At 37.3% G+C, this 476,904-nt stretch overlaps 4 protein-coding genes across 5 annotated transcripts; 2 read left to right on the top strand and 2 right to left on the bottom strand.

The window, feature by feature from the left end:
- Nucleotides 1-9,604: 9,604 nt before the first annotated feature.
- CUNH14orf28 (chromosome unknown C14orf28 homolog) lies at nucleotides 9,605-19,555 on the bottom strand. 2 transcript variants are annotated; one of them, XM_019451937.2, is made up of 5 exons: nucleotides 19,437-19,555; nucleotides 16,138-16,662; nucleotides 13,961-14,050; nucleotides 12,646-12,780; nucleotides 9,605-11,557 (listed from the first exon to the last, which is right to left on the bottom strand). In XM_019451937.2, the coding sequence occupies exons 2-5, from the start codon at nucleotides 16,659-16,661 to the stop codon at nucleotides 11,374-11,376; spliced, it is 933 nt and encodes a 310-aa protein (XP_019307482.1). In that variant the 5' UTR covers nucleotide 16,662; nucleotides 19,437-19,555; the 3' UTR covers nucleotides 9,605-11,373. The 2 variants fall into 2 exon arrangements, with proteins under 2 accessions (XP_019307482.1, XP_019307484.1); XM_019451939.2 differs by lacking the exon at nucleotides 12,646-12,780.
- Nucleotides 17,287-420,902, top strand: LOC128772833 (translation initiation factor IF-2-like). The gene is made up of 5 exons (XM_053888731.1): nucleotides 17,287-17,321; nucleotides 19,129-19,813; nucleotides 125,737-125,811; nucleotides 128,837-128,922; nucleotides 420,798-420,902. Exons 1-4 carry the CDS (start codon nucleotides 17,287-17,289, stop codon nucleotides 128,888-128,890), a joined length of 849 nt encoding a protein of 282 aa, XP_053744706.1. The 3' UTR covers nucleotides 128,891-128,922; nucleotides 420,798-420,902.
- On the bottom strand, nucleotides 336,090-338,872 carry ERV3-1 (endogenous retrovirus group 3 member 1, envelope). The gene is given in 3 exon segments (XM_053888730.1): nucleotides 336,090-336,796; nucleotides 336,799-336,885; nucleotides 338,800-338,872. Coding segments are annotated over 3 exon segments (867 nt in total).
- Nucleotides 381,741-385,632, top strand: FSCB (fibrous sheath CABYR binding protein). The gene is made up of 2 exons (XM_053889377.1): nucleotides 381,741-384,803; nucleotides 384,921-385,632. The coding sequence occupies exons 1-2, from the start codon at nucleotides 381,960-381,962 to the stop codon at nucleotides 385,452-385,454; spliced, it is 3,378 nt and encodes a 1,125-aa protein (XP_053745352.1). The 5' UTR covers nucleotides 381,741-381,959; the 3' UTR covers nucleotides 385,455-385,632.
- Nucleotides 420,903-476,904: the final 56,002 nt, after the last annotated feature.

Below are 476,904 nucleotides of genomic sequence, written 5' to 3'. Positions count from 1 at the left end.
TTGGTCAAATTATGGATAACCGAAGTATTTGTAGCTGCCTTGAATATAGGTTTCCTGGTTAAAATACCAGCTAACCATCCGTGAACTGCATTCTTAACAGGGCAACTCCTAGAGTTTAAGTAGAAACTTAACATATATACTCAGGTATTTATTATAGATGACAAAATATGCAAATAAGCACTTTAGGAGTACCTATTAAAATACTGAAATTAAGATTTCTTGACTGAATTGATGCATTTGAATTTTGGTTTGTGATGTCTAAGACATGCACAGATAGCTTTCGTATTACCCAGAAGTCATTGCAAAATCTGTCAGCAGTTATTAAAAGCTTAGTATGTGTAAGACATGATAGCACAAAGGAGTAAAGCCATATTCTTCAATCTACTTGAGGAATTAAAAATACACCTAATTTTTCCCCCCAGAGAGAGAAAATAGAAGACAGTGATATCCTGGCAAAGCTCAAGCTGTACCTCTTGTGTTCTTTCATAAAATTACTGGATGGTTCTCTTAGTTGGGGCTAGAGCAGTAATGGGAGTAGAAGTTTCAACTTTAATTTGGAAGACTGTGATGAGTGGATTGTACGATAGGCTCATAACGGGATGCAAAAAGCTATTACAATGAAGAGTCCAAACTCTTAAGACTAGGCATAAAAGGAAGTTCTGTGATAAGATAGAATACTTTGTGAGTTTTAATGTGTTTTCCAGGCTTCCTTTTTTTCATTTTTAATACTAATGGAACCTCCATATACCCATCACCCAGCTTCAAAAATTAACCTTTTAGTAATTAATTTTGCTAATCTTCATCTATTCACCCTGCCCTTTTTTTTTTTTCTGGAATATTTTTAAAGAGAATCCCAGACATGCAATATGACTGATAAAGAACTTAGACTGCATCTCTAAATGATAGTGGACACTTAAAATTTTCATTCTCTAAGCAATTACATTGATAATAATCTCACTTAAAAATTTAATACTGCTGTAATACTTAGTACACAATCTATATTCAGATTTCCCTGATCTGATTTTTTTGTTGTTGTCGGTTGAGGCAGGATCTAAAGAAGGTTTGTACTTTGCGTTTGACTGTTAGCTCTGAGTCCCTTTCAACCTCTACCAGTCACTGTGCCACTCTCCCTTTTCATGCCATATACTTGTGAACAAATGAGATCATTCGTCTAGTAGCTTGTCCCACATTCTAGATTTGGCTAATTGCTTTTTGTGGTATTGTTTAGCTATTGTCTTAGTCTTCAAATTTCTCATAGTTGACCATAGAGTCTTGATTAAATTTTTTTTCTTCTTCCCCCTTCCATACCTTCCTTCCTCCCTTCTCCCTTCCTCCCACCCTTCCTCCCTTCTTTCCCTTCTTTTTTTTTTTTTTTTTTTTTTTTTTTTTTTTTTTTGCTAAGTGTAGTTGATGCTGCGTATTCTTCCTATTACATTGCATCTGAGGTACATTATTTCTGGTTATCCCACTATTAGTGATGCTAACGTTAATCATGGCTTTCATTTAGTCCTTGTCAACCTGACCCCTCCATTATCAAGTTCCCCATCAAATTCTTCACTTGATTGTTTTTTGCAGCTATTAACAACTAACAACTACTGCCAGATCCATTATTTTTTCTTTTTTTTTTTTTTACATTTATTTTTGATAGAGACAGAGCACAAGTGGGGGAGGGGTAGAGAGAGAAGGAGACACAGAATCTGAAGCAGGCTCCAGGCTATGAGCTGTCAGCACAGAGCCTGATGCAGGGCTCGAACTCACAAACCGTGAGATCATGACCTGAGGTGAAGTTGGATGCCAAACCAACTGAGCCACCCAGGTGCCCCTGCCAGATCCATTATTATGTTAAGTTGCAAAACAGTGATTCTCTGTCATTTTTTTTCCTGCATTTATTAGTTGGAATCCTATAAAGGAAAACACTTCCTTATCACATACTTGGTTACCCTGAGATAAGGCCTATAAGGAAAGGTTGGGGGAAATATTTGATTCATTCTCTTTTCAATCTTTAATGAATTGACGCCCTAGAAACCTCTAAAGGTGATCAAGTATCATGAACTTACCATGCTTTATATATTCCTTTCAATATGTGTGTTTCAATTAATAGGCCTTAGTCCAGTGGATACCTCCATTAAGTTCCACTGAAAATCTTGCTTTTAAAAAATTTTATTAAAATTATTTTGACATGATTTAAAGTGATGTCAAACTTATAGAGAAGTTGTAAGAATAATAGAACTCTGAAATACCTTTTCCAAAGTTCACCAGTTTTTTTACCATTTTGCCACACTTGTTTTATCACCTTTCTCTTATTGTTTTGAACGATTCAAAAGTAGACACCACACATTATGTTCTTTTATCCCTTAATACTTCAGCATGTATGTCCTAGGAATAAGGATATTCCTTCTCTTATGTAACCACAGTTCAGGTATCAAATTGAAACATCATTGTGGTTTGGCTCTTCCACATTTTCTTCCTCAGATCTAGAACCAGCCATTTCTTCAAGGGTCCCTGGCACTTTTTTGCTGGGAAGTGGTATTTTAGATTCCAGTGTTGTGCTGGTGGTACTTTCTGCTACTCAGTTGTTATTGTTTATAGGCTATTCAATAGGTAGAGTCAGGAAATGCTTCCTTTTTTATTTCAAAAGAGAGAAAAGGGATTTTATTTAAATTCTTGGATTTTAATGTTTTTCTTAGCCTGAAAATCTTGGTTTCTGTCAACATTAGCATAATTACCTATTTGATTTATCTTAAACACACTTAACAATAGTTTTAAAATAACAGTGATGACATAAATAGGGCCAGCGAATGCAGTTAAGAGTCCCTGTGATTCTCTTTTGACCTTAGGATATATTTCACAAGGGTAAACGTTAAAAGCACTGCTTTTAGGAGTGCCTGGCCAGCTCAGTTGGTAGACCATGTGACTCTTGATTTCGGGGTTGGGAGTTTAAGCCCCATGTGGGCCTGGGGCTTACTTAAAAAACATTTTTACCGTTTTTTAACTTTATTTATTTCAAGAGAGGGAAGGAGAGCGTGAGCAGGGGGGCAGAGAGAAAGGAAAGAATCCCAAGTGGGCTTTGTGCTCTTAGGGCAGGGCCTGAAGTGGGGCTTGAACTCATGAACTTAGAGATCATGACCAGAGCTGAAATCAAGAGTCAGATGCTTAACCAACTCAGCCACCCAGGCGCTTCTAAAAGCAATGTTTTTAGAGTTAAATAAAATATTTTTATTTGAGTAAAGCATGATTGATTTATACAGTTAAGTTACTCAAATTCAGGTTTTAATATTTAGGTATATATATTTGGATGTAATTTTATTTTCTAATTACATAAAATATTTATTTGATCCTGAAGTTGAAACTATATGAGATGATGCATTCCCAGAAGTTTTGTCTGCATTTCCATATTTTCCACCCTGTTCATTTTTATTCCTCTATAGGTAATCATTTTTATTAGATGTTGGTTTCATTGAAAAATAAATATACCCCTTTCCCTATTTCCTTACAAAAAAGACAGTATATTTTCAACTTTTTTTTTTTTTTTTTTTTACTTAATATGTTCTGGAGATTCCATATCCATGTATGGAGATAATTCCTAATCTTTTTTTTACAATTGCTTAGTACCTTACTGTGTGGATATACTACAGAACTTTGAAGTAGTCTCCTGCTGATGGTCATTGGGTTGTTGCCAGACTTTTGCACTTATAAATAATGTCACAATGAAAAATGTCCTTGTGCATTTGTCATTGTGTGTTTTTGGGCATAGATTTTTAGAAGTGGAATTGCTGAGCCAAAGCATAGATGATATATAATTTTGCCTGCTTTAGTTATTTCAGGCTGTTACAACAAAATGCTGTAGACTGGGTGGCTTATAAATAACAGAACTTTATTTCTGACAGTTCTGGAGGTTAGAAGTCCAAGATCAGGGTGCCAGCATGGTGGGTTCTGGTCACACCCTCTTCAGGGTTGCAATCTGCCCACTTCTCATTGTATCTTCACATGGCGGAGAGTAGAGAGGAATCAAGCTCTCTCATGACTTTTGTTAAGGACACTAATCCTGTTCATGAGGGCTCCATCTTCAGGACTTCATCTAATACTAATCACCTCCCAAAGGCCCCAATTTATAATACCATTACAAGGAAGAGATAGGGGTTCAGTATATGAGCGCTAGGGAGACAGAAACATTCAGTCCATAAACTTCTCAATTCTTCTAAGAGGTTGCATTTTGCATTCCCATCAACAATAGACAAGAGTATCTCATACGCTGTTTTATTAATTTACCTACCAATGGTCTTATTGGCCTCAGGTTCTTTTCGGCTCTAATTATGTATAACATTAAAATATAATGAAATAAAGGAAGCTTCTTATTTTTCAAGTATATGAAAATCTTTAAATCCCTTACTAAGTATGGCAAGATCTACATAGGGATAGACCAATCACTTCTGTCATCCCAATCAGGAAGAAAGTCTTTTAAAGGATATTCTTGTGTGTGCCCTAAGGAGGGTTAATAGTTTGAGAGTAACATGCTGCCTACTGTGCTAATGAGGCCAGTTAGAGTCAGAAGTTTATATAGGCAGGGGTGTTAGAATCTAAGAGAGTAGGTGGTTCCCAATGAATAGAGGACTATGTCTCAAAAACTTTTAGAGCCAATGGCAGATAAACTATTTTGGACAGTACCTGGTGGATAAATGGTTCTGAGCAGAAATAAGATGTGATATTTCATAGGTATTATTTAGTATCGAGGGAAATTTAAACTATTTACTTTCCTCCAACATTTGTACTTTTCCTTTGTTTTTCCATTTCAAACTAATTCATGAATTTAACATTCTTTTACTCTTTTAATATTATAATTTTTTTCCATGAGCTTAATTGCCACAGAAATACCAGCAATTATTTTCAGCAACAAACTTGAGATATTCATACAGATGTTAGTTCATTTTCTGCAGTAGCACTACGTATCTTCTAATTTTATTTCTTAATAAAATATAGAAAGAGGAATCAACAATAATGGTAGATAATACTTTCATGGTGCTTACTCTCTGCCAGGCACTAAGTTCTAATCATAATCATTAAAATCCTCCCACAAACTTGTGAGATATATTCTATTATTATCTCCATCTTACAGTAGGGAAACTCGGGAACAGAGGGGTTAAGTAACAGGCCCGATGCCACACAACCAGAATCCAAGTTTGAACCCAGGCAATCTGCTTCAGAGTCTAGGTGTTTAACAGGTATACTCTTACCTCTCTCTCCTTGATAGCATGAAAAATTAGTAACTGAGAACTGATAATAATAGGGATGATCCAAGGCGCCTGGGTGGTTCAGTTGGTTAAATGTCCGACTTTGGCTCAGGTTATGATCTCATGGTTTGTGTGTTTAAGCCCTACATTGGGCTCTGTGCTGACAGTGTGGAGCCTGCTTGGGATTCTCTCTCTTTCCCTCTCTCTACCCCTTCTCCACTCACACATTCTCTCTTTCAAAAATAAATAAACTTAAAAAAAAAATAGAGATGATCCAGTGGTAATGTGATCATATGAGATTCACCCGAAAGCCTACAATTCCATGAACTTTCTCATGGGTGAAAAATGCCAATTCTGAATCAGGTCTTCTGGAATTTCTGTAAGCTCTTTAGGGACAGGTGTTCCTAATCCTTTCCAAAAGAAGAGGTGAAGAAAGTGGAGGGGAGTGTGGAAACTACAGGAGTTGAGGAAGTAGATGACGAAACCTGGGAGTCAATTTGCAAATATTATTTGAGCTGGGGTATTGTTGGCAGAGTATAGCCAACCTCATCAAAGATGTTATTCCCAAGCTGTGAATGTGTACAGTGCCAGGGGGCCTGGGTGGCTCAGTCGGTTAAGTGACCGACTTCGGCTCGGGTCACGATCTCATGGTTTGTGGGTTAGAGCTCCACATCAAGCTCTGTGCTGATAGCTCAGAGCCTGGAGCCTGCTTCAGATTCTGTGTCTCCGCTTCTGTCTCCCTCCCCTGCCCCTGCACCCCCTCCCGCCCCAGTCTCTCTCTGGCTCTCTCTCTCTCTTAAAAATAAACATTAAAAAAGTTATTTTAAATGAATGTGTACAGTGTCACAGAAAAAAAGGAAAACTGGATTTCCTTCACCCAAATTATAAAGTAGGTTAATACTTTAAGGCCAAAAAGTTCAGGTATGGCTCTTTCCTCGGTTTCTCACGTTCCATACTGAGGAGCTTCTGCCCCCTCGTGTTGATGTAGAAAAACTGCAGGAGTTGGGAATGACCACCCCCCCCTTCCTGTCCCTCCATAAATCCAGTTGACAGCTGATTCCCCAAGTATTGAAAGAAGACCAGTCCCAATGGTTCTCTCAGTTTCCTCAAGTCTCTTCCCTTCTACCAGAAGTAGAAAATATTTGACATTATTAATCCCATGGAATACTTTAGCTACAATAAATTCCTTTTTAAACTTGATGATGTTTGAAATTTGTTTTCTCTTTAATTTTAGGATTTATAGCTTTCTAATGGAGATTAAAGGTGGTTAGGCTTTGAAGGTAGAGGCAGAGATAATGAGACCTCACCATTACCCTTGGAAGCACAAGTTAGGCAATCCTTAGTCTTTTTCCTCTACAAACCTCCTCCAGGGATGCTAGGCAGGCAACTGTGGAAGGCCCGTTTCAAAGACCTCACAGCAGATTATCATGTAGAGCTACCCTTCCTCTGTACTCTCTCTGTAAGCCTGAGGTACTGCCCCTGCCATAGCACTTCCTTCTATACAGTCATCATTGATTCACTCATCCTTCCCTTTTTCTAGACATGTACTTGCCTCCAGGGCATAAATAGTACCCAATTCAACTAGCAAATAGTAGATAGTATGTATGTATTATATAAATGCTGCAGAGAATGTCTGTTATTAACTTGTTCTAGCTTGTAGCCCCTAAATCAAGCTTAGCCTGCTTGGGTAAAAACTTCTCTAGCCAGCCAGTTATGCTCTCCAAACCTTAACCTGGTCTCTCCTTGAGCTGAGCACAAGTCAGCTTTTCTGTGCTTCCTGCTGCCTCCTTTCCTCTTCTTTTTTTCTGACCTAAAATTCCCAAATGTTGGAGATGCAGAACTATTTATTGTGCCTGCTTTTCACAAACTCCCTTGCTATGCTTTCTTCCTACTCTACCCTTAAAGCAAGCTAATTATGCTCAGTCTATTTTAATCTTTCTATTTTAATCTTTCTTTGTTATACCATTAGATTAACAGAGAAACAAAATCTGTTTAGCTGTATCTGTTTCGGGACAATTTATACCACCAGGGCCTTGCTTCCTGACTCTCGCACCTGGGATACTAGTTGTGAGATGTTGGTAGAGGAGTGTAGAGAAATGACATCCTCCATAAAATAAAATAATTAGTTCTTGAAGGTTTGGGAAGATGAAAGCTTCTAAAAGCACGTGTTCAGGCAGGAAGAAACATCTGAACAGGTGGCCACAGCACTTTTCTTCAGAGTCTTTACTTTCCTCTCATGTTGATAACTTGTCTTACCACTATGCTGGCCCCCAGGAGCATACACTTCTTCGAAGCCCTAACCCCCTGGCTCTTGATTCTCTTTAGTACTATGAAGCTACGCTGGACTTTTCAAAAAGGCTTTACTAGTGTGAACTAATGATGATCACTGGGTGGAGAAATCATGGATGATCATTTTCTTCTTTATTCTTTTTTGGATTTACTGAGTTTTAAATTGGCTTATGTATTATTTTTATAATCATATTAAAAATGAGACTTTGCAAAATTCAAAGGGAAAACAAGCAAGTCATGAAACTGTAAATAAGCATACAAACTATTATGGCTAACTTGTCTTCACATTTGCTCTCCAAGCTGCTCTTCCATTCCACATCATTTTTGAGGGTCCTGCTGGGGAAGCTCACTTTTTCAAGTGATAGTCCTCTTGATACCTTGCAGAAGACGTCACTGAGAAAACAATGGATGGACTATGGAACTGATTTCTCACTGAGGGTAAATAATATAATACACATTCTTGGTAGAAATCAGCATGTAAAGAAATCATCTACCTCCAGAGGCCTCCCCATTATCTTCCTCCTCAACTTAAGGTAAGAGTCAAATGTTGTGTTCTTTGGGATCAAATTAAATTTTAGGCTGTCTACATGACCAGATAGTGAACCCTGGGGCCAGTTGGGTGGGTAGGAACCCCTGTTAGTAAGGCATTAAGTCATTGCAATGAATTTCAAAAGCTGTGTGATTGTAGCTTTTAAGGCAGAAAATTTTGGTGCTGATTTTAAATGTTAGAGCATTGACAAAGGAAAATGAGAATATAAATGTTTTCTTTGGCTGTAATTCAGCAGCAATAATTGCAGTCATTTTTGCATGAACTGCTTACCCTTTATGCCTATAGCACACTACAATTATTTTCAAATAATTAAATATCATTTAATCATTTAATTATAAAACTAAACTGTTGATATGCTCATGTATAGCTTTTTGTGTCATAGGAGTTATCTGCTTATATAGCTTAGTTGTTTGTTCATACTCTAAGAAGGGAATGGAACATGGGAGTCACCCTAGTAAGCGTGCCTGTGGTAGTTATCTTTAGTTTGTCCTCATTGGTTGGATCAGATCCAGTGACAATGCCTCAGATATTAAATCAACCCTAATAATATTTGAAGGATAAATATAAGATTATTTGCTAAATTGGGGGTAAAAGGTTTCTTTTGCTGCAAAGAACTTGGACATTATTCCTTAAATTTGCTTTGTTTGTACCTTATCCCCCTTTGACATAGGCTGGGGTTTTAAAATCATTTTTGCTCTTCCCATAAGTATAGTTATGGATTTTGGCATTTAAAAATGTATTATTTCCTATCTTTCACTGCCCCCTGCTTCAGTATTCCTATTTTTTTTTCCTTAATGTTTATTTTTGAGAGAGAGCAAGCAGGGAGTGGCAAAGAGAGGAGGACAGAGGATCCAAGGTAGGCTCTGTGATGACAGCAGAGAGCCCAATGCAGGGCTTGAACTCAAACTGTGAGATCATGTCCTGAGCTGAAGTCGGACATTTAACCAACTGTGCCAACCCAGTTGCCCCTGTATTCTGATTTTTTTTTTTTTATTTTTGAGAGAGGGAGGGAGAGAGAGAGAGAGAGAGAGACAGAGAGAGACAGAGAGAATGCAGGGGAGGGGCAGAGAGAATCCTAAGCAGGCTCTACATTGCCAGCACAGAGCCCCACCTGGGGCTCATTCCCACTTCATGGGATCATGACCTGAACTGAGATCAAGAGTCGGACAGATGACTGAATGAATGAGCCACCCAGGTGCCCCCCTGTATTATGATTTTTCTAAGGATGTTTCAGGTTATAAAGAATTTTCCATACCTTCACCTTCACATTCTACAGAAAATGCCATTTAATTATTTTTCACCCATTTTCTACTTACTATTTGGTCAGCAGGGGATAATTGCTTCTTTCTACCAACCAACCACTACTGTAACAATAAACTACTTATTATCCTTAAAATCCAACTATCTTGAGGTCCAGAAGGCATACTTAAATTCTTTTACACATCAAGTCTATTACTGATAGGAGCAACTACCCAAATAAATAACTTAAAAAAGATATCTAAAAACTGCATTAGTAAAGAGAATCTGGGAGACTTGCTGTATATGAAAGAGGTAGAAAAAATATATCTTTATTAGCATGTTCAAGGTAGTCAAGATTTTAACAAACATCTTAATCCTCACAACAACCCTGTGAGGTAGGTAAGTCATTGTTTTGTGATAAATTAGTATTGTTCCAAATAAAGTGCAATTCTTAGAAGAATAATCTGCATTAGGAATAATTATGTTAATGAACCACTTATGTATATGCTAATATTTGTGTTGTTGTATATTTTGATTCATGCAATAAGGTGTCCCCACAAAAGTCTGCTGTAAATAAAATCCTATTTAAATACCTGGTGGGGACTATTTAAATAAACTCTAGCGTAGATTTTTTTTGTAAAATAAATTGCTATTTTTTTTTATCTTGCGCAAGATGCAATTTTCACAGTTTGCTCAAAGTGAGGCATTCTCAGCAACATTGCACTCACATTTAGTAATTCTTCTGTAAGCTACTTCAACATGGCACCAAGCCAATGTAAGACTGACTTAATTTGTTGAATTAAATTTGGTATATGGCAGTGAACTGTGTTATCATGTAGAAATCTCCAAATATACTACACTCAATCCCAACCCAAAATCTAAGATAGACTGTTTACTGAAATTAAACACTAAAGTGAATAATAATAAATTTCAAAAAGTATTTTCCCTTGAGAATAATACTTAATTTTTTCCCTTAAAACTGTAATAGGAAGAGAGATCTTAGGGTCTTTGAAAACAAACATAATTTCTGATAATTACAAAATTCTTGTGATTTATATTGCAAATCAAACCCTCATGCTATCAGTTTACTACTTACAAGGAAGCCAGCATTTTGTTACTCCAAAAATGTTAAGCATTTTTTTCTCTGTGCCAATATGACTTACTAGGACAAAAAATATTCCAGACACCGTTTTCTCTTAAATATATATTTAAAGTACATTTCTATTGTTAATCCAACATTAGTAAACATCCAGTTGCCTAATATTTTTTTATAGTTGTCTTATCTTCAGAATAGGTTTTTATTAGAGGATTTCCATTACATTTAGTTATGTTATATAATTTACTTGTAACAGTAACTTTAATTAAATTTGGGAGCTTAGTTGACACTTAAAATTTGCTGGCAGGTATATAATACTTTAGCAAGTGGTTAAAGTAATTTGCCATTATAGAGAAATAATTCAAGCCCAGAAAAATATTCTCACCAAAGTATTTTTAAAAACTATTGCAGGAAAATTAGTCAAATCAACAAGTAAAAAAGACTAAGCCATCTATAAGTTGTACATTCAAATCCATACTAGATCCAACAGTGCACTTTGGATTTTAGTGAGGTAGGGCAAAAAATATAGTCAGATACACTTTGAACTGTTAGATTTATATAAACTGAAATACTGACTTGTAACCAGGTTTTATTTGAATATCCAAAAAGAAAAATTGAGAATTCAAATGATGAAGTATTTTCTTAGATTCAAGGACAGAACTGCAAAAATCCTTTGAGTACATATAAATGAAAAATACAAAGGCTACAAGATACATTTTATTTCAACATAATGTATGCTTGTTATGCTTGTATAAAAATAACCCAGGACATAGAAAAAACAAATATAAACATTTTTGCATAGATTCTGTATATATAATATTTACCTGGGGCTAAACACTGGAAAAATACACCTCTGAAACTAGTATAGTTCAACTATTTCCTTGGATACCAAGTATTTACAAAATAAAAGCCCTTCATCTGGGGGAGCATGGGCAGGAGGGAAAACAATTTAATTTAGCATCAGTCTATATTTATTTCTCTGTTGCTCGAATATAAACCAATGATGACAAGAGGAGAAACTCTGGGGGTTTATTTAACAAAATTAAATTCACATTTCTGAGGCCATCATAGTGCATCCAATGTCCATCAATCTGGAAAGCTGCAGAATAATGATGTTCCTCTTTGTTAAATAATGTGGCACCTTCCAACAAATACCTGCAAATTAAAAGACAAAGTATAGCAAAAAAGATAATACTTTGTTCTTTGATAAATATTCCTTCAATTCTTAAGGAATAAAAATATCGATATTGTTTGCATTCTAGTCCCTAAAAATGATATCCATCTGTAAAAATCATGTGCTATAATTGGTAATTTGAAGTAAAATATTTAAGAATTTAAAAAATTGTACAATTGAGGAATTTTGAAAAACACTTTAACAGATTAACGATAATCTGTATCGTTTGGTTACATAAGAGAACACACACACAAAAAGCCTTTCAAAGGCAAAAAGTTGAGACTGTATGTCCTAATTTGAATGCAGATATTTTCATCTCTGATATTGAAAGTAATATTTTTTGTTTAAATGATGACCTCCTACTATATACTACTTTGACTTGAAATACAAGTAATAGTATTTACTGTTTACTATGTGTCAGGTACTATCCTAAACACTTTACATGTGTTATCTCATTAAATCTTCACAATTATGAACCAGATAGGTACTGTCAGCAGTGTTTTATAGAATAAGAAACTGATGTGTAAGCTGGTTAAGTTCTGGCCCACGGTTACATAGCTTGTAAAAGGTGGGGCTGGGATTTGAACTCAATTCTGTCTATTCCATAGTCCAACCACTGTGCACACTGCCAGTGACTGACTCCTACTAATCTACAGATTAGTAGATTCTAATCTTACTCAGGATACACACAATTAGAGAGAGCTACGGGACACCTGGGTGGTTCAGGTTAAGCGTCTGACTCTTGATTTCAGCTCAGGTCATGACCTCACAGTTTATGAATTCAAGCCCGGCATTGGGCTCTGGCAGCTCATAGCCTGCTTGGGATTCTCTCTGCCCTTCCTCTGCTTTCTCTCTCTCTCTCTAATAATAAATAATAAAGAATAAATATTTATTTATGTAATAAATAAACTTAAAAAAAATACACTAAAAAAAAAAAAAAAAGAGATAGCTATGATTTTTTTCAACAATATTACCTTAAGGGCTCGTCACAATAATGATGGGATAGCAGAAAAATAGAAAATAAATGTATTTTTTATTAGTTTCATAAACCAAATAGGAAAACACCTACTTGTGATCAGATAAATCCAAGTAATATGGTACATATGCTAGATCTTCAGATTTCCAATGCTGCATATTTAAGACAACAAAAGGGGGTGCCCCATGGCAGAAAACTCGCTGGGAAAATTCTCTTAAGCCACCACATCTAAAATTGAAAATAGGCATGAACTTTATTACACTTAAAGCAAAACTGCCTTTTATCACTTCTAGATTGTCTTAATTACTTAATTTCCTAATAAGCATAATTATCTATTTTAGGCATGAGTAATGGTGTGGCTACAATAGTATCTTATATACCTATACCCAGAAGCTTATCAGCTGTGAGATTCTATATACAAGAAGTCATATACTTGCAAAACTCCAGGAAAAGCTAGCTATCTTTTTCCTAAGCTTATAAAAACATGTAGTCTTTTGAACTGATATAAAAGCTTTTATTTTTATGTAGAGATACATTTGCTTTTTCTCTCTCAGCTGGTTTCAAGGAATAATGGCAGAGGTAAATAATATGACTCTTACAGTCATTTTTATATTACATAAAATTCTCTAATTGCATCCTTTTGCCATTAGGATGAAACAAATTCTGTTTTCTTAGCACTATTACATATTAAGCATGTGGATCAGAATATAACATACACAATTATACAGTAAAATCTCGATTAACCGGAATACTCAGAGCACAGTATTTTGGTTCCCAAATGTTACTGACTAAAGTTAATCAGAAAACCATTGTGTTTCAGTGTTTGGTGTTAAAATACATTAGTCTAGTTTCTGGACTTAAGTACAATTAACTGAATGTATTTTATTCTTCCCTTGTGATTAATTAGCTGTAAGATCATCCTTCTAAATATTAACTCTCATTGTACATTTCTGAAGATATAGAAATTGTTAAGCGACTGGGATGAATATGTTCTGCCCCTTTTGAATTTTTTAACTATGTTGAATTTTTTGGTTGCCATTTACCTCTTTGTCCTAAATGAGGAATGCAGAAAAAAGTCCAGTTAATTGAGGGTCCGATTAGCTGGGTTCCGGTTAACCAAGGTTTTATTGTACCTACTCAGCAGTGGGGAAAGAAAAGAAAAGGCATTTGCTTTGTATTCATCAATTAAATGTAGAATAATATTCTATATAGTGATATTTGATAATGACAACACAGCATAAAATAGCAGCGTAAACTACGGTAGGTGTTAAGATTCAAAAAACGTTAGGCTTCCTAAATACTTGTGAGTTGCTATTTCATAAAGTATTAACACCAAAGACCATATCTGTTCAGGTTTCTTTATAAAAAACATAAATACTTTCATCATAAATGTCTCTCATATACTCACCCACTCTCTTCACACAGTTCAATCCTGGAACAGAATAACTCATCCACAGCCAGTCGTATCAAGTTTCCATGAGGAATTTCTTGGGGAGGACTACAACAATTAAAAACGCATGTAAGAACTGCTTTGACATTTTTCATGTAAATACATTATTAGGATAGCAAATTTTACAGGTCAATTCATTATTAGCAAACCAAATATAAAAGTATAACCTCTGTTTTTCACCTTTGTTATAATTATAGGAAATCAGCTGAACTTAATAAACATTAATGCATGAAGCTTTCCAAAAAACATCAAATCCTTCTGTAAACTGATCCTGAAATATGCAGTTGTTACTTTAAAATTTTTTCAAGAGATTTCAGTAGAGCAGATTCTGGTCTTAGGGGAAGAAAGGTAGGACCCAGAATCAGGAAAGCAGCCAGTTACATGACTAAATGCAAGTTATAGCATTGTTGGCTTCAGTTAACCTGATTTGTTAAAAAATTTCTTGCTACATACTTCAGAGATTGTTTTAAATAAAGGCAAAAGCCTTAAAAAGTTACATGGAATATAAACAGTATGACAAAAAATATTTTATTGAGAAGCTTAAAATAATAGTATTAATATAGGATTATAAATCATTATGTTTCAAAACATATATAAACTGATATTAGTTTTTGAAGAAACAAATTTCTAAAATGCTTTTTAGTTTATTATAGAATAACAAAACTTGGGGCGCCTGGGTGGCTCAGTCAGTTAAGCATCTGACTTCAGCTCAGGTTGTGATCACACGGCTCATGAGTTCAAGCCCCATGTTGGGCACGTGCTGACAGCTCAGAGGCTGGAGCCTGCTTCAGATTCTGTGTCTCCCTCTCTCTCTGCCCCTCCCCCTGCTCATTCTCTCTCTCTCTCTCTCTCTCTCAAATAAACATTAAAAAAATTAGAATAACAAAACTTTTTTCCGGGATAGAGATTTCAAAATCAGTGTCATCGTATCAGTAACACAGGAAAACGGACCAAGTGTATTTCAGAACAAGAGAGATATTCGCTGGCAGACTCTAAAAAGAGTATCTTCAGCTTTCCCTAAGTAGCATGATGTGATAATATTAAACTAAATATGTTATAAAGAAATGTGAATCTAGTAAGTTAGGGTATGTACTGTATATTCTCAAAAGGGAACATCTATTAGGCTGCTTTTGTGAACCACAGGGCCAAATACACTTTCTGACAACAATGTGTTTGGGCTTGTTTTTCTGTCCTGTTTTTCTACTGACAGTTATCCCTTTTCCAGCTAATGTGCCCTGGGGGCTTTAATGTTTCCCAACACTCCACTAGGGCTTGCCAGTTTGGCCTTCTTCCCTATCATTTACCAGCCTGGAGGTATGCCTTCTCTCTTGAAGCCAAAAATACTCAGTAGGCTATCAGCACCTCTCCTCGTCAGGGAAAAAGCTCCTCACATTCATGTCCTCTCCAGGTACGAAGATTCTGAGTTTAGGGTTTCAGTCTCTAATTATGTCCTGGCCATGACATGAAGAAATGCTTTTTTTTTTTTAGACAAAGTGTGAGTTGGAGAGAGAAGGGGAGGGAGGGAGGGAGGGAGGGAGGGAGAGAGAGAGAGAGAGAGTGAGAGAGGGAGAAAATCTTAAGCAGGCTACATACTCAGTGAGAAGCCCAACTCAGGACTTCATCACACAAACCTTGGGATCATGACCTGAGCCAAAATCAACAGTCAGAAGCTCTACGGACTGAGCCACCCAGGCGCCTCTGAAATACTTTCAATCTTCTTGTTCACGTAGAAATAGCCTACCCAACAGAAATCCATTCAAGGGGTGACACATTTCAATATAGTGTTAAATATTCTTCAAGAGGTTACATTTATGACCCAAAAAATTAATTATCTACATACTCATATTAGCAATTCAAAGCAAGAGTAAAACATTTTTCATACTAATTCATTACTTTCCCAGTGAAATAATTACTAGCTGGTTTTATAAAGTCAATTCCAAGATATTTGGATTTAATAAATAGTAACACTTGTCATGGGACTTACTATAGTCTTGCATTTGTGTGGTTACCATGTGTAAGTAACTACACAAGGTCTGTACTTTAGAAAGTGCTCTGACTATACTTATTTACTTATAGCAACATTCATTTAAAAACTGTATTATTTTCGCTAAGAGTGACACTTTAAAGCAACTTACTTTATATTAATCGTGCGTTGCTGATCTTCCTGTACTCGAGTTGGGCATCGCCAGTTGGAACAGTAACTCTCTTGTATGGTAGACATGAGATTTTCAAGATTTTTTGTAAAATTATCATGCTCATTACCAAATAAATCAATTATTAATGAAGCTTTATGAACTTCAGATTTGTATTGCTGTTTTTCCATCTTGTCCCAAATCCAAAGTAGCTTCACAGTTGTGAAACTGTAGGTGTCCATTAAGTAAAGGAAACAGTCTACAAACTCTCTACCTAAATGAAGAGAGAGCTCCCTGGGGAAATTTTCATTTTCATTAAGAATGACATATAGTAACATCAAGAATCCATCTATGGTGCAGGTATTTTTCAGTCTTATTTCAACATAAAGTGGCGTACAGGATACTGCTTTGCGGCCAGCTTTGATAGTAAAAACACCTCCCCAAGGAAGAACAGGCCTCCAAAATGAGCGATCTTGGTTATAGTTATTTTTAATTGATGCTTTGATCTCTTCAAACAGTGTCTTCATCCTGCATTTCAAAAGTTTAAAAATAGAACATGTAAATTTGTGACTTTATATGTTAAATTTTTGAGATGTGTTCAAATCAAAACAAACTTCTCTAAACATTCAAATTAGGTGTGCCTGACTGGCTCAGTCAGTACAGCATACCACTCCTGATCTTCCAACTGTAAATTCAACCCTCACGTCGGGTACAGAGATTATTTAAAAATAAAATCTTAAAAAAAATTCAAATGAAATTTGGTTAGAAGGCCTACCAATATAATGAAAAAATTTAAAACAATTCTAGCTGAGCCAGAATTGGCTCAGAATTGCCATATTGGCAATAAGCATGGTCTCTGGAAAGACCATTTGGAAGCACGATCTTTTTTGAGGTATAGGATGAGCACATGATAGACTTTTACACTAATTATACTGCAGATTTTATCTTTGCTATAGGAAGACCCTGAAATAAATAAGTCCTAAATGAAAACAGAGCTTTTGAAGATGCAATCTAAATTTGGGTGGGTGTATTCCTAATGTAAACCTCTTTCTCCTCCCTTCAAAATACAAGCTGTGCTTCATTTCCTTTTTAATATGTATGGTTCCACTTATGAAATTGCTATAATGGAATTCTTAGTTCAGCTACAGAATAATGGCCAATTATCTTTTAGAGACCTCATATGAAAAGTAATCCACAGTACTTAACTGAATCATTGCCACAGCTGATACAAAAATCATTTCTATGCACTTTGGGATTTTCACTTGCAACTTAGGACCATGCTGGATACCCTATAATCCTAACTGCAGAGACCATGCTATGAAGATCTAACTTAGAACTTGGTAAGTAATCTGATTCTCCTCTCCGTACGTTTTGGGAATGAACAGGGACGTCCACCCTATTTAAACTGTTATTTATCCTTCCCCTAACCTTGAGGTTAAACATTTTGTTTTTAAAGTCTTTGCCAGTATTCTATAAACATGTTTGTGTCATAATGTATGTTATATAAAGCAAAGTTTTAAAAAGTTAAAGAATGAGGTCCTAATGAAACTGAATTGAAAATACTGCTTTACTTGGGACAGTAAATATCTAAACTAAAAATATCATAGGGTTTCTCAATGTTACTTTTATGGAAAAGCATATTTCCATGAAAAAGGAAAGCATCTGAAGAATAGGAAGAGACCAATTCATGACTGAGGTCAATGTCTTATTTTGACTTTTCAAGTGCCACACACATACTCCCAAGCACAACATAAATCCAATACTCAATACTGCAGACCTATGTGTTTTATTTGTGTAAGAAATTAAGTTCACATAGCATAGAGTTGTTGAATCACTGTTGTACACCTAAAACCAATGTAACACTATGTCAACTATACTTCAATTAAAAAATGTTTTACACTTAAATTAAATTCAAACCAAATTTACAATACTAGCAGACTAAAAATTCAGTTCTACAATACATTAAATGCAGACACACATGCACGGGCACACAGTATTTTTGGCTTGAGGCAAGATGCTATGGACTACAAAATATTCAACACTATATTTAGTCTTAAGTGTAGAAGTTTACACAGTTGGTAACATGTTGTTGGCTCTAGACAACCGTTTAGGAATAAGAGGGCGTGGTAAATCTGGAGATTTAGGCAAACACAAACTGTTTCTTCTTGATAGGACTAACATGTTTCCCCAGCAGATTAAAAAAATACATATATGGCATTCAAAACTTTAAAAATAAAAGTGACTTCCTTCATGGTTTCATTTATTTCTGTTTAAGTTTTAAGAACTTTGTAGCAAGGTCTAAGCCTGAGTTCTGATTCCCAAATGTTAAATTGTGAAGGAGTCATAAATCTGTTTTTCTTTAAATTATCTTTTAGACATGACCAAATAAGTAATATTTACAGCAATTGTTATACTTAAGAGAATTAAACTACACTTTTACATATATATATATATATGTATGTACGTGTAACGAAATTAACTTCTCTAGCCTTTTTCTGCGGGGAGGGAAAGTGCAGGGTAGAGAGACTTGGAAGAACTAGAGGACGCTTAATCCTTTCAGCATTAACGTGGTGATGTGTTACAAAGTAAATTACAACAAAAATGCGCAGAAAAGGCGGAGAAATGGCTGCAAAGAGCTTTACTTAAAATTGTCTTGATATTTCTCCACATCGTCAAAGACTGTTTCCTTAGGCACCGTATTAGAAGCCCTGGAGGACATATCCTGCTGGCAATATCGTCCTGATTCAACAGGCCCTCCAGTTTAAATAAACCTGGAAAACTCCCCCGACCTCTTTTTCCTTGGCAAAACGACACCTTTCTTTTGGGGTCATTTTCAAGGGTGACAATCTGTACTCCACGCTGATCGTGACGATCAGACCACTCGCCCTAGGCACTGAATGCCGGATTCCCTAAGAGCTCGGCGGTCCTAAGGGTCCCCTGTCGAATCAGCACCCCGAAATAATCTGAAAAACGGCCACGCGCTCCCCCTTGAAGCAGCGCGGGGCTCTGGGCAGGGACCCGCTGGGCGCGCGGTGGGCGCCCGCCTCCGTCCCCCGCGCTCCGGACACGCCTACCCCGCCCCCGGCCCTCCGCGCAGGCGAAGGCCTGGCACCGAGGGCTGGTCCCGCAGGGCTGGCAGGTCCCTGAGCCAGGAGCAGGTGATACGGCTCGGCGCCCCTGCCCACGGCCAGGCAGTGTTCCCCTAAGCGCCTGGGACTGCGGGCACTGGCGGGAGGTCCGGGCCGCGGAAGGCGTTCCCACACCGGCCAGTCTCCGTCCACCAGGAAGCCGACTTCTCGTACCTCCCCGGGGACCGAAAACCGCCGGTGCCGCCGCACCCGTCGTCGCCGCCGCTTGCTCATGGAGAGCCCGTGCTGCCGCCGCCGCCGCCGCCGCCTCATCTACTAGCACCGCCCGCTGTCTGGGCCTCCCCGGCGTGAGTGCTGGGCTCTGGCACGGCCTCCATCGCACCCGCCGCGGAGGGAGCCACAGCAGCTCCAGCGCCCAGGCCGGATCCGACCGGACCCACGGAGCCAGGACCGCAGGACGCGGAGCTTCTTATTACGGAGGAAGATTCGGCCTGACCTCGGCCCCCCTCCCCCCAGTCCCTAGTTCCCAGCCGCCTGACGGCGCTGCTGCGCAGGCGCGAAGACGCCCTCTCCAAACGTGCGTGTGTCGGGTGTGTACACAGCATCCAGATTTGCCCAATGGGAACCAAGATCAGGTGCGGGGGGCGGGACCTTGCAGTGAGGGGAGGTGCTACAGTGTTAGAGAGTGGGTGGGGCAGCCGGAAGTGGGCAGGGTTTGCATGGAGGCGGAGCTTTGTTGGCAAACCTGCCTGGCTTTTCGAGGTTTGTATCATTTTTAGGACATTGATTTTAGTTTGCTTCTGGGTCTTGTCATCTTAAATTCCTAATTCAGAAGGGGAAAGCTTTTATTTTCTCAGAAAATTATAATTATACAAGCTTTTGATGTAAGTATATAGTTAGGAAAAGTTGAATTGGTGTTAATGTTTACTGCCCTTTTTAGTGTCGAGGTAATAATTGGCGGGGTGCTGTAATTTACAATGGAAGCTAATAAAAATTGATAGAAATTAGATAGTTTTAGTCCCACTGTAGAGATGAAAAAAATGAAGTTTGGAAATGATAAATTATCACACATTAAGTGACAGCTGGGAATTGATGCCAGAGCTGCTTAATGCTAGAGTCTGTGGGCTCAACCACTATTCCTGTTCTGTAAGCCCTGGTTCTTGTGTCCTCCCTTAAAAAAATCAAAGCTCATGTGACTTAGCTCCTGGAGAACACAGGCCACCCTGAAAAATTACCTTTACCTGCTATTATAAATGCAAATGCTGTGGAGATATTCCCCAACCAACTGTTTAACAAATAATGATTGGAAAGTGAAACCCAACCTCCAAAACATACAATACAGACAGCTCAAATCCAGTCCAACACATCATTGTCGTCCTCAGTCACAGTTGAGTCTGGTGGAGGTTGAATCCCTTCTAGACTAGTCAAGGGTATGACAGGGACCTTCCTAGTGGGCCTCTCTCAAGGATTCTAGTGATAGAAGAATGGTAAGTAGGAGAGAAACTTGACTTACTCAACATAAAATTACTGCACAGGGTGATGGGAGGAAATGGACATCTCTCAGAACACAGGGGAGGAAAGAGGCTCTTCCCTCAAAGGAAGAATTAATAATTCTGGCACAGTCTGCTCTTTTTAGTTTCCCTGTTTTTATTTCTTGTGGCATTTCATAGATGAAATGAGAGGCTCTGAGAGATTAAATAATTCGTATGCCTGTATTGGTATTTATAGCAAAACATTTACTCTCGATATTATAACTATCCTGTAAGTAGAACATTCTTTAAAAATGTTTGTAAATGTAGATTATATGTTCAATTGGCAATCTCTCACAAGACACGGAATTCATTTTATACTGATTGGGTTATTCTCTTCCTGAAAGCAGAACCCAATAGTGGTGGTTGTCAACGGTTTCTGGAGAATAGCAGAGAGATGGCTCATTAAACTCTGCTGAGCCTTAGCTTCACAAACCTACCTGAGGCCTTTTACTGAGATTTCCATTCTGCTTCCTTCCTGCTCCTTTAAAATCTGACAGCTGAGTTGCAGGGTTTTTTTTTTAAGACAGCTTTATTGAGGTATAATTGACATATAATATGTGGTACATATTTAAAGTATGTAATTTTATGAACTTTGACGTATATACATACCCCATCATCTAGTCGAGTGAGTATATCCATCATCCTCAAGTTTCCTCATGCCTCTTTGGAATTTTTTCTTCGCATTCCTCCCTGCCTCCCACACGTAAGCAACCACTGATCTACTTCATGTCATTGTAGAACTCATTTGCATTTTCTAAAAATTTATGTAAGTAGAATCAGGAAGTTTTTTGTTTTTTTTGGTCTGATCTCTTTTACTCAGTATCATTGTCTAGACATTTGTCCATGTTGTTCTGTGTACCAACAGTTCATTCCTTTTTTATTGCTGAGTGTATTCTATTATATGGATGTAGTGTACCTTATCTGCTCATCTGTTGGTGGGCATTTGGGTTATGTCTAGTTTTGAGCTATTACTAATAAAGCTGCTATGAACATTTGTGTACAAGTCTTTAAGTGGACAGATATTTCCTTTTTTCTTGGGTAAAAATCTACAAGCAGATTTTAATTTTAGCTATACTAATAGGTGTGTAGTGGCATCTTGTGGTTTTAATATGTGTTTTCCTAATGATATTGAACATCTTTTAAAAAATATTTTTAATGTTTATTTTTGAGAGACAGAGAGAGAAAGCAGGGGAGGGGCAGAGAGAGGGGGACAGAGGATCCAAAGTGGGCTCTGTGCTGACAGCAGAGAGCCAGACACAGGGCTCAAAAAAAAAAAAAAAAATTGGGTGGTTACAGTCTTGAGAGTTCTTTATATACTCTGGATACAAGTTCTTTATCAGAAAAATGCTTTGGAAAGATTTTATTGTGGTATGTGCCTTGCCTTTTCATTCTCAACAGAAGAATTTTAAAGAGCAGAAGTTTTAAATTTTAATAAAGTCCAATCTGTTCTTTTATGGATTGTGCTTTTAGTGTCATTTCTAAGAAATATTTACCTACCCTAAGCTCACAAGGACCTTTTACTATGTTTTATTCTAGCAGTTTTACAGTTTAGGCTGTATATTTAAGTCTGTGATGTATTTTGAGTTAAAATTTTTTATGGTTTAAGGCATGGATTCAGGTTCATATTTGTTACATATGGATACCCAGTTGTTCCAGCAATGTATCTTAAAAGGCTATTCTTTTTCCACTATGCTGTCTTTGTGCTTTTGTCAAAAATCAGTTGTTCAATATCATTTTATAAACATTTTATTTCATATATTTTCATTGTCAACTATATGTCAGACAGTGTGCTAGCACTGGAGATATGTATCAGTAAGTGGTCTTTGGTTGCAGAAACTAGAGACCAAATATTGCCAACTTGAATAAAATAGAAATTTATTGGAAGGATGTGAGGAATAATAGAATTAAAGGAAAAGTTGAACAATTAGGTCTCAGCTAACTTGATTGATCAGAAGTCAGGGAGTTCCCCAAAGGACAGTAAGATCCTATTAACAAAAGAAGAGGGAATGGTGCTGGGCAGATATTTGCTATAGTAGTGCTTCCCAACTTTTTTTACGTTCATTCATGATAAATGATCAGAATTGGGCAGTGTACAAGGGTAAACTGGTGGAGATTAGGAGGTGTCTATATTGGACGTGGTGAGAAAAATGCATCACATTTTCTTTATATTATGTAATTGCAGGGAAAGGCAAAAATATTAGGAAGATATAAAACTTTGAATTTATATAAAACTTCTCAATGAAACCTATTTAAAAATCTGATGAGGAACTTGAGCTTGTATCCATGATAAGATTTTTATTTCAAACCTTTATTCAAACTTTATAATAATAATAAGGAAAAGTGTATATTTCATAACTGTGTAGCTTGATGAATTTTTACAAGGTGAGCACACCTGTTGTGTATTCCAGTTACATATATTTGCATAACAAATTACTGCTAAACTTAGTGGCTTAAAATAGCAATATTTATTTTGCCTATGAATTTGTAATTTGGGCAAGGCTTGGTAGGTTAACTTGAAGACTGGGGACTGGAATCATCTGAAGACTCCTTTACTTACATGTTTAGCTGTTGTTGCTACCTGTTAGCTGTGACCTTAGGTATGTCTGTGACCAGAGCACCTTCAAAGAGCCTTTCCATGCAATTCTTTGATGTTTTCATAGCATGGTGGCTGGGTAGCAAGGGTGAGCATCCCAAGAAAAGGGCCAGGTGGAAGCTCTAGTGCCTTTTCTAACACAGCATTAGAAATCATGCAATGTCAGTTCCCGTGTATTCTGTTTGCTGGAGGTGAGTCACTAAGACCAGCCCATATAAAAGAGGAGGAAATTGTACTTCACCTTCTAATGGTAGGAGTGTCAAAGTGTCAGTGGATATGTTTTTAAACTACCACACTTACCTGACCAGGTCCCTGATCAAGAAGCAGAACAATACAGTGCTCTAACCTTGCCTTCCTATCATTACCTGCTGCCTGCCTAAAAGGTAACCACTATCCTGATTTCTAACACCATAGCTTCGTGTTGCCTGTTTTTGTAATTTATGTAAATGGAACCATACAATATGTATTCTTTTGCATCTAGCTTATTTCAACATTGTGAGATTCATTCATGTTGTTCCATGTTAGATTGTTATTGTTGTTTAGTATTCTATTTTGTCAATAGCACATAATTTATTTATCCAATTTATTGTCAATACATGTTTGGGTAGTTTCCAGTTTTGGCTAATCTAAGAAGTTCTGATTTGAAATTCTAGTACATGTCTTTTGGTGCTTATATATGTAACATACACATACATTTCTGTTGGAAATACATGTAGGAGTGAAATTATAGGGAATGCATATGTTCAACTTTAATAGACACTGTTAAACAGTTTTCTAAACTCTGCCACCTGCAGTGAGTAATCATGATCATGATTTATTAATATAGGGCTTATGCTTGAAATGACTATACACAATCCCCTTTCAAGACCTATTAATAATGATATTCTCAGATTCTTGATAGTTACTGTTGACAGAAGAAGGCTGGGTTCAGCTGGCTCTGCTGAGCAGTATTGTGGCTTCTCCAGCATGTTGTCTTCTCACTTGATGGCTTAGGGATGTAAGAGCAAGTGTTTCGGTGAACAAGGCAGACCCTATGTGGCCTTTTATGACCTAACATCAGAAGTCTACCCAGTCTTTGTACACATAAGTAGGTGATGACAAATGGCAGAAGATAATTTATTGTTTTTAATTTATTGAACATCTTTTATTTGTCATCAGTCAGAATTCAGATAATTTGGTATTTTAAAATTATACTCTACTTGTTCTTTCACTGACAAGTATAAGGTTGAAATTCGTTATGATAATGACAGTGGATTTACAATCTATTCACATTTTTCATATCAATTACCTCAAAATAATAATAATGTTTCCCCTTAAACATACACATCTCATCTTAATAAGTATTACCTAGGATTCTAATTATTAGTAGTAAACTATATTTATTTTTATTTTTGTTTATTTTTTAAATTTACATCCAAGTTAGTTAGCATATAGTGCAACAATGATATCAAGAGTAGATTCCTTAATGCCCCTTACCCATTTAGCCCTTCCCCCCCCACAACCCCTCCAGTAACCCTCTGTTTGTTCTCCATATTTAAGAGTCTCTTATGTATTGTCCTCCTCCCTGTTTTTATATTATTTTTGTTTCCCTTCCCTTGTGTTCTTCTGTTCTGTGTCTTAAAGTCCTCATGTGAGTGAAGTCATAAGATTTTTGTCTTTCTCTGACTTACTAATTTTGCTTAGCATAGTACCCTCTAGTTCCATCCATGTAGTTGCAAATGTCAAGATTTCATTCTTTTTGATTGCTGAGTAATACTCCATTGTATATATACACCACATCTTCTTTATCCATTCATCCATCGATGGACATTTGGGCTCTTTCCATACTTTGGCTATTGTTGATAGTGCTGCTATAAATATTGGGCTGCATGTGCCCCTTCGAAACAGCATACCTATATCCCTTGGATACATACCTAATAGTACAACTGCTGGGTCATAGGGTAGTTCTATTTTTAGTTTTTTGAGGAACCTCCATACTGTGTTCCAGAGGGACTGCACCAGTTTGCATTCCCACTAGCAATACAAAAGAGATCCTCTTTCTCCACATCCTTGCCAAAATCTCTTGTTGCCTGAGTTGTTAATTTTAGCCATTTTGACAGGTGTGAGGTGGTATCTCATTGTGGTTTTGATTTGTATTTCCCTGATGATGAGTGATGTTGACATTTTTTCATGTGTTGGTTGGCCATCTGGATGTCTTCTTTGGAGAAGTGTCTATTCATGTTTTTTGCCCATTTCTTCACTGGATTGTTTGTTTTTTGGGGGTGTTGAGTTTGATAAGTTCTTTGTAGATTTTGGATACTAACCCTTTTTCTGATATGTTGTTTGCAAATATCTGTTCCCATTTCATCAGTTGCCTTTTAGTTTTGATGATTGTTTGCTTTGCTGTGCAGAAGCTTTTTATTTTGATGAGGTCCCAATAGTTCATTTTTGCTTTTGTTTCCCCTGTCTCTGGAGATGTGTTGAGTAAGAAGTTGCTGTGGGCAAGGTCACAGAGGTTTTTGCCTGCTTTCTCCTCGAGGATTTTGATGGCTTCCTGTCTTACATTTAGGTCTTTCATCCATTTTGAGTTTATTTTTGTGTATGGTATAAGAAAGTGGCCCAGATTCATTTTTCTGCATGTTGCTCTCCAGTTTTCCCAGCACCACTTGCTGAAGAGACTGTCTTTATTCCATTGGATATTCTTTCCTGCTTTGTCAAAGATTAGTTGGCCATACGTTTGTGGGTCCATTTCTGGGTTTTCTTTTCTGTTCCATTGATCTGAGTGTCTGTTTTTGTGCCAGTACCATACTATCATGATGATTACAGCTTTGTAACACAGCCTGAAGTCTGGGATTGTGATGCCTCCTGCTTCGGTTTTCTTTTTCAAGATTTCTTTGGCTATTCAGAGTCTTTTCTGGTTCCATACAGATTTTAGGATTGTTTGTTTTAGCTCTGTGAAGAATGCTGGTGTTATTTTGATAGGTATTGCATTGAATTTGTAGATTGCTTTGGGTAGTATTGACATTTTAACAATACTTGTTCTTCCTATCCAGGAGCATGGAATATTTTTACATTTTTCTTGTGTCTTCTTCAATTTCTTTTATAAGTTTTCTATAGTTTCCAGTGTATAGATTTTTCACCTCTTTGGTTAGATTTATTCCTAGGTATTTTATGGTTTTTGGTGCAATTGTAAATGGGATCAATTCCTTGATTTCTCTTTCTGTTGCTTCATTGTTGGTATATAGGAATGCAGCCAATTTCTGTGCATTGATTTTATATCTTGCAACTTTGCTGAATTCATGAATCAGTTCTATCAGTTTTTTGGTGGAATCTTTTGGGTTTTCTATATAGAGTATCATGTCATCTGCGAAGAGTGAAAGTTTGACCTCCTCCTGGTCAATTTGGATGCCTTTTATTTCTTTGTATTGTCTGATTTCTGAGACTAAGACTTCCAATACTATGTTGAATAACAGTGGCTAGAATGGACATCCTGTCTTGTTCCTCACCTTAGGGAGAAAGCTTTCAGTTTTTCTTCATTGAGGATGATATTAGCGTTGGGTCTTTCATATATGGCTTTTATGATCTTGCAGTATGATCCTTCAATCCCTACTTTCTTGAGGGTTTTTATCAAGAAAGGATGCAGTATTTTTGTCAAATGCTTTCTTTGCATCTATTGAGAGGATCATGTGGTTCTTGTCCTTTCTTTTATTGATGTGATGAATCACATTAATTGTTTTGCAGATAGTAAACCAGCCCTGCATCCCAGGTATAAATCCCACTTGGTCGTGGTGAATAATTTTTTTAATGTATTGTTGGATGTGTTTGGCTAATAGATTGTTGAGGATTTTTACATCCATCTTCATCAGGGAAATTGGTCCATAGTTCTCCTTTTTAGTGGGGTCTTTGTCTGGTTTTGGAATCAAGGTAATGCTGGCTTCATAGAAAGAGTTTGGAAGTTTTTCTTCCATTTCTATTTTTTGGAATAACTTCAAGAGAATAGGTGTTAACTCTTCTTTAAATGTTTGGTAGAATTCCCCTGGAAATCTATCTGGCCCTGGTCACTTGTTTTTTGGGAGTAGTAAACTACTATTTATTTACTTTTAATTAAAAAAAAACCTTATTTTTGAGAGAGAGACAGAGCACGAGTGGGGGAGGGAGACACAGAATCCGAAACAGGCTCCAGGCTCTGAGCTGTCAGCACAGAGCCTGATGTGGGACTCGAACTCATGGTCTATGAGATCATGACCTGAGCCAAAGTCAGACTCTCTTAACCGACTGAGCCTCCCAGGCGCACTGGTAGTAAATTATTTTTAATATCGCTTTTCCAAAAGTTGAATTTTTGCTTTGAATCTATGAACTTAGTTGGTGGGTATTAAAATAGGTCCAGAAGGATAATGAAATTAGTACCCTGGGAGAGTAAGAGTGCCTGAAAAGGCAAGAGAGAGGATGACTTTGATATTTGAACTTGAAGACAGAGAGCCTATCTGGAGAGGTCATCTTACAGACAGAGCTGGCCCATGGTGACCCCTCAAGGAGAGACCTGGGGAAGTAAACACCTACATATTGTTTCTTTCCTCCCTGTGATATTGTGACATGCTGCAATACTTTTACTATTATATTCTTTATGAGTGGCACCTTTCTATCTCCCTTGTTTCATTGGTTAACAGTATTGATAATTTCTGTTAATAAAATGAACTTCTGTTAATAAAATGAATAAAATGAATTTCTGTTAATAAAATTTCTGTTAATAAAATTTCTGGTTAATAAAATGAGGTAATTCTGTAATTGCATAGGTCAGATCCATTTACTTCTGTCTTTTGTTTTGTGCTTGTTGTATATTTTTACTGCATGTATATGTTTACATGGGAACTTAGGAAATAATAAAAAAATTCCTTTTTATTTACCTACATGTTTGCCATTTCTGATGCTCTTCATTCTTTTCTATAGATCTAAGTTTCTATCTGGTATCATTTCACTGCAGCCAGCAGAACTTCCTTGAATATTTTCTGTAGTGCATATCTGCTATGTTTGTTTTTAAAAATGAATGCACGTTCTTTGACATTTTTTTCAACGAAGATAATGAATCTTTATTCCCTCCTATTGAATCTGGTTAGGCTAGTGATTTCTTTGACCTACACAGAACAGCAGTAATGAAACACTATGACCTCTGAGGCTAGGTCATAAAAGACTGTGAAGTTTCTGCTTTGTTCACTTGAACACTTGCTCTTAGAGCCTTGAGCCACCATGACAGAAGATCATCATGCTGAAGAGGCCACATTCTGGTCAACAGAGCCAGCTGAGCCCAGCGGTCTAGTCATCCCTGCCATGGTGCCAGATATGTGAATGAAACAAACTGCCTTGAACCCTGTAAACTTCTCATTAACCAGGTGAATACCCCCAAGTGACTTCCCTTGATGCCACAAGGAATATAAAGACCACCTAGCTGAAACTTGCCCAAATTCCTGATTCTCTTAATCACCATATATAATAAAATCATTTTTTTAAGCAACTATTTTTTGGAGTAGTTGTATAGTATTAGATAAGTGGAATAGAATTTGGAGTGCTGTTGTAGCAAAAACCTAAAGCGTGGCACTGGCTTTGGCACAAGACATGAAGCAGAAGTTGACAGGGGTTTGAGAAGACTGTTAGTGGGATACTGACAGGCATGGAGGAGGATGTCAGTGAGAGTTTAAAGCAGAGTAAGGAAAATATTGTTGAAAGCTAGAGAAAAGGAGGATCTTGTTCTGTCATGGTAGATGGTTTAGCAACTGTCATAACATGGATAATCATAAAACATATTTAATGAACCAATGTATTTGGCTTAGGAGATTTCCAGGCAGAATTCTGAAAGTATATACTGTATTTTATTTATTTGTTTTTAAATTATGTATCATAAGGTATGGATAGACAAAGCTGTACTAAATAAGGAATTATTTGGCTCTCAACAATTTAGAGAAACTATGTAGGAATGAGGTCTGAAAATGAAACTATTTCTTATCCTTAGTTTCTCTCAGCAGAAGATACTCAAAGGAAGATAGAGCCATAGAACAAAGATTAAATTCAAGGCCCTGTTAGAAAATCATGGACTCCAGGTAAAGATGAAGGACTGTATAGCCTTTTGTTATGAGTTCAGAAAGAGATAAAGCCTTGTAAAAAGAATTTTGAGCTATTTCTTAAGGGGTTGTAGTCAGACTCTCTCTCCTAAACAATAAGGCTTCTAAGAATCTTAAAGGTATTATACCACAGTAGCCTCATAAGGAGCTCAAGGTAAAAAATGGCTTATCTAGAAGATGTCTGTAGATGTGGGTTTTTAATCTTATGGAGTAGATTGTAAATTGATACTCAAAAAATCCACAAAGTTTTTGTAGTAATAATATCAGCTTATACAGGAAGAAAAACCACAGAGAACCTGTACAAAATGGAGACTTTTGGACCCTTAAACTTCTGTGGACAGGAAGCAGGCTGCATAGACTACTCAGCTACAGAAATGGGTTAGTTCTATGGAAAAGAAAGAATGACTTAGAGGGAAAAACTAAGATCTCAGGGGTAAGAAGCAAAAATCATGGAAAAATCATTCCCCGGAAGCAGGATAAAGCCCTAATCATGAGCTGGTAACATATGCCCAGTTGGATTTTATAATTTCAATGGATTGGTGACTTTCTATTTTCTTCCTTTATTAAATGGGTATTTATTTATTACAGTTGTTCTGTGTCTGTCACACCACTGTATTTTGGGTATGTGTGGGGCAGATAACACGTCTCTTTAGTTTGCAGGTTTCCAGATCAAGAACTGATCTCAGGAAACCGCATGGAGCCTCATCCATGCCTGGACTTGATTTAGATGATAAGATCCTGGACTTCCAACTTGAGCTTGATGCATAATGGAATGAGACTTTAAAGCAGTCTGGAGAAGGGGAAAATATATATTTCATGAGGGAGAAATATAAACATTGTTGGCCAGAGGGTAGAGTGTGGCAATTTAAAATCATTTCCACAAATTCTTTGGCATTCTTCCTGTCTAATGGTCTGTGTTCTTTCCCTTTGAAACGCATAAGCTTATGATTGCTTCAACTAATAGAGTATCACAGAAGTAATGCTTTGTGACTTCTGGGTTTAGGTCGTAAAAGGCCATGTAGATTCTGTCTCATTTGCTAGAACTCTTGCTCTTACAGCCAGTAGGTAAGAAGTCTGTACTCTGAGGCCCCATGTTGGTGAGGCTGCATGTAGGCTCTTTGGTCTACAGTCCCTGCCAAGACTGGCCTCTAGCCATCTCTGCCAATGTGCTAGATATGTACCATGCATATAGAGCCAGATATGTAAATGAATATATTGAATGAACCTGACTGATACCACAAGGAAAAGGTTCACCCAACCATGTCCTGCACAAATCTCCAACTCACAATATTGTACAATATAGTAAAATGCTTGCTGTTGCAAGCCACCAAGTTTCAGGATAGCTTGCTACCAAGTAATATACAACTGGAAAGTGTGTTGATGACAAATTTTCTCTGCTTTTGCATTTCTGAAAATATCTTTATTTTTGATCATTATTTTTCTAGATATAGAATTTTAGATAGTCTTTTTCTCTCAGTACTAAAATATTATTCATTTAATTGTTTTCTGACTTGTAGTTTTTCTCTTGAGAAGCAAGTGGTAATTCCTACTAACCTTGAATATAATGTGTCTTTTTTTTTTTGGATACTGAAAATCCCTGAAGATTTTCTCATTATCTGGTTTTCAGAAATCTGATTACATGCTTTCCCCCCCTTGTCCTACTTTGCTACATTGATGTTGGATCTACCAGTTAATGTTTTTCATAAAATTTGGAAAAACAAAACTCCCATTATCTTGAAAAAATTTATTTTTCTGTGCCAATGTCTCTTTCCTCCCCAATTACACATGTTAGCCATTTATGTTATCTCATAGACTATTGAGTCTCTGTTCAGTTTTTTCAACTGTATTTCCTCTCTGTATTTTCTTAAGATCATTTCTATTCCATGTCTTCATGTTTACTTGTCTTCTCTTCAGCAGAGTCTAATCTGCTATCAGGTCCATTCCATAAAATTTTCATTTTACTTACTGTACTCTTCTAGTTGTAGAATATCTTTTGGTTTCCTTTTAACACTTTTCTATTTTGAGATGTCCTATTTTCCCTTAATTATGCAAATGTTTTCCTTAAATCTTTGACCATGTTTATAATAACTGTTATAAAATCCTTGTCTGCTTATTTTATCATCTCAGTCATTTCTTTGTCAGTTTCTGTTGATTGATTTTTTATTTGGGTTGGTTTATACTTTCCTGATTTTCTTCATGCCTAGTAATTTTTAATGCATACTCTACATAATGGATGCTATGTTGTTGTGAGTCTAGATTTTGTTGTTTCTATTAGAGTGTTTTCTTCTGGCAGGCAGTTAATTTACTTACATATCAGTCTGATTCTTTTGAAGCTTTGTTTTTAAGCTCAATTTTGAGATAATTCTACACTCACATGTGTTTATAGAAAATATTACAGAGAGATCCTGTGTACCCTTTACCTGGTTTCCCCCAAGAGAAACATCTTATATGACTATAGTACAATATTATAACCAGGAAATTTACACTGGTACAAATCAGTGACTTTATTTAGATTTAACTAGTTATAAATACTCTCATTTGTGTGTTTGTGTGTGTGTGTGTGTGTGTGTGTGTGCATTTAGTTCCATATGATTTTATCACGTGTGCAGATTTGTGTGACCACCAACACAATCAAGATACACAGCTGTTCCATCCCAAGAATCTCTTCTGATACTTTTTTATAGTGAAAAACAGTGGGGTTTTCACTTAGACTATTCCTCAATATTTATCTAAGTTGTTGTATGTCTCAATATTTCATTCTTTTTTATTGCCAAGTAGTGTTCCATGATGTAAATATACCACAGTTTTGGATGGAACTAAAGTGTATTATGCTAAGTGAAATAAGTCAGAGAAAGATAAACATCATGTGATTTCACTCATGTGGAATTTAAGAAACAAAACAGATGAACATATGGAAAGGGAAGGAAAAATAAGATAAAAACAGAGAGGGAGGCAAACCATAAGAGACTCTTAAATACAGAGAACAAACTGAGGATTGATGGAAGGGTGTTGGGTGGAGGGATGGGCTAAATGGTTGATGGGCATTAAGAAGGGCACTTGCTGGGATGAGTGCTGGGTGCTATATGTAAGTGATGAATCATTAAATTCTACTCCTGAAACCATTACTACACTATATGATAACTAGCTTGGATTTGAATTAAAAATATATATATATATATATATATATAAAATTTGTTTAACTATTCATCCTTTGTAGGACATATGAGTTATTTCCAGATTTTGGTAATTATGGATAAAGCTGCTATGACCTTTTTTGTACAGGTTTTTATGTGTATGCCTAAGTGTGCAACTGCTGGGTCACATGATGACTGCATGTATAATTTTGTAAAACACTGGTATATTTTCCAGAGTTATTGCCATTTTACAATCTCACAGACAATGTATGTGTGATCCAGTTTCTCCACATTCTCACCAGCATTTGATGTTATCATTATTTTTTATTTTAGCCATTCTGATAGATGTATAGTACCATATCATTGTGTTGTTTTTTTTTTTTTGCATTTCTCTAATGGCAAATGATATTGAACATCTTTTCATGTGCTTATTTGCCATCTGTATACTCTTTTTGTAAAATCTATTCATGTCTGTTCCAATTTTCTTTTCTTTTTAAATAAACTTTTAAAATATTTATTTATTTTGAGAGAGAGGGAGCAGGGGAGGGGAAGAGAGAGAGGAGACAGAGAATCTGAAGCAGACTCCATGCTGTCAGCACAAAGCCTGACTCAGGGCTTGAACCCACCACAAGATCATGACCTGAGCTGAAGTTGGATGCTCAACTGACTGAACCACCCAGGCACCCCATCTGTTCCAATTTTCTTAAAAAAATTTTTTTAAATCTTTATTTATTTTAGAGAGAGAGAGTGTGAGCGGGGGAGGAGCAGATAGAGAGGGAGACGCAGAATCTGAAGCAGGCTCCAGGCCCTGAGCTGTCAGCACAGAGCCCGATGCGGGGCTCAAACTCACAAACCATGAGATCATGACCTGAGCAGAAGTCAGATGCTCAATGGACTGAGCCACCTGGGTGCCCCAATCTTCCAATTTTTAATCAGATTATTTGGTTACTGTTTTTGAGAGTTCTTGGTGTATATAGGTATAAATTATTGGTGGATTTGTGGTTTGAAAGTATTTTCTCTCAGTCTTTAGCTTGTCTTTTCATCCTCTTAACAGGGTCTTTCACAAGGTAAAGATTTTTAATTTTGAAGTGCCCTAATTTATCTTTTTTTTTTGTTATGGGTCTTGTTTTTGATATTGAGTCTAAGTACCTTTTGCATAGTATTACATCCCAAAGATTCTTTTCCTTTTTTAAAAACAAATTTGCATAAATTTATGTTTTACACTTAAGATTCACTTTAAATGAGTTTTTGTATTGGATGTGAGGTTTAAGTCAAAGTTCATCTTTTTGTGTATTTGTATGCAGTTGCTCTGGCAATGTTTGTTGAAAAAAAGTCTATCATGCCTCTACTAAATTGCTTTTGTATCTTTGTGTCAAAAATCAGTTGCACATTTTTTGTGTGTCCATTTCTGGGTTCTTTATTCTGTTTCATTGATTTGTGTGTCTGTCCTTCTGCCACTATCACACAGTCTTAATTAGTGTAGCTATATAGTGATGCAGCTGTATGGCATGCAAAAAGGAGTTTATATAGAAATCCTGTCACTGCTATCCTTAGAAAGGTCTGCTTCCAAGATTGACCCTTGGTTAGCAACTTCTCATAATTCTCATTATGATTTCAGGCCATAATGGATAAGAGTGGCTCACTGTGCCTGAACTGCAAACAGTGATGACCTATGCTGAATGCTTGCTTTTCTTCTGGGAATCTGGAATTTTAGTGTGTGTTAGGCAGAGTATGCCTATGTGACCAGTCCTCAGTAAAAACTGTGGGCACTGAGTCTCTAAGGAGATTCTCTGGTAGACAACATTTCATATGGGTTATTACAACTCATTACTGGAGGAATTAAGCAAGTCCCATAATTGTAGTAGATGAGAACTCTTGGAAACTTGTGCCTGATTTCCTCCAAATTTTGCCCCATGTACCTTTTTTCCTTTGCTGACTTCAATTTGTATATGGTTGTAATAAATAGCCATGAGTATGAATATATGCTGTCTTATGAGTCCCCCTGGCAAATCACTGAACTTGGGAGTGGTCTTGGGGACTCAACATTGGATAGAATTATTCCTCCTACTTTCTTTTTCAAGAATATTTTTAAAGCTATTTTGGGTCCTGTGACTTTCGGTATACATTTTAGAATAAGCTTATCTATGTTTACAAACACCTTGTTCAGATTTTGGTAGGGATTGCATTAAACCTATCAATCAATATGGGGAGAATTGACATGTTTACAATACTTAGTCTTCCAACCCATGAACACAGTATGGCTCCTATTTAGTTAGGTCTTTCTTTGATTTCTTTTATCAGCATTTTGTAATTTTCAGCATACTGATTCAGTACACATTTTGTTAGATATATACTTACGTAGTTGACTTTCTTTGAAGCAATTGTAAATGGTAGTATTTTAAATTTCAGTTTCCACATGTCCATGGTTAGCATGAAGCTTGTTTTTCAGTATTATTAAGGTGGTATAAAGTAGTCTTTTAGGACTAGATTAGCTCTACTCCTAAAGTATAGTCTTTCTGAGGTCTCCCTTGAAGGCTGCAGGATTTTCAGTAAGGTCTGTCTCCTCTGGAGATTGGTACTAGAATGGCTTCCAGACTTGAGTGAACTCCAGTACTTGTTCAGCTCACAGCTGCCTGGTAATTATTCTTTTTCCAGTGGTAGTTCTTTGTGCAGCTTTGTAAATTCTGTGTGTACACACAACTTATCATTTGGCAAAAGACTCGTGCACACTTCTGGATCTTTTTCTCTGAGCACCTCTCTTCTCTCTGGTACTCTCCCTCACAACTTCCAGTAACTTTGTCTCATAAAGCTGGAAAAAGGGTAACATTAATAGTCAGATATTATTTCCACTGATTTATTATCCCCTCCTCCCTCCCCTACTGATTAGATCCCTCTGCTTAATTTTTCAGGAGTGTAAGCAGAACTTGAAATAACTCATCAGTCTTCACCTGGAAGAAGTGGACTGAAAGAGATATAATCATGGTCAAACTCTGGAAATTATCTGATTACTGCTTGGTCCCTCCATGGTGATCTGTCTTTTGATTTTATACCCAAGATGATCATCAGCGATGACATTTGATCACTAGTATTTCTTTTCATTAGGAGCCCTGAGAGTGGTCTTCCTCTAGAAGGTGATATTACAAAACAGCAAACACGCAAACCAACTGTTGGGGATATAAAGATTGTAGAACATCCCTTGCTTTTGTTTTCTTCCTTGAGTAAACATGTAAATTATTCTGTAAAAACAGATTGGCCTGAACTTTGCTTACTGTGCTATCATAGTGCCAGTTTTCAAATGAGTATATTCAGATTTACAGGAACCATTGTGACATTGCAAATGGTGGAAAAGTACACTGCTACTCTCACTAGGCTGACTCACAGGTTGTCCAAGTTTCATCTGGCCAGAGGTTTCCTAGATCATGAACTTGAAACTAAGCCTTGATATCATTGTTTTAAAAAGATGTTTACTCTTTACTCTTGCTAAAATGTGAGAACCTAAGATTAGTTTACCAATTTTTCCAGGTAAAGATGTGAAAGGATGGATACGTAAAAAGATATAGCAACATGGCTTAGCTCAGGTTTGTGCCATTTAATACAGAAATTTGCATTAGAAGGCTATTACCACCCACTCTGGTTCTTATGCTAGTTTTATTATAAGTCATTGGAGGAGCATTAAATCAATATATGTATTTTACCACATTTGTTATTATAATACTCTTACCACTAATGGTTTCTATCGGTAGAATTAAGAAAAATCAATGAATACTATTTAAAAATGTTACACTAATTTTTCTATTGGGAATAACAGAGTTCAATGGTGGTCAGTGTAGGGAAACATGGTTTCTTTGCAGGATTCTAGACAAAGTCCATGCTGCAATTCAAATAGGAGAAAGCCAGTTTAGAATTTAGAATTTGTCATTTTGTTGATAAAATAGAAGAGTGGTTGCCTGTACTGGCCAAACTTCAGAATAATTTGTGGAATTAAAAAACATATGGATATGTTACTTAGCTATAAAAAAGAATGAAATTTTGTCATTTGCAACAACATGGATGGACTTAGAGAGTATTATGCTAAGTGAAATAAGTGAGACAGAGAAAAACAAATACCATATGATTTCACTTATATGTGCAACCTAAAAAACAAAACTAACAAATAAACAAAAAGCAGAAATGTTCATAAATACAAAGAACAAACTGATGGTTGCCAGATGGGAGGGAAGTGGGGGTGGGGAATGGGTAAAATGGGTGAAGGGGAATTGGAGATACAGACTTCCAGTTATGGAATGAATAGGTCAGAAGGATAAAAAGTACAGCATGGGAAATATAGTCAGTGGTATCATAATAGCATTGTATGGTGACCGATGGTAGCTACAAATGTGGTGAGCATAACTGTAGATTTGTCAATTACCATGTTGTACACCAGAAACTAATGTAACATTTTTGTATCAACTAAAATTTTATTTTATTTTATTTTATTATTTTATTTTATTTTATTTTATTTTATTTTACTTAAAGTTTATTTATTTATTTTGAGAGAGTCAGAGACAGTGCAAGTTGGGGAGGGGCAGAGAGAGAGGGAGAGAGAGAGAATCCCAAGTAGGCTCCTTGCTGCCAGCGCAGAGCCCAAGGCAAGGCTTGAACCCATGAAACCACAAGATCATGACCTGAGCAGAAACCAAGAGTCAGACACTTAACTGACTGAGCCACCTAGATGCCGCTCAAGTATACTTAGACATTTTTTTAATTAATTAATTCATTTTGAGAGAGACAGCATGAGTAGGGGAAGGGCAGAGAGAGAGAGAGAGAGAGAGAGAGAGAGAGAGAATTCAAAGCAGGCTCTGCATCATGACCACACAGCCTAATGCGGGACTTGAACCAACAAAACGTGAGATCATGACCTGAGCTGAAGCCAAGAGTTGGACGCTTAACTGACTGAGCCATCCAGGTGCCTTTCAACTAAACTTAACTTTTTTTTAAAAAGTTACAAATACTGAACTTGTTCCCAACTACTTTAAAAAAAAACTGGGGAGGTGAAATTTCTACTCCTAAAGATTTTGAAACAGTAGGTTTGGGTGAGGCCTAGAAATATGTATTTTTAAAAAAGCTTTCCAGGTAATTCTGAACCACACACAGATAGAATATACATATTAACTAGTAAGAAGGGTTCACTTGAAACAAGACTGTATTAGTCTCAGGACTCTTGGTTACAAGCAAATGTCAGAAATCCAAACAAGCTTGAGCAAAATGGGATTTATTGGCTTACATAACTGGGAAATTCAGGCTGGAACTGGCAGGAGTGCTCCATGGCACTCTGCAGGGGCACAGATGATATCATTAGTTCTCTCTCTCTCTCCTTTCTTCTTCTCTCAGCTCTACCAACAGGTCCTTCCATGGTGGGAAAGGTTACTTCTGACAGCAGTAAGCTCTCATTTTTATTGTTCATGACTCAAAAGAAGGAGACCTTCCATTTCCTAGTATTCTTATATGGAATGGACTTGGCCTTGCTTAGCTTAGGTAAGAGGAGGATGGTCATATGATTAGCCAGAGGTCAGTCAGAGCCCTGGAATTGTTTTATTAGAACCATATAGGATGAAGAAAGGGAAGTTTTCCAGTGGAAAAAGGTATATTGGGGAGAGAAAAACACAGATATCCTCTACTGAGGTCTACCTATATGAATAAATGTGAAGACCTCTGGCGGTACAACATTAAGCATTTAATCAGGTATGCAAAGCTATTGGGGTCACAGAATTTCAAACGGAAACATCTGTTCTAATTATTGTACAGTGTAAGTATAGGATATACTTGTTATAATTTGAAAAACATATCTTCTCTTAACCATGATTTTCATGGATTTTGTAGGACAGCTTCCTAAAATGACTTCCAATGATTTCCACCTCTTGGTGTTCACATCCTTGTGTAATCCTATCTCCTTGTGTGGGCTATAACTAATGACTTGCTTCTAATGAATAGAATATGCAAAAGTGGTGGGATGTCACTTCTAAGATTAGATAATAAAAGACTATAAGTTCCATATTATGGGCATTTTCTTCCCTTTTTGACTTGCTTACCTTGATGAGGCAAGCTACATGTTAGAAAGGTCCAAGTAGCAAGGAATTGAGGACAGCCTCTGGTCAATAACCACATGAATTGGGTTAGATGCACATTCTTCCCCAATGAAGCCTTGAGATGACTATGGCCCCACTCAACACCTTGACTGCTGTCTGTGAGAGATGTTGAGCCTCAGGACCAAGCTAAGCTGTGCCCAGAATCCTGACCCAATGAAATTGTGAGATAATAAATGTTGTTTTAAGCCACTAATTTTTGGATAATTTGTTATGTAGCAATAGGTAACAAATACAATGTGAGACTTAAAAACTTTAGTATTCAATAGCCATTATTCATGGATTATTGGGACATGGTAGAGCACACTTGCTCTCTTAGACCTGGGTTCTGGGTATCTAATTCTAGCTGCTGAGTTGTTGCATTTTTCCTTGAGCCTCCTGTAGTTAGATCTGGATTTCTGTATTTCCTTTGCATTAACTGCCTTCTAAATCATATTGCTTCCCACCACACATATTAATTCAGTCCAGGGCTAGGACTAGAAGCAAGTGAGAGGCTTGGGCACAAAATTGAGGAGGCCCTAGGTACCACACTTGGCTCACCCTGGTGCCAGTCCCGATTGAGCCAATAGTGCTGGTTTTATGTCTTGGTTCCAACTCTTATGAAGTTATTTGTTTACCAGTGATGGTGTTCTAATGCTTCTCTAGAAATTGGGCTTTGTCCTATGCCCAAGCCTAGGTGGATACCCAGTGTGTGTGTATGTCTTTAAGTGTGGCAGTTACGTGGCTTATGTTTGTATAAATCTGTTTTTCCACACTTTCTGCCCTCTGCTTATCCCTTTCTTAGCGTCCCCTCCCCAGGGAAGAAAAGTTGACAATCTGGTTAACTAGGGCCTACGAAATTTATTGGAGTCTGCATTACTAGCAGGCAGGTTACTGTGCTTTAAATGTCAGTACCTAAAGTCGTGTCCTATTTTGTTTTTCTTATCTTCATGTGGTAAGCACACCCAAGCAGGTCCTATCTTTTTTTTTTAATGTTTATTTATTTATTTTGAGAGAGAGAGAGAGAGAGAGAGAGAGAGAGAGAGAGAGAGAGAGAGAGAAAGCACTCACACGTGAGTGAGGGAGAGAGAGAGAGAGTGAGACAGAGAGAGAGAGGGAATCCCAAGCAGGTACTGCACTGTCAGTGCAAAGCCCAATGCAGGGCTCAATCCCACAAACCTGGGATCATGACCTGAGCCAAAAATCAAGAGTCAAATGCTTAACCAACAGAGCCACCCAGGTGCTCCAGGTTTTATCTTCTTAGAATAGGTCAGGCAGTTTCCTCCTCTTTTGCATTTTGAGTTGTCTTGTTGAGCTGTCTAGACAGGATTGTCTGTCTCTTGGTCTTTTCCTCCACTTTCCATGCCTGTAAGTGGGTAGTTATAGCTGGGCCAGTTCTGTTTTCCCTTCAGAACTTGCCATTTTTTATTTGGGGGAGGAGATAGGAAGCCCTATTTAGGCCTTCAGGGCTAAACCATATTCTTCCATCCAGCTTCTGTCAGACCTCAGCTTTGGGAGTTATTGGGTGCTGGTTTGGATGTTAATAAAGTGACAAATTCCCCACTGGTTACTGTTCTTGACTATAGTTCTCTTGCTTGAAAAATATGCAGGCAGGAGAGGTGAGCGGTAGGGCAGGATCTGAGCTTAATAAGAGCTTAATGTCATCCAAGCCTCACCTTGCATTCGTAAATATTGTAATATAATGTTATAATAATGTTCACTGTGAAGCTGAGTGACTAAACAGAGAGCCTGGAATTTGGAGTCAAAGTGCTAGGTGGGAAGACTTCGGCTTTTGTGTGATATACAGCAGCTGACTTAAATTGTTGCAGCCCAGCTGCAGATGGTATTATTGGCATGGGGCCGTTGCCAGGATTTGGCAAGGAAAAGGATTCATATTGCGGTCAGAACAGGTTTGAGTGAGACAGAAGCTTCGCGAATAGGGGTCTGGTCTTGTTAGGGGAGAATATGTCCTTGGGGAGCGAAGAACCTCTTTAGATATTTGTAGACTTGCAGAGACAGCTTCAAAATGTTATGAGCAGAGTACATACGGAAAGGGTAAACTCTTCCTGGGGCCAAAGAAAACTAACCTCAAAATGGCAGAGCTTTGGTGCTCAGGTCCTTTAGGACTGTATTTTGCAATTAGGCAGCACTCATTTCATGTTGCTGGTCTTTCGGCAAGGGCAACTTTTGTTCCCCAGGGAAGAACAGGTTCTTTTGCAGTGGGAAACTCAATGATAGCAAGGGATTATAATTTATTTGGATTTTTATTTTTTATTTTTATTTTTTTTTAACATTAATTTACTTTGAGAGGGACAGAGACAACACGAGTGAGGGAGGGTAAGAGAGAGGGAGAGAGAATTGCAAGCAGGCTCCATACTGTCAGTGCAGAGCCTGATGCGGGACTTGAACCCATGAAACCTTGAGATCATGACCTGAGCTGAAACTGAGAGTCGGACACTCAACCCACTGAGCCACCCAGGTGCCCTGGATTTTTTTTTTAATTTTTAAATTTATTTTTATTATTTTTTTAAATGTTTATTTATTTTTGAGAAAGAGAGAACGTGAGCTGGGGAGAGGCAGAGAGAGAGAGGGAGACACAGAATCCGAAGCAGGCTCCAGGCTCTGAGCTGTAAGCACAGAGTCCAATGCAGGACTCGAGCTCACGAACCCGTGAGATCGTGACCTGAGCCGAAGTTGGATGCTTAACTGACTGAGCCACCCAGGCCCCCCTGGATTTTTATTTTTTGATGGTGCCCTTGGAGAAGTGAAGATTGACCAAGACCTCAGGAATTTAAAAAACTGAGGCAAACAAGTTTTAGTTTTAGTGAGAATCACTTGGCAGAGATTACTGCTTCTCTTTGGACCCTCTAAGAATAAAAGACAACAGCAACCTTACAGATTACCTGCACCTGGAGTTTCGGTAAGCCACAGATTTAATTATATTTAATTTCATAAGCTGTAGTTTCCAGATATTTGGCATGGACTGACCAGCATCCTGGTAAGATAGAAACCATGGAAAAATTTTCACTTTTCCTTTTGCTTTTTCTGTCTATCCTCTTTTTCTCAGATACCATTCAGTCTCTATTATGATTCATGGCAGGAGACAACAATGTGGGAAACTTTGTTTTGTCTGGGAAATGCCACTGGGACAGTTATCACATTTGGTCCTAAATTTTCACATGAATGGGGGAGTAACATTGATATTCATGTGTTTTACTGATATGTTGAAGTTGAGGATTGAGACACCTGAGCGTTGAAGTTAGGATTAATTTAACTGTGGTGGTGCCAAGGAGCAACAGTCATTCTGGGTAAAGACCACTAGGCTGCAGCTGAGACCACTAGGCTGGGTAAAGACCACTAGGCTGCAGTGGTAAAGACCACTAGGAAGGCAGCCAGGCCTCTGAGATTATCCTCTGGCTGACACTAAGCAGAATACGAGATTGAGGGGGGGCAAACGGGAGCTCTGATTTCCTTGGGACTTTAATTTCTTCATATTTGGAGTTAAATTCTCCCTGGGAACTTAATGAGGGGTGAGAATTAAGGGTGTATAAATTTAGGTTGCTTAAACTTCCTAGTTAATTGGAACTTTTAAGATGATAAAGTGACCTTTATCTCTAGCAATATTTTTGGCTTTAAAGGCTATTTTTAACATTGATATAGTAATATACCAGCTTTCTGCTAGTGCTTGCATGATTTATCTTTTTGCGTTCTGTTGTGGTTTTGACCTGTTTGCATCTTGTTTTTTAGATGTGTATCTTATAAACGCATAAAGTTGGCTTTTGTTTCTTTAATCCAATCAAACTAATTTTGTCTTTTAATAAGAATATCTACTTTACATTTAATATAGTTACTGATAATGTCTTTAAATTGACTGTTGTATGTTTTCTATTTGTCCTACCTATTTATGTCTCTTTTCTCTACTTTCATGTTTTAGACTTACTATGTTGTTATGCCAGTTTTTCTTTGGTTGGAAGGTAGGCATCCTTTTCTATTCTTTTAGCAATTACCCTAGAAATTACAACACGTGTTTTTGACTCATCAAAGTCTAATGTTAATTTATGCTTTTACTTTCCTCCCAAATGATGTTAGGACCTTGGAGCACTTAACTCTCTCTTATTATTGATATTTTAATTCTCTCTATATTTGAAACCTCATAAAATATTGTTTTATTATCATTGCTCTTTACGGTCAATATTCATTTAGATTCACCCACATATTTACCATTTTTATTGCTTTTTATTCCTTTACACTCTCTGCCCTTTCATTTGCTATTTTTTAAATTTTTTTATGCCCAAGGAACACTATAAAGTATGTGGCTGTTCACTCCATTGATTCCAAGAAGTTCTCTGGTAGCCAAGTGGTCTGGGAGAGGTTTGACCTTCTCTAGCACCCAGGTTTGGCTCCATTCCGTTGCAAGTAGGCCTCCGTAGCTCTGCCAAGCTTGTGAAGTGCTGCTTCCATGACCCAAGGCATAATGGGCAATTGGATCTGGGAGAGTTGTGGACTCAGGACCTGTGAGAGCTTCTATTTCTAGGAGAACCCACTATATGGCCAGCAATTGCTGCTCTGGTGGTGAATAACACAGGGCTGAGAAGAGCACTTTCTTGTGTGAGAAGCTGGTAGACAATTTATTGCCATCATGAGTGGGTCTAGAGACTGCAAGAGGCTTGAGAGGAGGTTGCTGAAGCTTCATTGGTGAAGGAGTCTCTGGGGGCACTAATGAGAATGCCTATAATATTGCAATTTGGATGGATTCTAGAGCCTTTTGTTGGGGGGGACATTAACTGTGGGCTAATTTGCAAACATTAGTATAAATGGGCTTAAGTGAAATGTGTAAATGAGGAATATGTTGTCCCTAGGACCCAAAAGCTGAAAGACATTGTGCATACTGAGGTGGTCAATAGCTGTTTATTGACCATGTCTGGGATGCAGGAGTCCTTGATTTACTGAATACTTACTAGGAATTTAACTGAAGTAGTGGGGCTTTAGATTATGTGTGGGACAATGGCTCAGTCCCCTTTTCTGAGCTCCTTTGTGAGTAATGTCTCAAATTAGTGCTTCCAATGAATCTCTTCAGAGGAGATCATTGTAATCAATATGATGTCAATACTTGTGAATCAATGTAATGTCATACCTGTGATCCTTGAGAAAATTGAATATAGTTAAGATCTTGCTTGCAAAGATTGTGTGTGCTATTAAAGCTGTTGAAGTATCCCATGGGCAGCTGAGTAAAGATGTATTGTTTCTTTTTGAGGTAAAGGCAAACTTCAGCTGAGAGGCTGTGGAAATAGTCACTGAATAGAACATATTAGTCAAATCTATAATAGCAAAATATTTATTTGCTGATTGGATAGTCAATAATTTCAATAATATTGGGAATAGGAGCCTTGATGGGTGGGACCACAGAATTTAAGATTGTGCTAATAATCCACTATGAGGCATCATTCATTCTTTCTAAGCTTAGGTGCAGGCAAAATTGGGCTATCAAATGAAAAAGCAGTGAGGATAATCATCCCTTCTCTAAATGGGTCATCTTCTATAAAGGATTTCACTCATTGAATATTTTAATTTACATTGGGCCATATTAACTTTTTTAATGGGGGTGGGATGGGGAGAAGGTCTGTGGTATCCCATTTGTCAAATGTGAACAACTTAATTTTAATTTGTTACTCATTGAGTCAGAGCATCCGTACCCACTATGGTGTATTTTAGGGCAATGATATGGCTGTGTGGAATTTAGGCCATTGTTCCAATGGTTAAGATGAGGCATACCTATTTGTCCCCTATTTTATATTTAACTCCCTAGGAGTATAGGGGGTACCATGTTTAAATATAGTGGGATCCCTAATATTGGGTCCATGAAGTTTGACAGTTGGTACACTTTATCAGATACTGAAGTTAATTCAGAACCTGTTATAAGTGCAAAAGCTAACCAGTGCCCTTTTATCTTTCACTGTATAAATTCTTTAAGTAAATTTTGAATTTCCATTTGGATCAAATTGTGGACCTCTGTTTCACCCTTTTGTTTGTTTCTTCCCCCTGCATTCAGGCTTCTTGATTTTTTTTCTTCTTCTCTTTCTCTGTATGTGTTGGGGGTGGGGGAGGAGGGAGAGAGGGAGGAAGAGGAGAGAGAAAGAGACATTACTGAATAGAGTTCAATAGTGCATAGGGTCCTCTATCCTCTTATTTATAAATTTATTTTTCTAGAGAGCCTCACATCAGTTTCATCACAGTCAGAAGATTGCTCTGTGACAATGATTGTTTTTTGGGGCTTAAGGACCCCAGACTTACATCAGGTTTGAATGTGCCACAAGGGTGCCATGGGTGTTTTTCATACATATAACCTTGAGGATTCAGATCTTAGGTACGATGGAGGCATATGCAGCATAGCAACAGAAGGAGTTAGAAGTCTTGGTAAGCTGTTTGCTCTTAGGAGTGAGGGCCTCAGCATACTACTCAATGGCTGCTTTTTTTTCCCCTCTTCCCTCTCTCCCTGTCTCCCATTCACCCACTCTCCCTCCATTTCTTACTACCTAATGACTATTCTTTCATGAGTGACCACTGATGGACTTGTATCTTGTGCAGGCTATAGTCTTTCCTTTGAATACTTAATACATTGGGGGCAGTGCCTGGTGAGATACAACCAATTGGTTATAGGGTAAGAGTCTTTACCCAGAGCCTAGCATCAATCACAGCTTCATTCTAAGACAATAGATAGGTCTGGACTAAGATCTAGTATTTAAATAAATATTTGATATTTGGCACGGAAAGGACTACAGTATGTTTTTCCTATCTTTCTTCACCCTCACCCTGGGAGTGGACACTATTACCCAGGGAGCAGAGGGTATGGAGATGAGGAGGGAAAAGCTGGGACTATAAACTCCTTGCCTGTTCACTTTTTTGCTGCCTCCTGGGCCACTGACAGAAGGATACCAGAGTGATCAGGTTGCTAATTGTAGTTTCAGGTTCAGCGTAGTCCTTGCCTAAACCCTGGTGGGAATGCCCCCTCCCCACCATGCCAACCCAATAACCAAGATCTCTATCAGTGCAAGAAACATACATTCTGCACATGGGGTCACTGGGAGTGATGGAGAGTGGGCCAATACCACGTCCACTTCTTAGTTCTGTACCCATGTGTTCAGCTATTGGGTCACAGATCTCTATATCAGACATTGGTTGAACTGCATGTACTGCATGCTGGAGGACAGTACTGCTACCTTGCAGAGTATCATGCCTGAATTAGTGCCTCAGCTGACCTTTAATAGGGTGTTCTAATATTCTCATTAGTCCAGTTATTTCAGGGGGAGTCTAAGCTCACACAGAATGGTCCCCTAAAGTTGTTGCTGAAATCAGGGGTGGGTTGAGAGAATGTGACTCAGGCTTCAGAAGCATTTGCCAAAGGGAGAAATTTTAGTATTCTGTAAAATGACCATGGAAGTTGTGAAGGCTGCCTTAATGTTTGCCTAGGGGAGGGGAATTGATCTAGCCTCACAGGTAGTTTATTTTCAGGCTTCATTGATATGGTTGACAAATAAACATTATATATATTTAAGGGATACAATGTGATGCTTTGATACATGTATACATTGTTAAATGATTACCACAATCAACTTAATTAACAAATCTGTCACCTCACATATTTATCTTCTGTGTATGTGTGTGTGCGTGTGTGTGTGTGTGTGGTAAGAACACTTAAGGTTCACTCTCTTAGTGAAAAGTAAAATAAGATAAAAACAGGCAGGCAAGCCACAAACTCTTTAATATAGAGAACAAACAAGGTTGCTAGAGGGGGAGGTGGGTGGGGGTAATGGGCTAAATGGGTGATGGGCATTAAGGAGAGCACATGTTGGGATGAGCATTGGGTGTCATATGTAAATGATGAATCACTGAATTCTACTTCTGAAACCAATACTGCACTGTATGTTAGCTAACTTGAATTTAAATAAAACAAACAAAAAGACTGACTCTCTTAGCAAATTTCAAGAATATAATAAAATATACAATATATTATTATATTTTTAGTTTGTTTTATTTATGTATTTATGTATGTATGTATGTATGTATGTATTTATGAGAGACAGAGACAGACAGATAAGAGTGCGAGCAGGGGAGGGGCAGAGAGAGAGACACACACACAGAATCCAAAGAAGGCTCCAGGTTCTGAACTGTCAGCACAGAGCCCGACGCTGTGCTTGAAGTCATGAACCGTGAGATCATGACCTGAGCCAAAGTCAGAAGCTCAACCAACTGAGCCACACAGGTGCCCCTACAATACATTATTATTAACTATAATCACCATGCTGTCTCACATTATGTCTCAGAACTTATTCATCTTATAACTGAAAGTTTCTAACCTTTAACTAACATCTTCCCCATCCCTCAATTGCTGGTAAGCACCATTTTACTCTGTTTCTATGAACTTGACCTTTTTAGATTCTAATGTAGATGAGATCATGCAGTATTTGCCTTTCCGTGCTTGGTATATTTCACTTAGCTTAATGTCCTCCAGATTTATCCATGTTGTCACAAATGGCAGGATTTCCTTCTTTTCTTTAGGGCACAATGATATTCTATTATTTGTGTGTATGATGGAGTGGATAAAGTATATATATGTATATGTGTGTGTGTGTGTGTGTGTGTGTGTGTGTGTGTGTATACACCCCATTCAATACCACACTTTATCCATAGGTTGTTTCCATATCTTGGCTATTATGAATAATGCTGCAATGAGCAATAAACATGGGGGTGCAAATATCTCTTGGGATACTGAATTCATTCCCTTTGGATATATGCCCAGAAGTAGGATTTCTGGAGTTTATGGTAGTTCTATTTTTAGTGTTTTGAGGAATCTCTATACTGTTTTCAGAAAAGCTATACCAATTTACATTCACACCAACAGCATATAAGGAGTTCCTCTTCACATCCTTGCCAACACTTGTTATCTTCTGACTTCTGGTAACAGCCATCCTAACAGGTGTCAGGTGATGTCTCCTTGTGGTTTTGATTCACATTTCCCTGATAGTGATGCTGAGTACCTTTTCATATGCCCGTTGGAACTTTGTGTATCTTTTTTAAAAAATGTTTATTCAGGTCTTTTGTCTATTTAAAAATCAGATTTTTTTCTGATACTGAGTTTTATGAATTCCTTATATGTTTTGGCTATTAGCTCCTTATTGGATGTATGGTTTGCAAATATTTTCTCTCACTCCACACATTGCATTTTCATTTTATTCACATGTGAATAAATGGGAGCTTTCTGGGGTCTCTATTTATTTTATTTTATTTTTTAAAGTTTATTTATTTTGAGAGCGAGAGTGCACAAGCAGGGGAGGGGCAGAGAGAGAGAGAGAAAGAGAGAGAAAGAGAGAAAAAGAAAGAGAGAGAGGATCCCAAGCAGGTTCTACCCTGTCAGCATGGAAGCTGATGTGGGAGTCAAACTCACAAACAATGAGATCACGACCTGAGCTGAAATCAAAGAGTTGGACACTTAACCTACTGAGCCACCCAGGAGCCCCTGGGGTCTCTTTTATAAGGGCACTAATCCCATTCAAGAAGGTACCACCCTCATGACCTAATTGCTTTCCAAAGCACCACCTCTTTATATAATTGCATTGGTGGTTAGGATTTCAACATGTGAATTTTAGGGACAAAAACAGTCTATTGCAAAATCTTAAGCTGAAACTAGGTAATATACATGTCAAGCAAGTTGTATTTACTGCCCCCCCCCACCGCCAAAAAAAAAGAGGAGGAAAAGGAGGAAGAACAAAGAGTGTGACTCATTTTGAAGTTGAACCTGTAAGAAACAGAAATTTCAACCCTTTCCCCCATTCCCACCTTAAAAAAAAATAAAACAAACAAACAAAACTCTTTGTGCTTGGGACTTATCACAGATACACAGGCCCTGAACAGAAAATCTGAACATATGTGTAATATCTGTAGGAGCTTACAGAATAATTTTTTATTCACTACATATCAGTTACATTAAAAAATGTCTACTTTCTCAATCTTCGAATAACTAATTCATGCCAAACCTTAAGGTATTCATTACTGTGGAAAATTTTTTCTTATACTCCTTATGCTTCCTGCTTAGCAGTCTAGTGTTGGCTGAGAGGATAAATAAGCAGAAAGACAGCAACATCAAGGTCGGGTGGAGTGTAAAAAGGCATAAAATGCCCAGAAGAAATTGAATCCATGATACATTTAATGTTGCATGATTGGCAACTATTCCACATTCCCATAAATCTTAACAGTTTCTGAGTAACTGTTTTTTGATCACTTTGTTGGGTAACAATAGTACTTAAAAAATCTGTGTCATTCTACAAGTGTAAGGTAATATTTCCTAGTGTACCATATGAAAGAATTGGAAGATAAGGGAAAAGGTAGTTGTTAATATGCTCTTGGGCCAAAGGAAGTTGAGTTAATTGACTCTTATTAATTAGAAGAAAAAATTGTTGTTAAAGACTACAACTAACCAATGGTACCTGCTTTTGTCCCAAGGCAGTGGAATAATTTTCTCCCATATTAGACTTTTAAAGAACAGTGTTGTCTACCATCAATGTTAGTTTTTTGGCTCTGAGGTCCTTCATCCTCCAAATCTTCAATTAAGGATGACTCTCGCTGGTGGTAATGGTGTTTTGAAGAAGTTAAAGGGTTGGTTCCAAATCAGGGAATGATTGAGGAGATGAAATTGGAGTGAGACAGTTCAGAAAATCTGTTAAAAGGCAATTGTGAGATTATGAGCCCCCGGGAATCTTGGGGAGGCAGTAGCCTGACCTTTAGATGTGGGGTAAGGGTTTGAAACCATTCTTCTACATTCTCACAAACTGTGAGGTCACGACCAGAGCCAAAATCAAGAGTTGGACATTTAACCAACTGAGCCACCCAGGAGCCCCACAAGCATTTAAATACATTCTTTGTTTAGACTGATCAGAAGTCCTGGTTATAGTTTATAACATTATTTTATGTTAAATGAAATGCTACTAAATATCATTTTCATAGTTTCTAAAAATGCAAATGATTCATAATTTGATCTAGCTACCTGTTATTGAAAATTGAGTAAACTTCATTATCTCTGCAAAATTCTGGATCTTCTATTCAAGTCATTAATGGAGCTTGCCTTCCCAGCAAACTTTTCCTTTTATTGTCCCCCTCCCCGCCCCACTTTCTTTTTAGCCATTTATATCTTGATTTGTTTTTAGTTTACTAATTTTTTTCTTTTTTTTCTTTTTTTAATTTTCTTTTTTATTTTTTAAAATTTACATCCAAATTAGTTAGCATATAGTGCAACAATGATTTCAGGAGTAGATTCCTTAATGCCCCTTACCCATTTAACCCATCCCCCCTCCCACAACCCCTCCAGCAACCCTCAGTTTGTTCTCCATTTTTAAGAGTCTCTTATGTTTTGTCCCCCTCCCTGTTTTTATATTATTTTTGTTTCCCTTCCCTTATGTTCATCTGTTTTGTCTCTTAAAGTCCTCGTATGAGTGAAGTCATATGATTTTTGTCTTTCCCTAATTTCACTTAGCATAATACCCTCCAGTTCCATCCACGTAGTTACAAATGGAATCTTTTTCCATTCTTTTGTGTCTTCAATTTCTTTCATAAGCTTTCTATAGTTTTCAGTGTATAGATTTTTCACCTCTTTGGTTAGATTTATTCCTAGGTATTTTATGCTTTTTGTGGAACTGTAAATGGGATCGATTCCTTGATTTCTCTTTCTGTTGCTTCATTGTTGGTGTATAGGAATGCAACCGATTTCTGTGCATTGATTTTATATCCTGCAACTTTGCTGAATTCATGAATCAGTTCTATCAGTTTTTTGGTGGAATCTTTTGGGTTCCATATAGAGTATCATGTCATCTGCGAAGAGTGAAAATTTGACCTCCTCCTGGCCAATTTGGATGTCTTTTATTTCTTTGTGTTGTCTGATTGCAGAGGCTAAGACTTCCAATACCGTGTTGAATAACAGTGGCAAGAGTGGACATCCCTGTCTTGTTCCTGACCTTACGGGGAAAGCTCTCAGTTTTTCCCCATTGAGGATGATATTAGCATTGGGTCATTCATATATGGCTTTTATGATCTCGAGGTATGATCCTTCCATCTCTACTTTGAGGGTTTTTATCAAGAAAGGATGCTGTATTTTGTCAAATGCTTTCTCTGCATCTATGGAGAGGATCATATGGTTCTTGTCCTTTCTTTTATTGATGTGATGAATCACGTTAATTGTTTTGCAGATATTGAACCAGCCCTGCATCCCAGGTATAAATCCCACCTGGTCGTGGTGAATAATTTTTTTAGTGTATTGTTGGATCTGTTGGCTAATATTTTTTTGAGGATTTTTGCATCCATGTTCATCAGGGAAATTGGTCTATAGTTCTCGTTTTTAGTGGGGTCTTTGTCTGGTTTTGGAATCAAAGTAATGCTGGCTTCATAGAAAGAGTTTGGAAGTTTTCCTTCCATTTCTATTGGAACACTTCCATTTTTTGGAACAGTTTTAAGAGAATAGGTGTTAACTCTTCCTTAAATGTTTGGTAGAATTCCCCTGGAAAGCCATCCAGCCCTGGACTCTTGTTTTTCAGCAGATTTTTGATTACTAATTTGATTTCCTTACTGGTTATGGGTCTGTTCAAATTTTCTATTTCTTCCTGTTTCAGTTTTAGTAGTGTATATGTTCTAGGAATTTGTCCATTTCTTCCAGATTGCCCATTTTATTGGCATATAATTGCTCATAATATTCTGTTATTATTGTTTTTATTTCTGTTGTGTTGGTTGTGATCTCTCCTCTTTCATGCTTGATTTTATTTATTTGGGTCCTTTCCTTTTTCTTCTTGATCAAACTGGCTAGTGGTTTATCAATTTTGTTAATCCTTTCAAAGAACCAGCTTCTGGTTTCATCGATCTGTTCTACTGTGTTTTTTTTTTTTGTTTTTTGTTTTTTGTTTTTTTGTTTTTTTGTTTTGGTTTCGATAGCATTAATTTCAGCTCTAGTCTTTATTATTTCCTGTCTTCTGCTGGTTTTGGGTTTTATTCACTGTTCTTTTTCCAGGTCCTTAAGGTATAAGGTTAGGTTGTGTATCTGAGATCTTTCTTCCTTCTTTAGGAAGGCATGGATTGCTATATACTTTCCTCTTATGACTGCCTTTGCTGCATCCCAGAGGTTTTAGGCTGTGGTGTTATCATTTTCATTAACTTTCATATACTTTTTAATTTTCTCTTTAATTGCTTGGTTAGCCCATTCATTCTTTAGAAAGATGTTCTTCAGTCTCCAAGTATTTGTTACCTTTCCAAATATTTTCTTATGGTTGATTTCGAGTTTCATAGCGTTGTGGTCTGACAATATGCATGGTATGATCTTGATCTTTTTGTACTTACTTAGGGCTGATTTGTGTCCCAGTATATGGTGTATTCTGGAGAATGTTCCGTGTGCGCTGGAGAAGATTGTATATTCTGCTGCTTGAGGATGAAATGTTCTGAATATATCTGTTACGTACATCTGGTCCAGTGTGTCATTCAAAGCCATTGTTTCCTTGTTGATTTTTTGATTAGATGATCTGTCCATTGCTGTGAGTGGGGTGTTGAAGTCTCCTACTATTATGGTCTTACTATCAATGACTTTCTTTATGTTTGTGATTAATTGATGTATATATTTGGGTGCTCTCACATTGGGCGCACAAATGTTTATAGTTGTTAGGTCTTCTTGGTCTATAGACCCCTTGATTATGATATAATGCCCTTCTGCATCTCTTGATACAGTCTTTATTTTAAATTCTAGGTTGTCTGATATAAGTATGGCCATTCTGGCTTTCTTTTTGTTGACCATTAGCATGATAGATGGTTCTCCATCCCCTTACTTTCAATCTGAAGGTGTCTTTAGGTCTAAAGTGGGTCTCCTATAAACAGCATATAGATGGTTCTTGTTTTCTTATCCATTCTGTTACCCCATGTCTTGGAGCATTGAGTACTCAATGGAGAATTGAGTCCATTGACGTTTAGAGTGAGTACTGAAAGATATGAATTTATTGCCATTATGATGCTTGTAGAGTGGAGTTTCTGGTGGTGTTGTCTGGTCCTTTCTAACCTTTTGTAGCTTTTGGTATATATATATAATTTTCATCTTTTCTCCCCTCAGAAAGTCCCCCTTGAAATTTCTTGCAGGGCTGGTTTAGTGGTCACAAACTTCCTTAATTTTTGTTTGGGAAAATTTTTATCTCTCCTTCTATTTTGAATGACAGCCTTGCTGGATAAAGAATTCTTGGCTGCATATTTTTCCAAATCAGCACTTTGAATATATCCTACCACTCCTTTCTGTCCTGCCAAGTTTCTGTGGATAGGTCTTCTGCAAACCTGATCTGTCTTCCCTTGTAGGTTAGGGACTTTTTTTTTTTCCCTTGCTGCTTTCATGATTCTGAGTATTTTGTGAATTTGACTATGATATGCCTTATTGTTGGTCGGTTTTGTTGAATCTAATGGGGGTCCTCTGTGCTTCCTGGATTTTGATGTCTGTGTTTTTCCCCAGGTTAGGAAAGTTTTCTGCTATAATTTGCTCACATAACCCTTCTACCCCTATTTCTCTCTCTTCCTCCTCTGGGACCCCTATGATTCTGATGTTGTTCCTTTTTAATGACTCACTGATATCTCTAATTCTCAAATCATGCTCTTTTGCTTAATCTCCCTCATTTTTTTCTCCTTCATTATTCCAAGTTTGTCCTGTATATCGCTGATTCTCTGTTCTGCCTCATCCATCCTTGCTGCCGCTGCAACCATCCGTGATTGAAGCTCAGTTATAGCATTTTTTATTTCATCCTGACTAGTTTTTACTTCATTTATCTCTGCAGAAAGAGATTCTAATCTATTTTTGATTCCAGTTAGTATTCTTATATCGTGATTCTAAATTCTGGTTCAGACATCTTGCTTGTATCTGTGTTAGTTGAATCCCTGGCTGCCGTTACTTCGTGCTCTTTCTTTTGGGGTGAATTACTTTGTTTTGTCATTTTGAAGGCAGAAAAGGAATTAATGAGGTAGAAAAATTGAAATTAAAAAAATAGAATTAAAAAAATATTAAAATTAAAAATTAAACACACACACACACAAATCCAATAGATGATGCTAGATCCTAGGTGTGTTTTGGTCTGGGTGTTGAAAGTGGTTTGACACATTAGAGAAAAAAAAATGGTGGTGGGGGAGAAAAGAGAAAGAAGAAATAGTTTGAGAATTTGAAAAAATGAATACACTGAAGTAGACTAAAATGAGATAATGGGGGTAAAATACAATATGAAAAATATACACAAAAGTAAAGAATATAGTAAAAAAAATGAAAGAAAAATATTTTTAGTAAAAATTAAAAATAAATATGAATTTTTCATTTTCTGTACTTAAGAAAAAAAAGAAACAAAAAAGAGAAAAAAGATTAAAAAAGAAAAAAGAAAAGAAAAAGAAATTGTTTGAAAATTTGAAAAAATGAATACACTGTAGTAGACTAAAATAAAATGATGAGAGTAAGATAGAATTTGAAAAAATTTACATAAAAGCAAAAAATATAGTAATAAAAATAAAATAAAAATATTAAAAAAATATTGGAAGTAAAAATGAAGTTTTCTTTCTGCATTCAAGAAAAAGAAAAGAAATGAAAAAGAGAAGAAAAAGAAAGAAAAAAGGCAATTGTTTGAAAATTTGAAAAGGTGAGTACACTGAAGTAGACTAAAATAAAATGATGGAAGTAAAGTAGAATTTGAAAAAATTTACACAAAAGTAAACAATAAAGTAATAAAAATTACATATATATTTATTTATTTATTTTATTTTTTATTTTTTTAGAATTTAAATATTTTTTAAATTTTATTTTTAACGTTTATTTATTTTTGAGACAGAGAGAGACAGAGCATGAACGAGGGAGGGTCAGAGAGAGGGAGACACAGAATCTGAAACAGGCTCCAGGCTCTGAGCTGTCAGCACAGAGCCCGACGTGGGGCTCAAACTCACGGACCGCGAAATCATGACCTAAGCCGAAGTCGGCCACTTAACCGACTGAGCCACCCAGGCGCCCCCAGATATTTTTAATAAAAATTAAAAATAAAATGAATTTTTCTTATTGTATTCAAGAAAAAGAAAAGAATTTTTAAGAGAAAAAGGAAAAAGAAAAAAAAAGAAAAAAAATTGAATAGATGAACCTGCTAACAGATTGAAGTAGGACTGAAATTGCTTCGTTTTCCCCTAGAGGTCAGTCTATGTAGCTCTTTATAGTCCATAAATTAAGCTGACGGTGAGGCTTGTGTTCTTGAAGAGCGAAGTTGGACCAGTTGGGCGGGGCTCAGTGTTACAGCTCCACTCTCCACTAGATGGCACGGGTAGCCTACTGGGGTGGATTGTTGTGGTGCTTGTAGGTGCGTATGCGCATGCCCGGGAGTGGTGAAAATGGCGCCACCCAGCTACCCAGTCTGTTCTCTCAGATCAGCAATTGTGCACCCGTCCTCTGTCTTCAGCTCTCGTGCACTCCCCACTCTTTCACTCTCCGTGACCAGGCCCCAGGCAGTACCTCTCTGCCAAGTTTTGTCTCAGATGTGGCTGTTTTCCTCGTCCCTTACTTCTGAAGGTCTGTGGCTTTGACCCGTTCTGCCCCTCTATGGGAGGGTCTCACCGAGCAATGGCTGAATGAGCAATGGCCGAATGCCAACTGCACCCAGGAATACCCATTGAATTCTGCTGCTGCCCGTGCCCCGAGACTGTGGCCAGGTGCCAGCCTGTCCCAGAAAAAGTTCGTGAGACAGTGTAGGAGCAGCATTTCAGGGATTATGGAAAATCACAACACACATCTGGCACCAGGCTTCACCCTCAACGACCATGCCACAGCACCAGTGAACATGGTAGCCTTCTGGGGTCTGCTGGGACCAGATGGCTTCAACGGTCTCTACCAAATGTCCTTCCAGCAGTGGAACCGCTTCTCCCCGTGTGGCCTGAGAACCTCCTGGACCCCATTCTGTTCCTGGGGATTCGCCCTTCCCACCAGAGCACCTCCAGGTATCGAGCTGCGGAGTTGCAGCCTTTGGGCTCCCCTTGTTTACAGTCTTAATGGAATTTAAACCCTATCCTTTCTCCTTTCTCCCTTTTTTGTTTAGTCCCTGTGGCTGTTTCCAATTTTCCACTTTCTCTCCAGCTGCTTTTGGGGAGGGGTGCTTTTCCCATATGCTCCCCACCTCCCCATTCTCTGTCCTCTCTCTGCCCTCAAAAGGGGTTCCTTACCTTTCGTGGATTCTCACTCCCTAAGTTCAGCTCTCCGTGCCGTGTACCTGCTGAATTCTGTGGTTCAGGTTGTGCAGATTGTTGTGTTAATCCTCCAATCAGTTTTCTAGGTGTGTAGGATGGTTTAGTGTTGGTCTGGCTGTATTTCATGGACGCAAGACACACAAAAAGCTTCCATGCTGTTCCGCCATCTTGGTTCCTCTATATCTTGATTTTTATACAGTGCAAGTTCCATAGTTAATTATCACCTTTGTATTTCAGATTTATGGGAAAATACATATCTTTTACTTCAAAACACCCTTACCTTTATTTTTATTCAGAAGCCATTTCTATTTCGTGTTGAGGCAAGAGTTCTTTGAAAAGATTATTCTAGAATTTCACATGTTTTCTGTTTTAGCCTAATTGTACTTGCATTTATTTTAGATTTTCAGTTTTAACATTTTTAACCATGCTGCATGTTATAGACATGTTGCTAGGTCTGTAGATGGCAGTACAGTACCATCAAAGAAGCTCAGATTTTTCTGCTAGACAAGCACAATTGGTGTTCCTGCTTCTATAAAGATGACCTTCATTTACCAATGATAGCTTCCTTAAGTTTCATTATTTCTCCTTTTGACCCAATCTTGAAACATTTGATCACTAATTATATCTGGCATCAAATTAAAATTTGTAAAATATCAAGGTAGCTATGGGTTGCTAGATCATGTTTAGGGTGCTACAAAGTCTTAATATCCATTAAACTTGGCATTCTAATGATAACAATAAAGACATCCTGGAATTTTAAGAATTCCTGTTCATGGATTGACACATTACTAGAGCACCTAGCCTAAAAATTGAGCACTATACAACACTTCAAATTAGTACCACATGTCTAAATATTCACAATCCAGGAGCTCCTGGGTGGCTCAGTCAGTTGCACATCTGACTCTTGATTTCAACTCAAGTCATGGTCGCACAGTTCTGTGAGACTGAGCCCTGGGCAAGGCTCTGAACTGACAGTACAGTAAATAAATTTTAAAAAAGTATTCACAATCCATAGCATTTATTGTTATTTACAAGCTAGCACAGGTCATTATTTATCCTGAACATTTCATTGTTTTGCTATTATGGGAAATTTTATTATGAAGGCAGGTTTAAGAAGATGCTAGTTAATTTGCCACCCCTTTCCTCTGCCCTGCCTTTAAACCTCCTGACATGTGTCTCTGACCCTTTGTTGGTGAGTTAGATTCCCTTATGAGCTAGTTAACTTTGCTTCTTTCCATGACTTCAGCCTGGATCCTTAACACTAGACAGCCTCTTTGAAAATGCATTACCCTGGCCTTGAGGGGGATAAGAAGTGGGAATTCGTATTCTCAGTGCAAAACCTTCATTACTAGCAGACAGTCGACCCAAAGCCTCTGCAGCAAGGCTTTACTACTGTTATCAGGGTGATTGATGGGCTGAATGCTTGAAAGGTTGTGGATTGCCACCTGAATCTGTGTGAGTTCTTTTGCATTCCCCCTGCCACCATTCTAGTTCAGGCAGGGATTGTTGCGTATGCTTCCTCCCTGTTTTCCTTCTTGCCTTAAGCCCTTGCACAGCTTGGTGTCTCTTTGTAATTCACAATTCTTCAGTGTCTCCTCACTGCCAAATTAACAGTCCAAATTCCCTAGCTACCCTGTTATGATGTAGCCCCAAGATGTTTTACAGTTCTTCTTCATAATGTATTCCCTAGAAAATTAGACTACTGAGAATTCCTTGAAGAAATGCTATGTTTTTCAATCTCTGGACTCATATTCATGGGGTTTCCGATTTCTGGAATACGCATTCCTCTCCTCCATTGCACACTATGAGAGGTTACCAATTCTTCAGAATATGGTGAAATTTAACCTCTCCTAAGAAATGTTCCTTTAGACTCTATACCAGAAGCAAGCTTGTTTCTGTATCACCTATGCTTTTTTTTTTTTTTTGTCACTTTTGCAGCACGTGTAATGCATTTTATTGGTTATTTGTTCATATGTCTCATCTTCCCTGCTGGATTGCAGGCTGTTTAAAGGACTGGAATTTTAGGGGCGCCTGGGTGGCTTAGTCAGTTGAGCATCCGACTTCGGCTCAGGTCATGATCTCACAGTTTGTGAGTTCGAGCCCCGCGTCAGGCTCTGTGCTGACAGCTCAGAGCCTGGAGCCTGCTTCAGATTCTGTGTCTCCCTCTCTCTCTGACCTTACCCACTCACATTCTGTCTCTGTCTCTCTCAAAAATAAATAAACATTAAAAAAAAGATAAAGGACTGGGATTTGATCATATTCATCTTTTTGTTTATCTTAACATCAAGGACATAATAGGCTAACCAAACATTTTGAGCTAGAATGCTTATTAATGTATACATATCATCCCACTTTTGTAAAAGTATATTTACATAATTGATGTTAAATGAGACTTTTTCTGTTGTTCTAGAATTCTGGCTAAATCTTAAAGTCGAGGACAATGAACAAAAAGTACCCCACATTTTCAAAAGAAATGATGTGGCAGACTTTCTGTGAGATACTGGACCACCCCAGCCCAGTATCCATCATTATCATCAGCCTATTTAAGTAAAGGCTGGACCTATGTTAGGAGGATTCTTTGAAGGGAGTTTGTAGTAGCTGAGTTTTTGAGTCTTCCCCAAAAGCCAAACGGAAAAAGCCATAAGAAGTCCCCTCAATGAGACTGGAAGGGCACTTGTAAGAAGGGGAGCCTGGCATTTTGTTCCTCTTCTGGGTGTCTGCTAAACATCACAAATGCACAGATGTGAAGCATGAAAGATTTTATGAAAGAACTAGATACCTAGATACCTATTTGGACTTTAGGACCAAATTTAAGGAAGGTCAAAACCGGCCACTGTCTTTCACTTGGAGAATCCTGACTTTGAGAGGCTGCTTGAAAGAGGCAGCAGTGAAGATGGGCAGGGACAAAGATTTGTGAGTTCTTTGAGCCAGGTAGATACTGAGGAAAGTGTTAATGGTTTTAAAAGTGTCTCCCCAAAGAGAGTGCTTGCTTTGGGGAAGAAATCCAGTAGAAAGAAGGTGGGTGAGCCACTAGAGGATAGATATGAGGGGAGGGTTGGTAACCTAGAAAGCATTGTTGGTGTCAGGGAATGGTGGAGATATGCATGGAGGTGGGCAGATGTCTCTAAAGAAGGATGAAAATAATGCTCTTAACCCCATGAGCAAGAACTGGAATTTTATTGGTTGTCATGACAGCTGGTAATTGAGACAGGGCAACAGTAAGTGAAAAAAAGGCCTTTCTTCTCATCCCTCCTGGTAGTCAGACCCAACCTCTTAGAGCCAGAAGGAGGAGAGAGGAGGCAAAACATAGAAGGTGAAAGAACAAAACAGTTTCCTTCTTCGACCTCTGTGCCCTTGTAGGTCTCTAATCCTTGGATCAGTTTTAAAATGGGAGAGGATAAACTGTTCTAATAGGTGATAGTGACTGGCAAAGTAGTGGGATCCACTCAAGATGTCAAGGGGAGGGGAAGGGAAAACTGACAGAACCAATTTGAAGGAGGCATTAAAGGCATTTGAAGGCATTAAAAAAATGTTTTCTGATCATATCCTACCAGGTTTAGCATGTTAAATAAAACATTATATACATATATCTCTGTATTTATCAGGGGATTAAGTGTGATTTAAATTTCTTATTTTTATCTAGATTTCCTAATTTTTCCAAAATAAATGTGTATTATATAAAATATTGATAAAAATAATTTGATTTTTAATAGGGAATTTGAAAAACAAAATAAATTTTAGGAGAAAATAAATTTACCCATACACATACTCTTGATTTTTAGTATGTTTACTTGTATTTTCTATTCATATGGTTATCTTTCAAACACAATTGCAATGATATTATTTATAAAATTTTGTGTTCTGCTTGTATAATGTAGCCCCTTCCATGACTTTAAATATCTTAGAAAACATGAAAGAGAAATTATGGTGGAAATAGAATGCATTTAGCTTAATCCTTATCGTTAGATAATTAACATTAGTTCCAACTTGTGCTGTGGATATCTCCATGTAATAAATTGTGTGTTTTGTATGCTTCTCTGATGATTTCCTTTAGTATTTTAGTATATTCTTCCTTTCTTGAACTCTTATTATGTATCAGTTACTATGTTATTATGTACCAGTTATATGGATTATAATTGTTAAGAAGAGGTGTCCCTGGCTCTCAAGAACTCACAGTGTAAAGGGGAGAGAGATACATTAAAGATGTTAGCATTTCGTATGTAGATGATAATGATATGAACAGAGTTTTATGGGAAAGCATTCCTAACCCAGCATGGGAAGGCTTGCAGAGAAGTGAGTGAGTGGTAAGGCAGAGGATAGTGTGGGATAGGATATATAAGAGTAGGTGGGAGAGGGAGAGAGTGTGAATAAGCCCGGGAGGTAAGAAACAATGTCTGGGGTATGTTATTACCCCATTATTATCCAAACTTCCTTGTCCCTACTCTGTGTTTATAGTGTATGTTAATTGAATCAGGTCTAGCTCTTTCTTGGACCATGTCTTACATAGCTATGTGGAAATGCCCATTATCACAGGAAAGCCAAGGCTTTTGTAGCTTGTCCTGTGTACTGGGCACTGTTCTAAATGCTTTCTATGCAACAAGAGTTTTAAGTGGCCAGGCAGCCTGTTTCTAGAGGCCATACCCCTACCAAGACATCATAGCTCCTTGCCGCACATTCTAGCTGTATCTTTTCAGTTCTAGAGATAAAACTGTCCAATTATCTCCTTTCAAAGGAGGCTTATTAGAACTGAAAGAGGTCTATGATCTGACTTTGGTAATAACCAACATGAATAAATTAAGACATTAATTCAAAACATCCTGTGGATGTTGAAGTCTGAAATCTCATCTGCTTTCTATCTCTTGTAAGTTTTCTTGGACCTTTTACTGTTCCTCATTTAATAATTTTATTGTCCCTATTAATTCTTCCATGTGATTAGCAATAATATCTTTTAAACTGAATCCATTTTTTTTAAATTGGGAACAATATAATGGAGGTCTAGATAGATGGGCTCATACTTTGCAGATGAACTTGAGAAGATAGCCTCAAAAAAAAAGAGCAGATAGAGCAAGTGTGTTGGGAAGAATAATGGCCCCCAAGAAAGAGATTTGAAGATGCTATCCTGCTGGCTTTGAAGATGAAGGAAGGGAGCATGAGCTAAACAATGCTGGTGGCCCCTAGAAGCTGGAAAGGGTAAGGAAACAAGATTCTCCCCTAGAGCTTCCAGAAGTAACACCTCTGCTTGGCCATTCACCACACTCAATCCATTTAGGAATTCTAACCTCCAGAATTGTAAGAAAATAAATTTGTGTTTTAAACCACTTAGTGTGTGGTAATTTGTTACACCAGCAACAGGAAGCCAGTACAGCAAGTGAGAAGAGAGTGTCACAGCCGCACTCGGGCACAAGGTGGGTGACAGACTTGGGATGGAGTGTGTTAAAGGGGCTTGTTCAGTGGGAGGGTCCTGTGCATTCCACTCCTTCCCACCCTTGTCCAGAAAGTTTGCATTAGCAGCAGGTATGTCAAAGGCCAGATGGACCCAAAGATCTCTGAACTTTGTGGACACATTGGTGAAAAAGCCCTGATTGGTGCCATAGAATATAAGGGAGAAAGTACGTGGGTAAAAATAATTTGTCAAGAAAAAAGTTTTGTGATAAGGGAAATCATTTATACTAATGAACAGTCAGGGTTACAAAAGAATGCATGTTTACATAGCAGTTTGTAATTCATGTAGCATTTTCAAAAATAATTTATCACTCATTTTCAAAATCTTTCAGGACAACTTTTCACGGTAGAAATGGGCAAGAACTATTATCTTTCTTTTATGGTTGAGGCAACTGAGATGCAGAAATATTACATCATTTGTCCAGGGTCACAGAGCTGATAAATGACAGCTACAATCTGAACTCGGGGCTTCTATCTTCCACATCTCAGTCCTTTTTTCATTACCCCTTGCTGTCTCAGGTGAATACTGGAAGACTCACAAGTTCCTTGATAAAACATTAGTTTGTCTTCCCAAGCATGACACTGGCAAAGAAAGGAATTCTATCTAGTTTTGTGTACAACGTGGAGATCACATAGCATTCTCTGCCTCCAACTTCTAGCTGTATTTCTCAATATTTTAGACATTTTGTGATAGATGGACTGCAATCTATGAACTTACAACTTTTTGCAATTTTATTATTGTTAAACAGTTTATAAGAGGAGGTATACCAGTTGTCAGATCTTATTAATTCAACATTTGGACCCCTCCTCTCATTCTCACTGTTTATTTTAGGAAATAAATGATTTGTACACCTAGAAAATAAATTCCAAAGACACTAGATTTAGAAGAGATTTGGTAGAATGATGACAGAGACCTGGGCCACCAATATTAACTTAGAATATTTAAAAATAAACTCCACTAGTAATTATATATCTAGAATAGCATTTCAAACATGAATAGTTTTATCAGCTGTATGTATTATTTATATAACAAAATATTTAATATTTAAATATATGTATAATATATGTAATATTATAGTATATCTGCCAAAGATTTTTCCCATTTAAATGTTTTATTTGTGTGGCTAAATTCGGAATGTGATTTAAAGAGCTGAAGCAACTCATCTTTTAAAAGGGAACTGAAAAATCTCACTCGTGTAACATGACTTTTTAAGAACTTAGTATTATTTAAAAATCCCTTCATTACCGCTGAACATGTTTGCATGTGAGAGATGAAATGTAACTGCAAGACTCCTTGTTAAGCTATTTGTTACTTCTGAGGATTACTTCTCTAATACTGGCTAGCTTCATGCTCCTAGCTTTAATGTTCAACCTAATATAAAACCAAACTCAGGTATCTTGACGTTATCTTAAATTGCTACGTTAGACAAGGGTTTCCCAAATTGCCCAATTATTAGAATTAACCAAAATACTTGTTAAAAATAAATTCCACTTTGTCCCCACTCAGAATCATCAGATGGTGAGGTCTAGGAAACTATTCTTTCAGTGTCCTGATGCTTGTTACCATTAGGCTATTTTGAGAAATTGCTTAATACTACGATACCTATACTGAGTATATTTGGGAAACGTATTAAATGCATGTTTATGGATTCCATCCCCAAATACCCAGATTTTAAAATATGTTAGTGGTCCATTAACCACTCCTGAAGAGACAGGCTGGGAGAATTAGTGTGAAGGCTCTGGGTCAGCAGAATGGGGTCGGTCTGTGGTCATCAGAAATCGATAGCTTGTCAAACTTGGAAATCCTGGAGAGCAGGCAAGTGCTGACAGGACAGAATAGGAAAGAGCCTCAAGCCAGGAATCATGGCAAATGGGTCAATTATGTCACTAGAATTACCCCGAGAGCAGAAGGAAAGAGCTTGACTTTAACATGAAGTCCATCTGAACAAAGGAGTGATTTGTATACCTGTTAGGGAAGTGGACTCTATGAATTTGGATTTGCAGGGTGAGCAGCAGGATAATTGCAACTGGTTAGGAACCAAATATAACTCAAATTACAAAGAGATGGTGATACTGGTTGAAGAAAGGGAGAATGCTATAGTTGCCAGTGGTTTCTGATAACCTGACTTCCTTAGTCCCCGAGTATCTTCCTTTACAACACTTACTCAAAGCATGGTCTTCAGATTGCTTCCATGAGCATCACAGAGGGTAGGGAGAGGTTGATTTTTATAAATGCAGGTTTCTGAGCCCTACCTCAGGTTTATGGATTAAAAGTCTATGGAAGTGAGGCTAGGGAATAATATTTTAAATAAGCTGTTAGTGATTCTTATACATAGTAACGCTTAAAAATTGTGACCTTATCAGAGGTCCTGAAGCCTGAAATATGTCCAGACAGGCATTTTACCTGGTAAAAATGCAAAGCCACTGGGAAGGATGATACATTATATAGATTGTCAGACGTTAAATGAATTAGCTCTCTGGAAGAAAAAGGAGCTGAAATGAGAATTTAATTGTGGGAGTAGGAAGAGGAAGTAAAGGCAAAGAAACCTTCCTGGTTGGGTCTACCTGTTTTACGTTTATGTGGGCGAGAAGTATTTAGGAACATAGAAAAATTGGAGGTTTTGTTTGAAGATGGGTTCCAACTGTACCTTCAACACAGAAGCATGCTGGTGTGGCTGGGTTAGAGCAGTTGAGTATTTCTATTGTAAAATAAGGAGATGTTTTATGGGAGAGTTTAAATGCTTTCTCTGAAAACTTGAGGATATACTCTAGTGTTTCTTAGAGTGCCTTAATTGTTATAGTTTTATGATTGATTACTTCAAAGCTTCCTGGAATCTATTCTGTTTGCAGACTTAAAGGGCACTCTATTTCTATAATTAGTTCTTTTGAAATAAATATTGTAGAAAAGTGAAAGAATTTTAAAATTCAACTCCCATAGTCTGTGGACATATTCTATAAGATAATCCAATGATCCTTTTTCTATTCCTACCCTTATAAAACAACCATTGGATTTTAATTTGGCCTTTTGAATATACCTAGCATTCTCAGCAATCACTGGTCCACTTTTCAGTGTAAATTATTAAATTAGCATTTTGTGTTACGAGTACTTGTGAGTTTGATATCTAGTGGTCATGAGTCTAGGAACTCACCAATTTTGGGTGACCTGATAAAATTGAATTTATTAACTTATAAAGCAAAGAATAAGTTTCTTCCTATCTCACCAATGTAGATATCCTGTCAGGTTAAGGCCAGTGTATTATTTATTGCTGCATAACAAATTACTGCAAAATTTTGATTCTTTAAACAATAAATGTTTAGTATCTTAGAGTTTGTGTGGACTAGACATTCAGAAACAGCTTAGCTGGCTGATTTTAGCTTGAGGTTGCAATCAGGATGTAAGCCAGGGCTGTTGTCCTATAAAGACTTGATGTGGGCTGGAGGATTTGCATCCAAAGTGGTTTGCTCATGTGGTTGGCAAGTTGGTCTTGGCTAATGGTGGTAGGCCTTATTTTCTCCTTGCTTGGGCCTCTGGACAGGCTGCTTGAGTGTCCTCATGACATGGCATCCTGAATGGCTAGTAATCCAAGAGGGAGCAAGGCAGAAGTGGAAATGCCTTTTATTTGTGCAGTCTTTATTACACAGGCTAGCCATGAGTCAAGGTGAGAGAAGACTCCCTAAGGCTATTGCGAGGAATGAGGCTATGAGGAATACCAGGAGGCTATGAATATTGGGCAATCTTGGAAGGCTGGCTGTCATAATTCTGATATCACAATATCACAAATAATATTTATTTATCCTTATGTAGTGTATGCTTTTTAAAATGAAAACCCTATAATTTCTCAGGCTCCATATTATAAAGAATACCTTTGCTTTCAGTTTCTTCTTATATAGTATGTTCATTGTTTCTTTTCTTTCCTTTTTTTTTTAACCCCTTTAGGAATTTTTTTCTGGATTTTAAGCTGTGGATACCATATGGGCAGTTTTGGCATAAGGAAATTCAGACTTTCTCTCTTATTTAAAACAATTTTATGATGACATACTATGTTTAAGTTTGGTCTGAAAGTCCCTGGTTGTGTGTCTTTGAATCCTCCACCTTTCATTTTGTTTTTGGTGAGCAGTGATACTCCATGGATTTAAAAAATCAAAAGCAATATTTTTCAGGCTTTGTGTAGTGCAATTTTTAAACCTATAAATACAGTTTATGTTTATGCATGTCTTCTCAAGTTGTTCAAGTAAGAATATTTATGTAGTGTTATTTCTACACTCTCAGGAATGTATTATAGAAATTATCATTGAAGAATTCATTGTTTTTCTGACAGTAACATCTTTGCTGCCTCATTCTTAGAGGAAATTTTCTTGACAGCAGTATTTGTGTTCTGTCTGGAAATATCTATAAAATATATTCAATTCTCTGAATATCTCAAAGGAAGAGTTGCTGTGATAAAAATTTTTGACACAAACATTTCCCATTTCTGGCTGTGGCAGCATCTCTACCGTCCTAGGGGTAAGAAGTGAATATGTATCTATGTAAGAACAAAATACCTCCAATTTTGGATGGTGACTTCCACAAGGAAAGATTTTTATCCTAATCTGTATTTTTTAGCTTTAGAAACACATTTCCCCCTGCAGGTGTGGTAAAAAGAGACCTCTCTCAGGTAGCAAAGAATTATGATCCCTTAACTATTAGTCTATATGCTTGCTGACTCAGACTTTGTAGATGCTGCTGGGAAAGGTAAGACAGAGGCCTTGGAAACTGTTGCTCTGAATCTAGAAAAATACCCACTGAAGCCAGAAGGTAAATTGTTAGAAGCCCAAGGTCTTATAAACAACAGGATGCTTATTAAATACTGGGCAGAGTTTAACTAGGCAAAAGTCATTAAAAATTTTGGGTTATAGTCACATTAACATGATTCCTTTTTTTTTTTTTAAATTTTTTTTTAACGTTTATTTATTTTTGAGACAGAGAGAGACAGAGCATGAACGGGGGAGGAGCAGAGAGAGAGGGAGACACAGAATCGGAGGCAGGCTCCAGGCTCTGAGCCATCAGCCCAGAGCCCGACGCGGGGCTCGAACTCACGGACTGCGAGATCGTGACCTGAGCCGAAGTCGGACGCCCAACCGACTGAGCCACCAAGGCGCCCCAACATGATTCCTTTGACAATTCTGGTGGTAATTATGATATAGCATAAAAAATTAAATGAATGGGTGCCAGGGTGTCTCAGTTGGGTAAGTGTCCAACTTTGGCTCAGGTCATGATCTCATAGTTTGTGAGTTTGAGCCCTGCATTGGGCTCTGTGCTGACAGTGCGGAGCCTGCTTGGGATTCTCTCTCTCCCCATGCATGCTCTCTATCTCAAGATAAATAAACAAACTTAAAAATAGTTAAATGAAATATTTTCATATGACTCAGTATATGAGATGTAGAAATACGTGGAATTTAGAAAAAAGTTTGAGAGAAAATTTAATGTTTTTATTTGACAGCTGAGCATGATGTACTTATATTTGAATTGATGATCTCAAGTCTGTGGACCTACTAAGCTGAAAAACTGAGCACAGAATAGTGAAAAGAATGCTAGAACAGGTTTCCTAGAATAGCCTTCTTAACTTCATAGTTACTTTGTGGTGTAGGCGTGAGTCTTAACCAAAATCTTTGCTCTAAACAAATCTACATGGACAGAAGTTGAAGCAACAGATATACCCTAAGCCCAAGTTTCTCTTGGGACCTTCCCCAGCTGTAGTTTGGATGCAGTCTGAATTGGGAGAGGAGCAGTATCTTTGGAGTCAGACATGCTTGAATCTGGTGTCTACCACTTGCAAGTTCTGTGATCTTGAGAAAGTTACTTAATCTCACCGAGTATCTGTTTTCTCATCTATAAATGGAAGATAATAGTACCTACTGAAGGCCAGCTACATAATTTGTGGGGCACAGTGCTAAAAGAAAATACCAGGCTCTTTGTTCAAAAATCAGGAAAAAAATGCTATTAAAAGTATGGATATGTAAAGCTTTTTTCCAGTATAAATATTTTAAAACTTATAAAACAATGGTGTAATCATTGTAAGTACAGAAAAATTAAAATTTTAAATTATTAGCATGAATTTTACTGTTCATATTTATACTATATAATGCCAGTATATATTTACAATGTATAGTTGTGAATGCAGATATAAGGGCATTTAATTTGTGTGTGGAATCATTGGCATTTCATAGCTCATACATGCATATGTATTTCATTCCTAGCAGGAGTGGGGGAAAATATACACAAAGATAACTTCTGAAAAAGTTCTTTGTACGTGCATATTCTTGTGCATATTCTTCTCCTTTTGTGCCACTCTCTCCATCTCCACGTGCTCACCAACCTGGAAGCTCCAATTCCATTCTTTTTGTGTTCTAAGCAAGCTTGCATTCAGAAGGGTAAAGCATGGACTGTCTGATCTGTTAGTGACCCTGCTTACTCAGCTATAGATGTGTTGTATGGAACATGAGTACAGAATCCTGGTGGACCCACTATGCATTGGATTTTAGTAGATTCACGGTGAAATAAGCATGTTATGGAAGCCATGAAGGCTATATGTGAATGGAGTGGCACATGCTGACACATGCACGTATTTTCTCTGCACATATATGTCCTCCATTGTCCCACTGAATTTTGCTCATAAAATACATGCTCAGAAATAAAATTATTAAGAATTTCAAGATGGCAACAGCAGAGGTTCCAAACAAGTGCAGGGCCCATCTGAGAACAGGAGTCTACGATTGCACTTGTCACATGCCCATGAAGCTGGTCCTGTACCTACTTAATAACAGTGGGAGTTCCCTAGCAGAGTACATGGTAGTGCCCAGTAAATGTCCTTCCATTTTCTTACAGGAAACATTAGATTCCTTCAGAATAGATATATATATAGGCAAGACTCAGAAACTTGATGTCCAAAGGGTGGTGAAAACTACCCAGTTTTGACCTATTACTTTTTTCTTTTTTTTTAAATTTTTAATGTTTTATTTATTTTTGAGAGAGAGAGACAGCAAGTGCGAGTGGGAGAGGGGCATACAGAGAGGGGGACACAGGATCTGAAGCAGGCTCCAGGCTCTGAGCTGTCAGCACAGAGACCGACGCAGGCCTTGAACCCACTAACCGTGAGATTATGACCTGAGCCGGTCAAATACTTAATTGACTGAGCCACCCAGGTGTCCCTTGACCTAGTACTTTTCCTAAGAGAAAGAATTACAGGGGTGCCTGGGTGGCTCAGTCAGTTAACCAACTCTTGATTTAATTTCAGGTCGTTATCTCATGGTTACTGAGTTCAAACCCCACGTTGGGCTCTGTGCTGACTGTGGAGACTGCTTTGGATTCTCTCTCTTTCCCTCTCTCTCCACCTCTCAGTCTCTCATTCTCTCTCAAAATAAATAAATAAACATTAAATTTAAAAAAGCATACCTTTGCAGGTTCTTGAGAAATCAACTGAAGTGCTTCTGCACTTTTGTCTTGATTCAGTCACCATGATTGGCTTGGTCAGCACATGAAATAAGGGGATGGCCATTTACTGTGATTTTCAGGGCCTTATAAATCCTCTTCCCCACACCCCCTCCAATCTCTCTCCACTGTTCATTTGCCCCAGTACTTCCAAGTTCATCATTAGAAATCCATTCCTCTGGGTTTAAAGTGCTGTCCTATTTGAAAACTCTGTAGGTAAAACTACTGTGTAACTGAGCATAAAGTGATTTTGTTAAAATCACTTATTTAGAAAGAGAAAAGGGCAAACTTCCTATGGGAAGCATTTTAGCTTTGACATTCACTTAGTGGACAGAAACCTATGAGGCCTCAGCTAGAAGCTGTAGTTATAAATTCAACCATCCTTTTTTTTTGGCAAACATCTGAAAATACAAATAAAACTGAGAAAGTAACAGATTAATCAAATAACCTCAAAATTACTCTATTGTGTTTTTCTGCAGGCCAGCCCCTACCTAGGGGCTTTACAATTGTTCTATCATTTATTTCTTGCTATAACCATTTGAATTAGGTTCTTTTTCTTATTTCCATTTCATAGATAAAAACCTGGCATACAGAAGGTAATATTGATCATAACTGGCTTGATTAAAATTAGTTTATTACCCAGGGTATTATTTAGTTCTCGCCACGATAATTCTGAGTAACGAACCATCCCCCAAAGTCAGTGTTTTACAAAGACAAACATTTATATATTTATATAGTTTTGCTCATGGGCTGAGGGTTGGCTATGATTCTGCTGGATTTGGCTGGGATCAGTTCCATTTACATCTGCTATATAAATTTTCTAATTCTCCTTGGACCAGCAGCTAACTGGAGTCATTATTCTTCTCATAGCAAATCACAGGAGCACAAAAGCACAACCCAAACTCCACAAGCACATTTAAGGTCTCTGCTCATGTCACATCCACTAACTTCTTTGGCCAAAGCAAAGCTACTATCAAAGAGGCAGGAAAGTCTATTTTACCCACGGTGGGAGGACAGTACAAATTGACATGGCAAAGGGAGTGGCTGTATAATCCTGTTTCAGGGGAACACTTAGGGCTAATAACCCAAGCAACTTCTAGTTGGGAGTAGGGCATTGAGAGAATATGAATCACATTGTGGTGGAGGAGAGAGAGAGAAAGAGAGAAGGTGAAATATGATGTACAGTGCACAGTATGGCAGGTCTGGCACAGAGCAGCAAGAATGGTTCAGACCAGGTGGTGGGCATGCTAGAAAAGAAAGTAGCATCCTCTCATCTTCTTTTTCTGAGCACAAGCCAGATTGTCCACTTTGCAAATTTATTTATGGTTGTCTCAGTAGATAACAGGACTATTCACAGAGAACAATGGCAACACAAGACATCAGGGTCCATATTGAACTATTGCATTTTCGCAACCTGGAGGAGTAGTAGGTGAGGGTTTGTGGTGATTGCTTATTCCAGCAGATTTTGTGATGTTCATTAAAATTCTGAATCTTCTTCCTTGTGGCACAAATAATATTTTAAATAGCTTCCTTATAAAATCCCACTGCTCATAGCAATGAGGATGCTTCTTAATTAAGGGCTACATATTTTTTATTTTTTTTGTTTCAAGTTTTTATTTAAATTCTAGTTAGTTACCACATAGTATAATATTGGTTTTAGGAGTAGAATTTAGTGATCCAGTACTTATCCCAACAAGTGCCCTACTTAATACCCATCACCCACTTAGCCCATCTCCTGCCCACTTCCCTACCATCAACCTTCGATTCGTTCTCTATTGTTAAGAGTCTCTTATGGTTTGCCTCCCTCTTTTTTTCTATCTTCCCCTATGCTCATCTGTTTCATTTCTTAAATTCCACATATGAGTGAAATCATGGTATTTGTCATTCTCTGACTGACTTGTTTTGCCTAGCATAATACACTCTAGCTCCATCCGTGTCATTGCAAATGGCAAGATTTCATTCTTTTTGATGGCTGAGTAATATTCCATCGTATATACATCTCAGATCTTCTTTCTCCATTGATCAGTCAATGGACATTTGGGCTCTTTCCATAGTTTGGCTCTTGCTGATAGCACTGCTCTACACATTGGGGTGCATTGTGTTCTTTCGAATCAGCATTTTTGTATTCTTTGAATAAATACCTAGTACTGCAATTGCTGGATTGTAGGATAGTTCTATTTTTAATTTTTTGATACTGTTAATTTTTTAAACTGTTTTCCACTGCGGCTGCACCAGTTTTCATCCCCATCAACGGTGCAAAAGTGTTCGCTTTTCTCTGCATCCTTGCCAACATCTGTTATTTCATGGGTTGTTCATTTTAGCCATTCTGGCAGCTGTGAGGTGGTATCTCATTGTAGGTTTGACTTGTATTTCCTTGATGAAGAGTGATATTGAGCATGTTGTCATGTGTCTGTTACCCATCTGGGTATCTTCTTTGGATAAGTGTCTATATATGTCTTTTGCCCATTTCTTAAGTGGGTTATATGTTTTTTGGGTGTTGAGTTTGTTAAGTTCTTTGATTTTAGATACTAACCCTTTATCAGATATATTGTTTGCACATATCTTCTTCCATTGCATAGGCTATCTTTTAGTTTTGTTGATTGCTTCCTTCTTTGTGCAGAAACCTTTTGTCTTGAAGTCCCAACAGTTCCCATTTGCTTTTTGTTTCTCTTGCCTTCGTCAAGGTGTCTAGTAAGACGTTGCTCTAGCTGAGGTCAAAGAGATTTCTGCCTGTTTATCCTCTGGATTTTTTGTGGTATCTTCTCTCACATTTATGTCTTTCATCCATTTTGAATTTATTTTTGTGTATGGTGTAAGAAAGTGGTCCAGTTTCATTCTTCTGCATGTGCTGTCCAGTTTTCCCAGATGATTTTTTGAAGAGACTATCTTTTTTCCACTGGGTATTCTTTCCTGCTTTGTCAAAGATTAGTTGACCATATAGTTGTAGGTCCATTTCTGGGTTTTCTGTTCTGTTCCATTATCTATGTATCTGTTTTCAGCTGGTACCATACTGTTTTGATGACTACAGCTTTGTAATACAGCTTAAAGTCCAAAATTGTGATGCCTCCAGCTCTGCTTTTCTTTTTCAAGATTGCTTTGGCTATGTAGGGTCTTTTGTGATCCCATAAAAATTTTAAAATTGTTTGTTCTAGCTCTGAAAAAATGCTGGTGGTATTTTGATAGAAATTGGATTAAATGTGTAGATTGCTTTGGGTAGTATAGACATTTTAACAATATTTGTTCTTCCAATCCATGAGCATGGAATGCTTTTCCATTTCTTTGTGTCATCTTCAAATTATTTCATAAGTGTTCTGTAGAGGGCTATATTTTGGATGATAGTGTAACTATTGGGGCTTTAGGGGCTTTGACAAGTTTATTTTTGGAAACGAGCTCCCATGTTGTTGTTATAGTTGCCACATACAATATGAAGTTATAACAAAATTAATAGCATTTTCAAACATCTTCTAGTTGTAGCTTGGGGAGAAGGAGTTTCAGAGGAGGGGATGAGATTTGTAAGAGGGGTCAGAGCCAGATGACGAAAGGCTTTGGAAGCTATGGTAAGAAGTTTGGACTTTATGTAGGATTACTGAGGGAAGAAAAAAAGAAGGAAGTGCAATGCTAGACTAATTTTTTTTAGGAGGATGGCTCTGATAGTGGGGAAAAATGAACTTGAGAGGAGACAATGGATGGGAGGAAGGGACACTGATTTGGAATTTACTGTGATGTTGTAGGCAAGAGACGGTAAGAGCAATCACATTCTCATTCTTGGGAGCATCCGTTTCGGATATCCTTTTGAGACCATCTGTTCTGAACATTCTTCTAGTACTTTCAATTCTAAAACAACAAAATTCTACAGGGCTTTAGTTGGTAGCACCATCTGATTTTCAGATTGATGCTATTTTTAAAAATGCTTCCTAAAATGCTTGACAAAAAGTAGGTGTTCACTGCTGAATTAAAGAACAATAATTGAGTTCTATAAGCAAACTGCTTGCTTTCTCTCTCTCTTTGGTGGTTGTTTACAGAAAAAAAATTATACCTTGTTGTATACCCAAGAATAAAGAAGCCTTGTTAATACTCAAGTCTATAAGGGGATATTAGCTTTTTGTAGGAGTAGTGTGCTGTGCCAAAGGCAGACTTACTGTTAGCTGGTCCAGCACACAAAGAACCCGACATGAAGTCCTTCAGTTCAGGCCAAAGCAATATATTCCATATCATACACAGAGCAGAGTGTGGCAGAGACTGATACTGTGGCTTCTTTATTTAGTACAGCTTGTTCAAGAATCTGAGGCCAACCCTGGAATGTAGCAGAAAGGTCTCTTCCTGGATCCTTTCCCTCATTTTTACAAGGCAGTCCTCCTCATACCTGGCAGTGCTATCTCAGGCTCACTGATCCGGCTTTGCTCTGAGACTCATAGCTGGGTCCAGTGTACAAATGCTGTGGCTACATTTAAGAGTGCTCGCTGCCTCTTTACATATAAAGGTTCTGGAGTTCCCCCACAGACGTGGTCTCCCATTTCAAAGGGTTGCCTGTTGTATTAATACTTTTCCTCCTTACTTTTTGTCCTTTAATGTGAGTGTGTACATCTGTTTCAACAATCCCTGGATTTAACTGATGAATCTCATATTGGATATTGTGGGGAAGTGGACTCTGTGCCCCAGTTTGAGACTTTGGTGGGATTTGGGGAAGTCATGGTTGTGTTCATCACCTTGCAACAGCTTAGTTTTTTAGTATCCTTTTCTAAGCACATTAAGAACCCAATCTTATGGACTAGAGCCCTTTACATCAGCTCCACAAAGGTTAGAAGAGTATTGCAAGGCCTCGCCTTGACAACTCTGCCACATCTTTGGCTGTGCTGTAGAAACTGAAAGAGATTCTAACTGATGAACCTCCAAATGTCAGGTCATCATTCAGTAACTTTACTGTTTTATCTAATCCCATGGCAAGACCCAATCTCTATCTGTAGCTTTTAGCCCTGCTCCTAGGTGCCATTTTTCCCCCTCACAATTATGTTGACCTATCCCAAGAGCTGTCTCATAAACTGCCTGAGTGAGACTGCACTCTTCTGGCCCTTTGTCACTTTCCCTAAAGCGGAGGTCATGGACTATGGCACATCAGGAAATGGAAAGTGAAGCCAGTGACTTCACTCTTTGTGGCAGCTTAGTGCGTGATGGGAAAGTATTTCAGAATATTAACCTATGCACCCCAGGGGTCATCTCATCAAATTCTTTCCCTTATGAACTGAAGATCTTTCCCCTCCCCTGGTGCAATCAGATAGACAGGGGTCACCGAGAAACACAGGCTGTAAATACTCCACTATTAGACTAAAAAATTTTGATGGCTTAAGGAGAAATGATTTGAAAGCATACTTGTGGAGTGTTTCTCTTCCTAGTTAAATGTTGTTATAGGTAGGGAAGAACAGAACAGAGACAGGAACCATGCAGATGAGTCTATAAGAGGTGGTGTTTCCGAGGCAAGACCAAATGCTTCCATAGTCCATTCCTTACGATGTATGCAAAAGACTTAATGACAGTTCTAGTCATTTATGATGAATTTTGCTATTTCTGGAGCCAACCCCAAATGCCTCTGAAGAAAGCTGTAGTTTTGAAACTGGTAGGGCCAAATCTTTTCAATGTGCCTTCTTCCATTCACCTCTGAAGTAAGGGTGACCATTTTGGGTTTATACACTTCCTGGCTGCTGGAGATACAACTCGGGGGTAATAGTCTCAGGCTGTCAGTCACACTATCTTAATGCTTGTGTCTGATCAACATGATAATCCTAAATTTTCCCCCCTTTCTTGCTGGATAGGGCATAAATTGCCAGAGATTGGGGTTGGTACAAAAGATCACTTGTATCTAGGTTGCTGTATCCATCTGATAACAAATTGTGTCGTGTGTGTGTGTGCGTTTTTTTTTTTTTTTTTTTTACTGGTTTAAGGTTGTATACTGCTGACTTAATTTATCATTGTTCTTTTACCACAATAATAACATGCATGAGTCCAAGTATGACTATTACCATGACTCTATAACTCAGTTCTTCCAAGTATTACTAGTGCAGTCAGTTTAAAAAATGTGTTACATTAATGTTACCCATGATGATCCTCTTTTTTAGATAATATATAAATAAAAGAAACTGTCCTTGAGAAAAGGGACTAAAAAGTATTGTGTTTGACTGTGGTTACCAGAATAGAATAGATTAAATGATAGATTTTCAGCAGCCTGGGTGTTCAGAAAGAGTAAAAGTATGTACAATTGTAAAATAAGGAAAATCTCATCATTGGTGTTACCATCTTGTTGATCATTCTTCATACCTGCCACAACAAGTGATGTGGGTGATGTGAGCCCTACATCACCTGGCAGAGCTTTTCTCAGTTTGTACTTGCTCCTCTGTTGGAGCAAGTCCCACCAGTCTTGATTGAAGGGACATGGAGTGGCAGAGGACAGACTTAGAATGTCAATAGGATTGAGCTTGATGATGATAAGGACTGGCTGAGATATAAAAGATGAAAAGAAGCTAGCCACTTTCATGTCAAGTATGGAAGGAAGACCAAATAAGAGTTGTCCTTGAATCTTCTCTTTTTCTCATGTTCCCTAACTCATCTCAGAAGATATATTTGTAATCTGTATCTGCCTCTAGCATATGCAAAGGTCCTAATATGGAAAAAAAGCTTGATGAGCTGTAGGAGCTATAGGAGTCACTGGAGGTTTCAGAGCAAAGTGGAGAGTGGTGAAGACATAGGTGGGGGTTAGATCTTAACAGACATTGTAGAAAGTTTAAGGAGTTTAGATTTTATTCCAAATGAATCAGGAAGCCATGAAAAATTTTTTAAAAAAGGAAATGGCTGGTTCAAAATATGTGTTTGGATTACTTTTGCTAATGTATGTCTGGTGGATTAGAGTAGGGCAATGGTGGGAGGGAGAGCAGGGAGGAGCAGTGGCAGTAGTCTAGCTAAGAGATAATGGTTACCTGGTGTACCACTGGTACAGAGGAACAAAAGAGGTGTGGGTAGATCCAAGATACATTTTTGGACATGGATTGAAGGGCTTGATAGAAAGGGGGACATTCAAGGATGACTCTTCTGGCTTTAGTAACTCAATAGGGTACTATCCTATCCAACTAACAGTTGAGATTGACAGAGTCCCATTTTGGACATATTAAGTTTGAGATGTTTGTAAGACGTTCATGTGAAGACTTCAAATAGGCTGTTTTTGTCTGAGTCTGGGATCACAAAAAAAAGGTCTGAGGCAGAGCTGTAAATTTGTGAATCACTAGCACATAAATAGTCTATAAATCTGTGAAGAAGGATGAGGTCACTTAGAGAATGAAGATGGAGAAGAGTGCCTGGGAATAACCACTGGGACACTTCAAAATTTAGAGGTAGAGGAGGAAGAGTCCAGAAGTACATGGAGGAGAAATGACCAGTGAGAAGATCTGAAGAGTGAAGTCATAGAAGCCAAGAGAAGAGCGGGATTATTGTCGGGAAATAATACTGGAAGTTCAAATGAGATGAGAACAGAGAAGAGTCCACTGAATTTTGCAGCTCTGGTTTTGGTACTTCAATATAAGTGGTTGGTTAATTTTTTACTCTTTTGGTATGTATGTATGTATTTATAGTGTGCAAGGTGGGGAGAGGGGCAGAAGCAGAGGGGGAGATGGGGAAGGAGAGGGACAGAGGAGCAGGGGGGAGAGGGGGAGAGAGGGGGAGAGACAGAGAGAATCTCAAGCAGGCTCCATGCTCAGCATGGAGCTGCATGCGGGGCTCAATCTCACCAAACATGAGATCAGACCTGAGCCCAAACCAAGAGTCAAGTAACCAACTGAGCCACCCCGGTGCCCCTGCTCTTTTAGTTATTTTTTAAAAAAATTTTTAATGTTTATTTATTTTGAGACAGAGAGAACGAGCACACACAAGTAGGAGAAAGGCAGAGAGAAAGGGAGAGAATCCCAAGCAAGCTCTGCCCTGTCAGTGCAGAGCCCAACATGGGTCTTGATTTCATTAACTATGAGATCATGACCTGAGCTGATATTAAGAGTAGGACGTTCAACCGACTGAGTCATCCAGGTGCCCCAGTTTTTAAACTATTTGTTGATAAGGTGACCAAATGAGATATAGTGTATTATGGTATCATCTAATCAAATAGAAAATTTTAGATGCTTTTATTGTACAAGAGAAATTTTTATTAATGACTGGCTTTATATTGTTTAATGACTAATTCTTGGGAGTTAGTTACTAAGTAATTATAATGATCTCCAAGGGTATTCCAAAGAAGCTCCTGAATTCAGCAATTTTTAAATGGTGGAAATTTCTAGCCCTCATGGCAAGAGTAATTTTAAAATATTGGGTGATTTAGCACGGAGGTTCCTCAAAAAACTAAAAATAGAACTACCCTGCGACCCAGAAATTGCACTACTAGGCATTTATCCAAGGGATACAGGTGTGCTGTTTCAAAGGGACACATGCACCTCCATGTTTATAGCAGCATTATCAACAATAGCCAAAGTATGGAAAGAGCCCAAATGTCTCTCGATGCATGAATGGGTAAAGAAGATGTGGTACACACACACACACACACACACACACACACACACACACACAATGGAGTATTACTTGGCAATCAAAAAGAATGAAATCTTGCCATTTGCAACTACGTGAATGGAACTGGAGGGTATTATGCTAAGTAAAATTAGTCAGAGAAAGACAAAAATCATATGAATTCACTCATATGAGGACTTTAAGGGACAAAACAGATGAACATAAGGGAAGGGAAACAAAAATAATATAAAAACAGGGACGGGGACAAAACAGAAGAGACTCATAAATATGGAGAACCAACTGAGGGTTGCTGGAGGGGTTGTGGGAGGGGGTATGGGCTAAATGGGTAAGGGGCATTAAGGAATCTACTCTTGAAATAATTGTTTCACTATATGCTAACTAATTTGGATGTAAATTTTAAAAAATAAAATTAAAAAAAAATTGGGTGATTTAGCATACACCTCACATTATACCACGTGGCAATCCTGGATTTTCCCTGAGTATAAAGTCAACCCTCTTTATGGACTCAGTCTGATAATAATGATAGATATGAAGGCTGAACTAACATTAATATATTAGTATACATATTAATAAAATAAATTAATAAAATAGCACATATGTTGTACTAATGCATTTTTGTGAGCAGTTTTGTTGAATTAAAATGAAAAGAAAGGCCTAAGTTACATTTTGAAATTCATTTGGTGATGAAAGAGAATTGGATTAGAGATAATTACCCGTCACTTCCTTTTGGAGGGATGGCTTGAAAATCTCTTAAAGCCACACAGTTATTTGAGAGTTCGGCCTCATAAGTAGGGGGCAACGAAGGTGACAGCTGGGGACCCTCTCTGGATAACCTGGGGCCTGAAGCGGGTCTAATTAATTTCATATTAAATAGGACATGTAACACACACCCACCTGAAATGAAAGGGAGGTCAGTGCCCAAAGACCCAATACTTTACTTATTTGACTCTTGAGTTTCTGAACTCTTTGATTCTGAATTCTTTAGTTACTCTACTATGAAAGAGTAATAGTAGAAACATACTCTTTTGTGTGTGGTTTTTTAAAAAAAGATTATAAATAAACTTTCCTTTCTCTTTTTCTTTATTGTCAAGTAAGTGTAAATATTAGCATTGAAAGCTCTTTCCTGCACTTTAGGTGTTAGCTTCCCTTATGAATTTATAATTGCTGACACTTAAACACTGTGCACAATACAAACCTATCTCAAACTGGGGCAATTGATCACTTCAGACAGCTGGATTCAGTCTTGGTTTTCCTTCTGAGCATTGACCAAGACTCTGCTTCCTGGGACACACAAGGAAGTATCTCTGTTGGTAGCATCTTTCTTAATCCAAAGTGAAGTCTTAAAGTGTCTAAAATGTATACAACACACATATATACTTACAAATTTTAATTATCTTTGTTTATGTGTTTCTATAGCTAGATTGGGGTAAATTATTCTAACTGCACTCAATTTAGTCTTTCATTTAGCTTGGTTTGTGAATAGGGGAATGCTTTATTTTTTAAATTTTTATTTGAGTATAGTTGACACAGTGTTACATTAGTTTCAGGTATACAACTTAGTGATTCGACAAGTTTATACATTATGCTATGTTCACCACACCCTTAGCTGCCATCTGTCCTGTTATATCACTATTACAAAATCATTGACTGTATTCCTCATGCTCCTCCTTTTTGTTCTCAAGACTTACTCATTCCATAACTGGAGACCTGTATCTCCCACTCTCCTTCACCCATTTTGCCCAACCTCCTACTCTTTTTCTTTTCTGTCAACCACAAGTTCTATGTATTTATAATTCTAATTCTGTTTTTGGTTTATTAATTTTTTTAGACCCCATTTATAAGTGGAATCAGATGGTATTTGTCTTTCTCAGGCTAACAGACACATGAAAAATGACCAGCATCATCAATCACTAGGGAAATGTAAATCAAAACCACAATGAGAGATCACCTTACACATGTTAGAATGCTAAAATAAAAAAATAAAAGAAACCCTTAACATTAAACCCTCTAGATCCATCCATGTTGTTGCAAATGGCAAGATTCCATTCTTTTTCATGGCTAATATTCCATTATATATAGATACCATATCTTCATTCATCTGTTCATGGATACTTGGGGTGCTTCCATATCTTGGCTATTGTAACTAATGCTGCAATAAACATAGGGGTGCACATATATTTTTGAATTCAGAGAAAGACAAATACTATATGATTTCCCTCATATGTGTAATTTAAGAAAACAGACAAAACAAAAAACCAGACTCTTAAATATAGAGAACAAACTGATGGTTACTAGAAGGGAGGTGGTATAGGAAATGAGTGAAATAGGTGAAGGGAATTAAGAGTACACTTACTGTGATAAGCACTGAATGTATAGAATTGTTGAATCACCATATTGTACATCTGAACTTAGCACTGTATAATTATGCTGGAATTAAAAAATAATTTTAAAAGACAAGAAACAACAAGTGTTGGTTAAGATGTGGAGAAAAAGGAATCCTTGTGCACTATTGGTGGGAATGTAAATTGGCACAGCCCCTGTGGAACGCTTTCTATAATAGAAAGACTAGTGATATATGAATTGGTATTTGATCTCATAGATGGGGCTTTGTGTGCTTCAGAAAGGAAGAAAAATAATTTACAAATTGTGTTTTTATTGTTAATCTGGAAACCTTCTTGAGTTTTTGAGATGAGAAACTTATACAATTAGAGAACGTACCAGTAATTCAGTTTTCTAATTTGAAGTATTTTATTGCAGAACTGAGCAGGGGAGCAGAGATGACCACTGTTTAGGTGCGTGACTGGGGTAGGCAATGGATAGAGTAAGGACATGCCTAGGGTACCAGCAAAGAACCATCTGCCTCCAATGCTGAAAAGAGAATTTTGAACCTGAACTTTGCAAGTAGAACATTTAAAAAGATGCTATTTTAATTGTAGTGTGTATGTAAGTTTTGTGTCATTTTGGAAAATTATATATGAAGTATTTAATGTCTTCTGTGTTTAGGTTTCTAAAAAATCCACTCTGGGGGCACGTGGGTGACTCAGTTGGTTAAGCATCTGACTGTTAGTTTCAGCTCAGGTCATGATCTCATGGTTTATGAGTTCAAGCCCTGCATTGAATTCCAAACCCCCCAGTGCAGAGCCCGCTTGGGGTTCTCTCTCTCCCTCCCTCTCTCTCACTCAAAATAAATACACTTTAACAACAACAAAAGAAGGCCGCTAAAATCAAAAACAAAAACAAAAAACCCACCACCAACAAAGAACCTAATCTGGCCCTTGATTGATAGACGGTAGTCTTCCATAGTGAGATTTGGAGGGATGGCAAGGGTATCTAAAAAAGACTTTTAGATTCAGACACGGCCTTCCAAAGTTTTCTGTGGCATGTAAGTATAAAGAAGTGGAGAATTTGTTTGCCAGGATTTTGATGTGTGCTTGTGTGTGTGTGTGTGTGTATGTGTGTGTGTGTAGTAGGAGGGGGCAGGAAGGGGTGGGGGAAACTTCTGATTCTCATGAGAATAATAAACACGACAAGGGATGAATTACATTTCCCAGGTGGCTGTGACAAGATTACATTCTTAATACCCTAGATTTAGTATTTAATACACACGGAGCATCTCCTTGGTACTTGGAGTATAAGAATGCTGTATTAGGTAGATATCATTTGTAGAGTTAAGACGACTTAAATATACCTTTATATATGTAATTACCAAGGTAATGTGCAGTTATTGCAGAAAACTTTGTAAATATTTAAAGGTATAAAGAAGAAAATAAAAATTACTCATTATTCCATCACCCGGATAGCTGCTATTAATTTCTGTGTGTGTGTGTGTGTGTGTGTGTGTGTGTGTGTGTGTGTTTGTATAATTGGAATCGTATTTGTAGCTATATGTGTATCTAGAAGATGCTGTGATGTGCTGCTTGGATTCCCCTCTTTATGAAATCCATTTTTATAATAAAAGACTAAAAAACCTTTTTGCTTTTTTACTTTGGTGCTATAACTGTATTTTAAGCCAAGCTTCAAACGTTTTGTATTACCATAGTGCCTAATATGGTGCTAAGCATGGCTAGGATGTCAGTAAGTTCTGATGTAATTATGGATGACTTTTTACCCCAGTATAATCCTATTTTAGTTTTTAATGCCCAAAACAGTATTCATCATTATATAAACTTACTTATGGCAAATTTTGTTGAGTAGTTCATTTGCTATTCAAATATCTATCTCTGGTTATCTCTGGGTTGCCTCTGTCAAAACACTTACAGCTGAGAGTTTGGTGTGACTAAATTGTGCCTTCTGTCATTCTATGGTTTGATTTTTTGATAACTTGTCCAGATCCAGGTACATAACTTAAGAACCATTCATCTGCAGAGTGAAATTTGTTTTGCCCCTTCATGATTTTGACCACTTGCAAATATAAATAACTTTGCAAATATAAACGACTCACTTGTTGCCTTCCTTAATAAGCTCCATCTTATCTTATCCATGCAATTAGAGATGGAAAGATGTCAAATGGCTCCATAGTTGCCGTTTGCTTGAACTTTGGGTTAGAAAGGAAAACAGGGTCGTTTTAGGCCGCTATAGCTAAAAATTAAAATAAACAAAGTTCTGAGGAAAAAGACAAAAGAACAATAATATGAGCATTTATGGTCTTTATAAAATTAAAAAGGAAAGACTGTCTCAGAAAACAATCCAGTTAAACTGTGAGACATGAGATAAGCTCTTTAGAGGCTGACAATTACAATTCTCAGACAATTAAATTTTAGTTAGGAATAAATGGTGAACCTGTTGGTTTTGTCACATAAAATATGAATATTCGACTATCCTCTTCCAGAATGGATTTCAAACCATAGTGAAACTTCTCAAGAAATGAAATATAAAATTGGATTTTAAAATTCATGCTCTCTTCGAGTGTGCATCTGTGTTCCAACAATTTAGCTAATCTATATTAGAATGTAATAATGTGAGTCAACAAGCCTGATGAATGCCTTATAAATATAATCGCACAGTGATAAAGAGATGTGACATCAGACTGTTTTATGAAGTAGATTTCTACTTTTTTCCTTTATAGTGCAGATAAAAGTGAACTAATGAGAATATGTTTTTAACAGACCTCTTAACAATTTCTTTCTCATTTACCAATTACAATTTTTATTTAATTCCTATGTATTTTCTTCCTTCAGTTTACTACTTTTCACTGTTCTGAATAAAAAGGTTTTCATACAAATTCCCAAAACCCCATGATGTATTTAATAATTGAAATATAACAGAAGTAGAGCACAAACAGCAAGATCAGGAGTCCCTCCCGCCCTCCTTATTTCCTTCCTCTCAGGTTTCCCAAGTTTCTCCCACTGCCTTGGGTAAGGACAAAACCGTAGGTCCTAAGGCCTAGAACAAATTAACTTCAGGACCATGTGGGTGTTTCATAGCATAGTAATCATGTAATTTAAAAAGCAGCATAGTAATCAAGTAACTTAAAAACATATATGGCAAGGGGTGCCTGTGTCTGACTTTGGTTCAGGTCATGATCTCGTGGTTCATGAGTTTGAGTCCCACATCGGGCTCTGTGCTGATAGCTCGGAGCCTGGAGTCTGCTTTGGATTCTGTGTCTCCCTCTGTCTCTGCCCCTTCCCCGCTCGGGTTTTGTCTCTCTCTCTCTCAACAATAAATAAACATAAAAAAACCACATATGGCAAAATAAGAACATCCAGACTATTTTAAACTTGGAAACATAACTGTTTTCCTTTTATTTCAGTGTACTAGATAGATATGAAACAAATACTTTCCCTTGCCTCCTGGGAGGGTTTAATGATTAAACCCTCTCTGCTCACGAGGATAGGAAAACTAGTTGTTTGATGGCCAAATTGTGTGTTTATCATTTATTCAACAACACGTTGAGTATCTATCACGTCAGGCATTATTCTAGGTACTAGTTTACATTTTATGGAAATGAGTAGAAAGGTGTATTGGGTGAAATGTGTAGGGAGAGCTATACAATTAGAAATACAAATACCTGATTTCAAAATGTGCTGTGAAGAAAATAAGGGAGTTAAGTTTGAGGGATTGGAGGCTCCTGGGGAGGAGACTGTCTTAGTCTGTTCAGATGCTATAGACTGAGTGGCTTATCAACAACAAACATTATTTCCTACAGTTCTGGGTTCTGGGAAGTCTGAGGTCATGGTGTTGGCAGATTGGGTGTCTGGTGAGAGCCTCCTTCCTAGATTGTTGTCTTTTTGCTGTAATGACACAAGGTGGAAGTGGCTAGGGGGCTCTGTGGAGTCTCTTTATGAGAGCACAGTCCCATTCATGAGGGTTCCACCCTCACGACTTAATCATGTCCCAAAAGCTCCACTTCCTGATACCATCACACTGGGTGTTAGGTTTCAACATAGGATTTTTTGGGGGTTATAAACAGACCATAGTAGCCACCAAAGTGTTTTATTAAAAAGGAAGGAAGATAGAGTTTGAGGCAGGGTATCCTGAAGAAGCTGGAAGGAGCATGGGGACACCATCTGACACTAAAAAGGAGATCAATGGGTACTGCTAGTAGGGTGTACTGCTCTTGGCTGTATTTCAAAGATGTAGCCAGACTACAGAGGGGAGGATATGTGAGCAGGGAGGCGAAACCAAGTGCTGGGTTTCTAACCTCAGCAGACTTTCATGTCCCATTTGTGGCAAACAAAGCTGTAGGGGGCTGTTGGATTTGGAGTAAACCATGAAGGCCAACTCATAGGCATGACCTGTTTGAGGAGATGACCAATGGCCAGTGCAGTCTTCCACTGCACTGGTGTTAAATGGACTATAGAACTTTGGCTCAACCCTGGGAGTATGTGTGGGAGCACCAAGAATGCCTCAAGTTTTCTGCTGGCCAAAAATTATATTGATCTATAGTAAGTAGAGTGATTTTTTTTCCACATGTGGGTTGTTGACTGAGATTTATATTGGCTATATTTAAATAACTTTCCCAGGCTGCATTCCACCTCCTTCCAACCACTCCAGTCTCCTCCTGCTTAAATGGTAAGCACATTTATTTGCCTATTTCAATCTGAACCGTATTTGAATAATCTTGTTCTCAAAAGTTTACCAAAGATTTGACCTTTTATGGCAATATTTCAGCAGCTCAAGAAAAATTCACTGGGGTAAAAGTTAATTTTATTGCTTAACTTTATGACCTATTTTACATATTAAAGTATGACCTATCCTTAAGGAAACTTAAATTTAAATCTCAATTTTTATAATTAAAAAAATTCTTTTAATGTTTCTATTTTTGGGGGGGGGGAAGAGAGAGAGAGAGAGAGGGAGAGAGAGAGAGAGAGAGAGAGAGAGCACGAGTGGGGGAGGGGCAGAGAAAGAAAGGAGACACAGAATCCAAAGCAGGCTCCAGGCTTTGAGCTATCAGCACAAAGCCCAAGGCGGGGCTCAAACTCATGAACCTCGAGATCATGACCTGAGCTGAAGTTAGATGCTTAACTGATGGAGCCACCCAGGTGCCTCTTTATTTTTAAATGTTTATTTATTTTTGAGAGAGAGAGAGAGAGACAGAGAGACAGAGAGCAAGTAGGGGAGGGACAGAGAGAGAAGGAGACACAGAATCCAAAGCAGGCTCCAGGCTCCGAGCTGTCAGTGCAGAGCCCGATAATGTGGGGCTTGAAAACTCAGAAATGTGAGATCATGACCTGAGCCGAAGTCAACTGCTTAAGTGACTGAGCCACCCAGGCACCCCTAGTCTCAGTTTTTAATTACTGTTTCCTTTGAAAAGACTGTGGAAAAATAGATTGCTTTTGATGTCATTTTTTAATTCTAGGAGGTCAAGATACATCTATTTTTTGGCAGCTTTGAAATTTGAGAAAAAAAGGTCTAAATGACAACAGTTCTTGTCTCTCCCTCAGAAAAATGGTAGTGAGGTTTCTATGCCAACATTTATGATTTTACCAAAATTATGGGTTATGACTCATTGGATTATATAGGATTTAAAAATATGACTGGAGGGATGCCTGAATGGCTCAGTGGGTAAAGTGGACAACTTCCACTCAGTTCATGATCTCATGGCTTGTGAGTTCTAGCCCTGTATGGGGCTCTGTGCTGACAGCTCAGAGCCTGGAGCCTGCTTCGGATTCTATGTCTCTTTCTCTCCCTGTTCATGCTCTCTCTCTCAAAAATGAATAAAAATTTAAAAAGTGTAAAAAACCTGACTAGAAATATTGTGTTGATTTTTACTGAACTGTTGTGAAAGCTTTCTCCTGCTTCTTTCCTTGCAACAAGATGCTAAAGTGTTTCCGTTTGTCTGAAACAGGAATTGAAGTAGACTCAGATAATGGTGGAGCCCCTTCATATTCCAACTGTAAATATGTAGACTCAGGAATGGATAGAGTCAGATAGTGAGGGGTACTAGGAAAAAGTTTCCACCTTCTCTAACAGTAGAAGTTCTATTTGCCTTAGGCTCCACCTAACGTGTAACTTTCTATATGAAACCTCCAAGTCTCCTAGCTACATTGATTACTTTATTTTGGTGTTTTCTCAGTTCTCATTTCATACTCTATGGTGGGAGGATTGCCAAATCTTCAACCTTCCCCAAACATACAGAGAGACTATAACTCAAAAAGTTACAACCTGAGCTGGGACCATTACCCAGGGGGCAGGATGCAGCTGTTGGACTCTCTCTGCTTGGTCTCAGCCCAGATGAACACAACTGTAGTGTTCTGAGCAAAAAACGAGTTGCCTATTGTTTCTTCATGGCAAGCCAGGGCCCTACTATTAGAGAAAGCGTTTTTTATTCTACACGGAGACTTATTTGTCTCCAGGGAAAGCTAACGTTTGTTACTGAGAAAAGTGCTTATTGGTCCCTTAGTAATGGAATCAGCAGGCTTGCCACTATTGTAGGAGGGATGCTGGAACTAGGACTGGAGGGACATGGTTTACTGTAGCTAAAGAACTGCAATAGAATGGGGATAATGTGACTGCTTGCCACCTGATAGGAGGAAGAAATTGAAAATAGGCTCTATATGTGTAAAGCAGGTGGACAGGTATATTAGGGGAGCAGAGGCACTATAAGGGTTATGGGATAAAGGAGTTATTATAGGAATTAAACTGTACAAAGTTGAGGAGTTGTGCAAATGAAGACCTGGAAGGGGGAGTTGCAGGATTAGAAAAGAAATGCACTTCTAGTTCATCTGAGAAGTTAAGCATGTCTAGCCACCAAAGAGGAGCTGTGAAGGGGAAGGTCCATGGCAAGCTCTTGCCTCTTTGTGGCTATTGCCTCCCTTGGGTTGGTAGCCAAGTATCTGGTGGGGTGACTGGGTTCAACAAGGTCAACATTTGAGAAAAAGAGTTGGACCCAAAACAAGGGAAATTGGGGGATGAAATGGAATGGGCTGGTTACTTTTGCATGTCTCCATCTCCATATCTGTCAACAATGACCTACAGAGAGTAATGGCCACTGCTTTACTTCTGCCTTTCAAATCTCATGCCAGTTCTTCTTTTGTCCAACTTACTTCAGAACCATACAGGGAAGGGGATCCTGAGAAATGTAGGTCTTTAGTTTAACAGTGCAAACCCTTACAGGAGGGCTGTGGACTTGAGAGCAGCAGGCCTGAGCAGAAGCAGAGGGAGCTAGGAGGTGATTATCTTCCCTGTGAAGAATAAAGGCCGACATCTTAAGATGCCTGACTTAAGTGGCGCATGGAAAAGCCTCAAAATGTTAATTTTGTCTATCCTGCACTGTATTTCTCTTCTGAACTTCCCTTCATCGAAGAACTTCATAATTACATTACATCTAATGTTTGTCTTTTGGAGGCCAAAAAGACAAAGGGGCAAGGAAGCAAGGACTGTTTATTAATTATGATTTTGATAGTGGTAGAAAACCCAATTAAGAGTAGCTTAAATAAACAGGGATTTATTTTTTGCCTAGGGTAAGTAGTCTGGGTGAAGTCTGTGCTGGGCTGGAGCAGAGGCTCAGCGAGGTCATATAGGACTTGGGTTCTTTTGCTCCATCTACCTACCATTCTCAGCACATCAGATTTTTATGCTTGTGCTTGTTGCCTCATGGTCTCAAGACGTCTGTCATAGTTCCACACATTACATTTGCTCTTAAGACAAGAAAAGGAAGAAAAGGTCCTGAACCTTCTCTTATCATGGAGAAATCTTCCCAGCAGCCCACTCTTAGACTTCCACTTCCAACCTATTGGCCAGTTCTGGGAAAGAACTTATCTGGCAAGTGGAAAGGCATTGCTGTGACTGTTTCAATTTGATCATGATTTAACTCTTGGACCAGCAAGAGGAAGCATGACTTCTATGATATTTACCTGAGCACAAAATTGATGTTCTGCTTACGCAGAGGGGAGAAATGGTAGTGGTAGGTGGGGAAGATGCTTGGAGTAGCCAAAGAACAGTGTCTGCCCCAGTGTTCCCCATTTCCCCCTGGGTCTGAGGAAGAAAGCGAACATCTACTTTTAAGAGTGGGCTATGATGTGGAGTCTCTGTTGGCTCTTGGTGTCAGCAGAGTATAGAGAACTACAACTCTGAAGGTCCTAGAGAAAAATTCACCAGTTGTGAGGAAGATAGGACCATATATTCTGAATACCCTGACAATTAACAAATGGCATCCATTAAATGAGAAGTGTTAGTAGTGTGGTTGGGGTCTGGGTTACAGCTCTATTGCAAGAATTTTAAATATATTGTAATTGTCTGTTTTACATGTGACCCTTTCTATGAGTGAGTGCACTCCTTGAGGATAGCAATCTTCTTTATCTGTGTCACAGCATCTAACACAACACCTTCCCCAGAGTGAATACTGACTGTTTCTTACAAGAATAAACCCTCTCAGAGAGCCCTTGTATATCTCTTAGGGGCCTGTAGCTACACATTTGAATAACTTGGAGAAAATTTTAAATTCCAATACATAGATCATATCCAAGACCTATTGAATCAGAATCTCTGGGGGTAAGACCCAGGCATCAGTGTTTTTAAAAGCAGTATTTTTAAAGCTTTTGAGGTGATTCCAGTATGTAGCCAAGGTTGAAAGTCATTGCAATAGAACCTTTTCAGCTCTTTTTCTTTTAAAAATACTCCCTGGGGAAGTACAAAAACCACAGAGCAAATATCCAGTGGTGTTAGGTTTTAAGCAAGATCTGTGCTTGGGATTCTTGAGGGGCTATTTCTTACTGGAATTTAATCAGTAGTTAAGGTTTGCAATCCCAAGAGATAGTATGTTTCATTGAAAACATCTTTTAACTGTGTCTTTTAACAAAATTCATAAGGGAGAGACCTAGGTTAGGAATGAGATGAGAGGATAACCATCAGAACTATAGCAGTTTTAATGAAATTACATAAATTAGTGATCCCATATTTTTTCTCTATAGATCTCTAAGAATGACATATCTGCAGCTGACTTTGTTCCCTCTTTCTTACTCATACAGCATTTCTTCATCCTGTCTCAAAACTCCTGATTGCTCTAGGCAGCTCTAAATTTTTGTGTTGTTATTATATAGAACGGGCAATTCTAAGGGCAAGGTGTTTCTGGATATAGTAGATGAGAATATATTCTGTTCCTTTGGGGTAAGATCAACATATTATGTACTGAATCTTTCCCCAACTCTAATCTGATTTGAATTATGTCATCTAGTCTTGCATGTAGTTGGTGCACAATAGATGTTAATTGAAAGGCAGCATGGCAAAGTGAGATAGATAGGTCTGGCTGAATTATGTCATCTAGTCTTGCGTGTAGTTGGTGCACAATAGATGTTAATTGAAAGGCAGCATGGCAAAGTGAGATAGATAGGCCTGGCTTTGGGAGTTGGTTTGACCACTTATTAGCTGTATTATTTAAGACTAATTACTTAGTCTTTATAATCCTTGGGTTCCTGATTGATAATATGTGAACTGAAGTGTCTTTCTTTCAGAGATGGTGTGATTCTCATCATCTTTAAAATATATTCTTATATCTCCCACTAAACCATACCAAACCAAGCCAAATAATACACCCTCCTCCCCCATTGTCTTAGCTCAGGATGCTATAACAGAATACCTTAGTCTGGGTGGCTTAAACAATATTTATTTCTCACAGTTTTGGAGGCTGGGAAGTCCAAGATCATGGTGCAGGCAGATTTGGTTTTGGTGAGGACCCACCTCCTGGCTTGCAGATGGCAGACTTCCCACTGTATCTTCATATGGTGGAGAGAGGAAGCTCTGATATTGCTTTTTATAAGAACACTAATCCTATCATGGAGGCCATATCCTGATGACCTCCACACCTAATCACCTCCTGTTTGCATCAATTTTGGCTGTTACAACAAAAGTACCATAGACTTGGTGGTTTATAGACAACAGAAATTTCTCAGTTCTGACGGTTCCAGAGGCTGCAAGTCTGAGATCAGAGGCTAGCTTTGTTGAGTGGTTGAGTTCTGGTGAGTCCCTCTTCAGGGTTAGAGACTGCTGACTTCTCTCTGTGTTTTGGTGCAACCTCAAAAGAACTCCCTGAAGTCGCTTAAAAAAATTTTTTTAAGTTTATGTATTTTGAGAGCAAGAGAGAGGGTCGGGGAGGGGCAGAGAGAGAGGAAGAGAGAGAGAATCCCAAACAGGCATTGCACTGTCAGCACAGAGCCCAATGCTGGGCTTGAAGTCATGAACTGTGAGATCATGACCTGAGCCAAAATCATGAGTTGGATGTTCAACTGACTGAGCCACCCAGGCGCCCCTGGAGTCTCATTTATAAGGGCTCTGCTCTTTACAACCTAATCACCCCCTGAACACCATCATGTTGGGGATTAAGATTTCAACATATGATTTTTAGGAGACACAAACATCAGTCCATAGCACCTCTTAAAACCCCACTCCTAATACCATCACCCTGGGGATTAGAACCTCAATATATGAATTTTGAGGAAGCACATTCAGTCCATAATACTCATGAAACCCAAGAAACTACATCTCTAATATTTTTATCAACCTCACAATTATTCCCACTTCAAGGAAGATATCTTAAAATACTTGCCTAATTTTAGCGACCCCATTTTCTCATCTTCCATTCAGTCTTCAACTAAGTCCTGAAGCAACTTGAATGTATCTCTACATCAGTCCTTGAACCTCAGTAGCATTCTACATTGTCAATCGTTTCCTTCTTAGTTCTATGACATTGCACTTCCCTGGGTTTCCTCCCATTTCTTTCACTCCTTTGTCTGAGTTCCTTAAACTCCATTGTAAGCCCAACTCCCCTTACTCTATATTCTTTTCCTAGCTATTCCCACTTACACTTTTTTTTAACTACTTGCATATGAATCACCAATTCGTATCTGTTACCTAGATCTTTTCTCTGGGCTCTGAACTTGGCATTCTAACGTCTGGTCATCTCTGCTTGAATGTCTCAAAGTAGATGAAGTCAGACTCAGTCTGAGACTTAATACATTCAAGATAGAGCTAAAATTTTTTTTCTTCCCCAAATCTTGTTCTCATCTTAGAGGATGGTACTATTTTTATCTTTTCATTTTACAAGCCAGAAGTCTGGAAAGACCTTTCTCTATCATTCCCACTCCCCCCATAACTAAACATTGCCATGTTGCCATGGCCTTATCTCTTAAATATCTCTTGAATCGATTTACATATTTTCATCCTCACCACTATATATCACCTTCAACATATCACTTCTCTACCCTACACACTAAAATGACTTCCTTATTAGTCTCCTTATTTTCCTGCTGCCCTCTGATCTGTTCTCCCTATTCCAGCTAGAGTGATTTTGAAATTTGAAATTATACCCAGCTTAAAACACATCAATGACTTCCAATTTCCTTAGACCAAAAATCTTTAACTCTTGTCCTGCAAGTATCTGCATGATCTGATCTCTCCTTCCCTCTCTAGCTTCATTCCATCCATGCTCTTCCTTACTGTGTTCTAGCCTATTGATTTGTCGTTAGTTCCTGGAAGTACACACTGTTTCTTCCCACCATTGGACCCTGTGCAAGCTCTCCCTTCAGTCTGGAACATGCTGCTCTTTTTTCCAAACTTACTAACTTCTACAAATTTTCCAGAGTTCATTTTTCTCTGATTCTTTGATGAAGTCAAATGCTCTATTGTATGTGCTCATAGTTTTGTGAACCTTCCTTAAATGGCATTTTATTACAGTGTATTATTAGGTTGCTAGGACTGCCATAACAAAAATACCACAGACTGGCTGGCTTAAGCAATAGAAATTTAGAAGTGCAAGATTAAGGTGTCAGCAGGTTTATTTTCTCTTTAAGTCTCTCTCCTCAGTTTGCAGACCGTCACTTTCCACTAAATCCTCACATGGTCTTTTCTCTGTGTGTGTACATCCCCAATGTTATTGTGTCCACATTTCTTCCTCTTATATAAGGATACCAGTCAGATTTGGATTAGGGGTCCATCTTATTGGTCTCATTTTAACTTAATCACCTCTTTAAAGCCTTGTCTCCAAATACAGTTATTTTCTGAGATGCTGGGAGTAGGGTTTTAACATAAGAATTGTGTGTGTGTGTGTGTGTGTGTGTGTGTGTGTGTGTGTATCTGGGGCGGGGGGCACACAATGCAGCCCATAACACAGCCCAGAAGTGTATGATTATTACTATTTTTCCAGTTGCTTATGGTTTCAGTGAGGACAGGGATTGTGTCTGTTGTGACCCACCATTGTTGTTACATGGTCTGGCAGCACTGTAGATGGTCCATTTGTTGAATAAATGAACAGTTATGAATAGAAGAACCTAGCAGAGTATGAGACATAGTAAATGTTCTACAAGTGGTAGATGCTATCAGCAATGATGATGATAAACTGATGGTTCAGCTGACTAAGTAACATCACTCTTCGTTTTGTTCTCAAGATCCACTTGCTCCTATTAGCATTTCTAATTAGCATTTCTGAGGTCCTGCTGCTGAATTAAATGTTCAGGCTTTCTTGCAAGGGTTTGACCAAAGGATAGAAGGCAAAAGGGTATATCACAGTGACAGTAAATATAGACCAATAATGATAGATTTTCTGTGGCTAATCTACATTTTTTGTGGGAAATTCTCTTAGCCTTGTTTTATGATTGCTATGCAAACTCTTTCCTGAAATACTAATTTCCAACTCATCTTTGTTATAGAAAAATACAGAAAACAGAAAAATTTTGATTGGTTATGTCTTATTTGATGCAATAGTTTCAATTCTTTGATTTTCACTATAAAATTGTGTAAAATGGATCATAAGTTAATATATAATTCAAGGCCCATTAATGTGTTTTATTCCTATTGTATTATGTTAGATAAATTTGCATTACTTTGATCTACTTTATATATGCTTTGAAAGTAAAATGAACATATGCTAATATTTCTCTTAAATAATTTATCTGTTTTTCAGATTATAAGGTAAACAACTTGAAAAAAACAAAAGTGTAAAAGTTGGTGTGATGGATAATGTGGATTTCAGTTTTTCAAAAATACTTTCTATTCAACCAAAGGATGAGATATGACCAACATAAAGAGCCTATGCAAAAGTCTACCTAGGATTTAACTCATTTCCCCTAAAATAATAGGAAAACTTGTTGGACCAAAACCACAGGCATTTTATATTTGCTGCTGGCCGAAACATGTCATTTATCTTTTTGATCACTAGATGTCAGTGTTGTTTCATTGCAAACACAGAAATTGGGGTGACCTAGGAACCCAAGAGGATTTTATCGAACTGCTAATCAATACTCTGCACCCTTGTGGCTTCTAAGGGTCATGAAAGTTCTTTCAGCATCACAGAGATTAAAAAGACCTTATGTCCTCACAGGCTGCACAGAATGTACGTTCTTTTATTAGGCAGATGAATGATGATGGGCAACAAGTTTCAAAGCCAAAGGCAATTTTTGCCTAATAATAACAACTACCAAAAGATATTGGATGCTTATTATATGCTAAGCATGGTGTTAAACATTTTATACAGAGTCTCTTATTTAATGCTTGTTTAGCACAACTATAGGAAAAAGTTTACTATTATTGTACTCAAATTTCACATGTGAAGAAACTGAGGCACAGTAAGGTTAAATAATTTGCTCCAGACCACAGAATCAGTGAGTAGCAGAAAAAGACTTCAAACACAGTGAGGCCAATTGCTGAGCTTAATTTTGTCTGTAACTGCTGATACCATGTGGACTCACCTTTAAATTAATCACAAGGGCACCTGGGTGGCTCAATTGGTCAGGCATCTGACTATTGATTTGGGCTCAGGTCGTGATGTCACAGTTCCTGAGACTGAGCCCTGAAACAAGCTCAGTGCTGACAGCCTGGAGCCTGCTTGGGATTTACTCTTGCCTACTCTCTCTGCCCCTTCCCAGCTCCTGGGCTCTCTCTCTCTCTCTCTCTCTCAAAATAAATAAACATTTAAATTAATCACAACCAGAAAGAATCTTTGTTATAAGCAATATACAAATAGGTATTCTGAAAGAAACTCATTTAGGAATTACTGCTAAGTATAAATTGTATATTGTGACTTATTATAGATGTCCCCAAAATATGAAATCCTTATTTCTAAGTATTTTTAGAAAATATAAGCAATTTTTCCCCCTCTTTGAATGCCACCCGATTACAAAGGGACTATGTTTATTGAATGACTCTTTGAGGAAGGGCTGTGCTGATGTTAGACACTTACACAGACATTTGTTCTGGTGGCATCTCTGGGGCATAGGCAGTGATGGTAGACCAATGACAAATGAGCTCTAATTGATATCTTCTTGGTAACTGGAGGCTAGCATTCAAAGCCTTTTGAATGAACCATAGGAAAGTTCTAGGTGACTTTGATTTTTACTAATCTAGCTGGTAGCACAGTCAATTAAATAAAACATGGAACATTTTAAAAAGAGCCTTCTAGAAGGCAATTAAGGCAATATATTTCAAAACATTAAAACATGCATATAATTTAATGTAACAATTCCCTTCTGGAAATGTGTTCTGAGAAAACAAATTAATCAGAAAACAGGTTTTTGATTAATCTACTGGGATATTTATCAAAGCATTGTTTATAATAATAATAATAATAAAATAAACCTGTAATCTCAAATAGAGATTGGTTAAATACAATTTACTAAAATAATTAGTAGAATATTTAATGATGTCAAAATGTAAACTTAATATACTATAAACAAAACTATATTCTGTGGGATCCCAATTTTATAAAAACTAAAAACACATTGTTAACAAAAGAAATAATAGGCGCCAAATGGAGTAACTCCTGCTAAGCCTCATGTTTTAGACCTAATACCTAATCTGACTGTAGTTTCAGCATCTCCCAGAAATGTGACCTTTAACCAGTCAGTCTGGAATTTCCTAGCTGGCCCTAGTGAGGTAGTCTACCTGATAAATCCCTGCTTCTCCCAAAGAAAGGTGACATTGCCTGAAGGAATCCTTCCTTTTGTTTTTGACTTCCTTTGTTTCTTCCCACTTTTTGCCTTTTAAAACCATTCATTTTGTACAGTTTCTTGGGCTGCTTCCTGTTTGCTAGACGGGATGCTGCTGGATTCATGAATCATTGAATAAAGACAATTAGATCTCCAAATTTATTCAGCTAAAATTTTTTTAAAGCTATATATGGGCATGGAAAGAAGATTGAGGTATTCACAAATATGTTAGTAGTTACTTTTTAAGGTAATAATAAATGATTTTTGTTTTTGCCTTTTTTTTTTAATGTTTATTTTTGTTTCTGAGAGAGACAGAGGGCAAGCAGGGGAGGGGCAGAGAGAGGGAGACACAGAATCCAAAGCAGGCTTCAGGCTCTGAGCTGTCAGCACAGAGCCCAAGGTGGGGTTCAAACTTACCCAACGGAAATCGTGACCTGAGCCGAAGTCAGATGCTTAACTGACTGAGCCACCCAGGAGCCTCTCTTTTCTTTGTCTTTTTGTCTTCCTTTTCCTTTTCCTTTTTTTTTCTATACATAATAACGTGTTACTTATGAATTAGAAAAAAATTTCACAAGCTATTTCTATTTTTAAAAATTTTACACAATCTTTTTAAAAACTAGTTTCAAAGCTTAGCTGTATTATTTAGAAAAGCTGATTATTGCTGTTTGTTTTCTGATATCATAAGTGTTGTTAATTCATGGGGTGTGTGTGTATGCGTGTGTGGGCAGGAGGGCAAGGGGTAACTCAAAAGAGTTACTCAGTTTTATCCATCTTCAAAGGAAAGATTGGATGATTAAAAAAAGTCTTGGGTACTTTAATACAACTTGAGGATGATCAGTGAAGCTTTGGTCAAGTGTTTCTCAGACAAGTTCCAATTCAGTGTTTCTAAAAAGGGCCATTCAGCTTTGTGTAGGCCAACATATTTTAAGTCATTGTCATTTGTGGTTGATATGAATTTGTCCCATGTAGTTCATATTTTGTCTGTTTTTTTTTTTTAAGTTTTTTAAATGTTTATTTATTTTTCAGAGAGAGAGAGACAGAGTGTGAGTGGGGAAAGGGCAGAGAGAGAAGGAGACACAGAATCCAAAGCAGGCTCCAGGCTCCGAGCTGTCAGCACAGAGCCTGACATGGTGCTTGAACCCACAAACTGTGAGATCATGACCTGAGCTGAAGTCAGATGCTTAAACAGTCTCTAAATCTGTTTTCTTTTTTTTTTTTTTAAGTTTTTTTAAGAATACATTTTATTTATTTATTTATTTATTTATTTATTTATTTATTTATTTTAACTTGTTTTATTTTCATTTAAAAAAAAATTTACATCCAAATTAGTTAGCATATAGTGCAACAAGGATTTCAGGAGTATTATTAGAAAATACTTAGTGCCCCTTACCCATTTAGCCCATTCCTCCTCCCACAACCCCTCCTGTAACCCTCAGTTTGTTCTTCATATTTATGAGTCTCTTCTGTTTTGTCCCCCTCCCTGTTTTTATATTATTTTTGTTTCCCTTCCCTTATGTTCATCTGTTTTGTCTCTTAAAGTCCTCATATGAGTGAAGTCATTTGATTTTTGTCTTTCTCTGATTGATTTTGTCTTTCTCTACTTAGCATAATACCCTCCAGTTCCATCCATGTAGTTGCAAATGGCAAGATTTCATTCTTTTTGGTTGCCGAGTAATACTCCATTATATATATATACCACATCTTATTTATTTATTTATTTATTTATTTATTTATTTATGAAATTTATTGTCAAATTGGTTTCCATACAACACCCAGTGCTCATCCCAACAGGTGCCCTCCTCAGTGCCCATCACCCACCCTCCCCTCCCTCCCACTCCCCATCAACCCTCAGTTTATTCTCAGTTTTTAAGAGTCTCTTATGGTTTGGATCCCTCCCTCTTTAACTTTTTTTTTTTTTCTGTTCCCCTCCTCCATGATCTTCTTTTAAGTTTCTCAGGATGCATATAAGAGTGAAAACATATGGTATCTGTCTTTCTCTTATACCACATCTTCTTTATCCATTCATCCATTGATGGACATCTGGCTCTTTCCATACTTTGGCTATCGTTGATAGTGCTGCTATAAACATGGGGGTGCATGTGTCCCTTTGAAACAGCACACCTGTATCCTGTGGATAAATGCCTAGTAGTGAAATTTCTGGGTTGTAGGGTAGTTCTATTTTTAGTTTTTTGAGGAACCTCCATGCTGTTTTCCAGAGTGGCTGCACCACTTTGCATTCCCACCAACAATGCAAAAGAGATCCTCTTTCTCTGCATCCTCACCAACACCTGTTGTTGCCTGAGTTGTTAATGTTAGCCATTCTGTCAGGTGTAAGGTGGTATCTCATTCTGTCTGTTTTCTTAACATGAAAGCAGATTGTTATATGGGATACTCTAAAATCTGTTGCGGCTTTTAATTCTACTTCTTTACCATCTTAATTGATCCTTTTAGATTTGTTGTTTCTTTTTTTAATGTGAGATTGCACAGTACAAGGATTCTGGTTTACTTTATGAATGTTGAACATTACTGAAATCACATAATTCTAATTAGACAGTGAATGCTCAATTAAACAATTCTGACGTGGTCTCAAACTTTTCTTTTGGGGATTTTCCTGAGCAATTTCTTCACAAGCGTATTAATCTGCCTTTAAAATAGCTTTCAAGTTTTGTGAAGTGAAGGCTTTTGCCATTAAATTATTCTTTTAAATTGGAACATGAATCACTATGTATCTTTAACATGCTGAATTTTATGAAACATCCATACTGAATACTGAATGTCAGGGCTTTAGATGGACACTGTTTCATTGATCACAGCTTGAACCTGAGCAGAGGATGGACAGAACAATGACTTAATAAATCTTGTTGTGGCAGACCTTTGACCTTCTGGTCTCCACCTTACAAAGGCGATTGGACAATTGTGGCTAAATTGATTGGTTATTGTCCTGAGGTTTGGTACTCTAGCTCTAAACTCATATTGAGTTGAAAACTTTAAATACCTTGCTTCCAGAAAACTTTTTTTTTATATCTATAAATAATACACATTCTTTTTCCCTTGAGTGCTTGATCTGTACTTCCTTACTGAGCAAGGTCACTGGACTGACTTTCTTCTGAATATGTATGAGATTTTGGCCATTGGCATGTTTTGGTTCACACTAATTAGGAATTACAACAGGTGATGCAAATGCTGGCTGGAAATCAAGTTTCAAAGAGTTTTACTGCAGAGAAAAATCTGAAGTTCATGATGGAATGCATTGTGTAGCTAGTATTGAACCTGGTTAAGTCAAATCACACTGAGTCATGATTATAGCATATAATACAGCACTGTTCAAACTGGCCTTGGCTTCCATTTCCTTCCATTAGAATACCACCCCAAATTGAAAGTATTACAATGAAATGCATTCAAGATAGCTATTTTGATGGAAAATGGCACCTTTAGTTGCATCTTTTAGAACTGGCTTATAAGGTTCAGTAACTGAAACAGGTTTTTCTTTCTTTCTTTCTTTTTTTTTTCTACTCAGTTGTGTTCATGCTTGGAAATACAGTCTGCAAATGAAAAAACTAGAGGGAAAGAACCTAGACTATATAGGTTTCCCTATGTCATTTAAAACAGAATTGTATGTTATTAAGAAAGTTGATTTTTGCAGTAGTCCATTCAAGTTTAAGCTCTTTTGCTAGGTAATGTAATGTTTAGGAAAAAAAAAAGAGACAAGATGCTTATCTAAAAAATACAATTTGAGTTTAATTTTATGTTGTATAAAGTAGAAAAATGGGGCCAAAAGGGCTCTGATGCCAAGCATGTAAAAACTGCAAGAGTAAAGTAATAGGGGTGTGTGGGTGGCTCAGTTAGTTAAGTGTCTGACTCTTGATTTCAGCTCTAGTCTTGATCTCAAGGTTATGAGTTCAAGTTCTGCTGGGCTCCAGGCTAGGTGTGGAGCCTACTTAAAAAAAAAAAAAAGAAAAAGTAAAGTAGCAAAAGTGACTGATTCTATTTTAATCACAAATGCAGGTGATACATAAATTACAGTATAAAATTTAAAACTAATTTATTTTAACAAGCCTAAATTTTATTTTGACAAGCTATTTAACATAACCTGTAAGCCAGGCACTATCCTAAATATTTTGGCACTTCATGAGTGTTCACTTACTTAAACCTCATAATAACACTATGAATATTGGTACTAAATTATTATCAGCAACCACAATATCCAGATGGGTACTTGTTCATGTTGAAACAGCAAACAGCAGAGCTGGGGTTCAGGCCCAACAGGCTGGCTCAAGCATGCAGGCTACTCCCTCACTCTCCAGGTGCTGGTGACTGTTGTTAGATCCCCTGGTTGGAGGAGGAGGAGGAGCCTGGATTTGTGCCCCTTCACTGGACTTGGCTGAGGGTTGCAACATAGGGTGACTGCGTTCCCAAGCCTAATGGCCACTATGATCACAAACCCTCCCCAAAAGTTCCTTTTGGGTTAATTCAACGAAATAACCATTTTGCATTTGGAGAGCAGGAAGGGGGAATTTTCTTTAAAATGTATGTAGGGGTAGAAGTTAAAGTTAGGTGAACTAAAGAGGTGAAATCTTTTATATATGGTATGTTTTCTATCTTTTCCTGACCTCAATTTCCTTTGAAAAGGAGTTAGCAGAGGGAAGAAAGTATCTGAACAGGGGAAGAGAGAGAATGGGTTAGATAGATTGGTGCGAGGTGACCAACTGACAGAACCATCTCTATCATCTGCAAATGCAACTTCAATTCCCTTTTCAAAGAAGCTCCCCCATTTATGCATTCTCTTCCACCCGAATGCCATACATTGGCACATTTCTTATTTAGCCCTTTCTTTCTTTTTTTTTTTTTAATTTTTTTTTAATTTTTTTTAAAATTTATTTTTGAGACAGAGAGAGACAGAGCATGAACGGGGGAGGGTCAGAGAGAGAGGGAGACACAGAATCCGAAGCAGGCTCCAGGCTCTGAGCTGTCAGCACACAGCCCCACGCGGGGCTCAAACTCACAGACCGTAAGATCATGACCTGAGCCGAAGTCGGACGCTCAACCGACTGAGCCACCCAGGCGCCCCTAGCCGTTTATTTCTGAGTATGACTCAGACTTCATGGAAATTTTTATAGTTGGGTGCCTCTTGGGTTGGGAGTTTGCCAAAAGTAGTCGGTACTCAGATTCCTTTAAGGTGAGTATTAATTGAAGATGCGAGAATTTCTGTTGTTTCAGTCTCCTGGCTGAGAAGAACAAAATTGTGTAGGCAAACTACAGTCTTAGAATCTAAGTAACTGACAACCAATATTATTTTCTCATTTTAATGTCTTTTGAGAAAAAGGAAAGTTTTTGGAAGTAAATTCTTATAATCATCACCACCATCACCAAGATGTTTAGGAACCAAGTTTTCAGGATAAAGATGTTTATACTATTTTAGAAAAGGGAAATTCTGGCTCTGGAGATTTTTCTAAATTAAAGCCAGAACACAGAAGCATTGTCAAATAACAATTTTTGAAGCATTGTAATTTAAAAATTTTTCTCTTTGTACATTCAAAAATCTTTTTTTTCCCCTGCATTGAAGTGTAATAGCGCATTTAGACTCTGCTATTTTTGTTTTGCTTTGAATTATCGGTATGTGGTAAATAAAACTCAGGACACTATTTCTCTTTTTCCCTTGGCTCAAAAATTTGGCTTTAGGTGAAATAGACACTGCTGTGTTGACCCTGGGCTTTTTAAAGCTCTGTTATATAAACTATAAATGGTTTCTTAACATGCCCCTCACATCTCAAATATCTTTGTCCAACAAGGACTCCAGAATAACAAAATGTGCATCCGAGGCTTTGACACACACAATGAAAATAAAAAGAGGAGAGGGAAATTCACTTCTTTATTAAGGTAGCTTAAGAAAAGGAGACGAAGACATAAAGGGCTGAATGACCTTGTTCATCTTCTATAAAAGAATTGGGGGTGCTTCTTTTTCTGGTCTCTAAAGGATTCAGTTGCACAAGTTGGTAAATGAAAACATATTCAAATGTGAAATAGCTTTTAAGGAATTCTTTTCTTGAAAGTGCTCTTTGTCCTCTTCGTTCTTATTTCAGACAATACCTTACTTATGGGTATATCCTCTTGATTCTGTAAGGGAAAAAGGAAACAAATTTCCCTCTCCTGAGAGATCACCAAGAGGCAGAGGTAAGGGGAGAAGAGGAAAACCAAAAAAGGATGGGAAACAAATGGATAGAGGAGAGCAATTAGTGCATTGTATTCATCCTGCAAAATGTTTTGCTTCAGGTCCCAGTGGGATCAATTTTAGAGCTATAGTTTCTAGTCTGTGTGTAGGAGAGATGCATAAAATAACTTGCCTGAACACTTGCTTATGACTGAATTTCAGGTCTTCTCTGGTTCCAATTCTGCATATAAAATGACAGCTTAGTCTTTATTGAAATCCTGCTTCAGTATATCCCAGTGGCTTAGTGAGCTACAGAGGAAAACAGAATTCCAAAAGACTGTAGGTTTTAAAATATATCTTAGTACAAGAGACCCTTGACACACCAGTCTTGATCTCGCAGATTCTGTTAGTGAGAACCTTGGCAAAATTGATCAGTTACTTGCATAAGGTCTGGGGCTATAACCTTGAGCTCATGTGGAGCTGAAAACTTTTAATCCCTAGTTTCCAGATGTCCCTTTTAGCATCAACAGCAGCAATAAAAACAAATCAGCAACTGTAATATGTAGTATACCCAGAAAAAATAAATCTCAAGAAAACATGCTCCTGTAGAGTGCTGCTTATTTGACTTTATATGGTTGGCATCCCTCCTCCCCTATCTCTAAATCCAGATTATGGTCAGGTAAAACCAACCTAGATGGTTTCTTTATTCTGGGTTGTAATTAAAACACAAAGATATATGTTGCAAATTATTAAAAACAATGACATGAGAAAAGTAAATGTTTTATTAGGTACGTACACAGCTATACAGAAATCTTAAACTCCATGGGTAGAGTTTTCACGGTATAGCGTTCATTATTAAATCATTAATTCCTAGCATGGCACCTGACACTAGAGTCCCAATACATGTTTGTTAAAATAAATGAAAGAAATAGTGAATTCTGACAATTTTTGGAAAGGTACTCATGATAATCTTAACACTAAGAAAATAGTTCTGAGTATTCTGTTGTTTTTGGATTTCCTTTTCCTTTTTTTCCCTTCTTCTCAGTTCTCTTCAAGTCTCCTTCCTTTTCTGTCTCCTGAACACCCTTCCTTCTTCCTTCCTTCCTCTTACCATTCTTCCTTCCTCTTACCATTCTTCCTTCTGTTCATTTCAGGGATATACTCCTACATTTCTCATACTATCCCTTGTGGATTGTCAATTTTTTGTTTTGGGACCCTAATCAGAATCACAGAAATCTCATAGTTTTTGCCTAGTATTTACTCAAAGTATAGTCTTTAAATAGCACATCTCTATCATTTGATATGTAGGGAAGGTCTGCTTTCTTCTAACATGTTCCTCAAAATGCTGATGTGCCCCACTTGATTTGTTTACTTCTATTGGGTCTTCATTATGCAATTCTTTGATAGTTTCCCTTGTAGCACCATTAAGAATCTTCACACCTGGCATAGCAACTCACAGGAATTATTATACCTTAATTATGATACATTCAAAATCATGTGTATTACACACTTCTTTACTGAGCATTTCCTGTATGTTGAGGACTTTAAGAGTTATAATGGTGGATAAATTATAATCCCTAGTCTCACATATCAGTTTTGGAGCCTAGGAAATACATGGAAGATAAATAAAAGGTTCAAATAATTTGAGAAAACAGTAAGCCCTCAATATTTTCTGGTTCAGATACCAAGATCTTTTTCATATTTGAAGAGACATTTTGCATCCTCTAGAATTCTTTGCACTGTTGACTTTAAGAAGGGTTAAAACAAGAAAAGAGATAATTTTAGTGAAGGAAATATAGTATTAGAAGTTGGTACATATTATTTCTCCAACCCTGTCAAAAGACTGCTTTTTTATATTTTGTATTTTTCTCTTTTTAAATTAGAATTTCTGAATTGTACATTGTAAATATCTTTCTGTTGCTGCCATCGTAATGATGTACTATGTTTTGGAGTCCCATGTCTTCCTTTGTTGTTTTATAAAAATAAATTCTTCAGTAGCTGCTTAAGAAAGAATATGTGAAAAATAATTTTTATGCTTTTCTGCATGTCTGAAAATGTATTTATCTCATCCTTATATTTGATTAATAGTTTTGTTTGATATAGCATTGTGGATTAAAACTCTATCTTCTTCAGGATATTGAAAACATTGACTCCTTATATTCTCTATCCCAGCATTGCTGTTGAGACTTGCTATTCTGTTTCCTGTGCCGTGTACATATACACACACATATACACGTACATACACATATGTATTTCTGTACTTCTCTCTGGATTGTTTTGTGATCTTTCTCATTTGTGTTCTGAATTTCACAGTGATAAGTCTTTTAGTGTGTGTGTGTGTGTGTGTGTGTGTGTGTGTGTGTGTGTGTGTGTTTAATAACATTGGGCACTTAGTTTGCCTTTTAAATCTGGGATATATACTTTTGTTCTGGGAAGTTGTCTTAAGTTATTTATTTGATTATTTCCTTTCTTCTCTTTTTGTGGAGTTATTATTAGACAATAAATACCCTGAAAGAGTACTCTAAATCTTTAATCTTTTTCTCCTTATTTTCTGACTCCTTACCATTTTGTTCTACTCTCCAGAAGAGTTCTTCAACATTATCTTCCAAACTATTAAAAAATTCAAATTTATACCATCATGTTTTAATTTATTAGGGCTCTTACTTTACTCTAATTTCACCTTTGTAAAAAACATTATCATTTTAAAAGTGCTATCTTTTTTTTTTTTTTTACCTCATTTAAGACATTATTTATAGACTTTTATCTGTTTTGTATTCTTCCAGATTACTGTCTTCAGCCTGTTGGTTTTCTTCTCTGTCTTTTGTGTTAGAGACTTTTCTTAACCTTCTGGTGACTCTCACATGTCCATTTATATTTATGAGCAGGCACTAAAAGGCTGATTGGAAGCTTTCTGTTTGTGAGGCCAGGCTTTATCTACCAGTGGGTGTCATTTTAAGGCTATTGGGGAAGTGAGCTGTATATTTAGCTGAGTTGAGTAGGGGGTATAGTTCTCAAATGTCAGCATATGTAGGTACTTTCTCTGGGGCTGTTCAGTTTTTGGTAGAGAAAACTTCAATTTCCTTTAAAAAAACCTTTTAAAATGTTTATTTGTTTTTGAGAGAGACAGAGCATAAGCAGAAGAGGGACAGAAAGAGAGGGAAACACAGAATCCGAAGCAGGCTCCAGGCTCTGAGCTGTCAGCACAAAGCCTAATGCGGGGCTTGAACTCACGGGCCACAGGATCATGACCTGAGCTGAAGTCGATGCTTAACTGACTGAGTCACCCCAGGTGCCCCAGTTTTTTTTTTTTTTAAGAGAAAGCGTGAGTGGGGGAGGGACAGAAAGGAGGACAGAGGATCCCAATTGGGCTCTGTGCTAACAGCAGCAAGTCCGACGTGGGGCTCAAACCCACAAACTGCAAGATCACAACCTGAGTGTAAGTCTGACTGAGCCACCCTGGCACCCCTGAGAAAACTTCAGTTTGTAATCAGAGGCCATACACCTCACTGTGAGCATTCTGCGAATAGCTTGAAATTAAAGGTTAGTTGGTCCCAGCATTCAGGATGTGGACTTTTTGTTTCCAGCACTTTGCCTCACTCATGTTCTCTGCCTCTGAATCTAAATCCTCTCAGGCTTATTCTACAGAGAATTAGCTACTGGTCTCCACTGGTGAGCAGGATGCGGTTGAGTGTGGTGGAATTAGAAACCTGGCTGCTTGCAGTGAGAGAGTATGCCTGGGGAGGGCCAAACTCCTTTGTATACAGACTTTCAGTCATGTTTCCTGTTTTCAGTACTCACCTCACCCCTCTCTCTCCTTACCCTTATTTACCTTTTAAAAAAAATCCCTGTAATGTTGGTGGCGTCATGATTTAGGTAGAAGACAGAGGCATGTGATTCACTTTCTAAGTTCAGTAGTAAGTAGAATGGTAGGTTTTGAAGAGTTGTGTTGATAAAAAGATCTTCTAATGGACTTGGAAGACAGGGGGTGAGTGGATCTTCTATGCTCTGCCTGAGTTGGGCCAGTGATGTGAGATGGATGGAAGGATAAGATGGTTTAGGCACACTTGTCTGAATTGGAATGTATAGAAGGGGTCATTAGAATGAGACCGTGGGAATGAGGTGTCTGGATTTCATATGTGCAAAAGCAAAATGGGAAGGTTTTATTTTGGGTTCTTTGATCAGATGTCTTGTATGATATTGTGCCAGAGTAAAACTGGATGAGTATAAAAGAGCTATTGTATTGTCTTTAGCTTAACACAGCAGGCTTAGTTGGTCATAGAAAGACTGTGTCAAAGCCAAAGTCATTGATCAGGTTAGGTTTGTACCAAGGAATCTTTCCCTCATAGATGCAGACTCTTCTCTCAATGTGGCTTCTGATCCAACTGCCATACCAATGTTCACAAGAGGATGGGGAAAGGTGCTACTGTTACTAGGAGTATGACTGAAGCCAGTGTCCCATTGACAATGAGCTGTGACACAACACTTGTGTCACAAGAATTAGAATTTTTTTCCAGATAGGTGAAATTTACAGCATGTTGGTTGACACACTTATCCTCTTTACCCCGGGTAGCTGTTGATCTTCCAAGTATTAAATTTCATTCTTCAACCAACCTCATTTTTAAAAGGCATATAAGGAGGAGTAGGCATGTTTTTCTTATGGATGAATACTGAGCAAAACTCAAGTCTATTTTGCTCTTATGTTTCTTTTGACTCTTTGGGTATTGAGGCTTTTCTTTGGGGTTTAATTCTGTAATCTCCAAATTCTACATGAAAAATTTCTGTGTAACAAAGGATATCTGCATTATTATTTCGGTTCCTTTTATGTATTTGAACATTAAAATGCAAGCTTATAGTTTTAATCCCCAGTTTTGTCTTACAAGAAGTTATTATACAAGTGTCATTTTCAGATGTGTACTAAGCTTAGTCTGCCAGAAGTGGCTTAGGGATTATCAAAATGTAATTAGCCCTAACTTTTTAATTTAAAGCAACAACTAATAAAACTAAATGAACTTAGATGTCTAACAAGTTTTTACCTCTGTACAAATTGTGTATTCAAACGCTACAGACTGGCAATCTAGTGATATTTTGTAGCAAATTCCCTCTTCTCATCTATGTATGGATATTATAACTCCTGAGCAGGAAATAGGCATCATTGTAAGTATAGATGTGAGTTTTAGATATGCTAATACCCATGCTGAGTGAGAATACTGTCTGATAGATGGGCATGTGTCAGGCATGTGGGACACTGATGTGTAAGCTGAGTACTTAACGGGCTGTAAAGGGAACAGGAAGCTTTGAGAAAAGCTAGAATTTGAGAAAAATAAGGGTTAGGGTCTGCAGAACTTATTTTGTAGAAAATGTAAAAGTGGAGAAAATACTTTGGAGGCACAGGGTTCCTTCAGCATGTGCTCTGAGTCACTTTTGTCTATGCCTACCTGGGGACTTGGAAGTCAGATAGTCCTGGCTGTGCCACTTCTTAGCTGTGAGGCCTGATAGGTTATTTAATAACCTTACTTCTCGGGGGGCCTGGGTGGCTCAGTCGGTTAAGTGTCTGACTTTGGCTCAGGTCACGATCTCACGGTCTGTGAGTTCGAGCCCCGCGTTGGGCTCTGTGCTGACCGCTCAGAGCCTGGAGACTGCTTCAGATTCTGTGTCTCCTTCTCTCTCTGACCCTCCCCCGTTCATGCTCTGTCTCTCTCTGTCTCAAAAATAAATAAAACATTAAAAAAAACCCCTTACTTCTCAATTTCCTAATCTGTAAAGTTGACATAATAATACTCATACCATAGAGTTGTTATAAGACTTAAATGCAATGATGCAAAAAATGTAGAGAAATGCTACACATAACAGGATCCATCAATGATAGCTAGCCATTTTTTAAACAATTGTGGTTATTGTTATTAAAGGGGATGTAGAGCTATAGGAAATGTTCACTTGTCTTTGAGGAAGTAGACTAGGAAACAATGACTTCACTAAGGAAGCATTATAGTTTGGCAGGCAGAGAGTTGATCACATTGCAGGCAAATCTGAATACAATAGTTATTGCTACCAAATCTGGGTAGGTAGGATTTGTTACCCTAGTGACAAGGTGAGCCAAGAAAGAACTCGGACTTGCATGGATGGGAAAGAAGCAAGGCTAGATTTGGGCACAAAACCGAGAATGAGCATGGAGGAGAAGAACATGGTAAGGAGGAAAGACTTGGCCAGGACTCAAGGAATCAACAAGAAAGGAAACTTGAATTGAATATACTTGGTTAATGAGTTCAGTTGGTTCTATTTTTTGCTTAATCAACAACATAAATGTAATGAAATGCCTTCAGAAATCTTTTTACTTTAGCATTAGGTAAAATGGTTTTTTATTAGACATGTTGTCAGGTTTCTAGAAAGAAAATAACATAGGAAAGCATATATTAAGGATGTGATCTGCAGGCCCAGGGAGTTGGGAAGTCAGTGGTCAGCTCCTGCTGAGATGGAGTAGCCAGAGTGCTTCCAGGAGCACTCACCCCTAGAGCAGGGGTGTCTTTTCCAATGGTAGTTTCAAATGTGCTCATAGTCAATGGAAAGACAATGCAAATCTCAGCTCCAGCAAGCTCAAAGTTAAAATCAAACAAAGAGAATTAGTCTTGTATCTTTAGATTGTTTTGGGATATATAATTTCACATTACTAGTTTTTTCTCATTACTGAATCAAGAAGGATATACTGGATAATCCTAAGAATCTCCTTAGAAGTGTAAGTGTGTGTGTGTGTGTGTGTGTGTGTGTGTGTGTGTGTGTGTAAAGGAGATGGCAAGATGGGAGAAACATTTATTGAGAGCCTACTATGGCCAAACTCTAATACCAATACTCAGGGAATGATGAATATTATTTCATCTTAATTCTTCCTCAATACACAAATGAGAAGTACTATTCTCTCATACTATACAGAAGGAAACGGGTTTAGAGAGTTTAAGTAACTCTCAGGAAAGTAAGTGTTAGGTCTGGATTAGAGTACAGGTTTGACTCTAATTTTCTGATTCTGTAATTGAATGATCTAGAAGCCAAGGGTTCCAGTTTTCTAAAGCCAGCAGTTTCTCTGACTTTTGAGTATTAGGATTCGGTGAAAGAAAAATCCATAAGCAAAAGTAATAGTGATAGGCTTAATTTAAATACTTATTTTTTCCAAGATGTTCAGAGAACATTACATACATCAATGAACAAATCCTTAGAGTGTCAGTGGGTGCTGGTGAATCCAATTTTCCAGCAGTTGGTATATCTGCTGTTCCATGAACAATTGTATGCTTTGCTCCTTCATGCTCTTTGCTCAAGCTGTCCTTCCCTTCTATGCCTCCTCTTTCTCAAATCCTATTCCTGTCTTTTCAATAACACCTCAAATCCCATTCTCATTTGAACCATTTACAAATAACCTTGGTTTAGGAATTTTTCTTCTAAACTCATAGGAATTTCTTTGTACACAGTTGGCTTGTTTAACAGTAGTTGACATGTTGGTAGTGTTAAATACGTTTGCATGGATATGTGTTTACATTTCCTATTATCAGGTGACTACCTTGGCTACCTCTCACTAGCAGTGCCTTTATGCATAATTACATATCTGAAGAATAATGGATTCACAATTTTGTAGCCATATTTCACTTGAAGAAAACATAGCACTGAGAAATTAGGCTAAACAGCATGACATCATGGCTAAAACTGCAGTGTCTAGAACCGACAGTTCTGGGTCCATATCCTGGCACTACTACTTACCATTTGTGTGATGCTGGGCAGTTACTTAGCTCCATGTTACTTAGTTTCCTTGTCTGTAGGGTGATAATGGCCCTTACCTCTGAGGATTGGCTGGAGGATCAAGTGAATTAATAGTTTTAGAGTTTTCAGAATAGTACCTGCTATTACAAATACATACAAGAGTAGGCTCTGTATTATTTTTTAAGACAAAGATGTACAAAACACACAGTCATCATTACTTACTTATTTTAGAATCCTGCAACCTGAGGACTAATGGATTGAATTAAATGGTTTTAATAATAATTAAAGTTCTGAAACCTAATTGGGTATGTCTTAATTGATATGAATATTGAGGGAGAGATGAATCAAAGTAACACAAACATTTTTGAAAATAAGCATGAACGTACTAAAATTGATTCTCTCATCTTCTAGAGTGGTACATTCACAAAGGCTGAAAATACCTAAACAAGATGGCAGGATGCCTCTTCTGGCTTTTTTAGCTGTGAAGAGGTGATGATGGCTACCTCAGGCCACATTCAAGCTCCTGCACAGGGTAGGAGAACTCTTCACAGATCCTTGATATCAACTTTTTCAAAGGTAGCTGAATTCTCCAGCTGGGTAGTTTGAATGCAATCAAATTCTCTGTGGGAGAATAAGTGGATAAATGACTCACCCCACACAGATAGGCAGTCCAGATACATTCATTTTAGAGCAATGAGTTTAAAATTTTAATGCAGCAGATTTTAGTATTCTTATGTCTACATTTCAGCGGGGCAATTGGAATGATATAAAGTCTATCAAAATAAAATTTCCATTTTGATACACACTACAAACCTCAATCTACTATTTCTGACCCCTAAGAATATAACCCTGTTAAGGGAGACTCTTTCAGACATACTCCTAAATTGAGACAGGCGCTTAATTTTCTCCACACAAGCAATACTCTTTCAGAAAATTACTTGTATTACAGGATAAAAATCTTCTAAAAGCTGAATCTAGTACTTAATATGTGCAGCACATTTCTGAAAACCTGAGATTTAAAAAGTATAAGAAATATTTGAGTGCCATCACTTTTTAAACATTGGTAACAATATGAAAATGTAGTTCTTTTTGACCAGGTATTTAAACACAAATTTTCTCATGATATATCAAGAATTCTGCTGTTGTTTTTATTTTATAAAATGTTCCACATAAAAAACCCTCCAAAAATCATTGGAAACTAGAAGGGTCAAATGTAAGTTTTTATGTTATGGATGAATGTTAAGCAAATGGATGTGGTGCATGAGATGTGACACCATCACATTATTCTAAAATTTTACTCTAAAATCTAAGCCCTGCTGGCCTCCAACTGTACCCTGAAGTAAGCACTTCAGCCTCCCAACTTCTGCTTTTGCTTATCCTGGCATCCCCCACTGGCCTAGCATGGAATGTTCTTTCCCTAGATATCAACATAAGTTGTTTCCCCATACCCTTTGTATCTTTACTAAATGTCATCTTCTCATTGAGGCTTCCTCACTGTCCCATTTAAAATCATACCTATTCCTGACTTCTTAAACCCCTTCCTTCCTTTTTTCCTCTTCAGCCCTTGCCACTGTCTAACTTGTTTATATCTGTTTTCCTTCCCTTCAGACTATAAGCTCCTCAGTGACAGAAGCTTTAACTGTCTCCTTTATAGCCATATCTCCAGAGTGTAGAAAAGTGTCTGGCACATAGCAGGTATTTAAAACATATTCAATGAATGTGAAAATGTATCTGAAATCTTTCATATATGACTGGTATGTATGACTATGTCTGACATACTGGGGACTTTAAACAAAATAATGGAGCTACAATGTAAAGAAGAGATACGTAGAACAAATAATTATTTTCATAACATTGTACACATTTCAAAGGCTCTGCTGTTCATGGTCTTTTCCTTCCTTAGTTTTTTTGTTTGTTTGTTTGTTTTAAACATAGCCGTTATTTTCAGAACCAGCTCTGTTGGACTCTGCCTAATTCTTTTTCAGTGCTCTACTGTGGAGGAATCTATCTTCGAGGATGCTGACCTTCCTTCCATTGTCTTGTCTCTTTATTATGATTGTGCTCTTTTTTTGGGACCCACTCTCAAAAGTTTTTTCATACATAAACAGAATTGGATTTGTCTAATGACTTTTATTAAGGTACTGAAAATTAAAACTTAGTAAAATCCATATGTGAAAAGTAATGTTCTTTTGTGCAGTTAGGTTTGTAGGGTGGGTCTAGTAACTGACACTACTGGGTTAGTACAGATTTCTCAGGGATTCAGCTCAGTTGCATGAAACAGAAAACTCAAATAACAGTGACATAAACAAGATAAAGTCTGGGTTTTTTTTTTTATGTAATGAGAAGTCTGGTCGCTCGAGTTGGCTTGGTGACTCTTGGTGTCAGGGTTTGAGATGTCTGTAATTCTTTTGGCCCTCTGTCAAGGCCTAAGGAAGGAGGAGGAAGAACAAAGGACAAAAATAACTATGTCAGCTGAATTAGATTCCCTTTTACTGGAACTTCCCCAGAAGCCCCAATAATAATTTCCACTTCCATAGCATTGGCCTCGTCTATGTCCTATGGCCACCCTCTTAGCAAGGGAGGTTGGGAAATATAGATACTTTTTCTCTTGAGCACCTGGATGCTGCCAACAAAATTGTAATTACACTTAATAGGGAAGAAGAAGAGAATAGATATTGAGTAGGCAACTAGCAAACTCTGACAATGTAAAATATACCTGAAAGTTAGATAAAATTTCTGTTATCTTTTTCACAGAAATGAAATTGACCAGGCCATATCATCTAGAGGAACAGTGTTGGGAAAACTAACTGTAGAAAGTTGCATTTCAATTTTTGGGAAAGTGTGTAAATAAAACACTCTTTACAATATAGTGTAGTTGTTAAATATAAGTCAGGAATATATGTTAAGTTCTACAGCAAAGAACAAGAAGTAGAACATCCACATGGTTCTGTCTGTTGAAATACACTGCTTAGACTGAGTAATGTATAGAAATGTTGAATCACTATATTGTATACCTGAAACTAATACAACACTGTATGTTAACTATACTGGATTTAAAAGAAAAGATAAAAAAAAAAGATGCTGCTTAGAAAGTTCTAAATATCACTACAAATTTAAGTTGTAGTTCAGAGTAACTTGGGATGGGTCAGTGTAAATCAAAAAGATTATAGTGATTATATACTATTTAGATTATATAATAATTTAAGGTACATTATTGAATAGTTAAAATTTAATGTTACAAGGTAGATTATGTAATAATTAATATATATAAATTATATATCATATATAAATTAATATATATATAAAATATATATATAAAAAAAGTACATAAAATATATATAAAATATAATACATTTATATGTTGCAAACATAAATAGTTTAGAACATTTGTAGCTTATGTTTGATAACTAAATCAGGGTAGAATATTTCAAATAACATACTTATATATCTAGAAGTTTGTTACTCATTTAGAATTATTTTTATGCAGAATATTTAAAACTTTTTTCTATCATAGAAATTTAATTTTTTAATTTTGTTTCAGACTTTTATTTTTATTTATTTTTTTAATATAATTTATTGTCAAATTGGCTTACATATAACAGCCAGTGCTCATCCCAATGGGTGACCTCCTCAATGCCCATCATCCACTTTCCCTTCCCTCCCCAACCCCCATCAACCCTCAGTTTGTTCTCTGTATTTAAGAGTCTCTTATGGTTTGCCTCCCTCCCTCTCTGTTTGTAACTTTTTTTTCCCCTCTTCCCTTCCCGCATGGTCTTCTGTTAAGTTTCTCAAGATCCACATATGAGTGAAAACATATGATATCTGTCTTTCCATGACTTATTTCACTTAGCATAATACTCTCCAGTTCCATCCACATTGCTGCAAATGGCATTGTTTTATTCTTTCTCTAGAATTTAATTTTAACTAAAACTCATAGTAACCCAGAAGATACATTGTGAAGTTATTGGCAGTGGTGACTTGATATTTCTTTAATGCTTATTTATTGTTGAGACAGAGACAGAGCATGAGCAGGGGAGGGGCAGAGAGAGAGGGAGACACAGAATCTGAAGCAGGCTCCAGGCTCCAAGCTGTCAGCACAGAGCCCAATGTGGGGCTCGAACCCACAAACCATGAGATCCTGACCTGAGCTGAAGTCAGACGCTTAACTACTGAGCCACCCAGATGCCCTGATATTTCTAAGGAAAAACTATAAGATATTAAATTTTTTTTTTCTAGTAACTACTCAGGAAATGACTGTAGGAGGCTTATCATACATGCTATAAACATAGTAAATGGAACGAAAGAAATCAAATCCCAAAAGAAGCAACACACTTTAATTTTTAAAATATGATCTGTAATTATACAATAATGTGTTTTAATCCTAGGGGAAAAGGTTTTTTTGGACCCTATTTTTCCTTAATTTTAAATGAATGGGAACATTACTGAATTTGAATTAACAGTGCACAATTGAAATGTAGTCGTCTTTATTTCTCTTTACTTCAAATGATGGACAAAAAGAGCTCTTTTATTTTCTATAAATTTGTGGCTTAAAAAATATATTGTAGGTATCCTCATATTTTAGATTAAGTAAGGCTCAGGATATAAGTGTGACACACTTACCTCACACACAGTCTTTGCATTCAAGAAGGCTTTAGTTTGATGGGAGAAACAGATGTATGAGACATTAACTTCCTTTGTGCTGAAGGACTATGCTAGAGGTACATGAGCAAAGTGCTGTGGTCTGGAGGAGGTGCAGGTGATGCCAAAGGAATTCAGGGACAATGATGACAGTTGACTTGGATCTTGAAGGCATTTTACCAGGTACAAAATTAGAGGATGGGCATTTCAGAGAAGGAACAGGTGATACAGAGGGAGAGTTCCCTGAATAGATGCTAGGTGGGGAGTGGGGCTAGAGATGCTGTGTGGCAAGAAGATGAGCCTGACTGACTGGTAAGGTCCTAATATGCCTAACTAGGGACTTTGGATTTCACTGGTAGGGAATGTTAACAGAATTTTTAAATAGCACAGTGACATGATCAAATTTAGTTTTAATAGATATGACAATAATGACAAGAGGACAGATCGGGACAGACAATGATTATTGGTAAGGAGGCCACTAGGAGACTGTCATTGCAACCCAGGTGACGTGACGAGGGCATGACTGAAGTGGCCATAAGGACATAATTGAGAAGGTGGCTTTGGCAGATGTTTCTCTTAGGGTTAGGTATCTACTTATGGAAGTATTTGTGTCTGGTTATGGGAGTCATGAGTACCTAGAGTTGACTATAACTCTGATGTTTGTAGCTTGGAAAATTATATAGCCATCATTTAATGAGATTAAGAGTTTAGGAAGCAGAACAGGTATTTTGAAGCAAGATAATAAGTTCAGTTTGGATATTAATTTCCAGGAGCATCTATCTAGTAGACAGATAGAGATATGAATCTAGAAATAGAACATGAGAGAGATTCTGGAGTCATCCTCACATAAACAATAGTTGATAAAATACCTGGGAGGAAGGTATATTATCTCGATTTTGCACATCAGTTGAAACAGAGAGGTTAAGTAACTTGCTTAAAGTCAGTAGAGATGGTGAAAGGTTATAGGAAAAACCCAACATCGAATCTAGGTCTTCTGATGCCAGGGCCTATTATTTAATTTCTTTGAGCCTCAATTTCTTCATATGTTAGGTGAGAATAGTGACAACTTCCTATTTATGATTAAGACAATACATATAAAGTACTATGTAATGACACAGTGCCACAATCAGAAAAGTCCTTAAAAGTGTGGTAACTTCCTTCTTCCTTTCTTTTGTTTATAAATTCTGATGTGGGCTGACAAAGACTCCCCCTCTTTGATCAAACTATAGACTGGCTCCTTTGAGCCCTCTTTCTGACTAGTCCTTGTCCTTGGAAGCTTCTTCTGCCTGCCAAGTCCAGTTTTAGCAAGTATCCTGCTAAGTCAGTTTAGAGAAATCCCCTACCCTTGATAGCTGATCACCTTTGATATCGAATCAAATTCCTCATCCTTCACCTTCAATATTTCATCACCCTGATCTGCCTTCAACAAGAATTCTGTTAAATTGGTTTATCAATAATCCCTCTACGCTTGAAGTCTTCTCTTAGTAATTTTGTATCCACTGACAACCCTCCCCATTCCAACTCTGCTCCTTAGCTACAAATTCTCAGCTGTCTTTGCTGTATTTACTGTTGAGTCTGATCTCTTTTCCCTATAGTGATAGTCTTGACACCTATCACAATAGTTCTGAATAAAGTGTTCCTTACCAGTGAACAAATGTCAGAATATTCTTTTCTTTAATAGGATCTTAATATGACTATACCTAGTAATACTCCTAGTGGTTCATTAATTAGCTTCCTGTGTGCCCTGTGTGATGCTCTTACTCTCCAGGGCTGGTTGTTCAAACATGGTCAGAACCAGAACACACAAAGCGGCCATGATGTTAAGCCTGAAAGGCAAGAGCTAGGATCACACAGGAAGTCAAGTTTGAAAATAGGAGTTCTCTGAAAATGTGGAAAGCTGAATTATTGAGCTAGAGTTACAGTTGCAGGATGACCCTGGAAACTGGAGAAATAGCTAAGACCATGGGAAATAAGAATATGAGAAAAAGGTGCTAAAATGATCTAATTCCACTGGAAAGGAATTCCCCCCATCCCCACCCCCCCCACCAGGGATGCTTTTTAAGAGGTTAAATATCTTTTGGCTCTTGTGTAAAGCCTCTTTGGCTACTTTGGCATTTGACACACAATAGATTCTGTGGGAAATGGAGGTCAGCTCTGTTGTTCCATATTCATGCTTTCAAATCAACACAATGCAATGAAGACCATTATCCTAGATGGTCGGCTTAGGGAAATAGGATTTTTGCAATTATGAAGAGCTGAGAGTTATCATTTATGCCCATATTCTTGATTTTTTAAATACCAGAATATAATAATACTGTTCACAATAAAAAATATCTTTACCGTAATTGATTTTTTTGGGGGAGGGGACAATTCAGAAGGCATTAGATTATGACAGGATTTACAGGCTTTCGTTAAGGATGTTAATGATTGTCATGCTCTAGTTGTGAGACATACGTGCTATATACAGTTTTAACGTTTCTAGTGTCCCTTAACTTTCCTGAATGCTCAAGACTGACCTAAAGAGAAAGCAGGCTGGGCATCAAGGAGAATTGCAAGAGCCAACCATAAAGGGAAAGGATGTGTGGGGTAGAATCAAAAGAAGAGAAAATGGTTCAGCAGCTACAGCAAAGTAGTGTGTACCCATTGGAGTTTCCCAAGCTTCAGAGGGTTCCACATGTTAGAAAATTGGCAATTCAGAACAGATGGAAAATGAAAAGACTAGAAGGGATAAAGAAAGTGAGATTTTGTGAGGTCGTTAGGGTGTTACCTTTACAATGTTATAGATGACCTCGATTGAGATCTGTTTAATATTAGAAGTAAAAATATTCAAACTGAACTTAAAAATGTAATGATTAGACTAATGGCATAATTTGTGTGGTTAGAAAGAAATGCTAACTGTATTTAGGGCCCAGTGAGAAGGTAGAAGGACAGAGAACGATTGGAAGACAGACAACTATCTGTGTGTGTTGTGCTCCAGGGGCCCTGCTATAGAGCCTGGAAGGGGAGGCAGCACAGCAATGCACATTGTCAGGAGGAGATTGCAACCTGGGCTCCCATTTACTATGTGCCTTCTAGCAAGTGAGTTTTCTCCAATTCTGGGGCAAGGATAATCAAAAATTAATCTCCTGTCTCTGGTCAACTGTTTATGTATGGTCATAGTCAGAATCATAAAACAAAATGAGGTATTGGGTAGGGACTAATTTAACATAAAAAAGGGGACTGATAGTTTCGAAAGTCACACAGGTAGTCCAAATGTGAGCAAATAAATTGCTGATAAAATAGTGTGATCCATACTATGTGATTTTCTCTGAAATAACAAATTTTAAAGACCAAGGTAGGATGGAATCCCTGCTTCCATTCTTACTAGCTTCATAACCTCATTAAGTACTTACATTCTCAGAGTCTGTTTCCTCACGTGTAAAGTGAAGACAGTAATACATATGTCAAGAAATATTGTGAAGATGACATATTTAAAGTGACTATCACAGTACAAGGTGGTTTTTTTTAAAGATCTAAATGAGTTTTTCTCTCTCTCTCTTTCAATTTAAGATGTTGTCTTGATAACTTTGTCAGATTTTTGGCTTCTCCAATGAATCATGGGAATCTACTCCCAAAGCCAAGAATACACTATATACACTGTATGTTAGCTAACTTGACAGTAAGTTATATTAAAAAAAAAAGATTTCTGGCTTCTCAGTAGTCTTCACCAAACAACAACGACGACGACGATGATGACGACGAAAAAACAATTCAGAATAATCAATCCCCCACTCTTAGTCCACTTTTCTCTTCATCCTGCAAAGGACAGTTTAACTTCTGCTGGTGTGGGGTTAGTGAAAAGGTCTCTTCCAGAGACACTCAGAATGGACTATTGAGACTTCTTTAAGCCACAGGTGATTATAGACTTATTCCACCTTCATCTCTTAGCCCTTCAAAGTGCCCTTTCTAGTTGTCTAAATGGTCAGACTATGGGCTATCAATTGTTTCTTAGTTTTAAAAACTTACCATTTCCTTTATAAACACATAAAATGCAGGGGAAAATTAGAAAATGCATACAAACAGCTACAAAAATCTCTCTTCTTATGTACATGTATATGTATATTTTAACAAGAATTGAATCATGCTATATATAAACTATTTGCTAACTTGCTCTTTTCTGTGCATTTTTGCATATATAGGCATTTCTGGCAACATGCAATGTATGTGTTTCTGAAAAATCCTGTATTTGGCAAAACTGCACACTAAAAATGACAGTGCTTTACTGGAAAATAAGGTTAGAGAAGGGTATTAAAAATCCCTTCTACAAATTTCTACAAATTTGTAACCAGAGCGCTAGCAAAAACAATCATTGGTACTTGGGCGGTTAACTTGGGCTGCCAGGCAGACAATTCAGCATGACTACAGACTGTCATGTCAGATATAAAAAAAAGTGAAAGAACAATATTGTGGCAGTGCCATCAACCCTTTAGTTAGACCTGAAAATAGTATGCTGAGCAGGAGTATGCACAATACAGACAGAAGCAGTGGGGCTACCCTCAAGGTAGACATTGGGTGCCAGTGAAACAGGCCATGAGCTGAGAGCTATGACTGGGCATATGCCCCTCTGAGTAGGAAGTGCTAGGTACGGAATTGTGTCCTCCCCCAATTCATATGTTGAGGCTCTTATCCCCATTGTGGTGGTATGTGGAGATGGGGCCTTTGGAAGATAATTAAATGAAGTCAGTAGGATGTGGCCCTCATAATGGAAGTAGTGTCTTTTTTTTCCTTAAAAATTTTTAATTTTTATTCATTTTTGAGAGACAGAGACAGAATGTGAGCAGGGGAGGGGCAGAGAGAGAGGGAGAGAGAGAGAGAGAGAGAGAGAGAGGGAGAGGAAGACACAGAATCTGTAGCAAGCTCCAGGCTCTGAGCTGTCAGCACAGAGTCTGAAACGGGGCTCAAACTCACCAACTGTGAGATCCTGACCTGAGCTGAAGTCAGATGCTTAACCAACTGAGCCACACAGGTGTCCCTGGAATTAGTGTCTTTATAAGAAGAGGCACCACAGAGCTTGCTCTTTCTCTCTGTGCCATGTGAGAAGACAGTGAGAAGTCAGCCATTTACAAGATAGGATGAGAGTCATCACCAGAAACTGACCATGCTGACACCTTGATCTTGGACTTTTAGCCTCCAGAACTGTGAGAAAATACATTCCTGTGGTTTAAGTCACCTAGTCTATAGTATTTTGTTATGGCAACCTGGATTGACTAAGATCTGTGAGCAAATCCTCTTTTAAAATTTATTTATCTACAGGAGTGCCTGTGTGGCTCAGTTGGTTAAGTGTCCAACTTCAGTTTAGGTCATGATCTAGTGGTTCATGAGTTTGAGCCCTACATCAACTCTCTGCTGTCAGTGGGGAGCCTGCTTGGGATTCTCTGTTCTTCCCCTCCGCCCCTCCCCCACTGGTGCTCTCTTGGTCTCTCAAAAATAAATAAACATTAAAAAAATAAAATTTGGGGCGCCTGGGTGGCTCAGTTGGTTAAACATCCAACTTCAGCTCATGCCATGATCTCACGGTTTACAAGTTTGAGCCCTGCATTGGGCTCTGAGCTGACAGTTCAGAGCTTGGAGCCTGTTTTGGATTCTGTGTCTCCCTCTCTCTCTGCCCCTCCCCCACTTGCACTCTCTCTCAAAAACAAATAAACATTTAAAAAAACAGGCAAGGAAAGTGAACAAGTAAAAGACGGAAATGATAAATTAAGATGTTAAAATATTAAATAAAGAAACTATAAATTATAACTAGATACTATTTCCAATTAATCCAATTGACAAAGATTTTTAAATAGCATAATACCTAATGGTGGCAAGAATGTACATAATCAGACACTCTCAAACATTCCTGGAAGGAGTTTGCATTTGTACTCTATGACCTTTCTTTCAATTCACCTAGGTTTTCTGTGTTTTTTTCCACATCTTTTTTCCCCCAACATCTTGTAGTTAAAATTGGACTGTAGGATTTTTTCAGTGTTAGCTGTCACTGTGGGATCACTGTCACTATATTCAAGGCATTAGAAAATATCTGTCAGAGAAGTGAGAACAGTTTATCAACAAAGGCCACACCATGGCCTCTTTATGGGTGCAGATCCTGACAAAAGGATTCTCAAGTTGCCAAGCAGGTTAAAGGCAGTCAAAACAACGGTGACAGTCATAACAGAAAAGACTTCATTGCTTGCAATGAGGATGTGGGTGCTATGAAGCAGAACCATCGATATGCACCTGGGAACATATGAAGTGTACTGCATAATACAACAAACTATCTCCATTACGTGGGAAAAAATGTTTTTGTAAAACTTCACTTATAGAATCTTAAGTTTCTCCAAGTCATTTTTTTTTGGAGGAAGAATACATTGTCACAAGCTAAAGAAGTCTCATTGGGTCTTTTGTCTTTATCTTAGTAGTCAGTACAATGAAATGGGTTGAAACTAATTGATTTCCAGAATCACTTAAAGGAAATGACACATCGTGAAATGACCATTTCATTTAAAGGGTGTGCTGTTTGTTACTCTTCCTTGCAAACAGGTTTATGATTATTCCTCAAGTATGTAATAGAACTGGGTCCAGAAGTGCTTTTCCTTATGTCTTTGGGTTCAGGATACAATCCTTGACAATGGGAGAGATCTTGATGTGGAGAACAAAGGCAAAAGGAAATGAAGATAGAGTTCCTTATAACCTGCAGCACACTAACAAATACTTGAGGCAGGCAGAGTACAACATTCCTCCGGAAACTCCCAACTGTCATAATGTTAATGCTTTGCTAGAGGAAAAAAACAACCTTAGCTTGACAATAGCTAGGCCTCCAGGATCCTGTGAGTCTTCTTTAGCATATGAAAATCTTTCTGGAAATTTCTTCCTTTGTCTTTACCACCCCCAACTCCAAAGGATATAATCAATTGTTCCTCACAATTCCAGTGCAGCCCTTTCTGCCCACAGGTCTTGTCCCTGTGCTTCGATAAAATTACCTTTTTTTGGTTTGTTTGTTTTTTTTTTTCACTGAAAACATCTCAAGAATTCTTTCCTGACTATTCGCTTCCATATCCCACATTGAAGCACATCATTTTTGGTGTCCAACATGGGGCCTGAGTCTTCTCATCTGGACTCTGAACTTTGATGCAAGCTTGGTGAGTACTTCCTCTTCTCTTCCTTTCATTTCAGGCGCTTTTCAAGGAGTAAAGTCCTATTGGAACATTTTCATGTCAATTGCTCAGGCTGCAATCCTCTAGCCCATGGCTACTCTCTGGGGAGGAGAGAGCCTGCCTTTTGACTGGGAGTTAGTACCATGGCTAAAATGGTAATAAAACCCCAAAACTTGATGCCTTCTTTTATTCCTTTTCTTATACAAAGTTGTCTTTTTTAGGCACAGGACAGCTACCTAAGTCACTAGGATGGCTGCCAATCTTAAGACACCCATGTGAGGTTTCCTTCTCATTGGTCTAATGTGATCCCCTTCACACCTCTGGTCTAACCACTTCTGGCTGTGAGACCTCCACTGTGAACTGGCTGAAACCCGTACCTGACTGAATTAAAATCCAGCCCTGGGCCGTTTCCTAGGGAAGTCGGCTGTAAGGACTACATATGTTGGAATGTTGGTTAGATCATGATGGATTTGTCTTTACTGTTTTCCATCAGTGTCCTCTGCTAACTACTTAAATTACAAAATTGGGTGATTTCCCCTTGTAAAACTTTTCTAGTATTTTCCTTGGGTTAAAAATGGTGGGTTCTTCACAGCAAGGCAAGGCACAGCACAGTATCTTGTTCCACATGCTGGCACCCATTTGTAGTCCAGAATACAATGGGGAAGTGGAGGGATGCTGGCCCCTACAGGGCAGGGTGGTGATCATAATGATTTCATTGAGGGATGCCTTGGGTTAGTTTGACAGCAGGAACCTCTGATATATCCTGCATGGGACACCACCTGGGATTCAGAGAGGATTTTCCTGGTAATGGACTTCTTCAATTCCCAAGAACTCTGCCTTGGGATGCTTTTTAACCCATTGGAAACAATTTAGATTGAAAGATTTAAGGGGAGAAAAGCTAATCTTCTTTTGTAACACTGCATGGCCTCAGTACTCCTTTGGATATGAGGGAAAAATGGCTCATTAATGGGACATTAAACTTCAATATGACCTATCAGTTAGATCTTTTCTTCAGGAAATAGAGCAAATAGGCAGAGGTACCCTTAGTCTAGGCCTGTGTGGCCCTAAATCAGGACCCTGACATAAGGGCCTCTTGCAGAATGTGCTTGGCCACTAACCAGGCTCATTAACTCCCTCCTGACATATTGGATGATTGTCTAAACGACTCTCCTCTGAATGAACCCAGGTTGCTGGAGGAAACACAGGCCATCCCTGATGAAGGGAACACTGACTTTCTGACTCAATGTTGCTCCTAACACATCTGAGTTACTCTAGCTGTATCTGGGGGCTTCTACCTCATGAATTTCCTGCATTAATGGCTATGATAATTGGAGCCAATAGTCTCCAGTTAGTCTACTTTGGGACTGGGGCTTTAAGGAATATCCTAAGCAGCTACCAAAACTCCTTTTGTTTTGGGGAATTTCCCTGTCTTCTCTGGCCTGACATGGACTGCCTAATTCCACTTGTTGGTGGAAAGAAAATCTGTCTTTTCATCTCAAGCTTATGAGCTTTAGGACCAGGAGACCTCCTTCTCTGCCCTCTAGACTTTTATCCACCTCCAGCCTTCCTGGAGACACCTCACCTCTTCTGCTTTTCTCTCCCCCTCCTCCTGTTTCTGTCCCATTTTGGGAGCAGCCTACATAACTAACTCCTATACCATCCTTGATTTCTCAGGCACCATTGGCTTCTCCTACCCTCACTGTCACGAAGCAAAGAGCACCCCCCCCCCCCCACCTTGGGCTTAACACTGCCCACTTCAGATTTCCCCACTAGTGTCCCAGGTAAAAATTGACAATGGGGAACAAATTGACTTTTAAGTGGACCCAGGTGGAACATATTTAGTATTTCAACTAATTTAAGTTTGTTGGTTTAATTAAGATAGACATGTCTTAGAGTTATTAGCATTAAATATGAAACTTTTATTCTACTTAGGTTTACTAAAAGTCAAAGAAACTCATGTTATCTGTTATAATTTTTAGCAAAAAGATGACTTAAAATGATCATGAATTTTGTCTCAAAGTCTTCATGGGTAATTGTTAAGATAGCTTTCAAAGTCTTTGGTAACCTGAAACTTTCAAGTTTTGCTTAGATGATAAATTCGATTGAATTCATTGGATTCCAAATGAGATAAGACTTAGGCATTGATTACTGAACATAGGTTTGTGCTTTTGGATTCTTATTGCAGAGAAGCTGAGGATACTTGGGTCTGTTGATAAATATGCTTTGTGCTTTATTGAGGATTGTGCTATGGAAAAATCTGTTTTTAAAATTGTGAAATGTGCTTACAAATTTTAGATCTAAAGAATTCTGGTATAACAGTTCATGATTGGTTACTACTTAGTTTTCAATGGAGACTAAGATTTCTAAAGTTAAAATTCTGCTAAATGTAATTAATACTGATGGAAATAAGGGAAGTAACTGAATAAAAAAGTTGTTGTAGAAAGTTTATGAAAGGAAATCGTTGAAAAGAGATTTTATATGTGGTCAGGACTAAGATCAAGATGAATGGATTTTAAAAGTATACTGGTATAAGATTGAAATTCTGCTTTTCTGTTTAAAAAATGTTTTCTCTGATTGTTGGTCTACTCTTGATAAGAAAATGCAAACGAAGTTTTTTCTCTTTTGTCCACCCAGAAAACCAAGGTTTCTATGTTTTTAAAGTTGTTTGTTTGTTTATTTTGAAAGAGAGAGAGAATGAATGAATGAATGAATAGGGGAGGGGTAGAGAGAGAGGGAGAGAGAATCCCAAGCAGGATCCATGCTGTCAACAGAGAGCCTGACATGGAGCTTGAAATCACAAACAATGAGATCACGATTTGAGCCAAAATCAAGAGTCAGATGCTTAACCAACTGAGCCACCCAGGCAACCCCTGTGTTTTGTTTTTATCAGGGTTTTGATTACTTAGTTAAAACTTCTCAATATTAAAGAGGCTAAGTTTTGCTAACAACTATATAACCTTTACATATTTGCCTTTGGAATCTCTTATTGACACTTTGGTTAAATAAAAAATTAAGTTTTAAGTTATGTAATGATCTGTAAACCTATTTAGGCATGCACTTTATAACCTTCTGAGATTTTAAAATAAACTACCTGGATTTTACGTTGTGAATGAAGTCTTTTTGACTAATTAGGCCTTTTTATTTGGTATGTTGTTACTCTGGAAGCACTGTTAAATAATAAGCCTTAGGTTATGTTGTTTGGGTAAATGCTATAACTATTATAGAGATTATATACAATTTCTAAGGTTTTAATATGCTTTGGTATGATGCCATCACTTGATATTGTATCATGGATATTATTTTCAATATTAATAGAATCATAGAAGTGTTATATGTCACAGAAATAACCAGATTTCCTTGCCACTTATATTGTTACCTCTCATTAGATCTTGAACCATATCCATTTTTGAGTCTTTTGTCATTTATAGTTATTATTCTTATTATCTTGTGAAATGTGTTTCATCTTCAATGAGATTTATAAAAAAGTCCTTTGACAAATACTTTTTTTTTGATATCTTTAAAATTGGTAAGAATTTCCAGAACTAACTAAAAAACTGCATTCAAACTGAGCAAGGAATCCACAACATGGGACAAAATCAACTGAGGAAGATGATTATAGTTTTCATGACTCTTGTTTGAACACATTGCTAGTTCTCAAATGTTTTGCTCTTCCAGATTAAGGAAACTTTCTCTTAAGATATCCATTATATACAGAAATATGATAAAAATTCCTTTGTTAACAAATTGAAGTGTTTTTAACTTTTCTTTTTACCTAAGCCCTGTGAAATTCAAAAACTCTCAGTGGGTATTCTTTTTTTTCGTGACAATTATAATTATTTGCATTAGTTTAATAAGAATCTGTTCTCCTTGTAACAGGACACTATTGGAAACATTGATTAATTTACCAAGTCTTTTGACTGAAATATTATAGTTGAGAGACATGCATGTGTTGCCTAAATGGGGTGACTTTCAAGCAGATGGGGCCCCCAAATGTGGAGTGTGATGGCTGGCTGGAAGCTGGTGGGGCTGGAGGTGAAAGAATTTACCTGAGGCAGAACAGAGGAGATAGAAGTTTATTGAATACACTACAAGTGAGCAGCAGGGAGGACAGAAGAGGATAGGTGGTTGGCAAGGAGGTAGTGAGTGGGGACTGTTTTTAAAGGGGGAAGATGAGGAGATATGGTAATATATGGAATTTTCCCTTTTTTTGGTAAGTGGGCCTGGTTGCTTACAACCATTGGTCAGTTAGGGCCTATGGATATTTTGAAGTGGGCCTTTTCTACATTCCATTGCTCAAACCTGTTTGCCTGATAGCAGCTTCTACAATGCACAGATTCAGATTTGACCAGACAGCTTTAAGGAACTAAGTCTGACTTTATGAAGCTTGAAGCCAATAAAGCCCCTTGGAAATGTTGGCCTGATACCTTGCTTACAGGGTTCCTAGCAGTCTTAACAGTTGAGTAAAGAACGTCCTTTCCTGGAAGGTGCAGGAACCTCAGGATATTTTGGGAATCTCAAGAAGAAGAATTCACCCAAATCTACAGGTATTACAGGCAGGTCTGATGGCAAATATTTGGCTTGGCTTCTGGCCTAGAGAGGCTACTAAAAGTCAGTCTAGAGATGCCTTATTAAAAGTTCCAGCAAAACAGATTTTAAAAGATATATATATGATCAATCACTATTCTTGCTGAGCTTTTGTAAATAATTAGGCCACATTTATTACAATTGGACTTCTTTTACAAATGAATTAGTCTTGACTTAGCTATCTCTGATTAAAAATGAGGGTAAATATAGAGAGAAAATGTTTCAATAACACATCTTTGTAGATACTAGATTGTAAGCACTCAAGACTCAAGACACTGAGTTTGAAATTTGCTCCAACCATTAACATATTTTTCTTTTTTTTCCATTAAGGTGCCTCTTATTAATTACCTGATTGCTTGCTAAACAAAACAAAGTCTATGATGGCTAACACCACTGGATATATACCATTAAGGCCTTAAATGACTCTCAAATTGGCATTAGATATTTTAACTGCTGCACAAGGTGGAACATGTGCTATCATAAAAACAGAATGTTGTGTACATATTCCAGATATCATAAAAATGTAACTGGATTGCTAAAAGATATAAATACTCAAATTGGTGCTTTAAACAATCTCTCCCTTTCCTTTAGTGATTGGTTAAACTCCTGGACTGAAGGAAGACTTTGGTTATCTATCAAAGGCCGTTTTTATTGGGCTTCTTGTTCTCATAATAATATTAACCTTATTTTATTGTTTTTCCAGTGTCTCCCTGCTTGTTGCCAAGACTCCTTCACTGCCATAGATTCAAGCCAACAGATGATCCTTCTACTCAAGAAGGTGCATATATTTGTCTACCTTGGATTGGCTGCCTCTGCTTCTGGTAACTTTTACATATAAGTTCCTCAACTGACCAGTGTTGACCCATAGGTAGCAACATCTCCACACCTCTATTCAGCAGGAAGAAGTTCGGGAGATAAGACCTTCCACTCTCAGCAAAATTAAAGATTTGGGGTCAAAATTGGTCAGGGGGGAATGGTGTGGAGAACAAAGGCAAAAGGAAATGTATATGAAATTAAATTTCCTTATAACCTGCAGCCCATTGACAAATACTTGAGACAGGCAGAGTATGACTTTCCTCCAGGAACTCCCAACTGTCTTAATGTCAATGCTTTACTAGAGGAAAAAACAACCTTAGCTTGACAATAGCCAGGCTGGAGGATCCTTTGAGTCTTCTTTTGCATATGAAAGTCTTTCTGTAAATTTCTTCCTTTGTCTTTACCACCCCCAACTCCAAAGGATATAATCAATTGCTCCTCACAATCCCAGGGCAGCTCTTTTTGCCCACAGGTCCTGTCCCTGTGCTTTAATAAAAGCAGTTTTGTTTTGTTGTTTTTTTTTTTTTTGCGCTGAAAATTCTCAAGAATTCTTTCTTGAATGTTCCCTCCTGAACCCCACATCAAATCACATCAATGTGAACACTATTTTATAAGCTAAAAGGAAGGAGCCAGTGGAAGTAAATAGGGTAAAAAGAAATCAAGTAATTAGTAAATAAATATCCCGAAGGAGGCAAAAGGAGTGTTTGTGATGCATAGCACCTCGAACATAGTGAGGACCCAATTAATGTTTATTCTTAGATCAAAATTATTTTCCTCCCAACTATTCAGATTTCCAAATTAGTGATGTTTTACTTTATTTTATTCTGCATTTTACATTACATTTAATAAAATGATTTTCTGTCCCATGTTAGTGACCTGATTTTGATATGCATAATCGTAATAAAAATATTAACTACAAGGGTACCTGGGTGGCTCAGTCATTTGAGGGTCTGACTCTTGGGTCAGGTCATGATCCCAGAGTCATGGGATCAAGCCCTGGGTAGGACTCTACACTGAGCTTGGAGCCTGCTTAAGATTCTCTCTCTCTCTCTCTCTCTCTCTCTCTCTCCCTCTCTCCCCCTCTCTCCCTCCCTCCCCCTCCCTCCCTCTCCCTCTCCCTCTCCCCTTCTCCCCATCTTGTGCTCTCTCTCTCTCTCTCTGAAATAAATAATAATAATAATAACTACCACTTAATGAGCGCTTAGTATGCACTTTATAGAACATCTGATCCCTTACAAAACTGTACTGAAGTCAATGTTATTTACAAATAAGAAAATTGAGACTCAAACATATGAAAAATTCACTTGTGTCATACAGTTAGTAAATTGTGGAGCCAGATTTTGAAGCCAGGTCTGAGGTCAGTTAAAAATTTGTGTGTGTGTTTTTTTTTAAGTTTATTTATTTATTTTTGAGAGAGAGGGAGAGAGAGAGGAAGAGAGAGAGAGAGAGAGCAAGTGGGGGAGGGGCAGAGAGAGAGCCTCCCAAGCAGGCTCCATGTTGTCAGTACAGAGCCTGATGCAGAGCTCAAACCCACGAACTGTGAGATCATACCTGAGCTGAAATCAAGAATTGGACGCTTAAATGACTGGGCCACCCAGGCACCCCTAAAAATTTATGTTCTAACTTCAACTACCTCCATTTTTACCTCGGTCTGTACTAGAAAATACTAGAAAGTTAATTTTTTTTCAGGCTTACCTTTTAACTCAGTTGAGAGTCCCAGTTGGGCAAAGCATCCTGTGATGGGAGCTGAAACTACCTCCTCAAGTAATTAAACTGCCCGGACTTCAGCAAGACCCTGCATGATTGACCCCAAGACAAAGATCAACCTGACATTTACTGCCTGCCTGAATGTACCCACTGACCTTTGTCCCACATTTTATTTATATGAACCTAGACATATTTTCAGCACTTTGAAAATAGTCATTGGGATACTAGTCTGCTGTCTTCTTGGTGCTGGCCTCACTGAATAAATTTCTTTCTTGTTTCACCACTAAAAAAAAATCTGTTTTCCAAATCACTATGGTCTATTGCCTCTCATATAATTTGTAAATATAGGCCTTTCTTGAAACTTTTCTGTGTAAGTTTTAAAGGGAAATAATTTAGATATTGGTACAAGGGGAAAAAACAATTCACAATTACAATTAAAACCAAATTGATTTGTTTATTCCTCAGAATTGAGACAGGTTTCAACCTTGTTAACCATAGAATATAGTTTACTTTTCTCATATAGTGAAGACATTTTCATTTGTCACAGGTCTAAAATACAAACAATACAGGGCAATTATTGCTACCAATCTTAAAATTTTGTTTAAAATGCCTCTTACAAATGATTTCTATCACAATTGCAACTTAATTTTTGAATTTAATTATATAAAAAGAATATTTCATGAGTTTTGATGTTAGAAATCATTTATGTATTGAAATTGGTTGGTGGCATGCTTAAATTTCAGAAATGAAGAACAATTGCAACCATAATGCATAAAATGGGAATTTTCAATGGAGAGGGAAAATATTATTTTAAGTTGAATTTCTCTGAAATGCAGTGTGAATTTTTCTTAACTGTAGGGCCATATGAAGGACTCATAATAACCTTGTAAAACATTACAGAAGGACAATGGTTTTCTTCAATTATCACTAGGTGTCAAAATCCTGAAATCCCAATCCCAAGGCAAAACAGCATGTAGGTGGAAGTTACCAGATTAACTATATGCACATCCAGCCCCTGTGAGAATAGGATTCTCAAACATCTTCTCTGGAAATCACTCTTCATAAGCAGGAGAGAAAAAGAAACAAAACAAAACAAAACAAAAAAACCTGATTCAAAACATGTCAATTAAGATCCTCCACAGGAAAAAAAGAAAAGCTTAATTTTGGTTTGGGAGACTCCTCCTTAAGACAGGTAATTCAAAATGATCTGCCTGTATTGGTTTCTCCCTTGATTTCTTGTTCTTGCCTTCCCCCCAATTGATTGGCCCCTCTCTCTGCAGGGCAGAGCTAGCAGCAGAAGCACTGTCAATAACGTCACTAACAGCCTGATCTAGAGGTACACTGTGACCCTGACTTCAAAGACCAGGTCAGTCCATTTCCTTGATGCTCATCTCTTCTAGAGCTTTTGTGTGGTGGCTTTTAGTCTGCCTCCTGGCAGAGGTCAACTCTAAGAGAACAGGGCAGCCAAGGAGAGTTGAAAATAGGAGTGAAAAGGCCTTCAAAGTAAGTGAGGGTTTACATTTTACAGAATCTCTTTTTGTTGGTTTATCAGGACAACTTTGCCTCAGTGAAGTACAGCCTATATATTATTGAAGACCACAATATTCCACCTTTCTTCTCCCATGCTCCATGTCCCTCCTGGGCAATAAAGCTCTTGGGGAAACAAAGAAAATATATGTTGGCATATATATTTTACAGTTGGGGCACAAAGAAACATTTGCTTTATGAAGGGGGTGGGGAGGCAGGGAGGGCAATTGGGAAAGAAGAAAGAATAAAGACCACTCAGAACAAGTGAGGCATTTTAAAAATGAAATTTACTAAAATCATAGCCAAGGGGCTCACATCAGTATCTGTCTGAGAAAGGAACTGTTTATCTAGGCCCTGATTTTTTAAAAAAAGTGTGACACTCATCAGAAAAGAAGTTAGACTTCCCACTTCATCAGAGAACCCAGAGATTCTCTGCATGCTAAGGACAGGAGACACTTGGAGACACCACCCTGGACATGGATGTTGGCCTTATGATAATGGGCACTGTCAATGGGAAGCTCTCACCAAATGACAAACTGGACTGTAGGTTTCTGAGGGTCTCATAGTGGGCAGTAGGAACAGGCTAATATGGGGCAGCTGTCCAGTAAGGGCTCTACCTACTGTAATTTGGTTATTAAAAGCCACTATTGTAACCATATTTTGTGGTCACAGGTCATGTTCTACCTACTATATGTGCATTATTTCCCAATTAACACAACAAAGCATCATTTGGCATACTATCATTTAGTAATGCTGGAAGCTATTTTTTTCTGGCTTCATTCTGGGCCTCACCTTTTAAATCTTCATAATTTAGTTAGAGTTCCTCTCTTCCAAGATGGCTGAATTCTAGAGTTTTCTAAGGGAAGTGATGGTGAAGTAAAAATAATAAGCACATTAGGTCACTTTCTGCAAAAGTTTCAGCACACGTCCTACTCAATTTAGGAGGTAGGGGTGAAATTGCGAAGTAAAACCACAGTCATTATGTAGGGATCAAAACAGAAACCTTCAAATGCTCAGTGAAGACTCAGGAACAGCACCCAAGGCCTGCTACTGGAAGAGAAAATGAGCAGACAAAATAGGACTTAAGAATCACGCCAGTCCAGTCGAATTCCAGGGTACAGTACCTTCTAATTAACATGGTTGTTAAGGATACACTATCAGGGGCGCCTGGGTGGCTCAGTTGGTTGAGTGTCCGACTTCGGCTCAGGTCATGATCTCATGGTCTGTGAGTTCAAGCCCTGCATCCGGCTCTGTGCTGACAGCTCGGAGCCTGGAGCCTGCTTTGGATTCTGTGTCTCCCTCTCTCTCTGACCCTCCCCCTCTCATGCTCTGTCTCTCTCTGTCTCAAAAATAAATAAACATTAAAAAAAATTTTGACAATACACTTTATCAGACACCTCTTGGAATGACTGGAAGCCATTGCCTTTTACCTAAAACTCTGTGTCTCCTGACCTTTATGATGGAGGGCTGTATATACCCATGCCCAGTTTAATGAGAATGTGACTTACTACATAATGTAATTTAAAGGCTCACTGACCCAAATATAAACCCCACCAAGGAAATGTAACTAGTTAGTGATTATCAGCCAAGACCCTGGGTCCCCAAGAAGAGCAGCTGCTGCTGCTCTCTGGAACAATGAAATGTAACACTAGAAGGTAGACCAGTTCACCACCGTAGGCAGTGTTTGTGAACCAGGAGCCAGTGGCTCCTGATTCCACTGATTAGCGGCAAATGCTGTGTGTAAAAAGTACAATGTTATTCTCAGGACAAAACCAAATCATTAATGAGACATACAACCAAATATTAAATCAGATCAGGCCAAGGATAGAAAGAATGCACCTGGCACAACTGGTTTTGCTGAGCCAGCTCAGCAAGGAGGGTCTGTCACCCTCAGGAGTGTTCATTGACCTCTAGCAACCACAGGGACACATGCTGAAAGAAGACTATAGCACACAATTTTGCCAGTTGACCCTGGCATTATATATTTTTAAGTGATCTAATAAATTATGACCATCAAAAGTAGGTGAATCAAATGCACAAATTTTCCATTTTTAAAATACACCGAGACAAATTTGTAGAGATTGAAAATAAATTCAAGGTAATTATCTGGGATCTACTGTAAAAGAAATATTGTACCGACCAGTTAAAACAGTCAAGGAAGGTTTTATTCAAGACTATTGCAATGGGGAAGAGAGACTGACCTCAACTGTGCTGAAATAAAAGACAGGGATGAGCTAAAGGAAAAATCCTGGAGGATATTAGTCCTAGAGGATGTTAGGTGGTCAGTGAGGCCATCTGTGTTTGCTAATTGGTGCTTGGGGAGGTTAGGCTTCTATCCTCCCACAGAGACTGGAAGACTGGGGCCCTATCTTTCTCACCTGTCAAAAGAATGGGAAAAACAGAGTTACAGATTTACATTTCAATGGGGCAGAGACAGAATTTACAATGGCAAGTTTTGTCAAGTAAATGTTCTAAGAAAAGGGAGGTCAGGGGTCTATTGACCAAAAGAAGCCTGTCTAAAATTTAGTCAAGCTGAGGGGAACATTACCATTTTGGTCACTATGTTCAACCTTGGAAAGTACATGCTGAAAACTGTTTGCATCTGGTTCAGTAAAGATTCACCCCCTCCCCTTTCCCATAATTCTATTTTGCAGGTTAATTGCTTCAGTGAATGATTATTCTTAAGGCAAACAGCAATCACACTAAAATCCTCTTTGCAAATGCTGTTTTCCACTTACAATTTAAATCCTCCTTAGGGACTTGCTACTACCCAAGCACACATTTGGTATTTAAACTGAGAATACTCTCCCACCTGAGTTAATCTTTCAAGAGGAGAAGATCCCAAGTTTAATTGTCCACAATGGCTATAGGAAAATCCTTTATGCAAAGGATTCTACTGTATGTAGGAAGCTTTTGACTCAGCTGGCATCTCAACTTAAAACTCTTAATAAATGCTTCATTTTCTTCATGTGTGTATCAGTTACCTGTCACTCAGTGGTACTAGAGAACAGGAATGAAAGATTTCTGACAACTGTTCTAACAAAAACATAATGAAATTCTTCTGATGGATCCCATTTTAACAGGTCATGGCATCCGATTGACAGGTCCAGCAATTCATTTGATTACTGGAGCTTTGCGGGGAAAAATGAGGTCTGAGAACACCAACTGATAAAAAAGCACAGCAAAGGTCAAACAAATCAGAAAAATGGCCAGCCTAATGAGCCGCAAAATTATTTATTTGCTTGTAAAAAAGAAATTAGCCATAGGTCATCATACATAACCAATAGCTGTCTTAGTTGATGGAACACATGATTTTCTAGACAAAATGAAGCAGGGTGGGGAGATTCAGGTGTATAGCCTCTGAAGGGAATTATTGGATTTTTAACAATCTGAAAACCCTGGAAACATAGAGCCAAAATAATTAGGAAACCATTGTTGATTAAATTCAATATCATATCTGATGGGGCTTCTAGCTTGTTAAGTTGGTTACTGCACAAATAGGGGAGGGAAACACTGAATCCTAGTTCATCTTGTTATTTGGGTTCTATTTGTTCATGCCCATTGGAATGTGCCTAAGCTTACCTTGCTATCTCATGCCTCTGCTTTCAGGATAATCCACTTTTTTTCTTTACCTAAAATAAACTACTTTGACAATGGTCATTAAAGATCTGCTTATTTCTGGGGCGCCTGGGTGGCTCAGTCGGTTAAGCGACCGACTTTGGTTCAGGTCATGATCTCATGGTTTGTGAGTTCGAGCCCCGCCCCCACCCCCCCCAACGACGGGCTCTGTGCTGACAGCTCAGAGCCTGGAGCCTGCTTCTGATTCTCTGTCTCCCTCTCTCTCTGCCCCTCCCCCACTCGTGCTCTGTCTCTGTCTCAGAAATAAACATTAAAAAAAATATCTGCTTATTTCTCTTGACTAGCTTTAAAGTATGTATTACATATTTCTTGATTTTTCTGTGTGGGTTGGCGATGAAGCTCTTGTTTCATTTTCATGCACATACCATCTTCCATATATAGGATATTAGTATTCCATGTCCTCTGTCTACCTTCAGAACAAGAGAGTACAGATTCCTATTCCTTTGTCCATTGATCAAATATGGTACAGAGGTAAGATCCAGCAGTATAATAAGCTCAGTGAAGGGTATTGTTTGCCTTCTCTTCAGTGTGGTGCTTAGCCTATATTTCAGTCCAACACCCTTCAAAATTTTTATGATTGAAGTATAGTGGACATGCAATGGTACATTTCAGATTCACAACATGGTGACTCCATAATTCTACACATTAAGCAATGCTTACCACAATAACTGTAGTTACTATCTATCACCATACATTATTACAATATTATTAACTATACTCTCTATGTTATACTCTTCATCTCCATGACATGTATTTCATAACTGCAAGTTTGTACCTCTTAATCACCTCACCTATTTTGCTCATCCTCCTATTCCTTTCCCCTCTGCCAACTACCAGTTTGACATCTCATTTAGGCATTGTAAGCCAGCGTCTTTTTCTCATGTAATTACAAGTGAATGTAATTCTCCAAAATAGGACGAGATGCATTGTAAATGACCAAGGACATAGTAAGTACACAACAGAGGCAAAAAGACCTTTGATGCACATCATTAAAACAAAAACAGACAAGTTCTGAATGTTTTCACTTTTTATTTTGAAATAATTATAAACTCTCAGGAAGTTGTAAAAGTAGTACATAGAGTCCCTGTACCCTTAACCTAGTTTCCCCCAGTAGTGACATCTTAACTGCAGTATAGTATCAAAACCAGGAAATAATTGAGACTAGTAAAATATTGTTAACTAGACTATTAACTGGACTGCATAATTCATTTTCACCACTTTTTATAGGCACATGCAGGTGTTTGTGTAGAGTGCTATGCAGTTTTATCCCACATACAGATTTGTGAAACCACCACCACAATTAAACTCCTTCAGGCTGCTCATTTATGTTTGTTCTACTCCCCCACCCCATCCCAACCCTGTCCTTATCCCCTGGTAACCACTAATCTGTTCTCCACCTCTATAGTTTTATTGTTTCACAAAGGTTATATAAATGCAATCATATAGTATTGTAACCTTTTGACATCTTTTCACTAGGAAGAATGCTCATGAGATCTGTTCAGGTTGTTGCATGTATCAATAATTTATTCCTTTTATTGTTGAGTAGTATTACATTGTATGAATGTTCCAGAGTTTATTCAACCACTGAAGGACATTTGGGTTGTTTCTAGTTTTTGCTATTAAAAATAAAGCTGCTACGAACACTTGTTCATATGTTTTGTATGAACATAGGTTTTCATTTTCCCTGGGATAATTGCCTAAGAGTGCAATTGCTATTTCATAATATAAGTGCATGTTTAGCTCTATAACAAACTGTCATATATTTCTGGAATGTCTGTGCCATTTTACATTCCCACCAGGAATATAAGAGATCTAGTTTCTCTGTATTATTGCCAACATTTGGTATAGTCACGATTTTTTTTTAATGATTTTTTTATTTTAGCTGTTCTAATAGGCATATAGTGACATCTCATTGCAGACTGGATGTTTATACACTATGTTCCCATTAATAAATTACTGCCATCTACATTTTATCCAACATTCACCATTATAGATACATGCTACATCCATAAGCCTTTAGTTTTCCCCTACCCAACCTTTTCTCCCCTATAGACCCATAATCTTACTGAATAACTATCTGTAAAACTGTCTTTAAATTTTTTTTTAAGTTTATTTATTTATTTTGAGAGTGACAGAGGCAGCACAAGTGGGGGAAAGGGCAGAGAGGGAAAGAGAGAGAATCCCAAGCAGGCTCCCCTTTGCCAGCACAGAGCCCGATGTGGGATTCCAACCCACAAACTGTGAATTCATGACCTGAGCCAAAACCAAGAGTCAGATGGTCAGCCGACTGAGCCACCCAGATGCCCCTGTAAAACTGCCTTTAATTTTATTATCTTTAATCACATCTCCAAAATATTGTCAGACTAGCTAGCTAGAGAAATGGAATTGTCTTGTGTTTAGAATTGCCAAAGTTAAGTGCCCAAAGAATCCATAAAGCATTCACCTTACAGATCTGATTTTTTTTAATTTATTTTTTATTATTATTATTTTTTTTTTAGTTTACATCGAAATTAGCATCTAGTGCAACAATGATCTCAGGAGTAGATTCCTTAATGCCCCTTACCCATTTAGCCCATGCCCTCTCCCAACAGATCTGATTTTTTAATGAAATATTTACAGGCTTTCAGGTAGGAAGGAGAATGCTTTAGGGGGAGTTTCCCTTAGACTAGTAGCCAGGGATTCTATGTCCTGTCAGAAAAGTGAGGGCCATTATGTTATGGGAGAGAGTTTGGCACTAAGGAATGGAACTGATTTTATTTGTCCAGATAGAAGACAAATGAGGATATGCTATCCAGGTGTGGTAAAATCAAAGCAGAAACTAAGATTTTATTCTCATAGCTACTGAGAAACCTAGGAAATCAAACAGGTGTGGTGATGCCTTCCTGGCTATGGCAGCTCCATAATGGGTACTTGAATGGGTTCTAAATGAAAAGGCTGTTCAGTACAATCCACTCATTTGTTATACTGTCTTGACAATCTATCACCATGGGATCAGTGAGGTTGGGGAACAAGTTCTAATTGTGCAAATAATTTAAATACTGAAGAGCTGTCATCCATTTTCCACATCACATATACTTTCATAATGTTCAACACACTGCACCAAACCCAAGTAAAATCCATACAGTAAAAATATTCTTAAACAATTTTTTTTAAACGTTTATTCACTTTTTGGGAGACAGAGACAGAATGTGAGCAGGACAGGGGCAGAGAGAGAGGGAGACACAGAATATGAAGCAGGCTCCAGGCTCTTAGCTGTAAGCACAGAGCCCGACACAGGGCTTGAACTCACAAACCGTGAGATCATGACCTGAGCCGAAGTTGGACGCTTAACCAACTGAACCACCCAGGTGCCCCATAAAGTAAAAATATTCTTTACAAATCTGTGCTGAAATTCCTGAAAGGTATATTGTTTGGGGTGGACAGGGAAGGAGGATGAATTCATCAATAGTGGCTTTAAATCAGAAAAATAATGAATCTCCTGCTGAGCTCCAGTCTAGCAGAATTAAAAAGAAAAAAAAAGACTGTAGGGGCACCTGGGTGGCTCAGTGGGTTAAGTATCTGACTTCCTCTCAGGTCATGATCTCGCAGTTCATGAGTTCAAGCCCCGCATCAGGTGAGCATGAGCCCTGCCTCTCTCTCTTTCCCTCTTTCTCTCTGCCCCATGTGGGATTCTCTCTCTCTCTCTCCCTCTCTCTGCCCCTTGCTCACTTGTCCCCACTCTCAAAGAAAAGACTGTATCATGAAGATGAGAATGGTAGATACCATGTCAGAACAGAAACACTAAAAAGAAAGATTCATAAGGGTGTTTGGATGGATCATTTGGTTAGGCATCCGACTTCGGCTCAGGTCATGATCTCACGTTTTCGTGAGTTGGATCCCCACGTTAGGCTCTGTGCTGACAACTCAGAGCCTGAGCCTGCTTCAGATTCTGTGTCTCCCTCTCTCTCTGCTCCTTCTCTGCTCATGCTCTATCTCTCTCAAAAATAAACATTAAAAAAATAGGAAGAAAAAGGAAAGATTCATAGATTTAAAAAAATATAACTGAATTAAAATGTCTACGCCTAAGAAAAATCTTCACTTTTTGAGTTAATATCTGCTTTTCTAAGAATGGAGCTTAAAACTTGCCAATATGGATTGCCAGTACACAGTTTGCTATATAACACACATTATCTCATTTGAAACTTGAAACTCAAAATCAATTTAAACAGATTGAAAACAATTTTGTTGTTTTTAAAATTGTGTGTTTGCATATGTGTGTGTATGTGTATGTACTCATTAATGATCTCCTAACCAATCTCAAGTCTCACTTGACATTGGCATTTAGGAATTTGATGAAATTGTACCATCCTGTATCCCTACATTATAAGCAAACAAGAGATTTCAAAAGAACCTCAGGAACATAATGGTTACAGAAAGAGATATGTGAAGTAGGGGTGGCAGGGTGGATGACAGAGATGACAGGGGCAGAGAGAGGGAGGTAGGATCTGAAGCTGGCTCTGCACTGACAGCAGAGAGCCCAATGGGCTGGAACCCACCAGCCATGAGATCATGACTTGAGCTGAAGCTGGATACTTAACCAACTGAGACATCCAGGTGACCCACATGTAATGGTTTTAAACGGACAGAATTAAAAATTAGAGGGTAGTCTGACTAATTTATGTTTTAATACAAATTCTAAAGAGACACTTTTAGAAATACATATTCTAAGACATTCGATTGTTAGCATAAAAGGTGATTTGAGAAATGACAGCTTTCCCTGAAGTATAAACTTAGGAAAACTAACATCTAAAATTTTGTTCTGAATTTTGTAGAGAAAAGAACATTTCCTTCAATGGCTTAGTTGAAGTCTACTATTTGTGTGTCTATGGCAGCATAACACTGTTCCCATTATTATTCTTTGAATAGTTGACTAGAAGTTTGAGGGTAAGGAATAGATCTATCTAGATATTCAAGACCCAAATGACTCACACTGTTCATTGACGGTGAACTTGAGAGATATGCGGTATCACTAGGAACCTGCCTTCTTCACACTGCATCATATTTCCTGATAACTCTGAGAACACAGTACTCAGAATATCTATTTCTGGTTTGTTTGGGATTTTTGTGGAGTGTGCAGTGTGGAGTGTGGAATCAGTGCGATCATATGCTCAGACATATTCAAGAGAGAATTCATGCTATTTCTATATTTTTTGCTAATCTGAAGTGATGAGTTTCAATATTGACTTAAAAGTTTTTTTTCACATAATTATCCTAAACCATAAGTAGCACCTTAGCCTTTAAAGTCAAAATGTTGAGAGACGAATAATGGAAACTTATATTAAAAGATAGTGGCCGCTGAGGCAAATAGAACAGCTTGCAATTAATGGAATTTTTCACTCCACTCAGATAAGATGTTAAGAATAGAATTAAGAGAATCATAAAACTGTTATGATGATGACTTTATTAGAAAATAAAAATGACATTATGGTGATATTTAAAGCATTACCATAGAAGACTATTTTATTACAAATATACATGCCCCTTTAGGCACTGTTCTTTTAGCTGTCCTAGGCTATTGCTCAGTCAAACTAATAAGTCTGAACTGTTTTCTAATTCCTGTATAAAGATGAAGGTATTGGAAACTTATCGTGAATACTAAAAAAGAAATATAGGCACTAGGGAAAATGCACCTGTGCATTGCTATTCTCTGTCTGACTCTCTAACTGCCACCATTAATATTTTTTGTGTTTCTCACAGCTGTCAGAATGTGCTGGCTTCTGCTTTATTCTCAGCGCCTAAACACATCTTTTCATACTACATGGTTTGCATGCTAATATGTTCAAGCAAGGCATATTCTTCACTCTAATTTTGATCTTATCAAAGGAAAGATAAGGATTTTAAATGTTACAACCATTCATACTAATTAGAAGAACTATTTAACAGCCAGCCTTAGCTTTCTCAAAGACTAAGACATAAATAAGAAATAGGCCTCATAATTAAACTGATAGCAATAGCACAGAAAAATTTTAAATGTCCACATTGTTTTTTTTTATGTTTTAAATCCAACTGGGTAGTATTTTCAAGTAATCAGAAGTCATGTGATATTTATACAAGATATGATCATAGGAGTTCCAAGCTAAATGCTACTCCAGAGATCATTTAGTACAACTCCCTAATTTCATGAATGAGGAAGTTTGGAAGAAGTCAGAAGTCTCACCCAAAGCCACAATGTGAGTTAATGGCAGAGTCAAGACTTGAACTCATGGTCTTCTGTCTCCCAGCCACACAATATAAGTTAAAATCAAACAGAAGAAAAATATAAATCATTTAAAAAATTAGAGCACATAAAAGATATTTTTAAATTGTCTTGTTCTATACAAAATATCTGTCACAATGATTAAGTTTTTCTTCCTTATAAATGTTTTATTTGTGCTTTTTGATCAGAAGTCATCACATCACCTCTGCCAGATACCATAAAATTTTAACCTATACCTTGTCAGAAGACCTATAATTGATCAATGTTCCACTTGTCAAAATATCACCCTATCCTAGTGTGGCCTTTTATCACTTGATTTGGAATATTGATAATCTCAATAGTTACAGAGGCTTTCCATACCTAACACGCCTCAGGGGATATAACCTTAAACAAATATATGGAATATTAATTAACTCACTACATTTAAATCATTTGGCTCACTGGAAGCGTAGGGCCTACCCATAGACCGTTTAGGTTAAGTACAAACTGGGATTTCCAAATGCATTAACCTCTACAGTCTTGAAATGTGAATTGGGTAAGGATCAGACCTAAAGACATACTGAGCATGCTTGCTGCTTTAATCATCTAGAAGGGTCTACATGTAAACGAGAAGGAAACATTTGATATAACGCTGTTTGGAAAAGGATTACTAGAGAATGTTCAAATCAGTGATTTTATAAGTAAAATAAGCTAAATTGATAGTAAGATTGTATATGTAAAAATTTTGTGGAAGCGAATAGACTGTGTACTATATACTTACATTGAAAACATTTGGGATACTGTGTAAGAAAAAGCTGTGGAGGAAGCTAAAGAAATTAACTGGATTAAAAAAAAGAATGATGAGAATCTATGACTTTTCTACAAGATAGGAGAAAAATTTGTAAGTATTGTTACCTGGAAATTTTGTTTAGCTATAAAGTCAAATAGGGTGGGCCTCTCTCATTAAAGGATTTATTAATTTCTCATATCTTATGTTAAGTAGATATTTGGAAGGGTCAGTAGAACATTGACAAACTGGTAGAAGCTAAAAATATCTCCTACGTTAGTAAATTAGTGACATATCCTCAGAAACAACATGTCACCAATTCATTGCATTGAACTACTTGGAGTTATATACAAAATATACAAATGTAGTACAGAAAAATAAAGCCCGAGAAAAAAGTAATGAGGAAGGACCCACAATAAATAAAATACACATTAGGTAACTGGCCATGATATACTTAAACAATGTGAGAATCAATAAATCTCGTGTTTGCCTTTTGGTCTGATCCCTTTGAGGTATGAAAGGAAGTAGAATTTTCACTTCCATTTGAAAGGAAATGTGGAGAAACAGACAAGGTATAATTTTCCTCTGTTGAGACTAAATTGTGTTCTCAGATACTAAGTTTCTGAGACCAGAATAAAAATATCTATTAAGCTTCTTGCATCACACATTCACTCATATAATTCCTGCTTTTTATAGTCAATACACAATAAAAACCAACATAGTTTCCATTCTGTTTTGACTGGGAAAAGAAGACAATGAGTAGATAACTTCAATTTGGAAGAGATCCATGGCCTAAAAATTCAAAGTAATTTTGTACATTAACCCCTCCCTTTTTGATCATCAAACTAATCTGGTAAAGAATCTCAGAGATATAGAAATGTCAAATGACTTAATTATTATGTGTTAAAGAAAAAAGAGGAAAACAAAACACTCCTCTCTTGATCTTGTACCCTTCAATTCAACACCAAGTTTTCCATGCAAGTTTTCCATGCGAGTTTTCCATGCAAGTTATCCTAGATTCCAAATTTTTTGTCATATTCCATATCAAACTGATCTGGCCTGGAATTATCTGTTCAGTGTATAATCTCTTCTCACTAGGAAGGCACTGCTTTATGGCATGGCTCTGTTGTTTATGGTCTAGCTCTGGCAATAGTCTCCATCACAGTGTGCTAGAATGACCATTATATATACAAACCTGATTCTCATTTCTTTTCTTAAAATCTTTCAATTATCTCTTGTAGATTAAGGTCCAAATTACTAAATATAGCATATAGGACTCTACAACTGGGGCTCAACCAACCAAGAGCTTCTTAATCTCTTTTTGTTCCTTTCTCCTCACTATCTTTGAATTCTAACCTCTACTATGTTGAATCTCTTACAATATCCAGAAAAAGCCTGTTAAGGAAATCTGGTAAATCAAAAACAATCTCTTTTTTGCTTGTTTTCTCTATTTTGCGTAAGAAAATAGTTCTACTTCAATTTTACACACATACTACTAATTTAATCAGGACACATATTCTTCTTTACTAACATTTTTTTTTTAATTAAAGCATGAAATTTGCAAGTCATATCCATCAATGAATGTAACATAGCCAATGTTACATTCTTCCCCAAAGAAATTCTGGTGATTGAAATTTTCTTCATTTACTCACGTAAGTATTTTCTTTATCTATTTCTCCAAGAGTCTTAGCACAGTTGGGGGAAAACTATATCTTATTCATTTTTTTATCTCCTGGACCCAGCACATTGCTCTACAAAGCTTTATTGAATGAAACAATAAATGGATACTTGAATAAATGAGCAAAAAAAAAGCCTGAGAGTTTTTTGGCAAGACTTCTTGCAAAGTTTCTTATTCATCTCATTCCCATTGACCAATACAAGAGAAAAATAAATAATAGAAAGCAGTCAATAATTACAAAGTGAATCTTACCAGGCTAGAGTTATAAGCTTTGTTCAGACCTCACTGACAACCGTATAGTGAACATTTTTTGAAAGATTAATTCTAAAGCAATGATGGCATATACTGTAAGTTCTTGATGTGATTGAAGTAAAATTCCCAGAAGATAGACCTATTATTTCACTTGTGTTTGTAATTGCCAAATATCTTATGCATTTGGTCTTCCTTTGTGTTAGTAACAAAATTTCACTTTTTATTATGTGATATTAAAAATAAAGGGATAAAAGCCAAGTTGGGAGACTTCAGAATTTAATTTCAGGTGGTTGCCTAGAAAATCACATTTCGTTTTTAAGTAACTACATTTGAGCTCCAACATTTCAATTTAGTAAAGTCTCTCTCAGAACTCATTAAAAAAAGTAGGTAAACTGTTGAACAGTGAAATTTAATTAGCACGTGAGTTTTAAAAGTTTTTTGTAATGGATCCCTGGACCAGATTTTGTGCTTTAACAGAGACGTTTATCAGCCACATGCCAAGTTTTTAAATGATAAGGAGGACAGTCCTAAAATATATTAGTTTGTAATATTTTATTGATTAGGATACTAGATATCTATTTTAAGCAAGATCAAAATAAAAATGGCCTAAGCAAACTAGGAAAATTTTCTCTGGCAGATAAAAAATTTTCTCTGATCTTTTCTCTAAAAGTCTTCTAATTCACTGCTCTGTGATCTAGAGTGTTAACCTTGGCTGAATGTTCTAAGCTGGTTCATCACTCACACATCTGAGTTCCAGCCTGCAGTAAGGGAAAAAGAAGTGGCTGCAGTAGCTCTCACATTGCTTTAGGTCATCCTGTTAGCTGCAAAAGATGCTGGAGAATATAGAATCCACACTTAGTTGCAAGGGGGCTAGAGAACCTGGTATCTCTAGCTTGGAAGCAATGTGCCCACCTAATATTTGTGGAGTGGTAATACTAAAAAAAAAGAAAGAGTAATGGAGAGTGAAGGGCAATGAACAGTCTTTATCACAAATGTGCAACCTCAAAGACATAAAGGTTTTCTGTAGAGAAATAAATTTCCAGGCTGCACCTTCTTGGGATGAATCAGTATTTTAGAATTAAAGAAGTCAAGCAAGAATGCTAAAAACCTGGAATTCTTTCCTGGCAGCAATTAACCAAATGAAGAAGATATAAGCATTTTGTCCACTGTTGCATGTTTCAATCTATGGCTCATATGTAATTCAGTGATGTGCAACTTGGGAAAAGAAAACAGAAAACAGAAGCAACAATAGCAACATTTGAATTGTTAAATCTTATTGTACAAGTATCCCCCACTTTTCTAAACTCACTCACTTTTATAAAAGAACATTAGACCTACTTTTGCTAACCAAAAGAAATCTGAAGACGATTTTCACCTTTTGGGAAAAAGGTGGAGGGTGACAATAGTGTTAAGAATTTGTTTTATATCACGCCTTGATAGAGGCAATGTGCATCCTGAGCAGTGAGAGTGGCTCTCCCCAGCTCCTTTCTCAGGAACTACACCCAGGATCTCAGCATCAAGTTGCCATGGCTTTGAACTGTGTCTATGAACATCTGTGCTTTATCTCGATATATTTTTTGCATTTGTTAGCAAGATATGTGCTAAGGTATCAGAGAAGCCTAAGGTTATTTTTGGGCCTGGAAATGCTCAGAAATTTTTCCATATAAATTAATGGTAATTACTTCTTTGCTTTATGTCATTTTGGTCTATGGAAGGTTTTTTAAAAACTCTCTACTTTTGGATAACAGGGAAAATCTCCACACAGTACAAATTCTTTTCTTCAGAATGCTCAGATGGTGACGCCAACACCAACATGAATTACTAGGCTTAAAAACAGGAAATCAAACCTCTCTGGAAGTTTGCGTAGAAGAGAAATGGGCTAGAGTTGTTTTGCACTACTCATTGTCCATTATAGTCACTTCTTAATGAAATTTCCTGTCCTGATTTCATTGCAGTTGCTTTTTAGGAAGAGAAAACAACTCCTGGGAAAATGAAACTCTTTCAAATTCTCCAACAGTCTTCTGTTGATCTAGCTACCACTGACTTCAGATGAACCAGATTTCCCTGCTTGTTTGTCTAAATTCTCTATCACATGGTGACTAAAACATATCTTCTGACATTTCACATTGATCATTAGAAACACCTTTAGGCAATGGATGACATCAGAATAATTTGCATTAGAAACCCTATTATTCACTGAGATTAATTAACAGTATGGTATTTAGGGAATTAGCATTACAACTCCTCTTGTTGCTAGCTGTGGTTTCTGTCCCCTGCAGGGATGACACTGAATGAAATCTTGCAAGTCATTTCAAAATAAAATAACTCACTATGAGAAGTAAAATGTGCACTGAGCCAGTCCCAGAAAATACTTTAAAAAATTTCTTGCAAAGCTCCCTTGTTTGCATGTGTCAGATTTTGGTTAGCTTTGCTCTAATTATAAGTTTATTACCAACCTGAAAGTGTGAGAATCTTAGCAACTAGCTTTGAATACAAAAGCGTTTTCTCCCAAACTCTCAATGGCTTTGTTAAAGGATTTGTTCTTTGAACTTCTTGGAACAGTAGCTGGTATTTCAGCCTGGTAATGTGTCCATTTGCCTCAGTCAGTCCTGGTTTCTGACTCTTGTCTCAATATAATTATTAATACTACCCCTTTTTTCTCCCCCAAATTGTCTCTGGTTGAGTGATAAATTATATAGTCCCTCTGACTATTGTGAACTTGAAGTTAAAGCATTTCTCTCTTTTTTAAATACATGTTCTTAGATGAGCTTAGTAAGACTTGAATGTAATAATAACAGGTTTAATACTTGAAGTATATGAAATTTGAGAGTGGATAATGCCACTTCTTCCCTCTAATCTGGCAAATCAGAGTTCAGGTATATTGCCAATTTAGACTTGAGGCATACACAGACTTGACGTTTGTAATGTTGGGCCATAAACGGATGGTCCAGAAAGAATTCTTGAAACATTTTTGGGTGCGAACAGTTGCTTTTATTACAGTACGGGGACACGGCCCATGGAAGAAAGAGCTGCATGTTTGCTGTATCATCTGGTGGTTGTATGCTTAGTGTTCAGAGAGGAGGGGACTTGTAGGAGTTGTATCGGATCATAAATATCTTCTTCAAATTTCTACTCATAAAACTACTTTTGCAAGATTTTTCTGGTGCTTATCATTTAGCTTGATATTAAATATTGGTGAGTTGTACAGGCAGTCCTGAGACCCTTTAAGAATGTAGCAGGCAGCATGTATTTGATCCTTATTGGATCTTTGCAGGCTATAGGTCAGCTTTCAGGGCTAAAGGTGGACATGTTTTTGCTTCTATCTTTCTTCATTTTGAAGATTCATGGCATATTGGAATTTATAAGTTTGGGGAGACACACATTAGAATCGTGCACTTAGCCCATTGCAGGAAAACCAGGTTTTGGTGGAACTTTATTACATAACTCCTAAAGTCTTCAAAACTTTAGTGTCTGCTGAAAGAAGCTCATGTCTAGATGCTCATTCAACCCCCACATTGATTTGAATAAACTTGGGAATTTGAGAATTGAGTCACATGCTAGATTCTCAATAAATATTTATTCAGTTGAAAGCACCATTCTTTTGAAGTGTGCTTAGAGTTCACAAAGTATTTAACTTTTAAGGTATGCCTTGTCAAGAACAGTGAGGTCTGAGAGTTTGTCTTACCTGTAAGTTAATAAGTGAGCCTCATGAGGGAGCCAAAGGCAAGCTGAGAGCACAGCAAAAGCTAACATTCCACAACCCCCCTCCCCAACAGGTGGGATGTGTGACATTCTTCAGGCGCTCCTGGCCACCCAAGAACAAAGGAAAGGGAAAAACAAATGGTTAGCTGATAGAGATCACAGACATGCAGGACACGAATCTCTATCAGTTTACAAATTACTTAATGATTTACAAGAAGAAAAGGCAGTCTCCAGAAACCTGTAGGCTCAATTTCCTGGAGCCCTAATATCACTCTCTCCTCCATAGATGTAGGGAACAAAGGCAAGAAGAAAATGTATAAAATTAAATTTCCTTATAACCTGCAGCCCACTGACAAATATTTGAGGCAGGCAGAGTATAACATTTCTCCAGGAACTTCCTACAGTTTTAATGTTAATGCTTTGCTAGAGGGAAAAACAACCTTAGCTTGACAATAGCTAGGCCTCCAGTATCTAATGAGTCCTCTTTAGCATGTGAAAGTCCCCCTGGAAAACTCCCTCTTGCCTTTATCCCCTCCTAACTCCGAGGTATATAATCTGTCACTCTTTACAATGCCAGTGCAGCTCTTTTTTGCCCAAAGGTCCTGTCCCCGTGCTTTAATAAAACAATCTTTTTGCACCAAATGCATCTCAAGAATTCTTTCTTGGCCGTTGGCTCTGGACCTCCACCATCACTCCAAAACTGGATCAAGCCTGCCCCAGTTTAATGGATGCTGACCAAAGAATGAGCCTGTTGGGTCAGAAAAGATCTATTGCTCATGGCCCAACAAGCAGCATAAGCTTCATGTTCATGTCAGTTCCTCTTGCTCCCTAACTCCCATGGATAAAATGTGGAGTGGTCCAGGTGAACAATGATCACATAGTGGATGTGCATCATAACTGAAGAACTCTGAGCCCATAGAACTCCAACCTTTCATAATGGGCTGCAAACAAAACTGTTCAATATTTACCCCGGAGAGAGACATTATGACACTAGACAGCAAATAAATCTGCCCTCTGTTCCCAAGGGAGACACTATGTCCATTTTCTAAGGCTTTTTAAACAACCTCGAAAACAGTCTGGAGTGAAGGCTATCAGTGTTTCTGCTTGCAAGTTGTGCAGAATCATGAAAGACCCATGGAGAATTTTCTCCTAACATATCTTTGCAATACAGATTTGAGTTTCTAAGTACATATGTTATTTTATGTATAACATTAGCTGTCTAATTGCTAAATCTTACTTCCTAATCAGCTGCAGTGATAGACTAAGGAGAAATTATTCTTATCCCTTGCCTGTATTCTAGTCTTATTTTACAAAAAAAAATGCATATAAAAACTTGTTAGAGGAGTTTGTATCTGCTCTCATTTCTTATTATAGTATGTACCTACTGTTTAAAGTATTGCATATTTAGAAAACATGGTATTGTTGAGTAATTTATATAACCGAGAGGTAAAATAACCACCCCAGGCATTTATTTAGCTATGGAGTAATTTGCCTAGCTTGTATAGTGGAGAAGGAATGTTAAAGATGATTGTGATATTTTATGCCTGCAAGAAGCCTCCAGCAGTAACCATAGCTCCATGAATATTTTGATTCAATGACCAGGGTTGCCAGATGTCTTTGAATCCTTCATTTCCTTATACATTTTCCCACTTTATCATGGTTCTCCTTCTCTTCCTTTCATTTTCTTATAACCTATAAACTCCTGTTCATTCTAAATTCAAATGATCAAAAAGCTTGGATACTGCATTTTTTTGTTGTTATTGGGGGGTAAAGTTTATAGTTTAGTTTTATAAGAAAATAGAAAGACAATATATAACAAAGTCCTAACAGGGCTTAATTCAAAAGCATAACTTCTACAGCATGCTTTAAGGTCAGTGCAGGTTCAGTTTAGCTTTTTAATTCTAATGATAAAAACTGACACTACAACCATAACAGCTACTATTGATTGAAGGCAAATTATTTACAAGGTATGTATAAGTGCTTTGTTATTTCTAATCTTCAGAACAGTCCATCAAAGTAGGTGTTATCTCTAATTTACACATGAAATTGAGGTTCAGGGGTTAAAGGTAACTTGCCTTAGGTAACAACTCAAGGTCTTTTTTGAGCCTGCAGTTCTCTTAAAATTATCAAAGATAGAGGTCACTGTGTTTAAGGTGGCTTTTGAAAATTGATAAACCTAAATTTGTTAGGCCTTACTATTTCTATTCCAAAATATTCAATTGCTGGGGAGGAAAAATGTTTCTCTACTCTTCAAGATTGTTCTAGCTGGTCTAACAATGAAGTTGGCAAGATTAACAGAAGAAAATCGAATTTAATGACATACCTATAGGGAATCCGCACAGACATGAGATTCCAAAGTCAGACAGGCAAAATGAGGTATATAAAGTCATCCTGAACAAAGGAGAAAGGCATAGGGGCATGTGACTTCAAAGAGAAGAAAGACAATTCATAGGAAGATGAAAAGGAGTACATGTTTGGTAAATGTTTGCTGAGCTCTAACAGAAACAATAAGACATAGAGAGGAATTTTAATAGACTTTGCTAGGGTCCTTCCTGTCTACCATGCCTAGTTCATATTGTGTAGTTATCTATGGTGCTAATTCTCTTCTAGGGGTGGGTCCTCTATCTAAATCCTTTTAGGCAGGTAGGGGGAAGATCCAAGTTTCTTCCTGAGTCTTTGGGACCTTGATTATTTTCAGCTCAAAATAATCTGCATGCCAAAGTGGCACATCTTGAGCAGCCTGCCCTTGGCCTCTACATAATTTACTTTCACATTCATTTTACATAAAGGCATGAATTATGCATTTAAATTATCTAAAATCTGAGTATATATGTATATATACACATATGTATTATATATCTTTTTCTTTCTCACTATGCATATGTATAAATATGTACATATGTATATAAATTTTTAGTAACAATTCATGGTGTAGATTTTTTTCTCCTTGGAAGTTTTCTCTGACATACATTGTTCCTTATTTTCCTACCTGTCTGTGATCACTTGCAGCTTTATTTATCCCTCAACTAAAGCACATAACACATTGTCCTGTAATTAGATTTTTTAGGTGACTACTCTGCCTCTGCAAGCCCCCTGAGGACAGAGACCATTTCTTATGTATCTTTGTATCTTTGGAGTCTAGGCTAGTACTTAGAACTTCATTAGTGATTAATACATATGTCTTTTTTTTTTTTGAGATAATAATACCCTTTATCTTAAATAGATTTTTTTCCTGTTTATTAAACATTGCTAAACATATATCTTCTGATCGTGTTTCATAATTTTGGCATATAACACACTATTTTATATACAATCAAGTTTTGAAATTCTGCTTTTGTCAAACAAATGTAGATTTATATAATTTGTTATTCATATTTTGTTTTGAATCCATATGCTTATGGAGTCAATGATTTGTCTAGATTACATCAATTTGCAGATATCACTCATTCACTTCTTCCAGCTATCTAGGATCTATGAAAGCAATATTAGCAGAAGAATTAGCAATTGTCTTGTTTGTTTTAATACATGTTTCTGAATGAAAGAAAAATTTTTAAAAATTAGTTTACTCTGTGCACATAGTAAGCGCTGCTGGGGTCTTAGCTTTTTCAAGAAATTTATAAAAAGGGCTGTTATAACTCACCAATGTTATTTTTTAAATGTTTATTTCAAGAGGGAGAAAGAGAGAGTGTGGGGGAGGGGCAGAAGGGGGTGAGAGAGAGAGAGAGAGAGAGAGAGAGAGAGAGAGAGAGAAAATCCCAAGCAGGCTCCATGCTCAGAACAGAGCCTGATGTAGGGCTCAGTATCATAACTGTGAGATCATGACTTGAGCTGAAATCAAGAATCAGATGCTTAACTGACATAGCCACACTGGCACCGCACCAATGTTATTTTAATAGCATTGGAAAGTCACTGTGAATCTTTAAAAAAAATTTTTTTAACGTTTATTTATTTTTGAGATAGAGAGAGACAGAGCATGAACAGGGGAGGGTCAGAGAGAGAGGGAGACACAGAACCTGAAACAGGCTCCAGGCTCTGGCTGTCAACCCAGAGCAGGGCTCAGACTCACAGACCGTGAGATCGTGACCTGAGCCGAAGTCGGACGCTTAACCGACTGAACCACCCAGGCGCCCTGTAAAAAAACTAACATATTATATAGAAATTGCTGACTACCCAAGAATATGAACCATATTGTTTCTTCTCTGTAGCCTATTTCTTTCCAGTCATGACATTATACTAATAAATGTAAAACCATAAGGCTGGGAGGAAATTTGAGTGGTTATATAATATACTGCCTTATCATTAGGCAGTTTGAAACCTAAACCAGATTAGGCACTATTCTAGTCTCAGACACTGCCTGAAAAGACAGTTCTTCAGCTTTGATTGGTGCTGCATTCTGTGATTTTGTGCCACTGAGAAAATGTTTCTGGGTCTGTAATCTGGATCTCCCAATTTGGAATTTAAGCACTGTAGGTTAGCTCAATGTTCTATAGAAGTGTAGAAATTCTTTAGGTCTTTGTATTAATTAAGAAAGTCTAGCTCATACTTATTCAACAAACAACTCCTAAGTTTTAGTGGCTTAAAATCACAAAGGTTCACTTCTTATTCACCATATATATCTTTGGGGGCTTTGTCCTGCTTTGTCTGGATCCCAGACTGGGGAGCAGGCACCATCTGGAACATTGCCATGGTAAAAGTTAAAGAAGGGTAATGGTGAAACATGTACTAGTTCTTAAATACTTACACATGTAAGTAATACATGTCAGTTCTCATGTTTTATTGGCTAAAGCAAATCCTATGACCATACCTAACTTCTAGTAGGCAGGGAAGTACAATCATACCATATGCCTGGAATGAGAGAAAGTCAGAATATTTGTGAACAGCTCTCATGACTACCACAGCTTCTCATAACCTTTTTTGAGACTAGCATGAAATGAACTTAGAACAAAATATTGTTGGCTCCTAAGGCACAAATATCAGGTTTAAGAACAAGAACTTTTATAGTATATTTAAGTTCTTTGGCCTTGTTTGAGTATTCTAAGGCATCAAACAACATGGAGTAATTTAATCAGAGTTTTTCTACCTTCTCAATGTTAGTGTCAAATTCCACTCCATTTCAGACATCCATGAGTGTAGGTTCCAAACAGACCCATCATTATTCAGAAATATGCCACTCCCATGATTTCAAACACATGACTTTTCCATTGATTATAATCTTCTGTTATTCATCGAGTACATACTGAGTGTCCAACCCTAAAGGATGCAATAGTTAACAAAGTAGATGTCATAGAAATATTCTGGTGTTCTAGTTTCACCATAATGTGCCTAAATGTAGATCTCCTTTTATTTATTCTGTTGGGAATCATTAAACTTCTTCAATTTGTGGGTTTATGTTTTTTAAAAAATCGCTTCTCAGACTTTATCTCTTCAAAAATGGACTCTGGTTTATTCTTTCTCTCTTTCTAGAACTTATAGACTTTTCTTAAAAATTCTCATACTGTTTTCCAGGTCTCTAAATCTCTCTTTTATGTATTCCATCTTGTGTCTCGCCTGGCTTCATTCTAATAAATTTTTTCAGATCCATTTTAAAGTTCACTGGTTATCACTTTGGCTTGTGTCTTAATATGTTGTTAAAGCTATTCATTGAGTTTTTAATGTCAACTGTTATTATTTCTACATCTAGACATTTTATTTGGTTGTGTAAAATTGTCTCAGTTATTCTTTATGGTGTCTTTTTCCTTGCTTATATTTTTAAACTTGTACATTAGTTCTTTAAGTATAATATATTAATACTCATTGTATTCTGTGCTTATTATTTCCAGTGTCTGAAATATTAAAAAGTCTCCTGATTCTCAGTGTTGGTGCCTTGTTTTCTTTAGTGTTCAGTGAGTTGCTCATTTTTCTTGGAATATTAGGAATCTTTGACTTGCATGCCTGCTTGCACTAACAATCCAAGATCACTTTAAGCTTTTGGCTTAGGTTTCTTTGTTCCCCCTCCAAATTGACAAAACTGATGAAAATAACTTTTTCCTAATTTTATGTAGTTGTGTCTTCCTTTATACAGAATTGTGATAAAAATGTCTTTTAAGTCTCAAAACAATGCTATGAAAATAATCTTAACTTTTGAAATTTCACAGGAACACATATTTAAAAATCCACTCTAAGTATTAAAGCTGTAAGAATGACAATGTTTCCTATATAGAGATTTTTTTTTATAGCTTTATCTAAAGAAGAAAAAAGAAAACTACATATGCTTGGTTAAGGGATAAATCTACCCAGGTATCCAAGAATAAAATAGAATTGTATTTGAGAGAGAAGAGAGAGAGAGAGATCTTTTTTTTTTTTTAATTTTTTTTTAACGTTTTATTTATTTATTTATTTATTTATTTATTTATTTATTTATTTATTTATTTTTTAAATTTATTATTATTATTTTTTTTTTATTTATTTTTGGGACAGAGAGAGAGACAGAGCATGAACGGGGGAGGGGCAGAGAGAGAGGGAGACACAGAATCGGAAACAGGCTCCAGGCTCCGAGCCATCAGCCCAGAGCCTGACGCGGGGCTCGAACTCACGGACCGCGAGATCGTGACCTGGCTGAAGTCGGACGCTTAACCGACTGCGCCACCCAGGCGCCCCACGTTTTATTTATTTTTGAGACAGGGAGAGACAGAGCATGAACAGGGGAGGGTCAGAGAGAGGGAGACACAGAATCTGAAACAGGCTCCAGGCTCTGAGCTGTCAGCACAGAGCCCAACGTGGGGCTCCAACTCACGGACCGCGAGATCATGACCTGAACCGAAGTCAGCCGCTTAACCGACTGAGCCACCCAGGCGCCCTGAGAGAGAGATCTTTTAAGGAATTGACTCAAGTGAATCTAGGGGCTGGCAAGTCTGAAATCTGTAGGGCAGATCAGCAAGTTGGAGACTCAGGTAAGAGCTGATGTTGTAATCTTGAATTTGAATTCCACAGGGCAACCTACTGAAAACTCAGGCAGGGTTTCTGTGTTGTGGACTTGAGAAAAATTCCTCCTTCTTCAGGAAATCCCAGTCTTTCCTTTAAAGGCCTTTGACTGGGGCGCCTGGGTGGCGCAGTCGGTTAAGCGTCCGACTTCAGCCAGGTCACGATCTCGCGGTCTGTGAGTTCGAGCCCCGCGTCGGGCTCTGGGCTGATGGCTCGGAGCCTGGAGCCTGTTTCCGATTCTGTGTCTCCCTCTCTCTCTGCCCCTCCCCCGTTCATGCTCTGTCTCTCTCTGTCCCAAAAATAAAAATAAAAAAACGTTGAAAAAAAAAAAAAATAAAATAAAGGCCTTTGACTGAACAACAACAAAAAAAGGCCTTTGATCAGATGAGGCCACTCGTATTTTCAAGAGTAATCTGCTTTATTCGTCTTTACTGATTTGAATATTAATCACATCTATGAAAAACCTTCACAGCACCAGGCCTTTGAGGAAACAACTGGGTACCATAGCCTAGTCATGCTGACACATAAAATTAACCATTGGAAGGTTGGAAGGTTGTTTAGCACTTGGTGGGTTTTCCCATACTCAAGAAGATGTACCAAAAGGTCTGTGTGACTGATTCTGTTTACTGGCTTCTTCTCTGAACTGCAACTTAATCACCTTTCCTTGCTATCTGCCTGCAGTATTCCCTTGAAGGCAGAGTCATTCTGGGATGGGGGTGCATCTAGTGGTGAAGGATATCTATGCTATGCCTACCATACTGGTTCATGGAACCATGAGCCTGGGAAGGATCATGCCAACCTGACTGGATCCCTTTGAGGCTAGCTTGCAATCTTTTAGAGACACTGCAGTCCACAGAATTACAACAAAGAAGGAAGAACTGCCCAGGAAACTTACACTCACAAAGAAACCATCACTTTGAATCTATTCTTAGGATGTACTTCCCAGAGCTTTCTATGGGGGCTACAAATGACTATATGGACTTAGGTCTTGAGAAATAAGTCAACAGGAACAAAATCATGCTGAACTATTTAGGCTCTTTTCAATAAGGTGAGGCATCTAACCTTATGCTCATCAACTCAGAATGCAACCTCTGTAGTCCTGATAGTCAAGCTTCTTGAGATGGCCAGGTGATTCTTACATGATCAACTTTTGAAATTAATCTTTCATGTGGCATAGCCAGAGGAGTCTGCCTCCTTGAGACCACCTTGCCAGTTAATCACCTTAAATTATATAATTTATCATCTTAAATTATTATTTCTGATACTTTCCTAAGTAGGGGTAAGAGAAACAGAAATCGGTTTTAGTTTATATTTTAAGAAGAAAAAGAGTTGTAACTATGTCTGTCTCATTCAGCTTCGTTGTTGGATGGTTTTATGATGGTGATGGTACTTAAAACAGACAATATGTGGGTATTTGGCAACTGAATGAAAACTTGACATAATAAGATAGTAAAATAATTGGCTCATCTTTGGGAAAGTGATGTCATCAAATAAAAACAAACACCAAAAAATAGAATTTTAAAGCCCCATAAAAGATCTTATCAGTCAACTTGCAAAACTTTCATATGATCAAGTCCTTAAAATATCTCATTATTTCTGATCTCACAGCTGCTAAATAAGAAGATGTGCATGTATGTACACAGAGTTGTTGCAAATTTGAGAATATAGGCATGAAGCTTTCTGCTCCATTTAGGTAATAGGAATTTAGGTTGCAAACCTGCAGGGAGACTAGTTTGAGGTTACAAATAGATTTGAAGACAGGCAGTTTTCTTTGCAGGTCTCAGTGAAGATCAGGGATTATTACAAAACTATCCCTAGATTGGGATTGTTGTCTTCTGGGGTCCCAACTTTACTGGCATAGGGTGTCTTATTAGAAGTTTCATCTTAGGTCTTATTTCTCAGGCCCTCGGAGTTGTAAAAAGGAAAACTCAGGTTTACCTGGTTTGGCAAATGGATTCAAGGCTAAAACCAGCCTCAGAATTCTGTTTTTCCCTCTGAGTTTCAGCTTCATTAAGTTTTTTTGCTTGTGTATTCCCTAATTTCTTGCCAGTTTATAGATGTATTTAATAAGATTTAAACATATTTTATCCAGAATTGTATCTGTTTTCAGTGCAGTGTAGGTCAAGGTACTTAGTGTACTGTATTGAAGCTATGTGTATAGATTTTAAAAATTTATAGAGAAATATCTATAAATCATCTCAAATTTGAACTTTACAAGTAAAGGTAAATATTGATATCAATATATTAATCTGTGAAAAAAATAATAATGAGTGCTAATATTTACTTTAGTCCTCCCCCCACTGTGCCAGACACTGAACTAAGCATTTTACATTTACTAAAACGCTTAAAATCCTCACAATAACCCTATGATATGTGTGCTTTATTATCTCAATCTTATAGAGGGAGCACTGAGCCACAGAAACAGTTCCTTTATTTTTAAAATTAAAAAAAAAATTTTTTTTTGTTTTAGAGAGAGAGAGTATGTGGGTGTGGGTGGGTGCGTGCACGTGCATGCACATTAGTGGGGGAGGGGCAGAGAATGAGAGACAGAATCTCAAGCAGTTTCCATGCTCAGCACCGAGCCTGACACAGCCTGATCCCATGACCCTGGGATCATGATCTGAGCTGAAATCAAGAGTGGGACACTTAACTGACTGAGCCACCCAGGTGGCATATATGGTTGAATTAAGGATTTTGAGATGGGGAAATCCAAGATTATCTGGATGGGCTCAATGTAATCACAAGGATTCTTAAAAAATGGGAGAGAAGGCAGAAATTAAGAGAGAGAAATTTGAAGATGCTTTACTGTTGGTTTTGAAAATGAATGATGGGACTATGTGCTAAGGAATGGAGATGGCTTCTGGAAGCTTGAAAAAGCAAGGAAATGGATTCTTCCCTAGGGCTTCCAGAAGGAAAGCAGCTCCCCTGTCTCCTGTTTTTAGCTCACTAACACATATTTTGGGTTTCTGAACTCCAGAGCTGTAAGAGAATGAATTTGTTTTGTTTTAAACCACTCAATTTGTGGTAATTTGTTATAGCAGCAACAAGAAACTGATAGAATAGACTATGACTGTCTCCATATTTTCACCACCAGAAACCCTGCCTTCTGCTCTTACCACTCTGTACAGCTTGCTTTCTCAAAGGTCTCTGTGATCTACCAATCACCAGTGACTTCTTTGAGATTGTGTCAAAGGAGAGGTTTTACTGTCTCAAGGGGAGACTTTTCTTTGCAGAAAAAAACTGTTCAGAATAACTTTGATATTTAAAATTATTATTCAATTTTTTTGAGAAGTTATAAAAGAAAAATCAAACAACAACACCATAGAAAACAATAGTTCTTCCTTTAATTCACAGGCTCACCTTTATAAATCTTAATCTGTTTGTAGGCTCAGCAAATTTTAACTGTCACTTTACAAGGGATCTTTGATTAGTATTTGGAAACATTCACAAAATTTATAGCTAATTAAACTCACTTAAACATTTCAACCTGTATTTATAAATTTAGTATGTTTAAAAAAAATTTAGTATGTTTGATTTGTCTCATAAATACTATAATGACCTTTTTTATAAACAAAATCTTCCCAGGCTCTTAATTAATTTTTATAAATATGAAAAAAAGAATAAACTTATTATTATAGTGAAATTTAATTTCTCTTAATAGTAAGATGCTAACTAAAATCACCAGCCTAAATCAATTATTTAAGTACATCTTAAAAAAATCATGTTGTGTGACCTAAATATATACAATTTTTATTTGTTAATCATGCCTCAATAAAACTGAATAAAATAAAACAAATCATTATTCAATTATATATTTTAAATTGGAATTATAAGGCTGAGTTATTATTTGAATAGGCCAAATGTTTTTAAATGATACATGTATATACAATACCAATGTACAAACAAATGTTAATACTAAAGTGTTACCTCTTTTGCACACTTCTATACTTAATGTTACATCTTTCTGGGTTTAAAAACATTTACTGGTTTAGGAAACAACTGTGTTTTCCCAAACATTACAAGAGATACCTTCCATTTGGTTGGAATGGCATAACAAGAGATTTTGGCTAGCACACCAACTAGATTCTTATTATTGATACTGATACTGATAATTGGGGTGTTGAAACAAACCAACTCTTTCTTGCACCTAAACTTATGAATTTGAAAGGTCAACTTTAACTTTTTTCTTTTTTTAAATTATGTTTTCTTTTTAAAAGTAAGCTCTGCACCCAATGTGGGGCTTGAACTCAAGACCCTGAGATCAAGAGTTGCATGCTCTACCAACCGAGATAGCCAGGTGCCCCCTAGCCTTTTTTTTATTGGTTCAGTCACTCACAAAACCTTTTACATTTATCATATCTTTGACCTGGTGTTTCACAACCTTTTTTTTTTTTTCTTTTTAAATGAAAACTCATTTTGCTAGTTGTTTCATTAAAAAAAAAAAAATCCCAGTTTAAAACACTTTGGACAATGATGTTCTATCTCCCACTGGGAGATTCTTAATCCACATTAGGATAGTAAAGACTCTTAAAAACCTTGTAGTGAAGACATTTGCTTATCTTAAGCTAGCATTTCCAAAATTAAGTGAACAAGAACCATTTTTTTTCAACTCCTGTTATTTATTAATATTCCATAGAACTAGCTGCTTGAGAAATGCTCCTAAAATCTGTCTGCTCTTTTTCATTACTCCTAGTGTAGTTCAGGGCCTCATTATCCCCCACCTAGACTAGGCTATTTAATCTTCTGAATAGAATCTCTGCTTGTTTTCTTATTTTCCATCTATTCTCTAGATGCTGTCAGAGTGATTGTTGCATAATGCATTTCTGAACATGTCTCTCCTTTGCTCAGAAGCAGAAGAGTGGAAGGATTGGGAGTGTGTAGACTGATTCAAATCTCTGCCACTACTTAGCAAGGCAGCCTTGGAAAATTCATGTAACTTGTCTGGGCCTCTATTTTTTCCAACTAAAAAATCAGCAGCCTGTTCTAGATGGCTCTACTGTTCCTTTCAACTATAAAATTCTATTCTTCTAGGGTATAGTACAAATTCCTTCTTTTGTCTCCCATGAAATTACCTTGGCCTATTTCCTTCCAACTTGATTTCTCATTCTTTTCTCCTGAACTCTATAGTTCAACCAAACTGGACTGCTACTTATTGTCCTCTCTATACATTATGTTATTTCAATGCTTTTCTTCTCATTTCATCTCCCTTATATCTTGGATTCCTTATGTCTGCTTCTATAATTCATAGTCAACTTTTAATGTACACCTCAGTTACTCTTTCCTTGGAAAGTCAGAACACTTCTCTAATCAGTTGAGGTTTCTCCCAGCGTTGGCTCTTGTAGTACTTTATACTTCCATTTTTGCTTCTATTTTTCTGCTTTGACTTACATTGATGTACATATCCTGTTCACCAATTAAGCAATAACTAAATTAGTGACTGTTATATTATTCATAGGAACTATACAGAGGTCTCTATTACCTTACACATTTTTCCTTAGGTATCTATTGTTGGACCTTGAAATAATTGGGTCCTTGATTTATAATGTTTAGTTGAAAAGTAAATATTTGATCAATTAGAGATATGCCTGAGTAAAAGCTGGACCTCTAATGGAAATACGAATCTTCCATTTGGAAATAAGATGCAATGTGAAGAGAATTTTAACTTTTTTGGTATATATTAATAAAATAGCTTTTATATCAACTATATCTGAAAACATAAGCTTGAAAAATTACTTATCCACAAACTCTTGGGGCTTAGGTGCTTCTATTTTTTCTTGTTTGGATGACCATCCGTTTTGTAGAGTTTTATAGCTGTTTAATTTTCTCTCATAATGTTGACTTTGCAAATAGCAAGTTAAATAAATAAATGTCCTCTTATTGATAGGAAAACAAAGGCTGGAGTACTCTTGTCAATTTGTCTACTTCATTACCTCCCAATTTGTCTTTGAGTTGTGGGTCCTTTATTTGAGCTTTATTTTGTAGGAGTTCTTTAGATATTACAATCCAAGTCCAGAGTAGTCAAATTAAGCCGGAATAATTCTAATTTGGTACTTAGATCTATATACTGTTTTTGTAACAAAACAAAACAAAAAATCTTCAAGCAGCACTTTCTTATATTTCTTGTATATTATACACACACACACACACACACACACACACACACACACACACATATGTATATACATTAAAGAAATAAAATCCTGCCACCTTAAATTTCTCCTCATAGATTAAACATGAATTTTTTTTTCCAGGAGCCTCAGAATAGCTTCTGGTAGGGGATGCTGCTGTGATTAGAGAAGGGAACAGTGTCGTGCCTGCCATTTGAATAAGGATTTAGTGAGGTCTATAACACTGAGCTAGTCAAAGGGGAAGCTTGAAATATACATCAAAGAGAATTTAATCTAGGCAATGCTAAAAATAAAAAGGCCCATTTCATGGAAAAGTGACAATAAAAACTTTTCAGAGTGTGAAAAAGATTTATCATCTGGGGAAAACAGTCTGAAAAGGTAGGGCATAATGTTAGCTGGTGACAAATACTGTCATCTAAAATTTCATATGTATCAAAGGACTAGTGTTCACACTGAAGTACAGTAGTTTCCCCTTATCCATGGTTTTGCTTTCTGCTGTTTCAGTTACCCACGGGTAACCACCCACTGAAAGCAGATGATCCTTCTTCTGACCTATTGTCACAGTAGTAGCCTATGGCTAGTTACAATGCTTATGTCATTCACCATACTTCATCTCCTTAGGTAAGCATTGTATCATCTCACATCATTGCGAGAAGGGTGAGTACAGTATGTAAGATAGTGAGAGAGAAAGAGAGAGACTACAATCACTTAATTTTTATTACAGTATATTATTATAGTTCTATTTTATTATTAATTACTATTGTTAATCTCTTACTGTGCCTTTTTTATAAATTAAACTTTATCATAGGTATGTATGTGTAAGAAAAAATCCATATATATAAGGTTTAGTACTATGCATGTTTTTAGGCATCCACTGGGAGTCTTGGAAAATATCCCCATGGATAAGGAGGGACTGCTGTTTGTGCTAATATTTAATGGAGTTTTTGGTTAAGCTCTTTTAGAAACTGTTAGTAGTATATGCTGATGACTAGAGATATGAAATTTGATTTTTAAGTGAGAATAACTACGATCATGATATTGATATGACTAGAAGCATCCACCCAGTTTTACTTTGAATGCATAATTTGCTTTGTTGAGTTATGGTTAGTGTATTTTCAAGGTAGGCTATCTTTGTTGGTTGAAGTCTACTACTCATGAGGTTGAAGTCAAGGCCATCAATTCTGTCCTCTCCAATCCTGTTATATTATGTAGAATAAATCTCTATTATGGGGCTACAGACAATGCTAGAATTCCAGGTGGCCATTTTACATATACTGGCTGCTCATCAAAAAAAAGGTGGGTGGCTAAGAGAAAATGTATTATCACAGTTTGAAAAAAAAAAAAGCTCAAAATGCAAGTCACACTTGTGGCAGCTCAATAGATTCATTTTCCTACATATAATAATAACATGTGCCTTAATGTGAAAGGCATTTCAAGACAATACAAAGAGTTAGTTAATTGTGCATGGAGCATAAATGATTTTTTCAAATAAAAGGTTTTTATATAATTACCATATTTATTACTAGATCTGTTTCTACGACATTGTTCAGGAAGAACCCTTTTATGTTTATTTGAAAAAATATGTATCTGGCATTTCTGAAAATAGAAGATGCTTAACAAGATAGAGAAAGAACTGTTTTTGTCCTTTGGACCTGCATGTTAACTTTATGTAAGCAATTGCCCAGTACAAGGTTATGTAAATGATGGTCAACAAGTGGATATGTTATGCACCTTTAGAGGCTTTAGCTCTGCACACATTTTATGAAATTACTATGTATTTTAAAGCACGTTGGATATATTTAGCTAAATTACAATTTGACAAAAGAAAGGTGAATTTCATTGCAGTTCCAGCTTATTTTGAGTTCCAGCCTGGGGTCTCTCCATATCTTCGGTCTTAAAATTCTCCAAAGTATTGCTTTGGCAGCAACAGCAGCTAAGACTATCCCTTGTAAATTGCATGATATACAACTTAGAATTAATTCTAGCAAAAATAATAAATGTTAATACACCAAATGTCCCAATATCAAGTTTAAAAATGTTTATTTTTATGTAAGCATCTTTTATCTACAATGCAATAGAAATTGGTGTTCATGATTATGCCTGTGAGGCATTCCAAGATATAAAGAAGGTGCTGAATGAATAAAAGTTAAATTTTACTTGATGCAGTTTTGGAGTTAGTGTATTTGTATTTGATTGTATTCTGTTTGACAATTGATTATTCATGTGTGATATATGAAGTGACTTTCAATTTCCCAGAATAGAACCTATAAAACTTACGAACAGATTGAGTTCACAAAATATATTTGTATACCAATTTGTTTGGAACCAGGAAAATATGTTTCCATGAAAAAAATGTTATATTGTTTATACTGAAAATTTTATTGTATATCTATTATGTGCCAGACAGTACAGTGATAAAAGAAAGATGACTAATACTTCCTCAAAGACCTTACAAGAGTGCATGAGTGTGGCAGAGTTAAATGTAGAGTGCTTTGGGAATACAGACAATAAGTATATAAATCATTCTAGGGGCCAAGAAAGGCTTTCCTTGGAGGGCAATGCCTGACTAATTTTAAAGAATAAATGGGTACTAGCATATTGGTTGTGTTAGTAAGAAAGAGGGTAACTGAGGAAGAGGGGCGGCATATATGACATCATGGTGGAATGAAATGATAGGGTACATTCAGGTAACTACTAGTGGTTTGATGTAGCCAGAGCATGGGACTGATGGGGAGAATAGGGTAGCAAATTGGACATAACACTTTATAGCTACGGGGGAATTTTGATGTCTCATTAACAGGGAAGTGAAATTGTGAATACTTTGAAAAGACTACTCTGGTAGCTCTATGGAGGATCAATTGAAGGGGTGTTAGAAGATATAGGAAAGGCAGGTAATGGGCAAATGCAGGTGTCCAGGGGTGAAGTGATGGGGCTAGAACTATGGAAAGTCTTATAATCATCTTCACTAAAAAGCTTTTTGGCTTCTGCTTGCATCTCATTTGCTATAGACAGACCAATCTGTTTGAACTGGTTGAGAAATTGATAACATACTGATTTCCATCTCCATATACGCTTACTATCTCTCCTGAGTCCTGCAGGCTGATCTCCTTTCTCTTTGCTTCAGCCACAAAAAAAACTCCAAAACTTAAGAAAATAGATAACCTTGTGTATAGGGCATGAGAATGTGGGAATGGAATTGAGGTCATTAGCTCTTCATGCCATATTTCTGCTAGGCTCTTCTGAGGCCATTTTAATATAACAAATCCACAAGATTTATTGGATTAATTGGATGCTTGGAGAATGAGAAAAAGGGAAAAGTTTAGGTTAATTCTCATTTCTAATTCAGGTAGTAGAGGTGTGATTTATTGAGATAAGTCTCCTAGGAGGGGTTATAAAATGTGAGGGAAAGAAAAGCATAGTTTTGAGTCTTTGGGATATCCAGGGAGTCAGTACAGTAAAGTTTTATGGTACTAGGGCTCAGGAGAAATGTGACTGGTGGTATGCACAGGGGAGTCATCTGCATGTTGGATCTCGTTGAAAATATATTTCAGATCCACTCCCTTAGAAGACTGATTAAAGTAAATTTGGGAGGAAGGAGACACAAGCATCTTTGAAATTTAAATTTTTTTAATGTTTATTTATTTTTGACAGAGAGAGAGATAGAGCATGAGTTGGAGAGAGGCAGATAGAGAGGGAGACACAGAATCCTAAGCAGGCTCCAGGCTCTGAGCTGTCAGCACAGAGCCCAACACAGTGCTCGAACTCAAGGACCTTGAGATCATGACCTGAGCCGAAGTCAGACGCTCAACTGACTGAGCCACCCAGGCACCCCTAGCATCTCTCAAATTTAAGACAGCAAGCTGAGGACGAGGCGTTTTGGAGGTGGATTCCTTCATTTAAATCAGAGGGATCAGGGTGCCTGGCTGGCTCAGTTGTTAAGTATCTGACTCTACCTCAGGTCAGGATTTCATGGTTCGTGAGTTTGAGTCCCACATTGGGTGAGCTCGAGCCCTGCCTCTGTTGAACATGAGCCCCACTTCAGGTGAGCCCCACTTCTCCTCCTTTCTTTCTCTCCTTCCCACTCCTGGGATTCTCTCTCTCTTTGCCCTTTGCTCACTTGTGTCCCAACCCTCAAAAAAATTAAAAATAAATAAATAAATAAACTAGACAGATCAGTAACTAACTCTAACCCAAATATCTAAAACATGTTGCCTTGAAAGAAAGGAGGACTGAAGTTCCCTTTTAAAACATGACAGTCTTGTCTCTCTGGTAGAAAGGACTGTTGAAGCACAACATTGTGCTTACAGAGAACTAACATAAGATTCTAGGTTGCAAAGTAGAATTAAAACAGGAAAAAAGCGATGCGAGGCACCTGGCTGGCTCTGTCCATTGAGCATGCCACTCTTGATCCTGGGGTCTTGAGTTTAAGCCCCCTTTTGGGGGTAGAGTTTACTTAAAAGAAAAAAGTCATGAGTAGGATGCATTAATATGTATAGTCTCTTTAAGGATCATGTTTGCTCTGAGAGCAATGTTACACTATATAGTCAGAACCATTTCAGCTAAATTGTGGATAAATATGCCAAAAAGAAACAACCAAAGTTCAGAGAATTGTACAGAAAAAAATTCACTTTCTTAAAATGGTTGCTCTAACAATCACAGGATGGCATGAAATATTCTGAAGTCAGCAATTCTGAAGAAGCCTTGTTCTAAAGAGCAAATTCTTCCTGTCAATTATAGCAGAACAAAGTAACATATGATGAAAAGAAACCAAGAATAACAAAGGTTTTCTTTCCAAGAGTCCCTGTTTGTGGAAATTCTCCTTAGTCCTTTTCTGTTTGGCATAAATCCTTTTCCTGAGTAAACAAATTTGAATGTCTGTACTTAGAAAAGTTTGACCTGTTTTGTGAATCAAGGAGAGTAAGCCTTAGTAAAGAGTCCCCTCAAAGCTCTGTTGCTGTACCCTGGGCTTTCTAAAATTTCTCAGTTTTAGGCATCTGCAACACAAAGCTAATTTTAATTGACAAAACTATCTTCTAAGGTGAAACTAAGTGTTACAGAGTATTTTTCCATTTTCACACGTCTCGGTTGTCATGCTTGAAGTTTTGAGTTCTGTTGGATGGACAAAAGCTACTTGCTAAATCATTTTAACAAAAGGCCAATCATTCATAATTAATAGATAAACTTTGTTGAATGGCCAACAAGATTGATAATGCCACCTTCCATAGTTGTAGATGTATATGACCGAATCTTGTTCCATACTGTTGAGTGATAGGATTCAGTACTTACACTGCATTGCCTGGCAACGAATATTCTCTTTGGCGAGCTGACAGCCTCCCTTCATGAGATATGGCCAGCCCTGGGAAACATTGCTGACATTAGGCTCTGTTCTGCTGATATTACACAAAACTGCAGGATTTCAACATGGCATTGTTCCAGAAATGCATGCTGTTTTTCTGAGACAGCACAAAGTGATACAACAAAAAAGTCACATCTGGTCTTAACTGTCATCTTATTTATCAGTTTGCACCTTCATCACCATGACATCAACTTTTCAGTTGTTCTTAAACCTGGAATTTCATGGGCCAGAGAATTAAGTAGTCAAAGTAGTCTTTGCAGTATAGGTTTGTGTTTCCAAATTATTCACAGATCACCTGTTTAGCACTCAGTGTATTTTCCTATTGAAAAACTATATGGTAAATGGTAGTTACATTCTAAAGCCTATTTATTCCATAATGTGGCTGAAATTCCCAAACATACTAAATCAAATACAAGAAAACACTGTGACGTCACTTCCTTGGGTATCTTAAAATGTATATAAACATAAGACTATGTTAAAAGAACTTAGAGAATACTTTTCTGATATTCTCTATATTAACAATAAAGCAGATTTTTAAAGAAAAGGAAATGGTTTACACTTTTTTTCAAAATGGTGAGTGCCAGAAAAGTTTTGACTGGAAAATGAAGGCGTGATAGAGATGTTTGAAGATATTCCAAAAAAGACGTGGCATTTTTAAGGAATTTAGAGGTAAAAGGCACCTTATCTTTTCTGTGTATAATTTAATGTCAATTTTCACTTTTTATTAATAAAAATATATCATTATCACTTCTATGCATATGAATAGTGGCCAGCTTAATTTTTTTCTTTTTTTGTGGGAAGAGGGGGCTCATAAATGGAATAAATCTACAAGCTTTTGATTCAGAAGCTAGTGATATTTACTGTACTTTTTTTAATGTTTATTTTTTTTGAGAGACAGAGAGCGGGGGAGGGGCAGAGAGAGAGACTGAGTGTGAGTGGGGGAGGGACAGAGAGAGAGGGAGACACAGAATCCAAAGCAGGCTCCACGCTCTAAGCAGAGAGCCCAATGTGAGGCTCGAACTCACAAACCCCAAGATCATGACTTGAGCCAAAGTCAGATGCTTAACTGACTCAGCCACCCAGCCGTCCCTATTTACTGTACTTTTGAAGCAAAACTTCTCTATTTAAATTTGATTCTTTATGTATTAAATACACAGACTCCTTTCTCTCAGTAGGTTGGCTCTCACTGCATCTCTTTATCTTATAGCCCACTTTCCCATTTCTTTGCTTCCTTCTCTAGATGTTTCCCAGAGAGAACATAAGAGATTTAAAAAAAAAATTAATGTTTGTTTATTTTTGAGAGACAGAGAGAGACAGAGCACAAGCAGGAGAGGGGCACAGAGAGAGGGGAGACAGAGAATCTGAAACAGGCTCCAGGCTCCAAGGTGTCAGCACAGAGCCTGACGTGGGGCTTGAACTCACAAACCATGATATCATGACCTGAGCCAAAGTTGGATGCTTAACTGACTGAGCCACTCAGGCACCCTGAACATAAGAGATTCATGATTTAACTTTCTTATATTAATTACCTACCTTCATTCTTTGTCTCTGCTCAATAGCTGTGTAACTACAGTATTTGTAATTCCTTACACTTTTAATATTTTGTAAACATAAATGCTATTTCTTAACTCCTTATTTTGTAGCTGCCTGTATTTCCCCCTTCATCTCCCTTCCATACATTTATCTTCTAAGTTCTATTATCTGTTATTTTACATTGTTAAAAATGATAACTGTGGCAAAGGGGATACTGTCACCCAATATCCATCCCTCCCTCTGCTTTAGTAATAGAATCTCTATTACTGGACAAATCTGGACAAATGGCTGCCCAGAATGGAAACTACCTTTCTCAGGGTCATTCAGATTTGGTGTGGTCACGTGGTTGGCCAACAGGATGTAAGCAGAAGTATTGGGTAGGACTTCCAGAAGTGTCCCTAGAGGGAAAGTCCACAGTTTTCTCTGTATCTTCTCCCTTCCTGCTATCTGCAATGTAGAAGTTCTGTCTAGTGCTTGAGCAGATATGGTGGGTCCTCAGATGGAAGCCCTGTTTTGGTGGAAGGAGCCTGGATCTCTCCTGATGGGTAGCACCATACCTCCCCCAGGCTGCTTATTTATAGACTCTTCACAAGGAAAGACAATAAGCCTCTGTCCTGGGTGAGACACTGTTATTTTGTGTTATTCTCACAGTGGAACCTAGTCTAACACAATAACAGTTAAACTCTGTTTTGGTGATTGGGCTGTAGGTAGATTCAAAAAGCTAAAAGCCATAAATAGTATTCACAAAATTATCATTGGGTAAATATTGTTCAATATAAATCAAAACTTTCTATTTTTTTTGTGCATATCTGCAAAAGTAGCTTCTCTTCATATATTTTTGCCCCAGTTTTCCCCTCAGCTTCTCTAAAATATCATCTGTTTTGTTTAGGTTCCCCTTTTTTCATTCCCTCTGGAAACTTCCCTCCTAGAGCTCTGTATCTTCCTGTTCCAGTTTTGTAGTTGATGTTTTCTAGACCTGCTACCTAGCTGTCACACTGGAACTTCCATTCTCTTGTTTTCAGGGAAAGTGTATTAAAAAGGTTAGGTGTGGAAATGACATCTGCCAGTCTTCATTTAATGGGTTAGTTGTGTAGTGTGAGTGAGGAAATGGAAATCCCTTTGTATTTATAAAATGCTTTTATGGGCAACCACCCCATTATCTTCTTTTGGACATTATCCACCATTATTGCTTTTCTGTGTCTAGCACAGTGCCAGGCTAAGCCAATTCACAGATTTTCATTTTGACTTCTTTCTATTCATTTTTCATGAGTTTTTTTCTTTTACTCTCTCTGTATTTTTGAATGCCAGTACAACAAAGCAGCCAAGTGCATGGGTCCTAAAGTTAGAGACCCTGGGTATTAGGCCAGCTCCATTACTGTTTGGCTCTGTGATTTTAAACAAATTAATGGTTACTTACCCTCTCTCTAAGCTTCACTTTCCTCATTGGTAAAATCAAGATAATAATAGCACCAACTTCATTGGTTTGTGAGTTAATCCATGTTTAGTGTTAACCACAGAGCCTAGAACATAGAAAATACCCAATGTTACCTGTAGCTAATACTATTAATAGTAGCATTAGGGAGTGAATTGGCTAAGGGCACACATAGAAGAGGCTGAGTTCAAACCCAACTTGACTCCAGAGCCTGAGTTGTTAATAACCACACTGTTGTTTCATGCCCAGTGCATGCTTTGTATGCTTCTGCTGGGGAACCAGCTGCCATCTAGAACAGTGGTTTGCAGTTATGTGTTCGTTGGGTATGTGGGAAGCTTAATGTGAGATGGGGAACAAGATACCCTTATTCCTTGAGGACACTTATTCTAAGTATACATACCTGGGACTCGGTCTGAGGAAGTTTGATAAACATTTCAGGGTGGGCTGTGGCATGGCTGTGTATTTTGAATTAGTTCCTCTGGGTATCGGATGCCCCCTCTGGCTGAGAAAACTGATTTGGAAGAAGTTGCTACATTTTGCCAAAGTGGAATGAATCTACTATCAGAACTCCTAGGAAATCATCTAAGAAGGAAGTCAAATGAAGAGGAAGAAAAATGTTCTTAGGCCCAGCAGGCCCTGTAGAAACATTCATAACAATCAACACTTTCTTTTTTGTGTATTTTCACGGCTATGACTCATATTTCTACATGCAAAACATACTCTAGCAGCCACATTACTCTTTTTTTTTTGTTCAGCCAGGTCCTATTCAGCTAGTTTCTTCCTTTGATAAGAGCTTTAGTTAACTCTTATAATACCAAATCTATACATAATCCCTAAAATGCTCACTGTTATAAATTACCTTCAGATACTTAATCCAGTGGCAACTAACATAAATTAAAAGAAAGATCAGTAAGGATTTACTGGTGCTTCAGCAAGATATTGTCACGTTGCTCTTTTACCTGAAACTAAAATCACTAAGCCAATGTTCTATATTTAATATATAGATTTTAAACAAAATTCTTTTATTATAACGTAAAGAGTTAAGATGCAAATAGCTTAAAGCATAATAGAAGTAAAAAAGGTGAATGATAGCAAATATGTAATACTAACATAGGACTTACTGTGTATTGGGGACTAGGTATTTATAAAATGTAATTTTAATTTATTATTTTAATGTTTTTAAATGTTTATTTATTTTTGAGAGACAGAGTGCAAGTGGGGGAGGGGCAGAGAGAGAGGGAGACACAGAATTTGGAGCAGGTTCCAGGCTCTGAGCTGTCAGCACAGAGCCCGACATGGGGCTCAAACCCATGAACTGTGAGATCATGACCAGAGCCGAAGTCTGATTCTTAACCAACTGAGCTACCCAGGTGCTCTGTAACTGTCATTTATATATGAACTTAAGCTACAGCAACCCTGTGAAAGAGGTCCAGTTATTATAGGCCTGCTTTTGCAGACAACCAAGTGGAAAGGGGCCAACATGCCCAAGGTGCATACCTAACAAAATGAGGGAGCTGGGCTTTGAAGTCTGAAGTGTCTGGTTCCAGAACATGCAAGCTTAACCTTATTGCCTCTCCCTGAACCAAAGGGGAGGAGAATAGAAAAAGAAGCTTGTGACAAACACCTAAAAGATACCATGGGATGAGCATAAAATACTTTTTTCCTATTATTTTTAATATGCTTTTGTTTTTCAGAGGGTGATGGCTGTGTAAATTTCAGGTCTCCAAGTTAATTGTTTTCATATAGGACACCACAGCTCTCTACTCTGACACATCATCATGTCGTCTGGGGCATCTCTTTCTCCCTGCCCTTTCTCTCCCCCAAGAACTATAAGGCTATGCAGTACTGTGCATGTGCTTATGAGACTTGTGTTCTCTTATGCTAACCCAATGGTTCTTAAATTTTAGTTTAATTCAGAATCTCTTGGTGGACTTACCGAAGCTCAAAATGCAGAGTTTCTGTTTTAACAGCCTGGAGTTGGTCTGGAGATTTTGCATTCTCCACCCTTTTTTATTGAGATATGAGATTGACAAAATTGTCATATATTTAAAGTGTGCAATATGATGGTTTGATATGTATATATACTGTGAAAAGATTCTCGCAGTCAAGTTAATTAACACATCCATCACCTCCCATAGTAACTTTTTTTGTTGTTGTGAGAGCAAATTTCAAGCAAAATTCAATACAGTATTATTAACTAATGTTATCATGCTGTACATTAGATACTGAGAATTTTTTTGTCTTTTAACTGAAAGTTTGTACTTTTTGACCAGCTTATCCTCATTTTCCCCAGCCTCTAGTATCCATGTAGCCACTATTCTATTCTTTGTTTCTAGGAGTTCAGCTAATTTTTTTTTTAAAGATTACATCAATAATTGGTACCATACAATATTTGTCTTTCTCTATCTGGCTTATTTCACTTAGCGTAATGCCCTCCTATTTTCTCCATGTTGTCACAAATGGCAAGATTTCTTTTTTTGATTATTGGCTGAAAAATATTCTGTCGTATATATATCATGTTTTCTTTATCCATTCATCCATTGATGGACACTTAGATTGTTTCCCTTTTGTGGTAATAGTGAATAATGCTGCAATCAATGTGGGAGTTCAGATATTTTTTTTGAGATAGTGGTTTTGTCTCCTTTGGATATATACCCAGAAGTGGGATTGCTAGATCATATGATGGTTCTATTCTAGTTTTTTGAGGAACCTCAAAAACTGTTTTCCATATGGCTACACCAACTTACATTCTGAGTATACATGGGTTCCCTTTCCTCCACATTCTTGCCACCACTCGTTATCATTTTACTTTTTGATAATAGCCATTGTAACAGATATGAGGTGATAGCTCATTGTGGTTTTGATTTGCATTTCCCTAGTGATTAGTGATGTTGAGCATCTTTTAATATATCTGTTGGCCAGCTATATGTCTTTTTTTTTTTTTAAATATAGATGATTTACCTGAAAACATGTATGTGCAATACTTGCTGTTACCAGCATTTGTATTTCTTTTTTTGGGGAAATATCTATTCAGGTCCTTTGCTTATTTTAAAATTGGGATATTGATTTTTTTTGCTATTGAGTTGTAAGAATTCTTTATATTTTTGAACACTGACCTATTAGATATATGGTTTGCAAATACGTTTTCCTATTCTGTAGGTTGCCTTTTCATTTTGTTGATGGTTTTCTTTGCTGTGCAGAAGAAACTTTTTAGTTTGATGCAGTTCAACTTATTTATTTGATTTTGTTGCCTTGTCTTTTGAATTTTGTCTTTTTCTAAGTCTTGCTAAAAGTTTGTGTATTTTATCTTTAAAAAGAACAGCTTAGTTTGGGGGGCACCTGGATGGCTCAGTCGGTTAAGTATCTGACTTCAGCTCAGGTCATGATCTTGTGGGCCATGGGTTTGAGCCCTGCATCATGTTCTGTGCTGACAGCTCAGAGCCTGGAGCCTGTTTTGGTTTCTGCCTCTCCCTCTCTGCACCTCTCTCACTTGCACTCTGTCTCTCTCTCTCTCACAAATAAGTGAACATTAAAAAAATAAAAAAAAAAAACCAGCTTAGTTTTGTTTATTTTTTCTATTGTCTTTCTAGTCTCTATTTCATTTATTTCTGATCTGATCTTTATTATTTTTTCCTTCTGGTAGCTTTGGGCTTGGTTTATTCTTCTTTTTCTGTTTCCTTAAGTTATTTTTTTTATTTGTGATCTTTCTTTTTTTCTTAATATAGGCATTTATTGTTATGTTGCCCTCTTATAACTGCTTTTGCTGTAACCCATGTATTTTGGTATGCTGTGTTCCCATTTTCATTTGTTTCAAGATATGTTTTTATTTCACTTTTGATATCTTTTCTGACCCATTAATTGTCCAGGAGTGTGTTCTTTAATTTCTACATATTTGTTAATTTTCCAGTTTTCTCCCTGTTATTGATTCTGTGTTTTGTACTATTGTGATTAGAAAAAATACTTGATTTGATTTCAGTCTTAAATTTGCTAAGACCTGTTTTGTGGCTTAACATATGATCTATCCTGGAGAAAGTTATATGTGTACTTGAGAAGAATGTGTATTCTTCTGCTGTTTTATGGAATGTTCTTTATATATCTGTTAAGTCTATTTGGTCTAATGTTTAGTTCAAGTCCAATATTTCTTTACTTTCTGTCTGGATAATCTATCCATTGTTGAAAGTGGGGTGTTAAAGTTCCCTACTATTATTGAATTGTTTCCTATTTCTCCCTTCAGATTTGTTAATATTTGCTTTATATATTTAGAACCTCTAGAAGTTTGCATTTTTAATAAGTTTCTAGGTAATGGTGATACATCCCAGGACCATACTTTGAGAACCAAACCCATGGAAACAAGAAAAACAGTATATTAGTATCTAATTTCTAAGATGAGGGCAGTAAGCATTTGCAAACAGTCAGTATACTTAAAGATGTGCATATTTTGAGCCTATCCATAAAATAATTTATCTGCAATTGATTTGTCAATAATTTTGGCCATAATTGTTCATTTCTCTTTCCTTCCCTATTCATCAAACATCATTCCATTCTTGCTCATCCCTTTGCTTATTTCCTGCCCTGATTTCCCTTCAGTTAACAAGATTTCACTAGGTAAGTTTGGGTAACTGTTCCATGGACATGGGGCTACATGTCTTGGCAACCATCAGAGCTCAGAACCTGGGAATCTGAAAATATAGTATATAGTTGGAGTCTAATTTGTCATTAGTGGCATGAGGTAACATAGGATTTAAGCACACAATCTTACTTCCTTCTTGGGACTGGTGTCCTTATAAGAAGAGGTGATTAGGACACAGTGTGATGTTCATGTGAGAGGGTGACCATCTGCAAGCCAAGAAGAGAGGCTTAAAAAGAAACAAACCTGATGACTCCTTGATCTTGGACTTCTAGCATCCAGTATTGCGAGAAAATAAATTTCTGTTGTTTAAGCCACCCACTCTGTGGCATTTTGCAGTCCTAGCAAACTAATATAATCAAGAGTGAAGAGATCATAAATGCTTTCATAACCAAAAACAAAACAGGTCACCCACAAAAAGAATGAAAATCAGACTGGCCTTGGAATTATCATCAGCAATACTGGATACTAGAAGATAGTGGAACAATATCTTCAAAGTTCTGAAGAAAAATAATCCCTAATCTAGAATTCTGTACTCAGACTAAGTATCAGTCAAATGTGATGGCAGAATAAAGATACTATCAAACATGTAAGAGCTCAGAATGTAAGAACCTCTCACACATCATTACTTATGGAAGTTGTTTGAAGATAAATTTCATCAAAGAAAGACATAATTACAAAGTAGAAGAAGAGGTCAGCTTTAGGCAAAATAGGCCAACATAGTAAAGGCTGAAAGGAAGGCTCCAGTGGAGGTGTGAATGGGGTCAAAGTTCAGCTGGTAGTGTACAGATGCCTGAGTACTGATTCTGCAGTGCAGGGTCAAAACCCTCAGTTCCACTGATCTAGAGTGGCCAGTTTTGGAAAAGAAAAATATGTCCCATTAAATAATTGGGACATACTTTCACTAAAAAAATTACTCATTTACCTGAAATTCAAATTTAACTGGGAGTTCTGTATTCTATTTGACAACTCTATACTAGTTGGAAGTCACTAGTTTTTGGGTTTATTAGCGCCTTGCACAATACCTGGCCCATAAGAGGCACTCATTAAGTGGTTAGTGAAATGCCATCCAGAAAGTTTCTGCAATATAAGAATGATGAAGAATTAGGGGGAAAAAAACCCAAGAAACTATATAGAACTCTTCATGGGCTCAGAATTTCTAGCTATTTCATTGCTTCTGTGTAATTTCAGAGACAGAGAGTGTGACAGACATATCTCATAAAGTTCACCTTTGTTTATTCATGAATCTTTACTTCATCAGCAAATCCTTTAGCACAACCTGAGTCCATAATGTATTGTATTCATTATTTGCTCTAAATCTAACATTTAACTTTGTAGCATATACATTTATTTCTGGAATTTCCGCTTAATATAATTTTTTTTATTGATTAGTTATCTCAAAATAATTTAAAAGCAGTTTGTGCTCTGATACATGGAAGTTCTGCAAAAAATTCTCTTCAGCTGAAAAAAATCATAGAAACAGAATCTATTGATCAGCAGGGGCTAATTTTGGTGGAATATTTGAAATAATTACATTCCTACATTTTAAAGATATGTATTGCAAAAGAAACCTTATTGTGTTTATCTTTCTGAAATAAATTTCTTGGCTTTTTTTCTTGTTTTGAAGATGTGGTAAAGTGATAAATTAAAATTCACAGCTTATCAGTGTGACAGAAGATTAAAAATAGAGGAATTTCAAAACAAACCTTTATATTTCTAAAAATATGAGAAGTGCTTCTTTATGAATTTTCCACAGTTTGTTTTTTCTTTGGGGAAAAAAACCCCACATTTGATCTTCATTTGATTGATTGCAAGACAAAAGTCAAGTTGTTCTAATTTAAAGTGACTTGCTCTTATCATACAATGTCATATCTTATTTTCGGCAGAGAGAGAAGAAATTGAGTGAGAAAATTGAAAAATCATTTTAATGCTCCCCAAAGAAATTGTAACATGAGCTGGAACATATGGGTAATTTGTGAAGTAAAGTCAGCTATGGAGTCTAATCATTTTCAATGTAATTTCTGTGGCTGAAGTATTCTAAACCAAGAAAAGCTTTCTTTTTTTGGAGATAAAACTCTGATCAGGCCTCTTCAAACTTTCTGTTTCATTTGTAACTGGGGTATTGAGCAAGCATGACTCATGAGATATGATAAAAATTCAACTCTACTTTTGCCCCCTACTGCTCCTTTAAAATTTATTTAGTGGAATAATCTCTTGTTCCCTTTGGATGGAAGGTTTGTTCTATTACTTTTGGCTCACGTTTAGGTAACAGACTGTATACTAAAGTCATTTTAAGTCAACACCAGTCATTTTAGGTCAGTGCCAAACACTAGAATGTCTACTTCCCAACAATGATCAAAACATTAATCATAAACTTTTCTCCTCTTCCCCAGCAGGGACCGTTGTACTGGAATGGGAAAGATCTTTTCCTTCCACCCCATTAATATTTCTCCTCCTTTCTTACCTTCAGCTTGCTAACTGTGTTTTGATCCTCCATTGTTAGGCCCCATGAGAGAGGGAGTTAGTTGAAGGAAAAGGGTAGTTTTAAGTGATTGGTGCAGTCAGAACCAGCTACAATTTTCAGGGCCCAATGCAAAAGAAAATGCAGGGTCTCTTGTTTAAAAAGCAGGGAAAAATGTCTTCAAAAGTCCTAAAATCATAAAGCTTTTTCCTTTCTTGCATAATCTCTCTTGTCATGGTGTTTTTATTTGATAGTTAATGTCATTGCAAGAAGAAAATTAGCATGATTTTATTGTTCATATTTATATTTTGCAATACCAGTTTTCAAACCAAATGTAAGAATATTTAACTCATATGCAAAATCCCTGAAATTATATAGCTTATATTTTGTAGCTGGAACATACATGTACAAAACAGTGGAAATCTTGCACAAAATGAACTCAACTGTTTTTATTATACTTCTTGATGGATGTACATTCTACTAACACTTTCTACCTTGCACTGGCTGATAAGTAAGGGAGAGATGAAAGGAAAAGGAACTCATTAGTTGCCCTTTTTCTTTCCTTCTATGTCATCATTTTGGTGTAAGTGGTTAGTTAATTCAGAGAAGTAAAATAAATAAGAAAGAATATGATCGGTTTCCTTGGTCATTTGTATTTCTTAGAATGCTATTGTTTGCTTTTTGTGTTTGAAGCAAGTTCTAAATCATAGGTAAGGTGTGGCTTCTGGGCCTGTCAGTCACCTCTGCTTACTCAGTTACCAATGTAACACATTTACCTTGTAGTCACTTTGAGTCTCACTGAATTCCTGTACATTGTGGGTCCACTAAAATCCTGTGCTCCTGGGGGATCATAAATGCTGTATGGAAATGGAGCAGCAAGGAATGATAGACTCACATTACCCTGCTGGACTTATAAAACACTTGTTCAAAAATACAGTTATTAAGAATTTGAGAACACAGAGCATTAAATCAAGCATGGGGCCTCTCTGAGTGCAGGGTCCTATGTACCTGCACAGCTTACACATCACAAAGCTGATACTGAATACAATTGTCCTTCACACATAGGCTCTTGCTATGAGAGTCCCATGGACCCTTGTGGGTGGTTGCTGGCTCCTGTGAGGTCTACATCTATCTAATCCACATGAATACTCATGTAGGGTTTGACTGCACGCACATGCAGCAAATTGGCATGTGCAGCAAAAACCCACCTTTGTTTTGCCACCAAAACAGCTCCTCAGTTTCCCTAGGAGACAGCCAGGCTTTGTTTCTTTGTAATATTAGAAGACACGTTTCCATCTCTCTAGGTGGTTCCGTTGAAGCATCCTTCTCTCTAGGCTTGAGGTGAAGGAGCAGAAACTTGTCTACCCTTTCTTCTTAGTTGTCTGATAGGTTAGGGCTCATAATACAGCACCCTCATCTTTCTCACAAATTCCTCTCCCCAACTCTACTTTTTAAAGTCTTTAATATATATCTCCTTATGGGTACCAACCAGACTTTGACTTGGTTTTTGGATAATGTCTTGAAAATCTGCATATGTTTTTTTTCTGCAAAAGTATTTTGGTTTCTGGTACATATCCTATCTCAGTGTCTCAGCTGAAACTTCCAAATTAAACATTCTGTTTCATGTAAATTATCATGTTGTGTGCAAAGCATGTCAGGAACACAAGGATTAAGTGTGTTAAATGTTTCATCTTTTTGAGTTTCTTTGAGGCTATACAAAATTTGGATGCCTATGAATCTTTTTCCTAAGGACAATATGCTGCTAAGCTTTCAATCTGTCTTGAAGCTCATAACACAGGAGCATTGATCAAAAGTAAGCTCATTATATGTTGGTCTCAGGAATTAAAACATTAAAAAAATATATATGTAGGGGTGCCTGGGAGGCTCAGTCAGTTGAGCTTCTGACTTTGGCTCATGTCATGATCTTGTGGTTCGTGAGTTCCAGCCCCACATCAGTCTTGCTGTCAGTGGAGCTTGTCAGCCTGTCAGTGCAGAGCCTGCTTCAGATCCTGTCCCCCTCTCTCTGCCCCTCCCCCATTTGTACTTTGCTCTCTCTCTCAAAAACTAAATTTAAAAAACCCTATATATGTGTGCATATATGCATGTATATATGTGTATATGTATAGTTCATTGCTAAGACCAAACTATTTGTATGGAGATAATATGCTGTAGAGAAAAAACAAACAAACAGAGCTCCAGTATCATCTGGATATGATTTCTATTTTTCCTACTTCTTACTTTATTACCATGTGGATGTTACTTAACCTTCCTAAGTTATAATTCCTCATCTGTAAAATGGGAGAAAATAGCAACTTCCTAGGGTTGTTTGATGATATGTTGTATATGAAAATTCCGGAGACTCAACCAAAGTTACTTTGGTGGGGAGTTTCTATTATTAATTTGGGGGGGGGGAGTTTTAAGTTTATTTGACGACTCCATTCTTCTAGGAGTAGTATGTATTGCCTTGAGTTTTGCAGAAATACTTATCATGGAGCTATTTGTAAATGGAAATATATGGACAAGGATTTGAAGAAGGGAGAGGAGGAGACCGAAAATGTCCTGTATAATAAAGTAAGCAATTTGGAGTTTAACCCCAAAATAGCTATAGTGGCACATCTATTCCTATCTCTTACTCAAGCAAATATATACCTAGGTAGTAGTGAGAAATATAAATTTTAGGACAGAGTGGAAGAGTGTTTTACATCTCAGGGGAAAAAAAACAACTTTTTTTTCATCCAAAAAAGTCCATCAGATAGATCTTTTATCTGCAGAGTTGCTCTCCTAGCCTCCACGCAGCATCTAGCTCCTGGTTCCAGACTCTTCCCAACTCTCAATATTCTCCATATCCCTTTTCTTAAGCAAAGCACTTTAGCTTTGCCTAAGTTTTTCTAATTTTGCATCTTTATTCATTTCACCGAACTCTGTCTTCAAGTACGTGAAAGACTTTTATATTAAAAATGATGTGTTCAACAGCTAAAAAGTTTCTTTAACTTCGAGGATCCACTTTCCTTAGAATTTGAAAATTATAAATAATTAATAGGCTTTTCATCATTTTTTCCCCTCATCATAGGAATTTCTAGGAGTAGTTTAGATATGAGAGAAGGGGGTCTGAAAAGCAGAATGAAAAGCACAAAACTTCAGCTAGCCCATATGGCACTTTGTACAACTTCAGGCAGATGCAACAACCCCACCCCAAGTCAGATGTGTGGAGCAAAATATGAGCTGAATTTTGGTTCCCTACTCACCTCTTTAGCCAAATAGCCAAACACCCTTGTGCAGTTAACAACTTGTACAACTCTGTATGGTGGCCCAGAGAGGGAAGAATAAAGTAGGTGGAATCTCTGGGCAAGGTGACCTGTGAGAAGTTATCAATGCCTAGAGGGATAGAATAATTTTAAAGGCAGGATTGGCTAATGGTCAATTTTAAAGGTATTTGCTGAGAGGTAGTAAATAATTTCAGTTACCCTGGAACCATCAGTAAAGTTGCCTTTGAATAAAGTCTTGAATTAATGATACTTTGAAGAGTGAAGGGATTGACTCTGAGTATAACTAGTCAAACAATGACCTAAGGTAGAAATATGACTGGGAGATAGAAGCAGCTTTAACATGGGCATGACTCAGGAGTAGTTATCAGCCTAGCCATCCTTTTACCAAATATCCTGGAGAGAATAGGGGAAGGGTGATGCTTGGATTCTATTTCTTTTTTTAAGTTTATTTATTTATGTTGAAAGAGAGGAGGGGGAGGGGCAGAGAAAGAGGGAGAAAGAGAGAATTCCAAGCAGATTCCACACTGTTAGACCTGATATGGGGCTTGAACTCATGAACTGTGAGATCATGACCTGAGCTGAAATCTAGAGTCGAACACTTAACTGACTGAGCCAAGCACTCCAGAGTCTATTAATTTTTTAAAAAATTTCTTACAAATGTATTTATTTTCTTTCTTTTCTTATTTTAATAGTTGACATACAGTGTAGTATTAGTTTCGGGTGTACTGGATAGTGATTCAACATTCCATATATCACCCAGTGGTCATTGAAACAAATGCACTCCTTAATCCCCATCATCTATTTCACCCACCCCGCCACCCACCTCCCTTCTGTAACCATCAGTTTGTTCTCTATAGTTAAATATGTGTATCTTGGGTTCAATCTCTCTCTCTTTCCCCCTTGCTCATTTCTTTTGTGTTTTAAATTCTACATATAAGTGAAGTCATATGGTATTTGTTTTTCTCTGACTTATTTTTCTTAGCATTATACTCTCTAGTCCCATTCATGTCATTGCAAATGGCAAGATTTCATTCTTTTTTATGGCTGAATAATATTCCATTGTGTGTATATATATACATATATATATGTATACCACATCTTTTTTTATCCATTTATCTATTGATAGACATTTGGGCTGCTTCAATAATTTAGCTATTGTGAATAATGCTGCTATAAACATCAGGGTGCATGTATCCCTTTGAATTAAGGTTTTTATGTTTTGGGGGTAAATACCAGGTAGTGTGTAATTACTGGATTATAGGGTGGTTCTATTTTTAGCTTTTTGAGGGACCTACATTCTGTTTTTGGATTCTATTTTTATAAATGGAATCCATGACTGTGTCAAGGGAAGCAAGGAGTATAATGATGAAGAGCCTTGATCCAGGCCACTGGAGTCATATCTCAGTATGCAGAATGGCCCCCAATAATTCTCACTTCCTGGTATTCACACTCTTGCCTAATTTCCTCTCCTTAAGTATGGGCTGGATTTATTTATTCACCTTTAAGAAATAGAATGTAGCAGATTTCATGTGCTGTCACTTCTGAGAGTAGATTAAAAAAAGGCTGTGGCTTCCATCTTGGGTATTCTCTTTTATTCTTTCTTACTTGCTGTAGGGGAACACAGCTAGCTGCCACTTTGTGAACTGCTCTATGGAGAGGCCCATGTGGGAAGAAACTAAGTGGGATCTCTGACCAATAATCAGCAAAAAACCTGAATCCTGCCTACAGCTGCAGATCTTTTCTCAATCAATCTTTAGATTAAACCTCAGTTTTAGCAAATTCCTGACTACAATCCATGAGAGAACTTGAGGCAGCACTCAGCTTCATTGCTATATTAGTTACCTGTTGTTGTGTAACAGAAAACCTCAACACTTAGTGGTTTGAAAAACAGCAACATTTATTACCCTGAAGTTTTCGTGGGTCAGGAATTTGCCTTGACGTCTCTCATTAAGTTACAATCAAGATCCTAGTTGGGACTACTGTCCCCTGAGGGATTGACTGGAGCTGGAGGACTCACTTCCAATGAAGCTCACTAACATTCCTGGCAAGGTGATGGTGTTTAGGAGGACTCAGCTCTTTGCCACATGACTTTCTTATGACTTCTTACGTGTTCTTAAAGTACAGCATCTGATTTCTCCCAGAATGAGGAATCCAATACAGCAAGCTAGAAGCTGAAATGGTTTTTATGACCTAGTGTCAGAAGTCACACACCATTCTTTTTGCCATAATGATTGACCCCACAGACTATCCCTGATAGAGTGTGAGAGGGGACCACCCAGGATTAGTTCTGTCCAGATGTAAGCTATTTGACCTTGGACTAGTTGCTCAAGGTTGCTAAACTTCAGTTTCCCCCACTTTGAAATTGGGATAATACTGGTAGCTCTCATATAGGGTTGTGAAGATTAAATGTAATATTTCAGAGATTAGCATGTAGTAATCAATACAATGCAAGTTGTATTTTCTCAGTGTAAGTTTTCTAAAAAAGAGTGGGCGTGTGTAAGAGTATAAAATGATGGGCATTTCCAGTATAGCTATCTTGAGCTGTAAGAGAATCTTATGTGTGTGTTCAATAAATATTAGCTATCTTCATCATTATTATTACTAGTTATGAGGGTAATATTGCTTATATTGCAGAACTGGCCCATCTTTCTTAACACTGTTTCAGAGGCATTCCATAGATGACTTGTTATATGATCATCTTACATCTGAAGTTCATTGAGAAGCTATCTAATGGCAGCTCTTGATTAAACCACATTTAACACATTATGACCTAATAAAATATTCTGAATAGTTAGACTGCCTCATTACATGTCACAGAAATTAAAAGTGCAGCCTCTAATGTAAGTGTGCTGTCTTTAATGTGCTGGCAGAGAGCTTTTTTTTTTTTTTTTTTTTTTGACAGGGTCAGCAGAACACGAACATGCCTGATCTACAGAATCTGCAGGTCAGTTCAGACATTCTGAGTCTTGTTTAGATTATAGAGGTGTATATTACTTTTGCTTTCAGTTTCATAATGGTGGAGTACAGAGTCTGCAAGAAAATAGGATACAGTTTAGGAAAAATTTGGTTGTAAGGATCAGAAACTCAACGTTGCTTAAGAGTAGGTATATTTATCTTAGGTGTTCGGAGAAATCGCATATAATGCACCTATTGGAAATAGACATCTCTTATACTGGAAATCCACTGAAAGGGCGGGCCTACGCCGGCCAGCTCCATCTTGTTCTGTGTCCTTCACCTTGACCACGCCTCCTCCCCTTGAGTAACCTCCCGCTCACCTGCCTAACAGGACTCTGACCCTTCCCCAGCCAATCGGCTGAGGCCACAGCCATTACCTCACCAACTGCCCCTAGGTCCCAATAAAACCTTTGTCCTTTTGAAACTCACTCTCTCTCCCTCGTATCTCACAGCTGAGTTGGTGCAGGTAGGGGATTGAGCTCCAGCTAGCTCAAATAAAGGCTCTTTTGCTTTTACATCGGACTCAGCTCCCTGGCGGTATTTGGGGATCATGAATTCAGGGCATAACACCACCAGATGATTTTTCCTTTTCTCTTGCCACATCGTAGTCTCTCATCTTGGGAGTATGTGGTAGGCAACCTCTAAAATGGTCTGCAATGACCCTCCCTTCCTGGTATTTGTCATCTGTACATATCTGGCCCTTCTGTAATCTTCCTTTCTTGAGTGTTGCCTGGACTTACTGACCCACTTCTAAAGGTGGAAGTAAATGGGATGTCATTTTTGAGGTTAGATTTAAGAAGGTGGTGACTTCAATGTTGGGTATGTGCACTCTTCCTGTTTCTCAGAACACTTGTGTTGGCGAGAACAAAGAGCCACGTTTTGAGTAGCCATATGGAAAGGCCCAGTTGAACTGGTGAAGACGTGAGGTCCTCAGTGCAACCACCTATGAGAAACTGAAGACCTCAGTCTGAAAGCCTAGGAGTACCGAAAGCCTGCTAATAAACACATGAGCTTGTAAGTGGATACCTCATCCCCAGTTGAGTTGTTGAACCTTGAGATGTTTGCAGCCTCAGCTGACTGCTTGACTGTAACATCATGAGATATTCTGAGCCGAAATTTCCCAGCCAAACTGCTTCTGATTCCTGACTTCCAGGAACTGTAAGCGAATAAACATAAACATTTGTTGTTTTAAGCTGCTAATTTTTGGTATAATTTGTTACCTAGCGGCAGATAATAAATACAGATTTGGTGCCTAGAAGTGGGGTGCTGCCATGGTGAAAACCTAAAATGTAGGAGTGGCTGTGGAACTGGAATTTGAGCAAATCTAGTGAAATTCTAGAGTGCCTCGAAGAAGCTGTTAATAGAAAAGTTTTGTCCTCTTATAAGGCTGAAGGTGAATGCTGGCAGTAAACGGAAGGAAAGGGGAATTCTTGTTAGGGGCCAAAAACTTAGCAACATTGTTGCTTGTAGTATGTGAAAAGTAGAAAATGTGCTTTAAGAACTGTGTGACCTAGCTCAGGAGATTTTTAAGCAACATGTGGAAAATGCTGTCTGCTTTATTCTTGTAGCTTATATAGTAAAATGGGAGAGAATTAAATTGAGAGAAGGATGTTAAGTTAAAAGGAGCCAAGACCTGATAGTTTTAAAAATTTTGTTTTTCCAGATGGCTACTGGTGCCAAAATTAAGAGATGGGTTTTGATCAATATTCAAATCCAGGGTACTGCCTGGAGGACAGAGATTTAAAGATGAAGCAAAGGATCTGACTGGCAAAACTGTTAAGATCTCAGAAAGATCAAAGGTCATGCCCTGGGGTACTAGTCAGTAACACAAAGCGCCCTTTAAAGAGATTAATGGTGCTTCTCACAGATCCTCTCAATGAAACTATAGTGCTTCTAGGCAGTTTAAGAGCATTGTGTCTCTGTTGTTTCAGCCAAGGCTCAAGGGAGAGAAAAGCGTATTTCAAGATTTGTGAGTATGTCTAATGGAGTGAACCCCAAGATGATTCAGAGTGGACCCATAAAGTTTTCAAAAGAGCTACATATGCAGGTATATTTCCAGCTTGGACTTGGGGGGACAGAGATAATTTTAAACAGAGGAGAGGCTTTTGAATCCCAGAATTATACTGGAAGGAAAGAGACTGTGATAGTTGTTTAGCTGTAAACACATGCTATTTTTCACAACAAAAGGAAGACTCAGAGGGCAGAATAAAGAACTGAGAAGGTAGAGGTGAGAGCCAGGGAAAATTATTTCCAGGCCTTGAAATCTAATCAAGGAATATCCAACATTTGCCCAGCTGGATTTCAGAACTGTCGTGGACCATTGACTCCTTTGTGTATCCCATAAGTTCCCTTTTGGACAGGAATGTGTATAGCAGTTTTCCAATACTCAGCTTCCATTGTATATTGTGTGTGTGTGTGTGTGTGTGTGTGTGTGTGTGTGTGTAGAGGGGACAGATAACTTTAATTTCAAAGGTTTGTTGATCATGAGGTATTGAATTTGAAGAGCTGTACTTAGGGAACTTCGCCTGAGAAGTCCCATCAATTCCTGGACCTAATTTTGATGACAGGATTCTGGAATTTCGAACTGATACTATAGCAGTATAAAACTCTCAGTAGTTTGGGAGGAAGGAGATGAAGACTTTTGCATGTGACAGAGATGTGAATTATTGGGAGCCATAGGTGTAGACAGTAGAAGGCTGCTTCTAATATGGCTCTCAGTGATTCTCCCTCATAGTATTCATGCTCTTGTGTAACCTCTTCTCATCTAGTCTGGGCTGGACCTAGTAACTCACTTCCAAGAATTGTAACACAGCCAAAGAGATAGACTTTCACTGCTAAGATTAGGTTTCAGGATGACTGTGGCTTCCATCTTAGATGTGTTCTCTCTTTCACACACTTGTGCACATCACTGGTGCCAGGGGAAGTGAGCTGCCATGTAGTGAGCAGACCTATGGCAAGGTCCATGTGGTGTTGCAAGGAACCAAGCCCCTTAAGGGTCTCATCCCAGGAGGAGCTGAAGCCTGCCAACAATGTTGCTTCATGTTAAGAAGCATAGAAGCAGATCCTTTAGGCCAGTCTGGTTTTGAGATCCCTGCAGACCTAGCCGACAACTTGACTACAATGTTATGAAAGACCCTGGATTAGAACCACCTAGATAAATGACTCCCAGAATGCTGGCCCTCAGAAACTGATATGATAAATGTTTGTTGTTTTAAGGCCTGAGTTTTGGGGTAATTTGTTATGTGGCAACAGATAACCAAGACAGTCTGCTTTCCCTTTTTGCAGACTGGATTTTTTTTGTTGACTCACTACTTTCTCACAAGGTTGCTTTGCTTGCTAACCATAATTGACTGACTCATTCTCTGGGTCCCAATTTTAAATTTTGGGGGAGACAATCTCATTGGTCCAACTTGGGTCAGAATTCCCATCCTGGTTCGAATTCTTTTACCCAGAAACGTGGAGCATGAAGTGTATAGAGCTGCCTTTTCCAGGCTGTTGGTAAATTATGCTCTTATAAAGACAGTAGGGAGGAAATGATGGGCCTTTCTAGAATTGCTACTTTGAGAAAAGGTGCCCTAGAACTGTTTCTGTATCTGGCAAAGTGAGGTGGATTATTCACAACAGCAAATCCAGGGGCTATAACATTCAGAAGATTCAGTAAAAGTGTTATAGGATGCTATGGTATTAACAGTGATACTTTTAAATAGTTACACATACTAATGGAAGTTAATGCTTGTTGCAACTCAGCAACACTTAGCAAAACTATTTTCACAGTATTTTCACTGAGTAGTTGAGATGATCATATTATTTTCAAAGTATAACAACACAGGTGATAACTAGAGCTGTCTGGTGAATACATTGACTCCTTCGGGGAGATGTTTTCATTCATCAGGAATGACTTAGAAGTCTGTTAGGAAGGCTCACATCACTGTGATGAAGGAGAACTTCTGTGTATATCTAGGGGCACTAGGGGTTATTGTTAGCATTTTGTGTTTCATTGGTGCTTTCTAGTTGCAAACTGCAGTGATCTTTTTTCTTTAGAGTAGGTTGAACTCAAAATTGTATTCTAGTAATAAAGAGCTGTCTTGTTGAAAGCCTTTTAAAAATCTTTTCCAGATGATTAGTGTTACCCTACATAGCACAATGACTGGAATGTTCTAGAAGGGAGTGTATTGCACTCTAAAAAATAAAAAAAACAACAACCCACATATGTGTTTTAAAAACTTAAGGTGAAAGAAGACTTGAGTAAAATATTTAGAACATAAAAGACTAAATGTATCCTAGTGTCAAAATAGTTTTGAATGTGACTGTGTAAGATAATATTCACCTGTAACTAACTGACTAGTTGTTTGTATAATCTTGGCACTGAAGCTTATACAGTGAGATCAGGAACAGGTGAATTTGTGTACCTGCCTCATGAACTCTGGGACACTGGGTCAGGCACTAGCAGTCCTAATTCCTTGAGGACTCCTGGGAACCCTATGAGGTGGCCACAGCCACTACCCCCCCATCAGGGACCTTGGACCTGAGAATTTGGCTCCCAGACACTAGATTTATGGCAGTTTAATTATGAAGGAGAAAAAAGAGGCTTCTCTAAATGCTGATGGGAGGGTCCTGGGGGACGAGTAAGTCATTACAGTATAGGAGAAAGTTGAAGGAATGAGTCCCAACAAAGCAGATGCTATTAGCAGATCCGGGAAAGGGTTGGCCAGGACAGCAGCAACTTGAGCTTCATATGATCATGTAAAGGGGATGGAGATAGGGGATTAAGCAACCACACACATTCTTCTTACTAATTATGGTCATGTGATCCACTTCTTTTCCAAAAAGCTTTTGTATTAATTTTATCTGGGGGCTCAGCAGAAGGATGAGTTGAGTTATTTAAAAAAAAAAAAAAAAAAAAGAAAAACACCTGAACTACATATTCTAATCACAGTCATCCAGTCTTTTGAATTTGTCCCTTTAGGGCCTGAGAATAGGTCTGAAGAAAGAATAGTTTGGCTTGCCCTATGGAGAGCTGTTCTTTCTCTAATCAGAAATCATGTATTCTCATTCAAACCACTAAGATACCCTGTTTCCAGATGTGCCTACAGGTGAAATTAGGCTGCCATGTTGACCTCTAAATCTGTGATATTGACATGAAGCAATAATAAGGGTAGCGAAAACATGGTCTGTGAAGGTCAGGATGCTTTGGATGTGCTAAGTCAGCCACTTTTATGTGGCCGGGGCAGTTTGGTGCTCATCATCCAATCAGTTGGCTTCTTTTAAGTCTCCTCTCATTGGAGCCCACATGGGCTCCATCAATTTGCATCCAGTAGCAGCAAAATTCTCATTCTTTCTCTTGCCATTATTACCAAAGAATTCCACTTTGGGGGTGGGGGGTGGGGTGTGGAGAAGTGGAGAGAAGAAAGTGCACAGTCCATATTTCTGTTTTATAGATACCAACACACTGAAATGTACTTATAAGTTAAGGTTCTGTACTTCTCATTGCATTATACAATAAAATGCTAGATGTGTGCTAAGGCAAGCCATCTTTGTTGAGATCAGAAAGGAAAAAAAAAACAATCTTGCATAGTTCAGTTATAGTAGTGGTTCTTATGTTAAAATCACCAAGGGAACCTTAAAAAGTCCTAAACATCCATAGCGATTAATCCAGAATCCAAGCACCAGTATTTATTAAAGCTTTCCAGGTGATTTCAATGTGAAGTCAAGGTTAAGATTACTGAATTACAGTCTTAGTGCTCCGTGAAGCTGCAAATATGGAATTCAGAAATATGTGCAAGAAGCCACTTCTACTAAGTTATATTTCTAACCCTGAGGTAAAATCAACGTGTTCTTGTAGCTAATAGTTTAGTTTGAGCCTGCCTGCCTGTCTGTCTGTCTGTCTGTCTGTCTATCTACCTACCTACCTACCTACCTACCTACCTACCTATGAATCTGCCTATCTGCCCATCTGTTCACTCACCCATCCATCTATCCATCCTGGAACAGAGATTGTGTGTATTTTGTGGAGAATCTTAAGTAAAAGAGTGATCCAAGTATAAGTAATTAAACAGGCAATTATCATTAAATATTCTTATTTTTTAAATATTTATTTTTATTTTAGAGAGAGAGAGAGTGCAAGTGGGATAGAGGGTCAGAGGGAGAGAGAAAGAGAATCTTTAGCAGGCTACATGCTCAGTGTGGAGCTTGACCTGGTCCTTGATCCCATGACCCTGAGATCACGACCTGAGCCAAAATCAAGAGTTGGAAGCTCAACCTCCTGAGCCACCCAAGCACCCTGAGTCATTAAAGATTTTTAGATAGCAAAGAAACATGATTGAACTTGGTTTAAAAATCATCTGGTGTTGGGGTACCTGGGTGGCTCAGTAGGTTAAACAGGTAACCAAGTCTTGATTTTGGCTCAGGTCATGATCTCATGGTTGGTGAGTTTGAGCCGGCATCAAGCCCCACATGGGGCTGCGCATTGATGGCATGGAGCCAGCAGCCAGCGTGGAGGCTGCTTGGAGTTCTCGTTCTGACTCTGTCTCTGCCCCTCCCCCACTTATGCCCTCATGCAGGCTCTCTCTTTCTCAAAATAAATAAATAAAAACTTAGAAAAAAATCATCTGGTAATAGATTTCATGATTAGAGAGTGAACCAGATCAGGCCAGAAAAGGGGTTATTTTGTATTAATATGGTGAGAATATGGGAGTCTTTAAGATTTTGGTGATGAAAACGGATAGGAAAGTGATATGAGAGAAAGAACACTTTAAAAATAATGGTATTTGCCCTACTGAAAAATTAGAATGATCCATACAAAAACAAAAACAAAAAAAGAAAAGAAAAAAGAAAAAAGAATGATCCATGCAAAATCTGTGAGAATAAATATTGGGGAATCACTTGTGGCTTTCTTGTGTTGACCCCAAAGGTCCTTTTCAGGGCTTTATTTTCCCCATTGTCTTTTTCCCGCTGCTGCACACCCAGGACTTGTGCCTGTTTTCCTTTCTGCTTTCAAGCTGCTACCACTCAATTTTCCTCTTGGATTTTGCAAGATTGATCTTGCAGTGGGACACAGTACTTTGTCCCTTACTGCACTGGAAGGGAAGCACCCAGGCCCTTGATACTTTTAACATTTTACTGCATATCATCTTTTCCATCAAAAAGGACCTGGGTCATCATTCTTTTCACTGTTTCCACTCTGGCTAACATCAGCTTCTGTATTAGTTATTCATTGCCGCAGTAACCCTGCACCCAAAACTCTGTGACTAACACAATACATATTTAACTTCCAAGCTTTCAGATGAACTGGATGGTTTTTTGGTCTTGGCTGGGATAATTTATATATTGATCAGGATTGAAATCTCTTACATACTCAGGTATTAGATGGCTTGTTGTCCAGTCTAGAAAGACCTTAGCTGGAACAATTGAGGCTCTGTTCTATGTTTTATATCCCAGCAGGCTAAAATCCCAATGGCTAAAGCAAGTGACATGGTCACGTCCAAAAACTAGAAGTGGGATGGAGCCCCTGGCCCAGAGTGGGAGAATGGTGCAGGGCAGAGGCAGGCATGCAAGAAAGGGTGAAGAATTAATGCAGACAATTGTTCACAGTCTTTTCTCTTGTTCCGTCCACTGCTTAAGTGAGGGGTCAGCCTTCACCCCCTGTTCACACTCAGAGTCCTCATGAAAGCAGCCCAAGGGGGCATTCTGTTAAATCCTTTGTCTTTATTATTCCTAGATTGATGCTCTAGCCCAAATGTCTAATTTCCTAATAACAACAACAACAATAAATCTAATAATAATGATCAAATTTTTTTCTATGTAACAGACACCACTCAAATTTCTTTACTGGCATTATGGCATTATTTAGTCCTTATAACTAGTCTTTTAGAAAACACTATCCCTATGCAACAAGTGAGGAACTAAAGTTGCACAAAGTCGACATTTAAAAAACTTGCACAAAGTCAACATCTCAATATTTCTTTTATCACCAAAGAAGTAAGATATTTTATTGCCCAAAATATGTACAAGCAAAGATAAGAAATAACAGACAACCGCTCAGCATTTTGATGAATGAATTTTTTTATTATGTATATTTTGAGAGCAGATACCAAGGAATAAACATTTTAATAACTATGATGTGGGAAATTAGGTTTACTGGGAATACTGACTTCATATGAACAATACAAGCCTGCATTAATAAGCTACATTTAAATGGAGCTGAAATTCTTACTTCTGCCCCAAACTACAACCCACCTTTCTCTCCCACCCACACATCATTTACCTACTGACTTTACTTTCACTTTATTTTTTTATGTTGATAAAAGATTTTCTAAATTTATGATGATAAGCAGAACTTAACAAGATATATAAACAGCATAGCAGAAAGAATCACAATTAGAATATTATAAAACCCTTTTTCCTCCTTAATTTGCAGGAAGCATACAGGGTGGATAAAGGTAAATTTTATTCACTAGTAGAAGCATATAATATGTAAGCACTAGAAAATGATCAGTACTATTCCAACACATTTTAACTTAGAGCATCTATCAAAATAAGAAGAAAGATTATAATTCATGTAAAAAGGTCTTATAACTCTGCAATTCCTCAGATTTTCTTCTAGGATGAAATCATCTTGGGTTTTAATGAAATTTAGTTGAAATGCACAGTGAATACCATTAGAAGTTCTCTGAGAATTACCCCGATAATGATGACATCATTTAGAGAGTCATAAGTGTGCCACTGAAGTAAATGTTCCAGATTGTTAAATTTTGTCACTTTTAAAAGCCAAATTAATTATATTTATTTTAACCATTTTTTGAAGGAAACCTAATACCAATGTGCTATTTTGCTGCTTTTAGAACTGAGCATACTAAATATTTTATTCATTTTGTGAGGAGTAGGTCTCAGGTTACCGTTACGAATAATTTTTGTTTTATATGTTACTACAGTATTTCCCTCAGGGGCTAGTGAGTTATGTATGTCTGTTTGATTAATTACCTCAAATTTTTTAATAAGTTCTGGTGATTCTCTTGCCACTATTGTCTCTTCCTTACTCTAGGCTGTTTCAATTTGACAATTCCCTTTCCTTGATACTTTTAATCTATTTTTTTCTGTAACCCTATTTTAGCATAAATCAGATAAGCGTTCCAAACCAGTAGATTAAGTTATATATTACATTATAATTCAGTAGCCTTTTGCCCAAGAGCCTGAGTCCCATATACCTTCTAAAAATATAATAAATGAGATTTATCTGTTCATTCAAAATAGGTTTTGAATGTCACTACCATATTTCATTGACTCTAAGATGTCAATTACAATACAGACTCCTGTTATACGGACTACTAAGAAAGAAATAAAGTTGCATGTTATAAGATGCACCCCCAATTTAGAGATGTTAAAATATATACAAATATAAGTCGTGGAGGGGCTGAAACATGATATGTGAGTGAGATTATGTTCTGGGTTATGGAGGTGCATCAGTAATCAAAGTTGATAATATCCCTACTCTAATGGTGCTTGCATTCAAATGGGGAGAGCGAATAATTATGCCCGGTGATCATTACGGCAAAGGTAGGCAAGGAAAGGAGAGTGACAAGTGGGAGTGGGGATGCTCTTTTTACATAGTCAGAGTCAGGGAAGGCATCCCCTCTGATGAGGGGATATTTGAGAAGAGATCTAAAGAAAGGGAAAGAGTGAGCCATGATGTGGGATAAGATAACTCCAGGTAGTGGACTCTGAGATGGGAACATGTTTGGGCTGTTAAAGGAACAGCAAGTTATCAAGGCTGCAGTGGAAGAAAAGGAGAGAGGAGATGACATCAAAGAAATGTGAACTCCAAATTAGATCAGGCCTTGTACACATGAAAATAAGAACTGTGGGTTTTACTCCATGGCAGATAGCAAGCTGTACAAGGATTGTGAGTAGAGAAGTGACATGATCTGATTACATTTTAACATACATATTGTGCCTGCAACATAGACAACAGGTGGAAACAGGAAGATCGGGTGGGAGACTATTGCAATTACCCAGATGAGAGATGATGGGAGCTTAGACTAGTGTGACAGTGATGGAGGTGGTGAGAAGTGGTCACGTTCTGGGTATGTTGTAAAGGTCAACCTTTTAGAATTTGCTGAAGAATTCCACAGTGGGGTATGAGAAAAAGAGGGGAGTCAAAGATGACTCCAAGGTTTTTGGCCCATGAAGGAATAGAGTTGACATTTATTGAGATTGGGGGAAAATGAGGGAGGAGGAATAAGGTGGAGAGAGAAGAAATAAAGACATTGGTTTTATACATGTTAGGTTTGAAATGCCTTAGCTATCAAGTGGAGAGATGAGATAGGCAGTTAGATACATGAATCTGGACTGCAGGGGAGAGCCCCACTCCACAGAAATAAATTTAGGAGTCAAGAAAATGAGTGAACAGAGGTGTCCATCGTTGCCCATGGATTGAGCAAAATGAGGACTAAGAATTGATGTAGGAATTTTCAACTTAGAGTTTGTGGGACAGGACAGATTGGAGTGAATGCAGGAAAGAATGAGAAAAAAAGTGGAGGCAGATCTTTCAAAGGGTTTTGTTGTAAAGGGTGACAGAAAAATGGGGTGATTATTACTTCACGTAAGTTTGAAACCTTCTCCAATTACTTTTATTTTTTACTTTTTAAAGCTTACTTATTTATTTTGAGACAGACAGAGGGAGGGGGAGAGAGAGAGAGAGAGAGAGAGAGAGAGAGAGAGAGAGAGAGAGAGAGAGAGATTGAATATCTCAAGCAGGCTCCTTGCTGTCAGAACAGAGCCCATTGTGGGGCTCGATCTCATGAACTGTGAGATCATGGCCTGAGCTGAAATCAAGAGTCAGATGCTTAACTGACTGAGCCACTGAGGGGCCCCTCAATTACTTTTAATATCTTCCAGTTGGAAGGCATAGCAGCAAAGTATCTGGGCTGCAGGGAACATTAATTCTCTGATGTCATGTCTCAAAAGACTTGGTCAAGAAATGAAGTAAGCTCAAATATATTTTTCATTCAAAGAAAAGCCCTGTGTTTTTTGTCATTTGAATTGCTTTTTGAAAATTTAGGGAAGCGTTGAAGGGAAGTGTTGAAGATAACAGAACAAGATTTGCAAATACAGCGTCCAAAAGGCTCAATCACCTTGTACATTAGAAATCTCTACCCTAAGCAGAGGAATTTGTGTTAGTAGGTGCCTGGGAAGATACTAACTTGGGCCTTAGATACTATTATATGTACTAAAACTTCAGACACTGCCTGTCTGAAAGGGTGGCTGGGGATTCAATAAGAATGGCTCAGAACAGCTAAAAATACAGGGAGGCTCCCATATGAAATCCATGCTGGGAATTCAAGTAGCTGTTGTACTTCCAGAGTGGGTAGCTATAACCTTTTAGAAAGAAATCTTTGAGGATTGAGTGATTGTATATCAGTAGCTTGTAGCATCCCATTAAATGCAGTTCCTGATTTTCACTGGCTAGATAACTCCCAACTCTGGCCTCAAGGCAGGGTGACAACCCCACTCGCTTGAGTTTTTTCAGACTCTGGTGTCAGTGGATCTCTAGGTGGTGTTTCACAAATGCTCATGGGTCAGCCCCTGCTGTCCCCACTCCACTGGGTACCACCGTCCACTCTGCTGTGGATGGCTGATTCTATGCTGCATCTTCAGCTGAAAAGAAGAAAAGAAAAAGGCTGCTTTTCTTTCCCTTGGCAGGTTCAAATAGCTATTTTGAGGTAGCCAGAGTGGCCACTTTCTGCTAAACTTTAGGCTCTGTTGCTGAATCTTATTCATCATGCTGGATATCTTCTTTACTTGGAATGATTTCTGTCTTTAAGACTCTGAAAGTGCTTGCAGGCAATTTACCTTATCTTTCTCCTCACCTTTGTTTGCCAGAAATACCATCTATGTCTGAACTGTACTCATGGACCATGTTTGGGTTCTTTGCCTTTGAGGCTCCTCATTCCTTATGTAAATCATTGGATGTAAAGAGATACCAAGAGCTGTGAGTCAACTCCACATGCCAGATGGATCCAAGTTTCAGCTATTTCCAAGCTAACTGGGAACCCTTCAGAGCACCTGTGGATTCTAGAGAGGCGGGGAAAATGCAGTGGTATGAGGCCTCTGCATTTTTTTTCTCTTTTATCTATGCCACAGTAGTTCAGATCTTTGGAGAAGCAGGAAGAGAAATCGGAGTTTAGATTCTCTATTACCATATTTATTCTTTACCATAAAACCTATTTTAGAGACTTAAATTGATGGTGGATATTGCTGGAATCTGAAAAAAATAATATAGCAGTGTGTGTGTGTGTGTGTGTGTGTGTGTGTGTGTGTGTGTGTGTCTGCTAGTCTGCCTGCTAGGCTGGAAAAAGCTTTTCAGTTGCTTTTTCCTTTATTGAGTATAGGACATGCCTTAAAAATAAATCCTCTGATTTTGCTCTTGGAACTTTGGGAGTTCAGATAGGCGGAGAATATGTCGGAGTTTCATTTAGAATCGCTATTAAAAAGCCTTCGTATATAGATGATGATGGTACTGACATACACTGTTGGCACACTGAATAGTTAGCAGTGGTTTTTGTTCTCCCCAGCAGCAGGGATGCGTCTGAGCTGAGATGTCCCTGCTACTCTCCAGGTCCCCATTTGTGAAATGGTTGGCTGCTTCCAGGGAGGAAGTTGATGGCTGGGAACCATTTTCTCTGTGCAATGTTAAGTGCTCCTTGTGGACACTGCTGCCACAGGGATGATGAAAACCTGGCAAATTATTGTTCATCTCAAGGCAGCTCCTAATGTGCTTCCCTACTGAGCGGAAGTCAAAAAAGTAAAGGAGGCTGCAGCAGGAAGGTGCTGATGCCTTCCTCTCTTTGGCCAGTCCCCAGCTGCTGGGTCTTCCTTTTGTGGTCCAGGTGTTCATGCGAGCAGCACAATCCATGTGCTCTGGACAGCTGCTCGTAACCCAGCAGAGACAGCAGGCAGGTGAAACACTAAAACGTTATTCTATGAAATATTTAAAGAAAGCTGTGAATTTAGTTTTCTTTTGATTAGTTCTCCAGATCTATACTTCACTAGCTTTGCTGAAGGGCCAGAATCAAACCAGAGATCCCCCAAGAGCCTATTTAAGTACTTTGCAGTGTTTACTTAATATTTTAAAGATAAAAACACTTTGGAACATTGAGCACTCCAAAAAAAAAACAACAACAAAAACCGCCCCCCCAAACCTATTTATGGACCCTGTGGGCATTTCACCTTTAAGACAGCAAAGCTGCCAGGAAACTGAGAAGTCTTTCATTTTTATAGCACTAGATAAATTATGGGATGAGTCCGCTTCAGTGGGGTCTTTTAACTCTTTCTGCTCTGTCTTCCGGTGTGTGAAGCTTAATCTCGGGAGAAAACACTTCCTTTTATTATGATGCCTTCCAGCACTTTTTATTTAGAATATTTTAACAAAAGAAACAAGCAAATCTGTTTTGCCAGGATACGGGCTTGCAAACAAAAGAGCTGTAACAAAAGAGCTGTAGATCTGCCCCTTTTCAGAATTAGAAAACCCAGGCTCTAGTGCTGGCTCTGGCGTTGGTGGTTTTGTAACCTCAGGAAAATTTTGGCCATGCCAGTTACTAGCTGTGTGACTGTAGGCAAGTTACTTAATCTTGCTAGAGCATGTATTTTCTTATCTGTAACATAAGGAGAATTAATAATCCCTACCATTCTGGCCTGTTGTGAGAACAGAGTGCAGATACAGCACCTAGCACAAAGCCTTGTACATTGTAAGCACCCAGGAATGTTAAATAATCTGAAAACAAAAAAGCATTTGGTTTTAACTCCATTTTAAAAAATTTGTAAAATGGTGGCTGTCATATACGTTGCACAGGGTTATTAGAAGGTTTAAATGAACATGACATGAGTGAGTACTTTATATACTAAATGCCATGTAAATGTAAAGTATATTCATAATCATAATGGATTTTGAGAAGTGGCAGAAATCACAGGTAAGAGGAAAGAAAAACAATCGAGAAGATAGCAGGAAAGTTGCGAACAATTGGTGGAGTGGCTTGCACGTTATTAGAAGTGAAGGAACAGAATTAAAAGTGCCACTCAAACCAAATCAAACCAAATCTAATCCAAACCAAACACATAAACAAAACAAGCTACCCTCCCCAACCAGCCCCCCAGCCCCACCCCCACAAAGCCCAAACAGCACTCAGCCTGCCAGTGTGCTAGCAACACTAAGTTGCTCCTCTCCATCTTAAGAATACATGCATTACAGCTTTCTCTCAGGAGATCTGCTGGTCCGTGCTTCTGGTTCTGAGATAATTAGGGAAAGAATGTTGTGAATAAAGACTGAAGCCCGCTGCTGGACAACACTGCACAGACCTTCCTGCTTCAGTCCCAGGGCTTCTCCTGACCCAGGTGGTGCCTCTGTTCTTTCTCTTCTCAGGAGATATCCTACTCAACCCAGCACTTTGGACACTGTGGTAGGGAGATGGGGCTCGTCCCCAGCTGCATACTTGCTTACTGTGTCAGAACACTGGCAGCAAGGATTTTTATTTTAAGAATTTTTCTGCTGATAAATATGTGGTAATAAACAGGATATTAGAAAAATGGGAAACAGTGAACATGGAAATGTTACCAAGTTTATAACAGTTTCAGATATAGTAGTGTCTGCTATACTGTACAGTAGGAATGGAACTGAAGAGTTAAAATTTGAGTCAGGTTTACTAAAGTCTTTCTTTTAAAAAAGAGAAAGTGAATATTCTCTGTTGTATGCTACCTTAAGTTTATGAGCCCTCACATATATGTGTGGGTATATGTATCTCTTTTCCCCCACTATTTCAGGGCTGAGCAGATGTTACTTTGGTCATTTTTCTTCCTTCTGGTCATACACACAAATCTGTAAAGAACCCAAAAGAATGTTCGTGCAAGGAGAAAAGACCATGTGAGCTGGTATGGAGTAAACTATCAGGGAGGTGGGGATAACTTTTCAGAATCAATGAGGACATGAATGATGAATTAATCACTATAAATTAGCCTAGGCTCACAGGCCAGGACTTGAATAAATCAAGCTGATGCAAAGCAGAGATTTAATAACATGTAAAATATGGCTCACAATGGTAGTTATACAGTATTCAGGCTCCTAATATTTGCTGCTATAAGATATAAAGTCTTGGATGGCTAAGTAGAAGGGTTTGGGTCTTGTGTGAATTTTTGGAGAGTGGAAATTTCTCGACTAATTCACATGGTTTTTACTATGACATTCCATCTGGAATACAATGATGCTTGCAGATAGATACTGTTCCTCCTTATAGTGATGGATGCTGGTGGGCCTGACAAGTGAGTCACTTATCTAGGTGCTCATCATAGTATATGAACTGTCATTCCAGAAATCCTGGAAGCTCTGTAAAAGCCTCTGTCCTTCAGTGTGGCAGGAGACTGTAGGGATTTAACTGAACCAAGCATGAGGGCTAAAGACAGATATCTGATGCTGAAAGTAAAAGATAAGTATTAGGGACTACATTCTCCTTTACTAACCCTTACCGTCATGTTCCCAGTGTTCCCAGGGAAGCCAAATATAACTCACAGGATCGGGCTCTCTTCTGTAAGATAAGGGCGGAAGGAAAATATCTGTAGACTGAAGAATGGAGCCATTAAGGTAGAATTGGAATGAGGGGTGGAAACAGTGCCCTTTTATTTTCCTCTGTGTTTTGTTAGCAACAAGTTGTCAAGGGGAGCCTTCAAGACATATTAGTTTGAGAAAGAACAAATTAGATAAAAAGATCTAGTGCTAGATATAAATTAAAGCTGTTTTTTATGAACTGCAAGTATCTCGCTCTCTTATGAGAAGGATTGTAGATTATTTTTTAAAACAAAATTTGAAGTTTGGCATTAGTGTCTCCTAATTCTCAGATCATTTATTATAACTTTTCTTTTTTAAGGTGTTATAATAATGCTCTGAAGGATAGCGATAATGCAGATGTGTTCTATGCCTCTTGGGACCAGGCAGAGTTTGGAATGATTTAGGGGCAACCAGACAATGCTTCATTACCCAGGAAACTGACCCTTCTCCCATCTGCTGTAAATGAGATCTGAAAACTTTCTCCATCCTATTATCTTGTCAATTCCTAGCATCAGTTTCTAACAAGAGAGTTGAAATGCAATATAGCTTTGGCTGGGGGAAAAAAGTACTTAGGATTTAGTGGACTGTAACTTGGCTGCAAATCCAAATGGGTAATATTTAGCTTGTGATATGATTTTCTTCATGCATATTGCAATGTTTATATCTTGTAATGAAGCCCGTGTTTCATTGTATCAGTGGTTCTCAAATGGAGAACATTGGAGAACAACAAGATGGGCCAGAAAGAGTTACCTCCTGCACACCTGTTCAACAGAGTGAAAGTTGAACATGAATATAAGAAAATTCATGGAAATTAACCTTATTAAACTCCCTGAAAATTAACTTTATTTTCTTACTTGTATCCGTTTGATATATTGTGCTATTTTAAAGCCTGTGCTATTAAATTCTTGCTTCTCCCAGTCACAAAATTCATTCTTGCATTCAAAGAAGCATTTTTTTTCCTTTTTTTGTTTTTTGTTTGTTCGTTTGTTTTAGAAAAGTAAGTGAGTGGTAGCATAGTTCTATTTAGAAAGAAAGAAAAAGAAAAAGATTGTACATATATTTCTCATGAACTGATTTGGTTAGACTTTTGGTTGCAAAGAACTTAGCCCAAATAAAAAGCAGCCTGTCGTAGGGCTATGTTTGGATTAGAACTGGCAGTGAAAGGTTGAGTGGAACTAAAACAGCTCTAGTTTTTAGCTTCTTTCTCCATCTTTCTCAGGGTCTCTCCTATGGCGTCTTTGTGTCATTCTGGTGCCTGAGCTATTCTTTCTTTACCGACTGCCTCTTTACTCAGAGCTTTAGTTCTTGTATAATTTTGGCTGGGATGGGGACCATTGTAGTTACCCTTTCAGTCTAAGCTCTCACCCTATATTGCTCAGTCTTCTTTTGTCTCTGCATTCTGGTTCCTGAGAGTAAGCATCTTACTGTTCTAGCTCACCTTTGTATTCCATATGATCATGCTGTAAGTCACTGGTTATTTAATAGATGTTATAGTAATTGCAGAAAGAGTCACAGTTCCCTGCAACCACACACTTGAAATGTGCATTTTTTAAGCCTTCCCAGCAAGAGATGGAGTTTATTTTTCTATCCTTGAATCTGGGCTGGCTTTGTGACTTGCTTGGTCAGTAGAATGAAGCAAAAGTATGTACAGTTGTATGCTTGGGCTTTGGGAGGCCTTAAATCCTTTTCCTATTTGTCTTGAAAATCTGACATATGAATATGTCTTGGCTAGGCTGCTGGAGGTTGAGAGACTGGCTGAACAGCAATGAGCCCCCAGTCAGCTGGAAGCTTACTGCAAATGCATGAGTGAACCTAACCAGGATCAACCAAACCTGGTCCAGATCAGCCAGATCAAGCAGTCTATTCCAGCATAACTTGCTGTATTATTTAATCATGAGCTAAATAAATGTCTATTGTTTTAAGTCACTAAGTTTTAGAGTAGTTCACTGCACACCAAAAGGTAGTTAATAAAGATGTACTCCTTTTGGTCTAGTCAGCCATGCTGGGATTATGGTATAAAACATGGTTGTTTGCCTCTTTCTCAGTAGCTATGGACAAGGCAGTTTTATTTAAAATTGTTTTAATGTTCATTTATTTTTGAGAGAGAGAGACAGAATATGAGCAGGGGAGGGGCAGAGAGACGGGGAGACACAGAATCTAAAGCAGGCTTCAGGCTCTAAGCTGTCAGTACAGAGCCCCATGCAGGCCTGCAACTCACTAATCGTGAGATCATGACATGAACCGAAGTCAGACGCTTAACCAACTGAGCCACCCAGGTGCCCCAAGGCAGTTTTATTTAGAAAGAATATAGGCTTTTGCTTATTCATCAAATACTTATCGAGTACCTATTATGTGCCATATACTACACTAGGCAATAGATATCAAAGATGATAAAAAATATACATAGTCTCTATTGTCAAGGACTTCATGGTGTTGAATAAATGGAACTATCACATAGTAGAGGAGACAGACATTAATCACACAATCACCCTGAAAAATATTTATGTACAAACTGATATAGGACTTATAAGCCAAGGCACACATTTTTATGAGAGCAACAGCAAAGACTTGAACTGGGTTTTAAAGGCTTACTGAATAAATGGTGCTTGAGCTCAGATTAAAAAAATGGGTAGGGTTCATTAGGGAAAAGAGTAGGGCGAGAAACTTGTGGATGAAAGGAAGGACTTTCATCATGTTCAAAGGTCTCATGGTGAAAGCTAATATGGTTCATTTAAAGGCCTGAAATAAGGTCATTGTGAGTGTGACTGAAAATATATGGAGATGGGAATGCAAGCTGGTGCAGCCACTCTGGAAAACAGTATGGAGGTTCCTCAAAAAACTAAAAATAGAACTACCCTACGACCCAGCAATTGCACTACTAGGCATTTATCCATGGGATACAGGTGTGCTGTTTCGAAGGGACACAAGCACCCCCATGTTTATAGCAGCACTATCAACAATAGCTAAAGTATGGAAAGAGCCCAAATGTCCCTCGATGGATGAATGGATAAAGAAGATGTGGTGTATATATATATATATATATATATATATATATATATATATACACACACAATGGAGTATTACTCAGCAATCAAAAAGAATGAATGCCATTTGCAACTATGTGGATGGAACTGGAGGGTATTATGCTAAGTGAAATTAGTTAGTCAGAGAAAGACAAAAATCATATGACTTCCCTCATATGGGGACTCTAAGAGACAAAACAGATGAACGTAAGGGAAGGGAAACAAAAATAATACAAAAACAGGGAGGGGGACAAAACAGAAGAGACTCATAAATATGGGGAAAAAACTGAAGGTTACTGGAGGGGTTGTGGGAGGGGGGATGTGCTAAACGGGTAAGGGGCACTAAGGAATCTCCTGAAATCATTATTGCACTATACGTTAACTAATTTGGATGTAAATTTAAAAAAATAAAAAAATATATATATGGAGAAAGTGGGACCCTGAGGAGATATGGGTGGAGAGAATGTAGGGGCTTAAACACATGAGGACTTGTAGGCTATGTTACAGATTTTGGAAACATGGAAAGATACGGAAGTGATTGGAGGGAGAGGGGAATCATGGGTGAATGATCAATTCTGTCTTTTGGAAAGACCACACTGTATGCAGTTGAAAATGACTGAATTAAATTCAAACTGAGTGCATATGGAGAAATCGGCTAATCTATTGCATTGCGATAGTGACAGATGATGATAGCTGGGGCTAGAATAGTAGCTAGCAGAGGGCAGATCTGAGAGATGCTTAGGAGAAAAGACCAATAAGGTAAAACCAAGATGCTAAGAGATAAGACCACAGGCTTGAATATGAAGATTGAGAAACAGGGAGTTACTGGAAGAGACTTTTAGATTTCTCATTTTCACATGCAGATGGATGAGGTGCTGCTAAATAAGATTAGGAACACTAGAAGAAGAGTAGGTTTGAAGAATGAAATCATGAGATCTGTAGACATGTTGAGTTCTAGGTGCACTGAGGTCTGCAAAGGGAAATGTGGGGTAGGAGGTTGGATGTATGGGTTAGAGGAGAAATCTGGGATAGGGATACAAATTTACCAAACATTGGTACTGAGTTTGCAATTGAAATTGTGGACATGGAAAGAATTTAGGGAAGACATTGTAGATGATGGTTCATAGGCCAAAACTGAATCACAAACACAGTTTGTCAATTTAACATGGTGTTAAAAATAAAAATTGAGAGAGCATATAAAAAATCAGAGTATTTCACATAAATGTTTAGATTTCCAACTTCTCTGAAAATTTGAACCATCAACAACACTGGGCTCTTATTCTAGCATGGCAGTAACTAGCTGGAGCTGGGTTGTAGTCACCCTCCTGATGGATCATGAGCTCTCTAATTTGACATATTTTCATTTGATTCATTTTCCTCATTTATGTTCCCTGCTTGGCCACTGTAGGGTTTGCTTACAAAACTGAGACTTGAGAAACTCCACCATGTAATGGCTCAAAAGAGAAAGACATGTTTGTCAAGGAAGCTGAGAAAAAGGAGACACAGAGGAAGGAGGACAACCTGGAAATGATGTCCAGAGAGTGTTTTCAGAAGAGAATGACCAGCTCTTTCAAATGTGGCCAATAGAGCGGATGAAACAGGAACCGAGACAAACCTATTGGGTTTTAGAGGCTTGGAGGTCATTGGTGAGTGTGTGTGTGTGTGTGTGTGTGTGTGTGTGTGTGTGTGTGTATGTGTGTGTGTAAATTTTTTTGAGAGTTGAGCCCAGCATCTAGATAGGGGTGGGTTTAGGAGTTTGGAAAATATACTGGATTGAGTAATGTCTGCCTCCTCCCCCTCCAATTCATGTCCACCTGGAACTTGTGACTATGACCTTGTTTGGAAATAATCTTTGTAGATGCAGTGAAGTTAAGATGAGATCATACTAGATTAGGTAAACCCTAATCCATGGCACTTGTCCTTATGCAGAGGAAAATTTGGATACAGAGAGACATTAGAGAGGAAAGTACCATGTGAAGACAGAGAGATTGGAGTGGTGCACCTACAAGGCAAAAAATACCGAGGATTCCTGGCAACCATCAGAAAGAGACAAGGAAGAATTCTACCTTAGAGCATGCAGAAGGAGCTCGGTTATGTTGACAACTTCATTTTGGATACCTATCTTCTAGAACCTTGAGAGAATGAATTTCTGTTGTTTTAAACTACCAAGTATGTGGTATTTTGTTATAGCAGCCCTACAAAGCTAATATGTGGACTGAGGAAATAGAAACAGTGAGTATAGAGTTCTTTAAAGAGGTTTAGCTATGTGTGGAAGAAAAATATAAGGTGCTACCTTGAAAAGAGGAATCAAACATTGAGATATACATATGACTTCACTCATGAGAAATTTAAGATACAAAACAGATGAACATAAGGGAAGGGAAGCAAAAATAATGTAAAAACAGGGAGGGGGACAAAACATAAGAGACTTAAATATAGAGAACGAACAGAGGGTTGCTGAAGGAGTTGTGAGATCAGGGATGGGCTAAATGGGTAAGGAGCTTAAGGAATCTACTCCTGAAATCATTGTTGAACCATGTGCCAACTAACTTGGATCTAAATTATAAAAAATAAATAAATTATAGAAAGTAAAAAACAAAAACAAACAAAAAATTGAGATGTAGCATTCAGACATTGTGTGACTTTTTCCAGAACTTCTTGGCTGCTGTAGTACAGGTATGAAGAAATGGAGAATAGTGTCCACCTAATGTTGGAATTTTTTCAGATGGTTATTATGGAGAGACAGATGATGGAATTTATAGATTCATGGGACTGCTACTAACATGAAGAACTTGGACTCCAAGCTGGCTGAGGAAGCAAAAAAAGGTGGTGGTGGTGGTGGTGGGGGTGTTGATGGACTGAGAGAAAGTAAAGGAGTCAAAGAACCAGAAATTCCCATTAAGCCAATATTATGAACTGAACTGTGTCCTTGTAAAATTTGTATGTTGAAGCTCTAACCCCCAATTTGACTATATTTGGAGGCAGAGTCTTTAAGGAAATAATTAAGGTTAAATGAGGTCATAAGGGTAGAGCCTGAACCCAGTAGAACCGGTGTCCTTATAAGAAGTGGAAGAGATACCAGAGCTCCTAATTCTGCTCCTATCTAGCTGCTGGGCCCAGCTCTCAATATGTTATGTTATGTTATGTTATGTTATGTTATGTTATGTTATGTTATGTTATGTTATGTTGTTATATTTATCATATTAGACTAATATCACCAATGACTTCTAAGCCTTTAAAACCTAATAAGTTTGTCTGAGTTCTGGTCTCATTCACTCACTTGGCTACATTTGAGGCAGTTTGTCACTTTCCATCTAGAGGCTGACTGCAACACCTTTTTTTGGTGTCTATATATAAAAAAATAGATTGTATAGAATCAATAGTAATAGCTTAGAGATCTTAAATTAGTAGAACACAGCTAGGGAAATGTTAAAATTTTTTTTAGTTGACACATCCTTCACATGACCTTTAACATTATGCTTAGAATGTAAATCGTGAAACTGGAAAAGTCCTATATTAGTTGAATGGAAATAATAGCACAGATAAAGTGTCCATTATATTTCTTAGGAAATGAGTTAAAAAGTTAAAGTTTATTGTATATTAAGGAGAAATAGTTCACATCTTTTATTTTGTGCCCAATAGGTCACTAAATTTGTGACTTCTGCATCTTTATCACCTAGCACAGCTGCCATGGAAATCTCTTAAAGTTTTTTTTTTTTTAGCCAACTGCAGTTTCACTTTCAAGGTTGTATTGATTTCATAGCATTTTGTAGTTGGCACATCTTGACATGAACCAGAGGTGCTATTTTGAATTCTCAATGCCTTTTATTAGATCTTTAAATCAATTACTACTAATATTATAAGAAATTCAGAGTTTTCAACCCCAGGCACTATTATCAGAACTTCAACCTGACAGCATATGAGATTGAAAAATAGATGAATTGAACCAAGTTTTCTGACTCCTAAATCAAGTTTCTTTCTAGTGAACTGTTCTGCTTAATAGATGATAATTTACTTTGATCCCTACAAGTTAAGTGAATTAGAGATTATAACATAAGCATTTTACCTTGGATTCAGGGGAATCTGAGATGAGAAAGAGCGCTGAGGTAGTTATTGTGGTGGTGGTGTAGTGGGGAGATAAGAATGGCAGGATTGAGAGGATTTGGAATTTTTTTTTAAGTTTATTTGTTTATTTTGAGAGTAGGAGAGGAAGAGAGTGAAAGAACATGCATGCGCAAGCAGGGGAGGGTTAGAGAGAGGGAGGGAGAGAGATTCCCAAACAGGCTCTGCATTGTCAGCACAGATTCTGACTTGGGGCTCGCTTCCATGAACTGTGAGATCATGACCTGAGCTGAAATCAAGAGTCAGGCACTTAACCAACTGAGCCACCTAGGCATCCCAGGTTTGGGATATTTACATCTTAACCCAAATTTATGTGTGGGCCCATGCCCATTTTTATTTTTCTTTTTCCTCTTGAAAATTTTTTTCTTATATTTTCTCTCTCTGTCCTTCCCCATTTCCTTCTTTTCTCTTTAGCCTACTATTTATAAAGCTAAAGTGTTTTTTTTGTTTGTTGAATTTAGTGAATAAATTGACTCACTTGAATTATAATTAAATAGTAAATGCCTCAGTATCTGTATTTCTTTTTTTCAAAAGATAACCATAATCTCTTTTTTTAAAAAAGTATACAGTTTAGTGGGTTTTGTATATTCACAGAGTTTGTAGCCATTACCACTATCTAACTCCAGAACATTTTCATCACCTTAAGAAAAAACTACATCTGATATGATCCAGCAATTCTACTGTTTATATACCCAAAAGAATTGAAATCAGGGTCTAGAAGAGATATTTATGCATTCAGGTTCACAGCAACATTATTCACAATAGCCAAAAGGTAGGAGCAACCCAAGTGTCCATGAATTCATGAATATGTAAATACAATATGGTATGTACATACAATGGAATACTTTTCAGCCTTAAAAAGGAAATAAATTTTGACACCTGCTACAAGATGGATGAACCTTGAGGACATTATGCTAAGGGAAATGAGCCAGTCACAAAAAGACATGCTGGATGATTCCACTCTATGAGGTACCTAGAACAGTGGAATTCATAAAGGCAGAAAGTAGGATGTTGGTTGCCAGGAGCTGGGGGGGGAGAGGGGAAATGAGTTAGTTTTTAATGGGTAGCAGAGTTTCAATTTTATAAGATGGAAAGTGTTCTGGAGATGGATGATGGTTGTGGTTGCGCAACAATGTGAGTATACTTAATGCCATTGGCTCTTAAAGATAGATTATTTATGTGTTTTTTACCACAATTAAACAAAAGAAACTCTCTCTTATCCATTATCAGTCACTTCCCGTTCTCCCCTCCCCCAGTCCCTGGCAACCACTAATCTACTTTCTGTTTCTATAAGATTGCCTATTCTGGGCATTTAATATAAATAGAGTCATTCATATAATATGTGGCCTTTTGTGTTTTGCTTCTTTCACTGAGAATTATATTTTTAATATTCACTCATGTTGTAGTGTGAATCAGTATTTCATTCTTTTTTGTGATCAAATGATATTCTATGATACATATATACCACATTTTCTTCATCCTTTCATCAGTTAATGGACATTTTTGTTGTTCCACTTTTTGGCCTTTGTGACTAATGCTGCTGTGAACATCTGTGTGCAAGACTTTGTGTGGACATGTGTTTTCATTTCTTCTTGGTAGATACCAAGACATGGAATTATTGGGTCATCAAGTAATTCTATATTTAACATTTTGAGGAACCATCAAACTGTTTTCCAAAGTGGCTGCACCATTTAAAATTATTCCCACTGGCAGTGTATGGGCATTCTAGTTTCTCCACATCCCCACCAACACTGTTACAGTCTGTCTTTTTGATTATAGCCATCCTAGTATATGTAAAGTGGTATCTCATTGTGAATTGGATATGCGTTTTCTTAATGACTAATGACATTGAGCATCTATGTGTGTATATTTATTGGTCATTTGTATATTTTCTTTGGAGAAATGTTATTCAAATCCTTGGCCCTTCTTAGGGTTGTCTTTTTCTTATTGACCTAGAAGAGTTCTTCATATTTTCTATAATAAGACTCTTACTGAATTTATAACTTGCAAACACTTTATCCCATTCTGTGGATTGTCTTTTAACTTTCTTGATGGTATCTTTTGAAGTAAAAAAAGTTTTAAATTTTGGTGTAGTTTATCTATTTTTCTTTTTCACTTGTCATATCTAAGAAACTATTGCCTAATCCAAGGTCACAAAGCTTTATGCCAATGTTTCCTTCTAAGAGCTTTATAGTTTTAGCTCTGATATTTAGGTCTGCAATCCATTTTGACTTAGGGGTTCATTCATTCATCTACATATGCATATCCAATTGTTTCAGCATTATGTATTGTAAAGACTGTCTTTTTCTCATTGAATTTTCTTGGCGCCTTAGTTAAAAATCAGTGGATGATAAAAATAGTTTATTTCTGGGTTCTCAGTTTTACCACATTGACTTATGAGTCTGTCTTTATGCCAGTGGCACACCTTCTTGGCTATGCTAGCTTTGTATAAAGTTTTGAAATCAGGGAGTATCAGTGCTCCAACTTTGTTCTTCTTTAAAGATTGTTTTCTTTGGGTCTTCTGTATTTCCACTTGAGTTGTTGGATTAGTTTGCCAATTTCTGCATATTAGCCAGTATGGACTTTGATAGCAATTGCATGGACTCTGTAGATCAGTTTGGGGAGTATTGCTATTTTAACAATATGCTTCTCCCGAGCCATGAACATGGGCTGTGTTTCAGTCTGTTTCCACTGTACAGGTCTTGCACTTCTTTGGTTAAATTTACTACTAAGCATTTTCTTCCTTTTGATGCTATTAAGAATGACTTTTCCCTCCTTAATTTCATTTTCAGACTATTCCTTGCCAATGTATAAAAATAGAGTTGAATTTTGTATGTTTCTTTTGTATCCTGTGACCCTGCTGAACTCATTTATTAGTTTTAGTATTTTTTTCTTTTAGTGGATTCGTTAGGATTTTCTCTGTATAAGATCATGTTGTCTTCGAAAGAGAGTTTTACTTCTTCCTTTCCAATCTGGATGGCTTTTTTTTTTTCTTCCTCAAGTTTTTATTTAAATTGCAGTTAGTTAACATACAGTGTAGTATTAGTTTCAGGTGTAGAATTTAGTGGGTCATCACTTCCATACAACACCCAGTGCTCATCACAACAAGTGATCCCCTTAATACCTGTCACCCATTTAACCCCCACCTCCCATTTAATCCTCAGTTTATTCTCTGTAGTTAAGAGTCTCTTTCCTGGTTTGCCTGTCTTTTTTCCCCCCTGCTATGTTCATCGGTTCGTTTCTTAAGTTTCACGTATGAGTAAAATCATATGATATTTGTCTTTCTCTGACTGACTTATTTTGCTCAGCATAATACATTCTAGCTCCATCCACATCACTGCAAATAGCAAGATTTCATTGTTTTTGATGACTAATATTCCATTGTGTATATATATACCATATCTTCTTTATCCATTCATCATATGGGCATTTGGGCTCTTTCCACAATTTGGCTGTTGTTGATAATGCTGCTATAAACACTGGGGTGCAAGTATTCCTTAAAATCAGTGTTTTCGTATCCTTTGTATAAATTCCTAGTAGTGCAATTGCTGGGTGGTGGGGTAGTTGTAACCTTTTAAGGAACTTGCATACTGTTTTCCAGAGTGGCTTCACAATCTGGATGGCTTTTATTTCTTTTACTTACCTAATTGTCCTGGCTTGAAGCACAGTGCAATGTTGAATAGAAGTGGTAATAGCAGGCTTAGGTTTTGCTCAGGGAGGAGAAGTGAACCTAATAAGGAGGAGGTATTTGATATGGACACCATTAGGAAGCATAGTATGAGGGTTAAGAAAAGTGCTTTGGAATTACAAAGTCCTAGATTCAGATCTCAGGTTTTTCATTTATATTTTTTGTAACTTTGAGCAAGGTGATTAATCTCTATAAACTTTAGTTATTGAGTGTATAATAAGGGGATTGTAAATCTAACGCATAGTTTTGTTATGAGGGTTAAGTAAACTAATGCATATAAAGTATTGAGCCGAATGCCCAACATTACTTCTAGTATCATTAGATAAATGTAACCCATTATTATCATTATTTTACAACTATATAACTTCTTAAAATAATAATTATTAATACTATATCTTTCTATATTTCCCTGCATTATCTTCTTTTCAACCCTGTCCTGGGACTTCTGATGACTTATTTAGATCATTAGATCATTATTAACATTCTACTTTTGGTCACCTATTCCTAGCTCCCTGCTGCAGCAATACATGAATTAAATAGTAAGCTGGCTAATGTTGGCAACATTGTATATATTTCTACTTAATTTTTCCCTTGGTTTAGAAAGGTAATGATATTATCTATTGGATACTTTCCTGTTTGCACTTTTCACATTGTAGGGATTGTATGTTAAAAAGAACTAAAGAAGATTATTTAATATTTTATTTATACTTTACATGATCCCCCTAGACAATTTTATTCAGCAACATGATTGCAAGTGCTATTTATTTGCCAAGGGCGCCACAATTTTCATTCCTAAACCGTACTCCCTTTATTCTCCTGGCCCTTCACCTCTTTCTCCTGAACTTACAATTCTCTCATGAATACCCTGTTATTTTCTCAACGAAAGTCATGACATTCCTTTTCTCCTCAAAATGCACTTCTTTTCTAGTCTTGGTTATGGCATGCTCATATCAGAGGTAGTTAAGTCACTTGGCCACTTAAGTCAGAAAACTTGGGGTCATTCTCTCCCTCATTATCTGTACCCACTCAGTTGCTAACTCACTGTTACTTTCCTTTGAAGACTATATCTTAACTGTATTTTTAATTTGTCCCTGCTCCTCTCCTCCCCGTTGTCTTAGTGACAGCTGCTGTTTTTATTCAAACCTTTGCTGAGGCTAATTCAATAATCTCCTAATCAGTTTCTCTATCTCTAGTTTCTTCTGACACAATCCGTTCTGTACACCAGTCACAATATCATCTTTCTAAAGTACATCTCATCATGTGGTTTCCCTGCTAGAAACTTCAAGTGGCTTCCTATCACCTGGATAAAGCCTAAATCTTCTCTCTACTCAGCACAGGGTAGAAGGCCACACAAAATCTGTGCCAGATCTGCTTTTCTAACTTTGTTTTCTGTCACTCTTCTGGATGTACAACTTTAACCTTTGCCATTGCTTTAGAAGAAAGAGGGATGGGATGTTGGGTAGTTTGTCATGTGTTTCATTTGAATTCATGTTATTCTCAGACCATGCCATAGTTTTCCTTGCCTCTGTGTGTAGCATATTATTTCTTCTACTTGGAGTCCTTCTTCTCTGTGTGGAGATGTTCCTGACTCTATGCTTCCAAGACTTATGACTCTATTTATATATCTTATAGCTCTTTGGAATAATTTACTACTTTTTTTTTTTTTTTATTTTTAAAAAGCCTGTCTTATCCCTAGATTGCAAGTATTTTTCAGAATGAGGACTTGGCCTTCTTTCTGTTTCTTTAGACACTAAGTGTGGTGCCTGGGACATTGACATTTTAATAAATATTTGTTGAAGAATGAATAAATGAATGAACATAAAACACAGGGGGCACCTAGCAGTTTATATTCTGCTGATACATTGTGATAAGACTTTTTATGGTTTGAAGTGAAATGTGACCGAGGGATTTTTAGGCTTCAGAATACTGTTACATGTATTCTTGTGATATTTGACATGTTAATCTTATGGAAACGGATTAATTACAAATGCTATTTCAAAGGGCTTAATTTCTTATCATAAGGTCATTGCTAAAGGATAAAGTTGATGAGATTGTGCTGAATAATAATGTGCGAGTCTCATTTCTCTGGATGATCAAGCTGTGAATTATAATAAAAAGAAGAAAGATTTGATGTTGTGGGCTTGTGATTCTGCTTATTGGTAGTGCCAGCTCTGGTACCATGTGGGTGCTGCAGTTAAAATTTTCACGCATTTCATAGTTTAAGGTTACTCATGCAGATCACTTTTTGTTAAAGCACAGGAAATGCCAAAACTTCCAATGCTTGAAATGAACCAGAATGAAGACATACATGTATACATAAACATGTTTCCTCTTGGCATTATTGAATGATGTTGCATAGGTGAAGCATGCTTTACAAATGTGTGCTGCTGTGGGTAGAACACGGAAGACAAGTTTATACCCATGTTTGGTTCATGGTACATGCTCACCATCTTGACGTAGATTATAAAGATACATAATACTGCATGGTGGTGTGTTAGAAATGACCAGTTTTGGAAGAAGAACAGAAATATAACTACTGAAATATCACAAGCTCTAGTATTTTAAATAATATCTGAGCAGAAAGAAAACCATTTGGCACAAATTTAAGTAATACCAGTGAAAGTAGATTAATTGATTTCTCTTGCCTATAGAAATTGCCCTTACACGTCTGATTTTGGAAACTTACAGAAAGTATGTGTCCTCAAATTACCTGAAATACTTCAGATTCTGTATACTTTGATTCAAATCAGAGTTTCCCTTTTCTTTATGAAAGACTGAGGATAAGAAATTTAGTAATGGACATTATCTATCTTGAACATTTATAGAGGAGACTCATAGTGATGTGGAAAGAGAACTAAACTAGATAGGGAATCTAGTTCAGTTTCTGACAGCAGTTTCTAATTCTGGGCAAGTTTTTTGATCTCTGAGCTTTCTTTTCCATGTGAAAGGGCCATAATTTTAATGCTCTCTGTTCCTTTTTCCTTCCCCCCCCCACCCCCCCCTCCCCCCACCCTCCCTCCCTTCCTCAGAGTTCTGTTGTTGGGATCAAATGAGATAATGCAAATTTATTTTCTCCTTTATTATACCTTTTGTCTATAATCTTTATTAAACACAACCAACAGGTAGTAATAACAACTGATGTCATCAGGGCTTTTGGAGAAAAAGTGGAATTGAATAATTAGACAGATGGTACATAATAAAGAAAACAAGAAAGAAAACAGGGTGATGAAAACAGATGAATGGGGTTTCCCTGAAAAGTTCAATACTATGAGATTAAAAATTACTCTTTTACCAGGCTTTATGAACTATTATGTCTTTTATGTACAAGTACCATTTGTGAAATAGTCTGTTTTCATCAGTTATACCCATAAGAGCAGTTAACTTTATTTTTAAGTTATAGGAGGATTTCTTACAGAACTACTTCAGAATTACAATTGAAAATCAATTCCATTATTATTTTATTGATTTGGGAACTGTGAGTGAGCAGCTAGAGCGAAATATGAGAAAGGAAGAAGAAGAATTGACAGTCCTGTTAAAGAGTCAATAATGTGAAATCTTCCCTGATGTCAAAATTTTGCTTTTCAAAGCATAATATTGTAGAATGTTGACCAATTTAAGCATTTGCATCTCCTAAGTCATTGGTGAGGGGACAAGTTAGATTTCAATAGGGTAAATACCATTGGGAATTGTCAAAAGGAAAATTATTACTTTAAATAAAATGAATAAGAATCAAAACTCACCCTACTTTTTTTTTTTTCTAAAATGTGTTAGAGACACATAAGTTTCATTCCAGAATGCCTATCCTTAGCTTGTTTAATCTCTTCCCATCTCTTCATTAGATGCACCAAGGCATGCTTTTTGTGGGAAGTATGGGAGTAACACTGTAAGTATATAGTTTTGGGAAACTGTGAAACTGGGTGACTCCAAATTGGATGGACACAAATATCTGTTCATTATCAAAGGATGGGATAATTTATTTTTCACTAAATGCTTCTGTTTGTCAGTGTCTAAGTGAGTGTTACTATTAAAGAAAATAGTTTTATATTAAAAAAGAAAGCCATGGATCTCTGACTGCTTTTGTAAATGTCAAGGATCATAGACACTTAAATTCAGCTCTGCTCCTTGACACTTTAAATAGTTTCCAATTTTCTCCATGATAGCGTTAACATTGATTCCTCTTTTGGGTTTTTAAAATAATACCCTTATGTCATATTCCAGAGAGAATTAGATAAGGATATTATAAGCCTCAGTGATTCATCAAGGGACAAGGAGAAGGGAGGAGGGTGTGAGGACTAAAGGATGGTCTTTATCCCGTGGTCCTTAGATTGTGTGCTCAGAGTGTGAATGGTGGAGACCTATAGCCATCATACAGTTGGCTGCCCTGCTTTGCCCAGCACCACATCCCAGAGATTGTAGGGTGAATGATGCCACCCGTGTACATCTTGGAATATTTTGATGGTACATACTATTTACTCTTTTTTTTAAATACAGTGTATTATTATGAAATGTGACTAAAAAAGTGGAAATAAATTTGATATCTTGGATTTGTGGTAGGGGAGGTATATGTATCTAAAAGCCATGCTTTTTTTGTAAGTAAAATCTAAAATAGTGGTTCCATTAACATATTTTTCTTCAAATAAGAGAATTTCATTTTGGATTCAAAGAATATACTTTCTATATAGGAACAGATATATCTTTTTTTTTTGTTTGTTTTTTTGTTTTTGTTTTTTTTATTTTTTTTTATTTTTTAATATATGAAATTTACTGTAAAATTGGTTTCCATACAACACCCAGTGCTCATCCCAAAAGGTGCCCTCCTCAATACCCATCACCCACCCTGCCCTCCCTCCCACCCCCCATCAACCCTCAGTTTGTTCTCAGTTTTTAACAGTCTCTTATGCTTTGGCTCTCTCCCACTCTAACCTCTTTTTTTTTTTTTTTTTTTCCTTCCCCTCCCCCATGGGTTTCTGTTATGTTTCTCAGGATCCACATAAGAGTGAAACCATATGGTATCTGTCTTTCTCTGTATGGCTTATTTCACTTAGCATCACACTCTCCAGTTCCATCCATGTTGCTACAAAAGGCCATATTTCATTTTTTCTCATTGCCACGTAGTATTCCATTGTGTATATAAACCACAATTTCTTTATCCATTCATCAGTTGATGGACATTTAGGCTCTTTCCATAATTTGGCTATTGTTGAGAGTGCCGCTATAAACATTGGGGTACAGGTGCCCCTATGCATCAGTACTCCTGTATCCCTTGGATAAATTCCTAGCAGTGCTATTGCTGGGTCATAGGGTAGGTCTATTTTTAATTTTCTGAGGAACCTCCACACTGCTTTCCAGAGCGGCTGCACCAATTTGCATTCCCACCAACAGTGCAAGAGGGTTCCTGTTTCTCCACATCCTCGCCAGCATCTATAGTCTCCTGATTTCTTCATTTTGGCCACTCTGACTGGCGTGAGGTGGTATCTGAGTGTGGTTTTGATTTGTATTTCCCTGATAAGGAGCGACGTTGAACATCTTTTCATGTGCCTGTTGGCCATCCGGATGTCTTCTTTAGAGAAGTGTCTATTCATGTTTTCTGCCCATTTCTTCACTGGGTTATTTGTTTTTCGGGTGTGGAGTTTGATGAGCTCTTTATAGATTTTGGATACTAGCCCTTTGTCCGATGTGTCATTTGCAAATATCTTTTCCCATTCCGTTGGTTGCCTTTTAGTTTTGTTGGTTGTTTCCTTTGCTGTGCAGAAGCTTTTTATCTTCATAAGGTCCCAGTAATTCACTTTTGCTTTTAATTCCCTTGCCTTTGGGGATGTGCCGAGTAAGAGGTTGCTACGGCTGAGGTCAGAGAGGTCTTTTCCTGCTTTCTCCTCTAAGGTTTTGATGGTTTCCTGTCTCACATTCAGGTCCTTTATCCATTTTGAGTTTATTTTTGTGAATGGTGTGAGAAAGTGGTCTAGTTTCAACCTTCTGCATGTTGCTGTCCAGTTCTCCCAGCACCATTTGTTAAAGAGACTGTCTTTTTTCCATTGGATGTTCTTTCCTGCTTTGTCAAAGATGAGTTGGCCATACGTTTGTGGGTCTAGTTCTGGGGTTTCTATTCTATTCCATTGGTCTATGTGTCTGTTTTTATGCCAATACCATGCTGTCTTGATGATGACAGCTTTGTAGTAGAGGCTAAAGTCTGGGATTGTGATGCCTCCTGCTTTGGTCTTCTTCTTCAAAATTACTTTGGCTATTCGGGGCCTTTTGTGGTTCCATATGAATTTTAGGATTGCTTGTTCTAGTTTCGAGAAGAATGCTGGTGCAATTTTGATTGGGATTGCATTGAATGTGTAGATAGCTTTGGGTAGTATTGACATTTTGACAATATTTATTCTTCCAATCCATGAGCAGGGAATGTCTTTCCATTTCTTTATATCATCTTCAATTACCTGCATAAGCTTTCTATAGTTTTCAGCATACAGATCTTTTACATCTTTGGTTAGATTTATTCCTAGGTATTTTATGCTTCTTGGTGCAATTGTGAATGGGATCAGTTTCTTCATTTGTCTTTCTGTTGCTTCATTGTTAGTGTATAAGAATGCAACTGATTTCTGCACATTGATTTTGTATCCTGCAACTTTGCTGAATTCATGTATCAGTTCTAGCAGACTTTTGGTGGAGTCTATCGGATTTTCCATGTATAATATCATGTCATCTGCAAAAAGCGAAAGCTTGACTTCATCTTTGCCAATTTTGATGCCTTTGATTTCCTTTTGTTGTCTGATTGCTGATGCTAGAACTTCCAGCACTATATTAAACAACAGCGGTGACAGTGGGCATCTCTGTCGTGTTCCTGATCTCAGGGAAAAAGCTCTCAGTTTTTCCCCGTTGAGGATGATGTTAGCTGTGGGCTTTTCATAAATGGCCTTTATGATCTTTAAGTATGTTCCTTCTATCCCGACTTTCTCCAGGGTTTTTATTAAGAAAGGGTGCTGGATTTTGTCAAAGGCCTTTTCTGCATCGATTGACAGGATCATATGGTTCTTCTCTTTTTTTTTGTTAATGTGATGTATCACGTTGATCGATTTGCGAATGTTGAACCAGCCCTGCATCCCAGGAATGAATCCCACTTGATCATGGTGAATAATTCTTTTTATATGCTGTTGAATTCGATTTGCTAGTATCTTATTAAGAATTTTTGCATCCATATTCATCAGGGATATTGGCCTGTAGTTCTCTTTTTTTACTGGGTCTCTGTCTGGTTTAGGAATCAAAGTAATACTGGCTTCATAGAATGAGTCTGGGAGTTTTCCTTCCCTTTCTATTTCTTGGAATAGCTTGAGAAGGATAGGTATTATCTCTGCTTTAAACGTCTGGTAGAACTCCCCTGGGAAGCCATCTGGTCCTGGACTCTTATTTGTTGGGAGATTTTTGATAACCGATTCAATTTCTTCGCTGGTTATGGGTCTGTTCAAGCTTTCTATTTCCTCCTGATTGAGTTTTGGAAGAGTGTGGGTGTTTAGAAATTTGTCCATTTCTTCCAGGTTGTCCAATTTGCTGGCATATAATTTTTCATAGTATTCCCTGATAATTGTTTGTATCTCTGAGGGATTGGTTGTAATAATTCCATTTTCATTCATGATTTTATCTATTTGGGTCATCTCCCTTTTCTTTTTGAGAAGCCTGGCTAGAGGTTTGTCAATTTTGTTTATTTTTTCAAAAAACCAACTCTTGGTTTCGTTGATCTGCTCTACAGTTTTTTTAGATTCTATATTGTTTATTTCTGCTCTGATCTTTATGATTTCTCTTCTTCTGCTGGGTTTAGGCTGCCTTTGCTGTTCTGCTTCTATTTCCTTTAGGTGTGCTGTTAGGTTTTGTATTTGGGATTTTTCTTGTTTCTTGAGATAGGCCTGGATTGCAATGTATTTTCCTCTCAGGACTGCCTTCGCTGCGTCCCAAAGCGTTTGGATTGTTGTATTTTCATTTTCGTTTGTTTCCATATATGTTTTAATTTCTTCTCTAATTGCCTGGTTGACCCACTCATTCGTTAGTAGGGTGTTCTTTAACCTCCATGCTTTTGGAGGTTTTCCAGACTTTTTCCTGTGGTTGATTTCAAGCTTCATAGCATTGTGGTCTGAAAGTATGCATGGTATAATTTCAATTCTTGTAAACTTATGAAGGGCTGTTTTGTGACCCAGTATATGATCTATCTTGGAGAATGTTCCATGTGCACTCGAGAAGAAAGTATATTCTGTTGCTTTGGGATGCAGAGTTCTAAATATATCTGTCAAGTCCATCTGATCCAATGTATCATTCAGGGCCCTTGTTTCTTTATTGACTGTGTGTCTAGATGATCTATCCATTTCTGTAAGTGGGGAGGAACAGATATATCTTAAAAAGTAGAGTTCATGGCACAAGAACAGACACTCAGATCGGTGGAACAGAATAGAGAACCCAGAAATGCACCCACAAATGTATGGCCAACTAATCTTTGACAAAGCAGGAAAGAATATCCAATGGAATAAAGACAGTCTCTTCAGCAAGTGGTGCTGGGAGAACTGGACAGCGACATGCAGAAAAACTAACCTGGACCACTTTCTTACACCCTTCACAAAAATAAACTCAAAATGGATGAAAGACTTCAATGTAAGACAGAAAGCCATCAAAATCCTCGAGGAGAAAGCAGGCAAAAACCTCTTTGACCTTGGCTGCAGCAGCTTCTTACTCAACATGTCTCTGGAGGCAAGGGAAACAAAAGCAAAAATGAACTAGTGGGACCTCATCAAATAAAAAGCTTCTGCACAGCGAAGGAAACAATCAACAAAACTAAAAGGCAACCAACAGAATGGGAGAAGGTATTTGCAAATGACATATCAGACAAAGGATTAGTATCCAAAATCTATAGAGAACTTATCAAACTCAACACTCAAAAACAAATAATCCAGTGAAGAAATGGGCAAAAGACATGAATAGACACTTCTTCAAAGAAGACATCCAGATGGCCAACTGACACATGAAAAAATGCTCAACATCACTCATCATCAGGGAACTACAAATCAAAACCACAAGGAGATGCCACCTCACACGTGTCAGGATGGCTAACATTAACAACTCGGGCAACAACAGATGTTGGCGAGGATGCGGAGAAAGAGGATCTCTTTCTTGCATTGTTGGTGGGAATACAAACTGGTGCAGCCACTCTGGAAAACAGTATGGAGGTTCCTCAAAAAATTAAAAATAGAACTACCCTATGACCCAGCAATTGCACTACGAGGTATTTATCCAAGTGATACAGGTATGCTGTTTCTAAGGGGCACATGCACCCCAGTTTTTATAGCAGCACTATCAACAATAGCCAAAGTATGGAAAGAGCCCAAATGTCCATCGACAGATGAATGGAAAAAGAAGATGTGGTATATATATATACAATGGAGTATTACTCAGCAATCAAAAAGAATGAAATATTGCCATTTGCAACTACGTGGAAGGAACTAAGTGAAATTAGTCAGAGAAAGACAAAAATCATATGACTTTCCTCATATGAGGACTTTAAGCTACAAAACAGATGAACATAAGGGAAGGGAAGCAAAAATAATATAAAAACAGGGAGGGGGACAAAACATAAGAGACTCTTAAATATGGAGAACAAACTGAGGGTTACTGGAAGGGTTGTGGGAGGGGAGATGGGCTAAATGGGTAAGGGGCATTCAGGAATCTACTCCTGAAATCATTGTTCCACTATATACTAACTAATTTGGATGTAAATTTAAAAAATAAAATAAAAAAAACATTAGTTTTAGCTAGTTGTTACTATTAGCTCCCTAATATTATAAAAAGGGAATGCATATATTTAATCTACAAAATGTCACAGTTTTTATCCTAATATCATGTGCTTTTATCAGTGTCCAAATTAGTAGTTTTCATTCTCAGGATACAGCTGTGTATGTCATAATTTATGTTTGTACAATAAAGTCTGATGTTTCAAAAAAAAAATAGAGTTCAACAATAGTTTAGCTATTCTACTCCAAACTTGATCCTAATTTAGAAAAGGCTTTAAATAAATGCTTTTCCCTTTTCTTTTAAAAATATTTAGCACTAAATTACTCCTACTAACTTTTCAGAAAATAAAGAAGAAAATGGATTCTTTAATAATTCACTTTTTTGGGGAGTTCTAACATCTTTATTAAAAAAATTTTTTTGAGTATAGTTGACAGGCAATGTTACATTAGTTTCAGGTGCACAACAGAGAGATTTTATAAGTTTATATATTATGCTATACTCACCACAAGTGTAGCTACCATCTGTCCCCATACAACTTTTTTATATCATTGACTATATTCCTTATGCTATGTCTTTTATTCCCATGACCTATTCACTCTATTACTGGAAGTCTGTATCTCCCATTCGCCTCACCCATTTTGCCCATCCCTGTACCCTCCTATCCTCTGGCAACCAGGAGTTTGTTCTCTGTATTTATAGGTCTGATTATTCTTTTCGTTTATTCATTTGTTTTTCTAGATTCCTCATATGAATGAAATCATATGATATGTCTTTCTCAGTCTGATGTATTTCAAATAATACCCTCTAGGTCTGTCTCTGTTGTTGCAAATGGCACAATTTCATCCTTTTTTATGGCTGTGTAGTATTTCATTATATATAATACCACATCTTCCTTATCCATTTGTCAGTCAGTGGACACTTAGGTTGCATCTATATCTTGGTTATTGTAAATAATGCTGCAATAAACATAGGGGTGTATATATCTTTTTGAATTAGTGTCTTCACTTTCTTGGAACCAAAAAAAGATCCTGAATAGCCAAAGCTATTTTGAGAAATGAAAACAAAGCTGAAAGTATAACAATTGCAGATTTCAAAATATACTACAAAGTTGTAGTAATCAAAACACTATGGAACTGGCACAAAAATAAACATAGATTAGTAGAACAGAATAGAGCCCAGAAATATATGATAAATGAAAAAATACACATCACTAATCATCGGGGAAATGCAAATAAAATCACAAGAGATACCACCTTCCACCTGTCAGAACGGCTAAAATAAAAAAGACAAGAAATAACAGGTGTTGGTGAGGATGTGGAGGAAAAGGAAACCTTGTCCACTGTGGGTTGGAAGGTAAATTGGTGCAGCCACTGTGGAAAATAGCATGGGGATTCCTCAAAACATTAAAAACAGAAGTACCATATGATTATACAATAATTTACTTTTAAAATAATTCAAAACAACTGTTACTTATAATAATAAGTTTTATTCACTAAAAAATCCTCTTATCAATGAAGACCCAAGAATTTAGGCTTTCAGGAATCTGATATTTATAAGTCTATTTTATAAAACGTGCATTGGCTCTCTCTTATTTACCAATGCCATGTTTTCCTTTTCTGTTGAACCCAATTTTCTTTTATTGTATTAGCTGACTCAGAGACAATGAGCATGTGCACATAATAAATGCCCTCAGAGTGTCTTTACAGGAGATCTGAAACTATATAGCACAGAGAGGCAGTGTATCCTGCTAGCTTCCTATAAGAATTCAGTGTGCTATGTATCACATGACAAGCAGTGAGGCTTATTTATGACTCCAGAAACCAGGTATAGGACCAACAGGTGGGAGCCTACATTGATTCAGTATATGGAATTAGTATTTAATGAGTAGAATTATCAAAAAGTGGGATGGATTACCTTGGAAAATAATAAATTTCTCAATACTGCAAGTGTCCATTAGAAGTTGATTAATTGCTTATTCAAACATGAAATAATAGAGAGTAGGACTAGAGGTCCTCAATGATACATGGATTCCAATATTATATAATTCTTTATAGAGAAAACATAAGGTGATAAGTGGAAGAGCATATCAGTTTCTTTAGAATCACCATCTCATTTCTAATAAGGCAACCTTTATTACTTTCCCAAGCACGTGGTTAACTGCTCCTTTTCATGGTTATTCTATCCCTCTGAGCCTTTCCTCTATGAAAATTATTGTTATATTTATTGTTGAGGCTATTCACTACATTGCTTGTGATAAAAATCTATCATAAATATATTTTCTTAGCTGCTTTATTTCTATCTTGTGAAAGCAGTGATATATGTAACAGACAGTTTTTATTTGCGTTGGTTGCTAGAAAACTTTTTGTTAAATTTGGTTTCTATCTTAAAGAATGCATTTGGTGTTCTAAAGTTATTTCTAGCTTCATCCAGTCTTATTCTATCTGCTCAGCAGTGATCTTCACTTCATCCCAATTTTCCTACCTTTTCCTCTTTTAAATTTCATTTTATTTTGTATTAAATATACTATAACATCTTTGGGACATAGCAGAATAACAAGAATATAAATAAATAAAAAACTGATACAAATTCTACTTAACATTATGCCCTCTTTAAAATCTTTCCTGGGGTATGGGCGGCTGGGTGGCTCAGTCAACTGAGCATCTGAGTCTTGGTTTCAGCTTAGGTTATGAGCTCGCAGTTTGTGGGTTCGAGCTCTGCATGGGACTTCTCACTGTCAGTGCTTGGAATTCTCTCTCTGATCCTCCCCTGCTGGCATTCTCTCTCTCTCAAAATACATAAATAAACTTAAGGAAAAATCTTTTCTGAGGTAGGTGTTCACATCCTCAGTTCTTATATTAAAGAAAGAAAGAGAAATAAAAAGCTCCCCAAATCTTATTAAGTCAATACATTTGAATATATAATTCAATATGGTGGATACTGAAGAAAAATTTTTTCTTTCTTTCTTTCTTTCTTTCTTTCTTTCTTTCTTTCTTTCCCTTCCTTAATTACCCAAATGATACTGAATATATATATATATTTATAAATTTATATATATATTTATAAATTTACAAATTCATAAATGTATAGATAGATTTAAAAAAGTAAATGCAAACAATGAGGTGTAGTTATGAGAATGGAGTGGGGCTGGAACCAGTGGACTACAGACTTAGATTTCTGGTAAATTGGAACTAGAAATGGTGCATAAAGCATAAAGGGGAAAGTAGCTGCTGAGAACTACTTTTCTATGTCCTCAAAAGGCTATAGCCAATGGAGTAGCCTTTCTCAGGAGTCCTGGACAGGCTCCAAGTCAATAAGTGCAAGAGCAAGATCATGCTGGGGGCACTTCACAAGCAGTGAATTAAAGGACTCTATGCTGAAAGGTGGGACAGATCCTTTATTTACTGCCCACTCTCCTTCCCTCCTGCCACAGAGTACCTCCTGCTGGAGCACGTAATTGTGCACCCCCACCTACCTGAGTGGTAGCCACAACTCAGAGCTTCTCTCCACTACAGCAATTGAGCCGTCTACGGAGGCAGAAGTTTCCTGGTTTGAGTATTTGTACTACAGGATGGAGCCCTCCTTATGTTAGCATGGAGAACATATCCATTTGGTTTGCTGGATCCCCATTTATTCATCTGAATATCCCAGTGGCAATACCCTGGCTACAATCACAGAATTTAGAGTCAGCTTTTTCATGCAGCAGGAAGACTTGTGGGAAAACATTGGACTATATCATGGCAGAGATGTAACTGATAATTAACTTAGTCATTACTCATAAATATTAACAGGCAATCAAAAATCTTTCCAACCTGTTCAAGCCAATGACAGAAAGAGGATCCAACAAATGTAACTATCAGGATAATCTAGGAAATAGGATAATTTAAAAAGTTGTAACTCATTTCTCAGAGGGCTTTGGATTGATATATTCTTTTTTTATTAAAATTTTTTTAATGTTTATTTTTGAGAGAGAGAGTGCGAGAGCAAGCGAGCACGAGTGGGGGAGGGACAGAGAGACAGGGAGACACAGAATCTGAGCTGTCAGTACAGAGCCTGATGTGGGGCTTGAACCCATGAACAGTGAGGTCATGACCTGAGCTGAAGTAGGATGCTTAACAGACTGAGCCACCCAGGCACCCTGATATGATATTCTTAAATACTGAAAATACTGCTTTAAAAGAGGGCAATTAGAAAACAAAGAGGAATTGAAAATTTTAAATATGCTTGCTGAAATAAAAACAATTGTTTAATAGAAGGGCTGGAGGAAAAACATCAATGGAACATCTGAAAATATGAGCTAAAAGTCAAAAAGAAGTAACATAGGAGTTGAAAAATTATGAGGCGTAAAAAATCAGCATGAAAGGTTCATTATATCTATCTAGTGGGGTTTTCAGAGAAAGAGAACAGAAGAAATTAAATAAAAATAAAAGTCTTGAGGCTATGAAAGATGATGTAAGCCTTCAGACTAGAAAGCAGGGTTTACTGAAATCTGATGAGTCACAGTTTGGTTCACTTGTAAGACACCAAAGAAAACAATACGATTGTGAGAGAAAACAGGTTACCTACAAAGGAGGGACAATGAGAGTGGTGTCAGATGCTTATCCAGCAACCTGGATGCTAGATGACAGCAAAGCAGTGCTGGATGGTCCTGAGAGGAAATGACTGAAGCTTTAATGCCAGACTATTAAGTATGAGGCATCTAGAGATATTTCTTGGGTTAGAATGAGCTTTGCAAGTTTACCTCTTAAATACCTGTTATTTAAAAAATTATGTGAGCATGAGTTTTATCTAAAGAAAAACACAGTTCGAGAAAGATAGAACTATGAAATCTAAAGAAACAGTGAACCTAATCCAGGATGTCAATGGAAAGAAATCTTAGGGAGTCCGTTGTCCATAGGCTTGGAAAGCAATTACTTCAAGTGGAATGGTGGTTTAGGAAGAAGGTTTGTATTTAAAAAGAAAGCAAATATTTTTCAGTAAAGAATATGGTAAAGGTCAAATGATATTCAACAGCTTCACCTCAAAGCAAATCCCTGCTAACATTCAAAGCCTCTTCTCAGCCCCACAGACCATTACCTCTTGGTGATGTTTGCCTCACCTTTATCTCTGGTTTATTCCTTTATTGTATGTTATTTTTTGTTACTCTACTTATGAACTAAATGGTAAATTTAATGACTGTTGTTACATCTTTTATTTAGTAGTATATGCTTATGTTACAGTTACAGAGCAGCTATATTTGTATTCAAAGAAATTTATTCTTCCCTCAAGATTTGAAGATATTTACTTCTGTTGGGATTGTTTGTTGTAAAAAAGCACAATGTCTTTGCATAAACTAGTTTGGCTGTTAGGAGTAGTATCTGTATATCTCCTAAAACAGCAAACGGAAGATGAGCCCTTTCTGTTACTATCAAACTTATTTCTACTCAAATTGGCTTTGTAACTGCTCCATTAAATCCAGGAGATTTCTCATTAATGAGCACGACTAACCCAACCTGATGTAGCCTATAATACAAAAGTGAGACCTTAAAAAGCCCTTTTCAGGTCCAGAAAACATTACCACTAATTTTGAAAAGTTAAGAAAGTAACTTTATGAATAATAGTCTCAAAAATCTTATTCTTAAGAGTACTTATAGTCCAAAATATAAAGTACTTTAAGAGAGAGCAATTATATTTTATTCAAATAATGTATTCTGAATGTGGTCAGACATGCATAGAAATAAGTATTCTCCTAGTCCAGTTTATCCATCCCTAAATTTGACCCTTTGTAGGCTTTTATTAGTGGTATAGAAAAGTGGACCTGGTGGTTTCAGAGGCTCATGGTTTCCATTGAGATTTATCTTAATTTGTATAGGGAGGGCTTCAGAGAAAAATGAAATATAAATACCATTCTGTTGGACCCTTCGGCTCATGAGAAATGACAGGAGAGGATTTTTGTTGGAGAACTATTAATGTTTCACATTAACAAAGGGGAAAGGAACCCTTTCAGATTTTAAACTGGCATTTGGTAGGACTGTAATTAAAAACAATTTTTGTAACAGTTTTATTGAGGTATAATTTACGTACCATAACATTCACTCTGTTGACGTGTATAATTCCATGATTTTTAGTAAATTTACAGAGTTGTGCAACTATCATAATCCAATTTTAGAATATTTCCATTATCCCCAGAAGAAACCTCTTGTCCATTTGCAGTCGCTCTCCCAGCCCAGGGCAACCACTAATCTACCTTCTTTCTTTATAGATTTACTTATCCTGGACGTTTCATAGAAATTAAATTGTCAAATGTATGGTCTTTTGAATCTGGCTTTTTTTTTTCCTTTAGCACAGTGTTTTTGAGGTTCATTGATCTTGTACCATATACTTCGTGTTCAACGTCCACATAGTATCAGTTCTTTTGTTCTCAAAGCAGGACAGACAATTGGGCTGATTTCCAGTTTCATTTTTTTTTTATATGTATCAGTTACAATTCAGACTTATTGAAAGATAATTGTGTAGATCATGTAAACTTTTACAAATTATATCTTATATACAAATTATGTGAGTGTTCAAAATAGATTTTTTTTTGGCTTTGGGGTTGTCTTTTTCATTGCATCTCATTTTCTAGTTCATTTCTATGTGTACTTAACATGATTAATCTCTGAGGAAAGTGATTGTTACTTTGCTATTAAAAACACTGAAGCATTTTCCTGTCATACGTTAAGTATGTTTATGAATTTCCCTTTGATTAATTTTAACTCTAAATTTTTAAATTTAGCTCTTTTCTTGTAATGGAAAATCTTTAAGGTTTAAAATTTTTTTTTATATTCATTTATCTGACTTCCTTATCATTTGCCAGAGTGATGTACTGAGGTGAGGTGGGAAGAAATGATACCAAACTAAGACACTGTGGAGAATTATAACAGAAGAAGAGAATAAGAACTCTTTTCTGCTCTAGCCTTTCAGTTGCTTTTGAGCACTGCATTGTTGTCCTTAAAAATGTCCAAATTGTTTTTAAGTAAGAAAAGAGTATGATTGAAATCTTAGAAAATGAAAAATGTTTTAAATAGGGACCACTGGCTTCTGTAGTGAAAATATATTTCTCTTTTTTCAATTGTATGTTGGTACTTCTTCATGTTGGCTTAGGGCATTTCAACCCTTATGTTACCTAGTAATTGTTTATAATCTGTTTTATTTTCCCATGTGTCTGAACATCAATGGTTCATGGTGATTCTCTTTCCTTGCTTCACGGAAAGTGTTCAGTAAAGGTACCAACTTACCCCCACTTTAGTCTTTTCTTTATCCCTAAAATAACCATATTATTCATGCTCTCTAAAGTTGTTAGAAAGATCACTCAGCATTTGTTGTAAATACAGCCTAGCATCTGTGGCTTTGGACACCCATTTTGTTTTTTAAAAATGTTTTATTTATTTTTGAGAGAGAGGGAGAGAGAAAGAGAGGGAGAGATAGTATGCACAAGCGGAGGAGGAGCAGAGAGAGAGGGAGAGGGAGACACAGAATGCAAAGCAGGTTCCAGGCTCTGAGCAGAGCCCAACATGGGGCTCAAAGTCATGAACCATGAGATCATGACCTGAGCCAAAGTCAGACTGGGGACCCATTTCATAATTGTTGAATCTACTGTTCCTTTAAGAAACCTGTTACATTAAGAGTAAGTTATTATACTGAAAGAACTTAGGATTTGGAGTCAGTCCGAATGCTTATTACCTAACTTTGTAGCTATGTAACCATAGAAAAATGTCTCTGAGTCTCAATTTCTTTATCTTCAAGATAGGGCTAATATCCTTTATTTTATAGTGTTAGTAAGAGGAATAAGCAAAATGATACTCAAGTTAAAATGTAGCTTTCAGGGGCGCCTGGGTGGCTCAGTCGGTTGAGTGTCCGACTTCGGCTCAGGTCATGATCTCACGGTCCGTGAGTTCAAGCCCGGCGTCAGGCTCTGTGCTGCCAGCTCAGAGCCTGGAGCCTGCTTCTGATTCTGTGTCTCCCTCTCTCTCTGACCCTCCCCCACTCATGCTCTGTCTCTCTCTGCCTCAGAAATAAATAAACATTAAAAAAAAAATTAAAAAAAAAAAAAATAAAATGTAGCTTTCACATATAGTAAATGTTCAGCAAGTATTATTTGATTAGATTTTGACCAAATAAATTATTCTTTTTCCTGGTGTATTTTGCTTTGTCTTTCTTTTTCTCATTGCCTTATTTTAAGTTGCTTTAAAATTTATGCTGTATTATATAAACTTGGAGACATATTTCAGTTTCACTATTATGATTGACTAATGCAGTGGTGATTATCAGGAGGTATGTCCATTATTAGATAGATTAGAATAGTTACTTTGATTTCCACTTGTTCTCCTTTTGAAAATTTAAAAACCATGATCAATGCTCACTTGTAGAACTTGGACCACAGAATAAATTTAGTGACTTTTTTGGCCACTCATGTTCCTAGAGGAAGTGGTATGGATTCAAAAGCTTTTTGGTCTACCTTACACTTTAAAATTCTGTCTTCTCATTTTGCTTCATTTTATCAGCCACTTTCCAGGATAAGTTCCTCAGTGTCTTTGCATATTAATAGTGCTGTTTGTTATCTGTATTTACTAGTCTATTCAACATAGTATGTAACTGTGTTAAATGAATGGTTAACAGTTGCTCTGACCTTGAAGGTTGTTTCCCAAATGCAACTTCTATCAGCTTCCATCTCAACCATTCTTTTTCTATGATTTCTTCCTCTCTGGATTCATTTTCTTCACACAGATCTTTGATGCTTAGAGCTTCTGCAGATTCAGTTAAAGATGGACCAATAGAAGAGACAAAAAAGAAAAAAACAAGCAAAAAACCCAAAATGAATCTCGACAGTGGCAGTGCAGAGAAGCTAGGAAATCAGAAACAGCTACCATTCTTACTTCCAAGTTTTTACACCACCCACAAATGGAAGAAGAGAAAGCAATGAAAATGGCAGACAAAGCTCTATGGATTTATTCAAGGCAATCTTGGGTCATAAAGACACATCAGAAAAACAAAACAAAACAAAACAACCAACTCATCAGGGGCTTATATTTTGGCAACCAAACAGGAATTCAGGAACATGTCTTTATTGTTGGTAAAGAGTCTGTTGTGTGTGATATATTTTACCTTTGATAAATGATACTTAATGATTTTCAAAATGCTTTCACATACAGTTTCTTATTTGATGGTTACTAGGATCAAGGTGGGCTGTTGTTGATATATTTCCAACATTATATATATAAGAAAATGTAGCTCAGAGATGTGATGTGACTTGGTCCTCTTTCTACTATGGTTTTCTGTTTTCCATAACGGAAACTTCTTGTGAAAAATATCTACCATGGCCAGATATTCCCGTGATTCCATCTTGTCTCCTGTGCCATTTTTCTTTTTCTGATACCATTGTGATAGAAGGAATATATTGGTGTGCCAGGATGTCTCTGTGGGCTGCTTGGCTACTAACTAACTGGGAAAGTAGGGAAGTTCTCAGCGCTCTGGCTCTGAATCGCCATTTCTTTGGTCATTACTCCTCCTCCTCCTCCTCTTCCTCTTCCTTCTTAAGTTTATTTATTTAGAGAAAGCGAGAGCATTAGGAGGGGAGGGGGAGAGAGAGAGAGGGAGTGAGAGTATCCTAAGCAGGCTCCACAATGTAGGGGCAGAACCTGGGGCTTGATCCCACAAATCGCGATATCATGACCTGAGCTGAAATCAAGAGTCAGGTGCTTAACTGACTGAGCCACCCTGGCGCCCTTGTCATTCCTTCTTTTATAACTGTCTCTCTCCTTTCAGGTCATGGTGCTTCAATTCCCAACTGAAGAATTCAGTTCTAGTAAATGATTTTTAGTGTAGGATAGTAAAATATGTAAAGTTTGGGAGATATTTTCCATTTAGAAATGGAATCCAGTATAAGTTCCTAGATGTGAAATTTCAGAGATTGAAGTTTTTTAAATTAGGGAGACAGTTTTGGGTACCAAGGATTTCTTGGAGTGCTCAAACATCTCAAGTGAGATAGATGAGTGCCACTCTTTTTAAACAAAAGGCTAACTCGTTACTCAGCAATTATGAGCAGGGTGATTATATATCTATAAGGATCTGAATGATTCAGGTAAATGTTTGAGGTTACTGGTTTTACATTGGGGTATAAGCATACAGATGGGATTGTTGGGACTACATGATACACTTTACAATGATAGAAATGCATCAATGAGAGTATGAATGAATATCATTGAGAGACACTTCATCCTCTGTAGCCATATTTCTTAGGTACTTGGTATATGCCTCAAGTGACTTAATGTAGACTTTATGTCACAGTGAACTATTGATAATCACTGAAATGGAGATGTATTGAGTTATCTGTGTGGAACTGTATTCCTTTACCACCAATGTGCGTGGCAGTATTAGATTATAATCAAATCATGTTAGAAGTTTTCACAAATTCTTGAAACCTTGATGATGAATTGATTAATTAAAATATTTTATATAACAATACTAACAATTTTATTTTGAAAATTTGAAAATTTTCTTCTTCTGTGGGCTTTCCCACTATACTATAAGGGTGGGTCATAGGGACCCTAAAGGTTGGTCATAGGGATATATAATGGAACTCTCAGAGATGCACTTCTAATAAACTTCCAATAAACTTTCTCTCAAGATCAAATGTGCATGAGAATTTTTCTAGCAGCAAAGCGTCCAGGTAAAATGCTATAGCAGTCTGTGGCTGGCAGACTTTCCCATATGATACCAAACAGCAGCTGACTATAATAGCTGGGATAGGTGAATTAACAATGGGAGGCCCCACAGACCTGTGAAAGCACACTTGAAGCAGCCTGCTGTTGGCCAAGTACATCTCCATGGGACTCGAGAGACTTAGGAGTCAGTGCAGATGTTGTATACGGTCATTTACTGTCCAGATGAACACAACTAAATATGTTTCTCTGTGCTTTTTTTGGTCAAATACAATTCTAACCCTGGCAGTGTCAGCTCAAAGACACTAGTGGGAAGAACCACATTTTTTTTTCTGTAAAAAAAGGAGTTTTACAACTTCAGGAGCTTAGAACATGTTTTTGGTTGCTAACTTTGAATTTTTATATCTTAAAGTATCAAAGATATTACTTCAGTCTGCAAATAGTCAAGGCCAAGTTTTACCTTGCTGTAATAGAACTGCAGTATGATCTCTGCAGAATACTGAGTTTTTATAAAAATCTATATAATTGGCTCTACCCGAATGAGTTGGCTGTAAAATATACTCTTACAGGAGTGGGATTATTGAATGGGATTATTTTCGTGTTGTTTATTTAATTAGAGGACAATATCTGATAAATATAATGGATTTAGATTTAACATTATTCTTTATGATAATAATTAGCCAAGATATTACCTCTCCTCTCCCTTCCCCCAACTAGTAACTTCTTATGGAAACTTTTAGTTTTGATAATAAGGGCATATCAGGACTGAGGGGAAGACATAATGTTATATTTCCAAGACATATAATATGTTCAGAAATGGGAGGAGAACTGAAACATCTTGGAGGTGGAACTCACTCATTTCTATCACTAGTGCCTGAAACCTAGTTGGTACTCAATAGTTTTATCTGTAATTTCAGCACCTTCATCTACTGTAGAATGGCTTCTAAGTTAATAATGGGAATCTGTGTACTTCTAAGCTAGTCCTTCCAGTGACTGGATGACTTATTTTTTCCTCTCTCTTTTTGGTTTGGCTTTTCTTTTGATCTGTCTTCTGGCACCAAATCTGTTGGATTTCTCTGTCTTCCAATGATATTCTGAAGTCCTTACAGGGGCAGAATCATATTAGTGCACTCCACCGTCCTCAGAATTCCTGAATCCATTCTGTATTCTGTTAAGAAGCAGGAGTAAAGGGGCGCCTTCGTGGCTCAGTCAGTTAAGCATAGGACTCTCAATTTTGGCTCAGGCCATGATTTCACGGTTTGTGGGATTGAGTCCCACGTCAGGCTCCATGCTGATAGCACAGAGCTTGCTTGGGATTCTTTCTCTTCCTCTCTCTCTCTGCCCCTCCCACCCCATGTGCACACACTCTCTCTCTCAAAATAAAATGAAACAGAAAAAGCAGGAATAAAAAGTGCTTTTGCTTTTAGTTTTGCACTTTTCCACAGGAGTATGAGGGTAGAGTTTCTTATACACTTATACCGCTCTAATGACTGAGTCTTTGTTAACTGAAAGCAGCTTGTCTGCTTGACCATTTCATTCCTTCTGTTTGACCTGCCTCCTCACCCAAAGATGTCCCATTCCTTGATCCTATCAGATTTCTGGTGAGGAGTCTTGCCTTGTATAGATATATAGCTGTCACTCATGGTGGTGTCAAGCCACCACTAACCTCTTTCTTGCTTGCTTCTTCCCTAGTCCCCATAAATCAGCACAAATTGCATTTCCAAAAAGAGAAAGTGTGTTGTGTAAAACCAGCTTCTTACTGTCAAGAATGATGCCATCTTAATCAGGTGGGGGCAGCAGTGTCCATTTAATTCCAAGGATGCTTGGGTGCTCACTAGGAGAGCAAGGGAAGGTTACCGCTAAGCAAGAAGGTAGATGAACCAGGGTGAGCCTTGAAGCAAAGTTATGTCTGGGTGATCTAAGGCTAGGGATGGATGGGGACAGGGCTGGTAGAGTTGGGAGTCCAAGAAGTAGGAGGAGTAAAACATTAACTCTGTTTCATTAGTGATGGTGGATAAATCTTTTTTATAAGACACTAAAAGAAACTTGAAATGAATCCTCCCAAGAGGAAGGTAAAAAATAAATTATAAAATTGTAGGAATAAATATTATACCATCTTTTATTTCCTTTTGTATACTATAGATATAAGGTCAAATACGTGAAAATCTTCACATGTATGTTAATTTACCATAAAACATTTTATATGTGGGCTGTCTATATCAGGAGAAAATATTAGTGTCATATTTTCAGCTTCCATAGGTTCAAGGCAAAAATTTCAGACTAAATGGGGCAAGTATGAAATGAAAATAAACTAAAGCTATTCTGCTTATTATCTTTGTAGGACTATTTTCTTTTCCAAAACAGCATTTTCATCTCGTTTGTGCTCAACTGTTCAAGAGAACAAAGCATATGGCAAAGGTCAACATGTTGGAAGTGTTTCCATATAGATTAAGCTTCACTAGTGAACTCAGCTACTACACTCTCTAAACCCAGGGCTCCCGGCCTTCTCAGGGTTTTCCTGGAGGTCCTGTGCATAGTTTGGTGGATTGCTTTTACTTTTCTGAGACTGTTCCCCCAACAAGAAAATGAGGGAATAGGACTAAGCTGGTGATCCTCAACTCTGGTTGTGAATTGGGATCTTCTGTTGCCCAAACCCTCTTCTGGGAGGTTCTGATTGGTAGGTCTGGGGAGGGGTCTTAGAATTTGTATTTTATTTTATTTTTACTTAAAAAGTTTTTAAAATGTTTATTTTTGAGAGAAAGAGAGACAGAACAAAGTGGGACAGGGACAGAGAGAGGGAGACACAGATTCTGAAGCAGACATCAGGCTCTGAGCTGTCAGCACAGAGCCCAGTGCGTGGCTTGAACTCACCAAATGTAAGATCATGACCTGAGGCAAGTTGAATGCTTAACTGACTGATCCACCCGTGCGCCCCTAGAATGTGTATCTTACCTGGTGATACTGTGTGTTGCTAAGATCTTGGACCAGTTGACTAAATGACATCCATTTCTTTAAGGGAGGGCTATGGATCTGGCCCAGAGAGAAGAAATTAGAATCACCTGTAGAGACTTTGCTGCATTTTTAAAAGATAAGAATTCACCAGTGAGAATGCGATTGATTAGAAGTTTGCTTTTCTGACCTGGTGACCCATTTAGCCCAGCTCACTGACCAGTTCAATGTCACTATTTCATGACATGATACTCCTGACACAAAGCCTTTGATTTATGCTTGTTGATATGAATAAAACAAGTGCTCTTTGCTTACATATAAGGGAGGAGTTTTATATGAATATAAATTGGTCTAGGAGGGATGAGAGGACTGCCATTGCTCTGATGGTATTACTGATTAGAAATGGATTAGAAATGGAGTCCTGGTTAAGGTTTGGGATCTGGTCCAAGAGAATATTTGATCTTTCCTTCGTCTTTCTTTCCAGACAAATTTGTAAAAAAGTCCACTTGCATTGGGTGAATGTGTTCAGTTGGTGGCAGCAAAGTTCTGTTACAGAAAATTCTTTGAGGCCCAAGTCTTAGATATTTTGAAGAGAGCCAGAGGGAACAAAGCAGCATGTATAATAACATCCATGTTTTCCGTTAACCTGCAGAGCTAAATTTATTGCATGGGCTCAGAAAAAGGAAAAAATATGTAAAAGGAAGATTTCTTGCTGTCTCTGTCTAAATCTAATCCCCTAAATATGTTCTTTGTTTCCAAATCCAGAAGTAGTGTAGGATCAGCTTCAGCTGAAGAATTTAGTCAGGTTGTGATCCAAAAAGGTGGGCATCTGAGGATTTATTGTTGGTTGTCATGTAAATTTATTAAAATGGGAGCTTTGATCTTGAAATACATCCAGACAAGATTAATGATTTAGCATCTGGGGAAATCAAGTTTTTGATGCAATGAATGGATAAAGAAGGTTTTACAATTTCACATTGGCAAGGATAAAAATCCAGTATTCAAAAAGCTATTTTAGAATTTTAGCTTAATGGGAACAGTAATAAGTGCCAAAGAACATTAGGTGGTATCTGACTAATATATTAACTAGAAGGGTTTGTAAGCAATAAACAGATGGAAATAAGTGAACAAAAATGAAATGATAAATGGAAAGTTAGCACTGTGGACAGATAGTAACATTTTATGGTTTGCGCCCCAGTTATCTGCCTAGGTCCTAGGGTACAATTAATCATTGTGTCTATAAAACTGAGTGTTAGTTAACTTGGGGGAAAATAGATAATTGAACCCTAGACTGGGCAACTGATGGCCTTATGGTTGTGCTACTAACATTATTTAGGTGATTGTCATCCAAAATGATTCATGCTCTTCCAGGCACTGTCACCGATATTGACACACCATCACTGTGAGGTGTGGGAATGGAGGGGGAAGTCGTACGTAAATGGAGACAACGGTGACTGAGAGGGTGTCCAGCAAAACTGCTTATATGTTATCAGGAGAATGCTGACCTCCCTAATGAGAGACTAACAACTAGAAAAATGGTTAAAATGTGAAAACATTCAAGATTAGCAATTTAACTAATAAATAGAAATGTTCTGATATGATGCTTTCACTATAATGCCAAGCATTGAAACATCAGATGATTACTAATATTTCTAAGTTAAAGTTCAGATTGGAATCCTTTTAAATCTATTTAAACTATTTTGATTACATAAAGGTTTTTCAGAAATAGTTTTGTGTTTTGTTATTAAAATAATCTTTACTTAGCTTGATAATTACGGTAAAATTGATTGAAAGCTTAAAAATGTTAGTTGGCTACTTCTTAACTTCAAAGAACTTGAGTGTTGAAAAGAGTGACTTATAAAAGTAAGTTATCTGAGTGTAAGTCAAATAGACACCATCAAAGTTGGACATTCTAGGTTAAAATTTCAAAGTAGTTTGGAATGTAACCATGTAAATCCCATTTAAAGTAATGGGATTTTCCAAATCTGAAATATCATTCCCTACACAAAATTTTGAAAATAGGTCCTAAAAAGTATTCTTTCTATCCCTGTCATTATATTCTCAGATCAAAGTTTGTTTCTTCATCTTTCAATTTTGAAAATACAGCAAAGCAATAGAATATTGTAAATATGAATTTTTCACACCTGAGGAATTTATGACTGGATACTAGAAAAAAATGGTAAGAAATTTTGTAAATGGGATTCTTCTTTATTATAGCTTATTCCAAAAAGAATATGTAGCATACAGTTTCCTATTTAAACACAAGAATGGATTTTTTTGTATACTTGTTGAAATTGATATGGTAGTTACCTAGTGTCAAGATGAGTTTATGGACTCTTTAATGTGAATCAATAGACACAATTAAATGTTGAACATTCCAGGTTAAAACTTCAAAGTAGTTTCCAGTGTAGAATCATCTTAGGAAGTTTTGGTTTAGGTGGTCCTGATATGTGTGTGTATGTGTGTGTGTGTGTGTGTGTGTGTGTGTGTGTGTGTGTGTTTATAAATAAAACAAATTGTGGCTGATTTGATGGTCAACAGGGTTGAAAACCACTGGCCCACTGCTTTTAGAGAAGGTGCCCTGTTGAGTGACCATGGCCCACTCTCAGTTAATCGAATTTCATCCTTCTGTTGAAGTCTGCTGGTGAGTTGCCACCTATATAATTAAGAAATGGGAATATCTGAGAGTGAAGGTTGCAGATAAAGTTTTTTCTATATTTTTCTTCACATAGTCTGTCTTCTCCTTCTCTCCTCCACTACATGAGCTGTCTAACCTATGTTGCCTTACCTCTTCTCACCTCTACATTGTAGACATCCATGGAACAGTGGTTCTAACTAGCTTGTGAGAGTCAAATGTTAAATTTACAGGCACTTTGAGAACCAGATGTTAAATATACCATTATTAAAAATCAAATTATAGAAACTTATAATTTATATTAAAACAAAAGTACTCAATATGCAAAATTCATAACTTCCTAATTTTTAAATTACTTTTAACCATTATCTCTGCTCTTAAGGTTATATACATCAATTGTCTGGTAGAAGAGATACTGCCATACATCTCTCCAAACTTAGCCCTCTGCGATATCATGTCAGTAGCTTCAAATTAGCCAGGTGGGAATCTTTACATCATAGCAATCAGAAAATGGTGCAAATTGAGGACTTGATTTAGTGTCTTGATTGTTTAAGTTTTTAAAATGATGGAGAAAATGTTAAATGCTGATTAAATTTAAGTCTTTCATGTCTGTAGTTGTTAAATTGTGAATAGCATAGACAACATGAAGAAATGTGCTTCCAGTATTCATAGACTATTATCAAATTTAGTCAGGCAATCACTTGCATCATTGAAGAGTAAAGTTCTTGCATAGGCCTTTTGTGTTCCACTTTAATATTAATGTTTTAATGTACACAAAATTATCAGCCAGCTTTTGTGTCACAACCACACTCATTTGTTAATGATATGAGTGACATCTTGGCTGAATTGGATAGTAATCAAGTGCATAGTCATAGCCTTATTTTGGAACACCATTATTGGCAATAAAATTAGAAAAACTCATTGATTTTCTAAAAATAACTCACACTGAAATTAGAGGTATGTGGAATTCACAACAAAGAATATTGTGTATTTTATTATTATATGTAGGCTACATATCTTTTTTTAAAAAAATTTTTTTTTTCAACGTTTTTTATTTATTTTTGGGACAGAGAGAGACAGAGCATGAACGGGGGAGGGGCAGAGAGAGAGGGAGACACAGAATCGGAAACAGGCTCCAGGCTCCGAGCCATCAGCCCAGAGCCTGACGCGGGGCTCGAACTCACGGACCGCGAGATCGTGACCTGGCTGAAGTCGGACGCTTAACCGACTGCGCCACCCAGGCACCCCTACATATCTTTTATATTAGGAAAATGTGTAATAAACACACACACACACTTTTCCCCCAGGATCCAGTTACTAAACGTTTACTAGCTCATCACTGCATATAATTCTTAAAGTGAAGTTGGAAAAGTCATTTTGTTCAAACTTTCTGCATTCAGATGTTGGCTAGATGGAAATTTACAACAGCTCAACCTGGTTAGTGTTCAAGCAAGGTGGATAGGCAGCTACTAATGCGTGATTTCTGTTCCAAAATTTTTATACCCATTGCCCATGAGTTAAGTTGTACTATTAGAGATTTATTACCCTGGGTTCTGATGCTTTTTGACCTTTAAGGCCCTAAATGGGAGTATGTTTATTGGAAATACTAGCTAAAATATAGTTTTCTGGCAAGTTCCTCCACTCTCTACCCCCCGCCCCCAGACCTGTTAAACCATAATCATAGATATTATGGTCCAAAGAAACTATATTTTTAATGTTTCCTAGACCAGGATTTGGGAACCATTGCTTGCATCTTGTGTTAAATATAAATAGCCCCAGAGGAGCAATAATGTAACTCAGCTGCTGCCATAGTTAGACAGGATTAACAGATAGCAGAGATCAAGGCAATGTGGGCATGGCCTTCTCTCCCACCTCCCTGAAGCACCTGAAGCTGAGTGGGATAATGAATCCTGGTAGGAGGCATGCCAAGTGCAGCCAAGCTAACTATAACTGGAAATTCTCTAGATACTCTCATTTAACTATCCAGAAAAATATTAAAAAGAAAATTTTCCTATTCCATTGGCCTTATTGCTTAGGCTGAAAATTGCTGTGTCTTCAAGTGCAGTGTTATGAAAATCAGGAATTGTTCATCCGTTTTGTGTGGGCCAGCTATATGGCTTCCCAGCATGCATGCCCATCTGTCCAGCAATAAAACCTTTAATTTTCTATGCTGGTAGTTTTTACAAAACTATTGGCAGATAATAAAATGATCATGATTCTTTATATCTGGTTGGTCATTTTGAGTCCATATTGCTCTTTTTTGAGAATTGGTACGAGGTCCTCTAAAGGGCCTACCAGGTGTCCAATCTAAATCGATGAGAACAATCATTCTCTTTCTAACCCGACATATCCAGTTTGTCTGGAACTCTGCAGGCTCTCCTTACAACCATCCAATTAACACCTAATTGCTTTTCTTCCAAGGAGAAGGTGAAGGTGGCTAAAATTACCAGGTAGGAAGTTTACCTAACTTTTACTTTTTAGGCCTAGGCTTGGAGTTGTAAAGAAAAATTTGTACCTGAAAATCTACTAAATAATGAGTAAATGGTGTAAATGTGTATTACACATTTCTTGATTGGATGGGCAAGTATAATTAAATGATTTTAAGGATAGAAACTAAGACAAAATTCCACATCATGCAGATAGCCTCTCTCTTAGTATCCAAAGGGAAACTGGATACATAGATTTTCACATTAAAATTTTTAGTTATGTGTTTCATACAACAGTTATTTTGGTTAAATTGTCTTGTCGCTGTCATTCAGTTGGGACAGCTAATGGCCTTATACATATGTTCTGTAGTCACATCCCCCATGGATTTAAGGCAAATTTAGCAAGAGGTAACAGGGAGAGACAGTGAGAGGAGAGAGAAATTTAAATCACACGGATGATTTCACCATTCTACTTAGGGTGTCTGACCCAAGTAAGAGTGAGAAGGGAGATGTTAGTCTGCTGTTCTCCCTCAGGAGTTCCTCAGTTCTTTCCTGCCTCTCATAGCATGAAATCTTAGCGTGAGACCGTGATTCCAATGTTTAATGATAATTATTTTTTAGTACAATTTGGGCTCCAAACAGAAACCTATTCTTTCATCTGGTGTTAAACCAAAAAGAGTAACGCAGTCACCCTGAAAGGAAAACTGTGATCAATTTATTGAGTGATCGTATATTAGTCTCCACTGTGGGTCTCCTAGGAGACTTAGAAGTACAATTTTGACCATATTTGCTTTTCTGTCTTATGAGTTATAAAACCTAAAACCTAACTAGGAGGTTACAAGTCCACTGTAGTTATTATTTTCCTTTTTACTACATACCTAGCAAGAGTGAGGACACTTAAAAATAAAGACAATTCTAGTGTCAAGAATCGTAGATACATAAGATTTCTTAGGGGAATTATCTTTTTGGTGCTACTGTCAGAAAAACAGTAGGATTTCTGAGAGAAAGAAATTGTTTTTTCCATGTTGAGCAAAAGTAGGGAAAAAGGAATCAGAGAGAGAATAGAGAGCCCCAGGATTTAGTGGAGTATTAGGAATGCATAACGTGTAAGATTGAGAAATAAGCTTAAAAAAAATCTAAAGAGAAGCAGAAAAAAAGAAGAGACAAAAGAGAGCACGGATTCTTGGTAAGACATAAGAGGTAGTTGCCAGGAGAGGCAGAACCAATGGTTATTACAATTGCAGTGTCTGAACACGGACCTTGGTCCAATGTGAGCGCATGGTCCCTTTAAGTATGCAACTGTGTGTGGGCTGCCTGGGTGGCTCAGTCGGTTAAGCGTCCGACTTCAGCCCGGGTCACGATCTCGCGGTCCGTGAGTTCGAGCCCGCGTCGGGCTCTGGGCTGATGGCTCGGAGCCTGGAGCCTGCTTCCGATTCTGTGTCTCCCTCTCTCTCTGCCCCTCCCCCGTTCATGCTCTGTCTCTCTCTGTCTCAAAAATAAATAAACGTTAAAAAAAAAAAATTAAAAAAAAAAAAAGTATGCAACTGTGTGTACTTAAGGTTGGTACCCACTCAGTAGGAGAGAGAATTTGAGACATCGTGTGACAGAGAGCAAAGGCAGAAGAGACAGGTGAATTAACCTATTGACCTAGATATCTGTGGTTAATGGAATTTGGCCAGAGAAATTAGGGGTACAAGTAAATTCCAACTTATTTAGTTTCCTTATAGAAATAGATGTTTCTATTTTTATAACTAGTGTGTGGAATGTTTTATTAAAGCATTCAATAAACTTTATTTCTATTCTTGTCTATGTTCTGAAGTTTTCAGTGTCCTGTCTTTACTTCCTAGTGCTTGTACTCGTTAGCTACCCCATAACCTTTTAAACTGATGAGCTCATCTTTAATTCCCTTAAGATCATATTCTTTCTTGGCTTGTAAGTTGAAAAGACTCTGAGACCAGATTGAGGATGGGTTCATGGATTCATGGGACAGAAACAGACCTGTGTGGGGAAGTGAAAAAAAATGAAGGCAATTGTACAGAGTGTATTGACTGTATTTGCAATGGGTTGCCACCAACTGCTTTACCATCTGATTAGGATTAGTCCTCGTATGTAGCTATTTTAAGTGTAACCAATAAGAAGTCACAAAGTCATGGAATGGATTTTAAGTAAAAGAGGAACATGGTTTGATTTACATTTTAAAATTTCAATCCCCCTGATGTGTGTAATACAGGTTAGGGAGGAAAACTGTGGAAGCAAGGAACCAGATATGTCACTGAATTTGTCCAGATTGAAGTGATCTTTAGAGGTAGAGCTTTATAATGTCAAAGCCTTATCTTTTATTTGATGTAAACAATTTTAATTACAAAAACATACTTTTGTATATTTTTTATTATAAAACCAACCTCTCAATGTTATTAAGATGAACTGAAGTAATATATGTAAAGTCTCACAATAAATGAATGAGTTTTTAAATATTGGAGAGGCTATGTAGGTAGTGTGGGTAGTAGAAAGAGCTCATACTTCAGCAATCAGTAAAACCTGGTTTCTTATCCCTGTTTTATTGCTTACTGACTGATACCTACATATATTAGTTATCCATTTCTGTTACAAGTTACTCCAACATTTAGTGGCTTAAACAACAAATATTTGTGTTTTCATATAGTTCCTGAGAGTAAGGAATTTAGGGCAGGCTTAGCTGGGTGGCTGTAGCTTAGGGTCTTTGTTGAGGTACATTTAAGATATTGACCCAGGCTACAGTTATCTGAAGGCTTGACCATACCTGGAAGAACTGTTTCCAAGCTGGCTAATTCACATGGCTGTTAGCTGGGGGCTTTAGTTCCTAGCCATGTGAATTTTTCCACTGGGTTGTGCTATGGACTAAATATTTGTGTCTTCCCAAAATTCATACATTGAAGCTTTAACCTCCAGTGTGACTGTTTTTGGAGACAGAGCCTGTGCTGAAGTAATAAACATTAAATAAAAGGTCATAAGGATGGGGCTCTAATCTGATAAAAGCTGGTGCCCTTATAAGAAGAAGAAACACCAGAGCTCTCTGCCTCCAGTATGTGAGGACACAGTAAGAAGGCAGCTGTCCACAAGCCAGAAAGAGAGTTCTCACCAGGAACTGGATCAGATGGCACCTTGGCCTTGTAGTTCTCATCCTGCAGAACTCTGGAAAATAAATTTCTGTTGTTTAAACAACCTGGTCTGTGGTATTTTGTTATGAAAACTTGACCTGACTAGTACAGGCTGCTTGGAATCTTCATGACATGGCCGCTAGTGTGCCTCAGAATGAACCATCCAAGAGGAAGTCTCAATGTCTTTTATGATCTCATCAGAAATCACAAAGCAATACTTATGCCATATTCTAAGTCACTAAATCCAGCCCATACTCAAGGGGAAGAGAATTAGACTCCAATTTTGGAAAGAATTTTTGAATATATTTGAAAATCACCACAAGGCCTTTGTATAAGCTTCTTTTTCTCTTTTATGAAGTGAGGCTAATAATAGAGTAAATTGAAATGATTAAATTAGGTAAAGTACATATAATCCAATGACTGGCTAGGTGGCTCTTCAATAAATGTTAGTTTCTTTCCTTAATAATTTAGAAATAATCTATAAGTTAATCAATTAAAAGTAGGATGGCACATCTCTTGGGTGGCCTCTAAGTGTGTCTGTTATCCTTTCCATGTTCATGGTAACAATTTTTGCATCAGGTAAACACATTTTAAACTCTACTTATCTAATGTAATTAGGCACATGAATTTAATTGTGACTATAGTCCTCTTTTTCCCATTAAGATGAAAATTTAAACTTCTTAGGAATTTTCTGAATGAAGAAACTATCACACATGTCAGTAATGTATTTTCTTAATTTTCTCTCTGTATAGGGATTATATGTACATATATATGAATTTTAAAGAATGACAATTTAAATTAAAATAACGTATCTCTACTATAAGTGAAGATCAGTACTATCTAAAAATAGAAAAGATATTCATAATTAAAACAGCATTTGCAACTGTAGGCTTATTATTTTAGTGTGTTTCCAGCTGTGGTTGACTTTGTATATCTTCAGGCATAATCACATATCAGTATGCGTGGAGTGACTTTCTTAATAATGTCCATTAATTCTTGCATAAACTCTGCATAAATCTGTACCAATCAGGATGTGATTAGAACCTTATTGTCTTGTGAAATCTAACTATATTGAAGTAAGATTCAAGACGAAACTTTGAGTTTTACTAAATTATTTTTTTGTTTTTACTTTTTCAAGAAATCCAGTCTCTGAACTGTAGGATTTGGATGAGGTGATGATGAATACCTTATAAAGTAGAGCACTCACTATATCAAGAGGCTATTGTACTGATTTTTTTGGAGGTCAACATTTATTGTTTAAAGGGCATATTTAAAATATTTTAAAAGTTGGGATGACTATAATATTTGAATATTACTTCTTTCAATCCATGACATAATTATTTCATTTTAAAATAAACAATTAAACATTTGGAGTAGAACAATGCACTTTAGATTCAAAAGAAGTGCCCCAGATCTGGGCAGGGTCTCTCTTGCCCAGGATCTCAGGAGTAAGGTCAGGGCTAAACAGATAAGGCTATTGATATTTGGGCTACATTAATTAGCAAACACACGTTTAATGCATAAATGAATAGAACCTAAGAGAAGAGAGTGAGTTTGGTTTTGATCAACAGCAAAGTTAAGGAAGATAACATGGTTTCACTTGGAGAGATTATATTGATTTGTTTTATCAGAAGACAGAGCCAACTGCCTGAGTAACTGAATGGTTCTTAATGTTAGTCTCCATTTGGCAAGGTTTCTCTGCACACCTAATTTCTGAGTGTGATACTTTTGTGTGTGGTTTCCATTTCAAGTGGTGATTAGGCGGTGGGGGAGGTTTTACTTAAATTACTATCTATATGCCTTATCTGTCTAGCTCTGACCTTTCTCCTGAGATCCTGGTGTCTATATAGCAGCCTGGTGGGATGTCCCACAGGCCATTTAAATTTACCATTTCCAAAAACAGACTCTTCATCTTGACCTCCAAACCTTTTTCCCACCTCTCAATCTTTTACCCTGGTAAAGCAACTGCCATCATCCACTTGTCATGCTGGAAACCTGCATATTAGGCTTGACTCTTCCTTCTCTATTCTTTTCCCCTCTCCCTTTCCTCTTTATCCTCCACATACAGATTAATCATCTGACTCCATTTATTTTAGCCCCTAAATGTCTCTATAATCTCTCTCCTCTTCTCCCACCCTGCTGGTCACTGCTAGAGTTAGGCTCTTATTTCTATCGGCTGGTCATCTGTTCACCTTTCACCTTTCTCCCATTTTTCCTTTAGCATGGTCAGAGTGATTTTGTAAAGTGCAAATCTGATCATGCTACTCCCATGCATAAAGTCCTTCAATGGCTTTCCATTTAATATCTCAGGTTATAGGCCAGTTTTAGCAAGATACACATAGGGCATTCTGGATTGTACTCTTGTATTCCTTCTAAGCCTTAGTTCCTTCACTTAATTCTAAGTACCTAATTCTCAAGATATATTGTTATGTTGATCTTCCATGCCTTGGCACTTTGCAGTTTCTTTAGTATCCAATTCGTAGGCCTTTGGCATGGCAAACTTCTACTCACCCTTTAGGATGTAGCTCAGATGTCACACTTCATGTGAGGACTTTCCATATCCCACCAGGCAGAGTTAAATCTTCCCCACTCTGAGTTCCCACTGTGCCTTGTGTTTGTTTTTGCTATAGTATTTATCAAATCATATACAAAATATTTATGTGCTTGCTTATTTCCTCCTTAGGCTCTGGGTTCCTTGAGAAGAGGGACTATATCTTACTTATCTTTATATTGTTAGTACCTACCAAGAAGCTTCAAAGATAACAGAAACTTGGTAAATACTCATTAAATAAATACCTAAATCAAAATGTCTTGTCAGCAACCTAACTAGCAACCGTGTGTAAAAAACTGATTCTGTAGAAGTGAGACATGTTCATCAGAAGACCATTCTTGTATCTACTTTTAAAAGCATAGCCTTGCAAATTCATCACTGTTGGAACTATGGTAAGCAAGCTTAGAATCATTATGTTTATTTACAATAAATTTTAGTTATCTGGTACCCTCAAATAGCTGAGTGGCACTGAGCCCAGAAGTAAGGAAAATAAAAAATGAAAGTGTCTTCATTTGGAAAAAGAGTCCAAATGAAGTCCTTTCAGAGCAAGGACAACTGAAACCATGGTACAGTAATGAGCTAGTCCATTGTCTGCCTAAATAGAAGGTGAGGAGGCTCTACAGGACAGTGATGTTAGTAAAAGACAGACTTTCCTGTGTGAAATCTGAGAGTCACAGGAAAAGTGATAGGTGATGGAAGAAAAAGAGAGAAGAGAGGGAGAGATCAGAAACAAAGATGATGATAACAGCGATGACAGTGTCAGGGATTTTATATCATGTACTCTAGCAGTCTTAGAAGAGATCCAGAAATGACAAGTCAGAGGTTAGAATAGGCTTTCTGCGTGTGGATGTGTGTGTGCATGTGTTTACACTCACATCTTCGAGTTCTGAAAGTTCCAGTTCCTAAAATAGAATGCAAAAAGTGGTGTTTCCAGAATGCATTCATAGATAATGCTGAATAATGGAAGATGATGGGAATTTTAATGCAGGAGTTCTTCATTGGCAGGGATTGTTATAAAATTTAGTTTTGTGCTCTTTGCTATGTGTAGGTAAGTCCTAGAAAAGTCTTTTCCTGACTGAGTGATGGAATGCTATGGCCCATAAAGAATGTTTGTATTCAGTTCCAATTTTGTCAAATTCAACTTTTAGATCAGTGGCTCTCAACTGAGATAGTTAGGCCTAGCTGTAGGAGAAATTATAAATAGGCTGTTTTAGTATATTTGGGCTGTTCTAACAAAAATACCATAGATTGGGTGGCTTAAATAATAACCATTTATTTCTCACATATCTGGAGGCTAAGTCTGAGATCAATATGCTGGCAGATTCCGTGGCTGGTAAGAGCACACTTCCTGGTTTCATAGTTCTCCATGTATCCTTACATGGTAGAAAGGGTGAAGGAACTCACTTGGGTCTCTTTATAAGGATACCAAATCACTTCCCTGAGGCTCTACCATCATAGTGGGGTTAAAGTTTCACCATATGAATATTGGGGGCTACAAAAATTCAGTCCATAATTTTAGGCAAAGTTCATTTTTATGTTTGTTTGTTTGTTTATTTACTTTTTGAGAGAGAAAGAGATCAAGCTGGGGAGGGGCAGAGAGAAAGGGAGAGAGAAATCCCAAGCAGGTTCCATGCTGCTAGTGCAGAGCCCAGTGGTGGGCTAGAGCTCACAAACGGTGAGATCATGTTCTGAGCGGAAACCAAGAGTTGGACGCTTAACTGACTGAGCCACCCAGGTGCCCCAAAGTTTATTTTTAGTACCTTGAGCCTTTCTGGTACTTCCTGTCATTACACCCGAAGCTTCCCAATATATTTGTTAAAACCCATTCACCAAGTTGAACCCACTGCTTTTCAGTCCAGTTTGTGAATCAGGTTCAGATTTTCCCTCTCCTTCTTCAGTGGTCATAAGAAACCCCAACAAAGGTATGAGTTGAGAGACTGGAACATGAAGGCCTGGACCACTTGTTTGAGTAACTAACTTGTACCTTTTGGGTCTGCTCAGGTCTTATTCTGAAAGTATCTTTTCTATTAGGTGATAAGATTGCTGCTATGTCATTTTGACCATATCACTTAGGGGCTGAAAACTCTAAGCTAATTATAAGCATCTCTAATTGCATAGTGGCTTGATGTACCATTGGTTGGGCATTCAGACTCTACCAGGGCTCAGTATACGCTGGGAACTGCCTTTCTAATGGAGAACATTTTTTTTCTGCTGCAGACACATAGCATTGCTCTAGAATCATAGAAGTCTGTGTTCTCTTGTCCTATTGAGGTTTTCCAGGGACTATATAGGGCTTCCTTATGGATCATGGGTACCTCTGGTACCTCTGGATCTGCTGGGTTGTAGAGTTAAAAAGTGTCAGAGACGCTTATAACATAATTTGAATCTGTTGCAGAGCCATCTATTGCTTTGGATCTACTCAAAACTGGCAGCCTCCTTAGTTACCCAAGAAATGATTTGGAACTATTTTGCTAAGTGTTGTATATGCAGTCCATAAAATCCAAAGAGATGTATAAGGGCTGTGCTTCTTTCTTAGTGATGAGAAGGAAAGATCAGTAACTTATCCCTTGCTTTTTTTTTAAACTTATCATTTTGCTTTTTCGTTACTTACTCTTTACTATTTTATATGCCTTTTACACACTTGTTCAGGGTTCTACCTCAAAAATACCTGGTCTCCCCTTCTGTCTCTATACCTTCCAATTAACCACAAGTCAAAGCCTGAGTAAATATTATGTTACAGTGTGCCAAAGGTTATTACCACCCTAGTTAGTGCTAAAAATGGTGTTATTGTTACCTCTGGCAGGCAAGTGATTCAATTCTAGAATCCCTTCTTGAGAATCTGCTTCCTGGTACCACTTCTGATACCTCTTTTCTTGGTTGGTTCTATCAGAAGCAGATGCCAAGATGAGGATTCATGTGCAAGTGGTTTATTTGGAAGATGTAGGAAATACTGGTAGAGATTTGGGGAAACTGAGACACAGGAGGGAATGCAGCCAGAAAAGTGTACATAGTCAAACTAGTTTCCCTTGTAGGTAACTGGACTTACCCCCACTGAGGAACCTCTGTGACTGGTGTAAGCACATACCTCAGGGTTATCTCACTGGAAGAAATATACCAATTTCCTTCGGTCATTGGTTCAGAATTTCTGGGGCCAGAGGGTCATTAACTCCCCAACACTCTGGCCTGCAGCATGGGTGGATAAAGCGGACTTCCATGTCCCAAGATTATTAGGTCTTCAGTTAGAAATCAAGTTAATTGTGCATAAGTAGAAAAGGTAAGAGGATATGGGCAGGACACTGGCAATGTCCAGTTATAACTATCGCAGAAAGTTTTAGGAACTATGAATTAAAGTTTAGAATGTGAAATGTATCACATTCATAAAAGCACAACATTCCAATAGGGAAGATTAAATAAGTAGTGCATTATCTGTTTCTCAGCTGATATAAAAAGTATCAACAATACTATTGAATCCTTCATGAGCTATCAAGGCCACCGTGGTTTCCTTTGGTTTTAGAGCAGACAACACTTAGCACTTGCTATGGTGAATGACCAGATCAAAGAACTGTGCTATATCTATAGTTACCAGAAGGTGTACTGTTGTAATACCATGCTATTAAATAAATGAATAGCCAAGATGAATTAAATTGATTTAATCTTAGAGAAATTTGAGTTTTTCACTATTTCTACTAAAATAAAAATTCTAGGAAAAGTTTATGTCAAGTCTGTAAAACTTTGCATAAGTTAAGCCCTTCCCTCATATAATAGATCATTCCATTTTAAAAAGTTCCAAATTCTGGGGCACCTGGGTGGCTCAGTTGGTTAAGTGTCTGGCTCTTGATTTCAGCTCAGGTCATGATCTTGTGGTTGGAGTAATGGAGCCCGGCATGAGTCAGGCTCTGTGCTGACTGCATAGAGCCTGCTTGGGATTCTCTTTCTCCCTCTCACTCTGCCCCTCCCCCACTTGCACTGCCCCTCCCCCACTTGCACTCGCGCGCGCGTGCTCTCTTTCTCTCTCAAAATAAATATAAATAAATAAACTTAAAAAAAAATTCCTGGGGCACCTGGGTGGCTCAGTCAATTGAGCGTCCAACTTCGGCTGAGGTCATGATTCTCAATGGCTTGTGAGTTCAAGCCCCACATTGGGCTTGCTGCTGTCAGTGCAGAGCTCACTTTGGATCCTCTGTCCCTCTCTCTCTGCCTCCTCCCCTGCTTGCACTCTCTCTCAAAAATAAATAAACATTACAATTGTTTTTAACGCTTATTCATTTTGAGAGACAGAGAGAGACACAGTAAGAGTGGGGTAGGGGCAGAGAGAGAGAGAGGGAGATACAGAATCCAAAGCAGGCTCCAGGCTCTGAGCTATCAGAGCCTGATGCAGAGTTTGAACCCAGGAGCTGCAAGATCATGACCTGAGCCAAAGTCTGATGCTTAACTGACTGAACCACCCAGGTGCCCCAAATAAATAAGCATTAAAAAAAACTTTCAAATTTCCTCAGTCTCCCACAATTGTCACTTTATTTATTTATTTTTAATGTTTACTTGTTTTTGAGAGAGAGAGAGACAGAGCACAAGTGGGGAAGGGGCGGAGAGGGAGACACAGAATCTAAAACAGGCTTCAGGCTCTGAGCGGTCAGACCAGAGTCCAATGCGGGGCTCAGACTCTCAAACTGTGAGATCATGACCTGAGCTAAAGTTGGACACTTAACCGACTGAGCCTCCCAGGTGCCCCCACAATTGTCACTTTAAATTTAGTTTTATAATGTATAAAATGCTATAATTAACTTCAAATATTTCTAAGTACTATAGTGTTCTACTGATAAACACAATTTTTACTCCACTTCCTGAGTTGCCAGGAATTTTTCTGAAGGTCAAAATTTATATTTTCTTCCAAGAACAAAATCTAAAAAACTCGGAAATATCTGGAGATAGTTTTTTAGCATGAATCCTTCATTTTTTCTCAAATGGTTTTACAAACACTATTTCCCTCAATGATAAAGTATTACATTGTCTCTAAGAGACAAAGAAAATGATCAGTAGTTTCAGTTTGAAACTCTTTAGAAATACTTTATTTAACATGTGATAAAGAGCTTTAAAAAAAGATAAATTCAACCCTGAAACACTAGTATGTAATAGACATTTTAAACAAAAGATAAATTCAAATTTGCAAAACAAGGATGGCAAATGTCTTGATTTGTCAGATATCCAAATCATCAGGTATCATTTGCTAAAGTACATGTTTCCTTAATTTTCAGAAATTCTTTAAAAACAGCTAACAATGCATACATTGTAGTCCAAAATCTATAAAATCTGAACTTAATATATATTGAGTTATATAAGTTATATATTAATATATGTAGTTTCATGAACAGAGTTGCTTTCTGTGATTATATCATTTTGGGTGTAAGAGGAGAATCGGTGTCAGAATATTGTTATGCTGTCTTTCTTCTAATATGAGAGACATATTCAAAATGTTTACATTTAAAAACTAAATATTTCTGAATATATCGTGCAATAAATGAGAGGTAATTTGGTGCAGGTTGCTATGACCTAGTCTTAATACTATAATTATTAACTTTCTCTTCCTAAGCAAGACAAAGTACTGAGTTAATTATGATTCCCTGAATTGGTCTGAAAAGTAAACAAGCTGAAGTGGAAGAAACCCTGTCTTGAAGTGCAGGCTCGCAGGAGCCAGAAAACAGCAGGAGGGAGAACATGGTTAGAGGACTTAGCCCCAGTCAGGAGATGGGGGCCACTCTGAGCTCCTTTTTAAATCTTTCAAATGATGGATTGAGACAGAAACTGGGCTGCAATAGACTCCATTCTTATGACTGCTTATTATTAAAAAAAAATTTTTTGGGGGGTGCCCAGAAATGTTCCAAGCACCTGTGTTTCTGAGTCTTCACTACTCAAGATGGGGCCTGGAGACCAGCAGCAATGGCATCATTGGGAGCTAGTTAGAAATGAAGAATCCCACATCAGAATTTGCATTTTAACATGATCTCCAGGTGATTTGTATGCACATTAATATTTGAGAAGCGCTGGTCTGTCTCTTTGCCTTTTCTCTCATGGTTTCCCTTTCTAAGTTTTCAATTTTACTTTCCAGCTCTATTGGATTTTTTTTTTTTTAATTTCAGTAAACACATTTAGCTTTTCAAGACAATTTAAAAAATTCTCTGATTGTTCCAATAGCATAGAATCCTATTCTAATCTTAAAACATTTTTTTTCATGTATATTTATTTTTGAGAGAGAGAGCGAGCGCGGGTGCACGGGCCGGTGCACGTACAGGCATGTGGGAGGGAGGGGCAGCGAGAGAGGGGGAGACAGAATCCGAAGTAGGCTCAAGGCTCCCAAATGTCAGCACAGAGCCCGAAGTGGGGCTCAAACTCACAGACTACAGGATCATGACCTGAGCTGATGTTGGACCCTTCATTGACTGAGCCTCCCAGGTGTCCTTGATCTTTTTTCAGTTGAGATATAATTGACATGCAACATTATATCAAGTTCAGGTGTACAACATAATGATTTGATATTTGTAGTATTGTGAAATGATCACAATAAATCTAGTTAACATACATCACTACATACAGTTACAAAATTTTTTTTTTTGGTGATGATAACTTTTACAATATACTCATTTAGCAGCTTTAAGATATACAATACAGTATTATTCACTGTAGTCACCATGTTGTACATTATATCCCTATGACTTACTTATTTCATAATTGGAAGTTTATATCTTTTAAACCCCTTTACTCATTTTGCCTACCCCACCATATTTCCCTGCTACTCTGTCTTGCATCTGGCAATCACCAATCTGTTCTCAGTTATCTATGACTGTTTTTTTTTTTTTCATTTTTTGTTTTCTTAGATTCCACACATGAATAAAATCGTATGGTATTTATCTTTTTCTGCCAAGATATGGAAGCAACCTATTCTAATCTATGGACACAGTATGTTTTCCATCCTTAGAATCTTAATCAGGATAAATATTAAGTTCTGTTTTTCTGAATTATCAATTATTGTTGGGCCAATTTTTCCATTTGTTTGCCTTAGCTTTTTGTTTTTATGTATTTTTCTCAAAATATTAGAGATTCTTTTTTTTTAAGATTTTATTTTTAAGTAATCTCAGCATCCAATGTGGGGCTCGAACTCATGACCTAGAGATCAAGAGTCACATGCTCCATTGACTTAGCCAGCTGGGCACCCCAAAATATTGGAGATTGTTGATTGTGTATTCATATTTATGGAGAAGATGTAGGTTAAATTTGGAAGTACTGGCCGTGTGTCCATGTACTGGGAAGAGAGGAGCAGTCTGCAGGACACCTGTAGGAACCATTTCCAAAGGGATAAGGGATTCATTCTTTTTTAAAAATTGTTTTTAATGTTTTTATTTATTTTTGAGAGAGAGAGAGACAGAGACAGAGCATAAGTGGGGAAGGGGCAGAGAGAAAGAAGGAGACACAGAATCTGAAGCAGGCTCCAGGCTCTGAGCTGTCAGCACAGAGCCTGACACAGGGCTTGAACTCACAAACCCACAAACCAGGAGATCATGACCTGAGCAGAAGTCAGATGCTTAACCGACTGAGCCACCCAAGCGCATAAGGGATTCATTCTAATAGAACATAGGCAGGAGATTAGTTTCTTTAGAGCAGATGTCTTGGCTTATGAAAGGAAGTAAACAGGACACCTCTAAGTGGAGGGCCAGAATGTCTGGGGAAGAAAATAGGAGAGAAGTAATTTTATAGTTAGACTTAAAATCTTAAAGATATCTGCTCCTCATTCCATTTATGTTCTTTTCCTCCTCACTTGGCTCTTAGGTCTTTTATGGACTCCCTTGCATGAGCCAGGGATCACCTCTATGGCAGGCTATGCTGTGAACTTTCTGGGTTGCTGCTTTCTCTTTCCATCTTCTAGGAAAATCTTTAAGGTCTCTGCTCAGTTATAATAGGAAATAGTTTTCTTTCCTATTATTAGTGCTTTTAAGATTTTGTCATTTGTATTTTTTTTACTATCATTTCATTGGAATTCTAGAAATTGAGAGGTAGATAAGTACATTTGGTTCTTAATCTTTACCAGAAGATTAAGTTTTTTTGATGGCGACAGAATATTTTTTATGCAGATTTTATCCTTTGTAACTCACCGGGTAATCTTGAAGGAATTTTTCTAAAAATGATAACAGGCTCTGTGTTGACATAATTTTCAGATAATCACACATACCCGGGGAGAAACTACAGCTGATCCTGAACAGAATATCAAACAACTAAAACAGAATAAAATTATTTTGTTCATGCATCAGTGTGCATGCATGCGTGTGCCTGCACACACACACACACACACACACACACACACACACACACACACACACACACTTTTCTGTGGACAGGTACGCATGCGCAGCATAGCTGGCTAGCGATTGGCACTTGAGTGATAAAAAAATGATCATGTTTTGAATTTCTATTAAGCATGCTTTTTATAGCCTCAGAATAGATCTAAAACTTCTATTTCACAACTTATAGACTTGGTTTTGTATACTTTTGACAGTCATTTCATATTTTTGACATTACAATTCCTTTTTCCCTGAGAAGTTGTATGTGGGTGGGCTGTTTACCCTTTCCAAAATAAGTCATCCAATCCTACCTGTATGCAAGACAATTTTTTCTTCTATCTTGTGGACAGTGCCCTGAGGGTCTTTGTTCTTTTCTCCACCATTCATGCCTTCAGTGCTACTCATTTGGGTTTTTAATCATAGCATTTTAGGCATGTTGGAATACTTTGGCCAGGGCTCCACATCAGTTTCTCTCTTTACTTAAGTTTCTTTAAGCAAACATATCTATGCGTATTTTGTTATCTACTTCATTTCTTCCTTTCTTTCTCCCCAGGTATCATTTTTTGTTATTGTTGTTGCAGTGACTAATACAATTCTTGACTTTCAAGCTTCAGGTAGGAAAAAAATGGCAGTTCTCTTTCCTTATGTTAAAGCTGGTGTTAAAGCCAATCCTGAATCTAGGCACCACTAGTATCCTTAAGTAGCTGCAGAATTATTTTATATGATATGTGTTAATTTTCTATTATTTCCTGTTTATGATGTCAAGAGCACTAGGTTAGGTACTGGGATTCAAAATTGAATGAATCCTAATTACTCTTCTCCTAAGAATTTGTGATTAACTGTGTGGGGTATGAAAATGACTATGTAATATATATATACTTTTGTTATGTATTTAGCTATGGAAGCCCATTCAAAATTGTCCCATTACCTCTATTATTCTTGTATCCTTTAATTTTTTTTATAATTTCTTCACCCCCCCCCCCCCCCCAAACCCCGACACTATTATTGGCTTGCAAGCTTGGGACTTTCCCCAGGTGTAATATGAAACTGGCCCCCACATATGGAAGGCAAGGAGAGACAGAAGAAAGAGGAAGACCACTCTAGATTGTTAGGTGGAGGGTTTAATAAACAAGCAAAGGAATTTACTTACGAGGTTTGTCTGGGGTGGTTGCAAGATGAACAGATCTCTGCCAGAATCTTAGAAGTTTATATAGAGGCCTTAATAGTGTTCATTCATGTATACTTCCAGATGGTCTCAATAACATCTTACTTTCTCAGGGCTATGTCCTTGAAATTTGATTCTTCTGTGGGAATGATGGGCAGAATGCATATTTCAGGGACAGAGGAGGGAGTAAGGAACCTCAGATTGCAGGGTCCAGCTTGTAGGTCAATTAGAGGTATGTCCTTTAGATGATATAACAGGTGTAGTGAGTTGAATGGTGGTCTCTATTCCAAACCAGTGAATAGGATCATATTTGGAAAATGGGTCTTTGCAGATGCAATTAAATTAAAGACCTTGAGTTAAAAGTGATCCTAGATTACCTCATTGGGCCCTAATTCCAGTGACAAATGTCCTTAAAAGAAACAGAAAAGGAGAAAACACAGACATACAAAGGAGTAGGTGATATGAGGACAGAGGCAGAAATAGGAGTCATGGGATGACAAGCCAAGGAAGCCAAGATGGCATGAGAACCTGAAAGAAGCAAGAAAGTATTTTCCTCTAGAGCCTCTCTGGAGGGAGTTGGCTGTGCAGACACTTTGCTTTTGGACATCAGGAGTCCAGAACTGTGAGAAAATAAATTTCTGTTGTTTTAGGCCATTAAGTGTGTGATACTGTTTTATGGCTGCCTTAGGAAACTAATAAAACAGAGAAGAACATGACTAACGTTTTTGATTGAGAGTAGTTCCTTTGTGATATATTTGGCCAATGAAAAAGTCAGCTAAATACCAAAAATTTCTGTGGGTTGATTTGGAGAGTTTCCTAGGATTACATAAAAATGATATGGATAGGAGCCTGAAGTTTACAACTGCTACCTGAGCAGAGGAAAAATAAGATGAGGCTAGGAATGTAATAGTTAATTTTCTACCTTCTTTTTTAATAAAAATTTTAAAGTGATATCTTAATTTTATTCCATAAGCAATAAAGTTCAATCTGCACAAAAATATTGCTTGTATATGCAGAGACTAAAAATGAATGGGTAACACTGTGGTGATGTTTAGATGTTTAAATGTTTACAGTTGGGTTGGATTACTGAGAATTGTTTAGATAGATACAGTGATAGAAAATTTTGCATTTCTTAAAAGTTTGTCCTACAGTTAGACAGGCAAGAAGTCATAGCTAAAATAGCCATATGAAAGATGGAGTAGACTATAGAATATATTACTTGTAGCAAGATGTTAAAATATAACACTATTATCCAAATATGGAGGTGAAATGGTAGCTTTTCTTTCAAGTCCTTTTAATTGTAAACTGTAACATGAGTACAGTGAAATGCATAAGATGTAGATACAGCTTAATGTATCATTTTAAGATAAATACTCTATGTAACCGCTGCTTAGGTCAAGAATAGAGTATTCATTAAGTATTATATTTGTTTGGTTCATCCATGTTTCTTGAATTGTAGCTCACTCATTTTCATTGCAGTGGAGTATGCCTTTGAAGGAATGTACTCCATTTACATATTGATGGGCATTTGGTTTATTTCCAGTTTGGGGCTTTTACAAGTAATTCTGCTGTAGAAATCCCTGTACATATGTTGTGGTGCACAAATGTGCACATTCGTATTGGGTGTATACCTAGGAGGAGAAATTGATGGGTGTTTATCTTCAACTTTGGTCGGTAATGGCAAATAGATTTTCAAATTGTTTGCACAAATCTGAAATCTATAGACCTCCTGTGATGACACATCCTTGCCAAAACTTGGTGTTGTCAATCTTTGCCATTTTAGCTGCTTCTAGAGATGTGTAGTGATATCTCATTATGGTTTTAATTTCCTTTAAAATTATTTTAATGAGGCTGAGCACTTTTTCATGTGCTTAAATTGGCCATTCAAATTTCCTCTATGTGAATTGCCTATTGATGTCTCTTGCCGATTAAAACTTTGGGTTGTCTTTCTCTTACTGATTTGTAGTAAATGTTTTGGATATTTTGTTTACTAGTCCTTTGTTAGTTTTTTGTGTTGCCAAAATATTTTCCCACTCCATGGCTTACCTTTAATTTTTCTAATGGTGTATTTTGGTGAACATGAGTTTTAATTTTAATGTAGGCCAATTTATCATTCTTTTCCTTTATGATCAATGATTTTTCTCTATAATTTAATCTTTTCCTAACATGAATTAAGAAGATATTCTCCTAGGGGCACCTGGGTGGCTCAGTTGGTTAAGTGTCTGACTTCGGCTCAGGTCATGCTCTCATGGCTGAGGAGTTCGAGTCCCGTGTCAGGCTCTGCTGAGAGTTCAGAGCCTGGAGCCTGCTTTAGATTCTGTCTCCCTCTCTCTGCCCCTCTCCCACTTGTGCTCTGTCTCTGAGTATCTCAAAAATAAATAAATGTTAAAAAATGAAAACAAAGAAGATATTCTCTTAGCCTAGGACTGCCCAAGAGAAATATGAAGCTACATATGTTAAAAACTTCCACATTTAATAAAAGGAATTAGGTGAATTTAATTTTAATGATATATTTTATTTTACCCAATATATCCCAACTATCATAATTTCAACATGTAATCAATATAAAAAATGAACAATGAGATACTTTATATGTTTAAATTTATGCTAAATCTTCAAAATCTGTTGCATATTTTATATTTATAGCACATCTCAATTCATAGCAATCAATTTCAAAATTTTGAGTGTTTAAAAGCTGCATGTGGCTATGATTATTATATTGGGCAGCACAGTTAGAGAAGACATTTTGTTTTGCTACCTGGAATTCATATTTGTGCATGGTGCAAGGTAGGGATCATTTCCTCCCCACCCCCCACCCCCATATGGCAATCTAATTGTTCCAGCTACATAAATTAGAAAGAATATCTTTCTCTGCTGCTCTGTTGTGCCATCTTTGCCATAAATCAAATGTTCACATATAAATAGGTCTATTTCTGGGCTTAATGAATGTTTATTTTCTACAATGGACCTAATTTTCCTCACAAACTCCACCGTGGTGGCTGGTAGAGATAAAAAGGAACAAAGTATAACTTTCCAGCCCATTTAATCTCAGTTTGCCAGTTAAAAGAGTATCTTTTAGGAAACTTGCTCTTTTTTGGTATGTGCTCAGCATCTCAGATTTCTTTCCATTCCCCTTGCTTTTCCTTCAAATGGTGCCTGGGTATATGGGGCATTACCATGACCTTGTGGTGCTGGGGAGGAAGGATCTTAATCTGCCAATATGTCCTTTGCTAACCTTTACGCCTTTTTGGTCCCTACTTCAGCATACACATCATGATATAATTCTTGGCCTCTTGGGCTGGGGTCTGCTGATGTGTGGCAGACAAATGTCTTTACATCGGGCAGAGCCTGGTCACCCTTGTGGAATTGGCATCACTGTGGTTCACCTGAGCTGCAGTCCTTTCTGAGTGTGAGCCATGATCCTCTCTTTCCCCACAGCCCATGGCTATCCAGTTCCCAGACTCTGGAAGGGTTATGCTGCCCATCACCAGTGTGGTTCCTTAAGAGCCTCACTCAGCTCCTGCACCTGGGCTTACTGTAGCTTTGAGGTGTCTTCTATATCACCTAAGAAACCAAGGAAGGCTGAGGAGTACGTACTCCAGCCTAGTCTCTGCCTGATGATGCATATGGCTAATATTGTTTTGATTCAGCATCTTGCATTGATGTGGAGCCATGCTGTGTTCTTGTCTCCTCCTAGAGTTCCAAAGGAGGTGTATATATCACACAGATCCCTTAATTCTGATATACCTCCCCCGCACCTGGAATTTTGTACCAGGTGTATATGTCTGATGCTTTCCTCTATTTCTGCTCTCTTCTCCTTACTGCAGTCCACAAGCCTCAATGGGTAGGGTTGCCTGCATTCTATGAGGGAGGGACAGTTTTTATTTCACACCTGAGTTACCTCTCTACTCACGGCTCAGAGACAGAGGTCTGACTCTTGATATGTTAATTGGAGCTTAAAGAATTCATAAAATGTTCCTCTTTCAACTCAGGCTAGCTTTCAAGACCATTCTCTTGTTAGTGATTTTTTTAAAAAATCTAATTTGACAGTCAACGTTGAGCAGTGACTTTACTGTTCTAGCTGATGTCAGCCTTTTCTTGGGCAGCAAGTCACAGGACAGTATGATTTATAGGAAGTGAAAATGCATCTGAAAATATTTCAAAAAATATTATCCCCATTGCACTACTGAAAGAGAGAAAAGAAGAAAAAACCCCTCATTTTCCACATATGAGTGCCAAATAAGTAAAAGTGAAAGCTATAAGGGAAGCTGGGAAACAGAATTGTGAATCTGTCATTTAAGCAAGGACACCTGCATGGGAATTCATTTTCTACATGAAAGCAGCTGCAGAGTTTTAAAGTCCTAAGGAAACAGGGAAATCACCTGTGCAAATAGATCACGCTGATTTGATTGTAGCAGAGGCAAATATCAAATTATGCATACGTATGAAATAACAAAACATGGTCTGCAATCTGTTAAGAAACACTGTGATGTTAAACATGATAAGTTAAAAAAAAATCCTGTTTGTTGTGAAACTTTAGAAAATACTGATAAAAATAAAGAAATAAAAACTGCCCGTAATCCCCACCAGCAGAGACTGTTTCCAGTTCTTGTTTTTTTATGATGATCAAAGGAATGGTTGAGAGGCAGAACTGAAGGAAATAGAAACGCTAGCTCATTGAGACAAGCAGAGAGCTGTGGGTAGGAAGAAATAAAACATGAAGGGAGGGAAAACTAAGCTGTCCAGAGAAATTTGGAAATGTTTTGCAGGGAAGTTAATAGGCTGGATGGGAAGAGACTTAGGGGATGATTGGCATGTGAAGGAAGGAGAGGACAAGGACCAAGGAAATGAAGTTTTAAGTTTTTCTTTTGACTTCTAGTTCTACTAGTGGTGGACCCATTAAAGAATATTACAGAATCTGTCCCCACTCTCCAGTTATATTTACATATTTAAAGATATCACAATACTATATTGCAACTCTCTTTAGTCAATGGTGTTGGGAAACTGGACAGCCACATGCAAAAGAACAAAACTAGACTATTATCTTACACTATATACAAAATTTAACTCAAAATGAATTAAAAGATTTGAATGTAAGACCTGAAATCATAAAACTCCTAGAAGAAAATATAGATGGTCAGCTCCTTGACATTGGTCTTGGTGATGATTTTTTGGATCTGACTCCTACAGCAAAAATTAATAAGTGGGACTACATCAAACTAAACAGTTTCTGACAGCAAAGGAAACCATCAACAAAATGAAAAGGCAACCTACATGAATGGGAAAAATGTTTGCAAATCTTATACCTGATATGAAGTTAATATCCAAAATATGTAAGGAACTCATACGACTCAATAGCAAAAAAAAAAAAAAAAAAAAAAAAAAAAAAAATCAATGAAAAATGGACAGAAGATCTGAGCTTCTGAATAGACATTTTCCCAGAGAAGACATATGGATGGTCAACAGACCATGAAAAGATGCTCAACATTGCTAATCATCAGGGAAATGAAAATCAAAACCACAATGAGATATCACCTAACACCTGATAGAATGGCGGTTGCCAAAAAATAAGAAATGAGAAGAATTGGCAAGGATGTAGAAAAAGAGGACTCCTCATGCACTATTGGTGGAAATGTAAATTGGCTCAGCCACTGTGGAAGAAGTATGGAAAGTCCTCAGAAAATTAAAAATAAAGCTATCATATAATCCAGTAAATCCACTTCTGGGTATTTATTTGAAGAAGTTGAAAACACTAACTTGAAAAGATACATATGCACCCCTATGTGCATTAAAGCATTATTTACAGGTACCAAGATATGGAAACAACCTAAGTGTCTGAGGGATGGTTATAAGGAGAAGGTGTTATATACCATATATGTTTATCTATCTATCTATATATATATAAACACACAAAAAGTTCATACAAAAGTGTAAAATACTACTCAGCCGTAAAAAGAATTGTCACCTTTCCATTTGTGACACTATGGAGGAACCTTGGTGGTATTATGCTAAGTAAAATAAGTCAGCCAGAGAAAGACAAATACCATATGATTTCACTTATCTGTGAGATTTAAAAAACAAAACAACAGAAACAAAACTCATACATACAGAGAACAGAATGGTGGTTCCAGAGTAGAGGGGATTTGGGGCAGTGAGTGAAATGGGTGAAGAAGATCAAGAGGTACAAACTTACAGTTAGAAAATAAATAAGTCATGGGGATGTAATGTACAGCATGGTGCCCACAGTCAGTAACATTGTAGAGCATATTTGAAGGTCACCAAGAAAGTAAATCTTAAAAAAAATATATAATGTTTATTTATTTTTGAGAGAGAGAGAGGCAGAGTGTGAGTGGGGGCGGGGGGGGTGGGCAGAGAGAGAGGAAGACAGAATCTGAAGCAGGCTCCAGGCTCTGAGCTGTCAGCACAGAGCCTGACCCGGGGCTTGAACCCATGAACTATGAGATTATGACCTGAGCTAAAGTCCGACACTTAACCAATTGAGCCACCCAGGTGCCCCACCAAGAGAGTAAATCTTAAAAGGTCTCATCACAAGAAAAAAATTTGTAACTATACATGACAACAGATGTTAACTAGATTTATTGTGGTGATCATTTTACAACATATATGAATATTGACTTGTACACCTAAAATGAAAATAATGTTATATGTCAATTATACCTCAATAAAAAATAAACAAAAAAGGCCTCACAAAGCTAATAAGAATTGTAAAGAATTAAGGGGCTCAGATCTAGGAGAAGAAAGAAGCCCAAAGAAGCAAGTAAGGAATTTGGGGTCCCTTTTATGCTAAAGGTCTCTGCTTTATTCAGGAAGAGGTAGATGAGAGTCAGCAGTTTCCCAGAGTTAGGGAGGCTGAAATTGGTGTTTAGGGCGAGCCAAGTGGACATCCTGTTAATTCTTCCATACTTTGAGTTGGGACTTTAAAAGAGTTCACCTGAAAGTAAAAAAGGTTGAGAGATAGACTGCTTCATGCAGGGACTATAGCTCAGATTTGAATCCTCTCATTTCCTGGAATTGAGTTAAAATAATCTGGGAATCCTAGGTTTTAATTTTTGAGAAAATGTGCAGCAAATAATAGAAATCTTCTTTAGAGAAAAAATAAATCACCCATTTTGCCAAATTTTCCTCTCAATTTTCTCTTAAAGGTTATAAAAATTTCTTTGATTTATGACCTTTCCAACACCTGTCCGGTTCTTAAATTTTGCTGATTTAGAGGAATTAAAATTATATCTCATTAATATCTACATTTTTTCTGATTAAAACTGAGCATCTTTCTACTTGTTTATACCCGTTTGTATTTCCTCTTTTGCAAAATGTTCTATCTTTTGCACATTTTCTATTGGACTTTCTGTCTTTTTCCTATTGATTTGTCGAGGTTCTTTATAGTATATATTAATTCTTTGTCAGTTATATATCTTAAAAATATCTTCTTCCGGGGTGCTTGGTGTGGCTTAGCCACTTAATCATCTGACTCTTGATTTCTGCTCAGGTCATGATCTCACAGTTCGTGAGTTCGAGCCCCACTTTGGGCTCTGTGCTGACAGTGTAGAGCCTGCTTGGGATTCTCTCTCCCTCTCTCTCTACCTCTTCCCTGCTCTCTCTTTCTCTATCTCTCAAAATAAAAATATATAAGCTTTAAAAAGTTATCTTCGTTCTCTTGCTTTTCTCCTTCCTTGGTGTTTTAAATGAAAATTTTAAATTATATTATAGTTACATTTAGTTTTCTGTTATGATTAATACTTTTCCAGTCCTTTTAAAGAAATCCTTCCCAATCCTCAGATGACTATGATATTCTCTATATATTCTCTCTGGTATCTTAAAGCAACAGTAATAAAGAACATTCTTTTCTTTAAAAACTGATTTTAAAGGGAATGGTTCAAAGTTTTGTAACTTCTCTTTATCAGATTAAGAATGTTTCTTTTTCCAGTTTTCCAAGAGTTTTTTTGTAAATGATGAATAGATATTGAATTTTATTAAATGTTTTTTTCTGCATTTATTTGAGATAATTACACTTTTCCCCCCTTAATCTCTTTTCTGCCAGATCCAATTTTACTCTTTAACCTAATCATTCAGCTTTTAGTTTCCTCTATATTTTTTATTTTGAACAGTTCTGTTTGGCTACTTTTGTAAATTATCTGATCATTTTTACAATCTCCTGTTGATTGTTCCTTTTCGTTATTTCATCTTTTATTTCTTCAAATATTTTACATAGTTATTTATATTTGGCATTTTATAAACCCCATATGATTTCTTTGCAGTTCCAAATATAATGTTTATCATTTCTTCTTTCCCTCTTGGTTACTTCATTCCTTGTATAGTTGTTGATTGTGAGTTCATATTTGTTGATTTTACTCATAGAAATCCTGAGGGCTTGAAGTGGTGATCTTTTAGTCAGTCAAGTATTTTACATTGCATCTACAAGGAGTTGGAGGATGGCACTCAACTACACTTTAGCCACCTTAGAGGGTCCCAGGATGAAGTCTTGAAGTTTCAGGTTCATTTTTCCTCTGAATTTTTCTCTTAATTGCTGGAGTATTGTCAACTATTGCCTTTTGGAAAATCCTGACTTTCCATTCCCCTTAAAGCTCACTGTTTTCAGCTCTGAAGTGAATATGTGTGTACGTGATGTCGTAGGTGTGTGTATATGAGAGAGAGAACAAGAAAATCAATTCTTAATGATTTCACTTACTTCCTATGAATCTAGAAATGCATTAAGGATTGTTAGGGGGCGCCTGGGTGGCTCAGTCGGTTAAGCATCTGACTTCGGCTCAGGTCATGACCTCACGGTCTGTGGGTTCGAGCCCCGCGTCAGGCTCTGTGCTGACAGCTCAGAGCCTGGAGCCTGTTTCAGATTCTGTGTCTCCCTCTTTCTCTGACCCTCCCCTGTTCATGCTCTCTCTCTCTCTCTCTGTCTCAAAAATAAATAAATATTAAAAAAAAATAGAAAAAAAAGGATTGTTAAAAAGAACCTAATTGTTTTATGATTGAAGGGCCATTTGAAGTAGTTGCCAGGAGTAGATGTCTCCTACTTATCTTTTTTTTTAATTGAGGTGTAGTTGACATACCATATTATATTAGTTTTAGGTATACAACTTAGTGATTAAACATTTAGATAACATGATCACCATGATAAGTCTAGTTACCATCTGCCACTCTTCATAGTTATTACATTATTATTGACTATATTTCCTATACTATACTTTTCAGTCCCATGATTTATTTATTTTATAAATGGAAATTTTTTCCTCTTAATCACTTTTATCCATTTGCTCATCCCTGCACCTCCTCCCCTCTGGCAACCACCAATTTGTTCTCTGTATTTATGAGTCTATTTCTGTTTTGTTTGTTCATTTGTTTTGTTTTTTAGATTTCATGTATAAGTGAAACTGTATGGTATTTGTCTTTCTCTGACTGACTTATTTTACTTAGCCTAATACTATCAAAGTCCATCTATGAGGTCACAAATGGCAAGGTTTCGTTCTTTTTTATGGCTGAATAGTATTCTGTTTATATGTGTTCATGCAAAATGAACAAACCTTTTAGAATTTCTAAAAGAAAAATAAAGATAGCTTTTTTCAAGCCTGAGTTTAGATGGCTGCAGGGGATACACAATCTTCACAAAGAAGAGATTGCTCTGGTAAGGGAACGGTTGGTATAGGGTTATATACATTTTTTACAAAGAAAGTTAAATTTTTTGAAAAGAATATTTCAGAAAGTTACAGATCTTAAGTTTCTAGTATATGCAGGGCTATATGACTTTACTCTTATGGGAACCAGAGAAGCTTCTTACTTTTTCTTATCTTTTGTGTTCAGAGCGTTCCTTTTTGGTTATTTTCTTTAACAAAGCAGATGTACAATGTGTGCTTGGGGCAGAAATAGAGCCCATGCTTTGAGGTTTTGCCAAGGCATTTCGACCTTGGTAAATGTTAAAGTATAGCTTCCCTGGGTGCCCAGGAGCAGGGCCCATAAACATCAAAAGTTGAAAATTTCCTTTATCGTATATAGCATGTTTTCTTTATCCATTCATCCCTTGATGAACATTTAGATTGTTTCTATATCTTGGCTATTATAAATAATTCTGCAATAAACATAAAAGTGCATGTATCTTTTCGAATTAGTGTTTTTAATTTCTTCAGATAAATAGTAGTGGAATTGCTGGATTCTGTGGTATTTCTATTTTTTAAAACTTAAGTATAGTTAACATATAATGTTACATCAGTTTCAGATGTACAACATAGTGATTCAACAAGTATATATGTTATGCTGTGCTCACCACAAGTGCAGCTACCATCTGTCACCATACAATGCTATTACAGTACCACTGACTATATTCCCCATGCTGTACTTTTTAGGCTCCTGATTTATTCATTCCATAACTGGAAGCCTGTATCTCCCACTCCTCTTCACCTATTTTGCCCATCCCCCATCCCCACCCCTCTGACAACCATCAGTTTGTCCTCTATATTTATGGGTCTGATTTTGCTTTTTGTTTATTCATTTGTTTTGTTTTTAAAGCTCCACATATAAGAAAAATCATATGACATTTGTCTTTGTCTGATTTGTTTCACTTATCGTAATATCCTCTAGGTCTGCCCACATTGTCACAAATGGCAAGATCTCATCCTTTTTTATGACTAGTGATATTCCATTTTATGTATGTATATACATGTGTATCCACCTCCCCCTTCCCACACACACATCTTCTTTATCCATTCATCTGTCAATGGACACTTGGGTACTACCATATTTTGGCTACTGTAAAAAATGCTGCAATAAACATAGAGGGGTGCATACGTATTTTCAAATTAATGTCTTCAGTTTCTTCAGATAAATACCGGATAGCTTTTTTTAAAAAATGTTTTTTTTTTTTATTTATTTGTATGTATGTGTGTGTGTGTGTGTGTGTGTGTGTGTGTGTGAGAGAGAGAGAGAGAGAGAGAGAGAGAGAGAGAGAGATCACAGAGAGGGTGGGAGGGGCAGAGAGAGAAGGAGGGGCAAAGAGAGAGGGAGACAGAGAATCCCAAGCAGGCTCTACACTGTCAGTGCAGAACCCCATGTGGAGCTCGAACTCATGAACTATGAGATTACGACCTTAGCCAAAATCAGGAGTCAGATGTTTAATCAACTAAACCACCCAGGTGCTCCATCAGACAGCCTTTTGATTAAGCATGGAGTAGTAGAAAAAAGCAGCCACCACTGAAGTCAGGTTTAATGTAAAACTTTCACCTGTTAATCAAACTAAATATTTTATATACTCTATCTGTAAAAGTAAAGCAAAAACAAGGAAGACAACAATAGCATCATGTTGAAATTATGGGTACATGAAAGAAAAAATGAGAAACAAGATTTGAGTACTATTTTTGGATGAAATAAACAGGACTAACGATTTCACGTGTTAATAGAATGTGTTTATTCAAGGAAACTTACACCACTTCAGGTTTCTAATTCTTATCTTTGGGGAACTAACAAGTATAGTAACACTCTTATTCATAACTCAACTATGATCTATTAGACTGTAAGTTCTGTTTAATTGAGAATAGTTTCTGTTTTTGCACACTTGTATGTCTCCGGTACCCAGTGGAATGCTTGGCATGTAGAAGATCCTTAATATTTTTGAAAAAATGTATGTTTAGCTATCTGTGATTTGGCTTGAAGTAAGGAATTAGGCCAAAGAATTTTCCAAGACTTCAAAAAATTATCATGAAATTGATGCATTAAGACTCATGTTTTACTCATGGAAAAATGGGGATATCTCTGTGTGTGTTTAGTCTTAATTTATCCACAAATTCAGTAGCCTGTGCTTTTATTTTTATGTCCATATCAGAGGATAAGCAGCTCATTTGAATTGGTAAAAAGAGTATTGGTAGACATCCTCTCCTGCTTTAGCCAAACATTAGTGTTTTCACCATTACTTTGCCAAATCTTCCCAGGTAGATAAATCTTGATTGTGCCATCTGGTCATGATGGTCTTTCCTTGACAACTTAGTTCTAGACAGGAATTGTAATTATGGACAGTGACACAAGAGAACTCTCTATGAGGGACTCTTGGGAAGATTTTCTTCCTTTTAACATGGGACCCAAGACGGGGAAATTGCAGATTATACTTCTGCTTGATGTTGTCCGCAAGCGATAAGGTATCCTATAGGGCCCTCTTGGGTCTGTAAGGGGAAAGCCAAGAGAATTGCACCGAAATTGAACTGGAGCTCTGACTTTGCTGAACCAGTGAATTTATAAGCCCTTGAGATTACCTCAAGTTTCTCAGTTGGTGAGATAATGTGTCCGTTAAGTCACCTTTAATGGGGTCTTTTTCCTCACAGCTGAAAGCATCCTTGCTGATTTAGGAAAGTAAGTGACAGCAGAAAGAAGAGAATTATAGACTTAAATGGGCCTTAGAGACCATTTACTCCAACCCCTTTCCCCTACTATGAATCCTCTGCATAACAGTTGACAATCTGATTGTGTGGCAGAAGTCAGAAAAAGTCACAAAACAAGTATAATTACTAACTAGTGCAGGACGGTATTCTGGGATCACTGAGAAGTAGAGGCAGATAATCATATATAGCTTCAGTGGCTCAAAGGGCATCTTCTTCACAAAAAAATTCTAAGTCAGTAGAGAGCAAATTATTTTCTATCTACTTTGGTTAAGGAGGCAAGCAATAGCTGTATAAAGATTTCCATTCTAGATGATAAAAATAAATAATAACTTGTTTTTTAAAGCTGTAAACTTAGCTCCTTAGAGTGAGTAGTTTTCTGAGGTTTTAGATCCCTGAGAATTAACTGCATTGCATACTTTTCTGAATGGAATTCACATACATATGAAAGGGATAGGAAATAATCAGCTGCTGAAAGTCTGTATTCACGGAGTGAAATTTTGTGTTAGTTGTTGGACACTTGGAATGCATATGCCTGAAAATGTCAGGATACCAACAGTAGGTAGTTTTCCAGGTTATATTATGATATATATTTACTCCAAGGGAAATGCATATGTATGTATTTATGTATGCATATGTATGTATATTCACAATAGAAACATTATTGTTATTTCTTAGTATCTTACATTATGCTTATTTCTTGGGTCTCTTTTACTTCCTGGTTACTTTATAGCTCACTTTTAAACTTAAATTTTAGGATTCAACTCACTTTGGCTTTATTCTTGAACCACTGATAACATATTTCATCCTGTAGGAGAGTAGCAAAAGGATGCTGTGATATAAACTGAATGACTTCTTAATCCATTGGTTATTCATTAATTATTAAAATCACATAGATGTTATAGTTTTTCTAAAGTATAATAAATATTGAGAAAAAAATAATTTTCTAAAATAAGTGTTTAAAAATATTTGTGGAAGTCATAAAATTTTATTTTCACTTAGCAACAACCAAATTTAAATAAATATTTCAAAAGAAGCACTTTATTAGGAGGCATGAAGACTGGACTCTCGTATTATGTCCTCCACTTACTGTGACCGTAGGTGAGTCACTCAATTGTTTTAGTCCTCAGTTGCTCATCTCTAAAGTGAGATAATATCTATTTGCAAAGGCAGGAAATTGCATTAATTAATTTCTCCCCTTATAGCTATAAGAGCTACTTAATATCCTATGGCTTTGAATTTTATGAGTAAAGTCAGTAAATATAGATGTCTATATTTCTTAGACATTTTTTCCCCAGAAATGCAAATGTTCTGTAAGATGTAGTCCATCTGCACTTTTAATGAAAATTTCTTTCTGATGAAATATGCATTTGCAGATTTTTGTTGCATTTCAAAAGCTGGTTTGTATTTCAAAGAGAATGTAATCATCAGACTTACCAAGTTTTTTTTTTTTTTAAGGTATTTGAAACTTTGAAAAAAAGCTATTTGCTTTAATAAGTACTATGTTATCTTTTATTTTTTTAAAGAAATCATGATCAACTAATTATTTTGTTAGTCACCTACTTGGGGCTACAGGGAAAGAGCTGGATACACTTAAAAGGGCTGACAGTCTTTTTCCCTGAATCTGTGGGAAAACTGTGAAAGATGAACCACAGCTGTCTGGGTGGCTTTCAGTTGTGGGAATTTGATTAGCCTAATTCTTGGAGGATGTTTGAATCCTAAGAGCAGGATTTGTCTCTTTGTTGGGAGGCATTGTCTTTGCTATTTACCTATAAGTGGTTATGGATTGTGAATGAGAGAAGAGTTAACTTTTAACCATTGCTTAGAAAATTCAGAAGAGGAGTGAGGGTTAGTGTGGAGATTTTTAGTGTAGTCCTTCATTTCCCATGAAAGGTTTTTCAGACTCTTAGCCAATGTGCCTACAAACTCCTCTTTCACTGGCAATGTTCTTAGAACCCAATGAGGTGTGCAATGAGGTGTTTACATGGTCCACACAATGGCCTTGGGCTGTCCTAACGGCAACATTCTTGGCAGAAAAAGGATGAAAGAGATGCCCTAGAAACGGTGGAACCCCATTCCTTTACAAATAGGTGCTTTCGTGTGGGTCTCATAAAAACAAAATAAAACAAAGCTTGGATTGGCTGCCTTCCTTCCCTGGGAGAAAAAGGTGCTTTTCATGATCTCATAAGGAGGCTTTTGAAGAGTTCACCTTTTTCCCATTTGGACTTTGGAAAAAATATTTTGCATGTATTTGGCCATCAAACCTTATTTAAATTTTTTTCTTTTTAACGTTTATTTATTTTTGAGACAATGTGAGAGACAGAGTGCAAGCAGCGGAGGGGCAGACAGACGGAGACACAGAATCCGAAGCTGGCTCCAGGCTCTGAGTTATCAGCCCAGAGCCGGGGACGAACTCACGAACCGTGAGATCATGACCTGAGCCGAAGTCGGATGCTTAACCGACAGAGCCACTCAGGCGCCCCAGTCAAGCCTTATTCTTTACAGAAAATTATAGGTCATTTTGACAAGGATGTTTAACTTTTTTTTTTTTATTTTATTTTATGATAACAAATTTGCCTCAGGCATGGATGCAGAAGATTAAAAAAACAATCTTTCCAATTAATCTGAGCAGAGACTTCTGTGGGCTTCTCATGTATGTCTAAGGCAGTTTGGCACCCTTAGTAGACCCTTCCTACCCGCTCTGGAAGTCACAGGTGCTGTTAAAAGGTCATCCTGGTATGCAGGCTTAGGGAAAAATTCCATCCATACCTTCTGCTCCAATTTAGCATATCCAGCTCACACCTGGCCTCTGCCTCTGTGCCTGGACCTCACGTTCCGTTGCCTAAACTAGATTGCCTGGATGCAATCCCTTGATAAACCTTGGGTCTATACTCTGATACTCTGGCTAGTATACTTTACTTTGAGGCTGGGCCAGACCTCCAGAATCTGGCTCAAATCAGCAACCAGGTTACTTGAAATATCAATCATTACTTAACAGTAATTGGAAAACCTCATCATCTCTTAAATGAAAACGTTTCATTTCCTCATTGTTTCAAGAAAGATGTTTACCAAGGTGCTAATAGTAATAGAAATAGAAATAGAGCTATGATCACATCAATGTCTGATGCTATCACTTGCCTATCATAAATAGAAGAAAAATTTACTGATCATCTTTCTTTGCACTGTTAAGCAAAATTCATTCTTGGAAAACATTTATAGAGTTTTGTTTGTTTGTTTGTTTTTAATGAGAAAAGAGAAGAAAGAAGTTTGCCTATAGAGAATATACTAAAACTTCCAAGTTATAGCCTCTTTTCTTTGTCCTTTTTCAGAGAAGATGGGAAGATACAGGGAAATACAGCTTGGGAGTGAGAATAGTTTCTTCTTAAAAGCCAACTTGTTTCATTTTTAAGGTTACAAATGAAAGTCACCAAGACTCCATACTTCTATCCAGTAATAATATGTGGGAAATTTTGTAATTTGGAACATAGAACCATGATTCTTACATTGTCCTGTGATTTTTATTGTGTGCTAAATAAGGAAAAAGCAAAACACTGGCATTCAACTGCTTCAGCATGTTAGTAAATTCTTGTACCGGATCAATAGTGGAGGTAATCAAGGTGGTATTTAAGTTAATTAAGCTTTCTTTGAATTTAAATTAGAGAATGTATTTTATTTACTATACAAACCATGTTTAAATGAGATTTAAAAAGCTTTCTTTTCTGACTGATGAATTTTACAGAACTTTGCTACATGTATCATTTCTAATTCAGGGTTCAGGATACAGAAGTCCATTTGAAAGTGATAATACGAGTTGTCACATAAACAAAGATAAAAGGAAATTTAGTTGAGTGTCATGCTTTGTGCACAGATGACTGCTTATCTTGATGTTTTTCTTTTCAAAATGGATTGCTCAAACTAAACCATATTCTGCTCTTACACAGACATTTGCTTTGCTTTCTTCTTTTACAGGTCTTTTGTTTTCAGTGAAGACTTTTAATGCAGTTTTTTGTTTTTTTTTTCCTTAGGTGGCATTTTAGATACATAGTAGTATTAATTTTTCCTCTTTGGATTGAGCCAAAGCATTTAGCTATGCTAATTAATGCTTCAGTCATTAGAGTCATAGTCCCCCACTGAGCACATAGCTAGGCAGGTCTGCACCACATGGATGAATGTTACTCTCAGTTTATGAAGATGATGAAATTATACACTGGTGCCCAGGTACCTGCCATTGAGCAAAATGTGCCCACAGGATCTTGAAAAGCTGTTGTGTTCAGAGACGTGGAGCTTCTCATTTTACCTCTCTCAGTACATGTATACCCCTTGTGAAATGCCTGTGTTACATAGCATGCCGGTGGATGAGCCCAGGAATCTGTATTTTGATAAACCAGTGTATTAAGCACTTAGCTATAATTTGTGGTACCTTTTGTTTTTTTAACTTTGGTTCACCGTTTGAGGACTGCCTTCCCTGTCTGCTTGCTCCATGCAGTCTGAGGGAGGAGTCAGTGGAGTAGTTGCTAGAAAAAAAAGTTTCTGATATCTTATGGATTAAGGAATGATGGAGACTTACAGCAGTATATTAAAATGTAGGGAAGGACTGTTTGACCAGATGGGGTTGTTTAGTGGATATTGCAGCTGTATTCTTGCTATTCTTTCTGTCTCCCATTGTTTAGCAGTGTTGTGGTTACCGGGTGGTATGAGACCTGCGGTGGGTCCTAAATCTTTTTACTGACAGGCTAATCACATCCTCTTTGCCTCTGGGTTCAGAAAAGAACAATCGAAAACAATCAGTGAGTGCTTTCTCCAATGGTTTAGGAAAGGACCTTGACCTAATGTGGTCTGTGAGATGGGAAGAGATGTTTGCTGGGAGCTGATCAGTACTTTCTCTCCTTCTGCACAGTGTGATTTGAGTATGTGAAAATGACGTAGGATTTTTTTTTTTTTTTTTTTTTTTTTTTGTCCCACCAGAGAAGAAAGAGATTGGATAGTGGTGATTAAAAGAAAAGCAGAGGGCAGAGGGAAAGAAAGCAGGTCCTTGATGGCATTTTGAGCTGCTGAATCAAACCAACACTGAAGTCTTCCATTTCTCTGAACCTTCCAGTTACATGAGTCAATAAATCCTCTTTATTGTTTAAGTCAGTTTGAATTGGGTTTTCTATTACTTACAAAATGAAGAGTCCAGGCTGATACAGAATGGTGGTTTTGGAAGAATTGGAGAAAGAAATGGCTTTTAACCATTTTAATTGTCTAGTTTCAATATTTAGCAAATATTAAAATACAAAACTGTCATTTTTCATGATATCTGCAACAATACACTGAGTGAAACCTAGAAATACAAAATAGGGAAATAAATAAAATCTTGCCCAATGGTTTTATTAGTTTAATTTAAAAGGCAAAAATGAATAGCTTGCCAGATGGAAGAACACAATAGTCATTAAAAGGCTAATTATTTGTCATTTACCCAGATGGAAATTTCTCTTTATTATTTACAAAGCCTTGTTTTAAAAATATCCCTTTAGAGTAAATCCTTTTTGCATGTTCTGAGCCTTTTAGGAACCACGAACTAAATCTTTGTTTATAGAATTTTTATATGACAGGATATGATATGAACATGGCTCAGAGTGATGACAACATCAGCAGGAACTCGAGAGTATCTTGCTCTGTGTGTGTCTAGATGGTGCAAAGTAAATGTTAAGCTATATTAGGGAAGGAGAAAGTTTATCAATCAAGGAATAGATAAAAATGAACTTAGAAAGTAGATTCCGAAAACCCAATGCTGTGTACCAGGCCTAGGGAAATTGTTTTTGTTTTATTTATTCAATGCGTATGTGTTAAGTAGCCGCGCTATGCATAGTCTATCAGTGCCACATGGCTTAGTCACCAGTCCAGAAGTTATACTTATATTCCAACAACATCACTGCTTCCGTGAAGCCTTCCCCTTTTAGTCTACATTCCTTTTCTGATCCACTATTGCATCATTTGGTTTTGTTATTTACTATTCTTTATTGCACTCTAATGTATGTGAGACAGTAAATTGTTGGGATTTTGGAGACTACACACTTATGTGTGAATCCCAGTTGCTCTACATATTACCTGTGTGACTTTGATAGTTCTCTGGCATTCTCTGAACCTATTCTCTGAAACTTGGATGCCTCATCTGTAGAAAGAGAATAATGATTCCTACCTCCCAGAGTTGTGGTTGTGAGGTTTAAGGGACATAATGAACGTGAAGCACTTACCCTAGTGGCTTAATGCTAATTAGCGTACATAATAATACATAATTAATTATAATAGACTTTTTATTGAGAAGTAGGTTTTTATATTTGGCTAAACATGTTGAGTCAGATGTTTTACATTTAGATGTTTTACATTTACAATAAATGTTTACTGAATTGAAATCAGTTTTGGTTTGGACTTTGAGGAAAATATAAGATTTTGAGACATCGTTACTTTTGCGTATATGATATAATTCATAGTCTCAATCTACCAATAATTAGGTGCATTGAATTCATAAAACATTTTGCTGCTTTTAAAGTATATGTGATGTATTTGGTATAATTTGATTTTCTCCATCATCCCACGATCCTTTCTGGGTGGGTATACTTACCTCTGTATGGTATTTGGGGATCAGGAAGGAGTAAAGATGGCACTGTGTATAAGTAGAAGACTTGAACTAAAGCCTAAATCTTCTGCATGTGATCTATGGCTTTCCTCTGTAAAAATGACATTGAAATGACTGCTTTTAATATTTTTCTTAATGACTTATCTTTATGAACATGGCAACTGCTGTCAACTCTTTTAGTGTAACATTAACTTCCTAGAAGGGGTAGTGGAGAATGAGGGGAAAGAAAGGGAAAAGTGCTTTAAAAAGACTTTTTGGGAAATGAGTAGAAGTCTTTCAGAGGCACTCTTTTTTGAGAGGGTTTGTATTGATGTTGTCTAAGTCTAAATTTCTGAAGGATTTTGGAAGAATATTAATTGTGGCTTTCTAAAAATTCTCTGCTTTTTAGCAACAACTACTTTTTGGAGACAATTATATTTCTTCAGATATTTATCTTGGGAAGAACTAAAAGGGGAAAACAAAACACTCAATCACTTGAGGACAGAACTGCAACAGAGAGAGAGGAAAAAGCTTTTTCAGCCTGAGACAATGGTTTCAGATGACCATAAACAAACTGATTGTTGCCCAACCACCGGAAGGCAGCATGTCAACAGAATATAAAGATATTTCTACATTAAAGCCTTTACATTCTGAAAAGTAAATGAGGCCACTGTAATAATTTCTCAAGAGGTAATTGTAGCAATGCTAAAAATAGCATCCTGGTATATAATTCAACTCCTGGTATGAATCAACTGAGTATGCAAGTTTTTACAGCAAGGGCATTTTACCATCCTGTGTCTTCAGTGTAATTGAATATGTGGTCAGCGCTGAGTACATAAAGCTACTCGTGCAGAGTTATTTTTAACTATGATTTAGAAGGAGATAAGCTTAAGTGTTTAGCACTGAGTGTGATGGGAATAAAGAAATCGTCTTAATTTGGTTTAAGATGAATATAAAAATCCATGACTTTTATTCAAGACTTTCTCTACAGGGTAGCCAGGGTATATTTTAATTAGTCAAGTACTTAATAATTTATTTGATTATTTGGGGACACAAGAATTGAGCTTATAAGCTTGGATATTGAGAGAGGACAAAGCATGAAACAATGAGATCAGTGAAATTTTTCAGAAATAACTATGAATTCAATGGTAGTTCATTGATGAGAGGTAGTATTATAGACTGGAGATTCAGAGAAGGCTTCAGTGAAGAGGTAGGTCTTGTGTGGATAAATGGTTAACAGAGAAAGTGAAAGCCACACTTTATAGTGATAAGATGTATAGAATGTGCAAAGGTCCCAGGTGTAGGAATAATGATACTTACAGCACCTTAAGTGCTTAAGACTGTCCATTCCAACCACGTTAATCTTTCCCTCCTTTAAGTTTTCGTATACTTCCCATCTTTATGCCCTATTTGACACTAATTATATAGTATTATGTTGCTTTGTATTGCTGTGTAACAAATTATGACAATATTACTTAGCAGCTTAAAACAACATCCATTTGTTACCTAACAGTTGTATAGATCAGAAGTCCTGATGGGTTCTACTGGATTCTCTGCTTACGGTTTCACAAATCCAAAATCAAGGTATCACGTAGTCTACGTTCTTAACTAGAGACTCTGGTGAAGAATCTATTTCCAAGCTCATTGCAGTTGTTGGCAGAGTTTAGTTCCTAGGGGTTGTAGGACTAAGGTTCCTGTTTCCTTGTTGGCTCTTAAGAGACTTCTCTCAGCTTCTAGAGGCTGCTTGCATTCCTTACTCTAAGGCCTTCTCCATCTCTAAGCCAGCAATGGCCTATCAAATCATTTTCATTCTTTGAATCTTTCTGACCTCCTCTTCTTTTTTATGCTTTTAAATGGTTCATATGCTCATATTTTATATTAGGTTCACTTGGATAATCTATTTCAAGGTCCACTGATTAGTAACTTTAATTACATCTGCAAAATCCCTTTTGCCATGCTATGTGACATAATTACAAGAGTAACAAGAGTTGGAGATTATGGGACCATCTTAGAATTCTCTCTACAATGTTTACATTTTTTATTTGGGACCATCATGAATAGGTATGTGTTCTCTATACAGTTCAGTTGTAAGCTGCTTGAGGATAGGAATTTCTCTTCTTCTTCACTAAAGTTCTCTGCAGCATGTATAACAGTCTATTTTTTTAAAAATACTTCTTGAATTAAATTACTTTGCTCTAGAGGGAGAAGAACGAAATGTGCCTATTGCCTTGAAGACTTTTTATTCATTAAATTTGGGTCCTCAGATCTAAAGCTAAGTGAAATGTCATTTAGCTGTCTAGAAGCATTCAAACTGATCCAGCTAACCTGTCCAGTTATTTCAAGCAATCTGCTTTTGTGCTTGGATGGTGATTGCTGTGGGACATTGGGCTTTAGAATGCAAATTTCTGAAAAATAGAGAAGAAAGCCATGCATGTTTTCTGGAATGTCTTCTATTGTTAAGGTCCAATAAATAAAGCTAGAATAGGCGTAAAATAAGATGTTTATGAGTTGTATTGTATTGGTGGATATGAACTTTATCTTATAATTTTATTATATGATTTAAAAATTCAGGTCTATCTTTCCAATTTGTTGGATGATGTAAATGTTTTAGAAAAAAAATCAAAACTCCTAGTACTAATAAAGGTGGAATAAATGTATTTTAAAGCAATGCAGTAGATGTTTCCTTCTGTGGGAAGGAATATGTGCATGCCAAACTCTGGTATCATAGGGTGGTTAGCTGTGTGTTACAAGTTTTGAATTCCAAGAAGAGAAAGAGAAATTGTCTTTAAGAAAATTATATTTTTTGGGGGGGGGGTGGGAAGAGAACGAGAGAAAACTTGAGACTGTAGACAAAAGCATCAGAAAGGTTAAGAAGTTAGATGGTAATTATAAACAGGATTTGAGATCTGACTCAGAAAAATAAGAAAGCTAATAACCCCCTGCTCCATCACTATATGAATTGTCCAGAAGAGATTTTAGTTATATTTTGTACTTCATTCTATTTTATATGGCCTTTATTTGCAAGTTGGAAAATCCTCTGCCAAAAGGAATTTATACCTTCACAGCTATTTCCTATCTCAACCACTAATCCAAGACTATCATTATTTTAACCCTTTATAATAACAACACACAAAGAACAAAGTGTTTTAAACTTCAGAAAAGATTGTGCAAATGATATGGTGTTCTTTTTTGCAGTAGAGAAAATTGGTAGCCAGATGCGTCTGAAATCCCTTAGCAAATTTCTGCTGGACTTGGCAGGTTTTGTAGAGTATTTGTCACCTGGCTGCCATTCCTCTAATCGTTAACTTCCTTTGTGATTAGCCCTAATAATTAGCTTCCTCTAAGGAACAAAAACACGGAGTAATCACCTTTCATATTCCAAGGTGATGCTGCCAACATTTATTATCTACACCATATTTATTATAACAGCAAACTTGTGCTTGACTTGTTTATAAAGATGAGAGTTGAATCACATCTTCCTCTGTTGCCTTTTTTTGGCCAGTGATGACAAAAAGACAGCAGGATGGAACAAGATAGATCCATGACTATGCATCATAGATGGCGGTTCTCTGCTGCTTTCATGGAGATGATATTAAGAAAGGCTATGCTATGTACAAATGCAATATTTTGCAATACTATGTGTTTTCAAATAGCCCTTAGGTCTCTGTAAAGATCTCTTCACTGTAGAACACATGGAATAACATTGACTTGTTCACTTGTTATGTTTTACAGTTGCCTTTCTCAAGTTTTAAATGAAATCTTTCAATAAGTCTATCTTTCTGCAAAGTAATGGGTTTAAACTCAGCAGTGGCACTTAATGATACAAGAACAGTTTTTTTTTTCTTCTCTCTAGTGCCTCTATCTAGAACAGAATAAGGACAGTTTATAATAGCAAGAAGTTAAGTTCTTTGAGGAGTTTTCATTAGAACTGTAGAAATGGGCGAGCTGGTGTTTGCTAAGCTGAATTTCAAATAGCTGACTTGGGATAACATGGTTAGACTCTGCTGTTTTCTTATGAACTTACTACAGAAAAGGCTATAGAAATGTCATGGATTACTTGTGGCATCATTAATATTTTAAAGTGTGGCATTATAAAATATTTAAATGTAAATATTTTGATGTGAGCATCTTAATACAGTTGCAGCATGGTAAGATTAGAAAGGTCTCATATGCAGCATTTTAATTAAATCCATAAAGAACACTTCTTTAACTTCTATGTAAGCTCTTGTTTAAATCCAATATAAAGCTTACATTTCATTGATTGCTTCCACAAATTATGTGTCTCGGAGTCACACTTTTTTTTTTTCTTTTTTTCAGAGACAAACAGTAATTCTTTCACTTGGAGTTTTCCCCAAGCAACTTATTTAGAGTATTAAGTTTGCAAGGACTGGTTACATGAAAATTACTGATCATATGTATATACCTCTTTGCATTTAGAGGGACAACTTTCCCGTAGTGTCATGTCTAATGGATGAGCTTTTGCATTTTGATGAAGTCAATGAAAATAATCTACTTAATTTTACGTATTTACTACATTTGATTTTAGCACTGTGATTTTCTACAGAGAAGTGTTTTATAGAGACTTTGACGGTCATCATCATCAGCAGTGGCATCTTTTGAGTGTCTAAAGTGGGAATAAAATAGAGAGTAGAACAGAACACACTGAGAATGCAAGTATGTTCAAATATGCATATGCATATGCATACATACATGTATATATATATATATTGGTGTCCTTATATAAGTGCAAACTGTGGTGATGAACAGCTGGGAAGTTAATATTTCATTCATTCATTTTCATTTATTTCTTCCTTCCTTTATCCACTCAACAATTACTCACTATGCATTTCCTATGAGCCAGGCACTGTGCCAGGTTTTATAGAATAGAACAATGAAACAGATACAATCTCTATCCTCAAGAAGCTTACGTCTAACTCAGGAAAAAGATAAGCATGATAGGTCTTTTAGTTCCATACTTAATACCTATTTTGGACTTCTTCCTTGCTCTGTATGGCGCCCAGTCCCAGATGTGTACCATGATCAGTCTAAGGTTTAGACTTAAAGTCTAGGTCTTAGGCTTCTTGGCCATGCTGCCCATAATTTTCCCAGCCATCCCTGGAGCTAGTGATGACCATGTGACTCAATTCTGGCCAACGAAATGAACATAAGTTAAAATAAATTTTCTAGGAAGGTTTTTTTTTTTTTTCCCTGGAAACAATTTTGTTGTCCTGGTAAATGAAGCAACACTGATAGCACCGCCCCCTCTTTTTCTCTTTTACCACCTTCATCTGTCTTAAATGTGGATATGAAGCATTTTTAGATACCTGGTAACCATGAAGGAAAGGCCAGGAGAATCCCATGGAAACTGAACCAGTGCTAGCAGCCTCTTATGTCTAGACTTACTAGTATGTGAGAAAAATAAATTGTTATTATTTGAATCACTATTAGATTCTCTGTTGCTTCAAGTAAATTGCATCCTAAGTGATACAAGGATTAAGTGGGCAATCACAGTGCAGAGTAATAAATGCTATGATAGGGTGAGTACAGGTGCTGTTTGAATATATAAAAAATATTCCTGTCATTTGGATTCAGAACAGGCTTCCTAGAGGACTGATGCCTTCGATGATCCTCAGTTAATTAGGTTCTCTGGCAAATTCCCTGTAGTGAGTCATGAATATTGTAATCCTGGTGTCCACTCAAAATTTTTGTATGAAATGTGCCAAGTGCTTCATTTTTATGGATAGGCGGCAATGTTCTTTTTGTAAGTATCTATATTTCTAAGAGAATTAAGAGTTTCTAAGAGTTTAATTTTGTTCTAGGGTGAGTCAGTCATGATACCATCGGAGACTCTAGTGCTGCTGGCTGAAACGAAGGTAGTTTTAAACAGCATTGTTCAGAGAGGGGGGGGCACTTAGCCACTTATTTGGCCACCTTTGTGCAGAAGTGCCTTTGTCTGAGTCAAGTCCTCTCTGGGCACCTCAGTTTCATAAGAAGATGACAGCTTAATTTTGGCTTGGTCAGCTGTTCAGGCATGGGGAACTGCATTTAGCCTGCAACCCAGAATAATAATAATCTGGGTACTTGCAAGAGGGATTCACCATTGCTCAGTCTTACTGATAGCTTGGTTGAAAGAAAGAGTATATATGCAGATTTGCCCAAAGGATTTGCAGTCCGTTTAAAAATTTGATTGCTGGTTTAGGCCAGGTAAGCAGAGAACGTCACTCCATTTCTGAATTGCTTTTGCCAACTTGCACTTTGACATTACGTCACTTGACTACTTTGAGTGTGTTAAAAGAAATAGTCTTATGAGATGCATTGTCACACTATAAGGCTGCTTTGGAGGTGAAGTTTACTATCTCACACAGTGTACTACCTTTCAGATCCACGTGAAAAACATTTCTTTATTCTTTGTGTCAGGAAGAGGTTGTGCTTCTTCTAAGGAACTGGTGGGTTTTATCTTATGGGCACTGAGAAGCATATAATTGTTCATGTTTTCCTTCCTGGTATACTGATAGAAATCCCAATTTTTGGCTCATGTCTAGCAAATAAATAGGTGTCAGACATTCTTCCTTTCTTCTTCCCTCCACCCTTTCTCCCCTCCTTCCTCTCTTTCTTCTTTTTTTTCTGCTAATTTCATTCATTCTTACATTTCTTACTTGCATGTCCCCCACTTCTTCCATTTATTCCTGTTTTAAAATTTGGTTTTCTTGGGGAGCCTGGGTTGCTCAGTCAGTTGAGCATCTGACTCTTGATTTCATCTCATGTCATGATCCCAGGATCATGAGATCAAGCCCTGAGTGGGGCTCCATACTGAGTGTGGAGCCTGCTTGAGATTCTCTCTCTCTCTCTCTCTCTCTCTCTCTCTCTCTCTCTCCCCCTCTGCCCCTCCCATGCTCGCACATGCACACTCACTGTCTCTCACTCTTCTTCTGCTCCTCTCCCCCACTCGCGCTTGTTCTATCTAAAATAAAAACATAAAATGAAATTTGGTTTTCTTAGGTTTGTGGCATTGCATGAATTTTTGCTAAATGTTTCATATTCTTGGTGGTAGAAGGCAGGACATGCGTGCATATATATAAGCAAGAACACACAAGAGGAAACATTTTGCCTGTAGCACTTCAAAGTAAAACATTTTTTCTGTTGCTTGATATAAGTGAGTTTAGAGTAGGAGTTCCTTTGAAAATATGTCCTCAACATGACTCTTAATATTAGAGGAAATGTTTTTAACCTTTTTTTCCCTCTCTCTTGAGTTAGCTTTACTTTGGCTTAGAAGTGTTTTTGGTTGAGAAAGAAAGTCTGCAATTGATAGTTCTCACTGCAGTGTTTGCAATTAAAGTAGAAGCTTGGGAAGAGGAAGTTGGGGAATGTGTAAAGAAGATTTTCCTCTTTCTTTTTTTCTCCTTTAAGTTTTAACACCAAATCATATTTCTTCTGACCTTAAAGTGTTGGTTTGAAATTATCAGGCAATCTAAGTGCTATCATTTAAAATGCTTTTCTTTTATAATCAGAGAAATTAATAACAAACAAATATCTGAGCTAGAACATTTATTAAATTCTGATGTCTAGCCCTTTCAAACTTAATCATGGACTAAGTTAATGTTAACAATACACATAGTTGCATAGGATTTGTTATAAGAGATCTTGGAGAAGATGAATAATTTTTTTTATGAATCCAGAGATATTTTTTTTCCCTGATATTTTTAGGGATTGCTATAAGACTTTGAGGAAATGGGCATGTTTTGAACAATGAAGAAGTGAAATAAGGTAGAAGAATCCTAGTCAATTAGGAATTTGTTCCCCTGGCACCCAGAGAGATTCTAAAAGAACCCAAGGGAATACTGGCTTTCTTAGTGGAGTGGTAAGCAAGTAGGGGAGGACTTTCTTCATTCATTTATTGCCATTCTATCTCATCATAGAGACTAAAGTGAAGCTGGGGGAAGATGACAGCTTTGAGCCAGAAGAGGGGACTTGGGCTGGATCTACCTTCCCTGACCAATCTGACCAGGCATTGTGCCCAAGACAACTGCTCAGCTCTCATTTTTTCTAGATCCACGAGAGGGGCAAGTCTTCCTTTACCTGTGGCTGAGCTCTCTGTGTCTCTGTTGTATAGAATCAGTGCTGATGGGGAGAAGAATCTCCAGCGGGGGTGGGGAGTGTCACATGGTCCCCAACACACATACACACATACACAGCAGAGAAATTGTCACATTAGGTTTATCTATCTGACCATTAGGGAACCTGGAACAGATATCCCTCTAACCCAAATGTTGAGGATGCAGAAATTAGAGGCTGGGAGTACTAGAGCCGGCAGGAATAACATTTATGTAAAGCACATTTCATTTATAAGGACATAAAATGTCTATTTAGGAAAGCACATGGCTGAGATAATATTCTGAGATATACATATCTTTTATTCTTCCTGTATTTCCCATTTTTTTTCTCCTGAGGAGTCAAATGGATAATGTGCTCTTTTGTGCTTATTGTCCCAGGGGATGAATGCAGCAGGCCAACCAGCAGAGTGTTGCATGCTGAATATCTCCCTTCCTGGCTTTTGTTTCCTCAAGACTTAATCCCAGAGTTAGCATATTTGTAGGTCCACATAGTGTCTCATGCAGGAGGGAGGAAAGTAGAGCCTTATCTCCGGCTAGTGAGAGAGAGAGAGAGAGAGAGAGAGAGAGTCCTCTGATGTCTCCCATGGTGCCAGCCAATTCACAGAGGGTGGGAGGAAGGGGTGGGGGGTGGGGGGCTCTGAGATTCTTACCTTTTCTCACACAGCTAGTTGATAAGATATTTATCATCCCTTTCTTAGGACTTGTTAGTCCACAAGTTCACTTGCACCTTCAGAATCTTTTGCAAGGCTGCCTGTGATCCTGTGTGTCTTTCTACTGCACACAGCTATTTTCTCTCGGTGGCTTTGCTGTTTATCCCATTGGTCCTACTGGCAAGTAGAGCAAAGCTCTTCTGACTCTGCAGACCCACAGAACTCTGTCTGTCTCTCTCTTCTTTCCATTCAAGAGAAATCCCACCCTTTTTTCCTGGGAGGATTCTCTTTGCCTTCATGTTTCTGGCTAATACAGTGTCATTGTTTGAAAATCCTCTTCTTTTAACCTCCTCTAGGAGCTCCAAAGCTTAGGCTTTGAAGATAATAGGAAGATTGTAGGCTGCTTTCCTCCTTTTTTCCATATCTATTTTGAGCAAAGAGCACAGTTTGGTTGCTTACTTGAATTAAGGGAAGAGAAAGGGGAAAATGCAGGTAGAAAAAAATTTGCAGACCAATATTTCAAAATATTGCCCTAACCAAATGGGGCATTGTGAAGTATGTACATAAGGTGAGTAGATAAATCACAGGGAATTTGGCATATATTTACTGACCCCATCTCTCCTGGAACTATTGGAAATATAGACTTCCCTTTCTTTCCACCAAGGCCTTGTGTATTCTTTTTAAAACTTTTTTTTTTTAATGTTTATTTATTCTTGAGAGAGAGACAGAATGTGAGCCGAGGAAGGGTAGAGAGAGAGGGAGACATAGAATCCGAAGCAGGCTGTAAGCTCCAAGCTGTCAGCAGAGCCCGATATGGGGCTTGAACTCACTGAACGTGAGATCATGACCTGAGCTGAAGTCAGTTGCTTAACCGACTGAGCCACCAGGCGCCCCAAGGCCTTGTATGTTCTCAGTATTTTTTCAAGTTGGGTGATATTGAAGTATTTCAAACCCTTAGTAAGTAAATGTAGAAGTTACTAAAGACCATGAAGCCAATATGTTTACAGTTTGCAATCTATAGGCCTGCTAGTTTACAAATAATATGTGGAATGAAGAGGAAAAAGGAACAGGACAGAAAATGGGGGTAGGGGAATGCCATTCCCTCCATATTTTGGGAGGATGCAAGGTTTAATCTCTTCTTAATGTGAAAGAGCTACTAAATTGTGTCTTATATTTACAATGACTTTTCATGAGTAGCCTATAGCCCCTTATAATTTCTGATCTGTACTCTTTTGTATTTAACTTTTGATTTTTTGAGATTTTTTTTTTCAATTTTGAGTTTCTATTGAATCTAGGTTTCATATATTAGTTTTACTTGAAAGGTTTGATTTAGTCCTTTACCCGAGGACTAAGCTTTGATGTAAAGCTGGGTTCTTTGTGAAGTCTATTCCTCCTTCATAGATCAGCTCCTTTTGTTTATACCTGGGCATTCAATGTGCCTGATGACCCACTGAGCCATATAAAGAAAGGGTCTCTGAAAAGTAGAAAAAATGACTGCACTGGCAGCTCCTGAAATACTCCCCCAGATTGTGGCTGAAGCAATTTAAATTGTCCCTACCACACTGCCCATAGTTGATGTACCTCTGAGAAGGCTGCCTTCCCAAGAACTGGCACTGGCACTGCTGTGGTTTGGGTTAATGTGATCTTGGTGAGGGTATGTTCCTGTTTTTTAGCGTGTTCAATTCCTTCTGTATTCTGAAAGAGGTGAGGGATGCCTGATGATCAGTTGATCTGGGAGGGGGCCTTGCCAAAATGATTCTATGTGTGCGTCCAGCAGAACTCTTGATGTCTGCCGTGTGCAATGGCCAGGCGGGCACGAATCCCAGGGCACTTTTTAATTAGAATGGCTGTTCAAACAGTAAGCATGATTTCAGTTTTCATTTTCCTCTAACTATACTCCAGGCCTTTGCTCTCCAAGTAGGAGAAAGAATCGTTTATTTTTCAATATTGAATTCTCTTTCTGTTTGAAAACAGCCCATAGGATGTTTTAAAGAAATTCAGGAAAATGAGAATGGTTGACTCAATTATCTGTAGTAGAGTAAATGAGCAGATTATGAAAAACAAAGGAAGCTCTTTTGATCCTATCACTACTGTAGGCTTACCATCAAACATACCTTCTCCTCTTATACAAAAGCTTGTCAGGTAAGCAGATTCTATTTGTCTCCCAAGCACTCAAGGGTATTTTAAGAAAAGAGGTCAATTGAAAGGATCTTTAAAAAGAAACTCCAGTGTTTGTTTCTCTATCCATGCTGACCTCAGGCCTACTTTTCTGCCTATTGTAGAACAAATTGGATTACAAGTTCAGATTCCAGCGGTCTGATTCTTACTAGCCAGCTCATCTTGAGCAGGTTGTTTACCCACTCTTCTCAACTGTAAAATGGGAATAATGATAATGGATTAAATGAGGTATTACTTGTTATAATGATAATGGATTAAATGAGGTAGCCTGGCACCAGGTTAACTATGAGCACTGTTACCCACTAGACTCTTCCTTTAGATTTCCTCACAGTCTGGTAGCCTCCCTGTACCTGATTTCACTCTTGTGTCTCAGATCCAGGTGTGAAAGGGGAGAAAAAAATTCAGTGTGATCTTATGATCAGTTTTAGTATTTCTGTGAGTTTTTATGCCTACTACTGCTGAATTGCATTTGTGTAGATTCAACTGGTTACAAAGAAATTTTACCTTCTTTATAGAGTCCTATCCTCACAATAATCCTGTGGCATTAAGAACTGGTAGGAGGTAAAGTCAGCAAGATGGTGGGATAGGAGTTTTCTAGTGTTATCCCCCCATAGAACATTGATTTGGATAATCATCCACAGATGAGAACACCTTTGTGGGAGTCTGGGAGTTCTAGCATACTGTTGGAGAAAAAAAATCCAAGAACAGATGCCTTGAAGAGCATTAAAAGAATAGTTTCACTTTATCCACATCATTCCTTCTCCAAGGTGGCACAGCTCATTACCAAGAGAGATACCCCTGGGATTTCTCCCATGGGAGAAGTGAAAGCATGGTGAGCAAGTGCTTGGCTTCTCCAACTTGCAAATGTTGCCAAAGAGGTCACACTTTTCTTATCTCACCTGGAATACTGAAGTGATATGTCTACCTGAGGTGCTGGGAGATGCTGGGAGCGTAGCAGCCAGGGCTGAGAACTCACCAAAGGGACATATATCTAACTAACTGCTTTATGGACCCTATCAGGGAGACCACTCATGACCTGCTGGGCACATCTTGCATGCAGATGCTCCCAGCTGGCTCATGAGCATTTTCAATGCTCTGTGTGCCTTACTCGCCTACCCTTGGGGCTGGCTGCCTATGTGTACTCCTGCAGATGGCAAGTGAGAGCCTTTGCAGAGAGCTAGTACACATGTGCCGAAAGCAAGCCTGCCTCTCCTAGATTGGGAGAAAGCATACAGACTTGAGCATTTTAGGACACGCCCTACTTAAAGTAAATCAGAGGCTCTCAGCACTTGGTCCAGCACTGCAGGATCCAGAGAAGGAATTCATAATCTTATGAATTCCCCTTCTAAAAGTAACAAGAGGTATAGAGTGGGTGCATCCGTAGAAAAGGACTGAGAAAGCTAGCTAGGCTGACTGGTGATGGTATATCTCTCCTGAAAGCAGTCATTGAAGACTGGAGGAGATGTCTTCAAATGTGAAAACAGTAATGCAAAAACTTCAAGGAACATGAAAATCAAGTAACATGACACTACTAAAGGAACACAATAATTTTTTCATAACTGACACCAAAGAAATGGAGATCTACAAATTACCTGACAAATAATCAAGAATAATAATTTTTAAGCTTAGGGAGATACAAGAGAACACAAATAGAAAGCTCAACAAAATCAGGAAACAATACATGAACAAAATGAAAAGTACTCAGAGAGATAGAAATAAACAAAAACCATACAGAAATTCTGAAGCTGAAGAATACAATGAATGAAATTTTAAAAATGCAATAGAGAGTGTCAACATTAAACTTGACTAAGTAGAAGGAAGAATCTGTGAACTCAAAGACACAGCATTTGAAATTACAGTCAGAGGACAAAAAAAGAAAAAAAATAAAAAATAGTGAAGAAAGCCTTTATGACATATAGGACATTATCAAGAGAAACAATTGACAAATTATGAAAATCTCAAAGGGAAAGGAAGAAAAAGGAGAAAGCTTATTTAAAGAAATAATAGCTAAAAACTTTCCAAATCTGGGGAGAAATGTGGACATGATCTCTAACCAGATTCAACCCAAAAAGCTCTTCACTGAGACACATTACAATAAAACTGTCAAACATCAAAGATAAGGAGGGAAATTTTAGAATAATAGAAAGGAAACTCATCACATAAAAGGGAACACGTTTAAGGGTGTCAGAGAGTTTCCCAGCAGAAACTATGCAGTCTAGCAGAGAGTGTGGTGATATATTCAAAGTGCTGAAAGAAAAAAAAAAAAAACAAAAAACAAACCTGCCAGCCAGAAATACCTTACCCTGCAAAGCTGTTCTTCAAAAATGAAGGGAGATAAAGTTTTTCCCACCAAAAAAAGAAAAAAAAAATTAAGGGAGTTCCTCACCACTTGACCTGCCTTATAAGAAATGCTAAAGTGCTAAAGAAGGCACACCTGGGTGGCTCAGTCAGGTAAGCATCCAACAGCACAGAGCTTGCTTGGGACTCTCTCTCTCTGGCTCTCCCTCTCTCTCTCAAATAAATAGACATGAAAAAGAATCATGGCTTAAAAAAAAAAAAAAGAAATGCTAAAGGGAATTATTCAAGTGGAAATTAAAATGATATTAATTAGTAACATGAAAATAGGAAATTATAAAACTTACTGGTAAAAATAAGTATATGGTCAAATTCAGAATACTCAGGTACTCTAATGGTGGTATGTAAATCACTGAACTCTAGTATAAAAATTATACCACAAAAGAATTAAAAATAATCATAGCTTTAATAATTTGTTAATAGATATACAAGATAAAAAATTAAACTGTGACACCAAAAGATAAAATATATTTGGGGAAGTAAAAGGTGAAATTTTTTTATGCAAATGAAGTTTTTATCAGCTTAAAAAACGATTGTTACAGATATAAGATGTTTTATAGAAGCCTCATGGTAACCATAAGGCAAAAACCTATACACAAAAGATAAAAAGAGAAAAAAAGAATACCAATATGGAAAATCATTGTATCACAAAGGAAAATATCAAGGGAGGAAGGAGAGAACAAAGGAACTATAAACCAACCAGAAAACACTTACTAGAATGTCAATATTAAATCTTTATCTAACAATAATTACTTTAAATGGAAATGGATTAAATTTTCTAATCAAAACACACAGGGTGGGTGAATACATAGAAAACAAGAATCAAATATATGCTGCTTACAAGACACTCACTTGAACCATAAGGTTATATATGGCCTCAAAGTGAAGAGATAGGAAAAGATATCCCATGTGAAAGGAAACCAAAAGAGACCAAGGGTAGCTATACATACCTCAGACAAAATAAACTTTGAGTTGGAAACTGAAATAAGAGACAAAGAAGATCACTATATAATGATAAAGAGATAAATTCATTAAGAGGATATAAAAATTTTACATATATATGCATGCAACATTGAAGCATCTAAATGTATTAAGCAAATATTAGCAGGTCTGAAGGTAGAACAAGACATCAATGCAATAATAGTAAGACACTTCAATCCCTTACTTTCAACAATAAATAGATCATCCAGACAGAAAATCAATAAGAAAACATTAGACTTGAACTATATTTTAGACGAAATGGACCTAACAGACATATAAATAACATTTCTTCTAATAGTGGTAGAATATATATCCTTCTGAAGTGCATAGAGGACATTTTCTAGGAAAGATCACATATTAGGTCACAAAACAAGTCTTAACAAATCTGAGATGAGAAATTAATAACAGGAGGAAAACTGGAAAATTCACATATATGTAAATTAAAAAAACATGCTCCTGAAAACAAATGGATCAAAGAAGAAATCAAAAGAGAAATAAAAAAAAATCTTGAGACAAATGAAAATACACCATACCAAAACTTATGGGATGCAACAAAAACAGTTCTAAGAGGGAAGCTTATAGCCTTCATTAAGAAAAAAGAAAGATCTCAAATAAACAATATAACTTTAACCCCAAGGGATTAGGAAAAGAACAACAAACTAAACCCAAAGTTAACAGAAGGAAAGGAATAACAAAGATCAGAACAGAAATAAATGAAATAGACTAGAGACATAATAGAAAAAAGCCACAAAACCAAAAGCTGTTATTTACTTATTTTATTTTATTTTATATTATTTTATTTTTTAAAACTTATTTTTTTTTTATTTTGAGAGACAGAGAGAATTGGAGGGGCAGAGAGAGAGGGAGAGAGAGAATCCCAAGCAGGCTTCATGCTCTCAGCACAGAGCCTGACAGGGGGATTGATCTCATGAACCCTGAGATCATGACCTGAGCCAAAATCAAGAGTCAAGACTCTTAACTGACTGAGCCACCCATGCGCCCCCCTAAAAGCTGTTTTATTTATTTATTTATTTATTTATTTATTTATTTATTTATTTATTTATTTAATTAATTTAAATGTTTATTTATTTTTGAGGGAGAGAGATAAAACGTGAGCGGGGGAGGAGCAGTGAGAGAGGGAGACACAGAATCTGAAGCAGGCTTCAGGCTCTGAGCTTTGAGCACAGAGCCGGACGTGGGGCTCAAACCCATGAACCCTGAGATCATGACCTGAGTGGAAGTCAGCTACTTAACCAACTGATCCACCCAGGCGCCCCTGAAAGCTGTTTTTTAACAAGTACTAAGGATCATAAGAATTATATGTATGAACAATTACACAGTGGTATAAACAATTACAGGACAATACATTGATTAAACTATAAGAAATGGATACATTCCTAGAAACATACAACCTATCAAGACTGAATCATGAAGAAAGGAAAATCTGAATAGATCAATAATGAGTAAGGAAATGCAATCAGCAACAAAAAAATCTCCCATCAAAGAGAAGTCCAGGACCAAATGGCTTTATGGATGAATTCTACAAAACATTTAAGGAAGAATTAATGTGAATCCTTCTCAAACTCTTCCAAATAATAGAAGAGGAGGGAACACTTTCAAACTCATTTTGCAAGGCCAGCATTACTACTAAAGTCTGACAAGGACACTACAAGAAAAGGATAAATCAATAAAGGCATAAGTCAATATGCCTGATGAAACTAAATGCAAATATCCTCAACAAAATATTAGCAAACAAAATTCAGCAACACATTAAAGGATTATATACCATGATGAAGTGGGAATATTTCTGGGAAGCAAGGATGGTTGAACATATGCATATCAATAAATGTGATACACCACATAAGATAATGAAAGATAAAAATCGTATGATCATCTCAATAGGTACATAAAAAACATTTGACATAATCAACATCCTTTCACGATAAAAACATTCAACTAATTAGGTATAGAAGAATTGTACCTAAGGCATAACAAAGGTCATATATGACAAGCCCATAGCTAACATCATACCCAAGTGTGACAAGCTGAAGTTTTTTTCACTAAGAATAGGAACAATCATGGATGCCCACTGTCAGCACTTCTGTCCAATATAGTACTAGAAATTCTAGCCAGAGGAATAGAAAAATAAATAAAAGGCATCCAAATTAGAAAGGAAGGAATAAAACTCCCAGTTTGCAGATGACATAATCTTATATATAGAAAACTCTAAAGATGCTACCAAAAATCTCTTAAAACTAAGAAATGAATTCAGTAAGATTTCAGGATACAAAATCACCATATAAAAATCAGTTGCATTTCTAAACACCAACAACAAGCTATCTGAAAATAATTAAGAAAACAATCTTATTTATAATAGCCTTTTCAAAAACAATAACAAAACACATAGGAATACATTTAACCAAAGAGGTGAAAAATGTGTACACTGAAAGAAATTAAAGACACAAATAAATGGAAAGATATTGCTTGCTCAATTAATAATTAATTTAACAATAAATATTGTTAAAATGTTCACACAGCTCAAATCCATCTACAGATTCAATGCAATTCCTTTCAAAATTCCAATGGCATTTTTAGGGGCACCTGGGTGGCTCAGTTGGTTGAGTGTCAGACTTTGGCTCAGGTGGCTCATGAGTTCGAGCCCCGCATTGGGCTGTCTGTGGTCAGCACAGAGCCTGCTTCAGATCCTCCGTTTCTTGCTCTCTCTGTCCTCCCCCACTTGTGCTCTTTCTCTCTCAAAAATAAATAAAACAATACAAACCAAAACAAACAAAAAAACCCAAAAAACAAAATGCCAGTGGAATTTTTCACAAAAATGGAAAAAAATCCTAAAATTCATATGGAACCACAAAAGACTCAGAATAGCCAAGGCAATCTTGAAGAAGAACAAAACTGGAGGCATCACACTTCCTGATTTCAAGCTGTATTAGAGCTACGGTGATCAAAACAGTATGGTACTGGCATAAAAGCAGACACGTAGACAAATGGAACAGAATAGGAAGCCCAGATACAAACCCATGTATATACTGTCAATTAATCTTTGACAGGGTTGCCAAGAGTACACAATGGGAAAATATAGTCTCTTTAATAAATTGGGATAAGTTGGGAAAACTAGACATTCATATGAAAAAGAATAAAACTGGACTTCTATCTTACACTACTCACAAAAATTAACTTGAAATGGATTAAAGACTTAAATGTAAGACCTGTAACTATGAAACTACTAGAAGTGAACATAGAGAAAAAGCTCCTTGACATTGGTCTTGGAAATAACTTTTGGATATGACATCAAAAGCAAAGGCAACAAAAACAAAAATAAACTGGTAGACTCCATCAAACTACAGAACTTCCACAAAGCAAAGGAAACAATCAGTAGAGTGAAGATGCAAACTTATGAAATGGGGGAAAATAGTTGCAAACCATATCTGATGAAGGGTTAATTTCCAAAATATATAGGGAATGCATATAGCTCAACAGCAAAAAAACCACAAAAAACAAAAAACAAAAAACCAACCAAGCAACCAAACAAAAAACATTGGATTAAATAATAGGCAAAAGATCTGAATAGACATTTTTCCAAAGAAGATACATGAATGACCAAGTATATGAAAACATGCTCAAAACTACAATAAAAACTACAGTGAGTTATCACCTAATGCTTATTAAATGGCTATTATCAAGGTAAAAGAGAAAAAAGGTGGCAAGGAAGTGGAGGAAAAGGGAACCCTTGTACACTATTGGTGGGAATGTAAATTGATAACAGGCATTATGAAAAACAGTATGGGGATTTTCCCCAAAGTTAAAAATGGAACTGCAATATGATCCAGCAATCTGCTTTTGGGTGTATATCTGAAGCACAAAAAATCAGTCTGTTGAAGAGATATCTATACTTCTTTGGTCATTATAGCATTATTCACAGTAGTGAAGATAATGGAAACAACGTAAGTGTCTGTCTATAGATGAATGGATAAAGAATATGTGACAAAATAGAAGCCATAAAATAGAAGGAAATATTGCCATTTGACAAAACTTGGATAAACCTTAAGGATATTTTGCTAAGTGAAATAAATCAGATAGACAAAGACACATCTCACTTATGTATGGAATCCAGCTTCAACCCCCCCACCCCCACCCCCCCACAAAAAGATGATTGAACTCATAAAAGCAGAGAGTCGTATGATGGTTGATTCAGGCTGGGGGAAATGGAGAGAGGTTTGTCAAAGGGTACAAACATTCAGTTATAAGATGAATAACTTCTTGGGATCTAATTTAGGGTATGAAGACTATAGTTATTAATACTGTATTATTCTTGAAATTTGCTAAGAGAGAACATCTTAAGCATCCTCAGAGCAAAACAAAAAATGAACTATGTGAGGTAATGGGTTTGTTAATTAACTTGATTACAGTAATCATTTCACAATATATATGTATATAAAAATCACGTTGTGTACTTTAAATATATACAATTTTATTTGTCAGTTATACATCAATAAATCTGGGGAAAATATTGGTAGAAGATATCTGTATAAGATGCTGTGCTCTGACACCCTTTCTGATAAAATTACATAATAATGCTAAATGAAACATAAGTGGACAATACCAAAAAGACAAAGCTCAGGGCAAAAAGAGATGGATACTTTTACTAGCAGACACAGAGCAGAAACACAGTGTGGAGCTAACACTGTTGAGCTGCTCGGCCCTAGATTCAGAAGCAGGGCAAAGGCAGTACACACTTGGTTAACTTTGGAGAATACTGTCTCACATGTTTTCATATAAAATGGAGGACTAAATCCAGGCTCATAGCTTAACACTAAAGACTACAATAGAGCATTCTGCCCATGGAAAGATCACAATTGCTGCTTGGAGCCAGGGCTCCTAAGAAGCAGGTGCCCCAAGGGAAATCCATCAAAGTTCTGGGCTTCCAGCCAGGATCTAATCAAGCACCCATCCCACACAATTTTTCAGCTGTTTGGGCAACATCCCCACATCACAATTAGTCATTGGAGACCTGGTGTGAAGTAGAGGCTTAGTGGGTGATAGGAGAGGTGAGGAAGGAGGAGTAAATTCCCATTGAATTTAACGTGGGATAGTTCATGATCGTAACTTTAGTAGTTTCATGGGAATGGTGGATCTGAATGTTAGAATAGGTAGGGAATTGAGGGTGAAATGAATTAGGTACAGTGAGTTTCTTTTTCAAGAAATTTAATAAGAATTTTTAAGAAATTTTAGACTATGTCTTTCAGGTGGAGGGAATACTGAAGGGATTTTATCATGCTTATATGCAAATAGAGGGGCCAGTGAGAAGGGATCAGTGTTAAAGTCCAACCAGTTGCCTGAGGTGGCAGAGACAGAGATGACAGAGCAAGTCCCTGAGAAGAAGCCTGCGATACTTTGGGCTAAAGGGACTTGGGAGTAGAGTCTTAAATTAAGAATAACACAATATAATGCAAGTTCCTCCCGCAGTGCCCCTCCCCAAACACACACTTCTCAGGACATTGCCAAGGCATTAGGATACTGTGGGGACAAGGGTGAATTGAGATGGGATCTGTACCTTAGTGGGGGCCTCCTCTGTGAGGAGTGAGGACTCTGAGTGAACAGGGAGCAGTGGGTGAAACACAGAAGAATGAAGGCTGGGGAGGTAGAAATAGGACTGAAAGCATTGAAGGCCCAGCCAAGGGCTGGGAATGGCGAAGGCCAGCAGGGTCCTGTGGCAAGAAGAACCCACACATATTCAAATACATGCTGCAAACCTATAGGCTGTAAAGACAAATTTTGTTGCTGGTGAGAACAGAGGAAAGGATTCTTAAGGGACTAGATTTTCTGTGTGAACAAGTGGGACTTGGAACTAGCAAGATTTGTGTATTTGTTAGTGTGATATTCAAACTTTTGTTCATGCTTGGGGAGCATTTCAGGTATATTTACTTGTACATCTGTCTCCCTGTGTTACACTTCACATTCCCTCATGCAGAGACTACATCTTATCTACCATGGTTGGGAATACTTCACTGAAAGAACGGTGTGAAGGATGTTAGCAAGTACTTTGCAGATCATTACGTTTATCAAATCTTGAAACAATGAATATAAAAGACAATGTGAAGATCTGAAAATTAACCTTAGAATTTGAAATTAAATCTTTGAAAGCTTTCTTTGGTTTTGTAAACAAGAGCTTATTCTTGAAATATGTCTAGGCTTTACATTTTCAATGTGATATCTTTTGTTCCATTGGCACTGATATAACATTAGAATTTTTTACAGTGCCCTTTTATGATTCTTAATTATATGATCCATAATCAGATGTTATGAGTAAGAAAGTATATTTAGAATTGAAGAAAGGATATTTACATAATGACAATACTTTTTGATATTTATTTTTGGTACTAAATGAATCCTACCACAAGGAAAATGAGAAAATTAAATGTATTGAATTACAATACTTATTCTATTACCTGCCATTTAAATGTGACCATGAATTTTTAAAAATGATCTTTTTATTTCATTTGACAGATATCTTAATAGGAATTATATTGGTTAGAATTTTCTATGAGCTGACCTTATAAAGTTCTTGAATTTAATAAATAAAACCAGCCAGGGACCAAGAAATTCTTTAGATTGTGAAGAGAATATAAATATGGTAGCCACCATCCAAGACAGCCCCCAGTAACTTCTGTGTCCTGATATCCACAGCTTGCACTGTCCACTGCCATACTCAACAGGGCTAATCTGTGTACCTTACATGGTAATGTGGAAATGACAGTGTGTGAGCTTGGAGGCAAGGTTGTAACAGACGTAACTTGTGATCTCTTTCATATTATGTGCTTTCAGGGAAGGCAGCTAGCTACTCAAGCTAGCTTAAGTAACAGTCCTCAAGTATCCCTATAGAAAGGTCCATATGGCAAGGAACTAAGGGGTCCTGCCAACAAAGTGGCATGTGAGTGAGACACTTTGGAAGTAAATTCTCCAGCCTAAATCAAGCCTTTATACGACTAAAATCTCAGACAACATCTTGATGGCCATCTCATGAAAGATCCTGAACCATAATCATAGATTCTTGATCCACAGAAACTATGTGAGATAATAAACATTTATTTTTTCCAGCTGCTAAGTTTTGGGGTGATTTGTTATGCAGCAATAGATAACTAATACAATGTTATCAGCAAGCTTTTTATTTTCTCATTGCTTTTTCCGGTTGTCACTGCATGCTGATAGTGCCGGAATCCTTGAAACCACAGAGGTTGACACTCCCATGAGCAGGTGAAGCATTTGCAAGGGGGAGATCTTTCTTTTGTCCCAGGGCCAAAGCATTGATAGAGGAGGAATATATAAAACGGAACTAACAAACTTATAAACAAACACCAAACAACTCTTCTCCTATTATGAAATCTGCCATATTTGGGAGGTGTGTGTTCAGTGTTCTGACTTCCAAATTATAATTTTTAGTTTATCTTCTCAAGAAACAAGTTTACAAATTATATACCTCCCATCTTTTATGTATATAAAGTAACTAAAATAATAATTTTGGGGGACTAAAGTTCTAAAGTACTAACATAGGATTCTAATTTCTACTTATAAGCTTGTTCCTTTGTAAGAAGCGTTCTGACCTATAATGATCTTTTGGAACATCAGTTGTTTTTAAGTTGATTAATTTCAGTGGATATCAGGTTTAGTTTTAGGAATCTTAGCTGTTTAAGAAACAGTGTGTATCACTCTAAACTAAGAATGCTTCCTTTTGGCCTGCCACATTCTAGTAGGAGAAATGGCATCTTTATTAGGATGAGCTAGGTTATTTGGTAGTAACATACAGCCCTCTAAATGTCAGCATCTTAAAAAAAGAAAGAAAGAAAGAAAGACAAGAAAGGCTTATCTCTTGTTCATGCTGCATGTCCATTTCAAGTTGACAACTGCTCTGTTCCATGTCATCTTCACTCCAGGATCCAGGCTAATAGAAACCTTTCACTTGAAAATTGCCAATTGTTGCAGAGGCAGGAAGTGATAGAATGGCAAAGCATGCTTTACTCCAAAAGCTCCCTCTTGAAGTAATAGATGTCCTCTCCCACATTTCATTGGCCAAAGCAGGTCATATGCTACTCTGCATTCTACAGAGTAGGGTGAGGATGTTTAATCCCCGCAGAGGAAAGGCAGTATGTTTTTGTGACTAGTTACACAATCTAGCACGGCAGAAAAACTGCAACATTTTTCATAAGTGTTCTTGGGAGGAATATTTTAAAACTAAGAGTCAGATATTTTATTCACAGAAAGTTATGTCCAAACAATAGTGAGAAAGAAACACATATTCTGAGAAATATGTCTGTACTCTATTGTAAAGCAATTTCCCTCAAGTGTGGTTATGGGAGCACTGTAATTCCTTACTGCTTGTCTAGGTCTGCTCCTCTGGATGACTCCCCTTTTGCCCTGGTGTCAGAGTTAACCTCCAAGCCTCCTGACCTGAGCACTGCAGGGCAGCAGTGCCGATATATCTCTGCCAGTGAGGCCACTGGGTCTTATTGGTCTCTGTCCCTTTGTCCTGACCCAGCTCTCACCATGAACAATGAAGATAAATAACATTGGTTTAATGTAAAGTAGTCTCTCTTTGTCCTGCAGTGTTTTCCTTCCTTAAGGAATTTCTTTTTATAAATGGAAGCTACAGTTTTTCCCTGCTTTTTTCTTAAAATACACATTTTTTGTAAGGATGGTGAAAAAGTACCTGACACACTGGTTAGCTACGGTTCTCTCAGGACTTGGCGAGTTACTTAGCTTTTCATTTGATGTTTGATAGGTTCTGTTCTAGCTCTGAGCTATTCATGCTGCATATGGGAGGCAATAGCATGGAAAATCCAAAATATGATTTATATTTATAATTTTGAAATGATTTTTGTTTATAGTACATTCACTTTCTTAACCACATTTGATGTTTTCAGTATTAAATTTGGTTTGTCTTCCCAGAGGAGGCTATGTGCTGTTGTGGGTATAGGTATGGTCCATGGCAAATTGTTGACTGGACTGTATGGACCCTTGTCATTTCTGCCTTTACATTTGATCAGTTATAACCCATCTAGAACATCCACTGTTATTGTCCACATGGATTTTTTTTCTCTCAGCAACAATGCATGTTTTGGATTCTTCCTGTGGCAACATTGCTCCACAAAAAGATCTGTTCCAGACCCTCAGAACCCTGTTCTAAGATTTGCTGGTTGGCTAAACAAATCTGTGTAAATATGATAGTGCATTTATACACTTTTCCCCTCCATTGTAATGTATTTGTCTTTGAATGAAGGTTTTTCTGAAGCCTGCTTTAAACCATGTCAGTACAAAAGTATCAACTTCTGTGTGTGGATATAGTCATCAGTTATGAATTTATTTGTTAAGATACCAATAGAATACAAGCCTTCTATTCAACCACTCTTTACTTGTTTAATGCCAAAAATATGCTAGGTATGGGGGTAAAACAGAAATAAATAGATTTTGCCCACTAGAGGATCCCAGCCAAGTGTGGGAGGAGACACAGGAAGAAATAAAGCAACTAGACAGACTCAGTAATTGTGATATGAATTAAGTATTATGAGAACACTGAGATCTGGAGAGGTTCTGGAAGGCTTTCTAGGGTAAGGTCATTGAGCTGAGTCTTGAGGGGTGGGTAAGAGTTGTTCAAGAGGAAAAGAGACAGAATGGAAGAGTCAGTCTGTGGAAGGGTTACACTGTGTCAGAGTGTGGAGGAGAGAAAGGCTATTTCAGGGAATTGCTTGCAATCCCGCTTGGCTAGAGCCAGTACATGCATAGTGTGGGAGCTGGGAAATGAGATTAGAAAGGCAGAGACCAGATGGAGGTGGAGAGCAACTAACATGGTAGGGATATGTGCTTTAAAAGACAACATATGAAATTTGCGTACCAGAGAAAAACTGACCTCAGATTTAGAAGGAAAAACAAAAAACAAAAAAACAAAAAACAAACTTATAAAATCCTAAAACACGCCAAACATGACAATAATCAATGATCAATGAAATTGATTTAACTTTGGGTTAATAGCTAATATTTATTTGAAATTTACTCTGAACAAAGCTTCATAACTTGTACTTTTAATTTAATGCTCACAAGAACCATGTGGGATAGATAAAATCATTACTTCCATTTTGCATTTGAGAAATACTATACCCAGAGAAGTTAAATAATTTTCTATGTAAATTAAGAAATGATGGAGCCAAGATCTGCTCCTTCCATGATCCCTTTTTTTCTCTCTGCTTTTAGAATTTGTACTCAGGACACAGGCAGGGAAATATATCTATGGACGTAATTCTTTAAAGAAGGATTTTTCTGTTTCAGTGTTTTGTGCTGAGTCCTAGTTTAAGGATCACACCACGGGGCTTAGATTGTGTGGGGAAAATAATTTAAGAGTATGGAGAACCAAATGGGGAAGTACACCTAAGTCTCATGAGTATAGTCTGCTGAGAATAACTCATTTGTAAGTAAAAGAATGATGGCAACAGACATGACAGAAAAATGTCATCTGTGAACAGAGTCAGGAGGTTCATAGATAGGTGTAGAGTAAGTAATGGCACAAATTCTACCAAGAAGTTAAAAAAAATTCCCCATAGTGTTTATTTAACATGCACTTCTCTTGATTGAATAAGGTACACCAAAGGAAGAACGAAGAAGAAAAAGAATATGACAAAAAGGTGAGTTCAAAACCCCAGTGTTATGGGTGGATTTTGGTCATCCTTCAACATCCTCTCAGTTGCCTACTTGCTTACGTATTGCTAGTTTTCAAGCATGAAAATTTCATTAAATTTTCTGCGGCCAATAAAATATTTTTTGCCTGCTCAAACACTTTCTTGATAGTGATATTTATCTAACATATTGAAAAATTATTTTAATTTCAGGAAATCTTTTAGTTTTCCCTGTCAAACTGTCAATGGCTTAAGATAGCAAAACAATGAACATTTATCATTTATTTCCTGCATTTCTAAACATTTTTCAGGCCACTGTGTGAAAATGTATTAATATTTCTTTTATAATGCATTTTTGTCATACATTTCAAGCTGTAGCGAGGTCTAGTTTCCTAAAATATATTTTTAGCTTTTAGGGTGTACTAAAAAAAAAGATGATGTAATGTTTTTTAAATTACTTAACTTTAAAAGTACATAAATACCAACAAATACATTAACCATATGATAAATATGAAAATAAAGGTGGCTTTTATTTGCTGTGTAGTTTACATCTTAAAAGCAGACATGAAATGTCACAATATTAATTATACTCTTTATTCATTAGAATTCTACTGATTTCCATTGGGTCATCCACTTGAAAATATTTACTTATTTGCAGTTAGTTTTCTTCTTGAATAGGAATTCATTCCTAGGACCATTGTGAATAAAATTCTACTTCAAGTGATTTTTAGGTATCCATTTCTTGTAAGGTCTGCTATACTTGATGTCAAATGATGCAAAGTATAGCCTATTAGTTCTTTACTATTTAAGTAAGTGATACTTGATTTATAACATGATAAACCACATATATAATTATTTGATTTTGTTTATGTATGGTTTCATACTCTGTTAATGTGACACATACCTATTATGTTCCATCTGATTTATTTCAATATTCCAAAGACTATGGAACAATTTTTACCGTAGAAATCTCAAAAACAGAGAAATGATATCTTTCTTTTAAAGGTAAAAAGAACATGTAATTTATCTTCATTTACCAGAAGAATATAATGGAACTACTTTTTTATTTTAAGGGATTAACTCTAAAGAAATAAGTAGGCAGAAAATTTCTTGAAAGAAAATCAAACCTTTATAGTTCAGTGATTACCTAAATATTGCACACAGATAATTTTTTGGTGAGTAAAATATCAAATGAAAATCTCCATTGAGTAAAGTAAAACTCAATACCTATTCTTATCTGCATGTTATTGAGAATAATAATAGAAAACTTTCATAATTTCTTATAGTGAAACCATTTAGCTCAGTCTATGTCCAAAAGTATATACTTATACCAAGAATCACTTATCATGCCTTGTCTGGTAGAAATATCATTGCCATCTCAAAGGAGAAAGTGGTAATTCAACTAATTTCATCTATTTTTAGAAAAATTGTCTGATATTAATAAAAGGAGAAATTAAAAACAAAAGTGACACAAAGAAACATTGGAGGGAGATGGTTATGTTTATTAACTTGATTGTGCTTATGGTTTCATGGATATATTTACATGTTAAAACATAGTTAAATATGTGCAGTTTTTTGTATGTCAATATATATGTTAAAAAATGAAACTATTGGCATAACAATAACAAGCTCAAATAGAAGTTTAACTTTTAAAATCAGTTCACTCATTGTTTACATGTCTGGGAAATAACTCATGGGTCTTTTGCATTTCTGCATGTCTTATCAGTAGAGGCCCAGGCTATAGTTGTTCCAGGCTGTCTTTTCAATGATGGCTGAATAGTGAACAGCCTTGGCAGATAGAAATGTTTCCCCTGTAAAGTAAAGGGCAGGTTTGTTTACTATCTGGAATGATAAAGATAACACCCTCCACTGGGGCAAAGGGCAGGAGTGCTTACAGCCCATGATAAAGATTTGAGTTCCCTATGTTTTGGAGTTTCTCTCTGCAATACAACCCGTGGCATGCACCTTCTTGACATCACCCTCAGGAATGGAGCTTTGGGAACATGATGCGAATACTGATACTCTAGCTATTGTATTGCTTTGAGGAATAAACTGGCATTTGTCTGTGACTCAGCAATCACATGTCAGCCTCTGTGAAACTATGGCTGTCTAATTTGTTAGCTTTCATGTATGGTAAAATATCACATCCTTCAAAGATCTTGACAGTTTTGCTGATAAGGATGGGATACTGAAAGAACCATCATTTTCTGGAAGAGAAAGAGTGAAGGTCTTGTGGCTGATAAATAGGATTTCAGGGAATTCCATGAGGAATTGATAGCAGACATGTTGAACAAACTGAATGGTCAACCAGGCAAAAAATAATCTTCCACTTTATTGCCAGTTAAGGAGGAAGAATTTGGGAGGCTGTTGCAGGCTGAGTAGTAGGAAGTAAATTGAAAGGCAGCTGTCTGAATGGTGCCCTGGTTGTTTCTAACTCTCCTCTGAAGGAGGGAAAACTTTCTTGTCAATCTGGTGGCCAGCCTCAGGTCCCACCCTTTTGTAATAACTATTATTAAAATTCAACTTAGTGGAACCAGAAGGTTCTTACCTTTATCATCAGCACAAAGTAAACTCTATGATTTTGACATAGAGGTTACTCCCATGTAGAAGACTTTTAATTCCTGCCCAAATCCCAGGACCTGCATGGGTTTTGGTTTTTATCATAAATAAACTTTATGACTCCAGCAAAGCAGAAGTCAAGAGTCAGATGCTTAACCAAATGAGCCACCCAGGTACCCCTTGTATGGATTTTTATACAACAACTTATTATTCATTTGATTGATACATTAGATGTTATTTTAGCTGGCTCTTACAGAAATGAACTTAGGTATATCTGATCTGAATCAAAGACTTCTCCAAAGAGTTGTATTTTAATGGTGACAAGTGGTAGAAATGGGATATCCAAAATGTGACTAGAGGTAAAGAGCCAGAGACCAGGAGGCAACTAGCCTGGGTTGAGACTGGACTCATCACAAACAGGTTATGTGATCTTGAGTTCAGACCACCTGACTAGGTTCCAGGAACATCATCTGCATAAAAAGGGGGTTCGAGGGGCTCCTGGGTGGCTCAGGCGGTTGAGCGTCCGACTTCGCTCAGGTCATGATCTCGCGGTCCATGAGTTCGAGCCCCGCGTCGGGCCCTGTGCTGACGGCTCGGAGCCTGGAGCCTGTTTCAGATTCTGTGTGTCTCTCTCTCTGCCCCTCCCCTGTTCATGCTCTGTCTCTCTCTGTCTCAAAAATCAATAAACGTTAAAAAAAATTAAAAAAAAAGGGGGGGGGGGTTAGATGAGATTGTTTCTCAGGCCTTTTCTGTTGTGAGATTAAATTTTTCTCTATGAGAAGGTTTTTTTTCCCTGAGATAGTTTTTCTGATAGCATGGATTTGAGAGGCCAGAATCTTTACATATTGAAAGAGATTGCTTTTGTCCATCTTGCTTTCCATATCTTTTTTTTCTCTCCTCAAATATGTATTGATCCCAAAGTTTTTTCTGTCAATCTGCAAAACATGGAGAATATAAGCTCTTTTTCTTCTTAGTATTTTTTTTGGTCATAAATTAGGCTTTGTGAAAGTGCTCAGTTACCATGGTGATACCCACTAAATAAATGTAAAGGAACAGAATTCTCCCTTTTAAATATAATTTATGCATTCATAACACATCAAACATGCACTAGATTCATTGGCTTCTTTAGCATCAGAAGTACCTGACGATAATGCCAAATTTATCATACTTTCTTCTTAAAGGGAGCAGGAACTAATGATAAGAAATGTTTTGAGATATATAATAGAATATATGCAGATTAAGAAAAGGGTGTTTGTGAATTTAAGGAATCTAAACTATAGATTGTTTAGATGGGTGGGAAAGTATATAGTGTATACTGTCTGAAGCATATTATTTCAATTCTAATCTTATGTTTCTGTACCAAAACACATCTAAAGAAAATATTTCTTTTAGTTCTTCCTTTACATAGTCTGCCTTATCGGAATGAATTCTATTTCCCATTTGAAAATATAACTGAATAGAAATTGAGATAGTTCTAAAAGCATATATGAATTTGGGTGCTGTTTAATATTTTCTGTAAAGTGCATTGTATCTGGTATCTCCTAAAATGGAATTAGAAGTAACAAATTACAAACCTGATAATAGTCTGAATTATTTTTCATTTCTTTTTGTGGGGATGAATTACATGACTTAATAAACTAGTAGAGGACTAATAACAGTATCTTGAACTCGTTTTTAAATTTCAGTGAATAAGAAAAAAGTGTTATTAATAAAAATAAGCTGTAATATTTGTAGAATATAAAAGAATATGATTTAGAGGGAATCTAAGGTTTGTTCAAATAAAGTTAGCTGTTATAAGGGTAATAACTGAAAAGTGATGGTATAACTTAAGGCTCACAGAAAGGATGGCAAAAGACTTCAACATTTCATTGTGGTTAAGTTAGTGTGGGGCATAAGGCGGGAAACTTTCCTGCTCCTGATGCTTCCTTTCATGTGGAGGGAGTTGGTTAACACTCCCGCCCTCTTTGTACTCCTGCATTTCTCTGCCATAAAAGGAGAGGAGTGACTTAATCCGACGGGTGAAATTGGAAGGGCAAACTCAACAAAGGAAGAATAATCCCCTCTTCCTTAGCTCTGGGAGCTAGCTGCCCACAGAAAGTAGGCACACATCCTGGCCTATTCTTCTGTATTATTTTATAGTTGTGACCTCCCATGCCAGAAAGCCTGATGAAACACAGGACTGTGAGTAACTGGGTAAGTCTAATTCTATGCTTTAGTCTTAAGGAGCCCCAAGGTTTTCAGCTGCACCTCGTTCTATAATATCAGCCCTGTAATAATAATACAAAAATAATTTTTGATAACTGATCATTTTGAAAAAGGCTATGAAAAATACTTTTAATCTTCAGAATTTGTTTGTTACTGCAGCAGAGCCTAGTCTAATGTGACTACAACACATTGTTTAAGTTATCTTTCTTAAATACTCGTAGTTAAAATAGTTCTACTTAATGGCGTTTAATATAATTCACCTGTACAAGATCACTGTTTTATTTTTTTCTTTTCATTTCTGATTTGTGTTTCCAATTCCTTCTTCCCTGTAGGCATTCATTCTAATAAACTTTTTTGAATGGCCTTGAATATGTATATACCATTACAAAATATGATTCATTGTGTTGTGAATATTTTTGAATTTACATAAATGTTATATATGAAGAGCTATGTAACTTTTTCCAATTTTTACATTTTTTCACTCAAAATAAAGTTGTTGCATACATATATCCAGAGATTTGCTTCTTTGCACATTTGAACTTTCAATAGAGTTGCTTCAGGAGAGCAGGGAAATACTGCAAATACTCAGCAAATACTGAGTGGTGCTTATGTGAGGGTATGAGTATCTCTATTAGAGGGTTTATGGCTATGCTTCTTTGGTATCCTTTATGTGGTGGGCATAAGAAAAACTTGCAGGTGAGGTTGGTAGGTGAGTCTAAACTCAGTTCCAGGTGCATATACCTTTTTTTTTTTTTTAAATTTCTTTATTTTTATTAAAAAAATTTTTTTTAGAGAGAGAGAGAGCATGAGCAGTAGAGGAAGAGAGAATCCCAAGGAGACTCCATGCCCAGAGAGGAGCCTGATGTGGGGCCTGATCTCATGACCCTGGGATAATGACCTGAGGTGAAATCAAGAGTCAGACACTTAACCAACTGAGCCACACAGGCTCTCTGAAAGTTTCTTTTTTGGTGAATTTAGTGGGGAAAAGGGAAGGAAATAGAAATATTTAAGTGAGAAGTAGGAAATAGATACAGTGGGAAGGCTTTTGGAGTATTGGGAAAGAACTAGGAACTGAACTTGAAAAATATACCCTACTCTTAAAGCTACTGATTAACACATGACCTTCAAATAAATACATACTATAGTACCCATGCAGCATGGACTTGAACAATGGCTATTTAACTGGAACTAGAAATAAAATCCTAAGACCTTGAGAGAATGTTTTTATTTCAAAAATATGTTTGTTTATTGTTATTGAATACCTACTATGTACTTTGTATTTCACATATATTGTTATGTTCAATTTTTATACAGATTCTGTGAGGAAGATAAAATTTTTATTTTCACATTACAGTTGAAGAAACTGAGGATACATCATTATTAGGGTCAAGCCCAAGATTTAAAAGCAATCTCTTTTTGTCTAAAATCCATGTTCTTTCTAGCATGTGATGTATGTAAATTTCCAGGGATTTCTCCTTATAGTATTTTTAAAAAATTAATTTATTTATTTTGAGAGAGACAGAGACAGTGGGGGGGGGGGGAAGGAAAAGAGAGAGGGAGAGAAAATCCCAAGCAGGCTCTGCGCCTTCAGCCCAGAGTCCGACATGGGGCTTGAACTCATGAGCCATGAGATCATAACCTGAGTTGAAACCAAAAGTTGGACGCTTAACCACCTGAGCCACTCAGGCACCCCTCTCCATGCAGTATTAACATAATACAGTTTTATGTATTAACCTTAGAGCACTCCTGGCATGCAACTCAGAAGCGAACAACATGGCTTGGAGACAAGGACAGTGAAAAAAGGAGAGGTGGATTAGCACTGAGTTGGGGAAAATGAACTTTGTACAGCCCACACAGAGTGGGATTTAATAACTGTTGAATGAATGTTCTCTGAACCACAACAGGACCACACCCATGTGCTATTTGTAATTTGGTGTATACTTATATAGATTACTTGCTACTTAGCCAAAGGCAGTTCTTTCCATTACATGCCTTTCGTTTCCCAAACTAATAGTTTCCTTGACCATCTGAAGTCCCAAAGTAAACACACAAACAAGCAATCAGACAATATTCTTAGGCATTGTTATGGAACAATACCTGAGCCAAACATACTCAGCCAGTTATAGTCACTAAACTATATTTCAGCTGAGCAGGTAGGTAAGTAACCACTTTTGAAATAGAGCCAAAAAATGGCTTTTGTATTCCTTCTGATGGTCAGGCTTTCTAATTTCTATGTGAGTAGATACTGGAGTGTGTCCAAAATATCTAACAGCCACATTATTTCTTTCATTTCTTTCTTTTCTATTTCTCCCTCCTGTCTTTCTTTCTTAATACTCAGATCCCTACTGCTCTTTTTAGAATTTCTCTCTTACTATTTTAGTAATTAGCAAGTTAATGATAAATTTTACTAAATGTATTACTCAGACTCTATGAGGGATATTTAAAAGATATTCCCATTCTATAAAAGGAGAGTAATCATTATGCAGTAAAATCATTAGGTATGTAAATAGCATACTTAATCAAATTATAAGTTGAATACTAACACAAGCATGTGCATATAATATCTGAGGAAGAGAGAAAATGTAGGTTAGGATATTCTGGATTTTGCCTCTTTGATAAAAATGTAACTTTTTTTTCTTTTATATCTTTTTCCCTCTCCTGTGAGGCTTTTAGCAGACCATTTTCTTACACCAAAGAAACAAAGAACTGTCTGAAAGTGAACTCTTTGTCCTGTTCTTTTCAAATGGAATAAGAAGTCTAGTGAGACTATCTCACTGAAAAGTTAAGCTTGATTTGAGTCAAAATAATGGCTTATATTAGCCAAAACTGAAGGTTCCAGACATGTGTGCTTTCTAGTATTTGTACACTTCAGTGCCAAATATTATATGTTTAACTTTCAATTAATTATGAAATACAGGTTAGGTATGAGACAGTCATTTAGGTCTTATATAATTAAAAAAATACTATTTTGGGATCATGTTTTATATAAAAATATAAACATGTAGTATAATTTATTAATTGATAAATTTATCTTTATTCATTTATTTTTGCTACTTGGGGGTAATAGAAGATGATTTATATATATTTATTGGGAACATACAAAAGACAAAAGTTGTAGTGAAGCTTTTATTTACATCAGGAATGGAAAACCTAACTATATTGCTTAATCCATTTTTTTTAATCTCCACTGCTTTTTAATATCTATATGAAATGGAAAAGGGCATATGGTTAAAAAGTAATTTGAAATCATTTGAAATCAAGTGATCTTGTTGAAGACAGTATCCATGATTGATTTTATTTATTTTTTTTTAACAAATCCAGAATTACTCACGGAACAATTTATGATATACTGGCCTGTATGACAATGCATCAAAATGATGTTTAAAAGGAAAAATGCAACATACTACTCTATAGTTATTTGATAAATATTTGCTAAGTAATTAAAGGAAAATGAGTGATAGAACTGCATCCATCATATAACTACATAGAATTTTCAATTGTTTTAGGAGCTCTGCCGGTAAAATTCAGGTGTTCTCCTGAACAGTTGGTATTGTACATGAATGATGCCTGATTGGTTGAAATAAAATACTATTCAATCACAATTCTTCCATAATGGCTGTAGTGAGTGAAGAGTGCTGGTGAGAATGGTAATCCAATCCTCTGGGCATGAAATTCTGTGTTTCCAAATTAAGACCATAGTAGGGGGCTTAGGGAGAGACCTGTAGATAGAGAGTTTAGAACTGGAATGGATAGAACTTGATGGATAGTTGAGTGTGGATGCTTTCGGGAGACTGTTCAGGTTTCTGGTTTATGCAACTGGATAGATAATTTAGAGACAGAGTACACAACAGGGACAAGACTTGGGATAAGAGAGGACAAGTTCAGTTTTGAATGAGATGATCCTGCCCAATGACTTGCTACATTTTTCTTATTTTCTTTCACATTTATCATTCTGGCTGAGTGTTAATAATTTGTTGGTGTTGTTTTGTCAATTGCTCTTAAGAAATTTTTGTTGATATGATTGTCTTTCCAACTAGACCATAAACTGTTTGAGGGTAAGCTCCTTTTATTTTTTCTCTTTGATATATTTTCGAGGCTTCTAGTAAAATCATGGTACAGAAGAAATCAATATTTATAACCAAGTTAACATTAATTTCCCTATGAGTTATGTGAACTTTTGAAGGCAGATATTATTCACCCACTATCCATCCTTAATGTGGAAAAATGGAGATGATTTTGCAGGGGTTATTGGAAGATAAAATACAATTTCGAAATGTATGTTTTAATTTTATGCTCTGTTATTTATGTGAATTCAAGAAATACTGGTAATAAAACATTCACAATTTTTTCATTTTGGCTGAAAAAAAGGAAATATTGTAATAAATTGCTCTCTCAACTGTATTTTAATTAATATTTCAATGTTTCCTTTGTAAGAATTAATTTTTCATTTTTGCTACCAAATAGGTAATAATTCAAAGGGATGATATTTGGTATGGGTGAATGTAGTGGAAATTCTCACTTTTTTGTTGTTGTTGTTATATATACTCTTAATAGAAGGCAATTTGGCTTTATGTATTAAGACTTTTTTTTTTCAATATATGAAATTTATTGCCAAATTAGTTTCCATACAACACCCAGTGCTCATCCCAAAAGGTGCCCTCCTCATTACCCATCACCCACCCTCCCCTCCCTCCCACCACCCATCAATGCTCAGTTCTCAGTTTTTAAGAGTCTTTTACACTTTGGCTCTCTCCCACTCTAACCTCTTTTTTTTTTTTTTTTTTTTTTTTTTTCCTTCCCCTCCGCCATGGATTTCTGTTAAGTTTCTCAGGATCCACATAAGAGTGAAAACATATGGTATCTCTCTTTCTCTGTATGACTTATTTCACTTAGCATAACACTCTCCAGTTCCATCCACGTTGCTACAAAGGGCCATATTTCGTTCTTTCTCATTGCCATGTAGTACTCCATTGTGTATATAAACCACAATTTCTTTATCCATTCATCAGTTGATGGACATTTAGGCTCTTTCCATAATTTGGCTATTGTTGAGAGTGCTACTATAAACATTGGGGTACAAGTGCCCCTATGCATCAGTACTCCTGTATCCCTTGGGTAAATTCCTAGTAGTGCTATTGCTGTGTCATAGGGTAGGTCTATTTTTAATTTTCTGAGGAACCTCCACACTGTTTTGAGAGTGGCTGCACCAATTTGCATTCCCACCAACAGTGCAAGAGGGTTCCCGTTTCTCCACATCCTTGCCAGCATCTCTAGTCTCCTGATTTGTTCATTTTGGCCACTCTGACTGGGGTGAAGTGATATCTGAGTGTGGTTTTGATTTGTATTTCCCTGATGAGGAGCGACGTTGAACATCTTTTCATGTGCTTGTTGGCCATCTGGATGTCTTCTTTAGAGAAGTGTCTGTTCATGTTTTCTGCCCATTTCTTCACTGGATTATTTGTTCTTCGGGTGTGGAGTTTGGTGAGCTCTTTATAGATTTTGGATACCAGCCCTTTGTCCGATATGTCATTTGCAAATACCTTTTCCCATTCCGTTGGTTGCCTTTTAGTTTTGTTGATTGCTTTGCTGTGCAGAAGCTTTTTATCTTCATAAGGTCCCAGTAGTTCATTTTTGCTTTTAATTCCCTTGCCTTTGGGGATGTGTCAAATAAGAAATTGCTATGGCTGAGGTCAGAGAGGTCTTTTCCTGCTTTCTCCTCTAGGGTTTTGATGGTTTCCTGTCTCACATTCAGGTCCTTTATCCATTTTGAGTTTATTTTTGTGAATGGCGTGAGAAAGTGGTCTAGTTTCAACCTTCTGCATGTTGCTGTCCAGTTCTCCCAGCACCATTTGTTAAAGAGACTGTCTTTTATCCATTGGATATTCTTTCCTGCTTTGTCAAAGATGAGTTGGCCATACGTTTGTGGGTCTAGTTCTGGGGTTTCTATTCTATTCCATTGGTCTATGTGTCTGTTTTTGTGCCAATACCATGCTGTCTTGATGATGACAGCTTTGTAGTAGAGGCTAAAGTCTGGGATTGTGATGCCTCCTGCTTTGGTCTTCTTCTTCAAAATTACTGGCTATTCGGGGCCTTTTGTGGTTCCATATGAATTTTAGGACTGCTTGTTCTAGTTTTGAGAAGAATGCTGGTGCAATTTTGATTGGGATTGCATTGAATGTGTAGATAGCTTTGGGTAGTATTGATTGACATTTTAACAATATTCATTCTTCCAATCCATGAGCACGGAATGTTTCTCCATTTCTTTATGTCTTCTTCAATTTCCTTCATAAGCTTTCTATAGTTTTCAGCATACAGATCTTTTACATCTTTGGTTAGATTTATCCCTAGGTATTTTATGCTTCTTGGTGCATTTGTGAATGGGATCAGTTTCTTTATTTGTCTTTCTGTTGCTTCATTATTAGTGTATAAGAATGCAACTGATTTCTGTACATTGATTTTGTATCCTGCAACTTTGCTGAATTCATGTATCAGTTCTAGCAGACTTTTGGCGGAGTCTACTGGATTTTCCATGTATAATATCATGTCATCTGCAAAAAGTGAAAGCTTGACTTCATCTTTGCCAATTTTGATGCCTTTGATTTCCTTTTGTTGTCTGATTGCTGATGCTAGAACTTCCAGCACTGTGTTAAACAACAGGGGTGAGAGTGGACATTCCTGTCGTGTTCCTGATCACAGGGAAAAAGCTCTCAGTTTTTCCCCATTGAGGATGATGCTAGCTGTGGGCTTTTCATAAATTGGCTTTTATGATGTTTAAGTATGTTCCTTCTATCCAGACTTTCTCGAGGGTTTTTATTAAGAAAGGGTGCTGAATTTTGTCAAATGCTTTTTCTGCATCGATTGACAGGATCATATGGTTCTTATCTTTTCTTTTATTAATGTGATGTATCACGTTGATTGATTTGCGAATGTTGAACCAGCCCTGCATCCCAGGAATGAATCCCACTTGATCATGGTGAATAATTTTTTTTATATGCTGTTGAATTCGATTTGCTAGTATCTTATTGAGAATTTTTGCATCCATATTCATCAGGGATATTGGCCTGTAGTCCTCTTTTTTTACTGGGTCTCTGTCTGGTTTAGGAATCAAAGTAATACTGGCTTCATAGAATGAGTCTGGAAGTTTTCCTTCCCTTTCTATTTTTTGGAATAGCTTGAGAAGGATAGGTATTATCTCTGTTTTAAACGTCTGGTAGAACTCCCCTGGGAAGCCATCTGGTCCTGGTCTCTTATTTGTTGGGAGATTTTAATAACTGATTCAATTTCCTCACTGGTTATGGGTCTGTTCAAGCTTTCTATTTCCTCCTGATTGAGTTTTGGAAGCATGTGGGTGTTTAGGAATTTGTCCATTTCTTCCAGGTTGTCCAGTTTGTTGGCATATAATTTTTCATAGTATTCCCTGTTAATTTCTTGTATTTCTGAGGGATTGGTTGTAATAATTCCATTTTCATTCATGATTTTATCTATTTGGGGCATCTCCCTTTTCTTTCTGAGAAGCCTGGTTAGAGGTTTATTCATTTTGTTTATATTTTCAAAACACCAACTCTTGGGTTCATTGATCTGCTCTACAGTTTTTTTAGATTCTATATTGTTTATTTCTGCTCTGATCTCTATTATTTCTCTTCTTCTGCTGGGTTTGGGGTGTCTTTGCTGTTCTGCTTCTATTTCCTTTAGGTGTGCTGTTAGATTTTGTATTTGGGATTTTTCTGGTTTCTTGAGATAGGCCTGGATTGCAATGTATTTTCCTCTCAGGACTGCCTTCGCTGCATCCCAAAGCTTTTGGATTGTTGTATTTTCATTTTCGTTTGTTTCCATATATTTTTTAATTTCTTCTCTAATTGCCTGGTTGACCCATTCATTCTTTAGTAGGGTGTACTTTAACCTCCATGCTTTTGGAGGTTTTCCAGACTTTTTCTTGTGGTTGATTTCAAGCTTCATAGCATTGTGGTCTGAAAGTATGCATGGTATGATCTCAATTCTTGTGTATTTGTGAAGGGCTGTTTTGTGACCCAGTATGTGATCTATCTTGGAGAATGTTCCATGTGCACTAGAGAAAAAAGTATATTCTGTTGCTTTGGGATGCAGAGTTCTAAATATATCTGTCAGGTCCATCTGATCCAATGTATCATTCAGGGCCCTTGTTTCTTTATTGACCGTGTGTCTAGATGATCTATCCATTGCTGTGAGTGGGTGTTAAAGTCCCCTGCAATTACCACATTCTTGTCAATAAGGTTGCTTATGTTTGTGAGTAATTGTTTTATATATTTGGGGGCTTCCGTATTCGGTGCATAGACATTTATAATTGTTAGCTCTTCCTGATGGATAGACCCTGTAATTATTATATAATGCCCTTCTTCATCTCTTGTTACAACCTTTAATTTAAAGTCTAGTTTGTCTGATAGAAGTATGGCTCTCCAGCTCTCTTTTGACTTCCAGGAGCATGATAGATAATTCTCCATCCCCTCACTTTCAATCTGAAGGTGTCCTCAGGTCTGAAATGAGTCTCTTGTAGACAGCAAATAGATGGGTCTTGTTTTTTTTTTATCCATTCTGATACCCTATGTCTTTTCGTTGGTGCATTGAGTCTATTTACGTTCAGTGTTATTATAGAAAGATATGGGTTTAGAGTCATTGTGATGTCTGTAGGTTTCATGCTTGTAGTGATGTCTCTGGTACTTTGTGTCACAGGATCCCCCTTAGGATCTCTTGTAGGGCTGGTTTAGTGGTGACAAATTCCTTCAGTTTTTGTTTGTTTGGGAAGACCTTTATCTCTCCTTCTATTCTAAATGACAGACTTGCTGGATAAAGGATTCTCAGCTGCATATTTTCTGTTAATCACATTGAAGATCTCCTGCCATTCCTTTCTGGCCTGCCAAGTTTCAGTGGAGAGATGGGTCACGAGTCTTATAGGTCTCCCTTTATATGTTAGAGCACGTTTATCCCTAGCTGCTTTCAGAATTTTCTCTTTATCCTTGTATTTTGCCAGTTTTACTATGATATGTCATGCAGAAGATCGATTCAAGTTACGTCTGAAGGGAGTTCTCTGTGCCTCTTGGATTTCAATGCCTTTTTCCTTCGCCAGTTCAGGGAAGTTCTCAGCTATTATTTCTTCAAGTACACCTTCAGCACCTTTCCCTCTCTCTTCCTCCTCCCGAATACCAATTATGCGTAGATTATTTCTCTTTAGTGCATCACTTAGTTCTCTAATTTTCCCCTCATACTCCTGGATTTTTTTATCTCTCTTTTTCTCAGCTTCCTCTTTTCCCATACTTTTATCTTCTAATTCCCCTATTCTTTCCTCTGCCTCTTCAATCTGAGCTGTGGTTGTCTCCATTTTATTTTGCAGCTCATTTATATCATTTTTTAGCTCCTCCTGGCTGTTCCTTAGTCCCTTGATCTCTGTAGCAATAGATTCTCTGCTGTCCTCCATACTGTTTTCAAGCCCAGTGATTAATTTTATGACTATTATTCTAAATTCACTTTCTGTTATATTGTTTAAATCCTTTTTGATCAGTTCGTTAGCTGTTGTTATTTCCTGGCGATTCTTTTGAGGGGAATTCTTCCGTTTGGTCATTTTGGCTAGTCCCTGGAGTGGTGCAGAACTGCAGGGCACTTCCCCTGTGCTGTCTTGAATAACTTGCTTTGGTGGGCGGGGCCGCAGTCAGACCTGATGTCTGCCCCCAGCCCACCGCTGGGGCCACAGTCAGACTGGTGTGTGCCTTCTCTTCCCCTCTCCTAGGGGCGGGATTCACTGTGGGGTGGCGTGGCTGTCTGGGCTACTTGCACACTGCCAGACTTGTGGTGCTGGGAATCCAGCGTATTAGCTGGGGTGGATTGGCAAGGTGCATGGGGGTGGGAGGGGCAGGCTCACCTCTCTTATCCTTTGGTGATCCACTTCGGGAGGGGCCCTGTGGCAGCGGCGGTGGAGTCAGACATGCCGGAGGGATGGATCCACAGAAGCACAGCGTTGGGTGTTTGCGCGGTGCAAGCAAGTTCCCTGACAGGAACTGGTTCCCTTTGGGATTTTGGCTGGGGGATGGGCAAGGGAGATGGCACTGGCGAGCACCTTTGTTCCCCGCCAAGCTGAGCTCTGTCATCGGGGGCTCAACAACTCTCCCTCCCGTTGTCCTCCAGCCTTCCCGCCCTCCGAGCAGAGCTGTTAACTTATAACCTCCCAGATGTTAAGTCCCGCTTGCTGTCAGAACACACTCCATCCGGCCCCTCTGTTTTTGTAAGCCAGACTCCGGGCCTCTGCTTGGCCCGAGAGCTGCCCCTCCGCCCTGGCTCCCTCCCGCCAGTCCATGTAGCGCGCACTGCCTCTCCGCCCTTCCTACCCTGTTCCATGGGCCTCTGGGCCTCTCGTCTGCACTTGGCTCCGGAGACTCCGTTCTGCTAGTCTTCTGGCGGTTTTCTGGGTTATTTAGGTAGGTGTAGGTGGAATCTAAGTGATCAGCAGGATGCGGTGAGCCCAGCGTCCTCCTGCGCTGCCATCTTCTGTATTAAGACTTCTAAAACATTTATTAACTTTAACGCAGAGATTCCATTTAGGAATCTAAGTGAAATGATCAAAATTTTTATTAATGAATTATTTGCAAAGATGTTCATAACTTTATATACTATAATTAAAAATTTAAATTAAATGTTCAACCACCTAGGTTCATTAAATTATTATATTGACTCTACCTTCTCTTCCTGTTTTCATTGTATTCAGCTTAGGGTCCATTCTTCATTACAGTTGCTCTCTTGCAAACTCTTCTTTGTACTTTGCTTTTCTTTTGCTCTACTCTTCAGCAAAATTTCAGCTCTGGAAAACTTCAGCTACCAGCTTTCTCTATGCCTGTATTGCTGCGACTAAAATTATTGAACAAAATCAGTCATCTTTTGTGTTATCTTTCATTTCATCTGGACCCTCAACACTGGCAATTCCATTTACTTGTGCTTAACAAAGATTATTTCATACCCGCCCATCTTCTCCAATCCTTTAAAATCTCTATTCTCTTTATTTTTCACTCTTCTTTCTCTCCCCTGGGGTTTCAGAGGATGACATTGCTGCATACTTTATAAAAAAAGTAGAAGCTGTTACATAGTAATGACAAATCTACTTATATTTGTACTGCCTCCTCCCCTCCTTTTTTCTTTTTGAGACAGTATGAAGGATCCCATCTCCCAAGAAAAATGAAATCCTCTTTGTGTGCCCTGGATTCTATCCTCTTTCATCTTCTCTAAGACCTTGCTCAAGCAGTTCTTTATGTTTCTCCTCACTTTAATCTCTGCTATCATTTTCAGTAAACGTATTTTTGAATCTTTCATTCTTTAAAACAAAAAACAAATAAGCAATCAATCACACTTTTCCTTGAATATATGTCTCTTTCTGAAATACCCTTTAGAGCCAATATTCTCAAAAAAGTGGTGTACATATATTGTCTTTACCACCTTATTCCTTATTTACTCTTATTTGGCTTCTGCCCCACCTCTTACCTAACCTTGTCTCACTGAGCTCATTATGGATTCCATGTTGTTAAATTCAGTGAATCATTTGTAATCAAAATACTTTGATATGTTGGATAATTTCTCGTCTTTGGAACACTCTCTTTTCTTAGTTTCCTTGATACTCTACCTACCTTGATTTTGCTCTTATCTCTCTGGCTATTCCTTTAAAAAATTTTTTTTTAATGTTTATTTTTGACAGAGAGAGAGAGACAGCATGAGCAGGGGAGGGGCAGAGAGACAGGGAGACACAGAATCCAAAGCAGGCTCTGGATTCCGGAGTTGTCAGCACAGAGCCTGATGAGGGACTCGAACTCACAGACTGCAAGATCATGACCTGAGCAGAAGTCAGACACTCAACTGAGTGAGCCACCCAGGTGCCCCATCTGGCTATTCCTTTTAAAAATATTTTTGTCTAAAACTTTGTCTCCTTTTGACATTTAACTGTTTGAGTTTCCACTGAACTTCTTTGCTTACTCTATATATGCTTCCTAAAATATCTCACTGATTCTGAAAACATTAGATCATTAGATACCATTAATTTGTTAATCACTTCAATATCTAATCTTCTACCCAGGACCTTTTCTGAGGACCAAACTTGGTGCATCCAACTGTCACCTTGACATCTTCACTTTGGTATCTCACAGGTAGCCCAAACTTGTCTTACCAACAGAACTTTTGATTGTCTTCTTCAGATTTGCTCCTCTACCAGTCTCTCCCAGTTTGGCAAATGAGGCCTTCATTGTTCAGTTTCTCATGCTGTGACTTATCCTACACATCAGCCTCTTATCTCCCACACTGAGTCCATCACCAAGTCTATTGATTCTACTCTAAAATATATTTTGCATATGTCTGTTTCTCTCTCCGTCCACTTCTCTGTCTTGGTCCTAACCAATGGCTCTGACCTGAATTATTACAGTGCTCTCTTACTGTCTCTCAGCTTCTACTTTTCTTTTCTGTAATCCATTATCTGTCCTGCAGCCACAGAGGTCTTTTTAAAATGCAAATCTGATCATATCACTTCAGTGTAAATCCCTTCATTTGTTTTCTCATTGCATTTAGGATAAAACCCACAATCCTTAATATGCCCTAAAAGACCTTGAGAACTCTGCCCCTGACTACCCTGCCAGCCTAATCTCCTGCTAAACTCTCCCTATTCCTGCCAGCCTTTGAATATCCCACCATTCTGACCTCTCCATTCCTCAATCACTCTGGAGCTCTTTCTCAATTCAAGGACTTGCACATCTTGTTTTGTTTGCTTACTTTCCTCTTTTCCCTTCACCAGGTTAACTGCTACTCATCCATCAGGCCTCATCTCAAGTTGTGCTTTCCCAGGAAAGCCTTTCCTGATCTCCCATATTAGACTGAGCTCTATATTATTTGCTTTCATAGGACCTTAAAAAAAGGTCTTAAAAAAATAGGTATCAAAGTATTCATGTATGTAATTAACAGTTTGGTGTGTGCCTGTCTACAAAGATCTATTTAGGGCTGTGTACGGACAGCTTAGCATAGTGCCTGACAAGCATTAGGTCCTCATAAAGATATTTTAAAATGCAGGAGGCAGTAAGTTGTTATGCAATTGTTAATGATCATATTTTATAATTATTAAAGTAAGGAAATGTTCGTGATATATGTAAGGTAAAAACAAAGAATACGTAACAGTATTTAGGCTGTGATCTCAATTTGGAAAAAGTTATCTATTTATTTCAGTGTTAAAATGTCTGGAAGAATCCTCCTCTTTCTCCCCAGATTTTAACATTTTGGGGAGAATTCTAAGTTATTAGAATTTTAATATTTTGGGATGTAGGGATTAGAGGTGATTTTTATTCTTTATACTTTTCTGTATTTTCTACATTTTCCACTGAAACCTCATTACCTTTATCATCATAAAAAGTAAAAGTTATTTAAAAAGAAAGAAAAATAGTACTATATTAAAAGACTTGCTTATTTCAGATCTTTTATATTATTGCCTTCAGCTTCCTTAAGCCTTTGCAAATCTCCATTTTAAAAAATATGATGCATCTTACTCTAGTACAAAACATCTTTGTTCTCAATGATCAGCTGCATGGATAGGATATACCAGCTCAAAAATATGATGCTTGTGAATCATAAGGCACCAAGGTTTGTAACACTGATCCAACTAGCAGGAGAATTAGTCAGGGTCACTGAACAAAGACAATTTGTTCAAATATATTCAGTAAACTGCTCACTGGGATATGAACAAAAATCCCTTATCTTTGGGAAATGTATGGCTTATTTATTAGTGCAGTTTCTTTGAGAAAAAGATACAGGTAACAAGCTGTGAAAGTCTTCAGCTGTTTCATTCTTTACAGTACAGTGCTTAAACATTTAAAAAGAAAACCCTAATTTGCAAAGTTACATTGACATTGTAATTTTTGCATATTTAATAAACCTTAGCTACTTTAACTGAAAAGTGGAATTTTTCATGGAATGCTACCCTTTTCATTTCTGCATACATCTTAGATTTAATTTGGCATGGGACGCATCAACCTTGGCTCTTAGAGACAAGGTTAGAATCTGTAGTGCATGAAAACGAGCTCTTCTAAACACTTTTTTTTTTTTTTCACTTGCTACACATTCTGTGCAGCTTTGGAGAAAACACAAAGAATGAGAATGATCCTTTTTCCTAGTCTGACAGAAAAATTATTAGAGTAGATGCAAATATTTTCTTTTTTAGAATAGAAAGGATAGCATTTCTTCACACCCTGTTAGAATGCCAACAAGGTAGGACTTGTCATACTGTAAAGCAAAACTGTAATTGTGGAGGTTTTACATGTTTTGAGCAAAGCTGTTATTGTTTAATGTATAATCTTCTGATTTTTTGTTTGGTTTTGTTTTCAGTAGACGTTTAGACTGGCTTCAGTGTTATCAAAAAGATACTCTGGCTTGATATCCAAAAATTTTAATGCTATTTTGAAAAGCTTCAAAGCAGTCTTTTTGGTTAAATTAAGATATAAAATAAAATCCAATTCTCTAAATGATACTCATATTATTTCTCCATTTTTTTCCTTAAAGAGAAAGATAAATTATCTGCACTTATGGTGATATATATCCAGTATACCCATTTGGAGGAAACTCATTAATAAAATTAGCTTTCTTTGAAAAGTTTGCATTATGATTCACATGAAAATTATGACTTGAATGAAATTAGAAAAGTTTAATAAAATTCGTAGTGAGGACACTTTGTTGCTTGTGATATCATCTGGCTTAAAGCAAAAAGGAGTTTGACTCATATAACTGAAAATTTCAGGCATGGGTCAGGCATCAGGCAAATCTATATTTTGGAACTAAAATAAGGTCCTTAAGATTTGGCCTCTCTTTACCTCTCTGTCTTTTCTTAAGACAAAAAAATTTTTTTTAAAGTTTGTTTATTTTTGAGAGAGAGAGAGGGACAGAGCATGAGCCGGGGAGGGGCAGAGAGACAGGGAGACACAGAATCCAAAGCAGTCTCCAGGCTCTGAGCTGTCAGCACAGAGCCCAACACAGGGCTCGAACCCACAAACTGTGAGACCCTGACCTGACCCAAAGTCGGGTGCCCAACTGACTGAGCCACCCAGGCACCCCTCTCTCTGTCTTTTCTTTCTTTCTTTTGCATCTGCTTCACTTCATGTAGGCCAACTTCTTCACCCTCTCCCTCATTCATGGCAAAAATTTCTCTTTCCTAAAATTATAATGAAATATCCTTGGGATTGAGTTTCTTTGGTCCTAGCTTGGGCTCTCTAAATTAAATCACTCTGTATATCACGTGTACATGTAAGCCCAGAACCAGAGGTGAGATCAACCCACCTGCTCTATATGGACTGAGAATGGGGAGGGCAAGGGATCTCAAATTGCTGTTATCAAATATGGGAGATTTGAGACAGGCAGGGAAAAATGGTAGATACCTAATATAACTTCATATATTTTTCTACATATGTAAGTCATATATATGTAGTTGGGCAGATTAGGAGAAATGAAGGCCTTGGAAAACATCCAAAGTTTGGCACCACTGAGGGAAGGAGACTATTTTCCTGATACCCTGCAAATCTATTCTTACGTATGATGACGAGGGTTATGTCTGTTAGATGATTGCTACTGGCTGAAATATTGAGGAGCCATTGTGAAGGGTACCTTCTGAGCAGAAGGGGTTGTGGAATTTAAGTTGCTCATGTCTAGCTGGTTCCTTTTAATTGAACATATTAATTTGAGTACCTATTATGGGCAAAACAATCTAGGGTATTCAAAAATAGTCAATAGTGAAATAGCAGGTCATCTTTGTATCCCCAAATTATGAGGTTTATGTCACTTATTGCTAACCTAGGGCAGCTTGTAGCTCCCAAAGACAATGCTGTATTGGAGGTACATAGGATTTGGAATATTTTTAGTAGGTTGTCTTATCTTGGTATTGACCTAAAAAATCTAGGGACTTCAGACCCACTAGGGGCCCTTTAGGAATGGAATGTATTTATAATTTTATTTAGCTATAGTCTTTATAGCTAATGGATTAAGTATTGTGTTGGGTAGTGTGATAAAGGAGATATTTGTGAGGTAGTTATGGGACAATTTGTGAAGTGAGTTATCCCTGACAAGTTTATTTTTGTAAATTATTCTGGTAGTTATGTGTTATGCCTCTTCATTCATATGTCTGTTTGGATGGGCCTAGATGTTCTATATGGGGATGGGAAAAACAGTCTCTTGGAGCTTTCACTGAAGCCATACTACCTGGGATCTTAGAGTCTATTAAAATCCTGGTGCGGGGGCAGGGGAGGGGAGGTTCAGAATAAGTCTTCTAAATCACCTGAGCCTAGGTTGAGCCTTATCAAGTGAGTCTCACCAAAGGTATTTTCCTGAGTCCCCCTTGATCCAAATTCTTCCCTTTTCTCAATTCCTGTTTTCTTTGAGTTTCTATTAAATAAGAAGTTATAAGTTCTCTTTGGCCTGGAATTTAGAGTTATTTGATTAATAGTTATCTTTATCTTTGAGTCATGATATGAAGGCCATTTGAAAACTCCCTAGTATGAACAAGGTAGTGCTGTAATACTCATAACTGGTGGTTAGCAGGTCCCAATATATTAGCATTGTAAAGATAGGTCTATTTGTGAGAATTCAGTTCTCACTTTTGCCCATACTAATTCAATAATGAAAAAATGCATTATCTCTGTTAGAAAAAAAATATTGCATGACTCTAAACTGTATATTTTGAAACTAAAACATTACATTTATAGTCTTCTGTCCTTGCTGATAGCATGGATAAAATGCAATTTATATATTAGGCATCCTGGTTCTTCTGAAAATCAGTCATAATGAAATGTTTAAGGATGTTTGTTTCAAAAACAAATTTTAGAAAGAAGTCTGCCTTAGCAAGATCTTTAATTTTACCCCTACCAGGGAGAAATTATGTTTCTTGAATAAGAAAATGAGCATTTTCCTCCAGAAAATTGCAATGAGGAATATCAGAAAGGGCTTAGAATTTGGAAAAGAAAATAAAATGTCAACTATAGATATGATAGGTCCTCCCCTCCGTCTGGTGGTAGCATTGGTGTAAATAAGAAATTGTTGAACTGGATAATTTAATTGAAAAGCAGATGATGCTGTCTTTCCAACTGACTAGGGTCTATTTCAAGTTCTCATTACCATAGGCACAAAATGTATTGAAGAAAGTAAATAGGTCAACGAACCTCAAGTGCAATTACGTTCTCATGTGTAGGGCAAAAACTTTAGTCCATGTCTTCCAAACTTTTAAAATTACCCCAGTGAACAACAGCAACTTTTAATGAGACATGAACAAGGAACACACAGATTCTGTAAGATGGAAAATCAGATAGCTATGGCGAAATTGTTGCTCTGCTACACATAGGTTTACTCCATTTGCTCTTAATGAAGCATGGCTACTTTCAGTGTTCCCGCATTTAATTCTACTTTCTGTATGTGCTAGTTTCACCTTCTTAGGGATAAAGAGACGCATACATTCCAAAGAAATGAATCAATAAAAGAGAAGAAACATCTTTCTGATACAAGATTTAAAAAGAGACGAGAGAAGAGAAGCAAGCAACATGTATAGTTGAAAGACCTATGAATTAGGAACCAGAAGTCTGGGTTAATTTAACTTTAGTTCTACTACTTAGGAGCTATGTGACCTTGGGTAAATTATTCAACCTCTCTTGTTCTCAATTATATTATCTATAAAATTAAAGAGATGATTTAGATAATCCAATTTAATTTTACATTATGGTATCCAAATGAATTTTTTAAATGATTGAATAATTTTTAAAACTCTCTTTGAAAATAAATCAGGACGATTTATATTAGAATTATCATTTGGGAACCAAAATTGCTTTTATTTTTGGTGCATAGTGGTAAACAGACAATTTTGAATCCTGGAATAGAGGAAGAGCTTGGATTTACCTAGAAGCAGTAGGAGCCCAAGATTTGGGGAACAGTGACATTGTACTCATTATTTGGTACCTGGCCTATTCTGCTATCCCTAGCTTTCTTTCCTAGCGTTAACACCCTGGTTTAAGCAACTGCAATCTTAGAACTACACGAGTTTTGTTAGTTTTTAGTTTTTATTTATTTGTTTTGTTTTGGGCCTCCTTTCCTTTATACATTGGAAGAGCTTCTAATATTAGTAATAGCTAGCAGTTTTTGAGGAGTGTACATTTGTTGTTGTTTTTTAATTTGATCTTCATAAAATCTTATAATGCAAGTATCATTACCATTATCATTATGTAACTTGTCCGGGGCCATACAGTTAATGAGAGGCAGAGTAAGGAATCAAGCCCCAGTTTGTCTGTTTCCAGAGCTCATCTTCGCTACCATAGGAGGCAGCATAACACAGTGGTTGCCAACAACAACAATAAAAGCACTCATATCATGCTCACTGTGTCAGGCATAGTTTTAAGTGCTTTAGATATATCAAGACACATAATCCTTGTAACAGTTGTGATGCAGGTCCTATTAATATCCGCATGTGACAGATGAGGAAACAGCCACAGGGAAGTTAGGTTATTTTCCCAAGATCACACAGATAGAAAGTGCCAGAGCTGAAGTTTGAATCCATGAGTGTGGCTCCACAGTCCATGCCTTCTGCCATGACAGTACCTTTCAGTCAAGCTACTACTCTTTTTGGAGGAGAATGGGTTCTTTTAATACAAGACATAAAGTGAATGAAGTAGGGAAAAAAGTAGCCTGGGAGGCAGAAATGAAGAGAAGAATTATAATAAGAGGGTTGCAAGTGGGGCTACCTGATAGTGATGGTGCAACAAGAATAAAGGGAAGCAATCTCTATTTGCTTGAATAGGGGTGAGATGTTTTGACCCCTGTGTGTGTGTGTGTGTGTGTGTGTGTGTGTGTGTGTGCATGCGTGTGTAAAACAATAGGTGGGAAATTAAAGCTGATTTTGGAGACCAGCAGATGGTATCCTGGGTATGATGCCCATTGATGCTTGTCCGAGAGCTCTGACATGTTTCCATTTTCCTTGGCCCAGGCTATTTCCAGTGAGTGGTGCTGGCCTAAGTTTAGAGGAACACCCTCACTAACTTGAAGGTATGCTTTGGACCTGATTAGCTTCTCACCAGTTAGGTACTGGGGTCATCTCTAGTGATGCAGGGCATGTAGAACAGTATTATTTTCACACTCTGTATCATTCACTAGTTGAGAAGGTGAGCATATTGTGGTTTAATGTTGTCAGGTTTGGCAGGGAAAACCAATGGGAGAAAGGGACATATGGAAGAGTTTGCATTTTATGGGTCTCCAAATTTTACAGCTCTTTGTATTAGGGCTTGGGAATTAGTTATTCTTTTGGAGGATTGAATGGAATGGATCATTTGTTTAAGAACCATATTTCCTATTCTTTATATTAAGAACTCTTCAAAGACCCTTATTTTTGGATTTATCTGGTAATCCTTTGTCCTACTGAAGGAGTACTGCTCAAAGTTTCCCCAAAGTTTTACTGCTGAGGGAGGTGAGGGAAATGTGAACCTCAAAACACCTTGAATGGAAACCTTAGTTTGGCTGGAAGGATGTGTCTTATTAAATTAAATATGGTCAACTTAGTGGGAAGGAGTTCTGTGTGGTATAGGACCATGATGTGATAATGTGCTTTTACTGGGAGAAAAGAAAAAAGAAACTTTCCAAAATGGAAAACAATCTAGGGTTCATGCCATAGTCATTTGGCTATGGAGGTTATAGAGGCAGCAGACTCAGAGTGAACACATACAGGCAGGAGAAGATATCATAGTGGTCTAAAATGTGAGCTGTTTTGAGAATGTGCCAATAACCATAGGCATCGAATTTTGTTCCTGAATTGCGGGGAACTCCCAGATACAATTTGTTGTGACAGAGGCCTATAAAGTCTCCAAATTCAGCAGGCAGTAGAAGAGCCCTTCATATTTCCATGTCTGAGTTTAGTTTATTCTCATGCCCTAAACATTTCTATGTGATGCTGTATATCCTCCAAGAGTTGGACTGATTAAAAGTTTTAGGTTCTAGGGTTAAGAATTTTAAATAAACCCAAAGAATGTCCTGGGAAGAGATGTAGGAATGATGGTTCTTGCCAAGAATATAGAGAATGAGAGCCCTCTACTTGGGCTACTAATAGTTTTTGTAGATAAACTATTTATATGGTTTAGTGGATGACTGTGCTCCATGCCTTAGGATAGCTGATATTACTATTGCTGATTTCAAATTTATTTATTTTTGAGAGAGAGAGAGAGAGAGAGAGCACTTGAGCAGGGAATGGGTGGAGTAGAGAGAGAGGGAGAGAGAGAATCCCAAGCAGTCCCAGTGCTCCATGCTGAGCAGGACACCAGGCTCAATCTTATGGTCATGAGATCAGGACCATGAGATCAGGACCTAAGCCAAAATCAGTAGTCAAACACTCAACCAACTGAGCCACCCAGGCACCCCTATTGCTGATTTCAGGTGAAAGAATGGTAGATCCTTCTAAGGCATGTTGACATGGCAAGCCTTCAGGATGGACTCTAGGTGGCAATGTTGCTGCTGATTTTAAACGGGTCTTTCCCAGTCCCCAGTTCCTTTTTTCTAGATGTATACAGTAGTATTAACACTTAAACAGTTCTCACTGTGTACCTGGTCTGGTAGTGTTCTATTTTACAAATTTTAACTCATTTAAGCAACAAGCACATGAGTATAGTATAATTTTACATCCCTATTTTTAAAGACTAGGAAAATGAGGCACAAAGTGCTTATGGAATTTGTACAACTGGAATATGAACTCAGGTCATCTAGCTCCAGAGTTGGTACTCTTAAAAAAGCAAACATCCTTTGCATCCTTTGCAACATCCTTTGCTGCTTCTTGTGGGATAATTTTAAGGCTGTGGAAAAACAGAAACACCCAAGGGAAAATCTGATGCAAGTTTCATGTATTCATGGGCCCTATGCTTATATTTTGCTGGAGCAGGCAACTTTTCCATAAATGTCTGTCTTGTTAGGTGCTGCACCCTTCCTAGTATCTTTCCCTTAGGTCTCCTTCATACACAGGAAGGGTGTTTTCTACTTCCAGGTAGATCTCAAACTGATAGGTATCTCCAAACAGATAAAGAAGGTACCATGATGGACTACAGATAATGTTATGGACCAGACTCTGGTCTAGTAGGCCTAGATGTCCATCTCACTCAAGCTTTTCCATCTGTCTCTGTTGATGTGAACATCACCTACAGGTGATTCCAGTTGGAGATGTGGCCATATTTGTAATTTAAATAACAGTGATTACACTTGTGACACAATCCTTGTAGAAATCAAAGAAAATACTGAAGTTTATTGACAATAGTGAATAGTTTGGAGATGAGAACCCTATGTTAACAGCAAGTGGAAGAAAATATGGAGGGGCTATTTTCTTATCTCATATACTAGTCCTCAATTTCTATTGATTTTTCCTTGCTGGAGGGCCCATGGTATGAAATCTTCAGGCTTCTCCTTTGTGTCTGAATTTTGTTGTGCACCTGGCCTATGCACCCCTTCTGGGTTCTACTCCTCTTGCCACCCTTGAGTTGGGGCCCTCACATGAGGAGGTGTTTTTAGATGCAGAAGCATAGTCCCATATTACACTGTGTGTACATTTGACCTGGTGCCTGGTGTCTCTGTTCCTGCCAATAATACATAGCCCTGTGCTTTTAAGCCTGAGGCCCTCTGACCTATGGGAGGGATACATTAGGTCCTCTTTCTGTGTTTTGAGGGTGCTGGTACTCTGAAAAAAAGAAAAAGTGTCTCTCTCCCTTTGCCAAATGCATCAGCCGTGGTATATAACTAAGTAAAATTCATATTTGACCTCCTAAACCTGTTCCTCTACTATAGTCTATCTTAGTGAAAAGCATCACCATCCAGTCAGCTGCCTATGCCTAGACATCTTGGCTATCACTTGTTTCTTATACCATATTGACTAAATCTTACAGAATCTGCCTTTTTATTATCTCTTAAATCTGCTCTTTCTTCCCCATCGCCAGTGCCCTGTTTAATTCAGGTGTGCCTTATTTTTCATCCAAGTTAACAAAGGAGCCTCCATTCTGAATTCTATTGCTGCCATTCTATTTTTATTTCTACTTCAAATATAATACTGTTAATCTTCTACTTAAAATCCTGAATATTCCCCATAATATTCAGAATAAAGTTAAATTGTTATGGTGTATTTCACAATAACCTTTAGTATCTATTCCTACTTACCTGTCCTATATGTCCTCTTGTGCTCTCATGTGACTGATTTGTCAGTCATTCCAGCCACTTGTAGTCTACTGAATTTGTTCTGTCTTGTGATTTTTACACAGGCTTTCTATGTCCCTTCAGTGACTTTACCTACTGTCTTCACTTGCCTCACTCCTGATCTTCCTTTGCAGACTCTGTCTAGGTGTCATCATTTCTGAGAAATATGAATTAATTTTCTGGCCCTAATTTTTTGCCCTTATGCCTTATTCCCAAAGCACATTTTCAGACAAAGATACCAGCCATTACTGAATTGTATTATAAATGTTTGTGTTTCTTACTTGGCTGATACCTTATTTGGTGTTTTCCTGTCTGTGCTGTGAACTTATTGAGAAGAGGATGATATATCCCTCGTACTTAGCACAGGACCTGGTATATAGTAGATCTCTATAAATATTTGTGGAATAGCAGAGTAAAGAGAGCACAGATGCTGGTGTTCTGTCCACATGGCTTACAGGTGGTACAGAGATTGTTTTTCAGGTTGTGTTTAGTTTACCTGAGAAATTTGGAACTGAACCATCACTGCTGCATCAAACAGGAATTGACTGTGGGTCTTTGGTGTTTCAAAGATGGGTGATATAGTTTGGCTGAGGTTGCAACTGTCTTGGTAGAGGCTGAGGATTTTATATCTAGGAATCTGTAGGCATTTGTTAGTTTTGACCTATTCATCTGAGAAAATTTATCCTGGACATGGTAGCTGAGACTATCCTAGAATTCATCATCCAGGATACCTTTGTTGTTAACTCACTCATTTTGGGATACAGTAAATCTGGGGTTGTGTTGAAAACAATGCCCAGGATTGTTCTTAAGATGATGAAGAATTCTCCATATCTGTTTTAGAGGGCTGGAGTAAAAATTGGAACAGACATGGAGCCTTATTTGGGACTAGATAGAAGGCAAATTGCCCAAATCCACAGTCTCTTGGATTTGTTGGCTGGAATTGAGCCAAAAATGTTGATATGGGCTCTGTAATAATTAGTATACAGGGTAAGTTGCTAGAAGAAAGGGACCACAACATATGCAACAGTTCAAAAATATGTGGTCAGTCCAGGGTAGGTGTGGGCTCTTCTCTCTGAGGTCATTGATGGGCCTTGGTTCCTTTTTCTTATTGCTATTGTATTCCTTGGACCAGAGTTTGGTAGCTTTATTATACATTAGAAGATATATTGGTCTCTGTTTCCAGAGTTTCCAGTTCAAATCTGGGGTGAGTCCTGAGAATTTGCATTTCTAACAACTTTCTAGGGGGACACTGATGCTGTTGGTCTTAGAACCACTCTTAGAGAGCCACTGTCCTAGGGTGTGGTCCTTGTCCATTTGGCTGTGGATGGCTTGCACCCTCCCCATGTTCCAACCCTGAGGGAAAGGGCAAAGAAAAGGAGCATGAAGTAGAGTGCTCCTACCTATTTTGACAGGTCCCAGAATTGTATCTATCCCTTTTGCTCACATTTCATTGGCAAAAACTTTGTAATACAACTGTTTTCAGGGAAGTCTGGGAAATGCAGCTTCTAGCTGACAGATCATGTTTCCAGCGAAAACATGGGCACTCTGTTACCAAAAGGAAGAAGGGGAGAAATAGTGGTCCTTACCCAGCCTTTGCCTTGCATTCATATGTCCTCCTGTACTCTGTGATGCAGAAGTAGGATACTCTCTGCAGGTTCAGAGCAGTTCTCCCAGTCCTTGAGAAATGCCCTAAGTTCAGCCAGGCTCTTGGGGAGTCCTCAAACCCTTGAATGTGGCTTTTGCCCTATGATAGTAGTGGACCAACACATTGATTTTCTCCACCCCCCTGCTGCCTTCCTCCTTTTTCCTCTCTCTCCTCAGACCTCCCCATCAGCTGGCCCATTTTCTTTATAGCTGATACTACAGCAACTGTGTTCTTACCCTGCTGATGCTGCTTCCAGTTTTGATAGTGGCTGGCTTCTTAAATAGGAATGTAATACTTCCTATTTTTCTCATGGGTAGCTGAACTCAAACTTATTGCTCCAACCTGAAGCATGACCTTCAAAAACATGAAATTGTTTTAACCTGCCAGGTTGCCTTGAACAGAGAGTAACAGAACTGTATTATATCTAATAAAAGAATTTCTGGTATGTAACAAAAGTGGTCTGTAATGTGGGTTTCACTGACCTATGGGTAAAAGCTAATATATTTTCTTTCATTAAAATTCTCAGCAGCAGAGTCTACATTTGTCAACAAAAAGCCAGTGAACTTGAAGGCTTTACTATCTGTGGGTATTGTTAAAACAACACTCCTCCTCTTTTATTCCCACTTGCTAAGTTTTTGTGACACTAAATTCTATTTCCATTGAAGTTCATGTAGCATCATTTCCCTTAAAAGAGGTTGTGTGAGAAAGATTAACTTAGTCTGTTTCTCTACTGCTAACCTATGTCTTCATAAGCCACAAAAGCCTAGTCTAACATCACCCAGATTGAACTTTCTTTGTGGTTGAAACATAATTTGAAGCTGAATAGCATTTTCCTGTAGAGGACTGCAGTTGAGCTCAGCATCTGAAGTTCCAGTGCCTGCTTTCAAATTCTGGCTCTTACTGTGTGAACTTGAATGTTTTATTTGAACCCTGAGTCTCAGTTTTCTCTCAGTAAAATGGGGGTACAAATATTATGTACTTTATAAGGTGGATATGTTAAAGAAAAATTTTTTCTGATATGTGTTAAAAATGATAAAGAAGACTTTATTCAAGACTATTGCAATAGGGGTCATAACTATTACAATAGGGGAGAGAGATTAAATTCAAGTCCAAATATGGCAAATGCAGTTGGTGATTTATAGCCAAAGAGGAGAGTAAGGGTTTCAGTGGATGGAAAATTACTGATAAAAGGCATTAAGAGTAGTGGAATTCTTGCTAAACTGACCTAATAGGATTCTTTATAGGGGTAGAGGAAGGAATTATACATCAAAGGTGAGAGATGAAGAACTTGATCAGATATCAAGGGTGATCAGATATCAAAGGTGGGAAATTCTTGCTAAACTGATTTAGAGGGATTCTTTAAGATAAGTCAGAGGTCAATGTCAAGGCATAGTCAAGAAGACGGTTCAGAGAAGCCTGATTAAAATTAAGTCAAAGAGAGAGTCTTTGGGACTCCTGGGTGGCTCAGTCTGTTAAGTGTTCACCTCTTAAATTAGGCTCAGGGCATGATCTCATGGTCATGAGATAGTGCTGGGTGTGGAGCCTGCTTAAGATTCTCTCTCTCCCTCTCCCTCAGCCCCTTAGTTTAGTTTTTAATTAACTAATTAAAAAATAAAGTGATTATTGATAGGCAAGGGGTTACTAATTCCATCTTATTTTTTTCTGGTGTTTTTAGTTCCTTTGTTCCTTTCATTCTTTCTTGCTGTCTTCATTTGTGAATTTACTATTTTCTGTAGTGGCATGCTTTGATTCTTTTCTCTTTCTTTTTTTGTGTATCTACAGTATGTTTTTACTTTGTGGTTACCATGAGGCTTACATAAAATGTCTTATACATATAACAATGAATTTAAGCTGATAAAAACTTACTCTAGATTGCATACAAAAGCTATACTCCCACTACTGCACATTTCATGTTTTGATGTCACAAGTTACATCTTTTTATGTTGTTATATTATTGAAAAAATTATTGTAATGATATTTATTTTAAGTTTATTTATTTATTTAGAGAGAGAGGGTGAGTCGGGGAGAGGCAGATAGAGAAAGAGAGAATCCTAAGCTGGCCGTGTGCTGTCAGTGCAGAGCCTGATGCAGGGCCTGATCCCACAAACCATGAGGTCATACCTGAGCTGAAATCAGTTGGATGCTTAACTAACTGTGCCACCCAGGTGTCCCCATAGCTTTTTTAATACTTCAGTCTTTTAACCTTTATACTAGCAATAAGTGATTAGCATACCACCATATTAGACATTTGAGTACTCCGAATTTGACTGTATGCTCATCTTTATCAGTGTGTTTTATATTTTCATATGTTTTTATGTTACTAATTAGTATCCTTTTATTTTAGCTTGAAGAACTCCTTTCAACATTTCTTGTAAGGCAGGTCCAATGGTGACTATTTCACCAGGTTTTGTTTTTTTGGTGAAGTCTTTATTTCTACTTCATTACTGAAGGACAACTTTGCCAGGTAAGTTATTTTTAGTTGGCAGGTTGTTTTTCTTTTAATGCTGTCAATATACCTTTCCACTCTGTTCTGACTTGTAAGGTTTTTGCTGAGAAATCTATCTTTGAATAGAATTTTAAAATTCTACCTTTGTGATTTTAGATCATTTTATTATGTGTCTTAGAGAAGATCTCTTTAAGTTGAGCTTGTTCTGTGACCTATGAGTTTCATGCATTTGGACATCCAAATCTCTCTCCAGAACTGGAAAATTCTTAGCCGTTATTTCTTTAAATAAGCTACCTGCCTCTTTCTTCCTCCCTCTCTATTAATGGTATCCCATAGCTCACATAGATTTTCTTTACTCTTTTTTTTTAAAGATTTATTTATTTTTGAGAGAGAGTGCACAAGTGGGAAGGGCAGAGAGAGAAGGGGGGGGACAGAAGATCTGAAGCAGGCTCTGTGCTGATAGCAGCAAGACTGAGGCAGGGCTCAAACTCAGGAACCCTGAGATCATGACCTGAACTGAAGTCAGATGTTGAACTGTCTAAGCCACCCAGATGCCTTGACTTTCTTTACTCTTTTAAAGTTCTTTTTAATTTGTTCTTCTCTGACTGGATAATTTCAAATGAGCTGTTTTCTACTTCACAGATTCTTTCTTTGCTTAGACAAGTCTGCTATTGATGGTCTCTATTGTATTTTTTATTTTTTCATTACATTCTTGAGCTCTAGTATTCTTGTTTATTTCTTTTTCTAATGATTTTTATCTCCCCTTAAATTTCTCCTTCTATTCAGGGATTTTTAAAAATTTAGTTTAATTGTTTTCTTGTAGCTCACTGAGTGTTCTTAAAACAACTATTTTGAATTCTTTATCTGGCAAATCATAGATCTCCATTTATTTGAGGTTGGTTCCTAAAAAATTATGATGTTCCTTTGTTGATATCACGTTTCTCTGATTTTTTTATGTTCCTTGAAGTCTTGCATTTCTGTCTTTTCATTTGTTTTTTTTTTTTTTTTTTAACGTTTATTTATTTTTCAGACAGAGAGAGACACAGCATGAACGGGGGAGGGGCAGAGAGAGAGGGAAACACAGAATCGGAAGCAGGCTCCAGGCTCTGAGCCATCAGCCCAGAGCCCAACGTGGGGCACGAACCCGTGGACCCCGAGATCGTGACCTGAGCCGAAGTCGGATGCTTAACCGACTGAGCCACCCAGGCGCCCCTCTGTCTTTTCATTTGAAGGGGTCATCTTCTTCAGTCTTTACTGACCTCTTCAATGTGTCCAATCTCATATTCTGTTTTTGCTCTAAGGGTGTGCTGAAACTTCTCCGCTTGACACTTGGACTTCCACAAAGGCACTCCTGTCCATAGATTATTGTCAAACCAGTGTTCTTTGTGGAGAAGATGATATAATGGTCCTATTTTCCATTTTGATGGCATCACTTTTTGATTTGCCTTGATTTAAAAAAAATTTTTTTAATGTTTATTTATTTTTGAGAGAGAGAGACAGAGACAGAGTATGAGCAGGGGAGGCGCAGAGAGAGAGGGAGACACAGAATCTGAAACAGGCTCCAGGCTCTGCACTGTCAGCACAGAGCCTGAGGTGGGGCTTGAACTCATGAGCTGTGAGATTATGACCTGAGCTGAAGTCAGACACTTAACTGACTGAGCCATCCAGGTGCCCTGATTTGCCTTGTTTTGATATCACATTTCTTGTGGCTCTAGCTCTTGTCATAGAAATCTGAGAAATATGCCTCCTCAAAGTGCCAGTACTTAACTACATGCATTTCCTAACTCTCAGAAACTAAATTTTAATAACAGCATTATCTCATTCCATTAATGACAACTGTCCATTCTTTCCCTTTTATACCTGTTTTGATGTTTTCTTACCTGCATCTCCACTTTGAGTGCTGCCTTCAGATGTCATGGATCTCTGTTGCTGCTGCCCTCACTCATATATCCTCTTTCTGTACTTACTGTTGTCCTTGGCTAGGACTCCTGCATCCCAGTCCATCCTTACCTAGATTCCCTAGCTATTAATAGGAAGGTATTTATAGGTATATATTCCATTCTGTCTACAAGTAAGATTATTTTTAACATTTTATTGAGGTATAATATAGATGTAGAAACCAGCACATATTACAAGTGTACAGCTTATTGAATTTTTACAAACCAAAAATATCCATTCAACTGGCATCCTGCTCAAGAAACAATTATCAGCACTCCAGAAACCCTTCTCATGTTAATCTTTAATTATTCCCATCATCATTGACTGCACTAAAGGTAACCACTCTTGACTTCTAACAGCACTTTAGTTTTATTAACAACATTTTAGTTTTGCTGTTTTTGTACTTTATATAAGTGTAATTATGCAATATATACTCTTTTGAGTGTGCTTCTTTTGCTTGCCATGTTTGTGAGATTCATCTATATTGTTGAAATGCAGTGTTCATTCTCACTGCTCTATGTACTCCTTTGTGTATATTTATTTACTCAGGTGTCACTGAACATTTGACATTCCCATATTATCACTATTTTGGATAATACTGCCATTTTTTTTTTTTTTTTTTAAAACAGAATTTAAACTTTTGTTGCTAAAGTTGGGAGTATATTTGAGAAGTGACAGAGTTACTATTATAGGTTGTCTTATTGGTACCCTCATGGAACACAACATTATTCACTGCTCTACCTTTAAAGTTTAAGTAGCCTACCTTTAGTATTTTAATACTAAGGAATATGATGATTTAAACACCAGGGTTCAAGATTTCCTTTGAATTTCTTACCTTTCACTATTACTGAGAGTGTTTGGCAGTGTTCATCAGGAGATGCTTCTTGACAGGAAATCAATAATTTGTTATTAGATCTTATCAAGTACAGAGAGTAGACATTAGTTTCAGAAGGGAGTCGGAGCTTTAACTGGTTGCACTGATGTCTTGACAAATTTCATTTGAGATAACATAAGAGAAAAAGGGGAGTGAGGAGGATATGTGAACATTCAAAATCTGTTTTCTAAAAACATGTAAAGATTTACTGTTTAATTAATCTCTATTTCAAGCTCTTCCCAGGGGCTCTGCCAAGGGTACTGTGATAAATCACACATAAAAATTGCATACACTATGATTTTTATGAAGAGGATTCTACATTATTTAGCCATGTTCGCAGTCATGCATGTGTGCACGCTAAACACTAGTTATCAGTGATTAATGGACAACATGCTTGAACAATGCTCTCCTACTTGAGCTAATGAACTAAATAGTTTATTTCATGCTCCATTTCCACAAATAAATGGCTGTAATACATAATGTGATAATTCCTGATCTCTTTGCAGTGCGTTTTCTTGTCTTTAATGAACACAGAAACTTTCAAAAATCAAATTTAGTCAGGCATTGCAATGTGATTTTATACGTTGAATAGATTATAAAATGTTGCTGAAGTCAAAATATTTACACTGAAAGGAAAAGAGTTGCTAAAATTAGGCAAGAACTTGAAAGGATACAATGAAGAGTTTTAAAGTCACAATAAGCTTTTCTTTTATTTTCATTTCAATTATCCTCTTGGGGAAAACTAGTTATTCTACACATTTATGTAACCTTGTAAATAAACATTTATCTTTTCTTAATCATTTTGGTATGTTTCTATGTAGTAGAATTTTGATTCATCTTCATATATCTAATGTTCACTTCTTCACTAATAGTTTTGTTTCTTTATCTTTCATAGGTTATTATATAACCTTTATGTCGAACAAGAATAATCTGTGGGAGTGAATCGCCATGTCACCTTAGTTTTGTCTCTTCTTGTCTTGACTGTCCTTTAAATCTAAACTATGGAGTTAATTCTTCCCCTGCTCCTGCTCCTGCTCCTGCTCCTTGGACAGATCTTTGGCCAAAAGACAGATCTTTTGGTCTTTTGAGAGACCAGGCTTTTCTGGTCTCTCTTAGGTGATATAAACATTTCAACACTCACTAAATGCCAAAAGTTATCAAGCTTTTCTCTTCTTCATAATAATCAAATATCCAAACTTGCTTTAAGGTTGAGGTTTCTCTAATTAGCATTTCTACTCCTTCCACATTTTACTAATGCTATTTGTGGCCCTTGAAGGAGGGTGGAAGTAGGAGAATAGTAGGTGGATTCTTTTTTGATTGACATTGCCATCCTGATCTGGTTCTCTTTTGGGCTGAACAGATGTTTAAAAGTGAATCTATTTCTTGTGGGTGCTAGGGATATCTTACTAAGACAAATTTCCTTAAAGAGAATAAGCATTTATTGGTGCCTGGGTGGCTTAGTCAGCTAAGCCTCTGACTCTTTGATTTTTGCTCAGGTCATGATCTCATGGTTTGTGACTTTGAGCTTTGCATTGGGCTCTGTGCTGATGGTGCAGATCCTGCTTGGGATTCTCTCTCTCCCATTCTCTCTCCCACTCTCTCTGTCCCTATCCTGCTCTCTCACTCTCTCTCTCTCTCTCTCTCAAACTAAATAGATAAAAAAATTAAAAGAAAAAAAAAGAGAGAATAAGCATTTAATTGTCATCTGGTCCTTTACTTCTTTTTCAGCCCCAAGTAATTTAGCAGTGTTTTTAGTTTCTTTCTGCTATAATCTATTTTGCCCTTCGGGTAGTTTTTTGGACAAGGCCTAAGACTGAAGACTAGTTCTTTTCACCTTGTTCTTGAAGTGCAAGTCATAAGCAACTCAGGATTTACTTGTTCTGCCATTGGGAACAGCTAGCCAGAGAAAATCACACTTTAGATTACACAGGTATGAGTAGACATCAGACCACTAGGTCCTCCAATTACAGAAGACACATATTTAGTCCTCTGAGTTACCTCACTGAAATCCCTTTCCCTGAGATGAAAGTACATTTCCTCCTTGCAGTAAGTGAAATTCACAACACAGTTCCAGGTCTCTTTAAAGAAATACTTTCCTCCCTATCCTTAAGCTCCAAATCCTTTTATACCCTCAATATGAGAAAGGAGTTTGAGGGCTGTGAAATTTTGTAAGTCATGCATATGTTCTATCACCTCCTTTGGGATGTGTTATCTATGGTCTCTTATTGACTCAGCCAAAATTCTTTCTTAACATCCTGTTTCATTTATTTTTATAACATCTTTGATAAAGCATAGAAGGCACTAAACATAAAGAAGGAAACAATTAACATATTCCCTGTCATAGGTTTCATTGAAAGTTGATTAAGTTTTTCACTTATGAAGGAGTAAGACTTCTGCTTTTGCCATGACAGTACCAGGGATCAGATTTACCCTTTTAATATAATAACAAAAAAACAGATGCAATACATTAAGCAAGTGTTTTCAAACATTGAACAGTAGGCAACACAGGACAATGATTCCTGACAGAAGGGAAACAAACAAGGTGAGCTTTACAGTAGTCTCTGTATACTGACTAGAGAGTTCTCCAGACTGCAGCAAAAGTGGAAAGAATTCATCACAAACACATAAACATCATAAGAAATGTTAAAGGAAGCCCTTCAGATAGAAGGACAATGATACCAGATGGAAATATGGATCTGAAGAGAAGAATGAAGAGCACCAAAAAGTATTAATATGTGAGTATAGCAGAACCGAAAGTCATCTCTAAAGTGTCCATTTAAGCCCAGTGCACAGGGATATGTTGATTAACAAAAAAGGAAAGAACTGTATTAATAACTCTTTAGGAAAACTGACAGATTGTATAGTGCCAAAGTGGACACAATTTTCAAACCAAAGTTAATCTCCATGAAGTCTTTTGATACTATCCATGCCCACCTAGAAGGACAAGATAAAAAATGATGGGATATTTAAATTGAGGAAGTTTGCTCCACTGAGCTATTCATTACTTTTCAGCTCTGTGTCCTACATGTTTAAGAAGAAAAAAAAAGGACAGCAAAAGTATTCTTTTTGTGTACTTTGAATACAATGCTCAAACATAGTGAATATTGCAAAAGCACTTTAAACATTTCATGATACTCAGCTTTAGGCAAATTATCTTTATGGGTGGCGGGGACTTCATTTGAATCTATTAGTCTGTCTGGAAGGCAGGCTGCAGAGATGAAGTTAGTCTTTCTTTGTCTGGATGTCAGTGTCATATAGAGGGAGGACAGGTGGACTTTATAGCTGCTCAGTGTGGATAGGGATTCTGGTGCCTCCCAGAAACATCTCTACTCTTCCATAATACAACAAAGCAACTAATGTTATCTTTGAAACACTAAAATTTTATTTTCTTAAAAAAATTTTTTTTAATGTTTATTTATTTTTGAGAGAGAAAGAGAGAGCATGAATGGGAGAGGGGCAGAGAGAGGGGGGGACACAGAATCCAAAGCAAGCCCCAGGCTCTGTGCTGTCAGCACAGAGCCCGACACAGGGCTTGAACTCACAAACCGTGAGATCATGACCTGAGCTGAAGTCAAATGCTTAACTGACTGAGCCACCCAGGTGACTCAAAACACTAAAATTTTAGGTGATCATATAATTCAAGAAAATTTTCTTTCTGGTATACTTTATATTTGTTGAAGAAAAAGATAAACTTTCATATCTTACATGCATTAATGATTATTATTTTTATTAGTATCCATATTTTTCAGTTGTATGAAATTTAATCATAACAACATTTTATAAATTTTCTAGACACCAGAAAAAGGCTCAGGAATCCAGGAAAATACTTTATGAAAGGCATTTTCAAGAGTATTGCCCCACATGTATTTGAAATTGTCCTAAACATAGCTCGTGCTAGACTATCAGGGCATCTTTGAAAACTTTCCACCAATACTGCTTTTGGAAAACCAAGAATTTCAAATCTAGAAATATCAAAACAAAACCGTAGGCATGAGAAGATAAATTTTGAAAACTTGCTTGGGAATCCAAGGCCCTGTGAATGATATCAGATCAGCTTTTTACAATCTGAGCCTGATGGAAGCAACAGCCTCAGTTCATCAAGCTGGGGTGATATCCAGAGGCTCAGTTTTCAGAGACAACCCTTTCTTTTTAAAGCATTGGAATAACACATGGAGTTAGAGAACTGGCATGTTGAAATACAAATGAAATACTCTCAAAGGCATCGACAGACTGATTTTTAGACATCTCTGTGATATTAATGCTACAGTATTAAATGAAAGTATTTTTCAATATGCACAGTGAAATTTTCTCCTATTCATGATGATTTTATATGAAACGTTGAAATCACTGTTCACCTCTCTTCATCACTGTAACTCTTATGTGATTACATGATGATTCTTCAGATAAATGTGTTATTTTAGCCATTATTCATTTTGGGAGTAAAATGATATATGCTTAAATCGTTATAAATTGTATAATCTTTGACCATCTTCATTATACTGAGTAGGTTAAGCATACACTAGTCAGAAAAGCAACAGGGCACTGGGACATTGCATTTTCTGTTGTCCCTGAAAATACTTTCACACAGTCCTCTTGATGTAGTTTGAAGTGCTGGGGTTTGAAGCTGATGGCCAAGAAAGAATTCTTCAGATGTCTTCAGTGCAAAAAGGTGTTTTTAGTAAAGCATGGGGACAGGACCTGTGGGCAGAAAGGGCTGCACAGGGGTTGTGAGGAGTGACTGATTATATACTTGGGAGTTGGGGGAGGTAAAGACAAGGGGAAGTTTCCAAAAAGGCTTTCTATGTTAAAGAAGACTCACAGGATCCTGGAGGCCTAGCTATTGTCAAGCTAAGGTTGTTTTTCCTCCAGCAAAGCATTAACATTAAGACAGTTGGGAGCTCCTGGAGGAATATCCTACTCTGCCTGTCTCAAGTATTTGTCAGTGGGCTTCATGTTATTAGGAAATTTAATTCTATATGCATTTCTTTTCTGCCTTTGTTCCCCACATCACTCTCTCTTCTATAAAACCAAAAACATATATTTAGTATAGTCTTTATAGCAATGGGAACTTGTATTCTTGTCTGAATAAGAGAACAGCAAATGATATACATGTTTTTCCCTTTGAATAACAAATTCATATTCATATTTTAATTAATTTCAAATAAGTCCTCCTGTTGGGTGTCTGGTCCCCAGAGCCAGCTTACTACACTTTGATGAGAAGGGATACTTAGAGAATCATGGCCTCATTGACTTCCCTACTGTGATTGTAATCACTGGTCCAGTAAACAATAAAAAAAGCAATAAAAAAACAATAAAAACAGACCTTCTGAATAGGTCTGTTAGCAATAGGACTTTTCTTTCTTTCTTTCTTTCTTTCTTTCTTTCTTTCTTTCTTTCTTTCTCTCTTTCTCTTTTTCTCTTTCTCTATCTCTCTTTTTCTTTCTTTCTTTTTTTTTTTAAATTTGCAATCCTATTAAGGGGAAACTTTAGACTTCTTTACATACCACAGGATTGTATTGGTCCTTTGGTTTTTGTGCTCATAAATTTACATCTCACTGACTTCACTTGTCCATTTTACAAAAAGGTATTCTTTATGTTGGTTACCATAGAAACCAGAAGTGCTCCATTTGTATGTAATTCTTTGCATATATTCCCTCCCTTTTCTTGCATTTCAAGTCAACCAAATTGCATTATGTGCATTTTATGTGGAATAACCTTTGTTTGCTTAAGCCTTTCATGAAACAAAGCTTTATAACTTCTAACGTTACTTTATATTAATCTAAATCATAATTTTGACTTGTAAATTTTGCTGAAAAATGACTGAATAAAACAAATGTTTTCTAAATAAAATAGCACACACACTTTTGAATTGAAATAGCATGGGAAAATCAAGACATCAGTAGACTTCTTTGGAAGAGCTCTAAATGTTACTTTGCTAAACCAGGAAGAAAAATTTTAAGAATAATTTCAAAGGGTAACTGTTTTGGCAAACAGTATAATCAGCTACATGGAAAACAGTTACTGAGTAACTCTTATGGGCCCCGATTTGTCCTGGGTCAAGGGAATACAAAGACTTTGAGGATGGAGTCACTGTCTTCAAGGTGCTTACAGATCAGTTTGAATGCAGAGACTATAGGTGAAATAGAAGCTGTGGAAGTTAGATTCTTTTCAGCCATGTCACCTGAGGTTATGCAGAATATGCATGCATTTTACACAATGAAAAACACATGATTGAGGCACTTTTTTCCTTTCTCTGCATTTAGTCAGAAGCCTCCGGTAAAGATGTCCTCTTTGCCAGTTTCTTTTCCTATGTCAGTTTTGATTTTTGGATTATTTGCCTTTCCTGTACATTCCTCTCAATGATATTGTTTTTTTTTTTTTTTAATTTATTTATTTCGAGAGAGAAAGAGAGATTGCATGTGCATACATGAGCAGGGGATGGGCAGAGAGAGAGGGAGAGAGAATCCCAAGCAGGCTCCATTCTGTCAGCCCAGAGCCTGACACAGGGCTCTAGCCCATGAACTGTGAGATCATAACCTGAGCTGAAATAAAAGTCAGACGCTCAGCTAACTGAGCCACCCAGGTGCCCCCTCCCAATAATATTTATATTATAGAGCTAAAAGAGAATTTTGTATTAGTATCCAGGACATCCATAATTAGCCCTGCCTTTGCCACTCATTGGCTATGAAACTGGGTGCCCTTGAGCAAGTCACTTTACTTCACTCTGCTTCTTTGTTGAAATCAGTAAAGTAAGAGGTGATGAGGGTTTTTTAAGAACCTGTATCATTCTAGGAAATGAATTCTGTCTGATTCATTTATCCTAAAAAGCTATTTTCAGCTTTTTACCATGTTATAAATTCTAAGCAGTCTATATGAAAAACCTGTTAGAATCCCCAGAAGTCTCTGGAGTTATGCCAGGAATGTCAGCTGAGGAGGAAAGTAGTAGACAGGTCATTTTGGCTTGAGTCACCTTGTGGCTTCAGCATGTTGACAGGTGTACAGAATGCCCATATTTTTTAGGGGCTGTTTTCCAATATGACAATCTCTGTGAGGCAGTCTCAGGATTGGGCCATCTGCTGAGGTAATTTGTGGTTTAGTTAGAGTACTCCTCCACCAAAGAGCCTTTTTTTATTTAGATACACCATCAGCTTAGAACCCATTTACAGTTTCACACATATGATGTGAAAACATCTAAGTGTCCATAATATATTTTCTCTAAGGCCTTAGTTTAGCTTTCTGTAGATATAGTCACTCTCCTAACAATTGTTAAATATTTGGGAGTTATTGGGCTAAAATAATACTAGGTTTGCTCATGTCTTCACTCTCACTGTGAATGTCTGCTATCTGTCAGTTTCAGAGTTTCTTTGTGAGCAATAAATGAGTGGATGTAAATGTACTTTGTTACCCAAAAAGGGTTATAGAAATATATATCATTGTTTATTAAAAGTGTTTTGGTGTTCTTGCCACCACAAGACTATTATCAATATAATCACAGTGTTTTTACTTTTGGTAAAGTGAAGCGGAAAGTGGTGATACCTCTTTCACACCTCTGTGTCCTCTTTGCCTAAATTGCTTCCATTACTATCTGTGGCACAGTATATTCAGCCTACTCTCTTAATGTGGCTTTCATATTTCTAATCTAACTTAAACTTATCTCCACCTTGAAGACTCAGCATTGCTCATAGACTTCTCAAGTGCTGGCTGTTTTCTCTTCCTTATCTTTTGTACCACTGTAGCAGGATTCCCACACAGAGAGATGGGACATTGAGGCCTTTTATTTTTGTCCAGGAAGCAACTTTATTCATTGTGCCAGCACGGACTCAGTGGGTTTGTATGTGAAAAACTGAGCCCTGAGCACAGCGGGGTATAGACTTTTATGCAATTTATACTTCTTTGTCTCCCCTATATGGTGACATATAGTCTGATTGGACACAGTCCAAGTTACAGAGTCATGTCAGAGCTACGCATATGTATATAGGAGTTGATTTGGCCACATTGCCTTCCTTTGTTCTGCAGAGGCCTCCACCATGTTCCTTAGGAGGGGCTCTACCACATTCCCCCTTTTGATGTGTGGACCCCTATTTTGAATCAAAGAGCATCATCTTGGTTTAGAGGTTTATATTTCATAACATCATCACGTGCATGGCCATTCAACTATTGCCTCAATGAGGCTGGAGACAGACCGTATAACCAGGGGAGCTAGGCAAGGTAGGATTAAGCAAGCACCCAAAATCAAGAGGATAATACCTATGAGGGTTTTGAATCCCTCAAGAGTTGAAAACCATCCTCCAAATACCTCCCTGGGGTTCCAGTCTTTCCAGGTCTGGACTGGGACATGAGCTACTGTTCTCATTCAATCTGTGATATCCTCTAAGACTTTTTCTTCATCATCTATCTGTAGGCAGCAGTTGCTCAGGTTAAACTTTCCACAAACTCCTCCCTCAGAAGCAAGCAAGCAAGTAAGCAAGCAATCTAAGGCCCAGTGATTTTGATTGCTAGCATTGTGCATTTTGGTCTGCTGCTTGGCTAGTAAGTTAAGAGCTCTGGCAGTTTCATTGGTTATAATTTCTGCAACTGCTTGCAGTCTGATTATGTGGTTTAGCACGTAAATGGGAGTGCAGTAGCCCCAGGAGCCATCCTCTGCCCAGGTGGCAGGGCCATAATATTGGATTATATGTTTGGGAGGCCATTCATCATCTTTCCATTTGCCAGTTTGTAGGGCACATCATTTCCTTTGAGTCTCCCTGTCCCCATATACTTGGAATCCCAAATGTTCCCCTGTGGCAAGTGGGAGAAGGAAGAAAGATGGACGAATAGTTCTCAGCACACATGATCCTGACCTGAGGGAAGTACTGCATGGGCTATCCTTCCACATATCCAGTACAGTCCACCTGGGGCCCACCATTCGATGGCTGCATCGACATTGTCCCAAGCATGTCAGAGATCAGAGAAGTTAGACAAGGGGTGGGAGGATCTGGCTCAAGGTGATCTGGGGACCCCCACCATTGGGTAGTAAGATTGGGGTATTCTATTCCATTATAAGGTTCATGGAGATCTAATTCTCTAGCTTCCCATGGCCGTTGATCCCCCATGTTGGTTCCCCCACATACATAACAAAAAGAGATCTTTAGAGTCTCTTCTAGGGCTAGAAACAAATTTTTAGTTGTGACAGAGACAGGAGGAGGACACTTCTCCATTTCTTCATAAGAGGAATGAAAGACCTGGTGGGTCATGGCCTTGTGTGTGACAGTATCTCTCTTAAAATACAACACAGTTCCTGGGTCTTTGCCCTGCCGACAGATAAGTATACCAACTTGGTGGTCCGTTTTACATTTTGAGTCTCCTGGGTCAAGGATGGTAAAATTAATGGGGTTACAGTTTCCTGATTGGCAGTTGGACTCAGCCACACCCTTTTGGAGGAGTGCTGTTTTGTCTTTAGTCTGCCAGGTGGCCCATGTGACAAAACTCCAACAAGGACAGAAGAATTCAGGTGCCTGGGGCCAGGAACTACAGGTACAAGACCCCTCACACATGTATTTATCATTGAGTCGGTACTCTCATTCCCACGTCTGACCTCATCATAACAAACCATATGGCAATGTGTCACCTATGGCTGTATATATATCCAAGAATATAGACACTGGCCAGTTTGGATTGATAATTTGAGTTTTGTTAATTAGTCGGCCTATACCAGTGGTGCTTGTCTTGGGGTGACTCTGGACTTCTAGCCATTCCTCAGTTGGAGAGTATTGTGGGTTGAAACAAGTGTATTGACACTCTTGTTGGCAGATAGAATAGGTAGTCTTATAGGGTATACATGTCCCTAGGATGTTTCCCTAGCATGAGAAGTGGGTATGGTATAGTAAGGTCCAGTGATCTCCTGGCCTGACCTGGTTATGCGAATACATGGGTCACATGATCAGGAATTTAGGTCTATAGAAGGGATCCAGATTAGAAGCAACCAATACCAACGAAGAATCCTATTTACAAAAGGAAGGTGAGTGCTAACAGAAACCTCTCACCACACTCCCAGCTGGCCAGGGCAGCCTCTGCCAGTCCTCTGTTGAAAAGCAGAGCAAGAATCACAATAACAGTGAGGAACAAGGGGTGACAGTGCGTCACAGTAAGGAAACAGATATAGAAAATAAGGATAGTCTGTCTGTTTCACTGGACTGGCAATTCCTTAAGCTTCTGCTGTGCATAGATTAGTCAGCTTCCAGAATGACTAAAGCAGGGCTGCAGTCTCTCAGAACCTCTGGAATCACAGATTGCTTCTTCAGTATGGTCAGCTTGCACGGTGTTAATGGATCAGGAATGTGCTCCCACTTTTGAGATGCTGGCTTCAACTCTGCTGTGGTGAATCCAGGGACCTACTTCGGCTACCTTTACTGCAGTAGGAGTGGACAAAATGATAGTGAATGGTCCCCTCTAGAGGGCTTTTAGGGGTTGGACATTCCACTCCTTTACCCATACAGCGTCTCCTGGTTTAAAGGGGTGAGCATCTGTGGTCAGACTCACAGGTAATCTCTCCCTAACCCAGTGGTGTAAGGTGGTTAGGGGAGAGTCCAGGGCCCACATCTGTTGCCTTAAGGCTAGATTGCCTATCTCATTTAGATCCTCCCTTATGCCCTTGATAATGGGGGGGTGCTCATAAAGTAATTCATAAGGGGAGAACCCTGTCTGCTTAGTGTGGCTACACCTGATTTTTAACAAGGTGATTGGCAACACCTAGTGCCAGTGTAGGTGGGTTTGCTGACATACTTTACTTAATTGCAGCTTCAGGGTTTGGTTCATTTGTTCCACCTTCCTGGAGCTCTGGGGTCAGAATGCTGTGTGTAACTTACAGGTGATCTTTAACCCCTTTGCCACCAGCCGCACCACCTCAGCAAGGAACGCTGGTCTGTTATCTGATCCCATAGTGATAAGGATCCCAAATCGAGGAATGATTTCTTATAGAAGAAGTCGGGCCATATCATGTTCCTCTTCTGTGCAAGTAGGGAAGGCTTCCACCCACCCTGAGAAAGGGCACACAAAGACCAACAGATATTTACAGCCTCGGACCTGGGGCAGCTCAGTGAAGTCCACCATCATATTTTTCAAATGGGGCTTCCCAGACACTCTGCACCCCAGGGGCAGCCTTGGGTCCCTGACGTGGGTTATTCTGGTCACACATTTCACATTGCTCACACACGGCTCAGACAATGCTGGAGAGTCGAGGGATGTAGAAATGTCCGCTCAGCATAGTCTTGAGAGCTGTCCAGCCAATATGGGTTTCCTGATGGAACTGCTTGACAAAAGCTGGAGCCAGGGCCTCAGGAATTGCTACTCAGCTGTTTTCAAATTCCCACCATCCACCTGGGAGGTAGCTTCCATTTTCAGTCTTAAAAGAGGTACTGTCATGTTGTAATTAGGGTCCCATTCTGCCAGTGGACTAGGGAACAGTGCAGCGGTTAAAGCTGCTGATTCTGCTGTTTCTTTGGAGACCGCAAGCTTTGCCTCTCGGTCTGCCTTATGGTTTCCCTGTGCAGCCATGGTGTCTCCCTTTTGTTGTCCCTGACAATGCATGATGGCCAATATTTTAGGGGTCACACAGTGTCTAAGAGTTCAAGGATTTCCTTATCACACTTTATATCTTTTCTTCCTGAGTTTATTAGACCCTTCTTTTTATATAAAGCCCCATATATGTGGAAGGTGGTGAAAGCATACTTAGAGTCTGCATACATATTAACACGTATCCCTGCCACCAGTTGGAGGGCCCAGGTTAGCATGATGAGCTCTGCCTTCTGTGCCAAAGTCCCCTTTGGCAGGGGTTTGGCCTCAGTGATAGAATTCAGGGTTACCACAGAATACCCTACAAGGCATCTTCCCTCTTTCAAAAAAAGGCTACTGGCAGTGAAATACTCAGCATCAGGGTCCTTGAGGGGCTGGTCTCTTAAGTCTAGTCGACTGGAGAACACCTCACCGCATTCATGACTTCAATGCAGTCATGATATGGTTGACCTGGCCCGACAAGCTGTAGGGTTTCAGGGTTTAGTGTCCACACTACTTCTAGGTGAATGCGTGGGTTCTTACATAGCATTCCCTGATATCTGACCATCTGGGCTTTGATTAGCCAGTATTGTCCTTTGTACTCCATTAATGTCAATACTGAATGTGGCACTCAGACTGTCAATTCTTGTCCCATAGTTAACTTGTCAGCCTCACACACTAAGAAGACTGCAAGTGCCTGTAGGCAGTATGGCCAGCCTTGGGCAACAGAGTCAAGCTGCTTGAGACATATGTCACTGGGTGATGCCATGACCCCAACATCTGTGTTAGGACTGACTCCCACCATGATGCCAGTAGTTCATGAAGGTACAAGAAGAAGGGCTTGGGCATGTCTGGGAGCCCCAGACCAGGAGTGTCAGTGAGGGACTATTTGATCTCTTCAAAGGCTCATTGCTGTACTTGCTCCCATAACAGAGGTTCCTGCTGTCCTCCCTTTGTGGCCTCATAAAGGGGTTTGGCCAAGACTGAGAAGTTAGTTATCTAGATTCTACAGAAACCTGTGGCCCAGAGAAACTCCTGAACCTGACATCGGGTCAATGGGACCGGGATTGAACAAATGGCCTGTTTTCTCTCCAGGCTGAGTAGGCGCTGCCCCTGGGAGAGGTGAAAGCCAAGGTACTTGACTTTCTTTTGACAGATTTGGGCCTTTTTCCTTGAGACATTATAGCCAGTTTCCCATAGGATGGTAAGGAGCTGCTGACTTCCTTCCATGCAGTCCTCCCAAGCACTTCCAGCTGCAGTAAGTCATCTATGTGCTGAAGCAAGACACAGCCATGTTGATCTGCTGGGAAGGCTCTTAGGTCTGAGGTGAATACAGTGCCAAAAATGGTGGGGGAGTTATTGAACCCCTGAGGCAATCTGGTCCAAGTCAACTGGCTCTTGTCACCATTTTCAGGATTCTCCTCCTGGAAGGTAAAGAGCAGTTGATTCTGGGGGCAGGGGGCAGGTGGATGCAGAAGAAGGCATCATTGAGGTCTAGGCATGTGAAGAAGGCAGCTTCAGTGCGGATAAGACCCAAGAGAGTGTGAGGGTTCAGGACAACAGGGTGAAGAGTGATGGTGGCCTGGTTTACTTCGTGCAGGTCTTAGACGGGCAGATGGTCACTGGTGCCTGGCTTCTGGCCAGATGACCAACAGGGTCAGAGGATCCTGTATTTTAGGAGCCTCTCCAGGTGCTTCTTTATCCCCACCTGTGCCTTATGAGGGATGAAATATTGTTTTTCATGGATGGGCTCTGCCCCTGGCTTTAGTCCTACAATTACTGGAGGTATGTTCCTGGCCAGTCCTGGTGGGTCATCCTCAGCCCACATCCCCAGTACTCTGAAGGGAAGCTCAGGTCCCTGTTGTGGCTCCTCCATGACACTATAGTAGTGCCATTCTTCCCTTTGGGGAATCATGAGAGTCATAATCTTTGCTTCCAGCTTTGTAGGGTCAGAGCAACTTGTCCATGGGAGTTGAAATTTATCTGGGCCTGCAGTTTTCTAACAGGTCCTGGCCCATTAAAGCCATGGGGCAGCTGAGGAGGTACAGAAATTCATGGATGACTTCATGGCCACCTAAACTGCACCACCAAGGCAGCAGGAGGGACTGCGCATCTGATTGCCTGTGGCCCCCCACAATGGTGGCTTGTCTCTGTGAGAGGGGGCCCACAGGTTGAGTCACCACCAAGTATTCTGCCCCAGTATCTACCATGAAGTCGTTGGGTGCCCCGCCTCCACATTCATTTGGACCATAGGCTCTTGGGGGCCTGACCAAATAGAGCCTGGTCTGTACTAGTCCTCCTCATAGTCCTCCATGGTGGCTAGCCCCACAAAATCATCTTCAGGGGCCCCAGGTGATGCTGGTTAGTACAGGCCCTGGAGCACACAACCTCTTTCTTTTTGCTTGGGGCCCTGCTGAGAATTACCCAGCCACAGGGGGCACTCAGTTTTCCAGTGGCCTGCCTGACAGTGAGCATACTGGTTGTGTCCTAACTTTGGTCCTGGGTGAGATGATCTTCCCCAATGTTCCTCTTGTTGGCCCTGGTCCTGTCCCTGCTTTAACCAGCACCTCTGGATCAGAGGGGGTATAGAGATGAAATGTCTCACATAGTTTCTTACGGAACTGGCTTGGGCTCTCCTCGGGTCCCTGGAAGCACTTCTAGGGTTTTACTTATATTTATGGCCTTTCCCCTCCCTTTTTTCATGCTGTTTAGAAGGGCTTGATACTGTTCACTCCTTGTGAGCCCTCCATCTACACTTGAGTCATTTGAGTCCCGTTTGGGTCCTCCCTAGGGAAGTGAGCCCAAGCATAAGCCTGGGTGTCTAGTGTTCCAGCTGAGTATTCTCCTCTAACCATTTTAGGGCTGCCTGGGTAATTCAGTGATGTTCCTCCATGTTGAAGAGGGTCAGGAGGAGTTGGCAGCAGTCCATCCAGGTAGGTTTATGGATTTGAATTATGGACTGCATTAGGTGAATCATAGCCTGGGGCTTCTCCATATAGGAAGTAGTATGATGCTTCCAATTTAGGAGGTCCTTAGTGGTAAAGGGTTGGTACACAAAACACACTGACATCCTTGGATCTTGCCTTCCTGACCATAATAGACAGATCCCCTAGTTTCCCTCAGTGGCATCTGTAGGGCTCCCCAGTGTTGCTGAAGGGAGGGATTGTCTTCACTGGACTGATCATCTAGTTGCTTTCCAAAAGGGGTGTATGGGATTAGGACCAGGTGAACCAGTCACATCTGGAGGGGCTGGTGGTGCTGGAAGTGGTGAGGTCTTGGGGCTAAGGGCAAGCTCCAGTGGGGTTTTGGCAGTGGGGGCAGCTGGAAGCACAGGTGGCAGTGAGGGATACAGTGGGGCAGATGGTGGTGGGGTCTCCTTAGGCTCTCCTGACAGTATGGATTTTTCAGTTTTTGGTCAGCATTTGGAGGAAGCTGTGACAAGAGCCATCATAACTTTATAGTTCTCTTCAATATAGACTTTTAGCCAAGGTGGCCGGGATAGGATCAGGTGTTGCCAACAGTCAATGTAAGGAAATTGGTCAGGGTGGCCTGGATCCCCCACCACAACCCTGAACACTTGGCCAACTAGTTCCTTATCAAGTGAGCCATCAGAAGGCCAGCTGACCCCAAACAATGGCCAATCAATTTCATAGAATGTCCAGAGCTTTCTAGGAGTTAATTTCACACAACAATCTCCTGAATTCCTTTTTGAAATTCCTCCACATACACTCTAGGGGAGTTGGTTTACGCTGCCTCCCACCCATTTCCTCCACCTCATGGACAACTTTCATGCGCAAGAGAGGAAAAAGGGGGGAAGGGAGGGACTAATTTGGAGAGGATGCACACTCGTTTTGGGCTACTCTCCTCTCTTAGCATTGGCGGGTTAGGTATCAAGCCCTGACCCAGATCAGATTCCTGAGGAAGTCTGACACTGCCTTAAGCCATATGAGGTCACCACAGAACCATGGATTGGGACTCAATACTCGCTTTGGCCCATTGGTCAGGTTGGAAGCCTTCTGCTGTCTGTCTCATTCACATAGTCACACACCAACTCCAACATGCTGCCCAGAGCTCAGTACCTTGGAGGTGGGGATTCATTCCTTGTGGAACTACTGGGTCAATTCTGGGAGGTGATCAGGCTTCCCTTCTGCCTCTTAGGGGCAGGTCTACCAAAATGAACCTGGGTTCTTACCAGTCTGATGGGCAATGCTCCCTGAGCTGTTTCCAGGGCCTCTCCAGTCCACTGTACATCTGAGGTCCTTGTCCTGGCATTCTGGGAGGGACTAATCTCCTATGGATCAGCAGTCCACTGGCACCAGGTGAAGTTACTTCTGGCTTTCTGAGGTTTATATCCCAGTGACAAAGGATGTGGGAATGCACTGCACCATCTCTGAATCCTGGATGCAAGCCTGGACATGAGCCGTCAAGAAATTTAGCAGGATTCTCGCAGACAGATGGGACACCAAGCGCCCCCACCCCCTTTTTTTTTTGTCCAGGATGCAACTTAAAATATTTTTTTAATGTTTATTTATTTTTGAGAGACAGAGACAGAGCATAAGTGGGCGAGGGCAGATAGGGAGGGAGACACAGAATCTGAAGCAGTCTCCAGGCTGTCAGCTGTCAGCACACAGCCCGATATGGGACTCAAACTCACAAACTGAGATCATGACCAGAGCTGAAGTCAGATGCTTAATCGACTGAGCCACACAGGTGCCCCAAGGATGCAACTTTAATTCGTTGTGCTGGTATGGGCTCAGTGGGTTTGAGCCTGAAAAGCTTAGCCCTTAGCACAGGGGTATAGCCTTTTATGCAATTTCTACCTCCTTGTCCCCCCTATATGGTGAATATAGTCTGATTGGACACAAGTTACAGAGTCTGTCAGAGCTATGCATATGTGTATAGGAGTCGATTGGGCCACATTGCCTTCCTTTGTTCTGAGGAGGCCTCCACCACATTCCTTAGGGAGAGGGTCAGCCACACCACTGGTCTAGAGATGAGGCAAGTGTCTTCTTTGTTCCTCATGGCTGCTTCCATTCCATCTATCTCTTCTTTTACTTTACATCCCTCCACCACCAACTTGGTAGTAGCAAAAAGTGGTAGCTTTTTGTAGCTCTTGACGATAAACTATCCACTCTTTAATAATATGACGCTATATTCTAGCCACTTTGTTGATATCTACTTGTTTAATCTTTATAGCAATCCTATGAGGTCAGTGTTTTTATTGTCATCATTATCTCCATTTTGACACTGAGCACAACTGAGATACAGACGCTTTAAGTAACTTGCCTAAGACTGTAGAGTTGTAAGAAGCAAAGCTAGGATTCAAACCCCAGCAATATGGCTTAACTTTCCATGCTTTATCTGTATTGTTTCTGTCTATAGTGCTTCTGACCCCATTTGTCTCCATTCTCTTACCCTGACTTATTTTTCTTCAAAGCACTTATTACCACCTAAAATATTAAATATTTGTCTATTTGTTTATTATCTGTTTCCACCCTGCCAAAATGTCAGCTCCATAAAAGCAGAGACATTGTTCTTTTTTTCAGTGCTTACAAGTGTATGGAATATAGTAGGTATTTAAAAAATATTTGATGAACGAATGGATGAACATCACATCATGTGCCGGTTACTTAGCGACTGCCTCTCTGCTGGAACTGGGACACTGCAAACAACCTTTCTACCTTGCAGGCTAGCTGGCTCTCTGTTAGGATCTGCCAGCAGGGTGCTTAGAGGGAAGCTGCAAGGCTGAAGAAGGAAGGGAGGTACTGAATCCTCCCTGTCTGCTGGTCTGCTACCTGCTCCTGTCAGTACCTTCCCAGCAATGCTCCTTCACTTCAGCAGCAGCAGTTTCTTCCTGTAGCTGTAGTGGGTCAAAATCACAGTTTTCCTAATGTCTGAAGAACCAGCCCATAATGACCACTCAGAGATACCAGAACCCCTCCTCAGAAATCATGAGCGTCAGGTCCTTGGGTCCCTTCTCCAGGCATCTTATTTTTATTTTTATTTTTTATTTTTTTTATTTACCATTTGAAATTTATAATTTTTATGAAATTTATTGTCAAATTGGTTTCCATACAACACCCAGTGCTCATCCCAATAGGTTCCCTCCTCAATGCCTATCACCCACTTTCCCCTCCCCCCATCCCCCATCAACCCTCAGTTTGTTCTCAGTATTTAAGAGTCTCTTATAGTTTGCCTCCCTCCCTCTCTGTAACTTTTCTTCCCCCCTTCCCCTCCCCCCTGGTCTTTTGTTGAGTTTCTCAGAATACACATATGACTGAAAACATATGGTATCTGTCTTTCTCTCTGTGACTTATTTCACTTAGCATAACACTCTCCAGTTCCATCCACGTTGCTACAAATGGCCAGATTTCATTCTTTCTCATTGCCAAGAAGTATTCTATTGTATATATAAATCACATCTTCTTTATCCATTCGTCAGTTGGTGGACATCTAGGCTCTTTCCATAATTTGGCTATTGTTGAAAGTGCTGCTATAAACATTGGGGTACATGAGCCCCTATGCAGCAGCACTCCTGTATCCCTTGGGTAAATTCCTAGCAGTGCTATTGCAGGGTCATAGGGTAGATCTGTTTTTAATGTTTTGAGGAACCTCCACATTGTTTTCCAGAGTGGCTGCACCAGTTTGCATTCCTACCAACAGTGCAAGAGGGTTCCCATTTCTCCACATCCTCACCACCATCTGTAGTCTCCTGATTTGTTCATTTTAGCCACTCTGACTGGCGTGAGGTGGTATATGAATGTGGTTTTGATTTGTATTTCCCTGATGAGGAGCGACATTGAGCATCTTTTCATGTGCCTGTTGACCATTTGGATGTCTTCTTTAGAGAAGTGTCTATTTATGTCTTCTGCCCATTTCATCCCTGGATTATTTGTTTTTCGGGTGTGGAGTTTGGTGAGTTCTTTATAGATTTTGGATACCAGTCCTTTCTCTGATATGTCATTTGCAAATTTATTTTCCCATTCTGTCGGTTGCCTTTTAGTTTTGTTGATTGTTTCCTTTGCAGTGCAGATTTTTATCTTGGTGAGGTCTCAATAGTTCATTTTTGCTTTTAATTCCCTTGCCTTTGGAGATGTGTCAAGTAAGAAATTGCTGTGGCTGAGGTTAGAGAGGTTTTTTCCTGCTTTCTCCTCTAGAGTTTTGATGGTTTCCAGTCTCACATTCAGGTCCTTCATCCATTTTGAGTTTATCTTTGTGAATGGTGTAAGAAAGTGGTCTAGTTTCAACTTCTTCATGTTGCTGTCCAGTTCTCCTAGCACCATTTGTTAAAGAGACTGTCTTTTATCCATTGGATACTCTTTCCTGCTTTGCCAAAGATTAGTTGACCATACTTTTGTGGGTCCAATTCTGGAGTCTCTATTCTATTCCATTGGTCTATGTGTCTGTTTTTGTGCCAATACCATGCTGTCTTGATGATTACAGCTTTGCAGTAGAGACTAAAGTCTGGGATTGTGAAGCTTCCTCCTTTGGTCTTCTTCTACATCACTTTGGCTATTTGGGGTCTTTCATGATTCCATACAAATTTTAGGATTGCTTGTTCTAGCTTCAAGAAGAATGCTGGTGCAATTTTGATTGGGATTGCATTGAATGTGTAGATTGCTTTGGGTAGTATTGACATTTTGACAATATTTATTCTTCCATTCTGTGAGCATGGAATGTTTTTCCATTTCTTTGTATCTTCTTCAATTTCCTTCATAAGCTTTCTATAGTTTTCAGCATACAGATCTTTTACGACTTTGGTTAGGTTTATTCCTAGGTATTTTATGCTTCTTGGTACAATTGTGAATGGGATCAGTTTCTTTATTTGTCTTTCTGTTGCTTCATTGTTAGTGTACAAGAATGCAACTGATTTCTGTACATTCATTTTTTACCCCGTGACTTTGCTCAATTCATGTATCAGTTCTAGCAGACTTTTGGTGGAGTCTATCAGGTTTTCCATGTATAATATCATGTCATCTGCAAAAAGTGAAACCTGACTTCCTCTTTGCCAATTTTGATGCCTTTGGTTTCCTTTTGTTGTCTGATTGCTGATACTAGCACTTCCAACACTATGTTAAACAACAGCGGTGAGAGTGGACATCCCTGTCATGTTCCCGATCTCATGGGGAAAGCTCTCAGTTTTTCCCCACTGAGGATGATGTTAGCTGTGGGCTTTTCATAAATGGCTTTTATGATCTTTAAGTATCCTTCTATCCCGACTTTCTGGAGGGTTTTTATTAAGAAAGGGTGCTGAATTTTGTCAAATGTCTTTTCTGCATCGATTGACAGGATCATATGGTTCTTCTCTTTTCTTTTATTAATGTGATGTATCACGTTGATTGATTTGCGAATGTTGAACCAGCCCTGCATCCCAGGAATGAATCCCACTTGATCATGGTGAATAATTCTTTTTATGTGCTGTTGAATTCAATTTGCTAGTGTCTTGTTGAGAATTTTTGCATATATCTTCATCAAGGATATGGGCCTGTAGTTCTCTTTTTTTTCCAGGAATCTCTCTTGGTAATCAAAGTAATGCTGGCTTCATAGAATGAGAGTGGAAGTTTTCCTTCCCTTTCTATTTTTTGGAACAGATTGAGAAGGATAGGTTTATCTCTGCTTTAAATGTCTGGTAGAATTCCCCAGGGAAGCCATCTGGTCCTGGACTCTTATTTGTTGGGAGATTTTTGATAACTGATTCAATTTCTCTGCTGGTTATGGGTCTGTTCAGATTTTCTATTTCTTCCTGATTGAGTTTTGGAAGTGTGTGGGTGCTTAGGAATTTGTCCATTTCTTCCAGGTTGTCCAGTTTGTTGGCATATAATTTTTCATAGTATTCCCTGATAATTGCTTGTATTTCTGAGGGATTGGTGTAATAATTCCATTTTCATTCATGATTTTATCTATTTGGGTCATCTCCCTTTTTTTTTTGAGAAGCCTGGCTAGAAGTTTATTCATTTTATTTATATTTTCAAAACACCAACTCTTGGGTTCATTGATCTGCTCTACAGTTTTTTTTAGATTCTATATTGTTTATTTCTGCTCTGATCTTTATTATTTCTTTTCTTCTGCTGGGTTTGGGGTGTCTTTGCTGTTCTGCTTCTATTTCCTTTAGGTGTGCTGTTAGATTCTGTATTTGGGATTTTTCTTGTTTCTTGAGATAGGCCTGGATTGCAATGTATTTTCCTCTCAGGACTGCCTTTGCTGCATCCCAAAGCGTTTGGATTGTTGTATTTTCATTTTTGTTTGTTTCCATATATTTTTTAATTTCTTCTCTAATTGTCTGGTTGACCCATTCATTCTTTAGTAGGGTGTTCTTTAACCTCCATGCTTTTGGAGGTTTTCTAGACTTTTTCCTGTGGTTGATTTCAAGTTTCATGGCATTGTGGTCTGAAAGTGTGCAGGGTATGATCTCAGTTCTTTTATACTTATGAAGGGCTGTTTTGTGACCCAGTATGTGATCTATCCTGGAGAATGTTCCCTGGGCACTCAATAAGAAAGTATGTTCCGTTGCTTTGGGATGCAGAGTTCTAAATATATCTCTCAAGTCCATGTGATCCAATGTATCATTCAGAGCCCTTGTTTCTTTATTTATCCTGTGTCTAGATGATCTATCCATTTTTGTAAATGGGGTATTAAAGTCCCCAGCAATTACCACATTCTTATCAATAAGGTTGCTTATGTTTGTGATTAATTGTTGTATATATTTGGGGTCTCCCATATTTGGCTCATAGACATTTATAATTGTTAGCTTTTCCTGATGGATAAACCCTGTAATTATTATATAATGCCCTTCTTCACTTGTTGTTACAGCCTTTAATTTAACGTCTAGTTTGTCTGATATGAGTATGGCTACTCCAGCTCTCTTTTGACTTCCAGTAGCATGATAGATAATTCTCCATCCCCTCACTTTCAATCTGAAGGTGTTATTAGATCTAAAATGAGTCTCTTGTAGACAGCAAACAGATGGATCTTGTTTTTTTATCCATTCTGATACCCTTTGTCTTTTGGTTGGAGCATTTAGTCCATTTGCATTCAGTGTTGTTATGGAAAGATATGCGTTTAGAGTCATTGTGATATTTGTAGGTTTCATGCTTGTATTGGTGTTTCTGGTACTTTGTGGTCCTTGTGATATTTCAGTCACAGAGTCCCCCTTAGGATCTCTTGTAGGGCTGGTTTAGTGGTGATGAATTCCTTCAGTTTTTGTTTGTTTGGGAAAACCTCTGTCTCTCTTTCTATTCTGAATGACAGGTTTTCTGGATAAAGGATTCTTGGCTGCATATTTTTCCTGTTCATCACATTGAAGATTTCCTGCCATTCCTTTCTGGCCTGCCAAGTTTCAGTAGATAGGTCTGCTACCACCCTTATGTGTCTATCTTTGCATGTTAAGGCCCATTTATTCCTAGCTGCTTTCAGAATTCTCTCTTTATCCTTGTATTTTGCCAATTTCACTATGATATGTTGTGCAGAAGATCAATTCAAGTTACATCTGAAGGGAGTTCTCTGTGCCTCCTGGATTTCAACGCTGTTTCCTTCCCCAGATTGGGGAAGTTCTCAGCTATGATTTGTTCAAGTACACCTTCAGCTCCTTTCTCTCTCTTTTCGTCTTCTTTTGGAATTCCTATGATATGGATATTGTTCTGTTTGATTGAATCACTTAGTTCTCTAATTCTCCCCTCGTACTCCTGGATTTTTTTATCTCTGTTTTTCTCAGCTTCCTCTTTTTTCCATAATTTTATCTTCTAATTCACCTATTCTCTCTTCTGCGTCTTCAATCCGCACTGTATCCATCTCCATTTTATTTTGCACCTCATTTATAGCACTTTTTCATTCCTCATGACTATTTTTTAGTCCCTTGATCTCTATCAATAGATTCTCTGCTGTCCTCTATGCTTTTTTCAAGCCCAGTGAATTTTATCACTGTTATTCTAATTTTTAATTTTATGACTATTATTCTAAATTCTTGTTCCAGTATATTGCTTAAACCGATTTCGATCAATTCGTTAGCTGTTGCTACTTCCTGGAATTTCTTTTGTGGAGAATTCTTCCATTTTGTCATTTTGGCTAGTTTTCTGTCCCTTATGCATTTTAAAAGCTTGTTGTATGCTCTGCACCTGCAAGCACTGCTATATTAAAGGAAGGTCATACACTGTCCAGGGCCTGGCCCTTTAGGAGGTTTTTTCGGGAATTGTTACTTGCTCTCTGTTGTTGTGACTGTGGTTATTTTATTACCCTATTTGTAGTGATATTTTGGATTCAGGTGTGCTTTGATTTGTTCCTTGGAGTAGCCCTGTAAAGGAAAACAGATAGACAAACAGGAGACCAAAACATGTAAACACACAAATAACACAAACAAATAAACAAAACAAAAGCCTAAAGACTAAAAACAAAAAACCCCAAAACACTGACTACAAGTAAAGAAGATGGTGGAGTCAGGTGCTGATGGAGGAGCACATACGGAGAGAGAAACGACAGGAAGTGTGGGTTGGTGGGAGAAAAAAGAATCATTGATTAGGCAGAGAGACTAAAAGTCTTAATCCAGAGAGAGAGAAAGGAAAATAAAGAAGGAGGCGGGGAAAATTAAACAAAGATAAAGTTACCTAGACAGAGAAACTATATGGCTTGATTATTTCAGAGTGAAAGAAGGGAGTGTAAAGAAGGAGGTATAGAACATGTATCAAGATAATGGATTAAGTTTGTCTGTTTAGACAGACCAATGACCAGAGTATCCAGCCTATGGGAGGGAAGAGATAAGAAGGAGAAATGGTGGGGGTGGGGGTGGAGGTGGGGAGAATATATGTATATATCCAGAACTGACCTAGAGTTAATCCAGGCAATGCTGCATTGCTTGTAGGTTGCAGCTGTCCACAGGGTCTGTGCCGCTCTGGTGGATACGCAGTTACCCACGCAAAGGGGCGTGGTTTGGTGTAATCTGAACCCACCTTTACTATGGGCCCCAGGAGTGACCCCTGTGGCCCCGCTTTGGTGGTGGTGGTGGTGGTGGTGGTGGTGGTGGTGGTGGGTGGGGGAGAGAGATGGTGATCCCCCAGTCTCTTCTCCGTGGAGCCCACCCAGGGAACTCCGTTTGAGTTGTCCTAATTGTGCCTGGGGCACAGACGGGGTGGTCCTTCTCGCTCTGCCAACTCCCCTGACCTTGGGCTTGGCTAGGATTCAAAGTCCAGCTCTGTGTGCTCTGGCTCTGGGGAAGCGCCTCTCAGTGCACCGATATGTGGTCCCGGCTGGGTTTGTCTGTGCCGCCACACTACAGGGAAGACTGCTTTCTCCTACTGGGACTGAGCCCCCCCCCCCCCCCGCCCAACCTTGTCGCTAGCTCCTGGGGAGTGAATGCAGGCAGACACAGGCAGGCGTTGTCTTTTCCCACAGCACTCCAGGGAAATGGCCGCCTTATCCTCCTGCAGACTGTGCCCTCGGCCCAGCCACTGTGCCCGGGGGTGGCGCACGCAGGCAGCTCTGTACTGTCGCACAGCCCTCCAGGGAGGGAACCACTTTCTCCAGCTGTGAACTAAGCCCCCGACCTACCACCGCCCCCAGGGCTGGCTTCCCTCCTACCCAGGTGCGCGAACAGGGAGCCGGCTCCAGTCCGAAGAAAGCCCCGAAGTCAGAGATTGGATCGCTCTCAGTCTCAGTCCGAGGTCTTGCTCCTGTCCAGATGCAGCCCTGCACTTCCCTGCTGCTCTTTCTCTTCCCTTTGTCTCTTCACAGAAGGGGGTCCCTCCCCTCCATGCCCATGAGGCCTTTTGTTTTTTTTCTCCCCCAGTTCGCAGTTACCCACCTATCTTTTTTCCAGGTTTCCCATTTTCTTCCTAGTAGATTCAGTCTCTTTTCCTCCCAGGCTCTGGTGTTCAAAGTCCTTCGGCTTCTGTACTTCTTTGTTTGAGAGATGCAGGAAGTATGGATTCCTCCTACTTCTCTGCCATGTTGGCCCCCATCTCTCCAGGCATCTAAGTTTTAGTCATTATAACCTCTTCCCTTTGCCCCATGGCTGTTAAGAGTGATAACCACTTCTGGTAATGACTATTTCCAGGATTCCTAGGTATTCCCTTTTTGCCTTTTTAATTTTCCCATATGGGGCTAATATTTCTTTATATTAGATTCTCTCTGTTCCAATAACTGGTATAGTTTCTGTCTTCTGTCTCCTGACCAATATAGCATTGGCACTAGGAGTAGTCTCAGGAGAAAAGAATCTCAAAGAAGAGATTTGATGATTGGCTTGGTTCTACTTGAGCCTAAATGCAGTGCTGAGTTGTGTACAAATGTGTAAGGGGAGGTTAGTGACTCATGGTATGGAGTGTTATCAGGATTATTATGGTTTTCTGCTGCTGTTGATTGTGTTAAAGTACCTAATAGTCGAGTGCATTAGTAGTTGCTTACTGAATGACAGCAATGTGACTATAAGCATTGTGGCATGAGGTGCACAGGAGTACTCACAGAAGAAATTGAAACTCAGGTCTTTGAACTCTCAGCCAAAGTCATTATCAGAGAATCAGACAGATCTTAGAAGAATATCTTATTTCTTATAGCTACTGAAAATTAGGCACAAAATTTAACTGTATAGGTCACAGAATTAAAACATAAGTTGCAATCTTGGCAGGTCTCCTAGAAGAAAGAGAATTGATTGGGAAGAAATTAAAACTTGAGACTTGGAGTAGGGACATCTGAGCAGATTCATGTTGAATGTGAGGTATTAATCAATGGATATCTCCATGAAAACCAATAAAAATCAGAAGGAAAAAACATCTTTTAAGTGATTAATAACAAAAGTGTAGTATACTTTAATGTTCTTTAGTAGAGAGATCTCTATGGGGCAGTCCAAATGTTAAATTGTTTCTGCGCAATGAGTCACTGGAAATGGGAATGTTTATTTGAGTCTGTCAACACTGGAAAATGGGCTGTACTGGTAGGAACCATTACTGAAAACTCTGTTGTCATTCATGGAGTCTGATGTCTGTAGCAGCCAATCTGCTTGTCATCAGCAGCTGTCAGAATGCTTCACTGCTTCATTGCTCACAACTACAGGTGTAAAACTCCTAGTCTTGCTCCTGCTTTTAGTTACTGTCCTACTGTTTTACACCCTCTTCCCATTCATTCTGAGTTACAAGGGCGACAGTCCATACCAGGTGCTTCATGTGTTGATACCATAACAAGACCCTAGTGATGAAGTTTTCTTTCGGATTAAATACATGGTGTGGATTTGAAATGTTGAGTTTATGGTTACATCAACCCACGAGAGAAGAATCATAGTGTAGGATTAAGTGAGTAAACTGTGGAATTAGAATTGTTTCGAATCTTGGTTCAGGCACCTGTTAGCTAGGTAAAATTTGGGCAAGTTACCTAAGATTCAGTTCCTTAATCAGTTAAATACAATAATTGTAATTAGTTCACAGAATTTTATGAGAGTTAAATGAAATAATGGAACACGCAATGTGTTAGTTTTTTATTGCTGCTCTAACAAATTAGCACAAACCTAGTGGCTGAAAACAACACAAATTTATTCTCTTATAGTTCTGGAGGTCAGAAGTCTGAAGTGGATCTTAGTAGGCTAAAATAAAGTTGTCATCAGGGCTTGTTGCTTCCAGATTCTCAAGGGGGGGAATCTATTTCCTCGCCTTTTCTAGCTTCTATAGGCTACCTACACTCCTTGGCTTCTAGCTCTTTCTTCTATCTTCAAAGGCAGCAGCATAGCATCTTCAAATCTCTCACTCTTTGCACCTCCCTCTTTTACTTATAAGGAACTTGTAACTCCTTTTGGAACACCTGGATACTCTAGGATAATCTAACCAACTCAAGGTCGGTTGATGAACAACCTTAATTTCATCTGCAACTTTAATTTTCTTTTGCCATGTACCCTAATATGTTCACAGGTTCTTTGGGAAGTAATTATTCTGCCTGCCACACCTAATATTAAATAAATAATGCGTATGAAGTGTCTGACACGTGGTAGGCCATTAATAGATATTATTTTTTAGTGCCCTACAAAGTTCTACAAATATTTATTTAGATAATTAAAAAAAATAGGCAAACTGGGGGATTTTTAGCAAATGGTGACTAAATTATGAACAAATCCATTCTTTTTGGAAGAGGAGAGCCTTCGTCACCTAGTTACTTTCACTGTGGCCCACCTTGTCTTCTCTCCCTCTTCAAGTTTCATCAAAATTATCTCACATGAGAGAGCCCCAAATCTTCTGAAATTTTCTTTTTGTCAATCATCAAGTATGTTGGTAATCTTTAAAGTTCCACCAGGTGTTTTGATATCACTGATATTTACCTGGCTGAATAGTCCAACATTTATTTCATGCCCATTAAAAAATGGCAGTATTATTAATTATTCAACTCAATATTGTTGAGGATATCTGCTTAATCTGGGAAATTGTTCTCTGACAAAAACATAAGTTGGTCTGGCAATTATTTTTTCCCTGGTGTCTATTATTTTGTACTTTTATATATTAAAAACTTACATTTTTGTTTAACAATTTTAATGATATTTATAAACACAGATTATTAGAAGCCTTAGTGTATTTTTGGAAAACTTTCTATGGTGAGATTAAAACTTGACAAAATTGTGAAGTAATCAAAATTTATTTTTACAACATCCATCTCCTTTTGTCTTATGTCATCTCTTTCTTCCTTTTAAAAGCTATTTGGGGCGTATATGTTTCTTCCTTCTCTCCACTATCGTGATCTCTTCTGAAACAAAGGAAGTCCACAAAAATCTGATTTATAAGCTTTTATTTATTTATTTGTTTATTTAAATTCCAGTGTAGGTAACATACAGTGTTATATTAGTTTCAGGTGTGCAATATACTGATTCAGCAATTCTATACATTACTCAGTGCTCATTATGCTATGTGTACTCTTGATCCCCTTCACCTGTTTCACACATTCCCCCACCTACCTTCCCTCTGGTAATCACCTGTTCTCTATAGTTAAGAGTCTGGTTTTTGGTTTATCTCTTTTTTCTTTGTGGTTTGTGTTTAAATTCCACATATGAGTGAAATCATATGATATTTGACTTTCTCTGACTGACTTACTTCATTTGGCATTATATGCTCTATCTGGGTGTATCCATGGACACTTGGGCTGCTTTCATAGTTGGGCTATTGTAAATAATGCTATATGAAAACATAGGGGTGCATGTATCTTTTCAAATTAGTGTTTTTGTATTCTTTGGGTAAATACCCAGTAGTGTAATTACTGGATCACAGAATAGTTATAGTTTTAATTTTTTGAGGAAACTCCATTCTGTCTTCCACAGTGACTGCATTAGTTTGCATTCCCACCAACAGTGCATGAGGGTTCTTTTTCCTGCACATCGTTGCCAACACTTGTTATTTCTTGTGTTTTTGATTTTAGCCCTTCTCACAAGTGTGAGGTGATACCTCATTGTGGTTTTGATTTGCATTTCACGGATGATGAGTAAGGTCAAGCATCTTTTCTTATGTCTGTTGGCCACCTGGATGTTTTCTTTGGAGAAATGTCTGTTCATGTCCCCTGCCCATTTTGTAATTGGATTAGTTAGGAGGTTATCTTGGTGTTAAGGCATATAAGGTATTTATGTATTATAGATACTAACCCTTTATTGGATATGTCATTCACAAATATCTTTTCCCAGTCAGTAGGTTGTCCTTTAGTTTTGTTGGTTGTTTCCTTTGCTCTATAGAATCTTTTAATTTTGAGGTAGTCCCAATAGTTTAATTTTGCTTTTGTTTCCCTTCCTGAGGAGACATATCTAGAAAAATGTTGCTGTGTCCAATGTCAGAGAAATTACTGCCTGTGCTCTTTTCTAGGACTTTTATGGTTTCAGGTTTCACCTGTCAGTCCTTAATCTATTTTGAGTTTATTTTTGTGTATGGTTTAAGAAAATGGTACAGTTTCATTCTTTTGCATGTAGCTGTTTAGTTTTCCCAATACAATTTGTTGAAGAGACTCTTTTTTCCACCACATATTCTTGAGCTCCTTTGTCTAAGATTAATTGACCATATAACTGTGGGCTCATTTTGGGGTTGTCTCCTCTATTCTATTGACCTATATGTCTATTTTTGTATCAGTACCATTCTGTTTTGATTACTATAGCTGTGTAGTATATCTTGAAATTTTGGATTGTGATGCCTCCAGTTTTGTTCTTTTTCAAATTTGCTTTGGCTATTTGGGGTCTTCTGTAATTACATACAAATTTTGGTATTGTATGTTATACTTCTGTGAAAAATGAAATTGCATTAAATCTGGATTGTTTTGGGTAGTATGGACATTTTTGCAGTATTGGTTCTCCTAATCCACGAGCATGACATATCTTTATATTTGTGTCCTCTTTAATTTTGTTCATTAATGTTTTATAGTTTTCAGGATATAGTTCTTTTACTTCTTTGGTTAAGTTTATTTCTAGGTATTTTATTATTTGCATAATTTTATTGCATATTTTATTATTTGCAGTTGTAAATAGGATTCTTTTCTTAATTTCTCTGCTACATCATTATTAGTGTTTAGAAATGCAATAGATATCTGTACATTGATTTTGTATCTTGTGACTTACTGATTTCATTTATCAGATCTAGTAATTTTTAGTTCATTTATAGGTTTATTATAAAATTAAATCAATGTTTTCTTCTCTAAAAGGTAGTTTCAAGTTAGATTGCCTTATTATGTAATGGCTTTGACTCTTATTAAACTTTCAGCAGAAGAATTAAGGTAAAGGCCTTTGTGTTTACAATCATATAAATTAACCCACCATACAGGTATGTGTATATTTTCTGATTTAAACAATCTGAATCTAATTCCAATTTTAGAAATTTAGAAATTTCTATTTTATCTGATGCACCATCAGTATTCAGTTTGTATTGACATACTTGATTTCAATTCATGCCTGCTTGAAATCTCTGTTATAGGTGAGCCTGTTTTGGTTTCATCCTTGTTAATTGGTTTGGCAAATCACTCTAAAGCTGCCACTGAAAAGGATTGTTTTACATAGCTCTTTTAGAACAGAATACATAGCTCTTTTAAAAAAAATACAAAACAGAAGAGTAGTGGTATAGCTGCTTATTTGTCTGATTGAAGCAGAAGACTTCTATTTGGAGTTGAGATGAGAATGCTTTCCAGTTTTTCAAAATGCAGCATCACATTTTTCTCTTGAGCCCTGTGGGCTTCATGCTTAAAGAGATCTAGCAATGCACTGAATGACATATAGCGTAATGTCATGCCGAAATTCAGGAGAGTAGGGATCCTATTTCCTCAGTCTGCCTTTTTTTTTTTTTTTCTCTCAGTGGTTTCCAGTGTGACTCCTGGTGCCAAGTGGTTAGGAACAATGTTATCATCAGAGAACAGTGCGTGGGTTTTAATGCCTTGTAATGCTAGAGCTGACAAGTCATACTTCTAGAATGAATCTCCAGAGTCATGTGCTATGCTCCATTTGTGTGTTCAGTAGCCTCTGTTGTCCACAGAGAGTTTTGACCTTTCAGCAAAAGCTGAGAATGTCCAACACAAGAAGTTATGTTGTTCAGCTGAGTTAGAACTTTTACTTCTTTACACAGTCAACCCAAGTCTTAAAAAAGTATTTTAAATGTCTTTATTTCACGAGATATATTTTTCCTCCAATGCTCTAATGCTACTTTTACCCTGTGTTTATTAGGTCATACAGTTTTGGGGACAGCATATGTGAAGATTTTTAAAACCTACTTGACACTGTGGGGCTATTTGAAGTTAGCAAGTTCTAGAAGTTAGTTGGGAAGTTCTGTTCCTATGGGCAAAATAGTCAGGGAATCCTTCAGTTTAGAGGGTCAGATATGGTTTGGGTGAAACACAGCCACACCTCAGATCCCACCATCCTATTGCAAAAACTTTCCTCCCAGCTGGGCTTCTTTTACCTTCTCTTCAGGCAAAGACTTTTGTAGGTCACAGAGGCAAGCAGGTAGGTTTAGTCTGGACAGGGTAGCAGATATTTCACAAGTATATTTAACTCACACTTTTTTTATAGAATCTTCTGGTGGGTATATTTATGGAAACGATCTGTAGTCATCCATGATCTAAAGTCAGAATGGATAGAAGAGAGACATATCCTTTTAAATGTTCTTTCTCAACAAGTTCATGATTTGTCCCTGGAGGATATTTCTAAGCATTTTTTTTTTCTTGACATGTTTAAAAACTTTGGTCTTCTTTTTCTAATAAAGAAGTCTTAATAGCCTTTCACAATGCTGAATTTGCATTTTTAATAGTTTCTTTTCTGCTTAAGCAGTTCTGCCTCTATATAATTAGAATATTTCAAAGCAGAACTTCTGGGTACTTTTTCATATTTTTGTCAAAACGATGCTGTATTTGAAGTATATAACATTAGAAAAGTTTTAAAAAGTAATGATAGAAATTTTCATTCAAAGGGTTTATTCAAGTTGCTATATATGAGAAATTAATTCTTTAATCAGGCTCATATGTCATTTGTCTAAGAAGAGACAAAAGTTAGGAGGAACCCAATAAATTACCCACACAGGTATGAACATTTTTATTAATAGGATTTGACTAACTTATATTCTTTAGATCTAGAGAGGTGATATTTTAGATGTAGACATGCTTTGGAGAGGTGACTTATTATTTTATTATATTTCATTTTGATATGTAATTTTATATATGTTGGGTTTTAAATCTACTTATGGGATTTTGTTAAGTTCTCTTTTGTAGTTGTTTCAGGAGAGGACCTAAAGAGAACAAATGTTAAATCTGTAGAGGAGTTGTAAATCCTTAGATTAAATAAAAGAATGTTAAGACCTTATACTGACCAGTAATTGCTGTGTACAAAAATGTTTTTGTCCTTTGTGTTAGAAAAAAAATTTTACACTAAATACACAAATGTATTTTTAATTTTTTAAAAAATTAAATAATTCCTGTTAAATTTATATTCTGATGTTTTAAATTTTGGTTTGGACCAAGGAGCAGAACCCACTTCTGGTGAAGAAATTACCCTGTAAAAAGTTTAGCACTGGTCACAGGGAGGGGCCAGTTGGTGTTCATTCTACTCATTTTTACATAATTCACCCTTTGCAAAGGAGACTAATGTGGGACTCAGTAGCAGCTCTTCTGTGGCCTCAAAGGACTCACTACTCTCCTCTTTGTTGCTAGGTTATATTCCTCCCAAATAAGAATTCTTGGATCACTGTAGGATTAGGGAAGGGAAGAAGGAAGAGTACTGTTGTTATTAGAACTCCCTCCCTTTGACTCCTATAGTCTACTGATTAAGAGTTGGGTAATATAAACAATATTTAACTTAGTTTTCTTACATGGATGGATTAAAAAGAACTGGCATAGCTGTTTTCTCAGCAACTTTATTTCTCTAGCTAAACTTGGATATAATCTGAAGCAAATAGTACCATTTATCTACAATATTTAGAGAAAGGAGTATTTTGGTAACTGTATATTTTTATTTATCTGGGATTTATAATTTAAGCCATATGCTATTTATAATTTCAAAGTTTATGATATAATAACATCTTCAAATCTGTAAGTCTATGTGATATATGTATCATTTCCTCACAGAGAAATACTCAGTTTGAGTAATTTGAGAATTTAATAAGGGGACTAATCATAAAAGTCTGGGCAGAGTGTGAGAGAAATCATAAAGGATTATACAGTGTCCTGAAGTAGTAACATTACTATCTCTAGTCTGATAGGGGGAAGGAAAAGGTGATTTAGTGAAGAGAGGAGAAGGAGAGAGAACACTATGCAAAAAGGGTCTTACAGCAGCTGTGACTTTTGGCAGAGAGACTGACACCTCGAGCTAACTCTTCAGTGAAGGAGATGGGGGAAGCCTCACTCTTCTGATCTCCTTCAGATCTCCTGAGAAAGTGTAGTCCATTTGCTGAATCCAATCAAAGTAAAAATGCAAGGTTATCCATTGTTGCAGTCCATTTGGACCAGACTCCTGGGGTGCAATGTAGGGTGGAAAAGATTGAAGATCTAGAATGGCAAGCAGAAGACATCAGGATAATATGTAATTTAAAATATGAAGATTCAGAAGGTATTGAAATATTTTTGAATGTTTGTGAATAATTTGCGTGAGCATTGGTTCTCATTTAACGATATTTTAGGAAATTTTTCTGAATATATAATAACTCACTGATGTATTCTGGAACTTGCTTTATTTAATTAATCCTGGATATCTATCTCTCTGTCAATCATCTGTCTTGTTTGGCATCTTGTTATAAAGTAAAGTGAAGAATTGTGAAAGCATACACAGAAAAAACAATATCCTTCTACTTCATTCTTCTAGTTATTACATATACAGTTTCTAGGTGTATCCTGTAGGGATGTAATAATGACAAAAATAATATTAAAAAAAGCACACCATGCCCTATATACAGTATGTCCTTTTTTTTTAACCATAAACCCTTAATAGAATAGTGGAATAAAAATAGTTTAATAGCCTCTGATTAAACAAGGTTTGATAGAATAAGGCATTGCAGTCTGTACCTACAATGGAATGCTTTTAATCTAAGATGTTTTGAGAACACTGTGTCAAAATATCTCACAGTGCTTCACATCCTTGTTACTTTGGGCCACTATCCATACTGAACTTTCCCTGTATAATCTATTTTTTTTACTCTATCAAAGGAAAATATGGTACTGAACAATGTTAGAAAAGGAAGAAAGACTTTATTCAAGGCTATTGCAATAGAGGAGAGAAATCAAAATACAGTTTGAACTCAACACTGAAACAAATGGCAGGATAACTTTTAAAAGCTGGGTGGGGTGTATTGTAGACCATTTATGATTTTTCAATCTTCATGACAGGAGATAATTTTACAATTTGGGGGAAGTGGTGCAGCCCACCAAATCTAGGCTACTATCCTCCTAAAACAATTGAGAGACAGAGGTGTGGTACTATCTTCCTTAAAGATTACATTTAAAAAGGATGGCTCCCAGATCCTTGAGAAAGACAATCCTGAGTTGTAAAACTGGTAAGAGGTTTTTAAAAAGATTTACATCTCAAAGAGCTAGAGAAAGGATTTATAGTTACACAGTTTTATAAAGAAAGTGCTTTAAGAAAATGAAGATCAGGTGCTTCAGACAGGAAGAAGCCTCTCTCAACTTTAGTCAAGCTGGGAAGAAAATTAAGGCCATCTTGGTTATATACTTTTGGCTTCTCCCCTTTTCTAATCTTCCACTGATTCCATCCAGTTTAATCTTTTTACTTTATGCATTTCTCCAACCCCCACAAAAGCTTCCATACATTGTCAGTATACTGATGGTCTGCTACATCTATCTCTTTGTTTTACCTGAAGATACAGCATTCTTTGTGATGCCTTTTAAAAAAAATTTTTTTAATGTTTTTATTTATTTTTGAGACAGAGAGAGACAAAGCAGGGGAGGGGCAGAGAGAGAGGGAGACACAGAATCTGAAGCAGGCTTCAGGCTCTGAGCTGTCAGCACAGAGCCGGACAGAGGGCTCAAACTCACGGAGTGTGAGATCAGGACCTGAGCTGAAGTCAGAGGCTTAACTGACTGAACCACCCAGGCACGCCCTTTGTGATGCCTTTTAATGGAGACTCTTCATTTCCTCAAACCACAAGCATCGTGAGATGGGGAGTAGGAGCCTGTGACTGCTTCAATTCTTCCTTAATTGCTATAGAAAATATATTTACTTACAAAGGCTCATACTTACAGGCTGTGGCAATATTTATTGCTTATTGTCCCTGCGCTTGATTAACTTCCTGGATACTTGTGCAGATTCATTGAAATCATTGACTTCAGACTTGGAATCATTGTCCCTATCACTCGTCCTGGATTACTTTCCATCACCTCAATGTCTAACCTCAAAGTTCCTGGAATCCCTCAAATTTAGAGACTTGTACTTTATTTCTACCTCAGTCATATACTTGGCTTTATTTTAAGCAACACTAGTTTGCCTTTTTAAAAATCTTAGATTATAGCATTCTACACTCTCACTACATGTGCCCATTTTTCCATTTTGTCACTCCTTTCCTCCCACTACACTTGTTCATTGACCTTCAGTTCCTTCTATTTTTTCCCCCTACATTTCAGTTTATACTCTTCTTCACTATTATATCTAGCCTCAGGTTATGGTTAACTCCCTTGTTCCTTTTTACTTTTTTGTTCCACTACCTTGGTAAGCTCTAAAAACTTGCCTCAATCAAATTGCCACACTTCCATAAGTTTGTAGATAGTATTGCTGAACACACTTGGAAAAAAATAAACAATTGTAAAAATTAATGGAACAAGAATTTGGGTTTGGTTCTATATCCAACTGACTGGATCCTGGAAATCTTTTTACTCAGCTTTATTATTCTCTACAGTAGATACTTTAAAGACTCCAGAATAGTACTTTATTATAGTCATTCTTATTTTCTCTGATTGAAATATAAATACTGCTTATTTTGAAACATTCAAAAATATAGAAAAGGGTATGTAAAACACTGAAATGACTTTCCATACATTTATTAATATGCATCCAATAACTGTACCATTCTAATTCTTTTTCTAAGCATTTTATATGTATAAAGAAATGCATAATGTATAATATATAATATTTATTTTGTGAAAGTAAGCTCATCCTTACAATTTTATATCCTGCTTTTTTTTCCCTACCTAGTATTTTGTCATGGGTGTTTGTGTCATTACATATTTTTTATTAACATGATTTTTAAGAGTGAAATTTTTTCAAAATATATACTATTTGTCCTTTTCTTTTTTTTTTTTATAACATTTTAAAGACTATTGACTTTTTATTTTTTATTTTATTTTTTATTTTTTTTTATTTTTTAATATATGAAATTTACTGTCAAATTGGTTTCCATACAACACCCAGTGCTCATCCCAAAAGGTGCCCTCCTCAATACCCATCACCCACCCTGCCCTCCCTCCCACCCCCCATCAACCCTCAGTTTGTTCTCAGTTTTTAACAGTCTCTTATGCTTTGGCTCTCTCCCACTCTAACCTCTTTTTTTTTTTTTTTTTTTTTTTTTTCCTTCCCCTCCCCCATGGGTTTCTGTTATGTTTCTCAGGATCCACATAAGAGTGAAACCATATGGTATCTGTCTTTCTCTGTATGGCTTATTTCACTTAGCATCACACTCTCCAGTTCCATCCATGTTGCTACAAAAGGCCATATTTCATTTTTTCTCATTGCCACGTAGTATTCCATTGTGTATATAAACCACAATTTCTTTATCCATTCATCAGTTGATGGACATTTAGGCTCTTTCCATAATTTGGCTATTGTTGAGAGTGCCGCTATAAACATTGGGGTACAGGTGCCCCTATGCATCAGTACTCCTGTATCCCTTGGATAAATTCCTAGCAGTGCTATTGCTGGGTCATAGGGTAGGTCTATTTTTAATTTTCTGAGGAACCTCCACACTGCTTTCCAGAGCGGCTGCACCAATTTGCATTCCCACCAACAGTGCAAGAGGGTTCCTGTTTCTCCACATCCTCGCCAGCATCTATAGTCTCCTGATTTCTTCATTTTGGCCACTCTGACTGGCGTGAGGTGGTATCTGAGTGTGGTTTTGATTTGTATTTCCCTGATAAGGAGCGACGTTGAACATCTTTTCATGTGCCTGTTGGCCATCCGGATGTCTTCTTTAGAGAAGTGTCTATTCATGTTTTCTGCCCATTTCTTCACTGGGTTATTTGTTTTTCGGGTGTGGAGTTTGATGAGCTCTTTATAGATTTTGGATACTAGCCCTTTGTCCGATGTGTCATTTGCAAATATCTTTTCCCATTCCGTTGGTTGCCTTTTAGTTTTGTTGGTTGTTTCCTTTGCTGTGCAGAAGCTTTTTATCTTCATAAGGTCCCAGTAATTCACTTTTGCTTTTAATTCCCTTGCCTTTGGGGATGTGCCGAGTAAGAGATTGCTACGGCTGAGGTCAAAGAGGTCTTTTCCTGCTTTCTCCTCTAAGGTTTTGATGGTTTCCTGTCTCACATTCAGGTCCTTTATCCATTTTGAGTTTCTTTTTGTGAATGGTGTGAGAAAGTGGTCTAGTTTCAACCTTCTGCATGTTGCTGTCCAGTTCTCCCAGCACCATTTGTTAAAGAGACTGTCTTTTTTCCATTGGATGTTCTTTCCTGCTTTGTCAAAGATGAGTTGGCCATACGTTTGTGGGTCTAGTTCTGGGGTTTCTATTCTATTCCATTGGTCTATGTGTCTGTTTTTATGCCAATACCATGCTGTCTTGATGATGACAGCTTTGTAGTAGAGGCTAAAGTCTGGGATTGTGATGCCTCCTGCTTTGGTCTTCTTCTTCAAAATTACTTTGGCTATTCGGGGCCTTTTGTGGTTCCATATGAATTTTAGGATTGCTTGTTCTAGTTTCGAGAAGAATGCTGGTGCAATTTTGATTGGGATTGCATTGAATGTGTAGATAGCTTTGGGTAGTATTGACATTTTGACAATATTTATTCTTCCAATCCATGAGCAGGGAATGTCTTTCCATTTCTTTATATCTTCTTCAATTACCTGCATAAGCTTTCTATAGTTTTCAGCATACAGATCTTTTACATCTTTGGTTAGATTTATTCCTAGGTATTTTATGCTTCTTGGTGCAATTGTGAATGGGATCAGTTTCTTTATTTGTCTTTCTGTTGCTTCATTGTTAGTGTATAAGAATGCAACTGATTTCTGCACATTGATTTTGTATCCTGCAACTTTGCTGAATTCATGTATCAGTTCTAGCAGACTTTTGGTGGAGTCTATCGGATTTTCCATGTATAATATCATGTCATCTGCAAAAAGCGAAAGCTTGACTTCATCTTTGCCAATTTTGATGCCTTTGATTTCCTTTTGTTGTCTGATTGCTGATGCTAGAACTTCCAGCACTATATTAAACAACAGCGGTGACAGTGGGCATCCCTGTCGTGTTCCTGATCTCAGGGAAAAAGCTCTCAGTTTTTCCCCGTTGAGGATGATGTTAGCTGTGGGCTTTTCATAAATGGCCTTTATGATCTTTAAGTATGTTCCTTCTATCCCGACTTTCTGTCCTTTTCTTTTTTTTACATTTATTTGTTATTGATAGATAGACAGAGAGAGACAAAGCACAAGTGGGGGAGGGGCAGAGAGAGAGGGAGACACAGAATCCGAAGCAGGCTCCAGGTTCTGAGCTGTCAGCCCAGAGCCCGACGTGGGGCTCAAACTCCCAAACTGCGAGATCATGACCTGACCCAAAGTCAGATGCTTTACCGACTGAGCCACCCAGACGCCCCTGTCTTTTCTTATTATAGGTGATAATCTACTTTTTGTTTAGTGTGAAAATAAACATCATTTTTTATAATCTTTGTGCTGAAGCTCTTGGAAAGAATTATCTACTTGTAATTCTATCCATTTTCTCATTATCTGCCATATGGCTTTAACTTCAGTAGTCCAGTGAAAATACTTTAGCTAAATTCACCAATAGCATCCAGTTTGACAAATGCAGTGGGCTTTTAGCCTTTTTCTGACTAGATTCTATTAATATCACTTGAAACCAATCCATTTCTCACCATGCCTTCTTAAAATATTCTCATCTCTTGACTTCCATGACAACAGAAATTTCTGGTTTTCCAATATCTCTAGCTGCTTATTTTCAGTCATGTTTTGCCAGCCTCATCCCTCTCTCTGACATTTAAATGTTTGATAACTGAGTGGGTCAGTCTTATCTCTCTTTTCTTGTCCTTCTGGATCCTTTTCTTAAGTGATCATATCCAACCTCATGGCTTTAAGTACCATACATATCCAATGAGTCCCAAATTTATATTTTTGATGTTGACCACTCTTCTGAACTCTGAACCTGATATTCAACTATCTGATATCTTGACCTGGGTGTGTTAGAGGCATCTCAAAGTTAACATGTCCAAAATTGAGCTCTGGATATTGCCATCACTCACTGTTTCCCCATCCATTTATTCCCTTATCTCAACAAATGGTGCATCCATTCACCTAGTTGCAAGAACCAATGCAAAAATCGCTCTTAGTATTTTCTATTCTTTCCCCCTGATAGCCAGTTCATCAATGCCAGTTTTTCCCAACTCCAAAATGCATCTATGTTCTGTTCTTTTCTCTCCATCTATAATTCAGTCAACCTATTACACAGTTTTAGTCATTTTTATCCCAGTCTTTTTTCCCTTGACCTGGCATTTAAATGCTTGATAATTTAGGGCTTTGTCTTAGACTCTTTTCTTGTCTGCCTTCTGACTAATTTTTATGATTCCATTCTTTCCTGCCATGGTAGGCAAAATTCTCAAATGACCCTAAATTTTCCTGCTGTAAAATCTCTTCTCTTTGAGTATGAGAAGGTTTGAATATCATGGGAGAGATTAGGTTATGTTATATAATAAAAATGATGAGATTATTAGTCATGTTTGTAAAAACTGTATTATGTAAGATTTTGTTGTAGCACATGGAAAAGAAATTGTCTTACTGGCTTTGAAAAGTTAAGTTGCCATGTTGAGGGCCACCTAACTAGAATTTGAAGGCAACCCCTAGGAATTCAGAGTGAATTTGGTGGACAACCAGCAAGAAAATTGGAACGTCAGTCATACAACCACTGGGAACTCAATTCTGTTAACACTCAGTGAGCTTGGAAGAAGAACACTAGTATCAGATGTGATTTCATTCTAGTCTGACACTGATTTAAGTGAGATCCACTGGTCAGATCTAATAACAGTTCCCCTTTTCAGATTTATTGAGATAAAATTGACAATATATTTATAGGGTACAATAAAAATATATTTAGTTTTTTATTTTTATTTTAAAAAGTTTATTTATTTATTTTTGAGAGACAGAGAGAAAGAGAGAGAGAAGCCGAGACAGAGAGAATCTTAAGCAGGCTCTGCAGTTTCAGTGCAGAGCCTGAAGTGGAGCTCAAACTAATGAACTATGAGTCCATGACCTGAGCCTAAATCAAGAGTCGATGCTTAACCGACTGAGTCACCCAGATGCTCCCCAAAAAATGTATTTAAAGCGTATAATGATATGACATATATATCAAAAGTGAAAGTATTCCCCAGATCAGGGTAATGAACATATCCATCACCTCAGATAGTTGATTTTTAATTATTTTTATTATTAATTCCAGTGTAGTTAACATACAGTGTTTTATTAGTTTCAGGTGTTTAGTGATTCAATAGTTCCATATACTACTCAGTGCTCATCATGGTAAGTGTACTCTTAATCCCCTTCACCTACTTCATCCACCCCCTACCCACCTCTCCTCTGGTAACCAGCTCTTTGTTCTCTATTGTTAAGAGTCTGTTTTTTGGTTTCTCTCTCTCTCTTTGATTCTCTCTCTTTGATTCTCTCTCTCTCCTTTGATTGTTTTGTTTCTTAAATTCCACACATGAGTGAAATCATATGCTATTTGTCTTTGACTGGCTTACTTCACTTAGCATCATACCCTCTAGATACATCCATGTGGTTGCAAATGTCAAAGTTTCATTCTTTTATGAGTATTAACTTTGTATCCTGTGACCTTCCTGAATTCATTTATCAGTTCTAATAGTTTTTTGGTGTAGTCTTTAGAATTTTCTATATCTAGTATCATGTCATCTGCCTTCTTCCTTACCAATTTGGATTCTTTTATTTCTTTTTGTTTTCTGATTGCTGTGGCTAGGACTTCCAGTACTATGTTGATAGAAGTGGTGAGAATGGACATCCTTGTCTTGTTCCTGACCTTAGGGAAAAGCTCTCAGTTATTCCCAATTAAGTATGATGTTAGCTGTCGGTTTTTCACAGAAGGCCTTTATTATGGGGAGGTATGTTCCCTCTAAGCCTCCTTTGTTGAGAGTTTTTATAATGAATGGATGTAGTACTTTGTCAAATGCTTTTTCTGTATCTATTGAAATGATCATATAGTTTTTATCCTTTATCTTATTGATGTGATGCATCATGCTGATAGGTTGTGAATATTAAATCATCCTGGCATCCTGAGAATAAATCCCACTTGATCATGGTGAATGATTTTTTACAATGTATTGTTGGATTTGGTTTGCTAGTATTTTGTTCAGGATTTTTGCATCTATGTTCATCAGAGGTATTGGCCTATAGTTCTCTTTTTTCCTGGTGTCTTTTTTTGGTTTTGGTATCATGATAATGCTTGTCTCATAGAATGAATTTGTAAGTTATTTTCCTCTTCTATTGCATGGAAAAGCTTGAGAAGAATAGATATTTTTTTTTTTTAAATGTTTGGTTATAATTTGCCTGTGATGCTACCTGGTTCTAGACTTCTTTTCAGTGGGAAGTTTTTGCTATTGTTTTTATTTGTTTGTTTTGTTCTGTTTTTATTACTGATTCAATTTCATTGACAGTAGTTAAGTCTTTTCAAGTTTTCTGTTTCTTGCTGTTTCAGTTTGGTAGTTTATATGTTTCTAGGAATGTATCTATTTCTTCTAGCTTGTCTAATATTTTAGCATGTAATTTTTCATAACATTCTCATAAAATCCTTTGTATTTCTCTGGTGTCATTTGTTATTTCTCCTCTTTCATTTCTGATTTTATTTGGGTCCTTTCTCTCTCTCTTTTTTTTGATAAGTCTTGTTTATCAATTTTGTTGATCTTTTCAAAGAACAAGCTGCTGGTTTCATTAATCTATCCTATTGCTTTTATAGTTTCTATATCATTCATTTTTGCTCTAATCTTTATTGTTTCCTTGTGCTGGTTTGTGGTTTTGTTTTGTCTTCTTTTTCTAGCTCCTTTATGTGTAAAGTTGGGTTTTTTATTTGGGATTTTCCTTGCTTCTTGTGGTAGGGTGGTATTGCTATATATTTCTCTCTTACAACTGCTTTTGCTGCATTTCCATGATTTTAGATCATTGTGTTTTCATTTTCTTCTTCTATCCATGTAATTTTTCATTTCCTCTTAGATTCCTTGGTTGACCCATTCATTGTTTAGTAGCATCTTATTTAACTTCCATGTATTTGTGCTCTTTCCAGATCTTTTCTTGTGATTAACTTCTAGGTTTTTTTTTTTTTTTTTAATTTTTAAATTTATTTTTGAGAGAGACAGACCATGAGCGAGGGAGGGGAAGAGAGAGAGGGAAACACAGAATCTGAAGCAGGCTCCAGGCTCTGAGTCATCAGCATAGAACCCAACATGGGGCTTGAACTCACGAACTGTGAGATCATGACCTGAGCTGAAGTCGGACGCTTAACCATCTGAGCCACCCAGGCGCCCCAACTTCTAGTTTCATAGTGTTGTGGTGAGAAAAGATACATGGTATGACTTTGATCTTGTTGAATTTATTCAAACTTGTTTTGTGGCCTATTATGTGATCTACTCTAAATGTCCCATGAGCACTTGAAAAGAATGTATATTCTGTTCCTTTAAGATGGAATGTTCTGAATATATCTGTTAAATCCATGTAGTATGGTGTGTCATTAAGAAGCACTGTTTCTTTGTTGATTTTCTGTTTGGATGATCTGTCCATTGATGTAAGTGGGGTGTTGAAATCCCCTACTATTATTGTAATACTATAAATTAGTCCCTTCCTGTATGCTATTAAATGTTTTATGTATTTGGAGCTTTCATGTTAGGTGCATAAACATTTACAATTGTTACATTTTCTTGTTGGATTGTCCCCTATGTATGGTATTCTTTGTTTTGTCTCTTATTACAGACTTTGTTTTAAGGTCTATTTTGCCTGATGTACTTATTGCTACCTTGGCTTTCTTTGGACATCCATTTGCATGATAAATATTTTTCCATCCCCTTACTTTCAATCTTTATATGTCTTTAGGTCTGAAATTATCTCTTGTATGTAGCATGTAAATGGGTCTTGTTTTTTAATCCATTCTGTCACTCTATATCTTTTGATTGGAGTGTTTAGTCCATTTATATTCAAATTATTGGTAGGTATACATTTATTGTCATTTTGTTACTTTTTTTGTGGTTGTTTTGTAGTTCTCTTGAATCCTTTCTTTGATCTCTTCTCTCATGGTTTCGTGGCTTTCTTTAGTGATGTATTTGGATTCCTTTCTCCTTATTCTTTGCATATCTATTATGGTTTTTGACTTGTGGTTACCATTGTGTTTGTATATAACATCTTCTGCATATACCAGTCTATATTAAGTTGATGGTCACTTAAGTTTGAACCTTCTTTACTCCTCTCCTCCCATGTTTTAGGTAAATGATGTCATACCTTTTATTTTGTGTGTACCTTGACTTATTTTTACAGATATACTTATTTGTTACTGCTTTTGTGCTTTCTACTTTTATTACTTATGGTCTTTTTTTTCTACTCAACAAGTTCTCTTTCACATTTCTTGTCAGGCTGGTTTATTGGTCATGAACTCCTTTAGCTTTTGTTTGTCTGGGAAACTCTTTATCTCTCCTTATATTCTAAATGATAGCCTTGCTAGGTAGAGTAGTCTTGGCTGCAGATTTTTTCCTTTCAGCACTTTAAATCTATCATACCACTCCCTTCTTGCCTGCAAAATTTCTGTTGAAAAATCCACTTAGAGCCTTATGGGGTTTCCCTTACATGTAACTGTCTTCTATTCTCTTGCTGCTTTAAATTTGTTTTCTTTATCATTACTTATTGCCATTTAAATATTGTGTCTTGGTGTGGACCTCCTCGTGTTGATTTTTTTTTGGTAAATCTTGTGCCTCTCGGATCTGGATATCCCTTACCTTCCCCAGATTAGGGAAATTTTCAGCTATTATTTTTTCAAATAAATTTTCTGCCCTTTTTCTCTCTCTTCTTTTGAGATCTGTAAATGTGAATGCTATTATGCTTGTTAAAGGTCTCACTGATATCCTCCACTTTTTTCTCAAGTCCAATGAGTATCTTCATGATCATTACTTTAAATGATCTATCAGGCATATTACTTTTATCTATTTTTCTTAGGTCTTCTGCTGTGGTTTTGTCCTGTTCTTTCATTTGGAACATATTTCTCTGCCTCCTCATTTTGTCTAACTTTCTGTGTCTGTTTCTCTGTGTTAGGAAACTCTGCTATGTCTCTCTTCTGAAAGTAGTGGCCTTATGAAGAAGAGGTCCTGTAGTGCCCTGCAGTGCTGTGTCCTTTGTTCACCAAAACCTGGCACTTCAGGGGTGTCTCCTCTATGTGTTGCATGCACCCTCCTGTTGTGTCTTGGCTGTGTTTTCCTTCAGTCCAGTCATCTGCAGTGACTTTCTTTGCCTATTGTGGGAAATGTTGGTTTCTGCAGTGTTAGTGGAACAGTCTGTGTCACCTTGGAATTGAGTTAGGTCAGACTAGGAATTTTCCAGAGATGCAATAACACCAAATTGCATGGCATTTTCCCTGTGCTGTCCCTTGAGAAGTTTTCATTGGTGGCCAAGGTCTGCAATCAGACCAACTGTCTGCCCCCAGCCCATGACTGGGGCTGCTGTCTGATTGGTATGTGTGATTATTTTCTCTCACCCCATGGTAGGAGTCACTTTGGAGTGGTGATGGTCCCTTCAGGGCTGCTTGCACACTATCAGACTAGTGATCCTGGTTTGAGTGGGTTCCAGATAATACTGTAGTGAAGGGACTGGGCCAGCTATGGTGAGGCATGCAGTTTTAACAAGGTACATGCCGCTCTTCTTGTGAAATGAGACTCGCTGTCCCCAACACTGATGCTGCTGCTCTTGCCATGGGAACCAAGGCTCTGCACAGTGTGTGGGTCAGGAGATGCTTGACAGGGTTTGCTTTGGTTTTCTTGGGAGGGGACTTACAGCACTTGGACAGAGGCAAGTGTGATTGGAAAAGCCTGATTGGCCAAAGCCTGGGGTGGGGGGACAGTAGGGAATGTTGTTGTGGAGGTGGTTCCCACAGATGGCAATGTGCTGATGCTGGAGGAGGGGGAGGGAAATCATATATGCTGGCTCCTTTGTTCCTGGAGAAGTCCCTCAGGGAACTTCCCCTCTGGACATGCTCCTCTGGACACACTTTAAGTTTAGTAAGCAACTTTCCCTCCTGTATGCCCCAGGTGTTTTTCAATCTATTGCTTCTATGTTGTATCTCTGCAGGCTGTTTGTTATTCTGTCTCTTTAAGGGCAGGGACTCAGCTTCCTATTCATCTCCAGGCTCTCCCAGAGCCCAGCCAGCTGATTTTTAAAATTCCAGACTGCTAATTTTAAGAAATCAGGAAATGTGGTCCCTCTAGTTTTCAAAGCCAAATGGTATGGAGATTTGTCTTCCCCATGTGGGCTCCCTAGTGTGAGGCTCTGTTTCTCTCCCCATTCTGTGCCCACAGATCCCTCCTCCCATGGTTGGCTCATGGTCCATTTAGCTCTCTACCATGTCTCCACTCTTCCTACCCTCTTCCAGGTGATCTCTTCTCTACCTTTACTTGTGGAGTTTGTTCTGCCAATCTTTGGGTCATTTTCTGGGTTAATTACACTGATGTGAGTGTTATCTAGTTGTATCCCAGGGACAGGGTGAGTTTAGGGTGCTCCTACTCTTCCATTTTGGAAGAGCTCCATGATTTTTAAATTATTTCATGTGAGAATACTTAATATGTATTCTCTTAGCAAATTTCATTTAAACAATATGGTATTATCAGCCATAGTCACCATGCTGTACCTTAGCCTACCTACCTACCTCAGACTTTATTTATCTTATAACTAAAAGTTTGTATCCTTTTACCAACCTCTCTCCATTATCCCAACTACCCAACCCCTGGTAAACACAACTCTACTCTCTCTTGTATGAGTTAAAACTTTTTTTTTTTAAGATTCCAAATATAAGTGATACCTTGCAGTTTTTATTTTTTCCTGTCTGGTTTATTCCACTTAGCATTTGGTCCTCCAGGTTTATTCATGTTTTCACAATTGGCAGGACTTCCTTTTTTTTTTTTAAAACACACACACACACACACACACACACACACACACACACACACACACACATTTTCTTTATCCACACTGATGGAACACAGGTTGTCTCCATATCTTAGCTATTGTGTATAATGGTGAAATGAACATGGAATGTAGATATCTCTTCAAGATAAAGTGATTTTGTTTCCTTTGGATCTATACCCAGAAATGAGATTAATGTATCACATGGTAGTTCTATTTTTAATTTCTTGAGAAAACTCTATACTATTTTCATAATGGCTGTGCTAGTTAACATTCCCAACATTGTATAAGAGTTCCCTTTCTCTATGTCCTTACCAGTATTTGCTAGCTCTTGTCTTTTTGATAATAGACATCCTAACGCATGTGAAGTAATATCTCACTGTGGTTTTGATTTGCATTTCCCTGATGATTAGTGATGTCTAGAGGCTTTTCATATACCTATTGACCATTTGTATGTCTTCTTTTGAAAAATGTTTATTCAGGTTCTTTGCTCATTTTTTTCACAGTGTTATTGTGTTTTTTTTTTTTTTTCTATTTTTTGGCTATTGAGTTGTATTCGTATTTGTTCTTTTTATAATTTAGATATTAATCCTTTATTATATAAATGGTTTGCAATATTTTCTCCCATTACATAGCTTCCCTTTACATTTTGTTGATAGTTTCTTTTCTTGTGCAGAAGCTTTATTTGATGTAACTCCATTTGTTTATTTTTTCTTTCTTTGCCTTTGCTTTTGGTGTCAAATCCAAAGAAAAAAAATCATTGGCAAACCCATGTCAAAGAATTTACCCTTATTTTTTTAAAGGAGTTTTATGATTATAGGTCCTATGTTCATCTTTAATCCTTTTCAAGTTAATTTTTGTGAGTGTAATGTTTGTAAGATATGAGTCCAATTTAATTCTTTTCATGTGACAAACCACTTTTCCCAACACAATTTATTAAAGAGACTATCCATTGCCTGTTATGTATTCTTGGTAACTTCATCAAAACCTAATTGATAATTTATCTATGGGCTTACTTCTGGGCTCTCTATTTTGTTTCACTAATCTATGTATCTGTTTTTATGCCAATACCATATTATTTGATTACTATAGCTTTATAGTGTAGTTTGAAATCAGGAAGTGTGATGCCTCCACGTTTGTTCATCTTTGTTAAGTTTGCTTTGGCTATTCTGGGTCTTTTGTGGTTCCATATGAATTTTAAGATTTTTTTTTCTATTTCTGTGAAAAATACTATTAGAATTTTGAGAGGAATTATATTGAATCTGTAGATGGATTTGGCCATTATGGGCATTTTAACAATATTAATTCCTCCATGAACATGGGCTATCTTTGCATTTTTTTGTGTCCTCTCCAATTTTTTCATCAATATCTTATAGTTTTCAGTGTCCAGATCTTTTACCTCTTTGGTTAAATTTATTTAATCATTTAAATGAATGAATTAATTATTATTTAATCGTTAATTTAATTAATTATATTTAATAATGATTTAAGTATTAAATTAATTATAAATTTAAATAACTAAAAGTATTTAATTATTTTTAATATTGTTATAAAAGAGGTTGCCTTAATTTCTTTTTCTGATAGTTTGTTAGTATATAGGAATGCAACTAATATTTGTATGTTGATTTTGCAACTTTATTGAATTTGTTCATTCTAATAGTTTTTTTTGGTAGAGTCTTTGGGTTTTCTATATGTCATCTGCAAACAGAGTCAGTTTTAACTCTTCCTTTTTGACTTGGATGCCTTTTATTTCTTTTTCTTGCTTAATGACTCTAACCAGTACTAGTAATATGTTAGATAGAAAGGGTGATAGTAGGCATGTTTGTCTTTTTCCTGATCTCAGAAGAACAGCTTTCAGCTTTTTATTGTTAAGTATGATGTTAGCCATGGGCTTATCATAGATGGTTTATAATGTTGAGGTACTTTCCATCTATACTTAATTTGTTGAATGTTTTTATCATGAAAGGATATTTAATTTTGTTAAATATTTTTTCTGTATCTATTGAGATAATTATGTAATTTATCCTTTGTTTTATTAGTGTGGTATGTCACATTCATAGATTTGTGTATGCTGAACTATCCTTTGCATCCCAGAGATTAATCCCACTTGATCATGGTGTATTATCCTTTTAATGCATTATTGAATACAGTTTGCTAACATTTGGTTGAGAATTTCTACATGTGTGTTCATCAGAGGTATTGGCCTGTAACTTTTACTTCTTATAGGGTCCTTGTCAGACTTTGGTGTCAGGTGATGCTGGGTTCATAAATTGCATTTGGAATTGTTCTCTTTAATTTTTTTGGAGGATTTTCTCTGTTGGCAGTTTTTGATTACTGATTTAATCTCATTGTTATTGGTTTGTTCAGATTTTCTATTTCTTCATGATTCAATCTTAGTAGGTCCTAATTTTCTAGGAATGTATTCATTTCTTCTAAGTTATCCAATTTGTTGGTGTTAATTGTTCATAATAGTTTTTTTATGATCCAAGATTTTTTTTTTTTTTTTTTTTACGTTTTTTATTTATTTTTGGGACAGAGAGAGACAGAGCATGAACGGGGGAGGGGCAGAGAGAGAGGGAGACACAGAATCGGAAACAGGCTCCAGGCTCTGAGCCATCAGCCCAGAGCCTGACGCGGGGCTCGAACTCACGGACCGCGAGATCATGACCTGGCTGAAGTCGGACGCTTAACCGACTGCGCCACCCAGGCGCCCCTATGATCCAAGATTTTTATTCCTTTGTATAAGTTGTTATGTCTTCTCTTTCATTTCTAATTTTAATTTTGTCTTGTCTTTTTTTTGAGACAAGAAACAGATGTGTCAACTTTATCTTTTTAAAAAAAATTATCTCAGTTTCGTTAATTTTTCCTACTGTCTTTCTAGTCTTTATTACATTTACTTCTGCTCTGATCTTTGCTATTCCTTCCTTCTTCTATCTTTAGATTTAGTTTGTTCTTTTTCTAGTTCCTTGAGGTGTAAAGTTATTTATTTGATACTTTTCCTTTTTTAAAATGTAGGCATTTATTACTATAAGCTTCCCTCTTTGAACCACATTTGCTTCATCTCTTAAGTTTTGCTAAAGTGTGTTTCCATTTCATTTGTCTCAAGATATTTTTTATTTTTCTTTTGATTTCCTCTTTGACCTATAAGTTGGTCAGCAGTATGTTGATTAACACGCATATATTTATGAATTTTCTTGTTATCTTCTTGTAATTGATTTCTAGTTTCATATCATTTTGGTTAGCAAAGATGCTTGATATTATTTTAATTTTCTTAAATGTTATAAAAACTAGTTTTGTCAGACAACGTGTGATCTATTCTGGAGAATGTTTTGTCTGTGCTAGAAAAGAATATTTTCCTGCTGTTGGAGGGAATGTTTTATATCTGTCTGTGAAATCCATCTGATCTAAAGTGTAGTTCAAGTTCAAGTTTCTTATTAATTTTTTGTTTGGACTATCCATGAATGAAAGTGGAGTAATCAAGTTCCCTACTTTTATTGTATTGCTGTCTATTTGTCCCTTCAGATCTCTTAATATTTTCTTTGTATATTTAGGTATCCTGATGTTGGGTACATAAATATTTATAATTGCTATATCTAAAATAACAATTCTTTTTAGAGTCTGCATGTCAGTGCATCATCAGTCCCTCATCTACTTCTTCAAGCACATTATAATGAATGATTTCCTTTGCTCACTTAGCCTTTCCTCTTGCCACAGTGGAATTTTTTTTTTTTTTTTTTTTTTAGTTTCTAGAATTTTCTTCCTATTGTTACTCCCTTGGATACTTTCTCAGTTGGATGCTCTCTCCTATAAAACCCTTTTTGTCCTACTACTCCGGGTAAAGTAAATTTTCTCTTCACCACTTAACAGTATTTTCCACAACTTTTAAATTTGTGTATTCAGTTTCTCCCAGTGGATTGTGAGATTCACAAGGACAAGAAACAATGTCTTTTGGTATTCTTGTTTCTTCAACACCTGGCAACTGTCCCTAGAATAGATAGATGCTCAATAAATACTTCTTGAGGAAATAATTATTTCCAAAATTAAGTAAAATTGGAAGTGGAATTGTTGGCAAATGACACACATTTTAGAAACATTTGATATCTACCTTCAAATTATCCAGAATAAAGTTTGTATCAATTCAAACTTCTGCCAGCAATGTATGAAGCTATCTATTTAATACTACTCTCACTTTTGGGGGGCATTATCTTTAAAATGAATCTTTGCTAATGTTACAGTGGTATTTTAATTTTAATTTTAGAAGAGACTTTGATCTCTTTTATATGTTAATTGGTCACTTATTTTACTTCTATCAATTTTCTATTCATGTCCTTTTTTTATGTTTTTTATTGTTACCTTTGTACTGATTTCTAAAATCTTGTAGTATATTAAATACAGCTCTTTGTCTATGAGATACTTTGTACCTATTTTCCCTAGATTTTCATTGTACTTTAATTTTATTTTTAATCCACAGAGATTTTAGAATTTTATGGCTTCTATCCCCATCCTTCCACTGAAATTGCTCTTAACTAAAATTACCAATAATCTTGTAGTTATTATATATCTAATGGGCATTTTTTCAGAATTCATCTTATTTGATCTACTCAGAACAAAGCAATATAGGTCATAGTTTAGATATTTAGTTTTATTGATTTGAAGCATCTCTGCCACCTCTAAATCATAGCTTTTGAAGTTATTATAATAAAAAATGAAGTTAAGTGCCACTTGGCAAATTTGTTTTTGGTAACATTAAGTGCAAATCATCAGGTACAAGCTTTTCAGAAAATCCCTCTGCTTTTATGATTATGGAAATGAGTCAAGTAGTGTATGAAACCAAATGCCAGACCTGAAGGAGAAATAAAACTAGCCCTAGAGATTGAGAAAGAGTTGGAAGTACAACATTCGAAGCAGAAGTCAGAAATACGGGCTCTGAAAGAATGTTGTGTTAGTTTCCTAGAGCTGCTGTAAGAAAGTACCACACACTGGATTAAAGCAACAGAAATTTATTCTCTCACAGTTCTAGAGGCTTGAAGTCCCAAATCATTGGCAGAGCCATGCTCCCTCTGAAGCCTGTAGGAGGGAATTCTTCACTACTTTTAACTTCTGGTAGCCCTAGGTATTCTTTGCTTTGTGGCAGCATAACACAAATCTCTGTCTCCATCTCCACATGGACATCTTCCCTCTGTGTCTCCCCCACCCACAAACTTCTGTTTTTATAAGGACAACTTAACCTGATTATATTTGCAAAGACCCTATTTCCAAATGGGGTCACATTTACAGTATTAGAGCTAATGACTTCAACATGCTTTTTTAGGGTATACAATTCAATCCATAACAGATGTGAACCAAGTAAATGGGAGAGAAATGAATCATGTTATATTTCTAGAACAAAGGGTAAAATGCCAAACCGTAAATTGACAAGATAGTTTGAATAATGATTAACTGATTAAGTTGATCAGCATAGAAAAAGGAACATTTGTGGATTTAAGAAATCTAATGAGGGCCGCCTGGGTGGCTCAGTTGGTTAAGTGTCAGACTTTTAATTTCATGGTTCATGAGTTTGAGCCCTGTGTGCCTGCTTGGGATTCCATCTCTCCTTCTCTCTCTGCCCCTCCCCCACTTGTTCTCTCTCTCAAAATAAATAAACTTAAAAAATATATATATAATGAGAAACTGTTTAATGAAATTCCTCATAATTCCATTTGAATCTGAAGTAAATTTTAGAATTTTTTGGCATGCTAATTTGTTTCTATAAATAAGTTAGTGACAAAGGCAGTTTACTATGATAGGTTGGTATGTAAGATTGATCAAATTCCTTATTACTTTTTAGAGGGGAAAACATAAATATCAAATAGTTGGAAATTGCGAATTTATCTGATATTGAAAATTCAGTTTATGTCTATGGAAAATTTGGTAAAATCTTATTTAAATTGAGGCAGCAAAATTAATCCAATACATGCAATTACATAATCCAATTAAATACAATGTTAGTTTTGACATTTCTTTTTTTTTTTCTTCCAAGTTTTTATTTAAATTCAATTAATTACATATAGGTAGTATTGGTTTCAGGAATAAAATTTACTGATTCATCACTTACACATAATACACAGTGCTCATCAAAACAAGTGTCCTCCTTAATGTCATCACCCATTTAGCCCATCCCCTGCCCACACCCCTCCATCAACCCTCAGTTTGTTCTCTATAGTTGAAAGTCTTATGGTTTGCTTCCCTCTCTGTTTTTATCTTACTTATCCTTCCCTTCCCCTATGTTCATCTGTTTGGTTTCTTAAATTCCACATGCTAGTGAAATCCTATGGTATTTGTCTTTCTCTGACTCATTTTGCTTAGCATAATACACTCTAGTTCCGTACACATTGTTGCAAATGGAAAAATTTCATTCCTATGGCTAAGTAATATTCCATTGTATATATATCATATCTTCTTTATCCACTCATCACCCAATGGATATTTGGGCTCTTTCCAGAATTTGGCTATTGTTAATAGTGCTGTTACATACATCGGGGTGTATGTGTTCCTTTGAATTAGTATTTTGTATCCTTTGGATAAATACCTAGTAGTGCATTTTCTGGGTTCTAGGGTAGTTCTATTTTATCTTTTTGAGGAAACTCTATACTGTTTTCCAGAGTGGCTGCACCAGTTTGCATTTCCACCAACAGTGTAAGAGGGTTCCCCTTTCTGCACATCCTCACCAACTTCTATTGTTTCCTCAGTTGTTAATTTTAGCCATTCTGACAGGTGTGATGTGGTATCTCATTGTGGTTTTCATTTGTATTTCTTGTTATAGAACAACCCAAAATGGACTTTGAAGATACTCCATAGAGTGTCAGAAACTTGATTACAAAATGACAGATGGAATTGAGATCACCAGACCACAAAGCAGTTGATAACCTAATTTTCAAACTATAGCAGGTCTGATGAGAACCTAGGTCAGTTCTTTTGTAAAATGACTATTGTTTTACTTCACTTTATTAATTCTTAGAAAGATAGAACATAGCACAGCAGCATAGACAAAAAGTAAGACAGAGCAAGTTGAGATGTAGGGCAAGCAACACGGTTTAAATCACAGTTGTCCAATTACACTAAACAAATATTCACTGATCCCTGCCAAGAGACTGAGTTTGGTTTATGGAGCTGATCAAAGAATTTGAAAAGTGTTGATTTGGCTAAGATAGCCTAGCTATAATTATGAATAATGCATATCAAACAAGGATAATTATTCGATGACATTTTTGTATTTCCTAGGGGGATAAAGAAATTTAAAAACATTTAGATAATCAAGTCATAATGATTGTTTAGATATGTTTATTTCTTTGTCCTTTGACTACATTTTTAAAGTCTGCTGGGGTGCCTGGGTGGCTTGGTCGGTTAAGCATCCGACTTCGGCTTACGTCATGATCTCACGGTCCATGAGATAGAGCCCCGCGTCAGGCTCTGTGCTGATAGCTCAGAGCCTGGAGCCTGTTTCAGATTTTGTGTCTCCCTTTCTCTCTGCCCCTCCCCTATTCATGCTCTGTCTCTCTCTGTCTCAAAAATAAATAAACGTTAAAGTTTGTTTTCTCCTCTTTAACTTTTGGTAGACTAAAGTAATGTGCTTTTGCACATCTTTTGATAAATCTTAATCTTGCTAATAAAATTTTTGCATGATGTGTAAGTTAAGGTTTTATTTACATTCTAAATCTATTATAATACCATTTACAATTTGCTTACCTGGGTTTTCCTCTTTTTCAAGGCTTCATTTTAAGGTTTTCCTCTTCACTAGGGAATTTATTCCTACGTGGTTATTCAGTAGCTTATATATTTAAAAAATGCATTTTATTTCACTTGGCATATCTTTAGAGTTAACATTCTTTAGTTGGCAAGCTTTGGGTGGAGCTATTTTCTGAAGTAGTTGAAAATAAAAATATCTCAAGTTGTCTGAGAATGCAAATATGCTACATAAATAGATAGATAGATAGATAGATAGATAGATAGATAGATGCTGGATAGATAGTAGGCTCTTGTAGTTACTGAGTGCTAAAGACATAGGAAAGGACTTTACATGAATATGGACTTCAGAATTCAAGTTTCTCATACAATATTCATTTTCTTTAAGTCGTATAAGCATATACACACGTATAAGTTGCTTTCTCCAACAACTGAAAATAGGCTGCAGCATTCTGAGTTCTGTATTATAACTGTCTTTGATAGTAGGATGAAAAGAATAGAATTGAAAGTTCAAAAGCATCACATTCAACTATTAAGAAGCAGCATTACTGGAGTTTGCTTGACGTTCCTCTGATAGACAAATGCTTTTTTCAACTTGATGTTTCAAGTAGTAGCTCTCTCACTTGCAACCATTATCTATGAGTGTCTATACCAAGTTAAAAAGTGCTTGGAATACCACCAATGGAAGCTTGTAGAGAGAATTGGCTGTGATGTCATAGACCCTTAAGGGAAACTTCTAGAAGTGAGATTCAGTCATGTGAGAGACTAAACAAGAAAGATGCTTACTGAGTAAGGTGGGATCCAACAAGGGTGTAGTACAGAATGCAACAATTTATGAGTTACTTTTTTCTAAGGTAGCTAAACATAACAACATTTAATGAAGAAAGGCAAACTTACCTATCTGGTATATTTGTGATTCCTGATGATTAATTACTTGAAGATTAATACATTTGAAATTCACCAGTCTTAGAAATGGAAGAAAGTGATGAACCTGATCAGCCTATCTCAGCAGGGAGGCAAGAAATTCGAAAGAGAAGACGACCCAGTCAACCAATGGTAGATAAATCCCAGCAGACCGAAGTGACAGAGAAAAAGAAAAATTTGCCTATATCACAATCATCTGGCCCTAAAGCTACCCTTAGTATTGGTAACATTCCTGGAAGTAAAGTCAACTGTGAGTCTTTCAGATTATCTTCTCAACTTCAGCAAACTTGGACAAAGAGAAAGCATGTACAGGATATGACTGATAAATCTCTGCAAACAGACACTATTGTAGAAGAGAAAAAAGAAGAAATCAAACCAGTTGGTGAAACAGTGGTACCTGAAGAAATGCCAGCTGCTCTTGGAGAAGCAGTCCCTGAATTTCCAGAAAGTGTTCAGGAAGTAGAAATTCTGACAAGCAGACACTCAATTCAATTCAAAATAGACAGATCTCAGCAGAACAGTTGTACTGGAGACTGGACAATGATGAACATTCCTCAAAAAGAAACAGTGGACAGAGAACAGCAGACATACTTTAGTGAATCAGAAATGGTGGTAATTGGTAGGCCAGATAGCTCTTTTTCAAAGTCAAATGAAGTTGTGCAGAAACGTAAATCCTCAGGGAAGATTTTCATTAGTGAACATCCTGAATTGCAACCCTCAACAAGTAGAGATGAAGCAATTAGGCAGGTAGGTATTAGCAGATCTTCATTTAGTCAGCAAAGCAAAAAAGGTAGTTTGGTACCTTTAGAAGATGAGCAGTACGTTCTGGGTGAGGTCCAGCCTCCCATTGCAGAGGAGGTCTCTGCTGAAGTGCAACCTACACCAGCTGTGGACATTATTGCAGGAAAGTCCACTACTGAACTTCAGCCTCCACAAATTGAGGAGGCTCCAGCAGAAAAGGGCCCTGCCAAAGTACAGCCAACCCTGGGTGAAGAGGCTCTTTCAGAAGGGCCTCCTGCTGAGGTTCAGTCTCCAAAAGTTGAAGAAGCTCCTGTACAGCCTTTCCCAGATGAGGAGACTCCTGAAGAAGAGGCCCCTGCTAAAGTGGAGTCTATCTCTGCTGAAGAGGCTTTTTCAGAAGAGCCTCTATCAGCTGTGGAGGCCCCTACAGAAGAGGCCTCAGCTGAAGTTCAGTCTCCACCAGCTGAGGAGGCCCCTGCAGAAGAGGCCCCAGCTGAAGTTCAGTCTCCACCAGCTGAAGAGGCCCCTGCAGAGGTGGCCCCAGCTGAAGTTCAGTCTCCACCAGCTGAAGAGGCCCCTGCAGAGGAGGCCCCAGCTGAAGTTCATTCTCCACTAGCCGAGGAGGTCCCTGCAGAAGAGACCCCACCTAAAGTTCAGTCTCCACCAGCTGAAGAGGCCCCTGCAGAGGAGGCCCCAGCTGAAGTTCAGTCTCCACCAGCTGAAGAGGCCCCTGCAGAGGAGGCCCCAGCTGAAGTTCATTCTCCACTAGCCGAGGTCGTCCCTGCAGAAGAGGCCCCAGCTGAAGTTCATTCTCCACTAGCCGAGGAGGTCCCTGCAGAAGAGGCCCCAGCTGAAGTTCATTCTCCACCAGCTGAAGAGGCCCCTGCAGAAGTGGCCCCAGCTGAAGTTCATTCTCCGCTAGCTGAGGAGGTCCCTGCAGAAGAGGCCCCAGCTGAAGTTCAGTCTCCACCAGCTGAAGAGGCCCCTGCAGAGGAGGCCCCAGCTGAAGTTCATTCTCCACTAGCTGAGGAGGTCCCTGCAGAAGAGATCCCACCTAAAGTTCAGTCTCCACCAGCTGAAGAGGCCCCTGCAGAGGAGGCCCCAGCTGAAGTTCAGTCTCTACCAGCTGAAGAGGCCCCTGCAGAGGAGGCCCCAGCTGAAGTTCAGTCTCTACAAGCTGAGGAGGCCCCTGCAGAGGAGGCCCCAGCTGAAGATCAGTCTCCACCAGCTGAGGAGACCCCTACAGAGGAGGCCTCAGCTGAAGTTCAGTCTCTACCAGCTGAAGAGGCCCCTGCAGAGGAGGCCCCAGCTGAAGTTCAGTCTCTACAAGCTGAGGAGGCCCCTGCAGAGGAGGCCCCAGCTGAAGTTCAGTCTCCACCAGCTGAGGAGACCCCTGCAGAGGAGGCCCCAGCTGAAGTTCAGTCTCTACAAGCTGAGGAGGCCCCTGCAGAGGAGGCCCCAGCTGAAGATCAGTCTCCACCAGCTGAACAGGCCCCTGCAGAAGAGGCCCCAGCTGAAGTTCATTCTCCACTAGCTGAGGAGGTCCCTGCAGAAGAGGCCTCAGCTGAAGTTCAGTCTCCACCAGCTGAACAGGCCCCTGCAGAGGAGGCCCCAGATGAAGTTCAGTCTCCACCAGCTGAGGAGTCCCCTTCAGAGGAGGCCCCAGCTGAAGTTCAGTCTCCACCAGCTGAGGAGGCCCCTGCAGAAGAGGCCCCAGCTGAAGTTCAGTCTCTACCAGCTGAGGAGGCCCCTGCAGAGGAGGCCCCAGCTGCAGTTCAGTCTCCACCAGCTGAGGAGACCCCTGCAGAGGAGGCCCCAGCTGAAGATCAGTCTCTACCAGCTGAGGAGACCCCTACAGAGGAGGCCTCAGCTGAAGTTCAGTCTCTACCAGCTGAGGAGGGCCCTGAAGAGGAGGCCCCAGCTGAACTTCAGTCTCCACCAGCTGAGGCCAAAGTTGAAGTTTCTTCTCCACCAGCTGAGGAGGCCCCTGTAGAAGAGGCCCGAGCTGAGGTTCAGTTTCCACCAGCTGAGGAGACCCCTGCAGGGGAGGCTCCAGCTGAAGTTCAGTCTCCACCAGCTGAGGAGTCCCTTGCAGAGGAGGCCCCAGCTGAAGTTCAGTCTCCACCAGCTGAGGAGGCCCCTGCAGAGGAGGCCCCATATGAAGTTCTGGCTCTACCAACTGAGGCCCCAGCTGAAGTTCAGTCTCCACCAGCTGAGGAGGCCCCTGCAGAGGAGGCCCCATATGAAGTTCTGGCTCCACCAACTGAGGCCCCAGCTGAAGTTCAGTCTCCACCAGCTGAGGAGGCCCCTGCAGAGGAGGCCCCATATGAAGTTCTGGCTCCACCAACTGAGGCCCCAGCTGAAGTTCAGTCTCTACCAGCTGAGGAGGCCCCTGAAGAAAATACCTCATATGAAATTTGGTCTCCATCAGCTGAGGAGGCCTCTGCTGAACTTCGGTCTCCATCAACTGAAGACACTACTTTAGAAATGGTCTCTGTTGACAAACAGTTTCCAGAAGCCAAGGAGGACTTTATTACACCAATCTCTATAGAAAATGACCTTATTCCACCATCTGAACAAACTGCTGCATATGAGGCTCTGGTAGACCATGTGTCTACTGAATATCAAAATCTCCAGACTGATGTCCCAGGGATAAAATTAGAATCAAAGGTTTTGGAAGATCAGCAAAAACTCGAAGAGCCTTTGGAACTGGATCCTGTCCCTGAAGATTTGTCTAACATCAAGAAAGAACAGGTTCCTACCTTTGAAATAGAGGGTGTCATCCATGTACAACTAGAATAGAGGCCTCTTCCTCAGCTCTAATTAGCTCTTAACTAAGCTAGCAATCAGAAGCTACAGGCTTCTGGACATGCACACTTAAGAAAAGTATAGGTATCTGGAAGTAAATACCTAAAAGGGAATCCCAAGATGTGGACTGCTGGCTGGAAAATGAACAATAAAAACTAGTGGTTTAAAATTACTATGTTATTTTCATTCAAACATAGCATATATGAAATACCCATTTAGAAATGAAGTTGATGATTGAAATAATTACTTAAAATATCATTTCTATAATAAACCTTATTGAAAAGGGTAAAGTATACAGCTATATTTTATTTTCACTATATGTAGCTTGTAGTGGAAAAGGCATTTTCTTTGCTGTAGTTCTCTCATCTACTTTAAATTCCTTGAGTTTGTCACACAGCTAAAGGTATGTGTTTTTTTCTCTTCATTATAATACCCCATATCTCTAATTCTCTTTCTATTTGATTCCTTCTGAGACAAGTGTTCCTTTCCTGTTTTCATCCCTATCTTGCATATTTTACAGTCCCATATCTGGATCGGGGAACTTAAATCCTTTATAAAAGCCTTAATTTTAATGAAGATAACCTGGATAAAGTATTTTAAAAGGCATGTAAACATAAAGAAAAATATACTTAACCTCAAGGATATATTTCTACTTTTAATTTCATTTCAACTTAGAATGTGGTGAGTCCTTTAGAAGCTTGGCTTGTTTTTTGTACTTTGAACTTGTTGTGAAGAGTATTGAATTACTAGTTGTAGTACAGTACTCTCCCCTTATCCACATTAAAATTTTTTTAAATGTTTATTTATTTCTAAGAGAGAGAGATACAGAGTGTGAGCAGGGGAGGTGCAGAGAGAGAGGAGACACAGAGAGCCTAACAGTCTCTAGGCTCCAAGCTGTCAGCATGAGCCTGAAGTAGAGCTTGAACCCATGAGATGTGGGATCATGACCTGAGCTGAAGTCAGGTGCTTAACTGACTGAGCCATCCAGGCACCCCTTCAGTTTTGCTTTCCATAGTTTCACTTACCCATGGCCAACTGTGGTCCAGAAGAATATCTTCTTTCTGATGTACCCTCCCTTGAAGGTCAATAGTAGCCTAATGCTGTGTCACAATGCCTTCACCTGACCTGTCAGGTTGACTACATCTCATCATGTAGGCATTTTATCACCTCACAACATCACAAGGAGAAGAGTTGAATACAGTACAACAAGATATTTGGGAGGGAGAGATCACACGCACATAAATTTTATTATAGGATATTGTTATAATTATTCAATTTTATTATTTGTTTTTGTTGTTAATCTCTTACTGTGACTTATTTATAAGTTAAGCTTTATCATAGGTATGTATGCATAGGAAAATGCAGTATACATAGCACTTGGTACTACCCATGATTTCAGGCATTCGCTGGAGCTCTTTGAAGGTATCCTCTGTGGATAAGGGAGGAATACTGTTTAATCTATTCACATTTTTAAAGAGCAATTATAGGTTATTATAAGATATCTGTTAATAAAGGACATCACGGTTTTTATGGTTATGACAACTTTTGGGAAAATATTTTCTTTAGCTATAATTCAGTTGCTACATGCTGAAATAATGAGATGATTCTCTCAAAAAGTTTAATTTGGTTAGTATATTTTTCTGTTTAGCAAAAACTCTAGATTGATGATTCCAGACTTTGATAAAATTTGATGCCCTATAATTGTTGGATATTTCTCACATTCTTCATTACGTCTGTACAGTGTGTGACAAGAGCATGTGATCTTTTTAAGTGTTTTTTTAAAATAATTTTATAAGTTTTTGTAAGTGAAATCTTTTTAAATATGTGCTAGATATGAGGTTGAGAAACATTCTAGAATACTTGAATGAGGGTTGCTTATTTTGTTATTTCCAAGTCCTTTTTATTTTGTTTTCTGAGATGCTTAAAATCCAGTGAAACTCTTTTCTAAATTTGAAGGTTTTTAAGGTTTTTATTTAAATTTATTAGTTAACATATAATGTAATATCAGTTTCAGGTGTACAATATAGTGATTCAACACATCCATATATGACCAGGCGCTCATCATGACAAGTGCACTCCTTAATCCCCATCACCTGTTTAATCCATCCCTTCACTCCCCTTCCTGCTGGTAACCATCAGTTTGTTCTCTATAGTTAAGAGTCAGTTTCTTGGTTTGTCTCTCTGTCTCTTTTTTCCCCTTTGCTCATTTGTTTTGTTTCTTAAATTCCATATATGAGTGAAATCATATGATATTTGTCTTTTTCTGGTGGACTTATTTCACTTAGTATAATACTGTCTGGCTCCATCCATGTCATTGCAAGTGGCAAGATTTCATTCTTTTTTATGACTGAATAATATTCCATAGTGTGTGTATTTGTGTGTGTGTGTGTGTGTGTGTATACATCTTCTTTATCCATTCATCAATTTATGGACACTTGGGCTGTTTCCATAATTTGGTTATTGTAAATAATGCTATAACAATCAAGTTAGTATTTTTATATTCTTTGGATAAATAGTAGTGCAGTTGCTGGATCACGGGATAGTTCTATTTTTAACTTTTTGAGGAGCCTCCATACTGTGTTCCACAGTGGCTGCACCAGTTTGCATTCCTACCAACAGTGCAAGAGGGTTCCCCTTCCTGCACATCCTCTCCAATACTTGTTTTTTTTTTAACATTTATTTATTTTTGAGTCAGAGAGAGACAGAGCATGAACAGGGGAGGGTCAGAGAGAGAGGGAGACACAGAATCTGAAACAGGCTCCAGGCTCTGAGCTGTCAGTGCAGAGCCCGACGGGGGGCTCGAACTCACAGACCCTGAGATCATGACCTGAGCTGAAGTAGGATGCTTAACCGACTGAGCCACCCAGGCGCCCCTCCAATACTTGTTTTTTTGTGTTGTTGATTTTAGGCATTCTGACAGTTGTGAGGTGATATCTTGTAGTTTTGATTTACAGTTCCTTGATAAGTGATGTTGAGCATCTTTTCATGTGTCTGTTGGCCATCTGTAATGTCTTATTTGGAGAAATATCTGTTCATGTTTTCTGCCCATTAAAAAAAATTTTTTTTAATGTTTATTTATTTTTGAGAGAGAGAGAGAGAGAGAGAGAGAGAGAGAGAGAGAGAGAGAGTACAGCGGGGGAGGGTCAGAGAAAGAGGGACACACAGAATCCAAAACAGGCTCCAGGCTCTGAGCTGTCAGCCCAGAGTCCAACACAGGTCTCAAACTCATGAACTGCGAGATCATGACTTGAGCTGAAGTCGGACACTTAACCAACTGAGCCACCCAGGTGCCCCTCTGCCCATTTTTAAAAATTGGATTATTCATTCCTTTGGGTGCTGAGTTTTGTAAGTTTTTTATATATTGTTGGATACTAACCCTTTATTGAATATGTCATTTGCAAATATCTTCTCCTTTTTTTAGGGTTGCCTTTTGGTTTTGTTGATTGTTTCCTTCACTGTGCAGAAGTTTTTTATTTTATTCAGTTCCATTAATTTATTTTTGCTTTTGTTTCCCTTGCCTCAGGAGACATATCTAGAAAAATGTTGCTATGGCCAATGTCAGAGAAATTACTGCCTGTGCTTTCTTCAAGGATTTTTACGGTTTCCTGTCTCAGGTCTTTAATCCATTTTGAATTTATTTTTGTGTATGGTGAAAGAAAGTTGTCCAGTTTCATTCTTTTGCATTTTGCTGTCCAGTTTTCCCAACGCTATTTGCTGAAGAGATAGTCTTTTTCCCATTGGATATTTTTTTCCTGTGTTGTCAAAGATGAATTGGCCATATAATTGTGGGCTTTTTTCTGGGTTTTCTATTCTGTTCTATTGATCTGTGTCTTTTTTTTTATGCTAAATACCATACTGTTTTGATTACTGCAGTTTTGTAATATAACTTGATATTCGGAATTGTGATGCCTCCAGCTCTGCTTTTCTTTTTCAAGATTGCTTTGGCCATTTGGGATCTTTTGTGGTTCTATACAAATTTTAGGATTGTTTGTTCTAGCTCTGTGAAAAATGCTATTGTTATTTTGATAGAGATTGCATTAAATGTGTAAATTGCTTTGGGTAGTAATTTAATTTCTCTTTCTGCTGTTTCATTATTGGTATGTGGAAATGCAATAGATTTATATATGTTGATTTTGTATCCTGGGACTTTACTGAATTCATTTATTAGTTCTAGCTTTTGCCAATTTTTTTTTATTGTAGTTAACTTCTAGTTTCATAGTGTTGTGGTCAGAAAAAGTGCATGGTATGACTTCAAACAAAACAACAACAACAAAAAACCCAGTAGAACAGAAATCTGTAGGCTTTTCTATTTAAAATACATCACTGTAAATAGAGACAATTTTACTTCTTCCATTCTAATTTGGATGACTTTCATATCTTTTTCATACCTAATTACTCTGGCTAGGACTTCCAGTGCTATGTTGAATAAAAGTGGCAAGAATGGGAATCCTGTCTTGCTCCTGATCTTAGAGGGAAAGCTTTCAGCTTTTTACCTTTGAGTATGATGTAAGCTGTGGGCTTGTCACGTGTGGCCTTTATTATGGTAAGTTAAGTTCCTTCCATATCCAATTGGCTTATAGTTTTTATCATGAAAGAATGTTCATTTTGTCAAATGCTTTTTCTGCATCTATTGAGATGATTATATGACTAACACCCATTTTTTGTTTGTTATGGTCCTCTGTGACTAATGAGTGCAAATCTTGTTGGCTTTCAGAAGTAGATAATTTAGGGACCCAATCCTTTGGTAGCAGTCTTAAAAGGTGGGGAACTAGATATGTGGTTCAAACTCTTTACTCCTGAAGAACTTGGGGTTGGGGAGTTCCTGCCTGATTGTATTGTGCTGTGCTTGGTATGCGTTATAACAATTTTTTAAAAACCTTTTTTATGTCCATAGTATCTTTATTGATATTCTGTTTGTAATTAAGGTATAATTATTGGTACCTTATATCAATAAATATTGGTAACTGTTTTCTCTCTCAGTCTCTTTCTTTATCTCTCCTTTTTCAAATCAGTCTGGCTTGAGGTTCATTCAGTTTTACTGATCTTTCAAATAATCAACCCTCAGTTTCATTTATGTCCCTATTTATTTCAAAAGAAAATTCATTGACTTCTCTCATCTTTATTATTTCTATCTTTCTGCTTACTTCTACTTCTTTATGTACTTTTTCTAGTTTGTTTTTTAACAGATGGAATCTGATGCCGTTGATTTACTTTTTATTTCTTTTCAAATGTGGTCTTTTAGTGTTGCACATTTGTCTCAGCAATGTTTTAGCTGCATTCCATAAATTCCAATAACCTGTGCTTTCGTTGTCATTCAGTTCAAATGTTTTATAATTTTGTTTTTGATTTATTATTTGATATATGAGTTACTCGCCAATGTGTTATTTGATTTCTAAATATTTGGGAATTTTCCAGATTTATTTTTGCTATTGGTTTTTAATTTAATTATGTTTTTGTCATAAAATATACTTAGTTTGATTTGACCTTTTCAATTTATTGAGGTTTGTTTCATAGTCTAGCATATGACCTATTTTGGTAAGTGCTCTATGTTCTAAAATATTCTATTGTTTTTGGTTGGAGGGTTCTATAAATGTCAGTTTTAGAATCAACAATTGGTTGATAGTGTTGTTTACTTCTATATTATTACTGATTTTCTATCCACTTGTTCTCTAGATTATTAAGAGAGGTATGCTGAAATCCCTGACTATACTTGCGGATTTGTCGATTTCTCCCTGAAGTTCTATCAGTTTTTGCTTCATGTATCTTGAAGCTTTGGTATTAACTGCATAATTGTCTTCTTGATAAAGACTCCTTTTATCCCTGGTAATATCCTCTCATCAGTAACTTTGTCACTTGTCAAGTTTAGATCCTTAATATTCTTTGCTTGGTTTACTGTGGCTATTATGTGCTTTCCCTATTTTAGTCTTTCTTCTTCTAAATAATCTTTCCTTTATTGCCAGAGGTGTTTATTTTATAATATACATCTGCTCATGCAGTCATTTGCTTACAGAAAACATATTATATTCCTTAAATTCCTTAAAATGATAGCCATGACCCTTTACATCTACTATAACCTACTTTATATCACCCTTATTAAGTATGGGGTAGTGGTATAAAATGAAGGTTAAAATCATGACTGCCAGTTAGCAAATCCCAACTCCCTAACTTATGAGCTGATTAGCTATTTTGGGTTAGTTAACTTCTCTGTGCCTCATTTACTCATCTGAAAAATAAGAATGATAAGCATAACACCTAACCAATAGAATTGTTGTAAGAAAATAGTTTATCCATATTAAGTTCTTTGAATGGTACCTAGTACACAATCAGCAAAAATGCTTGTTCCTTCTCTCATCATCATTACTTGTATTACTTGCATACTTCCTTTCTTGTGACATTTCTTTTTCTATTTAAGTTCTTACCATACCTGGCAATGATTGTTATGCTACAACTGCCTCTTATTTGTCCATTGTGTTTTAGTCATTTGTTCCCTAGAGAGTTCGGGTCATATTTAAAGTTTTTATTTTAGCTGGCAGTTACTTTGCTTTGGTTTAGCATACAGGTCCTGGACTGCTTTTATGGGCTATGGTTCCAATGAAAATTTAATTTTCAAAGACTTTGTGGTGCTATTTTGGTCTGCTCTTTTCTTTGGAATTTCTACTGATTTGTGATGAAGCCACCTGAGGGAGGAAAGAGGAGCTTTCCCTGGATGGGCTGCCAGGTGCCTTTAGGGTGGAGGAAGGGAGTTTCATTCTCACCAAGAATAAGAAGCTTCCCTGATAGGCAGAATCGTCCTTGCTGGTGCCCCTGTCACCCTGTGTCTCTTTCTGGAGGATGGAGCATCTCAGGCCCATGATTGTATTCCTTCCTGCCTACTCAATGATACAATTTAGTAAATCTCTCCCTTTCCTCCTGCATCATCAGTGTTTCATCAAGTTTCATCAAAGTTTCTACTCATTCTCATTAGCTTTCAAACATGCTTTTTATTTTTACCTATCTTAAATAAGCAAATAAACAGACCTCCTCTTCATACTTTCCCTTTAAGCTACTGCTCCATTTCTTGGCTTTCATTGACAGCAAGTTCTATACTCAATTAGTCTCTGTCCCATTCTCTCAAATCTGTTCTTTTTTTTATTTTTATTTTTTTAATTTTTATTTGAGAGAGAGTGAGGCAGCATGCAAACGGGGGGGGGGGAGCAGAGGGAGAGAGAGAAAGAATTCCCAAGGAGGCTCCCCACAGATGTGAGGCTCAATATGGGGCTTGATGTGGGGCTCCATACAGGCTGGACACAGCGCTCAATCCCAGGACCCTGGAGTCATGACCTGAGCCAAAATTAAGAGTCAGATGCTAAATGACTGAGCCACCCCGGTGTCGCCTCTCAAATCTGTTCTAAACAGGCTTTCACTCCTATAGCTCCACTGAAACTGCTCTGGCAAAGGGAAGTAGTCACTGACAAATCCAGTAGGTAACACTCATCCTCATTTGGTCCAGTAACACAATTTAACACCGTTGATCATTTGCATTAGATATTCTTCCTTCCTTGAATTATCATCGTTCTTTGCTTCTGGGATGCTTTCCTCCTATTTTATTGACTAATTACTCTTTGCTGATTTCTCCCCATCTCCCAGCCTCCTAATGCTGAAGAAACCCAGAGTTCTGTTTCTGTCTCTTCTTTTCTCTTTCTTTCCTCTCCTACATTCACTTCCTTAGTGAGCTCATTTAATCTTGTGGCTCAAATCCCATCTATATCATCTGATGGTTTATATCTATCTCCCCAGTCAGATTTCTCAGATGGCTTACTCAAAATATACACTTGTATGACTGATAGATATCTTTCCACTGTAAAGGTACACCAATTTTGAAATAGCCAGAATGTTTTTCATCTCCATCAGTATAGTTTTATTTGCACCTGAGACAAAACCAATTTTGAGAACATGACTAGCTAGCTATGAAAGACAGGAACACTTATGTTGTCACATTGCATCCTGAGAAGTGCAGTTCTAGAAGAAAAGACAGGAAACAGGGATAAGATGGAGAAGTGGGCAAAATCCTTTGCTTTGAGCATATTTTGGTATTATAAATCAAAATATGCTCCATTGTCTTAGAGTGTCATGTAGCTACATGGGAGAAGGAGGTTGGGTAGAAATTTTTATCTCCTTCAGCAGAACTCCAAGAATGAGTCTTGAAAAGAGAATTTGAAGTTACTCTTCAGGTCATAAGAGATACTTCTAAGACCATCAACCAGATACAATTCCCAGATCATCCCAAGAGTTATTATGAAGCCAACTACACATAACCGAACTGGCAAACAAAATACATCTCTGAGAATGTGAAGGTGTTGGGAGTCTCCTTTTATAATAGCATAAAAGTGAAATTAAAAAACATTAATATAAACTCTTGGCTATTGGCACGACTCTTTAATTTGACACAAGAAATTTCTTTTGAGATGCTTTTCTTTTTATTAGTTTTTATCACAGGACTCACATGTGCATTCCTACTTATGCCTAGAAAAAAAAAAGACAAGGAATTGTTTTATGGCTGTGATAGCCAATATTATTGTTAATTTGGTTAGGCAATAGTACCAACTTATAAATAACTGGGTTATTTAACTAAGTATTTAGATTTAAGTATTTGTTGCTGTGTTGATATTTTTAAGATGTGGATAATAGCTACAAGGTGACGTTAAGTCAAGATTACCCTGGATGATGTAGGTGAGCCTCATCCAATCAGTTGAAGGGCTTATGAGCAAAAATAGAGGTTTCCTTGTGAGGAAATTTTGTCTTGAGACTGAAACATCAATGCTTGTCTGAGTTTCCAGACTGCCAGCCTACCGTATGGATTTTGGATTTGGCAGTTCCTATAGTTGTGGAAGGCAATTCCTTAAAATTATATACATATACATACATTACATATGTATTTATATACATTCATGACAAAAAGTATTATATAAATAAATAACTAAGTAAGGAGTATTATATAAATATCTCTTATTGATTCTGTTTCTCTGGAGAATCTTGACTCATATAATGGTTATGTTTGAGTTTGAGATCATGAGTGTCTTTTTTTACTTTTCTATTTACCACATTTCCCTTAATGAACATATTTTACTATTTCAGTAAAAGAACATAAACTGGGTTTGACCAAGCTCCCAAGTTCCCAAGCTCAGGAACTGTTAAGAAAATTTTGAAAACTAGACTCCAGAATTAAACAACATAATTTCAGTGATGAGAAATTGTCACTTTTGGCTTTGCTAGAGAGATATTTGCAATTTGCATGCATAGTTGGGCCAACCCAAATTATGTATTTGGAATTTCAAACCAATTTTGATATTTTCCCCTTAAAGCTTGTTTTAACTGTCGCCATGGGAATTGATGATTAGAAAGACTTTATGGCTATGGTGAGAACTGGCATAGAGACAAAAGCAAACAAAAACAAAAACAAAACAACAAAACCAAAAGAAATCATGTAGTATGTCACAATCAAGTAATGTCACAGAATAAATCATATTACCATATTACTGGCTCATTTACTTTACTGATGAGGTTTCTGAATTAGCAGATTAGAAAAACATGTTAGACTTAGTATATCCTGATTTTAGGATTTGATGAGATTTCTTTTTCTTTTGATGATGAGAAAATATGAAGAACAGCAGGCTGGATATGATTTGATTTAGGTGTTGAGTTATTGAAACCACCTGATAAGGTCTTGAATTAATGCACTTTTATTGGGGTGAAAGGGAAATGGATTTGAGATTTATTATGGAGACACACAAATAATGGTACTCACTGACTGGATGCCAATCTCAGTGGATAAAGGAACATTTCACATGATTTCACAGTTTGGACATGTAAGGATATATGTATTCCATTCACTAAAAAGGGGAAAATAGACACAGAAACATATGCTGGGGAAGAGAAATTAGAGATGACAATTTTAGGTTTGGATAATCTGACTTTTAGGTGCTTTTGGTACACCCAGATGGAGATATTCAGTAGGCAACAAAAATGTCTTCTATAGCTCAGGGAACACCCAAATGCTTCATGTGACTGGTAAGTCACACTTAGGTCTAAGGAAACATCAAGAATTTTCCTTGTAGTAAAGGAGGAGAGGATATTTGATATCTCTGGGATAATAAGTTATTAAGGAATAGTTTTTAAATGGAAGTGAATGAGTAGTTTTATATGGTAAGGAGAAGATGCTGGTAGATAAGAATATGTTAAGGCTCTATTAGATATCATGTAAAAGAGAAAAAAGGCATATTAATAACAATAAAGCTACAACAGACATATGAAAAAGAATGGCTGAGAGAAAAACATGCAGAGAACTTGATTAATGCAAAGCAGGACTTCTTTCTCTAGGACAGAAATAAGTAAGGAGTAAGCATAGATGTTAGGGAGAAAAGAGTTAAAGCATCAGGCCTGTGATTCATTTCTGCCCTGATTACTAGGGTAATGTTTCTGAGGGAAAGAAAAGAAGGCAGGTGACCTGTTCTCCTTCTTAGTAAACATGGTAACTCGTCCTTTGGGTGATATTTATTAGGAGGAGAATCCTTATCTATGGAATGTTCTTTATAAGCTGTCCCTGGCTTATAATTGCTTATGGGAATGCATCTGGGATTCATGGATTTATGAGACATAGTTCATGTAAAATGTCACAGAAGTTCAATAATTATCTGGGGTATAAAATAAAGATGTTTCATAATTGAACCCTCCTGATTATATAAGGTAATCCACAAACCTCACTAGGAGACCTCATCTATTCTGGGTCACATGGCTCCTGTACAATATGGAAAGGAAGGGTCTAGGGAGCCATACAGGGTATCCAAGACTTCTCTCTCTTTGTGCCTCTAGATTGCTTATGTGCTTGATATTATTATTAAAAGTTGAAATATGTAAGGTCTTTGATATGTGTGGTTTTGATTTGATTAATTTCATAGTATGTGTTGTTTAGGATGTTTATTTGGTGGATTGGAGACACAATGTATTTTCTCCATGGATTATGAGCATGATATGAGCTAAGAGTAAGGGGATTGAAAGGTGAGATATAATACAATGTTAAAATTTTGACTAGTATGTGTGGGGGAATGGAAGAGGAAGTTAACCAGGAAGTGATTGCAAAGAGGGACCGAGACGTAGCTATGGTAAGAATGTGAAGCATAAATGGGAACAGCTAGGTCGCACTAATAGAAATGGTACCTAGAATGTGAGAGAGGTGCCTGCCATGTTCCACTCTTCACTAGAAGATACATTTCTTCTGGACTGTGATATATTAACCAGAAAACATTTATGGTCAACCAAACAGATGTTAGGGACTTGGCTCAATATTATGTCAAATATTGGACAGTGGAAATATTACAGACATTTAGCTAAGGAAGAAGAGGACTTCCAGAACAGGCCTAAGATAATTGAACTAGAATCAACGATTGGAAGTCATGGGGAATCATTTTATGGCAATTTAATGAGGCATTTAAAAATCTGTCCAAAGTATGTACACCCTTAACGTAGAGATTTGATCATCCCCTAGAGATTTTAATGCAACAAGGCTGCGGAGAGGCCCAAGGATGTGTATTGTTTTAAACTCCACAGGATAATTTATCACACAGCCAGATTTTGGATCGCTGAGCTGATTGATGTAGTGAATATTTGAGCCTCTAGAATACTTGAGCTAGATGATAGTTCAGATCCTTTCTAAACTGAGATTGCATGAGTCTGCGATTGACCACATACTGGAGACCAGCAGTGGTTGTTTTCGAATTAAGTACCAACCCTTATGCAGCCTTTTCTTATAGCTTTATAGAACAGTTGGCTTATTGATAATTAGTTTGTTTTCTGTGGCTGCCCAACACTTGGCCTGCCCATTGCTTAAGATATGACTCACTTATGGGATCTTAATCAGATGATGGGAAGCCTGATACAAGTGAGCTATCTAGATACTCATCAGTGCTAATCTGTGTCTGAAGTGCTTTAGTCAGAAATACTAGCATAAGTGCACTTCAAAGCTGAGTTCTTATACTCATGTATAAGGAGGTAACTTGGGAATTCTAATTTTGGAGACCTCCAACTGTGGCAGAGGATGGAGCATGTCATGGGTCCTGGTTTGCCATTCTTCACTGTCTCTGTTGACCATTATGTCAATGTTCAAAATTCTGGACATGGTATCAAAAGAAATAGCTGAGAAAATTTCCTCTACAATATCCATGGAAAGGGAAAGTTACTAATGATATTTCTTTCTACAAAGTACATCTTCAACAGTTCTAGGGACAATGGCTTCACAGAGGAGAGGTCAAGCATTTCCTCCCAAGGTGTTCTGTCAGACTTCAACTCTCTTGTAACCAAAAACATAATAATCCCTGCTCCTCTGGAGCATGATAGACTGAATGTAGCTTTTAACATTTTTTTTTCTTTTAGTTATGTCATTCTCATGAAAGGATGCTGCTTTCTCTTTAAATGATGATCACAAACTCTAAGTTTTTAGTTAGATACCCCCTCAGCCAAAGTTTCCTAAATGTGCCTGATGGTAAAAGTCATCAGGGGACTTATTAAAAATACAACTTCTCAGGTCTTAGCCCTGAAAATTCAGATTCAGTGGCTCTCAGGTAGGCCTGATAATCTGAATTTTTAACAAACCCTCCACATGGCTCTCTGGGTTAGAAGTTCTCAAATGGGGTTTCTAATTAGAATCATCTGGAGAGTGGTCACACATAGAGAGAGACTCATAGGTCTCAACCATACATATTAAGAATTTCTGAAAGAGGAGCTTGAGAAATTGATATTTTCAGTTTCTTCAATGTATACCCATATGTAGCCCCTGTGAAACTTAAATACCTCAGATTTTACTTCACATAAGGGAGAGTGTTTGATTTGGACCTGTAGGTATGGTTGCCCCATTAAATATGGGAAGAATAATGATATCTTTAGAAAGAACCAAGATGAAATTCTGTACTGATCTCAGGAACAAAAAAAAATCAGTTTGACTTAAATTGTAACTTCTCTAGGACAGGATTTCTCAACATCAGCATTATTGGCATTTGAGATTGGACAATTGTGTGTCATTGGAAGCTTCCCTGTGCATTGCAGGATGTTTATCAGCATCTCTGACCTCTACCCAACAGATGCCAATAGTAGCAACCTCCTAACTGTTACAACCAACGCATGTCACTAGACATGGCCAAATGTTCCTGGGGGGTAAAATCACACTCAGTTGAATACCACTGTTCCAGAGAAAGGATAGAGCACTGATGGTAATTTAATCAAGCTTTAAAAATCTTTATTTTATAAATAAAAGAGCATGCTCAACCACCTAGTTTTTATCCTATGGCCTCTCTGGATGTTCAGGATATGATATAGACTCCCAGGATTAGTCTTTGTGGGATCAAATGCTTTCCAAACACAAAAAGGAGGCAGATGGGATGTGGTTTTGAATTAAAAAGAAATCTGTCAGGTGTCACAGGACTCTGGCTTGGATATTGCAATTTGTACTAATTCATCATGATGTTATAGAAAAATAAAACCTCAATGATAGTGTAACCCTTTTCAATATGCAAAAATCTTAAATATTTGGTAGATTTTGTGGGTAAGGCCTTTATTTTTTTTTTTAATTTTTTGTTAACGTTTATTTATTTTTGAGACAGAGACAGAACATGAACGGGGGAGGGTCACAGAGAGAGGGAGACACAGAATCTGAAACAGGCTCCAGGCTCTGAGCTGTCAGCACAGAGCCCGATGCGGGGCTCGAACCCACGGACCGTGAGATCATGAGCTGAGCTGAAGTCGGACGCTTAACCGACCGAGCCACCCAGGCGTCCCAGGGTAAGGCCTTTAGACAAAATTAGAGTATCATATCTATCTTCAGCCAAACAAGCATTAAGTACTTGGAGGTATTTTTAAAGTTAGGTAACTTCATTGCCATAAGGACATACAATTTGTAGAATAGTAATGCTGAAAAAGGATTCAGTGATTTGCTTTTTAATTTTTTTGAAGATTTTACCACAAATGGCAAATTCTGAGTCAGAAGTTGTCATTTATATGAACTTAAATGATACAATGTCATTTTACTCAAGAGTTAGCAAACTACAAGGTTTAAAGTCACATTCCTTGAGACTACTCTTATTTCTGACACCAACTGCAAGTTTGGGAGGGTGCCCAATGCCACCCAGTTTTTTTTTTTTTTTTTTCAGCTTAAGTAATAAAAATTTCTTGAGAATTCCTGGGATAGTGGTTATTACCTCCCAACCTGGTGGGAGGAAGCAACACTCTAGGAAATCGCTCAGAAATCACACCGTCCCAATAATTCTGGCTAACACAGGGAGAGCAAAATCATTCCTCTGAAAATTGATCAGTCTTTGTTCATACAAGGAGGGTTGGAAGGACAGATACAGAGGGGACCATCATATGATACTGGGGGTGTGCTGGACCCCAAGTTGGCTCCTCAAACACCAGGGGGGAAACAGATCCACTTCTTTGGGGGTCAATGCTGTCCAGTTTTGATAATTCACTAGAAGAGCCACAGAATTCACTGACAGCTATTATACTCTCTGTTATGGCTTATTACCAGGAAAGCGTACAGCCAAAGGAAGAGACTTCATAAGATGGAGTCTGAATGGGTTCCAAATGTGAAGCATCCTTTATCATCAGTATATACCTTTGTAGGATTGATGTATGACAATATGCACAGAGTATTGCCAACCAGGGAAGCTCACCCTAGCTTCAATGTTCGGAATTTTTATTGGGGGCTCCATTACATAGTTATGATTGATTGATTGATTGCCCTTGTGTTTGAAATCAAATGCTAGGTTGCAGATGTCATGTGACCCAAATCTCACACCGTAAAACATGATTAGTCTCTGTGGCATGGCCAACCCCAACCCTAAATTGCATGGTGGTCTTTTTGGCATAGCCAGTCCCCACTCTAAAACTGTTGGGTGTGAGAAGTTTCACCCATCTGGGATAGCCAGTCCCTGCTTTAAACAAAGGCATTCCTATCAGATATGACATAGATTGCCTCTCCAAAGTTGAGGGCAAAAGTCAGACTTCTCTTTGGGAAAAGTCAAATTCTTTATAACACCTTTTTGAGCAGTAAAAACTTACTTATAGAGCATGTTTGACATATATGTAATGTAAATTATTGAGGATCCACTACTCTTCCGATGTTTTCACATAAATTATTTTCTTAAATCCTCACATTAGTTTATAAGCAATGGCATCATAAGGCCACAAGCACAATGATTTGACCTCATATGTTGCATATTATTTTTTAATTTTTTAGAATTTAAACAAATTTAAAGTCCTTCTGTTTACATAGTGATAGAATTTACCTATTATTATGCAACATATGATTTGTCTGACCAGTTTTCCTTTTTCAAAGGCCAGTGTTTATCCTGTCCCATTCCTCACTTAATCTATAATTATGGTTTTAAAGAATATATTTAACTTAAAATATAAGTAACCTGATCCTAGTCACACAGCTAGTACTTAATAATTAGCCAGAATTTAAAGCTAGCTCTTTAGGTGCCATGATTTTCCATTATTCCAAAGCTGTATGATGTCATGGAAGGTAGCGTACATAGGACTCTCAGATTGGCATAGAACACATGAGTAGCCTTTGGAAAATATTTCCAATGATCTGTGGGGACTCAATAGGTACTTAGAAAGGCTTCTGGTAGCCTGATATGATAAAGGAAACTGAGAAACATGTTTTGTGACTAAAATGCAAGTCCATGTGGCAAACCAGAAAATTTGCTTCAGCCAATGCCCAGGACTACATAATTTTGGTTCATGATTTGTTTTTTGTTCATTGATGGACTGTCTTGTCATCTCAGACACTGAATTAAATTTGGGTCATGATGGTCCCTTTTATGGAAGAGTGTAATCTTAACTGCCAGGAATATATTTTTGTACTGCCATTGACTACTGGGCACAATCACATTAGAAGGATTATCTTAGTTTATGTAAGTGTTGTACAGCACCCCTTATAAATCTAAAATGCTACTAGAACTTAAAGTATCATTTGTGACTCCTTAAAAAAACTTGGTCCTATTATTTAAATGATGATAAAATCTGCCCATTACTTGTCAGAACAAAATCTATTCCATTTTTCAAGAGCATCATCCTCTTCTTCTATCTCCCACAAAAACTATGATTATTATTTCCTTGTGCAGTTTTGTACTTACAATTATTAAAATTATTATGGCCTGTCAGTCCTAGTAGCTATTGAATGACTTGAATAGTTTTAAGACATTAACAAAAAATGTTTATTAATGGGCAGATAGCCCCTCTAGATTAAGTTGCAAAGCAGTAAACCATATCACAGTAGACCACAAGTGTCAACGAGCATAAACAATATTGTTGAAAACCTTATTGGTGACATGTGAACTGGGCCTCTTCGAAACATCTAATTCTGTAAGCATCATTTCTTGTAGCCTCTTTAAGAAATAGCAAGGCTCATTAAAAACCACCACAGGCAAAAGGACTACATTAAGCATCAAAATATTAAGATAGTAAGAATAATACCTTATGTCGCATAATTCTTTGAATTTTTCAGAATGTTTCCCAATATATTTAATCAATAAGAAAGAACAGTAAACCAGTAAAGAGTTGCCATTCGAAATTTTTTTGAGTTGGCTGTCTGATCTTGGTCAGTGTCCTGGAGTTGTTACAATATGGGAACATTTCAGAGAAAAATGTGTTTGGCTACCTGAAGAGTTATTTATTGTAGTTTTCCTATCAAAAATTTGTGCTTTGTATCCAAAATCACAAAATTTTCCTAAGGTTTATTTGTCTCTCACCAGTAAGGAAGAAATGCAGAAAAAATGAAATATATAACAGTATCAGTGTTAAAACGGAGAGGAAGTTAGGATAGAATCCTTCTATTAACAGTGGTTTTTAAATACTAGCTCAAGGATCAGATCCATTTGAGTTATACTGAACACATATAAAAATACAGAATCACCAGAAATGAGACTCAGCAAACTTTTTATTTTAACAAGTAGCTCCAGATGATTTTCATGTCTATGAAGATTTCAGAACCTGCCTTAGTGAATCAAATAACCTAAGAATTCTTTTTAGGGAATACGTATCCACAAATAGTGAAGAGCTTAAGTTAAGAGGTATCCAGTATAGAGATGGGAATAAATAATGTTAATATCAGGAGGTGTAGAAAATGGAGGTCATCTCTGTTGAGATTATGGATATCAAAAAACTATATTCTTTTTTCACACCTGAAAGACATTGGCTTGAAGAAGAAATTGGCAGATCCACATGGTATAATCAGAATTTTCTCTATTGCTTATCTGGGTATGGAGCACAGGGCAGGAGCTTCAGTCTTTTAGGGCCCACGACTGATTGGAGAGATTGAGAAAATTGTTTCTGTGAGACATTGAGAAACTGTGGGGCATCACTTAGCTTTCAGAAACTATAAACTGACATAGAAAATGGTGTAGAAAATTTGAGTAACATGGTGTGCCTATTGCAGATCAGGTGATTTTATATGATTCCCCCTCTCTTTTAATTTAAACTTAAAAGAACAAATTGTATGTTTGAATGTTACAAATGCTAGGCTAATAGGTTATGTTTCCCTATGTTTCTGGGTGGGGGCTTATACTGAAATATATGACAATTACTCTTTGTCTTCATGTAACCCCGATTCCTAGTGCCTCTGACTAAAGGTGTATATACATTATGAAATTTGGTTCTCATAGCTCCACAGTGGTACCTTAGGGGAGCATAGATTTGATTACATGAACTTGGTCCCCTTGTCCTGGGAATACTGAGATAAGAGATCAGTTGCTACTTTCAAAGAATTCTTACTGAAGTGGGAGAATGAGACATAAACTATTACTATACAATATAATCAGAACTATGAAAGAGGTCAGTGTGTTTCTGTAGTGTAGGTTACCATGGGCTTACAGAGGAGAGGTTACCAGGTCAGTTTGGGGACAGAAAAAGGAAGGATTTATTTATGAGGTAAGTCTTAGACAAAGAGATTGGGTAGGCATAAAGGTATGCTAGGCAAATGAGGTGGTGATGATGGGTGACTGGCTCTCCAGCAGGAAGGGACAACATGAAAGGAAAGCTAGCAGATTATAGAGGACACATCACATCTTCAAATAGCTCAGTTTGTCCAAGGCATAGATGTTGAGATTTAGAATGGTGAGAAATGTTGCTGCTAGACAGGCAGGCAGAGAATCGTGAAAGACTTTATTTGTCATCATAAGGAATTTCAATTTATCATGAAAGTAGTGGATATCTGTTGAAGGGTTGGAAGCAGGAAGCTGAACAATGATTCAATGTGCAGCTTAGAAAGAAACTCACTGATAGCAGTGTGAAGGATGTATTTCAGTCAGAGGATTTGGGATAGAGATACTTGTTGGATGGCTACTGAAACAATCCAGATGAGAAATGGAAGCATTGACAGGAGTAAAATGATGTGTACTATTGACTATTAGGGGGAGAGAAAAGATGGGAATAGGTGATAAGTTGGATAGGAGGTGACGGAAGGAAAGGTCTATGAATACTGTGTGGTTGGAGATTTTATTTATAAGATGGCAAATCATAGTGGAATTAGCAGGTTTGGAGTAGGAATACAAACTGAGTTTGGGATTTGTTGAGTGGTAAATGCTTAAATAACATTCAGATGGAGATGAGAACTAAGGGAGATCATCTTGGGAGTAGGGGCACAGTGTCACTGGAATGGTGATGGTGGTCATGCCAACAGAGAACTAAACTGTTGTGGTAGTGGTAGATTTTGTCAAAAGGACAGAGTTCTTTTGTGTTACTTTGATTTTGATGAAGAATTGCATTTTTTACTGTCACAGAATGCACAGAATGATTGGTTTTGCTTCACTAGTTTGTAGCTCACTTAATGCACTGCTTTATTCTTTCAGTGTCTGGCAAACATAAAATGTTTTCTTCTCTGAAAAGTTGTGGTGTTTGCCTTGGGATGGTAAAAGAGGTTTTTTTTTTTGTTTTTTTTTTAATTTTTTTTATAACAGAGTGCAACAATATATACAGGTAAAAGAAAAAGAGAAGAGAGGTGAGAGTAGAAGAATTGGAACAATTTTTTAAGATATTTATTCATTTTTGAGAGAACACAAGTGGGGGAAGGGCAGAGAGCAGGGACAGAGGGTCCAAAGTGGGCTCTGCACTCACGATATGGGGCAAGCCTGATGTGGGGCTTGAACCGAACAGCAAGATCATGACCTGAGCTGAAGTTGGAGGCTCAACCAACTGAGCCATCCAGGTGTCCCGACTTGAACAAGTTAAAAAAATATATTGCTTGCAGCAATATCTGAAGGGATGAAAGACCAGGAAATCTAAGAGGAGGAGAACATATCAAAGAGATATTTGTCTATAGCAACAGACAAGACAAGGGAAATATAAATTAAGTTATATTGACATTAGATTTAGCATGTGAGGAGATTTTAGTGAAAGGAGGTTCATTAGTGTATGGGGAAAGAGATCAAATTGCTTGGATAAAGAAGAAATGGTTTGTAAAGAAGTGACCAAGATGCCCTTAATAGTCCTCTCAGCTTGACTAAATTTTGGACAGGTTTCTTCCCCTGGCCATCCTTTTCTCACAGCATTTACAAAAGCTTTCTCTGCTTCTTCTAGATGCAAGTCTCCCATCCTCTTGAGAGTTTTGTAAACTCTTAGAAATGACTCTTTCAAGGACTTGGAAGTCATTCCTTTGCAATTTAATCATGATAGGTCTCTATTTCCTGGTCTCTATGGGAGGATAGGAACCTAACATTCATTAGTCCCAGTTAGTAAACATAGAAGGCTTGATTAAATTGATCAACCTCCCTTCTCCCCAGTGTCCTCCAGTACTATTCCACTAGCCTACTCCAATGCTTAAAATTCCTCTGCCTTTTGGAGTGCCTGGGTGGCTTAGTTGGTTGAGTGTTTGACAGTTTTTTGGCCCAGGTTATGATCTCATGGTTTTGTGAATTCAAGCCCTGTATCAGGCTCTGTGCTGAGAATGTGGAGTCTTTTTGGGATTCTCTCTCTCCCTCTCTCTCTCTCTGCCCCTCCCCTGCTCACTCACTCTCTCTCAAAAATAAATAAACCTAAAAAAATACTCTGCCTTTTATTTCACTGGAGTTTATTTTCTTTGCCCTATTGCAATAGCCTTGATTCCAATTGCGTAGTTTTGGAAAAAGTTTTCCTTGACTGCTTAATTGCTGGGTACAACTTTTCTTTGACAGAAATGACAGATAAGGTAGATTTTTCTTTCAAGAAGCATAGCAGTGAAGGGAAGAAAGATGGTAGAGTTTAAGAAGGACTTAGTGCCAAAGCTTTGGTATTGACAAAGACAGGAAAGGCATGGACATGTTTATATGTCCAGATGATAGAGCTATGGCTCTAAAGCTATACCTTCTAATTCCCATCTTGGATCTCCATGCTTGACTCAATGTCTTGGAGCTCTTGATCTTTACTTCTGACTTGATATCTGAATTCCGTCTATTGGCTAATAGATAGAAGTATTACCTCTTCTTCCTACCCCTGAGTTGACTATCCTTTCAAAATACACGTGTATCTTGTTTCTGACCTCAGACCAGTTCTTTCTTCTCAAATACCATAGACTTGTTAGTTTCCCCTCAAACACTTCCTCTTTCTCTTTCTTATACTCTAAATATTAATAATATAATACACATAATGTTTGTTATGCCACAGATACTGTACTAAGTGTTTGACACATGTTAATTCATTTATTCCACAAAGCTCTAGTAATAAAAAATTACAGGTGAAAGAATTGGCTCATGTGACTGTAGAGGCTGGCAAGTCCAAACACTGGAGGGCAGGACTATAGCCTAGGACACAGGGAAGAGCTGATGTTGCAGCTCAAGTCTGAAGGCAGTCTGGAATCATTTTTCTCTCTTTTTGGGGGGTATCAATCTGTTTCTCTTGAGGCTTTCAACAGATTGGAAGAGGCTCACCCACATTATGGATAGTAATCTGGTTTATTCAAAGTCTTATTTAAATGTTAATGTCATCTAAAAAATAACTTCCACAGTGATATTTATGCTTAGGTAGCTCTTAGGGAAGATCTTCCATTAGGGGAGTCATATATGAAAACAAATAATTTGCATTGATAGAGAGGAAATGGTTAACTCTTTTTGGAAAGGCCAGAATCTTCCTGGAAAATAGGGCCCTGAACTTGGCTTTGAAATTAGTAAGGCTTCATTAGTTGGACAAAACCACATTATAGGAAAAGGTTATACCATGTGAAAGGTAATGAGTATAAAACAGCTAGGTGTATCTGAGAAAGAATAATCATTTTGGTGCAGCTTGCACTGGTGTAAAATGCCTGTGAATGTGAGGGTGGAGTGAGCTGGAGATCAGGAGATGACGATGGTCATCCCACTTAGTTGGGGTGGGACCGGATTTTACTTTGTGTAGGGGGGAGCCAATGAGGAATTTTGAAAAGGGGAGAGATATTATTAGACTTTAGTTTTAGTAAAGATGCTATAGTCTGTCAGAAAAATTTGTGGAAGACTTTGAAATAGACCCAAAACATTAGTAGGTGTCTTCAATAAAAATGTATGTGGTATCTAGAGCACACCCTTCTGGGTTATTTGATACTATGGAGTTTGCATCTTTTATTGTCTGAGCTATTTAAAACTATAAATTGTGTATCATGGCAATGTAAATGACTCTTGTCCATAGATGTGCAAATGAATTCTGTCTGGTGGGTGGAAAATCAATTTCCCTCCCTGCTATGGAAAAAGTGTTTTGCAACTATTTGTGAATTCAGTTCAGTGTTCCTGATCAGACTATATAAGTGTGGTACTGTGAATTCTCCTTTAAAGCCATTACAACATCTTCTTGGTTCCCTCATTAATTAATTAAATAAAATCACTGATATGCTTATTTTACATTTGTATGAAATTCATCATTTTACCTTTAAAATGTTTTTCTTTAACAGGTCTGTCCTCAGGGAAGAGGTAATACAATCTGTACTAAGGTGGTGATAGCATATGCAAATGGAAGGAAGTTAATAGGTTACAGATGGCTTTGGGATACACAGACTGACAGGATTTAGTGTTCTGATGGGATATGGGAAATGAAGAAATATGACGGTTGAAAATGATTCCTAGATTTCTGGCATTGTTGGTTACATAGATAGTATTTTCTTTCATCAATATATATTCCACAAGGAAAAAAGACATCAAGATACTATAGTTGGTTATTATTAGATGTTTGGTGGTAGAATTCAGAAGTATCGGAGACTAGAGTTTCTGAGCTAGGATTCAAGTGTATTAATTTAAATTTATAGGAATCAAAAGAAAGGATGGGAATAAATTAGAATACAAAAAATGGAATGTAAGGTGAAAATACAAGTGGGTACAATATAGAACGTTTTTTTAGGGATGAGCAGAGTGAAAAGATCCAGTAAAAGAGATTAAAAATAAATCTCTTTTATTTAGGATGGTGTTATGGAAGCCAAAGAAGGACAATGTTTTAAGAAGGAAAGGCTGATCAAGTGTTAAATGCTATAAATTTGCCCATTGATTTGGCTATGTGGAAGTCAGTGGTGGCCATTGCTAATAAAGTTTAAATGTCCAGATGGGAGGATAGAAGCAAATTGTTTGATAGTGTTGGGAATTAGATAATTGGATAGAAAACAAAGGAAGCTGTGGGAAAGGAGGTAGGGATGAATGCAGAATTAAGGGAGAGATTTTTGTGATTGAACATAGCACAAGGGGAATTAGTCCCCCCAAAACTCAGATAGATATGGGTGGTTGGCAACAGTCCCTCTACAACTACTGCTGAACAATTTAGATTCATTATTGTGAACACTGGGTCATGAGATGGTATGATACAGAACAGATGATTTCCAGTGGGGTAAAATTGTAACAAGCTTTGTGGGTAGGTGAGAATAACAACAGCAACAACAAAAATAGTATCTGGATTAGGAAGAACAGATGGAGAAGGCATCAGAAGTGAAGTATATCAAAAAGGAGGGGATGATGTTAAGGATAAACTTCATCTCACAATTTTTCTTATAAGCAGCCCAGGATATGGCTAATGATGGTTATTTACCCCTAGCAGTGCAGTATTCATAGATAAGGACCCAGTAGTTTTAGAGTGATTCTTTTCTATGTGACGTTATCTCAGGCCACTTCAGTGTTTTCCACAGAAGAAACAAGTGATAGAAAGTACTGGAATTTCTGTGGCAACATCTTTTTTGGAAACCTTCTGACTGTGAAATGAATTTTTAAAAAAATTCTAAGCTGAAACTGTGATGGGGAAAATGTAATTGGGAAAATTACTTGACTTGAGAAAGTTCTATCCAGTGGAGACAAAGCTTGGTTAATTCCATGTGGTGATTAGATTTTCATGGGAAAAGTCTATCTCATGGAGATGTTTTGTGAGGAATTTTGTTTACCATGAGCCAAATTTTGTAGAATAGTAATTTCACAGAGTTGACTTTTCAGGAGAAAAGGATAGGAATTGCTTTTATTAAACGAATCATCAAGAATAGGGTATATAGTACCCATATGGTACTTTAAATGTAAGTACTGTAAAATACTGTATTTTCATGACTTCGATATTTAGTTTCACAGAACTGAGTAATAATCATTTTCAAAGTTGATGCAGTGATTTTTATCTCTCAAGGGAACAGCTTTGTGGCCAATAAGACCTAATATATGTTGAACGTTGCTCTGAGTGACTTGCATGTGTTAAATTGTTTAATCTCCTAACAACTTTATGATTTAGAGTATTATTATTTTTATTTTACAAATGAAAAGCTCAGCCATAGAGCTAAAAAACTTGGCAGTTGACATAGCTAGCATTTAATAAAGCTTTAAACCCTATTGCATTGATGCACTTGTCGAGGATACCCACCTCATCTTACCAACTGCATGTGTGGACTGAGCAACTTGTTGCTACATTCTTTGGATACTATTCATTGCCTGTTACAAGGAACTTCCTTCCCCATTTGTAGCTCAGACCTTCTGTTTCCTACCTGTCTTCATTTGGTGCGGTGATTCTCAAACTTTAGTGCACTTAGGATCAAGGCAGCTTAGAAAGAAATCAGATTCCAGGGCTCTAACCCCGAGAATTCTAATTCTAGAAGTCTGAGTGGGCACCATGAATTTGCACTCTACACTGACTTCCTAGGTAATTCTAAAGCAGGTGGTCTACAGAATGCACATAAAGAACTATCTCAGGGAATGGAATTTGTTTTAGTTTCTGGTCTTTTCTGGTGTGTCCTGCTATAAATAACTGGATTCGGATGGCTTAAATTCCATGGTTAAACATTGTATATGTGTAAGTGAGTTTTTTGACTGAAAATAAAATGTTGGGTAATTTTCATAGATTAGTAATATCTTTGAGAAGCTCTTCTCTTTTTACTACATATTTTTATTTCACAAGTATGTTGGCTGAACCAGCCTCTTTGTTGTGAAATCTTAAAAGTTTTACATGTTATAGTCTTGAATCATGATATTACAGCTTACTCAAAAGTTAGCTTGGGAAACACATTAAGAGAAATATCATGAATTTACTGTTTTCCCCCATTTCGTTTTTAAAAATTATAACAATGTATCTATGCTATTAAGTGTATGTGTATATTTTTTGTAGGTATATACATATAAAAATAAACTTTTTGTACATCATCACTCTTCACCTTTCATTTTTCAGTTTTCTAATAAAGATGTATCTTGCTATCAAGTTCAATTTTCTAATAAAGGTGTATCTTTCTATTAAGTTCAGGAATCCAATCTCTATCTAGTGTTGAAATAACTTTTAGGCTATTTCTTAATATTAATTACCATCTCTGAATAGAGCTCTATGGTGGTCAATATCATACTTTTAATTTCAGTGGTAGCAGTAGTGGTTGGGTGCATTCCCGATAGGTATTTCATTCCAGTGTGGAGGATAGATCAGGAACCAGCTAAGGTGGGTGCTGAGAAGTTAATTGGCCTCTATAAGCTGTTTCTCTCAAGGTGATAGGGCAGACAAATGCATAGTGTAAAACCTGTAAGGCAAGACCAGTTGTGGATTGTACCCATCCATAGTACCAGCCTAATTGGTACAGGCTGATACTGGTCTAGCCAGAAAATATTCAGTAAGCAGTAATATTTGAAATCAGGTGGATGAAGACATTGCTAATGTAGGTGATATGATCATTCAAGACAGAACTCCAAGTAGCAATACTTATATAAGCCAAAATAGACTTCAAGCAAAGACTGTAATAAGAGACAACAAAGGGCATTACAGAATGATAAAGAGATCAATCCAACAAGAGGATATAACAGTTGTAAATATCTACATGCCCAACACTGGAGCACCTAAATATATAAAGTAAATATTAACAGTCATAAAGAGAGAAATTATGGTAATACCATAATAGTAGGGGATTTTAGCATCCCACTTACATTAATGGATAGATCATCCAGGAAGAAAATAAGGAAATAATATCTTTGAATGACACATTTGACCAGATTGACATAACAGGTGCATGTGGAACATTCCATCCCAAAACAACAGAATACGTTTTTTTTTTTTCCAAGTGCACATGAGCCATTCTCCTGAATAGATCACTTGTTATACCACAGAACAAGCCTCAATAAATTTAGGAAAATTGAAATCCTACCATGCATCTTTCTTCATCACAATGGTATAAAACTAGAAATCAATTATAAGAAAAGAACTGGAAAAAAACACAAACACATGGAAGCTAAATAACACAATACTAAACAACAAATGGGTCAACAAAGCAAACAAAGAAGAAATCAGAAAACTCATGGATACAAATGAAAATGAAAACATAATCTAAAATCTTTGGAACACAGTGAAAGCAGTTCTAAGAGGCAAATACAGGCCTATCTGAAAACCAAAACAAAACAAAAAAACAAAATACAACCAACCAACAAACAAAAACAAACCTCAAATAATCTTTACTAAGGAACTAAAGGAACTAGAAAAAGAAGAACAAACAGAACCCAAGCTGAGTATAAGGAAGGAGATAAGATCAGAGCAGAAATAAATGACATAGAAATTATAAAAACAAAAGAAAAAAATCAATGAAACTAAGAGCTGATTCTTTGAAAAGAAACAAAATTGATAAACCCTTAGCCAGACTCATTAAGAAAAAAGATAAAGGACCTAAATAAAATCAGAAATGATAGAGAAGTAGAATTAAAAAAAAAAACAAAGACAGAGAAGTAGCAACTGACACTGCAGAAATACAAAAGATTATGAGGGAATATAATGAAAAATTATATGCCAACATATTGACAACCTAGAAGAAATGGATAAATTCCTAGACACATACAATCTTCCAAAGCTGAATTGGGAAGAAATAGAACATCTGAACAGATCAGTTATTAGTAACAACATTGAATCAGCAATAAAAAGAATTCCAAAAAAATCAAAGTCCAGGATGAGATGGATTTACAGGTAAATTCTACTAGATATTTAAAGAAGAGTTAATACCTCCTCTTCAAAATAGTTCAAAAATAGGAGAGGAAGGAAAGCTTTCAAGTACATTCTACAAGGCCAGCATTACCCTGTACCAAAACCAGACAAAGACATTATAAATGAGGAAAATTACAATATCCTTGATGAACATAGATGCCAAAGTTCTTAAAAAATGTTAACCAAACATATTCAACAGTACATTAAAGGGATCATTTAGCACAATCAGGTGGAATTTGTTCTGGGGATGCAAGGACAGTTCAATATTGGCAATATTGGCAACAAAACAAAGGATTAAAAAAATCATATCATCTCAATAGATGCAGAAAAAGCATTTGACAAAATTCAACATCATGATAAAAAAGTAGGTTTACTATACCTCAATATAATAAAGGCCATGTATTAAAAACCCACAGCTCATATCATATTCAATAGTGAGAAACTGAGAGCTTTTCCTCTAAGATCAGTAATAAGACAAAGATGTCCACTCTCACCACTTTATTCAACATAATACTGGAAGTCTTAGCCACAGCAGTCAGACAATAAAAAGAAATGAAAAGCATCCAAATTGGTAAGGAAGAAGGCAGATGGCATGATACTATATATAGAAAATTCTAAAAACTACACCACAAAACTATTAGAACTGAAAAATGAATTCAGTAAGGTCACAGGATACAAAATTAATACTCATAAATCAGTAGCATTTCTATATACCAATAATGAAGGAACAGAGAGAGAAATTAAGAAAACAATTCCATTTATAATTATACAAAAAGAATAAAATACCTACGAATAAACTTAACTCAGGAGGTGAAAGACCTGTACTCTGAAAAGTGTAAAATGTTTATGAAAAACTTGAAAGATGACATAAACAAATGTAAACATATTCCATGCTAATGGATCAGAAAAATTAGTATTGTTAAAATGTTTATACTACCCAGAACAATCTATAGGTTCAATGTCATTCCTATCAAAATACCAACAGCACTTTTCACAGAAGTAGAACAAAAAGTATTAAAATTTTTTGTAACCACAAAAGACCCCAAATAGCCAAAGAAGTCTTGAGAAAGAAGAACGAAGTTGGAGGGATCACAATTCCAGATTTCAAAATATACTACAAAGCTATAGTAATCCAAACAGTTTGGCATTGGCACAAAAAAAGACACATAGATCAATGGAACTGAATAGAGAGCTCAGAAATAAAGCCACACTTACGTGGTCAATTAATCTATAACAAATGAGGCAAGAATATACAAAGGGGAAAAGATGATCTTTTCAATGAGCTGTGCTGGGAAAACTGGACAGCTATGTGCAAAATAATAAAACTGGGCAATTTTCTAACACCATACAAAAATAAATTCAAAATGGATTAAAGACCTAAATGTGAAACCTGACCCATAAAAATTCTAGATTTTATATATATATATATATATATATATATATATATATATATATATATAATGTATATAATATATAATCTATATTTATATATAATATTTATAATATATAAATAAATATATAATATATAATATAAATATAGATGTATACATAATATATACATAAATATAAAAAATATATTATTTATAATCTATATATAATATTGTATTATATATATAATATTTATATATATTATATAATATCATATATAATATTATTTGGCCATACAAAAGGAAGAGATCTTCCATTTGTTATAAAATAGATGAACTTAGAGGGTATTATGCTAAGTGAAGTAAGTCACACTGAGAAAGACAAATACTATATGATTTCACTTATATGTATAGTCTAAAAAACAAAATAAATGAATAAACAAACAAAAAGCAGAATCAGACCTTTAAATACAGAAAAAAAATTGATGGTTGCCAGAGGGAAGAGAGATGGGAGGATGAGTGAAATGAATACAAGGGAGTGGGAGATACAGACTTCCAGTTATGGAGTGGATATGTCATGGGGATAAAAGGTACATTATAGGGAATATAGTCAATGGTATTGTAATAACCATTTACATGATGATGGATGGTAGCTACACTTGTGGTAAGTATAACCTGACACATAGAGAAGTTGAATCATTATGTTGTATACTGAAACTAATGTAACATTATTAACTGTGCTCAAAGGAAGTAATACAAAAAAAGACAGAACCCCAGTTGCATTGTGATAGGAATAACAAGTAGTTGGTCATGATGATGATGGTGAAAAAAAGTTTAGAAGCTATCAGTACTATAAGGTAACAGAACTCATCCTTGATATAATTCTAGGTATATAATGATACATTTACTTTGGTTAAGAATTATTTAGATATTAGGACTAGTGGTCTGGACTGCCAGAAAAGACTTATTGGAAGATATATGTGAGAATCTGGGAAACAGAAATTAATTGCATGATGATAGAGTATCTCTCTTTGCTACCAGTAAATTACACAGCTTAAAAACAAATCTATGGCATGCCTGAAAATTCCTCACCTAAGTTATAAGGAGATGAGCAAATTATACTACTATGTCAAAATAACTGAAAAAAAAATATAAAAGACAAAGTGAAAGAATATAAAGAAAAATAATAAAATGGGGCTATAAGAAAAGTAGACAGGAAAACATGGTATAAAGTTCTCACAGTGTTTAAAGGTGGGACAACAAATCAATTCTAAGTTTCCTAATAAGTCAAAAGAGAGGAAATCAGGGCAAATTGAATGATTCACATTGTCCATATATGGTAAAAAAATAACTAAAAAATAATTGTCTGGGGAAAATTTCTCCTTGGTTATAACAAAGGAGACATGAAGTGAAAAAGTAGATAATGATATTTTTTTTTACAGTTTTTAATAGCATGTTTAATGCAGAATAGATAATCAAACTAAAGCATAGTTTAACAAAAGTGATTCTATGGAAGGCCCAGATGGTATAGTCTGAATTGACCCTTGGATAACACAGAGGAGCAAAAGAACAGAAGAATTGCACCTGCTGTAGACCATGCTCCACAAAGGCTAGTCATGGTAACTTCTGGAAAAATCCTTAAATGGGGTTATTCCATGTTAGTGATGAAGGAAAAATTCCTATGTCTTAATATCTACCAAATTGAGTATAGAGTTCTCATACTTTTATTAAAGTTAAGGAGTTTAATACTCTGTATTGAAGAGATAGTTACTCTATAGGGTCAGCCATAGGCAAAGTCCAAAATGTCTAAAACTAGACTCAATTTTGTCTTGGCTCCAGCACTTGAACAAATGAAAAGCTCAAGTGTTCCAAGTTCCAAATTCCTAGAGCATCTGTGAGACTATTGTAGTTTGGAAATTTTCCCATGCAGAAATAATTAATTGGTCATTAGGCCATAAACAAATTTCACTCATGATATTTAACTTTAAATATAGTTGGTGGTTAGTGACAATACAGATTAAATCACTTCCCAGTAACTAAAGGAGATTTTATATCAGTTCATATGACACATGTCTGTCAGGATTTATGGAAGCCACCATTCTTTCTGCTATCAGGTAGCTCCCAAGGCCCTTTGTTGAGGTCAGTCTGGGTTTATTAAAGTATATCCCTAACATTATGGAGAGAAATTAATTGTTCTCCTTGGTATGAGGTAGGAATGGATAGCATATGTTAAGTGTAAGTGGGTGAATGTGCCCTGTAGAATGATGATGATAATGATATAATAATGGTAACTGCTTATTGGTATTTACTATATAGTTGGTGCCTACGGAACACATCATGAACTTTATTTCACTTGATCTTGAAGAACCACTTAGTTTTTGTGAAGTATAATTGTCCTCAATTTACAGCTATAGAAACTGAAGGTTAGAGTTTAAATAGCTAACCTACATTTGCACAGTGACCAGGTGCAATGTGCAACCAAATGTACTTTTTCCTGTCTGTGTTCTTTCCTATTTACTGGTAATATTTGGCATTGTATACTTGCTTTTCAGCTTTAGCATCTATAGATTGTAGGTCACAAATCAGAGCCCAGATCAAAGGTCTTTGGCCACTCAGTATAAGAGAAGTGTATTGCCAAACCCAAGGCTTAGTCATCATCCTAGAGTTGGGGAGGAGGGGATGCTTCACAAATTTCTAAGAAAATAATTGTTAACTGTTTATTATATGGCCTGGAAGATTTGATTTAAAACAAAATTTCTATGACCTCTCAGAATCCTTGAAAATTAGTACATGATCTAGGTGTTGTAAATAATTTTGTAGAATATGAGTTATACTTTATTGTTAAAATTAAAACTGTTTTTTTGAATTATTAAGTAACCTTGTATTTTTAAATATGTCTTAAAATACTATGTATTACTATCTACTATCTCATACTACCTACTATTACTCATGTCTTTGAGTAATTTCATTCTAGGTTTTTTGTCAGAGTTCATTACTGGTATGGTAGTCTTCCAAAGAGCAATTTTGATTCACTTTCTGGCAATCTAATATATAAAATGATTCCCAGAAAGACATTCTGATAAATAAGCAGGAATTGTTTGTACATTTTGTCTTCATAGTGTAAACCTTGGCATAGTGCAAAAATCTCTGCTTCAAGAAGCACTATTCACACACAAAAATGTAAAGATGAAAAATGTTTGTGAATATATACTGTTAAAAAATAACTCTCTGCAGTTGTTAGTTTTATGCTTTGCAAACAAACTGAAGGGTAAGGATAAATTGTCTTAAGGCAGTTTTGCTTTTAGTCAGTATATCCTAAAGCAGTTGTAGTATGGAGTCAAACACTCTTCTTCATTTCATAAGGATACTGTCCTGGGCTCTGAGAGCTTAGGGTTGATAAAGAACTCTATGGAAGAGTTAATCAGATAAGGCTTCTTAAAGGAACAAACTTTTAAGCTAGATCTTGAAATGATTGATAAAAAAGGAAATGTCATGAGATGCAAAAGATACAGGAAAATAGAGGTTGGAATTTAAAATATCCTTAAGGATGATAACAAGGAGGAACACTGGGGTAAGTCATATATAAGGAGTTAAGAAAGATGAGTGGGAGCAATGGATAACAATACAGAGTTTTGAGTAAAAGACTGAAGCATTTAAATCTGATTAATAGGCGATGGAAAAATTGTACCCTTACAGAGTCCTTTGTAGCAGGTATGGTGAAAACAGATGAAAGACTAATTTGTGTGAGGCAGATGACTAAGAGTAACAGAGAGCTATTCAGAAAATTTCATGTTCAAGTACCTCTGTTTGGTACTAAGATATTGCAATGAATTAGAAATAATTCCTTCCTTCAACCCAATTTAGCCATAGTTTCAGGAAGGAGAATGGAGTACATGTAATATAAACAGAGGTGCTACAAGAACAAAAATAAATTTCAAAAATTTAATTTGAAAAATTGAGGAATATGTAATGAAAGAAGTGCCTTTTCATCTGGTTTTGAAGAATTAGTGGGATTTCTATAAGCTTGGCTAAAGGAAAGCCATTTTAGGTGGAAGGACTAGGGTAGGCCAGGGGTAGAGGTCAGCAGAGACAAGACTTATGGTCGGTGCATTGGAAGGAATATGTAAAATATTGAGAGGTGTTTTAAGCTCCTTGTAACATCACAGTGTTTAAATCTACATGGAGATCAAGACTGGGTAAATAGGACAACCCGGTTTGGTTTGCCAATGACTTTTTCCTCCACTTGTTTCTTATGTGAGAATTATGAGATAATTGAAGGATAGAATTATGGGATAAAGTGTTAATAAACTGGCATCATTATATCATATACAGATAAAGTAATTTGAAATGTATGCAATGCCTTCACTGACATTTCTAATTCCGTCCCCTCAAAAACTTTATGAGAAGTGAGGGAAAGTATTATTCTCCTATCCCATACGAGGCAATTTAGATTTAGAGACATTTGCTCAAGGTTACTCAGTTGCTAAGTGGTGGAGGAAGGTTTGAATCTAGGTTTCCTGATGTCGAGTGTAGTCTTATTACACCACACATGCAAAATGACAAGAGAAATAACCATTGGAACTGATTGTAGAATAGTATAAAGGGAGGATCAACATAGAGGAAAATAAAGAATATACCTGAAAATCTCCAATTTCCTAGCAAAAGAGCTTTCTAGTCCTTGATTTTAAGAGACAGTATTCCTTCTACTGGTTGATTATCTAGCTAGGAAATGGCCAACTGCTGAGATACACTATTAAACTGTTATATCTGAATTTGAAATCAGTTGGTCTGGTCATGCCCCATTTAGTTGTTATTTGAATGGACTATTCCCTGTAACAAATAGAAATGAATGAGCTCCTACTAACAGGGATCCATGTTCTATGAAATTCATGTTTACTCATAATTTTTATTATAAGGGCAAAAGGGAGAAAAGGATCCTTTCAGGAATTGTCGTAGGATGTCTAGAAAAACAGAAAAACAAATACAATGCTACTATCTTTCATCATGTAGGCTTTTCTCAAAATTTTTAAACAGAAATGAGGAATTTTAAGTGTTCTTTTCTTCATGGCCTTATCAATCTTCCCAATGTTCCTGTAAGTCAAGTAGGTGGTAAGAATAACTAACTTTAATGCATTTATTTGTTGCAAGAAAAAGACGCAAGGAGACAGGAGACTTGCAGTAAGAACACTTTAGTTTGAAATATTACACACAATAACAGGGAATAAAGAATTATCCAAGGGAAGAAAAAATTAAATCTAACTACTCTATTGGAATATGGAAATGTTTTCTCATAATGAGTGAAAATAGAAAATAAATCATAATGAAGATTAAAAATAGAAAAATTCATGACACTTCAGCTAAATTCAATAAACATTTATTGAGTGCCTAATGAATTTAAACTTTAATCATTTTCTGTTTCTAGTTATATTGAAAAATGTTGTTTCTAAAGCCCAAGTATTAAAAATATTTTTTAAATGCTAAAGAAGTTTCCCTGAAAATAGAAGCAGTGTATGAAATAAAGAAGTTTCCCTGAAAATAGAAGCAGTGTATGAAAATGAGCTTTAATAATGATTCTAGTTGTGAGGAGTTGTAAGGAAGGAGAAGCAGTAAAATTCTTAGTAGGACTTCTGCTGAAGGGTTGCATAAATTATAAAAGAAACAGACACAGGGATAGCCTCTGTATTTAAGTACAGATTATGGAAAAGTGTTAAATAAAGGATCATGATTAGCTATTCATCTTCAGTATGCACGAAATAAAAGGAAACAAATTAAGCCATAACATGAAGTTTTAGTAGATACTTGGATAGATTTCCCAGCAACAATCATGGCCTAGTCCGATGCTAGATTGGGCTTTTATTAAGGTAGGTTGTGGAACATTTTTAGGCGAGAAAGGAAATAGAGATACAGAGGTATGTGACTCCTAAGGTCCTTAGCCTGTGTGTGTGTGTGTGTGTGTGTGTGTGTGTGTGTGTGTATTTTAAGGGTATTTTTTCAAGAGATTGTTAAATTCATTGCTAAATTCCATTAAAGGATGGATTGCTGTTCTCTTCAGATTACTTCTTGAATTTGTCTAAGTTTATAGGTCTTAAAAAGAATCTAACAAAATGTTGTCAAGTAGAACTTTGCTGTTTCTAGCAATCAAAAGTAGGTCCAGAACAATTAATCGAAGATGGGAAAATCAATTACTCAGTATATATTGTGTATGTATTGTGAGGTCTCCAAATTTTAGAGGAGGCCAAGATGCTTCCCTTTTATGTCTGTTAGATGCCCACAGCTATGACTGTCAGGGAGAAAGGACTTTCAGCTGGTAGTGACTTAATCTTCCAGAGTGTATATATCCCTTCCAGAAGCATAGAGATTTTTAAAAGAGAAGTTGATGGATAAGGTAATGCTTTAACGTAAAAGAATAAAGCTCTAAAATTTCAGCCAGAGGGAGTGGGGCAGCCATTATATTGACAGAAGTCCATTTCATCACACTATAAAAGTGCCTATCTGTGCTTAAGATTGGTGTAGGAACAAGATATAATAAAATAGTAAATTGATGACATCACCAGGAGGAAATCATTCAAAACAGTGAAAGAAATCACAGAAAGAGAAAAAAGCTAAGGAAAGAGACATAAGTTGGTGATGGGGGTGGGAGATAGAGACAGAGGGAGAATTCACAGGAGATAGACCCCAAAGGACTCTACCCTGTTCTAAAGTAGCTAAAGGCAGGGGAGCTTGGGTGACTTAGTTAAGCATGCAAGTCTTGATATTGGCTCAGGTCATGGTCTTGAGGTTTGAGATTGAGCCCCAACCAGGGCTCCATGCTGAGCCCGGAGGCTGCTTGGGTTTCTCTCTCTCCCTCTCTCTCTGTCCCTCTCCCCTGCTTGTGTTAGCACTTGCAGGTGTTCATTCTCTCTCAAAATAAACAAATGAACATTTAAAGTAGCCAAAGACAGTACATTTGTGTTACTAACCATAACCATATGTTACTAAAACAACCAATTTAATGTAAAAATTAAAATTTTTCTGAGTTATGTAGACTTAACCTTAGCTGCCTTTAAAAAAAAATTCATCTCCCCCTTTTCTCTTTACATCTCCTTTTCTCACTTCTCACTTGTCCTTTCATTTTGTCCCATCAGATCCATCTGTCATCCATCTATCTTCTATCTATCTATCTATCTATCTATCTATCTATCTATCATCTATCTGTCTATCATCATCATCTATCATCTCTGTGTTTATTTTGATCCCTCTATCAATTCCTTCAAGATGCCACAGGTTAAAATGGATTATAGTCTTCATAACAATAGCTTCTTGATAACTGCGTGAGCTTCAAAACTAGATCACTGTTTTTCTAGTGTCTTTCAAGCCTTGAAAAATTTATACACTTCTGAAAATGTAGATCTATTGATTGAAATAATCAGTGATGATTGCAGTGATGATCTATGTGCTAGATTCTGTATTTTTAACAAGTTTTCAAAATAAATTTTATGCACTATAATATTTGAGATGTATTGCTATAAAGATATAGAAACTTAAAATTAACAAATGTTTCTGATTCTAGGTATATATCCTTTCTTTGGAGTATAAATGTGAGTGTAGAGGCCAGAAAAATGAAGCCAGATGGTATTGGAGGAAAACTTCCCAGGACTGCTTTCAGAAGGCTAACAACAGGTTAAGGTGAATGTGTCACTGTTTTCTACTTTCTTCTTACTGCAGTAAAAAAAAAAAAAGTCATTGAAATGCTGAATGCTTAACTTCTTTCAGCATTAAGCCTCATAAGAACATCAATAAAAATTTAAAAGTTCTTTTTTCTTTCCTTTTACTTTTCTGGCTTGCATGAGTGTCTCTCATCACCCAGCCTAACCCTTTCCCTACAAAATTTTTCTTCTTGAAACTTGAGCTCTGCTTTCATTACTTTTGCCATTATGCAAAAGGTGATTTGGGAAAAAAAAAAATTTAGAAAAGTTTTCTATATCTGTGTTACAATTTTGACAATAGTGAAGAAAAATGGAATTCATTACTGCTACCTCAATGGAAATTATCCTCCTGTAAATACTTCAGAGGTGATTTCCAGGCAATTAATACTGGGGACAAGTTTGATTGCTTATTGACTTCTGAGTATAACCACACATTAATTAATTAATTAATTTTTTTGTAAGAAATTTTTAAATCTGCCTGAAATTAGGTTTTTTTTTTTTTTTTTTTTTTTTTATCTGAAACTTTAAAGTGGTTGAAATTAATCACATTTTAGAAGTTCAGGGTCTGGCCAGGTGATGAATATATGGCCAAGAAATTTCTTTGTAAGTCTGCTAATAAATAAAAAGGGCATCTTTGATAAGTTCCACAATCTTCTCTTGCATTAGATTGCATGATTAGATTTTTTCCTGTCTTTAATTCTTTCAAGGTGATAACTAGCTAAAGAAACACTATTGAGGACTGAATTTCTATGCAAAGTGATTCTATTGGTTTTTATAACTATTTTAGATGAATATGAAAAACTTTTCAAGCATATATGGAGTTTGGTGTAATATGATATGTCTGAGTGTTATATTTTAGCTCTAGTGTAATATTATAAAATTATTACTTTGGAAGAAAAATTTCATATCCTTATGAGGCCCCAAGATAGTCTTTTTCACTAAAGAAAAAAACATGAGACATTAGCTCAGCCTCTTGGTTTATAAACTGTGCAGCTTGAGTATGTTGTTAGAGTTTTAAAAACAAGGAAATTCAAATTGTAAAGAAGTCTTATGAGTTGTGGTTGAATGCAAAAATTAGTTAATTTTGGGAAGTGTATTGGCTCTATTCTGTAAGCTAATTATCCAAATCTTATTAAGATTAGATGTATTTCTAGCCCAGATTTCTTTCTTGCTAGTTGGCTCAGGATAGTTCCATACCTAGTAGAGACAGAGAATTAAAGTAATTACCTAAATATTTCAAGTGAGAAAGTGATTCTCCTTAAGTATTAAGTTTAATGAGGCTTAAAAAGTTGTTTTAGGTGACCTGAGTCAGTCTTCCCAGCCTACCCTCAATGGCCAATTGAATTCAATACTCAATACAAATAGTTTTTGTGGGGGAAAAAAAAAGGAGTCCTCTTTATGGGGGATATGGACAAAGAATTAGAAGTAGACCTTCTAGTTAGAAGGGCAGCTCCCTATGTCCCTTAATTCTCCACACAAGACCTCTGCCACATGAATGGGGTTGCTAGGACTTCAAGGATCTCTTTAGGACCATGTGACTGTTCCCTGGAACTAACATTTATCCTTGGTCTTTGGCCATTCTCTTCCTTGCTTTCATTTATTAAAATCTTAGTGTTTTCACTGGTGCAACTCCCCAAGGCTTTTACATAGGACATGGGGCTTATTTCCCATTGGCTTTTAAATGGAAAAGGATATTAAACTGGAGGTTTTAACTGAGACAGTACTATATCAGTAAGATATCAAAGTGAGTCATCAAACAGATGACCCTGTAAAGTTTAAATTCGAATGAATGTCTCCCTTCGAATGGAGGTTGTGGAGGCCAAGACTGAGAAGGGTTATCCCAAACTAGAGTGGGCCATCGGCTCAAGGAAACTGGAATGGGAATCTTCCTAATGTTGCCCAGTAGGACAGCCTGGAGGGTACTCAAGAAAAGTTAGAAGTGACTGCCAGAGTAGTAGAAACCAGGAAGGGTATAATAAACTCTGAAAGAGAATGTATTTGCTGGTCAAGAACCACTCCAATGAGTCCATTCTAATGTTGGATAGCTCTGAAGAATGCACAAATTTGCCCCATCAGAGAAAGGCTGCTATAAACATCTGTTATGCCAAGAGAGTGTGAAGGCAGCTTAGGTCTGTGCACTCAACAAATGCCAGGGAAAACACTGTACTGATGGAGTTTGGAGCCAAAGTCAGAGGATACAGCAGCACTGTTAAATATATTTAAAAGACAGTGGAGGGGCGCCTGGGTGGCTCAGTCAGGTGAGTATCCGACTTCGGCTCAGGTCATGATCTTACAGTTTGTGGGTTCGAGCCCCATGTTGGGCTCTGTGCTGACAGCTCAGAGCCTGGAGCCTGAATCGGATTCCATGTCTCTCTCTCTCTCTCTCTCTCTCTCTCTCTCTCTCTCTCTGCCCCTCCCCCACTCATGCTCTGTCTCTCTCTCTCTCTCTGTCAAAAATAAATAAATATTAAAAAAAATAAATAAAAGACAATGGGAGATGGAAGCATATTGGCATATTCTGACTGTATTTCATGAACCACGTGCATAACTCCTAAGACTTGCTTAAACAATCAGGGGTTAATTAATACTGGCTCAGATTAATATTAATAAGGAAGCAATGTTTAATAAAATTAGGAATCAAAGTTTATATTTTCAGCCAGGACAAATTTTATTTACATCATATAACAAAGCAACATAATCTAAACAAAACTACTTATTGTATGCTTTTTTTTTCCCCCAGGGTGGGACAATCATAAATCACTAGGATATTGTTACTTTCTTATTTAATTGCTCATGATTGTTACTGTTTTATTTTATTATAGTGTAGGTTAGCATCTCATTTGTAAATTTAAGAAACTTTTTTAATACCTACCCAAAGCCTTAAAGTGACAGGAGGTAGGAAAAACAATAGACCTAGAAACCACTGCAAAATTCCCCTCACTGTGATGTGTTGCATTCCAGGTAGATTGCTTAATTATTGGGCCATGCTCTCTGAGATTGGCTTCTTGCCAAGGACAATATGATAGTGGCTATCCTTGTTCCTCGTTCCTTATTCCTGGTTTATACAAATCATTTTAGAAAACAAAACACAACAATGAAAGATATGTGTAATCTTAAAAATATATATATTCTAGGGGCACCTGGGTGGCTCAGTCGATTGGGCGGCAGACTACAGCTCAGGTCATGATCTCGGGTCTGTGAGTTCAAGCCCCACGTCGGGCTCTGTGCTGACAGCTCAGAGCCTGGAGCCTGTTTCAGATTCTGTGTCTCCCTCTCTCTCTGCCCCTTCCCTGCTTGGTCTCTGTCTCTGTCTCTCTCAAAAATAATAAACATTAAAAAAAATTAAAAAAAATATATATATATATATATATTCTATTTAGAGTAATGATCTGAGGACCTGACAATGAGCTATCTACAGAGAATTATTTCTACCTGCTCCACTCTGCCATATTTTCAGTACTGTGATTTCGATTATGATATTGAGATGCACCTATTATGGCTACTACTATTACCATTCTCTTTTGATTATTTTCATTTTTCTTGGGCTTCTCCTCCTTGGTCTCCCTCAAAGGTCTTCTTCCTCTATTTTGATTCCCCAGGATTCATTCCTCGATCTTGAACTGTGCCCACTCAGATCTCTTTTACCTGCCAGTGCACTTAACTCCTCAACTGCTGTCAGTGTTGGTTGTTAATGGCTCACAACTGACCCCCTTCTCTGAAGACTTGCCAAAATAAAGAGCCACCTCTCCTGGAAGTCATGCTCAGCTCTTTTCTCAAGGCAGTGTACAGCTAATGGCTCTCTAATGGGAGGAGCACTATGAAAACCTGGCCTCTTTGCCTCAAGGTGAAGCCAACTCTGGTACACTGCTGATTCAGGCCTCTCTATGAGATGAAGCTGAAGCTAGGTTCTGAGACCATATTCTTGCTTTGATTTTCCCCCTGCATATCCTGCTTCTTCCACTCTCCTTCTCCTGAGAGCACTCCTTCAGTAAATCATTTGAACAATTCCCACCTTGGACTGTTTCTAAGGAACCCAACTTAAGACAATCATTTGTTCTCTCATTATAGTCCCTCGCTATGCAATCCCATGATTTCAATAGGAGCTAACATACTGACTTTCAAACTGATATTCTCCAGCTCATATCTCATATCTAACTTCCAGACTCAGAAATACAATTGCCTTTTTTAGGTTTTGTCAAATTTAGGACTGCCTCCCATCTCTGGGCAAGGTTGTATTTGGATTCTTTTTAATTGCATTGTATTAGAAATTTCAGGATCATAAAAGTCTGAGGCTTACTGAAAGCTGTGTATGCCCTCTGTTCCCTATCAAATGCAATTGTCTTGTGAATATAACATATTCCTATGGGCACATCAAGATTGTGGGCAGTATCATGAATTACATAGACTTGGGTTATGTGTAGTTCCTGCAGTTTTTGCCCTTTAATAGAAGTCTATGAGCATACAAGAACATGAAAGTGATATTAGAGGGAATACCTTAACTGCACTGAAATTCACAAAACCCAAATCATGCAAACCTCAACATATTAATCATCTTTAGCAATAAGTTACTTGCTATAAGCTTCAAAACACTGCTGTGCCACAACAGTGAAGTTCATATGCCTGATGGAAGCCCTTCTTGAGTTCCACAGGCAAAGCTTAATTTGCTGAACATATCTCTATTATAGTCTCATCACATGGCATTTCAATTGTTTCTTGTTTGCATCCCCTCTGGCCCCTTGGAGACAAGGGTTGTATTTTTTTTTTTTTTTTATAATTTCTGGATGAATAGTAGGTACTCAATAAATGTTAGTTTCTGAAACAAAGTGAAAAATGGAGAGGGCAAGAAAAATACAGAAAGAAGAGTTCATAGGATAGAGATGGGTTGACTTTGCTTTGAGGCTGTTATTAATTTATTGCTTCTTAGCACTGCATGCACACTTCAATATATTTGTTTGTGAGAAACAATGACATTCCTTCAAGTATCTCCTCTTTAAAGTGAGCACCAGTCCAGTATAGGATGCTGTATGGATATTGCAGGAGGAAGAAGTTTTCTTGCTGTCTCTTACGTGGAACTAGGGCTTGTTAGTATGGTTGTCAGGACATTCTGTGGCTCTTGTCCCAGCCATAGGCCCAAAACAGTTCTTACAAGGTCTTGCAGCCTTATAGGCCTGGCACTTACCTTCCTATAGATATCTTGTCAGAGTAGCCAGACCTACTGTGTGCCCTGTGTTCTGCAGGCCTCTTGTCCCCAGCAGTTCCCAGTCTCCCACTGTATACCCATGTCACTGGTTGCTGTTCATCTCCTCTTCCACCTGCATGCTGGAGTTGCCCATTTCTTTCTTTTTTTTTTTAAGTTTATTTATTATTTTGAGAGAGAGAGAGAGAGTGAGACAGCACACAGCAGGGGAGGGGCAGAGAGAGAGGGAAAGAGAGAATCCCAAGCAGGCTTTGCACTGTCAGCACGGAACCCAGCGTGGGGCTTGAACTCAGGAACCATGAGATCATGACCTGAGCCAAAGCCAAGAGTCAGACAACCGACTGAGCCACCCAGCTGCCCTGGGTAGAGTTGCCTATGTCTTAACCAGCAATTTAGACCAGCTCAGGCCTTACTGAACCAGTGAAATTCTCTGCTGTATGGTAGCCAAACCATACCTTCTCCAGCAGTGTGATCGCCTCTAAATTTGTTCTCCCCTGAATGCTCTTCCTCAGTCCTAGGGTGAGTTTCCTTGTAGTTTTCTTATAGTTACTTTTATTATATTTAATAATTCTTTATATTAACTGTCCCCCTTTCAACCTACTGTGTGGTTTCTTTCCTGATTGCACTCACACTACTACAGTGTCTGTGCTACAGTATGCCTTCTATAGGCTAGCAAAAGTGACATACCTAAAACTGGATACTTGCATTAGTTTATCAAAATATGCTGGTGCTTAAGAAAAAATCATAAAGATCTTTCACTGTTTCATTTTTGGTCACTGAATTTTTGTGTTTTTTTTCAACTTGATTAGATTTCTAGAATAGATGATTAAGGCTTTTGTTTTGTTTTGTTTTGTTTTTGCTTAAGGCTTGTCATAAAATAACAATTTTGAGCTGTGAGCCTTATAGACAGACTTAAAAGTAAATAGAGATATGGGATCCACATGTATAAAACTAAAGATATTTGGGAAAGATTATTTCAGGATATTTAAAATACATATCAAACACTCTCAAAATTTGATGTGAGCTGGTTGCAAACACACAAGGATCCAAATGAAGATACTGAAGAGCACCATTGAGCATGCTCTATGAATCCCCCATATCTGACCCTTCTAGTTTTTGTCAGCTACAGAAATGATGCCTTCCACTATCAGGATTCTTTCTGTTCAATGTGACAGAAAACCAATCCTAGCTGGCTTTAAAAATCAGGAGAATTTATGGGTTCAAATAGCTTGAAAATCTAAAGGATGGTCTTATTTTAAGTGTAGCTTGGTCAGGGGCTTAAAATATGCCACTAGGGCTTTATCCCCCATCTTTACTTCTTACCTCTTTTTCTGTTGTATTTCTTCTCAGTCTCTAGAGGAAAAAAAAAAAGTCACCCAGCAGTGCTAACCCACATCTTCCTAGACTAAAATACAGTAGATGTGATGGGGTGCCTGGGTGGCTTAGTTGGTGAAGCGTCTGACTCTTGATTTCAGCTCAGGTCATGATTGCAGGGTTTGTGAGTTTGAGCCCCACGTTGGGCTCTACGCTGACCTCAAGGAGCCTGAGATTCTCTATCTTCCTCCCTCTCTCTGCCCCTCTCCCACTTGCTCTCTCTCAAAAATAAATAAACATTAAAAAAATACAGTTGATGTGAAAGCAGTTTTGTTTTTCTCCCCCCCACTCCCCCCGGGAACTCCCAGCAAGTACTGCCATTCACTCTGACTAGAACAGCTTGAGTTACATAGCTAACCTTGAGTCAAAGGAGAGGGCACATGGGTTGTGCAGCCCTTTTTTCAGGTTTGGTCACCACTGGAACCAGACAGTGTCAGTAAGGGATGATTCCCTAGAGAAATTTAAAGAAATCTACTTCAGGGTAGGGTGCCTTAAGAACAGAAAAATGCTCAGTAAGCAAAATAATAACTATACACAGCAGTAAGCAAATCCCGAACAAGACAGCCTGGCTCTCAGTAGCCCCACTACTGAGCCCCACTACTAGCCCCAGCTGGTTTACTTAGACAAATCTTGCCAGCAACACATTTTCTTAGAAATTGGCTGGGTTCTTCCATCAAGATAGGTAGATCACCTGTCAGGTCAGCTAGACTTTGAGTGAAGACACTTGCCATGGCCAGCAGGTTTTCTGTACTTACCCCACATTCCAAAGTAACCTGTGTGTCTTCGAAACCAACCTATCTTTGTTAATTATTTTTGATCATTCAGTGTGCCATACAGTGTCTCATACCTGCCGATCTAAGATGATAAGAACAGACAGTGGAGGCCGGGTACATCTCTCAACTCCATTTCACCTGTTGATGGTAAGGGTAACTTACTGAGTGTTTGCTAAATAATAAGCACGTTTATTGGCACTTTATGTACATTAACTTACGTTATCAGCACAATAAGCCTGTGAGATAAATACTATTATTATTCTTATTGCATAAGTGAGGAAACTGAGGCAGAGAGCGATTAAGGTAATTTGTCCAGGGTCACACAAGTAGAAAGAGGTGGACCAGGGATTCTCACTTAGGTGGTTTGACTTCAGGACTTGCTTTCATAACTACTACACCATGGTGCCTCTAGTGGACACCAAGAGTCATTGTCAGTCCATTTCTAGTAGCCTGGTGGCAGAGGTGTTCTGTCTATATAAAGGAATTTGCTTTATTCAGATAAAACATGGTGGCATAGCTTTCTCATGCCTTTGGCATTTTTGCATAGCTGCTTAAATTTCTAATGCACTCTCTAGGTTTAGAAATAGGCTCAGAGAGAGTAAGATCCTGTTTAACATAATTTGTTTTCCAGAACTTTGAATCTAAAAAACCCACTTCCACATAGAAATACATCCAGACTGCTGGCCCCATGGCACTTCTTGCTCATATTGAACTTGTCATTGCCTCAGTTGTTGGATCAGCACTTGTGAGAGAGGCAGAATAATATAGCAAGTCCAAATGGGATTGGGAGTCGGAGGACCTGGGTTCAAGTTCTGACTTGTGAATTCAAATGTATGTGAACCTTGTACACTACAGTTTTCTTGTATGTGAAGTGGTGAGGAAATCAGATTTATGAAACAGGAAACTTGACTCAGCCTTGGTTAAAAAGAAAAGAAGCCACATTTCACAAAATAGTGGTAATGGATAAGGTTTAGAAGGAAAGAATGCATAGAACAGGCTGGTGGGGTGAGGCTATTTATAGTTTGTGGTCAAAGGCACACAGTCAGCAAAGACTGTTCTATGAGTGCAGACCTATGAGGAAAAGGCCCTGCTTTAGTTGAAATCTATGCAGACTCTATCTCTAGTTTTAACACTGAGAAGAACAAGGAAGCTTTCTTCTTAAGAAGAGAAGTTCTTAAGACGTTTAAAAATTCAGGTTTAATTTCTCTGGAACTTAACTTCCAGGGATAAGTGCCTGGAAGCATTATATTTTAATTTAACTTGTATAATAGATTTGCTGCAGGCAATGGATGTTCTTTAAGTTATAAAGGAACTCACCAGTCTTGTGCACCCCTGTGTCTGTGGTATGGGCTACTGCCCTGGTTTCCCTTATCTCCCAGGTAAGTCTGGCCCACCTGAAGGTGATCTATATATCTTGATGGAAGAACCAAGCCAATCTCTAAGGGAAGGTGTTGCTGGCAAGGGTGGGGTTCAGACTGTGGCTCGGCTGACACACAGGGGCTCGAGGACCTGCAAGCAGACCACCACCCCAAAAACCGGTCCTTCCAATTCACACCGGGTGGGAGCTCAGTTTCTTGGGCAATAGTTAATGGTGCCTTTTTCACAGTATTCCTTATGAAGATTTAGTGAGATAATCATGCCCAACAAATATAGCCATAAACATGTAATCAGTAGTAGCTACTCTCACCTTGGTTTGTGCAGTGACTGACCTGGGAGCCCATCCCTGTGCTTCTCTACACACATTACCCCCCACTCCCTCCCTCCCTAAACTGGACTCTTGTCTTCTGCTCTGTTCTGCAAAAGTGCCAGCAGCATAAATTGTGCCTACTTGTGGCTGCAACCTCACTCAAACTTAGTGCTCTTTTTGCATTTCAGAAGGATTTGGCTTTAATCCTTAAGGTCCTACAAGTGTTTCTTGCTAGGGTCTGACAAGGCACCTTAATTACTCTCTAATTCCTATCCTTGAGCCATGCGCTCTGTGCTTTCTGTCTCCAGCCTGAAATGTAACAGGATTTCTTGGTACCCTTGAATGTTGTAAACTGGAAAAACTGATTTCAGTTCTCCCAAGTTATTTTGAAGATGTCAGAGCTTAGAATCTTTGCTCCAGCTAAGTAGAGCTGCTTGTGGTTATTTCTGGTTTCTTACTGGCAAAGCTATTGAGCCACACAGGCCATAGTTTGATATTCATTTCTGCACAGTGTCTACAAAGTCTATGTGGCCCCATAATTGTGTGAAATAAATTCCTGAATTATCGATAAGTGCAAAATAAGTAACATTTATATACAGAATAGAGCACATATAAACAAACACAAATGTGGCTTTCTAATATTTAAAAAGGCTCTCATTTTTTGATCTGGGGCACTTAACAAGGATTTCTTTTTTACCTGCAGCATTTTGTTCTCAGTTATTACTTTTTTTTTTTTTTTTTAAATTTTTTTTTTTTTAACGTTTATTTATTTTTGAGACAGAGAGAGACAGAGCATGAACAGGGGAGGGGCAGAGAGAGAGGGAGACACAGAATCGGAAGCAGGCTCCAGGCTCTGAGCCATCAGCCCAGAGCCTGACGCGGGGCTCGAACCCACGGACCGCGAGATCGTGACCTGAGCTGAAGTCGGACGCTTAACCGACTGAGCCACCCAGGTGCCCCTCAGTTATTACTTTTTTAAGTTTATTTGTTTTGAGAGAGAGACAGAAAGAGAGAGAGAGGGAGAGAGCAGGGGAGGGGAAGAGAGAGAGGGAGAGAGAGAATCTCAAGCAGGCTCTGCACTCCCACGAACTGTGAGATCAAGACTCAGACACTTAACTGACTGAGCTACCCAGGCTCTTAGTGATTAATGGATCAGTATTTTCCTCTAGAGCACCCACCTGTTCTTTATATAACCTTGGACTTCTATTTAGTTTTTCTATGTTAGTTAAGCCTACAAATACTCTGCAGTTTCTGTAGACAACATGATACAACTTAAACCCTCCTATTGTAGATGTAATAGGATTTTGTGATATGACCATTGCAAGGAGCTAGAAGGGGATCAGGGGGATATTAAGGTCCAGATTATGGTATACTTGGACAGATGACTTATTGTTTTTTATATAGATACCTCCTGAAATGAGATAAAAGAGACATGACATAGGACACATGGATATTCCAAATCATTTAGACCAAGTTCAAAATCAAGACAGAAATGTCCCTTCTCTGGTTTTTAAAAAAATTTCTTTTACATTTTGATTCACTTCTGTTCTCCACCTTGCCTTAATTAAGACCTCAAATTTAGGCTGATTTAAGCTTTGTTTTCCCTGGTCGTACCTTACTTCATTTCCTTCTGCCATCATCTTCATTAAATCTTCAAGGTTTTCTATGAGGGCTTCATTAATAACTTATAAATCCATAATTTAATGCAACCTAAAGGGAATCTTTTCTGTTACTTTGGATATATGCATTTTCTGTGGATTAAGCATCCCTAAGAGTCAGGCTTTAAAATCAAATTTATATGTTGAATTTCTTACTAGCATTTAAAAAATGCTGGATTATTTTGGAGAGTACAATGTTAATGGTTTTTAAATTATCTGACAAATTCCCTTGATCTAATTCTCTAATCTACTCCCTGATGTTTAATATTGGGTCTTTTCATACATGGTATTACTTTCCTGGATATTTTCAGAATTTAGGATCCCTACAATGGACAGGTCAGGGATAGGTAGTGGGGAGGGTGCGTATCAGCTTTTTGGTATTCTTTTTAAGGTAAGTTATGACAATTACTTCCATTTGTGTTATAGTTTAGTTTCTTCAAAAAGTACAAAGTATAACCATGATAGTTGCTGACAACTAACAAGTAGCATAGGGAAAAAGTAAGGAAAATTGAGGATGATTATTGGGGCTGCTATATATAATATTAAATGAGAGGGCTATATAATTTCTGAGGTTGGGTATATTTAGTAACAAGATAAAATCCTATATTATTAGTATTATCTCATTTTTTATTAGTATAATTTTCATGCAGCCAATGCATCCATTAAAGTGTGCAGTTAAATGAGTTTTAAAAATGTAAATACCCAAGCTACCTTGTAACTGCCAATCCCCAATCAAGTTATAGAACATTTCCAGCACTGCAGAAAGTTCTCTCATGCTCCTTTGTATTTGATCCCCACTGTAGGCAACCACGAGCCCACTTTCTGTTACTGTAAATTAATCTGCTTCATTTAGTATGCTTTTAAGATTCTTCCAAGTTTTCCCATGTATCAGTAGTTTGTACATTTTAATTTTTTATTTATGGAGTAATACTCCATTGTATGACTAGATCACGGTTTGTTCATCTGGTGATGATCATTTGGATTGTTTCTAGTTTAAAACTATTATGAATAAAGGTGCTGCAAACATTAGTGTCCAAGTGATACTGTAAACATAACTTTTCACTTCTTTTAGCTAAATAACTAGAATAAAATTGTTTATGGGCAGCTGTGCAAATGTTTTCCAAAATGTTTATACCATTTTACACCTCCAATCAGTAATATATCAGAATTCCAGTTCCATCCAGTGTCCATAAGTGACATTTTCATTTGGTAGATAGTTTTCTTTGTTGTACAGAGACTTTTAGTTTGATGTAGCCTCACTTGTTAATATTTGCTTTTGTTTCCTATGCTTTTGCTGTCCTATCCAAAAAAATTGTTGCAAAGACCAATGTCAAGGACTTTTTTCCTCTGTGTTTTCTTCTAAGAGTTTTATTTATTTGCCTATATTGAGCTATCCTTGCATCCCAGGGATAAATTCCACTTGATCATAGTGTATGATCTCTTTAACGTGCTGTTGAATTTGGTTTATTCATATTTCATTATGGAAATTTGCATGTGTGTTCATTTTCTTGTGTATGAAGGCAATGCTGGTATCATAAAATGAGTTTGGAATTGATCCCCCCTCTTCAATTTTTTGGAAGAATTTGAGAGGATTGGTTTTAATTCTTTTTTACTTACTTGGTAGAATTTACCCATAAAGCCATCTTGTCCTGGGTTTTTCATCATTGGGAGGTTTTTGATTTCTGCTTCAATCTTCCTACTCATTATTGGTCTGTTCACATTTTCTGTTTCTTCATGATTCCATCTTGGTTGGTTCTATGTTTCTAGGTTTATCCTTTTTGTCCTGGGTTATCCAATTTGTTGGCATAATTTTGATATTAGTCTCTTTTGATCTTTTGTATTTCTATGGTATTCGTTTTAATGTCTCCTGTTTCTTTATTATACTTTTAGGCCTTACATTTATGTCTTTAATCCATCTCAAGTGGATTTTGTATTTGGTATAAGGGTCCAGTATAATTCTTTTGCACTTAGATATCCAGTTTTCTCAGCACTATTTATTGAGGAGATTATTCTTTCCTCATTGTGTACACTTGGTGCTTTTTTCTTTCTGCTTCCCTAAATGGCTAATTTCAAATGACCTGATTTTGAGTTTGCTGATTCTTCCTTCTGCACAATCAAGTCTGCTGTTGGAAGTCTTCACTGAATTTTTCAACAGTGCTATTGTATTCTTCAGCTCCAGGATTTCTGTGTGTGTGTGTATGTGTGTGTGCGTGTTTTAATAGTTTCTATTTCTTCTCATTGGTTTCTAAACTTTGTATTTTGTTCATCTATTATTCCCTGATTTCATTTCATTGTCTATATGTCTTCTATTGTATCTCATTGAGCTTCTTTTTTTTAAATTTTACATTTATTTTTGAGAGAAAGTGTGTGAGTGTATGTGCACAGGAAAGGGGCAGAGAGAGAGGGTGACAGAGGATCTAAAATGGGCTCTGCACTGACAGCATAGAGCCCAATCCGGGGCTCGAACTGACAGATCGAGCTTACAAGATCATGACCTGAGCCAAAGTCCAAAGCTTAACCAACTGAGCCATCCAGGCACCCCTCACTGAGCTTCTTTAAGATGATTGTTTGCATTATTTTTCAGGCAATTCACAGATCTTTATCTCTTTGAGGTTGGTTACTAGAGCTTTATTAATTTCCTGTCATGGTTCCATGTTTGCCTTATTCTTCATGATCTGTGTAGTCTTGCATTAGGGTCTTTGCTTTTGAAGAAACAAGTACCTCTTTCAGTCTTTACAGAGTGTTTTTGGCATTTCCTGTTGTGTCTCCAAGTATCACCTCTGTGACTGCAGTCAAGCAAGTTTAAAGTCAGGTCATGTGTCTACTGCTTGGTTTACATTGGGGTCCTCAACCGGTGGGACCTGGTAACTTGGTCTGTAGGGCTAACGCTGGGTTAAGTGTCTACTTCAGGGTCCACAGATGGTGGATCTGTTATCAGGTATGTGGATGGGTGCAGCTCCTATTATGTCCTTGGGAGGGCTCCCAACATGCCACTGAGTGGATCACTTAGTGGCAGGATTGGCCTCAGACTGCAACTGAGGGGAGTTAGAACTGAGTAACAGGACTGCTTAAAAGTCCACAGTTGGGACCGATATCTGTAGGCCTGCCTTTAGGGGCATGGACAGGCATGCCTCCTGCCAGTGTCCTGAATGACAGGACTGCCCCTAGATGCTCATGTCTGATTGGGGCTGGATCCTGACCACATGGCTGCCTCATGATCTACAGTTGGACCAAAGTCAGTGGTCCTGCTTTTTGGGAGCACAGAGAAGTTTCTCCCACTAAGTCCCTGTGCAGGCAGGACTGCCTCTGGACTATGACTATGTATGGTGGGATCTGAGTCACAGGGCCACTTCAGGATCTCCATCAGACTGAGGTCAGCAGACCAGCCTTTGGGGGCATAGATGGGTGTCTCCTTCTGGGTCCCTCAGTAGGTAGGACTACTTTCTGTTGTAGCTGTCAAGGGCTGGAGCCAGGTTATGGGGCTTCTCTAAGATCTGTAGTTAGACCAAGGTCAGTGGGCCTACCACAGGGGGCATGAAGATGTGCATCTCCCAGCATGACCCTGGGTTGATAGGAATGTACTAGCCTGTGGCTGAGAGGGGCCATACAGGGCCATTTCAGATGTGCAGTTGGAATGAGGTCAGAGGACCTGCCTTAGGGGCATGCACAAGCATGTCTTCCCCTACCATCTGTGTGGGTAGGACTGCCAGCTAAGAGGAGTTCCAGCTGAGTCATGGGCTGTTTCTGGGTTCATAGCTGGGACTGAGATTGGCAAACCTGTTACTGGGAACAGAGATGGGTATAATTCTTGACCTTGATCATTGCTGATTGGCCCTGTGGCAGAACCAAGGCCAAACAGGGCTATAGCCAAGTCCTTGAGGGTTTGGGGCTATTTCTGAGACTGCAGCCAGGACCATGGTCAGTGAGTCTGCCATCTGGGAGCAGGCCTGCCTTCTCAAATTGACCCTCCTGGGTCTTTGGCTCTATTAGGTTTCAGAGTGTTTTCCCTGGATCCCATAGCTCCCACAAAGGCATGGGATTTCACCATGGATGTTTACCAGATTGTTGTTGCCGAGGATGGATATGAATGGAAGTGGTGGGCTCCTATTCCGTCATCTTGCTCACAAACTTAATTTAAAAATTTTGAGTAGCCTAGTATTCGTTTCTTAGTCTTAGCTTGAGTGATAAGAAGTTCATTCTGTAAAGAAAGTTCTTGGAGATACATGTTGCAATTGCCATGTGATGATGAACAAAAGCCCACCAAGCATTGTTGACAACTTATCTTGCTCCTGCAATTTTTCTCTTCAGAGAACAGATTACTAATACTGCATGATGCTAGTTACATTGTCTACTTTTGAATTTGTGGGATGAAAGTGAGAAAGCTATCATTATTGGGGGTTGGGGTGGGGTAAGATCAGAACATTCATACTTTTGTATTAACTTTGATAACAGTCATGGGGAAACTAAAGTGGTATAATTTTATCCAGGCAAGTCTCTCTCTAGCTCTCTTTCTCTCTCTCGCTCTTTCTCTTTTTCTTGCTCTCTCTCTTAAATCTATTTTGAAAAGAGGAGGCTCAACTCAGGCAACTAGAAAACACATGCACACTCTCGATTGTAGTAAATCACTTAAGAGCAGACAGGTGCAAGATACAACAGGTGGCTCTAAAGGATGTGAAAATACAACAGCATAGATACCAAGAGAAATCCTCTCCCAAAGCCAGGCTCCAGTTTGAGTTTGTGCCAGGGGTTAGAGCTTAAAAGCTTTACAAAAAGTCATCTTGTTTCCAGTGCAACTTTGCATTTTGAAAGCTCAGTCTCTTTTGTATCCATTTGAAATGAATTTTGCATTCTCTGATTCATTTTCCATTTCCTAGTGACCCTTTTCTTTCTAAATTGCAAAACTTTCTTTACCTTGATCTTTTCAAAATTATTAATATTTTTTACTTCTTTGCTGTATGCCATTTTGGTGAGTTTGATTAAAATAAACTTTTCCATTTCCTCTTTAATCTAATTCCTTTCAGAAGGTTTTGCAGAAAGTATTTCCTTCCAGGAAAGGTATCTAAATTTTTAATAGCAGATTTGATTTCAACATGTATTTATTAAATGATTATTATTGTTCATATAGTGTTCCAAGAGTTTGGGGAGGTACAAAAAAAGAACAAAACACGGACTCTTTCCTCAAATTTCTTAGAATTTAGTGGAATGTGAGTTTTTACTAGTTATAAAATTTGGGAAGAGAGCTAGACAGATGGATAATAATAGAATAAATTAACATCAGTGTTACAATGTATGAGCAGGTCCTAATAATAGTGCAGGCAAAATATACTGCTGTGGAACATTCTGTGTAGTTTTGAAGGCAGTAATCCTTCACATGTGGTGGCCTTTGCTCTGTCTCCCTCATTATATCTCCACATTAGAAAAGATCTTCCTATCTTCTATGTGTAGATATTACTTTGTATCAGTCTCTCTTGGGTTACAGTTCTTTTGCTTAGTTATCTTAAATTTATAGCATCAGAGTGGATCTATTTCACGTGGTTTTTATCCTTTCTTCAATAGGTGCATGCCTAGACTGGCTCTAGCACATAATCTATGGGGTTATAATTGTTAATCTAGAAACTAGCCCTTCCCCTCCCCCATCTTCTCTGCTTTATTTTCTCTAAGCAGAAGTAGGTAACAAATCAGTCACCTTGTTTGCGTGCTCATAGGAGTTATAAGAGTAAAAAGTGTCATATACTCAAGAGATAGAGAAGAGTAGAGTAGTGGTTGAGTACCCCATCTTCGAACTCATATTGCCTGGGTACCCCATCTTTGAACTCATATTGCCTGGGTTTGAACCCCAGCTCTGTTGCTTATGAAGTGAGAAATCTGGGGCAAGTTACTCATGTCACTTCCCTATGTCAAATGGTGATATTAGCAATATTTGACTATACTCAGTTGTGATGATTAAGTTGTTCCTATAAAGTGTATAGAAGGGTATTAGTCATCTAGGGAGAACTCAATGTATGTTAAGGTTTATTATTATTAAAGGTAAATGGGCTTGAGGAAAGATTTCCTCTTTCTACTTTTGCTTTCGAGGAAACATTTTTTTTCTAACCACATTTTCAGGATTTCAAATCTCAGTGGTCAGTATTTGCTATGGAAGGCCATGAACCAATGTGATGAACTGAGATAAATTTCTAAAGAATTAAGAGTTTGGGTTGTGACTTAAGAAAAAACATGGTAGAGAGAAGAGGAAAAACGAGGAGATTTTACAACTGTGGCAGGGGGCAGAGGCCAGTATTGGAGAGTGAGGACCAAGTATAAGATGCCTCAAAAATGCAATGCTGGAAAAGTATGTACAGTTTATGAGGATGCTGACAATTTTGATCTTTAGGACAGTCATGTTACAAAGGAACGGTCACATTGATTACTGCTATGGAGTACCTGGCTGTCTGGTGATGTGGGCCCAGCTGTCCTGGCAGAGACTGTTCCAGCCTGCAGATCTTCAAAACCTTTGTGGGCAGTCTGCACTGAGGAACCTTTAAGATAGGTACAGCAGAGCCCACTTTTCATAAAGCTATGCAAGTATAGCTTAGGAGGATCTATCCAGAGTTGGAAATTATGCATTGGATACAATTGGAAAGTCTAGATTATTACCTAGTGTCATCTCTTAGAAGTTTTCTACCATGTGTCAATAATCGGTCTGCTTTAACATTTCTTGAGCTCTGATGGATCCCTCTATAGCAAGATTGCTCATTCCTCTGTTGGAAGACTCTGATTATCAGCAAGGGATTTCGATTTTGAGCTATGAACAGTCTCCTAATTACTTACTCTCATGGTTGTAGAATCCCTTCTTTTGGCTTTCCCAGCAGCTTGCACGCATGTCTATCCTGACAGTTACAATATGGTGTACTGTAACTGTTTACTTGCCTCTCTCTCCCATTGGACTTTGAGCTCCTCGGGGACAAGTGACATGTCTTCCCACTTTGTTCCTCTGGCCCCTAGCATGATTATGATAGGTGAAGTTGCCCAGTAAACATTAATATACTAGAGTTATACTAACCGGGGTGAATCCCTCTAAACATCTGACAAGCCAACAAAAGTTTGAGGACAACTGTGATTGTAAACAAGTCTCAAGTAATATTCATACATTTGCAAACAATATTAGTTGTGAAAATATGGTTTGATATATATATATATGTTTTTTAATTTAATTTTTTATTTTTTAACATTTACATCCAAATTAGTTAGCATATAGTGCAACAATGATTTCAGGAGTAGATTCCTTAATGCCCCTTACCCATTTAGCCCATCTCCCCTCCACACCCGCACCAGTAAACCTCTGTTTGTTTTCCATATTTATGAATCTCTTCTGTTTTGTCCCCCTCCCTGTTTTTATATTATTTTTGTTTCTCTTCCCTTATGTTCATCTGTTTTGTCTCTTAAAGTCCTCATATGAGTGAAGTCATATGATTTTTGTCTTTCTCTGACTGACTAATTTCACTTAGCATAATACCCTCCAGTTCCATCCACGTAGTTGCAAATGGCAAGATTTCATTCTTTTTGATTGCTGAGTAATACTCCATTGTATATATATATACACCACATCTTCTTTATCCATTCATCAATCAATGGACATTTGGGCTCTTTCCATACTTTGGCTATTGTTGATAGTGCTGCTATAAACATGGGGGTGCATGTGTCCCCTCGAAACAGCACACCTGTATCCCGTGGATAAATGCCTAGTAGTGCAATTGCTGAGTTGTGAGGTAGTTCTATTTTTAGTTTTTTGTGGAACCTCCATACTGTTTTCCAGAGTGGCTGCACCAGCTTGCATTCCCATTGGTATATATTTTTTAAAAATTCAATTTTCCTGTCCTTATAACTGCTTCTTCCAGTTTGTGCACATCTTGAGGGAATTATAACTTGTCAAATGAAAGTACTGATTACCTCCTTAAATCCCACTTTTAAAGCTTTTTGGTTTCTATGGTTTACCATAGGAAATTTTGGTATTCACTCCAAGCAGGCCATGATTTCTTTAACTTCAGGGATGTGCCTTCCTTCTCAGTAGTTCTTGTGCCTAGCACAGTGCCTGGGACTTTGTAAATTTTCAATATATGCCCATCGATGCATAATTAAATGAACATTTCTGCTGTTATGAAGTTCAATAATTTTACTTAGAAGAAAGGAGATTTTTTTTATGTTACTTTCACCTTTCCGAAAATATTTAGGAAACTCCCTGATTCCTACAGGAATTTAACATTAGTTGAAATAATTAATGTCTTTAGTGTTTTTGCTTCTGATTCTTTCTTTCCTTTCATTTCTTGAGTGCATATTTTGAATTCATTTCGGAAACTGAGTTTTGAAACCTCTGAGCCATACCATTAGCCAAGTCATTTAACAGTGTGAAAGTGCTTTCAGAGAAACAGATTCAGGGTTTTCAGAGGAAATAATTTCCCTTCTCACCACTGGCTCGGACTTTCGAAACTGCCTTTTTGCCTCCTGAAGCTAGTGATAGCAGTGAGTGGCTTCTGTATCTATTCTAAATGCAACCTTCCATAGCAGCTTTATAAAGCTTGCACTGGCATCCCTGAACAACCCGTTAATTAAGAATTCACAGTCCCGTTTCTCTTTCATTCTCCTCCACGGCCCGTGCTGTCAGCTTTTGCTCCTCTTCCTTAGTAACGGAAACTGAAATTAGAATTCTGAGTGGAGGCGTCACTCCCTGAGGAGACTGAGAACACCACAGTCTTCTGAACTTGTTCTCTTTTCAGAGCATCTGTCAGTAGTAGCTCACTCGTTAAAATGTGGACATTTCATCATTCTGTCACTCACTTAGCGTCTACCTCTTGGGCAAGTCACACCTTTGTAGGAGGAGGTGTGCTAGAAACCCTCGTAGTTAATAAACCATCATTCTAGCTGTGTGCTCATGAACATAAACAAACATTATTCTCTAACTCCAATTAGAAGCCTTTTTGGGATAAGTCAGGATATTAGTATCTACCCCACAGGGTTGTTATGACTACTACATGAGTTCATATGTTTAAATTGGTTTGTGTTTATGGCTGAGAGATAACAAGCAGTCAATAAAATTTAGTAGTTCTTCTTACTATTTTTATAGTAAGTACATGTGTAACATAAATAAAATGTTTGATTACTTGACTAAATTTCTAGACAGCCTAGGAAGGGAGCAATAATCTTATTACAATTTAGCCCAAAGACTATACATGAGATTTAACATGCATTTCATTGTATTTTATACATTTCTTTTAAATTAAATTGCATACATTATAAACAGAAAATGTAATTGACAAGAGTAGAGGATCCAGAAGATTTTTTTTAAGTTTTATCTTTTTATGTATTTGAGAGAGAGAGAGAGAGACAGAGCGTGAGCGCAAGAACGTGCACAAGTGGGGGAGGGGCAGGTAGAGAGAGGGGAGAGAATCTCAAGCAGGCTACACACTGGCAGTGCAGAGCCCAATGTGGGGCTCAAACTCAGGAGCTGCAAGATCATGAGCCAGCAGATCATTCTTAATGAATGTATGAACGTAAAAGGAGTTTGATGCATTTTGGTGAAGATGTAAGCTGACCCTGAGTCGTCTGGGATGTAGTATTTTTATTTTGTTTTAAAACCTAATGGGCACTGATTGGTAGCTGACTTTTAAAAGGCAATTTCCTTTCTTGACCCCATGTTCAGTTTTAATATAACTCTAAAGCTTAATAAACATACAGAGAGCTACTAAGTGTACATTTACACCAAATGTACCCAGGCCATTGATTATTTTTCTGAATAATATTAATTTTACTTTTATTTTATACACCAATTTAATGTGCCATTGAAGTAATAACTGTTTCTTATGAAGAAATTACCTGATTATTTTATTCACATCTCTGTTGAAAGAACTAGAGCAACTTGTTTTCCAAAAATAGACAATCAGTAAGGTGAAAAAGACCTGTAAGTTTGTGATATTTGCTTTAGAAAAGGTAGTAGAGCCCAGTTTGTAAACTTGCTAATTATCTTGGCATTTGCTGGGCCTGGAACAGTTTCAAAATATATCCACACATTTTTACTGTCATAGTCAGAATTTCTTTGCCAAAACTGACTCAAACAGGCAAAGCTTAGCATGGTTTACTAAAGAGGATTATTTAAATTTATTTTTAGTAATCTGTCTCCCATTCCTCATTTACCATTACAAACTTGCTGGGGCAGACATGTAATTTTTCTGGACCTTTTCAAATCTTTGTGTAAAACTATAAGTATATAATTGAGGGCAGTTCCTAATCTCTCTCTTGTATTAACTATGTATTTGTTAAGAAAAAAAAAGATTGGTAACAAATAGGACAAGAATATAATTCAAAAAGCAGAATTATATGTAATTTTTACTAGGGAACACATTCATACGCATACAGAGATGAATCTTTAGAGATGTTTTGCAAAAATTGATCACCAAAATATTTATAGAATATTACCTTTTTTGTGTTGCAGAATTTCAGTCAAGAGGTAATGGTTTTGCAAAGGTGCTGGGACGAGGTAGAATTCTGGATGTATTTCAAATGCAGAGACAATAGAATTTCCTGACAGAATAGCTTGAGGGTTTTTGAGAAAACACAGGAGACCCCCAAAATTTTGGAATAAGCGACCAGAAGGATGGAGTCACCGTCCTGTGAGAGAGGGAGGTTGAGATTGGAGCAGTTTTTTGGGGCAAATATTCAGTTTTAGAAATGTCAATTTTGACATGCCTATTATGCATGAATACAGAATATCTTCCCTTTGTTCTGTAAGATCCTTCCTCTACTCTTCTTTGTTTTGCTCTCTGCCCCAGGAAATTGATCTATGTTTATTTCATCAGTGGGATCTCTTTGCCCTTTGGCTTCCAACTGTGTTCAGCCAATGGAGAGCTTACAGAATGGATGGAGGAAGGAGAATGAAATCATGAATCTATTTTCCTGGCTTCCCACAGTGAAATTTTTCTCAAGTTCTCTGTATTACCCTACTTAATGTTACCACTATCTCCTGATAGTCTCTCCTACACAATTCTCTCCTTCTGGTTGCTAGTAACCATTCCTTCCCCTCATCAGTTTGGACTTATGGGTCTTAACAGTTCTGGTGCTATTGATCCAGAGATACTATCTATCATGGTTCCCCTACACTCCACCCACACCATTGTGAATAGTCACTTTTTCCATAAACTCTCCTCAGATTTCCTAAATTAGTATGCCCTCTGTTTCTTACCTGGACCCTGTATGATATAATATCCAAGTGGAGCTGAAGAGTAAGATATTGACTATATAGGTCTGGAGTTCAGGAGAGAGATTGGGAGTCATTAACAGATGGATGGTATTTAAAATCATGAATCTAGAAAATATTATCAAGGGAATGAACATGGATAGAAACTAGAAAGGTAATAAGTACTGGGCTTGTTCTGGGGAAAAATAGGAATGCACAAAAGAATCCAGGAAGGAGTAACAAGTGAAGCTGAAGGGAAACTATGAGTGTAGTCCCGGCCAAATGAAGAAAGCACAGCAAAGAGAATGGGGGGTGATCAGCTGTGTCAAACACTCCTGAAAGCCAAGTATTATCAGGACAGAGAAGTGACCACTGGATTGAACAACATGATAGGGATAGAAACTTGATTAAAGTAGTTTCAAGAGAGAAGGGTGGTGAGGGATTTGGAAACAAAGACTACAGATAACTTTTTGAAGAGATTTGCAGCAATGGGATATAAAACAATAGGGTGGTAATCTGGTGACAGAAGTGGGGTCAAGATAAGAAGGAATGGAGAACTTTCTATATGAATTCTCTTGGTAATGTCTTACAGCCACAAAACTTTAAATACTATATAATGCTCACACTTTACTATAAGTGACATTCCAGGGAATGGAAACAATTTGCCAAGGTCTTCATCCAAGAGAAATCATGGTGCATTTGGGGGAACTGAATGATTGCAAGTAGCTCAACATGGCTGTAGGAAGGGGTGAAAGCAGAGATGAACCCCTTAGTCTGGTAGCCTAAGAGGTACTGAGTCCTTAACAAGCACATGAGTGAGCTTCCCAGAAGATCCTTCCTCAGCCGAGCCTTGGGTTTTCTACGGCCCTTGACTGTAGTCTTGTGGGAGACTCCAAGCCAGAAGACCAAGCTAAGCCGCACCCAGATTCGTGACCTACAGAAATGGGGAAATAATAAAATTGAAATCATTTGGTTTTGGACTAGCTTTTTATGTAGCAACTATTAACAAATACAGTACTTCAAAAAATCACTCCAGATGACACTGTAGTGTCAAGAATGGCTTAAGTAGGGCAAGACTGAACTCAGTTGCTCCAATGAGGAGGCTACTTATAGAAATGCAGGTAAGAAGTAACAGTTGCAAGTTACAGTACTCTCCTCAGACCTTCTGGAATGATCTTTCTTCATTCTACTTTTCCCTGCAGATATCAGTTCTCAGAGTATTTACCTTACTTCTGTATGACAGCCAGTTTTAGTCCTAATGTCTCTTCTGTTGACCCATTACATTGTGGTTAGGTCTTCTGTTTGGACCTGTATTATAGAAAACACTCCATGACTCCAAAAATTCTAGGAAAGAAGATTTCAACTTAATTACTTGGACACTTAAAATTCAGCACATCAGTTTTAAGTACTGTATGTAACTTGAAAAGTAACACATTACACAGTTTCCACTCATGAATATCTTAACATGGATAACTTATCAAAGTAATAGGAACGGGACCCTGAGAGAATAGAACACAGAACAGATGGCTATTTTCATGCATGCATGAAAGAAAGGAAGGGAAAGGCATGCTTAGTGCAGTGTCTAGTATCAGGCACATTGCTGGTGTTCAGTAGATATTGAATGAATGAACAGGTTGGGATGTTAGACCTGGGACAAGGAGACTCTGACATTTAGGGAAGAATATTAGGGTACAGGAGATTGGAGGAGGCTAGGGTAGTAGTGGAAGAAGAGAGTGAGGCACAAAGGAGGAATTTGGGAGGAGGTACTATAAAAAACCCCACCAATTTCACAGGTTTATCTAGACCTATCCATGCTTAACTATTAAGAAAAAACAAGAGACATCATGACAAAGCTGAAGATTAGCACATTGTTTACAGGATTTGAGGCAGTGTATTCTATTGCATAAGCGGGGGGAAATGGGTTATTTTGTTCCTTGAATTCACACAGTAGCTACAGATATAGTTTCTGGAGGAATATTCCTCAATTTACTCTGTCATTATCAGAGAAAAGTGTGGAGGGTTTTGGTGTTGGGGTTTTATTGAGCTGTGTCTAATGTTACAATGGATAGCCTGTGTTTACAGGGAACAGAAGGGATTGTAGAATTGTTATAATGGAAAAAATCAGCTAATAATAGAATACATTAAGCAACAGTGCCAAGAAGGATTAAATATTTCCTGTCTTCCATTTCTAATTATACAGTTGTCATTTCTTGCTTAATTTTAGAATGCTCACCGCATGATTTAACTATGAGTTTAATTTTTCCACTATCATATATATTCTGAGGATAAAGATTAAGGATTTTGTCTATGTTTCCTCCAAATTTTATTATTTTTCATTAGCTTTTTACTTAAATGTGCAGAATGTTGATATCATTTATTTTAACCTCAAGATTAAATGAATGACTTTAGCATCATATTGATGATTTTAGAAGCTAATGTGCTTTCTGTCCTGTTTCTAAATAAAATGGAGAATTTAAATGTGCTGGGATCATACTTCGTAACATAAAAAGTTCTTACACTGTGCGCTTTGTTTAGAATGTAGCTTTTTAGTAATTTATGCTTAGGGAAACAAATGAATGTGTTAAAATTCCACCCTGTACACCACATGCAGTAGTTATTAGTGAAGTCAACATATTGCTTGACTGTCTTCATTATTACTTTATGACTACTTGTGTTTAACTAATAGCTTTTTTTTGGTTCTGTTTTAGCCTTCCAATGTACTGAAACTTCCGGAATACTCAATACAGCTGTTCCATATAATGACACTGCCTCATTAGTTTGATGCATTTGAGCATACATACTAATAAGGACAGTCACAAGGAAAAAATGCTTTATTTTGTTCTTCCCTGGTGTTCCTTTCTGAAATAAGAACATTTGCCACTAGTGGATGTTGCCGCTCAAATGTAACCAAAGGAAAAATCTCAGGAAAAGACACAGATGGCCTCATTGGACTCTAGAGAAACCTTGTCTGTGTCAGTGGCACTTTCTCCCTGGTTTATCTACCTGTTTGCACGCATAAAAATTAATTTTTCAGATAATACTTTCATAGCTATAATTAACATCAAGCCTGTAATTTCCTATTGTGGGCGGAAGGAGAGTTACTCAGCTAAAAATAGAACTGCCTAATAGTCTCTAGATAGCCTTGTGGCCCCTTTCTATTAAGAGGTTTTCCTGCCGTGTGTGGGGCTTGCACAGGTGTGCATTACTCATATGCATTCCTGCGTCAGCCATTGTCATGCATCACGTATTACACCATGGGGTCCGCCTTTCCTGAGGAGGAGGGGGAGGTATGTTCCTCTCAGACAAATCCTAAATTGGATTTTGTAGACCATAACTGACATTGATGGTTTGTCTGTAACAGACTTGAAAAATAGTTTTCTTTTTTCCACTGTGGTTATTCCATTTGTTAGAAAGCTATGTCAATAGGAAAGTAGAGATTCATGTTATCATATTTGCAATTTAATGTCCATTCAATTTCACTGAAATGTTTTCTGAAAGAGGGTCCTATGTAGATTTACAACAACTAGAAAGAGGAAAATTTTAAGCTGCCAAACTACAGTTGTAACCAAATGAATCTTTTTGAAAGGATTTTCAATGGCTGCGAAGGAGCTGAAACCTGTTTGGAGATTTGTTTTGGGGACTCTGTATCTTGGTTTATTAGCAGACTCTGCTTAATTTGATTTTTTTTTACACTTATACTACTAACTCTATTTTATCTAATTTTACTGGAAAAACAAGTACCCTAAACTTTTAGATATAACCACTGCAAAGAAAGAAATGTGAGACTTAGATAATGACACTGTGTCAAGACTTAGATAATGACAGTTTAATTTGGTTGGAAAAGTGGTGGGGAAGAATTTCTTCATTTTTTATGATATTTAGTTCATGTGTTTGCTTCTTTTGTCCTAAAAAGATTTAATGAAAGTTTTCAAAAGGTATAAGATATATTAAAATTAATAATTAGGTATATTAAGATATATTATAATATATATCTTATATATTATATTTATATATATTAAGGTATATAATATATTGATATATTAAGATATATATTAAGATATATATTAAGATATAATAAGATATATTAAAATTAATAATTAGAGGAGAAGCATCTAGAAGTAGATACTGATTTGAGTGTTCCTGGAATCTTTTAGCAGCTCAATGCAACCTATGTTAAATAGAAATGATTATAAAGGGGGTGAAAGAGGAGACTGTAAATGGAATATTTGTGTCAGCTAGAAGGCTGCTGCAGACAAATGGCAAGGCAAATCCTAACATTCATAGTCTCTTCTAATGTAGCAAGTTTTAGAAGGCTAAAGTCCCCTTGCTGACTTTACCTAAAAAATATCTGGAAATGTTCTTGTAGTTTTAATTGGCTTTGTGGAATCTCTGCCCTACTGCCCCATGGCCCAGTGCCTGGCATATATTAAATTCTTAGTAAATGTTAAATGTTTCATTACTAGAATGTTCATTCAAATTGTATGGAGATGTATGATTTCAGCAGAGGATGTTATATTCATGAATATTTTGGATTCAGTGTGCCCTTAATAAATCTATAGAGCATTTAATCTATCCCTGAGGAAAAAATAAGAAAAAAAAAATGTGCTTATTTCATTATGGGTACAATTCTTGGTCACTTAAAATAACCTTCAAAATGTTTTCTAAACGACCAAGAAATTGTCCCTTAAAGTTAACACCTTTGAATTTGACTAATTAAGAGTTAGTCAAATTCTAAAAATAAGATTTAGAAGCAAGATATAATATATGTACACAAAGGAGAAGATGATTCGTTTTTTAAACCAGGTACTGGTCTCAACTTCAAAAGGTATATTGAATTTAGTTCTTTGTTAAAGGGCAAGTAGAAAGCCTTTCATAAGCATTCTGGGAGAGAAAAGGTGTCCACATTGAAAAGACCTTTTAAAACCAATCTGATTTCTAGAAACTAGTTCCTCATTCCTCTGAATGGCCCACCAGTCACACCAGGCACTTTGTCCTAGAGGTCTGTTCCTTTACGGTCATTAATGTTGGAGAGACACATAAACTGCAAGTAAATTCAAAAATAAATACTAAAGGGTGTTCCAGATGGCTGTAGAGTGATTACTCATTAGGGATAATGAAGAATGAGATTTAAAAAAGATCCCTTGGATTAGGAGAGATATTAAAGCAGGGAGGCAGTTAAGGAACTTGGAAGAGAAGATAAAGGAAACTGAACACCTGTCCAGAGAGGTTATTTGAGAAAAGTGACCCTAATTAGATTTCATATTTTATTTATCCATATGGACAGACATATAATTGTGCTCTGGTTTTCACCAAAATTTGGTGTAACATCAGCACTTAATTCTAGTTAAGAATTCTGCCTGATTTTTTTCTTCCTAGGTTTTCAGCCTGATGCGTATATTCACAATTTTCTACCTTTTTCTTCTTTCTTTCTCTCCTTCCTGTTTATCTCTATATGTTTATTTAATATATACATATTTATTTTCACTTTCAGTTATACAAATAATAAAGAATGCATATAATAAAAAAAGTTCCAAGTGGTAGTGATCAATCAAGAGTCCCCTTTGGAGGTAACCTTCTTACTTCCAACTCTCCACCTCCAACCATATTACTCTGTCACCAGGGTTAATCCCTGTAACTAGTCTATGTTGATTACTCTCTGTAATGAATCTGCATTTAGATTTTTTTCCCCAACATGTTTTTTAAAGAAGGTAAATACCTCCTTGAGAGCATCAGGAAAAGCAAAGTTGATGAACTGAGATGAATTCTTCCAATACTATGCTCCTTTATGATTTATAGAAATCTGAGCTGGCTGATTACGTACTGATATTTAACTGACATAAAGACTTTAGAATACTGTAAAACCTTGGTTTGCAAGCATAATTCATTCTGGAAGCATGTTTGTAATCCAGGGCACTTGTATATCAAAGTGAATTTCAACAACCATTCGCTCAGTCATGATCATGTGACATTCGGTGTCACATACTACTCATATTGCAAGAAATCACTTGTTTATCAAATTAAAATTTATTAGAAATGTTTGCTCATCTTGTGGAACACTTGCAGAACAAGTTACTTCAATCCAAGGTTTTACTGTATCTTTAGTTCTGGTATGAGAAAAACTTCCTCATACCACATTCATATACATGACATAAATCTTGAGTAAAAACCTTAAAATATTCTGATTAATACTGCATTAGCCACTTGTATTTATAATAAATGAGATAAAATTTAACCAAATTAATTTCATCCACTGAATATTGAGGTTTTTTTTTTTTTTGATAGGAGGGAAGAAGTTCCCCATGACATGCATTTTTTAGTAAATCCACTTTAATTTTTTGGATGCTTTGTAATAGTTACAGTGAATAACTGAATGAATAATGGACAAGAACATGCCTGCAGTGAAAAAAGATTCCTTCCTCTGTGGTAGTGGTGGAAGAGTGAATGTTGAGCCTTCTAGTTAGCAGTAGGTGCACAGTGTAATGGAATTTTCTCATTGCATTTCAGTTAAGTGGGGATGCTCCTAAGACAGTAAGTCATTATGCTCTACCAATCAAGTAAGCTTCACTTGGAACACAGTCCTACTTCTCCCTCCTTTACTGTGTATAAGCACTGTGCTCTGTAATAAAACTTATTTCTACATGCTTTTTTTTATGGTCAGTCAACTCCTTTAAACAAAAAGTTAAAGATACGTGGTAGATTCTTGAAATTCCTTTTCTAAGTTCTCTAAAACTTAGTAATTTGTGTCAACAGCATGCCAGGAATAGGAAAGGGATGGTGCACAGTAGTCTTTCCAGGGAGGGATAGTCTGTGCCGTTCTGATCTGAACTTAGTTCTGAAGTCTTCAAGTAAGTCGATGTAATGTTATTCCTGTGAACTCAGTCTTAGTCACTTGCATTCCACATTGTTTTTTGAATGGCGGATAAGTGAGTAGATTGAGAGTAGAGACTCAGGTATTGTGCATGCTCCACAGCCTAGCTGACCATGAAAAAGTCTAACTCTGGCATGAGGTAGCTGATTGCAACTGACTATCATTGATGAAATGCTTGCAAATTATTCTAGTCCTTGTGAGCTGAACATATGCAGCTATGTCTCTATCATTTTAAATTTTTACCCATGGATCAAATTTTTGAGTAACTCAGAAAATGAAGTGAAGAAAAGGTGAGTAACAGATTCCTATAGCAAGTGAAAAAGAAGAATAGAATGAACATTTGATACAATTTTGATGATCAAAAGTCAATAAAATATGTGGCTAATATATATATGTTATATATATATATATATATATATATATATGTATATGTTATTTAGGTACATATGCACACATGTATAAAGATATGCACACATACACATTTATTTATATAGTTTTGTAAATTTGGAGGTTTTCTAAGAATGTAGAGGAAGACCATCCCATACATAGTGCCTTGTATATGGAATCACTTTGTGAAAATTCTTCAACTGTTATGATGTAATCTATGTATAAGTCCTTTCCTTTTTCTGTCCCACACAGTATATTTTCAAGTACCTGTTTAACTGGGGGCTGATGTCACTGTTTCTCCAGCCCAGCCCATGATCTGAAATATTCTTGTCCACGAGCAAAGCTTTATTCTACGTATTTCAATCACCATGTTCCACCAAACCGAATATACTCCATGGCCCCAGTGAGGGTTAAAATCTCTACTGAAGACTTTAGGTAGTGGTTCTGAAGCCCTGGAAAGTTAGAAGCCAGAATGAACTTGGTAAATCTGCCTTGGGTATTGAGAAGGGAAGATTTTTATTTCTCTTTTTAATGACAGATTGTCACTAAGGATAAGATAATTCTTTCCATCCTCTGCCTTAGGATATTTGGAATTTGGCTTCCTAATTTCTAGGTTGATAAGACTATATATCAAAATAAAATGAACACAAATAGTAATAATAATGCACAAAACCCCACTGAGCCCTGATCAGTGTGGTGGTATGTGAAATTAAAATTAAAATTAAGAAGAGGAATCAAAAGTATTTTTAAACTCAAATTTAAATCCCATTGTGATTTTAAAATAATTAGAGATAATAGATACATATGTTAACAGTAAATATCACTTAAAAAAATAAACATCATTAGCCTGCATTCTCTTAGTTTCCTTTATTGGCACCATTTTCTTATATATCTTTCCAGAAATACTAGGTTTATATGTATATACATCTCTTCTTCTCTCTTTTAATTATAAATTCTTCTTTTCTTTAAAAAATTTTTTTTAATGTTTATTTTATTTTTGAGAGAGAGACAGAATGCAAGCAAGGGAGAGGAAGAGAGAGAGGGAGACACAGAATGCAAAGCAGGCTCCTGGCTCTGAGATGTCAGCACAGAGACCATTGTGGGGCTCTTAAGCAAGAGCCACGAGATCATGATGTGAGACAAAGTCAGATGCTTAACCAACTGAGCCACCCAGGCACCCCTAAATTCTTCCTTTCTTAGAATACTCATCTATAATAAATTTATGTGCCAAGACCTGGGTTTAACTACTAGAAATATTGAAGTTTTTAAGGTATTGAAGACAAATTTTGGAACAAGACTTTCAAATTTATGAGTTTACTGGGGGACTCCAAAATTGATTTATTTGTAAAAAATGAAGAAATTCTTCCCCACCACTTTTCCAACTAAATTAAACTGTCCCCAAATTTATAGACTACAGATTCCTTTCTTTTTGGATCTTGATAATACTTCTTCCTATTGTATAGGTAATTTAAAAATCAAGATAAACTCAACACCCAAAAAACAAATAATCCAGTAAAGAAATGGGCAAAAGACATGAATAGACACTTCTCTAAAGAAGACATCCAGATGGCCAACCGACACATGAAAAAATGCTCAACATCACTCATAATCAGGGAACTACAAATCAAAACCACAATGAGATACCCCACCTTACACCTGTCAGAATGGCTAACATTAACAACTCAGGCAACAACAGTTGTTGGCGAGGATGTGGAGAAAGAGGATCTCTTTTGCATTGTTGGTGAGGATGCAAGCTGGTGCAGCCACTCTGGCAAACAGTATGGGTGTTCCTCAAAAAATTAAAAATAGAACTACCCTACGACCCAGAAATTGCACTACTAGGCATTTATCCATGGGATACAGGTGTGCTGTTTCGAGGGGACACATGCACCCCCATGTTTATAGCAGCACTATCAACAATAGCCAAAGTATGGAAAGAGCCCAAATGTCCATCGATGGATGGATGGATAAAGAAAATGTGGTATATTTATACAATGGAGTATTACTTGGTAATCAAAAAGAATGAAATCTTGCCATTTGCAACTATGTGGATGGAACTGGAGGGTATTATGCTAAGTGAAATTAGTCAGTCAGAGAAAGACAAAAATCATATGACTTCACTCATATGAGGACTTTAAGAGACAAAAAAGATGAACATAAGGGAAGGGAAACATAATATAAAAACAGGGAGGGGGACAAAACAGAAGAGACTCATAAATATGGAGAACAAACTGAGGGTAACTGAAGGGGTTGTGGGAGGGGGGATGAGCTAAATGGGTAAGGGCATTAAGGAATCTACTGAAATCATTGTTGCACTATATGCTAACTAATTTGGATGTAAATTAAAAAAAAATTAAATTAAAAAAAAATTAAGCTAAATACAATCTACAATGGAGTGTAGGGTTTTCTGCCCAAGCTACAAAGGACCCTAATAGTCTTGCCAGTTAATCTGACAGCACAGTGCCCAACGTGGGGCTCGGATCCACAAACTACAAGATCATGACCTGAGCCGAAATCAAAAGCCGGACACCTAACCAACTGAGCCACCCAGGCACCCCACCAATTAAAGTAACTTTATCAACTCTCTGAGCAGATCGCATCCGATGGGATTTAGTCTCTTCCACTCTTCCACTTTTATTAAGGGCAACTATACTCCCCTCAAATTATATATAATTATATTATCTCTCAGATGATCCATTTAAAATATTTGCAAACATCTTTATTTATTTCAAACTTGCATTTTCCAAGGACAATAAATCTGGGACATTGTTATTCCACTATTGACCACTGTCATACAATACTATGATTATATTTTCCCCTATATATGTATATACATTGCCTTTGATCAGTGTCCCTTCAGGATTCAGTGGGCAATGAATACGTGGAGGACCAGTCCACAGCAAAAGCTTTTATTCCAAATTCCTAGATGAAACTTTGATGATTTAGGTTGAACCAGTGGTTAGCTCCTCTTGCCCATTTTGGTGACAGTAGTGACAGCAAAATTTCTCCTTAAAGTGAGAGAAGAGCCAGAGTAATCTGCCTATTCCAGCATTTTTATGGAGGCAAAGGTTCCTACCAACACTCTCTCAGACCATCTTACCATGTATGTGAGGAAGAGTGAGAAGGGAGGAAAGGAAAGAGTAATGGCTGGAATTTCTCTCAGAAGGGTAACATCCAACCCTATTTGAACTTCCCATTCTTTCACAAGTAAGCATGTGTAAGACAGAAAGTCAGCCATTTTTCTGGTCTTTAATTCCCTTACCACAATGGATACCCACTTACTAGCAAAATGGACAAAAAATGTCTTTGGTTTTGAGTAGCACTCACTTTCCTTTGGAAGAGATTGAGATGATATATCCTTGGAAACAGGTGGTGGTAGCAGGCTGGAACAAAATTTGATTCCTACAAGTGAGCATGGTATTTTGTTAAAGGGTTAAAATTAGCATAGCCTAAAATTGTTATTGTCTTATCATGTGGCACATGATCTTTGGCACTTTGATCATCTTTTTGTTTCTGAGCAGGAGAGTAACTACTTTTTGAAAAGAATCTTGGCTCTACCAGTGGGTCCTCCTTTGTTTATCTCTTTGTGCAGATGGAGTGGCTTTCTCTTCAAGCATTTGTCCTTGTCAGACTCATCAACTTCCCTAAGAAAATGTCAATCTGGCCTCTGGGTTGAGGAGCTGTTAAAACATATGGCTTTGCATTTAACTGGAAAGACAGAATAGTTGCACTCCAGGTACTTGTCAGGGAATATAATCTTCAGCTCACTGCCATTCAACGCTAATCAGAAGCTCAGCTGGGAGAAACAGTATTTATTAAAGATTGTCTGAAGGACATGCAGTTTGCCCATTCACCTGGTTACTCTTAAATCTACTCATCTAAAAAAGACAGGCAGAAATTTCTGGAACACTGTCCGGTCCTCATGAGAATGCTTTCACTAAATTGTGCTGTGGCATTTTGCCATAATCTCATTCTGAATGATGACAGAAGGAACAGATCTTAGAAACCCACTGTGTTTACTATGAGGCTATTGTTAATGATTCTTCATGGCATTACACAGTTTTCTCTTTATGAGGGCCCATAGGAAAAATTTTTCTCTCATGTCGGTACCAGCCGCGGAAGTGTTCTACTTTGCAACTGGTTTGCCTATCAGCACATAAACACTGAATCATAACTGGTTGTGCTTCTGCCTTTGAGTAATTTGCTAGCAAGTATAAAGCAAAAGTTTTAACCCATTCCTGGAAACCATGCAGGAGTTCCCAACATGTATTTTGAGGCCTAATTTCATGTCTGGCTTCATCTTATTTGACTTCCATCTAATTTGCCCTTTGTTCTGGGTAGGATGGGGGAGGACTAAAACAAGTCTTCAAAGAAGACGTGTGGAGTCTAGAAGGTCAGTAGTTCCTGGAAGAACAAGAGGGACTCACTTCACTTATAGGGCAGAATGCTTTGGTCTACAGGTAAATCTATGCATAAATAACATTTCATAGAAATCCACGTCATATTATGTCTCAATGATGTGTCACTGTCTGTCTGGCACGCATTCTACCTCCAGTGGCCCACTTTTTGTTTCCTCTGGTCCTCTACTGAGGAAAAAAAGTCTTTTTGGAGAATTGGAAAGAGAAGCATCTGGCAATGGGGTGGGTGAGGAGAAAATGGAGTCTAGAGATAAGAAGATAGAATCCATAGGAATTACATTGCTTTCAGAGTCCCATTCAGGAATTGAATCTGAAGCTAACCATCCAGATAAAATACTGGCACTCAGCCACCAAGTGAATGTGTGCGCCAGGCCATTAGTCACACAGATGCCTCCTTCACAGCTTGTGTCAAAATCTGTCACTGATTTTGGCAGCCGCAGGTAAGTCATTCTTTCAAGGATATAACTGCATGCTATAGAAATGATGAACCTTAATTTTCATCAACTGTTAAAAGACTTTTTTTTTCTGAAGTATCACTTAAAAGCAGTATTTTCCAAACCCTGATCTATGGAGTATGAGAAACATTTTCTGTCATCAGCCTGGGATGTAAGGGGAATATGATATTATGGGAATGCAAGGAGCTTTTCATGAAGCTAAGGTTATTCCACTTAAAAGCCTATGTTATCTTCTGAGATTAGGTACCTCCTGCTTTTGGATGTTCATATGTTCTTTCCTTTGTGACACAGTGATAGTAGATTTTTTTAAAAAATGCCTCCTGTTGTTAAATAATAACAACCTGAGAGAGTCTGTAGGACTGGCAAGTATGGTTGTTCAGGTTTTATACTGCATAAGACAGTAAAATTCCATGTGAATTACATGTTTGGTGGTTATCTAAATTCCACTAAAACTAAAAACCAACCGACTGAGAGGATGTGAGCTTTTCATGTACCAGATATACTCCCTTTTCCCACAGAAAGTTTAGCTATTGTTTCCCACTAAACCTTGCCACTTCATAAATGATTCCTGTGAAAACATTGTGGAGATGAGAAGATAATTATCCACAGCTTTGTCAAACAATATGGAAGAGATTAATATGCTTCACTGATGTGAAGAAGATGACAGCTGGAACCCTTTAAAAGACAGCTTCTGCAACTCAGGACCCTGAGGTTTCCAGTTGTTAAGAGCAACACCTTTCACAGGTTGTTGATTTGTATTGAAGGGCACTTGCCGGTCCCTCACTTATTTAATATGCTGCAACAGAGTGAAAGACAAGAGGGTTTATATGCATTGTTTCCTGCCCTACTATGCTTTCAGGAAGCAAGTTGAAAATGATTTTCTACTAGGTTTCTAGTCTTCTTTTGATAAAGATGGGTATTGCAGATGGCCTCCATGCGCACGTGTGCTCGCATACAGTCCTTGCTGTATTCCAGATCCATGATGTACGACTGAAATAGAATGGGACCGCAGGTACAGTAGGGTGAGGACCATCTGTTATTAAGAACTAAGCACACTGGACACAAAGCCAGTGCTTCACCAATTTTAGAAAGTAGATTCTCAAGGTCATACAAATAACACCACTACATGTCACTGTGTGATTGTTACAAGGATGAGGAAACATGCTTTTTTTTTTTTTTTTTATGTCATTGAAGTTTCTGTAGAGCTCTTAATCCTAACTCGATGCACTACACTGAAAAGCTGAATAAACACATCTCATCCAGCAAAGAGTTTTGCAAGGTTGAATGACTGCAGGTGATATTTTAAGCCAAAGGATTTTTCATTTCCTCTCTACTAGAAAAGCAAAAATATACCCAGTGTGGGTAAAATATGCTATAGAATATGTCTTCCTTACAGAATGTAGTTTCCTTGTGGTAGTTCTATAAGAGATCATTTTCAGAATACAGTAAAAATTTTCTGGATGATTCCAATATTATTGGATTTGTGGATAACTTCCAGTATGTAAGATTGAAACATTACCTTGTAGCAACTAAATTAGTTGAGAACATCACCTTAATAAGACATTAGGCTTTGGCTCACTCTTCTCCAAGGACGTCGCATGGTAAGATACTTCTTTACCCATGTGCATGAATTTCAAAACAATGTGGACATTTTATAAAGGTGCACATTATAATGATTTTGGACAAAAGAAGTTTTTAGATATGAATGGAATGTAAGTCTAGTCTTATTTAAAATGTCAGTAAGGATCTCAATAGGTTTTTCTTTTCCTAAAAAAGAAATTAAGTTTTTGATAGTACTAAATATTCTTATTCTGGTAAAACGTTCAGGAATAGTAATAGAATAAATATATATTGAAGTTAAATTCTCTTCATTTTCATAACAATACATGCACATCTTTTTCCATGTGCTCGCTCTCCTTCTCTTCTTCTACCTCTCTGCTTTAAATTCTCAACCACACACTACTCACTTCACTTTTTTCTCCTCTTGGAATACTTTTTTTTCCTTCCAGTCACTCAGATCTCTTTGACTATACAGTCTGTGTTCTTCCCCTGTGCAGTACTGATTGCAAGGGAGTTTGTTGCTAAGGTGAAATGTCTATTTCTGGAAACATTTGAGCCTAACTTTTAAGGAAATCTAAAAAAATGATGCAACCTGGAAGCAAAGAGAAACTGATTCCCTCATGAGAACCCTTCTAATATGATGACTTCACTTTCCATCAAGAAAAGTCTCATTCATGAACACATCCATAGAATCCATATAATTTCTGAACAAATGAGAAACATACTGGTAGCAAGGGAAGTAAAATTAAAATGAATTATAAACTTCTCCTCCTTCCAAGAATAGAAACAAGAGATTGTACTGTCATCTTTGGCAAATCTTTTACTAATTCTTTTTTATTATTTTTTACTTTGTAATATCAGTTGGATTAAATTTCCTCCTGAGCATTTTAGAATCTTAAAGACCAGTAAAATAGTCATACCAATTTTTTCAGTAGACTGAGAAATTGAAGTTTATATTTTATATTTTATTATATTATATTTATATATTTCATGAGGGATGCAGCCCAATCTTCTGTAATGTTTATTTCCTCATCTCACTTTTATGTTCATTATTTAATTCTTCTTTTGTTATTATTTATTTAGCATACTCTCAAAAAACAATAGTCTGTTCTGAAAAACTTAAATGAGAGACTTTTAGAATTGACCAGTTCAAAATGAAAATAAAAAAGAAAACAATATCTCAACATGACAAATAAAATCACTTTAAAAATGACTACAGTACATTAAATGTAAACTACAATGGTAAACATTACTTTAGATCACAGCAAGTGAAATGTTTTCCTTTAAATAAGTTGCCAAAGGGCAAAATTAACACAGTCTGATCAATAATGCTGTTTTAAAATAAGAAAGCCTTGAAACAGGATTTATAGATGGGTAAATATGTTTTCTCCTCAGCACCTTTCATAACTATTAATTTTTCCCTCTCTTTTCAGCTCTGGTTGAGTAAAATAGCCAATAGCAAAACCATAATTTTTTTTTCTTTAAAATTTGCTTACCTGGGTTAATATACTAACATCAATCAAGGTGATGCTCAGAAGGACATAAATAGCTATAAACTCTCCCACATGTTTACTCCTTACTGCTGCATAGAAAATGTGAGCTTCATTCTTCACTGTGTTTCAAAGAGTTATGACCTGGTTTATAAGGAATCTGATGATGAAGGTGTTTTTATATATCTTTACATGTTCTCTAGTTCCAATGCAATTAATCGCTATTCAGTATCACCCTATCCCAATAACTTTTGATATAGGATTCATAAACAACTAGAGTCCTTTAGGCCTTCTGTAGAATGGTCAATAACATGCAAAGATCAGTCAATATCTTTTTGAAGTTCCCAGTCAAGATGGACAGAGAAGAGTTTAGAAGTGGGGCCAGAGATAGATCTTGATCTCATTGCAACCATTTAATCGCCCTCACATTCCCCAGACCTCATATTTTCTCCACACTACATCCCCACCTGTCATCTCCCTCCTCCATAAAATGCAAGTGACAAAGAATGAGAGTGCTCTGTTGTCTTAGCAGACTTTAAAGGATTGACATTGTAAAAACTGTTTTGCTAATGCAAAAACTGGGGCTTCCTGGAGAAACTTGCATCCTAAAAATGGCATCTACTGATGTAGTTAACTCATCTTGGAATTGAAATTATGTAGGAGTATTTTGTAAACTGTAAGGTGCATTTACTTTATAAAGTATTAGTTTACTTGACACTAGAATAATTTGATTAATAAATATTACATGTATCCATCAGCTGCTTATTTACTCATTAGCTTGGCTGGTTGGTTCAGTTTCAACACTGCATTAAAGTAACTTATGTGTGTTCTCCTTCCCACATTTCACTGAGGAGAGTAAGTTTTTTACAGTTTTGTGCTAATCTTTAATAGTACCACATTTTCTTCTCTTCTAAATGAACCTTGGGACTTTCAGGCATTGTCAATAGGAAGAGTGGTAGTCATTATCTATTGTTCAGAGGCATTATGTATTTCTAATGAATATTAAATGCAATGCTAATAATATAAGCCAAGAAAAAAGTTGGAAGCTCAAATCAAACCCAAACTAGGCACTTATTTAAAAAACTACTGATTTAAGGAACTTTTTCTTTTTCTGATTATAAAAGATAAAGATTCATAGCATAGGCAATAAGGATACATAAGGGAGGGAATTCCAATACGGTAAAGATGGGAGAGTCAAGATAAAATGGAAGATAAAGAGAGCAGATGAGTTTCTTCCTAAATCAGATCTTATACTAGAATTTGAATAAAGAATGGACTTATATAATAAATGAGAAAAACAGGTTAATTACAGAAATGGTAATATTTTGACTTCATTTTGTAAGCAATTCATGTGATAGTTTTGTTGGATAATTATATCATTTTATACTTACAGATTATGTCTCTTTTCTGAGACATTTATCTTGAGATATCTGAGTTTATTTATCTTGAGAGAGAGAGAAAGCATGAGTGAGGCAAGGGCAAAGAGAGAGAATCCCAAGCAGCCTCCTTGCTGTCAACATAGAGCCTGACATGGGGCTCAAACTCAGGAACTGTGAAATCATGACCTGAGCCAAAGTTAGATGCTTAACTGAGTGAGCCACTCAGGCACTCCATAGATGATGTCTCTTAAAGAGTAAGCATGCATAGGGGCGCCTGGGTGGCTCAGTAGATTAAGTATCCAACTCTTGATTACTCTTGATTACTGTTGTATAGTTTACATTCTAGTGAAAGGGAAAGAGTATATATAAATAAACAAGCAAATATAAAAAATGCTGAGTGATGAGTATTACAAAGAAAATAAAGAAAGGGGATAGAAAGTGATGAGGTGTGGTTTTTTCAGAGAGGGGGTAGGAGGTCTTTTAAACAAAATCCTAGAAGAAGCTAGGGACTGAGCCAAGTGGCTATCTAAGGAAAAAGTGTAAATGAAGAATTAGAGGTAAAACCAGGATACAATGCTCGAGATAGCTATTAGGAAGACAGTGCTGAAGTTCTAAGTCACTAATTCACAGTTCTAAGACAAATTGCATTTGTTCAAAAGTATGTTTAGTAGCTTCTTTTCACATGATCAAAACATCTGCAGTCCTGCAAGCTTGAAATGTATTTTTCATCGAAAAACATTCCTGGGGCACCTGTTTGGCTCAGTTGGTTAAGCATCTGACTTCAGTTCAGGTCATGATCTCACAGTTTGTGAGTTCAAGCCCCCCATTGGGCTCTGTCCTGATAGCTTGGAGCCTGGAGCCTGCTTTGGATTCTGTGTCTCCCTCTCTCTCTGCCCCTCCCCACTCGTGCTCTCTCTCTGTCTCTCAAAAAATAAATAAATGTTTAAAAAAATTTCTTATCCATCCTTCAGGCAATTTCAGGTTGACTTTCTAAAATGAACTAAAATTTAATTTTATCATGATTATATTAAGTATGCTAAACGTTGCAGCTCATTTAGATTTATGAAGAGAAAACCACATAATGAATTTTGATATGATTTCAGCTAAATTTGGAAGTCAATTTCTTAAAGAAATGAAAATGTTGCATTCCTTAGCAGGGATCACTAAGAGTCAGTCTGGTTTCTCCAAGAACAAGTGATGCCACACTAGCTCTATTTCCTTTTTTTGACAGAATTGCTAGGCCGGTAGATCAGAGGAAGGGTAGATACAAAGCTTATCTGGATTTTATTAAAGTAATTGAAAGTTTCTTGAAACTTCGGAAGAGATATGGACTTGGTGTTAGTACAGCTATGTTTCTTGGTAACTGATTGATAAGGTATATCCCAGGTTGCCACTTAACAGATAAATGCTGACTTGGAGAAAGTTTCTGGTAATGTGACTTAGGGAATCTGTCCTTGCTCTGTACATTTCAACAATTTTGCTAGTGATTTGAATGAACTAGATTCCAAGTCAAACTCAATATGTTAGAATGCTGTGACAGAGCAACAGAATGAGGTTTTCCAGGAATAAACATTAAAGTTTTATTAAGGGACCCCTTCCCACTCCCCTCCCCCCTGCCCCAAATTAGTGATGACAAGGACAAAATTCCGAAGACATGGCTTAGGAGAAGTATGTGTGGAAACTAAGATTTTAATTTAATGTGGGTAAACAGTTTAATGTGGTTGCCAAAATTGCCACCTTGGGCTGTGTCATTTGAAAGAATCGTGTCTGGAACAAGGGTGATTCATTCTTTGCTCTACTTTACATTAGCCAGACCATATGCCATTTTCAGTTTTAGGCACCAGATTATATTTAGGAATATATTAGGAGAAAAGAGACTGGGATAGTGAAGGAACTTAAAAGGATGCCATATGAGGAAATAAGAAAATACTTTGCCTATTAAAGAAAAGATGTGACATATATGAAGAGTGGCAAAGGACAAACAAATGGAAATCAGAATCAGATTTAAACTTAATGTGATTCTAACCTAAGGATAAACTGGTCCAACAAGTAACTGTATTAGTTTCCTTGGACTGCCATAACAAAGTAACACAAAACAGGTGGCTTAAACAAAGTAACTTTCTTGTCTCACAGTTCCGGAGGCTAGAAGTCTGAGATTGAGGAGTTGCCAGGATTGGTTTCTGAGGACAAGATGGGAGAGTCTGTCCCCTGTCTCTCTCATAGCCCGGTTTTCTGGCAATTTTTGTCATTCTTCGTTTTGGAGATCCGTCACTTCCATCTCTGTTTCCTGTTCACATGGTGTTCTCCCTGTGTGTAGTTCTGTCTTCACACTTCCCCTTTTTAAATAAGGACACCATTCCTGGATTAGGGGCCTACCCTACGTCAGTATGACCTCATCTTAACTGACTACATCTGCAATGACCCTTTTCCGTATAAGGACTTATTCTGAGGTACGAGGCTAGAACATCAAGATATGAATTTTTAGGGAATACAATTCAACCCATCAGAGTGACAAGTAGCTGGATCTCCTCCTAGAAGTCAAGTCATGAGATTGTCTCAGGGACATTTTTTTATTCTTTAAACACCAAGATCAAAGAGATAAGAAAGGCTGTTTGAGAAATTCATACCTTGAAAAAATGTCTATTATTATGAAGAGGTGGTAAATATTTTAAAAAATCTATAGGATATCTCTTGTGGTACAAATCTCACAAATCCAACCTCTACTTAATCACTTGTTAGGTAAAACTAAATTCTCCATTATATCTCTCAATTGTTCTAATGCTGAATAGTTGTGGTGAATGAATCATCATAGATCACTATGATTATGGGGTTCATATCATATATGACTGTTCATTTTGGTCCCTCTAGTTGAGACTTTTTTTCTTGATAAGATTTCATTTTATTTGCTCCCAAACCTGCATATTCCTCACATGTCAATATAATTATATCATTTAACTAAATATTACCTAAACTCATAATAAACATTTAAATGAGGAAGAAGAAAGTTTTTATTTTTATGAAAATAAAGTTTACACTTTGGAAATACACCATGAAGGCGAATTTTATTTTAAAAAAATATTGTCAAATTAGATGTAGGAAAACAACTGTAAAAGCCTGGAAAAATTGTCAAACTGTGAAAGGATGCACATTCATTGCCTCCCAAACGTCTTCTTTCCTCTTGAAAGAAGGTGAAGCTGGAAATTTTAGAAGATGAATTATGAGTGATTTATGCAAGAAAGATAATGGAAGATTACAATCAATAGAGACATTCAAAGAAAGGACTTTGGCATAGCATCAAAAGACAGGAGAGTAAGTCTACCCTTACACATTTTAAATTAGAATAAAATGTTTATAATGCATGCTGGCTGTTTTTTTAAAACTGGCATTCAGTTACTGAGGCAGGAGGGGAGAATGGATGTTGGATAAAGAACCAGCAAGGCTGTCATTGTTAGTACTATCTTTTTGTGAATATTGAGCTTCTCAGCTTCAGTAGTTAGCAGCAAGAAGCACTGAATCATGAAGCATAAACTATGTATACAGCATTCTTATCTTGCTCGCCTAAAAACAAATGGCAGAACTCTAGCAAACTGTCTTTTGGTGCTTGCTTTTTGGAATGACAGGCCTGGGATCTGAGTCTTAATTACCTTTAGCTTTTATGACGGCTTTTTACTGGATCAGATGTTTGACCAAACAAAGTGCATTTCAGTTGACAACTCCACTTCCTTTTAAAGGAAACAGAGTCCAGCTGAAACTGTTCAGTAAGTGAGCTGGGGTCCTGGTGTTCACTTTGGATGAGGCAGCACACTCCTTCCTTAGGTCAGCTCACTTTGACATTTCTGGGTTAGGGTATCACCGTTTGAAGTTACGCAGTGAGTTGGAATCAAACTGCCCTTCTTACTTTTATAAAATTGATCAAAAGAGCAGTAAGAATAATCACTACTTAGAATCCTGTTTAACAAATGCTTTCCATATATTGAATTTCTAAGGAGAATTTAGGCTATTTGTCTAGTGAAATTCATTTGCTATCAGGGTTTGTTACAACCATTCTGCAATCAATCAAATGCTCCTAATATAATGAATAAAATGATTAAATAGTAATGCTAACACTTATATGGTGCCTACTACTTCCAGGAACTGTTACTGTACTTTATTAACTCAATCTTCCTTACCTAAGGAAGGTATGTACCATTATCATTCCTATTTTTTCAGATAATGGAATTGAGGCACAAAGATATTAAATAACTTGCCCAAGATTATACAGCTGGCAAATAATGGAAGTGGGATTATCAGCATCACAATTTCATAGATTGTATCTCATGATGTGTGGAGCTAGAAAAAGTCTCACAATAAAGTTTGGTTAGAAATGACTATCACTTTTTTAAGAAATTGTATAAATCAAAATTACTGATTAGTTCCTTTTCAAACTCACTAAGCATCATTCACCATAGATAAGGAAGCATGTGAATATGCTTTAATTTCTATTAAATATTTCACTAATGATTAACAGATGGAGGAGATGATTACAAATGGTCTGGGGGTTGTTTCAAGATAAGATTCTTGTTGCTGCCCCTTCACCCTCATTTCATATGCTTCTTTCCTCACACGTAGTTTTTACTGCAGTAATGAATCAAATGCAAATGATAGCAATGTATTTCAGTTGAGGAAGGTTGAAAGCCCCTGAAACTTATGTTCTATGTTATTTTTCTAAATACTCTTTTGATGATCATCTCTTTACCTATTGCTTGGTGGCATTTCTAATTAGAGAATTGTTTGGGAAGTTGCATTTTTAAATCTTTTAATCCATATGTATACAAGAGAACCCTCGTAAAAGCTGTCAATGATGAAGATTTATAAAATCTTGAATTCATGAATACTGCAGTTCTGATTGTCTATATAACAACCATCCTGCAAATAGTGATTTGAAACAACTTATTACTATTTATCATGGTTCTGTGGTTGACTGGGCTGAGATTTTGGCTTTTCTTGTGTGGCTGTATGCAGATAGCCCCTGAGACCTGAGTCATCTGCAAGCTCCACTGGGTGGACTGTTCAAGATGGTTTTTTTTTTTTGTGCATATCTAGGGTTCCCTGGCTTACCTCTTTTGAGCTCCCTGGCTTACCTCTTTTGACACTGTATCTCACCTTCCAGTCTCTCCACATGGTTTGGGCTTCTTGTTACATGATAGTACAAGGTGCTCACATTTCTAACATGGTGGCTGACTTTCAAGATACACAAAGTAGACTCTTCTAGGCCAATTCAAGTCTATACTGAAATGGGCATAGTATCACTCTACTGTAAGCTGTTGGTGAAAGTAGTTTATTTAGGGTCTGCTTAGATTTAAGGGGGTGGAGAAATAGTGTCCATATCTTAATGGAAGAATACCAAAGCCATCTTTTACAAGAGCATGTGGAATGAGAGCTATTATTATAGCCATCTTTAGGAAATATAATCTGCCTCAAGAACTATGGCACCTAATCAGACATGCTTTGCACATGATGTCAGGGAGAGAATAATACAGTTGAGATGTGCCTGCTAAACAGTTGCCTAGACTTCACTTATCAGCTAAGTGATTTGCTTAACATTCAAGATCATGGATCTTTGGGAGTCTAACAAGAGTGGTAAAAAGTTCTGGATTTCTCTTCTTTTTAATCCTTACTGCTCAGAGAAATCTAGGCAAAGGACCTAGAATGGATGTTTTTGGGAGTCCACCAAAAATGGCAAAAATTTCTAGTTGGTCGGCTTCCCTTATTATCTAATCCTTCCTTCTTAGAGGAAGCTCAACACAGGAGCCTAGGGTGTATGCTAGAGAGTCACTATCTAGGCATGGAATCCAAATCAAACCTATAACATCCTAGTCAACCAAATTAAAGGAAAAACGGACAGAAACACAGGAAACCATGCAGGACAATAAGGACTAAAATTCGAGTGTAGGAGGGAAAGCCTAAAAAATTCTGAGTTGAAGGATTATGACCAATAATCTTATATTAAATTTCAGGATGTTACAATAGGCCCTATTCTGTGTAAGATCACAATTGTTTCAAGATGTTGGGTTCAGCTTGAGTGAGAAGGTGAGTTATTGGTAGTCCCAGTCAGGAGGAAAGGCCAGACAGGATACCAAGGAGGAATTGATGTCTTTAAAATATTGATTTTCTACCTTGAAACTTCTATAGCCATGGATGATTGATGTGTTAGAGGTCATAAGAAGACTCAAAACAACTATCAATAATTTTGTTAAGTAACTAAAATATAGTTATTCATTAGGATGTTTTTTATACATGGTGCTATATAATTTTGATAGGCTAAAGAGTAGGATTTAAAAGTACAAATCCATTTTATTGTTTATACATTCTTTAGTTTCTAGTAATCTGAATTTTCTAAGAACTAAGTTTTACATGTGAAGGTAATGTAAGTAATGTATACATTTGGGAATATCCTTGATTGCATTATTTTCTACTACTATTGCTTATTACAGCACCAATCTGCATTACTCAAAAGAATTGAACTTCGGTATAGCTGATTTAGTTCTGATGATCTTATCATCTTGACAAATGATGAAATCAGATGATTGTGTAGTCTGGCTGATTTTTACACAATTGTTGGTGAGACTAATCAGAAAAAATACAACTACAATTTAGGTTTTGAGTTTAAACCCAAGCCAAAGTCTCAAATTCCTACAGAGGAAGTGCTTTCTGAGCTTGCCTTGATAGGACTGGAATTGTTCTAGCCAGAGAAGTGTTGAATAATGATGAGTCTTTCTCAAACTCAGCTAATCTATTTTTAGGTAAAACATAGTGAGCAAGAATCAAATCAGGTCTTCTGGAAAAAGATGGCAATAGCAGTAAGTGGCTAGATGGTTTTAAAGAGTAGCACTTGCATTTGGATAGAACTTTTTCCCCAGTCATGTGAATCATTACTTAATATTTCATTTACTTAATTAGAAAATTGTGATTAAAGCTCTGGTTTCAAAACCTATGCACAAGAATCCAAATCCAGTCTTTTTCCTACAAAACTTTTTTTGTAAGAAACAGCACAAAGTAATTAAAGATAAAATGAGTCACAAAATAATTACAGCATCTTACTTACCTTAGAGAAAAACAATAAAAGAACTGATTTAGGTATTGAGGCTATTAAGAGTGTGCATGCCAGAGAAATAAGCCCAATATAGGTAACTCAATTGTAAAAATCCTCAAAAATGTATGTGTGTGTGTGTGTGTGTGTGTGTGTGTGTGTTATGTAATAGTAGAATTCTATATATCATATATAATATAATAAACTTTAACATAATTTGTTTTTAAAAATAATATATAGATTTTATTGTGACTTTGAGAAGGTATTTGAAAGTATTACCCTGATGTTGCTTTTTTATTTATAATTGTTTTACTAATGAATATACAACTACACATGAGTACTCTTACTATTTTTAATTTTGTGTTTTTTTAATAGACTTTATTTTTTAGGCAGTTTTACAATTCGTGGTTTTTATGTAAAATTTCTCAATTTTACAAATGTTTGACTAAAAAGGCTATATTTAGGTCACCAGAGAAGTTCTTAAAAGTTTCTCAAGTTTTAAAACTTTTTATTTTATCTCCTTTACTTGGAATTTATATCCTGCCTATTTCTGAAAAGATTTGAAGTGGCTTATGAGATTAGGCATAATGCAAAATAAAGCAATTAGGGATAGAAGGAAAATATAGCATCCAAATATAACAGAGGGGATGAGGTGAACAGACCCCTAGCATGAGGTGATTGGTAGAATTGGGGCACTGGCTTGGCTCTTTCCTGTCAGTCAAGACAAAGAGGAAAACTCACGTAGTATAGAATTTTAATTTCTGACTAGCAAAAGGATTTAGATATTAAGAGGTTTTGTTTTTTTTTTTAATCGAGCCTAAACTCAGATTGTGGGTTTTTTATGTTTATTTTTAAGAGAGAGAGACAGAGTGAGAATGGAAGACGGGCAGAGAGAGAGACACACACAGAATCTGAAACAGGCTCCAGGCTCTGAGCTGTCAGCGCAGAGCCCAACACGGGGTTCAAATTTGTGAACCGTGGGATCATGACCTGGGCAGAAGTTGGATGCTTAACGGACTGAATCACCTAGCTGCCCCCATAAACTCAGATTATGTTTTGATAACTTCTTTAAGAGACAGCGTACAAGGTACAGAACAGTATTCTTGCTTCGTTTAAGACAAACACAGTCATCCTGTTCAAATATACTCCTAAAATACCATATGGTCATTTTGTGCTTTCTGAAGTTGTTTTATTTGAAAGGTAATACGTGTGTATGGAAATAAAATTTAAAACTTTCTGAAGTGGCATAAAATGAAAAGTTGAAGTTTCTTTAGTATTTTTACTTTCTCTTGCCTCCCGTCCCTTCCTCAGAAGGAACAACTGCTGACACCCTATTTGAAGGTCCTGCAGTGCATGTCTCTGGAACTCTCAATGAAATGGCTACACTTTATTTCTTGGTCAAATCGAGCACATGGAAGGTATTGACAGACTTTCTACCAACATTTTCTCCTTACTCTCATATTTCTATTAGTCACATTATTATATGTTAATTCTCTTACTCAGTAAATTATACTTAAATTTCTATTTCGGCATTCACAGATTTGAGGCAGTATCTTTTGACTTGTCTGGAGCGGCAGGAAGAAATCAGTGCTCTTACACTTCCTTCCTTCTCTTTTCCATCTCTTCCCCACGCCCCTACCCCTCCCTCCCTCCTCCCCCCCAAGATTTGCCAGCTCTACCTCCTTTTCCATAGTCAGTGTTTAAATTATAAAAGTTGAAGACTGATGGTTGGAGGCCCAGATCTAGGTATTCAGAGGTATTAGGTTTGACCCACATGCTTGACCCACATGATGACTCTTTATTTCTAAAGGAAATCAAACTGATAGCTAATATGTGAAAATAGGGAAATTTCATATAAATATTCTCCTTTGTTTTTCTTTTCTAGAAAAATGGTATCGGACCCACATTTCTGTGTGGTTGTAATTGGTTGGAGCAGAGGAATAACTTCTTCCTTTTTTTTTTTATTTAAAAAAAAATTTTTTTTTTAACATTTATTTATTTTTGAGACAGAGAGAGACAGAGCATGAATGGGGGAGGGTCAGAGAGAGGGAGACACAGAATCCGAAACAGGCTCCAGGCTCTGAGCTGTCAGCACAGAGCCCGACGCGGGGCTCGAACTCACGGACCACGAGATCGTGACCTGAGCCGAAGTCGGCCGCTCAACCGACTGAGCCACCCAGGCGCCCCATAACTTCTCCCTTTCGATGAGGCTGCTTATGCTCATTTCTTCCCAGTCATTTTGACACATTTACATTTACTTTATGCCCCCCACCCCCATAAGCATCTGAGTTTGTGTGTGGCCCTTAGTTTGTAGTATTTAGTTTTATTATATTGTTTTCATTAAATGATCCATGCTTTGTTTATGGAATGATTCTGTTCTATGTTCTGAGATATTTCCTTATCTTTATCTTTTAGCTTTTTATTCGTTTTTTTGGAAAAAAATATTTCACCAATCATTTTAACACTTTATGAACACTATTTTCTTTTTTAAAAATGTTTATTTTATTTTTGAGAGAGCATGCTGGAGAGGAGCAGAAAGAGAGGAGCACAGAGGATCGGAAGCAGTGATCCGATCCGATCTGTCATGCTGACAGCAGTGAGCCCTTGATCTCATGAACCATGGGATCATGACCTGAACTGAAGTCAGATGCTCAACTGACTGAACTAGCCAGGCATCCCTGTTATTTTCTGAATGCAATTTATTATTGCAGGTTATTCTTATTTGCTGGATATAATGAACATAATAAAAAATCCTCTGATTAGACAGTTTTTCCATGTGATCTTTAAATTTCCTGTTTCCACTCAAGTCAGTTGTTTCATTCATTTTCATTGATTGTTCTTGTACTAATTGGTTATTTTTGGTTGTTTGTTCATGTTTGTGAATGTACGAGTATGACTGGATTGACATCTCTAGTCTTTGTCTCTTCTTGTTAGCTCCTTCTCAGATGCCTCATTGGCCCCTTCTTCCTCTGTTGCTTCGCAAGTACATAGTGTTCTGCAGGGTCCAGCTCTCTCCTCATCTGCACACATTTCTCAGGTGATCTCATGCATTTTCATGGCTTTAAATAGCAAATAGGGCAGTGTCACTCTGTTGCTTAAATCCTCCAGTAGTTTTGCATTACTTTTAGAATAAACCTAACTCTTCTCTGACTTAACGAGCCCTCCATTATCTGGCTCTCGCTTCGCTTTTGATCTCACTTATACTTCTCTTTCCCTTATCCAGTATGTTCCAGGCACGATAGCCGTCTACCTGTTACTCAAGCATACCTGTCTGATTCCTACTGTCGGGCTTTGTAATCTGTTACCTCTACGTAGAGTGTGATTCTTTTGTTCACCTAGTGGTTTTCAGGCCTCAGCTTTGGTGTCAAAACTTTTGGTGCCTCTCTTTTCAAAGAGGTTATTTCTAAATACTCATCCGAGATGACTTCCAAGTCCCTTGCACTGGCATAGTAATTCACTATGTGGCATCAATGACTCTGACATTTTCCCTGTTCATTTATAAGCGTATTTATATCTTTCACACCTGAATAAAAGCTCTGTGAGAGCAGGACCTGGTACAAATTATCCTCTATGTATCCACAGTCCTTAGAAGAAGTTTTGAATTTATGGTAGGTATTCCATGGATAATTAGTTTGCCCTCCAGTTTTCAATACATTTGTATATTTCTTCTGTATTGTGCACTGTTGTTATAATAAGGTTGGGCAATAGGAAGACAAATAAATCTGATTGCTCAGAATGCTATCCTGAACCAGAGGAGCCATTAAGTGATCTTTGAAATGTTTTTAAAAAGTGAGCAAATAGTGACTTTAGAAGAAAAATTTTTCTTTAAGAGATTGTTTTTCATTATCACATAATATTTTCTGCAAATCATGAGCCTACTTTTTTGGCTCCTTAGTAGTGTGGAAGATAAATGACAGTATAGGTAACTTTGAAGGTTAAGTCTACAGTGCAATTTTTCATTCACAGGCAAAAGTTCATGTAAGATAACTTTAAAAAGATGTGCAAAAATGTTTATTTTTCTGGGTAATAAGGGAAAATTTTTACTCTCAGATTCTCCAAAGTGATTTTATGAAAGTTATCTCTGGTAATTAAATCTAATTTTATTTTCTCAGATTTCTCTTCAGTAAAGTATGAAAATCAGCAAGGAAACAACTTTTTACCCAAACTTCCCAATGGGATTTTGAATTCATCCAATTTGCATGGTATTTGATGTTTTTCCTTGAACTCATTTTGAAAGCTCTTATATTTTAGGAGTTTCATTAAGTCAAGTGAAGGGAATTTTTTTTAGCATTAATTTGCTGTATACATAACTGACTTTGATGATGAACACTTCAAGTACATTATACTGAGCAATGATTCTGAGAGTTATTCTTTAAAGTTTTATATTCAAGAAGCATATCTATTCAGTTTCTTCTTGGTGTTTCAAATATTGAGCAAATCTCTCTTTCAATTCTTCAATTCAATGAAGGGTATTTTTCTTTAAAAACCATGGAAATTCAGTATAAAAATAGAGTAGAATTTTATTGTTGGCATTAAAGTCTATATTTAAAAAGACAAAAAAATAGTACTTATGTTGATTTTCAGATAATTAACTGAAAGCAAGTTTGATGTGTTCTTTGAGAAGGTTTTTGAAAGTCAGTAAGTTTTCTCTGGGGTATAATCTAACAACTAATTTTTAATTTGATTGTTTTCATATATAGGATTTATTCATTTGTCTAAAATTTTGGTTTTGTAGGTAACAGAGTTGGAATTTTAAAGTGAACAATTCATTCTATACTGTTCTTCCCCATCATTAATTGAGCTCATTTTCTTCAGTTTTGACCCATTCTTCAAAGAACTTAGTTTATTGGAGATCTCCAAGGCTTGAGAAAATGATGTTCCTTTCATATAGATATAGATACAGATATAGATATATAATGTCTCTTTTAGCTTGTTTTCTTGTATACTTTCCTTTTCTTGTACGTGGTATATAATTTTATTTTTTACTTTAATTTTTTTTGTCTCTACTTCTGTTCCCATTGATGTTTTGCTTTCTGATAGATGTCATGGGCAAGAGGGTAGTTCTTTTCTCTTCAGTACCCTTTTATTTAAACAGGAAAGTACTGGCACTCTAGCAGAGAGTAAACAGGAAAGTCATCTCCCCAAGAAAGAAGACAATTATTTCATACTATGGTAATCCTTCTTTTTCTATGTTAACTTTCTCCCCAAATCCAGCAAATTTGTTTTACTTTAAAAGGTATTGGTTACCTGTTCCTTAGATTATGTATTAGACTCAAGACTTTTGCTTTTGAGTCCTTGCTGTTCTCTGTGTTGCAGATGAGCCGATGTGATATTCCACAGCTTTTGGGCAGAAGCTTTAAGAGATGGCACAGGTTTTTGGAAAGCTTCTCTTGCTCTTGCCCTCTGTAGTAAAAGTGGCATATCTTAAAGAGGGTATAGGAATGAGGGGACCTACTTAGCAGTGACATAGCTGATTACAACTTGCATGCAATGTGGATGAAAAAGAAATATTGTTGTAAATCACTGAGATTTGGGGGTTTTGTCTGCTACTTCAGCAAAGCTAATACATCACTCATGTTTAGACCTGAACCTTTGAAAATATTTGGACAAAGGAGGATATACTCAGAACTCTAAGTCATATATTGTTGGTGACAGATCCCCAGTTATCATGCAAGTTTCTTAACTGGTGCCTTTGAATAACTGAATAAGAAGGAAAAAGCTGAAAAGGGATACCCCTGAAAATAATTCATCACCTTATATTTTTCTGATGTGACTGTAAATAATTTACATTGTATATGGTGATTTTACATTCTTCATTGTAAGGGATAATTATGAATTTTTTCTTGATTAGGTAAGTTCTAATTTTATTTTTAAAATTTGTTTTAAAGTAAAAATTTGTTTTTATTGAGACCATTTTCACTTTTTGTTTTTCTAGTCCAGAACTAAAACTACCCAACAATATAGTAAATTTTGATCCCAGTTTATGACAGTGAAAATTCAAGCACAATTAGAATGTCAAAGCAATATGAAGATAAAATTTCCCCAGGTTTTCTAAAAAAATAATTTTGGGATTGTTTACAAATATTTACAATCTCAGGGTTGTATAAATCTTTATTATAAGAGGAAAACATTATAATATTTATGTTTTTGTAAGACAAATTTTAAATAAGAATTTTTTCTTCTAATTTTCATAAATTTAGTTTTAAACCATAACAATAACATTTTCAAAGTTCTATTTTTCCTCTTTTGTTTATCTAAATATTAGTCCATTGACCTTAGGTGAAATATTTGTGACCCAGTTTTAATCTTTTTTTTTTTTAAAGTGTTTTTTTTTCTTAATTTTTTTTTAACGTTTATTTATTTTTGAGACAGAGAGAGACAGAGCATGAATAGGAGAGGATCAGAGAGAGAGGGAGACACAGAATCTGAAACAGGCTCCAGGTTCTGAGCTGCGAGCACAGAGCCCGACGTGGGGCTCGAACTCATGGACCGCGAGATCATGAGCTGAGCCGAAGTCGGCCGCTTAACCGACTGAGCCACCCAGGCGCCCCAATCTTTTTTTTTTATGTTTATTTATTTTTGAGAGAGAGACAGAGCATGAGAGGGGGAGGGGCAGAGAGAGAGGGAGACACAGAATCCCAAGCAGGCTCCAGGGTTCAAGCTGTCAGCACAGAGCCCGATTTGGGGCTCAAACTCACAGACAGGGAGATCATGACCTGAGCCGAAGTCGGACGCTCAACTGACTGAGCCACCCAGATCCCCCGACCAGGTTTAATCTTAAATAAAATATATTTTGTTTTCTCTTTGAAAATATATATATTTCTGTAAAGTTATAGATAAAGTGAATTTATGATGGTTTGCTTCCAATAGCAAGGAATTGGATATTTGGGTTTTAATAGAAATAAGAATGAAATTTAAACTAGTAGCAGTATCTTTTTTGCCAATAGATTGTCAGAAAACATATCAAATATATAACCAACTTTAAAAAATGTTACTATGAGCTTCTATACACTTAACACCAAAATTCTTTCATCAGTACTTTACTAATACTTTGTCATGCATCTATTCATGTATATATCACTGTAAATATCAGCCAATCTGTCTTACTTTATGGGTAATTTTTAAAAATATTTGTTTTTTGGAAAGCACAAGTGGGTGAGGGGCAGACACATAGGGACAGAAGGGATGGGGGATCCAAAGTGGGCTCTGTGCTGACAGGCTGACAACAGTGAGCCCTATGTGGGGCTCAAACTCATGAACTGTGAAATCATGACCTGAGCCAAAGTCTGATACTCAACTGATAGAGCCACCCAAGTGTCCCTTTTGGGTATATTTTAAAGTAAATTACAGGCACCAGTACACTTCTTCCTAAATATTTCATGTATATTATGAAAGAGTTCACTATTTGTTTATAGTCTTTCTTTTGATGAAAAGTTTTCATAAAATATAATCCACAAGTCTTAACTGCACAATAGAAAAGTTGTAATAAATGTATATATCTGTGTAACTCAAAGCTCTAATAAAATGTGTACCATTTCCTTTGCCCCATTAAGAGCCCTTCTGTTCCTTCTCAGTGAATCTCCATCTCACTGCCTAGAGAGTTAACAATTACTCTGTTTGTTTTTTCCCCATAGAATAATGTTTTGCCTGTTCTAGAATGTGGGATAAATGAAGTCATACAGTGTATATACTCTTTTGTGTAATGCTTCATTCACAGTGTTATGTTCTGAGAATCACCCATGAGAGATTGCTTCTTTTCATTGTTGGTTAGTATTCCATTGTATGAATATATAGCAGTTTTGCTCATTCTTTTTCATATTGATGAGATGGATATCTGCACTGTTTCTATTTTGGTATACAATGCTTTATGAGTATTTTTGTGTACACTTTCTTTTATAGATATGTGTTTTTAACATTTTTATTAGGTAAATACTTAGGATTGAAATTGCTGGCTATCTTCACTTTTTAAGTAAAGAAATATCTTCACTTTTATTAGAAATTGCTAGACCTTTTCCCAAAGTGCTGGGATCGTTTTACATTCCCACCAACAATGTATAAAAATTCCGGTTACTGCACATCCTCACTACCATTTGGTGTTATCAGTCTTTAGTTAAATTTTAGTCATTCTGGTATGTTATTTAGTAACATATTGTTGTAGTTTTAATTTGAATTTACCTAATTATTAATGATGTTGAACATCGTTCCATGTGCTTATTGTCCATTTGCATATCTTTTGTGGAGTATCTGTTTAAATCATTGCCCATATTTAATTTTTTCTTGAACTATTTCAGTCCCGATTTTATTGCCTGACTTCAAATGTATGTGTTTTATCCCTTAATATAAAAAGAAATTTGGCTTACTAGTTTTAAGGTTATGGGACGTATCTGTGGAACTTCTCATGATTTTGGAAAGCCTCCAAGTTCCACATATAGTTATCAAAACTATTGCACTATCCTTTTGACCATGGTGGTAATTTGGATACAAATTTTCCACAACTTCACTTTGGAGACAGGTTTTTAGACCTTTGCAAAGGCTTATTTTAATTAGAAAAGATATAATTATGTGTTCCATAAGAAAGAAAAAAACATCTATAATCAAAAAAATGAGCTCTTGCTGAATCTAAAAAGAAGGCACTTATACCAGTAAGTCTTCTTGTACCAGTATTTTTTTCTTATACCGATGTATGTTGATGCCCACAAGTTTTTCGAGTAGAATGCCAGTAGAAGACTTCTGTAGTTAGTAGAGATGTTCTTTTCCTTAAAGAAACTGCTTGTGCTACTTCAAAATGTAACATGGGTACTTTTTCTCCTCCTCCTCTTTCTTCCTTTTCTAAAAGTGGTGATGGTGATGATGATGATAAGGATGATGATAGAAACTATGAATTATTGCTTGCTCACTATGTGTTACACAACATGCTTAAAAACAATATTTTCTTGTATTATATGAGATAAAAAATTAGTTTGCCCTGATTTTATAAATGAAGTATCTAAAGCAAGGGCAACTAGTTATTTGTCTGAAGTCGTGGGGCTGATAAGTGATGGAATTGGAACCGTATTTAACGTTTTCTGCCTCTTATTAACTGTGATGTGCTAGTTTGGAGATGACAGACTCATGAATTTGGAACATGAAACGTGATTGGTTGTACTATTATACATGTATAAGTCACTTTGTGGTATCAGGAGTGTTCTATAGGACATTCTGTAGGAGTATTCTTGTTTGGTTTGTCTTTTATAGGCACCAGAATCTTAACTCCATTGTGAATTGCAGTCTACCTAGTCCAGAAAGGTAGCTGTAATGATATCTAGAAGAATTCTTGAGTTCAAAGACTTATAAACTAGCAGATAGATTACCGAAGATTGAGTACACTATACAGCATGTGGAAGATAGACTAGTACAGAGCACCTACTGTGTGCTTGGCATTCTGTTAGACAAAGCTGAATAAGTTATGTATCCTTGCCAAGAAGAGCTTATAGTCTAATAAGGATTACTAAAATGTACATAGAGAATTTATTATATGGTTAAGTACTAGGATAGAGACATGCAATCGACTATATATCCTATACCCATGGTGTTTCAGATAGCATCCTTTAGTCTCTGCTTGATAAGACTTGGGCAAAATTCGTGGTTAGATTTCAGTGGGAAATGTTTGCTGATTTTTTTAAAAAAAACTTTTTAATGTTTATTTATTTTTGAGAGAGAGAGACAGAGACAGACCATGAGTGGGGGAGGGGCAGAGAGAGAGGGAGACACCGAATCCGAAGCTGGCTCCACGCTCTGAGCCGGCAGCACAGAGCCTGATGTGGGGCTCCAACCCTCCAACCAAGAGATCTTGTCCTGAGCCAAAGTTGGACGCCCGATGGACTGTGCCACCCAGGCACCCAAATGTTGACTGATTTTAATTTCGCATTTTATGCTCTTCTTGCATAACTTTGTTCAGTACTATAATTGGCTAATTACTAATTTCAGAAACTTCTCTTTTCTAACCACTGCAAAATTCAGAATTTTTAAAATGCTGAATCTTAAAAGCTAAAACTGTCTCTTAAGAGAAAGAGAACAAAATCCTGATTTTATTTCTTTACAGACTTCCAGGCCCTATCTTTACTGAGGGTGGGTTGTTCTGTTTGCTCAAACTGCTGAGAAATTTATATCCTTACATGAACAGAGACTAAGGCAGAGAGTGATGTTGGAAAGTAAGGGGCATAGAGAATATGAAATACTTGGATATGTTACTGGATTTCATTGGGATAAATGGGAATAAATCATCCCTTTGTATCTGAAAATTGGAAACTAACAATCTTTATGTTGCCAGTCATTTATTTGGGATGCTTGGGAATTTACTATCATAGAATAATTTAAAGAGATAGAAAATCCAAGGATGGTGGGGTTGAATGCTTATATTTTGAGCATTGGGTAACTTACAGCATGAAAAAGACAGACTTAGGTTACAAAC

Source organism: Panthera pardus, unplaced genomic scaffold (assembly GCF_024362965.1).
Source record: "Panthera pardus isolate Hobbes unplaced genomic scaffold, ASM2436296v1 HiC_scaffold_24, whole genome shotgun sequence".
NCBI classification, from domain to species: Eukaryota; Metazoa; Chordata; class Mammalia; order Carnivora; family Felidae; genus Panthera; species Panthera pardus.
This window is presented reverse-complemented; position numbering and strand designations above follow the sequence as displayed.

Bases quoted from the DNA above. Each gene is read 5' to 3' on its own strand.
- CUNH14orf28 (XM_019451937.2), bottom strand. From the start codon at position 16,661: ATGAAGACACTGTTTGAAGAGATCAAAGCATCAATTAAAAATAACTAT. The intron at 12,781-13,960 runs GTGAGTATATGA...TTTCAATTTTAG, and splicing joins GAACTGTGTGAAGAGAGTGG to ATGTGGTGGCTTAAGAGAAT. The intron at 11,558-12,645 runs GTAGGTGTTTTC...TTTAATTTGCAG, and splicing joins TTGGATTTATCTGATCACAA to GTATTTGTTGGAAGGTGCCA.
- LOC128772833 (XM_053888731.1), top strand. From the start codon at position 17,287: ATGGCCAATTATCTTTTAGAGACCTCATATGAAAA. The intron at 19,814-125,736 runs GTGTGTACACAG...TTGTTTTTCCAG, and splicing joins TCCAAACGTGCGTGTGTCGG to TGTCTCCCTGCTTGTTGCCA. The intron at 125,812-128,836 runs GTGCATATATTT...CTCTCTCTGCAG, and splicing joins TGATCCTTCTACTCAAGAAG to GGCAGAGCTAGCAGCAGAAG.
- FSCB (XM_053889377.1), top strand. From the start codon at position 381,960: ATGGAAGAAAGTGATGAACCTGATCAGCCTATCTCAGCAGGGAGGCAA. The intron at 384,804-384,920 runs GCCCCATATGAA...CCACCAACTGAG, and splicing joins AGGAGGCCCCTGCAGAGGAG to GCCCCAGCTGAAGTTCAGTC.